The 576716-nt window shown below is 44.6% G+C and overlaps 2 long non-coding RNA genes across 2 annotated transcripts; both read left to right on the forward strand.

Moving 5' to 3' along the window:
• Positions 1–70875: 70875 nt before the first annotated feature.
• On the forward strand, positions 70876–450280 carry LOC141097338 (uncharacterized). Its single transcript, XR_012233924.1, has 4 exons — positions 70876–71030; positions 135208–135269; positions 438331–438399; positions 449298–450280. It is a non-coding gene; the product is annotated as an uncharacterized lncRNA (long non-coding RNA).
• On the forward strand, positions 186979–199269 carry LOC141097376 (uncharacterized). Its single transcript, XR_012233943.1, has 2 exons — positions 186979–187138; positions 198568–199269. It is a non-coding gene; the product is annotated as an uncharacterized lncRNA (long non-coding RNA).
• Positions 450281–576716: the final 126436 nt, after the last annotated feature.

Genomic DNA, 576716 nt, shown 5'->3' on the forward strand with positions numbered 1-576716 from the left:
GGTTCAAAAAAGGCCACTTCAGAATAGTCCAATATTTTCCTCTTAGCCATTCTTGGGTGTTTTTAGCTGTGTGTTTTGGGTCACTATCCTGTTGCAAGACCCATGACCTGTGACTGAGACCAAGGTTTCTGACACTGGGCAGCACATTTCTCTCTAGAATCCCTTGATAGTCTTGAGTTTTCATTGTACCCTGCAGTACACTGCACAGATTATAGACACCCTGTGTCAGATGCAGCAAAGCAGCCTCAGAACATAAGAGTCTCCTCCATGTTTCACAGTAGAGAAAGTGTTCTTTTCTTGATATGCTTCATTTTTCCGTCTGTGAACTTATAGCTGTGTGACACCCCCCCAAAAGAAGTGATCAGCGAAACGGCGCCCGTCGAGCATGAGGGAGGCACAGACCATCTTTGGGATCTGTCAGCACCTACCCTGCACTCAGCACCTCCCAGCTGTATTGACCCTATATCTTCCTTTACCCAGGTAATGGCACAGTATTTATGAGCATACTTATTTGACTCTGGTTTATAATCATTAGGGTAAGGTTTGTATCCTCTATATCTAGAGAGTGGTGTGTTGCATTAGGGGTTTTTAACTATATGGCACATTTGCTTGATGAATAATAATTACTTGTAACTGTACCCCTTCACCCCTTTAGCATCTTTCCTTTAACCCCAAGGGTGGTTTGCATTTTATTGACCAGGCCAATTTTTACAATTCGGACCACTGTCCCGTTATGAGGTAATAACTCTGGAATGCTTCATTTGATCCTGGTGATTCTGACATTGTTTTATTGTGACATATTGTACTTCATGAAAGTGGTAAAATTTCTTTGATATGACTTGCGTTTATTTGTGAAAAAAGCGAAAATTTGGCAAAAATGTAGAACATTGTGCAATTTTCCAAATTTGAATTTTAATGCCCTTAAAACAGAGAAATATATCACACAAAATAGTTCATAAATAACATTACCCACATGTCTACTTTACATCAGCACAATTTTGGAGCCAACATTTTTTTTTGTTAGGAAGCTATGAGGGTTAAAAGTTGACCAGCGATTTCCCATTTTTACAACACTATTTTTTTAGGGACCACATCATATTTGAAGTCACTTTGAGGGTCTATATGATAGAAAATACCCAAAAGTACACCATTCTAAAAACTGCACCCCTCAAGGTGCTCAAAACCACATTCAAGAAGTTTATTAACCCTTCAGGTTCTTCACAATAATATTTGGAATGTTTAAAAAGATGAACATTTAACTTTATCACAAAAAATTTACTTCAGATCCAATTTGCTTTATTTTACCAAGGGTCAGTAGCGTAGCTACCGGAGGGGGGGCAGAGGGGGCCGTTGCCCCGGGCCCCATCACATGGAGAGGCCCACTTGGAGTCGCGACCGCTACTGTCATTAATAAGTGGCGCGGCTCTCTTGAGTTCAATCAGGGCAGGGTGGCACGGCACACTGTGGGGTCGCCCCGGGCCCATCACATCATGGAGGTGCCCACTTGGAGCCGCAGCCGCTTCTGTCATTAAGTAATAAGCGGCTGCGGCTCTCTGATGCTGATCCGTCATAGACAGGCAGGGGCAGGGCAATGCAGCGCCGCTGCCTGGAACAATTTGCATTCTGCACAAAGAGACTGCACTCTACACAGCAGCCAATAGCAGAGTCTCTCAGTGCAATGAACTGTGCGGGCTGAAGCGATGCTAGCCTGATAGTTTGACAGGCTGGCAGAGCTGTGCCTAGCTCCACCCCAGGTGGCAAGGTGTGCTCTGATTGGTCCACACTGGCCCTGGGTCCTAGTGAGCAGCTGCACATTAGGTTGTGCCAGGTGCCTGGACTTTGGAGGACCAAGGAGCCCAAGACATTGCCTGCTCATTTCTGGACCTGGCTGGACCATCTATTAGTTTACCGAAGGACAGAGACAGACATTTTCATAAATGTAAGGGGCCAGGTTGATGACTGTGGAAATTTTTTTTTTTTTTTTTTTTTTAAATAAATGAACTTGAGGATTAGATGATGTTACTGTGGGATTGGGGTGTATGTGAAGTGAAGGGGGAGCTGAGTTAGGGTAGGGGCCTTGTATTCCATGTCTAAGGGTCTGTGCACACGTTGCAGATTCTACTGCGGATCCGCAGCGGATTTGGCCCTGCGGATCCGCAGCAGATTCTGCTGCGGTGTACAGCAGTATTAAAGTCTATCCAAAACCAAAAATGCTGTGCATATGCTGCGGATTTTTCTGCATGGATTTTCTGCGGATTTTCCTTTATAGGAATTCGCAGTTGTAAAAACGCAGGGGAAATCCGCACTACATTCGCAGTAAATCTGCACTAAATCCGCAGGAAAAGCGCAGGTCATTTTACCTATGGCTTTAGCAAAATCTGCGCTGAGTAATCCGCAACGTGTGCACATACCCTTACAGATTATATGCAATGCCATCTTATCTAAGGCCGGGTTAAGACTAGCATAAGGCATCCGATGTGAGAGCATCGGATGTGATATGCTAATGACCCTCGGCTCCTGCTCTGCTGCAAGCGGGTGCCAAGTGTCATGAGTCTGTGCTCCGAGCTCCTCCATTGCCGGCATCGGCGTATATCGAACAGCACTCAGATGATATCCAAGTGATGTGCGTTGTCTCACTCACACCAATAGAGTTATATGGGTGCGAGTGCGCCGTGTCTCGGCTGAGTGTCGGTGACAGCATGCTGTGATTTCACTCGTACGTATAATACGGTCCTGAAAAAAAACGTTGATGGGAGCTGCCCCATAGATGAATACTGGTCCGAGTGCTCTGCGATATTTTATTGCATAGCACTTGTCCGTATTCATCTCTAGTGTGACCCCGATCTAATAGTTGTCTGGGGAGGGTGGAGGTAGCAGGCTTATTATATTTACAGCTTAGGTCTTATAATAAGCCCCAGCAAATTTTCTGCATACGTGTGCACATAGCCTAACCCTAACTTTAGCCCCAACCCTAACCCTAATGGGAAAATGGAAATAAATACATTTTTTCATTTTATTATTTTTCCCTAACTAAGGGGGTGATAAAGGGGGATTTGATTTACTATTTATAGTGGGTTTTCATATTTGGTAACTGTCACACAAAGACTCTTTTTATTGCAAAAAATAGATTTTGCATCATCACATTTTGAGAGCTATGATTTTTCCATATTTTGGCCCACAGATCCATGTGAGGTCTTGTTTTTTGCAGGACGAGTTGCCGTTTTTATTGGTCCCATTTTCGGGCACATGACGATTTTGAATTGCTTTTTATTATTATTATTTTTTCACTATTGCCCTATTCATAGGAAACTAACACGCCAATATAAGTGGTGCATGCGCCCGCAACTCTTCACACATAAATCGCCCACTTTGTCGGCGTCACGTATTTTCCTTAATTATGTTCTATGTGATATTTGTATGTCTGATCATTTAATAAAATTACTTTTTAAGTATTTATCGTTTGCTGTTTTTGGTACTCTTCTCTTTGGTATATAATATGCTATTTTTGGAATATTTCAACTGGTGATAGGTCTTATTGACATACTGGGAGGGTTGGAATTGTAACATGCCCTCGGGCCTTTGATATTAGAAAGTGCTTTTATTGCATTCACAAGGACGGAATAGTACATCCAATGTCAGGAAGGAGTTCATTTTGACATCTTTGGTTTTTATATCTCCACCAGTAGCACTTTGGTATTATATTTATTGATTGTGTATTTGATACCAGCTCTAGTGGTCGTACTCTACTCCTTTTTACTACTGCCGATTGGTCCCATATTTAATTCATTCTCTGTAATTTTGTGCGTCTTCCTTCCCCCCTCCCCCTTTTTTGGAGGGTTTTTTTTGCCCTTTTTTAAATTTGTATTGATTGACATAAATAAACATTTATTTTTTAACCTATGTCACTGTAGTTGGAATCTCTTGTCTGGTGGCTACCAACCGCAATAGAGTATGTTGATATATAGTGTCTAATAATTACAGATCTTTTTTAGACATATGGGAATTACTATTCTTACTTTTGCCAGATTCAAGTTATTTCTGTCACCATTGTGGGTTTTTCTGTTATTAAACAAGGGGTATGAACAATTTTTACCACATGTGTATATACATTACACACAGTATATATATACATATATCTAATATATAAAGCTCAAGTGTATGTATGTATGTATGTGTTTGTGTATGTGTGTATGTCCGGGATTGTCATGTGCACCGTCGCAGCTACAGCCACAAAATTTGGCACAGTAACACGTCTGGACCCCGAGAGTGTCCTAGGCTATGTTGTGAGGTGAAATTTTAACCCCGCGCATTCCAATTCACCAAACAATTTTGCCCCTATCTACATAATGGGGAAAAAGTGTGTGTGTATCAAGCCCCGCCCCTCATTATGATCTCATAATGGTTGACTATGGGATGGAGGATGTGTGATGGGTATATGGCCACTGGACTATGGGATGGAGGATGTGTGATGGGTATATGGGCATGGGACTATGGGATGGCGAATATGTATGATGGGTATATGGGCACTGGACTATGGGATGGAGGATATGTATGATGGGTATATGGGCACGGGACTATGGGATGGTGGATATGTATGATGGATATATGGACATGGGACTATGAGATGAAGGATGTGTGATGGGTATATGGGCACTCGACTATGGGATGGCGAATATGTATGATGGGTATATGGGCATGGGACTATGGGATGGAGGATGTGTGTTGGGTATATGGGCATGGGACTATGGGATGGAGGATGTGTGATGGGTATATGGGCACTTGACTATGGGATGGAGGATATGTATGATGGGTATATGGGCACGGGACTATGGGATGGAGGATAATTATAATTTGCTATAACTAACCACAGTTAGTTACTATGCCCGGGCAGCGCCATCTCAGTGAAAAAATATAAATGCATATATTTTTTTAGAGGTGTGGGGGCCAAAATAGAACTTTTGCTATGGGACCCTGTGATTGCTATGTACGCCAGGGGTCTCATTGCCAGATTGCGCTCATCATAAGCAGTGTACCAGGCAGGGAGGGGGGCCCAGACACATTTCTTGCACAGGGGCCCCAAGCTGTCAGTGTCCATCCCTGCTCCTAGGTCTTTTGCCATAGCATTTTCATTTTATTCAAATCTCGACAGATAGTTTGCACTGGCACTGATGCACTCTGAGCGTGCAGGACAGCTTGAATTTCTTTGGAACTTGATTGGGTCTGCTTGTCCACTTTTTCTCTAGGAGCAATAAAGCAAGGACAATTTTTGTCAAAAATTGACACCAAAAAAAAAAAAATAAATATACAGCAATAGGTGGAATTAAAACATAACTTTTAATCTGTTGAATAAAAAGCCTAATAAGTGTGTGTCACCCAACTGAAAAAATACATAAAAATGCCGATTTAATTAGTGAAGGGTCCCTAAAGAAGAAGGGAAAACCCACCTCGGCACACTATTAAGGATGTAAATTATCACCTAAATTGTCTTGAGAATAGGTAATAATATATCTACAGGATACAGCAATTGATAAATCACAAATGAACATATATAGGCCATAACCGAAATTACACATATATAATAACAATGGAAGCCACAAGGTAATGGCTACACATATTAATAAGAAGGTGAAACATAAACAAGGAACAATCTCACCGCCAAAATGAAGCAGAGCCGGGAGTCTTCAGAGATTCTGTATGTAGACAAGGGTCCCTGGTAAATAGCGATGGGAAGACAATACCCTGTCTGTCCCTATGGGGCTAGCAGTCATCTATCCCCCAAACTCCCGCCCTGACAAGGGCAGTCCACAGCTAACCCTATATTGCACATCCACTTTTTCTCTACATCCACATCCAGAAAGATTATGAACCACACAGAATAAGCAATGCAAAAAAGTCCAAACAATCGTGTGGTAAAATTACCAAATCTTTATTAATAAACCAGGCAAAAAGTGCTTCCCTATCCTGTTATGTGTTTAACTTAGTTCATTTCGCCCATATGGTTTCCAAATTTGCATGCTACCATTTTATATTGGTCAGCTGGGGACTTTTCCCTATACTCATTATAAATGCTGGCTATCTACCTTTCTTTGTGACTATATGGATGTAGTTCTAATTATTTCTACCATCAGGTATAGGTTGTAATTTTCACTGCTATGTAACTATAAGCATTGTGCATCATCAGGCGCCGCTAGTTCATATGTGACTTTTTAGCCACATTGTTTTTTTGCCTGGTTTATTAATAAAGATTTGGTAATTTTACCACACGATTGTTTGGCCTTTTTTGCATTACTTATTCTGTGTGGTTCATAATTATAATTGCAGTGTGTCCTGCACTGTCCTCATAATGAGCTGGTGTGTTTACCCTTGAATTTTTTCAAATATGGTGCTATGGCTTTCCAGCTTTATATGTTGTCATCTACTGTATATTTATTATCCAGAGAGATTAGCCACAGTGCAATGGGTTGTAAAACTTGTTGATTAGGTTGCCCACCGTGGACAAAGGAGCATCAAAATCTCTTCTAGAGATGAACTTGTAACCTTGAGATTGATGATATTGTTCAACAATTTTGGTTTTCAAGTTCTCAGAATGTTGTTTTGTCTGCTTACTGTTCTCCATGTTTAGTGTGGCACACACAGACACACAATACAAAAATTGAGTCAACTTCTCCCCTTTTTGTCTGGTTTCAGATGTGATTTTCATATTGCCCATAGCTGTTACTTGCCACAGGTGAGTTTAAATGAGCACGACATGCTTGGAACAAAGTTGTTTACCCACAATTTTGGAAAGGTGCCAACAATTTTATCCAGCACATTTTGGGGTTTTGTGTGAAAATATGCCCAATTTGCTTTTGTTTTCAATCTGTTTTTTTTTGTGTTGTTCCAATACACACAAAGAAAATAAACATGTGTATCAAAAAACATGTATACTTGCAATATTTTTCGCGAACAATTTCAAGTGTGCCATCACTTTTAGCCAAGACTATATATATAGCAGAATGGGCCCTGGTTGGGGAACATAAATACCAAGAAGGTGGGCATATATACCAGGAAGAGACCCAGAATAGAGGACATATGTACCAAAATGGGAGACATATATACCAAGATGAGAGACATATATTTTTAGGATTACGGACATATATATGAGGATAGGAGACATACAGTGGGGCAAAAAAGTATTTAGTCAGTCAGCAATAGTGCAAGTTCCACCACTTAAAAAGATGAGAGGCGTCTGTAATTTACATCATAGGTAGACCTCAACTATGGGAGACAAACTGAGAAAAAAAAATCCAGAAAATCACATTGTCTGTTTTTTTTCCTTTTATTTGCATATTATGGTGGAAAATAAGTATTTGGTCAGAAACAAAATTTCATCTCAATACTTTGTGATATATCCTTTGTTGGCAATGACAGAGGTCAAACGTTTTCTGTAAGTCTTCACAAGGTTGCCACACACTGTTGTTGGTATGTTGGCCCATTCCTCCATGCAGATCTCCTCTAGAGCAGTGATGTTTTTGGCTTTTCGCTTGGCAACACAGACTTTCAACTCCCTCCAAAGGTTTTATATAGGGTTGAGATCTGGAGACTGGCTAGGCCACTCCAGGACCTTGAAATGCTTCTTACGAAGCCACTCCTTCGTTGCCCTGGCGGTGTGCTTTGGATCATTGTCATGTTGAAAGACCCAGCCACGTTTCATCATCAATGCCCTTGCTGATGGAAGGAGGTTTGCACTCAAAATCTCACGATACATGGCCCCATTCATTCTTTCATGTACCCGGATCAGTCATCCTGGCCCCTTTGCAGAGAAACAGCCCCAAAGCATGATGTTTCCACCACCATGCTTTACAGTAGGTATGGTGTTTGATGGATGCAACTCAGTATTCTTTTTCCTCCAAACACGACAAGTTGTGTTTCTACCAAACAGTTCCAGTTTGGTTTCATCAGACCATAGGACATTCTCCCAAAACTCCTCTGGATCATCCAAATGCTCTCTAGCAAACTTCAGACGGGCCCGGACATGTACAGGCTTAAGCAGTGGGACACGTCTGGCACTGCAGGATCTGAGTCCATGGTGGCGTAGTGTGTTACTTATGGTAGGCCTTGTTACATTGGTCCCAGCTCTCTGCAGTTCATTCACTAGGTCCCCCCGCGTGGTTCTGGGATTTTTGCTCACCGTTCTTGTGATCATTCTGACCCCACGGGGTGGGATTTTGCGTGGAGCACCAGATTGAGGGAGATTATCAGTGGTCTTGTATGTCTTCCATTTTCTAATTATTGCTCCCACAGTTGATTTCTTCACTCCAAGCTGGTTGGCTATTGCAGATTCAGTCTTCCCAGCCTGGTGCAGGGCTACAATTTTGTTTCTGGTGTCCTTTGACAGCTCTTTGGTCTTCACCATAGTGGAGTTTGGAGTCAGACTGTTTGAGGGTGTGCACAGGTGTCTTTTTATACTGATAACAAGTTTAAACAGGTGCCATTACTACAGGTAATGAGTGGAGGAAAGAGGAGACTCTTAAAGAAGAAGTTACAGGTCTGTGAGAGCCAGAAATCTTGATTGCTTGTTTCTGACCAAATACTTATTTTCCACCATAATATGCAAATAAAAGGAAAAAAAAACAGACAATGTGATTTTCTGGATTTTTTTTTCTCAGTTTGTCTCCCATACTTGAGGTCTACCTATGATGTAAATTACAGACGCCTCTCATCTTTTTAAGTGGTGGAACTTGCACTATTGCTGACAGACTAAATACTTTTTTGCCCCACTGTATATGCCAGGATGGGGACATATATATTGGGAAGGTGTCCAGTATTGGGAACATATATAACAGGAAGGAGCCCAGTATAGAGACATTGCTACATAGTGAAAGTTTGGAAGTGAACATTTATTTATAGAACTTAGAATGCTACAAGGGCCCATACACCTAACCAACATGCAGAGGAGCTCAGGTCCATATTTTGCGCCATTGGAGTCTAATGATGTCTCTGAGGAAGCCATTACTGAGGGAACAGTTAAAAGACAAATAATATTTTCACTAAAACACCGATTTGGACATCTAAGATGTGAAGAAATATTTTATGGACAGAATTCCAATGATCAAATCTTTAGAAGCAGTAGAAGACTTTGACCCTGATTCAGTAAGATCGGCATTGTTCACGTCACTCGTTATAAGAAGGTGTAGAGAAGTCAGAGACACCTAATTCATGAAGAGGTGCAAGTCTCTTAGCGAATCAGGAGTGTCATAAAAGTGGCATGTGCATCTGTGTACCTCACCCACAAATCTTACTCCAGATCAAGGCCTAGAGTAAATTTGTGACGTAGGTACACCACAGACCCTTTCATGCCCAAGCATTGCCCATTTTGGCAAATTTAGGCAAAACTGGTGTGAAAACTGAAAACGCCAAAAGTCACAACATTTTTACACAACCTCGCATTGCACAAACATTTAGCAACTTTTCAAAATTCTTTATGCCAAATTTATGGTGTAAACACTTTGATGATTCGGGGCCAATATGACAATAAAACTCTTCCATACAGATCTACCAGCAAGGTGGAAGGTCATGTAATAAATAGTGCAGTTGTGATTGAAGACGTCTTCATGGCTGATAGGTGCAAGCAAAATGTAAAATATCAAATACCCTGGAAAATAATGCTGTGCAAATGAAAAGGAACGTATCTGGTGTTCTCAGAACAATGGACTCATCGGATCCCAAGATCAATGTGACTAGGATGTGCCTGCATTCACCGGATCTGCCATCCTGTACATTCTCCTTTAATGAGGAGAAATTCTTGGACAAAGGTGAAGAAACACAATTGCTAAGAGAATGTTTATTGTTTCATGTTTCTCATTTATTACATTTTTTTAGAGACATGCAGAAGAGCTGGTGGAATATATCATTGAAAAAACTTTAGGATTGTTTAAATATGTTGCTTATTTGGTCCCGATTTTCCTTACTTGCTTGTGTGCAGAAAAGTTACATAATTAAACAGTGCCAGCTATTAGGAGATAAGATTTCAGCAAGTCTCATCTACACATTTCTGTATAGAAATTGACCTGCCATGCGGATTTTATGGCTAAGTTCACATTAGGTGTTTTTGCTGCATTTTTTTCTGCAGCAAAACCTGATCTCTTGGCAGGAAAGAAGCTGTGGCAAAAATGCTTTTTTCGCTGCGTTTTTTTCTGCAGGTTTAATGTGTTTTTTCCTGCGTTTTTGTCATTCTATATTAGGGTAGTTTCACATTTGCGTTTAAGACCACAGCGACGGCCTGCGCACGTCCGCCGCTAAGCCCCGCCCCCTGCTGTGCCTCCGTCAGTAGCTCCGCCTACGGGCGTATGACGCTGCATGCGTCCTGCGTCTCCTATCTTTAGCTCTGGGGACGCAGGACGCATGCAGTGTCATGAGCCCGTAGGCGGAGCTACCGGTGGAGGCGCGGCAGGGGGCGGGGCTTAGTGGCGGCCGTGCGCAGGCCGACGCTGCGGCCTTAAGCGCAAATGTGAAACTACCCTTAGTTTAGTGCAGAAAAAAAACAAAAAATCTTCCATTTAATCAGGTTTTGGCACAAAAAACTCTGCAATACCTGATATATGCATTTATTGGTGCAGATTTTCAGTGTTTTTTCACCACCAATTACTTTCAATGGGTGAAAAACGCTGAAAAAACGCTGAAAGCAGTGACATGCTCTATTGTGCAAAAAAACATGCAAAGCATAAAATCCTGATAACAAAAAAACAAGCTGTGTACATGAGATTTCTAAAATCTCAAAGACTTTGCTAGTACTTTAAAAAGCAGTGGAAAATTAGCAGTAAAAAAAGCTGAAAAAACGCCTAGTGTGAACATAGCCTAAAATTTTCAGCATGTTAATTGTTTGCGTAGCATCAGCATGGAAGTCACTTTTTGGTGAGTTTTTGATGTTGCAGATTTTCTGCAGTATTTCCGGACCTACTACGTAAATTAAAGGGAACCTATCACCAGGTTGTCCCATATGAGATACAACCACCACCTTTCAGCCCTCATATACAGCATTCTTATATACTGTATATATGTCCCCAATCCGCCCTGCAACAAAAGAAAAACACTTTTCACTAGGCCGGAGTCACACTTTCGAGAAACTCGCACGAGTCTCGCGTCTCAATACCCAGCACTGTCGCCAGCACTCGAGACCGGAGCGTGCGGCTGCATGTATTTCTATGCAGCAGATTTAGGTCATTCAGGGTGATCACATGCGGCCTGGCATTGTCATATTGAAAAATGGCTCCCGGGATGCTTGGAGAAATGGCCATACCGTTGGTTCCACCACCAAATCAATGTTATAATCGAGCTATGCGTGTACCAGGAATGAAGACTATATGGGTCCAGTCACTGTACATCATGACATTTCTCCCTTGAGAGGCCTCTTTATGGCATTGCCCATGTGGTCTTCAGAATTATCTTTGGCTGTCATTGCATTCAGGATAATATAGTGACTGATCACAGAAGCTAGCCCTCATTCTAACCTTCATTGCCATCTTCCTCCTCGCCATGATAGTCCTTGAGAATGATGGATTTAGTACAATGGTACACCTCTAGCTGGATGTCTGGCTCGTAGCCTAATGTCATGCAAACGCCTTTGAACGGTTTGTAAACACTTTTCAATAGGTTCAATATGTCATGTACTATTTCACTTGCAGTACAGAATGGATTAATCATGTAAGCAGTGTTATGGCCATTTCTCCAAAATGTTCCAAAAGCCGTTTTTCAAGAGGATGACACCAGGCAGCGTGTTGCTTGTGCTACTTTCAGCAAGGACTTAACGTGCTAAAATGACCTGCAGTATCTCCGAATTTATCTCCCATCAATCACATCTGGGACATCATTGGTTGGCAATTGCAAAAGGGAGCTGCCAGCAGCGGATCTTGATTTTCACGCCCAAGTGCATTCAATGTCGCAGAACATTCTTCAGGTAACCATTGATGGCATACAAAGGTGTGTAAGTGCAGGCATTTATGTGTGTGGGGCTTATACATTATAATGAATAAACTGAGATGTTTTGCTATTTATTTCCAGTTTTTTCCTCATTTGAATATCATTAACATGTCTATCCATCCTGTGATTCCCATAATTTCTTGTGTAATGTTATCCAGTTTCAGTGTTGAGGAATGTAGTTATTTAAGTGAGTCCAGGAATGGGGGCTCCAAGAACTTTACAAATAAGTGAAAACTGCATGTGTATTTCAAGAATTAGCCTTGAGTCACACACATTTTACTGGACTTTTTGTGGCATTTTAAATATTTAGCAAAAAAGAACCTATGATGTTTTTGAGGTTTGTGAGCGTTTTATTTTTTTAATGCAAAATGCTACAAATTTAACAAAATAAATTTCCCCATCAAAACTGTGTGTAAGCAACGTTATGCAATTTTCAATGTATGCTTTTTTTTCTGCAAAAACGTGTAAGAAAGTTTAGATAGTTTCGATTAAGGAGTTGCTACAACATTGTTACAAATATGAAAAAAATCAATTTTAAGAATATGTCTATTCTTTTGGCATATCTTTAATACATTTTTTGATTGCATTGAAAGTGCATTGTAAGTTTGGTTTCTACTATTTATAATAGGACAGTATAGTTGTGAAATGGATTCTAAATTTACTTGTGTTTGTATTTTGCTTATTATTTCCTTACACACTGACAGTGAAAGTATACACTATACTAGACTAATATTTCCCTAAAAAATCTGAACATTATACAATGCATTTCTTCATCTGTCCTCAAGAGGGCATTCACTACTTGTTCTTGCCAGAACCGGAATCCATCAGCATTGACATGTAACAAATTTTGCAGTCTTAGCATAATTTCATGATATTTTTGTAGTGTTGCCGGAGGAGAAAAATGAACAGTCTAACAAATACCGATGATATCTTTACAGTTATTAAGATTTCCAATACATGGTATACTAGATGAATGAGCATATCGCCAATATCTGAGTAGCCATATCATTATATCTGCTATTTCGCATACCATTATTTACAAGTGAAAAATGCAACAACTGCATTATGTATTTTGTGATTTCTGTGTTACAGCCGATTCTGCCATTTATATAGTAGATCAGAGATCATTAGGAGGTTTGGTCGGGTCTTGTTTGTGCTAATTTAAACAAAATTTAAGTATAAAAATTTGAGATCCAATATCCTGTGCATAGCAGACACGGCCGTGCACCTATACATATTGGGCTAAGTTCATGTTTCCTGTGCAAAATGGATCCGAGGCCATACTGATGCAAAACGGAGCACAGGGGCCCCATTGATTATGCAGAATTTGATGCATACAGAACTTTTCTAGAAGAGAGAAAAAGAAGCATGCAAAGAAGAAAGGATCACCTTAGAGATTAAATAAAGAAATATTTACTAACAAATAAGCCAAAAATGCAAAAATAACAAGAGCAAAAGCCGACTCGATATAATGAAGTGCTGGTGTATTATCCACTGGATATAGAAGACATGCACAGCAAAACACAACATCAAATAAAATGACTAGTTCAAAGTTAGCAAGGTAAATGGGCACAGGTGCTATAAATAATCCACTTTAATAGTAAATGTTCTAAGAACAAGAACGTGCATTCTTGTCAATGAAGGTCTGGTCCAAAACGCGCGTCAGGGTTTTGGCGCCGCACAGCACATCACTCGCACTGGTATGTTCCTTAATATTATGTAATCTTTATTTAATATGTGCCTGATGATCCATACAGATTAATAGCCTTCAATGCAGCCAAATTTTTTTTTTTTCCTGTGGGTTCCTTAATTGTTTGGATTGTCGCAATATTGGCATGGCCACAATTATCTTATTTTTTATTTACCTGCACCATCAATGTCCCCGAATCTACTCTGATTTTCTTGCAATAGATATATACACTCACTGGCCACTTTATTAGGTACACCTGTCCAACTGTGTGTTAAGACTTAATTTCTAATCAGCCAATCACATGGCGGCAACTCAGTGCATTTAGGCATGTAGACATGGTCAAGACAATCTCCTGCAGTTCAAACCGAGCATCAGTATGGGGAAGAAAGGTGATTTGAGTGCCTTTGAACGTGGCATGATTGTTGGTGCCAGAAGGGCTGGTCTGAGTATTTCAGAAACTGCTGATCTACTGGGATTTTCACGCACAACCATCTCTAGGGTTTACAGAGAATGGTCCAAAAAAGAAAAAAAATCCAGTGAGCGGCAGTTCTGTGGCCGGAAATGCCTTGTTGATGCCAGAGGTCAGAGGAGAATGGGCAGACTGGTTCGAGCTGATAGAAAGGCAACAGTGACTCAAATTGCCACCCGTTACAACCAAGTTAGGCAGAAGAGCATCTCTGAACGCACAGTGCGTCGAACTTTGAGGCAGATGGGCTACAGCAGCAGAAGACCACACTGGGTACCACTCCTCTCAGCTAAGAACAGGAAACTGAGGCTACAATTTGCACAAGCTCATCGAAATTGGCCAGTAGAAGATTGGAAAAACATTGCCTGGTCTGATGAGTCTCGATTTCTGCTGCGACATTCGGATGGTAGGGTCAGAATTTGGCGTAAACAACATGAAAGCATGGATCCATCCTGCCTTGTATCAACGGTTCAGGCTGGTGGTGGTGGTGTCATGGTGTGGGGAATTTTTTCTGGGCACTCTTTGGGCCCCTTGGTACCAATTGAGCATCGTTGCAACGCCACAGCCTACCTGAGTATTGTTGCTGACCATGTCCATCCCTTTATGACCACAATGTACCCAACATCTGATGGCTACTTTCAGCAGGATAATGCGCCATGTCATAAAGCTCGAATCATCTCAGATTGGTTTCTTGAACATGACAATGAGTTCACTGTACTCAAATGGCCTCCTCAGTCACCAGATCTCAATCCAATAGAGCATCTTTGGGATGTGGTGGAACGGGAGATTCGCATCAGGGATGTGCAGCCGACAAATCTGCGCCAACTGTGTGATGCCATCATGTCAATATGGTCCAAAATCTCTGAGGAATGCTTCCAGCACCTTGTTGAATCTCTGCCACGAAGAATTGAGGCAGTTCTGAAGGCAAAAGGGGGTCCAACCCGTTACTAGCATGGTGTACCTAATAAAGTGGCCAGTGAGTGTATGTTGCCCATGAACAGATTTTTGCCCCCACACACTCATGGTTCCTATGTATGAATGTATCTTATTTTGATAGACTATTTGAAATAGATAATAATATAATTTTCAAACCATAATGATTTGGGATGTACATACTGTAAATGCTAAATTATTTGGACTCAACAACTGTAAACATTCTAAGCTATTGAGTCTGCCTCCTGTAATATTGCTGTGGGACATATATACATATATCTTTCTAACCCACTGAATCTACCTGGTATTCTTGCGTCACATATTGATACTGACACATGTACAATAACTCTTGCTCTTCACTTCCAGCTGCTAGCACCTTGCACTTTTTCTTTGGATCACACAATGTTTATATTACCTTTCGTGATGTTATGCTGTTTTTATTTATCTCTAATTATATGTTATGCAATTTACAATTTGTGAGCACCTTCTGTGCCACCACATTGCCTATATTTTCATAATAAAGGCAATTTTTGCCTAATTTTCTATCCTGCTATTTCAATACATGTTCTGACTTCATCTCGGCTTTACAGGGGTTTTTCGGTTGTTTTAAAGGATCCGCTTTGCACATGAATTTCTGTTTATCTGTTCCTCTAAACAGAACTGAGAAATGGAAAATGCAAATGACAATGTTATCCTAGCCTTACATGTGTGATATACATGTTACTGACTATTCATTAGTCACATTGAGGAGCCTTTAAAGAAGTTACCCAGTATTTTGTTTTTTTACTATGCCTAAAAACTAATGGGTCGGTAGTTACTAACAGAAACAACTACCTGCCTGTTGTGCCCGGTGTGGGCTCATAGTAGTCACTCACTGCTCCTGCTGGCGAATCAGCTGCTCTGTCAATAGAGCAGCTCTTCCTCTTCCGGGTTGCTCTGTCGACGGGTTGTGACTCGTGGCATGATTCTGACTGACAGCGAGCTCCGTGCATTTAGGCAGCGAGGAGTCGGTTATCAATCAGCATGACATTGGCACTGATGTCCTGTAAACAGAACTGAGGGGGAGAGAAGCCACTGCTCTGCTGATGTGACATCAGCTGAAGCCACAGAATTGTCGGCAGGAGTGGTCAGTGACCTCTCTGCGCTGGCAGAGATATACATTACGTTAGCAACTACCTGCCTGTTAGTTTTTAGGCACATTTTAAAGAAAAAAAAAGTCCTGGATAATCCATGTAAGGCTTTGTTCCCACAATGATCTTTTAGTGAGTTTTGTATGTTGCAGATTTTCTGTACCTATTAATTAAATGATGTTGCATATGGTTTTTCATTGCATTTCTGAGTGTTTTTTTTACATGGGCATTTGACACTGCATTTTTTTTCTTTTCTTGATGTGTCATGGTCTAAACAAAGCTACTTTGTTTTAGATACTTCATGGAATTCGGCTTTGACAAAACTTTATTGATACCGTCATGTGCGGAATACATGCATTTGTGATGTGTTTCTCACACGTAAATACACTAAAACCCATTAGCATTTTTCACTTTTCATATTTTCCACATCTCTAATGCGGAAAAATTCTGCACATAAAACTCAACACACCCGCAAGTGAAATTGACATTTTGCAGAGGTTACAGGAAGGGGCAGGAAATGGGGGTGAGTCTCTGTCTCTCTGCTCCTGCTCTCCTGTCTGTCAGACTCCATTCAGGTAAAATAGAGAGGCATGCTTTCAATGAGGGAAATAAAGTCCCAGCACATATGTTTGTAGCAGAATGATGAACAGGAACCAGTAACTGAAAAGGAGTAGACGGCAAGTTACAGGGCATAAGAATTGGGACAGCTCCTGGACATTGAAAACTGATATGTGCATTGCTATAGTCTAACATGCTGCATGAGACAGTGTGCAGCTGAGTTTAGCTGTGTCAGAATACAATCCATTCTTCTCCCTTCATAGCACTGTCACCTCTGTTGTAGTGAGAAAATGGAAAACGGTCTTAGGAGTTTTGTGTTGTCTGAGTCTCTTTCCTGCACTCCTAAGACTGTTTTCCATTTTCTCATTGATCCTATCCTCCATTGGTATTCGGCTGGAGCTGCTGTGGAGACCTGACATCCTTGTCTTCCCCTGGGTTGCTTCCTAAGCGCTCCTTTATGACCGCTTATCACTGACTCTTACCTCTATTGTAGTGTCCCTCCACCACACTGCCTGTCCCAAAATGTGTTTGTAATCACGTTTTTTTATCTGCTGTCATCAGGAGATTAGATTCTGTCATTATGTTTAACAAAGCTGTAACCTGAGAGTTCTGGACTACTCCTGTGTGCAGAATGGTCAGAGCAAGGGCTAGGGGGCCTCAAAATGAAGAAAAATGAGGTTAAGAGCAGGACGATTGCCCTGCAAACAAATGTGTAAAGGGAAATTACTAAAAGTGGTTCTGTCACCATAGCAATTATGGTTAAAATAGGAAGAAAATGAATAACATAAAAATGTTAACAGTGCCCGCACAGAGAATGAGGCTTGCTACTGCCAATCCAGTTAAAAATTTCACCCACTGAGCATTGGGCACAGTACATCTACAGAAGCAGCTTACAAATTTCACACACAGAGAACAAAGCACAGTAAACCCCAAAGCTCCAAAATCTCAGCTCAGTAGTGTACGATACAAATGTCATTAATGAAAAGTTGATAACATGATTGCAAAGCTTGTTATATATAAAATATTAAACCCACAGAGCATGTTTTCAAATTTCCCCCACAGAAGCTATCAACAAATATCACCCACAGAGCAAGTTCCCACATTTCCCCACACAGAAGCTGATAAATTTCACCCACAGAAAATATTTTCACATTTTCCCCACAGAAGCGCACAACAAATTTCACCAATAGAGCATGTTTTCACATTTCTCCCAGAGAAGCTGATCAAATTTTCACATCCAGACAACAGGGCATAGTACCACCGCAGGCAGGGTTGCAGAGTACACACAGCGGCTTAAAGGCACAGTACTCCCAAAGATATGGGTTAAAGTATACATAAGATTAGAAAAATATGCACATACATCACTCCCACCGACTCAGTTGAAGACTATAAAAACTTTTTGGTTACGTGGTTAAGCACGGTACTGTCAGAGGCAAAGGTACAGAGTACACATAGAAAGTGTTTTTGGAAAACTGCGTGCACGTAAAATCTAATACTGTCCCTCACTATAGCAGCGCCCCGTCTCTATGCTAAGCAGAGCATAAATAAAAAGTAAGAATCTTGGACCAGGAGGAACGGGTCCAAGAGGAGGAGTATTTGGAAGTTGTGGTATATGGTTAAAAGGCAGAGCATCACGGTGGCTAAGTGGCTAGTGGTTCAGGCTTCAAATCCCACCAAGGACAACATCTGCAAGAAGTTTGTATCTTTTCCCCGTTTTTGCATGGGTTTCCTCCTTGTACTCTGATTTCCTTCCAAACTCCAAAGACATACTGATGGGGATAACAGATTGTGAGCACCAGTGGGGACATTGCTGATGCTGTCTGTAATGCTCCATTGAATTAATGGTGCTATAAAACTGAGTAAAACAAAAAAAAAAAATAAAGAGGAGTAATATAACACTGTTTGTTTTTTGTATATTTTTATTCTTTTTTTACATTGTTTTTTGTTTCTTTTTAATGGAGCTGACTTAAAAGAGCCTAGAATTTACAAAATAAGCAATCTATAACCAGGAGGCGTAGGTCCAATTGGAGGAAGAGTTGGACGTGGTGGTATAGGTGGAAGAGTCAAAAGAGGAGTAATCCAACACTGTTTTTTTTATTGTACTATTTTGTTTATTTTTTCTAATTTGTTTATGGAACTGACTTAAAACAATCTATAATTTACAAAACTAAAACTTGACATTTAGACCCACAATGTGAAAAGGCAAGGGAAATGTAATCCAAAATTGTTTAAAAAAAATTGTATTGTATTAAGTGTATTTTTTTTAATGCAACTGACTTAAAACAACCTAGAATTAATATAATTTTTCTTTTTTTGTCCAAGTGCAGGAAGAGGTGGACGTTGCGGTATAGCTGGAAGAGACGAAAGAGGAGGTAGCTAACACAGTTGTTTGAATTTTTTATTTGGGGAGGATCACCCAAATGAAACAAATGGCAAATAGAGTTGAATGCTAGCTGCTTGCAGCTGGTATAGTTGTCTAGTCATCCAAAGGTATAGCCCTGGGGGATCCACGTGTAGGAGATAGAGTCCAGGAGTAAATGCACGCTGTGTATCCGGGCCTGGGGTGGCTGTCACTCAGGTTCCCAGGGCGCATGTTCCCGGGGGAAGCAGTTACAGATCGGGACCTACACTTTTCCAGGACTTGTGGGGGCGGGACAAGAAAGGGGGTGGGGTGACTTTAAAACAAGCGCAGGAGTCCAGCGGGGGAGACTCGACGAGGAGAGAGATGAGAGACAGTGCTGAGCAGCATGAGGAGGAAGAGAGATACTGAGACCCACGGCTGCCACTGTCCCGCTCCATACTGCGACTGTGGCCGGTACGCTGAGACCTACGGCCGCCACTGCCCTGCTCCATACCGCGGCTGCGGCCTGTATGCGGCGACCCATGGCCGTTACTGCCCCACTCCATACTGCAGTTGCGGCCTGTAAGCTGAGGCCTGCGGCTTCCCCGGCCTCGCCTCCCAAATGGACAGCCCCAGCGGCGGGGAACCAGCCTGGGGCATGCTCAGCCCCCTCAGCACCTGGGCGTAGGACCGCCCGAAGCCTACGTCAACTCTTCTTTGGTTGGACCCTCCGGCTGAGGCGCCGAACAGAAATCCCCCGTACAACGCCTCTGCAGGACATCAGAGATTGATAAGTGACACTTCGTTCATTATAGTCCAAGGACCTGTAGTCGGCCATATCGCAGCCAGATAGTTACCGGCACTTGCCGTACTAGTTGAGATTGTGTATCTGTGTCTAGCTTCCCTGCATGGAAAACTATTGTCAGCTTTACTGTTTATTCATACAATTTACATATAAAGGTTTGCTCTTCCTCCGACTCCGACTCGTTACTGCATCCTGCGTACCTGCGATCCTACACATGCCTGGTTCATTGTAAGGAATTTTAGATTCCCCAAGTTGGATATGAACAGATGGATGTGCCTGTAAAAATTATATGGGTACTATGGAATCTGATTGCGTGGGATAATACAAAACTGAGACCAAAGTTGATGCAAATGAGTATATTAACAAGAGAAACAAAACTAACAGAGCACTTCTTGCAATAGTAACGAAAACACAGCACAATATAGGATGATGCAAGTAAAGCAAAATTAACAGAGCACTTTCTGTAACAGTAATGAATGCACAGCACCATATGGAAACGTCCAGTGTAACTGAAGAGCGGGGCCCGACTGCTAATATGAACCAGTCCAACAGTAATATGACGCAGGTGTGGACAAGGCACTAAACGTGGGAGTCCAGCAGTAAGTATGAGAGTAAACACATCACGTTTAATAAGGAAGTCCAGCTATATTATGAATGAGCACACAGCACTAAAGTGTAGAAGTCCAGCAATCATATGGGTGGAAATCCACATGGCACTAAAACGTAGAAGCCCAGCATTATATGGGAGTGGCATTAACAGGAGAAAGTCACTATATGTACCTTTTTGGGCTGAAATGCCTGCACAAGTCCAGCACTTCAGCCCAACAAACACAGGCCTAGAGGAGATGGTGAATTGATTGTAGGCCGGGGTCACACTAACCGACGCAAAATACGGTCAGTATTTTACATGCGTAATACCGATGAATGGCCCCTAAACAGTGCTCCGTATGTCATCCGTAATCAAGGTGTGGTCGCGTATTTTGCGCATGTAAGCATCCGTATGTAATCCGTATGGCATCTGTATGGCGAGATTTTCTCGCAGGCTTGCAAAATGAACATATAATGGAGCCCTATGACAGGGTTTATTACAGAAACGAAATAATAGATATAGACACATAGAATACATATATATATATGTGTATATATCTATTCATTCGTTTCTTTATTAAAACTGTCAGTGTGAGTTTACTGTAAAGCGCACTGAATTGCCGGCTTTGCTAAAAGACACCTGGTGCGTATTTCTCGCAAGTCACATGTGTGGTCCGTGTGTAATCCGTATTTTTTGCGCACCCATAGACTTGCATTGGCGTACTACGGCCGTAGTACGCTGACAATCGCAGCATGGTGTGATTGGCACGGACCGTAGAATACGGATGAGAAATATACGGCCGGTGCGAGCGACCCCATAGAGAATCATTGGTCCGTGTCTAATGCGGGCTTTTAGCGCCTCTCACTCGGCCGTATTCCTCGCCAGTGTGACCCCGGCCTTAGGATTCTTTACAGGCCACAGCAGATCCAGAGTCGAATTGTTCCACTCTAGAAGTCCAGACAGTAGTTAAGCACAGACAGCATCAGGGAGAAACACAGAGGACTGTAGGCAGCAGTGGAGTGGCAGAGCACAGAGTAACGAGCAGCAGCAGCAGGGAGTCCAACGGTAGTCAGGCAGGCGCTTAAGAGCCAGCAGCAACAAAATACTTAGGTAAAGAGGAACACATGGCCCGGACGTAAATAATCAGAACAGACAGAAAGTCCCATGACAAGGTGAGATACAAGACTCTATCTTGGAAAAGGGTGAACAGGCACAAAGGAAAGTCCTTACAGTACCTTTCTGTGATAACACCACCTGCCTTACTAAATAAACATTCCAACATGACTTTTGCCACAAGGCAGGGCAGCACCTCCAAAGCATAAAGGGCAAGCTCAAGCCATGTATTTGACCCAGAAGTTAAATGGAGCAATCCTATCTGTTAGTATGTGGAGATGTGTGGACACATACTCTTCCTCTTATTGTAACGCTGGCTCCTGCTAATATGGACTCTATTACATAATGGTGCTGTATGTTGTGGTGTACTCAAAAAGTCTTGCCGCATTTCGATCATGCCAACCCTGCCTTCCGAGGGGCTAGTGGTACCCCAGCTGTGTTGGCGACTTTCGCCTTTACCTTGTTTTTCCACTGAGCCCCTATTCACGCATTTGGTGCTCCTGCACCAGTGGCAGAAGTAATGATGGTAACTTTTCCTTGTAGTGGGGCTCCAGCATGCAGGGCCGGCATTTGGGACAGGCAGACCAGGCAGATGCCTGAGGCCCCAACCTACGAAGGGGGCCCCCTGCATCTGCAGCCCATTTATCAAGTGCCCAGAGGGTGTACAGCAGTGAATAATGCTGTGCATTGCTCTGAAGTCTTAGAGTGTCTCTCGCAAAGCCCCTTGAGCCCCCCTGTCTTTCTCCCTGCAGATAGCTTAAAAGTTAAGAGTGAGGGGGAGGTGCCGATTACAGCACAGTGATAGTGCAGGAAGATGCCTGACGCTTTGCATGTCTCCTCCTGAGTCCTCATCATTGCTGCTCCATCTTACGCAGGTGATTACACATGTGTTCATCCCATCCACTATGCTGTAACATCTGGCCGCTGCGGGTTGGATGCATCCAGTTTACTGATTGTGGACACATACCCTTAGAGTTTTTGCCTTTTTTATTTTTGTATAGCATTCATTTTGTCTACAGTACATGTTTAATAAAGTTTGTTGTATTCACGAAAAAACACAGTGAAAAACAACATTGCGACATTTGCAGCTTTTCTAAAACTTTTTAATTGCTTTCTACAGGTAAAAAAAATTGCTGAAAGAAGTGACACACTGCGGATTTAAAAAACGCTGCAGTTGTGAAATTAAGTCAGGAGAAAATAAAAGGGTGTGAGGAGATCTCTGAAAACCTCAGTCTTTGCTTGTGCTATAAAATGCTGTAAACTTCTTATTTGCAGAAGAAAAAGCTGCAAAAATTCTGCATATGAACGTGGCCAAGAGCGGCTTTTTAAAATGCCAGCAAAACATATGAGATTTCCGAAATCTCCTACACACGCTTGATTTTTTTCTGACTGAATTTCTGAACTGTAGCGCTTTTTAAAGCTGCAGTGTGTCACTTCTTTCAGTGTGTTTTCACCCGTAGAAAGCAATGAAAGAATATATAAAAAAAAGCTGCAGATATTGCAATGGCATTTTTCGCTGCAATTTTTAGGTGATTTTGGTGAATTAAACTATTAAGTGTCGTTCACATGTTCAGTATTTGGTCAGTATTTCACATCAGGATTTGTAATGCAGAATCAGCAGTGGGACAGTCAGAGGAAAAGTATAGTAGAAACCCATCATCACTTCTGGATTTCTCACCCTCCTGGTTTTGACTTGCACATACTGATGTGAAATACTGACCAAATACTCAACGTGTGAACGTGGCCTTAAACATACTGTACTGTAGACAAAGCAAACATCCTCACTTTAAAATAAGCTGAAAAAAGTGTAACGAACACCAGAAAACAAGCTGAAAAACAGGTGTTTTGAATGCAACATTTTTACTGCCAATAGAACAGGTTTTGGCTACTGAAAAAAATGCATGTGAACATAGCCATAGCGTTTCAGAGTAAGACTATCTGTGGTGTTACATAGGACTGCAGGTGACATCTACTATATTATCTGTTCTCAGAGAGTTATCACGGCTATCTCTGGTGTTATGTAGGATGAGGTCACAGTCATGTGACTGGTCACGTGAGCCGAGGAGGGCTTCTGTTCTGGAGTGTGCTGTGCATAGAGGGAATTGTATGGCGATCAGTACACAGTCCCTTCTGAAATGACAGGTGGGCATGGCGGCTGATTTGCTGTGCGGGAAAACTACAATCCCGCAGGTGGGAGTGTCAAAATCGGGACTGTCCCGCTGGATCCAGGATGGTTGGGAGCCCTGCTGTGTTATCTGCAGTGTTAAAAAAAAAATTAAGAGGGGGTTGGGGGACAACTCTTTGTCTTTGGGGCTTGGGCCCCCCAATCTTTTCTGACCCTAGCAATGCTCCTATATAATGCTAATAGTGTCAGACCCGTCGGCCGATATAAGGCCCCTGAATATGGGGGCCACAGTGCCAGCACTGGCTCCAGGCCCCTCTGCCAACTGTTCATGTAATGTAACCTAAATGTATTATTTTACTACAATGTTAGCATTTGGGACCGCACTAAACTTTTGCCTAGGGCCCCACTTTGTCTAAAACCGGCCCTGCCAGCATGGTAGCCACCCAGTAATCTGCACTGGTAACAATACAGGCAATTCAGCAATTGTTGTGCGGGCACTGCAGCATGTATTGGCTCATGTGTGCCTGGCTGCCCAGAAACAATGACAAGCTGTCTTTGGTGGGAGGTGTATTGTCTGGGTACTCTGTATCCCCACAGACATGCTCCATTGATGCTCAAGAGCTGATCTGAGTGCCACCCTGCTCTGAACATGATTGTTTCTCCTCACTTAATTATCATCATCCTCCCAAACTGTCCTCTGGCATTTGGGTAGATGGCCTGATAACGGTGTGAATTAGCTCTGCTCCTCTTCCTCTGTTGCCACCACCTCATCCATCATGGCCGGAATTATTCTTTATAGCAGGAATATTAGTGGTATAGTAATGCTGATGTTGGTGTTATCAGCACTGGCCATATCGGTGAAATATTCGAAGCAGAGCATGGTGGCACACATGTCCCACATGAAGGCCCACTCATTGGTGGTTAAGTGGTGTTGTTCTGCAGAGTAACTCAGCCGTGTGTGCTGCATCTGAAACTCCACTATTGCACATTGTACTCACACATTCTCTCTAGTATATGCAAGGTGGACATCCACTCTGTTGGTATGTTGCATATCAGCTGGTGAGCAAGAAGGCACAAGTGATGATGCAGCGACACAGGCGAGCAGCAGCAGAGTGAGAACACCAAAAGTGCACACACACTGTCCGCACATTCAGCAGCTGCTCCGGCTTGTGTAGGTAGTTTTTCAGGAGGCTCTCCACCACCAACTTCAGCACATGCGCCAGGAAAGGGGTGTGCATCAAATCAGCTAGGCCCAGAGATGCTACGATATTTCGCCCATTATTCCACACCACCAGGACGGGTGTGCAACCACTCTTCTGTCTGCTGTTTGATCCTATTCCACAGCACTTGCGCATTGTAGGATTTGTACCCCAAACACATGAGTTCCAGAACAGCCTGCTGTCATTTTCCCTTGGTTGTGCTGAAGTTTGGGGAAAAGTTCTTACTGTTACCAGATAAGAAGGCAGTAGAGGAAGCAAGGCAGGATAAGGAGGCAACCTGAACAAATAAAGATCTAGCAATCCTCCGTGGTGGTAGGACATGGGCTACAATGCTTTCCAGCCGCCACTACTATTACCCAGTGGGCAGTTAAGGAGATGTAATGGCCCTGGCCATGCTTACTGGTCCACATATAGTTGGCTATGTGGACCTTGCCACTGATTGCATTGAACAGTGCACACCATCATCACCAGCCACAAGGGCAGCATTTCAAAGGCCAGCATTTTTGAAATGCTGTTATTAACTCTTGGGTAGCTAGAGGGGTATTCTTTCTCTCAATAGTTTGGGGGATGGAAAGCGGAACACTTCCATGGGATGATGGAGACGCTAGGTGTCACTGGTGGTGGTGTTGATGCTGTCACATCCTCTTCTAGCAGGGATGCAGGTGGCCCTGTTGATTGTGAGTGGGAGGAAGAGGCTGAAGAAGAAGAGGGAACAGGAGGAGGCTCAGATCTGTCATGCTTTTTAAGGTGTTTACTCCACTGCACCTCATGCTTGGAATTCAGATGCCTCTCCTTAATCAAGTGGTGCTCAGGATCAGTACACTTGTGTCTTGCTTCAGGGTCTGACAGCACAGCATGCAAATCACCTTGTTGCTTGTAGGCAACACATTTACTGAAGAAATACCAAGCTAGGAGCTCTTTTTAGCTGTCTTTGGTGTGCTGATTTCAGCAGTGCAGTGGGTAGCAGCAGCTGGTGTACTGGCTAGGAGCCGCCCGCTGTGCCTTTGCACCCTGCTCTCTTTTTTGCTGTGCTGCTGTGGCAGTGTGGCCACCTCCTCTTCCTCCGAAATGTACAGATAACTAGCATGGCCTCTGCTCTATGTGGGGCCTAGGACCTCATCATCCCCCTCATCATCTTCCACAAACTCCTCAACTCTGCTCTCCTTGCTGGTCTACATACTGTGGAAAGACGCTGCAGTTGGCAACTGAGTTTCGTCATCATCTGACATGTCCTGTAGTGGTCCACTGACTGTGCTCATCAGTGCTCTTAGTCTCTTCCACTTTTAAGATAAGGCCAGTAAGGGACCACGGAATCACAGCCAGCAGAGTCATCAACAAGCAGAAGAGACCACCACCTGACTTGGGGCTCAGACTTCTTGGCTGATTTGCGAGGGGGGGTGTAGTGAGGTGAAAGCCCAATGACCATGATCCTCAGTTGCCAACTGTGCACTTTCTGTGCTTATGATAAATGGCAGAACATTTGGATAAGACTAGTCAATGAGGAGAAAAAACGAACAAAGAAGGTCAGAACAATTAATAGGACAAAGATTGACAATATAAAATGTAATGTTTATTGAGACAAACAATAAAAGGTGGGCAAGTAATGGCACTTGCTACACACAGAAGAAACATGCAACCACAGGTGAGACCACAAATATGAGTAGCAATTGCATGAGAGACATAAATAGAACAATAGTTTAAAAGGTACAAAACCAATTATAAAGATAAATAGTATAAATCAAGAATACTTTCCAAACATTCACAATTAGGTCAGAAAAATGAATCAAAGTGCTAGTGTGAAAGAAACACAAATGCTTGTGTGAAAAACACAAATGATTATGTACAAAAGACCAGAACACCGTATCTAACAAGTAAAAAAATTGTGTTGTGAACCCATGCAAAAAAGGGAAAAAGTAGAGATAGATCGTAAATGAGGGGAAGCTGCAGAATAAAATATGCCTGTATGCACAAAAACGTGACAGTAATAATGATCAACCAAACTACTGGGATAGAGATGGTATATTGCAGAAGAGAGGTTGTATATTGCAACACTATACAAATATAAATCCACAATGGGAGTAGTGTGTGTATAATTTGATTAAGTCATAATGCACTTTGCTAGAGTGTAGAAAAACAGGTTGTCCGAGTACAACCTATGCCAGACTGTATACAATAAGGAAAAAGAAAATATATGTGGTAACAGGTGCTACAATAGCATGGCTAATTGAGGGGGTTACCTGTGTGATCAGGTGAGTGGATGCAGGAACGCACCCCGACATGCGTTTCACAATAAATCCTTCATCAGCGGATGGTACTTTCTGCAGTGGACAGAGTGGAAAATATTGTGAAGGAACTGGAGCCACTCTCAGCCATCCAATCTAACACCTTTTCAATATTTTGTGCCCTGAACATTGGTGCAGCGATATTTGGGCCTACAAAAGGACGCATAGCATTTTCTAACCACTACTTTCAAAGCGATTGCGGAAGAGTAGATTTATTTGTTAACAACAGTACTAGAAAGCAAATAGCAATCCTGAAAAATTATTTATTTGGCCTAGAAATTGCAACGAGATTGCTGATGCCAATTATGTATTTCCCAGGTTACTGTAAAACACACACTGGTTTAGGAAAGTAATTTTTTTGGGATAGAAATTGCAACGACATGGCTGATGCCAATTATTTATTTCCCAGATTACTAGTACTACTACTAAAAATTATTTCTTTGCCCTATAGATGGCAACGAGACGGCTGATGCCATTAATATATTTCCCAGACTACTATAAAACACACACCTGTCCAGAAAAATAATTTCTTTGACCTAGAAATGGCAACAAAATGGCTGATTCCAATTATTTATTTCTCAGACTAATTGAAAAAGAACAGCGACTTATAGGCATGGTACTCTCACAGAGCATAATACACACAGCTGCTTAAAGGCATTGTATTTCCACAGATGGATTGTGCAGCATACACACAGTGGCTTTCTGGCACAGTACTCCCATAGGTGGGGGCAGCAGAGTACACACAGCAGCTTAAAGGCACAGTTCTCCCACAGGTCGGGGGCAAAGTATACACAGTGGCTTAAAGACAGAGTACTCCTTCAGCCAAAAAAGTTCAGAGTACACACAGTGGCTTAAAGGCACAGTACAAACACAGGCAGGGGGGCAGAGTGCACACAGCAGCTTAAAGGCACAGTACTCCCACAGGCGGAGGGTGCAGAGTACATACAGCATATTAAAGGTATATTACTCCCACAGGCGGGGGAGCAGAGAACACACTGCACCTTAAAGACACAGTACTCCTACAGACAGAGGGTGCAGAGTACACACAGCAGCTTTTTGGCACAGTATTACCCCAGATATGGGTTTCAGATTACACACAGAGCCTTTATTGCAGAGTGCACAGTCAGAATCTGTCCCTCAATCCAGCTTCCTCCTATCCCTGTACTAATGAGGGCAGAATGGAGGTGACACTCATTATCAGGCCTTTATACAAGCTGGGTCACATGCTGCCCCAGTCAGTTACAACAATGCCAATACTTGGCATGGATGTGAAGGCTTCTCAAGTGCCCACAGTCTCAAAGCTTGTTGATTGGCTGCACTGCAGCCTTTCAACAAGTTTTATTAGACTGGCAAACCAGAACAGGAAACCGGACATACAGTAAAAAGTGAGTATTTCAGGGTTTGTTGCCAGACACTTCGAGTCCAGTACAGACCCTGAAATTTACTGTTTGGGTTCTCTTATCCCTACTCCTCATATGAGCAGGAGAACAAATTTTTCAAAAATGAAAACAATGTATATTTTAAGTGATTTTAAGGGAGGATTTTGGAATCAATCTGTTTCAAAAAATCCTCAAAAAACTCTGAGCAGATAGCCTTAGTAAAAAAAAAAAAACATTGCGTGACTATTGCACTGTGGTCCTAAACTAATCATTAGACTGCCAAAAACTTCCTTCGTCTCATCCAAACCATCTCTTCAATTTTTTTAGAGCAAGTTTTGTTACATTTTTTAAAAAAATTGAGGCCAATTGCATTTGGTATATTTTTTGTTTTCTTCATATGCTAGTAAAAACATAGAAATCCTTTCTCCAACTTGCTTCGAGATGATTTTCTTATTAAGTTTACATCACCCAGATAATAAAATGATGGCTGTAATTATTTCCCTTAGCAGTAACCTAATAAAGGTCTCCAATATGCACGTCGTTCAAAGTGATGTCTGTATACCAGTCATTTATTCAATATGCAACATTTTCTGCCAAAAGATACACTTACAACATCACAGCTATGTTTTTACTGGGACAAACTTATCAATCAACCAGTGTCCATCTAATTTATATACATCTATGCCGCTTGTTTATTTTTTTTAGGTTGCTCCTCATTATAAATTCTGCTTTTTCTTCTGACAGGATTTTCGTTATCATCTTGCTTAGACTTTGACTTTAGAACTGGATATGTTCCTTTTAAATGTGGTCACCAGGGCTTAATGAAAGCTATTTATTACATCAAAAGAAAATGACTACACTGACTCATTGACCTATATTAGCACCAAATATTTTATTATCCAATCTGGCTTGGTGTACATGTACTGCTTTAGAGGATGTCCAAACCTTCTAATTTATTTTGGGGGCAATCAGAAGAAATTGGACTCTGAAGATGTTGGTTGTGTATATTCATACCAATGTCATTCTACAGTATGGTATATGGATGGGTTTCCCAAGCTTTTTGGCATTGGGAAAGCACTTAGAAAAGATTAAAAAACAAATAATGAATGCTGATGCCAAATATTAGATCCCACCATTAATTCTAACCCCATATTTCAGCCTCTATGTTAGTTTATATATACAGTATATACAGTAGTAACATAGTAACATAATTTTGAAGGCTGAAGGAAGACCTTATGTCCATCTAGTTCAGCCTATTTTTAGTGCAGCTGTTCTGCATTGTTGATCCTGGGGAAGGCAATAAACCCACAGAGTAGAAGCCAATTTTCTACATAGGGAAAAAAATTCCTTCCCCTAAGCTGGGTCAACCATCTACCTATAATATTCTGTCATTCATAACCTTCTATACTGTTACTCACAAGAAAAGCATCCATTCCTTTCTTAAATTCATTCAGTGAGTTGGCCATCACCACTTCCTCAGGAAGAGAATTCCGGAGCCTCACTGCTCTTACCGTGAAGAACCCTCTTCTATGCTGGTGCAGAAATTGTCTTTCCTCCAAACGAAGAGAATGCCACCTTGTTCTTGTCACAGTCCTTGGTACAAACAGTTCATTGGAGAGATCTTTGTATTGCCCTCTGATATACTTGTACATATATATTAGGTCTCCCCTTAGTCTTCTCTTTTCTAGAGTAAATAGACCTAATTTTGATAACCTTTCTGGGTATTGTAGTGAACCAACTCCATTTATCATTTTAGTAGCCCGCCTTTGAACCCTTTCAAGTTCAGTAATGTTTTTCTTGAGCACCGGCGTCCAAAATTGCACACAATACTCCAAGTGTGGTCTGACGAGTGATTTGTACAGAGGGAGAATTATGTTTTCATCTCCTGTCCCCAGACCTCTTCTAATGCATCCCATGACCCTATTTGCTTTGGTGGCAGCTGCCTGACACTGGGCACTCCAATTTAGCTTCTTATTGACTAAGATGCCTAAGTCTTTTTCCATGTCTGATTTCCCCAGCAGTTTCCCATTTAGTAAGTAATTGTAGCATCTGTTTCTCCTTCCCATGTGCATAACCTTACACTTATCTGTGTTAAACCTCATTTGCCATTTTTTCAGCCCAATTCTCCAACTTACTCAAATCTGTCTGTAGTTGCAAACTGTCCTCCTTTGTGTTAACTACCTTACATAGTTTTGTATCATCTGCAAATACTGATATTTTACTGTGTAAGCCATCCACTAGATCATTAATAAATATATATATATATGTATGTATATATCTGAATGTATGTATGTGTGTATCACCAACCAATCACAAAGCATCTTTTATTTCACCAGAGCTGTTCAAAAGAAGCTGAGCTGTGATTGGTTGCTATGAGCAAGTTTTCCCACTTGACAGCACCTCAGCAGACACTGACTGGGTGGGAGAAATCTAGCATCCCGGGGAACATAAGCTCCCAGCCATTGTCTGCGCCCTAAAAAGGAGCACAGAGCACATGACAGAAATGAATGCCCCCTCCTGTGCCCATATACACATCACACATCCTCCATCTTATAGGCACATCTTCTCTCTTAAAGGGATCATTGGTATAGAAGTTAGAGCAAATCCATCCAGCGCTTTGGTTTTGACCCAGGCCTCTCTTAAAAGGATCTCCGGTATGGAAGTTAGGACCGTTCCACTCAGCTCTGTGGTTCTGACCCCAGTTTCTTTTAAAGGGATCATTGGTATGGAATTTAGGGCAAATCCACTCTGCGTTTTGGTACTGACCCCAGGCTTTTCTTAAAGGGATCTCCGGTATGGAAGTCAGGGCAATTGCCTTCAAATGCTATGATACTGATCCCAGGCTCTCTTAAAGTGATCTCCTGTATGGAAGTTAGGGCAAATCCCTCAGTGCTCTGATTCTGACCCCAGGGTTCTAGTAAAGGGATCATTGGTATGCAAGTCAGGGCAAATCCGCTCAGTGCTCTGGTTCTGTTCCCAGGCTCTCTTAAAGGGATCCCCGGTATGGAAGTTAGGGCAAATCCACTCAGCGCTCTGGTTCTGACCCCAGGCCCCTCTTAAAGGTATCTCCAGTATGGAAGTTATGGTAAATCCCTCAGCATTCTGATTCTCACCCCAGGCTTCTATTAAAGGGATCATTGCTATGGAAGTTAGGGCAAATCCACTCAGCGCTCTGGTTCTGTCCCAAGGTCCCTCTTAAAGGGATCCCCGGTATGGAAGTGAGGGCAAATCCACTCTGCGCTTTAGCACTGACCCCAGGCCTCTCATAAAGGATCTCCGGTATGGAAGTTATGGTAAATCCCTTAACGCTCTGATTCTCACCCCAGGCTTCTATTAAAGGGATCATTAGTATGGAAGTCAGGGCAAATCCACTCAGCGCTCTGGTTCTGACACCAGGCATCTCTTAAAGGAATCCCAGGTATGGAAGTTAGGACCGTTCCACTTAGCGCTCTGGTTCTGAGCCCAGGCTGAGGTGGTTGATGTGGGATATTAGGGGTAGTAGTCCGGTCGCTCTGGCTGATGGGATGATGTGGGATATTAGTGGTAATTGTCCGGTGGCTCTGGCTGACGGAATGATGTGGGATATTAGTGGTAGTAGTCGGGTGGCTTTGACTGACAGGATGATGTGGGATATTAGGGGTAGTAGTCCGGTGGCTCTGGCTGATGGGATGATGTGGGATATTAGTGGTAATTGTCCGGTGGCTCTGGCTGATGGAATGATGTGGGATATTAGTGGTAGTAGTCGGGTGGCTTTGACTGACAGGATGATGTGGGATATTAGGGGTTGTAGTCCAGTGGCTCTGGCTGATGGGACGATATGGGATATTAGAGGTAGTAGTCCGGTGGCTGTGGCTGACAGGATGATGTGGGATATTAGTGGTAGTTGTCCGGTGGCTCTGGCTGATGAGATGATGTGGGATATTAGGGGTAGTAGTCCAGTGGCTCTTATGCAGACAGCACCTCCTGGGCTCTGCTGTAAATCCAGATCCCTGTATAGGGGTAAAGGGTATCGGGGTTGCTCGGGGTGCTGTCTTACTGCAGTCCAGACTTGCAGACGGACGACACAGTACTCCTTCATGGCTTGGTGTTCTGGCCCAGACAAACTGAACAACCGAGCCTTAGGTAACTTGGCTCCAGGTACTAAATCAATGCACAATCATAGGGTTTATGTGGTGGCAGCGCCTCAGTCTTGCTTTCGGAAAACACATCTTCGAAATCCTTCAGGTACTCTGGAATATCTTTCAGACCGACAGATGATACAGATACGAATCTAACAGAGTTAATAAGAGGTCCCAGGTTGCAACTTTTATCTTTGAATCCCCATTGAGTGATCTCCCCCGTTACCTAATCAATGGTAGGATTATGGCGTTGAAGCCAAGGCATCCCCAGTACCAGTCCCGCAGGCAAGTTCTCTAACACAAGACATCTTAGTTTTTCCACATGAGTGGGACCCACTTTCAGAGAAAAAAGTTCAGACCTGAAACACATACCATTTCGGGTAAGAGGGGATGAGTAAATTGCCACAAGTTTAACAGGATCCTGAAACCTGACTGTCCCTATCTTATTAAGAGTCAATATCCGGGTATCAATTAGGTTAACAGCAGAACCACAGTCAACAAAGGCGGTAGTCTGAACAGGACCAACATCAAGTTCCAGTTCCACCTGAAGCACAATGTTTGCAAGTGAGGAAAAATGTACCTGAAGGTCTTGGTAGCCTCCTTGATTACTACACAGACCTAGTCATTTCCCCCCTCCTTGGAGGATGACGGACAGTAGGGGCAGTCCTTCTTCCAATGTCCAGATTCCCCACAATAGACGCACCACTGCTTCTCCCAGCGGCGTCTTCTTTCCTTCTCGCAGGTAACAGCGCTCACCTCCATAGCCACAGGAGGAGTCTGGGTCTCACCTCCACTGGAGAATAATGATGTTTCGAGTTGCATAATGCCTCTTGCCCGCAGTCTGCGATCCATGCGAAACGCTTGGGTCATGGCGTCCTCCAGGGAGTCAGGTGGAGGATGAAGTTCCAGGGCATCCTTCAGACGTTCACACAGGCCTCTACGGAATATCACTCCAAGAAACCTCAACTGTCCAACGTCTAAATTCAGAGCAGAACCACTTGGCCAAGTGCTTCCCCTGACAGACACTCATCACCTTGTCCTCAGCCAAACGCACTCTATCTGGTTCATCGTAAATATGCCCTAAGGCCTCAAAAAACGCATCCACAGTCATTCTCTCCGGGGCAGAAGAGGAAAGGGAAAACACCCAGGCTTGCAGGAGCACCCTAAGCAGGGACATAACCACCCCCACCCTCTGTTTCTCTTCCTCAGAGGAGCGGGATCTCAGGGAGAAAAAGAGTTTACAGCCCCCCTTAAACACTTTAAATTCATTTTTGTTACCAGCAAACGTATCCGGTAACTTAACCGGGGGTTCGGGTGGGACTAAAATGACATCTTTAGTCCCCACCTGCTGAAGGAAAACTCCTAGAAGGGTAACTACAGGACAAAGTTACCAAGGGGCATAGACATAGACATAAACCAGAACTATCAGGAGCCTGTCAGCGCAGGCGAACTGCCACGGCTGTGCAGGGTGACTCACCCACACTGCGGGAGGGCCCGGGGTCAGACACTGAGGGAGGGCCCGGGGTCAGATACTGCAGGGAAAGTTCAGACAGATGGGACCTGCGACGCTGAAGGTAGTAAGAAGTACAAGGACCTACGATCATGTGACCACAGAGGGCGGGGCTTAGCGTTCCACTGCTGGAGATGACTGTAGGATTCTACTACAGGAATCCTGGAGTAGAGGCGAGGGGAACTCAGGTCAGACAAACAGGGGTCATACATGGAGAGGGCAGTGTGGTACCAGAGGGACGAGCAGAGAATAGTCGGAACGTAAGCAATGAGTCATACTCGGAGATAGCAGCACAGTACAAGACGGGCAATCAGAGAATAGTCAGGTCATATGCAATGAGTCATACACGGAGAGGGCAGCGCAGTACAAGAGGGACAGGCAGAACTCATAACAGGGACAGAGCCAGCTCAAAACCAAACAAGCATAAAGTATCACAGTCACAAAGCACATCAGGGTCACACACACTCGGCCAAGGGTCTGAGTATAAGCAACGAGGTATGAGCCCACAATTAGGCTATAAAAAGCCTCCCAGAATCTCAGAGTGAGGCTGTCCAGATTAACCTCTAAACTACCTAATCCCACAAACTAAGCAGATCATGACAAGAACAGGCCAGGGTCAAAGCATGAGATAGCACGACAATACCAAAGAACTGGACAGAACAGATATTCAGGACATGGCCAAGGAGTCAGAAACCAGAGAAGCAGATACACAGTACAGAATCAAAAGGCAAACTCACAACGGGGGACAGAACCGGGTCAGAACCATAGAAGCAAACTAGAAGACAGGCACAGGCACACAGGGGTCACCACACTCGGCCAAGGGCAAAAATATAACTGACAGGGATTGGAGCTTCCCAGGGCTATAAGAAGCTCTCCCCGAACCAAAGAGAGGCCACAATAATTAACCCCAGGCGTGCAGGTCAAAGCCTGCACTGGGCTTAAGGCATTAACCCCTGGCGTGCAGGTCAAACACCTACACTGGGATCATGACAACATGGCTCTCCAAACCATCACTGATTGTGGAAACTTCACACTAGACCTCAAGCAGCTTGGATTGCATTCCTCTCCACTCTTCCTCCTGACTCTGGGACCTTGATTTCCAAATGAAATGCAAAATGTACTTTCATCTGAAAATAACACCTTGGATCACTGAGCAACAGTCCATTTAATCTTCTCCTTGGAACAGGTAAGACACCTCTGGCGTTGTCTATTGATCATGAGTGTCTTTACACAAGGAATATGACAGTTGTAGCCCATGTCCTGGATACGTCTGTGTGTGGTGGCTCTTGAAGCAATGACTCCAGCAGCAGTCCACTCCTTGTGAATCTCCCCCAAAGTTTTGAATGGCCTTTTCTTAACAATCCTTTCAAGGCTGTGGTTATTCTGGTTGCTTGTGCACTTTTTTCTACCACACTTTTTCCTTCCACTCAGCTTTCCATTAATATGCTTAGATACAGCACTCTGTGAACAGCAAGTGTCAAATTAATACTATAGGTTCTATGGAACTCGGTGGCATGGGTCAGAGAAGACAAACACAGTATATGTTCAAAGGTTCAGTATTGTATTGTAGCAATAGGTCTCAGTACTATGCAGATGTAGCTCAGGGTATTACAGTAAACAGGCTTCAGTATTGCATGGTACGTAGATATAAGTTCTGGCAACAGGTAAAGTCTGTACGAACCAACTGGCGAGAGTCTGAGGTCCAGGCGCACACAGTCCTAAGGTCCTGAGACTGGACCGGGCTCCAAGCGGAGAGCAGAGATGACAGAAGCAGAGCAGATCCGGACAGGAGAGGCGGTCAGGCAGGACGGCAGGTAAGTAACAAACGGGGAATCTCGAGGTTTAGAAGAAGCAGGCACAATGCAAGTTCTCCAAGCTTGGCAGCAGGTGAAGATCCAGATACACAAGCACAGGTATAATGTGCTGAGTCCCTTTAGTACACAGCAGGCAGGAAACAGGAAAAGTCAAACAGGAACAAGATGGCCCCTTGTGAAGCTACTCACTCCATCTTTGATAAGGGCAAAATTAAGGGCAAAGTCAAGCAGAACAGAAACATGGCTCAGAACCTCACACCATTCCCTCCTTCAAGGATGTCCTCCGGACGACCTTAGATCTGGTTTACTGGGGTATCAGCTATGGAACTGTTGGATCAGACGGGGAGCTCGAATGTTCTCCTGAGGTTCCCAGGAATTCTCCTCCGATGGGTAACCCTGCCATTTCACCAAGTATTGAAGTTTCCTCCTATGGATCCGAGAGTCAATGATCCCTTCCACAATAAATTCTTCTTGCCCGTCAATGAGAACCGGACCAGGTGGAACGGGTGTACATCCGGGAAAGGGATTCGGTACTACTGGTTTAAGCAGGGAGACATGAAAAACAGGGTGTATTTTCAAAGATGTAGGCAATTTAAGACGGCAGGCTACGGGACTTACTATGTTGTTGATTTTGTATGGGCCAACATATTTCTGTCCCAACTTAGACGTCGGAATCCTTAATTTTAAATTTCTTGTCGAAAGCCAGACCATGTCTCCTACCTTGTATGTTGGTGCTGGTTTACGGAACCTGTCTGCAGCCTTCTTGTATCTCTCCTGAGCTGCAGCCAGCGTTTGTTTCAAAGACTCAAAATTCAGTTGTAAATACGTAATTCGGTCAGCTGCTGCGGGTACGGACGTGTCTATCGGGAGTCGAGGGAGAATGCTGGGATGATACCCCTTATTAGCAAAGAAAGGAGACTGCTTGGTGGAGGCACTCTGCGAGTTGTTATACGTGAATTCGGCCATCGGGAGTAAGTTTACCCAATCATCTTGTAAGTGGCATACGTAGCAACGCAAGTACTGCTCCAAGGTTTGATTAGTCCGTTCCGTTTGTCCGTTAGACTGCAGATGGAAAGCAGATGATAGATTTACCTTAATGTCCAGGGTGGCACAGAAGCTTCGCCAAAATCTTGAGGTAAATTGGACCCCTCGATCTGATATCACTTCGTCAGGAATTCCATGTAGCCGAAAAACATTTTGTACGATGAGGTCCGCTCTCTGTTTGGCTGTCGGAAGACCGATACAGGGAATGAAATGGGCAGCCTTGGTCAAACGGTCGATCACTACTAGGATAGTGTTTTTCCCCTTAGAAGTAGGCAACTCTACAATAAAATCCATTGAAATAGACCCCCAAGGGCGAGATGGAATAGGGAGGGGTTGTAGCAATCCCGTAGGTGAGGAGCAGGGAACCTTTGATCTTGCACATACCTCACAAGATGAGACGTAATGCTGAACATCTCTCCGGTAGGTCGGCCACCAAAAGAAGCGAGACAAGAATTCCTGGGTCTTCTGGACTTCTCTATGACCGGCAATCTTTGAGTCATGCATTAATTTTAGTACACTTAGTCTGACCGTTTCCGGAATATACAGGCGTTGTCCCTGAAACCAAAGTCTGTTTTTCAAGGTTAGGTTTGCCTGATTGGGGGGTCGGATCAGTAGTGGGTCTCCAGTGTAGGCTTCCTTAATACTTGTTAATAGATCTTGATTGTGTAAAACCCCTACAAAGTTTGTTTCTGAGAGTATGGTCCTCGGAGGTAATACTGGAGTTACGTTACCTGAGTGAATCCTAGATAGTGCATCGGCCTTCCCATTACGAGAGCCTGGCCTGTAGGAAACAATGAAGTCAAACTGATTAAGGAATAAAGTCCATCGGGCCTGTCTGGGCTTTAGACACCTTGCCGATCTCATGAATTCGAGGTTCCGATGGTCCGTAAGTACGACAATCTGGTGAGATGCTCCTTGCAGTAGATGCCTCCATTCCTTGAATGCGGTTATAATGGCCAATAGCTCTTTATTTCCAACATCATAATTCTTCTCTGCGGGCGATAATTTCTGCGAAAGAAAGGCATAAGGATGTAAAAGATCGTTCTCACCTGTTCTTTGTGAGAGAATGGCCCCTATCGCACAGTCGGAAGCGTCTACTTCCACTATGAAAGCTCAATCCGGATCCGGGTGTACGAGGATAGGTGCTGATGTAAATTTAGCTTTTAATTTGGAAAATGCCGTCTGCGCTTGCAGTGACCAGACAAATGGTATCTTCTTCCGGGTCAATTGGGTGATGGGTATGACGATCTCTGAAAAATTTTTAATGAATCGTCTGTAAAAATTGGCGAATCCAATAAATCGTTGTACTTCCTTCACAGACTTGGGAATTGGCCACTCCTGGATGGCTTGAGTTTTACTGGCATCCATGCTGAGACCCTGAGGAGAGATAACATACCCCAAGAATTGGATTTCCGTTTTGTGGAACTCGCATTTCTCTAGCTTGATATACAAGTGATTCTGCCGTAGGTGATCCAAGACTACTCTCACGTGCTGCTGATGCTCCTTGATGTTGCTGGAAAAGATTAAAATGTCATCCAAATAAACAACAACAAAAATATCGAGTATGTCTCTGAAAATGTCATTCACCAAGTGTTGAAACGTAGCCGGCGCATTACGGAGACCAAAAGACATGACGAGGTACTCAAAATGTCCATAGCGTGACCGGAAGGCTGTCTTCCATTCGTCACCGGGACGGATCCGTACTAGATTGTATGCTCCCCGGAGATCTAATTTCGTGAAGATTTTAGAGTGTCGCACCCTTTCCAGTAATTCGGGAATTAATGGAAGTGGATAGGAGTTCCTGATCGTAATTTTGTTGAGCTCTCGGTAATCAATACATGGGCGGAGTGAGCCATCCTTCTTTTTCACGAAGAAGATCGGGGTACCCGCCGGGGAGGAAGATGGTCGTATAAATCCCTTGACTAGGTTTTCATCGATGTACTCCTTGAGGGCTTTTAATTCTGGCCCAGCCAAAGGGTAAATGTTACCGAACGGAATTGCGGCACCAGGTAACAGTTCCACGGGGCAATCGTACGGCCGATGTGGAGGCAATTTGTCTGCATTTTTCTTGTCACATACATCGATGAAATCCTGATACTCAATTGGTAGATTTAAGTCAACGGAGCATGCTGACCCAACTAAAGCTGGTTCCTTAGATGATATCTGTCTTCTACGAAACTGTATTTCCTTCGTCTCCCAATTGATAGTAGGGTTTTGCAGTCGTAGCCATGGTAGTCCTAGGATTATGGGAAAATGAGGGGAGGAAATTAACAAGAAGGACAGTCTTTCTGAGTGATCCGCCCCCATACGGACTTTCAGTGATGTTGTTTCAAGATCTACGGGCCCGGACACCAGTGGGGAACCATGCACAGTTTCCATCAATACTGGAGAGATCCTCTTTTGTGAACATATACTGTGTTCTTTAGCGAATGTAATGTCCATAAAATTGCCGCTGGCCCCTGAGTCCACCATAGCGAAACTAGCAATCCATTGGGACTGGGTCCATATCTTGATGGGGATATAACAGTGTGAGTTCTTCCTTGAGCCGTCCAAGTTCGAAGTAGTGGAACTCACTGAAGAGATGGCTGCATTCACCGGTGAGGACATTTCTGAAGTACAGTCAGAGAAGTCGTAATTCCAGTCGACTATTTCTTTCCTAGGAGGATTTGAGTGGGAAACTACCGAAGATACGTCCGAAAAGTCACATTCAATTACCGCAGCCGTGGTCTTGTGATTCTTACCGGGACAATTCGAAATATAGTGACCTGATTTTCCGCAGTAGAAGCATAAATTTTCTCTAAAGCGGTGCTCCTTGCGTGGGTCAGGAGGACTTCTCCGGACTGCATTGCTCTGCATAGGTTCTGACTCTACTGGGAGGAAGGACTTGCTCTGGGCTTCCCTGGAGGGAGACGGCAAGGTTACAAAATTACTGTGGTTAGCATCTGCCCATCTCTCTTGCCGGCGTTCTGCAAGATGGATATCAATCCGAATGCAATGATTTATGAAGTCTCCCAGGGCAGCGGGTGACTCGCCTCTAGCCAGTTCATCTTTAATTGTGGCAGATAAACCCCTCCTAAAGACTGCGTATTTTGCTGAGTCGCACCACATAGTGTCCAACACCCACCTCCGAAATTCCATTGCGTATTCTACAACAGGACGCTTTCCCTGATGGAGGGCTAGCAATGCGGTTTCTGCTGTGGCACTTCGGTTAGGGTCATCGAACATCTGACACATTGCAGAAATAAAATCATTTAAAGAATTCAAACAGACATCATTAGTTTCAATCAGGGGATTTGCCCAAGCAAGAGCCTTGTTGGTTAACAGCATTATCATAGTCAACACCTTGTCTCGTCCTGTTGGAAACTGAGCCGCATGCGCAGCAAAATACAGCTGACACTGATTTAGGAACCCTCGGAATTTTTCTCTTTCGCCACCGAACCTGAATGGCGGGAGTTTAGGGAAAGCTGGAACTGAAGGTGTGGTTGCGGCTGGGATTGAAACTGTAGTCTCCAGCTTTGAGAGACGAGTAGCTAACGTCTGAATGGATGTATCGGCTATTGTAGCATTATGGTTAGCTTGAGTCTCTAGTGCTGACAATTTTATTTTGGTAGCCTGAAGCTCCCCTTGAAGTCCTGAGATAAATGTGCATACCTTTTTAAGGCGTACATCCACAGAATCTGACCCAGCGAGCTCCATATTTGATGGCTTGTGTATCCTGTCAAATTAATACTATAGGTTCTATGGAACTCGGTGGCATGGGTCAGAGAAGACAAACACAGTATATGTTCAAAGGTTCAGTATTGTATTGTAGCAATAGGTCTCAGTACTATGCAGATGTAGCTCAGGGTATTACAGTAAACAGGCTTCAGTATTGCACGGTACGTAGATATAAGTTCTGGCAACAGGTAAAGTCTGTACGAACCAACTGGCGAGAGTCTGAGGTCCAGGCGCACACAGTCGTAAGGTCCTGAGACTGGACCGGGCTCCAAGCGGAGAGCAGGCCGCAGAGATGACAGAAGCAGAGCAGATCTGGACAGGAGAGGCGGTCAGGCAGGACGGCAGGTAAGTAACAAACGGGGAATCCCGAGATTTAGAAGAAGCAGGCACAATGCAAGTTCTCCAAGCTTGGCAGCAGGTGAAGATCCAGATACACAAGCACAGGTATAATGTGCTGAGTCCCTTTAGTACACAGCAGGCAGGAAACAGGAAAAGTCAAACAGGAACAAGATGGCCCCTTGTGAAGCTACTCACTCCATCTTTGATAAGGGCAAAATTAAGGGCAAAGTCAAGCAGAACAGAAACATGGCTCAGAACCTCACACCATTCCCTCCTTCAAGGATGTCCTCCGGACGACCTTAGATCTGGTTTACTGGGGTATCGGCTATGGAACTGTTGGATCAGACGGGGAGCTCGAATGTTCTCCTGAGGTTCCCAGGAATTCTCCTCCGATGGGTAACCCTGCCATTTCACCAAGTATTGAAGTTTCCTCCTATGGATCCGAGAGTCAATGATCCCTTCCACAATAAATTCTTCTTGCCCGTCAATGAGAACCGGACCAGGTGGAACGGGTGTACGTCCGGGAAAGGGATTCGGTACTACTGGTTTAAGCAGGGAGACATGAAAAACAGGGTGTATTTTCAAAGATGTAGGCAATTTAAGACGGCAGGCTACGGGACTTACTATGTTGTTGATTTTGTATGGGCCAACATATTTCTGTCCCAACTTAGATGTCGGAATCCTTAATTTTAAATTTCTTGTCGAAAGCCAGACCATGTCTCCTACCTTGTATGTTGGTGCTGGTTTACGGAACCTGTCTGCAGCCTTCTTGTATCTCTCCTGAGCTGCAGCCAGCGTTTGTTTCAAAGACTCAAAATTCTGTTGTAAATACGTAATTCGGTCAGCTGCTGCGGGTACGGACGTGTCTATCGGGAGTCGAGGGAGAATGCTGGGATGATACCCCTTATTAGCAAAGAAAGGAGACTGCTTGGTGGAGGCACTCTGCGAGTTGTTATACGTGAATTCGGCCATCGGGAGTAAGTTTACCCAATCATCTTGTAAGTGGCATACGTAGCAACGCAAGTACTGCTCCAAGGTTTGATTATTCCGTTCCGTTTGTCCGTTAGACTGCGGATGGAAAGCAGATGATAGATTTGCCTTAATGTCCAGGGTGGCACAGAAGCTTCGCCAAAATCTTGAGGTAAATTGGACCCCTCGATCTGATATCACTTCGTCAGGAATTCCAAGTAGCCGAAAAACATTTTGTACGATGAGGTCCGCTCTCTGTTTGGCTGTCGGAAGACCGATACAGGGAATGAAATGGGCAGCCTTGGTCAAACGGTCGATCACTACTAGGATAGTGTTTTTCCCCTTAGAAGTAGGCAACTCTAAAATAAAATCCATTGAAATAGACCCCCAAGGGCGAGATGGAATAGGGAGGGGTTGTAGCAATCCCGTAGGTGAGGAGCAGGGAACCTTTGATCTTGCACATACCTCACAAGATGAGACGTAATGCTGAACATCTCTCCGGTAGGTCGGCCACCAAAAGAAGCGAGACAAGAATTCCTGGGTCTTCTGGACTCCTCTATGACCGGCAATCTTTGAGTCATGCATTAATTTTAGTACACTTAGTCTGACCGTTTCCGGAATATACAGGCGTTGTCCCTGAAACCAAAGTCTGTTTTTCAAGGTTAGGTTTGCCTGACTGGGGGGTCGGATCAGTAGTGGGTCTCCAGTGTAGGCTTCCTTAATACTTGTTAATAGATCTTGATTGTGTAAAACCCCTACAAAGTTTGTTTCTGAGAGTATGGTCCTCGGAGGTAATACTGGAGTTACGTTACCTGAGTGAATCCTAGATAGTGCATCGGCCTTCCCATTACGAGAGCCTGGCCTGTAGGAAACAATGAAGTCAAACTGATTAAGGAATAAAGTCCATCGGGCCTGTCTGGGCTTTAGACACCTTGTCGATCTCATGAATTCGAGGTTCCGATGGTCCGTAAGTACGACAATCTGGTGAGATGCTCCTTGCAGTAGATGCCTCCATTCCTTGAATGTGGTTATAATGGCCAATAGCTCTTTATTTCCGACATCATAATTCTTCTCTGCGGGCGATAATTTCTGCGAAAGAAAGGCATAAGGATGTAAAAGATCGTTCTCACCTGTTCTTTGTGAGAGAATGGCCCCTATCGCACAGTCGGAAGCGTCTACTTCCACTATGAAAGCTCAATCCGGATCCGGGTGTACGAGGATAGGTGCTGATGTAAATTTAGCTTTTAATTTGGAAAATGCCGTCTGCGCTTGCAGTGACCAGACAAATGGTATCTTCTTCCGGGTCAATTGGGTGATGGGTATGACGATCTCTGAAAAATTTTTAATGAATCGTCTGTAAAAATTGGCGAATCCAATAAATCGTTGTACTTCCTTCACAGACTTGGGAATTGGCCACTCCTGGATGGCTTGAGTTTTACTGGCATCCATGCTGAGATCCTGAGGAGAGATAACATACCCCAAGAATTGGATTTCCGTTTTGTGGAACTCGCATTTCTCTAGCTTGATATACAAGTGATTCTGCCGTAGGTGATCCAAGACTACTCTCACGTGCTGCTGATGCTCCTTGATGTTGCTGGAAAAGATTAAAATGTCATCCAAATAAACAACAACAAAAATATCGAGTATGTCTCTGAAAATGTCATTCACCAAGTGTTGAAACGTAGCCGGCGCATTACGGAGACCAAAAGACATGACGAGGTACTCAAAATGTCCATAGCGTGACCGGAAGGCTGTCTTCCATTCGTCACCGGGACGGATCCGTACTAGATTGTATGCTCCCCGGAGATCTAATTTCGTGAAGATTTTAGAGTGTCGCACCCTTTCCAGTAATTCGGGAATTAATGGAAGTGGATAGGAGTTCCTGATCGTAATTTTGTTGAGCTCTCGGTAATCAATACATGGGCGGAGTGAGCCATCCTTCTTTTTCACGAAGAAGATCGGGGTACCCGCCGGGGAGGAAGATGGTCGTATAAATCCCTTGACTAGGTTTTCATCGATGTACTCCTTGAGGGCTTTTAATTCTGGCCCAGCCAAAGGGTAAATGTTACCGAACGGAATTGCGGCACCAGGTAACAGTTCCACGGGGCAATCGTACGGCCGATGTGGAGGCAATTTGTCTGCATTTTTCTTGTCACATACATCGATGAAATCCTGATACTCAATTGGTAGATTTAAGTCAACGGAGCATGCTGACCCAACTAAAGCTGGTTCCTTAGATGATATCTGTCTTCTACGAAACTGTATTTCCTTCGTCTCCCAATTGATAGTAGGGTTTTGCAGTCGTAGCCATGGTAGTCCTAGGATTATGGGAAAATGAGGGGAGGAAATTAACAAGAAGGACAGTCTTTCTGAGTGATCCGCCCCCATACGGACTTTCAGTGATGTTGTTTCAAGATCTACGGGCCCGGACACCAGTGGGGAACCATGCACAGTTTCCATCAATACTGGAGAGATCCTCTTTTGTGAACATATACTGTGTTCTTTAGCGAATGTAATGTCCATAAAATTGCCGCTGGCCCCTGAGTCCACCATAGCGAAACTAGCAATCCATTGGGACTGGGTCCATATCTTGATGGGGATATAACAGTGTGAGTTCTTCCTTGAGCCGTCCAAGTTCGAAGTAGTGGAACTCACTGAAGAGATGGCTGCATTCACCGGTGAGGACATTTCTGAAGTACAGTCAGAGAAGTCGTAATTCCAGTCGACTATTTCTTTCCTAGGAGGATTTGAGTGGGAAACTACCGAAGATACGTCCGAAAAGTCACATTCAATTACCGCAGCCGTGGTCTTGCGATTCTTACCGGGACAATTCGAAATATAGTGACCTGATTTTCCGCAGTAGAAGCATAAATTTTCTCTAAAGCGGTGCTCCTTGTGTGGGTCAGGAGGACTTCTCCGGACTGCATTGCTCTGCATAGGTTCTGACTCTACTGGGAGGAAGGACTTGCTCTGGGCTTCCCTGGAGGGAGACGGCAAGGTTACAAAATTACTGTGGTTAGCATCTGCCCATCTCTCTTGCCGGCGTTCTGCAAGATGGATATCAATCCGAATGCAATGATTTATGAAGTCTCCCAGGGCAGCGGGTGACTCGCCTCTAGCCAGTTCATCTTTAATTGTGGCAGATAAACCCCTCCTAAAGACTGCGTATTTTGCTGAGTCGCACCACGTAGTGTCCAACACCCACCTCCGAAATTCCATTGCGTATTCTACGACAGGACGCTTTCCCTGATGGAGGGCTAGCAACATCTGACACATTGCGGAAATAAAATCATTTAAAGAATTCAAACAGACATCATTAGTTTCAATCAGGGGATTTGCCCAAGCAAGAGCCTTGTTGGTTAACAGCATTATCATAGTCAACACCTTGTCTCGTCCTGTTGGAAACTGAGCCGCATGCGCAGCAAAATACAGCTGACACTGATTTAGGAACCCTCGGAATTTTTCTCTTTCGCCACCGAACCTGAATGGCGGGAGTTTAGGGAAAGCTGGAACTGAAGGTGTGGTTGCGGCTGGGATTGAAACTGTAGTCTCCAGCTTTGAGAGACGAGTAGCTAACGCCTGAATGGATGTATCGGCTATAGTAGCATTATGGTTAGCTTGAGTCTCTAGTGCTGACAATTTTATTTTGGTAGCCTGAAGCTCCCCTTGAAGTCCTGAGATAAATGTGCATATCTTTTTAAGGCGTACATCCACAGAATCTGACCCAGCGAGCTCCATATTTGATGGCATGTGTATCCTGTCAAATTAATACTATAGGTTCTATGGAACTCGGTGGCATGGGTCAGAGAAGACAAACACAGTATATGTTCAAAGGTTCAGTATTGTATTGTAGCAATAGGTCTCAGTACTATGCAGATGTAGCTCAGGGTATTACAGTAAACAGGCTTCAGTATTGCATGGTACGTAGATATAAGTTCTGGCAACAGGTAAAGTCTGTACGAACCAACTGGCGAGAGTCTGAGGTCCAGGCGCACACAGTCCTAAGGTCCTGAGACTGGACCGGGCTCCAAGCGGAGAGCAGAGATGACAGAAGCAGAGCAGATCCGGACAGGAGAGGCGGTCAGGCAGGACGGCAGGTAAGTAACAAACGGGGAATCCCGAGGTTTAGAAGAAGCAGGCACAATGCAAGTTCTCCAAGCTTGGCAGCAGGTGAAGATCCAGATACACAAGCACAGGTATAATGTGCTGAGTCCCTTTAGTACACAGCAGGCAGGAAACAGGAAAAGTCAAACATGAACAAGATGGCCCCTTGTGAAGCTACTCACTCCATCTTTGATAAGGGCACAATTAAGGGCAAAGTCAAGCAGAACAGAAACATGGCTCAGAACCTCACAGCAAGCTTCTTTAGCAATGACCTTTTGTGGCTTACCCTCCTCGTGGAGTGTGTCAATGACTGCCTTCTGGACATCTGTCAAGTCAGAAGTCTTCCCCATGATTGTGGAGCCTACTGAAACAGACAAAGGGACCTCTTTAAATGCTTAGGAAGCCTTTGCAGGTGTTTTTGTTAATTATTCTAATTTACTGAGATAATGACTTTTGGGTTTTTATTGGCTGTAAGCCATAATAATCAACATTAACAGAAATAAACACTTGAAATAGATCATTCTGTTTGTAATGACTCTATATAATATATCAGTTTCACTTTTTGTATTGAAAAATGGAAATAAATTAGCTTTTTGATAATATTTTAATTTTGTGAGAAGTACTTGTAGTTATAATTAGTTTGTTGGTTGTTAGTAGTCATAGCCATGCCTCCTTTTTGATGTATATGCTACAGTCTTAGTGTCTCCTATGTGATGTTCATTCTCCAGCCCCAGTGTCTCCTATGAGGTGTATATATTGCAGAACTCCCATTACTTTTGCTCTATAAATGTAACGTGAGCACTGAGGAATTTCTCACCTTCCATCCTAAACATTAAAAAGTCCATTGTCTACAGCCAGGCCCTCAGATATAACCATATCTATTCCAGTCCTAAGGACAGGGATGAACACCTAACCCAGCTTAAAATGTCATTTTTAAATCAAGACTACCATCCCACCTTCATTGATGATCAGATCATTAGGGCCACAAGGATCCCTAGAAGTCAAGTACTTCAATACAGAAACAAAGAGGAAAATCATCGTGTACCTCTGGTAGTGACCTACAACCCACAGCTTGAAATACTGAGAAAAACAGCTAAGAAACTTAACCATATCCTACACAAGGATGACCGGTTAAAAATATTATTCAAAGACCCCCCCTTGCTATGTTGCAGGCAACCTCCTAATCTAAGAAAGATCATTATCCGAAGTTCAATGCCCTCAGATTCACAAAGAGGGACATATCCTTGCAATGGGGGGAAATGCAAAACCTGCATTCATATAGAGACCAACAACAAGATCCAAATCCCCAACACACAGTAGGGCTATAAGATCCCCGGGACATTCACATGTTCCTCTTCCAATGTGGTGTATTTAATTCTATGCAATATATGTCCTGTGGGTGGCCTCTATGTTGGAGAAACAGGACCGAGACTAAAGGGGGTTTTACACATAGCGATATTGCTAGCGATATCGCTATAACGTCACTGATTTTGTGACATTATAGCGATATCGCTAGCGATATTGTTACGTGTGATACTTACCTCCGACCGCCTCCCCCACTGTCCATCGCTGATCGCGTGAGAATGTCCGGCTCCATTTCTCGTCGGGCGCTTCCTGCTGGCGCCGACGAGCGAAGTGTGGAGGCGGGCGGGAGGATGCCAGGATCGCTGTGTGTGAAAGGTGAGTATCGTGCGCTGCATTGCTGTGAGGTCTGCCTGTGTGACAGCTCACTAGCGATCATTTTGCGATGCACCAGCGATCCTGACCGGGTCGGATTGCTGGTCGGATCGCTGGTGCATCGCTAAATGTAAAGGGGCTTTAAGAGCAAGGATGAGGTCTCCTCATCATACAATTACAGACAAAAAAACCCATTTACCTGTGGCCAAACATTTCTGTGGTCCAGGACACAACATAGACATTATGAAAGTTGGCATTTTAAAAGGCAATTTTAAATCACAGAAACATCGCAGGGTGTGGGAATATAAATTCATTACAATCTTTGATTCTGTTCACAGAGGACTCAATTTGTCAGAAGGATTTATGGCCCACTACCAAATCTGAGATATTTCCTTCAAAAACAATGAAAGCACCATCAGCCCTTTGATCTCACATGCATATGGGGTCCATAAAACTTTCACACCACTTATCTAATCTTACCTAATTGAGGATTCTCTCTTTAAGCTCCCGTTACACACTGCGATATCGCTAGCAATATCGCTGTAAAGTCACTGATTTTGTGACGTTGCAGCGATATTGCTAGCGATATCGCAGCATGTGATACTTACCTCCGACCGACTCCCCCGCTGGTTATCGCTGATCGCGCGAGAAGTTCCTGGATCATTCCTCGTCAGCCACTTCCTGCGGCGCCGACGAGCAGCGCGTGGACGCGGGCTGGAGGACGCAGGATTGCCGCGTCTGACAGGTAAGTAGCGATCCCCGTCCCCCAGCGATGTCGCTGGTGAGATCTGCCTGTGTGGCAGCTCACTAGCGACCACCTAGCAATGCACCAGCGATCCTGACCGCGTCATATCGCTGGTCGGGATCACTGGTGCATCGCTAGGTGTAACGGTACCCTTAAGCTCAGTGTTTGTTTATTGAAATGTCCATGTGTCACACCATGCCTGTGCTTTTTACTGTATATAATTAGGTTTCTTCAAATATTTTGTTATATCAGCCTGATGAAGAGACGTAAGGGTACCGTTACACCTAGCGATGCACCAGCGATCCCGACTAGCGATATGATGCGGTCAGGATCGCTGGTGCATCGCTAGGTGGTCACTAGTGAGCTGCCACACAGGCAGATCTCACCAGCGACATCGCTGGGGACGGGGATCACTACTTACCTGTCAGACGCGGCGATCCTGCGTCCTCCCGCTCGGCTCCACGCGTCGCTCGTCGGCGCCACAGGAAGCGCCGCAGGAAGTGACCGACGAGGAATGGTCCAGGAGCTTCTCGCGCAATCAGCGATAACCAGCGGGGGAGCCGGTCGGAGGTAAGTATCACATGCAGCGATATCGCTAGCAATATCGCTGCAACGTCACAAAATCGGTGACTTTACAGCGATATTGCTAGCGATATCGCAGTGTGTAATGGGGGCTTAAGCAGTCTCGAAAGCTTGCTTTGTAACATCATTCACTATATTTTGTTAGCCATTAAAAGGTATCACACCCACAAGATTCCTATTTTGTTTCTCTCACTGAGAGCACTATATATATTTTTCACCTTGAGGAGACAAGCGATGTAACGTATATCTCTGTTCAGAACAATTTACTGCTGCTCTTAACATCACAAAGAGTTGAATGCACTCCAAACCTATGCAAACCTGGAAAAGTAGTTGCGACTAGCAACATGATCAATGCCACTAACATCTCATGTCTGATTAAAGAGGAGGAGCTCTGGCCACCACATTAGGGGTGAATTAATTAATTGTTTGACCAAATATAGCAGGATAATTTTCAAGTTAATAATTTTGTACGGCACATGAATGATGGTATAAATATCTAAATGGCCATTGACACAAAAAAGTCCAGTTGTAGGTCACTTACTGGGTTGCTTGCTGAAGGCTTGATGAAATTACTGTTTTATCAGTAGGAGATTATCCCTAGAGGACTAGTAAACAAACTGCCATATATTCCTCCATATTCATGTATAACTCCACCCCTACACTGATCGGGACCTTTCTGCACACAAAAAACTGACAATGAGTGGTGTAAGCAGAGTTATTCAGAGAAGTGGTAGGTCAAAATAGAAACAAAATGTGATTTTAGCAAAACTACAGCTGTGACATGGTACCCTCAAACCAGTCCAGCAAATTCTCCATTCCAATATGGTGCTTCTTCCCTTCTGACTGTTCCACTGTTTCACAAAAGTAGTTTTTGACCACATATAGAGTATCTGTGTAATCAAAATAAATTGCTCAACAATTTTTGGGGTCCATTTTGTCCTGTAAAATTTGGGGTCAAAATAAAATTTTTGTCTGAAAATGTAATTTTTTTTTATTTTCAAAGCTCTATGTTATAAACTTCTGTGAAGCACCTGGGGTTTCAAGGTGCTCACCACACATCTAGATAAGTTCCTTGAGGGGTCTGCTTTCCAAAATGGGGTCACTTGTGGGAGGTTTTCACTGTTTAGGAACATCAGGTGCTCTCCAAACACAACATTGCATCCGCTCATTATGCCAGAGAATTTTACATTTAAAAAGTCAAATGGCACTTCTTCCCTTTTGAGCTCTACCGTGCGCCTAAACAGTAGTTTTCCCCCACAAATGGGGTATCAGTGGGGTATCAGCGTAGTCAAAAAAAATTGCACAACAAATTGTATGGTGCAATGTTTCCTGTTACCCTTATGAAAATGCAAAATGTGGGGCTAAAATAATATTTTTATGAGAATGGTTTTTTTAACTTTCATGGCTCAATATTAAAAACATCTGTGTAGCACCTGGGGGTTCAAGGTGCTCACCACACATATAGATAAGTTCCCTGAGGTCTAGTTTCCAAAATTGGCTCACTTGTGGGCAGTTTCCACTGTTTAGGCACATCACGGGCTCTACAAACATGACATCCACTAATTATTACAGCAAATTTTTACATTCAAAAAGTCAAATGCCTCTCCTTGCCTTCCAAGCCCTGCCGTGTTTCCAAACAGTAGATTTTTTTCCTCATATGGGGTATCCGCCGTACTCAGGAGTAATTCCACAACAAATTGTATGGTGCAATATCTCTTGTAAAAATGCAAAATTTGGGGGTAAAAAAACATTTTTGAGGGAAAAATGTGTTTTTTTTTCTATTTTTGAGGCTCAACATTATAAACGTTTGTGAAGCACCTTGGGGTTCAAGGTGTTCACCACACATCTAGATAAGTTACCTGAGGGGTATAGTTTCAAAAATGGCGTCACTTGTGTGCAGTTTCCACATCAGGGGCTCTCCAAACGTGACATGGCATCCGCTAATTATTCCAGCAAATTTTGCAATTAAAGAGTCAAATGGCGCTCCTTCCCTTCTGAGCTCTGCCGTGTTCCCAAACAGTGATTTTCTCCCACATATAGGGAATAGGCATGCTGAAGATAAATTGCACAACACATTTTGGGGTCCATTTTTTCCTGTTACCCTTGTAAAAATAAGAAAAATTGGGTCTAAATAAAATTTTTGTGAAAAAAGTTAAATGTTCATTTTTTCCTATCAAATTTCATTAATTCCGGTGATGCACCTGAAGGGTTAATAAAGTTTTTGAATGTGGTTTTGAATACATTGAGGGGTGCAGTTTTTAGAATGGTGTCATTTTTGCGTATTTTCTGTCCTATAGGCTCCTCAAAGTCACTTCAAATGCGATGTAGTCACTAAAATAAATGGTTTTGTCAATTTTGTTGGAAAAATGAGAGATCTCTGGCCAACTTTTAACCCTTCCTAACAAAAAAATATTTAAAAAAATTATGCTGATGTAAAGTAGACTTGTGGGAAATGTTATTGATTAAATATGTTGTGTGACATAACTCACTGATTTAAGGCCATACAAATTAAAATGTAAAAAATTGCTATATTTTCCAAATTTTCTTAAACAATGTTTTTATTAAAGTTTTCAAGATAACAGAAATGTGAAACATACATTCATATAGTGTGAGTCATTTCTCTATGGCATTTAGAACATTGTATATCAATACAATACAATATAGTACTATTTTCCATCATGTATCAAGAACAACGACACTTGAGATGAATGTAGTCAACAATAAACAAAACAACCAATAGGCAACTGTAGGAACACCGGCAGGCATCTGGAACTATGAAATTCTTAAACACGATGCAAATGAAAGAAGAAAAAAAGGGTTCAGGATATAAAAGCATCTTCTATTTTAGATTTAAGTTCTATCCATTTATTCCATCTATCTCCAAATAGTTTTATTGATAGGCTATTAATATAATGAATTTTTTCATATGTGTAATGTTTATCGACCAACATAATCAATGTAACAACATCAGGTATTTGCATGTTGTTCCAACCTTTCGCTATTAGATACACAGCAGACATTAGAATATGAGCGACCAGAAATTTTTCTTTTTTAAACCTATAAATTCCAATGAGTAACAAGGCTAGAGCTGGGTATGGTTGGACACGCCAGTTACATATAAGTCGAGATTAGATGAAAAACCTTGAGCCAATATACTTTTAAGATAGGGCATCCTCAAAACACATGAAGCAAGTTGGCTTGTGAACCACAACCGCGCCAGCATAGTCCAGATCCTCCTCATCCAAAGTATCTGAGTCTATTCGGAGTGAGATAGTATCTTTGGACCAGCTTATAATGAGTCTCAAGAATATTCATACATTTTGTGGCTTTTGCCGCTACTTTAAATGATGTTGTCCATTGAGGAATTTGTATTTGTTTCTGTAGAGTGGTTTCCCACTTTTCAAAACATCCTTTATTGGAAAAGGTACAAGAAACTCTTGTGGCTGGGAGGTGTGTTAATTAAAAAATTGTGAATAGTATGATTAATCATGACTACTCCACAAAAGTATTTCTTATAATTACTATACTCCTCTTTGAGCAGGAGATATGTCATGTACTCAGTATTGGGGACTCCAAACTTGGTTTTAACCAGTTCAAAAGGTATGACTCTATTATTGTCAAGTAAATCATCAACAAAAGTGATGGAGAATTTTGTCCAGCTGTCAAACAATGGTCTCAAAGAGATTCTGACAGGCGACAAAAAAGGAATTCTCAACTGTTTAGTCGAGTGAGGGTAGGCATTAAATTTCCTCCTGCACAGATGTGTCCAGCAAATTATTGAAGCCCTAAGTATTGGGTTCTCTATATTTGGAATCTCTTTCTTGTGCAAGAGAAAATAAGATATGTATAGTAGTGGCTCTTTGTTAGGTATCAGATTTCTCTCAATTTCTGGCCACCCCATCCCGGTCCGCCCTGTAAACCACATTTTTGTTAGCTCAGCCATGGTAGCAAAATAGTATGCCTCTAGGTCTGGGAGGGCTATCCCACCATTTTCTTTGGATTTGAGTAAGGTGTGTTTCCTCACTCTAGATTTTTGGTTATTCCATATAAATTTATTCATTTGATAGGTGAGTTTCTGTATAGACTGCTTTGAGAGAGGTAAAGGTACATTTCTATAGAAAAACAGTACCTTTGGGAGGCAGAACATTTTATACAGAACTATTCTACCCATCCAAGTGGCTGGGGTTTTTGACAGTTCTCCCAACTTGAGCTCGAGAGACCGTAAAAGACATTCAGTGTTCACTTCACCCATGTGTGTAAGATTACCTGTGAGCCATATTCCAAGATATGGGATCTTAGTACAGTCCCAATTGAAAGGATGGGTTTTGGTGGGGAGATGATAAAGGGTATTCGGGCTCTTTATTCTCAGCCGTCTGCCTCTGTACTGGTCAATAGCACTATGTCTGAAAAATTCTTTATAACAAATGGGACAAGACAGGGTTGCCCCCTGTCCCCAATTATTTTCATCCTGAGTCTGGAGCCACTGGCTCAAATGATAAGGGACTCGGATGGGGTGCGGGGTATACGGCTGGGAGATTCGGAGCATAAAATAAATCTATATGCAGACGACATCATCCTCACATTGACAGACCCTGTCGCCTCTCTGAAACAGACTTGGGACATCATAGATCTGTTTGGATCTGTTTCATATTACAAGCTTAACATAAAGAAGACTAATGTTTTGTTACTTTTTATTCCAGCACCCATTAAGCAACAATTAAGAGACAGATATTTTCCAAATTTTCACCAAATTTCCAATTTTGATTCTGATCATATCGAATAAATTTTATCACTATCATGAAATACAATATGTCATGAATAGTGATGATCGAACATGCTCGGTAATGCTCAGCCGAGCATTTCCTGGGTTGCTCGGCGGGAGCTCAGGTCCCCGCACTGCATGTTTGGTGCTCTTTAGAGCACCAATCTACATGCAAAGATTGTTTGCCATGCACTGTAATGCCGCGGCCTTGTTTGTTGTGGCATTACAGTGATTGGCAGGCCGCAGATCATCATCAGGACTACATGAGACCTGGCGCCGCCCTGCTCGTCACCAGTGTAGGGAGAGTTGCTGCAGAGATAGGGACAGAATAGGTGCTTTTTAAGTTAGTTTGGGTATACGATTACTGAATACACAAACCAAGCTAAACCAACAGTCCTTCTAAGAACTAATTATGGGGTATATAGATATCAGTGCTAGGTAGGCAAAGGCAGTGCATATGGGTATATAGATACCAGTGCTATTCAGGCAGCCATTGTATGTGGCATACTTCATTGCATACAGCAAGAGGGTCCATTCCATTACTGTCCTCTGCTGCTGTCAATTACAGATATTGACCGTATATACATAGCCCCAGGTATCAGTGACCAGGAATAATTTTTGCATCTTAATTCAGATTATTTTATTCAAAAGTAGAGTTGAGCGATACCAGCCGATACTTGAAAATATCGGATCGGAATGGATCGGCCGATCTTAAAAAAAAGTATCGGTATCGCCGATTCCGATACCGGGAACCAATGCAAGTCAATGGGGCCAAAATATCGGAATTAAAAAAAAACCTTTCTTTCCTTGTAGGTTAATTCTACATGAAGAAAAACAACTAAGAATAATGTAGAATGTACTGTGGGAGGTGGAGGAGACATTAAAGCCATAGAGGTTTAGCCCAATCGAATGGAATAGCAGGAATTAAACTTTTTTTTTAAAGACGTTAGGAGTTACAAAGATATTGACTATGTTAGCCTCATTTATATTTTGCCAGACATGTATGTCTTCTTCTTCTTTCTTCTTTCTTCTTCTTTCTTATTCTTCTTCCTTTTTTTACCTTCTTCTTCTTCTTATTCCTTTTTTTACATTCTTCTTCTTCTTCTTCCTTTTTTACATTCTTCTACTTCCTTTTTTTACATTCTTCTTCTTATTCCTTTTTTTACATTCTTCTTCTTCTTCCTTTTTTTAAATTCTTCTACTTCCTTTTTTTACATTCTTCTTCTTCTTCCTTTTCTTACATTCTTCATATTCTTATTCAACAATTATTATTCTACATATTCAACTTCTTCATCTTCTTCCTATTCTTCTTCATCATATTCTTGTTTGTGTCAGGCATTCCTGTAGTTGTTATCTAGAAAAGTTAGAAGTTTACACCTTCCATTCTGCCTGTCACAAAAGATTTACAACAGGATTTGTCCGCGTTCAGTTTGGCCTGCAGCAGCAGGCCTTTTCCAGGGGCACCACGAGGAGGAACAGACTCACCCCCATACACTGCTTAGTCTTCTTCTGCTTATAAATAAGATAATATCATTTGCTCAGAGTATTAGTCTTATGCTTAATGTTCTTCTGCTTTGTTTTTTTATGCTTCTTTGTCTTCTCTCTCTTGTTGTTCTGCATCTTGGTGGTTGTCTTCCTGTTCTTTGTCCTCTTGAACCAGCTGACGGTACTGGCACCCGGAGGGGCAGCAGATGGAACAAGAGCCAATGGCACAACCGAGGACCAGCTGACGGTGCTGGAACCCGGTTACTAAGCAGGAGGTACCTGTGCTACAAAGCACTAGCAAGGACCAGCAGACGTTGCCGGAACTCGGATTCCGAGATGGAGGCACCTAGGCCAAAGGCTCTGACGAGAACCAGCTGACGGTGCTGGAACCCGGAGGGGTAGCATAAGCTGCAAGAGCAAATGGAAATAGCGAGGACCAGCTGACAGTGCTGGCACCCGGAGGGGCAGCAGAAGGAATAAGAGCCAATGGCACAACCGAGGACCAGCTGACGGTGCTGGAACCCGGTTACTAAGCAGGAGGTACCTGTGCTACAAAGCACTACCAAGGACCAGCAGACGTTGCCGGAACTCGGATACCGAGATGGAGGCACCTAGGCCAAAGGCTCTGACGAGAACCAGCTGACGGTGCTGGAACCCGGAGGGGTAGCAGAAGTTACCCCTGAAAAGCAAAGTTGGCATGCCGCAAGCTGGCCGCAGTTACCGAATCACACAGTCCTACAGGGGGTGCTTGTCCTACTGGCACTACGGAACAAGCCTTTCTTACCAGAACCCGCAGTCCACATAGGAAGCACCTAAACTGCTGGCACCCTAGCCTCGGCTAACCCAACCGCAACACGACATGGCAACTTGGGGTGGCAAACTGACATTGACACTTCCCGGAAACAGCAGGCAGGGCTGGAACCAAGCTGGGCAGGAGGGAGTACCCGTGCCAAAGTCAGTTATGAGCAGCAACTGGCGATGTTGGAGCCCAGGGACAAGCACTTAGCAGGCTGAGGCCTGATGTGCTGTCAATTGGGAGGCAGCAGGACAGATTGCCATCAAAACAGCAGGGGAACAGCTGACGTTACTGAACCCCACAAACACAGGAGCTAGTGTTTTACTCTGTGAAGACGGCACTTCCGAGCAACAACTGGCTGTGTTGAAGCCCAGGGACAAGCACAGAGCAGGCTGAGGCTGCATTGAAGAAATTTTAAGATCGGTTGTAGACTTCTACTAATTTTAACCAAGCTCCACTTAGGCCTGTGGCTTCACTGATTTTCGTATTTCCCCTGTCCTCCAACCCTGCCAGTTACAGCTCCGAAGTGGCGTCTGCACAATCCACACTTGTTCCTGTGTTACAGGTGTTCAGTCCGGTCAGTTAATCCCCTGATGTGTGTCCGGCAATGTCGCCTGCTCTGTCCACATTCCCATAACTAGTGGACAGAGCAGGCGACATTGCCGGACACACATCAGGGGATTAACTGACTGGACTGAACACCTGTAACACAGGAACAAGTGTGGATTGTGCAGACGCCACTTCGGAGCTGTAACTGGCGGGGTTGGAGGACAGGGGAAATACAAATATCAGTGATACTCGTATTTCCCCTGTCCTCCAACCCTGCCAGTTACAGCTCCGAAGTGGCGTCTGCACAATCCACACTTGTTCCTGTGTTACAGGTGTTCAGTCGGGTCAGTTAATCCCCTGATGTGTGTCCGGCAATGTCGCCTGCTCTGTCCACATTCCCACAGGTGTTCAGTCGGGTCAGTTAATCCCCTGATGTGTGTCCGGCAATGTCGCCTGCTCTGTCTACATTCCCATAACTAGTTATGGGAATGTGGACAGAGCAGGCGACATTGCCGGACACACATCAGGGGATTAACTGACCCGACTGAACACCTGTAACACAGGAACAAGTGTGGATTGTGCAGACGCCACGTCGGAGCTGTAACTGGCAGGGTTGGAGGACAGGGGAAATACGAGAGACAGTGGAGCCACAGGCCTAATTGGAGCACGGTTAAAAATCAGTAGTGGTACGACTGTGTAGGCAGCAGGAGACTTTGCCATCCACACAGCAGGGGATCAGCTGACGTTACTGAACCCCACTGAGACACGGGAGCAAGTATCTCTTTCCGTGTGGACGGCACTTCCGAGCTACAACTGGCTGTGTTGAAGCCCAGGAAATAGGAGGGTGTAGGCAGAGGCCTACTGTCTTTGGAATGTGGAGACAGCAGGAGAGACTGCCATCCACACAGCAGGGGATCAGCTGACGTTACTGAACCCCACTGAGACACGGGAGCAAGTGTCTCTTTCCGTGTGGAGGGCACTTCCGAGCTACAACTGGCTGTGTTGAAGCCCAGGAAATAGGAGGGTGTAGGCAGGGGCCTACTGTCTTTGGAATGTGGAGACAGCAGGAGAGACTGCCATCCACACAGCAGGGGATCAGCTGACGTTACTGAACCCCACTGAGACACGGGAGCAAGTATCTCTTTCCGTGTGGACGGCACTTCCGAGCTACAACTGGCTGTGTTGAAGCCCAGGAAATAGGAGGGTGTAGGCAGAGGCCTACTGTCTTTGGAATGTGGAGACAGCAGGAGAGACTGCCATCCACACAGCAAGGGATCAGCTGACGTTACTGAACCCCACTGAGACACGGGAGCAAGTGTCTCTTTCCGTGTGGACGGCACTTCCGAGCTACAACTGGCTGTGTTGAAGCCCAGGAAATAGGAGGGTGTAGGCAGAGGCCTACTGTCTTTGGAATGTGGAGACAGCAGGAGAGACTGCCATCCACACAGCAGGGGATCAGCTGACGTTACTGAACCCCACTGAGACACGGGAGCAAGTGTCTCTTTCCGTGTGGAGGGCACTTAAGAGCTACAACTGGCTGTGTTGAAGCCCAGGAAATAGGAGGGTGTAGGCAGAGGCCTACTGTCTTTGGAATGTGGAGACAGCAGGAGAGACTGCCATCCACACAGCAGGGGATCAGCTGACGTTACTGAACCCCACTGAGACACGGGAGCAAGTGTCTCTTTCCGTGTGGACGGCACTTCCGAGCTACAACTGGCTGTGTTGAAGCCCAGGAAATAGGAGGGTGTAGGCAGAGGCCTACTGTCTTTGGAATGTGGAGACAGCAGGAGAGACTGCCATCCACACAGCAGGGGATCAGCTGACGTTACTGAACCCCACTGAGACACGGGAGCAAGTGTCTCTTTCTGTGTGGAGGGCACTTCCGAGCTACAACTGGCTGTGTTGAAGCCCAGGAAATAGGAGGGTGTAGGCAGAGGCCTACTGTCTTTGGAATGTGGAGACAGCAGGAGAGACTGCCATCCACACAGCAGGGGATCGGCTGACGTTACTGAACCCCACTGAGACACGGGAGCAAGTGTCTCTTTCCGTGTGGAGGGCACTTCCGAGCTACAACTGGCTGTGTTGAAGCCCAGGAAATAGGAGGGTGTAGGCAGAGGCCTACTGTCTTTGGAATGTGGAGACAGCAGGAGAGACTGCCATCCACACAGCAGGGGATCAGCTGACGTTACTGAACCCCACTGAGACACGGGAGCAAGTATCTCTTTCCGTGTGGACGGCACTTCCGAGCTACAACTGGCTGTGTTGAAGCCCAGGAAATAGGAGGGTGTAGGCAGAGGCCTACTGTCTTTGGAATGTGGAGACAGCAGGAGAGACTGCCATCCACACAGCAGGGGATCAGCTGACGTTACTGAACCCCACTGAGACACGGGAGCAAGTATCTCTTTCCGTGTGGACGGCACTTCCGAGCTACAACTGGCAGTGTTGAAGCCCAGGAAATAGGAGGGTGTAGGCAGAGGCCTACTGTCTTTGGAATGTGGAGACAGCAGGAGAGACTGCCATCCACACAGCAGGGGATCAGCTGACGTTACTGAACCCCACTGAGACACGGGAGCAAGTGTCTCTTTCCGTGTGGACGGCACTTCCGAGCTACAACTGGCTGTGTTGAAGCCCAGGAAATAGGAGGGTGTAGGCAGAGGCCTACTGTCTTTGGAATGTGGAGACAGCAGGAGAGACTGCCATCCACACAGCAGGGGATCAGCTGACGTTACTGAACCCCACTGAGACACTGGAGCAAGTGTCTCTTTCCGTGTGGAGGGCACTTCCGAGCTACAACTGGCTGTGTTGAAGCCCAGGAAATAGGAGGGTGTAGGCAGAGGCCTACTGTCTTTGGAATGTGGAGACAGCAGGAGAGACTGCCATCCACACAGCAGGGGATCAGCTGACATTACTGAACCCCACTGAGACACGGGAGCAAGTATCTCTTTCCGTGTGGACGGCACTTCCGAGCTACAACTGGCTGTGTTGAAGCCCAGGAAATAGGAGGGTGTAGGCAGAGGCCTACTGTCTTTGGAATGTGGAGACAGCAGGAGAGACTGCCATCCACACAGCAGGGGATCAGCTGACGTTACTGAACCCCACTGAGACAGGGGAGCAAGTATCTCTTTCCGTGTGGAGGGCACTTCCGAGCTACAACTGGCTGTGTTGAAGCCCAGGTAATAGGAGGGTGTAGGCAGAGGCCTACTGTCTTTGGAATGTGGAGACAGCAGGAGAGACTGCCATCCACACAGCAGGGGATCAGCTGACGTTACTGAACCCCACTGAGACACGGGAGCAAGTATCTCTTTCCGTGTGGACGGCACTTCCGAGCTACAACTGGCTGTGTTGAAGCCCAGGAAATAGGAGGGTGTAGGCAGAGGCCTACTGTCTTTGGAATGTGGAGACAGCAGGAGAGACTGCCATCCACACAGCAGGGGATCAGCTGACGTTACTGAACCCCACTGAGACACGGGAGCAAGTGTCTCTTTCCGTGTGGACGGCACTTCCGAGCTACAACTGGCTGTGTTGAAGCCCAGGAAATAGGAGGGTGTAGGCAGAGGCCTACTGTCTTTGGAATGTGGAGACAGCAGGAGAGACTGCCATCCACACAGCAGGGGATCAGCTGACGTTACTGAACCCCACTGAGACACGGGAGCAAGTATCTCTTTCCGTGTGGAAGGCACTTCCGAGCTACAACTGGCTGTGTTGAAGCCCAGGAAATAGGAGGGTGTAGGCAGAGGCCTACTGTCTTTGGAATGTGGAGACAGCAGGAGAGACTGCCATCTCCACAGCAGGGGAACAGCTGGCAGTGCTGAACCCCACTAACACTCGAACGAATGTGTTTGGCTCTGTGGAGACGACGCTTCTGAACACTAACTGACGCTGTTGGAGCCCAGGATTAGGCGTGGAGCAGGCTGGGGCCTACTGGATTTTGGCAGGTGAAGGCAGCAGGAGACTTGCCATCTCCACAGCAGGGGAACAGCTGGCAGTGCTGAACCCCACTAACACTCGAACGAATGTGTTTGGCTCTGTGGAGACGTCACTTCTGAACACCAACTGACGCTGTTGGAGCCCAGGATTAGGCGCGGAGCAGGCTGGGGCCTACTGGATTTTGGCTGGTGAAGGCAGCAGGAGACTTGCCATCTCCACAGCAGGGGAACAGCTGGCAGTGCTGAACCCCACTAACACTCGAACAAATGTGTTTGGCTCTGTGGAGATGACACTTCTGAACACCAACTGACGCTGTTGGAGCCCAGGATTAGGCGCGGAGCAGGCTGGGGCCTACTGGATTTTGGCAGGTGAAGGCAGCAGGAGACTTGCCTTCTCCACAGCAGGGGAACAGCTGGCAGTGCTGAACCCCACTAACACTCGAACAAATGTGTTTGGCTCTGTGGAGACGACACTTCTGAACACCAACTGACGCTGTTGGAGCCCAGGATTAGGCGAGGAGCAGGCTGGGGCCTGTTGCTTTTGGCAGGTGAAGGCAGCAGAAGACTTGCCATCTCCACAGCAGGGGAACAGCTGGCAGTGCTGAACCCCACTAACACTTGAACGAATGTGTTTGGCTCTGTGGAGACGACACTTCTGAACACCAACTGACACTGTTGGAGCCCAGGATTACGCATGCCGCATGCAGAGGCCAATGGGCAGCGGTTTTTATGGAGGTTGTTGACCACTACTGATTCTAACCTTGCTCCACTTAGGCCTCTGGCTCCACTGTCTCTACTATTTACCCTGGCCTCCAACCCCGCCAGCTACGTCTCTGAAGTGGCGTCAGCACAATCTACACTTGTTCCTGTGTTACTGGTGCTCATTCCCGTCAGTTGATCCCCTGATGTTTGTCCGGCAAGTTCGCCAGCTCTGTCCTCATTCCCACTACTGGTTATGGGAATGTGGACAGAGCAGGAGACCTTGCCGGACACACATCAGGGGATAAACTGATGGGACTGAGCCACAGGAACACAGGAACAAGTGTAGATTGTGCTGACGCCACTTCAGAGATGTAGATGGCGGGGTTGGAGGTCAGGGTAAATAGTAGAGACAGTGGAGCCAGAGACCTAAGTTGGGCACGGTTAAAAATCAGTAGTGGTTTGAATGTTGATGGAGCTGGTGACTTTGCCATCCACACAGCAGGGGATCAGCTGGCGTTACTGAACCCCACTAACACAGGAGCTAGTGTGTTTCTCTGTGCAGACGACACATCTGAGCGACAACTGACTGTGTTGAAGCACAGGGATTATAGTTCAGGTGGTAGAAAAATGAACACACCAGCAGACCTGGATACAGTTGCCAACCACTAATTTAGTCTGTAAGAGGAATGGCAAAGTCTTTGGAGATCCAGGCCTTGTTCATTTTCAGAAAAGTCAGCCGGTCAACATTATCGGAAGATAGTCGCGTGCGACGGTCTGTTAGTACGCCACCTGCGGCACTAAAGACACGTTCTGATAATACACTGGCAGCAGGGCAAGCCAGCACCTCCAATGCATACTGGCTAAGCTCTGGCCATGTATCCAGCTTAGAGACCCAAAACTTGAAGGGGGAAGAGCCATCTGGGAGTACAGTGACAGGGCAAGACATGTAGTCTGACACCATCTGACGGAAGCGTTGCCTCCTGCTGACTCGAGGCGTCGCTGATGGTGTAGACAATTGTGGTGGACACACAAAACTTTGCCACATTTGGGCCATAGTGGTCTTGCCTTGTGCTGCGGCGCTGCCTCTGCTCCCTCTTTGTGCAGAGTTTCCTCCACTGCCTCGACGCACAGAGCTGCTTTGTAAAGCACTAGCAACAATGCTGTCGGGTGGAATGGAAAACATTATGGACTGCACCAGTGACTCTTCGTACTCCCGCAGTTTACGCTCCCGGTTCAACGTTGGTATGAGCCTTTGTACGCTGTCCCGGTAGCGAGGATCTAGGAGGGTGTACACCCAATAATCAGCCGAGACGAGAATGTGGGCGATGCGGCGGTCGTTTCTCAGGCACTGCAGCATGAAATCAACCATGTGCTGCAGACTCCCAACTGCCAAAGAACCGCTGTCCCCTGTTTGAGGCGTGACCTCGGCCTGCTCTGCATCACCCCACCCTCGCTGTACATACTGAGTAGAGGTTTGTGTACCTCCCTCCTCTGGAGAGATGTCTTCCTCCTCCATCGACTCCTCCTCATCCTCCTCACAAAGTGTCCCCTGCCTAGGACTTTGTGAGGAAACACGTAGCGCAGACTGTCCAGAAGCAGATGGCATTTGGGACTCCTCATCCTCCACCTCTTCCGAAACCTCATCCCTTAGTGCTTGCAGTGTTTGCTGAAGCAGACAGATAAGGGGGACAGTCATGCTGACTAGTGCATCATCTGCACTCGCCATCCGCGTGGATTCATCGAAGGCACGCAAAACGAGGCGGATGTCCTTCATAGAGGCCCACTCAATGGTGCTGAAGTGTGAACGGCGCACAGTGCGACTTGTTTGCGCCTGATGCAGCTGGTACTCCATGACTGCTGCCTGCTGCTCACACAACCGCTCCAACATATGTAACGTTGAATTCCACCGGGTGGGTAGGTCACATATGATGCGATGTTCCGGAAGGCCAAATCGTCGCTGCAGAGCAGCGAGGCGCGATCTTGCCGTGCTGGAACGCCGCAAGTGAGCGCACTCTATGCGGACCTTGTGCAACAGTGCATCAAGATCCGGATAGTCCCTCAGAAAGCTCTGCACGACCAAGTTAAGCACATGTGCCAGACATGGGATGTGTGTGAGGTTGCCTAGGCCAAGAGCTGCCACCAGATTTCGGCCATTGTCACACACTACCAAGCCCGGCTGGAGATTCGCTGGCCCAAACCACACATCGCTCTCCAGCTTGATAGCATTCCAGAGCTCCTGCGCTGTGTGGCTTCGATTCCCCAAAGAAATTAATTTGAGTACAGCCTGTTGACGTTTGGCCACGGCTGTGCTCATATCGGTCATAACAGGCTCCTGCTCTGCTGTTTATGAGGAACTTGAGTAGGAGGAGGAGTCTATGTGTACAGACTGGAGTCCTGCAATCCGTGGCGTTGGAAGAACACGTACAGCGCCACTCTCCAGATCTGTACCCGGCTCCACAACATTGACCCAGTGGGCAGTGAGGGAAAGGTATCGTCCCTGTCCATGGTTACTGGTCCACGCATCGGTGGTCAGGTGGACCTTGCTACTAACGGCGTTTATTAGCGCATGTTTTATTTTGCCCTCAACATGTTTCTGCAGGGCAGGGACGGCTTGCCTGCTGAAATAAAAGCGGCTGGGCATGTTGTATTGTGGGACTGCCAATGCCATTAAGTCCCGGAAGGTGTCATTGTCCACCAGCCTGAATGACAGCATTTCAACTGCCAGAAGTTTGGCAATGCCAGCATTCAGAGACTGTGCTCGGGGATGGTTTGCCGAGTAAGGGCGCCTTTTATCCCATGCCTGTGCTACCGATGGCTGTGATGGATGGGAACGTGCTGCTATGGGTGGAATCTGACAGGGTCTCCGGACAACAGTGGCAGAGGTTCTTCCTTGGCGATCCTGAGAGGAAGCCGAACCAGCAGTGTGTGAGCTGGAGGAAGAGGCCCCAACTGGAACTGAAGAGGTGGTAGGTGGTGCTGTACGTTGGCCTACGTCTTCAGGGTGTCTCTGCAACTCCAACTCGTGCTTGGTGCGCACATGTTTCCACATATTTGTGGTATTGAGGTTGCTGACATTTCTCCCTCTTTTGACTATCTGATGACACAGCTTGCATTTGACAAAGCAAATGTCATCTGCAACTGTGTCAAAAAAGGACCATGCACTGCAACTCTTGGGAGCGCCCATTTTGCCTTTGGAATGAGGAATGCTCCTAACGGGTGCCGAAGTGGAGGGTACAGGCAACCAAGTCTTCCCCCTCCCTCTGCCTCCTGTTTTGGCCGGTAGGGGAATCTCTTCCTCCGAGCTGCTCCCACCACCTTCCTGTTCCTCACGCCATGATGGGTCAAGGACCTCATCATCTTCCCTCCCCTCTTCAAACAGCTGCTTCTCCGGGGTTGTCTCGCCAGCACCGTACGCACCAGAAAGTGGCAACTGAGTCTCGTCATCATCTGATGCGTACTGAGGTGTGCTGACCATAGGCACTGGCCCACTCGCCTCTTCAGATTCAGAGGGACAAAGAAGTTGCGCATCACTGCATACTCCCTCTTCTTCACATTCAGGAATGCTGCTTGGCTGGCCCCCTCTTTCCAAGCCAACAGATTCCGAGAACAGAAGTAGAGACTGTGATGGCTCCTGTCCATGTCTCTCTGACGGCCTGGGCACTTTGGCAGGTGGTGAAGAGACAGATGGTTGCTCTTCGGTGCTCTGGTCCTGAGAGGCTGTGGAAGTAATTGAAGTCGATGCGTTAGCTGCCATCCATCCGACAACGGCTTCAATTTGTTCCTCCCGCAGCAGTGGGGTACGTTGAGGTCCTACAAAGCTGCGCATAAAGGACTGTTGCCTGCTAAAACTGGGGGATGCTGATCCACTGGTGCCCACAGCAGGCCCAGAATCCCCACGTCCTCTACCTGCAGAATCCCCACGTCCTCTCCCTGCAGAATCCCCACGTCCTCTCCCTGCTGAAACTCCACGCCCACGCCCACGCGCCTTACTCCCTGCCTTCTTCATCTTGCAAGACTGCTTAAGATAGGCAGAAAAGTACAAAGGGGGGCCTTAGTGTGCTTATTCCTGAACAGCTGGTTACAGGTACAAGAAACACTAATTTTATGAAGTGTGTGTGTGTGGACTACACTTTAATAGGAGCTGATGTGGCCTACACAAGTTCCAAATGTAGTGTTTGGTGAACTTTTTTCGTGGTTTCTTTGTTGGAAACAAACTCAAAGTATGTGAACAAAGAATTGAAACTGATAGTATCACCAACTTTTTGGAGCTATTACAATGCAGGCAGGTAACCTACAATGCAAAAGATGAGGCTCCAAAAAAATTGGGTAATACTAATCTGGCTGCGCCGGCAGGGCACAAGCCAGAAAAAAAGGCTCCTCTATCTACTCCTATATAGTGTTTGCAACCAACCAATGTTGATGGATACGGATAGATGCACACTAATAGGAGAAGAAAAAATGAGCTGCACTCAAAGACATATATGTGTGAGGCAGTGACGCACGTTGAGCGTCCTACAACCAGACGTAGCTGCAGGACACTCTACTCAGCGTGAGCTGCACTCACACACAGTCAGAGACCTCTCAGACAGCCGTCAACAGTGCAGCTAAGTGGGCACTGGCACTGACAGGCTGCAGAAAGGCTCCGCTGTGTACTCCTATATAGTGTTTGCAACCACCGTAGATGGAGACGGATGGATGCACACTAATAGAAGAAAAAATGAGCTGCACTCAAATACAAATATGTGTGAGGCACTGACGCACGCTGAGCGTCCTACAGCCAGACGTAGCTGCAGGACACACTACTCAGCGTGAGCTGCACTCACACACAGTCAGAGACCTCTCAGACAGCCGTGAACAGTGCAGCAAAGTGGACACTAGCACTGAAAGGCTGCAGAAAGGCTCCGCTGTCTACTACTAGTGTTTGCAACCAACGTATATGGATACGGATGGAAGCACACTAGATTGAAATTATGTAAAAAATGCAGCTCAAAAATTAAAAGATGTATGAGGCAGCAGTGATCACACTGGGTGGCCTACAGCCTGACGTGGCTGCAGGACCCACTCCACAGCGTGAGCTGCACTCACACAGCCCTTGCAGACAGCTGTGAACACTGCTGCTAGGGCAAAGAAGACTACAGTGGTGGTTTATGTAGCCTGGGTAAAGCACTAGAAGTTTTGTGGAATCGCTATTTCTAACTGTCCCTCACAGTCTTCTACAGCAGCCTGTCCCTAACTGAATTCCCAGCAGAGTGAACCAGAAATGGCGGCTGCAGTGGCTTTTATAGTGCATCATGACATCATTTCAGCAGCCAATCACAGCCATGCCAATAGTTAACATGCCTACATGCCTAACAGGATGTGCCCACACTTCGGAGGATTCCCATTGGCTTAATCAAAGCAAGCAGGCTCATAGTATGATGGGAACTTCCGATTCCGATTCCGGAATCCGATATGACAAAAGTATCGGAAGTCAGTATCGGAATTCCGATACCGCTAATATCGGCCGATACCCGATACTTGCGGTATCGGAATGCTCAACACTATTCAAAAGCAATCCAGAGCATGTGGTTTTTTCTCCATTTGCTTGTTGGCACTGCAGAATACAGCCAGATCCTTTCCATAGTACAGCGTGAAAATCCAGCTATTTTAAACAGGGGTTTGGCAGTCACAATGATCACATCTGAGTGCGCAAACAATTCTGCCATTTTTGTGGTACTGTAAAATTTTGTTGGATTGTCTTATACAAGTTCTTGACACCAGTTTGCTGAAAAAAAAATTACCTACAGGGCAGATATTTTACACTGGGTTTTGTCTGCCATACGGATCGCATATCATTGTGCTCAAAATTGTGGCATTTCAGGTCTCCATTGAATTTTTTTTTGTTTTGTGTTAGCCTAGTTATTGACACCATTTTGCTGACAAAAAAAGACAAGCCAGATATTTTAAAGTGGGGTATCTGCGTCACAGGCATCACATATCATTGTGCTCAAAATAGTGTCATTTCAGCCCTCCATTAAAGTTTTATTTACTTTAGCTTAGCCTAGTTATTGACACTATTTTGCCAGATATTAAAAAGTGGGGGACCTTCGTCATACGCCTCAACTATCTGTGGGCTAATGATTGTTGCAGTTTTGGGCTCATTGATTTGTTTTTGCTGTGTCTTGGCCTAGTTATTGACACTATTTTGCTATGAAAAAAAAATACAGGCCAGATATTTTAAAGTCTTAAATGCCTAACCACGGGCAAGTGCTTGTGGGTAGGGACGGTGCATCTCGCTGATGGTACACTGGGTTAATATAGTGTAAGCCGGGACCCAGTCAGACATTGGGATGGAATACATCCTACCGATGCCAAGAATTGCAGGCCTTGCGTCAATCAAGGTTGCCCTCACAGTCTACAGCTCCTGTACCTCCTCCTCCTATTCAGCCTCCATCTCCAAAATGACCACATCAGTCACAAGCTGGCAGCACTGCCTCAGCCAAGAGACAATAGGCTGTACTGAAGCTAATATGCTTAGGTGCCAACCGCACAATGCTGAAGAGTTGTGGACAGCTCTGAAAGAGCAGGCAGATCTGTGTCTGACACTGCTGAACCTACAGCCAAGCATTTTCAGGTGTTACAATGTCTGGAACCTTCTGGTGGCTTTGAAGCGAAGCAAGCTAACACACATACCATGCCTGGCCCATGTGCTTAACCTTGTTCTTCAACAGTTTCTCAAAACCTACCCGGAGCTGCCGGATGTGCTTGTGAAAGTACGCTGCCTAAGTGCCCATTTAAGAAAGTCAGCTACAGCTTCAGCCGCCCTTGCCGTGCTTCAGCAGCATTTGCAGCTTCCGGATCACCCACTGTTGTTTGATGTCCCCACACATTGGAACTCTACACTGCAGATTTTGGGAAGGATTTGTGAGCAGAAGAGGGCAGTTGTTGTCTACAAGCATCAACAAGGCCGTCAGTATTCAGTTCAGACTCCACACATAAGACCTCAGGAGTGGACATGGATGTCAGACATATGTACCATCCTCCAAAACTTTGAGAATGCCACCAAGATGGTGAGCGGCTATGATGCCATAATTACCATAATTAGCGTCACAATCCCGCTTCTCTGTGTTCTGAAATGCTCTCTACTCACAATCAAAGAGGATGCATTGCAGGCGGAGCATGATGAGACGGAGTAAGGAAACAAGCAGGGTGATTACACACAGCCCAGCATCATCTCATCCCAATGTGGATTGGGTGACAATGAGGAAGAGGAGGAGCAAGAACAGGAGCTAGTTTCATACTCTATAGACGGTACTACCTCCACATACTGTCTGTTCAGCGTGGATGGCCTGAGGACAGGGAGGAGGAGAATGAAGAGGAGAGCATGGTCAGTCATCCTCTTGGTAAGGACACAGAAGTCTTGCATGTTACCAGTCTGGCACGCATGGCTGAGTTTATGTTACGCTGCCTTGACCGTGACCCTCGAGTTCTAAAAATTTTGGGTGACAGTCACTACTGGTTGTTGACACTTCTAAACCCATGCTTCAAGGAGAACTTTCAATCTCTTATTCCAGAGGCAGACAGGTGTGCTAAAATTGTGCAGTAGCAAAGGGTCCTTGTTGCGGAATTATTAAAAAAATTCCCATCTGAAAACACTGGCGGCAGGGGTCACATTTCATTGGAAAACCAAGGAGTACAGGTGAGAGAGACACAACTCCCATCCAGCAGAGGCAGGGGAACACTGGCAATGTGCTGGGAGAGTTTTCTCAGACCCTCCCATTGCACAGGCTCTGAGACGCGGGGTACTCTCACAAGGACTGCAAAGTTTTGGAAGATGCTGAGGGAGTACCTTGCTGACCGTACTAGCATCCTCCATGCTTCCTCTGTGCCTTATAATTATTGGGTATCCCAGCTGGACTTGTGGCATGAACTGGCTCTCTATGCTTTGGAGGTCATGGCCTGTCCTGTCGCAGCGTTTTGTCAGAGCGGGTTTTTAGTGCTGCTGGTGGAATTATAACTGATAAGCACATCCGCCTGTCAACTGAAAATGCTGACAGGCTGACTCTTATAAAAATGAACAAGAATCAACACAATTTATATATTGCCTAGTAATAATGGCATTTCCAATATTATACAGATCATACAAGAAGAAAAAGGAAACTGTATGCCATTAAGGGAACATCATCCAAAGCACCAAATCATGATAAAAATATCTAAAAATATATACAAAAGAGAACGTAAATAAAATTATATAAAACACAAGAACATTACTATAGAAATGGAGCAAATCTTAGTATTTCATTCAAACCCGCTGGCTGGACCGATTGAATCTTAGAGATCCAACGGGCCTCTAATTGCGCGAGGTTTATCCTCCAGTTATCTCCCCATAAATCAATATGAATTCTATCAATACCAGTGACTCTTAACAGTTTGGCATTGCAATCATGGTACGCCTTAAAGTGTTTAGCTATTGGTTTTAATAGTGTCCAATCATCCTCACCCTGTGCGTTAAGGATGTCATGATAATGTTCTCTTACCCTAATTTTCAAGGGCCTGGATGTTAATCCAACATAAATTTTAGGGCATGGGCATACCGCATAATATACTACGCCCACAGAATCACAGGTTATATGTTGAGTGATAGTATATTCCTTCTTACCATTACTTGAATTAAATTTTGAAGCTTGTTGCATATTGGGGCAAGCTATACATTTTCCACAGGGATAAAATCCCCATTTGGGTCCATGAGATCCAAAGATTTTATCAGACGGAGGCTCCAGGTAATGGCTGTGCACGAGTTGGTCTTTGAGATTAGGTTGACGTCTGTATGTTATAGATGGTTTTAGAGGAATATATTTAGCCAAAGTACGGTCCGATTGTAATATGGGCCAAAATATATTTAAAATATCCCTCATTTTCATCCACTGATGATTATACGTGGCAATGAATCTTACTATCGATCTATCTTCAAAAAAATTCACTTATGCACTTATTTATATAGCCCTTTATTATTTTTTGGGGGTATTTTTCCTTTATATATTTATATAATGTATATTAGGTATGCAGTTAGCACTTTGCATATATAAAGAATATGCCACTTTCACTATTTTAATGTACGTTTTTCTGAGTGCTGTTGATGATGCGCTTAGTAAGCACTTTTTGTCTATTGTTAATAATGCATTCAGCACACATTATTATATAATTAAATATGGCATACACTAATGCCCTTTATATATTTTATAATTTGCCTTTATTTTTTTAAATCTTCTATGTCCTCTCTTTTACTACGCTGCTGCAGGCAAATACTTTCTCTGTTGATCACAGCAATGAGCGCTCCTGCTGGCTTTCTGTTTTTGGCGTCGGCATGGCGACGTGTCTTCTTTGCCGCCCATGCCACCTCCTTGCTCTGACGCGTCGGGCTGGGGGCGGTCTGGGCGTCATCTGACGCTGAGCTGGGCTGACGTCACACAGAGTTCGCCGACAGAAGGGCCATTATTCCACCACTGTGACTGGCAGTACAGGCGTTCTATAAATAGATTCTTCTAAGAGCATTCATACACCCACATTCCCTTGAGAAAAAGCCTAACCGCAAAACGCGCGTCAGGGGTGCCACGGCCATCCAGGTACAGTATTTGTCTCAGCAGCAGTAACTCTTAACCCTTTCCTTCCCAACTTTGGCTTATTTTATGCTATATCACTTTGTGCAAATAGTTTGTGTGCTTTTATGACAGCACAATGCTTAACTTTATAGCATACTTGCTCATTGCATTATACTTTTGATCAGGCATATATATACTTTTGTCATTTGGATTTTTTTATCCTTTTTGTTGCTGTATGCAGTATACACACTGTTATTATTGTACGATCTGGGCATATACTGGCTTGCTATAATAAATGGATTGTAGGATTTGTACCTCTATGTATTACTTTCATTCTTGAGCCTCATTTTACCTGGCTTATAGGCCTTTTTGTTGTTTTTGGCATGTATTTCCTCCCGGATATACCGCATTGTATTGCAATACATTTTTAATAATTTATAATAAAACATTATTGATTTTATGGCATACAGTTTCCTTTTTCTTCTTGTATGATCTGTAAAAATGAACAAAGGCTGGATTGGGCCAGACTTCTCTACACCACCGAATGATAGCAGCATAACATAAACTCAAATCCAGTGACTTTTTTTGGGAGGTCTATTCCCATGCACCTCTTCACATCCACACATGGGTATATGCTTCCTGATTTGGTCTGTTTGCTGTTGTCCTCATCCTTCTTCTCATCGTCATCATCATCCACCACCACTATACCACCAGGGTTACTGTGATCCGTGATGCAACACCAACATTGTCGTTGTAAAGGGTGTTTATGATGCCCGTAAACAACATTTTTAGAGAGTATCTTGTTATATAACCCCCAGGGGGAAATGTTTGTCAGCCCATACACTTACTGCATGGGCATAACAAGTATAGGAGACCCGCTCCTTTGTAAACGGAACAGATTTTTAGAAGGCCCTCCTCCACGTCTCTTCATCCACCACCACTAGATCACCAGGGTGATGGTGGTCCGTGATGCAACAGCAACATTATTGTTGTAAAGGGTGTTTACGATGCCTGTAGGCAACATTTTTAGACAGTAAATTGTTGTATACCCCCCAGGGGGAAATGTTTATTAGCCCATACACTTACTGTATGGGCATTGCAAGTATAGGAGACCCGCTCCTTTGTAATGGGAACAGATTTTTAGGAGGCCCTCCTCCACGTCGGTTCAAAGGATTATTGGGGTGCATTCAAATTTGGATCAGGCCTTGCATTCACTACATGGGCAAACATTATGGGAGTACCAAATGAATAATGGGAACTTTGGTTTCATGTAGACATCCAGGATGTCAGTTTAAAGGGTTATTGTGGTGCGTCCAAATTTTCGGCAGCCCTGCCACTCACTGCATACGCAATAACAGTATAAGAGACCCACTGTTTAATAATGGGAGCAACAAAGCATAGCTGGTTGATGGCTCTGTAAGAATAGTGAGGGCCTACTGCTGGCCTTTAAGAATAGTAAATGAAAAAGGATGTGTCAGATGATGTGTCTCACACAGCATGGCCAGATAAGGTTGTAAAATGTTAAAATGATATTTCCCAGTGAATGTCTCCTGATGAAGTTTTGAGACAAAACGTGCGTTGGGGCAATGGGGACACTTTAAGCAAGTTATTTTAAAGTAACTGCTGCCATCTGGCTTTGTTTATTGTAATATATGGATACATTGTATGATGATTATATGTGAGGAATGAGTTAACCCTTGATATTGCTATATCCTACAACTAAGCTTGATTAGGCATAGAGCGCTACAATATATAATATATAAGAAAAGAAACTGGGTCTGAGCAGAAAAAGTAAATTAATGTGCATGCAAAATGTAATTGCATATGAACACATGACCTTTACACAGAGAAAACCAAAAGCAAAACACAAAACAGGATGGATTTTCCAACTCAGTTTTGTTTTGTGTTTTGCTTTTGGTTTTCTCTGTGTAAAGGTCATGTGTTCATATGCAATTACATTTTGCATGCACATTAATTTACTTTTTCTGCTCAGACCCAGTTTCTCATTTGTTTCATTGTGCATTCTGTGCATATAAGGGTATGACCGCCCTGTTTCTGAGTTGGAAAATCCATCCTGTCTGGCCTATACTATTACTGGTGGTTCAGTCCCTCTGTCCTTGTTCACATTTACGTCACTTGACAAGTGGAAAGGTTTTAAATACAAGAGTTAGGACTGTCCCACAAGGGTTGCCGTGACGTGGCGGGATGGCTTCTACATTATTTTGATCAAAATTATGTTAACTAAATACCCTTATTATTACTATTATTACTACCTTCATGCAATTTTTGCAATATATTTTTTTACTTTTTTATTCCAGGATATTTGTTTTGTGTTTTGCTTTTGGTTTTCTCTGTGTAAAGGTCATGTGTTCATATGCAATTACATTTTGCATGCACATTAATTTACTTTTTCTGCTCAGACCCAGTTTCTCATTTGTTTCATTGTGCATTCTGTGCATATAAGGGTGTGACCGCCCTGCTTCTGAGTTGGAAAATCCATCCTGTCTGGCCTATACTATTACTGGTGGTTCAGTCCCTCTGTCCTTGTTCACATTTACGTCACTTGACAAGTGGAAAGGTTTTAAATACAAGAGTTAGGACTGTCCCACAAGGGTTGCCGTGACGTGGCGGGATGGCTTCTACATTATTTTGATCAAAATTATGTTAACTAAATACCCTTATTATTACTATTATTACTACCTTCATGCAATTTTTGCAATATATTTTTTTACCTTTTTATTCCAGGATATTTGTTTTGTGTTTTGCTTTTGGTTTTCAATATATAATATATAGTACGGCGTCCCCATTTTATTGATTGATTTTTGTCTGTTTTGTTTTTTGTTTAATGCCCTAGTAGTAGTTTGCATAAACAATTTGGAAGCAAGCAATTTTAATATTTATTCAATAAAAAAAAAGATTTTAATGGTATATACTCTCTTTTGGTTATTTGGTAACTGCTGTGTTTTTTGTAAAATGTATTTCATGAGTTATATTACCCATTAATTTTCGCGATCATTACGGTGAAAGCAGACTTGGGTGGTGACGGGGTTAAAGGCAATATCTAATTTCAATGAAAGGGACTGGTTTTTTTGGCTACTATTATAGCTCATCTCCAGTCATGTGAATGAGGTCGTGCTGCCGTACCTGGCACAGCCTGTACACCATTTTAATTTCTTTACATATAATTTATTGATGCCTTCACAACGGTGAGGCTCTTACACTAATGTCATCTTGCAGATCCTCCTCTTCTAGCTGTAAACACATGAAATCCTAAGATGGCACAATATAACATTCTCTTCATGTTTGCCAAGTGCTTGAATCTTGACAAATTATGCCCAATGTTTGTGACTGAAATCCAAGGCAGCTCTAATGTAAATGAATGTAATAAATACTGCCCATTTCCTTATGGTACCTCTACTTATGGCAGGTGGCTGTATCGTAAACGTGCCGCTTTTTACAGCTCAGATACCCAAATGAATAAATGCAGCGTCATGAGGGAAGCTGAATCTACACGTAAACTGGTATAAATAATTACACTCTGAAAAGAATTGCCAGCAAACAGAAAATGTGATTTACATGAATTATGTCAAGAGGAAAAGATCTAGAAAACCACTAGACTCAAAAGCACAAGCTCGACCTAACTTCCTATAAAGGAACCGCAACGTTGCTTTATTTTCTCTTGATTTTTACATGTCTAAATCATGAATATTTTCTACTTTTGTATAAGGAAGGAAATACTTGTCACATCTCATTAGTGTAAGACTGGCAGAAAATCGGGGCTTGACTCTAAAGTGAAATTTGTCTGAGACCGTTCTCTGCAAATTATGCAGCCATCACTCCAGGGTTTATTAAGGGTTGATTTCAATTAATACTCATATCATGACATGGTCAAGTAAGAGCGTGGGGGAACTGGGGACACTCCTAGACAGCAGAAATGCCAAGGCAAAGAGCAGCAGATTATGATAGCCATTTTTAGACTGTCACATTTCACTTTGAAATTGCGCATTTATTTCATTTTAATATTCTTCTGAGAATAAATGTACAACTTTAAATATCATGTCATCCTTAGGGCCAACATCCTATGCTCATTTATTTCTTCATACATCTTTAGAACAGTTGCAGCATAGATAAAAAGTTAAATGATAAACACTTGGCTGCCCAATGCTGCCACTAGAGGGAGCCTACAAGTTAACCGTATACTGGATACATATATATTAACCATCTTCTTAATATAGCATGTAGAGGTACATCCTATGTCTGGTGCCATGGAGCTGAGTCTTCTCTAAACATGGCAGACACTGTCTATGCTATCCCTAAGGCCGGGGTCACACTTACGTGTGCAATGCGAGAACCTTGCTCGCATCTCTCGCATCAATACCCCGGACTACCGCCTTCATTTGGACCGGAATGTGTGGCTGCATAGAAATGCATGCAGCCACACACCCCGGTCCCGAGTGCTGGCGGCAGTGCCGGATTTTGACGCGAGAGACTCAAGCGAGTTTCTCGCATTGCATACGTAAGTGTGACCCTGGCCTAAAAGTTGCAATTGGCGCTAAACTTCAATGTACACCTTTTATATGCTGTTATTGCCCATTTACTCACCCCTCCCCATGCTGTGATGACAAGTTACCGATGGGTTGCAATGGCAGACAGAGACTGCCATGGCTGCTATGTTAGTAGTCTCGTATAGTCCAGCCATAGACAGGCTTCATAGAAGGCAGCAATTTTAGCTACATACAGTTATACAGCAATATTATACTATATAGAACATGTGATCAGTAGTGTTGAGCGATACCACCCGATATTGAAAAATATCGGATTGGATTGGATCGGCCGATATAAAAAAAAGTATCGGGTATCGCCGATTCCGATCCCGGAAGTCCCATTCAAGTCAATGGAACAGAAATATCGGAATTAAAAAAAACCCTTTCTTTCCTTGTAGGTTAATTCTACATGAAGAAAAACAACTAATAATAATGTAGAATGTATTGTGGGAGGTGTAGGAGACATTAAAGCCATAGAGGTTTAGACCAATCAAATGGAATAGCAGGAATTAAATTTTTTTTTTAAAGACGTTCGGAGTTACAAAGATATTTACTATGTTAACCTCTTTTATATTTTGTCAGATATGTATGTTTCACTACTTCCATGCTCTTCACCTTCTTTTTTACTTCTCCCACACTTTCTCCTTCATCATCCTCAGCAGCAGCATCTTTTTCATCAACTTCTTCTTCACCTTATTCATCTTCTTCTTCACCTTCTTTCTATTATTCTTTTTTTTACATTCTTCATATTCTTCTTATTCAACTGTTATTCTTCTTCCTATTCTACTTCTTCATCATATTCTTATTTGTGACAGGCATTCCTGTAGTTGTTATCTATAAAAGTTTGAAGATTACACCTTCCGTTACAACAGGATTTGTCCGCGTTCAGTTTGTCCTGCAGCAGCAGGCATTTTCCAGGGGCACCACGAGGAGGAACGGACTCACCCCCATACACTGCTTAGTCTTCTTCTGCTTATAATTTAGATAATATCATTTGCTCTGATTTTTAGTCTTATGCTTAATGTTCTTCTGCTTTTGGTTTTTCAGCTTCTTGGTCTTCTGTTTCTTGTTGTTGTGCATCTTGGTGGTTGTCTTCATGTTCTTTGTCCTCTTGGTCATCTTCTTCAGGGTCATCTTTTTGGTCTTCTTCGGTGGGGTCTTCGGGGTCGTCGTCTTCAGGGTCGTCGTCAGGGAGATCCAGAGTGAGAACCAAAAACCATTTCCACAAGCTCGAACTTGGAAAAGTAGCAGAAGGTAAAAGAAGGCTGAGGAACTGCTGAGCACCAGCTGACGGTACTGGAACCTGGATGGTAAGCAGAAGGAAAAAGAGCAAATGGAACTAGCGAGGACCAGCTGACGGTGCTTTAACCCGGAGAGGCAGCATAAGGAGCAAGAGCCAATGGAAAAACTGTGGACCAGCTGACGGTGCTGGAACACGGTTACTAAGCAGGAGGTACCTGTGTTACAAAGCACTACCAAGGACCAGCAGACATTGCTAGAACTCAGATACCGAGAAGGAGGCACCTAGGCCAAAGGCACTGCCAAGAACCAGCTGACGGTGCTGGAACCCGGATGGGTAGCAGAAGCTGCAAGAGTAAATGGAACTAGCGAGGACCAGCTGACGGTGCTGGAACCCGGAGGGGCAGCAGAAGGAACAAGAGCCAATGGCACAACCGTGGACCAGCTGACGGTGCTGGAACACAGTTACTAAGCAGGAGGTACCTGTGTTACAAAGCACTACCAAGGACCAGCAGACGTTGCTAGCACTCGGATACCGAGAAGGAGGCACCTAGGCCAAAGGCACTGCCGAGAACCAGCTGACGGTGCTGGAACCCGGATGGGTAGCAGAAGCTGCAAGAGCAAATGGAACTAGCGAGGACCAGCTGACGGTGCTGGAACCCGGAGGGGCAGCAGAAGGAACAAGAGCCAATGGCACAACCGTGGACCAGCTGATGGTGCTGGAACACAGTTACTAAGCAGGAGGTACCTGTGTTACAAAGCACTACCAAGGACCAGCAGACGTTGCTGGAACGTGGATACCGAGAATGAGGCACCTAGGCCAAAGGCACTGCTGAGAACCAGCTGACGGTGCTGGAACCCAGATGGGTAGCAGAAGGTACCCATAATAAACAAAGTTGCAAGGCCGCGAGCAGGCCGCAGTTACCGAAACCCACAGTCCAATAGGGGGTGCTAATCCTATTGGCACTACGGAACCAGCCATTATTACCAGAACCCGCAGCCCACATAGGAAGCACCTAAACTGCAGGCACCATAGACTCAGCTAGCCTCACTGTAACACGACAGGACAATGTATTGGTAGCAAAGTGACGTTGACACACCCCGGAAACAGCAGGCGTGCTGGAACCAGGCTGGGCAGGAGGGAGTACCCGTGCCAAAGACACTGCCGAGAACCAGCTGATGGTGCTGGAACCCGGATGGGTAGCAGAAGCTACAAGAGTCAAAGGAACTACCGAGAACCAGCTGACGGTGCTGGAACCCAGAGTGGCAGCAGAAGGAACAAGAGCCAATGGCACAACCGTGGACCAGCTGACGGTGCTGGAACACGGTTTTTAAGCAGAAGGTACCTGTGCTAAAAAGCACTACCAAGAACCAGCAGATGTTGCTGGAATTCGGATACCGAGAAGGAGGCACCTCGGCCAAAGGCCCTGCCGAGAACCAGCTGATGGTGCTGGATCCCGGATGGGTAGCAGAAGGTACCCATAATAAACAAAGTTGCAAGGCAGCGAGCAGGCCGCAGTTACCGAAACCCACAGTCCAACAGGGGGTGCTAGTCCTATTGGCACTACGAAACCAGCCTTTATTTCCAGAACCCGCAGCCCACATAGGAAGCACCTAAACTGCAGGCACCATAGACTCGACTAACCCCACCGCAACACGACAGGACAATGTATTGGTGGCAAAGTGATGTTGGCACTACCCGGAAACAGCAGGTGTGCTGGAACCAGGCTGGGCAGGAGGGAGTACTCGTGCCAAAGACACTTCTGAGCAGCAACTGGCGATGTTGGAGCCCAGGGTCAATCATGGAGCAGGCTGAGGCCTAATTGGAGCAAGTAGTAAATAAGATGTAGTGTGATTTTGGAGGCAGCAGGAGACTTTGTCGTCCACACAGCAGGGGAGCAGCTGGCGTTACTGAACCCCACTAACACTGGAGCATGTGTTTTTCTCTGTGCAGACGGCACTTCCGAGCAACAACTGGCTATGTTGAAGCCCAGGATCAATCATGGAGCAGGCTGAGGCCTACTTGAAGCAAGTTTTATAACGGTTGTACACTACTACTGATTGTAACCGTGCTCCACTTAGGCCTCTGGCTCCACTGTCTCTAGTATTTCCCCTGGCCTCCAACCCCACCAGTTGCTGCTCAGAAGTGGCGTCTGCACAATCCACACTTGTTCCGGTGTTACTGGGGCTCAGTCACGTCAGTTAATCCCCTGATGTGTGTCCGGCAATGTCTCCTGCTCTGTCCACTTTCCCACTACTATTAGTGGGAATGTGGACAGAGCAGGAGACATTGCCGGACACATCAGGGGATCAACTAACGTGAATGGGCCCCAGTAACACAGGAACAAGTGTGGATTGTTCAGACTCCACTTCTGAGCAGCAACTAGTGGGGTTGGGGGCCAGGGGAAATGCTAGAGACAGTGGAGCCAGAGGCCTAAGTGGAGCACGGTTAAAAATCAGTAGTAGTGTGACTGTGTAGGCAGCAGGAGACGTTGCCATCCACACAGCAGGGGAGCAGCTGGCGTTACTGAACCCCATTGACACAGGAGCTAGTGTTTCTCTCTTTGCGGACGGCACTTCCAAGCAACAACTGGCGTTGTTGGAACCCAGGATCAAGCATGGAGCAGGCTGAGGCCTGATGGTTTTTGAATGTGGAGGCAGCAGTAGACATTGCCGTCCACACAGCAAGGGAACAGCTGACGTTACTGAACCCCACTAACACAGGAGCTAGTGTGTTTTTCTCTGTCAAGACGGCACTTCTGAACACCAACTGGCGTTGTTGGAGCCCAGGATCAAGCATGGAGCAGGCTGAGGCCTGACGTTTTTTGAATGTGGAGGCAGCAGGAGACATTGCCGTCCACACAGCAGGGGAGCAGCTGGCATTACTGAACCCCACTAACACAGGAGATAGTGTTTTTCTCTGTACTAGTAATGGGAATGTGGACAGAGCAGGAGACATTGCCGGACACATATCAGGGGATCAACTGACATGACTGAGCCCCAGTAACACAGGAACAAGTGTGGATTGTGCAGACGCCACTTCAGAGCAGCAACTGGCGGGGTTGGAGGCCAGGGGAAATACTAGAGACAGTGGAGCCAGAGGCCTAAGTGGAGCACGGTTAAAAATCAGTAGTAGTTCGATTGTGGAGGGAGCAGGAGACTTTGCCATCCACACAGCAGGGGAGCAGCTGGCGTTACTGAACCCCACTAACACAGGAGCTAGTGTTTTTCTCTGTGGAGACGGCACTTCTGAGCGTCAACTGGCTGTGTTGAAGCCCAGGGATTACAGTTCAGGTGGTAGAAACATGAACACAGCAGGAGACCTGGATACTGTTGCCAACCAATTATTTATTCTGGAAGAGGACTGGCAAATTCTGGCGAGATCTAGGCCTTGTTCATTTTCAGAAAAGTAAGCCGGTCAACGTTATCAGAGGATAGTCGCTTGCGACGGTCTGTTAGTACACCACCTGCGGCACTAAAGACGTGTTCCGATAATACACTGGCAGCAGGGCAAGCCAGCACCTCCAATGCATACTGGCTAAGCTCTGGCCATGTATCCAGCTTACAGACCCAAAACTTGAAGGGGGAAGAGCCATCTGGGAGGACACTGACAGGGCAAGACAAGTAGTCTGTCACCATCTGACGGAAACGTTGCCTCCTGCTGTCTGGAGCCGTCTGTGATGGTGTAGACATTTGTGGCGGACACACAAAACTTTGCCACATTTGGGCCATAGTGGTCTTGCCTTGTGCTGAGGTGCTGCCTCTGCTCCCTCCTTGTGCAGAGCTTCCTCCACTGCCTCGACGCACAGAGCTGCTTTGTAAATCACTAGCAGCACTGCTGTCGGGTGGAATGGAGAACATGATGGACTGCACCAGTGTGTCTTGGTACTCCCGCATTTTACGCTCCCGGTTCAACGGTGGTATGAGGCTTTGTAAGTTGTCCCGGTAGCGAGGATCTAGGAGAGTGTACACCCAATAATCAGCCGTCTACAGAATGTGGGAGATGCGGCGGTCGTTTCTCAGGCACTGCAGCATGAAATCAACCATGTGCTGCAGACTCCCAACTGCCAAAGAAACGCTGTCCCCTGCTTGAGTCATCATCTCTGCTTGCTCTGCATCACCCCACCCTCGCTGTACATACTGACTAGAGCATTATGTACCTCCCTCCTCTGGAGAGATGTCTTCCTCCTCCATTGACTCCTCCTCATCCTCCTCACATAGTGTCCCCTGCCTAGGTCTTTGTGAGGAACCACGTAGCGCAGACTGTCTAGAAGCAGATGGCATTTGTGACTCCTCATCCTCCACCTCTTCCAAAACCACCTCCCTTAGTGCTTGCAGTGTTTTTTGAAGCAGGCAGATAAGGGGGATAGTCATGCTGACTAGTGCATCATCTGCACTCGCCATCTGCGTGGAATCATCGAAGGCACGCAAAATGAGGCAGATGTCCTTCATAGAGGCCCACTCTGTGGTGCTGAAGTGTGACCGGCGCACAGTGCGACTTGCTTGCGCCTGATGCAGCTGGTACTCCATGACTGCTGCCTGCTGCTCACACAACCATTCCAACATATGTAACGCTGAATTCCACCTGGTGGGTAGGTCACATATGATGCGATGTTCCGGAAGGCGTAATCAGCGCTGCAGAGCAGCAAGGCGCGATCTTGCCGTGCTGGAACGCCGCAAGTGAGCGCACTCTATGCGGACCTTGTGCAGCAGTGCATCAAGATCTGGATAGTCCCTCAGAAAGCTCTGCACGACCAAGTTCAGCACATGTGCCAGACATGGGATGTGAGTTAGGTTGCCTAGGCCCAGAGCTGCCACCAGATTTCGGCTATTGTCACACACTACCAAGCCTGGCTGGAGATCCGCTGGCACAAACCACACGTCGCTCTCCTGCTTGATGGCATTCCAGAGCTCCTGCGCTGTGTGGCTTCGATTCCCCAAAGAAATTAATTTGAGTACGGCCTGTTGACGTTTGGCCACGGCTGTGCTCATATCGGTCGTAACAGGCTCCTGCAGCGCTGTTTCTGAGGAACTTGAGTAGGAGGAGGAGTCAATGTGTACAGACTGGATTCCTGCAATCTGTGGAGTTGGCAGAACACATACAGCGCCACTGTCCAGATCTGTACCCCGCTCCACAACATTGACCCAATGGGCAGCGAGGGAATGGTATCGTCCCTGTCCATGGTTACTGGTCCACGCATTGGTGGTCAGGTGGACCTTGCTACTGACGGCGTTTAGTAGCGCATGTTTTATTTTTCCCTCCACATGCTTTTGCAGGGCAGGGACAGCTCGCCTGCTGAAATAAAAGCGGCTGGGCACGGTGTATTGTGGGACTGCCAATGCCATGAAGTTCCGGAAGGTGTCAGTCTCCACCAGCCTGAATGAGAGCATTTCAAGGGCCAGTAGTTTGGCAATGCCAGCATTCAGACCCTGTGCTCGGAGATGGTTTGCCGAGTATGGCCGCCTTTTATCCCATGCCTGTGCAACTGATGGCTGTAGAGTGGCCTGGGAGTGTGAGGATGACTAGGAACGTGGTGCTGTGGGTGGAATGTCACAGGGTCTCCGGACAACAGTGCCAGAGGTTCTTTCTTGGCGATCCTGTGAGGAAGCCGAACCAGCTGTGTGTGAGCTGGAGGAAGAGGCCCCAACACGAGCTGAAGAGGTGGTAGGTGGTGCTATACGTTGGCCTACGTCCTCAGTGTATCTGTGTAACTCCACCTCGTGCTTGGTCCGCACATGTTTCCACATATTTGTTGTATTGAGGTTGCTGACATTTTTCCCTCTTTTGACTTTCTGATGACACAGCTTGCATTTGACAAAGCAAATGGCATCTGCAACTGTGTCAAAAAAGGACCACGCACTGCAAGTCTTGGGAGCGCCCGTTTTGGCTTTTGGAAGAGGAATGCTCCTAACGGGTGCTGAAGTGGAGGCTACAGGCAACCAAGTCTGCCCCCTCCCTCTCCCTCTGGTTTTGGCCGTTCGGGGAATCTCTTCCTCAGAGCTGCTCCCATCACCTTCCTGTTCCTCACGCCATGATGGGTCAAGGACCTCATCATCTACACTCCCCTCTTCAAACACCTGCTACTCCTGGGTTGTCTCGCCAGCACCGTATGCACCAGAAATTGGCACCTGAGTCTCGTCATCATCTGATGCATACTGAGGTGTGCTGACCATAGGCACTGGCCCACCCACCTCTTCAGATTCAGAGGGACAAAGAAGTTGCGCATCACTGCATACTCCCTCTTCACATTCTTGAATGCTGCTTGGCTGGCCCCCTCTTTCCAAGCCAACAGATTCAGAGAACAGAAGTAGAGACTGTGATGGCTCCTGTCCAGGGCTCTCTGACTGCCTGGGCACTTTGGCAGGTGGTGAAGAGACAGATGGTTGCTCTTCAGTGCTCTGGTCCTGAGAGGACGTGGAAGTCATTGAAGTCGATGCGTTAGCTGCCATCCATCCGACAACGGCTTCAATTTGTTCCTCCCGCAGCAGTGGGGTACGGCGAGGTCCTACAAAGCTGCGCATAAAGGACTGTTGCCTGCTAAAACTGGGCCCACGTGCCTTACTCCCTGCCTTCTTCATCTTGGTAGACTGATAAAGATAGGCAGAAAAGTACAAAGGGGGCTTAGTGTGCTTATTCCTGAACAGCTGGTAACAGAAACACTAATTTTATGAAGTGTGTGTGTGTGTGGACTACACTTTAATAGGAGCTAATGTGGCCTACACAACAGTCAAATGGAGTGTTTGGTGAACTTTATTTTGTTTTATTTTTTGAAAAAAAACTAAAAGGATGTGACCAAAGATTTGAAAGCGATAGTATCACAAACTTTTTGGAGCTATTACAATGCAGGAAGGTAACCTCCAATGCAAAAGATGAGGCTCCAAAAAATAGGGTAATACTAATCTGGCTGCAGCTGAAGGGCACAAGCCAGAAAAAAGGCTCCTCTATCTACTCCTATATAGTGTTTGCAACCAACCAATGTAGATGGATACGGATGGATGCACACTAATAGGAGAATAAAAAATGAGCTGCAATAAAAGAAAAATATGTGTGAGGCAGTGACGCATGCTGAGCGGCCTACAGCCAGACGTAGCTGCAGGACACACTACTCAGCGTGAGCTGCACTCACACACAGAGACCTCTCAGACAGCCATGAACAGTGCAGATAAGTGGGCACTAGCACTGAAAGGCTGCAGAGAGGCTCCGCTGTCTACTCCTATAGTGTTTGCAACCACCATATATGGATACGGATGGATGCACACTAATAGGAGAATAAAAAATGAGCTGCAATAAAAGAAAAATATGTGTGAGGCAGTGATGCACGCTGAGCGGCCTACAACCAGACGTAGCTGCAGGACACACTAATCAGCGTGAGCTGCACTAACACACAGAGACCTCTCAGACAGCTGTGAACAGTGCAGCAATCTGGGCACTAGCACTGAAATGCTGCAGAGAGGCTCCGCTGTCTACTCCTATAGTGTTTGCAACCAACGTATATGGATACGGATGGATGCACAGTGCACACTAATAGGAGAATGAAAACTGAGCAGCAAAAAAAGAAAAATATGTATGAGGCAGTGACACACGCTGAGCAGCCTTACAACCAGACGTGGCTGCAGGACACACTACTCAGCGTGAGCTGCACTCACACAGACCTTGCAGACAGCTGTGAACACTGCTGCAAGGCAAAAGAAAGCTACAGTGGTGGATTATGTGGCCTGGGTAAAGCACACTATGATTGTGAAAATCGCTATCTCTAACTGTCCCTCACAGTCTTGAACAGCAGCCTGTCCCTAACTGAATTCACAGCAGAGTGAACCAGAAATGGCGGCGGCGGCTTTTATAGTGCATCATGACATCATTTCAGCAGCCAATCACAGCCATGCCATTAGTTAACATGCCTAACAGGATGTGCCCACACTTCTGAGTATTGTCATTGGCTGAATCAAATCAAAGTGGCTCATAGCATTATGGGAACTTCCGATTCCGGTATTCAATATGCTAAAAGTATCGGAACTCAGTATCGGAATTCCGATACAGTGAATATCGGCCGATACCCGATACTTGCGGTATCGGAATGCTCAACAATAGTGATCAGACAATTTCAGGTTCAATTCCCATACAGGTACAAAAAAATAAAGTAAACATTTTTTTTAAATATATAAATTTGACTCACTCCCTTTCTGTGCATAAAAATTAGGAAATAGAAAATAAATGTATTTTGCATTCTTAAAAGTCCATTAAATTCCTATATATGAAAGTATAAAATTACATTTTTTAACAACTAATGATGTATGTTTTCCTTACTTCATACCATGTAGATGCTGACCAGGGGCGGACACTGACAGCTTGGGGCCTCTGTGCAGGAAATGTCTGGGCCCCCCTCCTTTTAATGCAACAAAGCTACATATATATATATATATATATATATCCACACACACGTATATATAACATAGTCTCCTTTATTATGTATATTGCCATCCCTTATTATACAGTGCCCTCTCTTGTTATGTACTTACATATTGGATTATATAGAGCCCTGTTTTTTATTACATACCGTCCAGTCTTGTTAGCTGTTTAATGCAATGATAGCTGATGGAGCATGGGAAAGCTTCTTTTCTAATGGAGGAGCCAATGGACTGGTCATCTAGTCACCAGCTGCTCCATCAGCAGTCATTTTATATCTAAAAAGAGAGGGGACTATGTAATAAAAGAGGGCACTGTGAATAACAAAAATAACAAGAAAACAATATGCAAGAGACAGCACTATACATAACAGCAGATGAAGCTATATAATAGGGGACAGCATCATATATAACTGGAGAGGATGGTACGTAATAAGGGACAGTGTTATACATAGCAAAAGAGGAAACTATGTAACTATAACTAATAAGTGAGTACACTATATACTAAGGGACTGTGCTATACATATGTGAGTACACTATATACTAATCATCATCCCATTATTGTCCTCTCCACCACCCCCATGATTACCCTCTTCACCACCTTCATCATTGCTTTCTCCCCACCACCCCACCACCCCAATATTGCCAATTCCACCACCTCCATTATAGCCTGCTCTCCATCAACCCCATAATTGTCCTTTCCACTGCCACCATCATTGCCTTCTCCCCACCGCCTCGTCATTACCCATTCCACCACCTCCATCATTTCCTCCTCCCCACCACCCCATCATTGTCCTTTCCACTGCCATCATCATTGTCTTCTCCCCCACCACCCCATCATTGCCCATTGCACGACATCCATTATTTCCTTCTCCCCCACCATCCCCATCATTGCCCTTTCCACCACCATCATTGTTTTTCCCCCACCACCCCCATCATTGCCCATTACACAGCCTCCATCATTTCCTCCTCCCCACCACCTCCATTATTGCCCATACCACCACCTCCATCATTTCCTCCTCCCCAACACCCCCATTATTGCCCTTTCCACCACCCCATCATTGCTTTCTCCCCCAACACCCCATCATTGCCCTCTCCGGCAACCCAATCATTGCCTTCTGCCCCATCACCCCCATCATTGCCCTCTCCGTCAACCCAGTCATTGCCTTCTGCCCCATCACCCCCATCATTGCCCTCTCCGTCAACCCAGTCATTGCCTTCTGCCCCCTCATCCCTATCATTGCCCTCTCCATCAACCCAATCATTGCCTTCTGCGCCATCACCCCCAAAATTGCCCTCTCCATCAACCCAATCATTGCCTTCTGTCCCATCACCCCCATCATTGCCCTCTTCACCCCCATCATTGCCCTCTCCTCCACCTACACACACAGCAACGGCACCATTCCCCTGTCTGCATCCACACACACACATGCCCTCTGCTCCACCTACACACACAGACACACACAGCAACATTCACCTCTCTGCATATGTACACATACCACACACACCTCACCTCTGCACACGGTATCCTGCAGCTGCAGCATTGCCGACAGCTTCCTTCCTGTCTCCTGTCTCACACAGCCACGGCACTGAATAATGATGTAATTCATCCACTGCTGTGTGAGACAGGAAGTGCGGGCAGAAAGAAGGGTGGATCCCTGCAGCTCCGCTCTGCTGCCATTTTCTCTTGCAGGCAACGGAGGGCAGCGGATTGCTCCCTGTCCCCGCACATGAGGGCATTCTGGTCAAGGGCCCCCCAGAGCCTCGGGCTGGATACACAGGCCAGATTGAAATCATTATTAGCCGTCCTTCAGGGGCCCCCCTCCATCTCCAGGCCCTGGGGCAACCACACCGATTGAACCGGTGGTATGTCTGCCCCTGATGCTGACTGTATTAGGCCGGGGTCACACTTGTCAGTGCAATGAGAGACACTTATGCAAGTCTCTCGCCTCAATACCCGGCACTGCTGCTGGCGTTCGGGACTGGAATGAGCAGATGCATGTCTTTCTATGCAGCTGAATACTCCGGTCCGACCTGTCAGCGGCAGTGCTGGGTATTGAGGCGAGAGACTCTCGCGAGTTTCTCACATTGCACTCGCAAGTGTGACCCAGGCCTTACAGAGATAGTATCTGCCTGTAAATTTACCATCCTGTTTGGATACACATTGTCGCGGTGAGATGGATTTAGTTCTTTTCTAATTAAAAAAATGTGACTAAGTTACCTATGTTTCTTTATATGTGAAACTTTTTACTTACTGTAAGTAAGCATTTGGCTGTTAGTAGCCACATTGTGCATGTACACCTATGTATTACACTTAGTAGGTGTGATGACCCATGTTTTCTGTTTTGCATCAGTTTCTTGAATTCTACACATTTGGGCTGTGCACCCTGTATAATCAGCTTTTCCCGGGCAGGTGTAAAACCCAATGAAGTTCAGGTCCAGATATGCCCCAGTCTATGTTGAGTCCTGCTGGCACAAAGCAAGCTGAGTTACTAAAGTAGGGACCTTCCCAACTGGGTATACCTTGTTGTGGTGGAATTACATGTATGTAATTAATAAATTATTTATTTGGGGGAAAAAAATGGCATTCTGCAACAGAGAGGGAAAGCCAGTGACTGAGGGCAGATAATCATAGCCTAGGAAGGGACCATGGTTATTGCCCCTCCGGCTACAAACATCTGCCCCAGTAGCCCCAGAAATGGCGCACCTCTATAATATGCACAAATTCCAGTGGCACTTATCCTCTCCCTTCCCACTGCCATGTAGCGAGTGGCATATGAGGTAATAGTTGGGTGTTGACGCCACCTGGCTCAGAAAATTGCGTGGGAGGCCACACCATTTTTTTCCAAAAAAATCATTTATTAATTAGATACATGTCCCATAATTTGCACACACACTATACTACTTGGATTGGTCACTGACATCTATATATCTAACTATTATGCATGTGTTTATTGTATGTAAGCCATGTCTTCTATCCTGTCGGCTCCTGCATTGATTTTACAGAAGCCGACAAATGAATTACTGGCTATTCTTCTATGCATCTCTCTATGAAAAATAAATACATATATATGTGTGTCACTGACATATATATATATATATATATATATATATAAATATATATACAGTTAGGTCCATGTATATTTGGACAGAGACAACATTTTTCTAATTTTGGTTCTAGACATTACCACAATGAATTTTAAACAAAACAATTCAGATGCAGTTGAAGTTCAGACTTTCAGCTTTCATTTGAGGGTATCCACATTAAAACTGGATGAAGGGTTTAGGAGTTTCGGCTCCTTAACATGTGCCACCCTGTTTTTAAAGGGACCAAAAGTAATTGGACAGATTAAATAATTGTAAATAAAATGTTCATTTCTAGTACTTGGTTGAAACCCTTTGTTGGCAATGACTGCCTGAAGTCTTGAACTCATGGACATCACCAGACACCAAAATGAGAAAAATGTTGTCTCTATATATAGTCCTCAGCACACCAAAATAAATCCAGTCAAGGTGCTATTTATTAGCCCATCTGGCTAATTGCCCATACAGCGACGTTTCGTTCCTGGGAGTTGTGGACCTTTCTCAAGCCCACAACTCCCAGGACCGAAACGTCGCTGTATGGGCAACTAGCCAGATGGTCTAATAAATAGCACCTTGACTGGATTTCTTTTGGTGTGCTGCTTTCATCTTGAGGACTATTTTTGAGGTTTGGTATATGCCTGGAAGGCTTGCACCTGCATTGTTTGTTTAATTTTTGTGCTGCTTTTTCCTTTTTTCACATATATATATATACTAGCTGTCTCCAGCCAGCTAACGCTCGGCACGCTCATTGCTATCTAATTAACACTGCTGGTGATTAAACTAAAGTAAATAATGACAACATTTAATAGCGCTTACGCAGGTGGTAATTTAAATTAAAATGAAGTTAATAACAGTAATAATTATTAAAAATCTGAATAATACTAATGATACATTTTATTCACAGTGTAAAATCAAAAACAAACTGGATTCAGTAAGATGTGCATTTTATATTCATTCCAGCATCTAAACAAATTTCATAACAAAACATAAATCAAGTTAAAATTTCTCTGTAAACACAATTAAATGTATAGTCATTTTCGTTATTTTCAAATATCTTTCCTTGATTTCTACCAGGTACAATTTGAACTGAAAGACCTTTACAACTTTACTACTCTAGAGAATGCAGTGTATAATTGACCATGTGTGAATACAGGATCAGGTAGTAGAACGCCAATCTTATCGAATGTTATGATGTGGTGGGGGGGCGGGATTATGTGTGGTGATGTGGTGGGGGCGGGATTATGTGTGGTGATGTGGTGGGGGGTGGGATTATGTGTGGTGATGTGGTGGGGGGCGGGATTATGTGTGGTGATGTGGTGGGGGGGCGGAATTATGTGTGGTGATGTGGTGGGAGGGCGGGATTATGTGTGGTGATGTGGTGGGGGGTGGGATTATGAGTGGTGATGTGGTGGGGGGGCGGGATTGTGTGTGGTAATGGGGTGGGGGGTGGGATTATATGTGGTGATGTGGTGGGGGGCGGAGCTACTGTGCAGGGGCGGGATTAGCATGTAATCACGATGCCTCATATATATATATATATATATACAGCTCTGGCAAAAATTAACCCTGTTCTGCCAGATGACGCACTATTGCATCCATGTGCCCTGGGACTTAATTTCCATGGACAGGATAATACGTCATAGGCAATCAGCCGCGCTCACGAGGGGAGTACGGCTGATCACGTCCGGGTGTCAGCTGATTCTCACAGCTGACACCCCGCACAAAGTGCCAGCCACGGATCACGGATGGCTCCCGGCATGTTAACCCCCCGGAACACTGCGATCAAACATGATCGCAGCATTCAAGGAGCAGGCAGAGGGGCTGTCAGCTCTGACAGCCCCTCTGCCTTTGGATCGGAGAGGTCTGACACGGGGTTCCGATCGCTGCCATGGAGACATGATGTCGTCATGATGACATCCGGGTCTCCAGGCCTGAGATATTTCCTGTCATGTGCAGTTCATGTCAGGAAGTCTCACAGGTCAGTGTAAAATGCATGCAGTGCTGACAACTTCTATAGCATGCAGATCTGGGACAAGGTGTAAAAGTAAGAATGAAATAAAAAAAAACAAAATTTAAATAACTGTAAATATATTTAAAAAAATAATAAAAAATGATAATAAAAAAATCAATATTTATTCCAGCAATAAACAATTTTTTTAATTAAAAAAATCTAAACAATAAAAGTACACATATTTGGTATCCCCGCGTCCGTAACGACCCAACCTATAAAACTGTCCCACTAGTTAACCCCTTTAATGAATACCATTAAAAAAAGCCAAAAAAAATACTTTATCATCATACTGCCAAAAAGTGGAATAACATACGATCAAAACAACGGATATAAATAAACGCAGTACTGCTGAAAATGTCATTTTGTCATGCAAAAAACAAGCCCCCATACAGCATCAGCATCAAAAAATAAAGAAAAGTTATAGCTCTCAGAATAAAGCGATGCAAAAATAATTATTTTTTTTATAAAATAGTTTTTATTATACCATACCGCAGAGAAAAGAGTACAAAAGGCTGTTATAAAATATTATAAAATTTACAATTTTATTAATAATGCATATAATAAAAATTTATTTTGGACGACAATTTGTTCAATCGTACAAAGGACATGAACAGTGACCAAATAAGTGGTATATATGATTAAAGTAAGGACCGGGTATATCAAACCCCTATAAATCAATGTGGAAAAATATTATTATTCTAAAGTGTCCTAATGTATATAGCCACTCATATGAAGTGGAATTTAATAGGTGAAATGAAATAAATTCAATATCAGTGATCAGCTCAAAACAATATGAACCACTCCACATTAATAAAGTGCCATGGTGCAATTAAGAAGGGGAGTTCTTACCCAAATAGGTCCAAATATACCACGTACACAGCAGCCCCAGCTGTATATTTTATTTATAATATTTTATAACAGCCTTTTGTAATCTTTTCTCTGCGGTGTGGTATATTGATTTTGAGTATTGCTGTTGCCTTGTATGGCGGTATTATAATATTTGTTTCTTCTGGTGGTTTTAAAATAGTTTTTATTGTATAAAAGCGCCAAAGCATAAAAAAAAGATATAAATGAGAAATTCGTACTGACCCGAATAATAAAACTGCTTTATCAATTTTACCACACGTGGAACTGTGTAAACGCCTCCCCAAAAGAAATTCATGAAACGCTGGTTTTTGTTCATTCTGCCTCACAAAAATCAGAATAAAAAGCGATCAAAAATGTCATGTGCCTTATAATGGTACCAATAAAAATGTCAACTCGTCCCGCAAAAAAACAAGACCTACAGGACTCTGTGGGCCAAAATATGGAAAAATTAAAGCTCTCAAAATGTTGTGATGGAAAAACTATTTTTGCAATAAAAAGCGTCTCTTAGTGTGTGATAGCTGCCAAACATAAAAACCCGCTATAAAAACTGCTATAAATAGTAAATCAAACCACTCTTTATCACCCCCTTAGGCTACTTTCACACTAGCGTTTTTTGTGCTGCGCTGCGTGCGCAGTCCAAACGCATACAAAAAACGCATCAAGTGTTTTGCATGCGTTTGCTTATTTTATGCGCATGCATTTTAACCAGTTTGTAGCCATATTGACTCTTAAAACGCATGTCTGCGTTTCCATAGGCTGTAATGTGCTATTTTGTCGCATTACGTGCACACGCGTGCACATGCGTTTTTTTGAGACCGGTCGGACAGACCAAAAATGCAACAGGTTGCGTCCAGCGCACCTGGGCGCACACCACAAAAACGCATACAAACGCGTGCAAATGCTAGACCATGCGCCCCCATGTTAAAGATAGGGGATCAGGACGCATGTGCATGTACGCGCACGATGCGCTGCGTTAAAAAACGCTAGTGTGAAACCAGCCTAAGTTAGGAAAAAATAATAAAATAAAAAATGTATTTATTTCCATTTTTCCATTAGGGTTATGGTTAGAGTTAGAGTTGATGCTAAAGTTAGGGTTAGGGTTTGGGCTAAAGTTAGGGTTGGGGTTAGGGTTGGGAATAGGGATAAGGTTGGGATTAGGATTAGGGGTGTGTTAGGGTTAGGTTTCTGGTTAGGGTTCTGGTTAGGGTTGGGACTAGGAATAGGGGTGTGTTGGGATTAGGGCTGGAGATAGAATTGGGGTTTCCACTGTTTAGGCAAATCAGGGGCTCTCCAAACGTGACATGCATCTGATCTCAATTCCAGCCAATTCTGCGTTCAAAATGTCAAACTGTGCTCCTTCCCTTCCGAGCTCTGTTATGCGCCCAAACATTGGTTAACTCCCACATATGGGGTATCAGCATACTCAGGACAAATTGCACAACAACTTTTGGCATACCATTACTCTTGTTACCCTTGGGAAAATAAAAAATTTGGGATGAAAAAATCATTTTTGTGAAAAAAATAAGATTTTTTATTTTTATGGCTCTACATTATAAACTTCTGTGAAGCACTTGGGGGTTCAAAGTGCTCACCACACATCTAGATAAGTTCCTTGGGGGGTCTACTTTCCAAAATGGTGTCACTTGTGGGGGGTTTCTACTGTTTAGGCACATCAGGGGCTCTCCAAACGTGACATGGCATCCGATCTCAATTCCAGCCAATTTTGTATTGAAAAGTCAAATGGTGCTCCTTCCCTTCCGAGCTCTGCCATGCACCAAAACAGTGGTTTACCTACATATATGGGATATCAGCGTACTCAGGACAAATTTTACAGCAACTTTTTGTCACGTTTCCGCCAGACTTAGGGCCTGCTGTTCCGGTCGCGGCCACTAGGAGGCGCCGGACCGCCACTTTATCGTCAGACTCAGGGACGGCTGTTCCTGCCTCGGCCACTGGAAGGGGCCGTGGTTCTGTCACGTCAGGCTCAGAGCCTACTGTCCCGGCTTTAGCCTCTAGGAGGCGCCGGTCTGTCACGTCGCCGTTAAATTCTGGGTCTGCTGCTCCTGTCGCGGTCACTAGGAGGCGCCATGGCTCGCCCGGGAGTTATGGTGCTGACAGAGTAAGGGCACCTGCGCAGGCATCTGGTGGACGCAGGCTCCACCCCTCTGTCAGTCATCAAGAGGTTACTGCATCTACATCTGGCCTGGTCCTGGGGGCGGTACTGATGACATCATCAGTCCAGGAACCTATGAGGGGTGACCTGATCCCTGAAATACCTTGGGACTGGTCTTGCAAGCCGCCGGATATATTCTTGGTTCCCCTGTGTGAATTACTTTCTGACTGACTGACTTTGGCCTGAATCTGACTCTCCTTCTGCCTAACGATTCTGTACCTCTGCTACTCTCCTGGTTTATGACTTTCGGCCTGAATCTGACTCTGCTTCTGTCTACCGTTTTTGTACCATTGCTGCCCGACTGGTTTAGACCCGCATATCTCCACGTTTGTGTCCTGTATTGGAACACCTTTCTGACGACCGTCCTGCTCTGGTCACTGCTCCTACTCAGACAGCGCCTCCTGGGCTCTGCTATAAATCCAGATCCCTGTATAGGGGTAAAGGGTATCAGTGTTTCTCGGGGTGTTGCCTGGCTGCAGCCCAGACCCGCAGGCGGACGTCACATTATATCCGGCCATATAAAAAAAAAAACTGCTTCTTGTGTATATGTCCAGCATATACAAAAGCAGTCTCCCTGAACTTTTTTTTTCTCTCCCTTCTTCTGACTGAGCTGATTTCTGGCCTAAACACCTGGTTCAGTGCACAGCCTGAAGGAGCACTTTCATCTTCCTGCACCAGTATGCTGCAGTCTGGAGCCTTCAGAGAAAGAGCTGAGCGTCAGAGATCCATACTACTGAGACATCTGCCTCTGGGCAACTCTGGCTATGGTTGTCCAGGGGCACAGGTATTGCCCGCAGATGCGGCTAAAGTTTTATTGCCTATTGCCCTTTCTTTTGGTCAGAAATCTCAGTGTGTGAACGCATATGTGGATTGTGGATCTGAAGGGAATTTTATGGATTCTTTGGTTGCTAAAAGTCTCGGTGTACCCCTATTAAGACTTAATGCCCCTATAAAAACTACGGCTATTAATGGCACATCTATTGTCCAGGAGGGGGTTAAATTTGTTACTGACAAAATCACTATGTCGGTGGGAGCATTGCATACCGAGGTTATGTCATTTTTTGTGATGGATAATTTGTCTGCTGCAGTCATTTTGGGGATGCCATGGCTACGCCAGCATAATCCAGTCATCGACTGGCACCTTGGCGATGTTATACGCTGGAGTTCACACTGTCAGGAAAACTGCATGTCGCTAACAGTAAACCAAGTTAAAGTTAAACCCCTCCACATACCGTTTGCCTTCAGAAATTTTGAGGATGTCTTTTCTATTGCAAAATCTGAAAAGCTACCCCCTCACAGAACGTATGATTGCCCTATAGATCTGATTCCAGATGCCCGTCTCCCTAAAGGGAGAATATTTAATCTCTCAGGTCCAGAGCGTCAGGCTATGAACGAGTACATAGCAGATAGCTTAAAAAAGGGGTTTATTAGACCGTCCATTTCACCAGTTGGAGCTGGCTTCTTCTTTGTAGAAAAGAAAGATGGTGGTCTCAGACCCTGCATTGATTACCGGGAATTGAATGCAATCACTATAAAGAACCAGTACCCGCTTCCACTCATCCCTGATCTTTTTAATCAGCTAATGGGAGCCCGTTGGTTTACTAAACTGGACCTCCGGGGGGCATACAATCTAGTCCGCATAAGAGACGGGGATGAGTGGAAAACAGCCTTTAATACCCCTCTTGGCCACTTTGAGTACCTGGTAATGCCCTTTGGACTCAGTAACGCACCTGCCGTGTTCCAGCACTTTGTAAATGACATTTTCAGGGACATTTGTGGGGTGTATGTCGTCGTGTATTTAGATGACATTTTGATTTATTCTGCTGACCCTGTGACACATGCTCAGCACGTTCGCTCTGTACTGCAGAGACTGCGAGAACACTCCCTGTTTGCTAAACTGGAGAAATGTGTTTTTTTTTTTGCGGAGGAGGTACAATTTTTAGGATATGTGGTTTCAAGCACAGGCTTCCGTATGGATCCTGCCAAGATCCAACCTATTAAAACTTGGGTGCAACCCAAGTCGCTAAAAGCGCTGCAGCGATTTTTAGGGTTTGCAAATTATTACCGAAAATTCATCAGGGGTTTCTCCGAAATTGCTAAACCACTCACGGATTTGACCCGAAAAGGGGCAGACGTGACCAATTGGAACCCTGAGGCAATTCAGGCTTTTGCTACGTTAAAAGAGTGCTTTGTAGCCAACCCAGTTTTGGTTCAGCCTGATCTGGACCGCCCGTTTATTGTAGAGGTGGACGCCTCTGAGGTCGGAGTTGGAGCAGTGCTGTCGCAAGGCACTGCATCACTCACTCAGCTTCGCCCATATGCCTTTTTCTCCTGCAAATTCTCTGCCACTGAGAAGAATTACGATATAGGTAATCGGGAGTTACTGGCGATCAAATGGGCCTTCGAGGAATGGCGCCACTTCCTCGAAGGCGCCAAACATAAGATCACTGTGATTACAGATCACAAGAATCTGACTTACCTGGAGTCAGCTAAAAGATTAAATCCTAGACAAGCGAGGTGGGCCTTGTTCTTCTCTAGGTTTGATTTCTTAATAACCTTTCGTCCTGGTACCAAAAATGTGAGGGCTGATGCTCTCTCTCGAAGTTTCTGCCCCTCACAGGCTGAGGACTCGGAGCCAGTTCCAATACTGGCCAATGGTATTGTTGTGTCGGCTGTGTCTCTGGACCTTCTGGAGGAGATCCGTAGGTCCCCAGAACCAGCCCCTGACTCGACGCCCCCCCAGAAATTGTTTGTTCCAGCGCCTACAAGTTCTGAAGGAGTCGCACGACTCCGTCCTGGCAGGCCATCCTGGGGTCAATAATACCGCCAGACTTGTGACTAGGGGTTTTTGGTGGCCAACGGTAGTTAAGGACTGCAAGGATTATGTATTAGCTTGTGAAATCTGTGCTCGCGCCAAGTCCCCTCACAATCGGTCTGCCGGCTGGCTCCAGTCCTTGCCCGCTCCAGAGAGTCCATGGACCCACATCTCCATGGACTTCATTACTGACCTACCACCCTCAGAGGGGAAGACATGCATCTGGGTGGTGGTGGACAGGTTCAGTAAGCAATGTCATTTCGTTCCCCTCTCTGGATTACCTAATTCAGAAACTCTGAGTAAGTTGTTTATTGTTCATGTAATAAGGCTGCATGGCGCTCCAGAGAATATCGTGTCCGACCGAGGTACCCAGTTTGTTTCCAAATTCTGGAGAGCATTCTGCAAACGTATTGGTATTGAATTATCCTTCTCCTCCGCTTACCACCCTGAGACCAATGGTCAAACGGAGCGTACCAACCAGGCTCTAGAGCAATATCTTCGCTGCTATGTCTCGGAACATCAGTCTGATTGGGCGGAACATCTCCCATTAGCTGAGTTCGCTCTAAATAACCAGTACCAGGAATCTATCAAAACCACCCCGTTCTTCTGCAATCATGGTTTGCACCCACGTTTTGGTTCATTTTCGGCCAAGATGTCGGAGCTTCCGGGAGTAGAGAATTCCATACGTCACTTAAGGACAGTCTGGTCGGAGGTGAACACAAACTTGAAAGGGTCCCAGGTCAGGCGGGCTTCGGCCGCAAATAAACGGAGGTCCACAGGGCCGCACCTAGGAGTTGGGGACAAAGTTTGGCTGTCTACCAGAAACATTAAGCTTAAGGTGCCATCTGCCAAACTGGGGCCCAGTTTTATTGGTCCCTACGAGATATTAGAAGTAATTAACCCGGTAGCCTTTCGTTTAAGGCTCCCTCAGTCTTTTAAAATTCCTAATGTTTTCCACAAATCCCTTCTCAAGGTGTACCGCTCCCCAATTCATCCCGTCCAGTCCCCTCCTCCTCCAGTTTTGGTCAAGGGTGCCTTGGAGTACGAAGTCCAGGGCATCCTTGATTCCCGTTTAGTGAGAAAGTCTGTGCAATATTTAGTTCATTGGAAAGGCTATGGCCCAGAGGAGAGGTCCTGGGTCCCCGCTAGTGACATTCATGCCAAGGGGTTGATTAGAAGGTTTCACCTCCTTCACCCTGATAAACCGGGTTTTGAGGGTCCAGAGGCCCCTCTTGGAGGGGGGGGTACTGTCACGTTTCCGCCAGACTTAGGGCCTGCTGTTCCGGTCGCGGCCACTAGGAGGCGCCGGACCGCCACTTTATCGTCAGACTCAGGGACGGCTGTTCCTGCCTCGGCCACTGGAAGGGGCCGTGGTTCTGTCACGTCAGGCTCAGAGCCTACTGTCCCGTCTTTAGCCTCTAGGAGGCGCCGGTCTGTCACGTCGCCGTTAAATTCTGGGTCTGCTGCTCCTGTCGCGGTCACTAGGAGGCGCCATGGCTCGCCCGGGAGTTATGGTGCTGACAGAGTAAGGGCACCTGCGCAGGCATCTGGTGGACGCAGGCTCCACCCCTCTGTCAGTCATCAAGAGGTTACTGCATCTACATCTGGCCTGGTCCTGGGGGCGGTACTGATGACATCATCAGTCCAGGAACCTATGAGGGGTGACCTGATCCCTGAAATACCTTGGGACTGGTCTTGCAAGCCGCCGGATATATTCTTGGTTCCCCTGTGTGAATTACTTTCTGACTGACTGACTTTGGCCTGAATCTGACTCTCCTTCTGCCTAACGATTCTGTACCTCTGCTACTCTCCTGGTTTATGACTTTCGGCCTGAATCTGACTCTGCTTCTGTCTACCGTTTTTGTACCATTGCTGCCCGACTGGTTTAGACCCGCATATCTCCACGTTTGTGTCCTGTATTGGAACACCTTTCTGACGACCGTCCTGCTCTGGTCACTGCTCCTACTCAGACAGCGCCTCCTGGGCTCTGCTATAAATCCAGATCCCTGTATAGGGGTAAAGGGTATCAGTGTTTCTCGGGGTGTTGCCTGGCTGCAGCCCAGACCCGCAGGCGGACGTCACACTTTTGATGTCCAATTTCTCCTGTTACCCTTTGGAAAAACAAAGGATCTGAAGTAAATTTTTTGTGAAAAAAGTTAAATGTTCCTTTCTTTAAAACATTCCCAAAATTCCTGTGACACACCTGAAGGGTTAATAAGTTTCTTGAATGTGGTTTTGAGCACCCTCAGGGATGTGGTTTTTAGAATGGTGTAACTTTTGGGTATTTTCTATCATATAGACCCCTAATAACTTCAAATGTGATGTGGTCCCTAAGAAAAAATGGTGTTGTAAAAAAATGAGAAATCGATGGTCAACTTTTAACCCTTATCCTTATAACTTACTAACAAAAAAAACATTGGTTCCAAAATTGTGCTAATGTAAAGTAGACATGAGGGAAATGTTATTTATTAACTATTTTGTGTGACATATTTCTCTGTTTTAAGGGTATGGAAATTCAAAGATGGAAAATTGTAAAATTTTCCAAATTTTTGCCAAATTTCCATTTTTTTCACAAATAAATGCAAGTCATATCAAAGAAATTTTACCACTATCATGAAGTACAATATGTCATGAGAAAACAACATCAGAATCACTGGGATCCATGAAAGTGTTGCAGAGTTATTACCTCATAAAACGCAGTGGTCAGAATTGTAAAAATTGGCCTGGTCATTAACATTTATTTTCAGAAAATGAGAAATGGTCAAAAGAACAAAAAAATGCAGTGCTTGCAGACCTCAAATAATGCTAAGAAAACAAGCTCATAATCATTTAGAAACAACAATACTAATGTTTTAACTCAGGAAGAGATCAGAAATCAATATTTTGTGGAATAAACATGATTTTTAATAAAATAAAATAAAAATATTCTTTATTGACAACATTTTAAAAACAAAATAAGAAGAAAAGGTACAGGAATGATGAATGAGGGACTGTACAACCATAGGAAACCACTTAGAAATTAATACCGACCTAATGTGTACCTGTTTTCACATACCCTACTAAACCCCAATAAGTTATTTAATAGTAAGCATGCATTATACCCTAAGAAGAAGCAGTGCGAAACGTGCGTTGGGGCAGAGGGACGTCCGGCGAATTCCACTCACCAGACCTCTGGTATGTTTTCATGCCCTTTCAAACCATGTAAATATGAAATGTCCACTTGGATCATTGTGGTATCTTGGCTTTAGTATTTGTCTTCGGTAGCAGCATATCCTGTATATTTGTATGCCATATTGGCACTTATTTACATTAGGGTATAATGCATGCTTACTATTAACTTATTGGGGTTCAGTAGGGTATGTGAAAACAGGTACACATTAGGTCGGTATTAATTTCAAAGTGGTTTCCTATGGTTGTACAGTCCCTCATTCATCATTCCTGTACCTTTTCTTCTTATTTTGTTTTTAAAATGTTGTCAATAAAGAATATTTTTATATCCTATGCCATTCAGTGGTAATCTGTTTTTTCACACTACGGTTTCCACAATAGTGATCACTCATCCGAGATACGCAGCATGCTGCAATTTTTTTTCTCAGTCTGATTTCAGCTGAGAAAAAAATCGGAGATGAGATGTCACCCTTTGAATAACATTGGTCCGGGTGTAATACTGTTTTTTATCAGATTGCACTCGTCCGTATTTCTCGCAAGTGAGTATGAGCCCTTAAAGTTATAATATGGTAAAGAAAGAACCCTTTGAATTTATGACAGTATATAAGGCCCATGAACAAATCCGGTCTTGATGAGGGGACATGCTGGAGATGGATGAGCGACACACTCCTCAGTGTGCACCATGCATGCAACCAACCCTACTCCAGTCTCTGCTGGAGTAAGGTGGGTGGCATGGCGACCACCACGATTTGTCATGAATTTGACTAATAGCGGTTGCTATGCCCCATCTGGCTTCATTTCCACCCATTTTTGTCAGTTCTAGGAAAAAAATAACAGTCACGCCTAAATTTTGTAACTTTTTAAAGCTTTTAGACCAGAATTCTGGTTTGAAAGCTTAAATAAATTGCATCCTTACTTAGTCTTTTGGGTAGGAGTCTATCAACATGGCACATCTTTGCTCATTCTACCTTGCAGTAACTCTTCAAATCTATAACACTGTGAGGGCAACTACTGTGCACTGCTCTCTTCAGGTAAGCCCATAGATTTTAAATTGGATTCAGGCATGGCCTCTGGCTCGACCATTACAAAACTTTCTTTAATCTTCTTATGCCTAAACCATTCTTTTCTTAATTTAAACATACATTTGTCATGCTAAAAGGTAATATACTTCAGCTTTTTAACAGAGGTCTGAAGGTGTTGTTGCAAAATTGATATTTGAAACTGTTCATGATTCCCTCACCTTTACTAAAACTCCAATTCCAGCTTCAAAAAAATAGCCTCAAAGCATAATGCTGCCACCACCATCCTTCATTGTTGGTATGGTGTTTTTTAGGTGCTGGGCAGTGTTGGCTTTGCGCCAAACAGGGCAGACATATGAAGAATATGGGAGATTGTTGTCACATGCGGTATACAACAAGCACTTGACAGAAATGTCTGAATCTCCTTTAATATTGACATAGGTCTCTTTACAGCCTCCTGGACCAATTTCCTTCTCAACCTTTTCAATATTTGAGTTGTTATAAGCGTATGTACGATAAACCCTGAAAATATCCCTGGTTAAGTAAGAGGAAAAATTACTCAGTCCTGAACTAATAAAACTTAGGAGAGTACAGAAAAGAAGATAATGGATACAGACCAATCCATTAGAGGAGCTCAGTGATGGATTCACTATTAACGCATTCTGAAGTTTGCCCTGTACTATGAAACATAAAGGCCAGGGAATCTAAACAGTTCAAAATTTAAGTGAAAACATACTGCAAAATGCAAGATTTTAAGAAGAAAAATCTCAAAGCTGTTCATATCCTTCAAATATTTCAGCTTGATGTAGGCAAAGAAACCATGAATCTCATGATGTATCACTTAGCTTACTGGGTGCAGACGTTCTCATACAATCAGAGTTCTTAGATTTAACATGAAGCAGAGCTGAGAAGGGTGACCCTACCCACACCAGGCTCTATATGTACATTTTCTATTAATAGTGACCTGCTTATTGCAGGAGGGGGCGGAGTTAAATCTGCAAGTGCATGCCAGCTAGTCCGAGCAGTGATAGTCACTAGGTGATAAAACTTTCACTATAAGTAAACAACTACTTACAGCTTGATGAGTGGCACATCATTCAGTGAGAAAAAAAAATTGCTCATCTGCACTGAACCATGGAATAACATTGGTCCTAGGACTATCTGTCAGCCGCCTGATTTTATATGGACAGTATTTAGACCGGCCAGCATTTAGATCATGTGAACCTGCCTTGAGTGTTTCGATATAGTGTATGGTTGGTGATATTTCCATCCAGCCACTACCTGTATAGATCTGCAGAATTATTTAGTATATATCTCAAGGCACCGGTATAAATTATGTGCCGGCAAGGACTTTTGAAAAGGACTGTTTCTACAATAATTTAGAATTGACTTGTCAGTACATGACATATCCATGTTTAATAAAATATATCTCATGTTTTATTAACTGAATATACTATACATTGTTCACAGGGAACCGAGCTTCATTCATACAGAAATAACAATGACAATAAAGTGATTAAAATAGCATCTCCTACGGATATTACTATGAATACTTCTGCTCTAATCCACGAAAACAAGGCGCTATATTTTTCTTTCTACAGGTGCAATAAATTTATCCCACCAGTTAATCCCCCTCCCCCACTTTCACAAATACCTTTTAATATAATTTCTGACAATTATAATTGGATTTTTATTACCTGCAGCCTGGAAGGCAGCAGCTTATTATTTCCTTTGTTATGCTGACTTTTGTTGTTTTCACTCATTAATTACTATTTCCTTTACACTGCGAAACAAAAAAGAAAAATGCAAAAATTTACATTTGCAACAAATTGTATATTTATTAAAATTCGTACAATTATAATTAACCCCGCCGTATTTTCAGCTCACGACGTCCCCGGTCGTCTCCTTTAGTGTCATTGTGCATATGTGCTGGATGTGTTGCAGAACAAAGAACGAGGTGACATTTTTGCTGTTAATATATGCAGAATAATTGCTTGAAAAAAAAAAGGAGACGAGGGAGCGATCTGTGCATACTGTAAAATAAATATCATATGTTTGCGAAGAAAACTGTATAATCTTGAGAGCTATATGTTTTCTCACGCAGATAGATGTCGAACGATTTGCCGTGTAATTGAACGCAAACATCATTAGCCCTTTATTTTTTTAATTCCTTTTTTTTTTTTTGTTAAGACGTTCGATAAAACCCTTTGAAATATTAGAAAGAACAAAAATGTGACATTTGTTCCGAATTTTGTCACGAGGCGTTCGTGGGATAATTTGCCTTTCAGTATGTGCAACGTTCAAAGTATACGCTGCGTCTTCATGTTTTAGAAGCGTGCAGTCGGCAGTAATTTGGCAGCACTCGTCCGGCGGCCCCGGGTTTCGCTTTGCATCGATGGATTGCTGCCAGGCTGGGATACACTGTACGTTATAAAGATGCTATCGTCACATAATATGGAACAATTACATCATTTAATTCTTGCAATTAAATTGCAGTCTGGAGAGCATAAGGCGTGGTGTTACACAGGAGAGGTGCGAAAACAAATTCAGCGATCAATCACGCAGACAGTAATGCGACAATCCTCATTTGCATAAACATGTATCCACGGAAACGACATACACAAAGGTAAAAGGGAAAAAAAAAAAGAGAGAGAGAGAAAAAGGCCTATTTTACATGGTGTGCATAGAAAATTTGACAGTTAGGACTGGAAGCATCATCGGTGTGGGCACAGCTTGTTGCCATGGTTATACGTCTCCCTACTGGCAGTGCGGAGATTGGCAGGGATGGATTGTGACAAGGAGCCGCCCCTGTACTGCAACATTGGCAGCTTTTTTTTTTTCCCCTCTCTCTCTCCTTTCTTCTCTCTGAACTGAACGTTTTTCTGTCCTTCTTTTAAGATAATGGCAGACACATTTCATGCTATCTGTAAATGCAGATTTATCTGTAATGATGGATGATATTCGCTGCCCCACCGAGACGGCACGTTCTAGATTGCAATTTTTGTTTGCGCATATACATTAAAAAAAACAAACAAACAGCAAAGGCTTCCATTGTGTTTGCAGATCTAGATATGAACAGTGCACACATAGATATTGCAGGTGCGACGTATAGCACCTGGCAGTGATTCCGTTGAAAATGAGGCAAGGACTGCCAAGGTATAGCAATTTTTTTCTCTATAGTCAATGCATGTGGTATACAGTAGAGAAAATAAGTATTTGATACACTGCCGATTTTGCCAGTTTTCTAACCTACAAAGAATGGAGAGGTCTGTAATTTTTATCGTAATGAGTGCAGAGTAGGAGGGATACTTAAAGAAAAACTAACAGATCTGTGAGAGCCAGAATTCTTGTTGGTTGGTAGGTGATCAAATACTAATTTCATGCAATATAATGCAATTTAATTATTTAAAAATCATACAATGTAATTTTCTTTATTTTAGATTCTGTCTCTCACAGTTGAAGTGTACAGTACCTACGATAAAAATTACAGACCTCTCCATTCTTTGTAGGTGGGAAAACTTGCAAAACCGGCAGTGTATCAAACACTAATTTTCCCTATTGTATATCAGAGGTTTAATACTTTTAAGTCTTTGCTCTCGTTTGGCCAGAGTTGTACTAAAATAATGAACTGGACTGGTACTCACACTCTCCAGGTGCTGGGCTCCCTCTGCCGCTGCGCAGGTCTCTGCTGTAGTCATCATGAGTCAAGACTGGTGATGCCAAAACACAAACATCACTGCTGCAGCCAATCACTGAGCTCAGCAGCGTTGATGACGTAGATGACATGAGTCGCTGAGCTCAGAGATTGGCTGCAGTGGTAATGTGTGTTGTAGACATGATGTCAAGAGTGCTGCCAAAACACAGAGACTGGCGTAGCAGCAGGTGCTGGGCCTGGAGATGGTGAGTACTTGCTCATTTCATTATTTTAATAAAACACTGGCTAAAAGAGGTTAAACACCTAAATGTATATAAAAAAAAACTTTTAGAACTTGTACATATATTGTGTTCTTGCATCTTAAAAAAACATAGCATTTTACAGTAACTGCAAGGCAAATAGGATTTCTGAAACCTTATGCACATGCTGCTTTTTTACTTGCAGATTTGAACCATCAGAGCAGGTTTTTTAGTTTCAGATCTGCAGCATGTGAATTTTTCTTCAGCGTTTTTGTAAATGTTTATCACCCATTTAAAAGAATAGGATAAAAACACAAGTACAAATATCTGAAAAATGTATGCAAAAAGGCATAAAAAAGCATCCAAATTCACTTTTTTAAGCAAGCATTTTTTCTGCCAATACTCTGTTTTACTGCAGGCAAATCTGCTGCAAATTACGCAATGTGTGCACATAGCTTTAAGTTTACATTAATAGGCAAAATTAAAACCAAAATTGTGCATTTCAGCAATAAAAATTTGCACATGAGTTTAAAAATAAAACACGTAGATGAGATTAAAGGGTTATTCCCATCTCCAAGATCCTATCCCAATATGTAGTAGGTGTAATAATCATAATATTAGCAAATACCTCCAATTTGAACTGTAATATAATTCTCCTAATTCGCTATGTAGTTTACCCCATGTGCAGGGCATTGCAGTAGCTTAGGTGTTCATGAAAACGATTGCGACCACTCATATAGTGAGTTAGGCCGGAATCACACTAAGGCCGGGGTCACACTAACCGACCCAAAATACGGTCCGTATTTTACATGCGTAATACGGAGAAATGTCCGCTAAATAGTGCTCCATATGTCATCCGTAAGCAAGGTGTGGTGGCGTATTTTGCACATGTAAGCATCCGTATGTAATCCGTATGGCATCCGTATGGTGAGATTTTCTCGCAGGCTTGCAAAATGGACATTTAACGGTTTTGAGGCCTGCAAACTATTTAAATCATTAGCCTACACCCTATTTATAGTCTCTGGAACAGGTGGTTGCCTCCATTCTGTCTATTTGTGACCTTGCCTTGACTAGGTGTGTTGGTATTGTATGTGCAACATGGCAGACAGTCTGAGTTTCAACACAACTGAGCAGGTTCTCTTCAACTGTCTTTTGTCACGCCGCTTTGGTCACCCATACCCAGTGATAGTGGATCCGCGGAGGAGGAGACGCATGTGGGTCCATCCACTTTTGAGGCAAGGACTCACAAGAGGTCATTTTCACCGCCTCTATTCTTCTCTGTGGGATCATCCGGAAAAATGTTTCCAATACTGTCGCATGTGCCTTGCAACATTTGATCTCCTCTTGGAGACAGTGCGCCCTGGGATAACCTTTCAGGACACAAGGATGAGCAAAGCTATAGCTGTAGAGGAGCGACTTCTACTCACATTATGGTATGTACTACACAACCACATTCTCTATGTTCATGATGTGTTGCCCAAAGTATGTGTATTTTTGTTTTTGGAAGAATTTTTTTGCCCTCATCTTACTCCAGATATATTAAAAATTACATACCAGAATGTTATGTGTAATATGTACTGAATATCACGTAGTCTTTATGCTATAAAAAATATGTGTGTTAGTAGATATGAAACAATAAGTTTGGTATGTCTGTAGCTGGTCTTTTTATCATTTTTGCCTTCTATAATGTTTCATTTCTGCTGTTCTTCAGCTTCCTGTCCACTGGCCTGTCTTATGCCGCCCTCCACCATGAGTTACTCATTGGAAGATCTACCATTTCTGGCATATTCAGGTCGACATGTAGTGAAATATGGTCAAGACTCCATCAACTCGTCATGCCCGAGCCCAGGATGGAAGACTGGTTGAGGATCTCAAGGGACTTTGAGGAGGAATGCCAGTTTCCTAATTTTATTGTGGCCCTGGATGGGAAACATATCCGGGTGCATAACCGCCGAATTCTGGCTCCCAATTCTTCAATTATAAGCAATACTTTTCTGTTGTATTGTTGGCTCTGGCCGACCCTCAATACAAGTTTATAATTGTCGACATTGGGGCCTATGGAATTACAGGAGACTCTAGAGTCTTCAATACTTCCATTATGGGTCAGCGGCTACGCACCAACCAGTTGGATCTACCACCACAACACCAGCTACCAGGCTCCACTCAAGAATAAGTCCCTTATGTCCTTGTGGCAGATGACGCGTTTCAGTTAACGCGCAATGTCATGAGGCCATATCCAGGGCGCAACCTGGACCACCGGCGCAGAATTTTTAACTTGCGTCTATCACGTGTTTGGCGACTGGTGGAGTGTTCCTTTGGCATTCTTTGTGCCAAATGGCGGGTCCTACAGTATGCCATTCAGCTGAGTGAACAAAATGTGATTGAAGTTATCAAAGCATGTGTCGTTCTTCATAACTTCACTAGGATACATGATTGTTCCTCCTCTGCTGGTGTTGTGTGTGGGTCAGACAATGTGCATAGGGCAAGACCACATATCAACCCTCAACGTAGACCGCTCTCTGGGCTCAAAGTGCGTGATATTTTAAAAAATTATTTTATGTCACCTGAGGGGGAAACTTCTTGGCAAGAGCATGCTGTGTCTATGTTATAAATTTTTTATTTCTGTCTGTGTAAATATATATATTTCAACCCCTTATGATTCTCTGACTATTTAATTGCCTTGGTAAGCGTATGTTAGTATGCTGATAACTTTTTTCTTAATTGAGACAGAGACGTAAGATGTAGTAGACAAAATTTTTACTTTTGTCTTTTTCTTTAAACACATATTATTGCCATATGGTAAATGTGGCAATGGCCCAAAGTGGCCTTTTAGAAGATTTTCAAAATTACAAGCAAAACATTTTCAGAAAACAGAAAAAAAACCGAACAATTATGCAAGACCAATATTCCTACATTACAAATGTTGGTAGGTCGGGGGAGGAGAAGGCGGAAGACCAGCCTGGGTTTGCTGCTGGCTACTTTGGCCAACTTTGTCATCGCCCTGTGTAGGGGCATACTGTTGCCCATGATGTGGGTAGTGTACTGCCTCCTGTGATTGTGGTGGGTACTGGGCTGACTGAAATTGGAGAGGGGCCTCTTGTTGGGGATGGTAGGCCAGTGGTTCATACCCACCAAAATAGCCATGTCGTCCCCAACCAGGTTGGGACCAGCCTCCAACACTGGGTGGGAACAAGTGGCCATATTGGTGAGGTTGGCTAGAGGCAGACATATGTGGCTGCTGTGGGCAAGGTTGGGTAGGGGGAGGAAAGGGGTGAGGTGCAGGCCCATGTGTTTGAGGATCCTCAGAGCCTGCTTGAGCAAGCATGTGTGTGGGGTGTCTAAGGCGCATCAGATTCCTTGGGTAAAGCTGCCACCTCTCCAGATATTCAAATAACTCATATGTGGCATTGGGGTGTGTGCTTGCATCAAGCAGGATCTGAAAACATCCTCGAATACGAAGCCTCACTTAACGGGAAAGGGCCCGAAGATAACGGGCCAGGCTGCATGAGTACGCCTCCTCCCCATCATCATAATTGACTCGAGCAAGGTAGTTCAGTACCCCTGTGTCAACATTGGTACGGGTATCTTGGGCAGGGATCTTCCTCCTCGCCGGGATGGTCCAGCAGGCTGTGGGGAGCCCTGTATCTGGGCAGTTGGGCTGCTGCTGATGTTGCCCTGCTCCTCCTGTATGGCGGATGGTGCTGCAGCAGACAGTCCTGCTTGTGGATGTGCTCCTGGTGGTGGGGTTTGTGGTGCAGGCCCTAGGTTTTAAGGAGAGGAAACTTCACCCATGCTTCTTGGAGGGGGAGAAGATGGACCAGTCACCTCTTCTCCTCCAGCCACAGGATCAATGATGGGCTCTGTACCTGAGCCAGTTTCCTGTTGTGAATTTGCTTTCTGGCCTCCCTCTGGTTATTGCTGAAGGTGGTGGAGCTGGTCTGATTGACAAAGGGGTTGCGAGTTCTCTTTCTGGGTCCCTCTGGTGGTTACTGGAGGTAATGGAGCTGATCTGATTGACAGAGGCTTGCCACCTGATAATGCAGATGACGATGGGAGATCTGGGGTTTCAGATTGGGATTTAAGACAGCCGACTCCCTCTATCCCTGCTGGTGACTTTCTTCCTGTTCCTCCTGAGGTCTATTGTCTCCAGCTCTGTCCCTGCATGTTCAGCTAAGTGGTTCATTTGCTGTTCTGTTTGCATTCGATCTGGTTTTGTCTATCTCTGTTTTGTGCGGATCAGCCAGCTCTGGCTGGGGCTGTGCTGAATCACCGCCCATATGTTACTGCTTGTGCCAGTTTGTTTTGTCCCTTGTTAGATTGGTCTCTTTTTGCTCTGCTTTCAGAATATACCAGAGTGCTAATATAGTAGGGGGTAAAGTCGTGCGACTTCAGTACTTTTGTGCATTAGACGTGTTGGACTTTTGGCAGGGCTTTTTGCATGATTGCAGACAGTGTCCTTCCTTTCCTGTCCTGTCTAGTCAGTCTGGGACCCATCATTTGCTCAGTCTATTTTCCTGCCTGCGTTTGTGTTTTCATCTTGTCTCACCGACAATATATGTTTGGGGGCTATCTATTCCTTTGGGGTCTGCTCTGGGGCAGTTTAGATTTCCCCTTTCTTGCTTTAGGCTTAGTTAGCTCTCCGGCTGTGCCGAGGCGTCTAGGATCATCGTAGGTACGCTCCACGGCTACTGCTAGTTGTGTGGATGGGGTCAGGAGTCTGCAATCCGCTTAGTTACCAACCTCTCTGGCTTTCTGTGGCTTAGCCTGGGCCTGCTCTCCTCCTCGGTCACCCATTCAAAACAGTTTCCCTTTCCGTAAGGTTTGACTGAGTTCTGTTATGAAATAGAACATAGCCAAAATTCCAAACAATAGTTTTGGCCCTGTAAAGTATCTGTGTAATGTGGTGTGAGGTATCTACTTACGGTCTCAGATCCAGAATTGGAGCGAGGAAGGAGATGAGATCATAATAGATATATTTGTGCTTTGTGTGTCCTGCATCACCACTCCTGGCCCGCTGCTGACGTTCCCGCCTGTATTGGTGGCGGATGCTGCGCCAGCGTCTCATCACATCTTCCACTGCAATGTGAAAGGAAAGATTCTAAATTTCACATGTTTGCTTGCTAAAATTTGCAAAAAGTAGCCTAGTCATGTGGCCTTCTAGGGTGTGCTTTCTACCCAGGGTGGCATATATAATTGTGGCATCCAGGCCAGATACATAGGGTCACAATAGTTCAGAGGTCAAGTAACTACTCTAAACTTGGTTGCCTAGGAGGATGAAGAGCTTGTGGCCAGGGACAAATTATGTCAGTGTTAAACAATGGTTCAAATAAAAATCTACACTCCTCATGAGTCAAAAAGGCCAAGCACAGGAAGGAAGGGGGGGTGGGGGCTTATTCAAAATGCCTTTTTTGATGTGAGGTCATTTTAAACACTTTTTTGGTTGTACTTACTCATTTGCAGCTGCTCCTCACGTGGCCGATCACCAAAATCGTGGAACATCTGGTGACATATGCGCCTCCATGACACCTCATTTCTTGCCTAGTTGGCATAATGGGCATCACGCTGGTCCCAGATTTCCGGGTGCTCCTGCACTAACACAATCAGCATCTCCACATTGAGGTAGTAGGGTGCCATGACGCTGCAGAACTCCGTGGAGGCGTACTTCCTGGATGTGTGGAGCGCATTTTGAGCTAATTAGCATGTCTAAACTTCCTGATGATGGATTGGCCCATTTCCTGTCACTTTCCAAAGACCTGCGTATTTTTCGCAAGTCACACGTGTGGTCCGTGTGTAATGCGTATTTTTTGCGCACCCATAGACTTGCATTGGCGTACTATGGGCGTAGTATGCTGACAATCGCAGCATGCTGCGATTGGCATGGACCATAGAATACGGCCGAGAAATATACGGCTGTTGGGAGCTACCCCATAGAGAATCAGTTGTCTGTGTGCAATGCGTGGTTTTTACGCCTCTCACTTGTCCGTATTTTACTCTAGTGTGACCCTGACCTTAGGCCACATTCACACATTCAGTATTTGGTGAGTTTTTACCTATGTATTTGTAAGCCAAAACCAGGAGTGGGTGAAAAATGCAGAAGTGGTGCAAATGTTTCTATTATGCTTTTCCTCTGACCCTTCCACTCCTGGTTTTGGCTTACAAATACTGGGGTAAAAAACTCACTAAATACTCATTGTGTGCACATGGCCTTAGGGCTCATACCCATATGTGAGAAAAAAAATGGTCCGATTTCTGGACTGAAAAAACGGACGAGTGCCATGCGATTGTCATGTGATTTCTGTGCGATTTTTAAATTGAACATCCATATGACATGTGTCTGCAATCCGTATGCAATGCGATTTTAACATGAGCGTTTACATACAGCAGTTCTATGTCCTTTTCACATCGTTGTAAAACAAAATATTCTTCAAAACACATAAACATAAACTGTATATTATATTATTATATATATAATATAAGCTGAGTGTCTTCATAGCTGATCACCGTGAGAAGTTCGAGTGTAATGCGAGTGTCATGTGAGTGCAATCCGATTTTTTTCCCCCCTAGCATCTGATTTACATCCGCATGCAGTGCAATTGCTATCCGATTGCAATGTGATTTTAACATGAGCTTTTACATAAAGCAATTCTCTATGTCATTTACTCATTGTTTTCATAGGAAATATTTGTCAAAACACACACACATGCATATATATATATATATATATATGTGTATATATATTAGATAGATTGATAAATAGCAGAAAAGCTGGCAATTCATCTGCCATGTATGGTAAAATCACAGCAGGAGCCACAGGATGGAAGAGATGGATTACATACAGTAAGTACAAATAGAATAGGCAGATATACAGATGTCTGTGACAAATACATTTAGTACAGTAAGTTTGCAGCTTACTGTACATGTATTTAATTAATACAAAGATTAATTTTTGGAAAAAATGGCGTGGGCTCCCGCGCATTTTTTGCAACTAGCAGAGGGAAAGCCAGCGGCTGAGGGCCGATGTTTATTGCCTGGGAAGGGGGTAATAACCCTGGAGCTTCCCAGGCTATTAATATCAGCTCACAACTGTATATTAGCCTATACTTGCTATTAAAATGGGGGACCCTGAAAAATTGATGTAGGGTCCCCCTATAATTACTAACCAGCAAAGGCTATGCAGACAGCTGTGTCTGATATTAAAAGCTTAGGAAGGGGCCATGGATACTGACCCCCCCAGACTAAAATTATCAGCTCTCAGCCGCCACAGAAAAGGCGCATCTCTAAGATCTGCTATGATTTTACAATACACGGCAGATGAATTGCCGGCTTTTCTTGTATCTATGTAATATATATACATATACAGTCATATGTAAAAGTTTGGGCACCCCTATTAATGTTAACCTTTTTTCTTTATAACAATTTTGGTTTTTGCAACAGGTATTTCAGTTTCATATATCTAATAACTGATGGACTCAGTTATATTTCTGGATTCAAATGAGGTTTATTGTACTAACAGAAAATGTGCAATCTGCATTTAAACAAAATTTGACCGGTGCAAAAGTATGGGCACCCTTATCATTTTCTTGATTCGAACACTCCTAACTACTTTTTACTGACTTCCTGAAGCACTAAATTGGTTTTGTAACCTCATTGAGCTTTTAACTTCATAGCCAGGTGTATCAAATCATGAGAAAAGGTATTTAAAGTGGCCACTTGCAAGTAGTTCTCCTATTTGATTCTCCTATGAAGAGTGGCATCATGGGCTCCTCAAAACATCTCTCAAATGATCTGAAAACAAAGATTATTCAACATAGCTTTTCAGGGGAAGGATACAAAAAGTTGTCTCAGAGATTTAACCAGTCAGTTTCCACTGTGAGGAACATAGTAAGGAAATGGAAGAACACAGGTACAGTTCTTGTTAAGCCCAGAAGTGGCAGACCAAGAAAAATATCAGAAAGGCAGAGAAGAAGAATGGTGAGAACAGTCAAGGACAATCCACAGACCACCTCCAAAGACCTGCAGCATCATCTTGCTGCAGATGGTGTCACTGTGCATCGGTCAACAATACAGCGCACTTTGCACAAGGAGAAGCTGTATGGGAGAGTGATGCGAAAGAAGCCGTTTCTGCAAGCACGCCACAAACAGAGTCGCCTGAGGTATGCAAAAGCACATTTGGACAAGCCAGTTACATTTTGGAAGAAGGTCCTGTGAACTGATGAAACAAAGATTGAGTTGTTTGGTCATACAAAAAGGCGTTATGCATGCGCTGTATTGTTGACCGATGCACAGTGACACCATCTGCAGCAAGATGATGCTGCAGGTCTTTGGAGGTGGTCTGTGGATTGTCCTTGACTGTTCTCACCATTCTTCTTCTCTGCCTTTCTGATATTTTTCTTGGCCTGCCACTTCTGGGCTTAACAAGAACTGGACCTGTGTTCTTCCATTTCCTTACTATGTTCCTCACAGTGGAAACTGACTGGTTAAATCTCTGAGACAACTTTTTGTATCCTTCCCCTGAAAAGCTATGTTGAATAATCTTTGTTTTCAGATCATTTGAGAGTTGTTTTGAGGAGCCCATGATGCCACTCTTCATAGGAGAATCAAATAGGAGAACTACTTGCAAGTGGTTACTTTAAATACCTTTTCTCATGATTGGATACACCTGGCTATGAAGTTCAAAGCTCAATGAGGTTACAAAACCAATTTAGTGCTTCAGGAAGTCAGTAAAAAGTAGTTAGGAGTGTTCAAATGAAGAAAATGATAAGGGTGCCCATACTTTTGCACCGGTCAAATTTTGTTTAAATGCAGATTGCACATTTTCTGTTAGTACAATAAACCTCATTTGAATCCAGAAATATAACTGAGTCCATCAGTTATTAGATATATGAAACTGAAATACCTGTTGCAGAAACCAAAATTGTTATAAAGAAAAAAGGTTAACATTAATAGGGGTGCCCAAACTTTTACATATGACTGTATGTGTGTGTCACTGACATCTATACATCTTCGTATTTTATGTGTTTATATCTGTTCTATCTATTCTATTCTAACCTGTCAATGTGATTTTAGTGTACGCGGCACATGAATTGCCGGACACCGGTGCGTAAAAATTGGACAGCACTTGCATGGCCTGAGTGCTGTGCGAGTTTTTTTCTCGCACCCATAGGCTTGCAATGGTGAGTCTCGGACGATATACGCGTACAATCACAGCATGCTGAGATTTTACACGCAGGCTGAATACGCCTGAGAAAATAAACGCTGATGTGAGCTACCCCATAGATTAACACTGAGCCGAGTACTATGCAATGTTTTCTCGCATAGGCCTCGCTAGTATTCTATGGTAGTGTGACGCCGGCCTTAGTTAGTTAGACATCAGCAATTCTGTCAAAAACTGAACTGAAGGCAAATCAGCAGTGAAACAATGTAAATTTCCATTTAAATTAGGTTAAAATAAAAAATACATTACTCACCTGGTCCTCTACCCGTCTCTGTGCGAACCTGCCCAGGTTATATAGGGATTGACGGGGACCATACAAAGGAGCCATAAAAGCACTGTGGATGGTAGTAACTATAATGTGTTTTCATTTATTCACACTTTCAAAAAAGTTTTTTTTTTTTTTTCAGGGTTATGGATTTTGATGCACATCCATAAGAAACCCCCAACAAATAATGTTTGTTGTAAGGGCCGCAATTTGGCATTCAAGTTGCCCTAGGCAGTTTAAGTGGCCACACCCCCTACTGGTAAATTAGACTAGGGGTATATGCACACAATGTCTTTTTCAGGTGATTTTGCTCTGTAAATACTCACTTGAATTAATGCTAAGTAAATGCTAAAAAGAGTGAACATATGCTCTACAGTGTAAAAACAACTTGTGTGCATACAGTTGTGCTGAAAAGTTTACCTACCCTGGCAAAATTGTTTCCTTTCTTGGCCTTTTTAACAAAGAATATGAATGATAACACCAAAACTTTTGCTCCACTCATGGTTAGTGGTTAGGTGAAGCCATTTATTGTCTAACTACTGTGTTTTCTATTTTTAAATCATAATGACAACCCAAAACATCCAAATGACCCTGATCAAAAGTTCACATACCCTGGTGATTTTGACCTGATAACATGCACAAAAGTTGACACAAATGGATTTGAATGGCTACTAAAGGTAACATCCTCACCTGTGGACCTGTTTGCTTGTAATCAGTGTGTGTGCACAAAAGCTGAGTGGGTTTCTGGGATCCAGCCACACTCTTGCATCTTTCATCCAGCCACTGACCTTTCTTGATTGTTAGTCATGGGGAAAGCAAAAGAACTGTCAACAGATCTATGGGAAAAGGTAGTTGAACAGTATAAAACAAGAAAGGGATACAAAAAGATATCCAAGGAACTGATAATGCCAGTTAGCAGCCTTCAAACTGTTAACAAATGCAAAATCAGGGGCTCTGTAAAAGCAAAACCACAGTCAGGTAGACCAACAAAAATGTCATCCACAATTGCCAGGAAAAAACTATCTGAAATCTAGCGGTGTGGCTGATTCAAGATGCACAATAAGGAGGCACTTGAAGAAAAATGGGCTGCATGGTTCAATCACCAGAAGAAAGCCATTACTGCGCAAATGCCACAAAGTATCTCTCCTACAATGCGCAAAACAGCACAGAGACAAACCTCAAAACTTCTGGAACAAGGTAATTTGAAGTGATGAGACCAAAATTTAACTTTTTGGGCACACTCATAAATGTTACATTTGGAGAGAGGTCAACAAGGCCTATGATGAAAGGAACACCATTCCTACTATGAAGCACGGAGGTGGATCGCTGATGTTTTGGGGATATGTGAGCTACATGGGCACAGGAAACTTCATCAAAGTTGAAGGAAAGATGAATGCATCATGTTATCAGCAAATACTGGAGGCAAATTTGCACTCATCACCAAGGAAGCTGCGTATAGGACATACTTGGATATTTCAACATGACAACGATTCAAAACACAAGGCCAAGTCAACTTGTCATTGGCTACATCAGAACAAAGTTAAGGTTCATGAGTGGCCATCTCAGTCTCCTCACCTCAATATAATTGAGCCACTTTGGGGAGATCTCAAGCATGCAGTTCATGCTAGACAGCCCAGGAATTTACAGGAACTGGAGACTTTTTTCCAAGAAGAGTGGGCACCTTTACAATCTGAGAAAATAAATAACCTCATCCACAGCTACCACAAAAGACTTCAAGCTGTCATTGATGTTATAGGGGGCAATACACGGTATTAACAAATACCCATCAAATCCACATAGGGAAAGAAATCAAATTATAGATGTCTATAAATTAAAATATGTGTAATAATGAGAAATGGCACAGGGAAAAGTATTGAACACACCAACTTAAATGTATTCAATACTTTGTGTACAAAAGCCTTTGTTAGTGATTACAGCTTCAAGATACCTCCTGTATGGAGAAACTAGTCACATGCATTGCTCAGGTGTGATTTTGGCTCATTCTTCCACACATACACTCTTCGAATCCTTAAGGCTCTGTATGCTCCTTGTTTGAACTCTAAACTTTAGTTCCTTCCATAAATTTTCTAATGGATTCAGTTCAAGTGATTGGATGGGCCATTTTAGCAGCTTTATTTTCTTTCTCTGAAACCAACTGAGAGTTTCCTTGGTGGTGTGTTTGGAATCATTGTCTTGTTGAAATGTCCAACCTCATTTCATTTTCATCATCCGGGCAGCAGATTTTTATCAATAAAGTCTCAGTAGATTTCCCAATTCATCCTTCCTTCAATTACATGAAGTTTGTCAGCAACATATATTAAAAACAGACCCACACCATAATGTTTCCACCTTTTAAACGTCACTGTTAGTATGATGTTTTAACATGGTATGTAATATGGCATCCAAATAGATCAATTATGGTCTCATCTGACCAGACTATATTCTCCCAGTATTTCCAAAGCTTGTCTAAATGTTATTGAGCAAACTTTAAAAGAGCTTGAACATGATTTTCGTTAAGCAGTGGAGTCTTGCATGGTAAGTGGCATACAGGCCATGGAGGCTGAGTACATTACTTATTGTTTTTCTTTGAAACAATTGTATCTGCTGATTCCAGGTCTTTCCATAGCTCTCCACAGGTGGTCCTTGGTTCTTAAGGGCCTGTCACACTAAGCGATATCGCTAGCAATATCGCTATAACGTCACTGTTTTTTGTGACGAAGCAGCGATATTGCTAGCAATATCGCTGTGTCTGATACTTACCTCTGACCGGCTCCCCTGCTGATTATCGCTGATCGCGCGAGAACGTCCTGGACTGTTTCTCGTCGTCAGCTTCCTGCTGGGCTTCCTGTGGCGCCGACGAGTGACGCGTGGAGCCGGGTGGGAGGGCGTCAGGATCGCCTTGTCTGACAGGTAAGTAGCGACCCCTGTCCTCTGCGATGTCGCTGGTGAGATCTGCCTGTGTGGCAGCTCACTAGCGACCACTTGGCGATGCACCAGCGATCCTGACCACGTCATATCACTGGTCGGGATCGCTAGTGCATCGCTAAGTATGACAGTACCTTTAGACAAATCTTCTGGTAATTGTTTTCATTCCTCTGTTTGAAATGTTCCTGGTCTTGGCCAGTTTATGGTGAAATAATGCTCTTTCCGCTTTTGGATTATGGTCCCAACAGTGCTCACTGGAGATTTCAGTAGTTCAAAAATTTTTCTGTCAATGCTATCAGTATGTTTTGCAACAATAAGTTTGCAAAGATATTTAGACAGCTGACTGGTCTTACCCATCATGAGATGTTTCTTTGTGCAGCACCTTGGTAATGAGACACCTTTTTATAGGCCATCAATTGAACCAGTTGATATTATTTTTCATTAAGTAGCAGAATTGCTTTTTAATTACTAATAGATTTCAGCTGGTGTCATGACTTTCCATGGCTTTTTGCACCTCTGTTTCTTCATGTGTTCTGTACTTTCCCCCTGTGTCACTTCTCATTATTACACATAACTTAATTTATGGACATCTATGGCCTGCTACTTTGCCTTACTTATTTCACCTGCTGTAAGTAGCAGTATTTGTACAGCCTGAAGATATATTATAAGGGTGCTACATCTGTAAAACATTTAATGTTCAAAAGGAGGTAAAGAACGTAGTACAATATCAATGTGCACACCTGTATATAATATGAAATATATTTTATTGAAAACTAAAAAAATCAATACTACATGAAACAATTCAAATCCAAAAACATTGACAGCAATGACATTCCGAAATAAATATGCATGTACGAGATATACAAAAATAATAAATCCCATACACAGATATGGATGACAATTAGGGATTAGTGATGAGCAAGTATACTCGTTACTCGAGATTTCTCGAGCATGCTCCGGTGATCTCCAAGTATCTGGATGTGCTCGTAGATTTAGTTTCTGTCACCATAGCTGCATGATTTGCGGCTGCTAGACTGCCTGAATACATGTGGGGAATCCCTAACAAACAAGCAATCCCTACATGTATTCAGGCTCGCTAGCAGCCGCAAATCATGCAGCTACGAAGATAGAAACTGAATCTTTGAGCACATCCAAATACTTGTGGATCACCCGAGCATGCTCAGGAAATCTCGAGTAACGAGTACACTCGCTCGTGACTATTAGAGATGAGTGAACGAGCTCGGTAATACTCGGAAATCACTTGAGTATCTGGGTGCTCAGACGTGCTTGGTATTCGGCGAGCATTGGCTGATGTCCGGATTTGAAGCTCAAATCCCCGCCCACCTGTTACACAGCCAATAAATATGCGGGGATTGCCTGCCAGTCACAGTAATGTCTGTGACATCGGCGGCCGTGCCCGCCGATGCCCCTTCAGCGGCGGTGCCCGCCGCAGCGTCCCCTCACCTGCGCACTCCTGTCCACGCGCACTTCCGCTCTGGTCTCCGCTCTGCTGCGGGTAACCGCGCCGGCCTTAGGCCGCGCACGCGCGTTCCCCCGCTCTCTTCTGCTAGTAGGGGGCGTCGCTGAGGGGCGGGTCTGTAGGACGTACTCCCGGGTCCTGGATATATCAGGCGTCCGCTCTATTCTGAGGGCGCCTGGTGATTGTGTGACTTCCCTGCACTCATCGGCCCCATATCTAGCGTATCCTGCCTGTCCTCCTGCTGTTTTCCCCTGTGTGCTCTGTGCCCTGCTCCACTTCCGTCTGTCTGTCTCTGCCCTGTTTCCCCCTCTCCGATCCTCCTCCTGTGGACTCCTGCCCAGTATTTTCCGCTATCCCGTCCTGCTATCTTTGTTCTGCCTGCCTGTCCTTCGAGCCGTCCCTCCTGGTACCGGCTGTCGCGGTTCTGCCCCCTGCGGTCCTGCCCCTAACGATCCCTGTACAGGGGTCGGTCTTCACCAGGTGTGCTCGGCCCAGGGGCTCCTGATCCACGACCCAGAGGGTCCACTCTTGGACGTATTAGACCAGAACCGTCACAGTATCACCAGGCCATGGATCCCGCCGGTGCCGCGGCCGCTACACAAAAGGAATTACTTTTCCTTCGAGAAAATCAGACCCGGATAATGTCCTTTATGAAGTCTATGGACACCCGGCTATCCGCCCTGCAGACCTCAGACCCCGGGCCCCGGGCCTGAACAACATCACTGTTAAAAACCGGTACCCACTCCCGCTGATTCCAGAACTCTTCGACCGGCTGAGGGGGGCCAGGATCTTCACGAAGTTGGATCTGCGGGGAGCTTACAACTTAATCCGAATCCGAGCGGGGGACGAGTGGAAGACGGCCTTCAATACTCGGGACGGCCATTATGAATACTTGGTCATGCCGTTCGGTCTCTGCAATGCTCCGGCGGTGTTTCAGGAATTCGTAAACGAGGTATTCCGGGACCTACTCTATTCCTGCGTGGTGGTGTATTTGGATGATATCCTCGTTTTCTCGGCCGATCTCTCCTCCCATCGGAGAAGTGTACGCATGGTCCTGCAGCGCCTTCGAGAAAATCGTCTTTACGCCAAGATTGAGAAGTGCCTCTTCGAGCAAACAGCGTTACCTTTCTTGGGATATATCATCACGGATTCCGGCCTAAAGATGGATCCGGAGAAGCTGTCCGCGGTACTCCAGTGGCCTCGTCCAGTTGGCATAAAGGCCATCCAGCGTTTCCTCGGCTTCGCTAACTATTACCGACAGTTTGTACCCCACTTTTCTACAGTCACCAAGCCCATCACGGTCCTGACCCGTAAGGGGACGAAGTCTAACGGCTGGTCTTCCGAAGCCGAGGACGCCTTCCTTGCCCTGAAACGCTCTTTTGCCTCTGCTCCGATCCTACACCGCCCAGTGGCCAGTAGGCCCTTCATCCTGGAAGTTGATGCCTCCTCCACTGGAGCTGGGGCGGTCCTTTCCCAACAGGCTCCATCCGGACATCTAGTCCCCTGCGGGTTCTTCTCCAAATCCTTTTCCCCTGCGGAGTGCAACTACTCCATTGGGGACCGGGAATTGTTGGCCATTAAGATGGCGCTAGAGGAATGGCGATATCTGCTCGAAGGGGCAGTGCATCCCTTTACTATCTTCACGGACCACAAGAACTTGGCCTACCTGCAATCTGCCCAGAGACTCAACTCCAGACAAGCCAGGTGGGCCCTGTATTTTTCCCGTTTTGAGTTTAAGCTCCACTTCCGGCCCGGCAGTAAGAACATCAAAGCTGATGCACTTTCCAGGTCCTTGCAGCCACCTGAAAAGGAGGAGGATCCATCATATATTATCGAGCCGGCTAAAGTTATCTCCGTGGCTCCTGTGAGATTCTCTACTCCTCCGCCTGGCAAGACCTTCGTTCCTTTGAACAAACGTCTGGAAGTGCTGCGCTGGGGGCATTCCTCCAAGGTTGCTGGGCACGTTGGGATTAAGAAGACCCTTTTGCTTCTCTCCCGGTATTACTGGTGGCCCTCTCTCCACCAGGACGCAAAGGACTTTGTAGCCTCCTGCAGGACCTGTGCTCAGAACAAGGTTCCAAGGACTCTGCCCTCCGGTCTCCTTCATCCGTTGCCTGTGCCAGAGGCCCCTTGGCAGCAAATCGCAATGGATTTCGTGACTGATCTGCCTCGCTCTGCTGGATGTACTACCATCTTAGTCGTCGCAGACCGCTTCTCCAAGATGGCCCACTTCATTCCCTTGTCCGGACTGCCATCTGCTCCGAAGTTGGCCGAGATCTTTATCCACCAGGTTTTCAGGCTGCATGGTCTTCCTCTACGAATCGTGACCGATCGAGGGGTCCAGTTTACCTCCCGATTCTGGAGGGCTCTCTGTCGGCTCCTGGGCACGTCTCTCGACTTCTCCTCAGCTTATCATCCGCAAACCAATGGCCAAGTGGAACGGATTAATCAAATTTTGACTACCTACTTACGCCACTTTTCTAACGCCCATCAGGATAATTGGGTCTCACTCCTACCTTGGGCGGAATTCGCTCATAATAATCATCCCAGCGAATCAACGTCCAAGACGCCGTTCTTTGTGGTAACTGGGCTAAATCCTGGGGTTCCGTTGCCCTTTTCCGCATCGTCTGGAGTTCCTGCAGCAGATACTCTCGCCAAGGAATTTTCACAAATTTGGAGGGAGACCAGGGAGGCGCTCGAGGTAGCCAGCATCCGAATTAAGAAACACGCAGACAAGAGACGAAGGGATCTACCCCCATACCATCCAGGGGACAAAGTCTGGCTTTCTACCAAACATATCCGCCTAAAAGTCCCTGCTTACAAGTTAAGTCCTCGATACATCGGGCCTTTTGAAGTACTTGGGCGCATTAACGAAGTAGCCTACAAATTGAGGTTGCCGGGATCGCTCAGGGTCCCTAACGCCTTCCATGTCTCGCTCCTTAAACCTGTAGTTCTGAATCGGTTCCAACCAACCTCCATGTCCCCTCCTTCGCCAATTTGTTCGGACGATGTCTTTGAAGTAAAGGACATTTTGGCCATGAAAAGGGTCAAGGGTAAAACTCTTTTTCTTATCGACTGGAAGGGTTTTGGTCCAGAGGAGAGGTCCTGGGAGCCCCGAGAGAATGTCGATGCTCCCCTTATCATGAAAAGATTTCTGACCAACCTCAGAAGGGGAGGACATATGGGGGGGGTACTGTGACATCGGCGGCCATGCCCGCCGATGCCCCTTCAGCGGCGGTGCCCGCCGCAGCGTCCCCTCACCTGCGCACTCCTGTCCACGCGCACTTCCGCTCTGGTCTCCGCTCTGCTGCGGGTAACCGCGCCGGCCTTAGGCCGCGCACGCGCGTTCCCCCGCTCTCTTCTGCTAGTAGGGGGCGTCGCTGAGGGGCGGGTCTGTAGGACGTACTTCCGGGTCCTGGATATATCAGGCGTCCGCTCTATTCTGAGGGCGCCTGGTGATTGTGTGACTTCCCTGCACTCATCGGCCCCATATCTACTCTAGCGTATCCTGCCTGTCCTCCTGCTGTTTTCCCCTGTGTGCTCTGTGCCCTGCTCCACTTCCGTCTGTCTGTCTCTGCCCTGTTTCCCCCTCTCCGATCCTCCTCCTGTGGACTCCTGCCCAGTATTTTCCGCTATCCCGTCCTGCTATCTTTGTTCTGCCTGCCTGTCCTTCGAGCCGTCCCTCCTGGTACCGGCTGTCGCGGTTCTGCCCCCTGCGGTCCTGCCCCTAACGATCCCTGTACAGGGGTCGGTCTTCACCAGGTGTGCTCGGCCCAGGGGCTCCTGATCCACGACCCAGAGGGTCCACTCTTGGACGTATTAGACCAGAACCGTCACAATGTCGTAGCCATCTTGGTAGTTGCATTACTGTGATTTAGCTGGCTGCATTACAACATCAAGGTTTATGAAATGACAAATGCACAGTATAATGATTCAGAGTCCTCTAGTGTTTATATACTGTAGGTGCTGATGCTGAACCATCATGCTAACAGCCCTTCTAAGGGCTAATCCTTTGCTTTTCTTTTTGTATCAGATACATTGTGCATTTAGCCAAGGGAGAGATAGCTGCAGGAGCAATTAGAGTAGCACAATACAGTCTCTACTCAGGGCTTAGGGGTTTGCAGTTCGTTGCTAAATATATATCTGCTGCATGTGACCGCATTCGTTTTTTGGTGGGTGAAAAAACTGACCATATTTTCATTCATAGAGTATTAAGTGCTTTGTGCTACATTTTGGTGGTATATAATACTCCAAAAAAGCATTCAAAATATTTTCTGGATTTAATTAGTCATCTATAGAGTATATCATACCTTGTGCTACATTTCTGTAGTATATAACACTCCAAAAAGCATTAAATTTTTTTTTATAGATTCAATTACATGCTTTGTGTTACAGTTTGGTGGTATGTAACACTTCAAAAAAGTGTTCAAAAAATTTCTGGATCAAATTAGTAATCCATATAACGTAAAGTGGGTGACAAAAATTGTAGGATCACATGAGACTCCTGAGGGCACGAACAGAGGAATATCAGAGACAGACTAAGCTGGTGCAACAACAGAGGTGGCAGGAGCCTGTGGTCAGGAATTGTCAGCTTTCCCAGAACCACAAGGCCTGAAGGCTGCAGCCTTCACTTCTGGGATTCTTGCAGACTGCAGATGGGAAAGCCAGGATTCGGAACTGGTGAACGGACTTCAGGGTTCGGGGCCTAGGCTGGTTGGAAGAAAGAAGGAGTTGAGCCAGGACTAGGGCTGGAGACATGCTAGCGGGCTCACAAGCTGCAAAGTACTGAGAGTTGGCATTCCAGGGGGAAGTCAGTATATACAACCAGCAGCGGAGATGGGGGTCCTTTGAACAGTTTGGGAATCATCATCACATCTTTTTTCAACCAATGGGCAGTAGAGACAGAACACTTTCCTCGCAGGCTGCAAGAGTTGATGGCTAGAACAAGGGTCACATTCCTCAAAATGGCGGGGTGACATCTTTGGAATGTGGTAGTTGTGATCCGAGAAGGAAGGGAAGGGAGCAAGGGGAACCCTTCGTGCGAAATGAACAGGCCTTGGAGAGGCTCCTTGAGGTGGCTTGAGACAGGACTGCCACCCCTGAAAAAATTGGACTGCCCTTGGGGTTCCCAACCTCCTGTGCAGGTGAAACAGGGTGCTTTCGCCCATTTTTACATGTCGGGGCTCTGGCACTACCCAAAGCTGGGTCACTTAAAGCCCAGACACCTGGGAATCGGGCTCTAGGGAACAGGTGGGGGCAATACCAACAGTCTCCCGAGGAAGGAGAAGAAGAAGCGGACGCCTGAAGAGGATTACTGTATTACCCTCCTTATCATTTTCTCCTGGCTTTGCACTTTGTGCAAAGCCTTTTATGAGTGTAGGAGTACATCAAGTACACTTTCCAAATATTTGAATGAAGCCAGCCAGCTTTTATGAGTGTAGATGTGCCACAACTACACTTTCTTAATTTTTTTATAAGGCACTCCATTTGGTGCCTTTCAGTGTGTAGCACTAATACAGGTGCCCCTGCATGGTCCCCTTCTCTCTCCATGCATGGATGCCAGCTTACTGCCCTGTCTCTGGCATGGTCCTTGGCATGCTCCTGCTTACTGGTCTGTGTGCGTGTAGACAGCTGGGAGGCATCTTGTTTAAAAAGCACCCTCCCCAATTAAGAGGTGCTTGAGCAACCTCTATAGTTTAGTGTTACGTGTGTTGGTGTGTGCAACTGTATGTTTCCAGGTCCCCATCCCTAGTCCATAAAAGTTATTCCCATATCCTGTGTCCCGTTAGTCCAGTATAGGTTGACCTTGTTTCTTGTGACTGCTTTGGGGGTGTTCATTTCCTGAAACCGCATCTGATGTATCTGTACTTTGTGCCCACATCAGTGGTACCTGAATTGTAACCCAAGACCCAAGTGTCTGAACACATCCCAAGTGGCCATCCTGTCTGCACAAATGGAACCTGTGCAGGGAGATGGACTGGGCTGGGGCAGCTTCTTGTGTGCCTGGGCTGGAACCATCGGGGCTGTCACCCTTGTTGCAGGGGGAAGGACTTGTTGACCAGAGCAGACCTTGGCACCTGACTGCAGGGGGCGTGGTGGAGATAAAAGGAGCTAAGCGTGCGAAAATGAGGCCTCTGGTAGGAAGACAGGCTACATGCAGGGGGAAGCATGACTCCGTCACTGCTGTACCGAGCTGACCTGCAGGCCTACTCTGTGGCTTACCCTCCTCTGTGTGTACCACTCGTGCACAGTTAGTGCCAAGTACTCTGCACCCGAGAGCCCTGATTGGACAGCACGTCTAACAAATACTGACCAGCTGCATAGAACTGACTACGCGGTCCCTTCTGATTTGGGAGGCCCTGCTGTGGCTTCCACTCCGGAACTCTGTGCTTAACCTGTTGTGCCATCTTTGACCCCTCAGGCAGCTCCGTGTGTCAGGACCGGGAATATGGAGCGCCCTCAGTCACCAGGGCAATGGGGTACTCGGTACCGGGCCCGTTGATCTCAATGGGGGAATGTCACGGCAGCTATGACCCGGCCCGTGGTCCTGGGCTCCATTGTAAAAGGGAAATAAAGTCTATTGATGATTCGTGACGCCACCTGTGGTGTTCGGCAAGGGAGGTGTTAAGCCGACGCTGCATGCAGATCCTCTGGGACTGATGATGTGGTGCAGCAAAGATGTTGTAGCCCTCCACAGGCAGGGCTGTAGTCCCAGGGCAGTGTAGTAAATGAAGAGGCATGGAATAGGCGCAGACAGTGAAGTGGATGGCACCGAGATGTAGCCATGCTGAATGTGTTGGTGCAGGAATAAGTGGAGGACACCAGGGCATGTAGTTCCAAATCTTTACTCACAGTCTGTTGTGCAAACAGGTGCCTGCTTCCATGCCGTGTCCTCCGGGTCAGGGACTCAGTCAACCTCCAGGCCCGATGAAACACTCCTTTCCAACACTCCGCCAACATGTGCCTTCTCTGAACATCTCCTCTTATAGCGCCTAAGAATGAAGTACTCTCAGTGCTGCGTTACACTGGAGTGCCTCCTGTCAGATGTTCCTATGAACTCTACTTGTACGGCAGACAGCTGTAGCCTGCTTTGGGGACTCCTTGCTACTAAGTCCTGGCTCACTATTATGTTGCTGTTGTGCCCCCAAGTCTTGTGTGGGAATAAAGCGGTCACTACTTCTATTCCTCCGGTGTCTGCTGCAGGACTATTAGTATCCATACAACCTCGGGGACCGGGCCCCGGCCTTGCGCTTAGAACTTCTAGGAAGGGTTCTCCTCTAACCCAAGTCCTCTGTTCTCTTTTCTCCTCACGTTCCGAACTAATCTTTCCTTCTTATGGAGAATTAGGCTTTCAGTCTTTGTCGCTCTCTCACTCTTCCTTTCCTGTGCCAGCAGACCCAGGTCACTGGGATCTGCTGCATCACATCCATCCATCCCTCTCTCTAGGGATCCACTCAGCCGCGCTCGCTGGCTGACTGTTCACTCTTCGACTCAGACTACCCAAAGACCAAAGACCCTCAAAACTTCCCGCTCTTTCAATATATACTAACTCCACCCGCCTCCCAGCACGTTTCGTGTTCCAAGCAGGTAACCACCAATGGGTGCTTTGCTATACTCCAAGCAGGGAGCCGCCGAAGGTGCTTTGCTACACTATTTTGTGGTGTGGGGGTGCAGGTGTTGGAGTGTGGTCAGGAGTCTCCACCTTACCTGGATGGTGGGGTACCACACCTCGGGAGGAGGTGCGGTACCTCCGTGGCGACTGAAGCCTTCAAGGGCACTACAAATGCACTTCTGGAAAGGCCGGGATATGTCATTTTGATACAGAGACAGTGTTTCAACTTCATCCGGTACCGCTTCAGAGACGTCTCACGCCACTTGCGCCGTCATCGTGGGATCTTTCAACCTCTTCTGAACTGGAGCCACAAACTGATAAGTTGATTCATTTCTATTGATTGTTATTCACTTTGTACCTCCTCCGTTTACCCCACTGTATCTGTCTAGCTACATAACTGCATACTCCCTGCGTGAAGAGTCTACTGCTGATACTATTTTGCATAAAGAACCCGATAACTCTTGCTCTGCCTCCTGCTCGTCACTGCATCCCATGATAGTATTCCTAAATTTGGCGTAGATGGCAGGATGCAGTCTAATAGCACGGAGATCAAGCCGTTGGGGGTGGCCCAAGGTCCAGTATCTCGCTGGGGACAATGTTGAATAATTTTCCAAAATTCACAAATAACAACACCATGTTATGGAGTTGGACTGAGCGAATATGGGGCATGATGAGGATGCATCCCATGACCCCTGCCTTAGAGGCTGAGGTGGCTGTTATGGCCCTGGACGGAGAAGCTAGAGACTCAGTGATGTTACGGGCCCCCAGAGAGCGAGACACCTTTACCAAGGTGTTGCAGATTTTGGAAGAGACTCATGGAGACCCTACTGACATAGGAGAACTGAGGACACGTCTTTTTAGCCGCATGCAGAGGGAAGGGGAGACTGTGCTGCAGTATATGAACGCATTACAGGAGTTACATACTGTGATTGTCAGGAAAGATGGCATGGGCGTAGGTCCTACGAACATAATGCTGCAAGACCTTTTAGTGACAGGCTTGCGAGACACACTGACAAAGCAGGCCCTGAGAGAGCACGTGCGGGTGATCCCTCACTTGACGTTTTCCGCAATAGGAAGTGAAACGTGCACCCGAGAACAAGAGAAGGGGGTGACAGTCTCAGTGGGGAAGGTTTGGGGTGCAGAAGTTTTTGTGATTACAAATGTTGAACCTCAATGGGTGGAAGAATTACGGATAGAACTTCTGAATGTGAAAGTAGAATTGGCTGAGGTAAAGAAAAAGACCAAGGCTGTTGCAGATGCTTCAGGGGCCAGTGGAGGCCCGGAGTCTCGACGGGACCCCAGAGGGTTCCACCAACAAAGGCCTATCACGTGGTTTAACTGTGGTGGACATGGACATATGGGACGTAGGGGTGTGGTGCTGACCCGCGGAGAAGTGAACAACGGGCACACAGTTACTCTGGGTATGAACATCTTAAAAGAATTTGGAAGTCTAATGAATGAATCCTCTAATGAGACCCTGAAGCAGTGGAGTTCCCACACCCCTCAGGGAAAAATATTCCAACAGTTAATCTGTATAGCCCAAGCGCAGGAGTCATACCAGGATGGACATGCATTAGGGAAAGTGATTGTGCCCCTGTCTGACAAACTCGTGTTGCCCTCAGGACAAACGGTGGTGACGCTGCCCCGAATCCCACTGGAGGGAGTGGAGATTCAGATTGAGCCTTCCTATTCAGAGAAACTGCCTTCGGGATTTTTGGTAGCCCATAAGTTGGCCGCTGTGCGGGATGGAGCAGTGCCCATATATTGTGTTAATTTCGAGGACCAGGACATCACAGTTTGCCCCAGAACTGAAGTGGCCCAAGTTGTGGGCATGCCTGAAGAAATAATGCCACCCTGACCCGTGCAGTTGAAAGTACACCAGGAAGATCACTGGACCGTCACAGTGAATGCTTCAGTGTCATCGGAATCTCAGCATATACAAGAGGGCTGAACTATCCTGGATCAAATGCGAGCTGAATTGGCTGAACTCATCCAGAAACAGATGCAGCAGGTGGAAGCTCTATTAGGTAGATATTGGGACGTGTTTGCTCGTCATGAAGATGACTTTGGCTGTACCATGGCCATCACTCATGAGATACCCACGGAAAATACTGCATCTATAACAGAAAGTTATCGACAAATCCCACCACAATTAAACCAGGAGGTGAAAGGTATGCTGGGGCAGATGTTGCAGAGAGGTGTCATCAGAGAAAGCCAGAGCCTATGGGCTGTCCCGATAGTTTTGATACGAAAGAAAGATGGTACTGTGTGCTTTTGCGTGGATTATCGGAAACTCAATGCCTGTACCGTGAAAGATTTCTATTGACTGACCAAGACTTAAGAGTCCCTGTCTGCACTCGGGAAAGCCTGATTCTTTTCTACATTGGATCTCGCTAGCGGCTATTGGCAAGTACAGGTGTCCGAATTATTCTGCCCATGGGCTTATTTGAATTCAACTGAATGACTTTCGAATTGGCTAATGCCCCAGGAACTTTTCAACGTCTCATGGAAAGATGCCTAAGCGATCTGAACTTTGAAGCTACGCTGATCTATTTAGACGATATCATAGTTTATGCTGCTTCATTTGAGGAACACTTACAACGTCTAGAACAAGTGTTGAGTCGCTTGCAGAAATACGGGCTGAAGGTGAAACCCCAAAAATGTCATCTGTTTTGCTCTCAGATGGAGTATCTGGGTCATGTTGTGTTTGCTGAAGGGGTGAAACCCTCTCGGGAGATGATAGCGGTGATACAAGATTGGCCCACTCCAGAGACGGTAAAGGATGTTTGAGCATTCCTAGGATTGGCTGGTTACTATCGCCGCTTTGTGAAAAATTTTGCTCGCCGGGCCAGACTGCTAAAGGAACTGTTGAAAGGAGCGACCTCTGGCACAAAGAACTGGAAGATTTTTTGGAAAGAACACCAGGAGGAAGCTTTCCAAGACCTGAATAAAGTCATGACGGAAGCTCCTGTGCTGGCTTATCTGGACTTTTCTCAACCGTTTGACCTCCACACCGACGGGAGTTTGCATGGACTTGGGGCTGTTTTGTCACAGATACAGGGTGGAAGAGAGAAGGTGATTGCTCATGCTAGATGGTCCCTTCAGTATTCTGAATGTAATCTGGATAATTACAGTTCCTTCAAGTTGGAGCTGCATGCGTTGGTGTGGGCAATGACGGAGAGGTTCGCAGAATAACTGTCCGGGCCTGAAGTTCTAGTGCGCACCAATAATAGTCCTCTGGCTCACCTGGAAAATGCAAAGCTAGGGGCTCTGAAACAATGATGGGTGGCCAGGATGGCGAAGTTCTGGTACAGAATCACGTACAAGAGGGGAGCAGAAAACATTCATGCTGATGCTCTATCCAGAATAAGACATCAGGATCCTGGAAGGAATAGGGATGAAGGACTGGAAAGTGAAGATATTCCCAGGTTTAGCTTCAGGTAAACAAAGGGGGGGTGGGGTATGTCTCTACATCAACACTAGCTGGTGCTGTGATGTTAACATACTGGGAAAAGGTTGCTCTCCAGATCTAGAGTACCTTGCACTCAATTGTAGACCATTTTACTCTCCAAGAGAGTTTTCATCTATGGTTCTGGTTGCAGTATATATTCCCCCCCAAGCATCTGTTAAAGCTGCTATTGGTGAATTAGCATGCAAAATATCAGAATGGGAGAAAGGATCTCCAGAAGCATTTGTGATCGTAATGGGGGATTTTAACAAAGGAAAACTCAACCTGGATCTCCCCAAATTTACTCAACATATAAACTGCTTCACGAGAGAGAACAATACGCTTGATCACTGCTATACAGTCATAAAAGGGGCCTACAGGGCAGTGAGGAGAGCAGCAGTGGGCTTTTCAGATCATTGTCTAATTCATTTAATTCCAGCCTACAGGCAAAGGTTGAAAACATCCAAACCTACAGTTTATACAAAGAAGACATGGTCTGAGGAGGCAAAATTGCAACTACAAGCATGCTTTGAATGCACGGACTGGGAGGTATTCCTGGAAACATGCTCGGGTCTGGATGAATGGGTTGATGCAGTGTCCTCATATATCCGTTTTTGTGAAGACACGTTTATTCCATCCAAATCTGTCCACTTTCGGGGAAACAACAAGCCGTGGTTTACAAATAAAGTCAGGTTGATCCGTAAGAGAAAAGAGGAGGCTTATAAAGCAGGCGATATTACTGAATTCAAGAAACTTAGGAACTCGCTATCTAAAGAGATCAAGTTAGCCAAACACGAGTATGCAAAGATTCTGGAGGAAAGGTTCTCATCAAAAGATAATAGATCTGCATGGAGAGGATTAAGAGAGGTCACCAATTATAAAAGCCACCCCACTATAGTGAACCCCAGCAGAAGTCTGGCAGCAGAGTTAAATGAATTCTACTGCAGATTTGAGGCAAGCTCTACACACAGTGGCTATTCATCTCTAAGCTCCTCAGTATGTTCATATAAAGATCATTCATTGTGCAACACCCAAGTAGTGATCTCCGAGGCAGAGGTGATACGCATCCTGAAGGGACTTAAGGTCAAAAAGGCACCTGGCCCTGATGGTGTATCTCCAATGTGTCTGAAAGTATGTGCTACCCAGCTTGCCCCTATACTGACAAATATATACAATGTGTCACTGAAAGAGTGCGTTGTACCTCAGTGTTGGAAAAATTCCACAATTATCCCTGTCCCCAAGAAAGTGGGATCCTTTGAGTTGAACGACTATAGACCAGTAGCACTCACATCTGTAGCTATGAAAGTCTTCGAAAGAATTATGATGTCCCACCTGATAAAATTCACGCAGAAGCTATGGGACCCGCTTCAGTTTGCCTATAAGGAGAATCGTTCGGCAAACGACACTGTCAATCTGGCACTGAAGTACATTTTGGATCATACAGATGAACTGTACTCATATGTCCGGATTCTTTTCATGGACTTTAGCTCAGCGTTCAATACCATTGATCCGAAATTACTTCATAAGAAAATGGTAGCTCTTGGAGTCCCTCTTAACTTATGCTTGTGGATTTATAACTTCCTGACAGCCAGGATACAGAGTGTAAAAGTTGGACCATTCACTTCGGACACCTTGGTCACAAACGTCGGGGCACCTCAGGGGTGTGTTTTGTCCCCGTTACTGTTTTCTCTCTATACGAATGATTGCATCTCTTCAGCAGACTCAGTAAAAATCTTGAAATTTGCCGATGATATGACACTGATTGGTCTCATCAGGGGAAATGCTGAAGACTTGTATCGGAGTGAGGTGGAAAGAATATGTGACTGGTGTAAAGCCAATAATCTTGTACTCAACACTAAAAAAACTGCTGAGATGGTTGTGGATTTTAGGAAAGATCAACATGAGATACTTCCAATCTACATCCATGACGAAGTGGTTCTTAGGGTCACAGAGACCAAATTCCTTGGTGTTATCATCTCTCATGATCTTAAATGGGGGAAAAACGTGGATGCTGTTATAAGAAAAGCACAACAGAGGATGTTCTTCCTGCGTCAGCTGAAAAGATATGGTTTGTCTAAGAATCTGCTGATCTTATTCTTTAATGCTGTCATCAGATCTGTGATTTGTTCCTCTCTGATAGTCTGGTATGGGGGAGCCACTGCGCATGACAAACTTCGCTTACAAAGGACTTTCAGAACAGCAGAGAGAATTATAGGTTCCCCCCTGCCTAAAATCCAGGATCTTTATGATAAGAGTATTCGATCCCACGCATTGAAAATTTCATCCGATCCCTCTCACCCGGGACACTCCTCATTCCAAATACTCCCTTCAGGACGTCGCTTCAGAGTCCCCAAATGCAGCACCAACCGCCATATGAACAGCTTCTATCCACTCTCTGTTCAACAATTAAATCGTCATGTGTAGACTATATACTGTATCTGTCTTGTTAGATGTTACTTGTTGTATCTGTTGTTATATATTATGTTGCCTCTTTGCCACAAAGAATTCCTTGTATATATGTAATATGTACTTGGCGATAATAAATTTGACTTGATTTGATTGAAAAAAAGGTTTATAGAGCCCACCAAGATGGTGATGGCAACGCAGGACCAGATACAAACACAGTTTCCCGGAGGAGTTTTAGGGCGACCTCGGGATGAATGGGTATGCTTGCAACAAGAAGATGTAGAGCTTGCTCTATTGAGACAGTGTCTAACTGCAAGGAAACTCCCCAGTCTGGCAGAAAGGAGTATTCTGTGTCCAGAAACTTTGCGGATCCTTCGGCAGTGGGAACGTCTCCAAATGAAAAATGGATTACTGTATCGGAAAGTGTAACTCCAAATGGAGCTGGGGGTCACCTGGCAAGTCCTAGTTCCAAAGAGTCTGTTAACTGAGAGTTCCATTGAGGCCCATGAAAAAGGAGCACACTTTGGGCCGGAGAAAACATTCCAGTGGTTACAGCGCGTCGTTCATCATCCTAGGCTGAAGGTGGCGGTTGAAGAGACGTGCAGAGCCTGGCAGACATGTGAACTGGCGAAACCACCTGAGCAGAAAGCTCCGATACAATCCATCATGCCATCTGCTCCCTTAGAGTCACTAATTGTGGACTATTTGACCATCGGGCCAGCTCACCAAGGATATAAACTTGCTTAGTAATGGTGGATAATTTTACAAAATCAGCAGTTGTGACCCCTACCCGAGACCAAACTGCAGAATCAGCTGCGTATGCTATCAGTAAAAATTTTATCCAGATTTATGGCTGTCCAAAATGGATTCATTCAGATCAAGGAGCCTGTTTCTTGGGAAAGGTGATGGAGGAGCTACATCGCTTGTACCGAATTGATAAATCTCAGACTACACCATATCAACCGTACATTGATCCAAATGCTGAGAACTTTGGAAAAAAATCAGAAGGCCCGGTGGCCTGAATTTGTTTCAGAGTTGGTCTGAGTCAATCGAGTGCATAGTACCACGGGTTGCACTCCATACTCACTCCTGATCAGCAGAGATGGTAAAGAAATCACTGAGTTAGAGTTAGATCCAGAGGAAAACGGCTCACGGGTAGGAGTGTCTTCATGGGTCTGAGAACATCGACATCGTCTACAGACCCTGCATCGTCTAGTACAGACCCAACTCCGAGAATTGGAGAACGCTGAGAGAACTCCATCACGGTCAACAGACCTTCAAATTGGGGACCGCGTCCTAGTGTGAGACAAACGTCCATGAGACAAACTAGAAAATCACTGGGAAAGAGACCCTATCAGGTAAAGAGGTGACTTAGCTCTGAAGGCCCTGTGTACGAGATTCAATCGGAGAGAGACAGAAATTTTGCCACTCGAGTAGTACACCGGAACATGCTTCAGTCTTGTTTGTCCAAAGATCCAGTACAAGGGGAAGAGCTTCCAGAAGCTGTTGAGTCAGTTCCTGGTATAAAAGAAGAAGAAGATGAAGAAGGCACAGAACAGGTCCTCAGGATCCCCCAGGAAGATGTCACAGAGAGTACAGCCACATCCGGGCCTCCGACAGTACCAACTGATCCTACCATCCCGGAAGACTCCAATACTCCTTCCAATTTACGGCACTCCGAATATACAACTGCTGGCAAGCCCCTCAATCATTACGAGCAAGATCAAATTATCTGGCAAAGGAAAATACAGAAGAGAAGAAACTCCCCATGCAGTTATCGAAAATTCTCACCAGTGGGGAAATGGAGGTAGATGGACCGGGCTGGGGCAGCTTCTTGTGTGTCTGGGCTGGAACCATCGGGGCAGTCACAATTGCTGCAGGGAGAAGGACTTGCTGACTGGAGCAGACCTTGGCACCTGACTGCAGGAGACAGGGTGGAGATAAAAGGAGCTGAGGGCGTGAAAATGAGGTCTCTTGCGGGAAGACAGCCTAAACGCAGGTGGAAGGTTGACTCTGTCTCTTCTTTACTGAGCCGACCTGCAGGCCTTCTCAGCGGCTTACCCTTCTCTGTGCACACCACTTGTGCACAGTTAGTGCTGAGTACTCTGCAGACCCTTACCCGAGCACCCTGATCAGACAGCACCTCTGACAAAGACTGACCAGCTGCATAGAATTGACCTTGCGGTCGCTTCTGATTTGGGAGGCCCTGCTGTGGCTTCCACTTTGAAATTCTGTGCTGCACCTGTCGTGCCATCTTCGACTCCTCGGACAGCTCCGTGTGTCAGGACCGGGAATACATATCTGGAGAGACTGGGATACGTCGTTTCGGTACAGAGACAGTGTTTCAACATCATCCGGGACTGCTTCAGAGACGTCTCACGCCACTTGCGCCGTCATTGTGCGATCTTTCAACCTCTTCCGACCAAAAGCCACAGTTGATTTGTTTCTATCGATTGTTATTCATTTTGTACCCCCTCCATTTACCCCCCTCTATCTGTATAGCTACATAACTGCATATTCCCTGCATGGAGAGTCTGCTGCTGATACTACTTTTCATAAAGAACCCGTTAACTCTTGCTCTGCTTCCTGCTCGTCACTGTATCCAGCGCTCCTGCTAGTATTCCTACACCTGTCCAAAGTGGCCGTCCCTGTCCACGTAAGTGGAGATTAGCTACAGTGCTATGGGTTGTAATCTTGTTGATTATGTTGCACAGCGTGGACAAAGGAACACAAGGTCTCTGTAGATGGACTTGTAACCTCGATATTGTTGATATTTTTCAACAATTTCTGTTTTTAAGTCCTCAGACAGTTGTCTTCTCTTTCTGTTCTCCATGCTAAGTGTCGCACACATAGACACATAATGCAAAGATTGAATCAACTTCTCCCCTTTTTAAATGGTTTCAGGTGTGATTTTCATATTGTCCACATCTGTTACTTGCCACAGGTGAGTTTGAATGAGCTTCATCATTCTTGAAACAAAGTTATCAATCCACAATTTTGGAAAGGTGCCAACAATTTTGTCTGGCCCATTTTTGGGGTTTTGTGTGATATTATGTCCAATTTGCATTTTTTTCTTTTTTTGTGTTGTTCCAATGCACTCAAAGGAAATAGACATGTGTATAATGAAACATGTGTAATTAAAATAATTTTCTGAGAGAAATACCTAATTTTCAGGAACTACTTCAAGGGTGCCAACACTTTTGGCCATGACTGCATAGCGTGTGATTAATGCTATAGTATACAGTTTGTCAAACCCATAATATGGAATCCAAAGCAGTCTAGTGGAATGCCAGTGGAGAAACTCCACGCTTATCACTCATCATACCAGCTTAATCAGAGGAGGGATTTTTTAGCTTTTTTCCCCAATTGAGAGGGGACATCTATAGTATAGGCCATATCTCATAAGAGCGAACGTTTTGGTGGTTATAGTTGATAATGGCAGCTAGTGTGGCATTTATAGCTGATAATTGTGCACAGTGTGGTAGTTCTAGGTTATTAAGGCAGACTTTGTGGCTGGTGTAGCTTGTAAGGGGAGGCAGCGTGGAGACCATATACTATTAAAAGCTTATTTAGAGCATAGTGTGGACTGATATTTTTATGCAAATAACATTATAATAACACTCTTATTTTTAAGGGTACCGTGGGGAAGGGCTGCAAAGGATGGAGAAGAGGAAAATCTGCAGAGATGAGCTGTGGGTGAGAAAAGTCATAATGGCATCTTAACGAGATAGAGATGAAAGGGTTGAAAATGACTACACTCAGAGAAGATGTCACCTATAGGGTACCTGGATGTAAATGTTTATTTATGAAACTGTCTTGTTTTCATCAGCACTGTGGCTCCTTTATGGTATGCAGTCTGATGATGGCTATTAACAACAACCCCCAGTGTCTCATTAGCACAGTTAAAGAAGTAATGGGAGTTGTAGGTTGTGATGCAAATGTATATGGAGCTAAACTGACATCACCATTGATCACTATACTAAGCTTTGTTCTTGTAGTTTGGTTCTGCTGCATTCATGTACAGATGGTGGTGTAAATGATGTATTCATGTAGTAATGGTGGCTCTGGCATAAAATTTGTGCACTGATGATGCTTTGGTATCATATCCAAATAATGATGATGGTTGTGGTGATAAGTACTTCACTAGAATCATCATCACTACATAACTACAGCACCAGAGGCACCATCACTACATGAATAAAGCACTAAAAGCATTATCAGTACAGGAATACATAACCAGAGTCACTATAAGTACAGGGATACAGTACCATAACCAGTACACTAATATGTCACCAGTATGACCATTAGTACATGAATATATCATCAGAGCTATCATCAGTGCATGGATGCATCACCAAAACCATTATGAGGTCAGGAATACGTGAATAGACCCATCAGCAGTACAGGAGTTCTTTACCACAGTGTCCATTAGTTCAGAAATACAGTGCACAACCACCATCAGTACAGTAATACATTGCCAGAACTAGCATCATTACAGAAATACTGCACGAGAGCCACCGTCAGTTTTGCTGAAAGCGGTACTTGTTCAATGATGGATGCACACATCATCAGAGTTATCTCTTTGTCTATGATGAGGTCTGTTTATTTTCCGGTAGGGTATTCCTTAAATGCTGGACAACTTAATTGAAACCTAAAAGTCTCGATTATTGTAAAGCTGTGTTAGTTATCATGACTATCCTTGGGTTTGACATTTAAAATATAGGATGTCAGGGATGAAAATTGTTATCTGTCCCTAGTATCATGTAAACGGTCCACAAACAATGAGCATTTCCAATATCTAAGTGTGAAAATGCACCCCCTGTTAAGTTAAAGTGTTTAACTAATCTATACAGTTTATTAAAGTGACACAAGTGTAAAAGGATATTCTATAGTTGACAAAATGGTGTTTCAAAATGTCACTGATTGGTGCAGGTATGATTCCTTGCACACCTGTTATACATGGGTCTTGCTATGGGATACACTTAGGAATAGAACCTGCACCAATAGGCTACATTTTGAAAGGCCACTTTGACAAATACAGAATATTCTTTTAAAGTTGTTTCAAGGTGAAGCTTCATTTTAACTTACGATCCACAATGGAAATATTTGAGCGAAACCAATGCTTTATTCCATGCTAAGGAATATTTTTCTGGTCCTAGTAATAATGTCTACTTCTGTAACTGAAGCTCATTGAGTTGCCCTTGTGTTTTATTCCCTGTAAAAGCGAGATAAAATATAAAAAATGGAAATATTCTAAAAAAGGAAGAAATATGCTTCTTCAGGAACGAGCTAAAATGATTTTCTATCATTTGTGCATTAATCCTTTTTTTTCTGAAGCACTTAAATCCTATACCATTACAATCAAGATAAATACAAATCAGTTGGAGGATTTCTGACATTTTATTTTTTATGATAATCCCTATTCCATATTGCTGTCATTTTATCGGCAATAATTCCTACATGAAACCTGACAATGACGGAAAAGTAATGTGCGGACAACAACATAGGACTGAAGTAGAGCTGGACCAAAGGGAAATTTATAGGGGACATCTTAAATTAGTCGAAAGTCATTGCAGTAACTTACAAAGGCTGCTTGGCTGGCTGCCATATTTGTATTAAACAAGAAGGTTTCATTATTGAAAAAAGAGATTTCCTGTTAAGAGCTTTTTGTGCTTGTTGTTTGAATTGTGCTCTTTAGAAGAGCAGCCACTTTACCAGGCAGTGTAAATAGCTGAAAGTCTTAATTTTAGTATGTCAGTGATAAATTAGTATTAAGATATACTGTGTATGTAAAAAAAAATGGAACACTTAGAACTACTAGTACATATCGTATTTCATATAGAAATTAAAAGGTTACTCCCAAATGGGCAAGTTAAAATCTATCCAGAGGGTAGGTGATAACTTTGTGATCGCTGGAGGTCTAAACACTTGGACCCACATGAATTCTGACTACAGGACTCTACTGTACCCTGTTATTATGGCCCAACTGACACATTTACCATTGCTTTATCTATTATCTTTGGGACTCCCGGAGACATTCTAGTGATGTGCTTGGCTATCTCTGGAAGGTCTAAAGACTACACAGTGAAACACTTGCTAGCTTTTAAGGGGGCATTTAAGAGCATTGTTCTTGGGACAACTTGCCTACTAAATTACTTTTGGCCATGTTACCCAATTTTTAGGCAATGTTTTTTGAGTTTTTCTGTCCTTTTGCTAGGGCTGTAGCTCATTGTCAACCACACTGAGGACCTGGTGCTTTAAAGTCCCAAAGGAAACTCTCCAATACATAATAAATGCACAGAGTAACTTTCTTCCATATTGCAGGCTGCCTATGGCTTTTCAGCAACAGTCCACATTGAGTGCAGCATACTGTCCCATTCTGCAACAAAGACTGCCTCACCACACTATATCATGTGTCAGTGGCTCTCAAGGGTAGCTCACTATCTTATTCCAGTGACATGTTCAAGTCCAGTAGCCAGTTTTCAGATATGAAATGTTGAGGATCCATGCTCTGTGCACTTATCATTATTAGTATTTTTATATCACCACTGATTCCATCATGCTGTACATGCGAAGAGGGTTTATATACAAAATACAAACTACAATTAACAAAATAACAGTGACAGACTAGTACAATAGAGGACCTTGCACTTTTGGTGTGGCTGATTTCTTTCCCCTTGTATGTAGTATTATTTGGTCAGCATGTGGTGGTAATATGGTTTGGTCATGATGTGGTGGTATCATTCCATTGTATGTGGTATTATTGGTCTTGGTATAGTAGATTGTGTTATGTATGGAGGTCAATTGTTCTCTTTGATATCAATAAGGGGAAGATTCTTTATTTCAAGTAGAGATTAAATACTTAGAATTTTAACCCCTTCTAGCCTGTGACTATTATACAGTAGCAAATATGCACTTCCAGTGAAAGCAAGTGATGAGCGAGCACTAAAATGCTTGGGTGCTCGTTGCTCGGGTCTAGTAAATTGGACTACTCGGGTACTTGACCCAAGCAATGAGCCCAATGTTAGTCTATGGGAAATCCGAGCTTTTTTGCCATAACCCCCCCCCGAGATCTTTCTAGGGTATCAGAACATCGGAAATGTATGGGGACAGTGCGCAAACAACATGGGAAAATCATGAGGATCTCGTCTGAAAGCATTTCTGACTCCTAGGTCACTGCTGTGACCAATGTTGTCAGAGGGTGACGCCACTTTTACAGGCGCACACAAAAACATAACAAATGAAACCAATATTGATTTTACAGGGAAATATGTTAAGAGACATCCTTTCCAGGGTAATAATTTGTATGTAAGGCAAAATAAATAACCCCACAAAAAATGCTCCTCCACCACTTTGGCTGTGTTCACAAGTTGCGTTTTTGATGCATTTTTCAGCGTTACCATTGCTTTCGACCAAAACATGCATTTACTGGGAAATGTCATTGTAGCATTTAACAATCTTAGCTGCCCTTGTTGTGTGTGACACATCATCAGACACATCTTGTATTGTTTATGAAGGAGTGACTCTTAAAGTCACAAAGCCTATTTTTATAGGGGCATCAGTCGGCATTACTATTCTTAAAGGGCCATTATAAAACAGTGTGTCTCCTATAGAGTTATTGCCTATGCACTGTGTGTGTGGGCTGCCAAAAATGAGGACGCACCCCAATACCCCTTTCAGGAAACGTACAGGAGTGCCTCCTGAAAAAATGTTCCCTTTATAATAAAGTGGGTCTCCCATAGTGTTAGCCCATGCATTGAATGCAAGGGCTACCTTGCCCCAAAGTTACTGTGAAGCAAGCTAACCTGAGAGGCGATACGCTTCGGGTCTTTGGTCCAGCCTGCCCCACTCCACTCTACTCCATATGGTATGTACTGGGTTTGTGCATAGGTGTACTTTATTGAAGGTGGTCATGGAGATGCCCTTTGGTGGTTTACACTCCCCATAGCCCATTTCCAGTCTGGATAAGCGGGTCTGCTCTTGAAGCCTGATTTCAGGCTGAGGTATTTCTAAATGAGGTTTATTAATTAGATTCCTGAAATGGTCACTGTATATATGTACCTCATTGCGATTAAGAGTATGCCAGAGCCATATAACTGTTGGTATTGTTTTGGGCCTGTGATATTTTATCTATTCAATATATACCTGCAATATTGACCTCTCTGATTTATCTGTATTTTTCAAAGTACATTAGTGTGCTCTTAAAAACCTCCATTTTTTGTGCATTGCTTTACATGGACCTTGGGTATATGACATTCTTTCTGCCAATTGCGATAGTGGGTATCAGGCTAGTTGCTCTATTATGAGCTGTGTATGTCTTTTTGATGTGTCACACATGTGGCCGTTTTTAATGTGTGTGTTGTTTTTTGCTGTGCTTAATTTAATAAAATAAACATTGTAACATACATGCTAATTCCTATTCAGGGTGATCCCCGATTTGTGGCCTATTCTTTCCTGTTTTAACTAACACTTGCCCCAAAGTTACACTCACCCAAATAACCCTTTGAACAGACATCTTAGATAGCCACATGAAACAAAAGTTCCCATTATTTTTCATTTGGTACTGCCATACTGTTAGCTTATGCATTGAATGCAAGGCCTGCCCTGTCACAAAGTTACATGCACCCCAATAAGCCTTTGAACCCATGGACTGGATTGACACAGCAAAACCAAGTACACATTATTCTTTTGGTACTGCCCTACTGTTAGCCTATGCATTGAATGCAGGGTCCACCTTGCCACAAAGTTACACGCACCCCAATAAGCCTTTGAATCCCCGTACTGGATGGCCACAGGAAAACCAAGTTCACATTATTCATTTGGTACTGAAAACAATGTTCACACTATTAGGAAGTGGGTCTCTCATAGTGTTTGATGGCTCATGCATTGAATGCAAGGCCTGCCAAAAATTAATTGGCACGTGGAGGAAGGCCTCTTAAATTTTTTTTCCCATTATAAAGGAGTGGGTCTCCTTTACTTGAAATGCCCTTACACTAAGTGTATGGCCTGACAAACATTTCCCCCTGTTGGATACTGTCACAGTCCAATTCTTGGATCTGTGTCAGATTCTGGGTTCCCTCATTAAAACCTTTATTTTCAGGCTTCTGGGGCTTAATATGGGTCTTCGCCCCTGGTGGCCACAAGTGTCATTACATTATGATGGTTTCTTTGTTTTACCTTTTGCCTCCGGTGGTCACTGGGGTTATTACATGTTTTTGGCCTCTGCTGATGTGACCGCTCCTCCTTTGCTATATGAGGTCAGCTGGTCTATCAGCAGGTGTGGGTGATAGCATTTCTTTTGTGGATTCCAACCATGGTGAAGTGAGCAGCTGGCTCCGAGGTGTTGAGCCACTGCTGAAACCTGGTGAAGTTAGCAGCTGGCTCTGAGGTGTCTAGCCACTGCTGAAAGTGTGGTGCTGAACTCTGCTGCCCGGTGTTTGCAGCAGAGAAAGGGGAGCAGCTGGCTCTGAGATGTCGAGCCACTGCTTAAGATGGTGAAGTTAGCAGCGGGCTCTGAGGGTTCGAGCCACTGCTGAAAGCTGATCTGGTGCTGCACTCTGCTGCCTGGTGAATGCAGCAGAGAAAGATAAGTTTTGGTGTTTTCCCGTTTTTCCTTCATGTGTAGTGCAGCGGTGGGACCAGTGTCTCCACTATCCAGTTCCCTAGCAAGGGATAGGTGCAGGGATAGTGAGGGATTCAGGTATCCTGCTCGGCGACAGGTGAAGAGCCTGTATAGGGAATGATAGGAGAGCTTAGGGACACTGCCTCAGGTTAGTGCAGGAGGTCTCCACATCCCCGTTCCCTATTGCAGGGCCCTCCGTTGTAACTGTTTCCCCTTCCCCTTTGTCTTGTTGATTCAGTTATTGGCCTGCGGGTCGTGTCACACAGGACAGGTACACGTGTTGGTCTTGTTGTTTCAGTTACCGGCCTGCGGGTAGTGTCACACAGGACAGTACACGTGACAGATACATAATTTTAAAAAAATTTTGACCGGCATCTTAAAGACCCTTTAACCAAAGTAGAGTGGCTGTAGCAGCACTGAACACGGTCACCCTCGTGTTCTAGTGCTGGTGGTCTGGTGGATGATGAGGATGAGGAGAAGGAAGAGGATGACACCAAATAGCCAAAATCAGGAAGCGTATATGCATGTATGGGTGTCTAGAGGTGCATGGGAATACACCTCCCAAAAAAGACACTGTATTTGAGGCTATGCTTTGCTGTTATCATTCTGTGGGGTAGAGAAGTCTGGCCCAGTCTGCCTTTGTTCATTTTTATAAGAGTCAGGCTGTCTGCATTTTCAGTTGACAGGCAAATGCACTTATCAGATATAATTCCACCACTAAAAACCCGCTCTGACAAAATGCTAGCGGCAGGGTAGGCAAGGACCTCCAAGGCGTAGAGAGCCAGTTCATGCCACGTGTCCAGCTTGGATACCCAATGATTAAAAGGCACAGAGGAATCACAGAGGATGTTGGTACGGTCAGCAAGGTACTTCCTCAGCATGTTCCAAAACATTCCATTCCTTGTGAGATTACCCCGCGAATCTGGGCCATGGCGATAAGACAGTCTGAGAAAACTCTCCCAGAACTTGGCCAGTGTTCCCCTGCCTCTGCTGGATTGGAGTTGTGTCTCTCTCGCCTGTACTCTTTGGTTGTCCAACGAGCTGTGATGTCTGCCGCCAGCGTTTTCAGATGGGAACTTTTTAAATAATTCTGCAATAAGGGCCCTCTGGTACTGGACCATTTTCATAGACCTGTTTGCCTCTGGAAGAAGAGATTGAAAGTTCTCCTTGAAGTGTGGATCTAGAAATGTCACCAGCCAGTAATAAGTGTCACTGTAAATTTTCATAATGTGAGGGTCACGGGAAAGGCAGCGCAACATAAAGTAAGCTATGTGTGCCAGACTGGTAACAGGTAAGCCTTCCGTGTCCTCACCAACAGGATGACTGACCATGGTGTCCTCCTCCTCCCTGTCCTCAGGCCATCCACGCTGAACAGACGGTATGACAGTTGTGCTTTAGTACCATCTATAGCGCATGAAAGTAGCTCCTGTTCTTCCTCCTTCTCCTCTTCCTCATTGTCAGCCAATCCACATTGTGATGACATGAGGCTGGGCTGTGGGTAATTACACTATTTGCTTCCTTGCTCCATGTCCTCATGCTCTGCCTTCAATGCATCCTCTTTCATTGTGAGCAGAGAGCTTTTCAGAATGCAGAGAAGCGGGAAGGTGATGCTAATTATGGCGTCATCGCCGCTCACCATCTTGGTGGATTCCTCAAAGTTTTGGAGGATGGTACATCCACGTCCGCTCCTGAAGTCTTATGTGTGGAGTCTAACCTGAATAACGACAGCCTTGTTTATGCTGGTAGTCAACAACTGCCCTCTTCTGCTCACAAATCCTTTCCAACATATGCAGATATGCAGTGTAGAGTTCCAGCGCGTGGGGACATCACACACCACCACTCGGTGAGCCAAAAGATGCAAACGCTGCTGAAGCAAAGCAATAGCGGCGGAAGCTGGAACTGACTTCAAAAGTGGGCACACAGGCGGCATACTTTCACAAGCAGATCCAGCAGCTCTTGGTAGCTTTTGAGAATACTTTGAACAACAAGGTTAAGCACATGGGCAAGGCATGGTACATGTGTGTGCTCGCCTTGCCTCAGAGCTGTGACCAGGTTCCGGCCATTGTCACACATGACCAGACCTGGCTGTAGGTTCAGCAGTGTCAGCCATACATCTGCCTGCTCTTTCAGTGCTGTCCACAACTCTTCAGCATTGTGTGGTTTGTCACCTAAGCATATTAGCCTCAGTACAGCCTGTTGATGCTTGGCTGAGGCAGTGCTGCAATGCTTCCAGCTTGTGACTGAAGTGCTCATTTCAGAGATGGAGGCAAAAGAGGAGGAGGTGCAGGAGCTGTAGACTGTGGGGGCAACCTTGATTGACCTAGGACCCGCAATCCTCCGTGTCTGGAGGACGTGTTCCATTCCAAGGTCCGTCTGGATCTCGGATTCCACTATGTTAACCCAGTGTGCCGTTAGCGAGATGTGGTGTCCCTGCCCAAAAACACTTGTCCACGTGTCCGTGGTTAGGTGGACTTTCCCAGTAACAGCATTGTTCAGGGCACAGGTAATGTTGAGGGACACGTGCTTGTGCAATGCTGGGACGGTACACCGGGAGAAAAAGTGGCGGCTGGGGGCCGAGTACCTTGGGACGGCCGCCGCCATCAGGTTGTGGAAAGCTTCCATCTCCACAAGCTTAAACGGCAATATTTCGACCGCAAGCAGACAAGAAATGTGTGAATTTAGTACTGTGGCCTGTGGGGTGTTGGCTGCGTATTTACTCTTGCATTCCAATGACTGGGGTATGGATAACTGAAGGCTGCACTGTGACAAGGACATGAACGTGCTTGATGATGGTGGTAGCTGAGTGTGGGCAATGACAGGTGCAGAGCAGGAGGCATCTTCGCATGCACCATGGACAGGGTATTGGTTTGCATGCTCAACAGTGGAAGAAGCAGTGCTTTCACCCACGGAAAATGTTCCTGGAGCCTGGGGTTCGGCCCACAAAGTTGGGTGCTTTGCTGCCATGTGCCTAAACATGCTGGTGGTGGTAAGGCTGTTAGCTACCCCTGCTGATGAAGGCATGGCAGGTGGTTCAAATGGCCTGTTTGTGGTTATCGGCAGAGTCTTTTAAAACAACCAAACTTGGGAAGACCTAACAGTTGTATTGCCAACTTTCGTTGTGCTGGTGTTATGTGGAACGGATGATCACCTTCTGTCTGCAGCCAACACACTGCTTATTCCTGCCTGTTGGAGTGCTATGCCTCCCTCCCCCTGTGTGCTGCTCTCCTCGCTCTGCATGTCCTCCTGCCAGGTTGGGTCAGTTAAAATATCATCCACCACCTCGGATTCAACTTCCGCACCCTGGTCCTCCTCCTGACTTGCTGGAAATTGTCTCATTATCATCCACTTCTTGTGACATGTTCCCTCTGTTGCCTTCATGTGACCATGGCTGCTCAAATATTTGGGCATCGCTACATGCGATCTCATCTTGCCCCGCTTCAAGTGGACCGGGCAAGAGGCCCAGATCTATAAATGGAAAAGTGAACAGCTCTGTGTCCAAGTATGAGATCACTTGTCACTGAGCTCTTGGCATGGTGGCAGGAAGGAGGAGCAGGGTAAGGAATATGTGGTCCAGACTCACAGCTACTCAGACTTGTCCGTATGGAAGACAGGGTGGTAGTGGTGCTGGTGGCAACTGACCAGAAGCATTAGTGATGTCCATCTGCAGGCTCCAAGTAATTGGGTCATGAAGGGCAGGCGAGAAGACGCTGGTGTTTGTTGTGACACAATTTCAGCTTGCCCATGGCCTCGGCATCTGCATGCACCATCAACATTACGTCCACTTCCCCGTTCCTTGCTCATTTTAAATGGACTACAATATTTTGCACGTTCACTACAAATGGCTGAATTGGTAGCGAACTTGTCTATGATCCGCGCGCTTGAAAAACACACTTTAAAACATCTGGACTGTAGGTAAAAATTTATTTTTGGTTATCAAACTGGTGTCAATAACTAGGGTAAGACACAGCAAAAACAGAAGAATGTAGGCCTGAGATGCACAATTTGAAGTATACAGATAGATCTGGCGTGTGACTGAGATACCAGACTCTTCATTATGTGGCCAGTATTTTTTCAATTTGTACCTCAAAATAGTGTATAGAAATAAGGTGACAGACAGCAAATACAGTGGAATGTAGCCCTGAAATAGCACAATTTGTAGGCCACAGATAGATCGGGCATTTGACTGAGATACCAGAATCTTGAATATGTGCCAGTATTTTTACAATTTGTACCCCAAAATTGTGTATGTCTCATGTGTTTTTAATCCACTAATTTCTTGCTCATGCAAGCCTTGGGAGATCCCCGCCTCTCTCTTGTGGTACATGCACAAGAGAAATTTTGCCCATCGTGCCCATACTGTGCAGCGCCTTTCTGAATCCTGCTCATGTAGGTATTGTTCACATGATCAGGTTTTAAATACATTAGATAGGACTGCTCCGAGAAGGGTTACCGTGACGTGGTGGAGTGGCTTCGTATACATTTTTTGCAAAAAACGTATCAACTAAATACCCTGTTCTTGTTATCATTTTTTACTAGCATTGGCTGTCTACTGTTATATATTTTTTACAACAGAGTATTTTTGCATGTTCGTCATACTGTGTTTTTTGTTTGTGAAATACAGTGGAATGTAGCCCTGAAATCGTACAATATTTAAGCCACAGATAGATCTGGCATTTGACTGAGATATCAGACTGTTGAATATGTGCCAGTATTTTTACAATTTGTACCCCAAAATATTTTATAGAAATAGGGTCACAGACAGCAAATACAATGAAATGTAGCCCTGAAATGCCACAATTTGTAGCCCACAGATAAATCTGGCGTGTGACTGAGATACCAGACTCTTCATTATATGGCCTGTATTTTTACAATTTGTACCCCAAAATAGTGTATAGAAATAGGGTCACAGACAGCAAATACAGGGGAATGTAGCCCTGAAATGGCAATTTGTAGGCCACAGATAGATCTGGCGTTTGATTGAGATACCAGACTCTTCAATATGTGGCCTGTTTTTTTTGGCCACAAAAATTGTGTCAATAAATAGGCTAGGATACTGCAAAAAGAATTATTTGAAGTACTAAAATTGTAAAATATTTAGCACAATGATATGTGCTGCACGTGGTGGACAAAACACAGTGTTAAATATATGAACTGGAGCTTAATATTTTTTTTGACAGATAAATATTTTTTTTCCAGCTGAATATTTTTTTGGCAGATAAATGTTTTTTGGCAGCTAAAAATTTTCTTAGCTGAAAATTTGAGTAAAAAAATTGGATAAGACACTCCAAAAAATACTACAGTACCACAAAAATGCCAGATTTTTTTGCGCACTCAGATGTGATGCCTGGGACGGGCTGGATTTTCACGCTGTACTATTACAAGGATCTGGCTGTAGTCTGCAGTGTCAACAAGAAAATGGAGGGAAAAAGGGCTCTGGATTGCTTTGGAATAAAACAATCAGTATTGAAGTGCAAAACAAAATTATTCCTAGCCATTGATACCTGAAGCTTGGTATACATGTAATAGGCAGCAGCCTCTTGATGTATGTAATGATATCTATATACCCACATACAGTGCATACATGCCTTGCACTGATGTGTAAATACGCACATACACTCCCTGCTTACCTAGCACTGCAATCTACTGTATATGCCCCGTAATTAGTCATTAGAAGGACAGTAGTGGCGAGCGTGTTCGCTCATCACTGGTAATCACCTATCCTAAGGCCATGTTCACATGTTCAGTATTTGGTAAGTATTTTATTTCCATATTTGAAAGCCAAAACCAGGAGTGGGTGAAAATGCAGAAGTGGTGCAGGTTTTTCTATTATCCTTTTCTTCTGACTGTTCCACTCCTGATATTGGCTAACAAATACTGATGTAAATAGTGATCATATACTGAACAAGTGAATGTGGACTAAGGATAAGACATAAGTTATTAATTGCTGTGACCTGCACCGATATGCAGAATGTGCAACCAGTGTCGGACTGAGCTGCCAAGGGCCCACCGGTAACATTGACTTTGGGGGCCCACTTTCTCCTGAATACAAATATTACGCTACCCTCGTTCACAAATTTACCTATATCTTTATATAATAATAAACTGAGTAGTTTGGTTAATGAATAATGAGATGCTGTTTTTTTTCTGTACAAAGGGAAACAATTATGAATTGTGCCAAGTACTGACCATACAGTGGGGTTGGGGTCCCAGATCTGCACAGGGGCCCACCGGGGGATTCCCCTTTTACCGTATGGGCCAGTCCAAGCCTGTGTGCAACTATTTTCCCCATTAGAATGAAGCGGCATGTTTGGCTCAACCACTGATCCATTAATTTCTTAAGTAGCTGCCGAACGCTGCTCTTGTTTTTTTCTGGAAGCCCCAAAGAGGATGAATGGAGCAGCGGTCAGACATCTGACCTGCCACTTCATTTTCAAATGGGGATAAAAGTGCCCTGTCAGGGATAAAAAGTTCCCTATTTTGCCTATTGATGCGATTTCCGATTATGGGATTATATGGATCAATAAATTATCACCAACCTTACCTGTGGATTGGTGATAAATTGTTTTAATGCAAACTCCCTAATTGTACATCCCAGTTGTGGTGTACACACAGTAGATGTGTAGGAGCCTCCTGGTGTCATGATCCAGGACGGGATTTCGCTTTGACCCGTCCTGGTTAGACTATGGGTTAATTGTGCTGCCTCTCTCTGGCAGCAGGAGGCTATTTAGTGCTCACTGGACATGGGTCCGGTGTCAGTTATACTCCTGCCCTCGGCTGAGTTAAGTGACCTCTTGGATACGTGTGCCTTGTGCCTGATATCTTGCTTGCTTGTTCGGTTGTGATCTGGTTCTGTCCCTGTTACGAGTTCTGCCTGACCCTCTTGTACTGCGCTACCTCTCGTGTATGACTCTCTGCTTGTGACCCGACTCCTCTCTGCTCGTCCCCTTGGTACCACGTCGCCCTCTTGTGTATGACTTTTGGCTCTGTCTGACTACCCGTCTGTTTGTCCCTCCTGTACCTCGTTTGCCCGTACTGCTGTGACCTCTGTTTTGCCTGACTCTGAGTTGTTGTATGGTGTCCTGTCCTATCTGAATACAGGACGCTAAGCCCCGCCCCCTTGCAGTCACATGACCATAGGTCCCGTGCAGATTATTCAGTTTCAGTGTCCGCAGGTCCTATGCCTCTTTACTTTCCAGCGCTGACTGGACCCTGACACTATTAGCCTGAAGCACGCATGGTCACCTCTGCTGCCCTGCTCCACAGGTATCTTTTAGCACTGCTTCTGTACTCAGGACACGCGCACTGGCTCTATGAGCCAGTGCAGTGCGGTGTCTCTGACACCTGAGTTTTACAGTTGATGATCCACTATAACAGGCATAACAGCTGACAGATATTTGCTGTAACGCCGGTGTGTTTGTACCTTGCTTCCCCGGTGTTACTCTGCATGTTTCTGCATTAACCCTTTGCTCCTTTCCCCCTAAATAACTGGGATACTGTTGTCTGTTACCTAAATGGATGCTGCTCAGTTCTCGGCTTCACTGCATAGCCGTACATGCGTTTGTGGTTCCTCTGCGCTGCATGACCACCCGCTTGCGCGGTCCCTGCTGCCACTGTGGAAAGCTATCCGCGGGTTTCTAGGTCCTCTGCATTGTTCATGGCTTACCACGTGTGTTCAGGCTTGCAGCTCCGGCCAGGTGTCTTTTGTAATGCTGATTTGTATCTGGCTGTGCTTAGGGTGCGCGTGGCCACACCTCCCCTGCTTTTATGAGGAATGGGTGTGTGCTTGAATTGCTGATCCAGGCTATCGCTATGAGGCAGCTCCTATATAAAGTTTTCCTGCCCTGTGGGGCGTTGCTAGAGCTTTGCCTTATGTTTCTGTGTCTTGCCATGGCCTTGTGGTGTTCAGCACCTGTCCTGCTTGCCTTCAGTTCTAGGTGAGCTGATGCCTGTCTTGCTGCCCTCCAGGAGGCAGAATATCCTGGTCCTTGTTCCTGTCTGACCTTCAGGAGGCAGAATATCCTGGTCCCTGTGCTATTGTTTGGAACCTTGCCTTGTACCCGTTCCTGTTGTGTCTTGTATCCTGGATCTGCTCCTGTACCTGACCCTGTCTGAACTGTGTCTGAACTGTGTCCTCTGTGTTATGTTCCTGAGGTCCTTCTGTGTCTTGAACCCTGTGCCCAGTGACTGTGACTCTTTGCAAACTGACTTTCTGTGCTCTAACCTGGGTTCATCTTGGAAGTAAGAGTCCAGTGTGTCCGCTGAGTTTCTGCTACTCTGTGCTCAGCTTGTTATTCGGTGCAATCCCCAGTCGGTTTCAGTCCAACCCGGGCGGGCTTGCACTAGACCACTTGGGTTCCTTTTTAAGTCGCTGCCAGATGTCCGGAACCTGATGACCGTGGCCTCTCGTCCGGAGCCTGATGACCATGGCCCGATGTCCGTGTCTGATGACCACTTCCAGATGTGCTGTGCCTGATGTCCTCCACCAGATGTCCGGATCCTATCCTTTCCTGCCTGATGTCCGGAGCCTGCCGATTGCTGCCAGATGTCTGGAGCCTGATGACTGCGGCCTGATGTCCAGAGCCTGATGTCCGCAGCCTGATGTCCGGAGCCTGTCAATCATTGCCAGATGTCCGTAATCCGATGTCAGTGTTCTGATGTTCTATCTGAGCTCCGAGTCTTGATGTCCTGCCTGAGACCTGATGTCTGCCTGATGTCCTGCTTGAGACCTGATGTCCTGCCTGGTGTCCTGATGTCCTGCCTGAGACCTGATATCAGCCTGGTGCCCTGATGTCCAGATGTCCTGCCTGAGACCTGATGTCCACCTGGTGCCCTGATGTCCAGATGTCCTGCCTGAGACCTGATGTCCGCCTGGTGCCCTGATGTCCAGATGTCCTGCCTGAGACCTGATGTCTGCCTGGTGCCCTGATGTCCTGCCTGAGACCTGATGTCCACCTGGTGCCCTGATGTCCAGATGTCCTGCCTGAGACCCGATGTCCGCCTGATGCCCTGATGTCCAGATGTCCGGCCTGAGACCTGATTTCCATCTGGTTCCCTGATGTCCAGATGTCCTGCTTGTGACCTGTGGTCCTGATGTCCAGTCTGCGGTCCTGATGTCCAGTCTCTGATCCTGATGTGTCTCCAGCCTTGTTTCCCAGTGACGGCTCTGCCTGGATCTAACCAGCCGATGACCTGTGTTGTCATGCCAGAGTTCCTGTGTCCCGATGTTCCGCCGGTTCCCTGAAGCCCACCCTGTGATGACGTCTGTCATGGATCGGTGTCTGATGTTGTCCTGCTGAGCCTGTGCTATGCCTGAGGCCTGAGAGAGAGGCCATCCTAGTATGCCCGTGCCAGATAACCCTGGACTGCATCAACCCGTGATATCCTCCTGCCTTCGTCTGTTATCCTGAGATGTGTACCCTTCCCTGATGTGCAGAATCAGGAGCCTGGCATAACTATGTTTCATGCTTGTACATTGTTTCTGTTTAGTAAAACTTTGTCTTCATACCTGAAGTTGTACGGTGTGATGTAGTTCTGCCATCTCGTCCACATGCTCAGCTGCCACACACCCTGCTCTCTGCCCTTCCCTAGTCTGGATAGGTCCAGGTTACTCTGTGGTCCAGTGGGTCCACATTCTGTCCCCACCTGGGATGCTTGCCCTATGTCACCATGGTTGGGCAATGTGGATGCGTCGGCTGGGCCGTGTCTGCGGTCCCAGTCGTGACATTTGCATATAGCTGTAGGGTGGGCCTCTAGAGTCAATTCCTCCTGTGGTCCCCAGACACCTCAGTCCATCCCTGATTGTAGATCTGCACAAGGCTGGGATAGGCTGCAGGACAATAGGCAAGCAGATTGGTGAGAAGGCAACAACTGTTAGCGCAATTATTAGAAAATGCAAGAAAAACTAGATGACTGTGAATCAACATCAGTGTGAGGCTCCATGCAAGATTTTGCCTTGTGGGGTAAGGAAAATTCTGAGAAGGGTCAGTAATGAGCTCAGAACTACATGAGAGGACCTGGTCAATGACCTGAATGAGCTGGGACCACATTCTAAAACATTACCGTTAGTAACACACTACTCCGTCATGGATTAAAATTCTACAGGGCATACAAGGTCCACCTGCTCACACCATCACAAGTCCAGGCCCGTTTAAAGTTTGCCAGTCACCATCTGGATGATCCGAAGGTGTCATGGAAAAAGGTCATGTGGCCAAATGAGCCCAAAATAGAACTTTTTGGTATCAACTCCATTTGCCGTGTTTGGAGGAGGAAGTATGAGTACAACCACAAGATCAATGTCTCAACCATGAAGCATGGTGGGGAAGACATCATACTTTGGGGGTGCTTTTCTGAAAAAGGGATGGGATGAATGCACTGTATTGAAGGAAGGATGGATGGGGTCATGTATCAAGAGATTTTGGCTAACAACCTCCTTGCCCCAGTAAGATCATTGAACATGTGTCGTGGCTGGGTTTTCCAGCATCACAATTACCCGAAACACACAGCCAGGGCAACTAAGGAGTGGCTCTGTAAGAAGTATTTCAAGGTACTGGAGTGGCCAAGCCAGTCTCTAGACCATAATTCAATAGAAAATCTTTGGAGGGAGCTAAAGCTCCATGTTACCCAGCGACATCCCTGATGCCTGAAAGATCTGGAGAAGATATGTATGGAGGATTGGGACAAAATACCTGCTGCAGGGTGTGCCAACTTGGTCAAGAACAACATGAAATATCTGTTATGTCCTCTGTTGCTCCCCCATCCGGCAACTCTGCCTTACCTGCTCTGGTGTCCCAGCGTGCTGTTGTTGTATCCTCTGCAGTCCCCCGGTCCGGTGCCTCTCAATCTGCTACAGTGTCCCAGCGTGCTGCTGGTTGGGGTTTTCACCGTGTCTCTCAGGCCCTTCCTGTTCCGCCATCGGCTCCTGGGTCCCAGTGCTCACGCACACCTCCTAGCAGTCTGAGAACGCGGCCTCGCTCAGCTCTACTAATTCATCTAGCTGACGTCTCCTAACAGGGTGGCGCCGCTCAGCCAATATCTGCGACATGCTTGGTATATCAGGCAGTTTCCTCTTTAGTAAGTGACTGATTGTTGTGTTAAGGTCCTCTTTGACACTCAGGTCTTTCTTGTATCATGTTGTGCACCAACCTCGTACTTGCCTTATCCTGTTTTGCCTTTGTTTTCTCCCCAGTGCTGTCTGCTGTCTGTGTTCTCCTGTAGTCTCCAGATCCTGCTTCATCTGTCCAGCTTTTCCCATTAATCTCAGTATTCTTACCACACTTCTCTGGTCTCCTGGCTCTCCCGCACCTTAGGTCTCAGTTTCTGTTTTGCTTATTACTTCCCTGGACCTTTCTTGCCTCTCCCTACGAGCAGCCCTCTCGGTACCTGTTGTCATGGTATTTGAGTTCCCTGGGCTTGGCCCTGATGGTCCCTGTAAAGGGGTCGGTCCCACTAGGTTCAGCTCACCCAGGGGAGGTTCAGTGCCACGGCCCAGAGGGTTCACTCTAGGATGCTTTCCTCTTAAAGTCGATACACTGACCTCTGTAATTGCAAACAAAGGTTTCTATACTAATTATTAAATTTTGTTTTTCTATTGTATCAAATTCTTATTTCATGCAATAAAATGCAAATTAAATATGTAAAAATTATACAATTTGATTTTTTGATTTTCAGGATTTTTTTTAGATTCCGTCTCTCACAGTTGAATTGTAACTACGATTAAAATCACAGAAGTCTAGTTTTGTTTTAGGTGGGAAAACTTGCAAAATCAGCAGTGTATCAAATACTTACTTTCCCCACTGTAGGTCTGGTAGGAGAGTTAAGTGTGATGGAAGAAAGATGATGTGTTTAGATTTGTCCATATTAGGTTTTTGGAAGCATTACCAGAAGAAGATGGATAGCTAATAGAAACTCTGGGATTATGGACAACAAAGAGATGATGTCTGTGCTAGATTAGTAGATTTGAATGTCATGAGCATATAGAATGATACTGGAGTCTGCATTACTTTATGACTTGTACCAGGTCAAAGGTATAGCTGGAGAAAACTAGGGGTCCCAGGACAGAGCCTTGAGAGACACCTACAGAGTGAGGGCTGGAAGAGCAAGTATGTGCTTGTAGTGAGGTATGAGGAGATCCAGTAAATGGAAAGATCTTTGATGCCAAGGGAAGAGAGCAACTGTAGTAGGAGGGGGTGGTCGACTGTGTCAAAGGCAGAGGACAGGTTTAGAAGGGAGAGTACAGAGAATTGTCTGTTTACTTTGGCGGTTAGTAAATCCTAAATAATTTTGGTAAAGACAGTTTCAGAGAAAAGGTGAGGAAGGATGCAGCATTACAGGTTGTCGAAGAGGAAGCTGGATGAGAGGTCAGAGGAAAGTTCAATGTGGACATGCTGTTCAAGAAGTTTGAAGATGAATGAGAGTAGCACTATGGGGCCAGTAGAGTTTGGGTCAAGGGATATCTTTTTAATGATAGGTGTGATTGTGGCTGCTTGAAAGCAGAAAAGAAGATACCAGAGGATAGTAATAGGTTGAAGAGATGGATTAGGGGTGAGGTATGCGGGATGGTTGGGGAGTAGATGGGATAGGGTTAGGAGAACAAGTGGTAAGATGTGAATTGGTAAGAAGATGAATAAGCTCTTCTTTAGTGATGGTGCAAAGGAAGGTTATGGGGGAAGAGCATAGGAGTTTTGGTTGTTGAAGAGTAAACACTAGTCTGATTTGACAGATCTTATTTTTTAAGTATGAGGCAAAGTCTTCAGCAGAAGTGAGGGAGGTTGGTAGATGCAACAGTAGATAGAGGAAGGAGTTAAGCGTGTTACATCTTTTGGGGGATTATTTGATAAATATGGTGTGAGGGTTGTGAAGTAGTCTTGTTTAGCAGAGGTGAGGGCCGATTTGAATGTGAGAATTGCTTGTTTGAATGTGGTAAAGTTTTCCTGCTAGTGTGTTTTCTTCCACCACCTTTAAAAGGCCCTGGACACTTGCGGAAGATTGTTTGTGAGGTTGGTGTGCCAGAGTTGTCTATTAATTTTCCAACCATTGCTATATACAAGAAGAGCGATTGAGTCAATAGCTGATGTGAGTGTGGTGTTTTAGAAAACATTGGCTGTGTCTGTGTTATGAAGTAAGGATATGGTGGACAGTAGTAGAAGAGAGTCATAAAGCATGTGTCGGGGTGTGAGAGGTGTCTCTGGGCATTGCTAGTTGATGAAACTGTGGGACAAGTGAAGAGGTCCAAGTTAGAAATGGGCGAACACGAATGATAAAGTTATCAGTCCGTACCTAGTGTCTGTGTACCGACCACGAACATGGACTTCTCCTGGAAGTCAGTGTTACTGTTCGGGTTGGGTAGCATGAGCAAAGCTTGTTGAAAGACTGCAGACAGCCAATCAACAAGCTTTCTTGTGTGGGCACTTCCAGCTCAATCATAGCCATGTCAAGTATTTGCATCACTGTGATTGGCATGCAGACTGTGTAAAATGACTTGGAGTCTCGTTTACCTTTGACAACCAGTGCAGGAAAATCTGAAAATTCGATAAATGCAGGCTGCAGCCCCCATCTGTCAGCTTTATTTTGGCTGGTTATCAATAATATAGTGGTCCCTACACCATATTTTTTATTTAAATAAATAATTAAAAAAAGGCATGATTGATAACCAGCCAAGATAAAACAATCAGCTGGGGCTGTTATTGTCAAACTGTGAAAGTGCCATGGATATTGGCCTCCCCAGCCTAAAAATACCAGCCTGCAGCTGCCCCAGAAAAGGCGCTTCCATTAGATGCGCCAGTTATGGCACTTTGCCCGCCTCTTACCACTTGCCCTGGTGCGTTGGCAAGTGGGGTAATATTTTTGGGGTTGATGTCAGCCCAGGGGTTAGCAATGAAGAGGCATTTATCAGATGCCCCCATTACTAACTCCGTAATTAAAAATAAGAAAGACTCACATAGAAAAAAGTCTCAGAATACCAGCCCCCCAGCTGTCTGCTTTAGGTTGGCTGGTTATCAAAGATGGGGACGCCTTTCATGTCTCCCCTTTTTACTTATAGCTTATAGATTGTAAGCTTGGTATCTGTTTTGATCTATGTGTTTTATTTGTATGCTGTAATTTCTACTGTCCGTACAAATCCCCTCTACAATGTACCATTATTATTACTATTTTTAACCAGCCAAGCTGAAAGTTGGGGGCTGCAGCCCACAGCTGTCAGCTTTACCTGTGCAGGTCATCAAGAATACAGGGGACCTCATGCAATTTTTTTCTTTTATTTATTTATGGAATAAATACATGTACAGTAAGCTACACACTCACTGCACTAATTAACCCACTGACAATTTTATTACTATGGACAGGCACAGGCTGGTGAATACTCTCATCAGCCTCGCCTGCTCTCGCTACTCACTAATAACAGCCAACACCTGACCGGCGGTAACTTTTTCATCATCGGTCAGAGCTGATGGCTTACGTGCTGTCATCTGTTACAGCACTGGAACCGCAGCACTCTGACTGGCGGTAACGTGAAAGGTTACCGCTGATCAGATCCGCTATTTACCAAGCTGTCACACAGAAGTGCCTGATGTTCAGACCCCCACTTCATTCTGGTACCCAAACTTTTTTTTTTTCTTTTTCTTTAATTTTGCGACAGACCAGAACATCCATGGGTCCTCCCATCACTAGTCCAGGATGAAAAACTGAGTATATGATGGTCAGATAGAGAGAGGTAAGTTGTGAGGTTACATAAGGAGCAAAGTTCGGTGAATATGAAGGACCATTATGCGAAACTAAAGGATGAAGCAAGGGACAGCAGTTTCGAGGCTGCTGATGGTAGGAATGTCAGAAGAGAGAAAGTGAAGAAGTCAGGTAGAGAAATGGTCATTTGGAGGTTGGAGGAAAAATCGATACGGATAGAGTGCACTTCAAAAGAAGGGAGGATTAGGTTGAGATTGGGTTGAAAGTTCCATTGCTAAAAAAGGAGAAGGCCAACTCCTCCACCATGTTTATTGCCAAGGTGAAGAATTTAGGTGAAGTGAGAAGAGCAGCAAAGGAGGCTGGGTCAGAGGGTGTCAACCATGTTGCTCTAAGCCCCAGAAAGGATAGATTGCAAGAGTAAGGAAACATACATGAGAGAGCTGGGGGATACGGATATCACCCCGCTGTCACCAATCTGTGACAGAGGTTAGACAGTTGTAGCTCTCTGGCACCTCCCTAACCCTCAGGTCAGTCAGGGAATTGTACCTAGTATAAGTATTCACTGGAAAGGCTGTCCTGTCACGTACTGGTTATCAAGGCACTCTGCAGCGAGGGAGGTACATTCCTCAACCAAGAATCTGCACAACTCTAGTCCATGCCCTCATCATCTCCCACCATGAATACTGCAACCTCCTGCTCTGTGGCCTCCCCTCTAACACTCTCGCACCCCTCCAATCTATTCTTAACTCTGCTGCCCGACTAATCCACCCAGAAACTCCAGTTCAAAACCCTAACCATGACATACAAAGCCATCCACAACCTGAGTCCTCCATACATCTGTGACCTAGTCTCCTGGTACTTACCTGCATGAAACCTCCGATCCTCACAAGATCTCCTTCTGTACTCCCCTCTTTTCTCCTCTTCCCACAATCGCATACAAGATTTCTCTCTCGCATCCCCTCTACTCTGGAACTCTCTACCACAACATATCAGACTCTCGCCTACCATGGAAACCTTCAAAAATAACTTGAAGACCTACCTCTTCCGACAAGCCTACAACCTGCAGTAACCACTGATCCACCAAAACGCTGCACGACCAGCTCTACCCTCGCCTACTGTATCCTCACCCATCCTGTTGTAGATTGTGAGCCCTCGCAGGCAGGGTCCTCTCTCATCCTGTACCAGTCATGACTTGTATTGTTTAAGATTACTGTACTTGTATGTATTGTGTATACCCCTCCTCACATGTGAAGCGCCATGGAATAAAAGGCGCTGTAATAATAAATAAAAAAAAAAATATATATATATATATATCACCAGTCCCAGGCCGGGAATATATATAAATCTCAAGTTTGTCAATGCAAGAATCCCCCAATAACACAAGAATGGTATGATGCCACCAGATTCTCACTAGATATAAGCCCAGTCCATTATCAAGCTTATATCGGGTCAGAAACCAACCCCAGGCAGCGTACAAGTACTAGCCAGACTCACGAACGTGGGAAATCAGGTTTTGAGATAAAAAAAGCTGCCCAAGATTAATTGATATTTTAATTGCCAAAAGGCGCACTAGATACTAAAAATATATACAGAGTAATATACACATATTACAGCCAGAAGTACAGATAAAAGTAGGGTACAGGTTGGGATTGCAGTTAGCTGGATATAAATATCCCAAAAAATAACCCTCTGCTATATATACTTCAATGTCATTATTACTATCAATCTCACAATCAGTCCGCTTCATCCTCACATATGTTTCCTGGCTGCAACATCATCATACATATTTCCTGATCCCCCTTTCACCCTGCACTTGTGTGTAATTACTGGTATGTTTCCTGGTGTTACACCCACAGGGCGTGAAGATGTATAGTGGACCCACTAGACCACTGATGGTGCAGTGGTAGCTGTTTACCCGATACTAGAGTTGAGCGAAAAATTTCAAAAGTCGCCGACTTTTGGCAAAGTCGGGTTTCATGAAACGAAACCCGACCCTAGGATGAGGTCGGCCACGAGGTCGGCGACTTACGCGCCAAAGTCGCGTTTCAAAAGTTTGTTTTGCACTCTTTTTCAGCCAATCAGGATCCACGGACACTGTGGGCAACGTGATGACATAGGCAGGGGTCACCACCATCTTTCAGAAGGGCATGCAAGTGATTGGCTTGCTTTGGTGGGCGTCACAGGGGTTATAAAAGGGCGTGCACGCCGACCGCCATCTTACTTCTGCCAATCTTAGCATAGGGAGAGGTTGCTGCTGCTGATTCTGTAGGGAGAGCGTTAGGCAGGGAAGAAGAAAAAAAAACTGCTTCTGCTGCTAGCGATTTTGCCTGTACAACACACCAGTCACTGTGAGTGCAGTGCAAGGGGAGGCTATATTGTGGTGGATCAGCGGTGTTGGTTGTTAGGCTGCCTTCTAAGGCTTCCTGACAGCTGCATTGCTGTTTACCCACTGCTCTGCAAACTGCTTTTTTAAAAGCAATCCCAATTTTTTTTTTGTCCTGCTGAGGTACTGAGCGTGCATTTTTTCACACCATACAGCGGTGTACTCTCCTCACACAGTACCATGTAACGGCTGTTATCACAGCCACAGTGAAGCTATCTGTGTGTCACTCTGTGAGAATAAGTCGAGGACATGTTCCGTTCTTACAGACCTGCACCTACTAGTTTTGTCTAGCTTTCAAACAGTTAAATATATTTGCTGTTTGATCACATTCAAAACTATAGAGAGACAGCGTGTGTCAGTCCGTATACTTAAAAAACACGGAGCTTGACAATTTTACGTACACTGGACAGCCGTGTACGTGCACGCTCCTCTCAGTACCGTGTAACGGCTGTTATCACGGCCACAGTGAAGCTATCTGTGTGTCACTGTGGAAGGATAAGTGGAGGACATGTTCCGTTCTTACAGACCTACACTCTAGGGAGATTCCTATTCTGCCCAATTCTACATACACCTTGTAGTTTGTGATACACTAGCCAATTTCTGCCTGTGACATAGCGCTCTGATATTCAGTGGGCCTCCCACAATCCAAAAGTGTCCAGTGTCCACTAGTGTGTGCAGAAATTCAAAATCTCCCTTATCCTGTAGTCACTTTTTTCACACCTGTGCCATCGAGCCTGTGACATAGCGCTGTGATATTCAGTGGGCCTCACACAATCCATAAGTGTCCAGTGTCCACAAGTGTGTGCAGAAATTCAAAATCTCTGTGATCCTGTAGTCACTTTTTTCACACCTGTGCCATCGAGCCTGTGACATAGCGCTCTGATATTCAGTGGGCCTCACACAATCCATAAGTGTCCAGTGTCCACAAGTGTGTGCAGAAATTCAAAATCTCCCTTATCCTGTAGTCACTTTTTTCACACCTGTGCCATCGAGCCTGTGACATAGCGCTCTGATATTCAGTGGGCCTCACACAATCCATAAGTGTCCAGTGTCCACAAGTGTGTGCAGAAATTCAAAATCTCCCCTGTCCTATAGACACCTTGTACCTTGTTTTACATTACTATATAGTTTGTTGGATTTTGTCTACATTTATACAAAAAACGAGGAAGGCTGGTGGAAGAGGCCGTGGAATTGGGCGGGGGTTGGCAGCTGGTAATGATGGTGTTGGTGGTGGATCTGATGGTAGTGGCAAGAGCAAAATAGGACCGAATGCAGGAGGTGTTGAGCCTGCGTCATCGTCTGGCTCCATAACGCTTCGAAGGCTTAGTTTTCTAGGAGTTGGCAAACCGCTTTTAAAGCCAGAGCATCAGGAAAAAGTTTTGTCTTACATTGCTGACTCAGCCTCCAGCTCTATCGCCTCCTCTTCTGAAGTTGTAAAAAGTAAAAGCACTGAGTCGTCATTGGAGGCTCATGTTCATGAACCACACCTTTCCTTCTGTCCTTCACCCCAACCAAGATTGAAGGATGACGCAGGCCATACTACTGATTACTCCATGGAGCTGTTTTCACATACCATGCCTGGATTATCAAGTGAAAGGGTGAATTACCCAGGCCAAGATGAATCTGACATGGAGTGCACTGATGCACAGCCGCTGATAGATGATTCTGCTGGTACATTCACTCAGAGCACTACATTGTCCTCGCAGTGTACAGAGCCAGATTCTGACCCTGATGAGACTCAGGTGCCCCTTCCCGCACACTATACCACCATACACGGTGACACAGAGGAAGGTGCACATGACATTGAAGAGGAGGTGATGGATGACCCAGTTGTTGACCCAGATTGGCATCCATTGGGGGAAGAGGGTGCTGCTTCCAATAGCTCAGATGAGGAGCATCCACAGCAGACATCGACATCGCAACAGCTGTTATCTGGCAGGCCCGGAGCACTCCAAAGACAGGTTCCAAAAATCAAAAGAGTTGCTGGACAGCTTGTCCAGAGGGTCAAAAGATCACAGCGTGCTAGGCCGCAAAATGTCTGCCAAAGTAGGAAGAGTGCAGTTTGGCACTTTTTTGAACAAAATCCTCATGATCAGGCCAAGGTTATCTGTAAGAAGTGCGCAAAGACCTTTAGCCGAGGGAAAAATCTGAAAAATTTGAATACCAGTTGCATGCTTAGACATTTAACCACCATGCACTTGCAAGCGTGGACACAACACCAAACCTCAAGTGCCACATGTGCAACTGATCACAAAGAAGGTAGTCAGCAACGCTACATTGTTTCCCCCACTGTAAGCCCACCGGTTAGCACAGCAGCAAATGTTGAGGTGTCGTTGCAAGGCCACAGCAGTCAGGGAATCCCACTGTTATATCAACAAAATACTGAATCTAGGCCATCAGAAAGAACACCAACTCCATCACCATCATCAACCCTCTCTCAGTCCGCCGTGTCCACCGCTACTTCCACCATATGCAGCTCTCAAGTCCAGCTCACCCTCCCAGACACTATGAGTAGGTCAAGAAAGTACTCAGTCTCTCATCCACGTACACTGGGTTTGAACGCCCACATTGCCAAACTAATCTCGTTTGAGATGATGCCCTATCGGTTGGTGGAAAGCGCAGCTTTCCGCGAACTCATAGCCTATGCAGTACCACGCTATGACCTACCCAGTCGCCACTTCTTCTCTCGCAAAGCCATCCCAGCCCTCCACCATCATGTAAAAGACTGCATTGTCCATGCACTCAAGCAGTCAGTGAGTGGAAAGGTGCACCTCACAACTTATGCATGGTCCAGTCGGCATGGCCAGGGCCGTTACGTGTCCATCACTGCACACTGGGTTAATGTGGTGGATGCAGGGTCCACAGGGGACAGCGGTGGTGGGACAGTGCTGCCTAGCCCACGGTATAGGAAACAGTTGGCTGTAGGCGTTCGACCCTCCTCCTCCTCCTCCTCCTCCAGAAGTGAAAGCTCATCCACAGAGCGCAGTCGTACGAGCACTCCATCTGCAGCTGCCACTGTTGCACACGAGGTGTCCCCCTATCGAGCAGCTAGTGGAAAGCGTCAGCAGGCTGTGTTGCAGATGATGTGTTTGGGCGACAGACACACCGCCGAGGTGCTGGCCGAGTACTTGAAGCGACAAACTGAGTCATGGCTGGGCAGTGTACATCTTGAGGCAGGCAAGGTAGTTAGTGATAACGGCCGTAATTTTGTGGCAGCCATAGCCCTTTCAAAACTCAGCCACATACCTTGCTTGGCTCACACCTTGAACCTGGTGGTGCAGTGCTTCCTCAAAAATTATCCGGAGTTAACAGCCCTGCTCCAGAAGGTGCGAAGACTGTGCGCGCACATCCGCCGGTCGCCTGTACACTCCGTTCGTATGCAGAAGCTGCAGCGATTGCTCCACCTTCCCAACCACCGCCTCATTATCGACATTGCAACAAGGTAGAACTCCACCCTGCACATGGTGGAGCGGCTGTGCGAGCAGAGGCAGGCCATAATGCATTTGTGGGAGGATACACGGCCAGGCACTTTGAGAGCAGACATGGCGTTGACAAAAGTGCAGTGGTCGAAGCTGAAAGACCTCTGTAAAGTCCTTCAGTGTTTTGAGGAATGCACACGGCTGGTAAGCGCAGACGACGCCATCCTAAGCATGAGCATCCCACTTATGCGTCTGCTCATGCAAACTTTGACGCACCTTAAGGAGCAGGCGTCTGCAGCCAATGTTGACGAGGAGGGAATTCTTGATGACATTCAGCCATTGTCTGCTCAGGGACCTCTCCTGGACGAGGTGGAGGAAGAAGAGGAGGATGATGATGGGGATGATTACTTAGGGGAGGAGGATGCATCTCATGGGGCAAGTGAAAATGTTGGCGTGGCAAGGTCTGGTACAGGGTTTGTGCGTGACTGGAGGGATGTGGATTTGCCAGAAAGTGCTCCTCCAACCAGCACTCGCAGTGCATCATTGACACCGGGAACATTTGCCCACATGTCAGATTATGCCTTGCAGATCCTAAAAAGGGACCCCCGCATTGCCAAAATGATGAACGATGATGACTACTGGTTGGCCAGCATCCTGGATCCACGCTATAAAGGCAAATTACAAAACATCATGCCACAGGAGAACCTTGACCTAATATTGGCTAATAAACAAGCAACTCTGGTAAATCGGTTGCTTGAGGCTTTCCCAGCACACAGCAGCGGTGATGGTTCTCACACGAGCCGTACGGGCCGGGGGCAGCTTGGCAGAGGTGTTCATGGTGCACACAGCAGAAGTGGTGTTGGAGACAGGGGTTTCATGACAATGTTGTGGACTGATTTTTCAAGTACCGCTCACACAACTGGTAATACTGCATAGATGGAAAGTGACAGGAGACAGCAGTTGTCAACTATGGTTACAAACTACTTTTCCTCCCATATCGATGTTCTCCCACACAGGTCATTCCCCTTTGACTATTGGGCCGCTAAACTGGACACCTGGCCTGAATTGGCACAATATGCCTTACAGGAGCTCGCATGCCCAGCTGCAAGTGTGCTATCGTAAAGAGTCTTAAGTGCAGCTGGATCAATCCTGACAGAAAAAAGGACCCGTCTGTCAACCCAAAATGTGGATGATCTAACCTTCATTAAAATGAACCATGCATGGGTTTCCAAGGATTTTGTCCCACCTTCCCCTGATGACACATAGGGTGACAGAAAAATGGCTTGCTTTGGTCCACCTCTTCCTGGGACTTGACCTATTTCACCTTTTGCATCAGCTGAATGTCCAACATCAACATATGCCACTTTCTAAAACTCCCTAACTGTGCTGCCTCCCCCCCCATGGCCAGGGTCACCACCTAGCGCACGACACCGTGCGAGTGCCGTTGCCCTGGACAGGTGGGTAGGCCGACTCTTGGGCGCGGGCACTGGCACAGGGTCCCTCATAGTGCAATCAAGTGTCTCTGACGGTCGTGATGCACACCCGCCGTCAGACACACCGCCGTACTATGAGGGGCCCAGTGCCAGTACCGACGCCCACGAGTGGGCCCCCCTTGCTTGGGCAGGGCCCCAGCATTTGCAATCTTTACCTCTCCCTGCTCCTCCGCTGTGTAGTCTGGGCCGTCAAATCCATACTGTGCCTGACACCGTCTGAGCCTGCCTCCTGATGTATAGACATATATTTTGAATGTGTACGCTATCCATACATGTTATCCGGGGATACGGTACCCTTTCTCACCTTTGTGCAATCACGTGCAATCCATACTGGGCCTAACACCGTCTGAGCCTGCCTCATGATGTATAGACATATATTTTGAATGTGTACGCTATCCATACATGTTATCTGGGGATACGGTACCCTTTCTCACCTTTGTGCAATCACGTGTAATCCATACTGGGCGTGAGAATGGCTGGCGAGCTGTTAAGCAAGCTACAGCACCTGTGGTTTGCACACGTAAGTTTTTCATTTTTTCAGGAATGACGGTTAGGCCTAATTCCGGAACTGCGGTTGACCTGCACTTACTGGGAAATCAACGTTCGCGGGTAATAATTGTAATCAATGATCCCCATCACTAACGTTGTTCAGCGGGTTATCTGCACCTGTAAGCGACAAACACTGGCCTTTTCAGTGTAGCGCACATGCAGCCACGGACATGTAAGGGCATGACACACCAGTTATTGGCCAATCTCATGTGGCAGAGCCTCACGTGTCCCCCTAGTAAGCCGGACTCGGACCGCGGGGCATGACGGAGTCTCGTTCGTTAACGGAATTAAGCTTGCAATGTGTGCATCTTTTCAGTAGCTGGCATGGTTGAGGTTTCCCAGGTGGAGTCGAATTTAACCGTAGGCTCCACTCCTGGTGGTGCCCTTCTGGACATTCCTTTAAGGTTCAGCTTTGCAACCATACTGCCCACGTAAAACAAACACTTTGCCTTCATGAACGCTGTTTGGAGGGTCATGACTCGTGGGAATAACGCTGCCCAATCAGTTAACCTGCTAGAGAGATCCTTCGTTGCTCCCAAGCATGACATCACACTCCCTAGGAGGAAGGTAATGCCACTGTGGCGACCGTACTCCTGGGGGCGACACAAGTGCACTGATGCCCAGCCACTGCTCGATGAATCTGCTGGTACATTGACCAAGACCACTACATTCCCCTCGCACGCTACATGGCCTGAATCTGACCCTGATGAAACTCAGGTTACCCTTCCCATATACAGTTCCATCTTACACGGTGACAAAGAGGAAGCTGCAGATGAAAGTGCAGGTTCGGCCCACCCGCCATCAGACACACCACCGTACTAACAGGGGCCCTGTGCCAGTGCCGTCGCCAACGAGTGGGCCCCCCCTGCTTGCTCAGGATCACAGCACTTGCAAGGTTTAAATACTGTGCAGTGAGATGGAAGATGGGGACGACGAGGAGTCCAGACTAGTACAGGGATTCCCTAGCGAGGAGACTTATTTCATTGTTTTCAATGTTGGGACAGCAATTTTTGGGGAGCACTATACTCTGGAGAATGATAGATGGGGCCCACCATACACTGGAACATTCCAAAGGTGGACATCAGACACTGGAGCAGCATTTACAGGACCCATTATACACTAGAGCATTAGAAATGGGGCCCATTATGTTTGGAGCATTATTTGGGCCCATAAGACAGTGGAGCTTCATCCATGGGGACCAACATATACTGTAGCATTATGTGGAGCTCATCATATACTGTTTCAAACATTATATGGGACCAATAATTCTGTATGGAGAAATAGATGGGCCTCGTCATGAGATGTAAAAAGTGAAGTATTTTTTATTGTACTATACCGCTATTTCTCTGCCGTATTGGAGCATGATGAGTTGTGGTATGTGTTAAAGGGGCACTCTTTCGCCCAGGGCACATGAAAACCTGGAGCCAGCCCTCCCCCCCCACAACATTAGCCAAATAACCCCCATTTTTCAGTGCGTAACTTGTATTATGAAGTTAATTAAGGTTGACAAGCTTAAGTAAGAAGAATTGATGCTTTTGGCATTCAAATGGGCACTGTAGGTGTGTTTCCTGTCCTCCTCTCACTGCCGACTTTTATTCCCCATTGACTTACATTGGGTTTCTTGTTTCGGGACGACCCCGACTTTTCCCTATAATCGGCCGATCTTGCTCGACCCGACTTTTGGAAAAGTCGGGTTTCACGAAACGAAACTCAACCCTAAAAAAACAAAAGTCGCTCAACTCTACCCGATACACAAGAGACAGGAGAAGAGCTTCAAATAAACTAAAGATGTTTATTAAATAAAGCAAACAAATGGACAAGGTGACTGAGGGAAGAACCCTCTGGACCACGACACAGAACCATGTAGTGGAGCACCGGGCAAGGTGTACCCCTATACAGGGGCTCCCCCGTCGCAACACCAGATGACCTTAATGCCGCGATGCCCGGACCAGAGGGACGACCCATACAGACCGTATATAGGAGGTGGTGAGAGTCCTGGAAGGTCTGAGTAAACACAGAAAAGCTGATCTAGCCTGCGATGGTCACTGGATGATTCCAAGAGGAGAGCCTTGGTCAGTCTGGGGTAGGAACCGGAGTGTCCAGAGGAATCCAGGAGCGGGAACTGCCAGCAGAGGATTCTGAGGAGACAAAGATATTAGAATATTGCAATAGCCTTTAGAACGCAGAGCAAAGCAGAGTGTGGCCTGAGTGGGAGGCAGCGATCCCACAGAATGAACACATTGTTCAGGCAACTCCCTCTTGAGGGAGGATGCCTTTTATGCACAGAGCATTACAGCACAGACAGCCCTAATAGACAACAGGTGCCCTCTTGTTTTTTTCAGTATGTGCAGGAAGCGGGGCGCGCCTCCTAAGAGCATAACCAGGAGACCTGCCAAGAGGATGCAGGTTCTTAGCAGAGAAAGGAGCCGCTGATTGTCTGGAGCCACGGACAGGGTGGGTAGTAGCAGTGGAGCTGCGAGATAGGCGCCGGTCTCCCTGCGCAGCAGAGACCGTGTCTGCGGCTGAGGGCATGACACCTGGTTTCCTGGATGCAACATCATCATCCTTATTTCCTGACCCCCTTTCACCCTGTACTTTTCGGTCATTACTGGTATGTTTCCTTGCTGCAACATCATCATCTATATTTCTTGAACCCCCTCTTTCACTCTGTACTTGTCGGTCATTACTGGTATGTTTCCTGGCTGCAACATCATCATCTATGTTTCCTTATGTAAGAGGGTGAACTGTGATTACACCATGAGAGCACTAGGACCCTGTGGTGTTTGCCTGCTGCAGCTAAGAGCAGGTGGTGCGAGTGCCCGGTAATCTGTGTGTGCTGGGGGTGGGGCCAGGGGCGGACCTACCGCCCGTGCAGCCCGTTCATTGAACGGGAGCCCTGAGGGAGAGGGGGCCCCTCCAGCCCTGCATGGCTAATTCATGGCTCCAACCGTCCCGATTCCCACAGGACAGTCCCATTTTTGACACCCCCCTCCCGTGTCCCGCCCAGGACGCTATTTTTCCCGCATTGCACTGAGCCGCCACACCACGCAGCCTGCAATGATGTGGCTTGGGCTGTGTGTGTTCTGTCACTGTGCGCAGAGGACCTGTGAGAGAGGAGGAGAAAGGGTCACATGATCAGGGGCGGTTTATGTGGCTCGGCTGTGTGTGTTCTGTCACTGTGCGCACAGGACCTGTGAGAGGGGAGGAGTCAGGGGTCACATGATCGGGGGCCATGTCTGCCTCTGTCTCTGTCTGCATTCTGCAGGACTCTACTGTGCTGCTTGAGGTAAAGTTTCTGAGTGGGGTCAGGAGGATTTTACAGTGTGGATGTAACAGAGCCGTGTGTGTTTGAGGTGTATGGAGCGGAGCCGTGTGTGTATGAGGTGTACAGAGCGGAGTTGCGCATGTACGAGGTGTGCGGAGCGGAGCTGTGTGTGTGCGAGGTGTATGGAGCTGTGTGTGTACGAGGTGTATGGAGCGGAACCGCGTGTGTACGAGATGTACAGAGCAGAGCCACGTGTGTACGAGGTGTACAGAGCAGAGCCGCATGTGTACGAGATGTACAGAGCGGAGTCGCGTGTGTACGAGGTGTACAGAGCGGAGCTGCATGTGTGCAAGGTGTACGGAGCGGAATCGCGTGTATACGGAGTGGAGCCGCATGTGTACAAGGTGTACAGAGCGTAGCCGCATGTGTATGAGGTGTACAGAGCGGAGCAGCACGTGTATGGGGCATATGGAGTGGAGCCACGTGTGTACGGGGGCGTACGGAGCGGAGCCGCACGTGTACGAGGTGTACGGTGCGGAGTCATGTGTGCACTTTGTGTACGGAGCGGAGCCCCGTTTGTATGGGGTATGCGGAGCCGTGTGTGTGCGGAGTGGAGCCATATGTGTACTGGATGTACGGAGCGGAGCCAAGTGTGTATGAGGCATACAAAGTGGGCTTTTCCACAGACACAGGAATACACGGCAGAGCCCCGAGGAGCACTTTAAAACTCGCACATGACGTTCCACCGGAAGTGATGTGCTGGAAGCTGACCGGAAATGAGGTAATTTCATGAGGAGATTGTGACGGAACCAGGAATGCTTCAGATCCATCACCATGGAATCAGGGATGCCGGCCATGTGAGCGGATCATATGTCCTCAGGTGGGCATTACAATGGGAGCCGGGCTGCTGTAATATCTTTATAGAATCCTTTCTTTCTTTCTTTCTTTCTTTCTTTCTTTCTTTCTTTCTTTCCTTTTCTTTCTTTCTTTCTTTCTCTCTCATTCTCTGTTCTGTCTTTCCCTCTCTTTTTCTTTCTCTCTCTGTTCTTTCTTTCGCTCTCTAATCTTTCTTTTTTTCTTTTTCTCTCTCTGTTCTTTCTTTCCCCTCTTTCTTTCTTTCTTTCTTTCTTTCCTCTCTTTCTTTCTCTCTGTTCTTTCTTTCTTTACTTCTTTCTTTCTCTCTGTTCTTTCTGTCAGTCTCTGTTCTTTCTTTCCCCTCTTTCTTTCTCTCTATCTCTCTGTTCTTTCTTTCTTTCCCCTCTTTCTTTCTTTCTCTCTGTTTCTTTAGTTTTTTTCTCTTTCTTTCTTTCTTTCTCTCTCTCTGTTCTTTATTCCCCTCTTTCTTTCTCTCTATCGCTCTGTTCTTTCTTTCCCCTCTCTTTCTTTTTCTCTCTGTTCTTTCTTTCTTTTCTCTCTTTCTTTCTTTTTCTTTCTCGCTCTCTATTCTTTCTTTCTTTCCCCTCTTTATTTCTTTCGCTCTCCCTCTGTTCTTTTTTTCTATCCCCTCTTTCTTTCTCTCTCTATTCTCTATTACATGAAGGCTGTGCTGGGCTGTATACCATATTTTATTTGGAGGCTATGCTTGGCTGTATATATTAACAACTAGAGGTAATGCAGGGCTAAGGGGTTATATATGTTATTTGGAGGCTGTGATGGCCTGCATATATAATTTGGAGGTTGCAGCTGGCAAATAATACAGTCCAGCAGCACCATACAGATATATTCAGCCCTGCGTAGCATCAATATTAGATAACAACAAATAACTTTGCTGCCCTATGAAGGGCGGGGGGGCCAGAAAAATTTCTTGCACATGGGCCCACTACAGTCTGTGTCTGCCCCTGGGTGGGGCTTAGTGTCGACTGTCTAGAGCTGTAAGGGAAGCTGCCAGAAGAGGAAGAGCAACTGCCCTGAGAGACACTGTGTTTGAGGAGCAGCTCGTGAGAAGCAAAGAGATTGAACGCTATAAGAGACTGTGTACTGCAACCCTTCATCTTGGGAGCCTGAGACCTTGCTGTGGAACAAAGACTGAGCATTCCTGAGAGCTGTGGGACTGTGGAGCTCTGTGGAGTATCTGTTGTAATGAGCTGAGAAGCAATATTGGACAGACATTTCATACACAAACAGGCGTATTGCTTCTAGGAGAATTTGTGAGGACTACAGGAGGAGAGATGCCATCTTGAGGCTACAGAACTATAAGTCCCCGGCGTTTGGGCTCAGCACCGGCTGACAAGACGAGGAACCTTGTTTTGCTGCAACTGATTGGCGCTGAAGATTTGGGACTGGCTGCAGCCGATGCAATCTATATGCCCGAGAGGAGACTCACCTCAGGTTAAAGGTACCATAGTCATAGATACCCGGGTATCCCTAGTTGAAGCACTTAAGGACCTTTGTATTATATTTATATGTATTGTTATTGTAGGTTTGTATAGGGTATACTTAGTGTGCCATTCCAGGGGGTCCCTTGATATCACTACATTCAATTTACACCTGTTCTCTGAGTACCAGAATTGACCTTTCTGATAGGTAAATTTATTTCAAATCCCTGTGTAATACGCTCTTCAGGGAACCTTGGATTGACATAGTGATTTCAACTCCGGCTGAGTGAGTGTACTGTATTCAATTTGTTTCTTCCATATAATGAGTTCTACTTTATCTGCTGTTTGACCTTTTTTGGGATTTTTGCCTCAGTCTCGGTTTGTGACCCACTGGATCTTATTCGGGCCTCCGGTCGTTACACTTACCACATTCACCCTGTACTGGTCTGTCATTACTGGTATGCTTCCTGACTGCAACATCATCATCCATTTTTACTGACCCCCCTTTCAGCCTGCACTTGTCTGTCACTTGTCTGTCATTACTGGTATGTTTTTTTTTCCTTCCTGCATGTTTAGCACCTTAATTTTTTTATGCTAACACACACTTGGCTTTATCTGTCCATTTGGGTCTGACTATTTCCTGTTTTCATTTTGGCTTCTGACTCCTAATGCTCCCCTCCTGTGTCTGTGATGAGTCTCCCTGCTGTCCCTCCCTCCTGATCACACCTGGCCTATTTCATATTCACTTAGATTGTTATACATGCCCAGGTGTGTCTGACCATGGTCTGGCTCTATAAGATGGCTATTTAGGTATGCAGAAATATCCCAGAAATGAACCAGAAGTGAACAGAATGTACGACTGACGACTTTTATTAAATGTATTAAATTTCTTTCTTTTTCCACTCTCTTTCTTTCTTATTCCTCACTCTCCTTCACTATCCGCAAACCCCTGCACCCTCTCACCAAATAATAAGCTCTCCTTCCCTCTTGCCCCCCCACCTGACCTCTTCCACAGACCTCCTCTTCAACATCACATCTGTCCTATTAAAATATAAACAAACCCCCACTCTCCTTCTCCCAACTGCTCTCCCTCTCTCTGCTTCTCCTCACTGCTGGCAACATATCTCCCATTTCTGGACCACCACAGCTCATACCTCCCATTATTTCCCCTCCTATCACTCCCAACCCAATTTAAACACCTGAAATCTCGCCTACTTCAACCTGTGCTCTTGATGCCCACCACCCTGCAATAAACTCCATTCATGACCTCTTAACCTCTCATAATTTGTACTTCCTGGGCCTCACCAAAACATGGCTGACACCCTCCGACACAGCCTCCCCTGCTACACTATGCTACGGTGGGCTCTACTTCACATACACTTCTCGCCCTGGCAGACATGGTGGAGAAGTGTGCCTTCTCCTTTTTTCCAACAGTACTTTTGACCCAATCCCACCTTTTCCCTCTCTCACCCTCCCCTCTTTTGAAGTCCAGTCTGTCCGCATCTACTCTCCCTCTAACCTCCAAGTGACTGTCATATACAGACCTCTAGGCCTGACCACTTCCTTTATTGACCAGTTCTCCACCTGGCTTCTTCACTTTCTCTCTGGGGACATTCTCACCATCATCATGGGTGACTTCAACATCCCATTGACATCCACCAGTCAGAAGCCTACAAACTCCTGTCGCTCACTTCATCTTTTGGACTTACTCAGTGGTCCTCCTCACCCACTCACTAACACAGAAAGACATACATTAGACCTGGTCTTCACCCATCTCTGCTCCCTATATAACTTTACAACCTTTCCTCTCCCTCTATCTGACCATCATCTACTCACAATCTCATCACTGTCCTCACCTATCACCCGTATCCACCAACTTGGGGATCCCCGCAGTAACCTTGCACATCTAGAAACTCACACACTCTCTGAATCTATTCTACTACTGTCCTCCATATCTTCACTCCACAACACAGACACTGCCACTAGTTTCTACAATGCTACTCTTGCATCAGCTATCGACTCGGTCACCCCTCTCATGCATAGCAGAGTACGACGAATCAATAGACAACCCTGGCTCAATAACATCACTGAAAAGCTTCGGCAAGTATCCAGAATTGCAGAGTGGCTTTGGAAGAAAGCGCATTCACAAGATGACTTCACCACATTCAGACAAGTAACACTCGCATTCAAATCAGCTCTCACCTCTGCTAAACAGGCCTACTTTACATCCCTCACATCTTCCTTATCACACAACCCCAAACAGTTGTTCAACACTTGTAACGCCCTCCTCCGCCCACCACTGCCCCCTCCAACTTCCCTAATCTCCGCCGAAGACTCCAGCTATCGCCCAACATCTCTGCTTCTATTTGCTTCCAAACACCTTGAGCAGCACATCCATGCTGAACTTTTCTCTCACTTTGCATCTAACTCACTCTTTGACAACCTACAATCTGGCTTCCGTCCCCACCATTCCACTGAGACTGCCCTGACCAAACTTACTAAAGACTTACAGCCAAAGCTAACAGACAATTCTCTAAACTCATCCTTCTAGACCTGTCTTCTGCCTTCGACACAGTTGACCATTGCCTCCTACTACAGATCCTCTCTTCCTTTGGTATCAAAGACCTTGCCCTATCCTGGATCTCCTTATACCTTAACAACTGCACATTTAGCATTTCCTACTCCCACTCTACCTTCTCATCTCGCCCTCTCTCTGTTGGTGTCCCTCAAGGTTCTGTCCTAGGACCCCTTCTCTTCTCAATCTTATACCTTTGGCCTGGGACAACTCATAAAATCCTATTGCTTCCAGTACCATCTATATGTTGAAGACACTCAGATCTACCTCTCTGGCCCAGATGTCACCTCTCTGCTGTCCAGAATCCCATCAGCCATATCCTCCATCTTCTCCACTCGCTTCCTCAAGCTCAATGTGGACAAATCTGAACTAATTATCTTTTCCTCCATCTCGCATATCTTCCCTACCTGATCTATCTATCACAATAAATTACATCACACTTTCCTCTGTCCTGGAAATCCGCTGACTCTGCCCTGTCCTTCCAACCGCACATCCAAGCTCTGGCCTGTCACGGGGCAGTAGGGGGAAAACAGGAGACATGGAACCATGGCCCCTGAACTGCCCCTCAGGCTAAGTGGGTGCCCTGACTTTCCTTAACTTGGGGGTACACTTGATGGTAGTGAGGCCCAAGTCCCCAACCTGTCCCTATCTCCTGTTTAGCCCTGAGCTAAACCCCCAACCCCCTCCCCAGGAAGTGAGACAGGGAAAACAATGAAAGGCACCAAAAACCAAAAGAAAGATGAAACAGACACCACGGGGTTATATCAACTGAAAAACAAAACTTAGCTTTATCTGCTGTTAAGCACCGAACAGCAGAGTTAGGCATCAGAAGAAGGAAATAGCTGGAGCTCCACTGCAACACAGCCTGCTCCTGACTCGAGCTTGGTTGGTCTCCAAAGAGGAATATCACCATCAGTTAGCTGGTGCACCTGGTGAGCTTATATAGGAAGGAAGGAGTGGTTTCCACCTGCCTCAACAGATAGACCAGCCATGCAGTTACACCAGCGGCCACCGGGGGCAAAAATGTATATGAGGATCCAGATCTGACATTGATCCAAAAATGGATCGTGACATCGCCACCTCCAGCTCAAAAATATTTCCAGAATCCATCCTTTCCTGAACCCTCACTCTACCAAAATGCTTGTGCATGCCCTAATCCTCTCCTGCCTCGACTACTGCAACATTCTCCTCTGTGGCCTACCTTCTAACTCTCTCGCACCACTCCAGTCCATCCTTAACTCTGCTGCCTGACTAATTGCTCTCTCCTCGCTACACTCCTGCTTGCTCTCTTTGCAAATCCCTTCACTGGCTCCCAATTTCCCAGCATATCCCATTTAAACTACTAACACTGACCTACAAGCCATCCATAACTTTTCTCCTCCATATATTTTTGAACTAATCTCCCAATATCTTCCCTCACGTAATCTCCGGTCCTCCAAGGACCTCCTTCTCTCCTCAACAGGTATTCACTCCTCACTCAATCACCTCCAAGATTTCTCCTGACTATCTCTACTATCCCCCATCTTCTGGAATTCTGTGCCCCAACACGTCCGATTATCCACCACAATTGGATCCTTCAGATGGAACTTGAAAAGCCTACAACTAGAGTTGAGCGATACCGTTCGATACTTCAAAGTATCGTATCGGATGGTATCGGCCGATCTTTAAAAAAAGTATCGATATCGCCGATTCCGATACCGGAAGTCCCATTCAAGTCTATGGGACTTCCGGTATCGGAATAAGAAAAACCCTTTCCTGCCCTTGTACAGCCTCTCTGGGGTCTGTACGGGCCTTTCGGGGGGCTGTGCCGGCCTGCCAGGGGGTCTGTGCAGGCTCCGGTGGTCTGTGCCGGCCTGCCGGTGGTCTGTGCCGGCCTGCCGGGGGGCTGTGCCGGCCTGCCGGTGGGCTGTGCCGGCCTGCCGGGGGGCTGTGCCGGCCTGCCGGGGGGCTGTGCAGGCTCCGGGGGGCTGTGCCGGCCTGCCGGGGGGCTGTGCCGGCCTGCCGGTGGTCTGTGCAGGCTCCGGGGGGCTGTGCCGGCCTGCCGGGGGGCTGTGCCGGCCTGCCGGTGGTCTGTGCAGGCTTCGGGGGTCTGTGCAGGCATCGTCCGATGGGACTACAAGTCCCATCGGGCGATGCCTGCTACCATGACAGTGATTGACACATTAGCCAATGATGGGACAGTAATAGTCCTATCATCCGGCTAATGTGTTGAATGTAAAAAAAAAAAAAAAAAATTACATGCTACATACATACAACATGCATACTACATACATGCAACATTCATACTACATACTACATACATGCTACATACATGCTACATTCATACTACATAAATACTACATGCAACATACATACTACATATATACTACATATATACTACATGCTACATACATACTACATGCTACATACATACTACATGCTACATACATACCACATATATACTACATACATACTACATACATGCTACATACATAACACATATATACTACATGCATGCTACATACATAGTACATGCTACATGCATGCTACATACATACTACATGCTACATACTACATATATACTACATGCATGCTACATACATACTACATGCTACATACTACATATATACTACATGCATGCTACATACATACTACATGCTACATACATACTACATATATACTACATGCATGCTACATACATACTACATATATACTACATGCATGCTACATACATACTACATGCTACATACATACTACGTATATATTACATGCATGCTACATACATACTACATGCTACATACATACCACATACATACTACATACATGCTACATATATACTACATATATACTACATGCATGCTACATACATACTACATGCTACATACATGCTACATATATACTACATATATACTACATACATACTACATACATACTACATGCTACATATATACTACATGCATGCTACATACATACTACATGCTACATACATACCACATACATACTACATACATGCTACATGCTACATATATACTACATATATACTACATGCATGCTACATACATACTACATGCTACATACATACTACATACATACTACATACATACTACATACATACTACATGCATGCTACATACATACTACATACATACTACATGCTACATACATACCACATACATACTACATACATACTACATGCTACATACATTCATACATATATACTACATGCATGCTACATACATACTACATATATACTACATGCATGCTACATACATACTGCATGCTACATGCATGCTACATACATACTACATACATACTACATGCTACATACATACCACATATATACTACATACATACAATACATTCATACAATACATACATAGACATACAGTACATATAACATAGAGTAACATACTTACCAATACTTGTCACATTGTTCCCCGAAGCCATTGTCTTTTCCGGAATAAATATTAACATAACAAACCACAAAAATACTCACCCACGATCCGAAGCAGTCCACGAGTGTGTCCCATGACGATCTTGGGTAGAGAACTGCAGCATCAGCTGATGCTGCCGTTCTCTACGGGCTGCAGGAATCCAATGACGGAAGGTAGGTATCCTTCCGCACTGTATTCCTCCGCCACTTAAAAAAAAAAAAGTCCCTAGTCTCACTTTATGCCATTGCTGTGTGGGAATAAGTATGTTACTCTATGTTATATGTACTGTATGTCTATGTATGTATTGTATGAATGTATTGTATGTATGTAGTATATATGTGGTATGTATGTAGCATGTAGTATGTATGTAGCATGCATGTAGCATGCAGTATGTATGTAGCATGCATGTAGTATATATGTAGTATGTATGTAGCATGCATGTAGTATATATGTAGTATGTATGTAGCATGTTTGTAGTATGTATGTGGTATGTATGTAGCATGTAGTATGTATGTAGCATGCATGTAGTATATATGTAGTATGTATGTAGCATGTAGTATGTATGTAGCATGTAGTATGTATGTAGTATGTATGTAGTATGTATGTAGTATGCATGTAGTATGTATGTAGCATGTATGTGGTATGTATGTGGTATGTATGTAGCATGTAGTATGTATGTAGCATGCATGTAGTATGTATGTAGCATGTAGTATGTATGTAGTATGTATGTGGTATGTATGTAGCATGTAGTATGTATGTAGCATGCATGTAGTATGTATGTAGTATGTATGTAGTATATATGTAGTATGTATGTAGCATGTATGTGGTATGTATGTAGCATGTAGTATGTATGTAGCATGTAGCATGCATGTAGTATGTAGTATGTATGTAGTATGTATGTGGTATGTATGTAGCATGTAGCATGCATGTAGTATGTATGTAGCATGCATGTAGTATGCATGTAGTATGCATGTAGTATGTATGTAGTATGTATGTAGTATGTATGTAGTATGTATGTAGCATGTATGTAGCATGTATGTAGCATGTAGTATGTATGTAGCATGCATGTAGTATATATGTAGTATGTAGTATGTATGTAGTATGTATGTGGTATGTATGTAGCATGTAGTATGTATGTAGCATGCATGTAGTATGTATGTAGCATGCATGTAGTATGTATGTAGCATGCATGTATGTATGTAGCATGCATGTAGCATGCATGTAGTATGTATGTAGTATGTATGTAGTATGTATGTAGCATGCAGCATGTATGTAGCATGTATGTAGTATGTATGTAGTATATATGTAGTATGTATGTAGCATGTAGTATGTATGTAGCATGTAGTATGTATGTAGTATTTTTTTTTTTTTAACATTTAACACATTAGCCGGATGATGGGACTACTACTGTCCCATCATTGGCTAATGTGTCAATCACTGTCATGGTAGCAGGCATCGCCAGATGGGACTTGTAGTCCCATCGGACGATGCTTGCACAGACCCCCGGACATCAGCACAGCCCCCCGGCAGGCCGGCACAGCCCCCCGGCAGGCCGGTACAGACCCCCACAGGGTGCACAGACCACCGGCAGGCCGGCACAGCCCCCCGGCAGGCCGGTACAGACCCCCACAGGGTGCACAGACCACCGGCAGGCCGGCACAGCCCCCCGGCAGGCCGGTACAGACCCCCACAGGGTGCACAGACCACCGGCAGGCCGGCACAGCCCCCGGCAGGCCGGTACAGACCCCGGGCAGTCCACACAGCCCCCCGGCAGGCCGGCACAGCCCCCCGGCAGGCCGGCAGAGACCCCCGGAAGGCCCGAAATGACGGCGCATCATGATGCGCACACACCGCGCATCATGATGACGTCAGGCTGTCAATCAACTGAACTTCCGATTCCGATGCCGAATTCCGATATTGAAAAAATATCGGAAGTCGGTATCGGAATTCCGATACAGCAAGTATCGGCCGATACCCGATACTTGCGGTTCGGAATGCTCAACACTACCTACAACCTGTTATGACCACACTGCCACCTCAACACCATCGGCGCTACTGCAACCCCACCCTACGGTCTCCTTCCCCATAATGCTGTAGAATGTAATTCCGCAAGGGATGGGTTCACTTCCCTCTGTACCAATCTTCATTATTAATTTGTTTACTGTAAGTGATATTTGTTTTTTGATGTAACCCCTTCTCATGTACAGCATCATGGAATCAATGGTGTTATATAAATAAATAATAATAAAAATAAAGAGTAAAGAGGTCATGAATGACATGGAGCTTATTGCAGATGGAACAAATGTTTCATAGTGCTCAAGAGAAAAGGAGCGGTGGAGCAGGGGCCAAGTGAATGGATCTAATAGTTGAGGAGTTATAGGAAGGAGAAATAATATAAGGTAACAGTTGTGAGGCTCCAGGATTGGTAGATATATCACCAGAAGTGAGGAGAAGCAGAGAGAGGGAGAAGAGGGGATGGAAGGAGAGTGCAAGACTTGTTCTGTGTTTTAAAAGGAAGGATCTGAGGTTTAGCAGCAGGTCAACAGATGAGGTTAGGTGATGGAATAAGTGATGGGGTTGGGAAGAGCGAAGGATTGTAAGGATTAGTGGAGCCAAGACTGTAAGGACATATGCAAGCATTGTGAAATGTAATTGAAGAAAATGCAAAGGAAGGTCCAATTAGTCATTGTTTGTACCTTCTATTTTCTGTTCACTTCTAGCACATTCTGGTTTATTCAACTGCTCACACAGAGCACGGTCAGCATAGACCTATGGCTCCAAATTTACACAATTTTAGTTGCATATAAAGGTTACCAGGTTTGAAGACAAGGGAGGAGCTAGGGAGACTGGTCAGGCAATCTAAGTGAAAGGAGTTAATATAAACTATTTCTATTTTATACAGCAGGGAAGGAAATTGAAACAGAGACATACTAGAAATATAGAGATACAGAGATTCGAATATGGATCTATATAGATGGGAGATGCGGTGTTCTTTAGTGCGGTCCGTAGCAGACATACCTGTGAATGATTGAGGTGAATGACTGAATCAGGTGGTAGTGATGAGAAAATGGATGAATAACATCAAACTAAGTCATGAAAATAAATGTATAAAGTCACTTGGCATCAAACAGCTACCCTATTATAAGCATTGTGGTTGTCACTTCTTTGCCGTAGCATGGACTCTCATACTCAGACTTATTTTGGGTCTACACTGACATTGGTACCTCTTCCGATTGGCTATAAGCAGAGAAAGACATTTTTCACACTACCAGCTACCGTAATAGGGCAAGAGGTTCTGTAAATACCATAGGCCAACAGTTCCAGCAACCAAAACATAAAAGTACAAAATGCATAGCACAGCATTCCATGCCTAATAATAATAACAACAACAACAACAACAACAATAATTTTATTTAAATAGCATCACTATATTGTGCAGCACTTTACAATTATGAGGGAACTTGTACAAACCATATCAGACATTACAGAGTAACTCATAATTCACCAGTTCAAAGAAGATAAGTGAGGGTAATGCTCTAAGAGCTTACATTCCACAATCTGCAGTCCATACAGTGCCTTGCGAAAATATTCGGCCCCCTGGAACTTTTCAACCTTTTCCCACATATATCATGCTTCAAACATAAAGATACAAAATGTAAATTTTTGGTGGAGAATCAACAACAAGTGGAACACAATTGTGAAGTTGAACAAAATGTATTGGTTATTTTTAATCTTTGTGGAAAGTCAAAAACTGAAAAGTGGGGCGTGCAATATTATTCAGCCCCTTTACTTTCAGTGCGGCAAACTCACTCCAGAAGTTCATTGTGGATCTCTGAATGATCCAATGCTCCGAGGCACCTGCACAAATATAGCCTACATGGAAGAGTGATCAGAAAAAAACCTCTCCTGCATCTTCTCCATAAAATTCAGCATCAGATGTATGCAAAAGAATATCTAAATAAGCCTGATGCATTTTGGAAACAAGTCCTCTGGACCAATGAGGTTAAAATATAATTCTTTGGCCACAATGATCAAAGATATGTGTGAGAACAAAAAGGGCACAGATATTCAGAAAATAAACATCTCGCCAACCATTAAGTATGGGGTTGGATCAATCATGCTTTGGGATTGTGTTGCAGCCAATGGCACTTGGGAAAAGTAAAAGATTCCAGCTTCTACAGTTGAAAAATTTATTAGATTAAAGGGAATCTGTCACCTGAATTTGGCGGGGTATTTAAATTACTTCTGTCTGGTCTGATGGGCGGTGTTTCCTATCCATTCCTCCTCCCCATCCTTGGCCGCCGTCCACAACATTTTCTGGAATTTGAGTAGGTGTATGCCATAGTCCACACGTGCGCAATGCAATCTGATAAAAATACTTTTTTCCAGGACGTCCACCTGACAGCACCATGGAGGACGTCCTCCTCCTCCTTACAGGGACAGGAAAAGCACACGAGAGGTTAAAAGGTCATGTCCCACCCCCCTTTCTCTCAGTGTTTTTCCTGTCCCTGCATGGAGGGACACACGAGAGACTTACCAGAGGGGCTCAGGGGATCGTACGGCCAGTCCAAGCCTTCCCCTGTCAAGAGGTCCCGGGGCCGAAACTCTCCGAGGGGGAGTCCCTCTGCCCCAAAGGCCAGGAGCAGGACGATGCTCCTGGAGGGAGCCGTTCCTCCCTATGGGAGGCTCTCGGCTCCAGGATGGACTGCCATAGAGGCGATGGTCGGCTCCCCGTAGGCGGCTGGCCGAACGGGCACCGACGAAAGGATGGCGCGGGCGGCCCTGGGAGGCAGGAGCGAGGCCTCCAGCAGTCCGCCATATCGGGCGAAGGACCACCGCAGCAGGCGGGGGTCGGCTCCCCGTGGCAGCAGGCCAGGCGGCCGACAAGATACCGGCGCGGTCGGCGCCGGGAGGGGAGCGACGGCTCCAACAGGCTACCATAGCAGGCGTAAGCCGCGCGGTCAGCCCGGGGCAGGAAGTGGAGGAGACGGCCTATCGCGAGAGGTCGCGCGTCACATCCGGTGACGTCACACGCCGGCCTTGAACCTCAGCGCGCGCTACTGAGGTCCACAGAGCATGCTCCTGAGGTCCACAGAGCACGCTACTGCCACAGAGCGTGCTTCTGAGCCCACAGCGCACGCTTCGGAGATCCACAGCGCTCTACAGAACCGCGCCAGGATGGAAGGAAACTCTCCAGCAGGTGGAGGGGTAAGTGCGCATAGCGCAGACCACCCTCCCCCATCCATCCCCACAACCCAGATCTAAGTAGAGCCCCTTCTGTATTTTTAGGAGAAGGGAACCCCGGCAGAATCCCCCTCGGGGGTGAAAGACCCGGCAAAGGCCACCTCCAAATCAGTCCGATGCCCCGTATGCAGGGTAAAGCTGCCAGACACCTATAACAAGACCCTATGCGGACCCTGTACCTCAAGGGTCATAGGCGAGGAACAGCCATCCCTCCTTGCCGAAATGAGATCGCTGATAAGGGAGGAAGTCCGGGCCTCTACAGCCAGCCGCGCACGTCGTCAGTCCCCCAGCCCAGGGCCGAGTCGCAAACGTCCAAGGTGGGAGGCAGACCCACAGTCGGAAGCAAGCCCTAGTGAGGAGTCTGACTTCCGGGACTCGGATCAGGAGGAAGAAGGCGAGATCCTGGGGGACAGACAGGATCAGAGCAGGAAGTACCTGTTCAGACTGGAGGACACGGATGAGTTGGTCCAGGCAGTCAGGAACACTATGCAGATAGAAGAAGTCCCTAAACCACAGTCCAGACAGGACTTGATGTTTGGAGGACTAGTGGCCAGGAAACAGGTGGTGTTCCCTGTAAGTGAACACATCAAAACGATGGTCCAGGAGGAGTGGAAGGAGGCAGAGCATCGGTTGATACTCTCCCGAGACTTTAAAAATACACTGCCTTTTGATCCCGAGGAAACCCGGGCATGGGAAGAAGTCCCTAAAATAGATGTCCCAGTCACCAAGGTTACCAAAAAAACGGCCATCCCATTCGAAGACTCATCAGGTCTCCGAGACCCGATGGATAGGAATGCGGACGTCTTGTTAAAGAGAGCATGGGAGACGTCGGCGGCTCTTATTAGAGCCAACATAGCAGCCACCTCGGTGGCCAGGTCTATGTTTTTGTGGATGGGGCAGTTGGAGGAACGCCTAACCAACAGGACCCCTAGATCAGAGATCCTAGCGTCTCTTCCTCTCATGAAATCGGCCACGGCGTTCCTATCGGATACGTCGGCCGAATCAGTAAGGTTTGCAGCTAGAAACAGCTCCCTCTCTAATGCGGCCCGAAGAGCAGTCTGGCTTAAATCCTGGTCGGGGGACAACGCTTCTAAAACTAAGCTATGCTCCATCCCTTTCTCGGGCCTGAGGGTATTCGGGCCAGCCTTAGATAACATTCTAGAGCTGGTGTCCGATAAAAATAAGGGTTTCCCAGAGGAAAAACCCAGGCGGCCCCAGCCCTTTCGGAGAGGCTCCTTTTCTAGGAGACAGACTGAATTCAGGGGTCGGGCAAGGTCCAATAGAAGCTCCTATAGGAGCTCCTTCAGCCAAGGTGGGAGAAACAAGGGTCCCCCATTCACGTCAACATCTAGATCAAGGAGGCAATGACGCCATAGGTATTGGGGGGAGACTTCGCTACTTCGCAACAAACTGGTCCCGAGTCACCCACAATCAATGGGTCCTCAGAACCATCACGGAAGGCTACAGCATAGAGCTTTATTCTCCTCCCCCCGAGAGATATATTGCCCCCACCGTTGTCCTGGAGAACTCCGCAATGTGGAAGGATCTACAGGACATGGTAGACTCAAAGGTCATAGTACCAGTTCCCCCGACAGAAAGAGGAAGAGGGCACTACTCTTCCCTGTTTTCGATCACAAAGCCATCGGGCGAGGCTCGTACCATCATAAACCTGAAACCGCTAAATGCCTGGGTCAGGTACAAGAGATTCCGGATGGAATCGATCCTATCCACAATCCTCCTAATAGACAGGGACGCCGTCATGTGTACCCTAGACCTAAAAAAGGCTTACTACCAGGTCCCTATCCATCCCTCATCCCAGAGGCTACTAAGGTTCGCGGTCAGTTTACCGGCCCGGACCTGCCACTTCCAGTTCCAGTGTCTTCCATTTGGGTTGGCCTCAGCTCACAGAATCTTTACAAAGCTGGTGTTAGAAGTGGTGGCCTACCTGAGAGATCAGGGTATCGTGATCATTCCATAACTAGACGACTTCCTACTGGTGGCAAGATCCAAAGAGGAGCTCATTCGCGACACAAACCGAGCAATTACCGTAATGGAGTTCCTTGGCTGGGTGATCAATTGGGAGAAGTCGGACCTCAGGCCAGAGACCAGGAAAGTATTTCTTGGAGTCCTTCTAGACTCAGCCGACAGAATATCTTGGCTACCTGAGCAGAAGCAGAGGACCATTCAAGCCAGAACCAGAGACCTGTTGAGGCGTCAATGCTCCATAAGAGAGGCAATGGAGGTCTTGGGCCTCATGACGGCCTGCATCCAGTGTGTCCGATGGGCCCAATTCCACTCGAGATCATTACAGAAAGAGATCCTCATGAGGTGGGACAGAAGTCAGGCATCGCTAGACAGACCCTTAAGGCTGCCAGAAAGAGTAAGGGAATCCCTTCGGTGGTGGACACAGTCCAGAAACCTTCAGGTGGGCGTACTATGGACAACCTCTCCATATGTGCTAGTCACCACAGACGCCAGCGCGTGGGGTTGGGGAGCCCACATAGAAGGGAAGATCTTCCAGGGGAGATGGCCAGTAGACATCAGGACCAGATCCTCCAACTTCAGAGAGCTCTTCGCGGTCTGGGAAGCGTTGCGAAGAAACCAGTCGGTACTAAAGAATCGTCACGTTCGCATACTATCTGACAATATGACGACAGTGGCATTCCTGAAGCACCAGGGAGGGCCCAGACATCAACCACTACAGGCCCTAGCGGGAAGGATATTCGCGTGGGCGGAGCGAACAGTCCGATCTGTGACCGCAGTACACCTAGAAGGCTCTCAGAACGACAGAGTGGGAACTGAACGAAGAGATCTTCGACCATCTCTGTCAGTATTGGGGGACCCCCAGTATAGATCTTTTCGCAAGCCGAAAGAACTCGAAGGTCCCCAGATTCTATTCCCTGAATCCGACGGACCACCCGGAAGGCGTAGATGCCCTGAGTCAGACTTGGGGAGAATCCCTCGCTTATGCATTCCCACCACTGGCTCTCATACCGGCAGTGCTCAGGAAGATACGCGAGGACCACGCAAGAGTGATGTTGATCGTTCCATACTGGCCAAAGAGAAGCTGGTTTCCTCTTCTAGGAGCCATGGCAGTAGGAAACCCAGTCGAGCTACCCCTGCGGAAGGACATCATCCACCAGGGCCCAATCTACCACCCATACCCAGCAAGACTCCACCTATCGGCTTGGATCCTGAGAGGGACATCCTGAAGGCAAAGGGATTGTCGGATCAGGTCATATCCACCCTACAGGCCAGTAGGAAACCGGTGACATCCGCAATCTACCAAAAGATATGGAAAAGATTCTGTCTGGAAGGTGGCAGGTCCGATCTCGGGGCGGGCACCCCCGACCTCCCTAGTATACTAAATTTTTTGCAGGCAGGTTTTAATGAAGGCCTTAAGCCCAGCACTCTGAAAGTACAGATTTCAGCCTTGAGCGCCTTCTTCGACTACCAGCTAGCTTCACATCCCTGGGTAATCAGATTTATAAGAGCCACGCAGCGCCTGCGCCCCACGATTAGGCAGCTCACCCCGCCTTGGGACCTGGGCCTGGTACTCAGGTTTCTCTGTACAGAACCCTACGCCCTCAGCGAGAAAATAACCATCCCTGCTCTCACTCGTAAAACGGCCTTCTTAGTAGCCATTACCACGGCCAAAAGAATAGGGGAGATCCAGGCCCTGTCCACTAAGGACCCATATCTTCAGATAAGAGATGACCGTATAATTCTAAGGTTAGACCCAGCATTTACCCCAAAGGTAGCCTCTGCAAAGAATCTAAACCAAGAGATAGTGTTACCATCGTTCTGTGACAATCCCCGTAATAAAAAGGAACGGCGTCTTCACTCGCTGGATGTGAGGCGCGCAGTTCTAGACTATCTAGAGGCCACCAATAGCTGGTGCATCGACCCAAACCTGTTCATCCTTTTTGGAGGTAAAAATAAAGGGAAAAAGGCCTCTAAGGCGTCCATTGCGCGCTGGATTACCTTAGTAATCTGACGCCTACCAAGCCGAAGGCGCCAGCCCGCCAGATTCCATAAAGGCCCACTCTATGAGGGCGGTATCGGCCTCATGGGCGGAATGGGCGGGGGCCTCGGTTGATCAGATCTGTAGAGCAGCAACCTGGGCCAACCTTAATACATTCTGCAAGCACTACAAGCTTGATGTGTTAGCTGGTCAGCAGACCGCATTTGGGAGAAAAGTTCTCCAGGCGGTGATCCCACCCTGAGGAGTTGCTTTGGTACTCTCCATGGTGCTGTCAGGTGGACGTCCTGGAAAATAGGTATTAGACCTACCTGTAATGATGTTTCCAGGAGACCATCCTGACAGCACGGGTAGTTCCCTCCCTGTTATGTTATACTATGTTGTATTATGACATATCATAATATGCTGTAATATGATTGTTTCATTAAACTGTTACTAGCATCATCCACCTTGTGGTACTTGTTAAATCACTGAGGGAAAGGGGGGTGGGACATGACCTTTTAACCTCTCGTGTGCTTTTCCTGTCCCTGCAAGGAGGAGGAGGACGTCCTCCATGGTGCTGTCAGGATGGACTCCTGGAAACATCATTACCGGTAGGTCTAATACCTATTTTTAGTGTGTGTATTAACTTTAGTCAGTTACATTTTTTGCCGCATAGGTTTTCTATACAGGCAGTGCCTGTGAGACACCTTACCCCTCATAGGTTACAATCTCTATTTTAAACAAATAAGTAACCTTATTGAAATTCATTCTTTAAACCTTAAGGGGGAGTTAAAGGGAGTCTATCAGCAGGTTTTTGGAGTGTAATCTGAAAACTGCAGGAGGTAGAGGCTGAAACACAGAATTCAGGGTGTGTCACTTTTCAAAGTGCTACTGTTGTTTACTAACTGTGAAGGATTTATCACTAAGAGATTAAAATTGCTGGACCAGTCTGGCAACTAAGCAGTTCACTGTCTATGGATTTTGGACATACAGAGTCTGGAGTGGGCGGAGTTAGCTTTCTGAGCTCTGCTTCATTCTAAGTTTAAAAGCTTTGATCGTATCAGAATGGCTGCATGCAGTAAACTAAGTGATACATCATTGGATTCAGCTTCTCTTTGTTTACATCATGCTTCTCTCAAATGAGGTAGCAAAAACCTGCTGACAGATCCCCTTTAAATATTTACCCCTATTATAAGCAAGAAGGCCCTGTTAACGATTTTGCATTAGGGTCCAAACATTAGAGTTATGCCCCATCACACATACATCATGCACAGATATGTAAAGATATGCCATTGTAACCAGTAGTCTCATAAATAAATATTTCTGTCAATCAGAAAAAGGAACAGCACCGCTAATACCATTGCAATCAATTATGCCAACCTAGTGTCCAATAGTGCTGCAGGCATAGAACCTGAGATTTCGGGTGCTCACCGAGAAAACTACAATATTGCAAATTCTGGTACGAAGAAAGAAGTGGCACTCACCAATCTTGTAAATCCATATTTTATTTCATGACAGTTAAAACAACTTCACCGGGAGAACGGGGGAAAGGGATTAACCACATCAGGGATTGTCATGGGGGTCCCTAATGTATTTTCATTTGCGGTTATAAAAAAGGTCATCTTACCCCCACAAGGGGGAGATCTTCATAAACTCCTTCTAAGACGAGAAGCCAGGTGGATTATGCGCACTCGGGCAGTTGAGTCCACCGGCTTCATTGATAGAATTGATCTGTCTATTTTCTTATAATTCTACTGTCGCCGTCATTTTGTTTTTACGTCAATTTTTTTAATGCACATACAGTATATAGATTGAATGCAATTTTGCTTTTTTGTTGTTTTTTATGTGTATTTCATTTCTGTTTTGTTCAGGGGTTTTTGGGAAGGAGTGTACCTACATTCAGGTATTTCTTCTTTCGTCATTTCCTCTGACCTGTTGACGCATAGAAGCGCAATATGGTGAAATGGCCATCGTCACCTGCACACTCCTTTCCCCCATTCTCCCGGCGAAGACGTTTTAACAATAATGAAATAAATTATGGATTTGCAAGATTGGTGAGTGCCTCCTTCTTTCTTCATACCCGGATTCGCATAAATAAATATACTATAATATTTCCACAATAGATTCAAATACAATTGTAACTTTAGTTGCAGATCTATTAGTTGCAAATTAGATAAAAGTAATATTGTCTTACTGTGTATAGGCAAAAGGAGCGCACAACGAAACATGTCTGCTGTGTGATATTTCCATGACTGTACATTGTATAGGCCTGAAAAACCTTGTGTTTGTCACCATTGTATAATTAAGTAGACATTTCTTAGATTGAAAGGACTAAAGACTAAAAAGTGTTAGCTTCGTATAATGGGGACAATTAGATTTAATGGATTTCTTGAGGTGTTTGCTTTCAGATATCTGATTCTGACAGACATAAAATGTTACTACGTATCTAAACTGATGTTGTCAGCTGAGCAGCCGAGATTGTTATTGCCTGTGACATATCTGAATCTTCTGTCTATTCAATCATGACACCCTTTCTAATGATACAGAAATCTGTGAGAAGACAAATTTCTTGGAGAAGGGCTATAAGAAGAGTGAAAGAGGCCAGTGGTGAAGCAGTTGATGCGGATTCTGGTGGTAATGGTCTTAAGGTGAGGAATTTGACCATTACAGTAAAGGGTGTTTTATTTTGTCACACTAGATGGATTTAGTCCTAGGCCACTTATGACCCCATAACAATTTACACTCCTTATTTTGTAAAAAAAAAATAGAAGACCTATATGACAATTGGCAACTCATCATACAAAACACAATCAGTCAACAATATAAGAGACATCTGAGATGAATTAAGAACTGGCACTTCCACCAACTTCTAAAGACACAGGCAAACAGGCAGCATTCTCAAACATAACACTTTGAATACAAAAGCCTCATGCACACAGATAGGGATGTTCTAGTGGCCATACTATAACCTTATGGTTATAGAGGGGTTTTTTTGATTGTATGAAAATACATTCCTCAACCAGCTACACACACAAAATATAGTTGTAGGAGATTCTGCACTAGATTATATAGCCTCCTGCCTACATCTCTATATACTTTACTCATGAGACCTTAGGGAGATTGGGGAAAAAGGTTTTTTCACCTGGTTTAATTTAAATAAGAACGGTGATTTCCACAGGTTTTAAAAAAATCAATAGTCCATGCAAAAAAAGATACTTTGTATTATATATTATCAGATAAATTTGATTCCTTGCCTACTTATAAGACACGTCTTCTCCAGCCAACACATCCTCAACTTATCATCCACTCTGAAAAATGTGTCTCAAATCCATCTTGCTAATATAAGACAGACTGCCAGCTCACTGTGGTGTCATATTATATTGCCCATTATACTCTATATCGAAGGAAAAGGAAGATCAAAAAGCAGATGGTGGAAACAGGCAGATGGAGACACAGAAAGATAGTGTTAAACATTCTAACAAGTCTTTTAGCTCAATCCAGTGTTGGATTCACATCTTCAAAGCTTAATATTTCAGTAGAATGTCCTCCATGCTGCTTCTTCTTTGTGTGCTAAAATAACACAGCACCAAAACACTATCAGTACATGAACTCATCACCAGAACCACCATCTGTACATGAGTACTGTTAGGGACGGCGGAACGCACTAAATATTAAATAACAGAAAGTGCGTTCGCCGCCCGGGGTCCACCGTCCAGAGGTGTTAAACTGCTGCTATTAGAGTTGAGCGACTTTGGTCGGATCGGGTTTCGTGAAACCCGAATGAAACAAAATTTGAGTCGGATGAAACTGGTCCGACTAGGGCAAAAAAAGTCGGAGTTTCGTCCGAAACCCGACCCCAAAGCAAGTCAACGGGGAAAAAAAGTCGGCATTGAATAGATGAATGTCATCAGCTCAATGCTGACTTTTATTTCCCATTGACTTGCACTGGGGTCGGGTTTCGAACGAAACTCCGACTTTTTTTGCCCTAGTCGGACCAGTTTCATCCAACTCAAATTTTGTTTCATTCGGGTTTCACGAAACCCGATCCGACCAAAGTCGCTCAACTCTAGCTGCTATATAATGGCACACAATGGCGGTATGGCACATGCGGGTTGAACGTCACTCGCGAGTGCTGGCGAACTCTGTTATAATCACAGATGCACCTAAGGCATAAACATAAATGCCGAGCCTGTTGACCTCACAGGTCTCAGCGGTGTGCACGCACGGTATACGGTCACAGGACTAGGTCCAGACTCAGGGTCAGCGTCCGTCTAGACCTACCGTGCGTGCGGTGTCGCAACCGCGGACGCCAAGAGAAGCTGCTGACTGCAGCGCGGCAACAGACAAATGCCGCTGTATGACAATGCCCGGAAGCAGGCGCACTCTCGGACGCTAGCACTGTGGTGGATGAGTACTGTGGCCTATAGCTTGCCACTGACTGGCGCTGACTCTATTACTAGATCCCTATACACACTCGTAATATTAGAGGGAGGGGAATCTTAATGAGTCATTTGCAGTCCATGCATCCATCAACATTCACACAGTAGCAATTAGAGTCTATACTAGCACATGGCAGAGCGGTCATGCGACCCTTTTATAGCCGGGACCTTCTGGAAGCTTCCAGATCTCTGAGATGGACCAATGAGATCTGGAGAAGGACCTGACCACGTGACTCCCGATCTCCAATGGGAGATTGTCTCGTGAGCATGCCCAGTAGCGCGACGGGAGGACTTAGCCTCTGGAGTGGCTTACTGCAGAGTAGACTGCACTACAATTGCTGGCCAAAAGGTGGAAGTAACAACCAGACCCACAGAGCTGGTCTGAGCAGAGTGTCTGGAATGCCAGGATTGCTATGCAGGTTCCTGAGCGGTCAGAGGAGAATGGGAGACAGCTGAATGCAAGGCTCTGGATTCCTGCTGTGCAGTTGCAGGAACCCAACGCCTAACAAGTACATAATCAGAATCATCAACAGTACCTAAATATGTCACCAAAACAACTAATAATATTTAAGTACGGCATCAGTACCATCATTAGTCTATTTCAGTAGACTCCACAATCATGGGGAAGACTGCTAACAACATATGTCCAGATGGCAGTCATTGACACACTCCACAAGGAGGGTTAGCCACAAAAGGTCATTGCTAAAGAAGCTGGCTGTTCACAGAGCGCTGTATGAAAGCATATTAATGTAAAGTTGAGTAGTAGGAAAAAGTGTGGTATAAAAAGGCGCACAAGTAATCGGGATAAACGCAGCCTTGAAAGCATTGTTAAGAAAAGGCCATTCAAAAATTTTGGGGAGATTCACAAGGAATGGACGTCTGCTGGAGTCATTTCTTCAAGAGCCACCACACACAGACGTATCCAGTACATGGGATACAAGTGTCACATTCCTTGTGTAAAGACACTCATGACCAATAGAGAACGCCAAAAGTGTCTTACCGGGGCCAAGGAAAAGAACAAATATACTGTTGCTCCAAGGTCTTGTTTTCAGATTAAATTTTGCATTTCATTTGGAAATCAAGGTCCCAAAGTCTGGAGGAAGTGTGGAGAGAGGCACACAATCCAAGCTGCTTGAGGTCTAGTGTGAAGTTTCCACAATCAGTGATGGTTTTTAAGAGCTATGTCATCTGCTGGTGTAGGTCCAGTGAGTGTTATCAAGACCAAAGTCAGTGCAGCAGTGTTGTGAGTTCATTTTTCCCTTCACCATTGAGGTCTGATGAACTCCCTCCTCTAGTGAAGGAAGGTAGTGAGATTGATTGCCAAACACCTGGGCAGCTAGATGATGACTGGGTGGCTGGAATTGAGGACTGGATATAAGGCTGCCGACGCCCTTCTTCCTGGCTGGTGATTTTCCTGCTGGATTCTTGGAGACCAGTCTGATTCCTGCATCTCAAAGCTAAGTTTTTCTGCTCTGCTTTGTACTCTTCAGTTTTGTTTTTGTTTTGCCTTGTTTTTTGGGAGTTCTGCCATCCCCGGCCGGGGGTGAGCTGAATTTCATTTTTGTCTCTGATCTGTTGATATTTTGCTATGTCTTCAGAATATACCTGAGTGCTGATATAGTCTTTTGAAGCCTAGCGACTTCAGGGCCTGTTTTTCCTATCAGTCGGTTGGCTCATTTTGATAGGGTTTTTGCGGATGGCAGACAGCAGCTTTCCTATCCTGTCCTATGTAGTTAGCTTGGGCCCCATCATTTGCTCAACCTATCTTTCTATCTGTGTTAGTGTTTTCATCTTGCTTCACCGTCATTATATGTTGGGGGCTGCCTATTGCTTTGGGGTCTGCTCTGGGGCAGTTTAGTTTTTCCCCTTTCTGTCTTTAGGCTATATAGTTCTCCGGCTGTGATCGAGGGGTCTAGGGCACCGTAGGAACCCCCCACGGCTACTGCTAGTTGTTGTGGATAGGTTCAGGGGGTCTGCAATCCGATAGCAGCCAAACTTTCTGGTTTTTCTGGACTTAGCTGGTATTTTGTTTTTTCCTCCTTCGGTGACTCATCATAACAGAATCACCAGCCATACCTCAGATCCTAGGGTACTCAATAGCAGGAGAGAATTGTAAAAAAAAAATTTTTTTTTTTGTGTGCATATTTTTTCCTCTATATCTCTGAGGCCGTAGGGGGAATTTTTCTCTCAATGGAGATGAAGCAATTGTCTGATCGTGTGGAGCAGCTCGCTGCTGAAGTGCGGGGAATTTCCTCCTATCTTGCTCATTCACATGCTGCTGAACCAAAGATTCCTATTCCTGATGTATTTTTGGGGGATCGGTTTAAATACTTGAATTTCAAGAATAATTGTAAATTATTTTTTGCCTTGAAGCCTAACTCGTCGGGGAACTCCGCGCAGCAGGTTAAAATTGTCATCTCTTTGCTGCGCGGCGATCCCCAGGATTGGGCGTTTTCTTTGAAACCTGATGATCCTATTCTGAATAATGTTAACGCATTTTTTCAAGCCTTGGGGTTGTTGTATGATGAACCTAATGCTATTGATCAGGCTGAAAAGACCCTGTTGGCATTAAGCCAGGGTCGGGATTCGGCAGAGTTGTACTGTCAAAAATTCCGAAAGTGCAATCATTACTACCTGGAATGATGGTGCCTTGGCAGCCCTCTTTCGGAAGGGTTTGTCAGAAACTGTAAAAGATACTATGGTGGGATTTCCTGTTCCCTCTGGTCTTGACGATTCTATGTCATTAGCCATTCAGGTGAATCGGCGTTTACGTGAACGCAAAACTACACGAGAGATGTTACCACCTGTTGAACAAATGTCTGAACCTATGCAATGTGATAGAGTTTTGTCTAGGACGCAACGTCAGGAGTTCAGAAGGCGTAATAAGCTGTGTTTTTTTTGTGGAGATGCCTCGCATATTATTTCTGTCTGCCCTAAACGAGAGAAACGTTGTGCACACACGTTTTCTGTGGGTGGTGTTCAACCTAAGTTTCTTCTGGCAATTACTCTGATCTGTTCCCTGTCCACATTTTCCTCCAAGGCTTTTGTGGATTCAGGAGCAGCTCTGAACCTGATGGACTTGGATTTTGCTAAACGTTGTGGATTTCCTATGACACCTCTGCGGACGCCTATCCCTTTGAGGGGTATTGATGCTACTCCTTTGGTGAAGAATAAACCTCAGTTTTGGACCCAGGTGGTTATGCGGGTCGCCCCAGACCATCAAGAAAATTGCAGATTTTTGGTGTTGCATAATTTGCATGATACCATTGTTCTGAGGTTTCCCTGGTTGCAAATCCATAATCCAGTTCTGGATTGGAAATCTTTGTCTGTGGTGAGTTGGGGTTGTCGGTGTGCCCTTAGTGATGCTCCTGTTTTCTCCACCTCTCCCCAGTCACATGATGTTCCTGACTATTTGGCTGACTTTTATGATGTATTTGGTGAGAATGAGGCTGCGCCTTTGCCTCCTCATAGGAGTTATGACTGTGCTATTGAGCTGAACCCGGGGTGTAAATTCCCCAAGGGTCGGTTTTTCAATTTATCTGTACCCGAGCACGAGGCTATGTGATCCTATATTAAGGAGTCGTTGGAGAAGGGTCATATTAGACCATCCTCTTCACCCTTAGGTGCTGGGTTTTTTTTCGTGGCTAAAAAGGATGGTTCATTAAGGCCTTGTATTGACTATTGTGCCCTCAACAAAATTACTGTTAAATATCAGTATCCGTTACCCCTGCTTTCTGATCTATTCTCCAGAGTTAAAGGTGCTTGCTGGTTTACCAAGCTTGACCTCAGGGGGCGTATAATCTTATTCGCATTAAGCATGGGGATGAATGGAAGACGGCATTTAATACTCCGGAGGGACATTTTGAGTACCTGGTGATGCCTTTTGGGCTCACTAATGCCCCTTCTGTCTTCCAGTGCTTCATGAACTTTGTGGATAAATTTTTGATTATCTATCTGGATGATATTTTGATCTTCTCCAAGAATTGGGACTCTCATGTGGAACATGTTCGGACTGTGTTCCGGATTTTGAGGGAGAATTCCCTGTATGTCAAGGGATCGAAATGCCTTTTTGGGGTACAGAGGATTTCATTTTTGGGATTTATTTTGTCTCCGTCAACTATTGAAATGGACCCGGCCAAGGTACAGGCCATTTATGATTGGGTTCAGCCCACTTCTTTGAAGGCCCTCCAGAAGTTTTTGGGTTTTGCTAATTTTTATCAGAAATTTATAGCTAATTTTTCTGGTATTGCCAAGCCATTGACGGATTTGACTAGGAAGGGTGCTGATGTGCTGAATTGGTCTCCGGAGGCTGTTTCTTCCTTTCAGGAGCTGAAGCGAAGATTCACTTCTGCTCCGGTTTTGCGGCAACCTGATGTCTCACTCCCATTTCAGGTGGAGGTGGACGCTTCTGAGATTGGTGCAGGAGCGGTGTTGTCCCAAAAAGATACTGTGACATCTAAAATGAATCCTTGTGCTTTCTTTTCCCGAAAGTTCTCCCCATCCGAACGTAACTATGATGTGGGGAATCGGGAACTGTTGGCCATGAAATGGGCATTTGAGGAGTGGAGACATTGGTTGGAGGGAGCCAAACACCAAGTCGTGGTCCTTACTGACCACAAGAATTTGATTTACCTGGAGTCGGCCAAGCGCTTGAATCCTAGACAGGCTAGGTGGGCCTTGTTTTTCACATGTTTTGATTTTGTGGTTTCTTTTCTTCCGGGCACTAAGAATGTCAAGGCAGATGCCCTCTCTAGGAGTTTCCTTGCTGATTCTCCTGTTGTGACTAAGCCTGCTACCATCTTAGGCGAGGGGGTAGTTCTTTCTGCCATCTCGCCCGATTTGAGACGTGCTCTGGAAGAGTTTCAGGAGGACAAACCTGAGCGTTGTCCCAGTGGAAAGTTGTATGTTCCTGACCAGTGGAGGAAGAGAGTGATGTCTGAAGTTCATTGCTCTGCATTGGCTGGTCATCCAGGTATTTTTGGTACTAGAGATCTGGTGAGCCGATCTTTTTGGTGGCCCGCCTTGTCTCGTGATGTCAGGAATTTTGTGCAGTCCTGTGGGACTTGTTCCCGGTCTAAACCTTGTTCTCGCTCTAGTGGCTTGTTGATGCCTTTGCCGGTCCCCAGGAGGCCATGGACCCATATTTCAATGGATTTTATCTCTGATATGCCTGTCTCTCAGAGAATGACTGTTATTTGGGTGATTTGTGATAGATTCTCTAAGATGGTCCATCTTGTACCACTCCCTAAGTTGCCATCTTCCTCTGAGTTGGTGCCCTTGTTTTTGCAACAGGTGGTTCGCTTGCACGGGATTCCTGAGAACATTGTATCTGACAGAGTAGTTCAGTTTGTGTCTAGATTTTGGAGGACTTTCTGTTCCAATCTGGGAATTCAGTTGTCCTTCTCCTCTGCGTTTCACCCTCAGACCAATGGGCAGACGGAGAGAACAAACCAGACTTTGGAGTCGTATTTGAGATGTTTTATTTCTGCCGATCAGGATGATTGGGTTTCATTTTTGCCCTTGGCCCAATTTGCTTTAAATAATAGAGCTAGTTCTGCCACTTTGATGTCACCTTTTTTTTGTAACTTTGGTTTTCACCCTCGATTTTCTTCAGGGCAGATGGAGCCTTCTGCCTGCCCAGGTGTTGACACTGTGGTGGAGAGAATGAACCAGATCTGGGACCAAGTAGTGGATAAGTTGTCTCTCTCCCAGGAAAAGGCCCAGCGGTTTTCCAACCGGCGTAGGACCGTTGGTCCCCAGTTTAAGGTGGGTGATATGGTTTGGTTGTCATCAAAAAATATCGCTATGAAGGTGGCTTCTCCTAAGTTTAAGACAAGATTTATTGGACCTTACAAGATTTTGGAGATTATTAATCCGGTCTCTTTTCGGTTGGCTCTTCCTGTCACATTTAAAATTCCCTCCTCTAGTGAAGGAAGGTAGTGAGACTGATTGCCAAACACCTGGGCAGCTAGATGATGACTGGGTGGCTGGAATTGAGGACTGGATATAAGGCTGCTGACTCCCCTTCTTCCTGGCTGGTGATTTTCCTGCTGGATTCTTGGAGACCAGTCTGATTCCTGCATCTCAAAGTTAAGTTTTTCTGCTCTGCTTTGTACTCTTCAGTTTTGTTTTTGTTTTGCCTTGTTTTTTGGGAATTCTGCCATCCCCGGCCGGGGGTGAGCTGAATTTCATTTTTGTCTCTGATCTGTTGATATTTTGCTATGTCTTCAGAATATACCTGAGTGCTGATATAGTCTTTTGAAGCCTAGCGACTTCAGGGCCTGTTTTTCCTATCATTCGGTTGGCTCATTTTGATAGGGTTTTTGCGGATGGCAGACAGCAGCTTTCCTATCCTGTCCTATGTAGTTAGCTTGGGCCCCATCATTTGCTCAACCTATCTTTCTATCTGTGTTAGTGTTTTCATCTTGCTTCACTGTCATTATATGTTGGGGGCTGCTTATTGCTTTGGGGTCTGCTCTGGGGCAGTTTAGTTTTTCCCCTTTCTGTCTTTAGGCTATATAGTTCTCCGGCTGTGATCGAGGGGTCTAGGGCACCGTAGGAACCCCCCACGGCTACTGCTAGTTGTTGTGGATAGGTTCAGGGGGTCTGCAATCCGATAGCTGCCAACCTCTCTGGTTTTTCTGGACTTAGCTGGTATTTTGTTTTTTCCTCCTTCGGTGACTCATCATAACACAGCAGTCTACCAGGAAATTTTCAAGCACTTCATGCTTCCCTCTGCTGACAAGCTTTTTGGAAATGGAAATTTCATTCTCCAGCAGGATTTGGCACCTGTCCACACTGCCAAAAGTACCAATACCTGGTTGAAAATCAACAGTATCACTGTGCTTGAGTGGCCAGCAAACTCGCCTGACCTTAACCTCATAGAGAATCTATGGGGTATTGTCAAGAGGAAAATGAGAGACACCAGACCCAACAATGCAGACGAGCTGAAGGCTGCTATCAAAGCAACCTGGGCTTCCATAACACCTCAGCAGTGCCACAGGCTGATCGCTTCCATGCCACGCCGTATTGATGCAGTAATTGATGCAAAAGGAGCCTGGACCAAGTATTGAGTGCATTTACTGAACATACATTTCAGTAGGCCAACATTTCAGATTTTAAAAACATTTTTCAAGCTGGTGTTATAAAGTATTCTAATTTACTGAGATAATGACTTTTGAGTTTTCATTGTCTGTAAGCCATAATCATCAACATTAACAGAAATAAACACTTGAAATACATCACTCTGTTTGTAATGACTCTATATAATATGAGTTTCACTTTTCGTATTGAAGAACTGAAATAAATTAACTTTTTGATGATATTCCAATTTTGTGAGAAGCATATATACTGTATAGTAAAAGGGGAGCAACAGCTAACTTTAGTAATTAATGGGACAACTGGATTAGATGCACTGGGGTGGTATATGAGGAGTTAGCAAGGGATTTCATTTTCAATTTACCAATAGTTTAATATTAATTGATTACATGTTTTGATGTGCCCCAGAAAGGGAAGGGAAGTTTTTGGGGTTTCTGGGAGGGGTGGATGGAAGCGGGTGAATGGCTTAAGTGCTTTTTGGGAAAATGAAAATGCATATGCAAGTTATATATGTACGAGATTTATAATGATCGTATTTACTCTGAATGATTGTTGTTACTCTTAATGAATGTCTAAATAAAAGTTTCTTGATTAAAAATGTAACAGTGTACTTAAATAATAATTAATGGATACAAATATCTGCTTATGCTGTCCCTCTAAATAAATAATTGCCAAATCTGTGCTCCCTGTGCAAAATATGTCCTCCAGATTGCCACCCTTATGATACATTACCTCCACATTGTCCTCCAATAAAATATTTCTTGCAACCCTTCCTCATTATGAAGTACAACTGCCACACTGTGCCCTCTTATAAACGCCAACTGCCACACCATACCTCTCGTCAACTATAGCCTCCGCACTGTCCCCTTTATAATCAGTAACTGCCACAGCTTTTCCCACATGATCTAATACTGCCAGGCTGTCTTCATGTCACACAGTCCCTTCTCCAGTGTTTCCTCCTACGCTGTCCCTACATCTACAAAACCTCTCCACACTGCCCCCTCCATTCTGTACACATCTTTACACTGTCCCCCTCCAAGCAAACCCCGCTTCTTTGCTATGCCCCTCTTTATAGGTGACTTCTTAACGCCACTGCCTAATGGGGCAGAGAGCGTATTAGTACCTTTCTGCATTGAATCTCATATCTTCAATTGTATTGGTGTCTTGAATACAGAGAGCAGAGTACTTGCTGAATTCCACTCTTGGGGGCAATAAAATGACCCCCTAAGAGACACTGTGCATTACCCTCTAAAGGTACCGTCACATTTAGCGATGCAACAGCGATCCCGACCACGATACGACCCGGTCAGGATCGCTGGTGCATCACTAAATGGTCGCTAGTGAGCTGCCACACAGGCAGATCTCACCAGCAATGCAGCAGCGGTTGGCTGTCGTTACTTACCTGTCAAACACGGTGATGAAGACGTCCTCCCGCCCGTGTCAACGCGTCGCTGGTCGGCGCCAGCAGGAAGCCCAGCAGGAAGTGTCAGACGCGAAACGACCCTGGATGATCTCGCGCATTCAGTGATAGACAGCGGGGGAGCCGATCGGGGGTAAGTATCACACTTAGCGATATTGCTAGCAATATTGCTGCTGCATCACAAAATCGGTGACGCTTAAGCGATATCGCTAGCGATCTCGCTTAGTGTGACGGGGCCAAGAGACACCATGCATTGCCACTTGAGGTGAGATGCCTGTCTCGGCTCATAGCAAAAGCTGCTATACTATTGTTAATATGCAATATATTTGATTATCGTCCATTAGAAAAAATCAAGGTCTAGTTGGGCTCTATTTTATACCTACATCAATGTCATCAGCTGATTATCTAATGTTTGCAATGGGACACTTTCACTATTATGGCAGAAGTATTTAACTAGAATAATATGCTGGCTCTACCAAATGAAGATTATTAAATATAGTAAAAATGATATTAAAATTAGTGGCACATCAGACCTTTCACTTTTCCAATGCAGATGAGATGATGCTTAAAAATGAAAATGTGAAATGAACTTAACAGGTTCAATTATTTGCACAGGATGAGGCAAATGTGATTGCAAGTTATAAATAGTGGTGATACTTTTGCTTATACATGAATTTCACATGGAGATTTGGCAATTACCTTCTGCAGTGTAGTCATGAACCATTATATACTTGACACATAAGTAAATACATTTTGTACCATTATAGACACTTAGATCTTATAAATAGGTTTCCTCGTACACCAACACCACAGTAATTACTTTTCCTCACATGCTAAATATTAAAATTCACATATAAGGTGTAGAAATCTCACTTTATTAGGCTATCCTCACCTGTTCCTGCACTTATTATGGTGATGTATACTGTATGTTAGTAATGTAGCAAGGTCAGGTGATTGCTAAATAGCTTTATACATGATTTTGACCAAAGAAATTTCATCCCATTGTAACAGCATGGAAACCGCAAAATCTTCTTTGACAATATTTTTATACCATTATTCGGTAGAGATAATGTGGAGTCACTTTGCAATGACTTTTATCTTTCATCTCCATATTCCCTAGAAATGTCTTATAACTGGCCACTGCATCCAGAAAGAGAAAAAAGGAGCGAAGGAGCAGACACAGAAACAACCGAGCACACCTAACTACCTTTCCATCCACATAGACTCAACTGTTACCTCATCAGGCACGTAAGGGGTTAGGATGTAAGTCCCAGAGGTTGGATCTGCACTTACAAACATTTATGGGATATTCGCTGGATATGACATGAATGTCTAAGGAGGCAAATCTGCTCATAATGTGAGCATAATATTCATTTGATCAGGAATCATGTAAGAAGATGATTGGTGGTAATGCATATCCTAGAACGTCTAAGAGGTAATGGTTCTCCTTGTACAAAGTGCCAACTTGGCATCATGGACTTAAACAAAAAATGCAAATGGCCTCTTCAGAGAGAAAGAGAACTTGAACTATATTCAGGATCCTTCAGACGGAACCTGAAAACCCACCTCTTCAAGAAAGCCTACAGCCTGCAATAACCCCACTACCTCCTTCTCTCTCACCACTACAGGTGATATCACCTCAACCAACACCGGAACTGCTGCAACCTACCAACCTACTGTCTCCTTCCCCACCATCCTGTAGCATGTAAGCTCGAAAGGGCAGGGTCCTCTCTCCCCTCTGTATCAGTCTGTCATTGTTAATTTGTTTACTGTAAGTGATATCTGTAATTTGTATGTAAATAGAGTTGAGCGACTTTTGGTTTTTTAGGGTCGAGTTTCGTTTCGTGAAACCCGACTTTTCCAAAAGTCGGGTCGAGCAAGATCGTCCGATTATAGGGAAAAGTCGGGGTCGTCCCGAAACACGAAACCCAATGTAAGTCAATGGGGAATAAAAGTCGGCAGTGAGAGGACAGGAAACACACCTACAGTGCCCATTTGAATGCCAAAAGCATCAATTCTTCTTACTTAAGCTTGTCAACCTTAATTAACTTCATAATACAAGTTACACACTGAAAAATGGGGGTTATTTGGCTAAAGTTGTGGGGGGGGAGGGCTGGCTCCAGGTTTTCATGTGCCCTGGGCGAAAGAGCGCCCCTTTAACACATACCACAACTCATCATGCTCCGATACGGCAGAGAAATAGCGGTATAGTACAATGAAAAATACTTCACTTTTTACATCTCATGACGAGGCCCATCTATTTCTCCATACAGAATCATTGGTCCCATATAATGTTTGAAACAGTATATGATGAGCTCCACATAATGCTGCAGTATATGTTGGTCCCCATGGACGTAGCTCCACTGTCTTATGGGCCCAAATAATACTCCAAACATAATGGGCCCCATTTCTAATGCTCTAGTGTATAATGGGCCCTGTAAATGCTGCTCCAGTGTCTGATGTCCACCTTTGGAATGTTCCAGTGTATGGTGGGCCCCATCTATCATTCTCCAGAGTATAGTGCTCCCCAAAAATTGCTGTCCCAACATTGAAAACAATCAAATAAGTCTCCTCGCTAGGGAATCCCTGTACTTGTCTGGACTTCTCGTCATCCCCATCTTCCATCTCACTGCACAGTATTTCAACTTTGCAAGTGCTGTGATCCTGAGCAAGCAGGGGGGCCCACTCGTTGGCGACGGCACTGGCACAGGGCCCCTGATAGTACGGTGGTGTGTCTGATGGCGGGTGGGCTGAACCTGCATTTTCATCTGCAGCTTCCTCTTTGTCACCGTGTAAGATGGAACTGTATATGGGAAGGGTAACCTGAGTTTCATCAGGGTCAGATTTAGGCCGTGTAGCGTGCGAGGGGAATGTAGTGGTCTGGGTCAATGTACCAGCAGATTCATCGAGCAGTGGCTGGTCATCAGTGCACTTGTGTCGCCCCCAGGAGTACGGTCGCCACAGTGGCATTACCTTCCTCCTAGGGAGTGTGATGTCATGCTTGGGAGCAACGAACGATCTCTCTAGCAGGTTAACTGATTGGGCGGCGTTATTCCCACGAGTCATGACCCTCCAAACAGCGTTCATGAAGGCAAAGTGTTTGTTTTACGTGGGCAGTATGGTTGCAAAGCTGAACCTTAAAGGAATGTCCAGAAGGGCACCACCAGGAGTGGAGCCTATGGTTAAATTCGACTCCACCTGGGAAACCTCAACCATGCCAGCTACAGAACAGATGCACACATTGCAAGCTTAATTCCGTTAACGAACGAGACTCCGTCACGCCCCGCGGTCCGAGTCCGGCTTACTAGAGGGACAAGTGAGGCTCTGCCACATGAGATTGGCCAATAACTGGTGTGTCATGCCCTTACATGTCCGTGGCTGCATGTGCGCTACACTGAAAAGGCCAGCGTTTGTCGCTTACAGGTGCAGATAACCCGCTGAACAACGTTAGTGATGGGGATCACTGATTACAATTATTACCCGCGAACAATGATTTCCCAGTAAGTGCAGGTCAACCGCAGTTCCGGAATTGGCCTAACCGTCATTCCTGAAAAAATGAAAAACTTACGTGTGCAAACCACAGGTGCTGTAGCTTGCTTAACAGCTCGCCAGCCGTTCTCACGCCCAGTATGGATTACACGTGATTGCACAAAGGTGAGAAAGGGTACCGTATCCCCAGATAACATGTATGGATAGCGTACACATTCAAAATATATGTCTATACATCAGGAGGCTGGCTCAGACGGTGTTAGGCATAGTATGGATTGCACGTGATTGCACAAAGGTTAGAAAGGGTACCGTATCCCCAGATAACATGTACGGATAGCATAGTGTACACATTCAAAATATATGTCTATACATCAGGAGGCAGGCTCAGACGGTGTTAGGCCCAGTATGGATTGCACATGATTGCACAAAGGTTAGAAAGGGTACCGTATCCCCGGATAACATGTATGGATAGCGTACACATTTAAAATATATGTCTATACATCAGGAGGCAGGCTCAGACGGTGTTAGGCCCAGTATGGATTGCACATGATTGCACAAAGGTTAGAAAGGGTACCGTATCCCCGGATAACATGTATGGATAGCGTACACATTCAAAATATATGTCTATACATCAGGAGGCAGGCTCAGACGGTGTTAGGCCCAGTATGGATTGCACAAAGGTTAGAAAGGGTACCGTATCCCCAGATAACATGTATGGATAGCGTACACATTCAAAATATATGTCTATACATCAGGAGGCAGGCTCAGACGGTGTTAGGCCCAGTATGGATTGCACGTGATTGCACAAAGGTTAGAAAGGGTACCGTATCCCCGGATAACATGTATGGATAGCGTACACATTCAAAATATATGTCTATACATCAGGAGGCAGGCTCAGACGATGTTAGGCATAGTATGGATTGCACGTGATTGCACAAAGGTTAGAAAGGGTACCGTATCCCCGGATAACATGCATGGATAGCATAGTGTACACATTCAAAATATATGTCTATACATCAGGAGGCAGGCTCAGACGGTGTTAGGCCCAGTATGGATTGCACATGATTGCACAAAGGTTAGAAAGGGTACCATATCCCCGGATAACATGTATGGATAGCGTACACATTCAAAATATATGTCTATACATCAGGAGGCAGGCTCAGACGGTGTTAGGCCCAGTATGGATTGCACATGATTGCACAAAGGTTAGAAAGGGTACCGTATCCCCGGATAACATGTATGGATAGCGTACACATTCAAAATATATGTCTATACATCAGGAGGCAGGCTCAGACGGTGTTAGGCCCAGTATGGATTGCACATGATTGCACAAAGGTTAGAAAGGGTACCGTATCCCCGGATAACATGTGTGGATAGCGTACACATTCAAAATATATGTCTATACATCAGGAGGCAGGCTCAGACGGTGTTAGGCCCAGTATGGATTGCACATGATTGCACAAAGGTTAGAAAGGGTACCATATCCCCGGATAACATGTATGGATAGCGTACACATTCAAAATATATGTCTATACATCAGGAGGCAGGCTCAGACGGTGTTAGGCCCAGTATGGATTGCACATGATTGCACAAAGGTTAGAAAGGGTACCGTATCCCCGGATAACATGTGTGGATAGCGTACACATTCAAAATATATGTCTATACATCAGGAGGCAGGCTCAGACGGTGTTAGGCCCAGTATGGATTGCACATGATTGCACAAAGGTTAGAAAGGGTACCGTATCCCCGGATAACATGTATGGATAGCGTACACATTCAAAATATATGTCTATACATCAGGAGGCAGGCTCAGACGGTGTTAGGCCCAGTATGGATTGCACATGATTGCACAAAGGTTAGAAAGGGTACCGCATCCCCAGATAACATGTATGGATAGCGTACACATTCAAAATATATGTCTATACATCAGGAGGCAGGCTCAGACGGTGTTAGGCCCAGTATGGATTGCACATGATTGCACAAAGGTTAGAAAGGGTACCGTATCCCCAGATAACATGTATGGATAGCGTACACATTCAAAATATATGTCTATACATCAGGAGGCAGGCTCAGACGGTGTTAGGCCCAGTATGGATTGCACGTGATTGCACAAAGGTTAGAAAGGGTACCGTATCCACGGATAACATGTATGGATAGCGTACACATTCAAAATATATGTCTATACATCAGGAGGCAGGCTCAGACGGTGTTAGGCCCAGTATGGATTGCACATGATTGCACAAAGGTTAGAAAGGGTACCGTATCCCCAGATAACATGTATGGATAGCGTACACATTCAAAATATATGTCTATACATCAGGAGGCAGGCTCAGACGGTGTTAGGCCCAGTATGGATTGCACAAAGGTTAGAAAGGGTACCGTATCCCCAGATAACATGTATGGATAGCGTACACATTCAAAATATATGTCTATACATCAGGAGGCAGGCTCAGACGGTGTTAGGCCCAGTATGGATTGCACGTGATTGCACAAACGTTAGAAAGGGTACCGTATCCCCGGATAACATGTATGGATAGCGTACACATTCAAAATATATGTCTATACATCAGGAGGCAGGCTCAGACGGTGTTAGGCCCAGTATGGATTGCACATGATTGCACAAAGGTTAGAAAGGGTACCGTATCCTCGGATAACATGTATGGATAGCGTACACATTCAAAATATATGTCTATACATCAGGAGGCAGGCTCAGACAGTGTTAGGCCCAGTATGGATTGCACATGATTGCACAAAGGTTAGAAAGGGTACCGTATCCCCGGATAACATGCATGGATAGCGTACACATTCAAAATATATGTCTATACATCAGGAGGCAGGCCCAGACGGTGTTAGGCCCAGTATGGATTGCACATGATTGCACAAAGGTTAGAAAGGGTACCGTATCCCCGGATAACATGTATGGATAGCGGACACATTCAAAATATATGTCTATACATCAGGAGGCAGGCTCAGACGGTGTTAGGCCCAGTATGGATTGCACATGATTGTACAAAGGTTAGAAAGGGTACAGTATCCCCAGATAACATGTATGGATAGCGTACACATTCAAAATATATGTCTATACATCAGGAGGCAGGCTCAGACAGTGTTAGGCCCAGTATGGATTGCACATAATTGCACAAAGGTTAGAAAGGGTACCGTATCCCCGGATAACATGTATGGATAGCGTACACATTCAAAATATATGTCTATACATCAGGAGGTAGGCTCAGACGGTGTTAGGCCCAGTATGGATTGCACGTGATTGCACAAAGGTTAGAAAGGGTACCGTATCCCCGGATAACATGTATGGATAGCATAGTGTACACATTCAAAATATATGTCTATACATCAGGAGGCAGGCTCAAACGGTGTCAGGCACAGTATGGATTTGACGGCCCAGACTACACAGCGGAGGAGCAGGGAGAGGTAAAGATTGCAAATGCTGGGGCCCTGCCCAAGCAAGGGGGGCCCACTCGTGGGCGTCGGTACTGGCACTGGGCCCCTCATAGTACGGCGGTGTGTCTGACGGCGGGTGTGCACCACCACCGTCAGAGACACTTGATTGCACTATGAGGGACCCTGTGCCAGTGCCCGCGCCCAAGAGTCGGCCTACCCACCTGTCCTGGGCAACGGCACTCACACGGTGTCGGGCGCTAGGTGGTGACCCCGGCCATGGGGGGGAGGCAGCACAGTTAGGGAGTTTTAGAAAGTGGCATATGTTGATGTTGGACATTCAGCTGATGCAAAAGGTGAAATAGGTCAAGTCCCAGGAAGAGGTGGACCAAAGGAAGCCATTTTTCTGTCACCCTATGTGTCATCAGGGGAAGGTGGGACAAAATCCTTGGAAACCCATGCGTGGTTCATTTTAATGAAGGTTAGATCATCCACATTTTGGGTTGACAGACGGGTCCTTTTTTCTGTCAGGATTAATCCAGCTGCACTGAAGACTCTTTCCGATAGCACACTTGCAGCTGGGCAAGCGAGCTCCTGTAAGGCATATTGTGCCAATTCAGGCCAGGTGTCCAGTTTAGCGGCCCAATAGTCAAAGGGGAATGACCTGTGTGGTAGAACATCGATATGGGAGGAAAAGTAGTTTGTAACCATAGTTGACAACTGCTGTCTCCTGTCACTTTCCATCGATGCAGTATTACCAGTTGTGTGAGCGGTACTTGAAAAATCAGTCCACAACATTGTCATGAAACCCCTGTCTCCAACGCCACTTCTGCTGTGTGCACCACGAACACCTCTGCCAAGCTGCCCCCGGCCCGTACGGCTTGTGTGAGAACCTTCACCGCTGCTGTGTGCTGGGAATGCCTCAAGCAACCGATTTACCAGAGTTGCTTGTTTATTAGCCAATATTAGGTCAAGGTTGTCCTGTGGCATGATGTTTTGTAATTTGCCTTTATAGCGTGGATCCTGGTTGCTGGCCAACCAGTAGTCGTCATCGTTCATCATTTTGGCAATGCGGGGGTCCCTTTTTAGGATCTGCAAGGCATAATCTGACATGTGGGCCAATGTTCCCGGTGTCAATGATGCACTGCGAGTGCTGGTTGGAGGAGCACTTTCTGGCAAATCCACATCCCTCCAGTCACGCACAAACCCTGTACCAGACCTTGCCACGCCAACATTTTCACTTGCCCCACGAGATGCATCCTCCTCCCCTAAGTAATCATCCCCATCATCCTCCTCCTCCTCCTGCTCTTCTTCCTCCACCTCGTCCAGGAGAGGTCCCTGAGCAGACAATGGCTGAATGCCATCAAGGATTCCCTCCTCCTCTTCCTCATCAACATTGGCTGCAGAAGCCTGTTCCTTAAGGTGCGTCAAAGTTTGCATGAGCAGACGTATAAGTGGGATGCTCATGCTTAGGATGGCGTCGTCTGCGCTTACCAGCCGTGTGCATTCCTCAAAACACTGAAGGACTTTACAGAGGTCTTTCAGCTTCGACCACTGCACACCTGTCAACTCCATGTCTGCTCTCAAAGTGCCTGGCCGTGTATCCTCCCACAAATGCATTATGGCCTGCCTCTGCTCGCACAGCCGCTCCACCATGTGCAGGGTGGAGTTCCACCTTGTTGCAATGTCGATAATGAGGCAGTGGTTGTGAAGGTGGAGCAATCACTGCAGCTTCTGCATACGAACGGAGTGTACAGGCGACCGGCGGATGTGCGCGCACAGTCTTCGCACCTTCTGGAGCAGGGCTGTTAACTCCGGATAATTTTTGAGGAAGCACTGCACCACCAGGTTCAAGGTGTGAGCCAAGCAAGGTATATGGCTGAGTTTTGAAAGGGCTATAGCTGCCACAAAATTACTGCCGTTATCACTAACTACCTTGCCTGCCTCAAGATGTACACTGCCCAGCAATGACTCAGTTTGTCGCTTCAAGTACTCGGCCAGCACCTCGGCGGTGTGTCTGTCGCCCAAACACATCATCTGCAACACAGCCTGCTGACGCTTTCCACTAGCTGCTCGATAGGGGGACACCTCGTGTGCAACAGTGGCAGCTGCAGATGGAGTGCTCGTACGACTGCGCTCTGTGGACGAGCTTTCGCTTCTGGAGGAGGAGGAGGAGGAGGGTCGAATGCCTACAGCCAACTGTTTCCTATACCGTGGGCTAGGCAGCACTGTCCCACCACCGCTGTCCCCTGTGGACCCTGCATCCACCACATTAACCCAGTGCGCAGTGATGGACACGTAACGGCCCTGGCCATGCCGACTGGACCATGCATCAGTTGTGAGGTGCACCTTTCCGCTCACTGACTGCTTGAGTGCATGGACAATGCGGTCTTTCACATGATGGTGGAGGGCTGGGATGACTTTGCGAGAGAAGAAGTGGCGACTGGGTAGGTCATAGCGTGGTACTGCATAGGCCATGAGTTCGCGGAAAGCTGCGCTTTCCACCAACCGAAAGGGCATCATCTCAAACGAGATTAGTTTGGCAATGTGGGCGTTCAAACCCAGTGTACGCGGATGAGAGACTGAGTACTTTCTTGACCTACTCATAGTGTCTGGGAGGGTGAGCTGGACTTGAGAGCTGCATATGGTGGAAGTAGCAGTGGACAGGGTGGACTGAGAGAGGGTTGATGATGGTGATGGAGTTGTTGTTCTTTCTGATGGCCTAGAATCAGTCTTTCGTTGATGTAACAGTGGGATTCCCTGACTGCTGTGGCCTTGCAACGACACCTCTACATTTGCTGCTGTGCTATCCGGTGGGCTTACAGTGGGGGAAACAATGTAGCGTTGCTGACTACCTTCATTGTGATCAGTTGCACATGTGGCACTTGAGGTTTGGTGTTGTGTCCACGCTTGCAAGTGCATGGTGGTTAAATGTCTAAGCATGCAACTGGTATTCAAATTTTTCAGATTTTTCCCTCGGCTAAAGGTCTTTGCGCACTTCTTACAGATAACCTTGGCCTGATCATGAGGATTTTGTTCAAAAAAGTGCCACACTGCACTCTTCCTACTTTGGCAGACATTTTGCGGCCTAGCACGCTGTGATCTTTTGACCCTCTGGACAAGCTGTCCAGCAACTCTTTTGATTTTTGGAACCTGTCTTTGGAGTGCTCCGGGCCTGCCAGATAACAGCTGTTGCGATGTCGATGTCTGCTGTGGATGCTCCTCAGCTGAGCTATTGGAAGCAGCACCCTCTTCCCCCAATGGATGCCAATCTGGGTCAACAACTGGGTCATCCATCACCTCCTCTTCAATGTCATGTGCACCTTCCTCTGTGTCACCGTGTATGATGGTATAGTATGAGGGAAGGGGCACCTGAGTCTCATCAGTTTCAGGGGTTCTGCAATCCGATAGCTGCCAACCTCTCTGGTTTTTCTGGACTTAGCTGGTATTTTGTTTTTTCCTCCTTCGGTGACTCATCATAACAGAATCACCAGCCATACCTCAGATCCTAGGGTACTCAATAGCAGGAGAGAATTGTAAAAAAAAAAAAAAAAAGTGTCAGAATTTTTTTTTTTTGTGTGCATATTTTTTCCTCTATATCTCTGAGGCCGTAGGGGGAATTTTTCTCTCAATGGAGATGAAGCAATTGTCTGATCGTGTAGAGCAGCTCGCTGCTGAAGTGCGGGGAATTTCCTCCTATCTTGCTCATTCACATGCTGCTGAACCAAAGATTCCTATTCCTGATGTATTTTTGGGGGATCGGTTTAAATACTTGAATTTCAAGAACAATTGTAAATTATTTTTTGCCTTGAAGCCTAACTCGTCGGGGAGCTCCGCGCAGCAGGTTAAAATTGTCATCTCTTTGCTGCGCGGCGATCCCCAGGATTGGGCGTTTTCTTTGAAACCTGATGATCCTATTCTGAATAATGTTAACGCATTTTTTCAAGCCTTGGGGTTGTTGTATGATGAACCTAATGCTATTGATCAGGCTGAAAAGACCCTATTGGCATTAAGCCAGGGTCGGGATTCGGCAGAGTTGTACTGTCAAAAATTCCGAAAGTGCAATCATTACTACCTGGAATGATGGTGCCTTGGCAGCTCTCTTTCGGAAGGGTTTGTCAGAAACTGTAAAAAATACTATGGTGGGATTTCCTGTTCCCTCTGGTCTTGACGATTCTATGTCATTAGCCATTCAGGTGAATCGGCGTTTACGTGAACGCAAAACTACACGAGAGATGTTACCACCTGTTGAACAAATGTCTGAACCTATGCAATGTGATAGAGTTTTGTCTAGGACGCAACGTCAGGAGTTCAGAAGGCGTAATAAGCTGTGTTTTTTTTGTGGAGATGCCTCGCATATTATTTCTGTCTGCCCTAAACGAGAGAAACGTTGTGCACACACGTTTTCTGTGGGTGGTGTTCAACCTAAGTTTCTTCTGGCAATTACTCTGAACTGCTCCCTGTCCACATTTTCCCGCCAAGGCTTTTGTGGATTCAGGAGCAGCTCTGAACCTGATGGACTTGGATTTTGCTAAACGTTGTGGATTTCCTATGACACCTCTGCGGACGCCTATCCCTTTGAGGGGTATTGATGCTACTCCTTTGGTGAAGAATAAACCTCAGTTTTGGACCCAGGTGGTAATGCGGGTCGCCCCAGACCATCAAGAAAATTGCAGATTTTTGGTGTTGCATAATTTGCATGATACCATTGTTCTGAGGTTTCCCTGGTTGCAAATCCATAATCCAGTTCTGGATTGGAAATCTTTGTCTGTGGTGAGTTGGGGTTGTCGGTGTGCCCTTAGTGATGCTCCTGTTTTCTCCACCTCTCCCCAGTCACATGATGTTCCTGACTATTTGGCTGACTTTTATGATGTATTTGGTGAGAATGGGTCTGCGCCTTTGCCTCCTCATAGGAGTTATGACTGTGCTATTCAGCTGAACCCGGGGTGTAAATTCCCCAAGGGTCGGCTTTTCAATTTATCTGTACCCGAGCACGAGGCTATGTGATCCTATATTAAGGAGTCGTTGGAGAAGGGTCATATTAGACCATCCTCTTCACCCTTAGGTGCTGGGTTTTTTTTCGTGGCTAAAAAGGATGGTTCATTAAGGCCTTGTATTGACTATCATGCCCTCAACAAAATTACTGTTAAATATCAGTATCCGTTACCCCTGATTTCTGATCTATTCTCCAGAGTTAAAGGTGCTTGCTTGTTTACTAAGCTTGACCTCAGGGGGGCGTATAATCTTATTCGCATTAAGCATGGGGATGAATGGAAGACGGAGTTTAATACTCCGGAGGGACATTTTGAGTACCTGGTGATGCCTTTTGGGCTCACTAATGCCCCTTCTGTCTTCCAGTGCTTCATGAACGATATATTCCGAGACTTTGTGGATAAATTTTTGATTATCTATCTGGATGATATTTTGATCTTCTCCAAGAATTGGGACTCTCATGTGGAACATGTTCGGACTGTGTTCCGGATTTTGAGGGAGAATTCCCTGTATGTCAAGGGATCGAAATGCCTTTTTGGGGTACAGAGGATTTCATTTTTGGGATTTATTTTGTCTCCGTTAACTATTGAAATGGACCCGGCCAAGGTACAGGCCATTTATGATTGGGTTCAGCCCACTTCTTTGAAGGCCCTCCAGAAGTTTTTGGGTTTTGCTAATTTGTATGTAAATAGAGTTGAGCGACTTTTGGTTTTTTAGGGTCGAGTTTCGTTTCGTGAAACCCGACTTTTCCAAAAGTCGGGTCGAGCAAGATCGTCCGATTATAGGGAAAAGTTGGGGTCGTCCCAAAACACGAAACCCAATGTAAGTCAATGGGGAATAAAAGTCGGCAGTGAGAGGAGGACAGGAAACACACCTACAGTGCCCATTTGAATGCCAAAAGCATCAATTCTTCTTACTTAAGCTTGTCAACCTTAATTAACTTCATAATACAAGTTACGCACTGAAAAATGGGGGTTATTTGGCTAAAGTTGTGGGGGGGAGGGCTGGCTCCAGGTTTTCATGTGCCCTGGGCGAAAGAGCGCCCCTTTAACACATACCACAACTCATGATGCTCCGATACGGCAGAGAAATAGCGGTATAGTACAATGAAAAATACTTCACTTTTTACATCTCATGACGAGGCCCATCTATTTCTCCATACAGAATCATTGGTCCCATATAATGTTTGAAACAGTATATGATGAGCTCCACATAATGCTGCAGTATATGTTGGTCCCCATGGACGAAGCTCCACTGTCTTATGGGCCCAAATAATACTCCAAACATAATGGGCCCCATTTCTAATGCTCTAGTGTATAATGGGCCCTGTAAATGCTGCTCCAGTGTCTGATGTCCAACTGGAATGTTCCAGTGTATGGTGGGCCCCATCTATCATTCTCCAGAGTATAGTGCTCCCCAAAAATTGCTGTCCCAACATTGAAAACAATCAAATAAGTCTCCTCGCTAGGGAATCCCTGTACTTGTCTGGACTTCTCGTCGTCCCCATCTTCCATCTCACTGCACAGTATTTCAACTTTGCAAGTGCTGTGATCCTGAGCAAGCAGGGGGGCCCACTCGTTGGCGACGGCACTGGCACAGGGCCCCTGATAGTACGGTGGTGTGTCTGATGGCGGGTGGGCTGAACCTGCATTTTCATCTGCAGCTTCCTCTTTGTCACCGTGTAAGATGGAACTGTATATGGGAAGGGTAACCTGAGTTTCATCAGGGTCAGATTCAGGCCGTGTAGCGTGCGAGGGGAATGTAGTGGTCTGGGTCAATGTACCAGCAGATTCATCGAGCAGTGGCTGGTCATCAGTGCACTTGTGTCGCCCCCAGGAGTACGGTCGCCACAGTGGCATTACCTTCCTCCTAGGGAGTGTGATGTCATGCTTGGGAGCAACGAACGATCTCTCTAGCAGGTTAACTGATTGGGCGGCGTTATTCCCACGAGTCATGACCCTCCAAACAGCGTTCATGAAGGCAAAGTGTTTGTTTTACGTGGGCAGTATGGATGGAAAGCTGAACCTTAAAGGAATGTCCAGAAGGGCACCACCAGGAGTGGAGCCTGCGGTTAAATTCGACTCCACCTGGGAAACCTCAACCATGCCAGCTACAGAACAGATGCACACATTGCAAGCTTAATACCATTAACGAACGAGACTCCGTCATGCCCCGCGGTCCGAGTCCGGCTTACTAGAGGGACACGTGAGGCTCTGCCACATGAGATTGGCCAATAACTGGTGTGTCATTCCCTTACATGTCCGTGGCTGCATGTGCGCTACACTGAAAAGGCCAGCGTTTGTCGCTTACAGGTGCAGATAACCCGCTGAACAACGTTAGTGATGGGGATCACTGATTACAATTATTACCCGCGAACAATGATTTCCCAGTAAGTGCAGGTCAACCGCAGTTCCGGAATTAGGCCTAACAGTCATTCCTGAAAAAATGAAAAACTTACGTGTGCAAACCACAGGTGCTGTAGCTTGCTTAACAGCTCGCCAGCCGTTCTCACGCCCAGTATGGATTACACGTGATTGCACAAAGGTGAGAAAGGGTACCGTATCCCCAGATAACATGTATGGATAGCGTACACATTCAAAATATATGTCCATACATCAGGAGGCAGGCTCAGACGGTGTTAGGCATAGTATGGATTGCACGTGATTGCACAAAGGTTAGAAAGGGTACCGTATGCCCGGATAACATGTACGGATAGCATAGTGTACACATTCAAAATATATGTCTATACATCAGGAGGCAGGCTCAGACGGTGTTAGGCCCAGTATGGATTGCACATGATTGCACAAAGGTTAGAAAGGGTACCGTATCCCCGGATAACATGTATGGATAGCGTACACATTCAAAATATGTGTCTATACATCAGGAGGCAGGCTCAGACGGTGTTAGGCCCAGTATGGATTGCACATGATTGCACAAAGGTTAGAAAGGGTACCGTATCCCCGGATAACATGTATGGATAGTGTACACATTCAAAATATATGTCTATACATCAGGAGGCAGGCTCAGACGGTGTTAGGCCCAGTATGGATTGCACATGATTGCACAAAGGTTAGAAAGGGTACCGTATCCCCAGATAACATGTATGGATAGCGTACACATTCAAAATATATGTCTATACATCAGGAGGCAGGCTCAGTCGGTGTTAGGCCCAGTATGGATTGCACGTGATTGCACAAAGGTTAGAAAGGGTACCGTATCCCCGGATAACATGTATGGATAGCGTACACATTCAAAATATATGTCTATACATCAGGAGGCAGGCTCAGACGATGTTAGGCATAGTATGGATTGCACGTGATTGCACAAAGGTTAGAAAGGGTACGGTATCCCCGGATAATATGTATGGATAGCATAGTGTACACATTCAAAATATATGTCTATACATCAGGAGGCAGGCTCAGACGGTGTTAGGCCCAGTATGGATTGCACATGATTGCACAAAGGTTAGAAAGAGTACCGTATCCCCGGATAACATGTATGGATAGCGTACACATTCAAAATATATGTCTATACATCAGGAGGCAGGCTCAGACGGTGTTAGGCCCAGTATGGACTGCACATGATTGCACAAAGGTTAGAAAGGGTATGGTATCCCTGGATAACATGTATGGATAGCGTACACATTCAAAATATATGTCTATACATCAGGAGGCAGGCTCAGACGGTGTTAGGCCCAGTATGGATTGCACATGATTGCACAAAGGTTAGAAAGGGTACCGTATCCCCGGATAACATGTATGGATAGCGTACACATTCAAAATATATGTCTATACATCAGGAGGCAGGCTCAAACGGTGTTAGGCCCAGTATGGATTGCACATGATTGCACAAAGGTTAGAAAGGGTACCGTATCCCCGGATAACATGCATGGATAGCGTACACATTTAAAATATATGTCTATACATCAGGAGGCAGGCTCAGACGGTGTTAGGCCCAGTATGGATTGCACATGATTGCACAAAGGTTAGAAAGGGTACCGTATCCCCAGATAACATGTATGGATAGCGTACACATTCAAAATATATGTCTATACATCAGGAGGCAGGCTCAGACGGTGTTAGGCCCAGTATGGATTGCACATGATTGCACAAAGGTTAGAAAGGGTACCGTATCCCCGGATAACATGTATGGATAGCGTACACATTCAAAATATATGTCTATACATCAGGAGGCAGGCTCAGTCGGTGTTAGGCCCAGTATGGATTGCACATGATTGCACAAAGGTTAGAAAGGGTACCATATCCCCGGATAACATGTATGGATAGCGTACACATTCAAAATATATGTCTATACATCAGGAGGCAGGCTCAGACGATGTTAGGCATAATATGGATTGCACGTGATTGCACAAAGGTTAGAAAGGGTACGGTATCCCCGGATAATATGTATGGATAGCGTACACATTCAAAATATATGTCTATACATCAGGAGGCAGGCTCAGACGGTGTTAGGCATAGTATGGATTGCACGTGATTGCACAAAGGTTAGAAAGGGTACCGTATCCCCGGATAACATGTACGGATAGCATAGTGTACACATTCAAAATATATGTCTATACATCAGGAGGCAGGCTCAGACGGTGTTAGGCCCAGTATGGATTGCACATGATTGCACAAAGGTTAGAAAGGGTACCGTATCCCCGGATAACATGTATGGATAGCGTACACATTCAAAATATGTGTCTATACATCAGGAGGCAGGCTCAGACGGTGTTAGGCCCAGTATGGATTGCACATGATTGCACAAAGGTTAGAAAGGGTACCGTATCCCCGGATAACATGTATGGATAGCGTACACATTCAAAATATATGTCTATACATCAGGAGGCAGGCTCAGACGGTGTTAGGCCCAGTATGGATTGCACATGATTGCACAAAGGTTAGAAAGGGTACCGTATCCCCAGATAACATGTATGGATAGCTGTCATGTCCGCCATGTCTGTTTGTCTCAAGAACTCCTGGAGCGATGTGCATGCGCATGTTTTGTCTGCTGTCCTGCATGTTCGCTAGAGCTGTGTGCAGACTCACCTCATGTCTGAGCTGCAGGATCCCTGCGTTTCTGCTCTGCCTTCTGTGATCTTCTCGTCATGTCTGGAGTCCTTGATCATGTGATGTTTCTTAAGATCCTGCACTGTCTGGTTCTGCAATCATCTCGTCATGTCTAGAATCCCGGATCATGTGTTCTTCCTAGGATCCTGCACTGGTTGGTTCGGTGATCATCTCGTCATGTCTGAAACCCTGATCATGTGACGTTTCCTAAGATCCTGCACTGTCTGGTTCTGCTATCATCTCGTCATGTCTAGAATCTCGGAAGTGCTCCCCTGGTTCTGACCTGGAGGAGGAGGTGCTATGCCCTATATCAGGCCGCCTCTTCCTATGCTCAGGGCCTGATTATTGTGTTGCTTCCCTGCAAGGCTCTGGGTCGGTGGGGTTGCTCCCTCTATTCTGTGCCCTTGCACTTTGCTCTGTAGTGCGTCTCTGCACACGCTCCATGCTCGTATTCCGCCTCTTGTCTTGTGTTGTCTCTCGTGCCATGTTTGTCTTTGCCTTGCTTTGCCTTGTAGTCCTTCTGCTGTTCTTTGTCTTAGTCTGTTTTGCTATGTCTCGCCTTAGCTATGCTTTGACTTGTAGTCCTTCCTTTGTTCTCTGCCTCGCCTGTTTTGCCATGTCTTGCTTTTGCTATGCTTTGACTTGTAGTCCTCCCTGTGTTCTCTGCCTTGCTCTTCCTTGCTTTGTGTTCCTCCCTATGGTCTCAGTCTTTGCTTGCTCTGCCTCGCTCTCTCCTATGGTGCTCTGTAGTGCTCCCTGGCACACGCACCATTTCTCCTCTCCTTAGTGCTCGTTTCTTTGTCTAGTCCCAAGGTCTTCCCTTGGCCCGGCTCTGGGCTTCTGCCTACGCTCCGCTGCTAGACTGTCCTCTCTCTGACCTGGCTCTGTTTCTGCCTGTATTCCTTGCCTTGTTCCCTGCCTTGTCCTTGCATTGAACCCCGGCGTGGGTTCCCCTTGGCCGTCTCCTGTGCCGTGGTAAGTGCCACGTGTTTGTGTACAGCCGTGTGTACTGGCCAGTGTGGCGTGCCCCCTGCGTGGCTCCTAGCATGCAGCCCTTCCTTGTGCCCTGGCGTGGCTCCTAGCACGCACCCTGCCTTGAACCCTGGCGTGTCTCTACACGCACCCTGTCTTGTGCCTTGGCGTGTCTCTACACGCACCCTGTCTTGTGCCTTGGCGTGTCTCTACACGCACCCTGTCTTGTGCCTTGGCGTGTCTCTACACGCACTCTGTCTTGTGCCTTGGCGTGTCTCTACACGCACTCTGTCTTGTGCCTTGGCGTGTCTCTACACGCACTCTGTCTTGTGCCTTGGCGTGTCTCTACACGTACTCTGTCTTGTACCTTGGCGTGTCTCTACACGCACTCTGTCTTATACCTTGTACTTTGGCGTGTCTCTACACGCACTGTCTTATTCTATGCTTTGGCGTGGCTACACACGCACCCTGTCTCGTTTGCGAACCTTGGCGTGTCCCCTACACACGCACCTCGCTTTGAACCCTGGCGTGTCCCCTACACACGCACCTTGCCTTGCACCTAGCCTTGGACCCTGGCGTGTCCCCTACACACGCACCTAGCCTTGGACCCTGGCGTGTCCCCTACACACGCACCTAGCCTTGGACCCTGGCGTGTCCCCTACACACGCACCTAGCCTTGGACCTTGGCGTGTTCCCTAAACACGCACCCTGCTTGGATATCTGTCGTGCCTCCTTGCCTGAACCCTGGTTTGCCTGCCGGATGCCCGGAACCTGCCGACCGTTGCCAGAGGTCCGGAACCAGATGACTGCGGCCTGATGTCCGGAGCTGACGTCCGCAGCCTGATCCCTGGATCCTGTCGGTTTGCCAGGAGTCCGATGCCATTACCTGTGCCTAGGCGTGCCATCTGGCACGTACCATGTTATGGACCTTGGCGTGCCCACGCGCGCACCTTGCACGTTTTGCTTGTTTTCTCTGTATGTGATCTTGTGTTATTCTAATGAAGATACCTTGCACCTACGTCTAGTCTCGTCTTGTTTCCTGCTTGTCCTTGTCGTCAGACACTCGTCTAGTGTCCCCTGAGCCGGCCGTCTGGTCCCAGCAGTTGTGGTGGCTCACCCCCTTGGTCTTGCCCCTGACACTCCCTGTATAGGGGGTGGATTCTCACAAGGTCAGCTCGCCCTCGGTGGGTGGGTGCCACGACCCAGAGGGTCCACTCAAAAAATGGGCTCAGCAGGAGCTGAGTCCGTCACAATAGCGTACACATTCAAAATATATGTCTATACATCAGGAGGCAGGCTCAGATGGTGTTAGGCCCAGTATGGATTGCACGTGATTGCACAAAGGTTAGAAAGGGTACCGTATCCCCGGATAACATGTATGGATAGCGTACACATTCAAAATATATGTCTATACATCAGGAGGCAGGCTCAGACAATGTTAGGCATAGTATGGATTGCACGTGATTGCACAAAGGTTAGAAAGGGTATGGTATCCCCGGATAATATGTATGGATAGCATAGTGTACACATTCAAAATATATGTCTATACATCAGGAGGCAGGCTCAGACGGTGTTAGGCCCAGTATGGATTGCACATGATTGCACAAAGGTTAGAAAGGGTACCGTATCCCCGGATAACATGTATGGATAGCGTACACATTCAAAATATATGTCTATACATCAGGAGGCAGGCTCAGACGGTGTTAGGCCAAGTATGGATTGCACATGATTGCACAAAGGTTAGAAAGAGTACCGTATCCCCGGATAACATGTATGGATAGCGTACACATTCAAAATATATGTCTATACATCAGGAGGCAGGCTCAGACGGTGTTAGGCCCAGTATGGATTGCACATGATTGCACAAAGGTTAGAAAGGGTACCGTATCCCCGGATAACATGTATGGATAGCGTACACATTCAAAATATATGTCTATACATCAGGAGGCAGGCTCAGACGGTGTTAGGCCTAGTATGGATTGCACATGATTGCACAATGGTTAGAAAGGGTACCGTATCCCCGGATAACATGTATGGATAGCGTACACATTCAAAATATATGTCTATACATCAGGAGGCAGGCTCAGACGGTGTTAGGCCCAGTATGGATTGCACATGATTGCACAAAGGTTAGAAAGGGTACCGTATCCCCAGATAACATGTATGGATAGCGTACACATTCAAAATATATGTCTATACATCAGGAGGCAGGCTCAGTCGGTGTTAGGCCCAGTATGGATTGCACATGATTGCACAAAGGTTAGAAAGGGTACCGTATCCCCGGATAACATGTATGGATAGCGTACACATTCAAAATATATGTCTATACATCAGGAGGCAGGCTCAGACGGTGTTAGGCCCAGTATGGATTGCACATGATTGCACAAAGGTTAGAAAGGGTACCGTATCCCCAGATAACATGTATGGATAGCGTACACATTCAAAATATATGTCTATACATCAGGAGGCAGGCTCAGACGGTGTTAGGCCCAGTATGGATTGCACATGATTGCACAAAGGTTAGAAAGGGTACCGTATCCCCGGATAACATGTATGGATAGCGTACACATTCAAAATATATGTCTAAACATCAGGAGGCAGGCTCAGACGGTGTTAGGCCCAGTATGGATTGCACGTGATTGCACAAAGGTTAGAAAGGGTACCGTATCCACGGATAACATGTATGGATAGCGTACACATTAAAAATATATGTCTATACATCAGGAGGCAGGCTCAGACGGTGTTAGGCCCAGTATGGATTGCACATGATTGCACAAAGGTTTGAATGGGTACCGTATCCCCAGATAACATGTATGGATAGCGTACACATTCAAAATATATGTCTATACATCAGGAGGCAGGCTCAGATGGTGTTAGGCCCAGTATGGATTGCACATGATTGCACAAAGGTTAGAAAGGTTACCGTATCCCCGGATAACATGTATGGATAGCGTACACATTCAAAATATATGTCTATACATCAGGAGGCAGGCTCAAACGGTGTTAGGCCCAGTATGGATTGCACATGATTGCACAAAGGTTAGAAAGGGTACCGTATCCCCGGATAACATGCATGGATAGCGTACACATTTAAAATATATGTCTATACATCAGGAGGCAGGCTCAGATGGTGTTAGGCCCAGTATGGATTGCACATGATTGCACAAAGGTTAGAAAGGGTACCGTATCCCCAGATAACATGTATGGATAGCGTACACATTCAAAATATATGTCTATACATCAGGAGGCAGGCTCAGACGGTGTTAGGCCCAGTATGGATTGCACATGATTGCACAAAGGTTAGAAAGGGTACCGTATCCCCAGATAACATGTATGGATAGCGTACACATTCAAAATATATGTCTATACATCAGGAGGCAGGCTCAGACGGTGTTAGGCCCAGTATGGATTGCACATAATTGCACAAAGGTTAGAAAGGGTACCGTATCCCCGGATAACATGTATGGATAGCGTACACATTCAAAATATATGTCTATACATCAGGAGGCAGGCTCAGGCGGTGTTAGGCCCAGTATGGATTGCACGTGATTGCACAAAGGTTAGAAAGGGTACCGTATCCCCTGATAACATGTATGGATAGCATAGTGTACACATTCAAAATATATGTCTATACATCAGGAGGCAGGCTCAAACGGTGTCAGACACAGTATGGATTTGACGGCCCAGACTACACAGCGGAGGAGCAGGGAGAGGTAAAGATTGCAAATGCTGGGGCCCTGCCCAAGCAAGGGGGGCCCACTCGTGGGCGTCGGTACTGGCACTGGGCCCCTCATAGTACGGCGGTGTGTCTGACGGCGGGTGTGCACCACCACCGTCAGAGACACTTGATTGCACTATGAGGGACCCTGTGCCAGTGCCCGCGCCCAAGAGTCGGCCTACCCACCTGTCCTGGGCAACGGCACTCGCACGGTGTCGTGCGCTAGGTGGTGACCCCGGCCATGGGGGGGGAAGCAGCACAGTTAGGGAGTTTTAGAAAGTGGCATATGTTGATGTTGGACATTCAGCTGATGCAAAAGGTGAAATAGGTCAAGTCCCAGGAAGAGGTGGACCAAAGCAAGCCATTTTTCTGTCACCCTATGTGTCATCAGGGAAAGGTGGGACAAAATCCTTGGAAACCCATGCGTGGTTCATTTTAATGAAGGTTAGATCATCCACATTTTGGGTTGACAGATGGGTCCTTTTTTCTGTCAGGATTGATCCAGCTGCACTGAAGACTCTTTCCGATAGCACACTTGCAGCTGGGCAAGCGAGCTCCTGTAAGGCATATTGTGCCCATTCAGGCCAGGTGTCCAGTTTAGCGGCCCAATAGTTAAAGGGGAATGACTTGTGTGGTAGAACATCGATATGGGAGGAAAAGTAGTTTGTAACCATAGTTGACAACTGCTGTCTCCTGTCACTTTCCATCGATGCAGTATTACCAGTTGTGTGAGCGGTACTTGAAAAATCAGTCCACAACATTGTCATGAAACCCCTGTCTCCAACGCCACTTCTGCTGTGTGCACCACGAACACCTCTGCCAAGCTGCCCCCGGCCCGTACGGCTCGTGGGAGAACCATCACCGCTGCTGTGTGCTGGGAATGCCTCAAGCAACCGATTTACCAGAGTTGCTTGTTTATTAGCCAATATTAGGTCAAGGTTGTCCTGTGGCATGATGTTTTGTAATTTGCCTTTATAGCGTGGATCCTGGTTGCTGGCCAACCAGTAGTCGTCATCGTTCATCATTTTGGCAATGCGGGGGTCCCTTTTTAGGATCTGCAAGGCATAATCTGACATGTGGGCCAATGTTCCCGGTGTCAATGATGCACTGCGAGTGCTGGTTGGAGGAGCTCTTTCTGGCAAATCCACATCCCTCCAGTCACGCACAAACCCTGTACCAGACCTTGCCACGCCAACATTTTCACTTGCCCCACGAGATGCATCCTCCTCCCCTAAGTAATCATCCCCATCATCCTCCTCCTCCTCCTGCTCTTCTTCCTCCACCTTGTCCAGGAGAGGTCCCTGAGCAGACAATGGCTGAATGTCATCAAGGATTCCCTCCTCCTCTTCCTCCTCATCAACATTGGCTGCAGAAGCCTGTTCCTTAAGGTGCGTCAAAGTTTGCATGAGCAGACGCATAAGTGGGATGCTCATGCTTAGGATGGGGTCGTCTGCGCTTACCAGCCGTGTGCACTCCTCAAAACACTGAAGAACTTTACAGAGGTCTTTCAGCTTCGACCACTGCACACCTGTCAACTCCATGTCTGCTCTCAAAGTGCCTGGCCGTGTATCCTCCCACAAATGCATTATGGCCTGCCTCTGCTCGCACAGCCGCTCCACCATGTGCAGGGTGGAGTTCCACCTTGTTGCAATGTCGATAATGAGGCGGTGGTTGGGAAGGTGAAGCAATCGCTACAGCTTCTGCATACGAACCGAGTGTACAGGCGACCGGCGGATGTGCGCGCACAGTCTTCGCACCTTCTGGAGCAGGGCTGTTAACTCCGGATAATTTTTGAGGAAGCACTGCACCACCAGGTTCAAGGTGTGAGCCAAGCAAGGTATATGGCTGAGTTTTGAAAGGGCTATAGCTGCCACAAAATTACGGCCGTTATCACTAACTACCTTGCCTGCCTCAAGATGTACACTGCCCAGCCATGACTCAGTTTGTCGCTTCAAGTACTCGGCCAGCACCTCGGCGGTGTGTCTGTCGCCCAAACACATCATCTGCAACACAGCCTGCTGACGCTTTCCACTAGCTGCTCGATAGGGGGACACCTCGTGTGCAACAGTGGCAGCTGCAGATGGAGTGCTCGTACGACTGCGCTCTGTGGACGAGCTTTCGCTTCTGGAGGAGGAGGAGGAGGAGGGTCGAACGCCTACAGCCAACTGTTTCCTATACCGTGGGCTAGGCAGCACTGTCCCACCACCGCTGTCCCCAGTGGACCCTGCATCCACCACATTAACCCAGTGCGCAGTGATGGACACGTAACGGCCCTGGCCATGCCGACTGGACCATGCATCAGTTGTGAGGTGCACCTTTCCGCTCACTGACTGCTTGAGTGCATGGACAATGCGGTCTTTCACATGATGGTGGAAGGCTGGGATGACTTTGCGAGAGAAGAAGTGGCGACTGGGTAGGTCATAGCGTGGTACTGCATAGGCCATGAGTTCGCGGAAAGCTGCGCTTTCCACCAACCGAAAGGGCATCATGTCAAACGAGATTAGTTTGGCAATGTGGGCGTTCAAACCCAGTGTACGCGGATGAGAGACTGAGTACTTTCTTGACCTACTCATAGTGTCTGGGAGGGTGAGCTGGACTTGAGAGCTGCATATGGTGGAAGTAGCGGTGGACAGGGTGGACTGAGAGAGGGTTGATGATGGTGATGGAGTTGTTGTTCTTTCTGATGGCCTAGAATCAGTCTTTCGTTGATATAACAGTGGGATTCCCTGACTGCTGTGGCCTTGCAACGACACCTCTACATTTGCTGCTGTGCTAACTGGTGGGCTTACAGTGGGGGAAACAATGTAGCGTTGCTGACTACCTTCATTGTGATCAGTTGCACATGTGGCACTTGAGGTTTGGTGTTGTGTCCACGCTTGCAAGTGCATGGTGGTTAAATGTCTACGCATGCAACTGGTATTCAAATTTTTCAGATTTTTCCCTCAGCTAAAGGTCTTTGCGCACTTCTTACAGATAACCTTGGCCTGATCATGAGGATTTTGTTCAAAAAAGTGCCACACTGCACTCTTCCTACTTTGGCAGACATTTTGCGGCCTAGCACGCTGCGATCTTTTGACCCTCTGGACAAGCTGTCCAGCAACTCTTTTGATTTTTGGAACCTGTCTTTGGAGTGCTCCGGGCCTGCCAGATAACAGCTGTTGCGATGTCGATGTCTGCTGTGGATGCTCCTCAGCTGAGCTATTGGAAGCAGCACCCTCTTCCCCCAATGGATGCCAATCTGGGTCAACAACTGGGTCATCCATCACCTCCTCTTCAATGTCATGTGCACCTTCCTCTGTGTCACCGTGTATGATGGTATAGTGTGAGGGAAGGGGCACCTGAGTCTCATCAGGTTCAGGGGGTCTGCAATCCGATAGCTGCCAACCTCTCTGATTTTTCTGGACTTAGCTGGTATTTTGTTTTTTCCTCCTTCGGTGACTCATCATAACAGAATCACCAGCCATACCTCAGATCCTAGGGTACTCAATAGCAGGAGAGAATTGTAAAAAAAAAAAAAAAAAAAAAGTGTCAGAATTTTTTTTTTTTGTGTGCAGATTTTTTCCTCTATATCTCTGAGGCCGTAGGGGGAATTTTTCTCTCAATGGAGATGAAGCAATTGTCTGATCGTGTGGAGCAGCTCGCTACTGAAGTGCGGGGAATTTCCTCCTATCTTGCTCATTCACATGCTGCTGAACCAAAGATTCCTATTCCTGATGTATTTTTGGGGGATCGGTTTAAATACTTGAATTTCAAGAATAATTGTAAATTATTTTTTGCCTTGAAGCCTAACTCGTCGGAGAACTCCGCGCAGCAGGTTAAAATTGTCATCTCTTTGCTGCGCGGCGATCCCCAGGATTGGGCGTTTTCTTTGAAACCTGATGATCCTATTCTGAATAATGTTAACGCATTTTTTCAAGCCTTGGGGTTGTTGTATGATGAACCTAATGCTATTGATCAGGCTGAAAAGACCCTGTTGGCATTAAGCCAGGGTCGGGATTCGGCAGAGTTGTACTGTCAAAAATTCCGAAAGTGCAATCATTACTACCTGGAATGATGGTGCCTTGGCAGCCCTCTTTCGGAAGGGTTTGTCAGAAACTGTAAAAGATACTATGGTGGGATTTCCTGTTCCCTCTGGTCTTGACGATTCTATGTCATTAGCCATTCAGGTGAATCGGCGTTTACGTGAACGCAAAACTACACGAGAGATGTTACCACCTGTTGAACAAATGTCTGAACCTATGCAATGTGATAGAGTTTTGTCTAGGACGCAACGTCAGGAGTTCAGAAGGCGTAATAAGCTGTGTTTTTTTTGTGGAGATGCCTCGCATATTATTTCTGTCTGCCCTAAACGAGAGAAACGTTGTGCACACACGTTTTCTGTGGGTGGTGTTCAACCTAAGTTTCTTCTGGCAATTACTCTGATTTGCTCCCTGTCCACATTTTCCGCCAAGGCTTTTGTGGATTCAGGAGCAGCTCTGAACCTGATGGACTTGGATTTTGCTAAACGTTGTGGATTTCCTATGACACCTCTGCGGACGCCTATACCTTTGAGGGGTATTGATGCTACTCCTTTGGTGAAGAATAAACCTTAGTTTTGGACCCAGGTGGTAATGCGGGTCGCCCCAGACCATCAAGAAAATTGCAGATTTTTGGTGTTGCATAATTTGCATGATACCATTGTTCTGAGGTTTCCCTGGTTGCAAATCCATAATCCAGTTCTGGATTGGAAATCTTTGTCTGTGGTGAGTTGGGGTTGTCGGTGTGCCCTTAGTGATGCTCCTGTTTTCTCCACCTCTCCCCAGTCACATGATGTTCCTGACTATTTGGCTGACTTTTATGATGTATTTGGTGAGAATGAGTCTGCGCCTTTGCCTCCTCATAGGAGTTATGACTGTGCTATTGAGCTGAACCCGGGGTGTAAATTCCCCAAGGGTCGGCTTTTCAATTTATCTGTACCTGAGCACGAGGCTATGCGATCCTATATTAAGGAGTCGTTGGAGAAGGGTCATATTAGACCATCCTCTTCACCCTTAGGTGCTGGGTTTTTTTTCGTGGTTAAAAAGGATGGTTCATTAAGGCCTTGTATTGACTATCGTGCCCTCAACAAAATTACTGTTAAATATCAGTATCCGTTACCCCTGATTTCTGATCTATTCTCCAGAGTTAAAGGTGCTTGCTGGTTTACCAAGCTTGACCTCAGGGGGGCGTATAATCTTATTCGCATTAAGCATGGGGATGAATGGAAGACGGCGTTTAATACTCCGGAGGGACATTTTGAGTACCTGGTGATGCCTTTTGGGCTCACTAATGCCCCTTCTGTCTTCCAGTGCTTCATGAACGATATATTCCGAGACTTTGTGGATAAATTTTTGATTATCTATCTGGATGATATTTTGATCTTCTCCAAGAATTGGGACTCTCATGTGGAACATGTTCGGACTGTGTTCCGGATTTTGAGGGAGAATTCCCTGTATGTCAAGGGATCGAAATGCCTTTTTGGGGTACAGAGGATTTCATTTTTGGGATTTATTTTGTCTCCGTCAACTATTGAAATGGACCTGGCCAAGGTACAGGCCATTTATGATTGGGTTCAGCCCACTTCTTTGAAGGCCCTCCAGAAGATTTTGGGTTTTGCTAATTTGTATGTAAATAGAGTTGAGCGACTTTTGGTTTTTTAGGGTCGAGTTTCGTTTCGTGAAACCCGACTTTTCCAAAAGTCGGGTCGAGCAAGATCGTCCGATTATAGGGAAAAGTCGGGGTCGTCCCGAAACACGAAACCCAATGTAAGTCAATGGGGAATAAAAGTCGGCAGTGAGAGGAGGACAGGAAACACACCTACAGTGCCCATTTGAATGCCAAAAGCATCAATTCTTCTTACTTAAGCTTGTCAACCTTAATTAACTTCATAATACAAGTTACGCACTGAAAAATGGGGGTTATTTGGCTAAAGTTGTGGGAGAGGAGGGCTGGCTCCAGCTTTTCATGTGCCCTGGGCGAAAGAGCGCCCCTTTAACACATACCACAACTCATGATGCTCCGATACGGCAGAGAAATAGCGGTATAGTACAATGAAAAATACTTCACTTTTTACATCTCATGACGAGGCCCATCTATTTCTCCATACAGAATCATTGGTCCCATATAATGTTTGAAACAGTATATGATGAGCTCCACATAATGCTGCAGTATATGTTGGTCCCCATGGACGAAGCTCCACTGTCTTATGGGCCCAAATAATACTCCAAACATAATGGGCCCCATTTCTAATGCTCTAGTGTATAATGGGCCCTGTAAATGCTGCTACAGTGTCTGATGTCCACCTTTGGAATGTTCCAGTGTATGGTGGGCCCCATCTATCATTCTCCAGAGTATAGTGCTAACCAAAAATTGCTGTCCCAACATTGAAAACAATCAAATAAGTCTCCTCGCTAGGGAATCCCTGTACTTGTCTGGACTTCTCGTCGTCCCCATCTTCCATCTCACTACACAGTATTTCAACTTTGCAAGTGCTGTGATCCTGAGCAAGCAGGGGGGCCCACTCGTTGGCGACGGCACTGGCACAGGGCCCCTGATAGTACGGTGGTGTGTCTGATGGCGGGTGGGCCGAACCTGCATTTTCATCTGCAGCTTCCTCTTTGTCACCGTGTAAGATGGAACTGTATATGGGAAGGGTAACCTGAGTTTCATCAGGGTCAGATTCAGGCCGTGTAGCGTGCGAGGGGAATGTAGTGGTCTGGGTCAATGTACCAGCAGATTCATCGAGCAGTGGCTGGTCATCAGTGCACTTGTGTCGCCCCCAGGAGTACGGTCGCCACAGTGGCATTACCTTCCTCCTAGGGAGTGTGATGTCATGCTTGGGAGCAACGAACGATCTCTCTAGCAGGTTAACTGATTGGGCGGCGTTATTCCCACGAGTCATGACCCTCCAAACAGCGTTCATGAAGGCAAAGTGTTTGTTTTACGTGGGCAGTATGGTTGCAAAGCTGAACCTTAAAGGAATGTCCAGAAGGGCACCACCAGGAGTGGAGCCTGCGGTTAAATTCGACTCCACCTGGGAAACCTCAACCATGCCAGCTACAGAACAGATGCACACATTGCAAGCTTAAATCCGTTAATGAACGAGACTCCGTCATGCCCCGCGGTCCGAGTCCGGCTTACTAGAGGGACACGTGATGCTCTGCCACATGAGATTGGATAATAACTGGTGTGTCATGCCCTTACATGTCCGTGGCTGCATGTGCGCTACACTGAAAAGGCCAGCGTTTGTCGCTTACAGGTGCAGATAACCCGCTGAACAACGTTAGTGATGGGGATCACTGATTACAATTATTACCCGCGAACAATGATTTCCCAGTAAGTGCAGGTCAACCGCAGTTCCGGAATTAGGCCTAACCGTCATTCCTGAAAAAATGAAAAACTTACGTGTGCAAACCACAGGTGCTGTAGCTTGCTTAACAGCTCGCCAGCCGTTCTCACGCCCAGTATGGATTACACGTGATTGCACAAAGGTGAGAAAGGGTACCGTATCCCCAGATAACATGTATGGAGAGCGTACACATTCAAAATATATGTCTATACATCAGGAGGCAGGCTCAGACGGTGTTAGGCCCAGTATGGATTGCACATGATTGCACAAAGGTTAGAAAGGGTACCGTATCCCCGGATAACATGTATGGATAGCGTACACATTCAAAATATATGTCTATACATCAGGAGGCAGGCTCAGACGGTGTTAGGCCCAGTATGGATTGCACATGATTGCACAAAGGTTAGAAAGGGTACCTTATCCCCGGATAACATGTATGGATAGCGTACACATTCAAAATATATGTCTATACATCAGGAGGCAGGCTCAGACGGTGTTAGGCCCAGTATGGATTGCACATGATTGCACAAAGGTTAGAAAGGGTACCGTATCCCCAGATAACATGTATGGATAGCGTACACATTCAAAATATATGTCTATACATCAGGAGGCAGGCTCAGACGGTGTTAGGCCCAGTATGGATTGCACGTGATTGCACAAAGGTTAGAAAGGGTACCCTATCCCCGGATAACATGTATGGATAGCGTACACATTCAAAATATATGTCTATACATCAGGAGGCAGGCTCAGACAATGTTAGGCATAGTATGGATTGCACGTGATTGCACAAAGGTTAGAAAGGGTACCGTATCCCCGGATAACATGTATGAATAGCATAGTGTACACATTCAAAATATATGTCTATACATCAGGAGGCAGGCTCAGACGGTGTTAGGCCCAGTATGGATTGCACATGATTGCACAAAGGTTAGAAAGGGTACCGTATCCCCGGATAACATGTATGGATAGCGTACACATTCAAAATATATGTCTATACATCAGGAGGCAGGCTCAGACGGTGTTAGGCCCAGTATGGATTGCACATGATTGCACAAAGGTTAGAAAGGGTACCGTATCCCCGGATAACATGCATGGATAGCGTACACATTCAAAATATATGTCTATACATCAGGAGGCAGGCTCAGACAGTGTTAGGCCCAGTATGGATTGCACATGATTGCACAAAGGTTAGAAAGGGTACCGTATCCCTGGATAACATGTGTGGATAGCGTACACATTCAAAATATATGTCTATACATCAGGAGGCAGGCTCAGACGGTGTTAGGCCCAGTATGGATTGCACATGATTGCACAAAGGTTAGAAAGGGTACCGTATCCCCGGATAACATGTATGGATAGCGTACACATTCAAAATATATTTCTATACATCAGGAGGCAGGCTCAGATGGTGTTAGGCCCAGTATGGATTGCACATGATTGCACAAAGGTTAGAAAGGGTATCGTATCCCCAGATAACATGTATGGATAGCGTACACATTCAAAATATATGTCTATACATCAGGAGGCAGACTCAGATGGTGTTAGGCCCAGTATGGATTGCACATGATTGCACAAAGGTTAGAAAGGGTACCGTATCCCCGGATAACATGTATGGATAGCGTACACATTCAAAATATATGTCTATACATCAGGAGGCAGGCTCAGATAGTGTTAGGCCCAGTATGGATTGCACGTGATTGCACAAAGGTTAGAAAGGGTACCGTGTCCACGGATAACATGTATGGATAGCGTACACATTCAAAATATATGTCTATACATCAGGAGGCAGGCTCAGACGGTGTTAGGCCCAGTATGGATTGCACATGATTGCACAAAGGTTAGAAAGGGTACCGTATCCCCAGATAACATGTTTGGATAGCGTACACATTCAAAATATATGTCAATACATCAGGAGGCAGGCTCAGACGGTGTTAGGCCCAGTATGGATTGCACATGATTGCACAAAGGTTAGAAGGGGTACCGTATCCCCGGATAACATGTATGGATAGCGTACACATTCAAAATATATGTCTATACATCAGGAGGCAGGCTCAGACGGTGTTAGGCCCAGTATGGATTGCACATGGTTGCACAAAGGTTAAAAAGGGTACTGTATCCCCGGATAACATGTATGGATAGCGTACACATTCAAAATATATGTCTATACATCAGGAGGCAGGCTCAGACGGTGTTAGGCCCAGTATGGATTGCACATGATTGAACAAAGGTTAGAAAGGGTACCGTATCCCCGGATAACATGCATGGATAGCGTACACATTCAAAATATATGTCTATACATCAGGAGGCAGGCTCAGACGGTGTTAGGCCCAGTATGGATTGCACATGATTGCACAAAGGTTAGAAAGGGTACCGTATCCCCAGATAACATGTATGGATAGCGTACACATTCAAAATATATGTCTATACATCAGGAGGCAGGCTCAGACGGTGTTAGGCCCAGTATGGATTGCACATGATTGCACAAAGGTTAGAAAGGGTACCGTGTCCCCAGAAAACATGTATGGATAGCGTACACATTCAAAATATATGTCTATACATCAGGAGGCAGGCTCAGACGGTGTTAGGCCCAGTATGGATTGCACATAATTGCACAAAGGTTAGAAAGGGTACCGTATCCCCGGATAACATGTATGGATAGCGTACACATTCAAAATATATGTCTATACATCAGGAGGCAGGCTCAGACGGTGTTAGGCCCAGTATGGATTGCACGTGATTGCACAAAAGTTAGAAAGGGTACCGTTTCCCCGGATAACATGTATGGATAGCATAGTGTACACATTCAAAATATATGTCTATACATCAGGAGGCAGGCTCAAACGGTGTTAGGCACAGTATGGATTTGACGGCCCAGACTACACAGCGGAGGAGCAGGGAGAGGTAAAGATTGCAAATGCTGGGGCCCTGCCCAAGCAAGGGGGGCCCACTCGTGGGCGTCGGTACTGGCACTGGGCCCCTCATAGTACGGCGGTGTGTCTGACGGCGGGTGTGCACCACCACCGTCAGAGACACTTGATTGCACTATGAGGGACCCTGTGCCAGTGCCCGCGCCCAAGAGTCGGCCTACCCACCTGTCCTGGGCAACGGCACTCGCACGGTGTCATGCGCTAGGTGGTGACCCCGGCTATGGGGGGGGAGGCAGCACAGTTAGGGAGTTTTAGAAAGTGGCATATGTTGATGTTGGAAATTCAGCTGATGCAAAAGGTGAAATAGGTCAAGTCCCAGGAAGAGGTGGACCAAAGCAAGCCATTTTTCTGTCACTCTATGTGTCATTAGGGGAAGGTGGGACAAAATCCTTGGAAACCCATGCGTGGTTCATTTTAATGAAGGTTACATCATCCACATTTTGGGTTGACAGACGGGTCCTTTTTTCTGTCAGGATTGATCCAGCTGCACTGAAGACTCTTTCCGATAGCACACTTGCAGCTGGGCAAGCGAGCTCCTGTAAGGCATATTGTGCCAATTCAGGCCAGGTGTCCAGTTTAGCGGCCCAATAGTCAAAGGGGAATGACCTGTGTGGTAGAACATCGATATGGGAGGAAAAGTAGTTTGTAACCATAATTTACAACTGCTGTCTCCTGTCACTTTCCATCGATGCAGTATTACCAGTTGTGTGAGCGGTACTTGAAAAATCAGTCCACAACATTGTCATGAAACCCCTGTCTCCAACGCCACTTCTGCTGTGTGCACCACGAACACCTCTGCCAAGCTGCCCCCGGCCCGTACGGCTCGTGTGAAAACCATCACCGCTGCTGTGTGCTGGGAATGCCTCAAGCAACCGATTTACCAGAGTTGCTTGTTTATTAGCCAATATTAGGTCAAGGTTGTCCTGTGGCATGATGTTTTGTAATTTGCCTTTATAGCGTGGATCCAGGATGCTGGCCAACCAGTAGTCGTCATCGTTCATCATTTTGGCAATGCGGGGGTCCCTTTTTAGGATCTGCAAGGCATAATCTGACATGTGGGCCAATGTTCCCGGTGTCAATGATGCACTGCGAGTGCTGGTTGGAGGAGCACTTTCTGGCAAATCCACATCCCTCCAGTCACGCACAAGCCCTGTACCAGACCTTGCCACGCCAACATTTTCACTTGCCCCACGAGATGCATCCTCCTCCCCTAAGTAATCATCCCCATCATCCTCCTCCTCCTCCTGCTCTTCTTCCTCCACCTCGTCCAGGAGAGGTCCCTGAGCAGACAATGGCTGAATGTCATCAAGGATTCCCTCCTCCTCTTCCTCCTCATCAACATTGGCTGCAGAAGCCTGTTCCTTAAGGTGCGTCAAAGTTTGCATGAGCAGACGCATAAGTGGGATGCTCATGCTTAGGATGGCGTCGTCTGCGCTTACCAGCCGTGTGCATTCCTCAAAACACTGAAGGACTTTACAGAGGTCTTTCAGCTTCGACCACTGCACACCTGTCAACTCCATGTCTGCTCTCAAAGTGCCTGGCCGTGTATCCTCCCACAAATGCATTATGGCCTGCCTCTGCTCGCATAGCCGCTCCACCATGTGCAGGGTGGAGTTCCACCTTGTTGCAATGTCGATAATGAGGCGGTGGTTGGGAAGGTGGAGCAATCGCTGCAGCTTCTGCATACGAACGGAGTGTACAGGCGACCGGCGGATGTGCGCGCACAGTCTTCGCACCTTCTGGAGCAGAGCTGTTAACTCCGGATAATTTTTGAGGAAGCACTGCACCACCAGGTTCAAGGTGTGAGCCAAGCAAGGTATATGGCTGAGTTTTGAAAGGGCTATAGCTGCCACAAAATTACGGCCGTTATCACTAACTACCTTGCCTGCCTCAAGATGTACACTGCCCAGCCATGACTCAGTTTGTCGCTTCAAGTACTCGGCCAGCACCTCGGCGGTGTGTCTGTCGCCCAAACACATCATCTGCAACACAGCCTGCTGACGCTTTCCACTAGCTGCTTGATAGGGGGACACCTCGTGTGCAACAGTGGCAGCTGCAGATGGAGTGCTCGTACGACTGCGCTCTGTGGACGAGCTTTCGCTTCTGGAGGAGGAGGAGGAGGAGGGTGGAACGCCTACAGCCAACTGTTTCCTATACCGTGGGCTAGGCAGCACTGTCCCACCACCGCTGTCCCCTGTGGACCCTGCATCCACCACATTAACCCAGTGCGCAGTGATGGACACGTAACGGCCCTGGCCATGCCGACTGGACCATGCATCTGTTGTGAGGTGCACCTTTCCGCTCACTGACTGCTTGAGTGCATGGACAATGCGGTCTTTCACATGATGGTGGAGGGCTGGGATGGCTTTGCGAGAGAAGAATTGGCGACTGGGTAGGTCATAGCGTCGTACTGCATAGGCCATGAGTTCGCGGAAAGCTGCGCTTTCCACCAACCGAAAGGGCATCATGTCAAACGAGATTAGTTTGGCAATGTGGGCGTTCAAACCCAGTGTACGCGGATGAGAGACTGAGTACTTTCTTTACCTACTCATAGTGTCTGGGAGGGTGAGCTGGACTTGAGAGCTGCATATGGTGGAAGTAGCGGTGGACAGGGTGGACTGAGAGAGGGTTGATGATGGTGAAGGAGTTGGTGTTCTTTCTGATGGCCTAGAATCAGTCTTTCTTTGATATAACAGTGGGATTCCCCGACTGCTGTGGCCTTGCAACGACACCTCAACATTTGCTGCTGTGCTAACCGGTGGGCTTACAGTGGCGGAAACAATGTAGCGTTGATGACTACCTTCGTTGTGATCAGTTGCACATGTGGCACTTGAGGTTTGGTGTTGTGTCCACGCTTGCAAGTGCATGCTGGTTAAATGTCTAAGCATGCAACTGGTATTCAAATTTTTCAGATTTTTCCCTCGGCTAAAGGTCTTTGCGCACTCCATCTGCAGCTGCCACTGTTGCACACGATGTGTCCCCCTATCGAGCAGCTAGTGAAAAGCGTCAGCAGGCTGTGTTGCAGATGATGTGTTTGGGCGACAGACATACCGCCGAGGTGCTGGCCGAGTACTTGAAGCGACAAACTGAGTCATGGCTTGGCAGTGTACATCTTGAGGCAGGCAAGGTAGTTAGTGATAACGGCCGTAATTTTGTGGCAGCCATAGCCCTTTCAAAACTCAGCCACATACCTTGCTTGGCTCACACCTTGAACCTGGTGGTGCAGTGCTTCCTCAAAAATTATCCGGAGTTAACAGCCCTGCTCCAGAAGGTGCGAAGACTGTGCACGCACATCCGCCGGTCGCCTGTACACTCCGTTTGTATGCAGAAGCTGCAGCGATTGCTCCACCTTCCCAACCACCGCCTCATTATTGACATTGCAACAAGGTGGAACTCCACCCTGCACATGGTGGAGCGGCTGTGCGAGCAGAGGCAGGCCATAATGCATTTGTGGGAGGATACACGGCCAGGCACTTTGAGAGCAGACATGGAGTTGACAGGTGTGCAGTGGTCGAAGCTGAAAGACCTCTGTAAAGTCCTTCAGTGTTTTGAGGAATGCACACGGCTGGTAAGCGCAGACGACGCCATCCTAAGCATGAGCATCCCACTTATGCGTCTGCTCATGCAAACTTTGACGCACTTTAAGGAGCAGGCGTCTGCTGCCAATGTTGATGAGGAGGAAGAGGAGGAGGGAATCCTTGATGACATTCAGCCATTGTCTGCTCAGGGACCTCTCCTGGACGAGGTGGAGGAAGAAGAGGAGGAGGAGGATGATGATGGGGATGATTACTTAGGGGAGGAGGATGCATCTCGTGGGGCAAGTGAAAATGTTGGCGTGGCAAGGTCTGGTACAGGGTTTGTGCGTGACTGGAGGGATGTGGATTTGCCAGAAAGTGCTCCTCCAACCAGCACTCGCAGTGCATCATTGACACCGGGAACATTGGCCCACATGTCAGATTATGCCTTGCGGATCCTAAAAAGGGACCCCCGCATTGCCAAAATGATGAACGATGACGACTACTGGTTGGCCAGCATCCTGGATCCACGCTATAAAGGCAAATTACAAAACATCATGCCACAGGAGAACCTTGACCTAATATTGGCTAATAAACAAGCAACTCTGGTAAATCGGTTGCTGAGGCATTCCCAGCACACAGCAGCGGTGATGGTTCTCACACGAACCGTACGGGCCGGGGGCAGCTTGGCAGAGGTGTTCGTGGTGCACACAGCAGAAGTGGCATTGGAGACAGGGGTTTCATGACAATGTTGTGGACTGATTTTTCAAATACCGCTCACACAACTGGTAATACTGCATCGATGGAAAGTGACAGGAGACAGCAGTTGTCAACCATGGTTACAAACTACTTTTCCTCCCATATCGATGTTCTCCCACACAGGTCATTCCCCTTTGACTATTGGGCCACTAAAATGGACACCTGGCCTGAATTGGCACAATATGCCTTACAGGAGCTCGCTTGCCCAGCTGCAAGTGTGCTATCGGAAAGAGTCTTCAGTGCAGCTGGATCAATCCTGACAGAAAAAAGGACCCGTCTGTCAACCCAAAATGTGGATGATCTAACCTTCATTAAAATGAACCATGCATGGGTTTCCAAGGATTTTGTCCCACCTTCCCCTGATGACACGTAGGGTGACAGAAAAATGGCTTGCTTTGGTCCACCTCTTCCTGGGACTTGACCTATTTCGCCTTTTGCATCAGCTGAATGTCCAACATCAACATATGCCACTTTCTAAAACTCCCTAACTGTGCTGCCTCCCCCCCCATGGCCGGGGTCACCACCTAGCGCACGACACCGTGCGAGTGCCGTTGCCCTGGACAGGTGGGTAGGCCGACTCTTGGGTGCACACCCGCCGTCAGACACACCGCTGTACTATGAGGGGCCCAGTGCCAGTACCGACGCCCACGAGTGGGCCCCCCTTGCTTGGGCAGGGCCCCAGCATTTGCAATCTTTACTTCTCCCTGCTCCTCCGCTGTGTAATCTGGGCCGTCAAATCCATACTGTGCCTGACGCCGTCTGAGCCTGCCTCCTGAGACATATATTTTGAATGTGTACGCTATCCATACATGTTATCCGGGGATACGGTACCCTTTCTAACCTTTGTGCAATCACGTGCAATCCATACTGGGCCTGACACCGTCTGAGCCTGCCTCCTGAGACATATATTTTGAATGTGTACGCTATCCATACATGTTATCCGGGGATACGGTACCCTTTCTAACCTTTGTGCAATCACGTGCAATCCATACTGGTCCTGACACCGTCTGAGCCTGCCTCCTGAGACATATATTTTGAATGTGTACGCTATCCATACATGTTATCCGGGGATACGGTACCCTTTCTAACCTTTGTGCAATCACGTGCAATCCATACTGGGCCTAACACCGTCTGAGCCTGCCTCCTGAGACATATATTTTGAATGTGTACGCTATCCATACATGTTATCCGGGGATACGGTACCCTTTCTAACCTTTGTGCAATCACGTGCAATCCATACTGGGCCTGACACCGTCTGAGCCTGCCTCCTGAGACATATATTTTGAATCTGTACGCTATCTATTCATGTTATCCGGGGATACGGTACCCTTTCTAACCTTTGTGCAATCACGTGCAATCCATACTGGGCCTAACACCGTCTGAGCCTGCCTCCTGAGACATATATTTTGAATGTGTACGCTATCCATACATGTTATCCGGGGATACGGTCCCCTTTCTATCCTTTGTGCAATCACGTGCAATCCATACTGGGCCTGACACCATCTGAGCCTGCCTCCTGAGACATATATTTTGAATGTGTACGCTATCCATACATGTTATCCGGGGATACGGTACCCTTTCTAACCTTTGTGCAATCACGTGCAATCCATACTGGGCCTAACACCGTCTGAGCCTGCCTCCTGAGACATATATTTTGAATGTGTACGCTATCCATACATGTTATCCGGGGATACGGTACCCTTTCTAACCTTTGTGCAATCACGTGCAATCCATACTGGGCCTAACACCGTCTGAGCCTGCCTCCTGAGACATATATTTTGAATGTGTACGCTATCCATACATGTTATCCGGGGATACGGTACCCTTTCTAACCTTTGTGCAATCACGTGCAATCCATACTGGGCCTAACACCGTCTGAGCCTGCCTCCTGAGACATATATTTTGAATGTGTACGCTATCCATACATGTTATCCGGGGACACGGTATCCTTTCTAACCTTTGTGCAATCACGTGCAATCCATACTGGGCCTAACACCGTCTGAGCCTGCCTCCTGAGACATATATTTTGAATTTGTACGCTATTCATACATGTTATCCGGGGATACGGTACCCTTTCTAACCTTTGTGCAATCATGTGCAATCCATACTGGGCCTGACACCATCTGAGCCTGCCTCCTGAGACATATATTTTGAATGTGTACGCTATCCATACATGTTATCTGGGGATACGGTACCCTTTCTAACCTTTGTGCAATCACGTGTAATCCATACTGGGCGTGAGAACGGCTGGCAAGCTACAGCACCTGTGGTTTGCACACGTAAGTTTTTCATTTTTTCAGGAATGACGGTTAGGCCTAATTCCGGAACTGCAGTTGACCTGCACTTACTGGGAAATCATTGTTCGCGGGTAATAATTGTAATCACTCAGTGATCCCCATTACTAACGTTGTTCAGCGGGTTATCTGCACCTGTAAGCGACAAACGCTGGCCTTTTCAGTGTAGCGCACATGCAGCCACGGACATGTAAGGGCATGACACACCAGTTATTGGCCAATCTCATGTTCCAGAGCCTCACGTGTCCCTCTAGTAAGCCGGACTCGGACCGCGGGGCATGACGGAGTCTCGTTCGTTAACGGAATTAAGCTTGCAATGTGTGCATCTGTTCTGTAGCTGGCATGGTTGAGGTTTCCCAGGTGGAGTCGAATTTAACCGTAGGCTCCACTCCTGGTGGTGCCCTTCTGGACATTCCTTTAAGGTTCAGCTTTGCAACCATACTGCCCACGTAAAACAAACACTTTGCCTTCATGAACGCTGTTTGGAGGGTCATGACTCGTGGGAATAACGCCGCCCAATCAGTTAACCTGCTAGAGAGATCCTTCGTTGCTCCCAAGCATGACATCACACTCCCTAGGAGGAAGATAATGCCACTGTGGCGACCGTACTCCTGGGGGCGACACAAGTGCACTGATGCCCAGCGACTGCTCGATGAATCTGCTGGTACATTGACCCAGACCACTACATTCCCCTCTCACGCTACACGGCCTGAATCTGACCCTGATGAAACTCAGGTTACCCTTCCCATATACAGTTCCATCTTACACGGTGACAAAGAGGAAGCTGCAGATGAAAGTGCAGGTTCGGCCCACCCGCCATCAGACACACCACCGTACTATCAGGGGCCCTGTGCCAGTGCCGTCGCCAACGAGTGGGCCCCCCCTGCTTGCTCAGGATCACAGCACTTGCAAGGTTGAAATACTGTGCAGTGAGATGGAAGATGGGGACGACGAGGAGTCCAGACTAGTCCAGGGATTCCCTAGCGAGGAGACTTATTTGATTGTTTTCAATGTTGGGACAGCAAATTTTGGGGAGCACTATACTCTGGAGAATGATAGATGGGGCCCACCATACACTGGAACATTCCAAAGGTGGACATCAGACACTGGAACAGCATTTACAGGGCCCATTATACACTAGAGCATTAGAAATGGGGCCCATTATGTTTGGAGCATTATTTGGGCCCATAAGACAGTGGAGCTTCATCCATGGGGACCAACATATACTGTAGCATTATGTGGAGCTCATCATATACTGTTTCAAACATTATATGGGACCAATGATTCTGTATGGAGAAATAGATGGGCCTCGTCATGAGATGTAAAAAGTGAAGTATTTTTCATTGTACTATACCGCTATTTCTCTGCCGTATCGGAGCATGATCATTGATGAGTTGTGGTATGTGTTAAAGGGGCGCTCTTTCGCCCAGGGCACATGAAAACCTGCAGCCAGCCCTCCCCCCCCACAACTTTAGCCAAATAACCCCCATTTTTCAGTGCGTAACTTGTATTATGAAGTTAATTAAGGTTGACAAGCTTAAGTAAGAAGAATTGATTCTTTTGGCATTCAAATGGGCACTGTAGGTGTGTTTCCTGTCCTCCTCTCACTGCCGACTTTTATTCCCCATTGACTTACATTGGGTTTCGTGTTTCGGGACGACCCCGACTTTTCCCTATAATCGAACGATCTTGCTCGACCCGACTTTTGGAAAAGTCGGGTTTCACAAAACGAAACGCGACCCTAAAAAACCAAAAGTCGCTCAACTCTAGTCATCACGTTGCCTACAGTGTCCGTGGATCCTGATTGGCTGAAAAAGAGCGCAAAACAAACTTTTGAAATGCGACTTTGGCGCGTAAGTCGCCGACCTTGTGGCCGACCTCATCCTAGGGTCGGGTTTCGTTTCATGAAACCCGACTTTGCCAAAAGTCGGCGACTTTTGAAATTTTTTGACCCGTTTCGCTCAACTCTATTTGTAACCCCTTCTCATGTACAGCACCATGGAATCAATGGTGCTTTATAAATAAATAATAATAACAATAACTATAGTGCCACATATTGGATGTAGCAATTTGAAAGCAATTAAAAGGATAGATAAACCACACAGATGTAGTAACTATTCACATAGCGTTAACCAGCCCTATCAGCGCATAGCGTTGACGGGCTGCGTTAACGCTATAGCATAAGGCGATATGCCTAATGCTATACCGCTAGCGCTGATGATTCATCAGCGCTAGCGGTGACATGCTATGACTGCTAGCTGTGATGGAGCCTCAGAAGCAGCAGCCCGCGTCCGAGGCTCTGTCAGTGCTTAACAGCACATCGCGAACGTGTTCCACTTTACGGCATACATCGCGATGCGCTAGTCAATGTGAGACTATGGCAGCGTTAACGGACTGTCATAGTGCAGTATGAACCCAGCCTTACAGAAAATTGTTAAATAGAGGGTCCTTCTGGATTTTGATGCTGAAAACATGAACTTTAACTGGGCTGGATACATGACATGACCGAATTTTACAATGTTAAGTTTTCATGTCAGGTTATGGTTGTGTCTTAAGTGTTTTTTTTATTAGTTTTTTAACCCCATTCACCCCAGCTTGTTTTTACCTTCATCACCAGGCAAAATTTTACAATTCTGACTAGAGTTGAGCGAAACGGGTCAGTCAAATTAAAAAATAGCCGACTTTAGCTAAAGTCGGGTTTCGCCGATCGAAACCAGACCATAGCGTGAGGTCGGCCATGAGGTCGCCGATCAGAGCGCCAAAGTCGCTTTTCAAATAATGCTTCCAGTGCCTTTTCTCAGCCAATGAAGGTGGACGCACACTGTGGGCAACGCCATGACATGGGCAGCGGCCACCACCATCTTAGAGAAGGGCATTGAAGTGATTGGCTGGCTTTGTATGGCGTCACAGTGGGTATAAAAGGCTGTGACCGCCGACCGCCATCTTACTTCTGCCGATCTTAGAATAGGGAGAGGTGCTGCTGCTGATTCTGAACAGGGAGAGTGTTAGGCAGGGAAGAAGAAAAAAAAACTGCTTCTGCTGATAGCACTTTTCACTGTACAGTTAGTGTGCAGTGATAGGGGAGGATTTTTGCTGAGTGCAGCAGCGCTGGTGGTGATTAGGCTGCCTTTTAAGGCTACCTGCTAGCTGCATTGCTGTGTGCACACTGCTGTTCAAACTGCTTTTTTCAAAGCACTCCAACTTTTATTATTTTGTCCTGGTGAGTTACTGAGCATTCATTTTTTCACACACCGTATAGCGGTGTACGCTCCTCACACACTACCGTGTACCGCCTTGTATCACAGACAAATAGAAGCTATCTGTGTGTGACTCTGGAAGAGAAAACCGAGGAGTTTTTCCATTTTTCCAGACCTACACCTTAGAGTGCTGTCCGCTTTTCAAACAGTTTCGTATATCTGCTGTTTAATTACGGTCAAATCTAGACAGACACAGCGTGTGCCAGTCCCTATACAAATAGACAGAGATTGACAATTTTCCATACAGACACCGTATAGCGGTATACGCTCCTCACACACTACCGTGTACTGGCTGGTATCACGGACAAATAGAAGCTATCTGGGTATGACTCTGGAAGAAAAAGCCGAGGAGTTTTTCCATTTTTCCAGATCTACACCTTAGAGTGCTGTCCGCTTTTCAAACAGTTTCGTATATATGCTATTTGATTACGGTCAAAACAGCGTGTGTCAGTCCGTATACAAATAGACAGAGATTGACAATTTTCCCTACAGACACCGTATAGAGTTGTCCGATTCTCAAACAGTATTGTATATCTGCCTTTCGCATTACAGTCACATCTATACAGAGTCAGCGTGTGTGTGTGACACTCCATAAATACATATACAGAGATTGTTAGTTACACAAAAAACGTATACAGCTGTACACTTCTGATACAGTTCCGTATATCTGCTTGTTGGATTACGGTCCAATACATACTGTGAGACCGTCTGTGACTAACCAAATATATACGTAGATTTAATTTTTTTAATACACCTTACACAGCTGGATGCTCCTCATACAGTACCATCTCTCTGCTGGTATTTTTGGTACATTTTCCCAAACATGAAGAAGTATGGTGGATGAGTCCGCGGACGTGGGCAGGGGGGCGCAACTGGTTCTGATGTTGGTGGTGCATCGACTGGTTCTGGCAAAAGCACAATAGCAGCTAAGGCAGGAGGTGTTGAGCCTGCATCATCGTCTGGCCCAAGAAGGCCTGTAAGATTGCCTTTTCTTGGAGTAGGAAAACTGCTTTTAAAGCCAGAGCATCAGGAACAGGTTATGGCGTACATTGCCGAAACAGCCACCAGCTTTATTGCCTCCTCTTCTGAACGTTCAAAACCTGCAAGCACGGAGTCGTCAGTGCAGGGTTCCGGTCAGGAAAAACACCTTTCCCTGTGTCCTTCACCCTCACCAAAAGTTAAGGATGCGGCAGCCCACACTTCAGATTACTCTATGGAGCTCTTTTCACATACCATGCCTGGATTATCCAGTCAAATCCAGAATTCCCCAGTCCAAGATGAATCTGACATGGAGTGCACTGATGCACAGCCACTGCTAGATGATTCTGCTGGTACATCGACCCAGAGCACTACATTGCCCTCGCAGTCTATTTGTCACGCACGGTCACGCGTGTCTGGACGCAGCGAGTACCGCAAGGCGAACCCATGTGACGCACGTGACCCTGGATACACCGCCTCCAGTGGGGCAAATTTAAATAATAAACACGTGCAGCTGGATACACCGCCTCCAACTGGCGAATTTAGACATTACACGTATATACAAGTCTGGAAACCCCGCCTCCAGTAAGGTGAATTTAAACAATAAGGGAAACCTGGGAAACATTAACAATGGTGGGCCCTGCGATAGGGAAAAGGGACGTGGAGACCTACTGAGCTCCCCTGAGCCAGTGTCCCTGCACTCCTAACGTTCCCAATGCCGCTTCCGCACCGGGCGCGCAACAGGAACCTAAAAACCCTAGCTCGCCCTGACCTAAACCCTCACTAGGGAATTGGTCGGTGCGGAAACTAATCCCACCAATGCACTAAAACACACATGAGGAAAGATGACAAAACAGGGGAAACACCACTTAGCTTTGCTCTGTTGCATACGCTCCTAGCAACAGAGCCCACCACCTGCGTGCATCTTCTCCTCCACCCGGATCCATCACCATAACTGGATCCTTCACCATAGTGCAGCCTTGGAGCAGAGTCCACCACCAATTGCAGCAGTCCAGTAACAGAGTCCCAACGATGAGTTCAGCTTCTGCCCAAAAAGTCAAGCGTGCTTGAGTCCAGCTCTCAGCAACCAGGTCCAGTATGGTGAGTGCAACTCTCACCATCGTTGCCACTCCACCAAGCCATGCAAACACCTCCTGCTGACACCATAAACTGTGACTCCACCACGCCATGCCAGCCCTTCTTGCAGACCTCCTAGCTGCCACTCGCCCCCTCTGGCTGGACTACACAGGACTCATGTTCAACTCCTTCCTCACCCAGGCTTGCTTCCCAAATGACGAACACACAATCAATATCACCAACAGTGATTGAACCCACCTGGCTCCCTTTTATAGAGCCTAACACCTGATTTGTAATTGCATGCACATTAACCTTAAAACTAAGGTGCGATACCACTCACCACCACCGGGCAACTTAGAATGAAACACCACGTGTAATAATTCTAATGGCCACCGGGGGCAATCACATCACACTTTGGCACCAAGCCAAAGGGAAAAAAGTTCACTTTGTGCATTTAAACTGTCAGATCCCGCTGGATCATGACACTATTGAGCCAGAATCTGACCCTGATGAAACTCAGGTGCCCCTTCCCGCATACTATACCACCTTACACGGTGACACAGAGGAAGGTAAAGAGGAAGGTGCAGATGACTTTGAAGAGGAGGTGATGGATGACCCAGTTCTTGACCCGGATGGGCATCCATTGGGGGAGGAAGGTGGCGCTGGCAATAGTTCAGATAAGGAGAAGGATCCGCAGCAGGCATTGACATCGCAGCAGCGGTTATCTGCCTGGCCCGTAGCTGTCCAAAAATGTGGAATAAAAACTAAAAGAGTTGCAGGACAGCTTCAGCACTCCATCCGCAGCTGGCGGTGTTGCACACGAGATGTCCCACTATCGAACAGCTAGTGGTAAGCGTCAGCAGGCTGTGTTAAAGATGATGTCTTTTGGTGACAACCGCAGAGGTACTGCGGTTGTCACCAAAGGTACCGCAGAGGTACTAACCGACTACTTGCAGCGACAAACTGAGTCATGGCTTGGCAGTCTACATCTTGAGGCGGGCAAGGTAGTCAGTGATAACGGACGTAATTTTGTGGCAGCCATAGCCCATGCAAAACTCACACACATACCTTGCCTGGCTCACACTTTGAACTTAGTGGTGCAGTGCTTCCTAAATAATTATCCGGAGTTAACATCCCTGCTCCATAAGGTGCGAAGACTGTCCTCGCACATACGTCGCTCAAACATCCACTCCACTCGTATGCAGAAGCTGCAGCGATTGCTCCACCTCCCCAAGCACCGCCTAATCATAGACGTTGCAGCAAGGTGAATTCCACCCTGCACATAGTTGAGAGGCTGTGCGAACAGAGGCAGGCTGTATTGCATTTGTGGGAGGATACACAGGCAGGCAGTTTGCGGGAAGACATGGAATAGTCGGGTATGCAGTGGTCAAAGCTGAAAGACCTCTGTAATGTCCTTCAGTGTTTTGAGGAATGCACACGGTTGGTAAGCGCAGACGACGCCATCATAAGCATGAGCATCCCACTTATGCGTCTGCTCATGCAAAGTTTGATGCACATTAAAGATCAAGCATCTGCAGCAGAGGAGGAGGAGGAGGAGGGAAGCCTTGATGACAGTCAACCATTTTCTGGTCAGGGAACTGTCTTGGATGAGGTGGAGGAAAAAGAGGAAGAGGAGGGGGATGTGTTGTGAGTTCATTTTCCCCTTCATTACTGAGGCCCGAGGAACTCCCTCTTCTGTTAAAGAAAGGTAGTGAGCCTGATTGTCAAACACCTGAGGCTGATGATGATGACTGGCTGAGTGGAGTTACGGACTGGATATAAGGCTGTCGACGCCCTTCTGCCCTGCGGGTGATTTCTCTGTGGGATCCTTTGAGACCAGTCTGAATTCCTGCTCCTCCAAAGCTAAGATTGCTGCTCGGCCTTTTGCTTTTGTGCTTTGTCTTTGCTTTTGCTTTGTTTTTCTGGATTTCTGCCATTCCCTGCTGGGGTGTGCTGAATTCATTTAGCTCTGTCTTCTGAAAATACCTGAGTGCTGATTCAGTTTTTGAAGCCTAGCTGCTTCAGGGCCTTTTTCATATCAGCTGGTTGGCTTATGTCTTTGATAGGGTTTTGGCAGATTGCAGACAGCAGCCTTCCTGTCCTTTCCTATCTAGGTAGTTTTGGGGCCCCGTCTTTGCTCAGTCTATCTTTCTGTCTGTGTTAGTATTTTCATCTTGCTTCACCGTCATTATATGTTGGGGGCTGCCTATTGCTTTGGGGTCTGCTCTGGGGCAGTTTAGATTTCCTCTTTCTTTCTTTAGGCCTATGTATTTCTCCGGCTGTGATCGAGGGGTCTAGGGCATCGTAGGAACCCCCCACGGCTACTGCTAGTTGTGTTGATAGGTTCAGGGGTCTGCAATCTGATAGTTGCCAACTTCTCTGGTTTTCTGGACTTAGCTTGTATTTCTGCTTTTGCCTCCTACGGTGACTCATTCATAACAGAATCACCCGCCATACCGCAGATTCTAGCGTACTCAATAGCAGGAAAGAATTGTAAAAAAAAAAAAAAAAAAATGTATATTTTTTCCTCTATATCTCTGAGGCCGTAGGGGGAATTTTTTTTTTTCTCTCAATGGAGATAAAGCAATTGTCTGATCGTGTGGAGCAGCTCGCTGCGGAAGTGCGGGGAATTTCCGCCTACCTTGCTCATTCACATGCTGCTGAACCAAAGATTCCTACACCTGGTGTATTTTTTGGGGATCGGTCTAAATTTTTGAATTTCAAAAATAATTGTAAATTATTTTTTGCCTTGAAGCCTAACTCGTCAGGGAGCTCCGCGCAGCAGGTTAAAATTGTCATCTCTTTGCTGCGTGGTGATCCCCAGGATTGGGCGTTTTCTTTGAAACCAGATGATCCTATTCTGACTAATGTGAACGCATTCTTTCAAGCTTTGGGGTTGTTGTATGACGAACCTAATGCCATTGATCAGGCTGAAAGACCCTGCTGGCATTGAGCCAGGGTCGTGATTCTGCAGAATTGTACTGTCAAAAATTCCGAAAGTGGGCAGTACTTACTACCTGGAATGATAATGCCTTGGCTGCTCTCTTTCGGAAGGGGTTGTCAGAAGCCGTAAAAGATACTATGGTGGGATTTCCTGTTCCCTCTGGTCTTGACGATTCTATGTCATTAGCCATTCAGGTTGATCGGCGTTTGCGAGAACGCAAAGCTGCACGAGAGGTGTTGCCACCTGTTGAACAAATGTCTGAACCTATGCAATGTGATAGAGTTTTTTCCAGAGAGCAGCGTCAGGAGTTCAGAAGGCGTAATAAGTTGTGTTTTTTCTGTGGAGATGCCTCGCATATTATTTCTGTCTGTCCCAAACGAGAGAAACGCTTTGCACACGCGTTTTCTGTTGGGGGGGTTCAACCTAAGTTTCTTCTGGCTATTACTCTGATCTGCTCCCTGTCCACATTTTCCGCCAAGGCTTTTGTGGATTCGGGAGCAGCCCTAAACCTAATGGACTTGGATTTTGCTAAACGTTGTGGATTTCCGATGACACCTCTGCAGACGCCTATCCCTTTGAGGGGAATTGATGCTACTCCTTTGGCTAAAAATAAACCCCAGTTTTGGACCCAGGTGGTAATGCGGGTCGCCCCAGACCATCAAGAAAATTGCAGATTTCTGGTGTTGCATAATCTGCATGATACTATTGTTTTGGGGTTTCCCTGGTTACAGATTCATAATCCAGTTTTGGATTGGAAATCTGTGTCTGTGGTGAGTTGGGGTTGTCGGTGTGCCTTTAGTGAGGCTCCGGTGTTTTCCACCTCTCCTCAGTCGCATGATGTTCCTGATTATTTGGCGGACTTTTATGATTTATTTAGTGAGAATGCGTCTGCGTCTCTGCCTCCTCATAGGAGTTATGACTGTGCAATTGAACTGAGCCCGGGGTGTAAATTTCCCAAGGGTCGGCTCTTCAATTTATCTGTACCCGAGCACGAGGCTATGCGATCCTATATTAAGGAGGCGTTGGAGAAGGGTCATATTAGACCATCCTCGTCACCCTTGGGTGCCGGTTTTTTTTTTGTAGCCAAAAAGGATGGATCATTAAGACCTTGTATTGATTATCGTGCCCTCAACAAAATTACTGTTAAATATCAGTATCCGTTACCCCTGATTTCTGATCTATTCTCCAGAGTTAAAGGTGCTTGCTGGTTTACCAAGCTTGACCTCAGGGGGGCGTATAATCTTATTCGCATTAAGCAGGGGGATGAATGGAAGACGGCGTTTAATACTCCGGAGGGACATTTTGAGTACCTGGTGATGCCTTTTGGGCTCACTAATGCCCCTTCTGTCTTCCAGTGCTTCATGAACGATATTTTCCGAGATTTTGTCGATAAATTTTTGATTATCTATCTGGATGATATTTTGATCTTCTCCAAGGATTGGGATTCTCATGTGGAACATATTCGGACTGTGTTCCGGATCTTGAGGGAGAATTCCCTGTATGTCAAGGGATCTAAATGCCTTTTTGGAGTACAGAGGATTTCTTTTTTGGGATTTATTTTGTCCCCGTCAACTATTGAAATGGACCCGGCCAAGGTACAGGCCATTCACGATTGGGTTCAGCCCACTTCTTTGAAGGCCCTCCAGAAGTTTTTGGGTTTTGCTAATTTTTATCGGAAATTTATAGCAAAATTTTCTAGTATTGCCAAGCCATTGACTGATTTGACTAAGAAGGGTGCTGATGTGTTAAATTGGTCTCCGGAGGCTGTTTCTTCCTTTCAGGAGCTGAAGCGAAGATTCACCTCCGCCCCGGTTTTGCGGCAACCTGATGTCTCACTTCCATTCCAGGTAGAGGTGGATGCTTCTGAGATTGGTGCAGGAGCTATTTTGTCCCAAAAGGATCCTGTAACATCTAAAATGAATCCCTGTGCTTTCTTTTCCCGAAAGTTCTCTCCATCTGAACATAACTATGATGTGGGGAATAGGGAACTGTTGGCCATGAAATGGGCATTTGAGGAGTGGAGACATTGGTTGGAGGGAGCTAAGCATCAAGTCGTGGTCCTCACTGACCACAAGAATTTGATTTACCTAGAGTCGGCTAAGCGCTTGAACCCTAGACAGGCTAGGTGGGCCTTGTTTTTTACACGTTTTGATTTTGTGGTTTCTTTTCTTCCTGGAACAAAGAATGTCAAGGCAGATGCCCTCTCTAGGAGCTTCCTTGCTGATTCTCCTGTGGTGACCAAGCCTGCTACCATCTTAGGCGAAGGGGTAGTTCTTTCTGCCATCTCGCCCGATTTGAGACGTGCTCTGGAAGAGTTCCAGGAGGACAAACCTGAGCGTTGTCCCAGTGGAAAGTTGTATGTTCCTGACCAGTGGAAGAAGAGAGTGATGTCTGAAGTTCTTTGCTCTGCTTTGGCTGGTCATCCAGGTATTTTTGGTACTAGAGATCTGGTGAGTCGGTTTTTTTGGTGGCCCTCCTTGTCTCGTGATGTCAGGAATTTTGTGCAGTCCTGTGGGACGTGCTCCCGGTCTAAATCGTGTTCTCGCTCTAGTGGGTTGTTGATGCCTTTGCCTGTCCCCAAGAGGCCATGGACCCATATTTCAATGGATTTTATCTCTGATATGCCTGTCTCTCAGAGGATGACTGTTATTTGGGTGATTTGTGATAGGTTCTCTAAGATGGTTCATATTGTACCACTCCCTAAGTTGCCGTCTTCCTCTGAGTTGGTGCCCCTGTTTTTACAACAGGTGGTTCGTTTGCACGGGATTCCTGAGAACATTGTATCTGACAGAGGAGTCCAGTTTGTGTCTAGATTTTGGAGAACTTTCTGTTCCAGGCTGGGAATTCAGTTGTCCTTCTCCTCTGCTTTTCACCCTCAGACCAATGGGCAGACAGAGAGAACAAACCAGACCTTGGAGTCATATTTGAGATGTTTTATTTCTGCTGATCAGGATGATTGGGTTTCATTTTTGCCCTTGGCCGAATTTGCTTTGAATAATAGAGCTAGTTCTGCCACTTTGATGTCACCTTTTTTTTTGTAACTTTGGGTTTCATCCTCGATTTTCTTCAGGGCAGGTGGAGCCCTCTGCCTGCCCAGGTGTTGACACTGTGGTGGAGAGAATGCACCAGATCTGGGACCAAGTGGTGGATAAGTTATCTCTCTCCCAGGAGAAGGCCCAGCAGTTTTCCAACCGACATAGGACCATTGGTCCCCAGTTTAAGGTTGGTGATATGGTGTGGTTATCATCAAAAAATATTGCTATGAAGGTGGCTTCTCCTAAGTTTAAGCCTAGATTTATTGGACCTTACAAGATTGTGGAGATTATTAATCCGGTCTCTTTTCGTTTGGCTCTTCCTGTCACATTTAAGATCCATAATGTGTTCCATAAATCTTTGTTGAAGAGGTTTGTTGAACCTGTTGTTCCGGGGGTGGCACCTCCAGACCCTGTATTGGTTGAAGGTAACATGGAGTATGAGGTAGAGAAAGTACTGGATTCCCGTCTGGCTAGACGGAGACTCCAGTATTTGGCTAAGTGGAAGGGTTATGGTCAGGAGGATAATTCCTGGGTCTCTGCCTCTGATATTCATGCCAAACGATTGGTGCGTGCCTTTCATCGGGCTCACCCTGATCGCTCTGGTGGCGTAGTTGAGGGTTCGGTGACCCCTCCTCAAGGGGGAGGTACTGTTGTGAATTCATTTTCCCCTTCATTACTGAGGCCCGAGGAACTCCCTCTTCTGTTAAAGAAAGGTAGTGAGCCTGATTGTCAAACACCTGAGGCTGATGATGATGACTGGCTGAGTGGAGTTACGGACTGGATATAAGGCTGTCGACGCCCTTCTGCCCTGCGGGTGATTTCTCTGTGGGATCCTTTGAGACCAGTCTGAATTCCTGCTCCTCCAAAGTTAAGATTGCTGCTCGGCCTTTTGCTTTTGTGCTTTGTCTTTGTTTTTGCTTTGTTTTTCTGGATTTCTGCCATTCCCTGCTGGGGTGTGCTGAATTCATTTAGCTCTGTCTTCTGAAAATACCTGAGTGCTGATTCAGTTTTTGAAGCCTAGCTGCTTCAGGGCCTTTTTCATATCAGCTGGTTGGCTTATGTCTTTGATAGGGTTTTGGCAGATTGCAGACAGCAGCCTTCCTGTCCTTTCCTATCTAGGTAGTTTTGGGGCCCCGTCTTTGCTCAGTCTATCTTTCTGTCTGTGTTAGTATTTTCATCTTGCTTCACCGTCATTATATGTTGGGGGCTGCCTATTGCTTTGGGGTCTGCTCTGGGGCAGTTTAGATTTCCTCTTTCTTTCTTTAGGCCTATGTATTTCTCCGGCTGTGATCGAGGGGTCTAGGGCATCGTAGGAACCCCCCACGGCTACTGCTAGTTGTGTTGATAGGTTCAGGGGTCTGCAATCTGATAGTTGCCAACTTCTCTGGTTTTTTGGACTTAGCTTGTATTTCTGCTTTTGCCTCCTACAGTGACTCATTCATAACAGGGATGATTATTTTGGGCAGGAGGATGCTTCTCAGGGGGCAAGAGAAAATGTTGGCGTTCCAAGGTCAGGTACAGTGTTTGTGCGTGACTGTAGGGATGTGGATTTGCCAGAAAGTACTCCTCCACCCACCACTGGCAGTGCATCATTGACACCTGGAACATTGGCCCACATGTGCGATTATGCCTTGCGGATCCTAAAAAGGGACCCCCGCATTGCCAAAATGATGAGGGATGGTGACTACTGGCTGGCCAGCATCCTCGATCCACGTTACAAAGGCAAATTACACAACATCATGCCACAGGAGAACCTAGAGATAATATTGGCTAACAAACAAACAACTCTGGTAAACCGTTTGAGGCTTTCCCAGCACACAGCAGTGGTGCTGGTTCTCCCACGAGCCGTAGTGGGCACAATGGATGAGGTGTTCATGTTGCACACAGCCGAAGTGGCGTTGGAGACAAGGGTTTAATGACCATGTTGTGGAATGATTTCTCAAGTACCGCTCACACAACTGCTAATACTGCATCAATTAAAAGTGACAGGAGACAGCAGTTGTCAACTATGGTTACAAACTACTTCTCCTCCCATATCGATGTTCTCCCTCACAGGTCATTCCCCTTTGACTACTGGGTCTCTAAACTGGACGCCTAGCCTGAATTGGCACAATATGCCTTACAGGTGCTCACTTGCCCTGCTGCTGTTGTGTTATCTGAAAGAGCCTTCAGTGCTGCTGGATCAATCCTGACAGAAAAAAGGAATTCAAATGAACCATTCATGGGTTTCAAAGGATTTTGTCCCACCTTCCCCAGATGACACATAGGTTGCCAGAAAACTGCCTCGCTTTTGTCCTCCTCTTCCTCTGACTTGCCAATTCCACCCTTTGCAGCAGCTGAATGTCCAGCCAACACATCAACATATGCCATTTTTTAAACCTCCCTAAGTGGGCTGCCCACACCCCCTAATGGCTGGGGTCAACACCTGGCGCACCCGGGTAAGTGCCGTTGCTCTGAAAAGGTGGATGGGCCCACAGACGGCCGACGGCACTGGCACAGGGCCCCTCATAGTACAATACAGTGTCTCTGATGGTGGGGGGGCACCCACAATACAGTGTCTCTGACGGTGGGGGGGCCACCCACTGTCAGATACACCAGCGTACTATGAGGGGCCCTGTGCCAGTACCGTTAACCACGAGTGTGCCCCCCCTACTTGGTCATGGCCACAGCACTTGCAAGTTGCAATGCTTACCTCTCCCTGCTCCACCGCTGTGTAGTCTGGGCAGTTAAATCCTTCACAGGGACGGCCACTAGAAATTTGGTTTATTGATCGATGATGGGTAAGATGTAGCTATGGCCTTTCCTGCTGGCCTCTACCTTCAGATGATCAATGGCTACCATTTGTAATCAACTTACAAGTGGATGCAGTGGTGCTTTATGATCACCTTTCACAGTTGTGATAGTCACAGACATATGATATTCCTGCCACCATTTTTCAATGTCTCCTCTCATGCCAATCCAATAGAATCGCCTACAATCTGTGGCTTCTGTCTTTTGCACTCCAAAATGACCAGAAACATCATGATAGGCAGTGAGGACCATGTCTACATCTCTCCCTGTGATCACAGTTTGATGGAGTCGAGTAACGGTGATGTGATCCACGCTACTGCGATAAAGCAATCCTTTCTTCACAAAGAACCATTTTTGCTGTCTCCACAGACACAGTAATTGAGGGTCTGCATCACTTCTGCAACATCTACCGGGAGGTTTTCCCGCGATGACTAATTCCCAAATTTCTGATAACACTCGAATTTCCGTCTGTACTTTTATCCATGTAGTTTCCAGTAGTGGAGAGTCTGGACTGGCTTATTGAGATTGAAATATATACGAAGATATAAAAGTACCCCAACACTGTATACTGTTGTACGCTTCGACTACCTTTCCCTTTTTCTACTTGTTAAATTCTGGTGTAATGCATACTGAGCCTGTGTCTGTGTCTGACTGCGGATGTAAAGACAGAAATTTACAATTACCCCTAGACTGGATACACCTGGTATGTGCTGATACAGTACCTTTGTTCAAAATTTTGTATTACGGTATCATCCATAGTGAGTGAGCGGGTGTGGTTTACGCCTTCTATGTATATGGTGAATCGGAGATACCAATTTTTACCCTATACTCGATACAGCTTCTATTTTGTTTTACAGTACCTTTGTTCAACATTTAGTATTACGGTCAAATCCATACTGAGTAAGCGTCTGAGATTGACTACGGGACTATGTATACAGAGATTTCAATTGTACCCTATAATATATATACTTGCTATCTTGTTATCCAGTACCTTTTCTACAACATTTTTTATTATGATCAAACCCAGACTGAATGAGCGTCTGAGGGTGACTCCGGAAATATATACTGAGATTTCAAATTTGGCCAACACTGTATACAGCTGTACACTTGTGTTACATTACCCATTTACAGCTTTTCACATTCTTGTGTAATCCATACTGGGCCTAAGAGCGTTTGTGTCTGCCTCCTGAAATGTATACGGAGATTCAGAATGTTTACACTATACTATATATACCTTGTATCTGGTGATACTGTACCCTTTTCACCTTTTTATTTCATTGGGTAATCCATACTGAGCCTGTGAGCATCTGTGTATGACTCTTGAAATATATACGGAGATTTACTGTTATCCCTAGACTGTATAGAGCTGTACGCTTCTGATACAGTACCATATATCTGCTGGTATTTTGGGTCAATTTTCTAAAACATGAGGAAGTATGGTGGAACAGGACACCGACGTGGGCGTTGTTGGCCACCTGGTGGTGGTGGTGCATCTGCTGGTAGTGCCAAAAACACAATAGCAGCTAAGGCAGGAGGTGTTGAGCCTGCATCATGGTGTAGCTCTGGAAGGCCTGTAAGGCTCTGTTTTCTGGGAGTAGGTAGACTGCTTTTAAAGCCAGAGCATCAGGAACTGTTTTTGGCTTACATTGCTGAAACAGCCTCCAGCTCTATCGCCTCCTCTTCTGAAGTTTAAAAAATGCAAGCACTGAGTCGTAAGTGTGGGCTTCTGGTCAGGAGCAACCACTTTCCTTATGTCCTTCACCCACACCAAAAGTGAAGGATGCGGCAGCACACACTTCAGATTACTCCATGGGTCTCTTTTCACATACCATGCCTGGGTTAATTAAAAATTGGGCCCATCATTTACTGGAGCATTCAAAATGGGGGACATCTGACACTGGAGCATCATCTATGAGGCCCATCGTATACTGGAGCATTCTAAATGGGGAAGATCAGACACTGGAGCAGCATCTATGGGGCACATGATACACTGGAGCATTAGAAATTTGGCCCATTATATATGGAGCATTATTAGGGCCCATAAGACGCTGGAGCATCATCCATGAGGCCCATCATATACTGGAGCATTTCAAATGGGGCAGGTCAGACACTGGAGCAGCATCTATGGGGCACATGAAACACTGGAGCATTAGAAATGGGGCCCATTATATATGGAGCATTATTAGGGCCCATAAGACACTGGAGCATCATCCATGAGGCCCATCATATACTGGAGCACTCCAAATGGGGGACATCAGACACTGGAGCAGCATTTACGGGGCCCTTTATACACTGGAGCATTAGAAATTTGGCCCATTATATGTGGAGCATTATTATGGCCCATAAGACACTGGAGCATCATCCATGAGGCCCATCATATACTGGAGCATTCCAGATTGGGGACATCATACACTGGAGCAGCATTTACGGGGCCCATTATACACTGGAGCATTAGAAATGGAGCCCATTATATGTGGAGCATTATTTGGGCCCATAACACACTGGAGCATCGTCCATGGGGACCATCATATACCATCATGTAGCATTATGTGGAGCTCATCATATACTGTATGGAACATTATATGTGGCCAATTATTTTGTATGGAGAAATATATGGGGCTCATTATTCTGTATGGCGCTCAATGTGGTGGCCATAGTACTGTATGGAGTAATATACTGTCCTTTTTTTGAGCTATTGTACAATTTAAAATAGATCAGTCATTTCATGTAAGCAGTGAAGTATTTGTCATTGTACTATACCTATATTTCTGTGCCGTATCGGAGCATCATGAGTTGTGGTATGTGTTAAAGGGGCTCACTGACACTCTTTGGCCCAGGGCACATGAAAACCTGGAGCCAGCCCTACTACGCCACAACTTTAGCCAAATAAACCCCAGTTTTCAATGCGTAACTATTATTATGAAGTAAATTAAGGTTGACAAGCTTCAGTAATAAGAATTGATGTTTTTGGCATTGAAATGGGCACTGTAGGTGTGTTTACTGTCCTCCACTACCTGCCGACTTTGCTTCCCCATTGACTTGCATTGGGTTTCGTGTTTCAGTCGGCCTCCGACTTTTCCCTATAGTCGGCTGATTTCGTTCGACCCGACTTTTGAGAAAGTCGGGTTTCATGAAACCCGACTCGACCATAAAAAAGGCAAAGTCGCTCATCTCTAATTCTGACCAGTTTAATAACTCAATGAATCCCACTGATTCTGAGATAGTTTTCTTTCATGACATATTGTAATTCATGGTAGTGGTAACATTTGTTTTATAAGACTTGCGTTAATTTTGCAACTTTTAAACTTTTAATTTTTATGCCCTTAAATCAGGTCACCCAAAATAGTTAATAAATAACATTTCCAACATGTCAACCTTACATCAGCACAATTTTTGAAAGATATTTTTTTTCTTAGGAAGTTATAAGGGCTAAAAATGCACCCCAAAATGTGTTGTACAAATTCTCCTGAGCACGATGATACCCCAAAAGTGGACAATAGCCACTGTTTCAGCACACGGCAGGGCTCGGAAGGGAAGGAGCACCATTTGACTTTTTGAATGTAAAATTTGCTGAAATAATTAGCGGATGCCATGTCATGTTTGGTGAGCCTTTCATGTGCCTAAACAGTGGAAATCCCCCACAAGTGACAATATTTTGGAAACTAAAACCCTGAGGGAACTTATCTAGAGGTGTGGAGAGCACCTTGAACCCCCAGGTGCTTTACAGAAGTTTATAACGTTGAGTCGTGAAAATAAAGAAATCACATTATTCCACAAAAATGTTTTCTTAGCCCCAAATTTAGCAATTTTACGAGGGTAACAGGTGAAACTTCACCATACAATTTGTTGAGAAATTTCTCCTGAGTATGATGATGCCCAATATGTTTATAAAAACTACTGTTTGGGTACACAACAGGGCTTGGAAGGTAAGGAGTGCCATTCCAATTTTTGAGTGTAACATTTGGAATCATTGGTGTATGATATGTCACATTTGCCCCTGATGTGCCTAAGCAGTGGAAATCATCCACACGTGTCACCATTTTGGAAACTAGACCTCCATGGAACTAATTTAGATGTGTAGTGAGCACCTTGAACCCCAAGGTGCTTCACAGAAGTTTATGATGTTGAGCCATGAAAATAAAAAAATCACATTTTTTCAACAAAAATGTTTTTAACCCCAATTTTTTTATTTTCACAAGGTTAACAGGATAAAATGGATCCCAAAATTTGTTGTACAATTTATCCTGAACATGCATATAGCCCATATGTAGGGAAAACTACTGTTTGGGAGCATGGTAGGGCTCAGAGAGGAAGGAGGGATTATTTGGAACACATGCTCCAATGGAATAGTCTGCTGGTGTCATGTCACATTTGGATATCACCAGATGTACCTAAACAGTGGAAAGCCCCACAAGTTACCCCATTTTGAAAACTAGACCCTGAAAGGAATTTATCTAGATGTGTGGTGAGCACCTTGAACCCACAGGTGCGTAACAGAATTTTGGTCTGTGAAAAAGGAAAAAATATATTTTTCCCACAAAAACATTCTTTTAGCCCCAAATTTTTCATTTTCACACGGATATGAGAAAATAGACCCCAAAATTTGTTGTGCAATTTCTCTTGAGTACGCCAATACCCCATATGTGCTCAAAAACTACTTTTGAGACACACCGCATAGCTAAGAAGGGAAGAAGCACCATACTGGACTTCAGATTTTTCGGGACTACTTTGAATGTGCCAAGTCACATTGGCAGAGCCCCTGAGGTGCCAGAACAGCTATCCCCCCAATAAGAGCACAATCCCCCTTAAGTGACCCCATTTTGGAAATTATACCCCTTTTGGAATTTTTCTACAGGTGTAGTTATGATTTGACTCCATTGGTGTTTTCCAAAAACAAGCAACAGTGGATGTTGTTGAGTGAAAATTGCAAACTGCCATTGTAGTGACCAGTATGTTGTAGCGACTAGTACGTTGTAGTCCCCGTACATTGTGCCCAACTGATGCACCCATAAATTAGGTGGGCTGTCATTGCAGCAGAAATGCCACACATGTGGATTGTTAGCTGTGGTTTAGGAATTTAGACACGTTGTGGGGCTAAGAAGGGAGGGGGGGATTTGGGAGTGTTGAATTTGCTGAATTTATATTGGGGGGCAAGGAGCCATTTTACTTTTCCAGAGCCATTTTTTTTGGCGGATCCGTTTTTTCCCCATTGACTTGCACTACCGGCGGATCTTGACGGATGGCCATCCGTTGGATCCGTTTTTTTGCGGATCCGTCAATTTTTTTTGCGTCCGCCGCGATGCCTGGACGGACCATGTAACGTTTTTTGATAAGATAAGATAATCCTTTAATCGTCACACCATGGGGAAATTCAGAATTGTACTGCAGGATCCGCATTTTTGTACAGCGCATGCCCTGAGGAATGAAGTCAGTAGGAAATTTAACCCTGAAATTTTCTCTCTCTCTCTCTCGACAGCGGTTCCTTTAAAATTCTTCATTCGGCGGATCCGTCAAAACAAAACGGATCCTGTGGCATCCGTTCACATCAGTTAGGAACGGATCCGCTTTTCCGCCTTTTTGGCGGATTTTAACTGACACAAAAAACTGAAGTGTGAAACAGGCCTTAAGAGGCAACAGAGTTACTCTGGACTCTAGCCTCTGTTCAGCATTTTTCTTTTTTTCAGAGGTGTACAAAACTGTTGCCGACGGCACTTTTATGCACACCTAAGACGACGGACTCCACCGGATCACAGGTCAGACTGCATCCACAGTGTCTCCATCTACCTCATTATAGGAAATCTTCCGCTGGGAGTTCCATTTGAATCATGTATTTCAGAGATTTACAATGAAACCCAGGTCTAAGCGCTCAGGGCAGAACCCAGTAAAAATGTGAGCTGAGTCTTACTGCGATCTTTATCTTTGGGAAGCAGAATGAATGAATCAACAGTGGGTAAAGAGTTAGTTTTATATATTATTTACGCCGTTTCTTGTGCGATATAAGTGATTAGATGACTTTATTCTTCGGTCGGTGCAAATACAGCACTACCAAATTTATATTTTTCCTTATATTTCGCTGCTGACACAAATTAAAAGATATTTTTCTTTGCAAAAATTAGTTTTGCATCACCATATTTTCAGAGCTATAACTTTTCCATATTTCTGCTGACAAAGTCATGTGCAGTCTTGTTTTTTACAGAATGAGTTAACAGCTTTATTTGTAACATTTTCAACCGCATGACATTTTCTAATTATTTTCTATTCTGATTTTTAGAAGGCAGAATGAACAAAAAACAAAAATTCATTTTTTTTGTTTTTTTTTATGAGATTCCGTGTGTGGTAAAATTGATAAGGTAGCTTTATTATTCGGGTCAGTACGTTTACAGCGATGTGCAATTTATATTGTATATACTCGAGTATAAGCCAACCCAAGTATAAGCTAAGGCACCTAATTTTGCCACAGAAAACTGGGTAAGCTTATTAACTCGAGTATTAGCCGGCTATGCATTGTCCCCTCATCCCTGTCCTGGTATAAGTTGCTCCCCCGTCCTGTCCTGGTATGCATGGCTCCCCCGTCCTGTCCTGGTATGCATGGCTCCCCCATCCTGTCCAGGTATGCATGGCTCCTTATCCCCTATTGTTGAATAAATGGTTACTATTAAAAAAACAAAAAAACATCCTACTCACCTTCCACGCGCCCTCACAGCATCTCGTTGGTCCTGGCGTCGGCAGCTCTTCCTGTGCCGAGTGATTGCATGGCCCCACTCATTAAGGTAATGAATATTCCCTCCATGCCTATGGGAGTGGAGATGCATGCTTTTTCATTACCTTAATCAGCGGGGCCATGTGTTTGCTCAGCACAGGAAGAGCTGCCGGCGCCGGGTCCAACAAGATGCTGCAAGGGCGTGCAGGAGGGTGAGTAGGATGACTTCTGGAAGCCAGCGTCTGTGGGTGTCACTGTGCGCGCTATAAGAGAAATGAATATCCATTTCTCTTTAGCAGCATCACGGGCTTTAGCCACAGCCACCATCTCCTGCCTCTGACACCCGCCGCTCCTCCTCCCCCAACAGCTTTCTGGGACAGTTGATTCGTGTATAAGCCGAGGGGGGCGTTTTCAGCACAAATAAATGTGCTGAAAAACTCGGCTTATACACGAATATATACGGTATCTTATTTATGTTTGGGTGCTTTTACAGAATGAAAACTATTTTATATAAAATATAATTTTGCATTGCATTATTCTGAAAGCTATAGCTTTTTTAGTTTTCCGCTGTTGGAGCTGTTTGGAACTTATTTTTGTGGGACAAGATGATATTTTCAGAGATACCATATTTATTTACATTTGTAATTTTTATTGCATTTTATTCCACTTTTTGTTAAGTGCTATGGTGATAAAGTATTGTTTTTTTGCCTCATTTCTTATTTATTTTTTTAAGGTGTTTACTAAATAATTAACTAGTAGAACAGTTTTATAGGTCGAGTCGTTCCAGACATGGCAATACCAAATATGTTTACTTTCTTTTGTTTTTTTTTTTTTCATAAAAATATTTATTTATAGGTCCAATATATATATATTTTTTTATTATTTTGTGATTTTTTTTTTTTTTTCACTTCTGTTTACTTTTTCCACTATGGGACTTTCACTTTTTGCAGTCTGATCGTTTATAAAGCATTGTAATGCTTTACGAGCTGTCAGTGCTGCACTGACACATAAACCTTATACATCATGCTAACTCAATATATATTTAAAGTGTACATTAGTTAGGAAAAAAAAGGACAAAGTAACTTCAGTGAAATATGATGGAGGTTCAAAGATGATTTGCTACCTCTGGCACTGGGTGCCTTGGCTGTGTGCATAGCTTCATGAAATCCGAAGAGTACCAAAGGATTTTGGGTCGCAATGTAGTTGCCAGGGTCTGAAGGCTGAGTTTGTATCCTAGGTCATGGGTCTCCCAGCAGAACAATGACCCCAAACATACTTCAAGAAGCACCCAGAAATGGATTGAACACCTGTGGAGAGAACTTAACATTTCTGATGGGAGAAGGCACCTTTTAAATATGAGAGACCTAGAGCCTGAGCTGGCTTCATATTTTAGTGGGCCCAGGGCGAAAGAGTCTCAGTGGGCCCCTTTAGCACATACCAGAATTCATGATGCACAGATACGGTAGAGAAATATAGATATACTACACAAGGCCCAGACTTCCCCTTCATCATTCACATATGCAGACATACACACATGTGGTACGCAGACATGCACACAAATAAAGTGCGCAGACATGCACACACGTACAGTACTCAGACATGCACACACATACAGTACTCAGACATGCACACATGTACAATACTCATATGCACACACACGTACAATATGCAAACATACACACACGTACAATGCGCAGACATGCACACATGTACAATGATCAAACATGCACATGCATAAGGTACGCAGACATGCACACACATACAGTACTCAGACATGCACACACGTACAGTACTCAGACATGCACACACATACAATGCTCAGACATGCACACACATACAGTACTCAGACATGCACATATGTACAACACTCATATGCACACACATTTACAATGTGCAGACATGCACACATGTACAATGTGCAGACATGCACATGCATAAGGTACGCAGACATGCACACACGTACAGTACTCAGACATGCAAATACAATATGCAAACACACATACAATACGCAGAGATGCACACACAATACGCAGACATGCGCACACACATGCAGATTACAATACTCAGATATGTACATATTTGAAGACAAATTCTCAAAAATGCATAAACATATACATACAGGAAAGATATATATCTTTGTACCGTGTTAGCCAGTAGATAGAAGAATATTTAGAATTGAGAGTCCTCAGATCTGAGTAGTCTCGAAAGTTTGCAATGTGTTACCATTAGAGTTGAGCAAAATGGGTCGAAAAATTTCAAAAGTCGCCGACTTTTGGTAAAGTCGGGTTTCATGAAACGAAACCCGACCCTAGGGTGAGGTCGGCCACGAGCTCGGCGACTTTAGCGCCAAAGTCACGTTTCAAAAGTTTGTTTTCCGCCCTTTTTCAGCCAATCAGGATCCATGGACACTGTGGGCAACGTGATGACATAGGCAGGGGTCACCACCATCTTTGAGAAGGGCATGCAAGTGATTGGCTTGCTTTGGGGGGCGTCACAGGGGGTATAAAAGGGCGTGCACGCCGACAGCCATGTTACTCATGCTGATCTCAGAATAGGGAGAGCTGCTGCTGCTGCTGATTCTGTAGGGAGAGCGTTAGGCAGGGAAGAAGACACCAAAAACTGCTTCTGCTGCTAGCGATTTTGCCTGTACAACACACCAGTCACTGTGTGTGCAGTGAAAGTGGAGGCTATATTTTGCTGGATCAGCTGTGTTTGTTGTTAGGCTGCCTTATAAGGCTTCCTGTTAGCTGCATTGCTGTTTTCCCACTGCTCTGCAAACTACTTTTTTAAAAGCAATCCAAATTTTTTTTTTGTCCTGGTGAGGTACTGAGCGTGCATTTTTTCACACCATACAGTGGTGTACGCTCCTCACATAGTACCGTGTAACGGCTGTTATCACGGCCACAGTGAAGCTATCTGTGTGTTACTCTGTAAGGCTAAGTCGAGGACATGTTCCGTTCTTACAGACCTCCACCTTCTAGTTTTGTCTGGTTTTCAAACAGTTAAGTATATTTGCTGTTTGATCACATTCAAAACTATAGAGAGACAGCGTGTGTCAGTCCGTATACTTAAACACGGAGCTTGACAATTTTACGGACACCGGGCAGCGGTGTACGTGCACGCTCCTCTCTCAGTACCGTGTAACGGCTGTTATCACTGCCACAGTGAAGCTATCTGTGTGTGACTCTGTAAGGATAAGTCGAGGACCTGCTCCGTTCTTACAGACCTCCACCTTCTAGTTTTGTCTGGTTTTCAAACAGTTAAGTACCGTATATACTCGAGTATAAGTCGATCCGAGTATAAGTCGACCCCCCTAATTTTGCCACAAAAAACTGGGAGAACTTATTGACTCGAGTATAAGTCTAGGGTGGGAAATGCTCCATAGATTATTCCCCCATATGGTGTCCTCAGAAGAAGCTCCATAGATTGTTCCCCCATATGCTGCCCCCATAAATAGCTCCATAGATTGTTCCCCCATATGCTGCCCCACAAGAAGCTCCATAGATTGTTCCCTCATATGCTGCCCCCATAAATAGCTCCTTAGATTGTTCCCTCATATGCTGCCCCCATAAATAGCTCCATAGATTGTTCCCTCATTCCCTCATATGCTGCCCCCATAAATAGCTCCTTAGATTGTTCCCTCATATGCTGCCCCCATAAATAGCTCCATAGATTGTTCCCTCATATGCTGCCCCCATGCTGCTGCTGCATGTAAAAATAAAAAAAATGACATACTCACCTCTCCGTCGCTGGGTGTCAGATTCTCACCTGTCCTGCGTCCATGGCTGCTCACCGCTATCTGCACGTCATCAGTCAGTGACGTTCAGACTGCAGGGGGCGCGGCGCGCACTAATCACATCACCGCGCCCTCTGCTGTCTGAAGTCACTGACCGATGATAGACAGCAGCAAGCAGCCATGGACGCAGGACAGGTGAGTATCGCTATACTTACCCGTCCTGACGCTGTCGCTTGAGTCCCCAGCTTCTCCGCGCTCTCTCTTCCTGCATTCAGCGGTCTTGTGATACCGCTCATTAATATGCGCATATTCATGAGTTTTAATGAGCGGCACCACATGACCGCTGAAGGCAGGAAGAGAGAGCATGGGGAGAAGCTGGGGGCTCAAGAGACAACGTCAGGGCGGGTAAGTATGACCTGACACCCCCGCCCCCCCTCTCCCTCTGACCCCCTTTGTATATGACTCAAATATAAGACGAGAGGGGGACTTTCAGCCCAATTTTTTGGGCTGAAAATCTCGACTTATATTCGAGTATATACGGTATATTTGCTGTTTGATCACATTCAAAACTATAGAGAGACAGCGTGTGTCAGTCCGTATACTTAAAAAACACGGAGCTTGACAATTTTACGGACACCGGACAGTGGTGTACGTGCACACTCCTCTCTCAGTACCGTGTAACTGCTGTTATCACTGCCACAGTGAAGCTATCTGTGTGTGACTCTGTAAGGATAAGTCGAGGACTTGTTCCGTTCTTACAGACCTACACTCTAGGGAGATTCCTATTCTGCCCAATTCTATATACACCTTGTAGTTTGTCATACACTAGCCAATTTCTGCCTGTGACATAGCGGTGTGATATTCACTGGGCCTCACACAATCCAACAGTGTCCACAAGTGTGTTCAGAAATTCTACATCTCCCCTGTCCTATAGTGACATTTTTCACACCTGCGACATTGAGCCTGTGACATAGCGGTGTGATATTCACTGGGCCTCACACAATCCAACAGTGTCCACAAGTGTGTTCAGAAATTCTACATCTCCCCTGTCCTATAGTGACATTTTTCACACCTGCGACATTGAGCCTGTGACATAGCGGTGTGATATTCACTGGGTCTCACACAATCCAACAGTGTCCACAAGTGTGTTCAGAAATTCTACATCTCCCCTGTCCTATAGTGACATTTTTCACACCTGCGACATTGAGCCTAGGACATAGCGGTGTGATATTCACTGGGCCTCACACAATCCAACAGTGTCCGCAAGTGTGTTCAGAAATTCTACATCTCCCCTGTCCTATAGTGACATTTTTCACACCTGCGACATTGAGCCTGTGACGTAGCGGTGTGATATTCACTGGGCCTCACACAATCCAACAGTGTCCACAAGTGTGTTCAGAAATTCTACATCTCCCCTGTCCTATAGTGACATTTTTCACACCTGCGACATTGAGACTGTGACGTAGCGGTGTGATATTCCCTGGGCCTCACACAATCCAACAGTGTCCACAAGTGTGTTCAGAAATTCTACATCTCCCCTGTCCTATAGTGACATTTTTCACACCTGCGACATTGAGACTGTGACGTAGCGGTGTGATATTCACTGGGCCTCACACAATCCAACAGTGTCCACAAGTGTGTTCAGAAATTCTACATCTCCCCTGTCCTATATACACCTTGTACCTTGTTTTACATTACTATATAGTTTGTGGGATTTTGTGTACATTTTTACCAAAAATGAGGAAGGCTGGTGGAAGAGGCCATGGAATTGGGCGGGGGTTGCCAGCTGGTAATGATGGTGTTGGTGGTGGATCTGATGGTAGTGGCAAAAGCAAAATAGGACCGAATGCAGGAAGTGTTGAGCCTGCATCATCATCTGGCTCCACAAGGCCTCGAAGGCTTAGTTTTCTAGGAGTTGGCAAACCGCTTTTAAAGCCAGAGCTTCAGGAAAAAGTTTTGTCTTACATTGCTGACTCAGCCTCCAGCTCTATCGCCTCCTCTTCTGAAGTTGTAAAAAATAAAAGCAACGAGTCGTCATTGGAGGCTCATGTTCATGAACCACACCTTTCCTTGTGTCCTTCACCCCAATCAAGATTGAAGGAAGACGCAGGCCATACAACTGATTACTCCATGGAGCTGTTTTCACATACCATGCCTGGGTTATCAAGTGAAATGGTGAATTACCCAGGCCAAGATGAATCTGACATGGAGTGCACTGATGCACAGCCACTGATAGATGATTCTACTGGTACATTCACTCAGAGCACTACATTGTCCTCGCAGTGTAATGAGCCAGATTCTGACCCTGATGAGACTCAGGTGCCCCTTCCCGCATACTATACCACCATACACGGTGACACAGAGGAAGGTGCACATGACATTGAAGAGGAGGTGATGGATGACCCAGTTGTTGACCCAGATTGGCATCCATTGGGGGAAGAGGGTGCTGCTTCCAATAGCTCAAATGAGGAGGAGGAGCATCCACAGCAGACATCGACATTGCAACAGCTGTTATTTGGCAGGCCTGGAGCACTCCAAAGACAGGTTCCAAAAATCAAAAGAGTTGCTGGACAGCTTGTCCAGATGGTCAAAATAGCACAGCGTCCTAGGCCGCAAAATGTCTTCCAAAGTAGGAAGAGTGCAGTGTGGCACTTTTTTGAACAAATTCCTCATGATCAGGCCAAGGTTATCTGTAAGAAGTGCGCAAAGACCTTTAGCCAAGGGAAAAATCTGAAAAATTTGAATACCAGTTGCATGCTTAGACATTTAACTGGCATGCACTTGCAAGCGTGGACACAACACCAAACCTCAAGTACCACATGTGCAACTGATCACAAAGAAGGTAGACAGCAACGCTACATTGTTTCCCCCACTGTAAGCCCACCGGTTAGCACAGCAGCAAATGTTGAGGTGTCGTTGCAAGGCCAAAGCAGTCAGGGAATCCCACCGTTATATCAACGAAAGACTGAATCTAGGCCATCAGAAAGAACACCGACTCCATCATCAACCCTCTCTCATTCCGCCCTGTCCACCGCTAGTTCCACCATATGCAGCTCTCAAGTCCAGCTCAGCCTCCCAGAGACTATGAGTAGGTCAAGAAAGTACTCAGTCTCTCATCCGCGTACACTGGGTTTGAACGCCCACATTGCCAAACTAATCTCGTTAGGGATGATGCCCTATCGGTTGGTGGAAAGCGCAGCTTTCCGCGAACTCATGGCCTATGCAGTACCACACTATGACCTACCCAGTCGCCACTTCTTCTCTCGCAAAGCCATCCCATCCCTCCACGATCATGTGAAAGACAGCATTGTCCATGCACTCAAGCAGTCAGTGAGTGGAAAGGTGCACCTCACAACAGATGCATGGTCCAGTCGGCATGGCCAGGGCCGTTACGTGTCCATCACTGCGAACCGGGTTAATGTGGTGGATGCAGGGTCCACAGGGGACAGCGGTGGTGGGACAGTGCTGCCTAGCCCACGGTATAGGAAACAGTTGGCTGTAGGCGTTCGACCCTCCTCCTCCACAATCGAAAGCTCGTCCACAGAGCGCAGTCGTACAAGCACTCCATCTGCAGCTGCCACTGTTGCACACGAGGTGTCTCCCTATCGAGCAGCTAGTGGAAAGCGTCAGCAGGCTGTGTTGCAGATGATGTGTTTGGGCGACAGAGACACCGTGGAGGTGCTGGCCGAGTACTTTTAGAGACAAACGGAGTCATGCCTGGGCAGTATACATCTTGAGGCAGGCAAGGTAGTTAGTGATAACGGCCGTAATTTTGTGGCAGCCATAGCCCTTTCAAAACTCAGCCACATACCTTGCTTGGCTCACACCTTGAACCTGGTGGTGCAGTGCTTCCTCAACAATTATCCGGAGTTAACAGCCCTGCTCCAGAAGGTGCGAAGACTGTGCGCGCACATCCGCCAGTCGCCTGTACACTCCATTCGTATGCAGAAGCTGCAGAGATTGCTCCACCTTCCCAACCACCGCCTCATTATCGACATTGCAACAAGGTGGAACTCCACCCTGCACATGGTTGAGCGGCTGTGCGAACAGAGGCAGGCCATAATGCATTTGTTGGAGGATACATGGCCAGGCACTTTGAGAGCAGACATGGAGTTGACAGGTGTGCAGTGGTCGAAGCTGAAAGACCTCTGTAAAGTCCTTCAGTGTTTTGAGGAATGCACACGGCTGGTAAGCACAGACGACGCCATCCAAAGCATGAGCATCCCACTTATGCGTCTGCTCATGCAAACTTTGACGCACCTTAAGGAGCAGGCGTCTGCAGCCAATGTTGACGAGGAGGAAGAGGTGGAGGGAATCCTTGATGACATTCAGCCATTGTCTGCTCAGGGACCTCTCCTGGACGAGGTGGATTAAGAAGAGGAGGAGGAGGATGATGATGGGGATGATTACTTAGGGGAGGAGGATGCATCTCTTGGGGCAAGTGAAAATGTTGGTGTGGCAAGGTCTGGTACAGGGTTTGGGCGTGACTGGAGGGATGTGGATTTGCCAGAAAGTGCTCCTCCAACCAGCACTCGCAGTGCATCATTGACACCGGGAACATTGGCCCACATGTCAGATTATGCCTTGCAGATCCTAAAAAGGGACCCCTGCATTGCCAAAATGATGAACGATGACGACTACTGGTTGGCCAGCATCATGGATCCACGCTATAAATGCAAATTACAAAACATCATGCCACAGGAGAACCTTGACCTAATATTGGCTAATAAACAAGCAACTCTGGTAAACCGGTTGGTTGAGGCATTCCCAGCCCACAGCAGCGGCGATGGTTCTCACACGAGCCGTACGGGCCGGGGGCAGCTTGGCAGAGGTGTTCGTGGTGCACACAGCAGAAGTGGCATTGGAGACAGGGGTTTCATGACAATGTTGTGGACTGATTTTTCAAGTACCGCTCACACAACTGGTAATACTGCATCGATGCTAAGTGACAGGAGACAGCAGTTGTCAACTATGGATACAAACTACTTTTCCTCCCATATCGATGTTCTTCCGCACAGGTCATTCCCCTTTGACTATTGGGCCGCTAAACTGGACACCTGGCCTGAATTGGCACAATATGCCTTACAGGAGCTCGCTTGCCCAGCTGCAAGTGTGCTATCGGAAAGAGTCTTCAGTGCAGCTGGATCAATCCTGACAGAAAAAAGGACCCATCTGTCAACCCAAAATGTGGATGATCTAACCTTCATTAAAATTAACCATGCATGGGTTTCCAAAGATTTTGCCCCACCTTCCCTTGATGACACATAGGTTGCCAGAAAAATGGCTTGCTTTGGTCCTTTTCCTATTCCACAAACTTGACCTATTTCGCCTTTTGCAGCAGCTGAATGTCCCACATCAACATATGCCACTTTGTAAACCGCCCTAACTGGGCTGCCCCCCCATGGCCGGTGTCACCACCTAGCGCACGAAACCGTGCGAGTGCCGTTGCCCTGGACAGGTGGGTAGGCCGACTCTTGGGCGCGGGCACTGGCACTGGGTCCCTCATAGTGCAATCAAGTGTCTCTGACGGTGATGGTGCACACCCGCTGTCAGACACACCGCCGTACTATGAGGGGCCCAGTGCCAGTACCGATGCCCACGAGTGTGCCCTCCTTGCTTGGGCAGGGCCCCAGCATTTGCAATGTTTACCTCTCCCTGCTCCTCCGCTGTGTAGTCTGAGCTGTCAAATCCTTCACTGGGAGTGCCACTACAAATTGATTGAACTGAAAGATGATGGTTAAGATGTAGCTATGCCCTGTCCTGCTGGCCGGGCTCTAGCTCCAGATGATCAATGGCTTCCATTTCTTATGGACGTCGACTCACAATGACATGCAATGGTGGTTTATCATCAGCTTTCACAGTTTTCCTACTCACAAACGTGTGACATTCCGGCGCACATTTTAAAATGTGCCCTCTCATGCCAATCAAATAGAATCGCCTACGGCCTGTGGCTTTTGTCTTTTGCACTCCAAAGTTACGTGACAGATCATGATAGCCAGTGAGCACCATGTTTACATCGCTCCCTGTGATAAAAATTTGATTGAGATGAGTAACAGTGATGGAATCAACGGAAGTGCGATACAGTAAGACTTTATTCACAAAAAAATGTTTTCACTGTCTCAGCACACAAATTAATTGAGGGTCAGCATCGCCTATGAGAATTGTGACGGAAGTTTTTCCCATGAATAGTAATTCCTAGATTTCTGCAATCACTAGCCTTTATGTCAGAAATTGTATGCATCCCATTTCCTATTGCGGAGAGGCTGGACTGTATTACTGAGACAGAAATATATATGAAGATTTAAAAATAACACCAAAAGTATATAGTTGTGTACGCCTCAAATGCATTTCCTTTTTTCCACTTTTTAGATTGCTGTGTAATCCATACTGAGAACACGGAGATTTTACATGTTTAAACTATGCTATATATACCTGCTATCCAGTGATAAAGTACCCTTTCTCAACTTTGTACAATCTGGTCAAATCCATACTGGCCTGAGAACATCTGAGTCTGCCTCCTGATCTATAGACATATATTTTTAATGTGTAAACTAGGCTACATATATACGTGTTATCCGGTGAAACTGTACCCTTTATCAACTTTCTACAATGTTGTTGAATCCATACTGGGCCTGAGAACGGCTGCCGAGCTGTTAAGCAAGCTACAGCACCTGTGGTTTGGACACGTAATTTTTTCAGGAATGACGGTTAGGCCTAACTCCGGAATTGCGGTTGACCTGAACTTACTGGGAAATCATCGTTCGCGGGGAATAATCTGAATCCCAGATCCCCATCACTAACGGAGTTCAGCAGGTCATCTGCACCTGTAAGCGACAAAAGCTGGTCCTTTCAGTGTAGCGTGCATGCAGCCCTGGACATGTACGGGAATGCTAGACCTGTTATTGCTAGATCTCACGTGCCAGAGCCTCGCTTATCCCTCTAGTAAGCTTGACGCGTACTGCGGGGGCATGCTGGAGTCTCGGTTGTTAACGGAATAAAGCTGAGAAATCGCTAGCACAAATACAAACACACATACCACACCACACACAGAATCGACAAATCTTTCAAAGTGTGCATCTTTTCTTTAGGTGGCATGGTTGTGGTTTCCCGGGTGGAGTCCAATTAAGCCACAGGCTCCACTCCTGGTGGTGCCCTTTTGGACATTCCTTTAAGGTTCAGCTTTGCAATCATACTGCCCCCGGAAACCAAAAACTGTGGGCTGTGGGGTACTCAGTACCGGGCAGGTGTCAGTGGGATGTGTCACAGCAGCGGTGACCGGGACGGTGGCCCTGGGCGCCCATGTAAATGGCATGGTATAATGGTAAAGAGTTTATATAGATAGTTTGACGCCACCTGTGATGTTCGGCAACATAGATGTTAGGCCGTCGCTGCATGCAGATCCTCTGAGACTGATGGTGTTGTGCAGCAATGATGGCGAAGCTCCCCACAGGTGGAGCTGGAGTCCCAGGGAAGTGTAGATGTAGTGATGGGGGAAAGGCACAGGCGGTGTAGGTGCTGGTACCCAGATGTAGCGGTGCTGGAATAACTGTAGGACACCATAGCGTGCAGTTCCAAAGCTTTACTCACAGTCTGCAGGTTACACAGATGCCTGCCTCCGTGCTGAGTCCTCCGGGTCAGGACCGGAGCCAACCTCCGAGACCAAAATGGAAAGTTCACTTCCAACCCAACACTCCGCCAAAATGTACCTTCCTGAACGTCTCCTTTCTAGCGCTTGTGGGGGAAGCACTCACAAGACCGTGGTTCACTGAAGCGCCTCCTGTCTAACAGATGTTCCTCAGACTTTACTTGTATGGCAGACAGCTGTAGCCTTTTCCTTCTGGCTCCCACACGTCGATGCTGGGGCCTCCGAGCCTTAGTTGGGTACAGAGCATTTATAGCTGCTACTTCCCCCGGTTTCTGCTGCAGGAACGTCAGTGTCCCTACAAACTCGGAGACCGGAATCGGGACCATGCGCTCCAGCTAGGAGTGAGCCTTAACTCTGCTCATCCTCCAGCTCCCCTTCTCACGTCCACACACTTCCCCTTCCCTGCACAGAGTGCCCTAACTTACCTCCTCCCGACCACAGAGAGCAGCTCTTCAGCAGTCAGGTTCAGAGGTCTCCCTGCTAGCCTGGAGTGGGAAATGTGTTGTGTGTTGGTTTCACTGCTAGAGAGATCCTTTGTTGCTCCCAAGCTTGACAACACACTCCCTAGGAGGAAGGTAATGCCATAGTGGCGACCGTACTCTTGGGGACGCCACAAGTGCACTGAGGCCCAGCCACTGCTGGATGATGCTGCTGGTACATTGACCCAGACCACTACATTCCCCTCGCACTCTACACTGCCAGAATCTGACCCAGAGGAAACTCAGGTTCCCCTTCCCACATACTATACCACCTTACACGGTGACAAAGAGGAAGGTGCAGATGAAAGTGCAGGTTCCTTGAGCAGGTGGGGGGGCATACTCATGGGCGATGGCACTGGCACAGGGCACCGCACAGTACGCAAAAGTGTCTCTGCTGGTGGGAGGGCCTAAACAGCCAAGTGCAGTGAGATGGAAGATGGGGACGACAAGGAGTTCAGAGTAGTGCAGGGATTCCCTAGCAAGGAGACTTATGTAATTGTTTTCAATGTTGGGACAGCAATTTTTGGGGAGCACTATACTCTGGTGAATTATATGTGGGGCCCACCATACCCTGGAGCCTTCCAAAGGTGGACATCAGACACTGGAGCCGCATTTACAGGGCCCATTATACACTAGAGCAGTAGAAATGGTGCCCATTATATATGGAGCATTATTTGGGCCCATAAGACAGTGGAGCTTCATCCATTGGGACCGACATATACTATAGCATTATGTGGAGCTCATCATATACGGTTTGAAACATTATATGGGATCAATGATTCCATATGGAGAAATATATGGGCCTCATTACTCTGTATAGCGCACTACGCGCTGACCATAATACTGCATGGAGTTATATACTGTCCGTTTTTGGAGATATTGGAGAATTTAAAATGGATATCAGTCATGAGATGTAAGAAGTGAAGTATTTTTCATTGTACTATACTGCTATTTCTCTGCCGTATCGGAGCATCATGAGTTGTGGTATGTGTTAAAGGGGCGCTCTTTGGCCCTGGGCCCACGAAAACCTGGAGCCAGCCCTACCCCCCACAACTGTAGCCAAATAACCCCCATTTTTCAGTGCGTAACTAGTATTATGAAGTAAATTAAGGTTGACAAGCTTAAGTAATAAGAATTGATGCTTTTGGCATTCAAATGGGCACTGTAGGTGTGTTTCCTGTCCTCCTCTCACTGCCGACTTTAATTCCCCATTGACTTACATTGGGTTTCGTGTTTCGGTCGGATCCCCGACTTTTCCCTATAGTTGGCCGATTTTGCTCGACTCGACTTTTGGAAAAGTCGGGTTTCATGAAACGAAACTCGACCCTAAAAAAACAAAAGTCGCTCAACTCTAGTTACCATCTTTTCAGTTAGCCATTAAAAGGTATCAACCACTGAGGACTCTAAATTCTAAATATTATTAAATATATACAGTCATGCACACTGATATAAACAGATGTACACATTAGACATGCATACACAGACATATGGACAGATTAGAAATATTTTTAATATGGGGAAGCCGGCAATAAACCTCACTCACCTCCCCCGGCTTGTCTACCATCCAGCTTCTTTGGCATGTGGCTATGGAGGGTGCACTGCTTAAGCCGTCACTTAAACAAACATGACTGCGAGCAGTGGACTGTGTGGCTATGTCTGCTAATAATGATGCAGTTGGGTCTGCACTGTACCTATAATTTTGCTTGTGTGTCGCCGCTGCCACTTCATTACTTGCAGACACAGACACACTATCAACTGTGTGCGGCCATGTTTGTTTAAGTGACACATAAAGCAGGGACGAAGAAACAGGTGGCCCTGCACAGCTGCTGGGGGAGTGGTCCGGGCCCCCTAGTGTCCTGGCCGCGAGTTGGCCCCCCATTTGTCCATGTCCCTGGCACTTGCCCGGGTGCTGATGCCAGCCCTGCCTGGAGAATTTGCAGAAGAGTTGTCCAAAATTCTAGTTGAGAGGTGTAAGAAGCTTGTTGATGGTTATACTGTAGAAAGAAATTGTTTACAGTTATTTATTCCAAAGGGGGTGCAAACAAATATTAAGCTAAGGGCGCCAACAATTTTGTCTGACCCATTTTTTGGAGTTTTGTGTGAAATTATGTCAAATTTACATTTTTTACTTTTTTTTAGTGTTGTTCCAATACACACAAAGAAAATAATCATGTGTATAACAAAACGTGTAATTTTAATTCTTTTGGGGAGAAATTCATCTTCTGGAACAATTTCAAGAGTGCTAACACTTTCGGCTATGACTATGTCACCTATCCACATGATACATTAGGTGATAAATTTTCAATTATTGGGTTTCAGACCTTCGGTACCATAACTGATCTTAAAACAGGGGTCCCAAATGTCTCCAGCATGATTGGAGCAACAGTGAACATGTGTGTAAATAATGTAAATAAGTTTAAAGGCAAAAAAGTGCCATATTATGATTTGGGGTTTTCAAATAGGGTTGCTGATGACATGTGATATTAATGTAGGAAGTTGAAGGACTGGCAAATGGACTTCGGAGACTATAGGAATGGCTAGAGAGAATGACTGAGAATGGTGCTGCTTCCTGAGTAAACCATAAACCCTGCCATTCCTGTGAGTTGGGCAGGAATGAGATAGCAAAGAAGTGAGAGAGATACTAAAACTGATGGCTGTAATCACCAAAAAGTTATTTTATAGTGCATGCTATGCTAAACATTTGCAGCTAAGTGGCGTCTGATTGACTGAGACCTGAGAGGTTAATATGTCCAGCGCTTGAGGAGCAAACCCTAGAAGATGGCTGTAACAACCCAATAAGGAGGTCAGAGATGTATTTGGCCCATCAAGTTTCTTGCCAGAGAGAGAATGGAGAGAACTTTCTAGAGATAGATAATGCCAATAAAAATTTGAGATTTCCTTACTTCCCAATAACCACAGACTAAAAAATATCGTAGAAGAAAATTTTTATTCCTGATTCAGCAGACCGTAAATCTCTGGATTTATTCAGAATGGGAATTCAATAAATCTAACACAGCAATTTCATTTCCTGCCCTTAATGAGAAAACAAGTCCTCATCATCCGCACTGTTATTTCTGCCATGCTAATCAGCTGCCGTTTCTGATATAATGTCGACATGCTGATGAGATTATGCATTGAAACCCTCCTAAATATACAATTTAAGCAAATATTCCAAGCAGATATCATCGTTAGTACATTCATGATTACCGAGTATCAGAATAACTGCACATGATATTACGGGGACAACACATGGTCTTTTGTGGGCTGAGATTAAATTTTGATAGTAATGTTAAGGAGTAGACAAAATTGCATTTTTAATTTTCTCTTGTGTTGATAATTAGGAAGAAAAAAACGTGATTATTGGTTTGAGCTATTATTCGTACAGTAGGAACGTCTGATAAGTGTAATGAACAAGAAATGCCCTCAAGAGATAAGAAGGTAGGAGGCCATCTGGCCGCCATGCAACTGATCAAGAATAACTTAGAGATGTAATAAGAAGCACATTAAGGAATTGCAACTATATAACACATAACTAGTCATAGATTGCATTGACTTTTGGATTTCATTGTACAGTATGATACCGGTGCGTCTCACATCATTTTATAATTTGGTTCCAAAACAGAACGAGAGGCTAAATATCAAATATTTGGACCACTTAGGGTTAAACGGATATACGGTAGTTGGAAAGACGGTTGTACAGTATGACATGAGAATGAGAGGCAAGAGCTCAATAGTAGCAAGTAATGGAGTGAGTCATGAGGACTGTCAATCTTCATGTCTGTTCTCATCGCCAGTTCTCTACATAATCTAGATATTAACAATGCCCTTAAGGCAGTGCTACTCAACCTTTGTCATTCACAAAGCCACTTTAGCGATAAGCTGAGGCTGTTAGAGACACATTGAAATGTTCTTTTGTTTAATCATTACATTGCAGCGTGCATTATTCACTTCCGTACTCCTTTACCCATTTTTTTTTCAATCTAATGAATTACCTGGCCGATAAAATACGTGAGAGTTCTCTCCACAATCCAATTTGAAATCAAAATGTATTTGTATCCCAAGTTGGTTCTAAACTTGCTTTATGCCATTTTGCTAACCCTCAATTTTGTTGTATATATCATATTTAATATCCACTTGGGTATATTAGTCGTTATGATAAAAGATTTGAATATTGGGGAAGATTTACACATTTTTACAATTCTTTTTTTTTTAAACCCTCTTTTTTTCGGTTGTGTATGAAAAAGTTGATACATTGTAAAATTAGAATAATTCAAAAAGTTCCAAATAATAACAACGGCCTGAAATGAGATTTCAAATTAGCTTTAAAGAGATTGTCTGGTCTAAAATGATAAGTCTGCAATAACTATGTAACTGCAGACTTGTGAATCCTCATATTGCGCACTGCTCACTATGAGGATTCTCTGGTGTCAGCCCCGGGAAAGGCAGTCATGTCACTGCAAGTATGCGATATGCATACTTCTGGCCACAATCTGACTAGATGAGTTGAGCCTTACTCAATGCAAATATATTAAGGACGGAAATAGTCTAGTCGGAATGTGCCCTGGAGAATGCATATCACATATTTGCAGTCACATAACTGCAGCTCCCAGTGCTGATACCACTAAATCCTCAAGTGTGCAGTGCGCGTGATGTGAACCCTCACATAGAGTGACTGCAGACTTGTCGTTATTGACCGGACAACCCCCTTAAAGACTGCACTATGGGGTAAGTTTATCATTGCATTTTTGCCCGTTTTTTACACGAATTAAGCCAAATATTGTTGGTAGTAAGAACACAAAAGATTTGCACCAAAACGTCATCATTTATACTACACTCTCCAAAAGTAGAAAAAGCATGGTGACTTTGAAGGGTGTGTTGTCTCCATGTTTCCAACTATTGAATCAAGTTGAAAGACAGAAATTGGTAAAATAGTGCATTTTGGTGCAAATCAATGTTAGCTCCTAAGAGAGTAATGCCGCACTCAGATATCCTTTTCCAGAATTAATGCTTTTTATCAATTTTTGGTCAGTGTGTTCATTTTTACCATTTGTGTTGCATCCCTTCTTCTTGCATGCAAAAAAACAAAGTTCAGGACTTCTCCAATCCATTGAAGTAAAAAAAATCTACAGCACTCTTATGGTGTTCATTTATTTCACAAACCCGTCAATTCGAATGGTAAGTTTGATCTGTGACTTGGCTCAAATACAGGTCAGACATGTCTATCTTTTTTACTATTTCTGAGGACATTTGTTTTGAAAAAAAAAAGCATGGACATGCCAACATACTAAAATGGGTATATATTAATTAGAAAGAATAAAAACAAGGTTACAATGTGTATTTGAAATATGGACATCCAAGTAAGGCCTAAAACAGTGAACTGCACATTCTAGTAAAATTTGGTGCATTTCATGCCAATTAACTACAGTTTAAGGAAAATCTGTCAGCAGGTTTTTGCTATCTAATCTGGAGACATGAATAACGTCTGACTTTTTCTCCATGACCTTGTCGCTGAGACATATCCTATCAGGCATCTTCTAACGTCTAAGGTGTGAAAGTTTTATTCCCTAGAATTCCTGGGGTTAGTGCAGAAGGAAGGGAGGACAACCTCCTAACTTCTATGGAACCTAATGGCAACTTTAGGATGGTAAGCTGAGTCTGATTTTAAAATAACCCTGTCATCCAAGAACTGCATAAAGGGAGCACTAACCGACAAAGTGTGAATGTCACTAACAGTAAGAGCAGATGTTAGGGTCACCAAAATGACATGATAGTATGTGTCCTTTAGGTCTATAATGACCATATAACAACCTGGAAACAGGAGCTTTGTAATTGATTTTATGGATTCCATCTTGAAAGATCGGGCTCTTAGAAACTTGTTTAGCTTTTTCAAGTTGATGATGATCCTGAAAGAGGTGCCTGGCTTCTTTATAATAAAAAATGAGAATATAAATCTCCCCTTCCTCCTGTACTGGAGCCTACATTAAGACTGATTTTTTTTTACCAACTTCTGAACTTCTGTTTCTAGGTCTAACTGTTCCCCTGAGACCTCCAAGTAGCTGTTACCATAAAAGATCTGTGGGGGAACAACCAGGAATTCTAGTCTTAGACCAGACTCTACTGTTGTGAGTTCATTTTCCCCTTCGTCACTGGGGTCTGGTGAACTCCCTATTCTGGTAAAGGAAGGTAATGAGCCTGATTATCAGGCACCTGAGTCTAATGAGGATGACTGGCTGAGTGGAGTCACGGACTGGATATAAGGCTGCCGACGCCCTTCTGCCCTGCGGGTGATTTCTCTTTGGACTTCTAGGACACCAGTCTGATTCCTGCTCCTCTAAAGCTAAGTTTTCTGTTTTGCCTGTTAGCTTTTTTGTTTTGTTTTTTGTTTTCCTTGCTTTTCAGTATTCTGCCATTCCCTGCTGGGGTGAGCTGAATCTCCTTTTGCCTGTAGCTCTGTCTTCAGTATATTCCTGAGTACTGACATAGCTTTTTTGAAGCCTAGCGTCTTCAGGGCCTTTTTCACTGTCAGCCTGTTGGCTCTTATTTTCATAGGGTTTTTCACGGATTGCAGACAGCAGCCTTCCTCTCCTTTTCTATCTAGTTAGCTTGGGCCCCTCTTTGCTCAGTCTATCTTTCTGTCTGTGTTAGTATTTTCCTTGCTTCACCGTCATTATATGTTGGGGGCTGCCTATTGCTTTGGGGTCTGCTCTGGGGCAGTTTAGATTTCCCCTTTCTTTCTTTAGGCCTATTTAATTCTCCGGCTGTGATCGAGGGGTCTAGGGCATCGTAGGAACCCCCCACGGCTACTGCTAGTTGTGTTGATAGGTTCAGGAGTCTGCAATCCGATAGCTGCCAACTTCTCTGGTTTTCTGGACTTAGCTAGCATTTCTGTTTTTGCCTCCTATGGTGACTCAATCATAACACTCTACTACATTGAGAATCCACAGCTTGATAAAACTCTTACCTATGTAGGATGGAAAAGAGGCAGCCTTAACCCCAGACTGAGAATGGGGTCACCAAAATGACTTTTTACTCTTCGAGGAGGGACCCCAAACATGGGTGCTTCATCTCATAGAGCAGTATCCTCATCCTCAAAGGGATATTTCCTTTTTAATGATGAAGGCAGCACACCCTTTGTGTGAAGTGTTTTCAATCTCTTTTAATACCGCTCGCACCCGGGCAGGATGGTTAAGAATCTTCTTTTCTTCGTTCTAACACTCTGTGTAGAGCAGTGGTTCTCAAACTCCAGTCTTCATGGACCCCAACAGGTCATGTTTTCAGGATTTCCTTAGTATTTCACAGGTGATGGAAGTATCATCAAGGCATCAGGAATTCTCTCACATGTGTAACACTATGGAAATCCTGAAAACATGACCTGTTGGGGTCTGCGAGGACTGGAGTTTGGGAACCACTGGTGTAGAGGACCCCCATCAAGGACAGTAAACTAACTGATGCTGGGGAGAGGCTTCGCCTCTTTATTTTGTATGTTTCCTATCCTTCAAGGGTGGATCCGCTCTCTTGTGTTGCTGTCATTGGTGAAAAGAAATATATAGAAAATGTATGTGGATCGCCCGCCAAGGCAGTGGGGATACTCAGTACCAGGCTGCTTCTTAAAGGGGATGTGTCACAGCGGCAGTGACCCGGTCCGTGGCCCTAGGCGTCCAATTAAAGGGATATTTACAAGGGATATAAAGTTTATAAAATGTTCATGACGCCACCTGTGGTTTCTGGTCAGAGGTGACCAGCGCTACAGTGCAGATTAGCTGAGACAAGTGGTGATGCAACAGAGTTGGTATAGCTCTCCACAGGCAGAGCTTTGTGCCAGGGCAGTTGTGATAGAAAAGATGCTGTGTTTGATGATGATAGATGTAGCAGAGTTGGGTAAGTGACGCAGGAAGAATTCAGGGAACACAGCTCGGTGAAGTTTCTAATGCTTTAAGGCCCTTTTACATTTAGCGATGCACCAGCGATCCTGACCACGATACGACCCGGTCAGGATCGCTGGTGCATCGCTAAATGATCGCTAGTGAGCTGCCACACAGGCAGATCTCACAGCGATGCAGCAGCGATACAGCGGACGATACTTACCTTTCAGACGCGGTGATCCTGACGTCCTCCCGCCTGCCTCCACACGTCGCTCATCGGCGCCACAGGAAGCCCAGCAGGAAGTGCCCGACGAAAAATGGAGCCGACCGATCTCGCGAGATCAGCGACAGACAGCGGGGGAGCCGGTCGGAGGTAAGTATCACACATAGCGATATCGGTGACGTTATAGCGATATTGCTAGCGATATCGCTATGTGTAAAACCGCCTTAACTCACAGATCTTGTGTACACGGATGCCCACTTGGCACTGTGTCCTCCAGGTGAGAGGTCCAAGAAACTCCCAGATAGATCAGGATACACCTTCCCAGGACTCCTTTCAGTATGTACCTCTCCTGGCCATCTCACTGTGCTGGCTTTTCTCCCTTCCTGCCCAACACCTCACAGTCAGTGTCCAAGCCAGCAGACGCGGACCTTGTCAGGCGACATCCTCTCTGTGTCCCCTTGCTCATATATGGCTGCCTTTTGGGAGAAGATAACTGTGGCTTGTGGCTGGGACACCTACAGGTGTCTCTGCCTCTGGCTTGCTAGTTGAGTCTGATGATTTTTCCACTAGGCAAGGGGGCCGGTACCCCACTGCGACCTGGTCCTTCCACCCAATGCTAGTTGGCGTGGAACAAGTCCCACGGGCAGTATGGTCACTGCACCGTGCCTCTAGGACCCCTTCTGTCCTCCCGGGAGCTTCCTTCTCCCTCTTCACTTCTTCTCTACCTTTTCCTACTGCAGTCCTCCTCCTTCTCTGTCTCCTCACCAAATCCCTGAATTTTTCCAGAACAATCTTCTTACCTCAGCACTAACTCCTCCCACTAATTGTCACTGCTCACACACTCTCACCTTCTAAGCTCCTCCCCTTTTTCCTATCTTCCCCAATCACTCCCCAACTTCCTTTCCTAGCCAGCCTGGGATGAGGCCTTCCTCCCTAAGGCTACACCCAGATGCCCTGACTGAACTGGTTTCTGTTGGGTGTGAATGTTAGAGTCCTGGGTAGTGCTCCCTCCTTACCTGAGAGTGGGATACCACACCTCTGGATGAGGTGCAGTACCTCTGTGGCAACTGAACCCTCAGGGGCGCCCCATATGTTTTTCATATTTTTTGTTGATATCCAGAAAGGATCACTGAAATAAATTTTAAATAGTGTTCTCCTTTATGTAACAATTATTCTTATATAACAGACATGTTTGTTTTTTCTCAATGGCAGTGGGGCTAGTCATAGCGATTTAGATTGGCATAGGCTTTTTTCCATGTTCTTAATTTCCGTGTTTATTTATTTTTCATTTAACATCATAAAATAATTTGTGGGAGTCATTTAAATAAATAATTTTTAAACCTGATTTTCCCCCTCTGGGGCTAGTATATTAGCCTCAGTTATAGCGGAAATTCAGCCTCCTGTCTGCACAGCAAATCTGACTGAATCTCCCAGGACTGCTGGATTTGGGGGAGGAAATTTTGTTAGCACTTCCTATTACTGTACACACAGTACTTGTTCAGCACTGTGTATGCAGTGATTGGGAGAGCAAAGACGTAAGAAACTCTGCCTTTTCTATAGAGTCAAGCTGTGTCTGACAGCCTGTTTCCATTCCCTGCAGCTGCATGATCACACACAACTGAATTATGTGCAGTGATATTTTAGAACTTTACTGTAGAATAGAACATAGACAACTCAGACATTTATTAAAATTTGCTAGATTCAACAAATTTTTCCCCAAAATTTGATTTGTTGCAACTTACAAGACTTCAAATCCTCCAATTACATTGAAAAGATGTGTGTAACACTTTGAGGTCTCTTGTGACTATATCCAACCTCTTTCAAGCTCCTTAACGCCAACAGAGCCATAGTAATATCAAAGTGACCTCATCATGTAAGGAGATGGCAACTGGTAGCAGCCAATCACCCATTTATTCACACAGTGCACTAACAGACTTTTCATTTTTTCATAATTAAAAATTTGTCAAAGTCTCCTTAATAGAGATGAGCATATCTTTGAAAGTTAAAGTTCACTGTCTTTGCCAAATTTTCCCAGAAAGTATGATTTGGGGCAAATAAATTGGTGTTTGTAATTGATCAGAAAATATACCTTGGGAAGAGAGAGAGAGTGCCATAAGCGCTTACACTCTACAGAATCATAGAATCGTAGAGTTGGAAGGGACCTCCTGGGCCATCTGGTCCAACCCCCTGCTCAAAGCAGGATTCGCTAAATCATCCCAGACAGATGTCTGTCCAGCCTCTGTTTGAAGACTTCTATTGAAGGAGAACTCACCACCTCTCATGGCAGCCTGTTCCACTCATTGATCACTCTGTCAAAAAGTTTTTTCTAATATCTAATCTGTGTCACCTCCCATTCAGTTTCTTCCCATTGCTTCTAGTCTTTCCTTGTACAAATGAGAGTAAAGATGATCCTTCTACAATGTGACAGCCCTTGAGATATTTGTAGACAACTATTAAGTCTCCTCTCAGTCTTCTCTTCTGCAAGCTAAACATTCCCAAATCCTGCAACCTTTCCTCATAAGACATGGTTTGCAGTCTGTTGATGTCTTTTTTAAAATGTGGCACCCAAAACTGGACACAGTATTCCAGATGAGGTCTGACCAAAGAGGAGTAGAGGGCAATAATGACTCCACATGATCTAGACTGTATGCTTCTGTTAATACATCCTAGAATTGCATTTGCCTTTTTTTGCTGCTGCATGACACTGTTGACTCATATTCAGTCTGTGATCTATTAGTATACCCAAATCTTTTTCACATGTGCTGTTGCTTAGCCCTATTCCTCCCATTCTGTATATGCTTTTTTCATTTTTATTGCCCAGATGTAGTACTTTGCATTTTTCCCTGTTAAAAACCATTCTGTTAGTTGCTGACCACTTCTCCAATTTATTTATATCTTTTTGAATCCTCTTTCTCTCTTCTCTAGTATTAGCTATCCCTCCAAGCTTTGTGTCATCAGCAAATTTAATCCGTTTACCCTCAATTCCTTCATCTAAATCATTGATAAAGATGTTGAACAATACTGGGCCCAGGACAGAGCCCTGTGGCACCCCACTTGAGACATTCTTCCAACTGGATGTGCAGCCATTTACAATCACTCTTTGGGTCCGATCACTAAGCCAGTTATGAATCCACCTAACAGTTGCCTTGTTCATTCCATAATTAGCCATTTTTTCAATAAGGATTGTGTGAGATACTTTGTCAAATGCGTTGCTGAAGTCAAGATATACTATATCTACAGCATTTCCCTGATCCACCCAATCAGTGATTCTGTCATAGAAGGAAATTAAGTTAGTCTGACATGACTTATTAGTTACAAACCCATGCTGACTCTGTTTAATCACTTCATTCTTATCCAGGTACTTACATACATGTTGTTTAATAATTTGTTCAAAGATCTTTCCTGGTATAGAAGTCAGACTCATCGGCCTATAGTTGCCTGAGTCCACCTTCTTCCCCTTTTTGAAGATAGAAACAACATTTGCTCTTCTCCAGTCTTATGGGACTTCTCCTGTTCTCCAAGAATTTTCAAAGATTATGGAGAGGGGTTCAAAAATTTCTTCTACTATCTCCTTCAGTACTCTGCGATGTAATTCATCTGGACATAGAAACTTGAATTCATTTAGGTTAGCTAAGTGTTTCCTCACTATCTTTCTGTTTACAGATATCCTGGATTCTTCTATTCCCTTAATAGGACAGTGAAGAACAGATGATGTTACATTTCCTTTATGAGAGAAAACAGATGAAAAATAGGAATTTTAAAGTTTGGCCTTCTCAACATCCTGTCTTACCATTTCATCATATTCGTCCTGTAAAAATCCTATAGCATCTTTGACTTTTCTTTTACTTTTGACATATCCCCAAAATCCTTTATTATTGCTTTTGATATCTATTGCAAGCCTCCATTCATTGTCAGGATAGAGAGGTCCCTGTTAACCATAAAAGCTTACACTCTATATATGAGAGCGAGCGGACACTGCTGACCATAAGAGCTTACACTCCAAACATGAGATAAAGGGGACCCTGTTAACCATGTTAACCATAAGAGCTTACATTCTACAGAATAGAAAGACTTACCCAATGAATCTGGAGATGGAAAATGACTCTGACCTGCAAACTTTGCTCCATTGGTAACCACTGATCTATGATGGCCCAGGTACTGACCCACACTGCACAAGGTAAGGTAATCTACTAGATGTCAAAGCTGCTTCGCATAATTGAGAAGCCTGCAAGGCCAAACAAAAAAAACATTAGCCACCTCTCTGATGTTGTAGCAGTGTGGGAAATGGCGGCGTGCAAGTTTTTTTTCTGTGAACCGCGAACCGAATCTCAAAGTGTTTGCTTAATATAAAAATGTCAGAAAATGTGACTCTAACTCAAATTTCTGTGGATCGAACCTATCATCTCTACTCCTTAGTCATTTATGATTAGGCCGACCTGCCGCTACAGAACACTAACTCAAACCGACTGTGTTGATATCAGTTCATTCTATTGTGTAATTGTAATTCAAATGCAACAGGACAAATGTAAGCCACACCATATCACTGATCAATCACAGATCATCACTGCTGCTGGCATCTCTCCTATCTCTCGCTCCTCTGTGTTATTTGCAAACTGCTATTCTCTTCTTCTTCACTGCTGCAGTTGTACAACACATTACTATCTGGAATATTCATCCAATGTTTTAGAGCTATTCTTATTCCTACTTATATTGCTGAGCTGGGAGCTTTGTCAGCCTCTCTCTATCCTAAATCAGCATGAAATTGCCTACTGCATTCCCTGCCTTGGCTTTTATACTGACAATTATATTCCCTCCTGATTGGTTGTGGTGCTTGCAGGTACGCAGGATGCAGTGACAAGTCACGAGACAATTTGGTGCTTTCTATAGTAACATTTATAAGACTAGAGGGAACTTTCCTCAGTCATGGCCTGATCAACAAAAGGGGTAACACGGATTGCCCTCGCAGGGGCTCTGTACAAGCAAACACAAACGGGTAGAACACGACTACTTCCGGCAGTAGCCGGTCACTATAGGGCCGCGGTATGGCCGACTACGGGTCCTTAATTATATAGTCAACTTAGCAGTCCAGATGTCCCTCGCCATTCAGGATCGTTGTCTTTCGGCGTAGTAGTCGCTGGGCCCAGTTGCTGAGGCGTTGATGAAGTCTTTGCGCGCTCCGGCGCGCTGATGACACTGGAGCCCCACAGGCCCCGGCAGAGTCCTTGGACGGATGGGCCGCAGCCCCTGGACTGGGGCAAGCAGCAGCGATGTGGGGTGGCGGGTGATAGGCCACCTGTGCAACTAGCAGCTGCGAAGGGGACTCCGCAGTGAGCAAAGGCCCGGCCCTTGCCGCGGACCAGAGCGGGACAGTGGTGGCCGCTGATGGCACTGTACTTGCTGCGGCCCTGGGTGAGAGCAGGGCGGCTGCGGGTGGCGGGAGACAGGCCGCAGACGCGAGCTGGGGCGTGGCGGCAGCGTCCGTGAGCGACCGCAGGCAGGCCACAGCCGTGGGCTGAGGTGAGGCAGCAACGGCCGCGAGCTGAGGTAAGGTGGCAGCGGCCGCAGGCTGGAGCGGGGCAACAGGTCTCGGATGGTCGTCCCGGCGCCGTCCCTCTGATGTACTCCGTGAGTGTCTCCCCTGGCACTGGTAAGTCGCTCTGGCTCTCAGTCACTCCCATGGTCTCCTGCTGCTTCTGTCCCGGTCTGCTGACTCATCGTCCCGGGAATTTCCCGCGTCCTTTATACTGGTCCCTCCCCCAGCCCATCTGTCTGTCACAACGGTCCGTCCCCGAACTCTGTCCCCCAGGGACAGTTTCCCCCCGGAACCTAGATGACAGCTCCCTTGGTTCCGGCCCGGACACTCGACGGGGGCCGTTCCTCCCACACGGTTGCGCTATATCATGCATAGCTGCAATGCATTATGGAGTCACACCTGAGGTTATGTGAGTCTTCGGTTGCTCATGCAATCTTCTGTAATGTGTAAAATGGTGGCAGGCATTTTTTGTGATTTGTTCAAATGTAATCTTATATTGTTTGAATTGGCTGGGATCTGCGAATTTCATAGAATTCAACAAATTTGATTTGCATTGAATTGATTTGCTCATTTACAGTGGGGACAAATTTGATGTGACTGCAATGCAAAAAATGACTGCAAATACAAAGATGCAGCCACATCCTAAATTGCTGTACTGCTATATTTATTTACAAGGCTTTTAAAATTTCAGCATAGGAATCAATGAATATATAGAAATATTGGAATCTTTTTTTTCCCGCTAGTTCTTATAGCTTAAAATAGTCACCATGAATTCTACAACAACTTTTTGAACATTTCCTAGCAGACAAAGAGGTTGTGCCGTAGGTCATACTATATTTGTGCTGAGGCTGAATGCTTTCAACATCACTCACTTCTCTCTTATTGAAACATAGAAGGTGTTCTACTGACATAAGTGATCATTATAATGAAGACAGCGCTCAAACTTGAAGCGAGGTTTATGTCCATGGGGACATAGGTGACTCAAGAGGAATCATCACAAGAGAGCAAAATGGAAGAACATGGGACATGAACTTAACGTGCTGCATAGAGTAGATTTCTGTCATTGACATTAGTTATAGATTTTATGATTATTAAAATGTGTATTAGGCCAATATCGTGTCACTTTAGCCCCAGTGAAGGGCATGAAATGCCATTCACTAGAGCTTCGACAAAGTACAACATTTTAAAGCTAGAGAAAATATGATGGAAATATGATTTTAATTTGACAATAACCAGGTCACTTGTGATCCTCAGTTCCCAGGAACACCATATCCATAATACCTTAATAAAGCTGCTTGGTTGCTTCTCCTAATTTATTATTGTCAGATATATTAGCTAAAAATAGTTTTTCTTTACTTTTCACAGCATGAATGCTTCCTGTCCAAACAATGAGAATCTTACCTGAACCCTATAGGACCTTATTAAGAGTCATGAAAGGGCACACAAATTAAAACAATTGTTGTACAAGTGACATGTTAATACAATTTATTTTATAGTTGATAAGTGCTTTCAGTGGATATTCTGTAAATTATATATTTTTTATTTAAAATGGGAAAAGCTCACTCTTGCTCTCACTTTTGAAACTTTTTGTTTGTGGATCCTTCAGAATTTTCCATATTTCTGAATAAATTTGACTTAAAACTTCATCAGATTTTTACACAAGTCCTAAAATTAGATAAAGAGAACAAAATCACGCAAGTTAGTCAAAACTATTAGACATTATAATTTTATAAATGAGGAAAATGAACTAATATCACGTCTGTGAGTGGCAAAAGTATATAATGTGAACCTTTGTATTCAGTATCTGGTGTGACTCACTTGTGTAGCAATAACTGCATCTCAATGTTTCTTGTAATTTTTGATTATTCCAGCACATTGGCTTGTAAGAATTTTGTCAATTCCTCCCATCAAAACAGCTTCAGCTCTGTTATGTTGCAGGGATTTCTCCTATGAACTGCTCACTTCAGGTCCTTCCACAACATTCTTAAAGGATTAAAGTCAGCACAATGACTTGGCCATTCCAAAACTTTATTTTTTTTCCTCTTCACCCATTCTTTGTAGAAGGACTTACATGCTTTGTGTTTAAACCAAAAAGTTATATTTTGGTCTCATCCATCCACAAAATATTAGTAAGTGATCTTTTGCAAACTGCAGATGAACATCAATGATCCTTCTGAAAAGAAGGCTTCCACGTTACTGGTAGTGCAAAGGCTCTGTGAAAACATTATGGCTCCTCGTCCCCCAAAAGAAATCCAGTGAATTCTGCGCTCCCAAATCTAAATCCCCCCTCCCTTCTGAGCCCCACAGTGTGCCTAAACCAGATGTTCGGAATTTCTTTAGAGAAGAGAGCCCACCTAATTTACAGGTGTGTGTCTCCAGAAACATTAACTGGGCATAATGTACTGGTCACTGCAACGTACTGGTCACTACAACAGCAGTTTGCAATTTTCACCCAGGAAACATCCATTACTGCTTGTTTCTGGAAAACACCCACAGAGTCAAAATCATCACTACACCTGTAGATAAATTCCCAGAAGGGTTTAATTTCCAAGATGGGGTCACTTGAGGGGGATTCTGCTCTTCTGGCACTTAGGCGCTCTGCATATGGAGTTTGCAAGCTATTCTACAATAATTTGTTATCCAAGAGTCAGATAGCGCTCCTTACTTCCTGAGTCTCACTGTGTGGCTAAACAGTACTGTACATCCACATATGGGGTTTTTCCACATTCGGCAGAAATTGTGTGACACATTTTGGCACCAATTTAACACGTTTCCCATGTGAAAATGTAAAATCTGGGGCTAAAACAATTTTTTGTGGTGAAAAATGTAATTATTTTTTCTTAACTGTGTAAAGGTATAAATTTCTGTGACATACATATGATCACTGCACCCCTAGATGAATTCATTGAGAGGTGCAGTTTGTAAAATGGGGTCACTCATTGGGGTTTATGTTGTTCTGGAACCCCAAGAGCTCTGTCAATGTGACATGGCACCCTCAAGCCAGTGCAGCAAAATTTGCACTGTAATATGGCACTCCATCCCTTTTCAGCTTTGCATTGTTCCTCAAAAGCAGTTTTTGATCACTTATATGGTACTGATCTACTCAGGAGAAATTGTGTAACAAAATGTAACTGTTAGTTTCCCCTATTACCCCTTTTGAAAATTACAAACTTGGGGTCAAAGCAACATTTTAGTGGAAAAAATAGTAATATTTAATTTACTCAGCCCAATGTTATACAAGGTTGTGAATCATCTAATGGTTACAAATATTCACTACTAGTTTACAAATTTATGTCACTTATGGGGGATTCTGCTGTTTTGGCACGTCAGATGCTTTTCAAATGTGACATGGTGTCCACAACCTTTTCCAGCCAAAATAGTGCTCCTTTCCATCCGAGCCCTGCCGTGCGCCCAAGCAGTCAGTTTCCAACAAATATAGAGTAACGGCGTGCTTAGGCAAAAATTGAAAAACAAATTTTGTCATCCATTTTCTCCTTTCATTCTTGTGAAAATAAAAAAATGGCGCTAAACCAATATTTTTGGGGGTAAAATGTGTTTGTTTTCACGGTCAACATTATAAATTTCTGTGAAGCCACTGAGGGTTCAAGGTGCTCACCACACATCTAAATAAATTACTTGAAGGGTCTATTTTCCAAAACAGGGTAATTTGTGGGGGTTTCCACTGTTTTTAGGCACATAAGGGGCCCTCCAAACGTGACATGGTGTTCGATATCAGTTCCAGTCAATTTCGTATTCCAAAACTCAAACGGTGCTCCTTCCCTGCCGTGCACCCAAACAGTGGTTTCCACCACATATGAGGTATTGGTGTACTTAGGAGAGATTGTAGAAAAAAAATTAGGGTGCATTTTCTCTTGTTACCCTTTTAAAAATGAAAAATTTGGGGATAAACTAACATTTTTGTGGGAAAAAGTTAAATGTTAATTTTTTCCTTCCACATTCCATTAATTCCTGTGAAGCATCTGAAGGGTTAATAAACTTATTGAATGCGGTTTTCAGCACCTTGAAGGGTACAGTTTTTGAGACTGGTGTTACATTTAGGTATTTTCTGTCATATAGGCCCCACAAAGTCACTTCTAGAGTTGAGCGACTTTGGTCGGATCGGGTTTCATGAAGCAAAATTTGTTTCAGATGAAACTGGTCCGACTAGGGCAAAAAAAAGTCAGAGTTTCGTCCGAAATCCGACCCCAATGCAAGTCAATGGGGAATAAAAGTCGGCATTGAGTGGATGAATGGGTTTATAAATTTTTTAGAAAAATGAGAGATCCTGATCAACCTTTTTTAACCCTTCTAACTTTGTAACAAAATTAATTTGCTTCAAAACTTGTGCTGATGTAAAGTAGACATGTGGGAAATGTTATTTATGAACTACTTTGTGTGATATAAATCTCTTGTTTAATGTCATAAAAAATTAAAAGTTTAAAAATTGCGATAATTTCAAAATGTTTGCCAAATTTCATATATTTTCAGAAATAAATGAAAGTTACATCAAACACTATCATGAAGTACAATATGTAGTGAAAAAACATTCTCTGAATCACTGGGATCCATTGAAGGATTTCAGAATTATTACCTCATAAAATCACACTGGTCAGAATTTAAAAAATTGGCCTGGTCACGAAGGTGAAAACGGGCTCTGGCGCTGCATCCCCTCTAGGCCGGGATCACACATGTGAAAAACACGGCCGGGTCTTGCATGTTAATACCCGGCACTGCCACGGACACTCGGGAGTGGAGCGTTCGGCTCCAGGTATTGCTATGCGGCCGCACGCTCCGATCCGAGTGCCGGCGACAGTGCCCGATATTAACATGCGAGACTCAGCCGTGTTTCTAGTATGTATGATCCCGGCCTCATTGTTATTCAATAATAAGAAAGGTTTTCCAACCTGATCTGGAGGAAATCTGTAGAGTAGCTGTATGTACAATCAAACATATGTGTATTTACAAGAACTGCTCAGCCACTGATCTAGTACCTGCTTTAAAATTGCTGTCATTGCCAAAATCTTTACTTAATTTTTGTAATATAAACTTTATTTTCATGATCCTTACTGAGAATGCACATTACACATTATTTCTGTAATAATGTAATGTAAGCCTGGATTTTAACATTTTAGTGGCAAAAAACATGTTGAGAAAGGAATATTATAAGAGAAGCTTGAAAGAGAGAGACAGTACACCCTTGAAAGTATGAGAGAGAACCAACAAAGAAGTATGTTAGGATCAAACACAACGATTTCACACATCAGATGGCCAGATGTAACATAATGGAGTGTAATGTTGGCATTTGTGTATGTATGCATTTCTGTATGCATGAACGAAACCATTGTTTTCTTCAATTGGGGATCTGTTTTTGAAGTCTACTGCTTTATGCGCATAGAGTATGAAAGACAGGATGATGATATAGAGGAAGAAAAACTATTTGAAATTGTGCACATAGCTGTATTATGGTTCCATACAATTTCTGAGTTGCGCAGAGCCATATAACATTGCCCATAGATCTGTAAAAGGGCGACATTACCTCTGTATCCTGCACGTATTGGGCTTTGTTAGTTTTAAATACTTTATTTCTGTACTGAGTTAAAAAGTAAAGTTGCAGGCATGCCAAAAGAATAGTCCCTGTTATATTGCTTCCAGTCTCTGCAGTATGGCAGCCTAGTGTTATTGCGGGGAGGCTTGTTCTTATACCAACCTATGAGAGCTGTTTTTTATTTTTTTTATTTTTTTCTTGGATGAAAAGATTACTTGTTCTCATTCCTCCACCAGCTATTTCCACTATCAATGCCACCACTCCGTTCCTATTAGCTGTACCAGGGGTGAGCATACCATTGGTGCAGCCTGTAAAACAGAGAGGTAAGGGGCCCACTACAAACTCCAAAGCTGGTGGAATTATGTATTGTGATGAGTTATTGGACTGCAAGGGGTCTATTTATAGGTCCTGCACAGGGTCCTCTTCTCTATTTGTCCACCAGTGGGCAGCACCTATAGGTATTCTGGTTGCCTAGCACATTCTGCTTGTGACTATGATGAGGGAACAATGGACTTAATTCCTACTCGGTGGTGTGCATGACTACCCAAACATAAATATCAATTATATTAACTTGTAAATAAAGAAACTATTGGCTCGTCAATCTTTTGGCCAAAGACTGGGTAAGTTTGGCCGCCAATAGGGGCACAGGATGCAGTATTCAAATCTTTACTATTCCGCTGACACTTGCCAGCTAATGTGTTTTATGCTGCTTTATTACCCTTATATATATATGTAACTGTGAGAATAACTTGCTTTCCTGGCAATGACTTGATCTTTTTCATTCTAGTCCAGCTTTGTATCTTGTTTCCTCTACTATTGTTGTTTTCTTTACCCTTTATTCCCTTTTTTCCTATACTGTCAGCTTTTCCTCTGCCAAAAGTCTCTACCTGAACCTCTAAACTTGAACACTGCTATCCACTGGCTATGTTTAGGAATCTACTTTTCTCACTATCCCCTCCTGTGTGATTATGATTTAGGGTAAATCTTTCTGTGACTTCCTCCATGGCCAGCAGCTAGTCCATGAAAGCAAACCCTGAGGTCTCTGAAGGCTAGAATCCTGTAGAAATGTAAAGCAAAGAAGAGTCCAGGATGCCCTTCCTGTAGGCCCTGCTAAGAGTGGTTTGTGCCATCACAGTACATGGTAGCTATTTTGAGATGACGGATACATAACATCTGGATGCTGATTTGTCCAACTTTTCTAGAATGCTTGTTGAGCAAAAGTCATAAAGTGTTGAAGACACGGTCACTTTTCTAGGTACATTGAAAAAAATCTTTTACAGAGCACCACAGAAATCACATGCAATGAAAAGTACTGGTAGCTCTTACGATACAAAGGGGCTTTTAGTTGCACTCAAGCACCTGTTTTCGTATTCCGCTGCTACCTCTGTCCACCTTATAACTTTACCTCTGAGCCCATTACCTAAATCTCTCATTATTCAGTGGCAAGGTCAAGTCTGCTTCCATTTAATTCAATGTCAACATTTCAAAACCATATTACAGAGTATCCATGTTTTGTAACCACAATTAGGTGGTAGAAAGATGGCGCATGCTATAGCATTGTTGACCATCACAAATTACAGACAATATACAAAAAAAGTTACCTCCATAGAAAACAATGGAGTGGATTGTGACCCTCGAGTCACGGGTGCCTTTTGCTGTGAAATTCTATATCACAATTTAGTAATTTATTTGCCTAAAAGCCATTATACTTTTCACTCAAAAACCTGTTCATATTTCTCACGAGAGAGGATTCATCAAATTGCAAGGTTGTGGTTTGTCTGCATTGACTTTATTGTCTTGTCATTTGATTGCAGCACATTGATTCTCTAAAGCAGAACAACAGGGGTAAAAATTCTTAAAAATAAAATTGGCAAAAATTGCCCAATTTCCAGCAAATTTAAGCTGTCTTCATGTCCCTCAGCTGTAAATTCTGGGGAAAATCTTATTAAACAAAGGCGATTTTTCAGCAATTGTATCGAAAAAAGGTTAATGGTACTTATGGTTTAACAATTTGGAATCCTTTGATGGTCTCCTAGAAATCTAATAGCATCTCCTAGTTGTATGTCTAGTACAGTTAGGGTTATTTGAAAACTAGGTTAGGGATAATATAAAAGAACAAGTCTGGGCATAAGCGCTGAGATTTCTGTCTGTGTTTTAAAAGATCAAACCGTGTGGAATCCCTTTTTGCAAGTCTGCCAGACACAATAGACTATTAATTAACATGTGCCAAAGGATTCATCAACATAAGGAGCTGCTTGGTATGGTTGGAGTTTGCATCCCTTTTATCCAATTCAGGAAAGATCAGCCACAGATGTAAATCAGCTTCTGTTCAATGTCAAGCAACAAAGAGGCATTATTTTCAGGGCTGTTTCTCTCACAGCGGCTAGAAACATTTTTACTATCTCCTTTTCATGTTCTAAATGTAATGGTGGGGTCCATTTTAGAAGAAGAAGAAAAAAAAAGAAGCAAAAGAAAGAGGAACACAGCACGTTTGTCTAGAGTAAGGCACTATACATGGAATGTGATATATTGCAGGAGAAAAAAAAGAAAGCCCAGACAAAGATTCGCTCTCGTTAATGGTGTATCGGCATAGAAGGGAAGAATTATTCTGTGTGGTAGCCATGGGTGACAGTAAACCGGCATGCAAAGTGATGCAAGGGCAGACGGAATTGAATTATCAAAATGACTGAGAATGTTTTTAAAGGATTCAAAGATGCTTATGAGGAGAATGACACTTTAGGTGGACCTCTCCTCACCTTCCTGTCCCTAAATAGGGCTGCACAAATAAGGACACACATGCTTTCCTCAAATGAGAATTTCCTTGTATGTTGTAAAAAGAAGAGTTACTTTTCATTGTAAACAATAGTTTTCTTTTTACATTTTGTAATGCAACTGATAAAAACCATCTTGGTTGAGAAAATAACAGTTGCTTTGAGTAAGTTTGGAGTCTTTTTTCACAAATCATGTAATTTAAACACATTATAGGGTATGTGCGCATGGCGTCCATTTCAGGTGGATTCTGCCAGGAACCCACCTGAAAAAGCACTAAAAAAAGTTACAAACAATGAACATAAGCACAGCAATATCAAAATGACTTCCATCTCTTTTAGCTTCTTTTAACTGCTTCAGGCATTGAAAGTCATGCAGCATCTAAAAAAGGTGACCTGACTATTTTGCAGTTTTCAGTTGACTTTTGCTTGGAAGCCGACACTATTTTATATATAAAATGTTGAAGAAAAAAAGACGCCTTCAGCAAAGCTGCCACAAAATGGACAAAAAAAGACGATTAAAAAAACCCCACTGGCGTAGTTTTCCTTCTGCTTCAAAACTATGTAGGAATGTCGGGTCTAAAAGACACTATGTTCACATAACCTATTAGACGTAGATGTATTGCAGTTGTGTGTTAGGCTGGTTTCACACTTGCGTTTTTTTGCGCTGTATTTTAGCGCTAAAAGACGCATGCGCTTTTTTTTCCTATATTTTGCATGGGATGTGCTTATGTGCGCATACACATGCGTTTGTATGCGTTTTTACGTGCATGCGTTTTTTTGTGGTGTGCGCTCGGGCGCACAAAATGCATCCTGTTGCATTTTTTGGGCGTCCGACTTGCCTCAAAAAAACGCATGTGCGCAATGCATTTTTTTTATAGCAAGACACCCATTGTAAGTCAATGGGTGCGCATTGGCATGCTCATGTATGCGTTTTTTTGCGCATGCGTTTTTTTGTTGACCATTGGTTAGACAATGGAAATTAGGGGTTTGAGTTAGAGTTAGGGTTAGTTAAGGGGGTTTAGGGTTAGTATGGTTTAGGGTTAGTATGGTTTGGTTTAGGGTTAGTATGGTTTGGTTAAAGGTTAGGGTTAGGGTATGGTTTGGTTAAGGGTTAGGGTTAGTAAAGTCATGGTTTGGGTTAGTGTGAGGCCAAAAAATGTTGGAAAAAAAACGCAAACGCGGTAAAAACACACTAAAAACGCATACAAACGCATAAAAACGCTGCGTTTTCTCATGCATGCACATAAAAATGCTTGAAAAAAAACGCAGCATTCGTATGCATTTTTTCCATGCGTTTTTTGCGGGAAAAACGCGCTGCAAAAAAAAGCAAGTGTGAAAGTAGCCTGACTTACACAATGCCAATGAGTGCTCAACAAAAACAACTGGTGAACAATCTGACTTCCATTGCGACAATTTTGAGGTGCACTTTTAGACAAAGAATCAACACTAGGTACAAAGGCACCAACTAATCATGGTGAAATCAACTAATTGAGTAAAGCGACCTTAAACGGAACTCGTACGGTAAAAAATACTAATAACATGCAGCTATGGGGTTAAACTGCAGGTCAATAGCATTCTAAATTTGCCCCATGCCTGCACTACGAGCCCTGCTTCTGGGAGGAAATTAACTTTTTTTTCTCAGGGCAGTCTATGGCTTTCATTCGTAGAGGTTGCCCACAGTAATTCAGTCACCTTTACAGTACATACTGAGCTGTAACCACACTGACTAACAGCCAGCTCACCATTCGAGCTGTGTTGTTTCAACCACCACTCTATACACTGAGCAGTGTCTGTAGCTGTGACAGCAAGATCAGCTGTGGCTGAGATCTCAAGGCTACCAGGAGGAATAAAGTTCAATTCCTACTGACAGCGGCGCTCTCAGTGTGGGCACCGAGCACAGGTTCAGAACCCTAATAACCTATAGATTTACCCCATATCAGCAGATTAATCACATTTTTTTTTACATGACAGGTTTCCTTTAACGTTTTACTATAAATAAAAAGTGCTGAATTGGAACAATTGTAATCATTCCAGGCTTGTCAATATTCTTGTGATTTTCTGGTGACTGCTGTTATTATTATTTTATTATTATTATTTATTTATATAGCGCCATTAATTCCATGGTGCTGTACATGGGAAGGGGGGTTACATACAAAGTTATAGATATCGTTACATACAAAGTTATAGAAAGTTACAATGACGGACTGGTACAGAGGGGAGAGGACCCTGTCCTTTGCGGACTTACATTCTACGGGATAGCGGGGAAGAGACAGAAGGTCGGGGGTGCAGCAGCTCAGGTGGTGGTGAGGTGGCAGAATGGTTATTGCAGGCGGTAAGCTTTTCTGAAAAGATGGGTTTTCAGGTTCCGTTTGAAGGATCCGAGGGTGGTGGATAATCGGACGTGTTGATGCATGGTATTCCAGAGAATAGGGGATATTCGTGAGAAATCTTAGAGGCGGTTGTGTGAGGAATGAATAAGTGTGGAGGAGAGTAGGAGGTCTTGAGAGGATCGAAGATTACGTGAGGGAAGATATTGGGAGATTAGTTCATAGATATAGGGAGGGGAAAGGTTGTGAATGGCTTTGCAGGTGAGTGTTAGTAGTTTGAACTGGATTCGTTGGGGAATTAGGAGCTATTGGAGGGATTTGCAGAGGGGGGAGACAGGAGAGTAGTGAGGAGAGAGGTGGATTAGACGGGCAGCAGAATTGAGGACAGACTGGAGTGGTGCAAGAGAGTTGGCAGGGAGGCCACAGAGGAGAGTGTTGCAGTAGTCAAGGTGGGAGATGATGAGGGCATGTACAAGAGTTTTAGTAGATTGAGGACTGAGGAAGGGATGGATTCTGGAAATATTTTTGAGTTGGAGGCGACAGGAGGTGGCAAGAGTTTGGACGTGTGGTTTGAAGGACAGGGCAGAGTTGAGAGTTACTCCGAGGCAGCGGATTTCAGGTGCGGGAGAGAGCGTGATGCTGTTTACCATAATAGATAGATCGTGTAGGGAAGATACGTGAGATGGAGGAGAGATAATGAGTTCAGTTTTGTCTACGTTGAGTTTTAGGAAGCGAGAGGTGAAAAAGGAGGATATGGTTGATAGACACTCCCGGATTCTGGACAGCAGAGAGGTGACATCTGACCAGAGAGGTAGATCTGAGTGTCATCTGCATACAGGTGGTACTGGAAGCCATGGGACTTTATGAGTTGTCCTAGGCCAAGAGTATAGATGGAAAAAAGTAGGGGCCCCAGGACAGAGCCTTGGGGGACTCCAACAGAGAGGGGGAGGGATGAGGAGGTAGTGTGGGAGTGGGACATACTGAATGTGTGGTCAGAAAGGTATGAGGGCAAGATCTTTTATGCCAAGGGAAGAAAGAATCTGTAGCAGTAGGCAGTGGTTAACTCTGTCAAAGGCGGAGGACAGGTCAAGAAGGATGATGATGGAGAACTGTCTGTTAGCTTTGGCTGTAAGTCATTAGTAATTTTGGTCAGGGCAGTTTCAGTGGAGTGGTGGGGGAGGAAGCCAGATTGCAGGATGTCAAGGAGGGAGTTAGATGAGAGGTGGGAGGAAAGTTGAGCATGGACATGCTGTTTGAGGAGTTTGGAAGCAAACGGGAGCAGTGATATGGGGCGATAGCTGGGCATAGCAGTTGGGTCAAGGTTTGATTTTTTGAGGATGGGTGTTATGGTGGCATGTTTGAAGGCAGAGGGGAAGGTACCAGAAGTTAGGGATAGGTTGAAAAGATGGGTTAGGGCTGGAATGATCATGTTAGTGAGGTTGAGGAGCAGGTGGGAAGGGATGGGGTCAAGTGCACAGGTGGTGAGGTGTGATTTGGAAAGGAGATGAGTAAGCTCTCCTTCAGTGATGTTGGAGAGGGAGGTTATTAGGGAAGGGCAGAGGTCTGGTATGTGGAGCAGCTGGGGTGGTGGAACTGTAAGGGTTTGCCTTGTTTGGTCGATCTTGTTTTTGAAGTAGGTGGCAAAGTCCTCAGCAGAGATGAGGGGAGTTGGAGGTGGCAGTGGTGGGCGGAGGAGAGAGTTAAATGTGCTGAACAGTTGTTTTGGGTTGTGGGATAATGAAGTTACAAGGTTTGTGAAATAGGTCTGTTTAGCAGAGGTGAGGGCTGATTTAAAGGCAAGTGTAGCTTGTTTGAAAGCAGTGAAGTCATCTGGCAAGCATGTTTTTTTCCAACGACGCTCCGCGACCCTGGATGCTTGTCGAAGTTTTTTGTTGAGGTTGTTGTGCCAGGGTTGCCTATTGGTTTGTCGCACATTGCCATGCATGAGAGGAGCAACTGAGTCTATGGCTAATGTGAGGGTGGCGTTGTAGAAAGCGGTTGCACTGTCCGTGTTGTGGAGTGACGATATGGAGGACAGAGGTAGAAGAGAGTCTGAGAGTCTGGATGTCTAGGTGTGCGAGGTTTCTGCGAGGATGTGCTAGTGGCTGGACATGGAGGGCAGGTGAGGAGGACAAGGAAGAGAAGGTGAGTAGATGGTGGTCAGATAGGGGGAAGAGAGAGGTTGTGAGATTAGATAGGGAATGGAGGCGAGTGAAGATGAGGTCTAATGTATTTTCATCTGTGTGGGTGGCTGTGGAGGACCACTGAGTAAGTCCAAAGGATGAGGTAAGTGACAGGAGTTTGGAGGCTGCTGGCTGGTGGGTGTCAATGGGGATGTTGAAGTCCCCCATGATGATGGTGGGGATGTCAGAAGAGAGAAAGTGGAGGAACCAGGTGGAGAATTGGTCGATGAAGGCAGTGGCTGAGCCTGGTGGTCGGTATATGACAGCCATTTGGAGATTAGAGGGAGAGTAAATACGGACAGAGTGAACCTTGAAAGAAGGGAGGATAAGGGAGGGTGGGGGTTGGATAGGGTTGAAGGAGCAGTGTTTAGAAAGGAGGAAACCCACTCCTTCACCTTGTCTGTTGCCAGGGCGAGGAGTGTGGGTAAAGTGGAGGCCGCCATAACTCAGTGCGGCCGGGAAGTCCGTGTCAGGGGGTGTCAGCCAGGTCTCATTGAGGGCCAGGAAGGAAAGTTTGCGGGAGGTAAAGAGGTCGTGGATCACGTGGAGCTTGTTGCAGATGGAACGAGCATTCCAAAGTGCTCCAGAAAGAGGGTGCGGGAGGGAGGGGGTCAGTGGCACAGGTTTTAAGTTTGAGGGATTGCAGTAGTTTCTCTTAGTGTGAGAAAGATAGGGGTGAGGATTAGTGGGATGTATGAGGCAAGGGGGCATGTCACCAGCAGTGAGACGAAGCAGAGAAAGGGAAAGCAGGTTGGTGAAGGAGAGTGATCGTGTTGTATTGTATTTTAGTAGGAGAGGTCTGAGGTTAAAGAGTATGTCTGCAGATGAAGTGAAGTGGCAGGGTAAGAGAGAGGGGGAGATTGTTATTTGGTTCAAGGTTGCAGGGGTTTGGGGATAGCGAAGGAGAGTGAAAATTAGTGGAGCAAAAACGGTGATGGAAAATGTGAGCATGGTTGAAGAGCAGGGTTAAAAAAAAAAAGCAAGTATAGTAAGAAAGCAGTGGTTAGTCATACCGTCTGACCGATTTCTGGACTATTTCTGGCTATGTGTTGTACAATTATTATTTTCAACTGTGCAATTTATCCCTGGGTGATTCATACTTAATAAGGATTAATGTCGAAAGATGGGCCAAGTAACTCAATGTCTTCCTATGGAATACTCAGCGATGTGACTCCAATATTGCATTGATTGATTTAAGTTGTCTAGCCTGATCCGCCCGTCCACAATGACTACAAGGTAAATTAGAGGTTACTATTGGGTACAAATAGTTACGCTGATCCATGGCCGAGTTTATGCCACCCGACTGCACCTCCCCTGGGAAATCTGGTCTGCAGTAAATGTTGAAAATTTGTGCGAAAATTTGTAAGGTGATGAAACAGTAAAAAAAGTTATTGTATTGCAATGCTTCGGTCTGTCACACAGGTGGATAATGTGATGGGAGCGGGTAACATTTGGGGCCTTTGTAGGAAGGGCATACCATGTAAAGTGCATAGTGCATCCACCCATGTGACACTGAATACATGGCTGGGACAGCAAAAGTGCCAAGAGTTGGTGTCCCAATATGTCCTGGATCTGAAGCAACCTTCATAGATGGTAAATTGCTATGCTCTGCTGTACCGCCTAACGCCACCCAGTAATTGGCACCCGGAAGTAGTCTTCCTCTTGAATCAGAAGTGATCACCTATAAAATAAGGGGTGTGATGATTTTCCGTGCCCAAAAAGCTCTTTAGTGAGTGCATCGAACCTTTCTTGGATTCAGATCAGCCTTGGTGTCAGGTCTTTAAAGCTAATCAGCGGTGCTAATGCTACTGCTTGTACAGAGATAATGGGACTGCTTTACCACCAACTCCTGAGCTGAACTCACAATACTGCTGGAAGTATCTTCTCTAGACAGACACAAGTTTCAAATGCTGTGAGATTTTCATTAAGAAGCTGCATTGAGGTGTTGAGGTGTGTTGAGGGTGGCCATTTACATACAATATGATCCCACGGTATGATACCATAACTTAAATGTGGCCATCTGCTGTATATGATTCCTCTTTTGGGGTAACTTCACACATGTAAGAATTGATATTGTTTTCCCATATAGATTTTTGGTTGGAAAATCAGAGAGAGACAGTATACAAACAGCTGGTAAAGGGATATTCCCATCTCCAAGAACCTATCCCAATATGTAGTAGGCGTAATAATAATAATGTTAGCAAATACCTCTAATTAGAAATGTAGTACAGTTTATCTGATTCGTTATGTCCCTTATCTCATGTAGGGCATTGCAGGACCTTAGCTGTCCAAATTCTTACAGAGTGCCCATTTTTATTAATAATTTGAAAGTGTAATGGAAGGTAGGACAGGTCCTCTCTATAGAGCAGGACACCCTGATTTTGACCACTTTGCCCTCTTGCCAATAAATAAGGATGCTGAATAGAGAACCACTCTGGCAACTCAAAATTCCCTAATTAGGGTAGCACTTTCAGCATCACAGTTGCCTCGGCCACCTAACTATAGCAACTTTTAAGAGGCATCATTTAGATACCCCTATAAAATATCTCATGACTTGCAAAAAATGTATAATTTTCGGATCAGTTTCCCATAAAAGCTATTTGTCTTCGCTCAAAATATGGGCAGATGCCTTAAAGGGAAACTGTCACAAGGTTAGGCCGATATGAAATGCAGCCACCACCTTTCGGGGCTGATCTGCCCTCAACCCGACCTGTAAGAGAAGAAAAAGACTTTTTATTATACTCACCTGCAGGGCGGTCCGGTTCGAGGGGTGTCGCTCTTCTTCATCCAGTACCTCCCATCTTCTTGCGATTGCTTAATTTAATTTAATTTGATTTGCGGGAATGGAAAATGACTTAAATTAGTTATCTTGACTTAAGATAAGGAGTGACCACAGGCACAAATTTGAGCAGTATGGAAAAAAAAAGAAAAACCAAGTCTAATATCCTTAGTCTAGCACTCAATAACTCAAAAAGAATACATATCATACATAGTGATCTGTTTGATAAAAGTGCACAGAAAATGCTTTAACAACCTGGTAATCACATAATGTACCATAGTGGTTTATTAGATTACAGCTTATCACTATTCAACCCTAGGATTTAAATAGGGGGAAATTGGGGTATGCTGCATAAAACATTTTTATATTACATAATAGAACCTGCAAAAACGTTTCCCAAAGATCAGGCATCAAAGTTTTTATCCTCTTAATATATTGCAGTCAATATATTATACAGCACTGTGTACTTACTGTTATGATTCTGCAGCACAGGAATAGGGTAGAAGGGGGAAAACTGACCCTGCACTACGACTAGGCTGATACCCTACGATGGAGTGGGCGACCCATTCCTGCGAATAGACCCACTGATGATCCTAGGTTAATCTCAAACAAAGACCTATAGATAGGGGGAAGGGAGTCCCTGAAAGATCTAAGGACTGGGTACAAAAATCGGTCACCTCCTAGAAGAAAACAAAGAGAAGGCTGCAGAAATAAACTGAAAACAGAAACTAAGACTAGTAGAACTTGAGATCCCAGCACTGCACTAATTAAACACACAGAAGGCAAAGCAAAGCTCCAAGCTAGAACTCAAGCTGATTAACACTGTTTTCCAGCAAGGAATGGGAGACAGGTGCAGATTAATAGAGGGTGATACAATCACCTGACCCAAGACAAACCCAGCACCAGAGGAAAAAGACCAGCAGCCAGAAAATGGCGGATAGTCACAAACAGAACAGATTCTAATAGCACCTCCCCTTTAACGAGGATCCCCCGGATCCTCTAGGCTGAGCCTTATTCGGAAATCTCCAATGAAAAGCCTTAATTAATCTTGAGGCTGAGACATCCACAGCTTTCACCCAGGTATTGTCCTCGGGACCGAAACCCTTCCAGGACACGAGATACTGTAAACCTCCTCTGTGCCACCTGGAATCAAGAATGCGTGAAATCTCAAACTCACAGTCCTCATCAATTGGAGGAGCAGACGCCATAGCCACCTTATCAGGCATGTCAACATTCTTCAGCAAAGATACATGAAAAACTGAATTAATTTTCCAGGACGAAGGAATGCCCAATCTGACCGCTGCTGAGTTGACAATCTGAACCACTTTGAAGGGTCCTACAAACCTATCCCCCAATTTTTTAGAAGGGATCTTTAAACGCAGATTCATGGAGGACAACCAAACCATGTCCCCAACAACAAACCTCACCTCCCTTCTTCTCTTGTCAAAAGATTTCTTAGACCTCCTATTAGCCTGATTCAGATTATGGCACACACTGGTCCAAACCTTTCCAAATTTCCAGAAAAACTCTCCTCCTCAGGTACCACTGCCCAAATCCTAGAAAAAGGACAGAAAGATGGATGCTTCCCAGTACAACAAATAAAGGTGAACACCCAGCCGAAGAAGACATATGAATATTGAGAGCAAACTCAGCTAATGGTAGATATTCCAACCACATCTCCTGATTGTCTGCTACAAAACATCTCAAAAACTGCTCAACGTCCTGGTTCTTCCTCTTGGTCTGTCCATTGGACTCTGGATGATAACCCGCCAAAAACGACAAATGAACCTTAAGTCTGTCATAAAAGGTACGCCAAAATCGAGCCACAACCTGTGGTCCCCTATTGGAGACAATGTCCGTGGGGACACCATGGAGTCTGACAATCTCTTTCACAAATGCCCTGGCAAGTGTCTTAGCGCAGGGTAATTTATTGAACGGAACCAGATGACACATCTTACTAAACCAGTCCACGACAACCCAGATGACAGAAAAACCCTCAGAGACCGGCAGGTCGGTGATAAAATCCATTGCAAGATATGTCCTTGGGGATCTAGGAACCTCTAACGGACACAGCAACCCTGTCACTGGAGCATGATTTCTCTTAGCCACCCGGGCCACCAGAAACTCTGACTGATCGACTTTCTAGTCTCGGCAATCCCTGGATGACCCGCCAAGCAAGACTCATGACATTCCGTAAGCAAAGTCCTCCTCAGGGCTTTAGGCACAAATAATTTCCCATACGGAGTGTTAGTTGGTGCCGCATCCTGGGCTTTAAGAATGCTATTTTCCAATTCAGAACCTATTGCTGCCACCACCACCCCTCTCTGCAGAATAGAGTATTCTTCAGTATTAACCGCTGGGGAGAAACTTCGAGACAAAGCATCAGCTTTAACATTCTTTGTCCCAGGAATATATGTCACAGAGAAATGGAACCGGGCAAAAAACAATGCCCAACTAGCTTCACGAGCATTCAAATATTTAGCAGCATCCAGATAGATCAGATTCTTATGATCAGTAAAGACTTGTATAGGATGTCTAGTGCCCTCCAAAAAATGTCGCCAATGCTCAAACACAAGATTAATAGCCAGCAATTCTCGGTTCCCAACAATGTAGTTGAGCTCCGCCTCCGAAAATTTCTTAGAAAAGAAAGAACAGGGATGTAACTCATCATCTCCCTCCTGTGACAGAACAGCCCTCACTCCTACTGATGAGGCATCCACCTCTACCAGAAAGGGCTTAGTCTCGTCTGTCTGGATCAGAACAGGAGCAGAGCTAAACTTCTCCTTGAGATACTAAAAGGCCTTAACAGCCTCAGGGAAACATTGGACAGTATTGGTACCCTTCTTAGTCAGATCAGTAAGGGGTTTGGCGATAACAGAAAAATTCTTTATGAATTTTCTGTAATAATTAGCAAACCCAAGAATCTCTGAATTGACTTCAAGCATTCAGGTCTAGGCCACTCCAATACCGCCTGAACCTTCACCCGGTCCATCTCAAACCCATCACTGGAAACAATGTACCCCAAAAAGTGAATTTTCTGTACCGCAACCTTGCATTTCTCCAGTTTAGCAAAGAGTTTGTTTTCTCTCAGAATCTGCAAAACCTCGCGGACTCTCTGCCAATGCGATTCCAGATCGAGCGAGTAGATCAAAATATCATCGAAATAAACGATAACACTCCTACAGATCAATGGCCTCACAATGTCGTTGATGAAATTTTGAAAGAACACCGGAGCATTTGTAAGGCCGAAAGGCATTACTAGGCACTCAAAATGACCTTCTGGGGTATTAAAGGCTGCCTTCCATTCATCGCCTTCTTTAATCCGCAGCAAATTATATGCCCCAAGGAGATCAATCTTAGAGAACCACTTGACTTCAACTAATTGGTTAAACAAATCCAGAATTAGCGGCAAGGGGTAAGGATTGCGCACAGTGATCTTATTAATCTCCTTGAAATCCAGACACAGCCTAAGACCCCCATCTTTCTTTTTGACAAAAAAGAATCCCTCAGCCACAGGGGGCTTGGAGGGTCTTATATGACGGGCAGCAAGACTAGTCTACAGGTATTCCTTTAAGGCCTCCCTCTCGGGGATCATCAGATTAAATAAACGACTCTTAAGGTACTGTCACACTTAGTGATGTACCAGCGATCCCGACCAGCGATATGACGCTGTCAGGATTGCTGGTGCATCGCTAAGTGGTCACTAGTGAGCTGCCACACAGGCAGATCTCACCAGCGACATCGCAGGGGTCGGGGGTCGTTACTTACCTGTCAGACGCGGCGATCCTGACGTCCTCCTGCCTGCGTCCACGCGTCACTCGTCATCACAGCAGAAAGCACAGCAGGAAGCTGACGATGAGAAACGGTCCAGGACGTTCTCGCGCGATCAGCGATAACCAGTGGGGGAGCGGTCGGAGGTAAGTATCACATATAGCGATATCGTTAGCAATATCGCTATAACGTCACAAAAACCAGTGACGTTATAGCGATATTGCTTGCGATATCGCTTAGTGTGACAGGCCCTTTAGGGAGAGTAGCACCTGGGATGAACTCAATAGCGCAATCGTAATCTCTATGCGGTAGTAGACCTTGTGACTCAACTTCAGAAAATACTTTCCAGAATTCCTGAATGGCTTCAGGTAGCTCATTTTTCACCACAGCAGTGATGTGTACATCGCAACATATCCCATAACACCCCTGACCCCAGGATCTTATAGTATTTGACGACCAGTCCAGTACTGGATTGTGCATTTTTAACCAGGGTAACCGCAGGATGACTAGAACAAGCAATTTATCAAGTACAAACAAATCTAAAGATTCCTGGTGCTCCATATTCATAGTGAGTGAAAACCCAGTGACCTTTCGAGAAACGCACACATGCTCTAGCGGAGTGTTATCAATCACCACTACAGGAAAAGGGGATGATAAAGGTATAGACTCAATCTTATACTTGTCTAGAAATTGTTGATCGATCAAATTCAGTGCAGACTCACAGTCCACCATCACTTGAAAATCCATAGTATGACCATGACAGATAGAACTACCAGAAAAAGAAACTCCTGTGGAGCGTAAAAATGCAATACGAACGGGAGGGTTACTCTGACCCCTTTTTTTTCTTTTCCTGATTTATGTGACCTTCACATTGCTTGATAAAATGGCTAGTCTTACCACAATAAAGGCATAGCCCCTCAGAGAACCTTCTCTCCCTTTCCTGGGAACGAGAGGACATCTCCCCAAGTTGCATCGCTTCCCCATAGTCCACGGGGGTCTCTTGAGAGACATTACCCAGCAGAATTGAAACCTTTTCCTCATTCTGCCTGTCTCTGATTCTTCTATCCACTCTGATGGCTAACTGCATGGCAGCCTCAAGTGTAGCAGGTGCAGGGTATGCAATGAGTAAGTCTTTAACCCTGTAATTTAGACCTGCTAAAAACTTACTTTTGAGTTCTGGATCATTCCAGCTGACTTCTGGAGACCATCGTCTGAACTGGGTACAATATCCCTTAGTGTCACCAGAACTCTGCTTCAGCCGTCTAAGTTTAGCCTCGGCTGTAGCGACCCGATCCAGATCGTCATGCACTGTATTGACCCTATAGCAGAAGAAAACGTTTCTACTGACACCAAACAAGGGTCATCTAGACACAAGGAAAATGACCAAACTTGCAGCTCCACTTGCAATAAGGACATTATAATCCTGACACGCTGTCATTCAGCCCCTGAAGACCTTGGTCTAAGCCGAAAATAAAGTAAACATGCATTTTTAAATGAAAAAAATTCCTGTCTTTTACCAGAAAAACATTCAGGCAAACCCACCTTAGGCTCTTCAGGGTGGATTCCTGGGCAATTACTCACGTGCTGTTGTAAGCTGGAAACTTCCAACTTTAACCGTTGCAGGCATTGAGTGAGATCCTGAACACTGTTCATTTTGCAGAAATCCGTGAGGGTTTTTTTTCTCATACTTTCTCGGGCTGGACAAGCTGTTATGATTCTGCAGCACAGGAATAGGGTAGAAGGGGGAAAACTGACCCTGCACTACGACTAGGCTGATACCCTACGATGGAGTAGGCGACCCATTCCTGCGAATAGATCCACCGACGATCCTAGGTTAATCTCAAACAAAGACCTATAGATAGGGGGAAGGGGGTCCCTGAAAGATCTAAGGACTGGGTACAAAAATGGGTCACCTCCTAGAAGAAAACAAAGGAAAGGCTGCAGAAACAAACTGAAAACAGAAACTAAGACTAGCAGAACTTGAGATCCCAGCACTGCACTAATTAAACACACAGAATGCAAAGCAAAGCTCCAAGCCAGAACTCAAGCTGATTAGCACTGTTGTCCAGCAAGGAATGGGAAACAGGTGCAGGTTAATAAAGGGTGATACCATCACCTGACCCAAGACAAACCCAGCACCAGAGGAAAAAGACCAGCAGCCAGAACACTACAAGAAAATGGCGGATAGTCACAAACAGAACAGATTCTAACACTTACAATTGCTCATTTTGCCTTTCTACTCAGTTAATTTATTCTTTGGGTAGAATTGAATAGAATTGTAGTTATAATGATGACTCGTGTAGGGAAAAGAGACCTCCTATTTCTACATAGAGCTAAGAAGGCTTCAGCTAGTCAGTTTTTAATCATGGGATGTCATAGACCTAATGGAAAAGAGAAGAATGAGCAAAATGAAAAATTGAAAGAACACAGTGCTATATACTATGATGACTGCAATATATTTAAAGTCAGAGTATATAGAGAAGAAGGGGCTTATATTCAAATAAAACCCATTGGTGCACATTTAGACAACACATTCTGCCTAGAGGTTTATACCCCTCCCCCTTGTTATTTTAGAGAATATAAATACTAGACCCGGGCAATTTGTGTCACTAAACAAAAGTTCTAAAAAATCCAGTTTGTAAACAGCATGCTAAACATGATCAACTAGGCTGATGAAATAAAACACAATAATTTTATAAATAATCACAAAAACACCTGCTCGCTGAACTACAAATGCGGTTTATTATTTGCTCTAATTCAGTGATAATAATCTAAAATTCAAAAATGACAATCTATTGGCCAATTATCAACCACAATAGCATACATGGACGTAATACATAGAAGATTTACAGATAATAGCCGTAAGAAAAGGGAGAAACTTTGTCACAAAATACAATAAATACAATATATCATATATCAAAGAAGTAATTCAAAATGAAAGAAGTCCCATAGTCCAAAATTCCAAAGTGTAGATGACCCGTTCCAAAACAGCCAGGGAGTATTTCAAACAACTAATTTGCACCAAACTGGTGCAATAACAGATCAGAGAATGCCGAGACCTTCGTCTATATGTGGCGCCCCTGAGGCTCAGTCGCCACAGAGGTACTGCACCTTCTCCTAAGGTGTAGTGCCCCACCAACTAGGTAAGTTGGGAACTCCTTTCCACACTCCAAAACCTGCATCCCACACACAGAATAGTTCAGTAGGTCCACCTAGCAGCTTCAGGCTTGGGGTAGCAGAGCACCCTTCGTGGAACCCTGCTTCGTAACAGGAGATGTGCTGGGAGGTGGGTGGAGTTAGTATAAAAGAAGGGGAAAGTAGAGATTTGGAGGTCAGTCTGACAGAAGGTCAGTCTGGGGGGGAGTCCCAGAGAAGTTCAGTTCTGAAGTTCAGTTTTGAGTTCAGTTTGAGTTCAGTTTAGAAAGAGAGTGCTGCAGCTGCCTCAGTGATCTGAGCCAGCTGGCACGGGAAAGAGAAGAGAAAGAGAAGGACGTAGACCTGCAACCTCAGTTTCCATAAGAGAGAAGGAACAGCACGGAACGAAGGAGTCAGAGAACAGAGAGGAGTTGTGGGTTGAGAGAGTACCCTGCCATTAGGTTCTCAGCGCAAGGCCGGGGCCCGGTCCCCGAGATTGTATGGACACTTATGGCTCTGCAGCAGACACCGGTGGAGTAGTTGGCTGTAAATGCACTACTCCCATCCAAGACTTGGGACACAACAGCAACCGATTTGCAAGCCAGGACTCTGAGAGGAGTCCCCGATCGAGGCTACAGCTGTCTGTCATACAAGTAAGGTTCTAGGAACATCTGACAGGAGGAATTCCAGAGAACTACGCTACTGGAGCTCTTCACATTAAAAGGCGCAATAGAGGAGTCATACAGGAAAGGCACATGTTGGCGGAGTGTTGGAGAGGAGAACCCTGACTTGCCCGGGAGGTTGATTGAGTCTCTACCCCGGAGGACACGGCACGGAGGCGGGCACCAGTGGGTACCACGAACTGTGAGTAAAGCGTTGAAACTACAAGCCCTGGTGTCCCCCATTCATTCATCGCTAACACCTTCAGCACCGCTACATCTGGGTACCAGCATCTATACCATTCTGCGCCTCTCCTCACACATTGCACCCACACTGCCCTGGGACTACAGCTCCACCTGTGGGGAGTTACACCATCTTTGCTGCACCACACCATCAGTCCCAGTGGATCTGCATGCAGCGTTGGCTCAACATCTTACTTGCCAAACACCACTGGTGGCGTCACGAACCATTCAATTAAACCTTAACACCAGTAACATCACCGCAATTGATATTGGGCACCCAGGGCCACGGACCGGGTCACCGCTGCTGTTACACATCCCCTTGACACCGGCCCGGTACCGAGTACCCCGTTGCCCTGGGTGTGAGGGGCGACCCATATAGAGTGTAATGTAGCTTTCCAGCTTGCCCCATTATTTGTACCATTAGTCCAGCCAATATAAACCCACCTACAGGAATGCTCAAAAGCAGGTAAGTATTGCAGAAACAATCTGGCAGTAAATAGCTGATTGGTGGCCACTAGAGATGAGCAACCATTAAAATACTCGGGTGCTCGTTGCTCGAACCGACCAATTTCTAATACTCACATGCTTGTTTTGAGTAATGAGTATAACAGGAGTAAATGGGAAAGCCGAGTTTTTTTCCAGCTGACCCTACAAAGAGGTCTGGGGAGGTAGAGAAAATGTTCAAATCAATGGGAAAAGTGCTGAAGGGAAGGAGAATAGCATGGAGAAGGCCCCTGGAAGCCTCTGTGACCCAGGAATTCAGACATCAGCCTTAGAGAGGTATTCACACAGGTCAGGGACCCATCAGATTTTGAGACCAACTTGATGATGGTTGATGAGCAGATATAATTTGGCCAAGTTATATTCTAAGCAACTGATACTTTTTTCCTAATACTCCATGGCTGTATTGCTATTCAAATTTCACATTGACATGCCTTAGCATGATAGAGTGCAACCTTATTATTTTGTATATTGTATATGGAGGCAGCTCCTCATGGTTATGCACCTATTCACACTAGTCTGGATGTGCCAGTCAGTTTTTTATCATTTTTATGACAGCTACAATATAGACACCCTGTAGAATGTAAGACCGCAAGGGCAGGGTGCTCTCCCTTCAGTATAAAAGATTAATTCGTCCTGACTCAGCAAAAAAGTACAATAAGAAAAAATGGTGGTTTGCTGCTCCGGATAAAATCAAGTCCTCTTATTGAAACAATGCTACGACTCAGCTGTTGGGTTACCCAGTACCAGGGGTTTCTTCCCTGTACCTAACACTAGAGGGTGCCCTAGCTTGCCCTATTCCCAGGCATACTTCTGAAGGTGAAGAGGCCGGGGCCTCCACCCTTGCCTAATCTCCTGAATAAGCCCTCCATCAGTTCCCTTCCCCCACCAATGGAAGAGGGGAGCTGCCGTGCACCACAGTACACCAACCCGACGAACAAGTCAACACGAACGAGGGGTAAATGAAGATACCAGGTATACAAATATTCACTTATATATAACAGAGGAATGCACTGGGGAGTGGAGGATGGGGAGAAACCAAAGTAAGAGGAGGAAAATTAATTATCACACTTACAAACCCACGCAACAGTCACAGATAACTCCTCCAAACTTCTCGTATAACCATCAAAACACCTCTCCACCAAGCCATGCAGCAGCATAAGCTAGCTCTGACAAAGTGTTTCAGTCAGGACACAGATTATATAGGGGATAGGAGTGGCTGAGAGCTCAGACTCCCAGAGTTCCTAACATGGCCGATTAACCCCTGTTCTTTCAAAAGGAATGAACACCATTTAAAAAGAAGGTGAAGTGCTTTTTATCAGCACAGAAGTAGAAGCAATCAGATGCTGCGGTCTTCTGGCTCCTCTGCTGCTGTAACCCCATGACACATATTAAAATAGCAACTTTATGAATGGGGACAAAGTGGAGGAAGAAAAATTATTTGATAAATAGATGACTTGTTTTTCTCCGGAGCTAGAAACCACTGTTTTGTCTTCTCCCCTCTGTACCTGTCTGTCACTATTAATTTGTTCATTATAATTTTTAGTTATGTTTTGTATGTAACCTCTCCTCATTTACAACACCATTGAATCAATGGTGCTTTAAAAATAAATAATATTAATAATCATGTGCACAAACTTCTTCCTGTTTTGTTTGTACAAACAGTGCACCAGTTTATGGCAACTATAAATAAACATATGTTGAAAAAATAGCATGGACCGCACCTCCAAAAATCATACGTTGATAAAATGCCGCCTGGTAAAAATATATATAACTGAACATAAGGTTCTGAATTTAACCTTCTGATCAGACTGTATGAAGCCCACTGTTGCATCACGGCAAACCTCTGTGTGGCTCTTAACTTTTATTGCCTTAATGGAGTGGCATTGTATGCTAACCACCACCGCAGCGACAATGCACCAGCAAGGCGAGCGGCTCGGTCCCTAACTGCGCCAATACTGCAAAACTGATTCACCATTACACCAGATCGCACCGCCGTACAAGCACAAAGCCGCAGCAACAATGACCGGCAAACGCCCCCAAATGACAATAGCATTGAAACTCACCTTCCTCAAGTTCTCAATCAGAGTAAAAATAGGCTCCTTTTTTAGCATACAGAAAACTATGCATAGACTAAATATCTTCCCAAACAGAGTGTAATGGGCTGGGTGGTGGAACCACTGTGCCAAAGCCCAAGGAAGACGTGGAGGGGTGTGACTAGGATCCTCACCCAATCCGACCATGGACATGCAGCAGCTAAAGAAACAACTGTTCGTGGAGAGACTAGGGAGGTGATCCAGGTGCTATTCCAGGGCTGACCTACCCAAGGTCTGGATGGCGGCTGACCCCCAGGAGCAGATAGCTGGAATGGCCCAGGGGAATGTCCAGCAGATGCAGGCAGGTAGAGAACATGGCAGGAACTGCAGGTGCAGACAGGACAGTCTGACAGAGAGATGAACACTTGCATGTGCAGCTGGCTCTCCTGCCGTTGAGGTGAGCACTGGCGGGTGCAGCTGGCTCAGCTGCCGCTGAGGAAAGCACTGGCGGGTGCAGAGGACTAGGCTACTGTTGAAGGAAGCACTGGCAGGTGCAGCAGACTTGGCTGCCATTGAGGAAAGCACTTGTGGGTGTAGCGCACTTGGCTACCATTGAAAGAAGCACTGGCAAGTGCAGCAAACTTGTATACCATTGATGGAAGCACTAGCGGGTACAGCAGGCTGAGATGCAAGTACTAGGACCTGGGCACTGACAAGCATGTTAGAAATAAACTCACAACATTGCACAGGCACCTCCATGTTGGAGCAGGCGGTTTATATAGTAAATGACCTTCAGCTATTGGCTGGGGACCCTTTAGAGGAATGCGCACAGCCCCTTTAAGAAAGAGGAAGTGTGTGCGCACGCGCTCTATGCACAGTGCCTGGAGACTTGATAGGAGTGCACTCACCCCTTGCAGCAACAGACCCAGAAGAAGCAGGATGGGAGCCTCAGTGGTGAGTATGTTGGTTTTTCTGCAGGGAGAGAGGGACTGCAGGCAGAGATGTGGGCCCTACACAAAGTAGAGTTTTCTCAACCAGAGATATGAGTTGCACACATCCTTATTTGTGTGTATTGTATGTGTATTGGTCATCAATTACTTTGCTTATGATAATGATAGGGTATGTTCAGACATAATATATTTTTTGCAAATTTTCTCTCTGGATTTTCATACAGAATACTGTTTAGCCATTGGTTAAGAGCTTTCAAATGTCAATCACACATTGCTTTTATATTCAGGATAGAATTTTCAATAAACAGCATGTCAATTTTTTGCATAACTAATGTGTATTCTTTATGGTTTTTCCACAAAGACAAAAATTAATGACTAAAATCTGCAACACAGTGAAGTTTGATGTGGATATTCTATGAAACCAAAGCAAATCCTGCAAGTGAACAGTGTTAAAAAAATGTAGACACAAAATAAATAAAAATATATATATATACACAGTGGGTACGGAAAGTGCAGAATTGCAACAAAAATTTTAAAAGGCAATTCCGCAACTCTCTGCCGTGGGAAATCCGTGAGAAATCTGCATGCGTAAGGCATCACTGGGAACGGGAGTTGGCAGGAGCATCGCTGAGGCCTGGGAACACTGCGGGGGGACGCCGGAAGGTGACAATATCACAATTTTTTATTTTCATTCTATTTTTTACAGGGTTATGGTACCCAGGGCCTGGAGGACAGTCTCCTCTCCTCCAGACCATGGGTACCATCTGCACATTTTCCGCTTACTTTGTGCATGGTGGGCATAGCCACATGCGGAAAGTAAGCGGAACAATGCATTCCTATGTGTGCGGAATTCTCGCGATTCCGCAAAAAGAATGAGCAATAGGCTGCTTATTTTATGCGTTTTTGCCGCATTTTTGCGGCGAAAAAACGCTGCAAAAATGCATAAAATCTGCGGGAATTCAGGACGTGTGCACATAGCCTTAAACTTTTCACTCTTTGTTTCATTGCAGCCATTTGGTAAATTCAAAAAAGTTCATTTTTTTTCTCATTAATGTACACTCTGCACCCCATCTTGAATGAAAAAAAATGTTTGCAAATTTATTAAAAAATAAAAACTTAAGTACCACATGGTCATAAGTATTCAGGCCCTTTGCTCAGTATTTAGTAGAGGCACCATTTTAAGGTAGTACAGCCATGAGTCTTCTTGGGAATGATGCAACAAGTTTTTCACACCTGGATTTGGGGATCCTCTGCCATTCTTCCTTGCAGATCTTCTCCAGTTCCATCAAGTTTAATGATGAACATTGGTGGACAGCCATTTTCAGGTCGTCCTGTCCCTGCAGCTGAAAAACACCCCCATAGCAAGATGCTGCCACCACCATGTTTCACTGTTGGGATTGTATTGGGCAGGTGATGAGCAGTTCCTCGTTTTCTCCACACATACCACTTAGAATTATGACCAAAAGTTCTATCTTTGTCTCATCAGGCCAGAGAATAGTCTCATAGTCTGGAAGTCCTTTGTGTGTTTTTTAGCAAACGCTATTCCGGCTTTCATAAGAAATGGAACACTAAAATACCCCATCCCAGATATCACTGAATTAAATATTCCAGTTGAAAATCTTTATTCATTACACAGTGGAATGCGTTGAAAACAATAAAACATAAAAATCATCAACCTAAATCAAAATTAATATCTCATGGAGGTCTGGATTTAGAATGATACTCAAATCAAAGTTGAAAATCAAATTACAGGCTGATCCAACTTCAGTGAAAATGCCTCAAGAGATGGAAATGATGCTCAGTAGTGTGTGTGGCCTCCAAATGCCTGTATGACCTCACTACAATGCCTGGGCATAGTCCTGATGTTCTCCTAAGAGTTCTCCTCCCAAATCTGGATTAATACATCAGTCAACTCCTGGACAGTCTGTGCTGCAACGTAGCATTGGTAGATGGAACAAGACATGATGTCCCAGATGTGCTCTATTGGATTCAGATCTGTGGAATGGGCAGGCCAGTCCATATCATCAATGCCTTCATCATGCAGGAACTGCTGACACACTTCAGCCACATGAGGCCTAGCATTGTCATTCATCAGAGGGAACAAAGGGCCCAGGGGGGTCTGAGGATCTCATCCCTGTTCCTAATGGCAGTCAAGGTACTTCTGACTAGCACATGGAGGGCTTTGTGGCCCTTCAATCCAACGAAATACCTCCCCATACTATTACTGACCAAAATGGTCATGCTGGAGGATGTTGCATACAGCAGAAAATTTTCCGCGGCGTCTCCAGATTCTGTCACATGTGCTTAGAGTGAACCTGCTCTCAATTGTGTAGCTCATAGGGCGCAAATGTCAAATCTGCCATTTTTGGTGTTCTCTTGCCAATGCCAATCATCTGCTCAGTGTTGGGCTGTAAGCCCAACACCTACTTGTGGATGTTACGTCCGCATACCACCCTCATGGAGTCCGGTTATGACAGTTTGAGTAGTGGTAGGTAGCGACCCTGCTGCTACTTGGTTGTTGCCATCCTATGGCCCCCTCCATGTCTCCTGGTGTAGTAGCTTGTCTCCTGGTATCTGCTCCATGCTCTGAGCACTGTGCTGACAGACACTGCTATCCTTCTTGCCACAACTCGCATTGATGTGCCTTCTACCTGAGCAACTTCTGTGGGTTGTAGACACAACTTCAAGCTACTGATCTCTAGGATTGAGAGCAATGACAAAATGCAAAAGTGACCAAAACAGCAGCCAAAAGATGAAAACAGAGAAATGTTATGTGGTCACCACCTTCAGAACCACTCCTTTATATGGTTGTCTTGCTAATTGCCTATAATTTCTACCTGTTCTTTGTTCCATTTGCACAACAGTAAGAGAAATTGATTCACAATCAGTGTTGCTTCATAACTCAACATGTTGATTTCACAGAAGTGTGACGGACGTTGCGTTACATTGTGTTTAAGTGTTCCCTTTATTTTTTTTAAGTATATATATATATAAATATATATATATATATATATAATATATAAAGCTCAATGTGGATGTGTATGTATGTACTGTATGTACAGTATGTATGTATGTCCGGGATTGGCATCCGCACCGTCGCAGCTACAGCCACAAAATTTGGCACATGTTAATTCGTTGTTAAAAAATGCATGGGCTTCCCATTGCTCTGTAGCGGTGGCGAATGGGTTAATCTAACAAAGGGTTAATGTCACCTTACAATAGAATGTGACATTAACCCTTTGCTAGATTAACCCACTCGCCACCACTATAGGGCAATGGGAAGCCCACGCATTTTTTAACAACGAATTAACCCCTTAAAATAACAACTACAACTCACATATTTTGCACACAAACCCTCATCTAATTATTAGTCAGGGACATATAAAAAAACATGAAATGAAATGCTTTACTGAATGTAAACCATGTGTCATTTCATGTCGTGTTGGGGAATGATTTGATAGAAGCCGGCAATTTAATTAACGGCTATTCTGCTATGAAGAACTCTGTGAAATATAAATATATATATGTTTGTCACTATGACATGTATGTATATATACACTCACTGGCCACTTTATTAGGTACACCTGTCCAACTGTGTGTTAAGACTTAATTTCTAATCAGCCAATCACATGGCGGCAACTCAGTGCATTTAGGCATGTAGACATGGTCAAGACAATCTCCTGCAGTTCAAACCGAGCATCAGTATGGGGAAGAAAGGTGATTTGAGTGCCTTTGAACGTGGCATGATTGTTGGTGCCAGAAGGGCTGGTCTGAGTATTTCAGAAACTGCTGATCTACTGGGATTTTCACGCACAACCATCTCTAGGGTTTACAGAGAATGGTCCGAAAAAGAAAAAAAATCCAGTGAGCGGCAGTTCTGTGGCCGGAAATGCCTTGTTGATGCCAGAGGTCAGAGGAGAATGGGCATACTGGTTCGAGCTGATAGAAAGGCAACAGTGACTCAAATTGCCACCCGTTACAACCAAGGTAGGCAGAAGAGCATCTCTGAATGCACAGTGCGTCGAACTTTGAGGCAGATGGGCTACAGCAGCAGAAGACCACACTGGGTACCACTCCTCTCAGCTAAGAACAGGCATCTGATGGCTACTTTCAGCAGGATAATGCGCCATGTCATAAAGCTCGAATCATCTCAGATTGGTTTCTTGAACATGACAATGAGTTTACTGTACTCAAATGGCCTCCTCAGTCACCAGATCTCAATCCAATAGAGCATCTTTGGGATGTGGTGGAACGGGAGATTCGCATCAGGGATGTGCAGCCGACAAATCTGCGCCAACTGTGTGATGCCATCATGTCAATATGGTCCAAAATCTCTGAGGAATGCTTCCAGCACCTTGTTGAATCTCTGCCACGAAGAATTGAGGCAGTTCTGAAGGCAAAAGGGGGTCCAACCCGTTACTAGCATGGTGTACCTAATAAAGTGGCCAGTGAGTGTATATACATGTATTCTATGTGTATATATCTATTCTTTCGTTTCTTTATTAAACCTGTCAGTGTGAGTTTACTGTATAGTGCACTGAATTGCCGGCTTTTCTAAAAGACACCGGGTGCGTATTTCTCGCAAGTCACATGTGTGGTCCGTGTGTAATCCGTATTTTTTGCGCACCCATAGACTTGCATTGGCGTACTACGGGTGTAGTACGCTGACAATCGCAGCATTCTGCGATTGGCACGGACCATAGAATACGCCAGAGAAATATACGACTGTTGGGAGCAAACCCATAGAGAATAATTTGTCCGTGTGTAATGTGTGCTTTTAACACCTCTCACTCGTCCGTATTCCTCGCCAGTGTGACCCTGGCCTACCTCGACATCTCACGTGGACCTTGCCAATCCGGGCGATGTCCAAGTCGGCATGACTCTCTTTGTTCATGACACTCTCAAGTTTATTGAGGTAGGCACTATAGTGTTAGTAGTCCACTACTGGTATATATTTTCACAAACACTGGTGATTTCTAAAGTCACAGCAAGGCTTGTTTGCCAATCTCTGCACCTTCCAGCTGCTGATGCAGGTGGTCGATCCGATTTAATAACTACAGTCAATCAGATCATATGGAATGGAACCATGACACAGGAAGCTGGGATGTGCTGGGACTAGAGAATCACTTGCAGGGCTATCTTTTTTTAAATGACACTGGTAGCATGATTTTGTGCACATCTGCTACTGTTAACTTCTGCAAAAATTAAGAAAAAACAATGAAAATGCTATTAAATATTATTAAAACGATGTATTAAAATAACACAAACATTTAATCTTCAGCTTTTTACTACTTTGATGGTATATTGGTGAAAATATTATGATTTCATTTCTTTTTTTCAAAGCCTCATAATCAATCAATCTTCCAGGTCTCTCTTTAAGTTAAGTTTTATATTTGCTTTTCATTGTTCTTACCCCCCTCGGTACCTGGTTTATGTGAACTTTGTCACTGACATGAAGGAGCTGGTCTGAGGCTACTATTTAAAAAAGAATATTTCAAGAAAGAAAAAAAATAATGTGAAAATGTAAGCATTCAAGTGAAAATTCAATCCTTCACACTACAGAGCTTTTGCAAAGTATTTTAAATGACCCTTTTTATCATGGTGCCATGTCTGTACCTTTCTGCATTGTGGGACCTGGTAAGAAAAATAGATGTATGTATACAAGTGGTTGAGTAATGTATTATTCCCGTTCTTTTTGTTCTTCTCTGTAAGCTGACCTTATCAAAAAGAGGAAACCTAGGCGTAGTGACAAGTGAAATCTTGGTGACAAATCATAAATGAATGACAGATTCATTGCACATACATGTACGTGGATAATGCAGAGAGATGAACACTGTAGCACACCGTTCTATACCATGTTAGAAAATAAATCATGGAGAAATATACTGTACACAGATATGGTGGACAAGGGGCGTCAAATGATAAAATAACTGCAAGTAGCATAATGCTGTACTGTGGATATATCTACAGAATGGAAATGTGGTAAATGTATGACTTGTAAGGAACATGCCGGAATACAGTTCAGTATGTGTAAAGGTAGTCCTCCTTGTCGATCAATTAACCTGGGTCGGAGCATATTAAACTGTTGATGAGAATCAGGGATTAATGGATTAGCTAAACAAATTTATTAGGAAAAAATATACTGGTTCATATCCCAAGAACATCCCAAATACTATTGAAACCCCAAGAACGATATATAGTAATACAAATCATTTAATTTCGGGATGCCTTTTTCGTAATTCAATTTAAGTCCCAGCTCATGGACCATTATTAAAGGGAAAGTTTCCAGGATGAGTGTTTGGTGATTTTTTTGGTGTTACAGATTTTCTACAAACATCTACATCTATTAGACTATATTCACATAAAGCATTTTTGCAGCTTTTTTTGCTGCTTTTTTATGCAAATTAAAAGCTGATTTTTACAATACCCTCAAAAGAGTGTAAAAGCTACCAAAGATAGTAGTGCAAGTAAAACACTAAATCAGGAACCACAAAAAATAAAGGAAGTAACTGTATTAATCTTTATAACAGATTACTACCAATATGTACATGTGGCTATTCCAAGTCCAAATTCTTGAGGGATTGGACCAGAAAAACTTGGACTAAATCAATGCAAAAGACCAAGTGAAATATGAACAGTTTCCTTACCAGAGGAACTAAAGGCCTGTGTTATTGATGGATAAGGATGTTGGAGGAGTACTCTCGACACGACCTTTAATCACATATAAGAAAGGCCGTTCCTTAAGGGATCGGCTTGTCAACAGTCATTTCACCAGACCTTCCCGTACCACTTGGTTGCCCTCTAATGTGAATGGTTGCTTCAGATGCGGCCACTGCGTTGCTTGTTCCCATATTTCTCCTGGTGCTGGTTTTACCAGTAATGTTACAGGACAGATATATCAAATTAGGGAATTTATTAACTGTAGCAGCAAGGGAGTCATTTATAAGGCCACCTGTTTATGTGGCATAGAATATGTGGGTAAAACCATTAGAGAATTCAAACGTCGAATTGGGGAACACATTGGAGATATTATCCACAAGAGAGATACCCCTATTTCACGACATATCAATCTGTGCCAAGGAGGGAATGTTAATTCTATTCAATTTGTGGGGATTGAAAGGGTAAAAAAACCACCAAGAGGTGGTAATTGGGATCGCATCATTCTACAAAAAGAGACTAAATGGATCTTTTGTTTGAATACTATGACCCCAAGAGGGCTTAATGATCTACTCAATTTTGGCTGCTATATCTAGGGTTTGATATATGTGTTTTATATTTCTTTTGTATATACTGCTAAATACCCTTTTTTTACTTGTTTTTGCTACCTTTTATTCTGAGTTTGAATTTTTGTCATTTTCCATCTTGCTTTATTTTGATTCTGGTAATTTTCTCTTTGTGCCTCTATTTTTTGTAATTATTCTGGTGTTTGAGGCCTTTGGAGAATTATGATCTGTCTATTCGCTTATAATATCATGCTTATTGACTGTGTTAAGCGCGCATGACGATATTGCCTTCCAGCAGCATTTTGCGACCTTTGTCGCATGCTTTACTTCCTTTCAGTTGGCGCTGCTTTAACATGAGTGCGCATGATTGGAAGTGTGGCGGCCATCTTGTTTGCTGGCACCGACGAGTGCGCATGACCGGAAGTGTGGCGGCCATTTTGCTTTTGGGCAGTATGACGCAACCGAAAATAGGGCGGCGCTTGCCGCAGGATACGCCGGCGTTTATGCACTATTGCATGGTTTGGAGGGTGGGCGTTTTCCACTGATACACTCATCATGTGCCTGCGTCCCACAGGGACCAATGGTGGACGGCGTGCGTTCCAAGTCATCTCAGGTGGATGTGTTCTAGTTGATTGGCAGATTATTTAAGCGCCCTTCTCATTAGTCTGCCTCACTCCATTTTTATCCTGGGAGGCAGCCTGTATACTCTGTGATGATGCCCAGTTTGTGCTAATATGTCCCCTGAAGAGTCATTTATTGACGAAACGCGTCGGGATGCACAGGGACTTTGTAGGGCTTCTGGTTTACAGGGATTAGATGTGGACTGCCCTTGTTAGGGCGGGAGTCATGGGTGTCAGTTGTAGTTCTAACAGGGCTTGTATAGGGTGAATTTCCCTTCCTCCTGACCTGATATGGGCAACAAACAAGGAGAATTGGAACTACTAACACAGGAAAAGAAATATGATGTCATTGGAATCACTGAAACTTGGTGGGACAATACACATGATTGGAATACAAGACTAGAAGGATACAACTTATTTGCAAGAAACAGACTTGATAAACGAGGAGGGGGTGTCGCATTGTATGTTAGAAATGCGTATATCTGCACAGAGATTGAAGCTTCAGAGACTGGGAGTTCTGTGGAAACTGTTTGGGTAAGAATACAAGGACAGAACAATGGAAAGGACACCATTGTAGGCATTTACTACAGGCCGCCTGTGCAAGCTGAAGATATGGATGAACTCTTTATGCATCAAATGGCCAAGTTCTCCAAAAAATATGACATAGTTGTCATGGGAGATTTCAACTATCCAGACATTTGTTGGGAATCTCTCTCAGGCAAAACTAACAGGTCAAGGAAATTCTTATCCTCTCTTGCTGACAACTTTATCTTCCAAAAGGTAAAGGAGAAAACAAGGGGAACTGCTACCTTGGATCTAATCCTTATAAACAGGGAGGAAATGGTTGAGGAGGTAAAAGTGGCTGGGACCCTAGGAGGTAGCGACCATGCTATTTTAGAATTTTGGATAACTAGAGGCGGAAGACCTGTGAAGACTCAGACGTCAAGGTTAGATTTCAGAAAGGCAGATTTTAAGGGATTCAGAAAGAGAATTGGAGGGATCCAATGGCTGGATATCCTTAAAGACAAAAATGTCCAGGAAGGATGGGAAATCTTGAAAAATGAAATTCTCAAAGCCCAGTTGTTAACAATTCCGAAAAGAGGGAAGAATAGGAAGCATTTAAGGAAACCAGGATGGATGAACACAGAACTTAAGCACATGCTAAAAAGGAAGCAAAAAATGTTTATAAAATGGAAAGAAGGAGGCATATCTAAAGAAGAATATAATGCTGTCTGCAGAACCTGCAAGGCACAAATCAGATTATCTAAAGCTGAAAATGAATTGAGGCTTGCAAGAGATGTCAAAAGCAATAATAAAGGATTTTGGGGATATGTCAAAAGTAAAAGAAAAGTCAAAGATGCTATAGGATTTTTACAGGATGAAAATGATGAAATGGTAAGACAGGATGTTGAGAAGGCTGAACTTTTAAATTCCTATTTTGCATCTGTTTTCTCTCAGAAAGGAAATGTAACATCAACTGTTATTCACTGTCCTATTAAGGGAATAGAAGAATCCAGGATATCTATAAACAGAAAGATAGTGAGGAAACACTTAGCTAACCTAAATGTATTCAAGTCTCCAGGTCCAGATGAATTACACCCCAGAGTACTGAAGGAGATAGCAGAAGAAATTTTTGAACCCCTCTCCATAATCTTTGAAAATTCTTGGAGAACAGGAGAAGTGCCAGAAGACTGGAGAAGAGCAAATGTTGTTCCTATCTTCAAAAAGGGGAAGAAGGTGGACCCAGGCAACTATAGGCCGGTGAGTCTGACTTCTATACCAGGAAAGATCTTTGAACAAATTATTAAACAACATGTATGTCAGTACCTGGATAAGAATGAAGTGATTAAACAGAGTCAGCATGGGTTTGTAACTAATAAGTCATGTCAGACTAATTTAATTTCCTTCTATGATGGTATTACTGATTGGGTGGATCAAGGAAATGCTGTAGATATACTATATCTTGACTTCAGCAAAGCATTTGACAAAGTCTCTCATACAATCCTTATTGAAAAAATGACTAAGTATGGAATGGACAAGGCAACTGTTAGGTGGATTCATAACTGGCTTAGTGATCGGACCCAAAGAGTGGTCGTAAATGGCTGCACATCCAGTTGGAAGAATGTCTCAAGTGGGGTACCACAGGGCTCTGTCCTGGGCCCTGTATTGTTCAACATCTTTATCAACGATTTAGATGAAGGAATTGAGGGTAAACTGATTAAATTTGCTGATGACACAAAGCTAGGAGGGATAGCTAATACTAGAGAAGAGAGAGAGGGGATTCAAAAAGATTTAAATAAACTGGAGAAGTGGGCAGCAACTAACAGAATGGTTTTTAACAGGGAGAAATGCAAAGTACTACATCTGGGCAATAAAAATGAAAAAAGCATATATAGAATGGGAGGAATAGGGCTAAGTGACAGCACATGTGAAAAAGACTTGGGTATACTAATAGATCACAGACTGAATATGAGTCAACAGTGTGATGCAGCAGCAAAAAAGGCAAATGCAATTCTAGGATGTATTAACAGAAGCATACAGTCTAGATCACGTGAAGTCATTATTTCCCTCTACTCCTCTTTGGTCAGACCTCATCTGGAATATTGTGTCCAATTTTGGGCACCACATTTTAAAAAAGACATCAACAAACTGGAGCAAGTTCAGAAAAGAGCGACCAGAATGGTGACCGGTCTGCAAACCCTGTCTTATGAGGAAAGGTTGCAGGATTTGGGAATGTTTAGTTTGCAAAAGAGAAGACTGAGAGGAGACTTAATAGCTGTCTACAAATATCTTAAGGGCTGTCACATTGTAGAAGGATCAACTTTATTCTCATTTGCACAAGGAAAGACTAGAAGCAATGGGATGAAGCTGAATGGGAGGAGACACAGATTAGATATTAGAAAAAACTTTTTGACAGTTAGAGTGATCAATGAGTGGAACAGGCTGCCACGAGAAGTGGTGAGTTCTCCTTCAATGGAAGTCTTCAAACAGAGGCTGGACAGACATCTAACTGGGATGATTTAGCGAATCCTGCTTTGAGCAGGGGGTTGGACCAGATGGCCCAGGAAGTCCCTTCCAACTCTACGATTCTATGATTCTATGATTCTATGATTCTATGATATGACTCTGATGGGACATCTGATCCTGGACATCCTCCATCTTCATGTGGTGAGATCATTCCTTTTCTTATGTTGATGGTTTATATGTCTTTGTTATATACATGAATAGGCATATTCCTTGATAACCTTTACAGGGTAGAGGCCTTTAGTTCCTCTGATAAGGAAACTGTTCATATTTTACTTGGTCTTTTGCATTGATTTAGTCCAAGTTTTTCTGGTCCAATCCCTCAAGAATTTGGACTTGGAATAGCCACATGTACATATTGGTAGTAATCTGTTATAAAGATTAATACAGTTACTTCCTTTATTTTTTGTGGTTCCTGATTTAGTGTTTTACTTGCACTACTATCTTTGGTAGCTTTTACACTCATTATTAAAAGTTATGTTTTATGTTTATTCTCGATTGCTGATTTGGTATTCTGTATTGTGAGAATACGTGGGTATTTAACTCACTCTTTTGCTGATATTTCTATTATTTCTTGGGTATGGCAGGTTTTCTGTCAACTGGTCTAAATACGGACCAATGGCTAGCTGAAGCAAAGGAGGTATTTTCTGAACACTCGTTCACACAGAAAAAATATCTCCCTACATATAGCGTTGCTTTTAAAGAACTCACTAAGGTATACCGTGACCAGATTATATCATGGTGGGAGGTACAGAGCCTTGAAAATTATTTAAAGGCGGGTATTGTCCCGCGAGGATTAAGAATTAATATTTCAGCAGGGGCACGACATAAGAACCCCAGTTTTATTGCTAAATGGGAAAAAGAGGCTACAAGTAGTTCTCTTCATCTTATGCAACTCCTCTTGGAGGAGGAAAAGAAAACGCTGAGTCTTTTGAATGATCGTTTGAGAGATCAAATTGAAGTTACCAAAAAATTCTCTACGGAGACTGACTTTTCCTTAAAGGAAAGTAAGTTGGAAACTAATCTGGAGCGTTTCCAATATCATCTCAAGGAGCGTAAACATCGCCAGTATTTGAGGGACGCTCAAGACTTTAAGGATAACAAGGCCTATTTGGTTATTGGTAATCGTAATAACAACATTGATCTTGAAACTGATTTGTCCTCTACAGACACTGACTTCTCTGATACCGAGGGAAGGGGTAGAAGCAATAAGGGGAGGAATAGAGGTAGAGTTAGAGGCCGTGGTCATCGTGGTCCTCTTGACAGATCCGATACTATTATAGGATCGCATTTTTTAGATCAGAGTTATCCTTTAAGGAACCGTCAACATCCGGTACGGAAATAAGAACTGTTCCTGGGAATAACTATTCTAACATCACTTTACCCATCAGTCGTGTCCCTAATTCAGTATCTTCATTGGTCACTAACGGTATACAAGTGGTTAACCTGTCCTCTAGGGTGCTCAACCGTGAAGAACTGCAGGTTTTGCAAAAGGGTCTCACATTTGTCCCCAGTACAGACTTTGATCTGTTTCGGTCTATTAAAGATCTTAATTTGTTTTTACGTAAGGTACGTTGGAGAAAGTTCTTTCTACAACAAGATAATCGTAACTGTATGGATATGGGGATTCCTGTTGATTTGTTGCCAGATGTACGTCTGTTATCTAGTATTGGTGTAATGAACCCCAACGACCTTGGAAGGGGTCCTTTCACTGAATTAAAAAATAGGAGCACTAAAATGCCCCCTTCTCTGGGAGATGTGTCTGCTATAGATATTTTTGAAAATTTGGTTACAGAAGATCTGAAATCTTTACAAGGAAAAAAGATGTTTTCTAGATATAACTGCACCAAAACGGAAATGGCAGTTATTAATAAGCTTGAGCAGGATGACCGCATTGTCATTAAACCCTCAGATAAGGGTGGCGATGTGGTCATCCTTGACTCGATACAATATTCTAAAATGTGTGAGACCCTCCTCGAGGACAGAGTGAGTTATGAGATTTTGGATCATAACCCTACTTCTGATTATCTGTCTGAACTTAAAAGTATCTTGGATGAAGGTTTATCCATGAGAGTTATTGATAAATCTGAATTTGATTTTCTTATGCCTAAAGATTCGATAGTTGCTACCTTTTACTGCCTACCGAAATTACACAAGGGTCTTTCCCCTTTAAAGGGGAGACCTATTGTGTCAGGTATGGGCAGTATCAGCCACAACATTGGTATTTATTTGGATCGTATCCTTAAGCCTTTTGTTGCCTCATTACAATCCTTCGTGCAGGATACCCCTGACCTTCTTCGCAGAATTGAGGGATTATGTGTTGATCCCGAGGTTAATTTGGGTAGTATTGATGTGGAGGCGCTTTACACCTCCATACCTCACGATAAGGGGCTTGAAGCCGTGTTATACTTTTTGAACACTAGAGGATGTCAGTATCGGACCCACAGCGAGTTTGTCATCAAGCTACTTCGTTTTTGTCTCACTAAGAATTTTTTCTTGTTTGACCACAAGATCTACCACCAGCTCAGGGGCACCGCTATGGGGAGTCCATGTGCCCCGGCTTATGCAAATTTGTTCCTGGGCTGGTGGGAGGAGACTCAGGTCTTTAGGAGTGGCCTAGATGTTGTGGAACGAATTGAGCTGTGGGTCCGATATATTGATGACATCCTGATTTTGTGGAAGGGTTCTAAGGATAGTTTTTCTATTTTTGTAGACACTCTGAATCATAATGATTGTGGTTTATTTTTCATTTCGGTGATTGATCCGTTTTCATTGTCCTTCCTTGATATATTGATTGAGAGGAAAAATGATGGTACTATTACCACCTGTACCTACAGGAAACCCACGGCTACTAATTCTTTGTTGAGGTGGGATAGTAGCCACCCTATACATCTTAAACGTGGAGTACCTAAGGGTCAATACCTTAGGATACGTAGAAATTGCTCTACTGATGAATCTTTTGAGAGACAGGCGAGAGAACTTAGAGACAGATTTTTGGACAGGGGTTATCCTCTTGATGTTTTGAAACATGCCTATAAACATGCTAAGAGTAAAAGTAGAATGGAACTCCTTAGACCCAGAGTTGAAAATAAAGGTGAAATGAGGTTGATTACCACTTTTGACAATGGAGCAAGTGATGTACGTGCTATGCTGGCCAAACATTGGCCTGTGTTATTGATGGATAAGGATGTTGGAGGAGTACTCTCGACACGACCTTTAATCACATATAAGAAAGGCCGTTCCTTAAGGGATCGGCTTGTCAACAGTCATTTCACCAGACCTTCCCGTACCACTTGGTTGCCCTCTAATGTGAATGGTTGCTTCAGATGCGGCCACTGCGTTGCTTGTTCCCATATTTCTCCTGGTGCTGGTTTTACCAGTAATGTTACAGGACAGATATATCAAATTAGGGAATTTATTAACTGTAGCAGCAAGGGAGTCATTTATAAGGCCACCTGTTTATGTGGCATAGAATATGTGGGTAAAACCATTAGAGAATTCAAACGTCGAATTGGGGAACACATTGGAGATATTATCCACAAGAGAGATACCCCTATTTCACGACATATCAATCTGTGCCAAGGAGGGAATGTTAATTCTATTCAATTTGTGGGGATTGAAAGGGTAAAAAAAACACCAAGAGGTGGTAATTGGGATCGCATCATTCTACAAAAAGAGACTAAATGGATCTTTTGTTTGAATACTATGACCCCAAGAGGGCTTAATGATCTACTCAATTTTGGCTGCTATATCTAGGGTTTGATATATGTGTTTTATATTTCTTTTGTATATACTGCTAAATACCCTTTTTTTACTTGTTTTTGCTACCTTTTATTCTGAGTATGAATTTTTGTCATTTTCCATCTTGCTTTATTTTGATTCTGGTAATTTTCTCTTTGTGCCTCTATTTTTTGTAATTATTCTGGTGTTTGAGGCCTTTGGAGAATTATGATCTGTCTATTCGCTTATAATATCATGCTTATTGACTGTGTTAAGCGCGCATGACGATATTGCCTTCCAGCAGCATTTTGCGACCTTTGTCGCATGCTTTACTTCCTTTCAGTTGGCGCTGCTTTAACATGAGTGCGCATGATCGGAAGTGTGGCGGCCATCTTGTTTGCTGGCACCGACGAGTGCGCATGACCGGAAGTGTGGCGGCCATTTTGCTTTTGGGCAGTATGATGCAACCGGAAATAGGGCGGCGCTTGCCGCAGGATACGCCGGCGTTTATGCACTATTGCATGGTTTGGAGGGTGGGCGTTTTCCACTGATACACTCATCATGTGCCTGCGTCCCACAGGGACCAATGGTGGACGGCGTGCGTTCCAAGTCATCTCAGGTGGATGTGTTCTAGTTGATTGGCAGTTTATTTAAGCGCCCTTCTCATTAGTCTGCCTCACTCCATTTTTATCCTGGGAGGCAGCCTGTATACTCTGTGATGATGCCCAGTTTGTGCTAATATGTCCCCTGAAGAGTCATTTATTGACGAAACGCGTCGGGATGCACAGGGACTTTGTAGGGCTTCTGGTTTACAGGGATTAGATGTGGACTGCCCTTGTTAGGGCGGGAGTCATGGGTGTCAGTTGTAGTTCTAACAGGGCTTGTATAGGGTGAATTTCCCTTCCTCCTGACCTGATATGACTCTGATGGGACATCTGATCCTGGACATCCTCCATCTTCATGTGGTGAGATCATTCCTTTTCTTATGTTGATGGTTTATATGTCTTTGTTATATACATGAATAGGCATATTCCTTGATAACCTTTACAGGGTAGAGGCCTTTAGTTCCTCTGATAAGGAAACTGTTCATATTTTACTTGGTCTTTTGCATTGATTTAGTCCAAGTTTTTCTGGTCCAATCCCTCAAGAATTTGGACTTGGAATAGCCACATGTACATATTGGTAGTAATCTGTTATAAAGATTAATACAGTTACTTCCTTTATTTTTTGTGGTTCCTGATTTAGTGTTTTACTTGCACTACTATCTTTGGTAGCTTTTACACTCATTATTAAAAGTTATGTTTTATGTTTATTCTCGATTGCTGATTTGGTATTCTGTATTGTGAGAATACGTGGGTATTTAACTCACTCTTTTGCTGATATTTCTAATACCCTCAAAAGCTCTGAAATTTTTAGAAATGTCAAATCTTCAGCACGTTAATTCTTTAAAGTCTAAAATTAAATTCTTTTAATTTTTATTTGATAAATCAATAGTACAGATGAAAATAAAAAAAACTTGGTAATATATCTTATCAGAGAGATTTGCTACTTTCTCTGCCAGAATTGATAAGTCATTATCCAAAAATCCGTATTCAGTTAAAGTGACGCATTATTGAGAGCTGAGAATTTTGATAATGACTGATCAATTCTGGCAGAGAAAGAAGCAGATCTCTCTGATAAGATATTTTGCAAAGTTTTTTTATTTTCACATGTACTATTAATTTATCAAATAAAAATTAAAACGACGGTTACATGTTTTTTGCAGCTGTTTTGCGCCCATAGAAAACAATGAAAAACGCTGCAAAAAAAAAAATGACTTTTTTACTTCATTTTCACAGTGTTTTTAAAGCCTTTTTGAAGGTAAAACTTACTTTATAAAACATGTACTCTTGGCAGACAGCAGACTTTGGCTGCAGAAAAATAATTGCATTTTTTTACATGTGTTTTTTGAGCGTTTTTGACGCTGCTTTTTTGTTTAGTTTGGTAGGTCATATTTTAAATAAAGTTGCTTTGTTATTGATACTTCCTAGTATTTTACATTGACAAAAAATGTATTGATATAATTATGTGTGAATTATATGCTTTTTTTTAGAACGTTTTACCATGGAAACACACTAAAAACGTTCACATTCACCGCAGTCAAACTGACTGCATCAGACAAATGTCTCCCGATGATCTTTTTTAATGGATCCACAGTGCATCCTACATATTGCATGTTACACGAAGTACGCTCGTTTAAATAGAGAACCACAGTTGTATTACAATTACTAAAATAATTGATGTTAAAAGTTTGTCCTGTGATTATAGATGAAAAGGTTTTTTATTTTGGTGTATGCTTGTATGAAATCTAGTGTGACCACTCTTAAAAAACCTTTTAAGGCAAGCCAAGTTTGAGTGGGCTCCGTATTATTTAGGAAAAGACTGGGGGATAGAATTGATCCTAATATTGGCGCTTTTTTGCAACAAATCCCACAAGTCCCCGGAATTAAACAAGGCTGTCAAATTGTTGCCACACATCCCCGACAACAAACGTCCTTCTTTGCCCAGGAACAGGAGCAGATGCAAAGGGGACAGATACCGGCATGGATCCTATAACTAACATTATGTACAGGCTACATGCTACATGGCATTGGATATAGGAAGAAACCCTTCCATCTCAAGGACCTTGCTTTCCAAAACAGCAGCATGTCCCAGAGGTGGGACTCACATCTATCTAATAATTAGGACACACTGAAGAATTTATTGTTGATTGTTGGCGTGGTTCTTACTGTTCCTGGAGATTATCCCCGATTAAATGGGATTGCAATTTGGGACAAAATGAGGTTGTTTTTTCATTTTTTGACACAAGTCAAAGCCATGCAGCAGTTACAGTGGGGAAAAAAGTATTTAGTCAGCCATCAATTGTGCAATTTCTCCCTCTTAAAAAGATGAGCGAGGCCTGTAATTGACATTAAAGGTCAACTATGAAAGTCAAAATGAGAAAACAAATCCAGAAAATCACCTTGTCTGATTTGGCAAGATTTATTTTTCAAATTATGGTGGAGAATAAGTATTTGGTCATTAATAAAAGTTCATCTCAATATTTTGTTATATATTCTTTGTTGGCAATGACAGAGGTCACACATTTTCTGAAAGTCTTCACAAGGTTGGCACATACTGGTGGTGGTATGTTGACTAGTGATGAGAGCGTATACTCGTTGCTCGGGTTTTCCTGAGCATGCTCGGGTGTCCTCTGAGTATTTTGGCGTGCTCAGAGATTTAGCTTTCGTCGTCTTATCTGCATGATTTGCGACTTGTAGACAGGCTGAATACATGTGGGAATTCCCTAACAAACAGGTATTCCACACATGTATTCAAGCTGTCTACAAGTCGCAACTCATGCAGATAAGATGACGAAAACTAAATCTCCGAGCACGCCAAAATGCTTGGAGGACACCCGAGCATGCTCGGGAAAACCCGAGCAACGAGTATACTTGCTCATCACTAATGTTGACCCATTCCTCCATGCAGATCTCCTCTAGAGCAGTGATGTTTTGGGCCTGTTGCTGGGCAACACGGACTATCAAATCCCTCCAAAGGTTTCTATGGATTGACATTTGGAGACTGGCTAGGCAACTCCAGAACCTTCATAAACTTCTTACGAAGTCACCCCTTCATTGCTCTGGCGGTGTGCTTGGGATCATTATCATGCTGAAAGACCCATTCACATTTCATCTTCAATGCCCTTGCTGATGGAAGGAGGTCTGCACTCAAAATCTCACGATACATGGCCCCATTCATTCTTTCATGTACACGGATCAGTTGTCAAGGTCTCTTTGCAGACAAACAACCCCAAAGCATGATGTTGGCACCCCAATGCTTCACAGTAGGTATGGTGTTCTTTGGATGCAACTGAGCATTCTGTCTCCTCCAAACACGATGAGTTTTGTTTCCACCTAACAGTTCTACTTTGGTTTCATCAGACAATTTGACATTCTCTCAATACTCTTCTGGATAATCCAAATGCTCTTTAGCACTGGCTTAAGCAGCGGGACACATCTGGCACTGCAGGATCTGAGTCCCTGATGTTGTTGTGTGTTACTGATGGTAGCTTTTTTTACGGTGGTCCCAGCTCTGTGCAGGTCATTTACTAGGTCCCCCCCGTGTGGTTCTGGGATTTTTGCTTACCGTTCTTGTGATCATTTTGACCCCACAGGGTGAGATCTTGCTGGAGCCCCACATCGAGGGAGATTATCAGTGGTCTTGTATGTCTTCCATTTTCTTATTATTTCTCCCACAGTTGATTTAATCACACCAAGCTGCTTGCCTATTGCAGATTCAGTCTTTCCAGCCTGGGGAAGGGCTACAATTTTGTTTATGGTGTCCTTCGACAGCTCTTTGGTCTTCACCATTGTGGAGTTTGGAGTGTGACTGTTGGAGGTTGTGGACAGGTGTCTTTTATACTGATAACAAGTCCAAACAAGTGCCATTACTACAGGTAATGAGTGGAGTACAGAGGAGACTCTTAAAGAAGACGTTACAGGGCAGTGCGCCAGAGCAGGAGCAGCACCAGGCAGGAATAAAGAGGATGTCATCGCTGCAAGATGGGAGGCTCCGGACTGGACCCCAACTCCCCCTGGACCTGAACCGGACAAGGAACGCCCCTGGGTGAGTATAATATAACTCTCTTTTCTTATCTTTCAGGGAACATCTGGGTATTTTCTACAGCATTACAGAATGCTGTAGATAAGCCCCTGATGGCGGTGGCCGCAGCTGATAGTCAAAAAAATTGATGACAGATTCCCTTTAACATGTGATTTTATTACAAGTCCTTTAAATACCATGGATTCTTACTGTATATACCCAGAAGGTAAAAAATATTAAAAAACTGAGAATCATCTGGTCAAATTACTGCTAACACTTATCAATTGCTATGAACTAGCTCAGAGCATTTCCTTCATCACTCACTTTGCCCCAGGTGTCTTGATGATCCACTGCTGTTACCTCCAGCCCTAATTGTGTCACAATCATAAGGAGGTGCAAGGATATGTGAGGTGATTAGGGTGGTAGTCATGGTGAGGGACTGCTATTCCAGAACCCCCTGGCACCCCGCAAAGAAAAGATAATAATTTCCTGTCTGACCAGTGGTTTGTGTGTTGTGCACATCACTCACTTTTGTATTGGAGATCTCCTCAAGTTGCACGGTCCCGGCTCCACATTGACTAGCAAACTCCGAGTCCATTGTTAACATATCAACTTTACTCAACGAGTTCAGTTCAGTCACAGATATCGCACAATAATTTTCACTGGTCACAGTTCCTTCCACCTGTGCTATCCCTTGCTCTCCTTGCAATCTTTGTCCCTCAAACATACCATCCAGCTTCCCAACTTCACGAGCTTATTCATGCTTGGGGTTCCCCACCAGTTTTACCCACCGAGGGCGAAATAAAGGATAGCTCTTCCCTACCGTTTCCAAACCGTAGGTCTTGAACATTCTGGGAAAATGCACTATACCTAGTTGCTGCCATCCTCATGCTGCTCTTGTTTCCTCTTACCTGTTTGACTTTCAGCCCTATGGCCATGATCTGTTGGTTCTCCCTTGAACTCGTTTCTGGATCTACCTCACAAATCTCCATCCAACTCTCTACTGCACTAAACTAGGAAGTACCCCAACTGCACTTACTCCTACCCCTCCAAACTTAGAAATCCTCTATTTCCTTAAGTACTTCTGTCCTGAACATATCTAACTTCCTAATCTACAGTGCCTGTCTAAACCCAATTCTAACCATTCTTACTACCCTAACTAAATCCTACACTTATACTATAGTTTTCTATCTCTATCCCTAGTCTTATATAATTACACAACTGTACATTAAACATATTTCATCACATAATAAACCATGTTACACTAAAATGTACCCACTTTATCAGGAAGGCACGCAGAGCATGACTCGACCCTGACACACCATTACAGATATAGGTTCCGTCTCCATGAGGAGAAGCACAAAACTAGACACTACATTCTCAATGTAGAGCCTTGTTCTCATCTCTCCCGTACCTTATGTGATGGCTGACTGCTTCAGGGGTAATTTGTTTGTACTGTACTGTGCATGTCATGGATTGGCCCATGAACACTGCAACCTTAAACAGAAAACATATACAAGGCTTTCTTTTGCCAGACATTAAGGAATAGATGATTGCATGTGGATGCAAAGTGGATGGCATGAAACCATCATTTGAATGGGAAGGTTTGATCCACAAATTTGACTAAACTCTGACATGTCTCTGTCATTTTTTTTTACCAAGAGTGCACAAAAAAGGATGTGTGAATGGGTCCATAGGTTATAATGGGTGGATGTGGGAGAAAATATATATTATATTTGGAAGAAAAGTGGAAGGAAGACGTGTACGAAACTCGGACACGTGAATGCAACCTAAACCTCAAATATCCCATTCACTGTATAATTAATTCCATGATAATAATATTTTTTTACATGAGAGGATCGTACATTATAGTTGGTAAATAGGTATAATATTTGCATCAGTCTTCCTATAAGGGCAAATACGACTAAATATGAGTCCTTGTTTTCTGTTATACGTTGCCCGTTCTTTCTCCAAGTCCATTTTTATATTGAAGGACATCACCAATCAGTATGTGTCGATGTGAGTCCACTTTCTTAGAAGTAAACTCATGACACTGTAAACAGATGATGCTGTATGCCTTCTTAGGACACTCTGCTTCCATATCAATCAACCCATGGAAAACAAGGCTGCATCATTTTAAATATTAAAATAGCACAAAAAGGAAACAAAATAATCACTTCTTGGCTTCTTTCTACAATTTCACCTACAAATTTCATCTCAGTAATATATGTTATGTTGGAAAAGTATATGGACAAACAGGATTAGTGCATTAAATGTGAATATTTTATTTTTCTACAGCATGAAAACAAATTGAATAATATATAAAATAGCATAGAGATTAATAGTGAAAGCTTCTGGAGGACATGCATGTAGTCTCCTTGTTATGAAAAGAAATGTGGCTGTCACTGCTCCAACCTCCGTCTTTCTACTGATATTGGAATGCAGAAGAGTAACAGTGCCTTCACTTTTGTCTATCCAGTTTTATACTTCTGTCCTTCAGCACCAGGCATTTAATATATTCATTATAAGGGTCACCTACTGCCGTCGTTCCGCTGCCAGCTTGACAAGCATCACATATCTTTTATTCCCTTGGGCAAAACCATTATATTAGTGTAACATCCTATATACATTGTGAGATATGTACTGAACATATACTGCAACAATTAGAGTGTACTTCCCAAAAAAAGAATAAAGAGATTCTTTACAAACCATTCAAGATTGTATACACAGCTGCCTCAAACACACTAGTCTGATCATCTCTGCTGAATAGGGACTTGCCTAGCCTGCAGAATTGCACAGTTTATTTTTCCACCTTACATTTTAAATATTTTAATGTCTCAGTGTGACCAGAATTGTAGTTTTGTTCTCCCAACTTCTTGCAAAACAAGAAAACTTCTAGGCCTCGTTCAGATGTCCATTTTTCGCGTACACGTTTTGTCGGTGTTTTTCACAGATAGAACCCGTACCCATTATTGTTCGTGGTGCTGTCCACTTTCCATGTTTTTTTGCAAGTGGTTTGTCCCTTTTTTTGTGAATTATGGATAAAAATCAAGTCTGTGAGTACTGAACTTTGATGCCATTGCTGTACAATCCGAATGCTTGACATTGTGATGGATAGGTAAGGCTACTTTCACATTAGCGTTTTTTAGCACTGCGCTTCATGCGCAATAGAAATGCATGCAAAAAACACATCATGCGTTTGCGGTTTTTAGGCGCATGCGTTTTAACCAGTTTCTAGCCATGTTAACTCTTAAAACGTAAGCGATTTTAAATGCCTGCGTTCCCATAGACTGTAATGCGTTATTTTGTTGTATTCCGTGCGCAAGCGTGCACATGTGTTTTTTTGACACAGTTGTACGGACCCAAAAATGCAACAGGTTGCGTCAGGTGCGCCTAGGCCCACACTACAAAAAACGCATGTGCACAAAAATGCATACAAATGCGTGCAAACGCTATACCATGCGCCCAACATGTTAAACATAGGGGCGCATGGCGCATGCTCATGGACGTTAATGTGAAACCAGCCTAAAGAAGACAATGATGAATATTGGCCTGTTTTTTTCCACATGTGAGAAAAAAATTGGACATATTGCTGACACAAATTCAGGGTTGCAAAGACTTTAGATTTTATTGAAAAGTGAGGGAGTAGATGTAGTTAAAAAAATATCACTTGGAACTGATACTGTGTACTCTCCAAGGCACGAACCCTGCGACCCGACCCGCAATCATTACATTTCAGACTCCTACTCCCTGATATATATAGCACTTTAACATATCTGACACTAACACTTTAGCAACAAATCCTCTGAGTCCTCTAAGTTGTCCATTGATCAGATTTAGGGCCCATTCTGACATCAGTTTTTCTCATAGGTGTTCTATCCATAATTTTCACAGAAAGACCTATAATTTATGAAGCTGTTTACATGTCCATGTGTTTTTGCTGTCCAAGAGGTCAGCACAAAATCATGTAAACATGGACAATCTTTTGGATGAATGTTGGATCAAACTCACCAATGTCATTCTACGGACAGCACTTATATGCCACCCATGTGCTGTCAGTTCTTTTTGGACTGTTTAATATGAGAATCTTGAGAAACTTCCATCACTGGCACTTATCAATGCTATGTACAAAGCTACGGTATATGCCTTACAGTCCATATGATTAATATGACCAGATCACCATATTGTTACTCCATACTCTGACTTTAAGGCCGGAGTTACACTTGTGAGTGCAGTGCGAGAAACTTGCGCGAGTCTCTCGCATCAATACCCAGCACTGCCGCCGGCTTCCAGGACCGGAGTGTGCGGCTGCATAGAAATACATGCAGCCGCACACTCCGGTCTGAGTGCCAGCGGTAGTGCCGGGTATTGATTTGAGAGACTCGCGTGAGTTTCTCGCATCACACTCACAAGTGTGACCCCAGCTTATTTCTCACATGCCCAATTAAGCCAGTTTTGGGGGTGAACAAGGATTATTATGAGCTATACTTGCCAACCTTCAAGATTCCAAAGAGGGGAACTGTTATGAATGGGTCACCGAGGAGGAAAACAAGACCAAGCCAACTACGTGGATCGCAGACCCCTGATCATAACCACACAACTAACAGCAGCCATGGAGCGTACCTACGATGATTCTAGATGCCTCGTCGCAGCCGGAGGACTAAATAAGCCTAAAGCAAGAAAAGTGGAAATCCAAAACTGCCCCAGAGCAGACCCCAAAGGAATAGACAGCCCCCACGCATGTATTGACGGTGAGACAAGATGAAAACACGAACACAGGTCAGAAAATAGGCTGAGCAAACGATGGGGCCCACACTAGGTAGAAAGGACAGGAAAGGAAAGATACTGTCTGCAATCGCGCCAAAAAACCCTGCAAAAATGTCCAACACTTCTGATAGCAAAAAATACCCTGAAGTCACTAGATTTCACCCACTATATCAGCACTGGCATATTCTGAGAACAGAGCAAAAAGAGGCCAATCTAATAAGGGACAAAAAGCAAACTGGCACATACAGTGACATAAGAGTGGAAATTCAGCACAGCCCCAGCCGGGGCTGGCTGACCACACAAAAAAACTGAATAGACCAAACCAAATCAAATGTGAAAATTAGCAAAGACAACTTAGCTTGAGAAGGCAGGAACTGAGCTGGAAACTAAGACCTCTGGAGGCAGGAGAATATCACCAGCATGGGAATAGGGAGTCGGCTGTCTTAAAACCAGTCTGAGACTCCAGATGTCCACCCACTCCTCTTCCTCATTATCAGGTGGAAGGTCTCTGTTAATTAGATCAGCTTCACTACCTCCTGCCACCACCAGAGGGAGCCTGGAAAGAGAACTCACAACTCCTCTGTCAGCACAACCAGCTCCCTCACCAGAAACCAGAGGCAGACCAGAAAATGAGTTCACAACAGGGAACAAGACGTAGCATGGGTAGTCTGAATGTTTTCCCTTTTATCTATCTATATTTATATGGTATATCTCCAACCTACAACAAAAGTCGCAAATACCTATAATGACCCAATAAATAAATGACATTTCTAAAGGGAATATATAACCTATAAAACCTATAAAACCTATAAAACCAGGGGAAGAGTCTTGAGGAGATCATTTGCATATTCCCAGTGCCTTCTGGGATAAGTGAAGAGTCTCCGCGAGCTCAACGATCACTGGGTTTTGGCCGTTGCAGCTGAAAAGAGGAAATCGGAAAACCAGGGGAAGAGTCTTGAGGAGATCATTTGCATATTCCCAGTGCCTTCTGGGATAAGTGAAGAGTCTCCGCGAGCTCAACGATCACTGGGTTTTGGCCGTTGCAACTGAAAAGAGGAAATCGGAAAACCAGGGGAAGAGTCTTGAGGAGATCATTTGCATATTCCCAGTGCCTTCTGGGATAAGTGAAGAGTCTCCGCGAGCTCAACGATCACTGGGTTTTGGCCGTTGCAACTGAAAAGAGGAAATCGGAAAACCAGGGGAAGAGTCTTGAGGAGATCATTTGCATATTCCCAGTGCCTTCTGGGATAAGTGAAGAGTCTCCGCGAGCTCAACGATCACTGGGTTTTGGCCGTTGCAACTGAAAAGAGGAAATCGGAAAACCAGGGGAAGAGTCTTGAGGAGATCATTTGCATATTCCCAGTGCCTTCTGGGATAAGTGAAGAGTCTCCGCGAGCTCAACGATCACTGGGTTTTGGCCGTTGCAGCTGAAAAGAGGAAATCGGAAAAACCGCGCGCCGATAGGCGCGCAAAATTTGGCTCATCTTTCATCGTTTTTAAGAAATCTCAAGATGGAAGAGGCCAGGAGCCATTTGGTGAGCTGCATTTCTTGCTACATGTTCACAGATTTACCAGTGGAAAAGCCAAACTTCACATGCCACAAATGCAAGCTTGTGTCCCTGTTGGAGGAAAAGTTGCAAAATCTCGAAGAGAGGTTAGCTACGTTGAAGATCATTAAGGAAGGTGAAGAGTTCTTGGACAGAGCAGAATTATCTCTTCATGTTACAGAAAGAGAAGAAATTCGAAGTGCACCTGAAGAAACAGAGGAATGGAGACATGTGACCCAGAGAAGCAGGAGGATCAGGAGGCAGTCAGCACCCATACTGCTCAGGAACCAGTACCAGGCTCTCACGCAGGAAAACGATGAAGAAATACATCAGGATAAGACTTTGCCAACAAACAGCAACCTTGTACACCCTCAGAGTCCTCCTGGATGGAGAAAGAAAAATGTTGTGAAGAAGAAACGGAGAGTGGTGGTCATGGGGGATTCCCTGCTGAGAGGAACAGAGGCCGCTATCTGCAGACCGGATATAACTACAAGAGAAATGTGCTGTCTTCCAGGTGCAAAAATTAAAGATGTGTCTGACAGGATATCAGGACTCTTCAGACCTACAGATGACTACCCATTCCTGCTACTACATGTGGGGACAAATGACACCGCAAGAAACGACCTGGAAATCATCTGCAGAGACTTTGAAGACTTAGGCAAGAAAGTGAAAGAACTGGGAGCGCAGGTGGTCTTCTCTTCCATCCTCCCAGTGGATGGCCATGGAACAAGGAGGTGGAATAAGATTCTGCAGGTGAACAACTGGCTACGTCGATGGTGCCGTCAGCAACGATTTGGATTTCTGGATCACGGAGTGAACTACTTATACGATGGACTACTTGCTAGAGATGGGGTGCACCTTACGAAGACTGGAAAGCATGTATTTGGAAGTCGCCTTGCTACACTTGTAAGGAGAGCTTTAAACTAGAACAACATGGGAAGGGAAGCAAAAGACCAGAAAAAGCCATACACCTGACAAATGCTATTGAGAACTCTGCTATTAGAAGTGGAAAGGAATAACAAAGACGAAAGAATCTAATTAATAAAAATATTGGAGAAAGAGAAACCAATCACAAACTAAAATGTTTCTATACTAATGCACAAAGCATGGGCAACAAACAAGGAGAATTGGAACTACTAACACAGGAACAGAAATATGATGTAATTGGAATCACTGAAACTTGGTGGGACAATACACATGATTGGAATACAAGACTAGAAGGATACAACTTATTTGCAAGAAATAGACTTGATAAACGAGGAGGGGGTGTCGCATTGTATGTTCGAAACGCGTATATCTGCACAGAGATTGAAGCTTCAGAGACTGGGAGTTCTGTGGAAACTGTTTGGGTAAGAATACAAGGACAGAACAATGGAAAGGACACCATTGTAGGCATTTACTACAGGCCGCCTGTGCAAGCCGAAGATATAGATGAACTCTTTATGCATCAGATGGCCAAGTTCTCCAAAAAATATGACATAGTTGTCATGGGAGATTTCAACTATCCAGACATTTGTTGGGAATCTCTCTCAGGCAAAACTAACAGGTCAAGGAAATTCTTATCCTCTCTTGCTGACAACTTTATCTTCCAAAAGGTAGGGGAGAAAACAAGGGGAACTGCTACCTTGGATCTAATCCTTATAAACAGGGAGGAAATGGTTGAGGAGGTAAAAGTGGCTGGGACCCTAGGAGGTAGCGACCATGCTATTTTAGAATTTTGGATTACTAGAGGTGGAAGACCTGTGAAGACTCAGACGTCAAGGTTAGATTTCAGAAAGGCAGATTTTAAGGGATTCAGAAAGAGAATTGGAGGGATCCAATGGCTGGATATCCTTAAAGACAAAAATGTCCAGGAAGGATGGGAAATCTTGAAAAATGAAATTCTCAAAGCACAGTTGTTAACAATTCCGAAAAGAGGGAAGAATAGGAAGCATTTAAGGAAACCAGGATGGATGAACACAGAACTTAAGCACATGCTAAAAAGGAAGAAAAAAATGTTTATAAAATGGAAAGAGGGAGGCATATCTAAAGAAGAATATAATGCTGTCTGCAGAACCTGCAGGGCACAAATCAGATTAGCTAAAGCTGAAAATGAACTGAGGCTTGCAAGAGATGTCAAAAGCAATAATAAAGGATTTTGGGGATATATCAAAAGTAAAAGAAAAGTCAAAGATGCTATAGGATTTTTACAGGATGAAAATGATGAAATGGTAAGACAGGATGTTGAGAAGGCTGAACTTTTAAATTCCTATTTTGCATCTGTTTTCTCTCAGAAAGGAAATGCAACATCAACTGTTATTCACTGTCCTATTAAGGGAATAGAAGAATCCAGGATATCTATAAACAGAAAGATAGTGAGGAAACACTTAGCTAACCTAAATGAATTCAAGTCTCCAGGTCCAGATGAATTACACCCCAGAGAACTGAAGGAGATAGCAGAAGAAATTTTTGAACCCCTCTCCATAATCTTTGAAAATTCTTGGAGAACAGGAGAAGTGCCAGAAGACTGGAGAAGAGCAAATGTTGTTCCTATCTTCAAAAAGGGGAAGAAGGTGGACCCAGGCAACTATAGGCCGGTGAGTCTGACTTCTATACCAGGAAAGATCTTTGAACAAATTATTAAACAACATGTATGTCAATACCTGGATAAGAATGAAGTGATTAAACAGAGTCAGCATGGGTTTCTAACTAATAAGTCATGTCAGACTAACTTAATTTCCTTCTATGACGGTATCACTGATTGGGTGGATCAAGGAAATGCTGTAGATATAGTATATCTTGACTTCAGCAAAGCATTTGACAAAGTCTCTCATACAATCCTTATTGAAAAAATGACTAAGTATGGAATGGACAAGGCAACTGTTAGGTGGATTCATAACTGGCTTAGTGATCGGACCCAAAGAGTGGTCGTAAATGGCTGCACATCCAGTTGGAAGAATGTCTCAAGTGGGGTACCACAGGGCTCTGTCCTGGGCCCTGTATTATTCAACATCTTTATCAACGATTTAGATGAAGGAATTGAGGGTAAACTGATTAAATTTGCTGATGACACAAAGCTAGGAGGGATAGCTAATACTAGAGAAGAGAGAGAGAGGATTCAAAAAGATTTAAATAAACTGGAGAAGTGGGCAGCAACTAACAGAATGGTTTTTAACAGGGAGAAATGCAAAGTACTACATCTGGGCAATAAAAATGAAAAAAGCATATACAGAATGGGAGGAATAGGGCTAAGTGACAGCACATGTGAAAAAGACTTGGGTATACTAATATATCACAGACTGAATATGAGTCAACAGTGTGATGCAGCAGCAAAAAAGGCAAATGCAATTCTAGGATGTATTAACAGAAGCATACAGTCTAGATCACATGAAGTCATTATTTCCCTCTACTCCTCTTTGGTCAGACCTCATCTAGAATATTGTGTCCAGTTTTGGGCACCACATTTTAAAAAAGACATCAACAAACTGGAGCAAGTTCAGAAAAGAGCGACCAGAATGGTGACCGGTCTGCAAACCCTGTCTTATGAGGAAAGGTTGCAGGATTTGGGAATGTTTAGTTTGCAAAAGAGAAGACTGAGAGGAGACTTAATAGCTGTCTACAAATATCTAAAGGGCTGTCACATTGTAGAAGGATCAACTTTATTCTCATTTGCACAAGGAAAGACTAGAAGCAATGGGATGAAACTGAATGGGAAGAGACACAGATTAGATATTAGAAAAAACTTTTTGACAGTTAGAGTGATCAATGAGTGGAACAGGCTGCCACGAGAAGTGGTGAGTTCTCCTTCAATGGAAGTCTTCAAACAGAGGCTGGACAGACATCTGACTGGGATGATTTAGCGAATCCTGCTTTGAGCAGGGGGTTGGACCAGATGGCCCAGGAGGTCCCTTCCAACTCTACGATTCTATGATTCTATAAAGCAAAAGCTGGAGTAACAACGCCAATATAAAATATTAAATCTTTATTAATTACCATATATGCTCGTGTATAAGCCGAGCTGAGTATGAACCGAGGTACCTAATTTTGCCATGAAAAACTGGCAAAACTTATTGACTCTAGTATAAGCCGTGTATGCATTGTTCCCTCATCCCTATCCTGATATGCATGGTTCCTCATTTCCATCCTTGTCTGCATGGCTCCTTATTCCCATCCTTGTATGCATGGTTCCTCATCCCCATCCTTGTCTACATGCCTCCTTATTCCCATCCTTGTCTGCGTGGTTCCTTACTCCCATCCTTGTCTGCGCTTCTCTTTATTTCCATCCTTGTCTGCGTGGCTTCTTATTCCTATCCTTGTCTGCATGGCTCCTTATTCCCACCCTTCTCTGCATGGTTCCTCATCCCTATCCTTGTATGTGTGGCCCCCATGAGAAAAACATAAAAAAATACTTATTTGTCACTGCAAAATGAAAATAAATTCATAGAATTTATACAATGTGATTTTTCTGGATTTTATTTTTGATATTCTATCTCTCAATGTTAAAGGGAATCTGTCATCAATTTTTTTGACTATCAACTGCGGCCACCGACATCAGAGGCTGATCTACAGCATTCTGTAATGCTGTAGATAAGCCCCTGATGTACCCTGAAAGGTAAGAAAAAAGAGTTGCAGCGATGATGTCCTCTTCATTCCTGCCCGTCGTGGCTTTGGTGCAGGCGCACTGCTCTGCCCTGTTAATGTGTCGCATTTTTTGTGTCAAGCCACTCATGACCAATAGGCAGTGCCTGAGGCATCTTACTTGGGCCAAGTAATCAGAGCTAGACACGGATAGCCGCTACTGTGCAGGTGCGACGAGCGCCGTTTTCAAACTGCTTTTTTTTTTTTACCCTAGCTGGATAACATCAAGAAAATGTATTATTGGCACACTAAACATGCGATTATCTTGCAGAGCAGGTGCCATGGCTGGCACCTGCCTGGAGAAATGTTTTTTGTCTCTTTCTTCAGTATGTTAGGTATTCATTATGCAAACAAAGGGGCAGGTAAGTGAGTTCAGTGACCTGTCAGCACTCGGCATTATGAATATCTAATCAGAGAACCACATACCCTAGCCCCACCTTAGGGCACGAGAATCTCATTAACTACAAACTGAAAATAAAGACTAAAGAACAACCACAAGACGGATTTCACCAACCAAGGTATCATTCTAATCAGTATAATGGCGTCGACCTGACACTGTGTGTAGGTTATGGTGCACAATCCTGCTGACAGGTTCCCTTTAATTATTTTAGTTTGGTGAGTACTGACAGCTGGGGAGAGGATCTGGAAGAGGTGAGTAGAAATAGTGTCACTGGTGTATGCAGGAGGGTGAGAAGGGAAGAGTCTGATAATTTCTTCTGTGTCTAGTTCAATAACAGAAAGTGAACTTAATGAAGTGTGAGAGTGAGAGAAATCTGTACTATTTGAGGATTGAGAGAAATATTTCCTGCCGGATATAGTCATTTATTTCTTTGGACAAAAAATGGCCAGATTATCATTGCTAAGGTTGGTGATAGGACCCTACTCTTTAGGACTGAGGAGGAGTGAAAAGAATCAATGAGTTGTTTAAGATTGTTAGATAGTGGGGAGATGATGGTGTTCAAGTAGATTGTTTGGCGAGATGAAGGGCAGCGTTATATGTCTTCAGCCAAGAGTGATTTTTTCCCACAGGTCTTCCACACAGGTAGATCATCATTTGAGAAAACACATTTTCCAAGTTTGTTAGGCTTGCCGTCGTTTGTGCCTGGATGTTCTATGTGTAGGGGGTGCGGCTTCATCTAGGCCACTTTCCAGTGTCCAAGGTATTGATGATACATAAATTTCTGTATGTAGGGATGTCGTGAGTGGGGTAAAAAATATTAAATGAGAAGGAAAGCAGCAGTCCAATACCACCACCCACCATGTCTGTTCTCTGTTCTGCCGGTATGAGAAAAATGTAGAGCCGGTATTAGGGAAGATATCTTTGGAGGCTGAAAGAAGGAAAATTGATAGAGTGAACAGATGGTTTAGTGATTTATTAAAGCATTCGCTAGCTGTATTCTGGGAAAGGATGGATTTGAGAGTTTTAATAAAAGTGAGTTGAGCATGCAAATTGTACATAGGAGGTGATGTGGATAGGAGACTGATGTGGATAGAGTGCACTGCATGTGTGGAATGGTGGTATAGTTGAGGTGTTCGATAACCTAGGTAAAAATTGGCAAACTATGGAAATGAAGATCTCTTCATTCATGAGAATGGAAAGGATTTTACATGAGAAGTAAAATACAATGTTGCTTGTTTTGACAAGCAATTTGCAATTTTTCCCACTTAATAAGATAAGGTAACCCCTCTAATGCTTTCCACAAACTATTACCACCGTTACATGTAGGATATTGAAGATAAACTGCCAAATGGACAGCATGACTGGCATTTGGGTTGACACCAGGACCTCAGTGTCCCTGTAGCAGTACTCAACAGGAGGTCATTCAAGAAATATATACAGTATATATTTCATTTTAGATAATTCCATTTGGACACTTTACAGTAAATAGCTGCTAAATGATTATTTTTCATTTGATTGTGTAAATCTTTGTGACAGAACTGACAGCTAAGGTTACATTAGAATAAATATTATAGAGATAATTTTTTTTTCATAAAATTAAAAATAAAATGTATATAGTAAAATCCACATTACTAAAAATATTTTGGTGGTATAATATTAACTTGTGTAGCTTCAGCCCCGCAGGTATGGCTACAAAATATCACTAATCATTAAAACTCCCTCCTAACAGCCTGATGTACATTACTGCAGAAAGTATTGATGTTCTTTGATGGTTAACCTTTATTCAGCATGTCTGCTACATATGTTCATGAAAAGACACAGGGGTTTGTTGATGCTCACTGTTTCAAACTTCATGCCCTCAGTCATGTTTTCATGCAAGCTCTTAGAAAGCAAAAAGGTTTCCTCTGCAGGCAACAAGAAGGCAATTAGTGCAAATTAGTACATGTCAATTTATCATTCTGCAGCCCAGAGAATTTCTACTGAATTCGCTGAAATAACCAACTTTTCAAGGCAATGTGGCAAATATATTTATACACAACCTCAATGTTGAAATTGTAACACTAGGAAGGAAAAGTCATAGAATTATGGAAATCCCAGGATCAATAGACAGGTTAATGATATGCTAATGAGGAAAAAATAGAACCAGAACATGTAAAACCTCTCAATTTATTCAGTATTGAGTATAAGCGTCAGCACAGAAATCCTCGCACTTACATGTCTTGGCATGCTGTCACCGAGTTTATTTATGGTTGTTTGAGGAATGTTCTGTCTTGCTGGATGCACTTGGGCACACAAATGATCAAGATCCGATATTTAAAAACAGGGTCAGGGACAAGGAGGCTAATCATGGAGGTTTTTTCCCCACTGACTCCTCCTTGCCTGCTCAGCTAAACTTACAAGTCTCTCCATATGTGTATATAGAAAAAGGGTTGTCACTGTAGCTGAGTGGGCAGGGTGTCACAAGCGGGTCACTTCCTCCTGGGAGATCTGGGGTTAGAAAATCACTATATATTGTGAATCGCAGATCTTCCATTTAGCCAATGTGTTTGAGTTTCATATTTATGGGGTCCATTTCCTTTGGTGTTGCAAAGGTTAACACCCCTTTCTATGCTTGTTAGAAACTTGTAGCTCCATCTCACAGCTTTTCCTGACCTGGTCATTTCCTCTCCATATAGCATCTGGCCAGATCTTCTCTTCCTTGCCAGTGAAAGTTTTGCTCCCAAGCTCCTTGGAGAAGCTGTGCTGAATTGGAGATTGTTGTTGCTACTGAGATTGTTGCGTGCGGTTTTTGGGTGTATGCTTTCCTCATTGTCCTATTCCCATTTGGTTCTTACATTCCTATCCTTCCCTATAAGCATCTCTACCTGTGGTGAGTGTTTTGTATGTTCGTTGATTTCTGTTATTCCTGTCTGTCTTACGTGTTGATACGCTAGCATTTCGGTCCCAGGTCTACTGTTGCAGGAGAAGGGGACAGCTTAGGGAATAACAGGAAAACAGTAAGGCTGGTGGCTCAAACCTCCTCACCTTTAGAGGTACCATTGAGAGCAGGGATAGTTAGTTCCCTAATCATGAACAGTTACAGCGTGACACAGGAAAAAGCAGGCGGAGACATTCCTCCATTACTAATCTCCTTGTGCCCAACCCTGTGGCATTTCAGGATAGAACATATATGCTTGCAAAGTAGGAGTCGGTCTTTGATTCATTCTGCTCGTAGTTTGGGCTGTATGAATCATGTCATAGGTTCCCTTCAAGAAAACATCTGTTAGTTATGTTCCTACTGGGCATTTGTTCTGCAAACTTTTCTCAGCAAAATTGCAGCAAAATCCAGTAAATACTGCTGCGAAAAATCATTGAAAAAATGGTTTTATTAAGCTGACAATTTCTCCTTTTGTATGGCAAATTCACAGCACTGGACAAAAATTTTCAGCAGCACATTTGTATGCATTACTGCTATAGTAATACACTTGTGGAAGACTTTGCGCAGACATTGCAGCCAAAATCACTCCAACATGCAACTTGCAAATTAGCTCCTCTCCAAAACAAAGACCGTCTCTTCATTACCACCCATTAGAGGTAGCTTCACCATAAGCAAAAGTCAATTCCTTGCAGATCCATTCCACATGACTTATCTATATATATATAATCGCCAGTTGGGCCTTCCAACCGCTGTCCCCGAATCCCATAAGGCACCACGGCAGCGTCACTTGCACAGGCACAATTCTTGGCTGCAAGACCACGAACTGCGCCTGCGCAAGTGACATACATGTCTCCCCTATTCCCTCACAGGTGCAGTTACAGCCGTGTCCCAGGCCACAAACTGCGCCTGCGCAAATGACATTCACCTCACTGCTATTCCCGCACATGCGCAGTAACAGTCACAACTGCGCGCTCTACCCGTGCATGCACGGTAACGACGCGGCATTAATTTCACTGCACTCCTGATGCGATAGTATCGGGCCTATTTCTAGTAATACAAATTTGGACAAGAATAGTTTACTCTAAAAGGAAAATATCTCAATCTGCACACAGCTGTTTCAGGATTCTTAACACTCCTCAGTGCACAGTAAAGTACTGGATGACAGGTTGAGAAGCACAAGTATTAAGGAGAATCCCTAAGGCTACATTTACACAACCATGTGTTGGTGTCCAAGTACAAACCCAATGTTCAGTCTAGCAATACCTCTGCTGACCCAAACTTGATGATATCATATTTGTCCATGAGGGTGTTGAATTCGGATAAGGAGACCCACAGTCGGTTCATGAATCACAGACCATCAGCGTCAGACTGGAGCACCTTGGGTCCACCAGAGAAAATCATTCTTGGGGCCCACTATGTAGCTACATAGTAATAAATACAAAACCACTAATTGTGTGATAAAACGAACTAATATCCGGGTATAATATAAGGTAGTACACGTCTTAAATATATAGCAGGAGTTGGGTTAGCCCCCTCATAGAATATAATATAGCCCCCTCATATAGTATAATGTAGCCACGTCATAGAATATAATGTAGCCCCCTCATATAGTATAATGTAGCCCCCTCAAAGAATATAATGCAGCCCCATTATAGTATATAATGTGGCCCCCTCATATAGTATAAGGAAGCCCCCTCATAGAATATAATGTAGCCTCCTCATAGAATATAATGTAGCCCCCTCATACAGTATAATGTAGCCCCCTCATATAGTATAATGCATCCCCCCATAGCATATAATGTAGCCCCCCAAAGAATGTAATGCAGCCCTCATATAGTATAATGTATACCCCTCATATAATATAATGTAGCCTCCTCATAGAATTATTATGTAGCCCTCCTTATAAAATATAATGCAGCCCCCTGTTAGGCTGGCGGAATGCATCAAATAATAAAAATGACAATGAGGTGCGTTCGCAGCCTTGGGTCCACCATGCAGAGATGTAGAACTGCTGCTCGGTAATGGCGGAGGTTATACGGCAAACAATAAATGAACACACGCAGGTTAGCGTCACCCGGTGTGTACACAAGCGAGTTTTTTTTACTTCACAGAATTGCGGTGCCACACAAAGTAAATGCCGAAGCCTGTTAAGCTCACAGGGCTCGGCCAGATGAGCACTAGAATACGGACACAGGACTCTGTCCCAAGGACACGGGATTAGAGTCCTTCTAGTCCACTAGCACTCGGTGCCGCTGCAGCGGTGCCAGCACAGGATAATAATCCCAGATAAGCGTGCAGGTGTGCACGGAGCCGCTCAGGCAGACGCCTCTAATCACTCAGGTCTGGGCCAGATAAGCGCACAGGTTGTGCAAGGCGCTGCACAGGCGGTAGCTGCCACTTGTCGAGGTATGATAGTGTCCAGCAGTTGGCGACAACATCGGATGCTAGTGTGTGCAGAGTACTAGGAGCAAAGTGGCGTGAGCATAGCCACCCATTGGCACTGACTCTAACTCTGAATCCCTAACAAACATGCGAATACAAGGGAGGGGAGTTATAATGAGTCAGTCACCAGATACTTGCATCCATCATCATACACACAAATAAGCATAAGAGTCTATACTAGTGCATGGCTGTGCGGCCATGCGACTCTTTTATAGCAGCATCCTTCCGGGACCTTCCTAGTGGTCCAATGGGAGCAGCAATAGGACCTGAGCATGTGACCTCCGACCTCCAATGAGAGGACTTCCCATGGGCATGCTCAGTGTACCGAAAGAAGGACTTAGTCCCAGGAGCTGCTCGCTGCTGGCTATTGCAGGTTACTATAGCTGAACCCTGATTAGCAGCAGTAACCAAGCCAAGAGTAGTAGACTGGGCAAGATGCCGAGAATGACGTCTTTGCTGAGCAGTCTCCTCTGTTGCTGGAGAGGAATGGGAGACGGCAAGTCTTGGGATTCCTGCTGTGCAGAGGCTGGAACCTGATGCCTAACACCCCCCCTCATAGAAAATAATGTAGCCCCCTAGAGAATATAATGTAGCCCCCTCAGAGTATTATGCAACACCCTCATAGGGTATAGTGCAGCCCCCCATAGAATATAATGTAGTCCCCTCATAGGGTATAATGCTATCCCCCTCAGTGTAGATGGAGCGCCGGGGCGCGTGCGCTGTGCAGGCAGTGGGGTACTCGGTACCGGGCCCGTCAACTTCAATGGGGGATGGCGTCACGGTGGCGGTGACCCGGTCCGTGGCTCTGGGGAGTCCATTAAATAATAAAATAGGATAGGGGGAAAAGTTGTTTGTGATGTTGTTAGATGTGGTAAAAATGAAGATAAAGTATGATTAAATACGTGACACTACCTGTGGTATTCTGGTCAGAGGTGACCAGCGCTGCGGTGTTGTTCCCCTGAGACTGTTGGTGTGTCGCAGCTGAGGTGAAAATAGCTCTCCACAGGTAGAGCAATAGTCCAGGGCAAAGATGTTTGATCAATAGTTAAGATGGCTGTGAACGTTGGGGTGCAGAGAAATGAGAGAAGGACACAGAGAGGTGCAGTTTCTTTACCTTTTACTGGCAATTGGTTGAAATCTGGAGTACCACATACAGGTGATGGAATGAGTCCGGCTAGCCTGGAGGCATCCAGGGGATCCACCTTGCCAGGTGGGGGTTTAGGACCTTCCTTATGCGCTTTTTGTGTGGGTCTCTGCTGTTTATAACTAAGCTGCGACCCTCTATTTCGTGATCATTTCACTAACCTGTACGGCTGTCAGCATGAGCCTGTTCCACGGGTACCGTCCTTTTCACCGTCAGCCCCAGGCTCCTTATCTGCTGCCATGCCCTCAGGTGTTCAACGTCGCACAGGAACTTACAGTCCCCTGTACTTTCAGATTCGGTGGCAGTGCCCACCCAGGACTCTGATGTCCCTTTCTGTCTATTAGCGCTTCGCTCTGGGGTCTGCTATAGGCAGTTTTTAGCTTACCCAGAGTCTCTCTGTCTCTGCTCGTGTCCTTTCCCTCTTCACAGATCAGCTTACCCTCAACAGCTCCTCACAGATCAGCTCCCCGTCTTGAACTGACAGGATCTTCCAGAAAGATCTTTTTACCTTACGTTTAACTGTCTTGTCATTTTCTCACAGCTCACAGCTGCTCTCGTTTCCATGACAACTCCCTTAGCTCACTTCTAGCTGACTCACCAACCCCCTCTGCTGGCCAGAATTTATAAGGCAACTCCCTTTTCTGACCTGCAGAAGGAATTGTGATTTAATCTATGTTACCTGGCATGGGGGTCCCCTTCTACCTCCATGCATGACTTCACCTCCTAGAGGGAGGCAATGTTACTGTGTCAACCGGACTCTGGGGTGTCACATATAATGCAGCTCCCTCGTTGGGTATAATGCAACCAGGACACACTGATATATATATATAAAAAAAACAAACACAATACTCACCTCTCCTCCTTGCTCCCATGCTGATTCCGGCTCTGCTCATATGTCAGGAGCTGCGCTGCCATCTGCCCAACAAACAGCAGGTACGCAACGAAATGACGTCATCGCGCACCGGCTGTGTCAGAGGCAGAAGGGAATGATGGGAGAGGGAGTGACGCGCTCTCCTCCATTATTGCTTTCAACTTTATCGGCATCTATGATGGTGATACAGTTGAATATGGCACGCACTGGGTGGCGGTGCTGGCGTCGGGACCCCCGACTTACTGCTCTATAGCGGCAACATGGGCTGGGGGCCCCTGGGGGATTGCCGGCACTGGTCTGCCGGCCCTGATAGCAGGCAGTGTTAGCCGCAACCTGCAGCTAACAATCCCCGCTATTAAAGTGAAATGAATATTCAGATCCTCTAAACGCCCATGGGGGCATGAGGAAGAGTGAATATTCATTTCTCTTTAGTAGCAGGGACAGGTTTTAGCCACAGCAGCTGGCTTCTGCCTCCTGTCACCCTCTGCTGCTCCGCTAGCACTGGGGACCCCCATAGCAGCTGTGTGGTGTGCCGCTATTAGCGACACACCACTGGCTGGGGCCCCTTTATCTAAGTGGTGAAAAAAAATTCCAAACTTTATTTAAAAAAAAATGCGCCATTTTCCGATACGAGTAGCATCTCCATTTTTCGTGATCTGGGGTTGGGAGAGGGCTTATTTTTTGTGCGTCATTCTGACATTTTTAATTATGCCATTTTGGTGCAGATATGATCTTTTTATCACCCGTTATTGCATTTTAACCCCTTAGTGACCAGGCAAAATTTTTGAAATTTGACCAGTGTCACTTTATGTGGTAATATTTCTGGAATGCTTCAACATATCCCATTGATTTTGAGTCTGTTTTTTCGTGACATATTGTTCTTTATGAGAATGGTAAATTTCTGTCAAAATTTTCTGCATTTATTTATAAAAATATCAAAAATTTTCCACAATTTTCAAAAAATTAGCAATTTTAACCCTTTAATCCAGATAGTCACATCACACAAAAACAATAGTAAATACAGGGTGGGCCATGTATATGTATACATCTAAATAAAATGGGAATGGTTGGTGATATCAACTTCCTGCTTGTGGCACATTAGAATATGGGAGGGGAATAACTTTTCAAGATGGGCAGTGACCATGGTGGCCATTTTGAAGTCAGCCATTTGGATCCAACTTTATTTTTTCCAAAGGGAAGAGGGTCATGTGACACATCAAACTTATTGAAAAACATCCGGACTCCTTATCTATGAAATGGTCCAATATTTATGTTTCTCCCTCTCCCATAATCATAATTCTGCTTCACGTCACTTGTCTCATCTATTGCATTTTTTCTGTGCTGTATTGTGCCTAAATATGTGACTCTCCAGATTTTGTATTAGTCTATGCCTGATGAAGAGACCTGAGTAGTCTCGAAAGCTTGCAATGTGTTACCATCTTTTCAGTTAGCCATTAAAAGGTATCAACCACTGAGGATTCTCAATTCTGAATATTTTTCTATCTACTGGCTAACACGGTACAAAGATATACATCTTTCCTGTATCAAACTTATTGAGAATTTCACAAGAAAAACAATGGTGTACTTGGTTTTAACATAACTTCATTCTTTCTTGATTGAGTTATTTACAAGATTCTCTTTGTCTACAGCCATTGATATGTGCCAGAGGTTAACATGTGAGGAGCAGATAGAATTTGTGTTGATGTCTGGTGAACGCAGTACCCGGATCATTGCAGCAAATTTCAATGCAAGACACCATGCGCAAGAAAACTGTCACTATTCCCATTTTATTTAGGTGTATCCATATAAATGGTCCACCCAAAAAAGTTTGCCTCATCACTGAACATAATGTTCTGTATAAACTGTGGGTCCTGTTCCAATTTTTGTTTTGCCCATTCTGCAAATTCAAGGCACCGATCTGGGTCATCCTCATTGAGATGCTATAGCAGCTGGATTTTGTAAGGGTGCCATTTGTAAGTAGATAATATCCACCGGATGTCCGACTGATGCCAGATTGGCGCGCTCACTGGTGGACCACGTGTGACCCCGCTGCTGCACTCTGCAAGGTATATTCCTTATATGTATTCTCTGTATATTTTGATCTTATGATATGATCTTGTGGTATGTATGGGATATGTGCAATACTACTTGTGTTATGGTGTAAGGGGTCTTGTCCTGCTTTACATCATATGTACAGGCTTAACTTGTATATGTACAGCTACGTTTCTATTGATGCGTGGCTCCCAGCCTTTGTGTATGGGTGCTGATGTTGCTGCCATTTCTGGTTTCCTACTTTTATCATTGTCCTGGTATATTGAATATTGAATAAAGATTCTGTAATTTTTCTCTACCTTTTGGACTTTATCACTGCTTGTGTGGGTTTTTTGTTTTCCATTTTATTTAGGTGTATCCATATACATGGCCCACCCTGTATAATTTCCCTCATGTCTGCTTCACATCAGCACCATTTGTAAAATGTTGTTTTATTTTGTTAGAATTTTAGAAAGTTTAAAAATGTAGCAGTCATTTTTCATTTTTTCAAGGAAATTTACCAAACTTGTTTTTTTTGGGACCTACAGTACTAAGTTTTGAAGTGACTTTGGGGGTCCTATATATTGGAACCCCCAAAAGTGACACAATTTTAAAAACAGCACCCCTCAATATATTCAAAATTGCTTTCAGGTAATTCATTAACCATTCGGGTGGTTTTCAGGAATTAATGCAAAGTAGCATAACAAAAATGAAGAAGTTTATTTTTACCACCTGATTGTTTCTGACTTCTGAACAGGTTACTATAGCTGGAAGACTCTAAGGCCGTTATTTGGCCATGAATTGCCATCGCAAACATTGGGACCGCACGATCAAGAACTCAGGGTGCTCATGAGGTTAAAGAGGGAGCACACACACTCTGTTAACCATCTAGATGCTGTAGTCATTATCGACCACAGCATTTAAGGGGTTAAACGACTACAGTCAGTATTACCACAGATTGTTGCTGATGCAGCATGTTGTCAGCTATAGTGGATAGCTGATAGCTGCTGGATTGTGACCGGTAGTTGGGTGCTAGTCTCTTATAACACAAGTCAGTAAAAAGACGTATTGGTGGTCACTAAGGGGTTAAAGATCTACCATCAGAAAATATCCAAGTACCATCAGTCCCTATGAACCCTGATAAAAATCTCCTAAGAAATTCTAATAATTTAGTGTATTTAATTGAAATTCACGGAAAAGAAAATAAATTTGTAAATTTTTTGCAGACTTCATTAAGCATTTCTAATCTCACAATGTTTACAAAAGATCCCCTGATTCTTACAATGGAATCCTACCTTGTTGTCTTTGTTACCTGCAGAAGGGCAGCATCGTCTTTAATTCTTGAAATAAGTTAACAAGCTTCCAAGCTGTTTATATATATGTTTATTAATGTATTATATTAATAGCAATTTTTATGAAAAAAAGAGGGATTTCATCTACATTTTCCCACCTGTTTCAAAAGACTCATACACACGATGTATAAAACATCTGCATGGAAACTGAACTTGTCTTTACATCTGTTGCATGTTAATTTATTATACAAAATTTACCTTTTGCATGGTATAAAGTTAAATTTACATAAATCTTCAAAAATATGACTGCTGATATTTTCCTCGTATGAACCCTGAAGGACCTAACAACCTAAACAATTTAAATTTTTTTATAACAAATAACACATTCACATAAAAATTAAAGAAAACAATTAAATCACTCATCGAATCTCAATTTATAAAGCAATAAAGTTGGAAATGTTTCCTGATACAGAACAGAGATGAGCGAACCTTTCAAGGTATGGTTCAGTTCTGTGAACTTCCCGATATTCACCGAACACAACTGAACATTATTGAATACAATGGGAGGCAAAATCAAATGCATAGGCAACACCTTGGGGAGGGTAAGCTTCCCAAACAGCTCAAATTAGGAGTGGACAAGACACCAGAAAATGTGGCAATTGACTCAGAGTACAAATAGTATAATTGCGAAGCATGGATGCATGGGACATGGCTTGGACCAGCATTTCTAGATGAAATGTTGATCAGTAACAGGTGGATGAGTGACAGATACAGTTGTGGCCAAAAGTATTGACACCCCTGCAATTCTGTCAGATAATGCTCAGTTTCTTCCTGAAAATGATGGCAAACACAAATTCTTTGGTATTATTATCTTAATTTAATTTGTCTTAAATGAAAAACCACAAAAGAGAATGAAGCAAAAAGCAAAACATTGATCATTTCACACAAAACTCCAAAAGTGGACCAGACAAAAGTATTGGCACCCTCAGCCTAATACTTGGTTGCACAACCTTTAGCCAAAATAACTGCGACCAACCGCCTCCTGTAACCATCAATGAGTTTCTTACAATGCTCTGCTGGAATTTTAGGCCAATCTTCTTTAGCAAACTGCTGCAGGTCCCTGATATTTGAAGGGTGCCTTCTCCAAACTGCCATTTTTAGATCTCTCCACAGGTGTTCTATGGGATTCAGGTCTGGACTCATTGCTGGCCACCTTAGAAGTCTCCAGTGCTTTCTCTCAAACCATTTTCTAGTGCTTTTTGAAGTGTGTTTTGGGTCATTGTCCTGCTGGAAGACCCATGACCTCTGAGGGAGACCCAGCTTTCTCACACTGGGCCCTACATTATGCTGCAAAATTTGTTGGTAGTCTTCAGACTTCATAATGCCATGCACACGGTCAAGCAGTCCAGTGCCAGAGGCAGCAAAGCAACCCCAAAACATCAGGGAACCTCCGCCATGTTTGACTGTAGGGACCGTGTTCTTTTCTTTGAATGCCTCTTTTTTCTCCTGTAAACTCTATGTTGATGCCTTTGCCCAAAAAGCTCTACTTTTGTCTCATCTGACCAGAGAACATTCTTCCAAAACGTTTTAGGCTTTTTCAGGTAAGTTTTGGCAAACTCCAGCCTGGCTTTTTTATGTCTCGGGGTAAGAAGTGGGGTCTTCCTGGGTCTCCTACCATACAGTCCCTTTTCATTCAGACGCCGACGGATAGCACGGGTTAACACTGTTGTACCCTCGGACTGCAGGGCAGCTTGAACTTGTTTGGATGTTAGTCGAGGTTCTTTATCCAACATCCGCACAATCTTGCGTGGAAATCTCTTGTCAATTTTTCTTTTCCGCCAACATCTAGGGAGGTTAGCCACAGTGCCATGGGCTTTAAACTTCTTGATGACACTGCGCATGGTAGACACAGGAACATTCAGGTCTTTGGAGATGGACTTGTAGCCTTGAGATTGCTCATGCTTCCTCACAATTTGGTTTCTCAAGTCCTCAGACAGTTCTTGGGTCGTCTTTCTTTTCTCCATGCTCAATGTCATACACACAAGGACACAGGACAGAGGTTGAGTCAACTTTAATCCATGTCAACTGGCTGCAAGTGTGATTTAGTTATTGCCAACACCTGTTAGGTGCCACAGGTAAGTTACAGGTGCTGTTAATTACACAAATTAGAGAAGCATCACATGATTTTTAGAACAGTGCCAATACTTTTGTCCACCCTCTTTTTTATGTTTGGTGTGGAATTATATCCACTTTGGCTTTAGGACAATTCTTTTTGTGTTTTTTCATTTAAGACAAATTAAATGAAGATAATAATACCAAAGAATTTGTGTTTGCAATCATTTTCAGGAAGAAACTGAGTATTATCTGACAGAATTGCAGGGGTGTCAATACTTTTGGCCACAACTGTATAGGCCTAGTGCTCTGAGAGGTTTGCCAAATTCGGGCAACACACATGAAAGGGACCCAACCTGGAGTCCAAACATTTCCCAAAATTAGGGGCAGACAACAGGAAAAGTGGCATCAATTGACCCACAGAAGAAATTTGATAATGTCACAGCAGCAGCCAGCCCAGGGCCATGCATGAGGTATCATGGTATGTGCCAGCATTTAGAGCTTTGAATTTAAGTTTAAAATAAGATGAGGTGGGTGCGGAACCAGTGTAAACCTGCTTTGATAGGATCCCTGATACCTTATGCAACAACTCAAACTGGTTGTTTGCTCAGCCACACTCAGGTGGCACAAGTATCAGCTTCATAGACTACTATTGTTAGAAACATTTAACAATAGGTTAAATACCTGGACATGAGAGACAGTCTGGATGGTGTGTTGGGAGTGTGGCTCCAGGAGGAGTGGAGGACATTGCCAGGTGACTGCAGGTGGAACCTGCAGAGAAAGCACTCTGTTGCACTTTGTTTGTTTTGTTTTCCATTAAGCCAAGGTAGGCGAAGACTCTGCTTTTGTTTTCCTGAACCCTTCCTTGGTCTGTGCTGACATTATTAAACCAGCAGGTGTTTTACTATCAAAATGTTCCTGTGTCTACCAGAAGAAGCAGCTAAGCATGTCAACCCCTCACACCTGACTCCAAAAATTGCATCAATAACTTCACATGTGATTCCAACCTTATGGGGGTAGTACATTACCTTAAAAATGTATTTGAACGTGCCATGTACTGTATACCTGAGATGTACAGAGTTATGGAATCCATTCTACAATATCTACTTTTAAAGCAAATGTAAAACAGATCAGCATCGTATATGCTACATTACACTGGCAGTTACAGCTGACTTATATAGCCCAACAATTAAATGCAATGTCTCTGGCATATTATATATAGAAGATTTATGCTTAGACACCCACGCATATATTGTCAGCTATAAACAGAGTAGAAACAATGTGACATCAAAATGTTTTTAAATAAATCCTTAGTGTGAATAGTAATATATGAAAATTTAACTCACAATACCCAGCATAAGAAATATTTTTTGTAAATAAATGACATTACATGATTTCAGATGGTTTATGTTGTGTAGCCTCCAGAACATGGATCCTTTTACAGCAGCACTTGTATATTTAGTACTGTTTTATGATTTATAATATGCCCTTTGTGCATTACGTTCTATATTAATTTTTATGCCAAAGCAAATGTGACTGACAGATGGCGAATTTGTTGCAATTATTGTATCACGTTAAATTACACATGCATTAAAACTGTACAAAGGTATTTTTCTTCAAAAGAAAAAATCCTATTTCAGATCTTAAAAAACAATGTTTTGCATATTTTGAAAAGTTGTCAGTATCAGTTATGAAATGAGCCTTTTCTTAATGATTTTGACCTCTTGAATTTAAATCTGTCAATGGAAATTTTTAGTTGGCTCGTGTTTCTATGATAGAGCGTTTTCATTTTACTGCAACCTATAACTAATGCATAAAAGGTTCAGTACTTTGAAACATTATTATTTTTGCAAGTATAAAGATGCATAATATTTTGTTATGCCAATTTTCTTATATTCATTTAAAGGAGACTTAGCAACAGTTTAAATGTCTAAACATTATTGCGAATTATAAACAATTCCAGAAATTACACCCTAAAATTTGTCCTCAATGAGTGACAACTCTTTTTTGCTTGTCTCTTGTACTCCTGCATCAGATCATCTGTTACAATTGTCCAACAGTAATCTGCAAGCATTGATGGATTCCATTTTCACTGATATCTTTTCTCCACAGCCGCAAGATCTTTTTTGAAATCTCTCACCATGCTCGTCTCTCACTGCTCTGCAGTTTGGTGGAAAGATATCTTGATGTGAATGTAAGATTTAATCTTTAAGGACCTGTTACAACCATGAGCCTTATTTTATTCGAGGGTATTTTCCACCAACTCTACAGTTATCTGCTTTTGAGTTTCCAAAAAAATGCAGCCTTCTCCTGTCCCTGCAATAAATGAAGAAATTTACTCTTGAAGAAGCTTAGAAATAACGACTACTTTCTTTATCTTTATTCAACCTAGAAAAATTAATTATCAATGAGATACTTGAATGATTTTGCATTGTTATCCATGGCTTTTACAAAGTTCTTCAATAGGCCCAACTGGATATGCAACGGTGGTAACAAAAACTTATGTGGGTCAACAAGTGCTGGATGCAGGACATTTTTACTCATTGACTGAAGTGAGTGTTGGAGAGGCCAGTTTATTTTATTGTAGTGATATTCTCTTGCACGACTATCCCACTCACACAGAAAGCAGCAGCACTTTGTGTATCCACCTTGGAGAACAAGTAAGAGGTCAACCTCCTCTAAGTCATCACAGAAGGGTCATAAATGTTGATCATGGTTCAGGCACATCAACAGCTGTTTCATGTTATCATAGGCTTGTTCCATGTGGACTGCATAACCAACTGGAATTGAATGTAGTGCACTGTCATTATGCAGCATAACGACATTTAGACTTCTTTTGGACAAATTAATGAAGAGTCTCCATTTCTCTGGATTATGAATTATCTTTAGAGCTTCCATTAAACTATTGATGTTGTTGTATGCCACCAGATCGTGCTCCATTAAGAAGTATTGGACAAGATCTTTATCACGGTTGCGGAGCAAAGAATTCCGAACGGAGTGAATTACCTTTACGATGGACTACTTGCTAGAGATGGGGTGCACCTTACGAAGACTGGAAAACATGTATTTGGAAGTTGCCTTGCTACACTTGTAAGGAGCGCTTTAAACTAGAACAACATGGGAAGGGAAGCAAAAGACCAGAAAAACCCATACACCTGACAAATGCTATTGAGAACTCTGCTATTAGAAGTGGAAAGGAAGAACAAAGACAAAAGAATCTAATTAATAAAAATATTGGAGAAAGAGAAACCAATCACAAACTAAAATGTTTCTATACTAATGCACAAAGCATGGGCAACAAACAAGGAGAATTGGAACTACTAACACAGGAAAAGAAATATGATGTCATTGGAATCACTGAAACTTGGTGGGACAATACACATGACTGGAATACAAGACTAGAAGGATACAACTTATTTGCAAGAAACAGACTTGATAAATGAGGAGGAGGTGTCGCATTGTATGTTAGAAACGCGTATATCTGCACAGAGATTGAAGCTTCAGAGACTGGGAGTTCTGTGGAAACTGTTTGGGTAAGAATACAAGGACAGAACAATGGAAAGGACACCTTGTAGGCATTCACTACAGGCCGCCTATGCAAGCTGAAGATATGGATGAACTCTTTATGCATCAAATGACCAAGTTCTCCAAAAAATATGACATAGTTGTCATGGGAGATTTCAACTATCCAGACATTTGTTGGGAATCTCTCTCAGGCAAAACTAACAGGTCAAGGAAATTCTTATCCTCTCTTGCTGACAACTTTATCTTCCAAAAGGTAGGGGAGAAAACAAGGGGAACTGCTACCTTGGATCTAATCCTTATAAACAGGGAGGAAATGGTTGAGGAGGTAAAAGTGACTGGGACCCTAGGAGGTAGCGACCATGCTATTTTAGAATTTTGGATAACTAGAGGAGGAAGACCTGTGAAGACTCAGACGTCAAGGTTAGATTTCAGAAAGGCAGATTTTAAGGGATTTAGAAAGAGAATTGGAGGGATCCAATGGCTGGATATCCTTAAAGACAAAAATGTCCAGGAAGGATGGGAAATCTTGAAAAATGAAATTCTCAAAGCACAATTGTTAACAATTCCGAAAAGAGGGAAGAATAGGAAGCATTTAAGGAAGCCAGGATGGATGAACACAGAACTTAAGCACATGCTATAAAGGAAGAAAAAAATGTTTATAAAATGGAAAGAGGGAGGCATATCTAAAGAAGAATATAATGCTGTCTGCAGAACCTGCAGGGCACAAATCAGATTATCTAAAGCTGACAATGAATTGAGGCTTGCAAGAGATGTCAAAAGCAATAATAAAGGATTTTGGGGATATGTCAAAAGTAAAAGAAAAGTCAAAGATGCTATAGGATTTTTACAGGATGAAAATGATGAAATGGTAAGACAGGATGTTGAGAAGGCTGAACTTTTAAATTCCTACTTTGCATCTGTTTTCTCTCAGAAAGGAAATGTAACATCAACTGTTCTTCACTGTCCTATTAAGGGAATAGAAGAATCCAGGATATCTATAAACAGAAAGATAGTGAGGAAACACTTAGTTAACCTAAATGAATTCAAGTCTCCAGGTCCAGACGAATTACACCCCAGAGTACTGAAGGAGATAGCAGAAGAAATTTTTGAACCCCTCTCCATAATCTTTGAAAATCCTTGGAGAACAGGAGTAGTCCCAGAAGACTGGAGAAGAGCAAATGTTGTTCCTATCTTCAAAAAGGGGAAGAAGGTGGACCCAGGCAACTATAGGCCGGTGAGTTTGACTTCTATACCAGGAAAGATCTTTGAACAAATTATTAAACAACATGTATGTCAGTACTTGGATAAGAATGAAGTGATTAAACAGAGTCAGCATTGGTTGTAACTAATAAGTCATGTCAGACAAACTTAATTTCCTTCTGTGACGGAATCACTGATTGGGTGGATCAAGGAAATGCTGTAGATATAGTATATCTTGACTTCAGCAAAACATTTGACAAAGTATCTCATACAATCCTTATTGAAAAAATGACTAAGTATGGAATGGACAAGGCAACTGTTAGGTGGATTCATAACTGGCTTAGTGATTGGACCCAAAGAGTGGTCGTAAATGGCTGCACATCCAGTTGGAAGAATGTCTCAAGTGGGGTACCACAGGGCTCTGTCCTGGGCCCTGTATTGTTCAACATCTTTATCAACGATTTAGATGAAGGAATTGAGGGTAAACTGATTAAATTTGCTGATGACACAAAGCTAGGATGGATAGCTAATACTAGAGAAGAGAGAGAGAGGATTCAAAAAGATATAAATAAACTGGAGAAGTGGGTAGCAACTAACAGAATGGTTTTTAACAGGGAAAAATGCAAAGTACTACATCTGGGCAATAAAAATGAAAAAAGCATATACAGAATGGGAGGAATAGGGCTAAGCAACAGCACATGTGAAAAAGACTTGGGTATACTAATAGATCACAGACTGAATATGAGTCAACAGTGTGATGCAGCAGCAAAAAAGGCAAATGCAATTCTAGGATGTATTAACAGAAGCATACAGTCTAGATCACATGAAGTCATTATTTCCCTCTACTCCTCTTTGGTCAGACCTCATCTGGAATATTGTGTCCAGTTCTGGGCACCACATTTTAAAAAAGACATCAACAAACTGGAGCAAGTTCAGAAAAGAGCAACCAGAATGGTGACCGGTCTGCAAACCCTGTCTTATGAGGAAAGGTTGCAGGATTTGGGATTGTTTAGTTTGCAAAAGAGAAGACTGAGAGGAGACTTAATAGCTGTCTACAAATATCTAAAGGGCTGTCATATTGTAGAAGGATCAACTTTATTCTCATTTGCACAAGGAAAGACTAGAAGCAATGGGATGAAACTGAATGGGAGGAGACACAGATTAGATATTAGAAAAAACTTTTTGACAGTTAGAGTGATCACTGAGAGGAACAAGCTGCCACGAGAAGTGGTGAGTTCTCCTTCAATGGAAGTCTTCAAACAGAGGCTGGACAGATATCTGACTGGGATGATTTAGCGAATCCTGCTTTGAGCAGGGGGTCGGACCAGATGGCCCAGGAGGTCCCTTCCAACTCTACGATTCTATGATAATTTCTATGATTGCCTACAAGGAGATTCCACTGCTGTAGCCTGGAACCTAAGAACTTAGCCTTACACTTGGACAGATCCACAACTCTAACAAGATCATTCAGCTCACTTTGTGTTATACGATGTGGTACAGTTAAGGTTGCTGACAGAAAGTCTGGGTCGTGAGAGGAAGATGCTTCATGACACCAAGTGCCCTCTTCTTCCTCACTTGACCTGACTGAAAATGTTTCTGATGCTTTTGTAATGAGCAGTTCTTCTTTATGTTGTACTTGGTGCACTGCAGATGCAATATTTACATACTGTAATGTCCACTTCTTCTTCCTTGAATCCTCTTTCCTAACAGGGGGGCACCATGCTGAAATAGTAATTGGTAATGTGATCGGTTTTCTCTCTCCAGATCATTGGGAATGCAAAAGGCATAGATTGCCTTTTTATCAACTAAAACTATTTATTTTTTACTTTTTAGTTCAGGATATTTGTGTTTTTTGCTTTTTGTTTTCTCTGGTTAATGGTCATGTGTTAATATGCACTTACATTGTGCATACACATTAATTTACTTTCTCAGTTCAGACTCCAGTTTTTTTATTAATTTCATTGTGCATTCAGTGCATATAAGGGTGTGACCGACCTCTTTCTGAACTGGGAAAACCATCCTGTCTGGCCTAAGCTTTTACTAACGGTTCAGTCGCTCGATCCTTGTTCACATTCACGTCACTTGGCAAGTGAAAAGGTTTTAAATACTAGAGTAGGGACTGTCCCACAAGGGTTGCCGTGACGTGGCGGGAAGGCTTGTACATTATTTTGATCAAAATTATGTTTATAAATACCCTTATTATTATTATTATTATTACCTTTGTGCATTATTTGCAGTTTATTTTTTACTTTTTAGTTCAGAATATTTGTGCTTTTTGCTTTTTGTTTTCTCTGGTTAATGGTCATGTGTTAATATGCACCTACATTGTGCATACACATTAATTTACTTTCTCAGTTCAGACTCCAGTGCTTTTGTAATGAGCAGTTCTTCTTTATGTTGTGCTTGGTGCACTGCAGATGCAATATTTACTGTATTGTCCACTTCTTCTTCCGTAAAACTTCTTTCCTAACAGGGGTGCACCATGCTGAAATAGTAATTGGTAATGTGATCGGTTTTCTCTCTCCAGATCATTGGGAATGCAAAAGGCATAGATTGCCTTTTCATCAACTAAAACTAAATAAAAAAGACCCTCCCACTATATACAGATTTTTTATAAAGATTAGCATAAAAAATGGGGATGTGATATTTACATTGCTTTTGCATTCACTATTACTGTCGCATTTTCACTTTTCTCTGGTGTTTATACTACATATTGTATAATTTTAATGTATTCATTTAAGTGGTCTACTGATCTGGTATCTACCACTAGACGTCATTTTATGGTGGAAATGTCGGTCTTTGCCTTTGTATAGTGAATTGTATTCAGTAACAACAATGTTGTCTGCTAACATGACCACTAACATTTATTATAATTCAGGCGTACCACTGTAGTTTTAAGGATGGGTGTCTGCGTTTTGGGCCCACTTACATGTGGTTTGCCCCCATTGTCTGAATCTTTTGCTACAACTATGATGTTAAAGCAGTTGGCCACTTCTTGTTATTCATAAAAATAGCGGGTGGCTCTGTATTAGATAACCGCAGCCACTATAGTTTTGTTGGAGCTGTTGTGTTCCGGTAGCATCCCAGAACGTCTGCCATCCACTGGCACCAACTGATCAGTGTGACTCCCGGGTAGTGCACTCCCACCATTTAGATACTGATAGTCTATCCTAAACATAGACCATCGATAAAAAACTAGTGAGCCACTTCTTTAAGGATGATGACCCAACAAATCAACCTTTATCTATAAGCCCTACTTGGAGTATGGTCTCCCACTCAGAAACCCTATCTGTGAGCCACAGTGGATAGAAGCTACCAAGCAGCTGCTCTAGCTCTGGTGTATTCTATCTATGCAATACTGTACACGGACAACTATTCATCTGAATAAGTGCCACATAATGCTTTATTTACCTTCGAATGCCTGTTTGTCTGTGAACTCCTCTGGAAAATCTGCTGAGATAGGTTGGGATGCACACAAATTTGTACAAAGTAAGACATCATTTCTCTGAACATTGGTTTTAAGATTGATGCAGCTTATATTAATTTCTATGTAAGGATTTTTAGAGCCATATATACTGTACATGAATGTGGCATGTTCCAAATCTGTACTCCCTGTCTGCATAATTTTTGGCAAAGTTACAACATTAAAATCACAGAAAAGGAACATAAATCCTCCCCAGAAAAATCACAGAAGAAAACAGCCTGAACACCAGGTCACATTACTAATGCACTGAGCTCCATAATAAAAGGTGGAGGAAGCACAGGTGAAAAATATTGAGGAACAACCATTCCAAGGCTCACCGCCATGGGAGAGAGGGCACCCTTCATTAATCCTGTGTATTTGTAATACTAAGCAACCCCCCATAAATGATAGACATGTGAGTGATTGTTCATTAGTGTTTTGTACCTTTGCTTCTTCTTCCTTTTGTCACGGAGGCCTGCTACATCTCACATATTCGAATTGTGACTAGGTGTTGGAAATGTGGCTGTTTTTTCTTGTAAAGTTGTAACATGGTCTAAATTAAGATGTGTCAACTGTCTCAAGTGCTCGGGCAATTAGTTTTACACTATTGAAATAAAAGAACAAACAGGCCCCCTAGACAAGGGCTTCTTACTGGCGCCTCACCAACCAAAACCTAGTAATACCTGGTTCTCACCATTAGTGGTCAAAGTTCATGATAATATAAATAATATTGATGAATTCACCCTTCATTTATCTCTCCTATCTTAACATAAGCATAATTAAAGTGATGCTTTTGATGTTTCTGTTTTAGACTAGAATCATAGAATCGTAGAGTTGGAAGGGACCTCCTGGGCCATCTGGTCCAACCCCCTGCTCAAAGCAGGATTGCTACAGTACAGTCATAGAAGGATCTGTGCAGCACAATATAATTTATTTGAAAGCTTCATTAAATCCAGGGATCTGTAGTTATACTGTACATAAAAACCAAAAGCCTACATTTTTCAGTTTATGTAAATTCTGGCAAAAATGTCAACTTTCTTGAATAATATTTCATAACATATGCTCCATGATAGATTTATACAGTTATGGCAGAAATTGTTGGCACCCTTGAAATTGTTCCAGGAAATTAAGCATTTCTTGCAGAACATTATTGCAATTACACATGTTTTATTATAAATGTGTTTATTTGAGAGATTTGGAGCAACACAAAAAAACAGAGAAAAAAAAAGCCAAATTGGACATCATTTCACACAAAACCCCAAAAATGGGCAAGACAAAAATGTTGGCACCTTTTCAAAATTGTGGGTAAACAACTTTGTTTCAAGCATGTGATGCTCATTCAAACTCACCAGTCACAAGTAACAGGTGTGGGCAATATGAAAATTACAGCTGAAACTAGATAAAAAAGGGACAAGTTGACTAAATCTTTGCATTGTGTGTTTGTGTGTGCCACATTAAGCATGGCGAACAGAAAGAGGAGACAAAAAAGGTCTGAGGAATTGAAAACCAAAATTGTTGGAAAATATCAACAATCTCAAGGTTACAAGTCCATCTATAGAGATCTGGATGTTCCTTTGTCCACAGTCTGCAACATAATCACGAAGTGTACAACCTATCACACTATAGATAATCTCCCTGGACGTGGACAACAGAGAAAAATTGATGAAAGGTTGCAACCAAGATAGTCTGGATGATGAATAAGCAGCCCCAATCAAGTTCCAAAGAAATTCAAGCTGTTCTGCAGGCTCCATGTACATCAGTGTCAGTGCGAACTATTCATCGACATTTAAATGAAATGAAACGCTATGGCAAGAGATCCAGGAGGACCCCACTTCTGACTCACAATACAAAAACCGTTTAGTACAGCTATAAAGTGGTGGTGCAGCAAATAGGATCCTAGTCCGTAGTCATATGAATATAGAAACTTGGCACACACTATATATAATTTCCAGTGAAAAGGTAGTTTTTAATATACAGTACAAACAGTATAGACGTTAAGAAGGTAAGACGTTATAGAAGGTAAGTGGTCCCCCCGGGAGTAGGGACAAAAGGCACAATTATGCAGAGTCGGTTCGGTCAGTGTGCATCATATGGGGCAATGACACGGCGTCCACCGCGAGTCAGAAACGTCCGACGCCGTGTCATTGCCCCATATGCTGCACACTGACCGGACCGACTCTGCATAATTGTGCTTATTGTCCCTACTACCTTCTTGGCTCTCCTTCTTTTGAGCATAATGCAAATGACAGCAGTACAATACATAGTACTGTGATGAAGGTCAATGTGACCGAAATGTCTATACTCTATGTACTGTGTATTAAAAACTACCTTTTCGCTGGAAATTATAAATAGTGTGTGCCAAGTTTCTATACCCACTTCTGACTCAGACACAGACGAAAGAAAGACTGTAGTTGGCCAAAATGTACATGAATAAGCTAAAATCCTTCTTGGAAAGCATCTTTTGGACATATGAGACCAAGATAGAGCTTTTTGGTAAAGCACATCGTTCTACTGTTTACCAAAAGTGGAATGAGGCCTAAAAAGAAAAGAACACAGTACTTACAGTCAAATATGGTAGAGGTTCAAAGATGTTTTGCTCCTCTGTCACTGGGTGCCTTGACTGTGTGCAAGGGATCATGAAATTTGTAGATTACTAATGGATTTTTGGGTTGCAATGTAGTGCCCAGTGTCAGAAAGCTGGGTTTGTGTCCTAGGTCATGGGTCTTCCAGCAGAACAATGACCTCAAACAAACTTTAAGAAACATCTAGAAATGAATGGAAACAAAGTGCTAGAGAGTTCTGAAGAGGCCAGCATTGAGTCCGGATCTAAATCCCATTGAACACCTATGGTAAGATCTTAAAGTTGGTGTTGGGAGAAAGCACCCTTTAACCCCTTAACAACCAAGCCATTTTGTAGGTTAAGGACCAGGCCTAAATTTTGAAGTCGGACCACTGTCACTTTATCTGCTTATAACTCTGGAACGCTTCAACGGATCCTGCTGATTGTGACATTGCTTTTTCGTGACATATTGTACTTCATGTTAGTGGTAAAATTTCTTCAATATGACTTGCGTTTATTTATGAAAAAAATGGAAATATGGCGAAAATTTTTGATTTTGCAATTTTCAAACTTTTAATTTTTATGCCCTTAAATCAAAGAGATATGTCACAAAAAATTACTAAATAACATTTTCCACATGTCTACTTTACATCAGCACAATTTTGGAACCAAATTTTTTTTTGTTAGGAAGTTATAAGGGTTAAAAGTTGACCAGCGATTTCTCATTTTTGCAACAAAATTTACAAAACCATTTTTTTAGGGACCACCTCACATTGGAAGTCACTTTGAGGGGTCAATATGACAGAAAATACCCAAAAGTGACACCATTCTAAAAACTGCACCCCTCAAGGTGTTCAAAACCACATTCAATAAGTTTATTAACCCTTTTGGTACTTTACAAGAATTGAAGCAATGTGGAAGGAAAAAATGAACATTTAACTTTTTTCCCAAAATTTTTTTCTTCAGACACAATTTTTTTTATTTTGTCAAGGGTATCAGGAGAAAATAAACCACAATATTTGTTGTGCAATTTCTCCTGAGTGCACCGATAACCCATGTGTGGAGGAAGACCAATCTTTAGGCGCATGGCAGTGCTCAGAAGGGAAGGACCATCATTTGAGATTTTGAATGTCAAATTGGCTGGAAACAAGATTGGACGCCATGTCGAGTTTGGAGAGCCCCTGATGTACCTAAACAGTGGAAACCCCCCATAAGTGACCCCATTTTGGAAACTAGACCCCCCAAGGAACTTAGCTAGATGTGTGGTGAGCACTTTGAACCCCCAAGTGCTTCACAGAAGGTTATAGCGCAGAGCTGTAAAATTAAAAAATCATATTTTTTCCACAAAAATGATCTTTTCATCCCCAATTTTTATTATCCCAGGGGTAAAAGGACAACAAAAGTTGTTGTGCAATTTGTCCTGAGTATGCAGATACCCCATATGTGGGGTGGATCCACTGTTTGGGCGCATGGCAGAGCTTGGAAGGGAAGGAGCGCCGATTTGGAATGCAGACTTTGATGGAATGGTCTGCGGGCGTCATGTTACGTTTGCAGAGCCCTTGATGCGCCTAAACAGTAGAAACCCCCCACAAGTGACCCCATTTTGGAAACTAGACCCCCCAAGGAACTTATCTAGATTTGTGGTGAGCACTTTGAACCCCCCCAGTGCTTCACAGAAGTTTATAACGTAGAGCCGTGAAAATAAAAAAATCATATTTTTTTCAGCAAAAATGATTTTTAATGAGCTATAATTTTTCCATATTCCGGCCGACAAAGTCATGTGCAGGCTTGATTTTTGCGGGATGAGTTGACGTTTTTATTGGTACCATTTTTGGGTACATAACATTTTTTGATCACTTTCTATTCCGATTTTTGTGGAGGCAGAATGAGCAAAAACCAGCAATTCAGGAATTTTTTTTTCTCCGTTCCGCGTTTGGTAAAATTAGTATGGCAGCTTTATTCTTCGGGTCACTACGATTACAGCGATACCTCATTTATATCTTTTTTTTGGGGGTTGCTTTTTTACACAATATAAACTTTTATAGAAAAATAATTATTTTTGCATCACTTTATTCTGCGAGCTATAACTTTCTTATTTTTTCACTGATGGTGCTGTATGGTGGCTTGTTTTTTGCGGGACAATATGACATTTTCAGCGGTACCATGTTTATTTATATCCGTCATTTTGATCGCGTGTTAATGCACTTTTTCCAAGCGGTATGATGATACCGCTTGGAAAAAGTATAATTTGCAACTTTTTTGTGTTTTTTTTATGGCGTTCACTGAAGGGGTTAACTAGGGTGACATTTTTATAGATCGGATTTTTTCGGACATGGCGATACCAAACGTGTATTTTTTTGTTTATTTTATTTTTTTACTTAAAAATGTGTATTTTTAGGGGAATTTTTAGGGAATTGTTTTAATTATTTTTATTATTTTTTAATATTTTTTTTACATATATTTTTAAAAAATCTTTTTTTTTTTACTTTGTCACATCATGGGACTTTCACTTTCGGTATATTACCTTGCAATGCTCCAGCATTGTAATGTAATATGCCTATGCTGAGAGCTGCTGAGATGGTCTCACCAGCTCTCCTTAGCTGTATGACCCGGAAGTGTCATGACAACCTCCGGGTCATCATAACACAGGTCGGGCCCCGCGATTACATCATGGGGATGCTGACCTGAGGCAGAGGGAGCCCCCTACCCTCTGCCTCCCCCCTGAACGCTGCGATCGCGCTCGATCGCAGCAGTGAGGGGGTTAACAGCGGGGGCGGTGGAGGCGCCGCTCCCAGCTGTCAGTGCAGGACGCTCAGCCACTGCAGCACTGAGCTCCTGGCACTGATCATCGGGCAGGAGATGCTGACATTTTAGTCTCTCTTGACCGATCGCTGCTGTGTTTGGTCAGTCAGATAGACTGATCAATCACAGCGCTTGGGGTGCAGGGACCGATTGCAAGTGTCCATGCATCCCTTGCCGTGCCTGTCAGCTGTCATAGACAGCTGTTGGCACTGAACTGTCACTGCGTGTTTACACTCAGTGGCAGTTCAAAGCCATGACGTGCAGAGTCCGTCATGTTGCTGGAAGTTACCTCCTGCCATGACGGACTCTGCACATCAGTGGACATTAATGGGTTAAAAGATCTTAAAGTTGGTGTTGGGAGAAAGCACCCTTTAAATATGAAAGACCTGGAGCAGTTTGCAAAAGAAGAGTAGTTAAAAATTCCAGTTGAGAGGTGTAAGAATCTTATTGATGCTTATAGGAAATGATTGATTGCAGTTATTTATTCCAAAGGGGGTGCAGCCAAATATTAAGATGAGGGTACCAACAATTTTATCTGGCTGATTTTTGGGGTTTTGTGTGAAATTATGTCCAATGTGCCTTTTTTCTCTGTTTCTTTTTTGTGCTGTTCCAATATACAGAAAGGAAATAAACTTGCGTATAACAAAACGTTTAATTAAAATAATTTTCTGGGAGAAATGCTTCAATTTCAAGGGTCCCAACACTTTCGGCCATAACTGTATTTCAAGGTATCATGTGGGCACAGTAGCACTGGCCTCCAGTTGGCTATTAGAAGGGTGGCTCTGATTACAAGCCAATCTTCTGCACAAGATTTTTGAATCTAATCCCTTTGATGCTTCTTCAATCAGTAATAATCATATTAATTATTGATTCTAAGGACGGGGCTCCCATTTTTTGCTCTATTAGTCTTGTCATTGCTGATGCCTGGATGGTCCCCATGAATTTTATTTTATGGACTCTGTATAAATATATGAACAGAAGAACCAAAGGTGGAATCTTATGTACTAAATATGTTGCATTATGTCAACCATAAAGATTTGATGGTAATGGGGATGCTGTGCTGCTTGAGAACCTGAACAACTTGAAATTGCTGAAGAAATCTTGAATTCCACACTTTGCCCATATATTTTAAGAGGAATGACTCAAGTAATGAGGCATAAATGGTTTATGAAGGTTGATCAAAAAGGCAAAAATAAGTCTATGCCTAAATGGCTGGAGAATTAAAATGAATGTTTTGGACGTCCTTAGTGAAAGTCCTGACATGAACACCACGTAGAAGGGAAGGCAGGAGCTGAAATGATCAATTTATTCAGCCTTTCTAGTAGACATTTCTTTGTCATAGGGCAATAGTTTTCACTGCCATTATTATACCCACTCTTTTGATGGGATATCTTAATTTGTTTTCCACATGTGCAAAAGAAAAACCTTCATGTCGCATATGGTGTCCATCATTAGGATACATAGCACTTGGAAAATACCACAAAGAGTTGAGTGGTGTAAACTTTATCTTGTAGAGCTCTAGAGAGGGAAAAAGGCGCACATAATATGACAGTACCGCTTAAAAAGAACCTTACTGAGCAGGTGGCTGTGCTCACCTGGTGGTGTAGTGTGAAGGCACAAATCCTGTTTAAGCATGAATACCCGCTGCTGCCCTGTAGCTGGAGGAGATATCTTTCAGATCTATATTAACCAGAATGGGGAGAATCACATTAGGTGGGCTGCGCTGATGGAAATTAGGAGCCTTTGAGCTTCAGATAAGGTTTTTGTTAGTACCAACATGTTTTGAGTTTCTGAGCAGGTCCAAGAAAAAAATCACAATTTTCAAGTTTGGTTCCATATTAGGATTGCACTCAGATATGTTAGTCAATGAGTGCAGGGAAATCATCGGACTACACTCGGATGACAACTGAGTACAGTCAGATTTTCGATCAATGATACAGTGGAGAAGAAGGAGAATTTATGTTCTCCATCTTCGACCTCACAGCACGGTCTTTTTGGATTAAAACCCACAATTTTTCCTTGAACTGGAGTGCTGCCTGTTTTCCATTTAGATAGATAGATAGATGATAGATAAAAGATAGATAGAAGAATGATAGATAAATAGATGATAGATAGATAATAGATAGATGATTTCTAGATAATAGATAGATAGATAGATAGATAGATAGATAGATAGAGTGTGTGCGGAAAGTATTCAGACCCCTTAAAATTTTTCACTCTTTGTTTCATTGTAGCCATTTGGTAAATTCATAAAAAAGTTCATTTTTTTGTTTTTAATATATACTCTGCACCCCATCTTGACTGAAAAAATACAAAAGTAGAAATTTTTGCAAATTTATTAAAAGAGAAAAACTGAAATATCACATGGTCATAAGTATTCAGACCCTTTGCTCAGTTTTGAGTAGAAGCACCCTTTTGAACTAGTACAGCTATGAGTCTTCTTGGGACTGATGCAACAAGTTTTTCACACCTGGATTTGGGGATCCTCTGCCATTCTTCCTTGCAGATCCTCTCCAGTTCCATCAGGTTGAATGGTGAACGTGGTGGACAGCCATTTTCAGGTCTCTCTAGAGATGCTCAATTGGGTTTAGGTCAGGGCTCTGGCTGGGCCAGTCAAGAATGGTCACAGAGTTGTTCTGAAGCCACACCTTTGTTATTTTAGCTGTGTGCTTAGGGTCACTGTCTTCCTGGAAGGTGAACCTTCGGCCAAGTCTGAGATCCAGAGCACTCTTTAAGAGGTTTTCATCCAGGATATCTCTGTACTTGGCCGCATTCATGTTTCTTTCAATTGCATCCAGTTGTCCTGTCCCTGCAGCTGAAAAACAGCCCCCATAGCATGATGCAGCCACCATCATGTTTCACTGTTGGGATTGTATTGGGCAGGTGATGAGCAGTGCCTGGTTTTCTCTACACATACCGCTTAGAATTATCACCAAAAAGTTCTATCTTTATCTCATCAGACTAGAGAATCTTATTTCTCATAGTCTGGGAGTCCTTCATGTGTTTTTTAGCAAACTCTATATGGGCTTTCATATGTCTTGCACTGAGGAAAGGCTTCCATCGGGCCACTCTGCCATAAAGGCCCAACTGGTGGAGGGCTGCAGTGATAGTTGACTTTGTGGGACTTTCTCCCATCTCCATACTGCATCTGCAGGGTTCTTCTTTCCCTCTCTCACCAAGGCTCTTCTCCCACGATTGCTCAATTTTGGCTGGACGGCCAGGTCTAGGAAGACTTCTGGTGGTTCTATTTAAGGATTATGGAGGCCACTGTGCTCTTAGGAACCTTGAGTACTGCAGAAATTCCTTTGTAACCTTGACCACATCTGTGCCTTGCCACAATTCTGTCTTTGAGCTCATTGGCCAGTTCCTTTTACCTCATGATTCTCACTTGGTCTGACATGCACTGTGAGGTCTTATATAGACAGGTGTGTACCTTTTACAAATCAAGTCCTATCAGTTTAATTAAACACAGCTGGACCCCAAAGAAAGAGTAGAACCATCTCTAGGAGGATCACAAGGAAATGGACAGCATGTGACTTAAATATGATAGTCTGATCAAAGGGTCTGAATACTTATGACCATGTGATTTTTCAGTTTTTCTTTTTAATAAATTTGTAAAAATTTCTACATTTGGTTTTTTTCAGTCAAGATGGGGTGCAGAGTGTACATTAATGAGAAAAGAATGAACTTTTTTTTACCAAATGGCTGCAATGAAACAACGAGTGAAAAATTTAAAGGGGTCTGAATATTTTCCATACCCACAGTAGATGATAGATAACATCAGCACAAGCAGCTGAATTGATGGCAGGAGTGGTCTGTGACGGCTCTGTACTGACGAAGAGTAGCGCTGAGCACAACAGACAGGTAGTTAGCAACGACCTGCTTATTAGTGTTTAGGCACATTTTTTTTTTTTACAAAGTCCTGGATAGTCTCTTTAAATAAAAAGAAAAAATTGAGGCATCACTCCAAAAATAATGTGCAATAGTTATAGCACTTTATTCGCCATGTGACAACGTTTCAGATAAGTCATAACTTTTCTCACGACTACTCTATTTCTACTAAAACATAGGCAGCTTCATATGAATTCTTCATATGGGGCAGAATGACATTAGTTCCCCATCAGGCACTGGCACACGAGCCTGACTGCTGCCCCCTATAGTTCTTCATAGGAGATTGCAGCGCACTAGATCAGTAACTGCAGCAATGACTAAGAACAAGGAATAACTGCAGCAACTGAGACTGAGAAACATGACATCACGTAATTCTGCAGATTTGTCCTGTCTGTAAATTGTTATATGGCTTTTCAAGGAGGACACAACATTTAGGGAATTATCAGAGTAGAGTATTTAGTTGTACTGTACCATCAATGTATCCAGCACCAGTATAGTATGGGAAATTTACATGTGGAGCCAACAAGGACCTATGGGATATATTAAAAATATAAATTACTTGAACAAAAATGTAAAAGCCCTTTAATATTTGGCTTGACTAGAAGCATCTAATGCCATGGGAATTATTAGTGTGCCTGTGCCATCAAACATCTCCTCTGTAAAATGCTGCGGCGCTCCACTAGATGGCGATAGTTCTCTATGCGTGCGCTCGCACCTCTGGGTATCAGCAGCGCTGTAATCAGCTTATACTACACATCCTCTTGATTTGATTTAAATGAGATCCAGTCATGTGCAATGCTTTATTTTTCAAAATCATTCTGCTTTAATTTATCATTACCATATGAGTGAACGGCCAGGGCTATTTCTGGTATTTAAACACAACACAATTACATCACGAATGAAGGAACCCCACCATATTAATTTTCAGGATGCCCATACCTTCCGCCCTTTTTTTTTGATACTCAGTGTAGGCAGTGTTGCCAGTCAGCAGACTGCTTACATAAAAGGTAGTCTGAAGCACCCATCCATGAATTAGGGCTCGGCTGCTAGTAACATATATACATCTGAAGTTTGCATATTCCTAACAGTACCTCTCAACTCCCCCTATTTTTCATCAAAAATTCCCTTTGTCTCTTGGCAGTCTGGTGATGCCCCTCATTAAGAGACAGAATATGAAAGCAGTCAAAGTAATTCTGCCTTTCAAACCGCTAGTTGATCATTCTTTCTTTATGTTCCTTATTATTCCGGAACAGTGAAGTGTTTGACTTCCAGATTTGTTATTACACTCGGCGGCAGCTAATCCTTCCATCCTAATTTTTCTGTGTTATCCTATATCTTCTCCCCGTTCCTAAATATGTTTATATGTTTATAAATATATTTATATAGCCGGCGATGATTCTGTGGCTGAGGGCACTTTCACAGTGGGAGACAATATTCTATATTCCACCCCATTTGTTGGGTTCGAACCCTGACAAACATCAATAAAAATGACTATTTAATTCCTATTCAAGTGCACACGTATAAAACAATAGCAAAAGGGGGGTCAAATTAAACCTGTGTGCTCGGCAGTGCATGAATAATAAATCACTCCTTGTTTCGGCTATGTTTTAAGAGACTTCTCTCAAGCTCCTTACTGCAAATTTACATATGCTTAGAAAAGATATTACATATCGGCCAAGTAAGCTGAGTCATTTATTTCTTGGGGAAGATTTACTGTACAATTTATGCTCCTATAATAGACAGCAAATGTGGGATTTATTAGGAGAGAAGTTCAACTTTGTTCATTTTTACTCTTGTTATCCTATAAAAGATACAGATCCTTCTGTTAGTTTGAGTAGAAATGTGTTAATATAAATATATAATTTTTTATGCAGTTTAATGATGGTAATTGCATGGTCTTCTTTGTGGTGATATAATGTTCAGGGAAAAAATAAGAGTAAAATGTCAAAATTATATATTTCTTGCTTTATCCTTTACAGGTCTGTTGGTTTTATATATATATATATATACATATTTATATTAAATTTATATATTATATCTACACACACATATATATATATATAATAGTAATACATAGTAATATCTATTTGTGTATTATTTTATTTATCTAATGCTACATAACAAATATACGGTATTAATATTTGAAAAATAAATAGCCTATCTATCTTCCATTCCTTCTATCTATCTATCTATCTATCTATCTATCTATCTATCTATCTATTATGTATCTATCTATCTATCTATCTATCTAACTATTATCTATCTATTACGTATCTATCTATCTATTATCTATCTACTATCTATCTATCTTTTTCTTTCTTTCTTTCTTTCTTTCTTCCTATCAATAATTGAATACAATTTATCTTTGCATTTATCTTATAGTATTGCGCTATTGTAAAGCATTTGCAGGTAATCCATGCATTGCTAACACCTCCAGAACACATAACAATGTGGCACACAATTCATACTGAACCCTACAAACATTTCGGAGGCGCCTTGGCCACAGGAGCTCACAATCTACAAGCTTCCGTGCTCACATTCTGCAGTAGATGAATCCTGGGCAGATTATTTTTCTCCCGGCATATCGCATGTTGGTAATGAAGAGATTAAAATCCCAGCAGTCCTCGACATTAGCATTCTTAGTCATGTATTGTATCCCCCTGCAATCACTCTTTTGGAATAATGAGAGCGAGCGGCTGAATAGCTACAGTAGCCTATTGGCAATATGATAATTTAAAGGGACCAAGGCCAAAAAAGGTGGATGTTTTTTAAGTGTCCAAATGAATGCTTGTGTTTTTTTTTCTTTTTCAAAACGGTACAAGCGTTCACAACAACAGAAAGGAATAAAGCGAGCAGGGAAATATTAGATGCTGCTGAATTTGCCTCATGCAAATGTAATGAAGCCTAAATTGGATGTCACATCAAACCGAGGTTAACTGTTTAAATGTTTCCTGCATATTAAGTTTCATTTTCTTATTGAATTGCGCTAATAAATCCATCGCCGTAATGAATGCGCAGAACATGACATCATGATGCAAGACAGAAAGCAATTTCTATTCTGCGTGCACAGATCAAAATCTGTTTTATAAACATTATCGTTGTTTTTGTTGTTGTTTTTTTTTGCTTTTTTATTCCTTTGAATAGGATCGGATTACATCACCCTTCTTAATGGGCTCACGCTCCCCGTTTGAAGCTTCAGGTTAACTAAAGGCATCATTTGCCTGAGAAGGAAGTTTTAATTGTCTTCCAACTACCTCTGTGCGGTACAATAGGAAACACAAGTGCCCACTGATTATACTATTGGCTGGAATAAGGGACTGTTAGCCCAGGATTTTACTTTCAGTTTTTTTTTTCCATTGCATTCTCTTTGAAAGAGACCAAATGGGTCCCAGCAGGTGAAAGCAAAGAAATCTGAAAGGTTTTCTTTGATAACTGATAATACCACAGTTGCCTCCCCCCGATACATTTTGGAAGATTATAAAACCTTATTAAATCCTGCCCTGTTAGATATTGATTGAGAAGGAGCTAAACTAAAAATCAACAATAGCAGCACGGACCACGACAAGAATTCTTTCCTTCTTCTCTTTCACAAACTAACTGCTGCTAAGCCCCGGATCCGCTTTACACTCCGCAGTAGTAAACTTTTCATTCCGAAGTCTGTCTGGCAGGAAACCAAAGGTGATAATACCTGCGCCACTCAACTTTACGTCATTATTTAAAATTGATGTGGGTCTACAAAATTCTTAAAATGAGAATATATATTTAGGGTGTTTTGGTTTTTTTTTACATTTTTTTTCTCAAACTTTTTAAACTTTTTTCGCCACTTAGAAATTTCATCAAAAAATAGCGCATCATAATACGCTTGTCGACGAAACAGGTGACGATGAATGGATCGTCAATTTATTAACCTTAGGTCGCTATCTCACCATCCGGTATTAGGAAAAGTATGTTTTCAATGCAAAGTTTGTATTTGGAGAATACGAATAAATGAATAATATTAATATGGGGGGGTTTCCTTTTATTTTTCAATCATACGTTGAGTCAAAAAACATTCACTAATGTTCTAAACCGTTGTAATGCGTGTCGTGAATGTGTTTTTAAAATGCATTTAACTCTTACACATTGTCAAAAATGTCAGTCTCCACCAATGTAATAATGGTCATTCTGCAGTTTTTAAAATGTAAATATTACATGTAGTCTTTACTGTCAGAGACCGGCACGCATCCAACAATAGGGCCGCATTAGACCACAGGATGGGAAATAAAGGCCTGAGTATTTTAGACCATGTTCGTTTATCATGCCGTCAAGTGTGAATGACTGCCAGTAATGAGCTCCTAATCACATGTTTTGGGCCAGTTAATTTTCTTCTTCAATTGTAGCCTGCCATATCCCGGGAATATTAACAGTAAATATACACAGTAAATACAGAAATGAAATGAAGAATTTTACTACAGTCTGCATTGTTGAGGCATATATTGACTTGCTGTGCTTTTATGTTGGATTCAATACCGTAACCTTTCACCTTCATAGACTATAAGTGATATAGAAGGGTTAATGTTTTTCCTTTTATTGCTAGAATTTGTTCTTATATTGTTGTAACCTTATAGTCTCCGTTTCAAGGATTTTATACTTCTTATCTCATATGCCATGTTTTCAAGAATCAGCAAGAACATGTTCTGGGTACATGGTAAATAAAGGTCAACATGACCTGGGTAGCAGGGGGGGGGCTATATGAGTTACATTGAGCTACATTGCTTTAAATGGTATAAAATATTGCCTCTTGTTTCAATAAACCAGAAAAGTGACTTGCTCACAACCAGTGTGCATGCTTTTCTTCGAGTTTGTTATCTGGGGCGAAATCTCTTAATTCGGCTTCACTGGTGATCCGACATATCTGACTTTGGGTCAGAATGAATACAGCTACAACATAAGTCTAATTTATGCGATTATATAGTGAATATGGAAAGTCTTCTCACCCCTGTTACAATGCCAGGTCATGTAAAACAATCATACCAGGAAGAATAATTTCAGAACTTTTTCCACCTGTAATGTCACCCATAATGTGTACAATTCAATTGAAAAATAAATTGAAATATTTTCGGGTAGGAAAGAAAATTAAGCTAAAATAATAATAATAATAATAATCTTTATTTTTATATAGGGCTAACATATTCGTCAGCGCTTTACAGTTTGCACACATTATCATCACTGTCCCCGATGGGGCTCACAATCTAAATTTTGTGATTGTGTATATATGCACACCCTTAAACTAATAAACTAATACTTATTGAAGTATCCTATGAGTTTATGACAGCATTCAGTCTTCTGGGTAGGAGTCTGTCAGTATGGCATATCTAGAAGTGTTTACCCTCGTTCCTTAATTAGAGCTCCAAATCTGTCAGATTGCGAGAGCATCTCCTGTGTACTGCCCTCTTCAGATCACCCACAGATTTTCAATTGGATTTGGGTCTGGGTTCTGGCAGGGCCATTCTAAAAATTAGATTTTTTTCTAACGAAGCTATTCTTTTGTTGACTTAGAATGCTTAGGGTCATTTTCATGATAAAAGGTGAAATTCCTCTTCATATTCACCTTTTTAGCAGAGTTCTTAAGTTTTTTTTAGCAAAATTGACTGATGATTGATTAAAATTAACATTGATTAAATCCCTAGTTCTAACTGCCAAAAACAGCCTCAAAGCATAATGCTGCCTTCACCATGCTTCATTGTGAGTATGGTGTTCTTTTGGTGATGTGTAGTGTTTGCTTTGCGCCACACATACCTTTTGGAATTATGACCAAAAAGTGCAACCTTGAACTTATCAGACCATAAAATATTTTCTAGCATATTTTGGGCATTCTTGTTGCAGATTTTGGCAAAACATAGCAAGGCTTATTTTTCTTTGTAAGAAAAGGCTTCCATCTTGCCACCCTTCCCCATAGGCATATGAAGAATATGGGAAATTGTTACACTACACAACCAGTACTTGCCAGAAATTCCTGCAGCTTCTTTAATGTTGCCTCGTTGTAGCCTTCCACATCAATTTTTCTTTTTCTCTTTTCAGCAAATTTTTGAGGATGTCCAACTTTAGGTAATGTCACTATTGTGCTAAATTTCAGCTAGTTCTTGACCATCACAGTGTTCCGTGGTATAACTAATGCTTTGGAATTTTATTTGTGCTCGTCTCCTTACTGATAACTTTTGCTGTGTTGTAAGCTGTTTACCATGGCTTTTCCTGTAAAATAAAATTAAGAAAATGTCAGGAAAATCCAACTAAAACAGATAAAATTATATTGGGTTAATCATAATTACTTTGAATGATAGGAGCTGTGTACTGACTACTATTTATTATGCGTTTAAATGAGATTGGCCAATTCTGAACACAACTCCATGTATAAAAGGGTGTTCACACTAATGAACTCACACTATTTTAGTGTTGCTATTTTTATTCCCACCCTTCCTAATAATATCATCTTGTTTCTCAATGGATTTGTACATAACTATGGGGGACATTAAAGGTGAAAAAGTTCAGAAATGATTCTTCTTAATATCAATTTTTTTATACGAAATAAACCTTGCAATCTAGCAGAGTTGTGTAGATTTTTTATATCTGCTATATATAAATACACAATCGTATCGATTCGAGACACACTCCTTTATCATGTATGTGATTTTGAGAACAATATCCCTTTTTGCTCCTCTACATGATAATAAAGAAAAGTGCATTTGCAGTGTGCTACTTTAGGTACACAGACAGACGAGTGTTTTGCTTTCTGCTATTTCCAGTTCCTAAAATACCAGGTTGAAATTGGTAATGTGCATTGCAGGGATAGCACTTGAGCTGTGCTGTGTGACTTTACACACCATTTGCTTATATGATGGTAATGACCATGAGCTCATGTTCTTACTTTCCTATTCTTCTCTCTGTTGTTTGTTCTGTCAATAACGAGCTATAATTGAGATGGATGCCCAGAAATAAACTATGAAGAGGCAGGGATAGTACAGCACCTAAACAGGACTATAATGGACGATCCCTTTATTTATGTATATTTATGTCCATTCAACTATTAAAACTCCATTATTCCATCAGCAAAAATCTAATAATCCAGCATATGACAAAAATACAAAATGATAATAACCTGATAGCGGTGGCACGGCAAAGGCCTTGGGTTGAGTACATAACATACACAGTAAAAATACTATGCTGGGACCTACATTATTTCCATAGGCCTTCATATTCCTTTAGTAGTAATATACCAATTGAATTATGAGTGTCAATGACGCAGTAAAGACTATGCAATCACTTTCAGGATAACAACATACCACTTGCTCATAATACAGCCGATTTTCTATTGCCACCTTACCCACAAATGCAGGTAATGCAGCCAAAATAACACTCAGCAAAATGGCACTAATAAAAGCTGTTCGGAGAGTGTGCCATACAAATATTATCAACCTTTTTAATGCAGAAAAAAATATTATTAAATTAATTATTGAGTGTACATAGTCAGCACACTAGAGAATATGATATGACTAGTGATGAGCGAGTATACTCGTTTCTCGGCTTTTCCCGAGCAAGCTCGGGTGTCCTCCGAGTATTTTGGTGTGCTTGGAGATTTAGTTTTCGTCATCTCAGCTGCATAATTTGCGACTTGTAGACAGGCTGAATACATGTGGGAATTCCCTAACAAACAGGCATTCCACTTATGTATTCAAGCTGTCTAGCAGTCGCAAGCAAATCATGCAAATGAGACGACGAAAACTAAATCTCCGAGCACACCAAAATACTCGGAGGACACCCGAGCAACGAGTATACTCGCTCATCACTAGATATGATGCAACGTATACCTAGGTGATAATAGGGCAGCTCAAAATCCAAAATTGTGTTTCAGAATTACAAATATAATAAAAATTCTGGCTTAATTTGTGTTCCATAAAATATATGGCATGTTTAATTCTTACACATTTCAGGATACACAAACCATTATTTTAGGGCATAATGAAAATCCTGACACAGCTCACCCTTCTAGCATCTTAGGGAACAAATGGACTTCAGGAATCAGGACTGAGACTTTTTGACCAGCGCGTGTATGCAATAGTTCCAGAATACAATGGGTAAAATACAGCAATGTAAAAAAGATTCCATAAAAATCTAAAACTATTCAGTCAGGTTAAAAATAAACCAGATAGGCATTGCAGTCAGCAGCCATAGGCTGACGTGTTTTGGGTGAGCACACCCTTAAGCCCCATTCACACATAGTGAAATCGCTAGCGATATCGCTAAAGTGTCACCGATTTTGAGACGCAACAGCGATATCGCTAGCGATCTCGCTACATGTGACATGTATCTGCGACCCGGCCCCCGCTGGATATCGCTGATCACGCGAGAACTTCCAGGCTCATTTTCTTCTCGCTGGCATCCCGCTGGCGCCGACGAGCGAAGCATGGACGCAGGTGGAAGACATCATCATCGCTGCGTCTGACAGGTAAGTAACGACCGCCGACGGGCTGCTGCGTCGCTGGTGAGATCCGCCTGTTTGGCAGCTCACTAGCGACCATTTAGAAATGCACCAGCGATCCTGACCGGGTCGTATCGTTGTCGGGATCGCTGGTGCATCGCTAAATGTAATGGGACCTTTAGTCTTTTCTGCAGCACATATACAAACAAAGGTATAAAATAGGCTGACCAATGAACAATGGAGAAACTGACTGTCAGATTGTTCTTTAGTCAGCTATTTTATAAATATGTTGGTTGTGTATCTGTACAGTAGATTTTACTAAGGGTATGCCTATCCAAAATGCGTCGGCCTACTGCTGTTGACTGCAATGGCTATATGGCTTATTTTTACCAGACTGAAAAGAATTTTGGATTTTTATGGAACCTCTTTTCCAGTGCTGGACTTTAGCCATTGTACTATGAAGCTATGACACAAACCTTTAGCAAAATCTTCTGGGCGTATACATGAGCCTTATGTTGATTGTTTGGCTACCATATTTCTCACTGTATAGCATACAACTTTGTGTTATGCTGAAGGAGTGTATTGTTAAAGTCAGGCAATTTTCTGACTCATAGCATCTGGGCATCTGGGGAACCTGTATTGCCTAATTTGTCATTACTACTTTCTGAAGCTTTTTGTTTGAATTAGGTAGCACAACATTAGGTCATGACTGACAGCATTCGGAGAGACTAGGTTTACACAGATCAAGGAATACTGATAGGAACGGAACAGTTGTTACTATGATCATTCTGTCCCCATACAGCATCGTATTATCAACAGCACAGCCCCCATTTACATGGATATACTCTATATGCTGCCAATGAAGATTTTTAAGTCAGCATTAACTATCCAATCATCTGACAAATAAACATTTGGTCATTCGATGAATGATCACCGGCAGGCTTACACAGGCTGATAACTGGAAATGTGTGGCATTTCACGGAGTCTCAGCCACCCACCTAAATGCACTTTTTGACAGAATACAATTGTAAGACACAATCAGCTATATGAATTTTAGATTAGTATTCATAATTTCCAAACTAACCATTGTATGTAGATAGTGATACTGTTAGGTACAGTGGTGCTTAAGTTTCTGAACCCTTCTTGAGGATGGAAAGAAACTTTTCTAAGATACGAGGTGCAGTGATGCTCTCCCAAGGTTCCCATGACCTCTCCTCAGGGCCAAACCCCTTCCAATCCATCAAAAAGAAGGTTTTCCCCTTTACCTTTTTCATGGTGAGCATATCTCTCACCTCACAAAATGCCCTCGTGATTAACAGGACCAGGAGCGCGACAGATAGAAGAGTTATAGCGATTAAACACCACAGGTTTGAGGAGGGAGACATGGAAGGTGTTGGGAATACGGAGCGAGGCAGGCAACTTCAACTTATAGGAGGTATCCAAAAATGTCGATAACAAACTCCTGAAATAGCGCAGGTACATTGCAGAGGCCGAAGGGCATGACCAGGTACTCGTAATGTTCATCCCGCGTATTAAACGCGGTCTTTCACTTGTCCCCGGCACGGATGCGGATCAGGTTGTAGGTACCACGAAGGTCAAGTTTGGTGAAGATCCTTGCTCCCCTCAAACAATCAAAAAGCTTTGGAATTAGAGGTAGGGGATACATGTTCTTGATTGTGATGTTATTCAAACCTCTATAGTCAATACAGGGTCGGAGGGATCCGTCCTTCTTTTCAACAAAGAAGAACCTCATGCCTGAGGGAGATGAGGACTTTCGGATAAAGCCCCTGGCCACATTTTCCTGGATATATTCCGACATGGCCTGTGTCTCTGCTGGAGAGAGCGGGTATATTCTGCCCCTAGGAGGAGTCGAACTAGGAATCAGTTTAATCAGGCAATCATACAGCCAATGCGGAGGAAGACTCTCTGCCTCCTTGTTGAAGACATCCGTGAAAGACCAGTAGGCAGCGGGTAACCCAACAGGAACAGATGGAGGCCGTGATGTTCCAACCGATCGAACTGGCAGCAGGCATCTCTCCTGGCAGTACTGACCTCAACGAAGTATGTTATCAGAACACAAATCGAGGGTTGGCCCATGCGCCCTTAACCAGGGTAGACCAAGAAGAAGGGTATGGGACATGTCAGAAAGAACGTAGAAGGCAATCTTCTTCCTATGCAGAGCCCCAACTTGCATCTCCAGTTCTTCGGTAACCCTAGTGACCGCCTCTGGTAAAGGTCTGCCGTCCATAGAAGCAATCCACCGAGGATTTTCCAGGGTCCTAACTGGGATCTGGTACTTCTCCACCTCTTCAAGCCTAATGAAGTTCCCTGCCATGCCCAAATCCACTTATGCCAACTCGGTATAGCGTTTAAGACCTAAAGACAACTGGACAGTCAGGGTTAAGGGTAGAGAGGAATCACATACACCTAGGGAGGCATCTCTTACCTGATCTAGGCGGAGGAGTTTTCTGGCTGCACTGGGCAGCAACAAAGCAAATGAGAAGCATCTCCACAGTATAGGCATAGGCCTTGTACGAGTCTCTCACTACAACAGTTCTCCGCCATTTTGAGTTGATCCACTTGCATCAGGTCAGATGCTTCTGTGGAAGAAGATACTGCAGAACGTGGGCTAAGTGACCTGTGAATGGTTGGAGACAGGCAAGTAGGTCTCCTATCTCGAGCCGCTTCACGATTATGTGGTGCACCTGAGGGTTCAGTCGCTACAGTGGTACTGCACCTCCTCCTGAGGTGTGGTACCCCACCATTCAGGTAAGGTGGAGACACCTGACCACACTCCAACACCTGCATCCCACACAACATAGTAGTCTAGCAAAGCACCTTTGGTGGCTCCCTGCTTGGAACACGAAGAGTGCTGGGAGGTGGGTGGAGCTTAGTCTGCACAAGAGAGCAGGAGATTATTAGGACGAGGTCAGTCTGACTCAGTGAGTCTGTGAGAGGAGATCCCCTGAGTGGGATGGATTGAAGGAAGTGCTGCAGCAGACCTCAGTGACCTGGGTCTGCTGGCACAGGAAAGAGATATTCAGAAAGCCTAATTCTCCATAAGAAAGATTGATTTGTATGGAACGTGAGGAGAAGAGAACTAAGGATTAGGGTTAGAGCAGAGCCCTTCCTCAAGTTCTAAGCGCATGGCCGGGGTCCAGTCCCCGAGGTTGTATGGATACTAATGGCCCTGCGACAGACACCGGAGGAGTAGAAGTTGTCACCACTTTATTCCCACACAAGACTTGGGGGCACAACAGCAACGTGAGTGAGCCGGGACTTAGTAGCAAGGAGTCCCCGAAGCAGGCTACAGCTGTCTGCCATACAAGTAGAGTTCTAAGAACATCTGAAAGGAGGAACTCCAGTGTAACTCAGTACTGTGAGTACTTCAAATAGGCGCTAGAAGGGAGACATTCAGAAAAGGCACATATGTTGGCGGAGTATTGGAACAGAGTATTTCATCTTGCCTGGAGGTTGGCTGAGCCCCTGACCTGGAGGACACGGCACGGATGCGGGCACCTGTACGCACAACAGACTGTGAGTAAAGCTTTGGAACTACATGCCCTGGTGTCCTCCGCTTATTCCTGCACCAACCAACTCAGCACTGCTTCATCTCTGTGCTGAACACTGCACCATTACGCTCCCCTCACTAGCTCTCCATCTACACTGCCCTGGGACTACAGCCCTGCCTGTGGAGGGCTACACCATCATTGCTGCACCACACCATCTGTCCTAGAGGATCTGTCTGCAGCGTCGGCTTAACATCTTCATTGCCGAACACCACAGGTGGCCTCACGAATCATTCACTTATAAACTTTAATCATCCACACGCTCAACATTCCCCTTTTACAATGGACGCCCAGGGCCACGGACCGGGTCACCGTTGCCGTGACTCTCCCATTGAAATCAATGGGTCCGGCTCCGAGTAACCCGCCGACCTGGCGAAGACCCTGGGGGCGCTCCAATTATGCTCCTGGAATCGTAGGTCAATACGCATAGCGAGAGAAATCAAATCCTTGACCAGTGAGCTCGTCTTTAATCCGACCTGACAACCCACACCAGAAGACACTGACCAATGCCTCGTTATTCCACCCCAACTCCGAGGCCAGAGTGTGAAAACTAATGGCATATTGCCTCACAGTAAGTGAACCTTGGTGGAGGTTAAAGAGGGACTCAGTGGTAGAGGCCAGGCGACTCGGTTCATCAAACTCTACAGAAGTTTTCCAAAAAAATTGGCAACTGAGAGACTATGGGACCATCACGCTCCCAAAAGGGATTTACTGCCAAAGCCTCACCCTCCAGAAGTGAAGCCACAAACGCCACCTTAGCCTGATCAGTAGGGTATTGCTGAGGCAACAACTCAAAGAGAAGGCAACACTGATTTAAAAAACCCCTGGAGAGATTGGGATCGCCATTATATCGAGGCAGTTTACTATGGCAAGGTGGGGGAAGAGGTGTAGAGTCAGGGGTACGGGACGATGCCTGCGCCGAAGCTGAGGCAGCAGACTGAAGAGACATCAGATGGTCATCCATCGAGGCCATATAACTCAATATATGGGCCTGAGTGTCGTGCTGCTGAACAAGCACCTGCTGGAGACTAGCAAGCTGTCGCATTCCCTGGGTCAGCGGCCTTCATGAAGGGCATAATGTGACTGATTCTCCCGCAAATTTACCAACTCTTTTTGAGTGGCAGCAGAGGCACCAGTAGGATCCATGGCCTGATTATTCTGTTATCTCTCCTGGAGTGGACCCTCTGGGCTGTGATACCAACCCCATCCTGGGCGAGCTGACCTAATGAGGACCACCCCTTATACAGGGAGCATCAGGGGCACACCCAGGGGGTAAAGTACCACGATTGCTGGTACCAGGAAGCCGGCTCGAAGGAGGCTAAGAAAAAAGGCATGCGAGAAACCGAAGTTAGCAGGGCGAGTACGGAGAAGCACACTGGGTTCTGGAGAAAGCATGTGGAGTACAGAAGCATGCAGAATGCGTACGGGATAGTGTGGAGCATGTGCTGGGAAGTACATCGGGTACAGGAGAGTGCAGGGTGCACACTGGGAAGCTCGCTGGATAGGATACAGGGGAGCACAGAGCGCACACTGGGAAGCACGCTGGATACAGGAGAGTGCAGATTGCGCACTGGGAAGCACGCTGGACACAGGAACGTGCAGAGCGTGCACTGGGAAGTACGCTGAATACAAGAGAGTGCAGATCACGCACTGGGAAGCACGTTGGATACAGTAGAGTGCAGAGCACGCACTGGGAAGCATGCTGGAAAGAGGAGAGTGCAGATCGTGCACTGGGAAGCACGCTGGATACAGGAGAGTGCAGAGCGCGCAATCGGAAGCAAGCTGGATACAGGAGAGTGCAGAGTGCGCACTGGGAAGTATGCTGGATACAGGAGAGTGCAGAAAGTGCACTGTGAAGCACACTGGAAATAGGAGAGCAAAGCTCACTATGAAGCACACTGGGACCTGAATACAGAGGAACACCCTTGCTGGAACCATGACTTGTCCAGTACAGGTGCAAAGATAATAATCAGGCACTTCCTAAAACAGGAAGCAGCCTGATATACCTGTTGCAGCCGCCTGGCGGAAGGTATTTCCGGGTCAGGCTGCATAAGAAGCAGAGGAGGCGCGCAGCCATGGCCTTATGCAGCCGTGTGCGCGTGCCGGATGGATGGAACCCTCGACGCACCTGCCAAGCCAGAAGGAGGAGAGACACCCAGAGGAACCCAGCCAGCATCACGCCGAGGAGCGAGGTAAGTATCCCAGAGCTGGGGGGGCAGATGGCTGCGTAACAGTGGTCAAGAGAGCAATGGTGGATTTCACACTCCAGGTGGGGTCACTCCACTCTGAATCCATCTCCTGTTTGGCGTTGGATAATTTACCTGCTGGATTGGTACTGGGATTTTCATGGTTGCAGACTCACAATTGTTGTGAGTTCATTTTTCCTTCACCATTGAGGTCTGATGAACTCCCTCCTCTAGTGAAGGAAGGTAGTGAGACTGATTACCAAACATCTGGGCAGCTAGATGATGACTGGGTGGCTGGAATTGAGGACTGGATATAAGGCTGCCGACACCCTTCTTCCTGGCTGGTGATTTTCCTGCTGGATTCTTGGAGACCAGTCTGATTCCTGCATCTCAAAGCTAAGTTTTTCTGCTCTGCTTTGTACTCTTCAGTTTTGTTTTGCCTTGTTTTTTGGGAGTTCTGCCATCCCCGGCCGGGGGTGAGCTGAATTCCATTTTTGTCTCTGATCTGTTGATCTTTTGCTCTGTCTTCAGAATATACCTGAGTGCTGATATAGTCTTTTGAAGCCTAGCGACTTCAGGGCCTGTTTTTCCTATCAGTCGGTTGGCTCATTTTGATAGGGTTTTTGTGGATGGCAGACAGCAGCTTTCCTATCCTGTCCTATGTAGTTAGCTTGGGCCCCATCATTTGCTCAACCTATCTTTCTATCTGTGTTAGTGTCTTCATCTTGCTTCACCATCATTATATGTTGGGGGCTGCCTATTGCTTTGGGGTCTGCTCTGGGGCAGTTTAGTTTTTCCAATTTCTGTCTTTAGGCTATGTAGTTCTTCGGCTGTGATCGAGGGGTCTAGGGCACCGTAGGAACCCCCCACGGCTACTGCTAGTTGTTGTGGATAGGTTCAGGGGTCTGCAATCCAATAGCTGCCAACCTCTCTGGTTTTTCTGGACTTAGCTGGTATTTTGTTTTTTCCTCCTTCGGTGACTCATCATAACACACAATCCTGTTATTGATTGGTGTCTGAAAGAGATTGTGAAATGGAGCCCCAACTGTTCTAATAAATGTCTAAAAAATGTACAAATATGCTCTGCTAGTCTGGAGGGTCTTCCGAGGTACCTGAAGGACTTTGTAGATGTGTTCTCAGAAAAAGAGGTGGAGATACTACCTCTCCATTGTCCCTATGATTGTGCTATTGCTCTTATTCCTTGAACCAAATTGCTAAAAGCTCGCCTTTACAATTTGTCTTGACCTGAATGGACAGTCATGAAAGAATATGTTAATGAAAGTTTACTGAAGGGTCATTCATATCTGTCCTTCCTCCTCCCCTGTAGCTGCTGGATTTTTCTTTGTTAAAAATAAAGATGGGGGTCTCCGTCCTTGCCTAGATTTCCAAGAGCTAAACAAGATCATGGTTAAAAATACCTACCCACTTCAACTCATGCCCAACCTATATAATCAACTTCTGGGGGGCAGGGTGTTTTCTCAACTTGATCATAGAGGGGCTTACAATTTGATATGCATCTGGAAGGGTGATGAGTGGAAAACGGCATTTAACATCTGAGGGTCTGTTTGAAAACCTTGTCAATCTTGAATATGTCCCCCTGGGTTCCAGTATCGTCAGCTGGTTCCAGGCAGAGCCTTTGGCTTAGGTGCCTCCTTCTCGGTATCCGACTTCCACCAACGTCTGCTGGTCCTTGGTAGTGCTTTCTGGCACAGGTACCTCCTGCTTAGTAACCGGGTTCCAGTACCATCAGCTGGTCCTCGGTAGTTCCATTGACTCTTGTACCTTCGGCTACCCATCCAGGTTCTAGTACCGTCAAATGGTTGTCAGCAGTTCCTCAGCCTTCTTGTACCTTCTGCTACATTTCCAAGTTCAAGCTTTTTGAAATGGTTTTTTGTAATCACTCTGGATCTCCCTGACGATGATCCTAAAGACGACGACCCTGAAGACCACCCCGAAGAAGACGACGACCCCAAAAACGACGACCCTGGAGATGACGACCCTGAAGACCACCCTGAAGAAGACGACGACCCCGAAGACGACGACCCTGAAGACCACCCCGAAGAAGACCAAGAAGATGACCCTGAAGAAGATGACCAAGAGGACAAAGAACAAGAAGACAACCACCAAGATTCAGAAGAACAAGAGACAGAAGACCAAGAAGCAGAAGAACAAAAAGCAGAAGAACAAAAAGCAGAAGAACATTAAACATAAGACTAAAAATCAGAGCAAAAGATATTATCTAAATTATAAGCAGAAGAAGACTAAGCAGTGTATGGGGGTGAGTCCGTTCCTCCTCGTGGTGCCCCTGGAAAATACCTGCTGCTGCATGCAAAACTGAACGCGGACAAATCCTGTTTTATATCTTTTGTGACAGGCAGAACGGAAGGTGTAATCTTCAAACTTTTATAGATAACAACTACAGGAATGCCTGTCACAAATAAGAATATGATGAAGAAAAAGAATATGAAGAAGATGAAGAAGTAGAATATGAAGAAGAATAATAGTTGAATTAGAAGAATATGAAGAATGTAAAAAAAAAAGAATAATAGGAAGAAGAAGATGAATAAGGTGAAGAAGAAGTTGATGAAAAAGATGCTGCTGCTGAGGATGATGAAGGAGAAAGTGTGGGAGAAGTAAAAAAGAAGGTGAAGAGCATGGAAGTAGTGAAACATAAATATCTGACAAAATAGAGAAAAGCTTAGCATAGTCAATATCTATCTCCGAACGTCTTAAAAAAATTGATTCCTGCTATTCCATTTGATTGGGCTAAACCTCTATGCCTTTAATGTCTCCTCCACCTCCCCCAATACATTCTACATTATTCTTAGTTGTTTACCTTCATGTAGAATTAACCTACAAGGAAAGTAAGGGTTTATTTTCATTTCGATATTTGTGTCCCATTGACTTGCAATGGTTTCTGGTATCGGAATCGGTGATATCCGATATTTTTGGGGTATTGGTCCGATCCAATCTGATCAGATATTTCCCGATATCGGAAGGTATCGCTCAACACTACTGGGGGGTGTTTCTCAGCTAAGGGGACAGGACTACTTCACCGCATTAATGGTAGAATGGATGGAGCCACGTACCGTAAAATCCTGAGTGATAACCTCCTTCCCTCCACCAGGACATAAAAATGGGTCGTGGCTGGGTCTTCCAGCAAGACAATGACCCAAAACATACAGCCAAGGCAACAAATGAGTAGCTCAATTGAAGTACATTAACCCCTTAATGACTGGGGCTTTTTTCGGTTTTGCGTTTTCATTTTTCGCTCCCCTTCTTCCCAGAGCCATAACTTTTTTATTTTTTGTCAATATGGCCATGGCTTATTTTTTTGCGGGACGAGTTGTACTTTTGAAAGACATCATTCATTTTAGCATGTCGTGTGCTTGAAAACGGGAAAAAAATTCCAAGTGCGGAGAAATTGCAAAAAAAAGTGCAATCTCACACATGTTTTTTGTTTGGATTTTTTCCTAGGTTCACTAAATGCTAAAACTGACCTGTTCTTTTTTATCTAAGTGGTGAAAAAAAATTCCAAAGTTTGCTAAAAAAAAAAAATTGCGCCATTTTCCGATACCCATAGCTTCTCCAGTTTTTGTGATCAGGGGTTGGGTGAGGCCTTATTTTTTGCATGCAGAGCTGACGTTTTTAAGGATACCATTTATGCGCAGATACAATCTTTTGATCGCCCGTTATTGCATTTTAATGCAATGTCGCAGCAACCAAAAAAAATGTAATTCTGATGTTTTGATTTTCTTTTCCCACTACGCCGTTTAGCGATCAGGTTAATCCTTTTTTTAATTTATAGATCGGCGATTCTGAATGCGGTGATACCTATATGTGCATGTGTGTTTTTTATTTTTTTATTTTGAATGAGGCGAAAGGGGGGCGATTTAAAATTTTATTTTTTTTCATATTTTTTAAAACTTTTTTTAATTTTGGCATGCTTCAACACAGTCTGCACAGTCAACACATGCTCCAGTGTTATTGGGGTTCAGTAACGTCAGCTGATCCCCTGCTGTGTGTCTGGCAATTTCGGCTGCTCCGACCACACTCACACTACTACAGATCTTAAACTTGCTCCAATTAGGCCTCTGACTACACTCTGTTTCTCCTGTAATCCCTGGGCTCCAACACCGCCAGTTGCTGCTCAGAAGTGCTGTCTGCACAGTCAACACTTGCTCCTGTGTTATTGGGGTTCTGTAACGTCAGCTGATCCCCTGCTGTGTGTCCGGCAATTTCTCCTGCTCCGACCACACTCACACTACTACAGATATTAAACTTTCTCAAATTAGGCCTCTGGCTACACTCTGTTTCTACTGTAATCCCTGGGCTCCAACACCGCCAGTTGCTGCTCAGAAGTGTCTTTGGCACGGGTACTCCCTCCTGCCCTGCCTGGTTCCAGCACACCAGCTGTTTCCGGGTAGTGTCAACGTCACTTTGCCTCCAATACGTTGTCCTGTTGTGTTGCGGTCAGGTTAGCCGACTCTATGGTGCCTGCAGTTTATGTGCTTCCTATGTGGGCTGTGGGATCTGGCAATGAATGCTGGTTCTGTAGTGCCAATAGGACAAGTTCCCCCTGTAGGACTGTGGGTTTCGGTAACTCCGGCCGGATCGCGGCCTTGCAACTTTTTTTTTCATGTGTACCTTCTGCTGCCTATCTGAGTTCCATTAGCATTAGCTGGATCTTGGGAAGTCAATCTTGAATATGTCCCCCTGGGTTCCAGTATCGTCAGCTGGTTCCAGGCAGAGCCTTTGGCTTAGGTGCCTCCTTCTCGGTATCCGACTTCCACCAACGTCTGCTGGTCCTTGGTAGTGCTTTCTGGCACAGGTACCTCCTGCTTAGTAACCGGGTTCCAGTACCATCAGCTGGTCCTCGGTAGTTCCATTGACTCTTGTACCTTCGGCTACCCATCCAGGTTCTAGTACCGTCAAATGGTTGTCAGCAGTTCCTCAGCCTTCTTGTACCTTCTGCTACATTTCCAAGTTCAAGCTTTTTGAAATGGTTTTTTGTAATCACTCTGGATCTCCCTGACGATGATCCTAAAGACGACGACCCTGAAGACCACCCCGAAGAAGACGACGACCCCAAAAACGACGACCCTGGAGATGACGACCCTGAAGACCACCCTGAAGAAGACGACGACCCCGAAGACGACGACCCTGAAGACCACCCCGAAGAAGACCAAGAAGATGACCCTGAAGAAGATGACCAAGAGGACAAAGAACAAGAAGACAACCACCAAGATTCAGAAGAACAAGAGACAGAAGACCAAGAAGCAGAAGAACAAAAAGCAGAAGAACAAAAAGCAGAAGAACATTAAACATAAGACTAAAAATCAGAGCAAAAGATATTATCTAAATTATAAGCAGAAGAAGACTAAGCAGTGTATGGGGGTGAGTCCGTTCCTCCTCGTGGTGCCCCTGGAAAATACCTGCTGCTGCATGCAAAACTGAACGCGGACAAATCCTGTTTTATATCTTTTGTGACAGGCAGAACGGAAGGTGTAATCTTCAAACTTTTATAGATAACAACTACAGGAATGCCTGTCACAAATAAGAATATGATGAAGAAAAAGAATATGAAGAAGATGAAGAAGTAGAATATGAAGAAGAATAATAGTTGAATTAGAAGAATATGAAGAATGTAAAAAAAAAGAATAATAGGAAGAAGAAGATGAATAAGGTGAAGAAGAAGTTGATGAAAAAGATGCTGCTGCTGAGAATGATGAAGGAGAAAGTGTGGGAGAAGTAAAAAAGAAGGTGAAGAGCATGGAAGTAGTGAAACATAAATATCTGACAAAATAGAGAAAAGCTTAGCATAGTCAATATCTATCTCCGAACGTCTTAAAAAAATTGATTCCTGCTATTCCATTTGATTGGGCTAAACCTCTATGCCTTTAATGTCTCCTCCACCTCCCCCAATACATTCTACATTATTCTTAGTTGTTTACCTTCATGTAGAATTAACCTACAAGGAAAGTAAGGGTTTATTTTCATTTCGATATTTGTGTCCCATTGACTTGCAATGGTTTCTGGTATCGGAATCGGTGATATCCGATATTTTTGGGGTATCGGTCCGATCCAATCTGATCAGATATTTCCCGATATCGGAAGGTATCGCTCAACACTACTGGGGGGTGTTTCTCAGCTAAGGGGACAGGACTACTTCACCGCATTAATGGTAGAATGGATGGAGCCACGTACCGTAAAATCCTGAGTGATAACCTCCTTCCCTCCACCAGGACATAAAAATGGGTCGTGGCTGGGTCTTCCAGCAAGACAATGACCCAAAACATACAGCCAAGGCAACAAATGAATGAGTAGCTCAATTGAAGTACATTAACCCCTTAATGACTGGGGCTTTTTTCGGTTTTGCGTTTTCATTTTTCGCTCCCCTTCTTCCCAGAGCCATAACTTTTTTATTTTTTGTCAATATGGCCATGGCTTATTTTTTTGCGGGACGAGTTGTACTTTTGAAAGACATCATTCATTTTAGCATGTCGTGTGCTTGAAAACGGGAAAAAAATTCCAAGTGCGGAGAAATTGCAAAAAAAAGTGCAATCTCACACATGTTTTTTGTTTGGATTTTTTCCTAGGCTCACTAAATGCTAAAACTGACCTGTTCTTTTTCATCTATGTGGTGAAAAAAAATTCCAAAGTTTGCTAAAAAAAAAAAATTGCGCCATTTTCCGATACCCATAGCTTCTCCAGTTTTTGTGATCAGGGGTTGGGTGAGGCCTTATTTTTTGCATGCAGAGCTGACGTTTTTAAGGATACCATTTATGCGCAGATACAATCTTTTGATCGCCCGTTATTGCATTTTAATGCAATGTCGCAGCAACCAAAAAAAATGTAATTCTGATGTTTTGATTTTCTTTTCCCACTACGCCGTTTAGCGATCAGGTTAATCCTTTTTTTAATTTATAGATCGGCGATTCTGAATGCGGTGATACCTATATGTGCATGTGTGTTTTTTATTTTTTTATTTTGAATGAGGCGAAAGGGGGGCGATTTAAACTTTTATTTTTTTTCATATTTTTTAAAACTTTTTTTAATTTTGGCATGCTTCAACAGCCTCCATGGGAGGCTAGAAGCTGCCACAACTTGATCGGCTCTGCTACATATAGGTGATGAGCAGATCGCCTATATGTAGCAGAATTACAGTATTGCTATGAGCGCCGACCACCGAGTGGCGCTCATAGCAATCGGCATCAACAACCATAGAAGTCTCTAAGAGACCGCTGGTTGTTATGACAACGCATCACTTACCCCCAATCACGTGACGGGGGTTGGCAATGCATGTATTTCTGGCCCAGTGGCCAGAAGTGCTTGTTGAATGCCGCTGTCAGCGTTTGACAGCAGCATTTAGCTAGTTAATAGGTGCCGGTGGATCACGATTCCACCTACGCCTATTGTCAGCTGTTCAAAACCTATTGCGTCCAAGTTCAGAAAGGGGTTAAGGTCATGGAGTGGCCTTGCCCGTCTGCAGACCTTAATCCCATAGAAAACTTATGAAGGGAGTTGAAGCTCCAAGTTGCCAAACGATAACCTCAAAATCAATGATTTAGAGATGATCTGCAAAGAGGAGTGGACCAAAATTCCTCCTGACATGTGCGAAAACATCATCACCAACTACAAAAAACATCCAACTAGTGTGCTTACCAACAAAGGTTTTGCCACCAAGTACTAAGTCTTGTTTTCAAGATCAAATACTTATTTTTCAATGCAAAATGAAAATAAGTTCATAGAATTTATACAATGTGATTTTCTGGATTTTATTTTTGATATTCTATCTCTCATTGTTAAAATTAGCCTACCCTTAAAATCATAGACTGTTCATGTCTTTGTCAGTGGGCAAACTTACAAAATCAGCAAGGGATCAAATAATTACTTCCCTGACTGTATATAACACTCTAAAAAAAACAAATTTTGCTGCGTTAAATTTTGCAGCCATAAAGGGTTGGGTACTAGAGATGAGCGACTTTGCACTTTTTAGGGTCGAGTCGGGTTTCATGAACGAAATCGGCCGACTTTAAGGAAAAGTCGGGAAAAGTCGGGAAACACTAAACCCAATGCAAGTCAATGGGGAGAAAAGTCGGCAGTGAGTGAAAGACTGTAAACACACCTGGCATGAATTTTAACCCTAGAGGCTGCAAAATCTCACTCTCTTTCTTCTCTTCTCTCTCTGCCTCTCCTTCTCCCTCTCTCTCTCTCCCACTCCCACCCCCACTCCAGCTATGCTCCCGCTACGCTAAGCTACGCTTCTCTCATTGGCTGAAAAAAGTCACGTGCAAGCATTCGGCGAAACCCGACTTTGGCGCTTGGGTCGCCAACCTCATGGCCAACTTCACACTGTGGTCGGGTTTCGTTTCATGAAACCCGACTTTGGCGAAATTTGGCGACTTTTGAATCTGACCGATCTGTTTCGCTCAACTCTATTGAGTACATTTCTATGATATGCTGTATAATACTTCCAAAAAGTGTTAAAAATTTAGCTGAGTTACAATTCTCACCAACACACTATTTCGTGTTCTGGGGTACATTTTTTTACATTTTTTATGATATATAACATTCCAAAAAGCATTAAAAATTTTTGCAGCGTTAAATTTATCACCCATATACCTTTCCATCTTCTGGGTTACACTTCGTTGTTCTATAACCCTTAAAAAACTTGTTTAAAAATGTATCTTTATTATATTGCTCACCTATAGACTATTTGGTGGTCTGGATTGCATTTTGTTTGAATATAGCCCTTTATTAGTATAACATTGATCATCCATATGCTATTACATGTTCTTGGGTACATTTCGGTGCTATGTAAAACTAAAAAATTTTTTTCAAAATTTGATATTCTATTGCTCATCCATAAACTATTCCATGGTCTGGAGTACATTTTTTTTGATAAATAACCCTCAAAAAACTTGTTTATTAATGTTTATTATTATTATGGTAAACGGCATCACGCTCTCTCTCGCACCTAAAATCCGCTTCCTCGGAGTAACTCTCGACTCTGCCCTGTTCTTCAAACCACATGTACAAACTCTTGCCACCTCCTATCGCCTCCAACTCAAAAATATTTCCAGAATCCGTCCCTTTTTCTGCCATCAATCTACTAAAAATCTTGTACATTCCCTTATCATCTCTCGCCTTGACTATTGCAACACTCTCCTCTGTGGCCTCCCTGCTAACTCTCTTGCACCACTCCAGTCTGTCCTCAACTCTGCTGCCCGACTAATCCACCTCTCTCCTCGCTACTGCCCTGTCTCTCCCCTCTGAAAATCCCTCCACTGGCTCTCAATTCCCAATGAATCCAGTTCAAACTACTAACACTGACCTACAAAGCCATCCACAACCTGTCCCTTCCCTATATCTCTGAACTAATCTCCCAATATCTTCCCTCATGTAATCTTCGATCCTCCCAAGACCTCCTACTCTCCTCCACACTTATTCGATTCTCACACAACCGCCTCCCAAATATCCCTCATCCTCTCGAATTCCATGCCTCAACACGTCTGATTATCCACCACCATCGGATCCTTCAAATGGAACCTGAAAACCCATCTTTTCAGGAAAGCTTACAGCCTGCAATAACCATTCTGCCACCTCACCACCGCCCGAGCCATTGCCTCATCACCACCAGAGCTGCTGCACCCCGACCTTCTGTCTCTTCCCCAATATCCCGTAGAATGTAAGTCCGCAAGGACAGGGTCTTCTTCCCTCTGCACCAGTCTGTCATTGTAAATTTGTTTACTGTTAACGATATATATAACTTTGTATGTATCCCCCCTTCTCATGTACAGCACCATGGAATTATTGACGCTATATAAATAATGATAATAATAAAAATGTGTTGGTATTATATTGCTCATCCATAGGGTATTACATCTTCTTGGGTACATTTCGCTGCTATATAAGCCTCAAAAAATTTCTCGGTGTTTTATTGCCCATCCATAGACTTTTACATACTCTTGGCTATGGTGCATTTTTGTCGCATTTTTTTGGTGCAGATTTGATCAAAACCTGATGCCAGCAAAGTGAATGAGAAACCTAAAGTGTCATGCACACGTTAAGTATTTGTGAGTTGCAAATTTAGTGCAGAAAATAATCTACAGCATGTCAATTCTTTGTGTGTTTTTGCCCTGCGTTTTTTACTATTGTCTTCACTCAAATCAATCAATAACGCAGCGGCAAAGACGTGGTAAAAATGCACATTTTTGCTGCTGCGTTTTTCCTGCCAAGGCAGAAATAGTGACAAAATTTTACTCAACGTGCCCATATATTCTTGTCAGTATTATATCGCTCACCCAAAGACTATTTCATGGTCTGGAGTACATTTCCTTGGTATATAACCTTCAAAAGTGCATATCCTTTATGAGTCTAGGAGTACCAATACATGACAATTTATACAGAACTAGCTGAAGAGCCCGGCGTTGCCTGGGCATAGTAACTAACTGTGGTTAGTTATAACAAATTATAATGATTATATTGCACATAAAAACATTTCACATCATATATTCAACACTACAGATTTTCTGCACAAATTAACCAAATGATTACTCAAGTATTGATAGTATTTTATTTTCAATTTATTCGAGATTTTTGGTTTTTCCTTTCCGTGCAAAGATGAACAGATTTTTGGCAGTTCCAACTCTTGAACAGACCACGTCAAGTTGACCATGAGATAAGCATGGAGATTGCAAATCGATCCCTACTACTTTCAAGGACTGTCCCTGAGCATTGTTAATGGACATTGCAAATAGCAGTTGAACTGGAAACTGGAGGTGTTTAAAATAAAAAAACAAATCAGATGTAGTGAGTGGAATTCTTGGAATGAAAATGTCCTCTCCTTTGGCACATCCTGTTTCTGAGCTGTGTATCTAACCCTATCCTGTGTGATAATGTCTGCTGAGCTGTGTACCTAATCCTCTCCTGTGTGATATTTTCTGCTGAGCTGTGTATCTAATCCTATCGTGTGTTCCTGACTGCTCAGCCGAGTATCTAATCCTATCCTGTGTGATACTGACTACTGAGCTGTGTATCTAATCCTATCCTGTGTGATACTGACTGCTGAGCTGTGTATCGAATCCTATCCTGTGTGATACTGACTGCTGAGCCATGTATCTAATCCTATCCTGTGTGATACTGACTGCTGAGCAGTGTATCTAATCCTATCCTGTGTGATACCGTCTGCTGAGCCGTGTATCTAACCCTATCCTGTGTGATACAGACTGCTGAGTCATGTACCTAATCCTATCATGTGTGTTACTGACTGCTCAGCTGTGTATCTAATCCTATCCTGTGTGATACTGACTGCTGAGCCGTGCATCTAATCCTATTCTGTGTGATATTGTCTGCTGAGCCGTGTATCTAATACTATTCTGTGTGATACTGTGTGCTAAGCTGTGTATCTAATGCTATCCTGTGTGATAATGTCTGCTAAGCTGTGTACCTAATCCTCTCCTGTGTGATATTTTCTGCTGAGCTGTGTATCTAATCCTATCGTGTGTTACTGACTGCTCAGCCAAGTATCTAATCCTATCCTGTTTGATACTGACTGCTGAGCAGTGTATCTAATCCTATCCTGTGTGAAACCATCTGCTGAGCCATGTATCTAATCCTATCCTGTGTGATACTGACTACTGAGCTGTATATCTAATCCTATCCTGTGTGATACTGACTGCTGAGCTGTGTATCGAATCCTATCCTGTGTGATACTGACTGCTGAGCCATGTATCTAATCCTATCCTGTGTGATACTGACTGCTGAGCTGTGTATCTAATCCTATCCAGTGTGATACTGACTGCTGAGCCATGTGTCTAATCCTCTCCTGTGTGATACTGACTGCTGAGCCATGTATCTAATCCTGTCCTGTGTGATACTGGGCTCCCCATGCAGTCTGTGTCAGAGGGTGGTCTGTGTTGGCACGGTAATAAATTGTGTTATTTCCAGCTTTACAGAAGGACGATGACACCATAGAAATGATATGAATAATAGGCCAAATTGTTTGGTGAATTGGAACGTGCAGGGTTAAAATTTTGCCTCACAACATAGCCTATGACGCTCTCGGGGTCCAAACGTGTGACTGTGCAAAATTTTGTGGCTGTAGCTGCGACGGTGCAGATGTCAATCCCGGACATACACACAGTTGGCTCGCCCTCCCAGGGCTGTGGGGTACTCGGTACTGGGCTGGTGTCAGGGGGATGTGTCAGAGCAGCGGTGACCCAGTCCGTGGCCCTGGGCGCCCAAGTAATGGGGGAATGTAGTTAATGGATTGGAATAGTTCGTGACTCCACTTGTGGTGCTCGGCAAGGGAGGTGTTAAGCCGACGCTGCAGACAGATCCTCTGGGACAGATGGTATGATGCAGCAGTGATGATATAGCCCTCCACAGGCAGGGCTGATGTCCCAGGGCAGTGCAGTTGTATTGGTTGTGGAAAGGTGCAAGCAGTGTAAAAGATGGTACCCAGATGTGGCGGTGCTGAACGGGTTGGCGCAAGAATGAATGGAGGACACCGAGGCTTGCAGTTCCAATGCTTTACTCACAGTCTGCGGTACACAAGGGTGCCTGCCTCCGGGCCATGTCCTCTGGGTCAGAGACTCAGCCAACCTCCAGGCCAGATGGAAAGCTCCTCTCCAACACTCCGCCAACATGTACCTTTCCTGAACGACTCTTCTATTGCGCCTTAAAATGTGAAGATCTCCAGTACTGTGGTACTCTGGAGTTCCTCCTGTCAGATGTTCTCAAGAACTCTACTTGTACGGCAGACAGCTGTAGCCTGCTTCGGGGACTCCCATCTCCTGAGTCCCGGCTTTCTATCCGATTGCTGTTGTGCCCCAAGTCTTAGATGGCAGTAGTGCATTTACAACCTACTACTCCAGCAGTGTCTGCTGCAGAACTATAAGTGTCCATACAACCTTGGGGCCCGGCCTTGCGCTGAGAACCTATAGGCAGGGTTCCTCTTCTAACCCACATCCTCTCTGTTCTCCTACTCCTTCGTTCTGTACTGATCTTTCTCTCTCTTATGGAAGCTTAGCTTGCAGTTCTACGTCTTTCTCCTTCTTTTTCTTTCCCGTGCCAGCTGGCTCAGATCACTGAGGCAGCTGCAGCACTCCTTCCTCCATCCCTTCTTCCAGGGATCCCCACTCCTCCCGAGTGGCTTCCTTCCCGACTGACCTTCTGTCAGACTGAACCAGTAATCCTACACTTTCCCACTCTTTTATATATCTCAACTCCACCCACCTCCCAGCACATCCAGTGTTCCAAGCAGGGAACCACCAAAGGTGCTCTGCTACTCTCTAAGCACTGAGCTGCAATGTGGTTGTGCAGAACTACCCTGTTGTGTGGGGTGCGAGTGTTGGAGTGTGGAAAGGAGTTCCCACCTTACCTGGATGGTGGGGTACCACACCTTTAAAGAGAGAGGAAGGTGCAGTACCTCTGTGGCAACTGAGCCTCAGGGGCGCCACACATGCATACATACAAACATACACACACACATTGAACTTTATATATTAGATGTGTATGAGGCCTGACTTTATTTATTTACATTTTAGTGCTTGCTCATCACTAGAGTTGAGCGAAACGGGTCGAAAAATTTCAAAAGTCGCCGACTTTTGGCAAAGTCGGGTTTCATGAAACGAAACCCGACCCTAGGATGAGGTCGGCCACGAGGTTGGCGACTTACGCACCAAAGTCGAGTTTCAAAAGTTTGTTTTGCGCTCTTTTTCAGCCAATCAGGATCCACGGACACTGTGGGCAACGTGATGACATAGGCAGGGGTCACCACCATCTTTCAGAAGGGCATGCAAGTGATTGGCTTGCTTTGGTGGGCGTCACAGGGGTTATAAAAGGGCGTGCACGCCGACCGCCATCTTACTTCTGCCAATCTTAGCATAGGGAGAGGTTGCTGCTGCTGATTCTGTAGGGAGAGCGTTAGGCAGGGAAGAAGAAAAAAAAACTGCTTCTGCTGCTAACGATTTTGCCTGTACAACACACCAGTCACTGTGTGTGCAGTGCAAGGGGAGGCTATATTGTGGTGGATCAGCGGTGTTGGTTGTTAGGCTGCCTTCTAAGGCTTCCTGACAGCTGCATTGCTGTTTACCCACTGCTCTGCAAACTGCTTTTTTAAAAGCAATCCCAATTTTTTTTTTTGTCCTGCTGAGGTACTGAGCATGCATTTTTTCACACCATACAGCGGTGTACGCTCCTCACACAGTACCGTGTAACGGCTGTTATCACAGCCACAGTGAAGCTATCTGTGTGTCACTCTGTGAGAATAAGTCGAGGACATGTTCCGTTCTTACAGACCTGCACCTACTAGTTTTGTCTAGCTTTCAAACAGTTAAATATATTTGCTGTTTGATCACATTCAAAACTATAGAGAGACAGCGTGTGTCAGTCCGTATACTTAAAAAACACGGAGCTTGACAATTTTACGTACACCGGACAGCCGTGTACGTGCACGCTCCTCTCAGTACCGTGTAACGGCTGTTATCACGGCCACAGTGAAGCTATCTGTGTGTCACTCTGCGAGAATAAGTCGAGGACATGTTCCGTTATTACAGACCTGCACCTACTAGTTTTGTCTAGCTTTCAAACAGTTAAATATATTTGCTGTTTGATCACATTCAAAACTATAGAGAGACAGCATGTGTCAGTCCGTATACTTAAAAAACACGGAGCTTGACAATTTTACGTACACCGGACAGCCGTGTACGTGCACGCTCCTCTCAGTACCGTGTAACGGCTGTTATCACGGCCACAGTGAAGCTATCTGTGTGTCACTGTGGAAGGATAAGTGGAGGACTTGTTCCGTTCTTACAGACCTACACTCTAGAGAGATTCCTATTCTGCCCAATTCTACATACACCTTGTAGTTTGTGATACACTAGCCAATTTCTGCCTGTGACATAGCGCTCAGATATTCAGTGGGCCTCACACAATCCAAAAGTGTCCAGTGTCCACTAGTGTGTGCAGAAATTCAAAATCTCCCTTATCCTGTAGTCACTTTTTTCACACCTGTGCCATCGAGCCTGTGACATAGCGCTGTGATATTCAGTGGGCCTCACACAATCCATAAGTGTCCAGTGTCCACAAGTGTGTGCAGAAATTCAAAATCTCTGTGATCCTGTAGTCACTTTTTTCACACCTGTGCCATTGAGCCTGTGACATAGCGCTCTGATATTCAGTGGGCCTCACACAATCCAAAAGTGTCCAGTGTCCACTAGTGTGTGCAGAAATTCAAAATCTCCCTTATCCTGTAGTCACTTTTTTCACACCTGTGCCATCGAGCCTGTGACATAGAGCTGTGATATTCAGTGGGCCTCACACAATCCAAAAGTGTCCAGTGTCCACTAGTGTGTGCAGAAATTCAAAATCTCCCTTATCCTGTAGTCACTTTTTTCACACCTGTGCCATCGAGCCTATGACATAGCGCTCTGATATTCAGTGGGCCTCACACAATCCATAAGTGTCCAGTGTCCACAAGTGTGTGCAGAAATTCAAAATCTCTGTGATCCTGTAGTCACTTTTTTCACACCTGTGCCATCGAGCCTGTGACATAGCGCTCTGATATTCAGTGGGCCTCACACAATCCAAAAGTGTCCAGTGTCCACTAGTGTGTGCAGAAATTCAAAATCTCCCTTATCCTGTAGTCACTTTTTTCACACCTGTGCCATCGAGCCTGTGACATAGCGCTCTGATATTCAGTGGGCCTCACACAATCCATAAGTGTCCAGTGTCCACAAGTGTTTTCAGAAATTCAAAATCTCTGTGATCCTGTAGTCACTTTTTTCACACCTGTGCCATCGAGCCTGTGACATAGCGCTCAGATATTCAGTGGGCCTCACACAATCCAAAAGTGTCCAGTGTCCACTAGTGTGTGCAGAAATTCAAAATCTCCCTTATCCTGTAGTCACTTTTTTCACACCTGTGCCATCGAGCCTGTGACATAGCGCTCTGATATTCAGTGGGCCTCACACAATCCATAAGTGTCCAGTGTCCACAAGTGTGTGCAGAAATTCAAAATCTCCCCTGTCCTATAGACACCTTGTTTTACATTACTATATAGTTTGTGGGATTTTGTCTACATTTCTACAAAAAATGAGGAAGTCTGGTGGAAGAGGCCGTGGAATTGGGCGGGGGTTGGCAGCTGGTAATGATGGTGTTGGTGGTGGATCTGATGGTAGTGGCAAGAGCAAAATAAGACCGAATGCAGGAGGTGTTGAGCCTGCGTCATCGTCTGGCTCAATAAGGCTTCGAAGGCTTAGTTTTCTAGGAGTTGGCAAACCGCTTTTAACGCCAGAGCATCATGAAAAAGTTTGTCTTACATTGCTGACTCAGCCTCCAGCTCTATCGCCTCCTCTTCTGAAGTTGTAAAAAGTAAAAGCACTGAGTCGTCATTGGAGGCTCATGTTCATGAACCACACCTTTCCTTGTGTCCTTCACCCCAACCAAGATTGAAGGATGACGCAGGCCATACTACTGATTACTCCATGGAGCTGTTTTCACATACCATGCCTGGATTATCAAGTGAAATGGTGAATTACCCAGGCCAAGATGAATCTGACATGGAGTGCACTGATGCACAGCCGCTGATAGATGAGTCTGCTGGTACATTCACTCAGAGCACTACATTGTCCTCGCAGTGAACAGAGCCAGATTCTGACCCTGATGAGACTCAGGTGCCCCTTCCCGCACACTATACCACCATACACGGTGACACAGAGGAAGGTGCACATGACATTGAAGAGGAGGTGATGGACGACCCAGTTGTTGACCCAGATTGGCATCCATTGGGGGAAGAGGGTGCTGCTTCCAATAGCTCAGATGAGGAGCATCCACAACAGACATTGACATCGCAACAGCTGTAATCTGGCAGGCCCGGATCACTCCAAAGACAGGTTCCAAAAATCAAAAGAGCTGCTGGACAGCTTGTCCAGAGGGTCAAAAGATCACAGCGTGCTAGGCCGCAAAATGTCTTCCAAAGTAGGAAGAGTGCAGTGTGGCACTTTTTTGAACAAAATCCTCATGATCAGGCCAAGGTTATCTGTAAGAAGTGCGCAAAGACCTTTAGCCGAGGGAAAAATCTGAAAAATTTGAATACCAGTTGCATGCTTAGACATTTAACCACCATGCACTTGCAAGCGTGGACACAACACCAAACCTCAAGTGCCACATGTGCAACTGATCACAAAGAAGGTAGTCAGCAACGCTACATTGTTTCCCCCACTGTAAGCCCACCGGTTAGCACAGCAGCAAATGTTGAGGTGTCGTTGCAAGGCCACAGCAGTCAGGGAATCCCACTGTTATATCAACGAAATACTGAATCTAGGCCATCAGAAAGAACACCAACTCCATCACCATCATCAACCCTCTCTCAGTCCGCCCTGTCCACCGCTACTTCCACCATATGCAGCTCTCAAGTCCAGCTCACCCTCCCAGACACTATGAGTAGGTCAAGAAAGTACTCAGTCTCTCATCCGCGTACACTGGGTTTGAACGCCCACATTGCCAAACTAATCTCGTTTGAGATGATGCCCTATCGGTTGGTGGAAAGCGCAGCTTTCCGCGAACTCATGGCCTATGCAGTACCACGCTATGACCTACCCAGTCGCTACTTCTTCTCTCGCAAAGCCATCCCAGCCCTCCACCATCATGTAAAAGACAGCATTGTCCATGCACTCAAGCAATCAGTGAGTGGAAAGGTGCACCTCACAACTGATGCATGGTCCAGTCGGCATGGCCAGGGCCGTTACGTGTCCATCACTGCGCACTGGGTTAATGTGGTGGATGCAGGGTCCACAGGGGACAGCGGTGGTGGGACAGTGCTGCCTAGCCCACGGTATAGGAAACAGTTGGCTGTAGGCGTTCCACCTCCTCCTCCTCCTCCAGAAGCGAAAGCTCGTCCACAGAGCACAGTCGTACGAGCACTCCATCTGCAGCTGCCACTGTTGCACACGAGGTGTCCCCCTATCGAGCAGCTAGTGGAAAGCGTCAGAAGGCTGTGTTGCAGATGATGTGTTTGGGCGACAGACACACCGCCGAGGTGCTGGCCGAGTACTTGATGCGACAAACTGAGTCATGGCTGGGCAGTGTACATCTTGAGGCAGGCAAGGTAGTTAGTGATAACGGCCGTAATTTTGTGGCAGCCATAGCCCTTTCAAAACTCAGCCACATACCTTGCTTGGCTCACACCTTGAACCTGGTGGTGCAGTGCTTCCTCAAAAATTATCCGGAGTTATCAGCCCTGCTCCATAAGGTGCGAAGACTGTGCGCGCACATCCGCCGGTCGCCTGTACACTCCGTTCGTATGCAGAAGCTGCAGCGATTGCTTCACCTTGCCAACCACCGCCTCATTATCGACATTGCAACAAGGTGGAACTCCACCCTGCACATGGTGGAGCGGCTGTGCGAGCAGAGGCAGGCCATAATGCATTTGTGGGAGGATACACGGCCAGGCACTTTGAGAGCAGACATGGAGTTGACAGGTGTGCAGTGGTCGAAGCTGAAAGACCTCTGTAAAGTCCTTCAGTGTTTTGAGGAATGCACACGGCTGGTAAGCGCAGACGATGTCATCATAAGCATGAGCATCCCACTTATGCGTCTGCTCATGCAAACTTTGACGCACCTTAAGGAGCAGGCGTCTGCAGCCAATGTTGATGAGGAGGAAGAGGAGGAGGGAATCCTTGATGACATTCAGCCATTGTCTGCTCAGGGACCTCTCCTGGACGAGGTGGAGGAAGAAGAGGAGGAGGAGGATGATGATGGGGATGATTACTTAGGGGAGGAGGATGCATCTCGTGGGGCAAGTGAAAATGTTGGCGTGGCAAGGTCTGGTACAGGGTTTGTGCGTGACTGGAGGGATGTGGATTTGACAGAAAGTGCTCCTCCAACCAGCACTCGCAGTGCATCATTGACACCGGGAACATTGGCTCACATGTCAGATTATGACTTGCAGATCCTAAAAAGGGACCCCCGCATTGCCAAAATGATGAACGATGACGACTACTGGTTGGCCAGCATCCTGGATCCACGCTATAAAGGCAAATTACAAAACATCATGCCACAGGAGAACCTTGACCTAATATTGGCTAATAAACAAGCAACTCTGGTAAATCGGTTGCTTGAGGCATTCCCAGCACACAGCAGCGGTGATGGTTCTCACACGAGCCGTACGGGCCGGGGGCAGCTTGGCAGAGGTGTTCATGGTGCACACAGCAGAAGTGGCGTTGGAGACAGGGGTTTCATGACAATGTTGTGGACTGATTTTTCAAGTACCGCTCACACAACTGGTAATACTGCATCGATGGAAAGTGACAGGAGACAGCAGTTGTCAACTATGGTTACAAACTACTTTTCCTCCCATATCGATGTTCTCCCACACAGGTCATTCCCCTTTGACTATTGGGCCGCTAAACTGGACACCTGGCCTGAATTGGCACAATATGCCTTACAGGAGCTCGCTTGCCCAGCTGCAAGTCTGCTATCGGAAAGAGTCTTCAGTGCAGCTGGATCAATCCTGACAGAAAAAAGGACCCGTCTGTCAACCCAAAATGTTGATGATCTAACCTTCATTAAAATGAACCATGCATGGGTTTCCAAGGATTTTGTCCCACCTTCCCCTGATGACACATAGGGTGACAGAAAAATGGCTTGCTTTGGTCCACCTCTTCCTGGGACTATTTCGCCTTTTGCATCAGCTGAATGTCCAACATCAACATATGCCACTTTCTAAAACTCCCTAACTGTGCTGCCTCCCCCCCTCCATGGCCGGGGTCACCACCTAGCGCACGACACCGTGCGAGTGCCGTTGCCCTGGACAGGTGGGTAGGCCGACTCTTGGGCGCAGGCACTGGCACAGGGTCCCTCATAGTGCAATCAAGTGTCTCTGACGGTGGTGGTGCACACCCGCCGTCAGACACACCGCCGTACTATGAGGGGCCCAGTGCCAGTACCGACGCCCACGAGTGGGCCCCCCTTGCTTGGGCAGGGCCCCAGCATTTGCAATCTTTACCTCTCCCTACTCCTCCGCTGTGTAGTCTGGGCCATCAAATCCATACTGTGCCTGACACCGTCTGAGCCTGCCTCCTGATGTATAGACATATATTTTGAATGTGTACGCTATCCATACATGTTATCCGGGGATACGGTACCCTTTCTCACCTTTGTGCAATCACGTGCAATCCATACTGGGCCTAACACCGTCTGAGCCTGCCTCCTGATGTATAGACATATCTTTTGAATGTGTACGCTATCCATACATGTTATCCGGGGATACGGTACCCTTTCTCACCTATGTGCAATCACGTGCAAGCCATACTGGGACTAACACCGTCTGAGCCTGCCTCCTGATGTATAGACATATATTTTGAATGTGTACGCTATCCATACATGTTATCCGGGGATACGGTACCCTTTCTCACCTTTGTGCAATCACGTGCAAGCCATACTGGGCCTAACACCGTCTGAGCCTGCCTCCTGATGTATAGACATATATTTTGAATGTGTACGCTATCCATACATGTTATCTGGGGATACGGTACCCTTTCTCACCTTTGTGCAATCACTTGCAAGCCATACTGGGCCTAACACCGTCTGAGCCTGCCTCCTGATGTATAGACATATATTTTGAATGTGTACGCTATCCATACATGTTATCCGGGGATACGGTACCCTTTCTCACCTTTGTGAAATCACGTGCAAGCCATACTGGGCCTAACACCATCTGAGCCTGCCTCCTGATGTATAGACATATATTTTGAATGTGTACGCTATCCATACATGTTATCCGGGGATACGGTACCCTTTCTCACCTTTGTGCAATCACGTGTAATCCATACTGGGCGTGAGAACGGCTGGCGAGCTGTTAGGCAAGCTACAGCACCTGTGGTTTGCACATGTAAGTTTTTCATTTTTTCAGGAATGACGGTTAGGCCTAATTCCGGAACTGCGGTTGACCTGCACTTACTGGGAAATCATAGTTCGCGGGTAATAATTGTAATCAGTGATCCCCATCACTAACGTTGTTCAGTGGGTTATCTGCACCTGTAAGCGACAAACGCTGGCCTTTTCAGTGTAGCGCACATGCAGCCACGGACATGTAAGGGCATGACACACCAGTTATTGGCCAATCTCATGTGCCAGAGCCTCACGTGTCCCTCTAGTAAGCCGGACTCGGACCGCGGGGCATGACGGAGTCTCGTTCGTTAACAGAATTAAGCTTGCAATGTGTGCATCTTTTCTGTAGCTGGCATGGTTGAGGTTGCCCGTGTTGAGTCAAATTACGCCGTAGGCTCCACTCCTGGTGGTGCCCTTCTGGACATTCCTTTAAGGTTCAGCTTTGCAACCATGCTGCCCACGTAAAACAAACACTTTGCCTTCATGAACGCTGTTTGGAGGGTCATGACTCGTGGGAATAACGCCGCCCAATCAGTTAACCCACTAGAGAGATCCTTCGTTGCTCCCAAGCATGACATCACACTCCCTAGGAGGAAGGTAATGCCACTGTGGCGACCGTACTCCTGGGGGCGACACAAGTGCACTGATGCCCAGTCACTGCTCGATGAATCAGCTGGTACATTGACCCAGACGACTACATTCCCCTCGCACGTTACCCGGCTTGAATCTGACCCTGATGAAACTCAGGTTACCCTTCCCATATACAGTTCCATCTTACACGGTGACAAAGAGGAAGCTGCAGATGAAAGTACAGGTTCGGCCCCCCTGCCATCAGACACACCACCGTACTATCAGGGGCCCTGTGCCAGTGCCGTCGCCAATGAGTGGGCCCCCCCTGCTTGCTCAGGATCACAGCACTTGCAAGGTTGAAATACTGTGCAGTGAGATGGAAGATGGGGACGACGAGAAGTCCAGACTAGTACAAGGATTCCCTAGCGAGGAGACTTATTTGATTGTTTTCAATGTTGGAACAGCAATTTTTTGGGAGCACTATACTCTGGAGAATGATAGATGGGGCCCACCATACACTGGAACATTCCATAGGTGGACATCAGACACTGGAGCAGCATTTACAGGGCTCATTATACACTAGAGCATTAGAAATGGGGCCCATTATGTTTGGAGCATTATTTGGGCCCATAAGACAGTGGAGCTTCATCCATGGGGACCAACATATACTGTAGCATTATGTGGAGCGCATCATATACTGTTTCAAACATTATATAGGACCAATGATTCTGTATGGAGAAATAGATGGGCCTCGTCATGAGATGTAAAAAGTGAAGTATTTTTCATTGTACTATACCGCTATTTCTCTGCCGTATCGGAGCATGATGAGTTGTGGTATGTGTTAAAGGGGCGCTCTTTTGCCCAGGGCACATGAAAACCTGGAGCCAGCCCTACCCCCCACTACTTTAGCCAAAAAACCCCCATTTTTCAGTGCGTAACTTGTATTATTCAGTTAATTAAGGTTGACCAGCTTAAGTAAGAAGAATTGATGCTTTTGGCATTCAAATGAGCACTGTAGGTGTGTTTCCTGTCCTCCTCTCACTGCCGACTTTTATTCCCCATTGACTTACATTGGGTTTCGTGTTTCGGGACGACCCCGACTTTTCCCTATAATCGGCCGATCTTGCTCGACCCGACTTTTCCAAAAGTCGGGTTTCACGAAACGAAACTCGGCCATAAAAAACCAAAAGTTGCTCAACTCTACTCACGACACATCTAGATAAGTTCCTTGGGGGGTGTAGTGTACAAAATGGGGTCACTAGTAGGGAGTTTCAACAGTTTAGGCACATCAGAGGCTCTCGAAACGCAACATGACACCCGCAAACAATTCCATCAAAATCTGCATTCCCAAACATCACTACTTCCCTTCCAAGCCCCGACGTGTGCCCATACAGTAGTTTTCTCCTACATATGGGGTATCAGCGTACTCAGGACTCAGGACAAATTGGAAAGCAACTTCTGGGGTCCAATTTCTCCTGTTACCCTTGGGAAAATAAAAAAATTGGGGACTAAAAGATCATGTTTGTGGAAAAAATATGATTTTGTTCTTTTCACGCCCGGGTGTTATAAACTTCTGTGAAGCACTGGGGGGTTCAAAGTGCTCACCACACATCTACTGTAGATAAGTTCCTTGGGGGGTCTAGTTTCCAGAATGGGGTCAATTGTGGGGTTTTTCCACAGTTTAGGTAAATCAGGGGCTCTCCAAAGGCAACATGACACTCACAGACCTTTCCATCAAAGTCTGCATTCCAAAACCTCACTACTTCCCTTCCAAGCCCCGACATGTGCCCATACAGTAGTTTTCTCCCACATATGGGGTATCAGCGTACTCAGGACAAATTGGACAACAACTTTTTGGGTCCAATTTCACCTGTTACCCTTGGCAAAATAAAAAAAATTGGGGACTAAAAGATCATGTTTGTGGAAAAAATATTATTATAATATTTTTTTATTTTCACGCCCGGCCGTTATAATCTTCTGTGAAGCCCTTGGGGGTTCAAAGTGCTCACCACACATCTAGATAAGGTTACTGGGGGGTCTAGTTTCCAAAATGGTGTCATTTGTGGGGGGTTTCCTCTGTTTAGGCACATCAGGGACTTTCCAAGCGCGGCATGGCATCCAATTCCAATTCCAGCCAAAAAAGTCAAATGGCGCTGCTTCCCTTCTGAGCTCTGCCATGAGCCCAAATAGTGGTTTACCCCCACATGTAGGGTATCAGCGTACTCAGGACAAATTAGAAAATAACTTTTGGTGTCCTGTTACCCTTGGGAACATAAAAATTGGGGGTGAAAAGATCACTTTTGAGGAAAAAATATGATTTTTTAATTTTACAGCTGTATGTTATAAATTTCTGTGAAGCCCTGGGAGGTTCAAAGTTCTCACCACACATCTAGATAAGTTGCTTGGGGGTGTCTAGTTTCCAAAATGGTGTCATTTTTTTGGGGTTTCCACTGTTTTGGCACATCAGGGGCTTTCCAAACGGAACATGGCGTCCGAACTCAATTGCAGCCATAAAAGTCAAATGGCGCTGCCTCCCTTCTGAACTCTGCCATGCGCCCAAATAGTGGTTTACCCTTACATATGGGGTATCAGCGTACTCAGGACAAATTGCACAATTTCTGTTGGGTTCATGTTACCCTTGGGAAAATAAAAATTGAGGGTGAAAATATGATTTTGTAATTGTACGACTGCGTTATAAACTTATGTGAAGCCCTTGGGGGTTCAAAGTTCTCATCACATATCTAGATAAGTTCCTTGGGGGTCTAGTTTCCAAAATGGGGTCACTTGTGGGGGTTTCCACTGTTTAGGCACATCAGGGGCTCTCCAAACGTGACATGGCGTCCGATCTCAATTCCAGCCAATTTTGCATTGAAAAAGTCAAATGGCGCTCCTTCCCTTCTGAGCTCTTCCATGTGCTGAAACAGTGGTTCCCCCAACATATCAGGTATCAGCGTGCTCAGGACAAATTGCACAAATTCTCCTGTTACCCTTGGTAAAATAAAAAAAATTGGACCTGAAGTAATTTTTTTGTGAAAAAAAGTTAAATGTTCATTTTTTTTTAAAAGCATTCAAAAAATTCCTGTGAAGTACCTGAAGGGTTAATAAACTTCTTGAATGTGGTTTGAGCACCTTGAGGGGTGCAGTTTTTAGAATGGTGTCACTTCTGGGTATTTTCTATCATATAGACCCCTCAAAGTGACTTCAAATGTGATGTGGTCCGTAAAAATAAAATAGTGTTGCAAAAATGAGAAATCGTTGGTCAACTTTTAACCCTTATAGCTTCCTACCAAAAAATATATTGGTTCCAAAATTGTGCTGATGTAAAGTAAACATATGTAAAATGTTATTTATTAAGTTTTTTGTGTGCCATATCTCTGTTATTTAAGGGCATAAAAATTCAAATTTGGAAAATTGCGAAATTTTCAAAATTTTCACCAAATTTCCATTTTTTTCACAAATAAACGCAAGTTATATCAATGAAATTTTACTACTAACACGAAGTACAATATGTCACGAGAAAGCAATCTCAGAATCACCGGGATCCATGGAAGCGTTCCAGAGTTATTACCTCATAAAGGGACAGGGGTCAGAATAGTAAAAATTGTCCCAGTCATGAACGTGCAAACCACCCTTGGGGGTAAAGGGATTAATCAAGATTTCCAGAGCATGCTCGGGTGATCTCCAAGCATTTGGATGTGCTTGGAGATTTAGATTCTGTCTCCGTAGCTGCATGATTTGCAGATGCTAGACAGCCTGAATACATGTGAGGATTTCCTAACTAACAGGCAATCCCCACATGTATTCAGGCTGGCTAGCAGCCACAAATCATGCAGCTACGGCGACAGAAACGAATCTCAGAGCACTTCCAAATACTCGGTGATCACCTGAGCATACTCGGGAAGTCTCGAAGAATGAGTATACTCGCTCATCACTAACTAGGAAGTTTCGCCAGAGCTCAGCAGGGAAGTGGAAAACAACAAAAGCATTTTCATCCTTTAACTGTTTCATCAAAGTGCTTGTACTGTAAGAAAGTGACTGGTGTAGTCTTATGCGGTGGTAATTGCATATATGCAGTCCCAGCACTTCACGTGCCCCTCATTGCTCTATTCTATGGAATACCTTCATTTTAAATATCAATACATTCCCCACTGTTTGTCAGGTTTTGGATAATATAATATACATTCTATCAGATACTTTAATCTTAACAATTTTGACCTTCTTTAATAGCTTTCCATTCACATTTTCTGTTTTACACCACAGTTCTATAGAACGAGATGTCAACCTAGTGCATGAGAATATCGATGTTGAAAACATAAAAGTATAGACTGTCTATGTGAGTACTGAAGTCTGCAATGGTTTTGTTCATTAGGAAACAAGTGAAAATGTTTGAAATGAGAATTCTGTTTTATATTTTGTATATTTAAAATGGGGGGAGGTGGCTTTGATCCATATGGGACCATATATCAATTTCTATTGCAAGGTATTTAAAGGGTAATGTCTCTCTTAGATAGTGTCAAATCTGAGCAAGAAGACTTATAGAGCAAGCAATGTTCCTCTAAGAATTTTACTTAGCAAATAGCTTCTACAAAGAGGAAGAGGACTGCAACTGTGGTGCCACCTATTTATTGTGACAAACCTAAAACTTATTATTAACTTAGAAGAAGCAATACCAGAAACTCCATTTGCTCACATTTCAGGGTGTTTGCATGGCCTATAAGTCCCCTTACGCCAACTGGGTACTTTTCGCAAGGAGAAACATTACCTCTTAGACCCCCTGTCAGAGGCCTCTCATCCAGTCAAATGAGATCTCCTGCTTTGCTGATGAGGGGCAAAACAAGTGTCTGAAAATGGAGTTTTTTGCTATATCCAATAGGTGGTACCAGAGTTCCTGCCCTCTTTCTTTCTGCATAGGATTTTTGAATATTTCCATTACAAAAGATGGTAGATAAGAGAACCCACAGGTTTTAAGCTTAAGTTAAAAATGAGGTCATTTTTTTCTATATAGTGTGCTAATTGTATTTTCCATAGTACAAGGTGGGCCACAATAGACAGTGTGGTTGATTGATGTGGGCAGGATAACATTTATCAGGCCTCATTCATCAAAACTGACTTATGCCCAAGTTTGATCCAATATTCAGATAGCGCTCGGCCATGCAAATCAATGAGTGCGTGGAAAACATAGGACTGCACTCCAAAGACATCTGAATGCTGTCTGAATTCCACTGCCTGACAAAATGGAGAACATGGATAAATGTTTTTTCCATGTTCTCATCCGAGAGAATTTGATCTCCACCATGACCACACTCTGATCCAAATTTATACTTACAATTAGAGATGGGTGGACACCTGGATATTCGGGTCAGGCGGGTTCGACCGAACAGTTACAAAAAGTTCGGGTTCGGGTACCAAAACAGTACCCAGACCCAAACCTGGACCTGATTCACTTGAATGGGGTGCCCGAACATCTAGTGTTTGCTGCGCTGTCATGTGCCTGACAGCGCGGCAAACACTGCTTCTGATCGGCGGTGAAATCATCCACGCTGGTTAGAGAGCCGCGGTTCCCACACTGACATCAACCCCACAAATATGAACCCCACTTGCCATCACTACAGGGCAAATGGGAAGTGCTGAGAAAAGCATCAGAATTGGCCCATGTAATAGATGTGCCTTTTCTGTGCAGCTGCAAGCTGCTATTTTTAGGCTGGGGAGGCCAATATCCATGGCCCCTTACCAGCCTGAGAATACCAGCCCCCAGCTGTCAGCTTTAGCAAGGCTGGTTGTCAAAAATGAGGGGGAACCGATGCTGTTTTTTTTTAATTATTTATTTAAATAATTAAAAAAACAGCCTGGGGGCCACTCTATTTTTGATAATTAGCCTTGCTGAAGCTGACAGCTGAGGGTTGTAGTCCCCAGGTGTGAGTTGTACAGGGAAACCCACAGCCAATGAATTCTCCTATCTGCCGCTCCTGCTCTCACTGTACTTAGCGGTAGCAGGTGTTGGATGATGGGATCAGTAATTTCATCAGCTGACACCAGTGACTGGAGGTAAGCTTTATACCTCCAATCACAGCTGAGCACTCACGCTGTCTTTTGACAGCGTTGGAACCGTGGCTCTCTGACTGGCAGGGATGATTTCACCACCGATCAGAAGGTGTGTTTGCTGCGCCGTCAAATACATATAAAAAAATATTTTTTTCTGTTTTTTTCTTCAGTCTACTTTTATTTTTCTTTTTGACCATTTTCTTCTTTTTTAATATACCTACTGTAAAAAGAGAATAAGGATGTATTAATATTATGACGATGATTTTTTTCACTTTTAATCTAATTGTATCTTTCCAACCTAGATTGTCATTTTATGCGCCAGCCCTATGAACTTTGACACTGTTAGACATGTGATTTGTTCCTTGGTGCCAGATTTTTAATGTCTGTATCTATTTAAACGGTATGTAAAGATATTGTACACATGCCTCTCCTGAGGAAGAAGTCATATGCACTTCGAAACATGTTGAGAGAATAGTGAATAAAATACCATCTTTTTCTATCTACAAGCCTGGATCATTATTGTTACAGCAGCGTGGGTAATATCCACGTTTCCTTCTATCTGGTACTGTGAATCGGTCAATGGTTCGACCTGTGGATCCACAGCAGCTGTTGGCTCTGATGATTCCTATATGCCTTTGCATTGCGGAAGATTAGGTTAGTGCAAGCTAAAATTATTTCTAAAAATTATCAACAGATAAGACCCTATTGGTGCTTTTAATAATAATAATAATAATAATGATAATAATATTCATTTTATTTCTATAGCGCCAACATATTCCGCAGCACTTTACATTATAGAGGAGACTTCTACAGACAATAGACATTGCAGCATAGCAATAAACACATAGATCAAAACAGATACCAAGAGGAATGAGGGCCCTGCTCGCAAGCTTACAATCTATAAGGAAAAAGGGGAGACACGAAAGGTGGATGGTAACAATTGCTTTTATTGTTTGGACCAGCCATAGTGTAAGAATCGAATAAAAGACAAATCTGAACTGAGAAAAGTAATTTAATGTGTATGCACAATGTAAGTGCATATTAACACATGACCATTAATCAGAGAAAACAAAAAACACAAATATCCTGAACTAAAAAGTAAAAAATATATTGCAAATAATGCATAAAGGTAATAATAATAATAAGGGTATTTAGTAAACATAATTTTGATCAAAATAATGTACAAGCCATCCCGCCACGTCACGGCAACCCTTGTGGGACAGTCCCTACTCTAGTATTTAAAACCTTTTCACTTGCCAAGTGGCGTGAATGTGAATAAGGGTCGAGCGGCTGAACCACTAGTAACAGCTTAGGCCAGACTGGATGGCTTTCCCAGCTCAGAAAGAGGGCGGTCACACCCATATATGCACTGCATACACATTAACTTACTTTTCTCAGTTCAGATTTGTCTTTTATTCATTTCATTTTGCATTCAGTGCATATATGGGTGTGACCGCCCTCTTTCTGAGCTGGGAAAACCATCCTGTCTGGCCTAAGCTGTTACTAGTGGTTCAGCCGCTCGACCCTTATTCACATTCACGCCACTTGGCAAGTGAAAAGGTTTTAAATACTAGAGTAGGGACTGTCCCACAAGGGTTGCCGTGACATGGCGGGATGACTTGTACATTATTTTGATCAAAATTATGTTTACTAAATACCCTTATTATTATTATTACCTTTATGCATTATTTGCAATATATTTTTTACTTTTTAGTTCAGGATATTTGTGTTTTTTGTTTTCTCTGATTAATGGTCATGTGTTAATATGCACTTACATTGTGCATACACATTAACTTACTTTTCTCAGTTCAGATTTGTCTTTTATTCATTTCATTGTGCATTCAGTGCATATATGGGTGTGACCGCCCTCTTTCTGAGCTGGGAAAGCCATCCAGTCTGGCCTAAGCTGTTACTAGTGGTTCAGCCGCTCGACCCTTATTCACATTCACGCCACTTGGCAAGTGAAAAGGTTTTAAATACTAGAGTAGGGACTGTCCCACAAGGGTTGCCGTGACGTGGCGGGATGGCTTGTACATTATTTTGATCAAAATTATGTTTAGTAAATACCCTTATTATTATTATTACCTTTATGCATTATTTGCAGTATATTTTTTACTTTTTAGTTCAGGATATTTGTGTTTTTTGTTTTATAGTGTAAGAATCGGTTGTTCCTGTTGCTGCATGAACCAGTTAACAGTCCAAAGAATTGGTACAGCACATGTATAGCCTTGGAGACGGGAGTGGGAGGTTCTGATTAATGAGGATGCTAACCTCAGGTCTTCAGCAGAACGGAGGGCACGGGTAGGGTGGTAGTCTGAGACGAGGGAGATGCAGGGTGGTGCTGAGCCATGGAGTGCTTTCTGGGTGAGGGTTATAAGTTTTTACTGAATTCTGGAGTGGATGGGTAATCAGTGTAAGGACTGGGACAAGGTAGAGGCATCGGTAAAACGATTGGTGAGGAATATGATCCTGGCTGCAGCATTCAGGGTGGATTGGAGAGTGGAGAGTTTGGTAAGAGGGAGACCAATTAGTAGAGAGTTACAATAGTCGAGACGAGAATGAATAAGAGAAACAGTAAGAGTTTTTGCAGAGTCGAAAGTAAGAAAGGGTCGAATTCTAGAAATGTTTTTGAGGTGCAGATAACAAGACCGAGACAGTGTTCGGATGTGGGAGGTGAATGAAAGCTTGGAATCAAGTATGACCCCAAGACAGCGGGCGTGTTGCTGGGGAGTAATGGTGGAACCACACACGGAAATGGCAATGTCAGGCATAGGTAGGTCAGTAGAGGGAGGAAACACGAGGAGTTCAGTTTTTGACAGGTTCAGTTTCAGATAGAGGGAGGACATGATGTTAGAGACAGCAGAAAGACAATCACTGGTGTTTTGCAAAAAGGCAGGCGTGATATCAGGAGAAGACCAAACTCTCCCCCCTCCAATCTGTCTTTTTGTCAGGATCCTGACAGCGCCGGCATGCAGCCTCAGCTGAGCAGGGACTCACCAGTGCTGTATGGGTCCCGGGGACAGTAACAGCTGGAAAGTACAGACGCACAGGACCTGCACGCTGAAGTATTAGCAAGCAGGCACAGGACCTACGGTCATGTGACCACAAGGGGGCAGGGCTTAGCGTCCTGCTTGCTAAGATGGAAGAACACTCAGAGTCAGGCAAACCAGAGATCATACACAATACGGGCGAACGAGGTACAGGAGGGACAAGCAGATGGGAGGTCAGACGAAGCCAAAGGTCATATACAAGAGGGCGGTGCGGTACCAAAGGGAAGAGCAGAGAGCAGTCGAGTCACAAGCAGAGGGTCATACACGAGAGGTAGCGCAGTACAAGAGGGTCAGGCAGAACTCGTAACAGGGACAGAATCGGATCACAACCAAACAAGCAAGCAAGTTATCAGGCACAAGGCACACGTATACAAGAGGTCACTTAACTCAGCTGAGGGCAGGAGTATAACTTACACCGGGCCTAGGTCCAGTGAGCATTAAATAGCCACCCTCTGCCAGAGAGAGGCAGAAACAATTAACCCCCAGTCTGACCAGGACGGGCCAAAGCGAAACCCTGTCCTGGATCATGACACTTGAATGCTGCAGCCAGGATCATATTCCTTGCCAATTGTTACACCGACGCCTCTACCTTGTGCCAGTCATTACACTGGTTACCCATCCACTCCAGAATCCAGTAAAAACTTACTACCCTCACCCTCAAAGCTCTCCATGGCTCAGCACCACCCTACATCTCCTCCCTTTTTTCAGTATACCACCCTACCCACGCCCTCCGTTCTGCTGATGACCTGAGGTTAGCATCCTCAATAATCAGAACCTCCCACTCCCATCTCCAAGACTATACACATGCTGCGCCAGTTCTTTGGAATGCACTTCCCAGGTCAAAACAATTAGTCCCCAATCCCCACAATTTTAAGCGTGCCCTAAAAACGCATTTATTCAGACTGGCCTACCACCTCAGCACATTAACCTAATCTATCCCTGTGTGGTACAGCCAAAAGTTTTACCATGGTTCCCTGCATCATGTTCCCACATGCTTTATGCATCCATTAGCCCTCTGTGTCTGTACTGTTACACACTTAACATTATGGCTGGTCCATACAATCAGGGCAATTGTTACCACTCACCTTTCGTGTCTACCTCTTTCCTCATAGACTGCAAGCTTGCGAGCAGGGCCCTCTTTCCTCTTGGTATCTGTTATGATCTATGTCATTATTGTTATGCTGTAACGTCTATTGTCTGTACAAGTCCCCTCTGAAATGTAAAGTGCTGCGGAATATGTCGGCGCTATAGAAATAAAATTTGTTATTATTATTATTATTAAGTGTATAACTGGGTGTCATCAGCATAGAGATGGTACTGGAACCCAAATCTACTGATTGCTTGACAGTATACAAAGAGAAGAGGAGGGGGCCTAGAACCGATCCTTGAGGAACCCCAACAGTAAGGGGAAGATGAGAGGTGGATCAGCCAGCAAAAGATACAGTAAAGGAGCGGTCAGAGTGACAGGAGGAGAACCAGGAGAGAACGGTGTCCTTGAGGCCAATGGAGCGGAGCATAGTGAGGAAGAGCTGATGATCCACAGTGTCGAATGCTGAGGAAAGATCCAAGAGAAATAGCATGGAGAAGTGACCATTAGATTTAGCTGTTAGAAGATCATTAGAGACTTTAGTGAGGGCAGTCACAGTGTTTCTGTAAGTCAGGATCTTGGAAACACAGTTAAAGCCATGATAAAAACCCAAGAACCAGCAACTAAGTATTTATTGTGATTTTTTTGTTGTCGACGACTCAAAAAAATTGTTTTTTTCTGAAAACGTAAAGGTTCATTATTTTTTTCCAGTTTTTGAACTGGACAAAGTGCAGTATATTTCAAGCAGATAAAATGTTCAGATATTGAATAAACATTGGTTTATGTCATAAGTGTAACTTGTTTGTTTCCCATAAACACAAAAAAGCAGGGTAACCATCTTTTAACTGAAGAGATTCTATAATTTTTCTTTAACATTTGAGTGATTCCAGAATTTTTTCTACTTGATCTGGAAAACCCTATGACATTAGTTAAAACAATCTACTTTAATTTGAGGTATGTTTTGTGTATTTGCTGAAAAGTTGCCAAACTATGTGAATATCCTCCATGTGCAGGGATTACTGAATTTTATCCGTGGGTTGTACATATTACAAGCCCACCTGTTTTTTTTATTTGCTTTTTTTTTATGATGCACTCCTCTCAAACTTTTTATCCTCTTAATATAATGAAGTCAACGTGGGTAATATCAATGTTTCCTTCTATCTGGTACTGCAAAATTGTGACTTGTCATGGAACAATTTGAACTGGTTGATGAAAATGTTCTACATTTCAATACTTTTTTAATCAAATTACTATATTGAATGATTGCTGTTCATTTCATTGAGTTAATATGTCTTTGTGAAAAAAGTTTTAACATTTTATACTCTTAAAAAAATGTTATAAAAAACCCTATTTTCTATTAATGTAATAACAAAAATTCTGAAACTTCTATGTAGTCCACTGCATTGTCTGTTGAATTATTGTTTGCCTTTTACCCTGTTCATTTACCTGATCTGCAGCTCGATATCATGGATAACTGGGGAAATTCGATTTACATATAGCATTAGAACGTTATCAGAGAAAAGTTCTAGATTGCATGAAAATGTATTTTGTGATAAATCACCAATCAACCAAGCTTCATCATACTTTGCTTCTAGTAGTGAGCGAACGTGCTCAGATAACATCTTATCAGAGCATTCTCGGGTGTGATCTGAGCATCCGGAAGTGCTCATAAACAGTATTATGTTTGATTTGCAGCTGGTAGACAACCTGAACACATGTGGGGATTCCCTATAATAATAATAATAATAATAATAATCTTTATTTATATAGCGCCAACATTTTCCGCAGCGCTTTACAATTTAACAGTACAAACAGGCATCCCCTACATAATATACGAGCACTCCCAGATGCTCAGATAACACCCGAGTGTCCTCATATAAGACATTATCCGTGCACGTTCACTCATCACTATTTGCTTCCCATTGCGTTTTCTAAGTGTGGTAATTTCATATTTTTTTGCAAGAGCTTATAATGCACCTAGGTCAAGAATAGATTTCCAGTGGAACCAGATAGGCAACATTACCTTTTTACATTAAGTTGCAATTTGAACATAAGAAAACAATATTGAAGGAGGTAAGGTTATATTATTGAATGTACAATTGCTGTAACATTCAGCCCCCTCTTATAACGACTTTTTGAGAAGACAATGCTTCTGAAGTGTCCAGTGAAGCCTAGTAAGATGAGACCCTAAGTAATACTGAAGGCAATAAATGTGGAATAGATTGCAAAGTCTGTAGTAAGAGTTCATATTATTAATAATGTAGACTTTAAAAGAAACCAGACTAGTATAATGTAATAGAAATGTCTACTTTGATGTAAATTGAAACCTTACCACACAAGACTTTTCACTAAAGAATTGCAATATGACATTTCCCAACAATCTTGAAAAGTTCTCTTAACCGTATGCTGAATACTGTGGGAATGATTCAAATTTATTGGTTGTTCCTGGATCACTTAAAACATGAGGTTTTGAGTTTCTAAGGTGAGGTGTGATGGGCATCTCTCATTTTTTTTTACCATACAGCCACCATCTATATTGGTAATCATGCCTCTAAACACCGTTAAACTGCTGCTTTCCACTCACAAGTAGTCATATGTCCTTCATCTCAGCCTGATAACCCCAACTGCACCCAATAAAAGACCCAACCAGAGCCCAAAATAAATATATAGTACAGAGTAGACTGCAAAGTAAATAAGGTAAACTAGGTAAACTAATAAATAAGTAAATAAATTGTAACTAATAAGTCATGTCAGACTAACTTAATTTCCTTCCATGACCGAATCACTGATTGGGTGGATCAGGGAAATGCTATAGATATAGTATATCTTGACTTCAGCAAAGCATTTGACAAAGTATCTCACACAATCCTTATTGAAAATATGACTAAGTATGGAATGGACAAGGCAACTGTTAGGTGGATTCATAACTGGCTTAGTGATCGGACCCAAAGAGTGGTCGTAAATGGCTGCACTTCCAATTGGAAGAATGTCTCAAGTGGGGTACCACAGGGCTCTGTCCTGGGCCCTGTATTGTTCAACATCTTTATCAACAATTTAGATGAAGGTATTGAGGGTAAACTGATTAAATTTGCTGATGACACAAAGCTAGGAGGGATAGCTAATACTAGAGAAGAGAGAAAGAGGATTCAAAAAGATATAAATAAACTGGAGCAGTGGTCAGCAACTAACAGAATGGTTTTTAACAGGGAAAAATGCAAAGTGCTACATCTGGTCAATAAAAATGAAAAAAGCATATACTGAATGGGAGGAATAGGGCTAAGCAACAGCACATGTGAAAAAGATTTGGGTATACTAATAGATCACAGACTGAATAAGAGTCAACAGTGTGATGCAGCAGCAAAAAAGGCAAATGCAATTCTAGGATGTATTAACAGAAGCATTCAGTCTAGATCACGTGAAGTCATTATTGCCCTCTACTCCTCTTTGGTCAGACCTCATCTGGAATACTGTGTCCAGTTTTGAGTGCCACATTTTAAAAAAGACATCAACAAACTGGAGCAAGTTCAGAAAAGAAGCGACCAGAATGGTGACCGGTCTGCAAACCCGGGCTTATGAGTAAAGGTTGCAGGATTTGGGAATGTGTAGCCTGCAAAAGAGAAGACTGAGAGGAGACTTAATAACTGTCTACAAATATCTCAAGGGCTGTCACATTGCAGAAGGATCATCTTTATTCTCATTTGCACAAGGAAAGACTAGAAGCAATGGGATGAAGCTGAATGGGAGGAGACACAGATTAGATATCAGAAAAAACTTTTTGACAGAGTGATCAATGAGTGGAACAGGCTGCCATGAGAGGTGGTGAGTTCTCCTTCAATAGAAGTCTTTAAACAGAGGCTGGACAGATATCTGTCTGGGATGATTTAGCGAATCCTGCTTTGAGCAGGGGGTTGGACCAGATGGCCCAGGAGGTCCCTTCCAACTCTACGATTCTATGATTCTAAGGACCCCCTGTACCCAGATCATGCCAGGCCCCTTTGATAAATACAGACTCCAGACTAGACTGTTTAAATAAAACACATACCATAGAAAAAATACAGACCTCAAATCAAATCCCACAATAGAAACCAATGAAAAATATGGATTTTAGAAAAAAAAAACCAGATCATGGAATAAATGTAGAACACGAAATACATATCTACCTGAAAAATAACTAAAGACTCTAAACCATACTCCTTGGATAAATGAATAACTCACAGAAGAGCACAGAGTAAATTCAGCAGAAAGAATAATTACTAACTAGAAATGTAAAGTTTGGAGTTCGTACCGGAAACCTAGAACATAGTGTCATGCTACTGCAGTGCAGTATAGTGCAACCTCCACTGGGAAGAGAAGTTGCACACACAGCGGAGCAACACTGAGCAGCAGCACAAGCGCCACCTGGTGGTGAAAGAGTGGTCAGACGCACGAGTCAGAAACAGTCAGGAGCAGAAGTACAGCAGTTCACGTGGTCAGAAACAAGTCGGGGGATCAGCAATGGTCGGAAGCGGATAAGACACAGACAAAAGACAGAAGCAGGTCCGAATGCAAGCCAAATCAAAACAAGGGAGACAACAAACTTACAAGGAAACAATGAGTCAGGGCAGACAAAGGGAATAAACAAACATGGGGCAAGTCAGGGATCACAGCAGGACAAATCAGCATATACCAGGGTCAGATACACATGCCAAAGGCAGAACTATAGCTAACACCACCTGCAAGAGGTAAATATCAAACCTAAAACCAGACTGAGGCTGAGAAAAGCTAACCCCTGAAATGACCAGACCAGGAAAATGGAAAGACAGAACTCAAAACCCAGTCTGGATCATGACACATTGACTATTTACTGTATGTCCGGTTTCCTGTTCAAGTTCAGCAGTCTAATAAAGCTTGTTGAAATACTGCAGGGAAGTCAATCAACATGCTTTTATACTGTGAGCCTTTCTGGAGCCATCACAGTTATGCCAAGTATTGGCATGGCTGTGATTGGCCGACGCAGCACGTGACCCAGCCTGTGTATAGGCCAGATCACGAGTGCTGCTGCCATTAGGCTCTCATTAGTGTAGGAAAAAAGATGCAGCTAGAGTGATAGACAGATTCTGACTTCACACTCTGCAAAAAAATTGCTGTGTGCACTCTGCAACCCATACGTCTGCTAGTACTGTGCAACTACTGTATTAAACCCCCTGCCTGGAGGAGTACTGTCCTTTAAGCCACTGTGTGTACTCTGCTAACCCATCTGTCAGAGTACTGGAGTACTGTGCTAAAATCCACTGTGTGTACTCAGCATCCCCCACCTGTGGGAGTATTGTATTTTAAGCTCTTGTGTGCACTCTGCACCCCCTGCCTGTGGGAGTATTGTCTTTTAAGCCGCTGTGTGTTTTCTGTAAACCCATCTGTGAAAGTACTGTGCTAAAATCTGCTGTGTGTACTCTGCACCCCCCGTCTGTGGGAGTACTGTCCTTTAAGCTGCTGTGTGCAATCTGCACCCCCTGACTGTGGGAGTGCTGTCCTTTAAGCTGCTGTATGTATTCTGCGAACCTGTCTGTGAGAGTACTGTGCTAAAATCTGCAGTGTGTACTCTGCAACTCCCTGTCTGTGGGAGTATTGTCCTTCAAGCCACTGTGTGTACTCAGCAAACCCATCTGTGAGAGTATTGTGCTAAAATCTGCAAACCTGTCTGTGAGAGTACTGTGCTGAAATCTGCTGTGTGTGCTCTGCACCCCCTGCCTGTGGGAGTACTGTCCTTTAAGCCGCTGTGTGTACTTTGCTAACCCGTCTGTGAAAGTACTGGAGTGCTGTGCTAAAATCCACTGTGTGCACCTTGCACCCCCGTGCCTGTGGGTGTACTGTCTTGTAACCCCTTTCCAACATCAGGCATAGTAAAACACCAATGTCGGACCCCCCTTACTCAGTGCCGAAGCCTGCACCTTTCCGGGCACATGACAGTTGATATATACAGCTGACATGTGCTCGCAACAGCCGTGGGTGGATCGCGATTCCACTTGCGGCTGTTAACTAGTTAAATGCTGCTGTCAATTTCAGACAGCGGCATTTAATTCACGCTTCTGTCAAGTGCGCCGGAAATCCCGCCCATTGGTGACCCCATCACGTGATCGTGGGTCACCAATGGGATGGCATGACAACTAGAGGTCTCCAGCAGACCTCTATGGTTGTCATAGCCATATTGCTATGAGAGATGGCCGGGGGTCGGTGCACATAGCAAGTGAGCATTTCTGCTAGATACAACGAACAGATCATTGCGGGTATGTAGCAAAGCCAATCAGACAACTGCAGCTTCTAGTCTCCCATGGAGACTATTGAAGCATGCAAAAAGTAAAAAAAAGTTTTAAAAAATATAAAAAATATAAAAGTTGAAATCAACCCCCTTCCTCCCCATTCAAAATAAAACTGTAAAAAAATGAAATATGCATATATTTGGTATCACGTTCAGAATCGCCCGATCAATATAAAATAAGAATTAACTGGGCCGCAACATTGCATTAAAATCCAATAGCGGGCATTCAAAAGATCATATCTGCACCGAAATGGTATCATTAAAAGCGTAAGCTCGGCATGCAAAAATTAGCCCTCACCCAACCCGAGATCATGAAAAATGGAGACGCTACAGGTCTCGGAAAATGGCACAATTTTTATTTTGTAAAAAAGAACTTTTACATGTTTGGTGTCTGTGAACTAGTAATGACCTGGAGAATCATATTGGAAGGTCAGTTTTAGTATCTAGTGAACATGGTAAAAAAAAACAAAAAAAACGACTGTTTGATTGTACTTTTTTGCAATTTCACAACACATGGATTTTTTTCTCCAGTTTGTAAGTACTCGATATGTTAAAACCAATGGTGTCGTTCAAAAGTACAACTCGTCTTGCAAAAAAAATCCCTCACATGGCCATTTTGACCAATAAATAAAAAAATTACAGCTCTGGGAAGAAGGGAAGCAAAAAATGAAAACTTAAAAATGGAAAATAGCATGGGGGTTAAGTGGTTTAGCCGCCTTGTGTACTCTGCAAACCCATCTGTGAGAGTACTGTGCTAAAAACCGCTGTGTGTACTCTGCACCCCCTGCCTGTGGGAGTACTGTCCTTTAAGCCGAAGTGTGTTTTCTAGTAATCAGAGAAATATATAATTGGCATCAGCCATCTCACTGCCATTAGTAGTTCAAAGAAAAAAAATGGCAGGACCACTGTGGGTTTATCAGTAGTTTTCCAAAGAAATTATATCAGATATCAGCTATCTTATTGCCATTTCTAGGCCGAAAAATTTATTTTTCTGGACTGTGTGCTTTTTTTTACTATTCTGTAAAATAAATAATTGGCATCAGCTATATAGCTGCCAGCCAGTTCTAGGACAAAGAAATTATTTTTCAGGACTGCTATGTATTTTCTAGTAGTTTACCAAATAAATAAATCGCATCCGATGTCTAATTGCCATTTGTAAGACAAAGAAATAATTTTTCAGTACTGCTGTGTCTTTTCTAGTAGTGTGGCAAATAAATAATTTGCATCAGCTATGTCATTGCCATTTGTAAGCCAAAAAAATAACTTTTCAGTACTGTTGTGTCTTTTCTAGAAGTCTGGGAAAAAATAATTAGCATCAGCCATCTAGTTACCATTTAGAGGCCAGAGAAATAATTTTTCAGGACCGCTGTGTGTTTTCTAGTAGTGTTGCAAATAAACAATTGGCATCAGCAATCTCGTTGCCATTTGTAGGCCAAACTAATAGTTTTACTGTTCCACTGAGTCTATACGAGTAGCGTGTGTAAAAAATTATTGTACTCTGCAGCGCTATTTGCGAGTTGTGTGTGCAAAACATTGTTATTCGCTGTAGTGTTTTTATGTAAACAGTGTGTGTAAAAAATTATTGCACTGTGCAGCATTGTTTTGCAAGTAGTGTATGTAAAAAATTATTGTACTCTGCAGCGATTTTTTGCGAGTAGTGTGTGAAAAAAATAAGTGTACACTGCAACATGTTTTTGCAAATAAACACTTTTTGCGTCTAAAATAAAGTTCTACTGTGCAGTCTTCTCTTTCCCATTTGTGGGCCGAAAAAATTATTTTATTCTATCATTTTTCACTGTTTGCACCATGTGCATATAAAGGTGCAGTTTGCTTTTTCTTTGAGAAAATATTGATGTTCCCCATGGCTGTGTGTCCACTAGCTGGATTTAGTCCTTCTCAGCCCTTATCCACATGCAAATCACTTGACAAACGGTAAGGTTTTTAATATTAGAGTTAGAACCGTTCAAATTATGGTCACCACGAAGTGGTGGGTTGGTTTTTGCATTTTTTTATCAAAAAACAAGTTAACTAAGTACCCTATATTATTTTCACGCACTCTGCTGTATATTAATTTACTGCAGGGTATTTAATCATTAGGCCTGGGTCACACTGGCGAGGAATACGGCCGAGTGAGAGGCGCTAAAAGCACGCATTAGACACGGACAAATGATTCTCTATGGGGTCACTCGCACCAGGCGTATATTTCTCATCCGTATCCTACGCTCCGTGCCAATCGCAGCATGCTGCGATTGTCAGCATACTATGCCCGTAGTACGCCAATGCAAGTCTATGGGCGCGCAAAAAATATGGATTACACACAGACCAGACGTGTGACCTGCGAGCAATACGCAGGTCTTTTGGCTAGTGACAGGAAATTGGCCAATCCATCATCAGGAAGCCTAGACATGCAAATGAGCTCAAAAAGCGCTCCAGACATCCAGGAAGTACGCCTCCACGGAGTACAGCAGCAGCATGGCGTCCACATACATAAATGTGGAGAAGCTCATTGTCCTGGTGCAGGAGCGTCCCGAAATCTGGGACCAACGCGATGCAAATTATGCAAACCGGGCAAGAAAGGAGGCGTCATGGAGGCGCATCTGTCGCCAGATGTACCATGACTTTTGTGACCGACCACGTGAGGAGCAGCATAAAATTCATAAGTACAACTCAAAACATGAGTAACCTTAGCGCGCAACAAAAAAGGAATATAGAATCAGCACCCCCCCTTCCTGTGCATGTACTTTTTGCCTCATGAGGCCGTTAGATTTTGATGTGACACGTGGCTTCTCACAGCCATAATTTGGGGTTAGGCCACAAGCTCCTCATCCTCATAGACAAAACAATTATTAAGTGTAGCTAAAGAGACCCTGTGTATCTGCCCAATTACATATGCCACCATGGGTAGAAAGCACACCCCAGAAGGCCCCATGCCTAGACTACTGGTAGAAAATGTGACCTCTCAAATATGTGAATTTGACAATATTTCCTGTCACATTGCAGTGGAAGATGTGATGAAACGCTGGCGAAGCATCCGGGACCAGTACCGCTGGGAACGCCAGCAGCGGTCCAGGAGTGGGGATGCTGGATATGTTAAAAGGAAGTACATCTACTATGACCGGCTGTCCTTCCTCGCCCCAATTCTGGATCTGAGACCATAAGTAGATACCTCACACCACATTACACAAATACTTTACAGGGCCAAAAATATTGATGTATTTTTGCCTCTGTTCTATTTCATAACAGAACTCAATCCAACCTTACGGACCGAGGAACAGCCTAAGAGGCAGAGCCCATAATAGATCCTGTAGGGGATGAGGTGGCTGGCCCATCTTCTCCCCCTACAAGAAGGATGGCGGAAGATGAGGCATCACAGGACAACCCAATGGCTGCCCAACACACAACACCACCAGGACGGTCTGCTGCTGCCCCATCACCCATCCTGGAAGAGCCGGGCAACTTGAGCAGCAGCCCAACTGGCCAGATCAGGGCCTCCCTACAGGCTGCTCTTACATCACGGCGAACACGAAGAAGGCGCCAGTATTCAAGAGAGCAGGACCAATGTGGACACAGGGGTGCTCAATTATTTATCAAGAGTAACTACAGATGATGGGGAGGTGGCCTACTCACGTAGCCTCACCCTTTATCTCCGTGCCCTTACCCGTGAGGTCAGGCTCCGTATTAAGGGATGTTTTCAGATCCTGCTTGATGCAAGCACCCCCCCAATACCCCATATGAGCTATTCGAATATCTGGAGAGGTGGCAGCTCTCCCCCCGAAATCTAATGCGCATGAGACCATCCACACAGATGCTTGCTCAAGCAGGGTCCGAACATCCCCTAATACGTGGGCCAACACCTCAACCCCTTCCTCCCACTACCCAACCTTCTATTCAGCAGCCACAAATGTCAGCCTCTAGCCAACCCCACCAATATGGCCACTTGTACCCACCCAGTGTTGGAGGCTGGTCCCAACCTGGTTGGGGACGATCTGGCTATCTTGGTGGGTATGAGCCACGTGCCTACCACAGCCAACAAGATGCCCCTCACCATCATCATTACTCTGGCCAGTATCCCCAACAGTCCCAGGAGGCAGGACAATTCCAGCATCATGGGCAACAGTATGGCCCCACACAGGGCGATATTGGCCACAATGTCCAGCAGCACCCACAGGCTGCTCTTCCACGTTCCCCTTCCCCAACCTATGAGGATTTATAAGTCTGATGGCCGTAGATGTCCAGTGCGGTTTAACTGGTGCTCCAAATACAAAGGAAAAAACAGGTGTTCTCCATCACCAAACTTTGTTACCTAATTTAACATTCTAATTTTTTCACAATGTTTTCCAATCATATGAAAGAATCCATCATGACAGGCAAGGCTACCTCACGCCATTCAGACAGATATTACATGTGTGTACAAAAGAGAATATTTCAACGCGCTATACTGTAAAGTCAAAGGATGAAAATACACTACTCACTTGCTAATGCCTAGGAAGGGCGTGCTGGCCTTAGTGAAGTAGTCACCTTTTTTGCTAGCAATCTATAGTAAAACAAATCAAGGCGACCAGCCTTCAGAATATCACGCTCTCTCTATGTCTTAACAAGTGAGTTTTGTTTTTTCATCCTTTCCAGTATAGCATGGTTAAATATTCTCTGTTCTACAGACAGGTAATATCTCTCTGAAAGCCGTGAGGTAGCCTTGCCTGTCATGGTGGAATATTTCTATGATTGGAAAACATTGTGAAAAAAGGCAAAACTAAAAATTTGTCTACTATAGTTAACGTCTCTGTGTGATTTTTCAAAAACCCTGTCAACATACTAACATACACTAACCAATGCAATGAAACAGTCATAGAATCATAAGGGGTTGAGTAATATATATTTAGACACACTTAAAGAAACAAATTATAACATAGACACAGCATGCTCTTGCCAAGAAGTTGCCCCCTCAGGTGAGATAAAGTAATTAGTGAAAATATCACGCACTTTGAGGCCAGAGAGCGGTCTACGTTGAGGGTTCATAGGTGGTCTCACCCTGCGCACATTGTCCGGCCTACGCACAACACCATCAGAGGAGGAACAATCATGTATCCTGGTAAAGTTATGCAGAACAACACAGGCTTTCACAACTTCATTCACATTTTGTTCACTGAATGGCAGAATGGAGTACCCACCATTTGGGACAAAGAATCCCAAAGGAACACTCCACCAGTCGCCTAGCACGTGATAGGCGCAAGTTAAAAATTCTGCGCCTGTGGTCAAGGTTGCGCCGGGGATATGGCCTCATGACATTGCACGATAACTGAAAGGCCTCATCTGCCACAAGGACATAAGGGACTGATTCTTCAGGGCAGCCTGGTAGCTGGCGTGGTGGTGGTAGATCCAACTGGTTGGTGCGTAGCCGCCGAACCATTATGGAAGTATTGAAGACTCTAGAGTCTCCCGTCCTTCCATAGGCCCCAATGTCAACAATTATAAACTTGTATTGAGGGTCTACCAGAGCCAACAATACAACAGAAAAGTATTGTTTATAATTGAAGAATTGGGAGCCAGAGTTCGGCGGCTTACATACCCGGATATGTTTGCCATCCAGGGCCCCAATACAATTTGGAAACTGGCAGTCCTCCTCAAAGTCCCTTGATATCCTCAACCAGTCTTCCATCCTGGGCTCGGGCATGACCACTTGATGGAGTCTTGTCCAGATTTCTGTACATGTAGACCTCACTATGCCTGAAATGGTTGATCTTCCAATGAGAAACTCATGGTGGAGGGCGGCATAAGACACGCCAGTGGACAGGAAGCTGTAGAACAACATAAATTGATAAGTTTAAAATGCATAAAGTCCAAAAACATCAGTTACATGCCGACCAAACTTGGTATGAATTGAGATAGAATAACACACACATATTTGGTTGCACAATGACTAAGTGATATGCAGGACATATTAGAGCTAACATTCTGGTGTGTAAGTTGAAACATATTTGGAGTAAGATAAGGGCATAAAACTTTGTCCAAGAAGGCAAAAAAAACATACTTTAGCACACACATTATGAACATAGAGAATGTGGTTGTGTAGTACATACCGTATTGTGAGTAGAAGTCGCTCCTCTGCAGATATCGCTTTGCGCATCCTTGCGTCCTGAAAGGTTATCCCAGGGCGCACTGTCTCCAAGAGTCGATCAAATGTGGAAATGCTCATGCGACAGTACTGGTAAAATTTCTCAGGATGCTCCAGCAGAGAAGAATAGAGGCGGTGAAAATGACCTCTTGTGAGTCATTGCCTCAAAAGTGGATGGACCCACATGCGTCTCCTCCTCCGCGGATCCACTATCACTGGGTATGGTTGCCCAAAGCGCCGTGCCAAAAGCCAGTTGAAGAGAACCTGCTCAGTTGTATTGAATCTCAGACCCTCTGCCATGTTGCACAAAGAACACCAACACACCTCGTGAAAGCAAACTCACAAATGGACAGAATGGAGACAGCCACCTGTTTCTGAGTGTATAAATAGGGTGCAGGCTAACGATTTAAATTGTAAGCAGGCCTCAAAACCATTAAATGTCCATTTTGCAAGGCTGCGAGAAAATCTCGCCATACGGATTGCATACGGATGCCATACGGATTACATACGGATGCAGACATGCGCAAAATACGCGACCGCACCTGGCTTACGGATGACCTACGGAGCACTATTTAGGGGTCATTCATCCGTATTACGCATGTAAACTACGGACCGTATTTTGCGCTGATTAGTGTGACTCCAGCCTTATGTTTCTGTCTTCATTTTTTTCTGTTCAGTAGCCTGTTTGAACTGGCACTTACATGCTGCATGCACACCAGTCTGTATCCCAGTTCATATATTTAGGTTTTTTTCAGTCTGTTTGCCCCATGTGTATATAAAGGTATGGCCTGCCTTTTCTTTTAGCTGGACATTATATTGATGTGGTTCCCCATGGCTGTGTGTCCAGTAGCTGAGTCCAGTCCTTCTCAGCCCTTATTCACATGCATGTCACTTGGAATGGTCTGCAGGTGTCATGTTGCCTTTGGAGAGCCCCTAATGTACCTAAACAGTGGAAACCCCCCACAAATGACCCCATTTTGGAAACTAGACCCCCTAGAAACCATATGTGAGTCAGAAATGAAAGCAGAAATATTCTCCAAACTCTTCCAATTCTCCCATTCTGTTTCATCACTTTCCCATCCATTTCAGCCTTTTCCTCAGGACCCCAGACCCCTTTGTAGGGTCCAGCAGAAAATTATAAACAAAAAACTAATTTTTAAAAGGTACTTTATTAACAATTCATTTTAAAATTGAAAAATTCTCATGAAAATAGGCACAAAAAATGCTGATCATACTTCAAAATCCAGCTTATTTATGGATGTATATGATAAATCACAATGCCAGGTGGGGGGTAAACACTCTAATTATCCCTATAGGGCCCTATAACTCCCCTCTACCTGACAGCGGACGTTGGCACCCTCTTGAAACGCAAATGGCGCCCCCGCTCCATGGCGGCTGTCCCTGTTCACCCTGTTAAGTTCTATGTATGGAATACCCAAACTCAGGAACAACAGATGGCTGGGTTCAATAAATCACAATCAAAAATACTGTAGATACACCACACCACAAACCACCACAAATGGGGAAAGGGTGAAACCAGTAGCCGGATAAAAAATTACTTAGTGGGAAAATATATGTGGAGGAAAAATACTATACTAAAGGTCCCTATTTAAAGATAACCCTGCCTAACAGCAGAGCTGTTTCACCCTAAGTTGTTCTGGTGCCCCCACTCCACATAGGCTATCCCTTACTGACCCTTACAATAATTCCATGTCTCTGAAATGACATTGAAGGGGATAATAGGGCCTACAAACAAACCAGGTAATGATTAAGAATTATTGTTTGGGTATTCCATACATAGAACTTAACAGGGTGAGCAGGGACAGCCGTCGTGGTGCCAACCTCTGCTGTCAGGTTGGGGGGAGTTATAGGGCCCTATAGGGATAATTAGAGTGTTTATCCCCCACCTGGCATTGTGATTTATAATATACATCCATAAATAAGAAAAAAGAGCCGACGGCACCGCTGTTACCGTGACTGGACTAATGGTGTGTGGCAGGCAGAAAACCAACAGCTTGGACTCCCGGGTGCTTGACCTTGTAGTACTCAAATCTTGGAATCCATGGAGAGAAAGTGGTCGCACTCAACGGAAGGTGAAGAATCTGTTTATTGACACATCTGGTTACATGTCACAGTGGGGGGAGTGGTAGCATGAGTGCATAAAGGCTGACAACGGCCGTTTCGCGCTATTGCAGCGCTTCAATAAACAGATTCTTCACCTTCCGTTGAGTGCGACCACTTTCTCTCCATGGATTCCAACATCCATAAATAAGCTGGATTTTGAAGTATGATCAGCATTTTTTGTGCCTATTTTCTTGAGAATTTTTCAATTTTAAAATGAATTGTTAATAAAGTATCTTTTAATAAATAGTTTTTTGATTATGAGCCGTTGGATACCTAATTAAAATAAAATAGAACATTTTTCCAGCAGAAAATTACTTGCATTTCCTATTGACTTGCAATGTACTTGTTATTCGGAACGATTACGCAGTTTTTTACAAAGTACTCGTTACGAGTATAGCGATTACGAATATTTCGGTACTCGCTCATCACTAGTAACAATCCTAAAAGTCAATGTTGATCCTGTAAAAGACCAGATCCTATAAAAGACCAAAAAATCTAGACATTTAACTCTGCAAGTCAGTTTTCGCATACCTATTTTACGAGTTCAGTTTTACACATGTAACAGGGAGCAGAGTGGTAGTCATGTCGGAATGTCACTTTGGCATCCCAGACATCTATAGGAAATTGTGTACTGAGGGTTTGTGACAATGCATCGAGATCTGAGATCTCCACAGTCCATGGTAATACACTGGGTGCAGAAGCATCCATTTAACCCTCTCAGTCAATAAATCAATCCAGATGTTATAAACAGTGTTTTTTTATGCATTGTCAAACAAGTGAACAGGGAGTAATAGGTTATGCATTTGTCATCACTTCTAACACAGCACACCGGCTCTAAGAGTTACAGTTTCCAATTTGTTTCTGGCAACAGGTACGGCAAAGTAATAAGGAGAGATCTTTAATGCCTGCCTTAGGGGTAGGGTCATACTGATCTATGTATCTCGCTATGTCCTGATAACCTGTGACCTGTCATATTCATTTCAGGAGCCGCTCGTAGAAACGTGCTCCCTGTTCCAGTACCCACTGGAGGGTTATGTCTTGTCCCAAGGTCCCTTTCTCACTGGACAGTACCTTCAGTACCCACAGCAGGGCGCTACTTCACCCTATGGTCCCCTTATTGCTAGACACTACGCTTCCTGGACTTCCAAGCCTATCTCTTGCAGGGTTCTCCTTTGCTTGTGTCATCTTGCTGCCTCTCTAACTAGATCCTTTTCCTCATGAGCATTGTATTTCCACACTCGGAAAAACATGTCCTGTCTCTATCACTCCCTCTTCTAGACAGACTTAAATGGATCCCCTTTTTCCAGAATCCACAATCTCACTCCCACTAAGGGCTGTACTTCAAGTTAACCCTCTCACTGTCTTTATACCTGCTGTCTTTGTTGCTGGGCAAACTTCACCTTTCACCAACATTCTAGACAGTGACATCTTGTGACCATTAGTTATTACTGCAGCCCACAGGAGAATTACAATTTTTATAACCAGGAAACATCATGAACAAAACATTATTCACATTATACATGACAGTATCATTGAGGTCTTCAGGAGGGAACATGGAAGCTGATCCACCTTCTTATATTCCTCACTTCTTTAATGATGGTCATCTTCGACCATCCAGGAACCTAAAAGACACCAATGCAACACAATACAAAAAAAATTAATTCTTTGCTTCTCCAGAAGACAGATGTGTTCTTTCCTGTTTCTTCGGGTCAGCATGACCCCGGTCCCACTGGGTAGGGACCCCGGAACAAAGTGTCCACATCCATATTTAACGGAGTCTAGTAAGCCAACACAGCAGCGGCCCTACATGTCCAAGGGCACAGTCCTTAATGTTTCTAACCTTGCTGGAACATCAGGCCATCCTTAACTCCTCCCCCAACCATTGGTCCTTACGATCAAGGACACAGTCCATGGAGGGTACAGTCCCTTGTTCCCCATCAGTCCACAGGATGGGAGCACAGTCCATACAATCCTTATTTGAAATTGGACACAGTCCTCAGTGAAGGATGTGGAATCCAGCTCACAGCACCACTTGAAGGGGGACACAGGGCTCTCTTCTAAACAGGAGTGAGAGTGGAGTGTGTTGTGTGATGGAGTTGGTTCTATATTTACTTTTATGTCAAGAGTCCTCGTTACCTTGTTGTCCTTGGGACCGGATCCAGCTACAAGCAAGACAGGAGACCTTGGGTCTGGATTTACAGATTTGACTTTACTATACGCTTTGGTTACACTTGACTGCAGCATACAGATTAAGACATAGTCTCTTGTTAGTGATGCACTCTTGGTTTTGTGCCTTTTCAGTGTTTGCCCCTATCCTGCCCTGAGGCCCACCATCTTCCCCTTTCTCTGCGATGGAGACAGAGTTCTGACTGTCAGTACCTCTTCCAGACCTTGTGTCCAAGACTTTCCTGATCTTCAGATAAAGCTTTATACGTGTTCTCATTCTGTTAAGAAACTTGCACTGAATAAACACTTCCAGCTCAGCTGCATCTGATTCTTAGAACCTTCTTCCATGTCTATTTAGCCTTCCTTCACTCCATTCTCCTTCACTGAACTTGAAATTGAACCTGTGCTAACTAGACTTGTAGTTGATTGAGTCCTAGACTCTGACTGACTGTGCAACCTTTAAAATAGCTTTTCTATAAAACTGCTCTTACCCGTCTCAACTGGTGAGCTAAACCCAATGTTAACTATCTAGTCTCCTATGCAGTGTAATGCAAACTGTATCCCTATCTGCTGTATGGTTCCCCTAGTAGTGGTTAGACCTACCACATTCCCACGAACAGCCTTACAGTTGAAGCCTAAAGAGAACCAAGGTACAACACAGGCCATAGGGATAGAACGCAACACACTTTTATCACACAAACTATTAACGTATCACAGCACACTTAGTAAAACACAATTAACCCTCTTGTTGACTTAGCAGATTCTTAAGCCCGCCACTTTCCTACACACACATACTCATCACACATATACAGCGTCCTGCATTAGGCTTTTTGAAAGTGCACCTGTCTCACATTTATTATTATGTCCTTTTTGGAAAAGGTTCAATTAGTGGGGATGAATACAGTACAGGCGATGATCAGATCACCTGTATGTAGTAGAATTGTTGACTTGCTATGAGCGTCGACCACTGGTTGGCGCTCATAGCAATCCAGCAGTAACAACCATAGAGGTCTACAGGAGACCTCTGGTTGTCATGTCAACCCTTCAGTGACCTGTGATCATGTGACAGGGTCACTAATGGGTGGATTTTCAGCGTGATTTCCGGACCGCATGTTAAATGCCACTATCAGAGTTTGACAGCTGCATTTAATGGGTTAATATCCTCGGGTGGATTGCGATTCCACCCGCAGCTGTTCCGGGCACATGTCAGCTGTTCAAAACAGCTGACATGTGCCAGGAAGCATGTGGGCTCAGCGCCGGAGCCCACATCAAAGGGATGGTGTCCGACATCAGGCGTAATAATAGGGGTTAATAATATGAGAGCAGCTAGCAGCAGCAGAAGCTCCACCACCACCACTGGTATCAGCCATCTGGGAAGTAGTACTACTAAATGCAGGTCACAATTGGCCTTTTTTAACTCCAGCAAGCGTATTAGTTTGGGGGAGTATAGAGTGTTCTGGAATATATGGCAAATCACTCATCTCAGTCACTGCAAGATAATGCCACCTGTGATAGTAACACTGTATGTTTGAGTTATTGTTCTTCAAACTCATCTTCCTTAGCCACCGTAATAGCTAATCTTTTACACTGTGGACTTACAATTCCATTAATGAAATTTTTATCTGTTTTGCCCCTTTGTCACCTGAGCCACAGCACTCCGTGGACTAAGAATGATATTTCACTACAACTTCTTCCTTCTTGAATAACTGTATGAGATGACCAGTCAGCCTTTGTACTCAAATGACATTGGGTTGGAGTCGGTGGAGGACATTGTTCAAACAGTTAGCAGTGTTTTTGACTCTGTTAGCCATGGTGATAGTGGCACAGGGTAAATCTAGAGGTGAGAATAAAGGGGGAAATGAGTTCATGACATTCCCCACCCTGAGTTAAAAACAGGGTGGTGTATAGACCTCAGGGTGGTGAGATTGTGTGGTGGATAGACCTTGGAACTAGTTTGGGTTGCTGAGAAGGTGATGTCATAGGAGAGGTAGTTTGGTAGCATCAGCCATAAAGAGCTTATCCAACGTTCGGCCAAAAGATCTTCCACAGGCAAATATGCTTTTTCTCCGGTCAGTTTGAGAGTAGTTGACACTGCTTTTGTTTTAGGAGGTTCAATAGAACCCGAACACTCTTTCCAAGTTGCCACAGTAAGTAAATAAATAAAAATAAGTCATGGACTTCCCAAAACAAATCAACTCAGAAGTATGGGTCTGGGTATGGGTCATGGGGAAACCAAACCAGCCAGCAATGTGAGCAATGATCAAGATGCTATTATTTTCTTTATGGTGTTTCTGGTAGCTGGGCTGCATTCTCAAGTAAAAATACATTTTTGGGCATCAACTAGTGTGAACTAGTGTGAATCCCTCTAGAAGAATTTTGTGCACAATTGAACCATTGAGCAGGGTTGACCAGAAAAGGCTAAAACATTTTCAGACAAAAATTGTTGGTTTTCCTTGACTGCAATTTGTAAAGGATTTAGCCCCCTATCCAGGACCTGAAAAGGTTGTTATAGAGTTATTTTACATCACTATCTCATATGGTTGAAGAAGAGATCAAATCAGTAAACAGACACTGACTTTATTGAATTCCATGATCAGGACACGATTTTAGGCTCAGAAAGTAAAAAACAAAATTGATAAGACACAGTGTGACACAAGAATCTTTGGTCATCATAAAGTCAAAAACCCTGCATGCATGATTTATAAAATGTGTGGTCTATCAGCCTTAGGCCAGGTTCACATAGCGTTAACCAGACATTTGTTGGGAATCTCTCTCAGGCAAAACTAACAGGTCAAGGAAATTCTTATCCTCTCTTGCTGACAACTTTATCTTCCAAAAGGTAGGGGAGAAAACAAGGGGAACTGCTACCTTGGATCTAATCCTTATAAACAGGGAGGAAATGGTTGAGGAGGTAAAAGTGGCTGGAACCCTAGGAGGTAGCGACCATGCTATTTTAGAATTTTGGATAACTAGAGGCGGAAGACCTGTGAAGACTCAGACGTCAAGGTTAGATTTCAGAAAGGCAGATTTTAAGGGATTCAGAAAGATAATTGGAGGGATCCAATGGCTGGATATCCTTAAAGACAAAAATGTCCAGGAAGGATGGGAAATCTTGAAAAATGAAATTCTCAAAGCACAGTTGTTAACAATTCCGAAAAGAGGGAAGAATAGGAAGCATTTAAGGAAACCAGGATGGGTGAACACAGAACTTAAGCACATGCTAAAAAGGAAGAAAAAAATGTTTATAAAATGGAAAGAGGGAGGCATATCTAAAGAAGAATATAATGCTGTCTGCAGAATCTGCAGGGCACAAATCAGATTATCTAAAGCTGAAAATGAATTGAGGCTTGCAAGAGATGTCAAAAGCAATAATAAAGGATTTTGGGGATATGTCAAAAGTAAAAGAAAAGTCAAAGATGCTATAGGATTTTTACAGGATGAAAATGATGAAATGGTAAGACAGGATGTTGAGAAGGCTGAACTTTTAAATTCCTATTTTGCATCTGTTTTCTCTCAGAAAGGAAATGTAACACCAACTGTTATTCACTGTCCTATTAAGGGAATAGAAGAATCCAGGATATCTATAAACAGAAAGATAGTGAGGAAACACTTAGCTAACCTAAATGAATTCAAGTCTCCAGGTCCAGATGAATTACACCCCAGAGTACTGAAGGAGATAGCAGAAGAAATTTCTGAACCACTCTCCATAATCTTTGAAAATTCTTGGAGAACAGGAGAAGTGCCAGAAGACTGGAGAAGAGCAAATGTTGTTCCTATCTTCAAAAAGGGGAAGAAGGTGGACCCAGGCAACTATAGGCCGGTGAGTCTGACTTCTATACCAGGAAAGATCTTTGAACAAATTATTAAACAACATGTAAGTCAATACCTGGATAATAATGAAGTGATCAAACAGAGTCAGCATGGGTTTGTAACTAATAAGTCATGTCAGACTAACTTAATTTCCTTCTATGACGGTATCACTGATTGGGTGGATCAAGGAAATGCTGTAGATATAGTATATCTTGACTTCAGCAAAGCATTTGACAAAGTCTCTCATACAATCCTTATTGAAAAAATGACTAAGTATGGAATGGACAAGGCAACTGTTAGGTGGATTCATAGCTGGCTTAGTGATCGGACCCAAAGAGTGGTCGTAAATGGCTGCACATCCAGTTGGAAGAATGTCTCAAGTGGGGTACCACAGGGCTCTGTCCTGGGCCCTGTATTGTTCAACATCTTTATCAACGATTTAGATGAAGGAATTGAGGGTAAACTGATTAAATTTGCTGATGACACAAAGCTAGGAGGGATAGCTAATACTAGAGAAGAGAGAGAGAGGATTCAAAAAGATTTAAATAAACTGGAGAAGTGGGCAGTAACTAACAGAATGGTTTTTAACAGGGAGAAATGCAAAGTACTACATCTGGGCAATAAAAATGAAAAAAGCATATATAGAATGGGAGGAATAGGGCTAAGTGACAGCACATGTGAAAAAGACTTGGGTATACTAATAGATCACAGACTGAATATGAGTCAACAGTGTGATGCAGCAGCAAAAAAGGCAAATGCAGTTCTAGGATGTATTAACAGAAGCATACAGTCTAGATCACGTGAAGTCATTATTTCCCTCTACTCCTCTTTGGTCAGACCTCATCTGGAATATTGTGTCCAGTTTTGGGCACCACATTTTAAAAAAGACATCAACAAACTGGAGCAAGTTCAGAAAAGAGCGACCAGAATGGTGACCGGTCTGCAAACCCTGTCTTATGAGGAAAGGTTGCAGGATTTGGGAATGTTTAGTTTGCAAAAGAGAAGACTGAGAGGAGACTTAATTGCTGTCTACAAATATCTAAAGGGCTGTCACATTGTAGAAGGATCAACTTTATTCTCATTTGCACAAGGAAAGACTAGAAGCAATGGGATGAAACTGAATGGGAGGAGACACAGATTAGATATTAGAAAAAACTTTTTGACAGTTAGAGTGATCAATGAGTGGAACAGGCTGCCACGAGAAGTGGTGAGTTCTCCTTCAATGGAAGTCTTCAAACAGAGGCTGGACAGACATCTGACTGGGATGATTTAGCGAATCCTGCTTTGAGCAGGGGGTTGGACCAGATGGCCCAGGAGGTCCCTTCCAACTCTACGATTCTATGATTCTAACCAGCCCTATCAACCTATAGCGTTGACGGGCTGCGTTAACGCTATAGCATAACGCGATATGCATTATGCTATACTGCTAGTGCTGATGATTCATCAGCGCTAGCGGTGACATGCTATACCGCTAGCACTGATGAATCATCAGTGCTAGCTGTGACGGAGCCTCAGACACTGCAGGCTGCGTCTGAGGCTCCGTCAGTGCTTAACGGCACTTCGTGAACGTGTGCCGCTTTACAGCATACGTCGCGATGCGCCACATAATGGTGGTGTTTGACAGCGTTAAACAGACTGCCATAGTGCAGTGAGAACGTGGCCTTAGTGTGAATTCTTAGCAGGCTTTTGTGTAAGATATTTTACTCACTCTCTTGGATCTAAGGCAACAACTGAATGACCTACCTGATTACAAAAGAGAAAAAGGGATAATTTTTGGACAGGTTTTTTTTTTAGCATATCAGCTCTGTCAGTGCAGTGTGTTATTAAAAAGACTGTTGGTTACCATTTTTTAAATTGTGATGTTACTTTGCCATTACTAAGGCTGTGTTTGTGTTAAAGCGCTCTAAAAAGGATAGGTGCTGTCCTAGGAGACCTCAGCGTGTGACAAGTCTTTTCCGGGCAATTGTAGGGAAATTAATTTGCTGCAAATCAATTTTTTTTATAAATTCAGCAAAGCATACAAATCCAAATTGTAATAGATTTGCTCATTTAGTTATTTTTTTATTTTTCAGATTAACACTAAGAAAAAGGCACATATGTGATACCAATTTTTCCAGTAAACTTGCCGCCAACTAATAATGGTAAGTCTACTTGGGGTTCATCTTATCTAGTGGTTGGACTGTAAGCAATGGAGCAATTAACTAACCCATAGTTAGCACTTTTGTCCATACCATAGAAATGGGACATGATTCCACTAAATTAGCAAACAATTATATGCTCTGAGCTGATCAATTCAGTCAATTTACTTTGCAGAGTAAATTTATGCTATGGAACAAAGCCGTAAGTCAGCGGGGTGTTACCTGAGAAAACAGCATGTCTGTGTACACTGAACTGTCCCAGCTCCTGTGTGGAGTGGCCCCACGCCATATGGTGCCACTATGAACTTATTAGCTGACAGATTAACTGATCCCAGCATTTGGGATCCCCAGTTTCCAGCTGTGAGAATGATTGATGTTCTAACCACTGCTCCAGCCTTGAAAGTTATTTCCTCCATTTAACAGAGTCAAGAAGACAGAAAATTGCCACCTATTGTAAATGCTAATCTCACCCCCCTTGTAAAACCCAACATAGCAATTTATTCAAGCCATAGTCTTAAAATTGGTATAGTGAACATCAAATGCATACTAATTAGCCATTTCTTTTGAAGACCCCCTTCCCTACTTGAAGTCCTCCTCATCCATATGTTCATTATGCCCTACTTTACCCTTTGATTAGAAAACAGCACTTTCTCTTACTTATGAAAAAGGTATATGGATCCTAGAAATATAAATATGAATTTCTACTTCATGAAGTATAATTTACTGAAGGTGAAGGACCGATATAAAAATAAACTCATTTCATATGTAAATGATAAAATTTTGGGGGGTTTTTGGTATGCCAAGACTTACTGCAATCTGAGTGTTGATTCCAATGACTCACTGGTCTAGGATACAGTAGGTATAACTATGAATGGCGCTGTATTTCAATTTAATATCCTTGATAATTAAAATGAATGAAAATGTTAATGCTGAATGGAGGTCATGACTTTTCCTCTCTTTTATGGTCAGTTTTGGATTAGTACAACTTAACTGCTACATATAACTTTCTATGTAAAAAAAAAAAAACATCATGTGCAACAAATATATTTCCAATGCAAAACTCCCCATCCACCTTTCACCAGATCACCACCAACATACCTTTTAACGGAGGAGACCCTATACACCCAGTCTCCAAAACCAATTTCAACCGACTTCAAGGACTCCCCCCTCCTCCAAAACCGCCATGACCCAAAATTAAAAAGATGACACCTGCTGCCAAAATACAGGGAGGGAGGGAGGGACTGCTTCTTGGGTGGAAGAGCGGGAGGAGAGGAAGGAAACGCCCCCAACCATCCCCTATATACCCCGTAACTCCCCCCTCATTAGTATCGGCTCCCCCCACTAAACCCTCCAACCCCCCCGTCATGTTGACCTCCGCCCACGCCTCTTATGGGAGATTGGGAGGCTCGCTCCGGTCATTTCTTGACATTGGTATTGTCAAGTAGTTTACCTCAGGCGCGACCAAGCATCTCGACATCCCCTTACCCCAGCATGAATATAAAAAAACCCATGCCGGTGCAATCTAAAACACGGACACTAGTATTTTATCTTTGGAATTTATATGGCCACAGCAGCCTTTTATTAAACCAACAAACAACAATAAACACTGTATTATAAATAACAAGTACAATGACTTGAACACTGAAGGAGGAGTCCTTGAAGCCACAAGATCTTGGTGAAGTAGCCCAAAATGCTGTGAACAAAACTCCATCAATTTGCTCCCAGCCGTTACCCCACAGGCTCAGGAGCACCAGCACACTGAGAAATATTGTCCTCAAACTACTTGAAGATCCACCCACTTCTGACGGAAAACTCCCCATCCACCTTTCACCAGATCACCACCAACATACCTTTTAACGGAGGAGACCCTATACACCGAGTCTCCAAAACCAATTTCAACCGACTTCAAGGACTCCCCGCTCCTCCAAAACCGCCACAACGAGGGGCCCTTGAACACCTCAACGACCCGAGACCCCCCAACCCACCATGCTACAGCCCTCTCTATGCCCTCCTGAAGGCCGAGGGCCCAAATATCGGAACCAACTGCATTTAAATTGATACCGTCCACCAACCCAAAATCGCCCTCGCCCTTTTCCAAGTCAAAATGCCGCATGGCCACTCCCCCGTTCCTAACAACAAAAGAAGACACCGCCCTGTTGACTTTTATCCTAGCCCTATTGACCTTCGCCAAAGATCTCATAGACCACCATCGCCTGCGCGGAACAATCTCAGACCACACGATAGTGACCCCCCAGTACAGCAACCATAACCTCAAGCAATCCTGCTTCATATCCTTAACCAATTCCCGAAAAAGGGTGAACCGCCAGATCGTTGCCCCCAGCGTGAAGAACGAGAATATCTGGTAAACGGATACATTCGTGTATCTCCTGCAACACCCTTCGCCACACCAGGCCCCTGAAACCGAGCCACCGCACCACCACCATGATCCTGGGAAACCCCAGTTGTCTGTCTTCATTCCTGACATTGGTTCGCAATGCTCCCCAATAAACGAAGGAGTGACCAAAAATCCAGACAAGCAGCAACTCGGCACCTGAAACAAAAATGCAATTCTAAAATCAAAATATACTTGAAGAATAATTTACAGCAACCCACACTGCATCCCTCCCCATCCTCATGATCTATTCGAACCACACCCCCCAAAGCTGAGGCCGAATGTAACTGTGGTACCGATTGGACTTCCACCCACCAATGTGATGTATTGAAGCAGGACCCAGACCCCCCGCCGCCACTTCGGTCGCCGCTCCTATCCTAAATGAATGAGAAGCAAAGCGGGAATCATCCAGACCCAACAACTGAATGGACTTCTTAAAATCAGCGCCAAACTGGTACCGAGACAAACTGCCGCTATCGACGTGGCACAACAGGGAACCGCTCCTGCTGGGACAAAGTTCCCAAAAACTCTGCAAACAATGAATGGGGCACATTGAGGAACCAGGCACGCCACCCAGCATCACTCGGCGGCCTTTCCTGGACTGGTCCATCTTGGACTGTCACAGCCAGAATTCAACACCCTGTGAGGTCAAAACAACATCCCTGGCCACCTATCGACTCTTTGTTGGGGGAAACAAGCTCCCCCACCCGCAAGGCCCCAAAAAATGCAAACGAGAAAGCTAGACGAAACAATAAAACCTCATAGCGCGAAGAACAAACCGACTCCAAAATATGGCCCAACTGCTGTAATAAATTAAAAGATACTGGCCGCCTTAAATCGCCCCACATTTGAAACGACGGAAACCCTTTGCCGCCTGTTTTACCAAAAATGTCTTTGTCAAATCCCTACTCCCGCGCTGTTATGGAAATATATATGTATTTCATATAGATCTCACTTGCCTGCTATAGGCTATATACTCATGTACTCTTATATAGGCTATATACTCATATATACTGCACACAGATACATATTCACAGTTTGAACCTTGTAACTAGTTGGTGGAAATGACCTACTGCCCCCCCATGAGAGAGTCTGGGGAGCAGATGGTATCTTATGATAGCATTGTCTTGTGATATTTGTCCCAGACATAGAAAGAGGAAGTTTAGGCCAGATGTGCCAGCCGATATCAGAACATTGCTGACATTGTAAGACAAAGAGCAGTATATCATCTGATGCTTAAGTCACCTTAGGTCGACGCCCATATATGTTTATGCATTAAAACTGACCAATTAGCTAAGAAGTAAAGCCTTTATGTTAATGAGTAACCACTCCTTTCTGTACAACTGATAAAACCAAGTATATTCAATAAACTTCCAGAGTTTTGCTGGGAGGTATTGCTGCCAACCAAGTCTGGCGTCTTTCCTTCCTTGAGCGCTCAATAAGACTCTGTCTAATTAGGACAGGCCACAGTATGCACAGGGGTAAATCTACCCAAATCAAAAGTAAATCCATCCACATCAAGTGGCGCCCAACGTGGGGCCGTGGACGAAAACGCACGGGGATCCTGCTGACCGGAGAGGACAGAGGTGCTGGCCAAGGTCTTGGCTCATCTGAACGGAGATTTGCGCAACTCCATAAGTAAGGTAAGAAAATCTAGTTATCTTACCTGAATGTTCCCTGTGCCCAGTCCGGGTCAGCAACTCTAGCCGGTCAGTGTGGTCACCAAACCCAGGTAGTGTTGAAAAGTCCACGAGGAAATCCAAACCTTGGGATAAGCTAAGTGTCTACTGTGGTCCTGAGTGTCTAAGATCCGGGTGGGAGAGTTGGTTGGAAATTGTGACAGACTTGTGTTTATGGTTGATGGTAGACAGATAACGGGGGAGTTTGACCCACTCAGATAGGTCCTCACAAATACACCTGGACACAGGGGGAGGACAGGTGAAGCCTTGCCCAGGGACAGGTGGAGGGGGCCTTACGGAGATATCACGAGGCAAATCTCACATCAAGCTATCACAACAAACACCCGTGCACAGGAAGGGACAACACGCGGTGGTGTTAGCTTAGGGGAGATATTGCAAGCCAAACCACTTGACAGGTTGCCACCAACACACCTGGTCACAGGGAAGGACAGGAGAAGCCGGCCCAGGCATCAGGTGGTGGCAACATAGTGGGAGTTATCACATTACTGATACTGACGAGCCAGTCAGGACGTCCGATACAGCGTGTTAACATTCCCGGGTCACCAGCGCAGTGCACCCAGTGTGGTTGGCAGTTATCGGTTACCAGCAGCTGTTTCACATACGTATCACAAGACAAGGGCTTTCAATCTCTCTCCCTGGACGTCTATATGTGAATTCATTGCAGGTTTCCGCAAAGATCTGAAGCAGAAAGAGTTTTGCCTTTTTTATTGTAAACTTCCTCTTTTGCCTGCACTGTGTGCCCCTGATATATATATATTTTTTTTTTTTTTCATATTGTTATATTTTTTACTCTGCTTTTCCCTATTTTATGTTTTATTTTGCATTTTTGGTAGTTACTGCAGGGTTAGAAGGTTTGGGAAAGCTGAGTCTGTGAGCACTTCACCCCCCCTCCCATTACATTGTTCTCAGATTTTGCAGAGACGCAGGCATAAAAAGAGGAAGTTGAGTGCCTGCATTCTGAATTAACACTTTTTTGTTGGAGGCTGTATTAATTTTTAGATTTTTATTTTTATTTTTGCAGCGTTTTACCAAGGTTTCCTAAATTTTGTGTTCTTTCTTTCTTTTTTCCATCCATTTTTCCATATATTTGGTCTTTTTGGTTTTTCTAAGTGGATTCTTTTTTCAAAGTTTATATACGTTTTGATCTTATCAACTTTTTGGTTTATTATCCTTTTAAAATCTTTTACAAATTTTTCCTTTTTTCCTTTTTTTATGTCTTTTAATTTTTCTTCCGAGGTTTTCTTCCACGTTTTTTGTGACATTTTTATCAGTTTTTAGGTTTAGTTTTCACTTCTTTCTTTCAGTTTTGTTAAAAAGAGAATTTTTACCTGCGTTGGGGCATTCACTAAATATTCTTGTTTTGTTCCCTTTTAAGCAGGTTAAAAGGAGTTGCAAAGTGTTTAAAGGTTTAATCACTCACTTTTTTGAAGTTTTTGGAACAGACACAGTAGGTGTTATTCAGAAAGTTAAGCATGTCATTTTCTATGGGCAGCTCCATATGCTGCAGCATGGTATGATGTACTGAAAGGAAAAAGGGAAGTAGCTAGCAATTGCCGTCTGCATTTCTTAAAGTGACAGAGGGTTTTAACAGCGCAGAAGGTGATAGCAGATAGTGTGAATAAGAAAGGATTGTTTTTTTTGTTTTACGTGTAGGAAAAAGTGTTTTCATACTAATCTGTGCCGTCTGAGAAGGACCACAGGTCTAAGAATGCCTTCTGTGACGGCAGGGGGGGGAAGCAGTCCGCCCCCCCATCTCCTCTCTCCTCACTCTTCCCCCCTCCCATCTCTCTCCTCCCCCTCTCTCATCTATCTCTCCTCCTATCTCCTCCCCACTCTCCTCCCATCTCTCTCCTCCACCCTTCCCTCTCTTTCTTTTTCTCACGCACCTCTCAGTTCATTGTCACCCGCTGGCCCAGTGCCAGATCAAGACAATGAAGTGTCCCTAGTTCCACAGGGGACTCTCTCTAAAGAGACTGTTATGTCTCTGGGAGAAAAAAGTGAATCACTCCCCACACATGACAACACAGGTGCTCTCCCGATACAACAGATAGCAGAAGGGAGGTGTGGGCCATCAGACACTGCACTTGCTGAGACTGGAGATCCTATGTGCCAAACGGAGCTGCAGTCTCAGAAGGGGGGAGTGCTATACACACACAGAAAGACAATCACACAGTGGCACAGTTCCTCCTCTGATGAACAGGAAGAGGAGATTATGCTGCATAGTACTAGGGGCAGATAGAGCCAGAACTCTTACACTATGTGCCCTTCACCCCTAGTCAGGTGTTCAGTATTCTAAAATCATGAAGGAACACTTCAAGCTTCCATCAGAATTAGATGTGCATTCCTGGGAATCAGGATCAAAGCTAATTGAACAGCTTAGAGAGTGGGCCAACGCCAGACAAGCACTCAGCCTGCATAACATGAGCCAAGCCGAGACAGAGTCTGTAGACGAGTTTCATGGCAGAGTGAAGCAAGTATTCCAAATTTTAGGCTTCACTATTCATGATTAGATACATGGACAGATGTTGGCACAGGCCTTTGTGCATGGACTAAGAGAAACAATCAAGAAACTACTGATAGTGGCCAGGCCTGAGTACAGGACAATAGCAGTAGACGTCCTGCTTACAGTAGCCAGAAGAATTGAGTCCCTCCCAGGAGTACGGAGGACAGGCCCTCCCGTGATGGCCACTGACGTGGAGGAGCAACCACCCTGCAGAGACAGAAGACCTGTCAGGTGTTTCAACTGTGGCAACTTTGGCCATTTCCAGAACCAGTGCACAGCACCCCGGCAACCCAGGTCATCCCGCAGAGGAGTAGGCCAAGAAAGAAACACAGAAGACAATGAAGAACCCTGTCCATAGGACAGAGGCAAATCAGGTCCGCCAGACGACACGCCCCTGACATGTGAAACCCCATCAGCGGACCCAATATCTCAAATCACTGGGGGCTGTCATATCTTTCCTTGTGGACACTGGTGCAGTCAGAAGTGAAAATCCCCGACCCCACCAGTCTATCAGAACACTCTGTGTCTTGTATGGGGATTTAAGGTCAAGACAGACGTTCCCCAGCTTGCAAGCCCCTGAGCATGTGGACACAGCCAGGACACTCCATCTTGTTCCAGTTTACGGTGGAGACCTGCCCACCCCACCTGATGAGCGCAGACCTACTGCAGTAACTGAAGGTGACCAAAGTGTCCCATGAAGATGTGACCTTGATCTCTTCTCCACCTCAGACCCAAGAAGAATCAATCACGCCCATGCTGGTGGCCCTACATGAGCCTCGCTCGAATAACCGGTGCAAGCCTACCCAAGGAGGTGCTGGACATAGCACCCGGAAGCCTATGGCCCAAGGGGAGACTTCAAGTTGCGCCAGTGCGGGTGTCACTCAAGTCTACAACCCCAGACGCTCCGAAGGCCCAGCATCCGCAGCTCATCACCCAGAGCTAAACTGCCTCTGACTGCCCTGGAGGTCTAAGTGGAACTGCTGTTCAAGAAACAGCCTAAGAACTTTGACATGGGCCAGGAAAACTCTCAACCCAGAGGGACCACACCCGCTTCGGGAAATGGCTGCACTGCTTCCGGCTCCAGCGCCAGAGGATCATCTTGGATAAGATTCTGAAGGTGCTCCCTGAAGTTAATCCAGGCACTGGACCAGAAGACAGCCACTCAGCTCCTCAAATTGGTTAACAAGATGCTGACCAGAAATCAAGCTGGGTGAAAGGAACTGCTGCTGGCTGGTAAAGAAGACGCCCCAGCAAGAAAACCCCCTGTGAGAGCAAGAAAGCTCAGCTGGACGTCACCTCTGATGAAAAAAGGACCCCAGCAAACGGTTTGGTTTCCTGCCAGCCCTGTGCCAAAAGATGGGAGTCACTCATGGCACTGTGAAGAGCAAGGCCAGATTGAGCCGCCTCACCCATGGGAATCATCATGCGGTCCCAGCTTCTCTCGATCAAGAGGAAGACTGTGAAAGGAGAACCAGACCAGATTGAATGGTGCATAACCTGAGGGCTGTGAGCGAAGCAACCGTGTTTGAAACCCCAGTTGTGCCAGATCTGCACACTCTGCTGACAAACGTGCCAGCCACAGCCTTGGTGCTCACGGCAATGGATCTGCCCGAAGCTCCCCTCAATGTTCCCCCTCACCTGGACGACCAGTTCCTGAAAACGCACAAAGGGGGGGTTGCGGAACATATGGACAGTGAGGCCCAAGAGGGCCCAGAACAGCTTTTCACAGCTCCCCTGAGCATTGTCCTCCATCCCCATTAGCTGGATTGCGGAGCATGCAGAAGTCATCGACACCGCTACCTGCACAGCGCTTTCCATGTCTCCTCTACCCTGCCTGATGGAGCAGCAACGTAAGTTCTGCAAAACAGAGTCCAGTGGTGTCAAAAGCAAGTTCCTGAAGACACCGTATCGCCCACTAGACGAAACACTTGACAGATGACCGGGGGACCGCGGAGGAGAAGATGGCTCCCTCAACAACTCCGAAGATGCAGGCCCTCCTTGGTCTAGTCTCGTACTGCAGAACTTGGATCCCTGGTGCTCCAGGCTTAAAGCAGCCTCTGTACAATTGCATCAATGCATTGAAGCCTTCATCTCGTACAGGAAACTGAAAGACTTCATAGTCTCTGCACCAACTCTAGGCCTCACTGAGTACGAGAAGCCATCCCGTCCTGACCAAACGGAAAAAGAAGGACCAAGACGGAGAAGGTCATGCTACTGGCCAGGCTTAAAACAGACCCACGGAGGAAAACCAGAGGTCTCTAGACTACCTCTCAGCCGGCCTGGATCCAGTTGCAAGGGGGGGGCCCTCCTGCATGAAAGCAATACCCGCAGCACACGCCCTCCTGATAAGGCTGCTCTCCACCACTCTTCAGTGCGCTCAGCCGTTACCTGTTTCTACTCCCACTCCCAAGGGGGGATGCGGATACCGACCCTCGGATGAAAAATCTGCAAGATACCGTAGATGACTACAGTTTTGCAGATGATGAAGGAAGATTCCACATGGGATGTGCAGCGACCAGCAATCAAGACATTCTATGATCCAGAAGGTCGTCAGCCCAAGAGCCCAAGAAGCGGAGCTGATAGAGCTGATGAAAGACCTGCCAGGTTGCTAAGAACAAAAACTTCCAGGTACTCGCATGACATGGCACCCGACTTCGGACCCATCTGGGCTGCAAGAAACTTCATCACAGCAAGCGGATCGACCGTGAAGCACCATGGAGCCATCAGAGACCTGCTGGACGCCTTTCAACTAATAAAAGTGGTGGCAGTGCTGAATGCCAAGGCACACGGAAAACTGAACACAGTAGAGACATGGGGCATCAACAGCAGACTTTGCAGCCAAAGAAGCAGCCAGAGGAAGACAATATGGAAAATGGGAGAGGTCGTAGAGCCGGACGGCTACTACATGACGACTGAAGACGAGAAAACCTGGCAAACAGAAGTCAATGGGAAAACCGTTGAAGATGCCATCTCTGAATTGGACAGAAGTGCTGCCTCCTCCTCCACCAGCCAACAAGCTGAATCACTTCCAGGACGAAGACTCTGACGTGGATATGAATTCTGAGGCAGAAGAATGGTGCCTACCTTTCCAGAAAGGACGTATTTGATGGAGAACATTCCAGAAGATTGTCCTCCACCACCCTCTCGTGGGGAAGCTTCTTCTCCAGCACAGTCCTACGGTCAGCAGTCCACGGCAACACTTATCCCGTCCCCCCGAGACGAGCTGCATGAGTCCGAAGGCATCCCAAGGCTACAGCAGTTTGACCTTCCCCCTCATCCCCGGAGAATACCGGCTACCGGCTGGACCTGTACCAATGCAAAGAGTCCCAAGTCCTCCTCTGACACAGTCTAACCCGAGTCTTCATACAGAGGGAGGCGCGGACAGAGACGAAACCTCAGCTAAAATCCCACCATCAGCTCAGAGAATGTCAATTACCACAACCCAGTCACTAAACCTGACAAAATGACTTCCTGAAACCTGTACAAGAAGTAACAGGATCAGACTCGGAAGGAGGAGAAGGAAAGCTGGATGCTGAAGGCCAAAAGCACTGGGCTCCAAGAAACCGTCTACACCAAAACGCCTACCTCAAGACAGGCCTAGTCTACCTCGAACCGTCTACCTCATACCGTCTACCTCAAACCATCTACCTCAAGACAGACCCAGTCTATCTCAAAGTGTGTACCCTACGGTGGTTCAATGGGCACATGGCCCCCACACAGAATTGAAGACACAGATGAATGACCTGATTGGACTCAACTCACACCTAAACAGCGAAGATTCCCAGCAGCTGTTCGGCCACCGACAAATTTAACATCGGACAAGCGGGAAAAGTTCCCCCACATCATCTGGCCTGAAGACTTCCCAGTAAGGAACCAGTTGGCGAAGACTACTGCAAAGAAGCTACTCTCAAAAATAGTGTGCAGATATGGGGTTTACAGAAGCAATAGCAAGTGATCAGGGATCCGCATACACAGTAAACCTTACACAAGGGATCTGATAAGCAGTAGGGTCAGACGTAGGCCTACACACTTCTCACCATCCCACACCATAGACTAGGTGGGACACTTAAGAGCAGCATGCTAAAAAATTTGCCCAAGAGACAGACAAACCCTGGCATTAGACACTCTGGTAGGCTCAGAGAAAGCTGTCACCAATATGAAACTTTATTTGGGTAAAAAAAACCTGTTTAGGGGTATTCTTTACTTAGCAGTTGACTGTGCAATATGATACTTTGTCTGCATGTGTAATTGAATTTACCAAGATTCTTGCTAATGTCCATTCTCGAGTTTTCTCCTTCATTGCCAGGTCTAGATTCGGTGCCTGGTATGCACGCCCTGAAGTCAGGAGACTGCTGAGTGTTGGTAAAAAAAGGTCCGTAAAGAGAAGCACTCGATCCCAGATCCGATGGCCCTTCTCCAAGTGCTGACGCCACCGACCTGGAAGGAAAACCCCGCCTGGATCCACGCATCACATTGCAGGAAAAGGCATTCATACCAGAAGATACACCTGAGCTGGAATGATGCTGTGGATGACCTCCCTGACTGAATAAATTACTTACCTGAAAGAGAATACACATGCACTGACTGCATAGACTGCCAACTAAGAGACTTTGATTACATTGCACCACACCCACTTTAGGGACAGATCTCCTGACCGCCCATTTGCGAAAGTCTGTACAGAGGAGGATGTATGCACTAGGCATATGTCAGTCCACTGGCAGCATAAAAGAGTTGCAGCGCTTTGGGCCAGGAGCAGGGTTTTAGGGCAAGTGATATCTAAGGGGGGATTGATATGGAAATATATATGTATTTCATATAGATCTCACTTGCCTGCTATAGGCTATATACTAATGTACTCTTATATAGGCTATATACTGCTATATACTCATATATACTGCACACAGATATATATTCACAGTTTGAACCTTGTAACTAGTTGGTGGAAATGACCTACTGCCCCCCCATGAGAGAGTCTGGGGAGCAGATGGTATCTTATGATAGCATTGTCTTGTGATATTTGTCCCAGACATAGAAAGAGGAAGTTTAGGCCAGATGTGCCAGCCGATATCAGAACATTGCTGACATTGTAAGACAAAGAGCAATATATCATCTGATGCTTAAGTCACCTTAGGTCGACGCCCATATATGTTTATGCATTAAAACTGACCAATTAGCTAAGAAGTAAAGCCTTTATGTTAATGAGTAACCACTCCTTTCTCTACAACTGATAAAACCAAGTATATTCAATAAACTTCCAGAGTTTTTCAGGGAGGTATTGCTGCCAACCAAGTCTGGCGTCTTTCCTTCCTTGAGCGCTCAATAAGACTCTGTCTAATTAGGACAGGCCACAGTATGCACAGGGGTAAATCTACCCAAATCAAAAGTAAATCCATCCACATCAAAAACCAAAAGTCAAACCGACCAATAAGTGCTTGACTTTTGCACAAGACCAACCCTCAGTAGCACCACGCCCCAACCAGGACAACAAAATTCCCTCCTGATCCAGCCCAGACCCGCTGGCCTGGCCGGCCGTAAGCACCTCCTCCCACATCTGCCAAACTGCCTGGTAGGCCTTCCATGTTTTTGGGGCCCAAGAAGATTCAATCAGCGACTCTGTGGCCCGTAAGCCACCTTCCACAGCTCTTCTGGACAGGCTAAACCCTCGATCTCTGCTTCTGGAGCCAAAGAACGAAAACGATCCCACTGCAAACGAGAGAGAGAGTCAGTTATCTCATTCCTGACACCAGGAACATGTGTCGCAGTCACATGCGCATTCAAGGACAAACATAATAGCACCAACTGTTGTAAAACTCAAATGACTGGGGGGGACAACGCGGTAAGGCCATTAATCGCACTCACAATGCCCATGTTGTTGCAATTGAAACAAACTCGCCAGTTCCTAAAATCCTGCCCCCACAAAGGCACAGCCTCAAGAATCGGAAAAATCTCCAACAACATGATGTTGTGCACCAGGCCGGCCGAAATCCACTCGTCAGGCCATTGAGCAGAACACCATTGACCTCTGAAATAGGCCCCGAAACCGATAACGCCAGCAGCATCCGTAAACAACTCCAGTGCATCGTTACCTACAACCTCCGCAATTACCAACGAGCGGCCATTGTACTCCTCCAAAAAGGACTCCTAAACCGCCAAATCTGCCCTGAGCTCTGACGACAACCTGACGAAATGATGGGGAGCCCGAATCCTCGCAGTAGCGCTAGCCAGCCTACGTGAAAAAACTCGCCCCATCGGCATAACATGACAAGCAAAGTTAAGCTTCCCCAACAGCGACTGGAGATCGTGCAGCGATATTTTTCTCAAACTGCGCGCTCGGACCACTTCCATCCGCAAATCCACTAGCTTGTCCTCAGGCAGCCTGAACTCCCACTCCACAGTGTCGATGACAATCCGCAAAAAACGCAAACACGTACTTGGGCCCTCCGTTTCGCCGGGCGCCAAAGGGACTCCAAAACGGTCAGCCACCCAATTAATGGTTTTCAAGATCCTGTGACAACGCGATGAATCCGCAGGACCGACGCACAAAAAGTCATCCAAATAATGAATAACCGATTCAAAACCGGAAACATCGCGCACAACCCACTCAAGAAAGCAACTGAAGGCCTCAAAATATGCACAGGACAACGAACATCCCATAGGTAAACACCTATCCACAAAAAACATGCTTTCCCAAAAACAACCCAGCAGCTTCATGCTATCAGGGTGAACCGGTAAAAGACGAAAAGCGGATTCAACGTCAGTTTTTGCCATAAGGGCTCCACGACCACATTTTCGCACCCACCGAGCGGCCTCATCAAACGAGGAGTATACCACCGAACAGATCTCTGGATCAATACCATCATTACCCCACCTCCCGCGTGGGTAGGACAAATGCTGGTTAAGCCGAAAGTTATTCGTCTCCTTCTTCGGAACGACTCACAAAGGGGAAACCACCTAGTCTGGAAAAGGAGGGGAAATGAAAGGGCCAGCCATACGGCCCAATGAAACTTCTTTTTCGAGTTTTTTTGAAACAACCGCAGCATGCGACAGAGCTGAACGCAAATTCTTCAAAACTAGCGGAATATCGAACGGGGGACAAGGGATAAGAAAACCATTCTTAAATCCCGCGTACAGCAATGCCGCTTCATCCCTATCCTGATACCTATTTAGATAGGGGACCATCCTTTCCAGATTCACTGGAGTCTCCCCCTTGCGATTTCCCGCCCCCGGTTCTGAGCTTCTCTTTCTTGAAACACTTGGACGCTCCATGTGAGGCGCCGTTACATTTGGAGCAGAGGTGTTTGAATTTACAATTTGTCCCAAACTTACACTGTGTTCCAAATTATTATGCAAATGACATTTTTCTCTGATTTTCCTAAATAGTCAGTACAAATGACAGTCAGTCTAATAAAAGTCATCACCCATTAGAGTGTACATCAAATTTTATTGAAGAAACCTCCCAATGATAACAGTATAATCTCCAAAATGAATAAAAACTCAAATTGCACTGTTCCAAATTATTAGGTACAGTAGAATTTCTAAACATTTGATATGTTTTAAAGAACTGAAAATGCTCATTTGTGGAATTTGCAGCATTAGGAGGTCACATTTACTGAACAAAAAGGATATTTTGGAGTTAAATAGCTTAACAGGCCAAGTTACATGTTAACATAGGAACCCTTCTTTGATATCACCTTCACAATTCTTGCATCCATTGAACTTGTGAGTTTTTGGAGAGTTACTGCTTGGATTTCTTTGCATGAAGTCAGAATAGCCTCCCAGAGCTGCTGTTCTGATGTGACCGGCCTCCCACCGTCATAGATCTTTTGCTTGATGATACTCCAAAGGTTCTCTATAGGGTTGAGGTCAGGGGAAGATGGTGGCCACACCATGAGTTTATCTCCTCTTATGCCCATTGCAGCCAATGATCCGAGGTATTCTTTGCAGCATGAGATGGTGCATTGTCATGCATGAAGAGGATTTTGCTCCTGAAGGCATGTTTCTGCTTTTTATACCATGGAAGACAGCTGTCAGTCAGAAACTCTATATACTTTGCAGAGTTCATTTTAACACCTTCAGGAACCTTAAAGGGCCCCACCAACTGTGTCCCCATGATTCCGGCCCAAAACATGACTCCTTCACCTCCTTGCTGACGTCGCAGCCTTGTTGGGACATAGTGGCCATCCACCAGCCATCCACTACTCCATCCATCTGGACCATCCAGGGTTGCTCGACACTCATCAGTAAACAAGACTGTTTGAAAATTAGTCTTCATGTATGTCTGGGCCCACTGCAACCATTTCTGCTTGTGAACACTGTTTAGGGGTGGCCGAATAGTAGATTTGTGCACCACAGCAAGCCTTTGAAGGATCCTACACCTTGAGGTTCGAGGGACTCCAGAGGCACCAGCAGCTTTAAATATCTGTTTGCTGGTTTGTAATGGCTTTTTAGCAACCACTCTCTTAATCCGATGAACTTGCCTGGCAGAAACCTTCCTCATTCTGCCTTTATCAGCACAAACATGTCTGTGCTCAGAATCAACCACAAATCTCTTAACAGTACAATGATCACGTTTAAGTTTTTGGGAAATATCTAATGCTTTCCTCTCTTGACCAAGTCATTGCACTATTTGATGCTTTTCAGCAGCAGAGAGATCATTTTTAATTCCTAAATTCATTGAAACCTGTGCCCTGCTTAATAATGTGGAACATCATTCTTAAGTAGCTTTCCTTTAATTGAGCTCATCTTACAGTGCCTACAAGTAGTATTCAACCCCCTGCAGATTTAGCAGGTTTACACATTCGGAATTAACTTGGCATTGTGACTAGAGTTGAGCGACTTTTGGTTTTTTAGGGTCGCGTTTCGTTTCGTGAAACCCGACTTTTCCAAAAGTCGGGTCGAGCAAGATCGTCCGATTATAGGGAAAAGTCGGGGTCGTCCCGAAACACGAAACCCAATGTAAGTCAATGGGGAATAAAAGTCGGCAGTGAGAGGAGGACAGGAAACACACCTACAGTGCCCATTTGAATGCCAAAAGCATCAATTCTTCTTACTTAAGCTTGTCAACCTTAATTAACTTCATAATACAAGTTACGCACTGAAAAATGGGGGTTATTTGGCTAAAGTTGTGGGGGGGGGCTGGCTCCAGGTTTTCATGTGCCCTGGGCGAAAGAGCGCCCCTTTAACACATACCAAAACTCATCATGCTCCGATACGGCAGAGAAATAGCGGTATAGTACAATGAAAAATACTTCACTTTTTACATCTCATGACGAGGCCCATCTATTTCTCCATACAGAATCATTGGTCCCATATAATGTTTGAAACAGTAAATGCTGCTCCAGTGTCTGATGTCCACCTTTGGAATGTTCCAGTGTATGGTGGGCCCCATCTATCATTCTCCAGAGTAACGTGCTCCCCAAAAATTGCTGTCCCAACATTGAAAACAATCAAATAAGTCTCCTCGCTAGGGAATCCCTGTACTAGTCTGGACTCCTCGTCGTCCCCATCTTCCATCTCACTGCACAGTATTTCAACCTTGCAAGTGCTGTGATCCTGAGCTAGCAGGGGGGCCCACTCGTTGGCGACGGCACTGGCACAGGGCCCCTGATAGTATGGTGGTGTGTCTGATGGCGGGTGGGCCGAACCTGCACTTTCATCTGCAGCTTCCTCTTTGTCACCGTGTAAGATGGAACTGTATATGGGAAGGGTAACCTGAGTTTCATCAGGGTCAGATTCAGGCCGTGTAGCGTGCGAGGGGAATGTAGTGGTCTGGGTCAATGTACCAGCAGATTCATCGAGCAGTGGCTGGGCATCAGTGCACTTGTGTCGCCCCCAGGAGTACGGTCGCCACAGTGGCATTACCTTCCTCATAGGGAGTGTGATGTCATGCTTGGGAGCAACGAAGGATCTCTCTAGCAGGTTAACTGATTGGGCGGCGTTATTCCCACGAGTTATGACCCTCCAAACAGCGTTCATGAAGGCAAATTGTTTGTTTTACGTGGGCAGTATGGTTGCAAAGCTGAACCTTAAAGGAATGTCCAGAAGGGCACCACCAGGAGTGGAGCCTACGGTTAAATTCGACTCCACCTGGGAAACCTCAACCATGCCAGCTACAGAACAGATGCACACATTGCAAGCTTAATTCCGTTAACGAACGAGACTCTGTCATGCCCCGCGGTCCGAGTCCGGCTTACTAGAGGGACACGTGAGGCTCTGGAACATGAGATTGGCCAATAACTGGTGTGTCATGCCCTTACATGTCCGTGGCTGCATGTGCGCTACACTGAAAAGGCCAGCGTTTGTCGCTTACAGGTGCAGATAACCCGCTGAACAACGTTAGTGATGGGGATCACTGATTACAATTATTACCCGCGAACAATGATTTCCCAGTAAGTGCAGGTCAACTGCAGTTCCAGAATTAGGCCTAACCGTCATTCCTGAAAAAATGAAAAACTTACGTGTGCAAACCACAGGTGCTGTAGCTTGCTTAACAGCTCGCCAGCCGTTCTCACGCCCAGTATGGATTACACGTGATTGCACAAAGGTTAGAAAGGGTACCGTATCCCCGGATAACATGTATGGATAGCGTACACATTCAAAATATATGTCTCAGGAGGCAGGCTCAGACGGTGTTAGGCCCAGTATGGATTGCACGTGATTGCACAAAGGTTAGAAAGGGTACCGTATCCCCGGATAACATGTATGGATAGCGTACACATTCAAAATATATGTCTCAGGAGGCAGGCTCAGACGGTGTTAGGCCCAGTATGGATTGCACGTGATTGCACAAAGGTTAGAAAGGGTACCGTATCCCCGGATAACATGTATGGATAGCGTACACATTCAAAATATATGTCTCAGGAGGCAGGCTCAGACGGTGTTAGGCCCAGTATGGATTGCACATGATTGCACAAAGGTTAGAAAGGGTACCGTATCCCCGGATAACATGTATGGATAGCGTACACATTCAAAATATATGTCTCAGGAGGCAGGCTCAGACGGTGTTAGGCCCAGTATGGATTGCACATGATTGCACAAAGGTTAGAAAGGGTACCGTATCCCCGGATAACATGTATGGATAGCGTACACATTCAAAATATATGTCTCAGGAGGCAGGCTCAGACGGTGTTAGGCCCAGTATGGATTGCACGTGATTGCACAAAGGTTAGAAAGGGTACCGTATCCCCGGATAACATGTATGGATAGCGTACACATTCAAAATATATGTCTCAGGAGGCAGGCTCAGACGGTGTTAGGCCCAGTATGGATTGCACGTGATTGCACAAAGGTTAGAAAGGGTACCGTATCCCCGGATAACATGTATGGATAGCGTACGCATTCAAAATATATGTCTCAGGAGGCAGGCTCAGACAGTGTTAGGCCCAGTATGGATTGCACGTGATTGCACAAAGGTTAGAAAGGGTACCGTATCCCCGGATAACATGTATGGATAGCGTACACATTCAAAATATATGTCTCAGGAGGCAGCCTCAGACGGTGTTAGGCCCAGTATGGATTGCACGTGATTGCACAAAGGTTAGAAAGGGTACCGTATCCCCAGATAACATGTATGGATAGCGTACACATTCAAAATATATGTCTCAGGAGGCAGGCTCAGACGGTGTTAGGCCCAGTATGGATTGCACGTGATTGCACTAAGGTTAGAAAGGGTACCGTATCCCCGGATAACATGTATGGATAGCGTACACATTCAAAATATATTTCTCAGGATGCAGGCTCAGACGGTGTTAGGCCCAGTATGGATTGCACGTGATTGCACAAAGGTTAGAAAGGGTACCGTATCCCCGGATAACATGTATGGATAGCGTACACATTCAAAATATATGTCTCAGGAGGCAGGCTCAGACGGTGTCAGGCACAGTATGGATTTGACGGCCCAGATTACACAGCGGAGGAGCAGGGAGAGGTAAAGATTGCAAATGCTGGGGCCCTGCCCAAGCAAGGGGGGCCCACTCGTGGGCGTCGGTACTGGCACTGGGCCCCTCATAGTACAGCGGTGTGTCTGACGGCGGGTGTGCACCACCACCGTCAGAGACACTTGATTGCACTATGAGGGACCCTGTGCCAGTGCCCGCGCCCAAGAGTCGGCCTACCCACCTGTCCAGGGCAACGGCACTCGCACGGTGTCGTGCGCTAGGTGGTGACCCCGGCCATGGGGGGGGAGGCAGCACAGTTAGGGAGTTTTAGAAAGTGGCATATGTTGATGTTGGACATTCAGCTGATGCAAAAGGCGAAATAGGTCAAGTCCCAGGAAGAGGTGGACCAAAGCAAGCCATTTTTCTGTCACCCTATGTGTCATCAGGGGAAGGTGGGACAAAATCCTTGGAAACCCATGCATGGTTCATTTTAATGAAGGTTAGATCATCCACATTTTGGGTTGACAGACGGGTCCTTTTTTCTGTCAGGATTGATCCAGCTGCACTGAAGACTCTTTCCGATAGCACACTTGCAGCTGGGCAAGCGAGCTCCTGTAAGGCATATTGGGCCAATTCAGGCCAGGTGTCCAGTTTAGCGGCCCAATAGTCAAAGGGGAATGACCTGTGTGGGAGAACATCGATATGGGAGGAAAAGTAGTTTGTAACCATGGTTGACAACTGCTGTCTCCTGTCACTTTCCATCGATGCAGTATTACCAGTTGTGTGAGCGGTATTTGAAAAATCAGTCCACAACATTGTCATGAAACCCCTGTCTCCAACGCCACTTCTGCTGTGTGCACCACGAACACCTCTGCCAAGCTGCCCCCGGCCCGTACGGCTCGTGTGAGAACCATCACCGCTGCTGTGTGCGGGGAATGCCTCAAGCAACCGATTTACCAGAGTTGCTTGTTTATTAGCCAATATTAGGTCAAGGTTCTCCTGTGGCATGATGTTTTGTAATTTGCCTTTATAGCGTGGATCCAGGATGCTGGCCAACCAGTAGTCGTCATCGTTCATCATTTTGGCAATGCGGGGGTCCCTTTTTAGAATCCGCAAGGCATAATCTGACATGTGGGCCAATGTTCCCGGTGTCAATGATGCACTGCGAGTGCTGGTTGGAGGAGCACTTTCTGGCAAATCCACATCCCTCCAGTCACGCACAAACCCTGTACCAGACCTTGCCACGCCAACATTTTCACTTGCCCCACGAGATGCATCCTCCTCCCCTAAGTAATCATCCCCATCATCATCCTCCTCCTCCTCTTCTTCCTCCACCTCGTCCAGGAGAGGTCCCTGAGCAGACAATGGCTGAATGTCATCAAGGATTCCCTCCTCCTCTTCCTCCTCATCAACATTGGCTGCAGACGCCTGCTCCTTAAGGTGCGTCAAAGTTTGCATGAGCAGATGCATAAGTGGGATGCTCATGCTTAGGATGGCGTCGTCTGCGCTTACCAGCCGTGTGCATTCCTCAAAACACTGAAGGACTTTACAGAGGTCTTTCAGCTTCGACCACTGCACACCTGTCAACTCCATGTCTGCTCTCAAAGTGCCTGGCCGTGTATCCTCCCACAAATGCATTATGGCCTGCCTCTGCTCGCACAGCCGCTCCACCATGTGCAGGGTGGAGTTCCACCTTGTTGCAATGTCGATAATGAGGCGGTGGTTGGGAAGGTGGAGCAATCGCTGCAGCTTCTGCATACGAACGGAGTGTACAGGCGACTGGCGGATGTGCGCGCACAGTCTTCGCACCTTCTGGAGCAGGGCTGTTAACTCCGGATAATTTTTGAGGAAGCACTGCACCACCAGGTTCAAGGTGTGAGCCAAGCAAGGTATGTGGCTGAGTTTTGAAAGGGCTATGGCTGCCACAAAATTACGGCCGTTATCACTAACTACCTTGCCTGCCTCAAGATGTACACTGCCCAGCCATGACTCAGTTTGTCGCTTCAAGTACTCGGCCAGCACCTCGGCGGTATGTCTGTCGCCCAAACACATCATCTGCAACACAGCCTGCTGACGCTTTCCACTAGCTGCTTGATAGGGGGACACATCGTGTGCAACAGTGGCAGCTGCAGATGGAGTGCTCGTACGACTGCGCTCTGTGGACGAGCTTTCGCTTCTGGAGGAGGGTGGAACGCCTACAGCCAACTGTTTCCTATACCGTGGGCTAGGCAGCACTGTCCCACCACCGCTGTCCCCTGTGGACCCTGCATCCACCACATTAACCCAGTGCGCAGTGATGGACACGTAACGGCCCTGGCCATGCCGACTGGACCATGCATCAGTAGTGAGGTGCACCTTTCCGCTCACTGACTGCTTGAGTGCATGGACAATGCGGTCTTTCACATGATGGTGGAGGGCTGGGATGGCTTTGCGAGAGAAGAAGTGGCGACTGGGTAGGTCATAGCGTGGTACTGCATAGGCCATGAGTTCGCGGAAAGCTGTGCTTTCCACCAACCGAAAGGGCATCATCTCAAACGAGATTAGTTTGGCAATGTGGGCGTTCAAACCCAGTGTACGCGGATGAGAGACTGAGTACTTTCTTGACCTACTCATAGTGTCTGGGAGGGTGAGCTGGACTTGAGAGCTGCATATGGTGGGAGTAGCGGTGGACAGGGCGGACTGAGAGAGGGTTGATGATGGTGATGGAGTTGGTGTTCTTTCTGATGGCCTAGAATCAGTCTTTCGTTGATATAACAGTGGGATTCCCTGACTGCTGTGGCCTTGCAACGACACCTCAACATTTGCTGCTGTGCTAACCGGTGGGCTTACAGTGGGGGAAACAATGTAGCGTTGCTGACTACCTTCGTTGTGATCAGTTGCACATGTGGCACTTGAGGTTTGGTGTTGTGTCCACGCTTGCAAGTGCATGCTGGTTAAATGTCTAAGCATGCAACTGGTATTCAAATTTTTCAGATTTTTCCCTCGGCTAAAGGTCTTTGCGCACTTCTTACAGATAACCTTGGCCTGATCATGAGGATTTTGTTCAAAAAAGTGCCACACTGCACTCTTCCTACTTTGGCAGACATTTTGCGGCCTAGCACGCTGTGATCTTTTGACCCTCTGGACAAGCTGTCCAGCAACTCTTTTGATGTTTGGAACCTGTCTTTGGAGTGCTCCGGGCCTGCCAGATAACAGCTGTTGCGATGTCGATGTCTGCTGTGGATGCTCCTCATCTGAGCTATTGGAAGCAGCACCCTCTTCCCCCAATGGATGCCAATCTGGGTCAACAACTGGGTCATCCATCACCTCCTCTTCTATGTCATGTGCACCTTCCTCTGTGTCACCGTGTATGGTGGTATAGTGTGCGGGAAGGGGCACCTGAGTCTCATCAGGGTCAGAATCTGGCTCTGTACACTGCGAGGACAATGTAGTGCTCTGAGTGAATGCACCAGCAGAATCATCCATCAGCGGCTGTGCATCAGTGCACTCCATGTCAGATTCATCTTGGCCTGGGTAATTCACCATTTCACTTGATAATCCAGGCATGGTATGTGAAAACAGCTCCATGGAGTAATCAGTAGTATGGCCTGCGTCATCCTTCAATCTTGGTTGGGGTGAAGGACACAAGGAAAGGTGTGGTTCATGAACATGAGCCTCCAATGACGACTCAGTGCTTTTACTTTTTACAACTGAAGAAGAGGAGGCGATAGAGCTGGAGGCTGAGTCAGCAATGTAAGACAAAACTTTTTCCTGATGCTCTGGCTTTAAAAGCGGTTTGCCAACTCCTAGAAAACTAAGCGTTCGAGGCCTTATGTAGCCAGACGATGACGCAGGCTCAACACCTCCTGCATTCGGTCCTATTTTGCTCTTGCCACTACCATCAGATCCACCACCAACACCATCATTACCAGCTGCCAACCCCCGCCAAATTCCACGGCCTCTTCCACCAGCCTTCCTCATTTTTGGTAGAAATGTAGACAAAATCCAACAAACTATATAGTATGTAAAACAAGGTACAAGGTGTCTATAGGGCAGGGGAGATTTTGAATTTCTGCACACACTTTTGGACACTGGACACTTTTGGATTGTGTGAGGCCCAATGAATATCTGAGCGCTATGTGACAGGCTCGATGGCACAGCTGTGACCTAAGTGACTAGAGGATAAGGGAGATTTTGAATCTCTGCACACACTTTTGGACACTGGACACTTTTGGATTGTGTGAGGCCCAATGAATATCTGAGCACTATGAGACAGGCTCGATGGCACAGCTGTGACCTAAGTGACTAGAGGATAAGTGAGATTTTGAATCTCTGCACACACTTTTGGACACTGGACACTTTTGGATTGTGTGAGGCCCAATGAATATCTGAGCGCTATGTGACAGGCTCGATGGCACAGCTGTGACCTAAGTGACTAGAGGATAAGTGAGATTTTGAATCTCTGCACACACTTTTGGACACTGGACACTTTTGGATTGTGTGAGGCCCACTGATATCTGAGCGCTATGTGACAGGCTCGATGGCACAGCTGTGACCTAAGTGACTAGAGGATAAGTGAGATTTTGAATCTCTGCACACACTTTTGGACACTGGACACTTTTGGATTGTGTGAGGCCCACTGATATCTGAGCGCTATGTGACAGGCTCGATGGCACAGCTGTGACCTAAGTGACTAGAGGATAAGTGAGATTTTGAATCTCTGCACACACTTTTGGACACTGGACACTTTTGGATTGTGTGAGGCCCACTGATATCTGAGCGCTATGTGACAGGCTCGATGGCACAGCTGTGACCTAAGTGACTAGAGGATAAGTGACATTTTGAATCTCTGCACACACTTTTGGACACTGGACACTTTTGGATTGTGTGAGGCCCACTGATATCTGAGCGCTATGTGACAGGCTCGATGGCACAGCTGTGACCTAAGTGACTAGAGGATAAGTGAGATTTTGAATCTCTGCACACACTTTTGGACACTGGACACTTTTGGATTGTGTGAGGCCCAATGAATATCTGAGCGCTATGTGACAGGCTCGATGGCACAGCTGTGACCTAAGTGACTAGAGGATAAGTGAGATTTTGAATCTCTGCACACACTTTTGGACACTGGACACTTTTGGATTGTGTGAGGCCCAATGAATATCTGAGCGCTATGTGACAGGCTCGATGGCACAGCTGTGACCTAAGTGACTAGAGGATAAGTGAGATTTTGAATCTCTGCACACACTTTTGGACACTGGACACTTTTGGATTGTGTGAGGCCCAATGAATATCTGAGCACTATGAGACAGGCTCGATGGCACAGCTTTGACCTAAGTGACTAGAGGATAAGTGAGATTTTGAATCTCTGCACACACTTTTGGACACTGGACACTTTTGGATTGTGTGAGGCCCAATGAATATCTGAGCGCTATGTGACAGGCTCGATGGCACAGCTGTGACCTAAGTGACTAGAGGATAAGTGAGATTTTGAATCTCTGCACACACTTTTGGACACTGGACACTTTTGGATTGTGTGAGGCCCACTGATATCTGAGCGCTATATGACAGGCTCGATGGCACAGCTGTGACCTAAGTGACTAGAGGATAAGGGAGATTTTGAATCTCTGCACACACTTTTGGACACTGGACACTTTTGGATTGTGTGAGGCCCACTGATATCTGAGCGCTATGTGACAGGCTCGATGGCACAGCTGTGACCTAAGTGACTAGAGGATAAGGGAGATTTTGAATCTCTGCACACACTTTTGGACACTGGACACTTTTGGATTGTGTGAGGCCCAATGAATATCTGAGCACTATGAGACAGGCTCGATGGCACAGCTGTGACCTAAGTGACTAGAGGATAAGGGAGATTTTGAATCTCTGCACACACTTTTGGACACTGGACACTTTTGGATTGTGTGAGGCCCAATGAATATCTGAGCACTATGAGACAGGCTCGATGGCACAGCTGTGACCTAAGTGACTAGAGGATAAGTGAGATTTTGAATCTCTGCACACACTTTTGGACACTGGACACTTTTGGATTGTGTGAGGCCCAATGAATATCTGAGCGCTATGTGACAGGCTCGATGGCACAGCTGTGACCAAAGTGACTAGAGGATAAGGGAGATTGGATTGCTTTTAAAAAAGCAGTTTGCGGAGCAGTGGGTAAACAGCAATGCCAGCCTGTCAGGAAGCCTTAAAAGGCAGCCCAACAACCAACACTACTGATACACCACAATATAGCCTCCCCTTGCACTGCACACACAGTGACTGGTGTGTTGTGCAGGCCAAATTGCTATCAGCAGCAGAAGCAGTTTTTTTTTCTTCTCAGCAGGACAAAAAAAAAAAATTGGGCTTGCTTTTAAAAAAGCAGTTTGAGGCCCAATGAATATCTGAGCGCTATGTGACAGGCTCGATGGCGCAGCTGTGACCAAAGTGACTAGAGGATAAGGGAGATTGGATTGCTTTTAAAAAAGCAGTTTGCGGAGCAGTGGGTAAACAGCAATGCCAGCCTGTCAGGAAGCCTTAGAAGGCAGCCCAACAACCAACACCACTGATACACCACTATATAGCCTCCCCTTGCACTGCACACACAGTGACTGGTGTGTTGTGCAGGCCAAATCGCTAGCAGCAGAAGCAGTTTTTCTGTCTTCTTCCCTGCCTAACGCTCTCCCTACAGAATCAGCAGCAATCTCTCCCTATGCTAAGATCGGCAGAAGTAAGATGGCGGTCGGCGTGCACGCCCTTTTATACCCCCTGTGACGCCCACCAAAGCAAGCCAATCACTTGCATGCCCTTCTGAAAGATGGTGGTGACCCCTGCCTATGTCATCACGTTGCCCACAGTGTCCGTGGATCCTGATTGGTTGAAAAAGAGCGCAAAACAAACTTTTGAAACGCGACTTTGGCGCGTAAGTCGCCGACCTCGTGGCCGACCTCATCCTAGGGTCGGGTTTCGTTTCATGAAACCCGACTTTGCCAAAAGTCGGCGACTTTTGAATTTTTTCGACCCGTTTCGCTCAACTCTAATTGTGACATTTGGACTGTAGATCAGCCTGGAAGTGTGAAATGCACTGCAGCAAAAAAGAATGTTATTTCTTTGTTTAATTTTTTATTTAAATTGTGAAAAGTTTATTCAGAGGGTCATTTATTATGCAACCCCTCAAACCACCAGAATTCTGTTTGGTTCCCCTAAAGTATTAAGAAGTATTTCAGGCACAAAGAACAATGAGCTTCACATGTTTGGATTAATTATCTCTTTTTCCAGCCTTTTCTGACTATTTAAGACCCTCCCCAAACTTGTGAACAGCACTCATACATGGTCAACATGGGAAAGACAAAGGAGCATTCCAAGGCCATCAGAGACAAGATCGTGGAGGGTCACAAGGCTGGCAAGGGGTGCAAAACCCTTTCCAAGGAGTTGGGCCTACCTGTCTCCACTGTTGGGAGCATCATCCGGAAGTGGAAGGCTTATGGAACTACTGTTAGCCTTCCACGGCCTGGACAGCCTTTGAAAGTTTCCTCCCGTGCCGAGGCCAGGCTTGTCCGAAGAGTCAAGGCTAACCCAAGGACAACAAGGAAGGAGCTCCGGGAAGATCTCATGGCAGTGGGGACATTGGTTTCAGTCAATACCATAAGTAACGTACTCCACCGCAATGGTCTCCGTTCCAGACGAGCCCGTAATGTACCTTTACTTTCAAAGCGTCATGTCAAGGCTCGTCTACAGTTTGCTCATGATCACTTGGAGGACTCTGAGACAGACTGGTTCAAGGTTCTCTGGTCTGATGAGACCAAGATCGAGATCTTTGGTGCCAACCACACACGTGACGTTTGGAGACTGGATGGCACTGCATATGACCCCAAGAATACCATCCCTACAGTCAAGCATGGTGGTGGCAGCATCATGCTGTGGGGCTGTTTCTCAGCCAAGGGGCCTGGCCATCTGGTCCGCATCCATGGGAAGATGGATAGCACGGCCTACCTGGAGATTTTGGCCAAGAACCTCTGCTCCTCCATCAAGGATCTTAAGATGGGTCGTCATTTCATCTTCCAACAAGACAACGACCCAAAGCACACAGCCAAGAAAACCAAGGCCTGGTTCAAGAGGGAAAAAATCAAGGTGTTGCAGTGGCCTAGTCAGTCTCCTGACCTTAACCCAATTGAAAACTTGTGGAAGGAGCTCAAGATTAAAGTCCACATGAGACACCCAAAGAACCTAGATAACTTGGAGAAGATCTGCATGGAGGAGTAGGCCAAGATAACTCCAGAGACCTGTGCCGGCCTGATCAGGTCTTATAAAAGACGATTATTAGCTGTAATTTCAAACAAGGGTTATTCCACAAAATATTAAACCTAGGGGTTGAATAATAATTGACCCACACTTTTATGTTTAAAATTTATTAAAATTTAACTGAGCAACATAACTTTTTGGTTTGTAAGATTTATGCATCTGTTAATAAATCCTGCTCTTGTGTGATGTTTGAAGGCTCTAACTTATTTGCATCTTATCAAACCTGCTAAATCTGAAGGGGGTTGAATACTACTTGTAGGCATTGTATAAACTAATTATCACAGGCATTTGAGATTGATTTCAGTGATCCAAAGAGCCCTGATACACAATACCATCTATGAGTTTATTTGATAAACAAAAAATTACAACTTTATGACACTTAAATCCAATTTGCATAATAATTTGGAACACAGTGTACAATGGCCGTCGTTAAATTGCCAGCACACCCCCACCGTGTGCGTCCCTGTCTGCCCTTGCCTGCTTCCACTTGTGGTGCTGGAGTTGCTGCTACTCTGGCTGGTGCTCCCAGTCCCCCCATGAAAAGAGTGCCCCAACTTGTTTGGGGCTATAACACACATCCACAATCCAATATCTTTCTGGTCCAAGCGAATAGCCTGACGCACGGCCTTCCTCTGCCGGAATTGCTCATCATACCTCAGCCACGCCTGACCCCCATACACTCTGTAAGCCTCCCCTATAGCGTCCAGGTAACAAAACAGAGCAGAGCAATTGTCAGGGGCTTTTTCCCCAATGACGATTGCCAAAATGGCAAAAGCTTGCTGCCAAATGACAAATGTCTGAGGGATCAGACGCCACTTGCACTTTTCTTCCTCCTTCTTGCTATCCTCTTTCTTGCTCTTATCCAGGTTAAATCTCTCAAGAGGCAACAAAGAAAATATTTCATACACCTCACCATGCGCCTGGTCGTCCAAATGCACACGACACTCCTTCTCCTTTTTGGTTTGCACCGACACTGGTTCGCCAGCGCGGACAGCCGGCTCTAGCCTGATCTGAGCTGACAACCCCCCCGGCCTACGACCCAACCCAAGCCGCTACCGGTGATGGCGCGACAAAGCCCCGCTCCAAGCGTGACAGCAAATTACGCACATCCGAGAGCATATCACTCACACCCCCCACCGTGGCTAAACCACTCAACCCCGACCCGCCCCCAACACCAATAGATTCCACCAACAGCCCCCCTTCTACCTGCGAAGATGACAAAAGTGGGTGACAAACAGTGGACACAGAAGCATACTCACCAGGCTGCGAGGGGGCTGTGTGCCCTCCAGCCGGAAAGCCTGGATCCCCAGATGCATCATGGACTTCACGCCCGACGATGACTGCCTCACCGGCGAGTTGCTGACCACCAAGAATCCCCACAGATTGCCGGACCCCGGATAACGATACCGCCTGGGTCACCCTGCCGCATGCTCCTGCCAGTGTCCCATCATGCTGGAGCGAGGCGTCGATGGCCCCCTGTGCTGCCTGGGAGCCCGAAACATTCGTCCTGCCTCCATCTGAGGGGGTAGCTGGCGCCTGCCTCACAGTGCTGCAGGCCACTCACGCCACGCCAGAATACTGGAGCTCCCGGATCTATGCGCCGAAGCGAGCCCAGCTGCGGGGCCTCCGCAGCAGCGACCCCCCACAGAATGCGATGCCCCAACGCCGTTGGGGGATGGTATCTCCTGCCCTGCTGCCCGACAGGCAGCCACTCTGACGACGGACGACGTCAGCCTGGAGGAAGAGGCAGGCCGCGTGGCATGCCTGCTACCACCACGGCCCCCGAAGAAGCAGGGAAAGTGCGTCATCCAGCACGTGCTGGCTCCGCCCCCAGCCAGGAGCAAGGCGGAGGCCTAGTCACCGCCGCAGGGCCTCGCCGGGCCTGAGGATTCCTCCCAGGCCGTGACGCGTTGGTGGGGGAATTGCGCGTCGTCAGGCCTGGAGGGTCCCGGGAGGGGCTCCTGCGGCGATGTGAGGCCCGGGGAGCTGCATCGGGTGAGAGCCGCTCAGGAGGCCTCACCCATCTTGATTGGCGCTCCCTCACTTCGGACGGGGCGGACTGCCTGGCGGTACCTGGAATCATCCCGGCCACCTGCGCTTCTAGCCAGCCCGGAGGCTGCAAAAGGGCTGCAGCCCGCAACCGCTCCAGAGCCTGATCCACTCCTGACATGCTGGGTGAGTGCAACTGCTTCTTGGGTGGAAGAGCGGGAACAGAGGAAGGAAACGCCCCCAACCATCCCCTATATACCCCGTAACTCCCCCCTCATTAGTATCGGCTCCCCCCACTAAACCCTCCAACCCCCCCGTCATGTTGGTCTCCGCACACGCCTCTTATGGGAGGTTGGGAGGCTCGCTCCGGCCATTTCTTTCTTGTAAATCATCATAATTGCTAAGCGCTGTGTAATATGTTGGTGCTATATAAGCAAGAGAAATAAATAATGTGTCTCCCTGAACACAGACTACAAACCATTAGTTCTGTATTCTATGTGTTACTCCATGTCTTGCTTTCTTACAGACTGTAGAGGACAGATAGAAGAGATAATGACAGCAGGAACAGACTAAACACAGAGATCGTAGTCTGTATGCACATACACATACACTGTGAGTCTTCGTAACTGCTGTACACACAAAATAGTGAGATAGCTTTAAAAAAGTATCTACTATTTGACAGATGAGCAGATCTACGTTTCCATTGAGGGTTTCAATGTCAATAAGCTGCCTAGGCTATTCCGTCTATGTATCTTGACATCACTTTTAAACTATTATTTGGAGATCAGATCAACTGTATTCCTGAAGAAATCCTTTAAATAAGAGCTATACAAAGATACATAAAAGGAATCTGTCATCAGGTTTTTGCTATGAGGTAGAGGCTTAGACACTGATTTCAGTGATGCCTCACTTATTAGGCTGTGTGCTGTTGTTTCATTACAATGAGTGTGTTATCAGCAGGAGACTATCACTTCCGGACTAGGTGTCCTCCTCCTGGTCCAACCACACCCCCACCACTGATTAGCAGCTTGCTGTCACTAAACAATGTACACTGAAATCTGTGGTGCGGGCTGGGTTATCTTTCTGAGCTCTGATACATGCTACAGCTAAAAACTCTGATTATGTCACAACTGCTGCACCCAGTAAACTAAGTGATACATGATTGGAATCAGGGTCTATTTCCTACATTATGCTGCTCTCAGATGAGGTAGAAAAAAACCTGGTGACAGGTTCCAATTAATAAAAGATGAAGCATTCAAGTTGCTGATAGATTGGATGGAAACACTTGGACTTGTTGGATCTCTGTTTTTCAAGGTTAAGGAAGATAGAAGGGAAGAGTGATCGCGTACAGGCTAGGGAAAGACTGTGAAGGCAGCACAGGTTATGCAGCCTGGTCATAAGTAGCTACATCATCTGCTGGTGATCAGAGACGAGACAAAGAATGATCGGTGCTAAGGTGATAAAACCATAACATTCAGGGGCTGTCTTGTGTTATCGATTTTGTAAATTTGTAAATGTGCAGCTTATCTCAGTCCTGTTGGCTCTTAGGAATAGAGAGTTTCTTTATTTTATAGCGTACAGCTTGCTGTCAAGGTTACCAATTTTCTGGGCAAGGAGCATGTGCTTGCAAGCCGTTTACTATGCCGCTTGAAAGTTCTACTATGAAACTGGCTGGATCACAATGCAGTCAGACTCAGAGGCCTTGTGCTGCTGTAGGGAAGGTGACCTGATGGACGGACGTGTCAGAATAGAGAAAGATAGGTTTGCACAGTTTAGACAGGTGTCAGTTACTACAGTGGGGAAACAGCTAGGAAAGTGTAGTGGACGTGCAGTACCTTGGGTTGACCATTAGATGGCAGGGAGGAGTGTGAGCAAAGGACTTGACATCAGCTTAGGGCTTTTTAAACCGTTGGTCATGGAGGGCGGAGTTACAGTGACAGGGGACCGGGAGAGATATAAATACTGAGGGAAAGTTCCAGAAAGTTCCAGTCCCCAGGGGGAGCTCAAGTGACAGGAGGACTACGACAGTCTGGGCACTCTGAGGAAAACCAAACCAGGGGGACTGAGGAGAGAGAACATCAGGGGGGTGGTCCTGACAGAAAAGTACCGCAGAATAGACGAGGCATCGAGGTAAAGCATACCGTACTGAGAGAGTACTTTTCAGTAAAAGTACTGTTGGTTACAGGCCTAGGGCGGCCACAGTGACGGATCTGACAGGAGTGTCAATGAGTGAAGAGGGGACGGTGTACGCATACACATCCCCAGTGTAAACTACGGTGTGCGGGAAGCGGCTCTGGAAACGGAGGGCCGACAAGTAAAGCGAAGTAAAGTGTATTGCATTGAAGTGCGGTGTACAGCGGAGGCTGTCAAGTGGGCGGCCAGAGAATAAAGCTTGGACCTGTGGTACCCGACATTTGCCTCCATCGTGTCTCTGTTACATCTCTGCGCGGTATAAGGAGGGACCACCCCCCCAGCTCGGCCCATCTCTACATTTGGCGTAGTCGGCAGGTCTGCGTCTGAAGGACTGAGAAAAACTTGGGCTGCTCTATTTTGGATTATAAACACCTGTGGACTACCAAACACTGACCTGTGGATTACAAATTGGGACGCTGTGGCGGATCTGCGTTGCTGCAGAGGATTCAAGGCAGCAGCTGATTCTGCCCAAGATGGCGGTATTACTCCTACGCAGGAGAGAGGTCCGGGTGTTTGCCATGGTTCCAGATGGACTGGGGCCCCCTCCAACGTACTCCTGGGGGAAACGCTATGTGCCAGGAGGCCTCGGGCGCCTGGAGTGGCGATGGCGTCGGGAGATCGAGTCCCGCTGGGAGTCATGGACAGTCTTCCAGATCTCAGGAGGAGAAGAGTGTTTGCGGACCCTACAGGAGCGACCGCCAAAGACATCACCGGGAAGCCTCCCCGTGGACCCCCTGAGCCTGGAGGCCAGCCCCGCCGGACGGCGGGGTGAAGAACAGAGACTGCGGGAGAAGCCGCGGGAAGATGCGACAGAGGCCGCGACATCGGGTAAGGTGAGAGTTCCCCCGACTCTGCCAGCGGCTCCGCAAGAAGTCCCCGCTACTCAGCCGCAGAACGCGGCCCCCTGTGTATCCGAAAGTCTGGCCGAGGAGGCCCTTACTGTTTACGCTGAGCTGAGCAGGGCCTCCGTTACAGTTCTTGATTCATCATGCCCGGTGGCGCCACATCTGGTGTCGCCGATGCGGAGACTGTCTACAAAAGGCGCTGCTGCATGTCCCTTGCCGGTAGCGACCTCATTCCCGGAATCGGCAGCTACTCCGGCTCCGTCTGGAACTCCGGGTGCGGCCTATCCCGCGGCCGCGGCTATGCCAGCGTTGGAGCCGGCTGCGGCCTATGTGTCAGGCCCTGTGGCCCAACCTGCGAGAAATGCGGCTGTCCCTGCCCGCCACCCGGCCCCAGTGGCTCGTACCGAACCTCTGTTTCAGTCGCAGGAGTTATAAAGAAGAAGAGGGCCAGGGAGCAGGAAGTCTGGAACCTGCTCCATGAGAGGGGAGAGGCTGGCATGGCGGCTGCACGATCCCCGGGACGGCTCGTTTATACTAACTTGCAGAAAGGGACACTTCTTGCATCCTGGGAGCTCCACGGTTGTGGGGTCCCTTGCTACCAGCCACCAGGAGATGGCTTGAACTGTTGGGAATTCGCTATCTCTATAACGGTGTAATTGGGACAGTTTGCGTCCAGGTTAAAACAAAAATGTTTTTCTTGTTATAAGTGTTGAAATTGGTTTGCCTGACATAGCGGGGATGCAAAAAGAAAAGTGCCAATGTTAAAGGAAGGGGGAGAAAGCCTGTTATATTTTTTTGTTTGCTTGTTTTGTTAAAAAGAAAAAAATGGTAAATGAAAAAAAAAAAAATAGAAAAAGGGGTACTATTGCTATTATAAAGTTGTTTTGTTGTATAATATGCAAAAGTAAATGCAACAGATCCGGGCAAGGGAAGGTCTATGGGACCAAAGGAAAGTGTGCAATCCGAAAAGGGGTCTAGATGTGGAGGAGGTCTGGGAGACCGAGACGCCGACCATGACATATAACTGAAAGAAAGGTAAAAGAGATTGAAGACGTGAGAAAGACAGCCGTCCTAGGTCAGGTCCCTGACACCACGGACACCCGGAAGAAGGAAGGCGGGCGCCGACAATGATCTGGTAGGTGTGAAGCCTCGATCATGGCGTACCGGATAGTGGAAGGTGACAGAAGGGGAGAGTAGGGGAAGGTACATGCCATAGAGAGAATATGGGTGTACCTAGTCCAATTTGAAAGACGTTGTCATGTGGCGTGCGCGCTGGGGAGTAGCAGTACGCTGCTCAGAGCATGGTGCTCCCAGTATGGTTCGGCCCCCACAGGAAGTGGGTTTGGCCCAATAGCTGGTCCGACAACAGAGTGTAGGTGAAGCTTCAGAATGACGAAGGCAGGGATTACGAATTGTCGAGGATGACAATAGACAAAGGAAGGGAGAGTGTCAGAATAGAGAAAGATAGGTTTGCACAGTTTAGACAGGTGTCAGTTACTACAGTGGGGAAACAGCTAGGAAAGTGTAGTGGACATACAGTACCTTGGGTTGACCATTAGATGGCAGGGAGGAGTGTGAGCAAAGGACTTGACATCAGCTTAAGGCTTTAGAAACCGTTGGTCATGGGGGCGGAGTTACAGTGACAGGGGACCGGGAGAGATATAAATACTGAGGGAGGGTTCCAGAAAGTTCCAGTCCCCAGGGGGAGTTCAAGTGACAGGAGGACTACGACAGTCTGGGCACTCTGAGGAAAACCAAACCAGGGGGACTGAGGAGAGAGAACGTCAGGGGGGTGGTCCTGACAGGAAAGTACCGCAGAATAGACGAGGCATCAAGGTAAAGCATACCGTACTGAGAGAGACTACTGTTCAGTAAAAGTACTGTTGGTTGCAGGCCTAGGGCGGCCACAGTGAAGTATCTGACAGGAGTGTTAACGAGTGAAGAGGGGACGGTGTACGCATACACGTCCCCAGTGTAAAGTACGGTGTGCGGGAAGCGGCTCTGGAAACGGAGGGCCGACAAGTAAAGTGAAGTAAAGTGTATTGCATTGAAGTGCGGTGTACTGTGGAGGCTGTCAAGTGGGCGGCCAGAGAATAAAGCTTGGACCTGTTGTACCCAACATTTGCCTCCATCGTGTCTCTGTTACATCTCTGCGTGGTATAAGGCGGGACCACCCCCCCAGCTCGGCCCACCTCTACACTGCAATGATGTTGCAGATGTTTGCTGGCATCATCAAATAGTGGGCTGTTCGGGCCAGAGGCTCAGCCATGTTATCGGCCTAAACTGCAAATCTTCAAGGACAGCATGGTGCGGTGGCTCAGTGGTTAGTGCTGATGCTTTGTAGTGCATCAAGGACAGCATCTGCAAGGAGTTTGCATGTTCTCCCCGTGTTTGCGTGGGTTTCCTCTGGTTTCTTCCCCCACTCCAAAGACATGCTGATAGGGACAGTGATGATGATGTCTATAAAGCACTGTGGAATATGATAGTGCTACATAAGTAAAGCATAATAAATGAATAATACTAAATAAGAGCACACTGCGAGCATTAAGCCGGGAAGTAGTGGTGTGGTTAGATTCTAATCTGCTTCTCTCCACAGAATATTGAGAGAAGCGGATGAGAATCTAGCTAGCACATGACCGCTAATATGCAGATCACATATTGGTGGTCACGTGACTGCCCACTCGATCTAGCAATTGGGGAATCAAGTATGCAATGTACAAGGATTTACTAGTCGACAGTCACATAGAATGACAATAGAATTTTTTCTCTGTTCCAGATAACCACTTTAAAAGAATAGATGGACTGCTGTACCAAGAAAAGTTAGCAAATTTGGAGTTAATTTCGTTGGTAAGATGAAGACTTAGAGACGATCTAAGTAGAATGTACAAATCTGTGAAGGGGCAGTACATACAGAGATCTCTCTAATGATTTGGGCCTTCAGTGATGACAAGGGCACATCCTCTAGCTCTTCATCATAGGGTTCTTCTCTTTCTGGATCCATTAAGATTATAGGTTGAACTGGATGGAATTGTGCCTTCTTTCAAATGTAAAGCTGTGAAATAGGCAAAGCAAAGGACAATTGCAAAAACTTACTAAGGCTCAACTAACTTCACTAACATTTTTCTTTACATTTTATGAGAGGTAGACTATGCCTGCTTGATTAGTTAATGAATTCAGTTCATGACTAGACATCAGACATCATTTCCATTTGCCTTCATCTATACAATGGGAGGAGACACAGATTAGAAAATAGTAAAAACTTTTTGACAGTTAGAGTGATCAATGATTGGAACAGGCTGCCACTAGAGGTGGTGAGTCCTCCATCAATAGTAGTCTTCAGAGAGAGGCTGGACAGACATCTGTCTGGGATGATTTAGCAAATCCTGCTTTGAGCAGGGGGTTGGACCTGATGGCCCAGGAGGTCCCTTCCAACTCTACGATTCTATGATTCTATGTATCCTTGTACTTCTTTTTATCACCCAATTATTTCATCTTTGCTTCCATTCCTCTTCTTTTCTCTCAAATGTAACATATTCTTGGTCCATTTCAAGATATTTCAATTTATTTCATTTTTTTCATCAAAGCAATATCAATTTCAATACAATAGCAATAGTATTTACTTATAATATCATGAGCACAGTCTGGGCTGGCGTCATCATCAGGCGCACCCGGGTGAGTGTCGAGGCCCTGGATGAACAGGTGAACCCACTCGCCGTCGGGGACACCAGCATGATATGGAGTCAGTGAGTCAGGGAAGCCCAGTGCCAAAATTAGCACTGCCCTCCACCCTCAAATCCTCACCTCTCCCCCTTCCACGCTGCTCCGGTCACTTCAGCTTCTTTTGACACTTTTGATGGGTAGAGGGCATGATGATATCACAACAGAGCGTCCTCTGACATGCAGTGCAGAGAGCCAAAAGACGCTGAGGTGACCGCAGCAGCGGGGAACGAGGAAAGATGAGTATTTGATTATTTATTATTTTATGTATGGAGCATTATATGGGGCCATTATACTGTATGCAACATTATATGAGGCCATTATACTGTATGGAGCAATATATGGGTCCATTATACTGTATGGATCAATATATAGGGCCCATTATACTGTATGGAGCAATATATGGTACCATTATACTGTATGGAGCATTATATGGGACCATTATACTGTATGGAGCATTATATGGGGCCATTATACTGTATGGAGCAATATATGAGGACATTATATACTGTGTGGAGCACTATATGGGGTCATTATTCTGTATAGAGTAATATATGGAGCCCATTATACTGTGTGGAGTATTATATGGGTCCATTATACTGTATGGAGCACTATTTGGGGCCAATTATACTGTATGGAGCAATATATGAGGACATTGTATACTGTGTGGAGCACTATATGGGGTCATTATTCTGTATAGAGTAATATATGGAGCCCATTATACTGTATGGAGAAAAACATGAGGCCATTATACTGTATGAAGCATTATATGGGGTCTACTATTTTTTATGGAGCATTATTTGCAGCCCCTTTATTCTTTATGGAACATTATATGGGGTCCATTATATTGTATGGAATACTATGTGGGCCCATTATACTGTATGGAGCAATATATGGGACCCATTATAATGTATGGAGCAATATATGGGGCCCATAATTCTGTATGGAGCATTATATGGGGGTCAATATACTGTATGGAGCATTATATGGGGCCCATTATACTGTATGAAGCAATATTTGGGGCCCACAATAGTATATGGAGCAATATATGGTGCCCGTTATACTCATAATACTGTAAGAAGGACTATATGATGCCCATAAAACTGTATGAAGGACTATGTGGTGCCCATAATACTGTATAGAGGAATATATGATGCCCATAATACTGTATGGAGGACTATACTGTCACACTCTGTGTTACTGCAGACATTTGAATCTCCCGAGCGTACACTTTGGGCACTGGGAGGAATCGCCAGTTTCTGAGCTATTGTAGAATTTACAATAAATGTAAATAATGAAATTCTTTTTGTTCAGAATTTACAATAGATATCACTCATGTAATGTAAGATATAAGTAAAATATTTGGCATTGTACTATATCTACATTTCTTAAGTGTGTATCATGAATCGTGATATGTGTTTAAGGGTTCCACTGACACACTTTCTCTCAGGGCCCAGTTTCATATAAAACTTTGGGGAACCTCGGTCAAAATTACTGTTATTGTGAATAGTTAAGCAAATTGAAAATGAAATGATCTCTAAAAGGGCTAAAGTTAAAGATGACACATTTCATTTGTATTTTAGACAAAAAATATTTATAGTCATTTTTTACATTTTAAACATTACAAAAAGGAAAAAGGGCCAATACAAAAGTTTGGAGATTTGTGTGCTCAGTTGACTTTGACCAAGGTTTCAGACCTTAATAAGCGTATTAGGGCTATGGTTTATTCACTATCATTATTAGGAAAGGACAGGTGATGCAAATTTCCCAGCTTTATAAAAACCCAGCCTCCTCTAACCTAGTGCCAAAAAACAGCAGCCATGGGTCCTTCTAAGCAGCTACCTAGTAGAGATGAGTGAATTTGTTTGGATTTTGTCCCCGAATCTGATTTTGACATATTCGAATAATATTCGTGCCAACTGTATGTCTTATGATCGGTTCCGAACATATTCAGTAATGTCTACTCCCATTGACTCTAATGACCTTTGGCTGTGTTTGACAAATATTTCAAAAACAATATTTGATTCCGATCATAGTTGGAATCGAATCTGAACAAATTCTCTCATCTCTACTGCTTAGTACTCTGAAAATTAAAATGGTGGAGGCCCACAAAGCAGGAGAAGGCTATAAGAAGATAGCAAAGAGTTTTCAAGTTGCCTTGCCTCAGTTTGAAATGTAATTAAAAAATGGCAGTTATTATGAATAGTGGAAGTCAAGATAAGGTCTGGAACACCAAGCAAAATTTCAGTGACAGCTGCTCGTAGGATTGCTAGAAAGGCAAATCAAAACCCCCTCTTGACTGAAAAAGACCTTCAAAAATATTTAGCAGACTCTGGATTTGTGGCACATTGTTCTACTGTTCAGAGACACCTGCACAAATATGACTTTCATGGAAGAGTCATCAGAAGAAAACCTATAGAGTGTCCTCACCATAAAATTCAGCTTCAGAAGTATGCAAAAAAAAAATCTAAGCAAATCAAGAAGTTAATTATCTGAAAGATAGCAGAGTAGACAAGAGTAGATCAAGCATTTCAGGAGTTTAGAGATTAATAGGATATTGGGGACACATATATAGTTCTGGTTGAGGTATTTTTTTTTAGTAAAGGGTTTATAATGACATCTTTGAAGGAAGAGCAATAGATACCGGAAAAAAATAAGAAAAGTAAAAAATATTTAAGGTGGTTAGTGACAGCCAGGGAAAGAGACTGAAGGAAATGTGATGGAATTGGGTTACTGTTGCAGAAATATATGCGGGAAGAAGCAAGGAACCTGGTACCTTCTTCTGGTACTGGTTCAAAGACAGAAAGTTTACTAGATGAAGTGCCAGAGGGAAGGAGATCCATTCTTTTATGACATTGGTAGAAAACTTCCTGCTAGATATGGTTATTTTTTTATTTATAATTAGTGGCTAAATTGTAAGTAATGAGGTTGGTGATAGGACCCTGCATTTTAGGACTTAACAGGGAGTGAACAATTTCAAAGAGTTGCTTTAGATTGTTGGACAGTGAGGTGACAATTAATAGTGAGTTGGATAGTGAGGTGATGAAGTTGACTTATCTGACAAGATGTGGTCAGTGTTTTATATTTAAAAACTTATAATGAAAGATGTCTTCTGTTGAAAATGATATTCTAAACACCTAGAGCATCGCTAGAGAAACCATGTATGCAGAGTGTGCCAGGGTTGACGCTATCTGTGCCACGATGTCCTGCGTATAGGACATGTAGCTTCATCAAGGGCACTTTCTGGTGCCTTATTATAATATTGCAAAACTAAATCGAGACAGGAAAGTGGAGACTTGGGCCTATAAAGACTGTATATTGTGATATTAAATATTTTTTTTCAGAATTCCTCTTCACATAGCATGAATGTTAGTACATCAAGTAAAAAATACATTTACACATTACATAAAGGTTCTCGCTGAAATGAACCTCCAGAAACATTCCTTTCCATATCAATGCAGTCATCTAAGTCATTCTTGACTCCTAGGGGCCTTCATCATTTTTAGAAAAAAATTAATGATTTGACATTCAAAATATGAAAAATTTCTGCTAACCCATGTGACACTTGTAAAACTTTTCTTAGAAATCAAAGTCAATGGATGACATTTAAATTGTCAGCTTAATTTAGCTTTACGCTAAAGAAATAAATTAAGTTTTGTGGTAGCAGTCAGTCCATTTGGTTACTTGGTATATTTCAACATTAATAAAACCCACCATGAAGAAATCTATTGTTAGGATAAAAGGTAAAATTTAGCAATCCAGGCAAAAAAGCTGATAAATTATGTTTGTTATGATTTTAAGCTCATTATTAGAGGGTTAATCATGTGATTAATGAAAAAATAAAATATTTTATTCCTGATCCATTTTTCATGGATCCATGAGTATTACAGGGCTTGATTTGATAACTAGAAATTTGATGCTTGACAAACCCACTATAATTTTAATTGTGGCAAGAAAAAGGGATCCCAACAGATCATACTAGACAGATCCATCAAAATGCATCATAAAGCATTATGATAGATTATGATGAACATGACGTATCTGTCATAGATCCTATAAAAAATTCTGTGTGGTCCTGGATTCATCATTTGACTCCAGGCATAAGTCTTACAGGCAGGCCTAGTCGTGGTTCTGTCATCGTTTCCATCTTGAGCAAGAATAGTGCAGCATTCGTATTGTCATAACTGACAGAATTACTGAAGTTTTCAAGACATGTGAACTCAGACTTGGTCTTGAATTTTTCTTGCTTTATTCTTTTTTTGTATTAAAATCTTCAATTATAAAATATTTTAAAAATACTAAGTCCATATATTTCTAAATAATAACTTAATACATACGGTAAGTCAAGTACTTTAAAAAAAAAAAAGTGTCTTTGCTTAAAATCTATTACAACTTAACCAATAATGCATTACCGTTGGTAGCACGCAACATATCACTGCTTACTGTTTAGATGACGCTGGAAGTGTCAAAAAGCCAATTTGGTCAATTTTTTGCAATTTTTTTCTACAGACCTGGATATTGAGCTGTTCTGGCAGTTTAGAAATATATACTGTATACACCAATTATATCAATACACCAAAACTCCTGCAAAACAAATATTCTCCTCAAATTTTAGCAAAATTAAATGTTCGTATTAAAATGATTATTCTAATGAATGGTAGTTATGCTGGGAGTCCAATAAACTTACGTGCTAACCTTATTGCTGTTGCATATCGCTGGTTCATTACAATAGTCTTGATTAATTACACATTTAAAACATATCCTTAGGATTAATATATTAGAAAATCTTTTTATATCATTCATATCTGGTTCCTGTTCCACAAGTAAGTAAGGCAAGCGGAAATTCCCTTTAATAGGGTATTCCTATATACTCTATATCCTAAGGGTATGTTCACACAGCATTTTTCCTTCGCCTCATTGGGGGACACAGACCATGGGTGTTATGCTGCTGCCACTAGGAGGCTGACACTAAGTTGAGACAAAAAGAGTTAGCTCCTCCCTTTCAGTATACACTCTCATGCTGGCTCCAATTGAACCAGTTCATGCTTAGCGTCCATAGGAGGCACACTGGGGTCTGCTATCCAGACCATACTTTTTAATTTTATTTTTCAATTTTTTACTTTTTTACTTTTCCTTTACATGAAGGGGCAACGGAACCTTTCAAGGCTCCGATCTCCCCGAACCATCAACAGGTGAGCACGTGGAGTGTCGCCTCCACGTATCCTCTCCTGCGACGTGGGATGCCATTGCCTGGACTGATTTTAGGGGCGACGGGTCCCTTAAAGGTCACCGATCTCTCCGCACCATCAACAGATGAGCACATGGAATAACGCCTCCATTTATCCTCTTCTGCAGCCAGGCCTAATGCCGGACATCTGGCCCTGTCCACCCGGGGTATTGAACTCCGTGAATGTACAGAGGCACCCCCTTATGGCATCCTTGCAGCCCCCACTGCATCACCACTGGTAAAGCAGATGATGGAAGGAGGCGGACGGTTCCTCTCCACCTAACAAGGAAATGGTGGATGGAGGTTTTTTCCCCTGCACCGTCCATGTTGCAATACCTGACTTGCAGCAGAACAGTAGAGTGCATGCACTTTTCTTGGTGCTGAAACCCAGTCATTCTGCTGCGGCTTCATGCCGGGACACGCATCCATGGTGAGTGGATCCAGTCGGCGGTGGGCCTCTGCAGTGGGACCAGCGCCATGCTGACAGGCAGCCTCTGCCATGGCTTCCCTGTGGCCCCACCTCCATGAGGTAACGCTCCGGCCAGTCTCAAAATTTAGGTCCCGTCTTAGGTCTAGTCACGGAACATTCTCGAGGCTAAGCCTACCGGATGACGTTGGCAACATCGGTGTCTGGCCAAATTTATGTGCATAGGGTGTCATAAGCCCTACACGTGGTGCGCACCCCAAGAACAGCTCCGAGCGCAAACATGGCACACAAATGTCTGAGGGATTCATTCCCAGAGCTCCATTCACCCACTGCTGTGCTCTCTTCTGTGATTGTGTCTGGCTGCAGTGCGCTCCCTCGAGCATTCCCCTCCCCCCGAGTAATGCTTATGCCGGCCACATAAATTTAGGCCTTGGCTTGGGCCTATTCACGGAGCAATCCCGACGCTCAGCCCACTGGATGACGCTGCACCCGTAGGCCCCGACCCCCGAACTCTTCTCGCTCAGGATACAGGGGATTACATGCCTGAATGCTGAGCAGTGCCCAACTTAAAGGGGCACATCACATCCACAGTAGATCACTGGAAGGCACTTGGCAGCATGGTGTCCTGGGATCAAAATCCCACCATGGATTTATCGGACCTGGAGCACCAACGGACAACAGTCCGTGGTAAGTGCTCTGACCCTGTAGTCCCATTGTTTTTCCCTGCAGAGGATACATGGATTAACATGTGAAGGGGTATTCTGTGGTACAGCCTTATTTTGCAGGGACTGGTATCTACACTGCACTATAGCCCTCCCAGTGGGCTTCGTCGCTGTCGCAGCCCATGGCGTCGCTGGTCACAGTGAAACATTCCTTTCATGATCCCTCCTCTATTGGTCAGGGTCTTCGCCAGCCTGCCTCGGATGTCTCCTCCATATTTAGCGCAGCACGTTGATTCAGTGATTAGCACTACAGCCTTGCAGCACTGGGATCCTGGGTTCAGTTCCCACCAAAGATCATGCGAACTCGGTCAGCAGAGCATGTTATCAGGTGAAGAATCCACAGATTGCAGAGGGGCTACAGATCCCTTCAGAGTTTCGATCTCACAAAACCCACAACAGGTGGCAACGCAGAGTCTCTTCTCCACGTTCCCCCTCCTACACTGTTCTTGTGTGTTATTGCCATGCCGGTGTTGTTCCAGGCCGATGGACCCCTGCAGGGTACCGTTCTTCCCACTCCAACAACAGATGGTAACCGCGAGTGCCACCTCCGCCTATCTTTATCTGGACCCATCTCTAGTTCTGTCTCAGGTCACGCGGTGCTTTTTTAAAAAGTCAGCAGACTATAGAGGTGAGATACCTCCTCTTTTCCCATGTTTTGCGGAAGGAATGGACTCCTTCCTCAGGAAGCAGCATTCAGTTCTAATGAGACGGGGTATATTTGCTACACGCGGCTACCTGGGCTGCACTTACTACATTAATGCCATCACCATCAATGAGCACTGTGATTCAAGGAATGGAGAGTAGCTTCTGATTCTAAAAGTCTAGATGTCTTTTTTAGTCATCATCAGGCACATTTCCTGTTTTTTTCATGCAAATAAAGTCGATGGAGCCTCATTTAAGAGTCTCAAACACGGGACTAGCCAGATCTTCCTCCAGGGAAGAACCCAGCCAAGGGGTGGCTCCTTTCGGAAACCACCATTACCACCATATTAAGTGGCCCTTTAAGTCAATATCCAGCTCTTTAAGAGTTTACAGATATGACAAGGGAAATACCAAGGCCAGGTATCCATCCACAGACAGCTGTTTCGGGGTGTTGCCCCTCATCAGTGTGGAGTAGGATTCTGGCTAGGTGGGAGCAATGCCTAGTAGACCAACATCACGAAACAATCACTGATTGTTTCGTGCTGTTTTTTTTCATGGCATTTCCAGCCGAGCCAATGCATCCATTTATTCTTGCTCGGGGTGTGCCTCTTGTGGGGACAGGAGTAGCACAGGTCTTGTTTTTAAAACCGACTAAGCTTAGTAGGATGGATTCAGGTAAACTAGGGGACACAAGTCCCACAGATTTTTGGCCAAAGAACTGTCTTATCTGGTCTACTCCAGTAGGGTAGGCAGATTTCTATTCCTATTTTCGTCTTATCTGACTCTCCATCGTTCTTATAAGGGGTCAGAGACTAGGTGTCTTCCAGATACAACTTGGAGTTTTCTTTCTCTACCTCCGGCACGAAGAAAGATTAAATGGTATGACCCATTCTGGCACATGTTTGTGGATATTCCATTGTTTTCCTTCCCACTGAGAATTCCTGCACTTCACCATTCGTGAACAGTATTTTTAAGTCATGGCTTCACCCTTCGGCCTCGCTACCATTCCCAGAGTGTTCTCAAAGGTGGCGACTGTCATGTCCATCTTGCAGTCTCAGGGAGTGGTCATTCCACCCTACTTTGGCAATACTCTTTCCTTGTCTTGGCTAGCTTATAAACTTATGCAAGTCTTCCCCTGTTTCAGCCCAGCAGATATCCCCTTTTAGGGATGACAATGGACACCACCTGAGGAGGGTTGGTGATTCTCCCTCAAGACAAGGTCCTAGCCCTTCAACAAGGAGCCCATGCACTTGTCCACTCATCCTCCCATTCCATTTGGTTTGTCATGAGAGTACTGGGAAAAATGGTGGCAGCAATGGAAGCAGTCCCTTTCGCTCAGTTGCATCTCCGTCCCCTGCAGCATGCTCTTCTAGCGGCTTGAGACAGAAATCCATTCTCCCTCAACCTCCGGTGCGGCTTGCCCATGCGGATCAGGCGGCCCCTCAGGTGAAGGACATTGAGGTCTTCTCTTATCCAGGGAACATCCTTTCTCCCAGCTCAATGGCTAGTGGCGTCTACCGACGCCAGTCTCTTTAACTGGGGAGCGGTCTTTCATCACCACACCGCTCAGGTACACAGGTCTACTCGGGAGTCGAGCCTCCCGATTAGTGATGGGTGAGTAGCATTGTTGCTCGGGTGATCTCTGAGTATTTTGGCGTGCTCGAAGATTTAGATTTCGTCGTCTCAGCTGCATGATTTGTTGCTGCTAGACAAGCTGAATACATGTAGGAATTCCCTAACAGGCATTCCACACATGAAATCAGCCTGTCTAGCAGTCACAATTCACGCAGCTGAAACAACGAAAACTAAATCTCCGAGCACGCCAAAATACTCGGAGACCACTTGAGTATGCTTGGGGAAACCTGAGCAACGAGTATGCTCGCTCATCACTACTCCCGATCAATGTCCTGGAAATCCGAGTGATCTGGCTGGCCCTGCAGCAGTTCCTTATTCTCTGGCTGGTCACCCCATCCGAATTCAATTGCATATCACCACAGCTGTGGTATATAGCAATCATCAAAGGGGTAACCGCAGCAGGGTGGCCATGCGAGAGGTAGCACACATTCCCCGATGGGCAGGGAGGAACTACTCGGTAATTTCCGGAGGACTCCGGATTTGGATCTGTTGGCTTCAAGAGTGAATGTCAAGGCATCCAACTTCATAGTTTGATCTTGCGATCCAAAGTCCTCGGGGTGGACGCAATGGTTACTCCGTGGCATCAGTTTCGTTTTCTGTACGTGGTTCCCCCATTTTTTCTTTACTCTCGAGGGTCATCAGGAAGCTCAAGGCAGAGGGGGTTCCAGTAGTCCTAGTCGCCCTGGATAGTCACGCCTGGCGTGTTATGCAGAGTTAGGGAAGATCCCCATCGTTGTCTCCTAGCAACTGCCAGATCATCCAGATCACCTTTACCAAAGTCCAATTTGCCACCAGAACTCAGGGGCCCTGTTTTTAATGACTTGGCCATTGAAGCCTCGGTTCTACCTCAAGCTAGGTTTTTCTCAACAGATGGTTCCCACCATGATTAGCGCTTGAAAGCCAGCATCAGCTTCCATTTATCACCGCACTTGAAATCCTTTGTTGCATGGTGCACGGTCCATGGACATCCTCCTCGTGTCTCCCCATTCCCTCCATTTTGGAATTTCTCCAGACAGGCCTGGACTCGGGTTCAGCGCTGAGCTTCCGCAAGGGCTAGATCTTGGCCTTATCTGTTTTTTTATTCCAGCGCAGCATTGTTTCCAAACTGCAAATGAGGTTTTTCATTCAGGGGGTCTTACAGATGGTACCTCCCCTATAGAATGTCGTTACAGGCCTATGGCGTTAATTTCATCCTAGGCACTCTTCAGGTGACACCTTTTTTAAAACCGTTGCTGGTCGTTTCGCTGACAGTTCTGTTTTGGGAAGTCGCCTTCTTGTTGCAGTGCCATTTATCTGGTGAGTCTTGGAGCTGACTGCTCAGTCCTGTCTCGTTCTTTTTTTCCACCAGGACAAGGTGGTCCTCAGACCATTTTCATCTTTTTACACAACATGATCTCATCTTTCCACCTTATTGAAGACATTGTCCTTCCCTCGTCTGGTCCAGCCTCCTATTGGCAGCAGCATAACACCCACGGTCTGTGTCCCCCAATGAGGCGAAGGAGAAATGCTGTGTGAACATACCCTTAGGATATATTTAGGAATACCCTATTAAAGGGAATTTCCACTTGCCTTACTTACTTGTGGAACAGGAACCAGATATGAATGATATAAAAAGATTTTCTAATATATTGATTGGCTCGGAGAAAAGGATTTTATGGTGAGTACCCAAAAATCACTATTTTTTCATACAGATTTTGTTCTGCATTTTGCTACATATTTCCATTGAATTCTGAACAGAAATTTCAGTGGTTTGTTCTATTGAATGAGAATGGAGCTAATCCTCATGGAGATCTATAGTATGTTTGTAGCAGAAATCCAATGCTCACCCTTTAAACCTGTTGTGTTAACATGCAATGAAATTATCATCAGAAAGTGTTGTCGCATTCTGTCAAATTGTAAAAAATATATGCAGCTATATGTGTCCATGTATACTGTGACAAACATTATGATAATTTTCTGAAGATTGAAGAACAAACAAAAGTAAAAAAATTCCAAATAATATTATTTGCTCTCAATTACCAAGAAAGTTGTGATGTAGAAAGATATACTTCTCTGTGAAAAATGACATGTGAAACAGTTGAAGAATAAACCTTTAAAGGCCTTGATTTGCCAGCTTTGGGACATCCAGTGTCCATAATGTGGTTAACCTGATTTGTAACATTGTTTCGGAAAGTCGTATTTGTCAAAATAACAGCTGCAGGAAGAGTGTGTCAGGACCCAAGACCCAGCAGAACATTGCCTAGAGCATCACGTTGCCTCTGCCGACTGGCCTTTTTCCCATAGTACCATCTGGTGCCATCTCTTTCCCAACTAAGCAACAGTTGCCCCCAACTGAATATCCTACTAACTAGCTATAAAAACTGTTGAATTGTTTTCTGGCCCTTGTCACGGGGTTACCGCAACAGAGAGGAGCCAGAAGACTGCAGCACTTCACCTTCTTTTGAAACTGTGTAAATTTCTTTTGGCAGTACAACAGTTAATCAACCATGTTGAGAGATCTGGGAGCTAGGGCTCTCAGTTGGGCACGATTAGCTACTGCTATCCCCTATATAATCTGGGTCCTGACTGTCACACATTGTCAGAGTTAGCTTATGCTGCATGGCTAAAAGGATAGTAGTTGGTGGTTTTAAGAGTAGTCATTTGGTGGATTAATCAGTGACTGTTGCTTGGTTTAGCGAGTGTAATAATTCCCCTTCTTCTCCTACTTTGGTTGTAGCCCATACTCCACTCCCCTGTGCATTCCTCTGTTATATGAGAGCTTATATTTGTATGCCTGGTATTTTCCGTGTCCCCTGTTCGTGTTACCTTGTTCATCTGATGTGTGATATGGTGCACTGCTACTCCTCTCTTCCCTAGGTGGGGGGAGGGTACAGACAGAATGCATATTCAGGTGATAAGGCAAGATATGTGGCCCCGACACTTTCACTTTCAGAAGTAACCTGAGGAACAGGGCGAGCTATAGCGCCCCCTAGACAGGGAAGGAGCCCCTGGTCCCAAGAAACCTGACAACAGAGTCATGACAGCCCTGTATTAGAAATTCTCATCTTTATAACTCCACTATGCTGTTACTGCATCAGTGTCGGCTGCTTTTAACCACACTTGTTCAACAACATCCCCATGGAATTTATAGGTTATCCTAGAGTTTTTGAAGGCATAATATACTGATAGGGAATTTAGATTGTGAGCCCCAGTATGGGTAAGATAATACCTGTAAAATGCCGCAGACAGTGTTGATGCTATTTAAATTCAATAAATAAAAGAACACCATTGAGATAGATGTTCCATTGTATCACCTCCTATACAGAGCTGAATATTCTGTTGCTGCCGACTCACGTCACAAAACATGCTCCTACTTATAATGCTTGCAGGTTCTTGCCTCTACTCCAATTATCAGCACCTCAAACCAAAGTTGCTGAGTCAGATCTTGACATTTTTGATTATTCTGCATTGTAGGGGGTGTGCAGGCGGCTGCTTTGTACCCTGCATCCTTATGCATGCCCACCTGGTGAATCCGGGTACAGGGTGAATATGCGGCTACTTGTTATACTGTGTAAAGTATACTGTATGTTGTGAGTAGTAATATGTCACTATAAATAACATAATGTGTCATGTGCTAATGTCTTTCATATTATACTGTGCTAGGGATGAGAATAGGGACAATTAATAACTCAGATAGGTTTAGCATGTAACATTGGTAAGTGTTAGAGTTAGGTCAGCATTGGTAAGAGTTATTATAGTGTACTTTCGAGTTAGTGCTAAGGGGAGCACTATAGAGGCAGAAATGGAGATTAGATTAAGATAAGATAGTGTTAGGCCAATAGGAAGATAGTATGGGAGGAGTTAGCTAGAGGTTAGGGGAAGTTTTGTGAAAAGTAGTCAGTTATTGCTGAGTGACAGAGACAAGAAGAACTGAAAAGGAGAGCTCTGACGCATGAAAGACTGAGGGGCACAGGTGGATCTAGGCAGCCTGAAAGGATCAGTGACTAGTCTGTAGGAAATTGGAGAATGTGGACGGGGAGCACCTAGAATCAGCTAGTTTGATTACCCAGGGAACTGCGGGACTGTGTAAGGAGGGCAAGGGCTTTGCCCTGCGAATGTTGATATTGTTGTGTGCAGTATGGATGTTGTGTGTGTGTTTGTGTCCACACAACATTAGTTAGATAGTTAGGTGTAGTATTAGAAAAGGCCACTAGATGGGGACACTGAGATCAACTAGTGAGAAGACTGCTTAGGGGTTAACTTAGAGGAGTGGCTAGACAGGAGGAAAGGAGATAGATTTCCCTCCAAGAGTTAGCTGAGCTGGGGGGTAGTGTACAGGACAGGACAAGAGTGCAGAACAGCGGAGTGTCTACAGCGGTAGTCAGCACGTGGCGGTGCTGGAGGCCTTGCAGTCAGAGACACGGTAGGTCTAGAGGGACGCAGCTCCTCTGTCTTGGGTCCTGCTCCTGTGACCAGATACCGTGTGTACATCTACCTGAAGCCTGTGTCACTAACAGGTTCAGCGTTTTGTATGTTTTTTGTTGCGGCACCTCTGTGTGTGAGCAGAGGCCACTCTGCGCACTCTGGGTGAAGTATAACCCGTATGCATCTTACCGCCATATTGCTTGTCTGCTACCACTTAGCAGCAGTTATACCACCTACTGCACTGTGGACCCCGAGCGGCGAACGACTTTATTATTATTTTAGTTAGTGTGTTCCGCCGTTCCTAACAGGAAGAGTCCCTGTGGGAGTAGCAGCTGGAGTACGGGAGCTTTGTGGAGGGTTCAGTGAGCTGTGAAACTAGGACACTAAAAGGAGCAACAATGACTTTAGGGGGTGAGCTTTAATGGAAAAGTCGGGTACCTTCGTTGGGCTGAAGCCGGGCTCTGGAAGAAGGGAAGTGTTCCGTGTTCATCGTGCTCCATGTGACGTGTCAACTTGCCTGTGTGGTGCATATGTGTGAAGTGAAGGAAGAAGTGTCGTACTGCTGTAGATGAAGATGTATTGCTGTTACCAAGTAGAGTCCAGTTGCTGTATTGGACGTGCTGTGCCCTGAAGAGAATAAAGCTGAGTTGTTAAAGTTGATTCCAGCCTCTGTCTGCAGTCAATTGGGTCCCCAAAGTGAACAGCATATGGGTGACGAAACAGCCTCCAGCACAGTGAGTACTGGAGCGGCCGCACAAGCTACCCCCAGGCGGCCATGGTACTACTTTTGGCGTAGTTTGCAGGATCTCGCTGCCAAAAACGGCGGCGAGACCACAGCGGAGGTGAAGAGAGAAGACAGTCTAACAGTGACTGCAGCGCCCTATAAGATGCAAATTGAAGAGAGCAGTGATGGGCAAGTGAAGATGACTAAACTACCGATTGTGACTGGAAAAATGCTGGAAAATGAGACTAAGAGACTAATTGTGACCCAAGAAGAAGAACTGCAAAGTGACTCTGTGAACCCCAAGATGACGACTACAAAGATGGAGAATTCTGGTGCCAAAATTGAGTGTCCTTGTCAGCAAGGAGCACTTTGTGGGCATGACAGAGTTTGGATGGCGCCAAATGTGAGCTGTCAGCAATGTCGGGTCCGCCCCTGGAAGGAGTGGTATGTGCAGCACCCTCTCCCCCTGAATGCTGAGAAGTGGGTGGAGAGGCCGGACAGAGCACCACCCTGGAACAGGAGTGGCCCTGCAGAAGGTGCGGAGTGGTGGTGGCGATGGGAGGAGGAGGCCGGACGTGTCACTCAGAGCTGGGAGCAGCAGCTGCAGGAGTGCCGAGCTCTTACCTGGACCGGAGACTCGCTGCCCACGGAGCCGCCGACACCTGGCCCTGCTGCACCGGAGAGATGCCCGCACTCACCGCAGGCCACAATACCAGATATCGAGAAGCAGAGCCCGCTTTTCACCCGGAGGAAGCAAAAAGCCCGGAAGTTGCTCCTGCCGGACGGCAGGGGGAAGAACCCCAGTGCACCCCTGACGTCTGTTCCGGTAGCGACGGCGACCTGGCGGAGGTACCAAGGAGACCGCCGGGGTCTGGGCCGCAATGTCAGGAGCTAGAACATCTCTCCCCTTCACAGGCATCCGTGACCACGTCAGCGGGGCCAAGACCGGAAGAACTGGCCGTGCCAGAACCATCGTACCCAAAAGCTGTTCCCGTCGGACCGCTGGAGATGAAACACGAGTGCACCCTGGAAACCAGTACCGACAGTGACCGTGAGCTGATGGAGCTCACCCAACTGGAGGAGGAGGCCGCTGCCATGTCTGAAAGTGCTGCTGATGTCCGTGAGGAGGAGCAGAGAGCCAGATCGAGTGGAGCTGTGCAAATAAAGGAGGTGAGTGCTACTCAGCCTCAACCGGTGGTGGACCATGCTGCCCCAACGCTGTCCCACTGCGGGGACATGCAGCCCAAGGTCTGCGCCACCGTGCACCCACGCTCCAGCCTGGCGTCCCCCAAAGCCCCTGAGCAGCAGCGCTTCAGCCAGGCGTCCCCTGAAACCACTGTATCCCTTGAGCTGATGTGGATCCGCGTGCAGAGGCAACTGAGGGCCCCTCGGCCCTTGATTTTTTCCCCTCAGTATGGAGATTCTGTGGCTGCAGAGTCCTTTTTAGCCCGTGCCACAGAATGCACACTGCTGAACTGACTGTGCTTAACCCTTTAAAGTGCCTGTTGCACCATTTGGGACTGTTCCGCGTCCCCTCAGGGAAAAGGGAACCCTGCAACCCTCTTAAGATGACAGCCTATGATGGTCTACGGGACCTTTTTGTAAAAATGTTTGTTTTTTCTCCCTTTGTCTTAAGTTTTTCTAAAAACATGGATGCGCTCTCAAGTTTGGGAGCAATACGGCCGGTACGGCCTATGGAGAACATTATCTTGTATATATTGTAGTGATAGCCCTTCTACTGAATTTTGAGACTTTCCTTGCATGGGGCCATAGGTCCATGGACTTTTGGACCAAGTCCATCTGCAGCAACAGACTGCGTATGATTACCAGGCAGCCTGCACGTGTAGCACCGGACTGTGCAGTACACCCAGGAAGGGGGTGTACCCCTTTAAGAACTGCTAAAATGTGGATATGTTACAAAGATGGACTGAAGGTGTACCTGGGAGGACTGTTTCAGCGCACCAGTGTGTGGTATAAAAATAAGTGGTGCTCCCCTCACAGGAAGGGGGGGACAAGACACTTTTTGTTTTTCCTTGAAGAAGTTTTATATATGGACACATATGTCATCGTATTACAAAGAAAAAATGGACATGACATTATTGTTTTTTTTCTCGTGTGACATAATTTTGTAAAAGTAATAAGAATTTTGATGTGAAGAATGTACAGAATAACTGTGTTTATAGGGTACAAAAATTGCTATATTTATAGAAAGGAAACTGAAAAAAATGGTTTTTGAAATAGAGATGTTTATACTTTATAGGAGTAATTAAAAGAAAACTTGTGTAAAAAAAATGTGTGAAAAATAAAAGGAATTTTTCTTAGCAAAGGTATAGAACTGTTTATAATGCATAGTTTAAAATGTGTGTTTTGTTTTGGTACACCCCCGCATTGCCGAGGACAGCAATGATCTCAGGAAGGGGGAATGTAAGGAGGGGAAGGGCTTTGCCCTGCGAATGTTGATATTGTTGTGTGCAGTATGCACACGAGCAACAGTGCCTTTAGGGGGTGAGCTTTAACGGAAAAGTCGAGTACCTTCGCTGGGCTGAAGCCAGGCTCTGGAAGAAGGGAAGTGTTCCGTGTTCATCGTGCTCCGCGTGACGTGTCAGCTTGCCTGTGTGGTGCATATGTGTGAAGTGAAGGAAGAAGTGTCATACTGCTGTATATGAAGATGTATTGCTGTTACCAAGTAAAGAGTCGTGTTGCTGTATTGGACGTGCTGTGCCCTGAAGAGAATAAAGCTGAGTTGTTAAAGTTGATTCCAGCCTCTTTCTGCAGTCAATTGGGTCCCCAAAGTGAACAGCATATGGGTGACGAAACAGCCTCCAGCACAGTGAGTACTGGAGCGGCCGCACAAGCTACCCCCCGGCGGCCATGGTACTACATTACAACTGGACACCGTGTTGCCGGAAATTGTGATGACAGAAAAGATGAGCGAGCACTCAGGAGAAGAAGTTCTGATGACGTTTGAAGACTGTTGGATAGAGTTGAGCGAAACGGGTCGAAAAAATTCAAAAGCCGCCGACTTTCGCCAAAGTCGGGTTTCATGAAACGAAACCTGACCTTAGCGTGAGGTCGGCCACGAGGTCTGCGACTTTAGCGCCAAAGTCGTATTTCAAAAGATGCTTTAGCGCCCTTTTTCAGCCAATCAGGAAGAACGGACACTGTGGGCAACGTGATGACATAGGCAGCGGTCACCACCATCTTGGAGAAGGGCATGCAAGTGATTTGCTTTGCTTTGTGGGGCATCACAGGGGGTATAAAATGGCGTGCACGCCGAACGCCATGTTACTTATGCTGATCTCACAATAGGGAGAGCTGCTGCTGCTGCTGATTCTGTAGGGAGAGCGTTAGGAAGGAAAAAAGAAAAAAAAATGCTTCTGCTGATAGCGCTTTTCACTGTAGTTACTGTGTAGTGAAAGGTGAAGATTTTTGCTTTTGTGCAGCAGCGCTGGTGATGATTAGCCTGCCTTTTAAGGTTAGTTTTTAAGGTTAGCTGCATTGCTGTGTGCACACTGGTGTTCAAACTGCTTTTTTAAAAGCAATCCAAATTTTATTGTTTTGTCCTGGTGAGGTACTGAGCGTTCATTTTTTCACACACCGTACAGCGGTGTACGGTGTACGCTCCTCACACAGTACCGTGTAACGGCTGTTATCATGGCCAAATTGAAGCTAAGTGTGTGACTCTGTAAGGAAAAGCTGAGGAGTTTGTCCGTTCTTACAGACCTACACTCTAGGGAGATTCCAATTCTGCCCAATTCTATATACACCTTGTAGTTTGTCATACACTAGATAATTTCTGCCTGTCACATTGCGGTGTAATATAAACAGGGCCTGTCAGAATCCAACTGTGTCCTGAAGTCTAGAGAGATTCCAATTCTCCACAGTCCTCTATACACCTGTCTTACACCATCCAGAATCTGCCTGTCACATTGCGGTGTAATATAAACAGGGCCTGACAGAATCCAACTGTCTTGAAGTCTAGAGAGATTACAATTCTCCCCAGTCCTCTATACACCTTTCTTACACCATCCAGAATCTGCCTGTCACATTGCGGTGTAATATAAACAGGGCCTGACAGAATCCAACTGTGTCTTGAAGTCTAGAGAGATCACAATTCTCCCCAGTCCTCTATACACCTTTCTTACACCATCCAGAATCTGCCTGTCACATTGCGGTGTAATATAAACAGGGCCTGACAGAATCCAACTGTGTCCTGAAGTCTAGAGAGATTCCAATTCTCCCCAGTCCTCTATACACCTGTCTTACACCATCCAGAATCTGCCTGTCTCATTGCGGTGTAATATAAACAGGGCCTGACAGAATCCAACTGTGTCTTGAAGTCTAGAGAGATCACAATTCTCCCCAGTCCTCTATACACCTTTCTTACACCATCCAGAATCTGCCTGTCTCATTGCGGTGTAATATAAACAGGGCCTGACAGAATCCAACTGTGTCTTGAAGTCTAGAGAGATCACAATTCTCCCCAGTCCTCTATACACCTTTCTTACACCATCCAGAATCTGCCTGTCACATTGTGGTGTAATATAAACAGGGCCTGACAGAATCCAACTGTGTCCTGAAGTCTAGAGAGATTACAATTCTCCCCAGTCCTCTATACACCTGTCTTACACCATCCAGAATCTGCCTGTCTCATTGCGGTGTAATATAAACAGGGCCTGACAGAATCCAACTGTGTCTTGAAGTCTAGAGAGATCACAATTCTCCCCAGTCCTCTATACACCTTTCTTACACCATCCAGAATCTGCCTGTCACATTGCGGTGTAATATAAACAGGGCCTGACAGAATCCAACTGTGTCCTGAAGTCTAGAGAGATTCCAATTCTCCCCAGTCCTCTATACACCTGTCTTACACCATCCAGAATCTGCCTGTCTCATTGCGGTGTAATATAAACAGGGCCTGACAGAATCCAACTGTGTCTTGAAGTCTAGAGAGATTACAATTCTCCCCAGTCCTCTATACACCTTTCTTACACCATCCAGAATCTGCCTGTCAAATTGCGGTGTAATATAAACAGGGCCTGACAGAATCCAACTGTGTCTTGAAGTCTAGAGAGATTACAATTCTCCCCAGTCCTCTATACACCTTTCTTACACCATCCAGAATCTGCCTGTCACATTGCAGTGTAATATAAACAGGGCCTGACAGAATCCAACTGTGTCCTGAAGTCTAGAGAGATTCCAATTCTCCCCAGTCCTCTATACACCTTTCTTACACCATCCAGAATCTGTCTGTCATATTGCGGTGTAATATAAACAGGGCCTGACAGAATCCAACTGTGTCCTGAAGTCTAGAGAGATTAAAATTCTCCTCACTACTATATACACCTTGTACCTTGTTTTACAGTACCATATAGTTGGTGGTTTTTTGGGTAGATTTTCCCCAAAAATGAGTGTGGTGGAAAAGTCCGTGGAAGTGGGCAGGGGTTGGCAGCTGGTAATGATGGTGTTGGTGGTGGATCTGCTGGTAGTGGCAAAAGCAAAATAGCACCTAATGCAGGAGGTGTTGAGCCTGCGTCATCGTCTGGCTCCACAAGGCCTCGAAGGCTCCCTTTTCTGGGAGTAGGTAAACCGCTTCTAAAGCCGGAGCTTCAAGAACAAGTTTTGGCTTACATTGCTGACTCAGCCTCCAGCTCTATCGCCTCCTCTTCTGAAGTTTTAAAAAATAAAAGCACTGAGTCGACATTGGAGGCTTATGGTCATGAACCACACCTTTCCTTGTGTCCTTCACCCCACCCAAAATTGAAGGATGCGGCAGGCCACACTACAGATTACTCCATGGAGCTATTTTCACATACCATGCCTGGGTTATCAAGTCAAATAGTGAATTACCCAGGCCAAGATGAATCTGACATGGAGTGCACTGATGCACAGCCACTGATAGATGATTCTGCTGGTACATTCACTCAGAGCACTACATTGTCCTCGCAGTGAACTGAGCCAGAATCTGACCCTGATGAAACTCAGGTGCCCCTTCCCGCATACTACACCACCATACACGGTGACACACAGGAAGGTGCACATGACATTGAAGAGGAGGTGATGGATGACCCAGTTGTTGACCCAGATTGGAATCCATTGGGAGAAGCTCAGGAGAGGAGGAGGAGCATCCGCAGCGGGCATCGACATCACAACAGCTGTTATCTGACAGGCCCGGAGCAGTCCAAAAACAGGTTACAAAAACCAAAAGGATTGCAGGACAGCTTGGCCAGACGGTCAAAATAGCACAGCGTGCAAGGCCTCAAAATGTCTTCCATAGTAGGAAGAGTGCAGTGCGGCACTTTTTTGAACAAAATCCTAATGATCAGGCAAAGGTTATCTGTAAGAAGTGCGCAAAGACCTTTAGCCGAGGGAAAAATCTGAGAAATTTGAATACCAGTTGCATGCTAAGACATTTAACCACCATGCACTTGCAAGCGTAGACGGACTACCAAAACTCACGCACCACTTGTGCAACTGCTCCCAAAGAAGGTAGTCAGCAACACTACATTGTTTCAGCCACAGTAAGCCCACCGGTTAGCACACCACCAGCAGCAAATGTTGAGTTGTCGTCGCAAGGGCAAATCAGTCAGGGAATCACACTGTTATTGCAACAGACTGAATCTAGGCCATCAGAAAGAACACCAACTCCATCACCATCATCAACCTTCTCTCTGTCCTCCATGTCCACCGCTAGTTCGACCATATGCAGCTCTCAAGTCCAGCTCACCCTACCAGACACTATGAGTAGGACAAGAAAGTACTCATCCTCTCATCCGCGAATGCCCACATTGCCAAACTAATCTCGTTAGAGATGATGCGCTATCGGTTGGTTGAAAGCGCAGCTTTCCGCGAACTCATGGCCTACACAGTACCACGCTGTGACCTACCCAGTCGCCACTTCTTTTCTCGCAAAGCCATCCCAGCCCTCCACCTTCATGTGAAAGACCGCATTGTCCATGCACTCAAGCAATCAGTGAGTGGAAAGGTGCACCTCACAACTGATGCATGATCCAGTAGGCATGGCCATGGCCGTTACGTGTCCATCACTGCGCACTGGGTTAATGTGGTGGATGCAGGGTCCACAGGGGACAGCGGTGGTGGGACAGTGCTGCCTAGCCCACGGTATAGGAAACAGTTGACTGTAGGCGTTTGACCCTCCTCCTCCTCCAGAAGCGAAAGCTCGTCCACAGAACGCAGTCGCATGAGCACTCCATCCGCAGCTGCCAGTGTTGCACACGAGGTATCCCCCTATCGATCAGCTAGTGGAAAGTGTCAGCAGGCTGTGTTGAAGATGATGTGTTTGGGCGACAGACACACCGCGGTGGTACTGGCCGACTACTTTCAGCGACAAACTGAGTCATGGCTGGGCAGTCTACATCTTGAGGCAGGCAAGGTAGTTAGTGATAATGGCCGGAATTTTGTGGCAGCCATAGCCCTTTCAAAATTCAGACACATACCCTGCTTGGCTCACACCTTGAACCTGGTGGTGCAGTGCTTCCTCAATAATTATCCAGAGTTAACAGGCCTGCTCCAGAAGGTCCGAAGACTGTGCTCGCACATCCGCCGGTTGCCGGTACACTCCAGTCGTATGCAGAAGCTGCAGCGATTGCTACACCTTCCCAAGCACTGCCTAATTATCGACGTTGCAACAAGGTGGAACTCCACCCTGCACATGGTTGAGCGGCTGTGTGAACAGAGGCAGGCCGTAATGCATTTGTGGGAGGATACACGGGCAGGCACTTTGAGGGCAGACATGGAGTTGACAGGTGTGCAGTGGTCGAAGCTGAAAGACCTCTGTAAAGTCCTTCAGTGTTTTGAGGAATGCACATGGCTGGTAAGCACAGACGATGCCATCATAAGCATGAGCATCCCACTTATGCTTCTGCTCATGCAAACTTTGATGCACATTAAGGAGCAGGCGTCTGCAGCCGAGGAGGATGAGGAGGAGGGAAGCCTTGATGACAGTAAGCCATTGTCTGCTCCGGGAACTCTCCTGGACGAGGTGGAGGAAGAAGAGGAAGAGGAGGAGGAGGAGGATGATGATGGGGATGATTATTTAGGGGAGGAGGATGCTTCTCGTGGGGCAAGAGAAAATGTTGGCGTGGCAAGGTCTAGTACATGCTTTGTGCGTGACTGGAGGGATGTGGATTTGCTAGAAAGTGCTCCTCCACCCAGCACTCGCAGTGCATCATTGACACCGGGAACTTTGGCCCACATGTCAGATTATGCCTTGCAGATCCTAAAAAGGGACCCCCACATTGCCAAAATGATGAACGATGACAACTACTAGTTGGCCAGCATCCTGGATCCACGCTATAAAGGCAAATTCCAAAACATCATGCCACAGGAGAACCTTGACCTAATATTGGCTAACAAGCAACTCTGGTAAACTGGTTGGTTGAGGCATTCCCAGCACACAGCAGCGGTGATGGTTCTCACACGAGCCGTAGGGGCCGGGGGCAACTTGGAAGAGGTGTTGGTGGTGCACACATCAGGACTGGCATTGGAGACAGGGGTTTCATGACCATGTTGTGGACTGATTTTTTGCATCCCGCTCACACGACTGGTAATACTGCATCGATTGAAAGTGACAGGAGACAGCACTTGTCAACTATGGTTACAAACTACTTCTCATGCCATATCGATGCTCTCCCTCACAGGTCATTCCCATTTGACTATTGGGCTGCAAAACTGGACACCTGGCCTGAATTAGCACAATATGCCTTACAGGAGCTCGCTTGCCCAGCTGCAAGTGTGCTATCGGAAAGATTCTTCAGTGCTGCTGGATCAATCCTGACAGAAAAAACGACCCGTCTCTCGACCCAAAATGTGGATGATCTAAAGTTCATTAAAATGAACCATGCATGGGTTTCCAAGGATTTTGTCACACCTTACCCTGATGACACATAGGTTGCCAGAAAAATGGCTTTCTTTGGTCCTCCTCTTCCTGGGACTTGACCAATTTCTCCTTTAGCAGCAAGTGAATGTCCCACATCAACATATGCCATTTTGTAAACCTCCCTAACTGGGCTGCCTCCTCCCCCCATGGCCGGGGACACCACCTAGCGCATGCAACTGTGCAAGTGCCGTTGTCCTGGACAGGTGGGTGGGCCGACTCTTGGGCACGGGCACTGGCACAGGGTCCCTCATAGTGCAATCAAGTGTCTCTGACGGTGGGGATGCACACCCACCGTCAGACTCACCGCCGTACTATGAGGGGCCCAGTGCCAGTACTGATGCCCATGAGTGGGCCCCCCTTGCTTGGGCAGGGCCCCAGCATTTGCAATGTTTACCTCTCCCTGCTCCTCCGCTGTGTAGTCTGGGCTGTCAAATCCTTCACTGGGACTGCCACTACAAATTTGGTGAACTGATAGAAGATGATGGTTAAGACGTAGCTATGCCCTGTCCCGCTGGCCGGGCTCTAGCTTCAGATGATCAATGGCTTCCATTTCTTATGGACGTCAACTCACAATGAGATGCAGTGGTAGTTTCTCATCAGCTTTCACAGTTTTCCTACCCACAGACATGTGACATTCCAGTGCACATTTTTAAATGTGCCCTCTCATGCCAATCCAATTGAATCGCCTACAGCCTGTGGCTTCTGTGTTTTGCACTCCAAAGTTACGTGATATATCGTGATAGGCAGTGAGCACCATGTTTACATGTCTCCCTGTGATCAAAATTGGATATATATGAGTAACGGCGTTGGGATCAACGGTCCTGCGATACAGCAGCACTTTCTTCACAAAGAAAGGTTTTTGCTGTCTCCACACACTAATTAATTGAGGGTCAGCATCGCCTCTGAGAATTGTGACAGAAGTTTTTCCCGTGAATAATTCCTAGATTTCTGCAATCACTAGACTTTATGTCAGTAATTGTATGCATCTCATTTCCTATTGCGGAGAGTCTGGACTGTCTTACTGAGACAGAAATATATATGAAGATTAAAAAATACCACCAAAAGTGCATACTGGTGTACGCTTCAAATACATTTCTTTTTTCGACTTTTTAGATTGTTGTCTAATCCATACTGAGAACACGGAGATTTTAAATGTTTAAACTATGCTATATATACCTGCTATCCAGTGATAATGTACCCTTTCTCAACTTTGTACAATCTGGTCAAATCCAAACTGGACCTGAGAACGTCTGAGTCTGCCTCCTGATCTATAGACAGATATTTTTAATGTGTAAACTATGCTATACATACCTGTTATCCAGTGATACGGTAACATTTGTCACCTTTGTCCAATGACGTCTAATCCATACTGGGCCTGAGACCGTCTGAGCCTGCCTCCTGATCTATAGACATAGGTTTTTAATGTGTAAACTATGGTATACATACCTGTTATCCAGTGATACGGTACCCTTTCTCACCTTTGTCCAATCACGTCTAATCCATACTGGGCCTGATACCGTCTGAGCCTACCTCCTGATATATAGACATAGGTTTTTAATGTGTAAACTATGCTACATATATACATGTTATCCGGTGAAACTGTACCCTTTATCAACTTTCTAGAATCTTGTCGAATCCATACTCGGCCTGAGAACGGCTGCCAAGCTGTGGTTTGGACACGTAATTTTTTGCATTTTTTCAGGAATGCCGGTTAGGCCTAATTCTGGAATTGCGCTTGACCTGCACTTACTGGGAAATCATCGTTCGCGGGGAATAATTGGAATCACAGATCCCCATCACTAACTGTGTTCAACGGGTTATCTGCACCTGTAAGCGACAAAAGCTCGTCCTTTCAGTGTAGCACGCATGCAGCCCCGGACATGTAAGGCCATGATAGACCTGTTATTGCTCGATCTCGCGTGCCAGAGCCTCGCGTATCCCTCTAGTAAGCTTGATGCGTACCGCGGGGGCATGCCGGAGTCTCGATCATTAACGGAATAAAGCTGACAAATCGCTAGCACAACTACAAATGGACATACCACACCACACACAGAATCGACAAAACTTTCAATGTGTGCATCTTTTCTTGAGTTGACATGGTTGTGGTTTCCCGGGTGGAGTCCAATTAAGCCGCAGGCTCCACTCCTGGTGATGCCCTTTTGGACATTTCTTTAAGGTTCAGCTTTGCAATCATACTGCCCCCGGAAAGAAAACACTTTGCCTTCATCGACGCTGTTTGGAGGTTCGTGGGAATAACGCCGCCCGATCGCCAGTTGGCATAATTTATTGGTGGGAAGTCCGACGGTATATGATCGTGTTCGATTTGAGAATTTTTTTTTTTTGGTTTGTATTTTACATTTTTATTCCAGCCTTTCTTGACTTCATAAGGGCATGACAAGCCTATATCTGTGTCTCCTCCACCTCCTCCTTTTACTCCTCCACCTCTTTTCTAAATGTAGTTGACCTTTTCCATATGTTAATTTTTGTCTTCTGAGCATTTTTTCGGCTTTGGGACACCTTTTAAGGTGTTTTGTAATTGTTTTCTATGTGTTTGTGTTTGCCTGCCATTGTTTTCAATGTGGTTCGACGAACATTCGACGAACTTGCCTCCTGTGCGACGAACCAAAACACTAGCGGGGTGGCTCAAAACTACTCCTGATTAGTGTTGAGCATTCCGATACCGCAAGTATCGGGTATCGGCCGATACTTGCTGTATCGGAATTCCGATACCGACTTCCGATATTTTTTCAATATCGGAATTCGGCATCGGAATCGGAAGTTCAGTTGATTGACAGCCTGACGTCATCATGATGCGCGGTGTGTGCGCATCATGATGCGCCGTCATTTCGGGCCTTCCGGGGGTCTCTGCCGGCCTGCCGGGGGGCTGTGCCGGCCTGCCGGGGGTCTGTACCGGCCTGCCGGGGGGCTGTGCCGGCCTGCCGGTGGTCTGTGCACCCTGTGGGCGTCTGTACCGGCCTGCCGGGGGGCTGTGCCGGCCTGCCGGTGGTCTGTGCACCCTGTGGGGGTCTGTACCGGCCTGCCGGGGGGCTGTGCCGGCCTGCCGGTGGTCTGTGCACCCTGTGGGGGTCTGTACCGGCCTGCCGGGGGGCTGTGCCGGCCTGCCGGGGGGCTGTGCTGATGTCCGGGGGTCTGTGCAAGCATCGTCCGATGGGACTACAAGTCCCATCTGGCGATGCCTGCTACCATGACAGTGATTGACACATTAGCCAATGATGGGACAGTAGTAGTCCCATCATCCGGCTAATGTGTTAAATGTTAAAAAAAAAAATACTACATACATACTACATGCTACATACATACTACATGCTACATACATACTACATATATACTACATACATACTACATACATGCTACATACATGCTACATACATGCTGCATGCTACATACATACTACATACATACTACATACATACTACATGCATGCTACATGCATGCTACATACATACATGCATGCTACATACATACTACATGCATGCTACATACATACTACATGCATGCTACATACATACTACATGCTACATACATACCACATACATACTACATACATACTACATACTACATATATACTACATGCATGCTACATACATACTACATGCTACATACATACCACATACATGCTACATACATACTACATATATACTACATACATACTACATACATACTACATACATACTACATGCATACTACATGCATACTACATACATACTACATGCATGCTACATACATACTACATGCATGCTACATACATACTACATGCTACATACATACCACATACATACTACATACATAATACATACTACATATATACTACATGCATGTTACATACATACTACATGCTACATACATACTACATGCTACATACATACCACATACATGCTACATACATACTACATATATACTACATACATACTACATACATACTACATGCATGCTACATACATACTACATGCTACATACATACCACATACATACTACATACATACTACATACATACTACATGCTACATACATACTACATATATACTACATGCATGCTACATACATACTACATGCTACATACATACCACATACATACCACATACATGCTACATACATACTACATGCATACTACATGCATACTACATACATACTACATGCATGCTACATACATACTACATGCTACATACATACCACATACATACTACATACATACTGCATACATACTACATGCTACATACATACTACATATATACTACATGCATGCTACATACATACTACATGCTACATACATACCACATACATACTACATACATGCTACATACATACTACATATATACTACATGCATGCTACATACATACTACATATATACTACATGCATGCTACATACATACTGCATGCTACATGCATGCTACATACATACTACATACATACTACATGCTACATACATACCACATATATACTACAGACATACAATACATTCATACAATACATACATAGACATACAGTACATATAACATAGAGTAACATACTTACCAATACTTGTCACATTGTTCCCCGAAGCCATTGTCTTTTCCGGAATAAATATTAACATAACAAACCACAAAAATACTCACCCACGATCCGAAGCAGTCCACGAGTGTGTCCCACGACGATCTTGGGTAGAGAACTGCAGCATCAGATGGAATTTCCCACACAGCAATGGCATAAAGTGAGACTAGGGACTTTTTTTTTTTTTAAGTGGCGGAGGAATACAGTGCGGAAGGATACCTACCTTCCGTCATTGGATTCCTGCAGCCCGTAGAGAACGGCAGCATCAGCTGATGCTGCAGTTCTCTACCCAAGATCGTCGTGGGACACACTCGTGGACTGCTTCGGATCGTGGGTGAGTATTTTTGTGGTTTGTTATGTTAATATTTATTCCGGAAAAGACAATGGCTTCGGGGAACAATGTGACAAGTATTGGTAAGTATGTTACTCTATGTTATATGTACTGTATGTCTATGTATGTATTGTATGAATGTATTGTATGTATGTAGTATATATGTGGTATGTATGTAGCATGTAGTATGTATGTAGTATGTATGTAGCATGCATGTAGCATGCAGTATGTATGTAGCATGCATGTAGTATATATGTAGTATGTATGTAGCATGCATGTAGTATATATGTATGAATGTATGTAGCATGTAGTATGTATGTAGTATGTATGTGGTATGTATGTAGCATGTAGTATGTATGTAGTATGTATGTAGCATGCATGTAGTATGTATGTAGTATGTATGTAGTATATATGTAGTATGTATGTAGCATGTAGTATGTATGTAGCATGCATGTAGTATATATGTAGTATATATGTAGCATGTAGCATGTATGTAGTATGTATGTGGTATGTATGTAGCATGTAGTATGTATGTAGCATGCATGTAGTATATATGTAGTATGTATGTAGCATGTAGTATGTATGTAGTATGTATGTAGTATATATGTAGTATGTATGTAGCATGTAGTATGTATGTAGCATGCATGTAGTATATATGTAGCATGTAGCATGTATGTAGTATGTATGTGGTATGTATGTAGCATGTAGTATGTATGTAGCATGCATGTAGTATATACGTAGTATGTATGTAGCATGTAGTATGTATGTAGCATGCATGTAGTATATATGTAGTATGTATGTAGCATGTAGTATGTATGTAGCATGCATGTAGTATATATGTAGTATGTATGTAGCATGTAGTATGTATGTAGCATGCATGTAGTATATATGTAGTATGTAGCATGTAGTATGTATGTAGCATGCATGTAGTATATATGTAGTATGTAGCATGTAGTATGTATGTAGCATGCATGTAGCATGTACTATGTATGTAGCATGCATGTAGTATATATGTGTTATGTATGTAGCATGTAGCATGCATGTAGCATGCATGTAGTATGTATGTAGTATGTATGTAGTATATATGTGGTATGTATGTAGCATGTAGTATGTATGTAGCATGTAGTATGTATGTAGCATGCAGTATGTATGTAGCATGCATGTAGTATATATGTAGTATGTATGTAGTATATATGTAGTATGTATGTTGCATGTAGTATTTATGTAGTATGAATGTAGCATGTATGTAGCATGTATGTAGTATGTAGTATGAATGTAGCATGTATGTAGTATGCATGTTGTATGTATGTAGCATGTAATTTTTTTTTTTTTTTTTTACATTCAACACATTAGCCGGATGATAGGACTATTACTGTCCCATCATTGGCTAATGTGTCAATCACTGTCATGGTAGCAGGCATTGCCCGATGGGACTTGTAGTCCCATCGGACGATGCCTGCACAGACCCCCGAAGCCTGCACAGACCACCGGCAGGCCGGCACAGCCCCCCGGCAGGCCGGCACAGCCCCCCGGAGCCTGCACAGACCACCGGCAGGCCGGCACAGCCCCCCGGCAGGCCGGCACAGCCCCCCGGAGCCTGCACAGCCCCCCGGCAGGCCGGCACAGCCCCCCGGCAGGCCGGCACAGCCCACCGGAGCCTGCACAGACCACCGGCAGGCCGGCACAGCCCCCCGGCAGGCCGGCACAGACCACCGGAGCCTGCACAGACCCCCTGGCAGGCCGGCACAGCCCCCCGAAAGGCCCGTACAGACCCCAGAGAGGCTGTACAAGGGCAGGAAAGGGTTTTTCTTATTCCGATACCGGAAGTCCCATAGACTTGAATGGGACTTCCGGTATCGGAATCGGCGATACCGATACTTTTTTTAAAGATCGGCCAATACCATCCGATACGATACTTTGAAGTATCGGACGGTATCGCTCAACTCTACTCCTGATATATAGACGTACATTGTTAATGTTTAAACTATGCTATATATACCTGCTATCTGATGATACTGTACACTTTGTCTACTTTTTATATTCTTGTCTAATCTAGTACGCTTCTGATACAGTGCCATATATCTGATGTTATTTTGTGTCTATTTTGTGCTAAATTTTGAAGTTTGGTGGAAGAGGCCGCGGACGTGGGCGTGGGGGGGCCAGCTGGTGCTGATGGTGGTGGTGCATCTGCTGGTAGTGGCAAAAGCACAATAGCAGCTAAGGCAGGAGGTGTTGAGCCTGCGTCATGTTCTGGCTCCGGAACGCCAGGAAGGCTACCTTTTCTGGGAGTAGGTTAACCGCTTTTAAAGGCGGAGCATGAGGAACTGGTTTTGGCTTACATTGCCGAAACAGACTCCAGCAAATATGCCCTACTCTTCTGAAGTTTCAAAAAATGCAATCACTGAGTTGTCAAGTGCTGGCTCCTGGTCAGGATGAACCCCTTTCCTTGTGTCCTGCACCCCCACCAAAAGTGAATGATGCAGCAGGTCACACTTCACATTAGTCCATGTAGCTCTTTCTATTATACCATGCCTGGGTTATCAAGTCAAATCGTGAATTCCCCAGTCCTAGATGAATCTGACATGGAGTGTGGGTGGCCAGCCAGGGCAGTGGGGTTAATCGGTACAGGGCCGGTGTCTCACAGTGATGTGTCACGGTGGTGGTGACCCGTTCCGTGGCCCTGGGCGTCCATGCAAAGAGGTGAATTACATTTATAGGTGAATGATATGTGATGCCACCTGTGGTTTCTGATTAGATTGACCAGCGCTGCAGTGTCGCTTCTCTGGGACAGATGTTGTGGTGCAGCTAAGATGTAGAAGCCCTGCACAGGTAGGGCCATAGTTGCAGGGCAGATGAAAGAGTTGATAGATGGTGTGCAGTGCAGGATGTAGCAGAGCCGTGTGCCAGGCGCAGGAGAAAGATGACAGACACAGTCGTGCAGTTCCTTTACCTGTACTTGGTAAGTGCCGTCCAGGACCCAGAGTACAGATGGAGAAGGAATTGGTCAGCCTGGAAGCCAATTTGGAATTCTCTCTCTGCAGATAGGGAGTGTGGCCTCCGTTCTAGCGCTTATCTGAGGTACTCGCAGTGCTGAGTTCAATGAAGTTCCCCCTGTTGACTCTCTTTTGGAACTTTCTCATATGGCAGGCAGCCATAGCCTTTTCCTTCTGGCTCCCACACGTCACTGCTGGGGCCTCTGAGCCTTAGTTGTGTACAGAGCATTTACAACTGCTTCTTCCTCCGGTTTCGGCTGCAGGAACGTCAGTGTTCCTACAAATTCGGAGACCGGAATCCGGACCATGCACTCCAGCTAGGAGTGAGCCTTAACTCTGCTCATCCTCCAGCTCCCCTTCTCACGTCCACACACTTCCCCTTCCTTTCACAGACTGCCCTAATTTACCTCCTCCCGACCACAAAGAGCAGCTCCTCAGCAGTCAGGTTCAGAGGTCTCCCTGCTGGCCTGGAGTAGGAAATTTGTTGTGTGTTGGTTTAACTGCTAGAGAGATCCTTCGGTGCTCCCAAGCATGACATCACACTCCCTAGGAGGAAGGTAATGCCACTGTGGCGACCGTACTGCTGGGGGCGCCACAAGTGCACTGATGCCCAGCCACTGCTAGATGATTCTGCTGGTACATTGACCCAGACCACTACATTCCCCTCGCACTCTACACAGCCAGAATCTGACCCTGATGAAACTCAGGTTACCCTTCCCATATACTGTACCACCTTACACGGTGACAAAGAGGAATGTGCAGATGAAAGTGCAGGTTCGGCCCACCCGCCGTCAGACACACCACCGTACTATGAGGGGCCCTGTGCCAGTGCTGTCGCCAACGAGTGGGCCCCCCCTGCTTGCTCAGGATCACAGAACTTGCAAAGTTGAAATACTTACCTCTCCCTGCTCCACCGCCATGACGTCTTCTGCATTTCCTGACAGTGATATTCTGATCAGAGAGCGCAATGACATCACGTCTGTACACCCAGACTGATTCCCTAGCAAGGAGACTTATTTGAGGAGACTTATTTAATTGTTTTCAATGTTGGGACAGCAATTTTTGGGGAGCACTATACTCTGGAGAATGATATATGGGGCCCACCATACACTGGAGCATTCCAAAGGTGGACATCAGACACTGGAGCAGCATTTACAGGGCCCATTATACACTAGAGCATTAGAAATGGGGCCCATTATACAGTGGGGCAAAAAAGTATTTAGTCAGTCAGCAATAGTGCAAGTTCCACCACTTAAAAAGATGAGAGGCGTCTGTAATTTACATCATAGGTAGACCTCAACTATGGGAGACAAACTGAGAAAAAAAAATCCAGAAAATAACATTGTCTGTTTTTTTTTCATTTTATTTGCATATTATGGTGGAAAATAAGTATTTGGTCAGAAACAAAATTTCATCTCAATACTTTGTGATATATCCTTTGTTGGCAATGACAGAGGTCAAACGTTTTCTGTAAGTCTGCACAAGGTTGCCACACACTGTTGTTGGTATGTTGGCCCATTCCTCCATGCAGATCTCCTCTAGATCAGTGATGTTTTTGGCTTTTCGCTTGGCAACACGGACTTTCAACTCCCTCCAAAGGTTTTCTATAGGGTTGAGATCTGGAGACTGGCTAGGCCACTCCAGGACCTTGAAATGCTTCTTACGAAGCCACTCCTTCGTTGCCCTGGCGGTGTGCTTTGGATCATTGTCATGTTGAAAGACCCAGCCACGTTTCATATTCAATGCCCTTGCTGATGGAAGGAGGTTTGCACTCAAAATCTCACGATACATGGCCCCATTCATTCTTTCATGTACCCGGATCAGTCGTCCTGGCCCCTTTGCAGAGAAACAGCCCCAAAGCATGATGTTTCCACCACCATGCTTTACAGTAGGTATGGTGTTTGATGGATGCAACTCAGTATTCTTTTTCCTCCAAACACGACAAGTTGTGTTTCTACCAAACAGTTCCAGTTTGGTTTCATCAGACCATAGGACATTCTCCTAAAACTCCTCTGGATCATCCAAATGCTCTCTAGCAAACTTCAGACGGGCCCGGATATGTACAGGCTTAAGCAGTGGGACACGTCTGGCACTGCAGGATCTGAGTCCATGGTGGCGTAGTGTGTTACTTATGGTAGGCCTTGTTACATTGGTCCCAGCTCTCTGCAGTTCATTCACTAGGTCCCCCCGCGTGGTTCTGGGATTTTTGCTCACCGTTCTTGTGATCATTCTGACCCCACGGGGTGGGATTTTGCGTGGAGCACCAGATCGAGGGAGATTATCAGTGGTCTTGTATGTCTTCCATTTTCTAATTATTGCTCCCACAGTTGATTTCTTCACTCCAAGCTGGTTGGCTATTGCAGATTCAGTCTTCCCAGCCTGGTGCAGGGCTACAATTTTGTTTCTGGTGTCCTTTGACAGCTCTTTGGTCTTCACCATAGTGGAGTTTGGAGTCAGACTGTTTGAGGGTGTGCACAGGTGTCTTTTTATACTGATAACAAGTTTAAACAGGTGCCATTACTACAGGTAATGAGTGGAGGAAAGAGGAGACTCTTAAAGAAGAAGTTACAGGTCTGTGAGAGCCAGAAATCTTGATTGCTTGTTTCTGACCAAATACTTATTTTCCACCATAATATGCAAATAAAATGAAAAAAAAACAGACAATGTGATTTTCTGGATTTTTTTTCTCAGTTTGTCTCCCATAGTTGAGGTCTACCTATGATGTAAATTACAGACGCCTCTCATCTTTTTAAGTGGTGGAACTTGCACTATTGCTGACTGACTAAATACTTTTTTGCCCCACTGTATATGGAGCATTATTTGGGCCCATAAGACAGTGGAGCTTCATTCATGGGGACCAACATATACTGTAGCATTATGTGGAGCTCATCATATACTGTTTCAAACATTATATGGGACCAATGATTCTGTATGGAGAAATATATGGGCCTCATTACTCTGTATAGCGCACTATGCGGTGCCCATAATACTGTATGGAGTAATATACTGTCCGTTTTTTGAGCTATTGGAGAATTTAAAATCGATATCAGTCATGAGATGTAAAAAGTGAAATATTTTTCATTGTACTATACCGCTATTTCTCTGCCGTATCGGAGCATCATGAGTTGTGCTATGTGTTAAAGGTGCGCTCTTTGGCCCAGGGCACATGAAAACCTGAAGCTAGCCCTACCCCCCCACAAATTTAGCCAAATAACCCCCATTTTTCAGTGCGTAACTAGTATTATGAAGTAAATTAAGGTTGAAATGTTTCAGTAATAAGAATTGATGTTTTTGGCATTCAAAAGGGCACTGTAGGTGTGTTTCCTGTCCTCCACTCCCTGCCGACTTTGCTTCCCCATTGTCTTGCATTGGGTTTCGTGTTTCAGTCGGCCTTCGACTTTTCACAAAAATCGGCCGATTTCGTTCGACCCGACTTTTGCGAAAGTCGGGTTTCATGAAACCCGACTCGACCCTAAAAAAGGCAAAGTCGCTCCTCTCTACTGTTGGATTAAAGTTTTAACAAAAATGAACTTGGACTATGATAACATTTGTGTGTGCGACGGATTGTGCGCTCTGCATGCTGAGAAGGACTCTGACCCACAGGTGGGTGAACTGCATGACACACACAGTACATTACGAGATGGACACTTCAATTCTGTAGCGGAGCATCGGGGTGTGAAGAGGAAACAACAACAGACCCTCGCCTGACTATCACCCTGGCCCCGGTACAGCATCTTGACAAGGTTCTTCAAAACCCTTAGTATGTAACATACTGCTGCTCTGTTCTGTATGCAGTCAAACACCCAGCTTCTTGGTCTGCTACAAGGATGCAAACGGTATTTCTTTGGTTAGGACAGTAGTAGCTGCCACACTTCCATGTCAACTTGACCCAAGATCAAACTGCTAATCTCCAGGCATGGTCCAGTTTACTTCACTGTGTCTGTCTTACCATGTGCATTTTCTAAAGGCAGGGGTGTAACTACTGAGGTCGCAGGGGTCGCAGCTGCGACGGGGCCGCGGAGTGGTTAGGGGCCCACCCAGTCCAGCAAAAAAGCAGCCGGCTTCATGTGGGACCTGGGCTTCGATCATGTCCTGCGCCCCCTCCTCCAGCATGGACTCGGTTATTCCACCCCCTGAGCTCTGCACTCCACCCCCCAGTGTCTCACGTGATGGAGGATGAGACCTGCTGCCATCAATCAAAGCCAACACCTCAGTGATCAGTCACATATGACTACAGAGTGCAGGGGGAAGGCCCGCACGATGGCTGCTCTGTGTGCACAGAACGTTTGATGAGGTCACAGGAGGGGAGGAGTCAGGGGTCACATGATCAGGAGCCTCCGAGGCTCCGTGTATGCAGGACTCTGCTGTGCTGGTTGTCATGGTGCTGGGAGAGGGTAAGTTTATGTGTGGGGTCAGGGAGGGTTTACAGTATGGATGCAGCAGAGCTGTGTGTGTATGAGGTGTACGGAGCAGAGCTGTGTGTGTACAAGGTGTACGGAGCGGATCCCTGTGTGTTTGAGGTCGGAGTGGAGCCCTGTGTGTATGAGGTATACGGAGCAGAGCCGTGTGTGTACGTGATGTAGAGAGGAGTGAATAAATTCACAAGATGCTGGTCCAAAAGCTGTGTTATTATTCCATTCCATCGCCTCCAACTTGCCAGCGTTCCCTTCACCTCTTTTGATCAGTATACTGAGCACAGTGTTATGAATGTACCTAAATTGAACATGAAAGGCAACCTCAAATATGCCTAAATGGGATAGTAAAGATCAGGGGGTCAAGCACAAATTTATAATTATGGATCGTATACAAAAAATAGTGCAGATAAGACCATGTATAAGAATGAAATACAAAAGTTTATTGAGTAATAATTATTAAAATACGTTATAAAAATGTGCTGTAAAAAATTAACTAGCTGAAGCAATGCAGTGGTACACAACATAGATAATATGCTTGGGGTACTATAAATTGCAATATAACCTCCAAAAATTGCATAAAGTACAAAGGACAATAAAAGAAAGTGAACAGCTTTAAATGTGCCAATATATCAATATGAGATAGTATATGGTAAATAGCACCAGAGAGCCACAAGATAAAGTGTAAATCTTAAGGCCCTTTTACATTTAGCGATGCACCAGCGATCCGACCGGCGATCCGACCCGGTCAGGATCGCTGGTGCATCGCTAAATGATCGCTAGTGAGCTTTCATACAGAAAGACCTCACAGCGATGCAGCAGCGACGCAGAGAACGATACTTACCATTCACACACAGCGATCCTGCGTCCTCCCGCTCGCCTCCACGCGTCGCTGGACGTCACAGCAGGAAGTCTCAGCAGGAAGCGCCCGACGAGAAATGGAGCCGGACATTCTCACGCAATTAGCGATGGACAGCGGGGGAGCCGGTCGTTGGTAAGTATCACACTTAGCGATATCACTAGCAATATCGCTATAACGTCACAAAACCAGTGACGTTTTAGCGATATTGCTAGCGATATCGCTTAGTGTAAAACCCCCTTTAGTCCATATATGTACTGAGCGTATACTTAAGGTAAGGTGCCAGTGCAGAGGGAGGTAAATAAAGTTCTTATAAGAGATAATTACCCAAGCATAGATGTGTGTGACCGGGTCCCCTACGCATGTTTCGGCGCTGTGCCTTCTTCCGGGGGACATGGTAATGATTGAACAGGGCCAGAATTTTATATGTAATGGTGGCCAATGGCGTATGATCTCACATATAAAGTTTCCCTAACACTGGGCTTGATTGGCGCATGAGGGAAGGACCCGCACACGGTCTCAATCCCAGAGGCGTCATGGTGACGCCATGCGCACACAGAGAGCCAACCCGCCCAAGATGGTCACGTGAGCGCAATGGCTTGCCGCATGTGTAGAGCAGTCACAGGAAGACGCCACCAGGATAAAGAGCGAGGAGGGAAGCAGCCCGCACACTCACACCCAGCACTGGATATTGTCTATGGTGATGGGTAAATATAAAAGAAAGGAAGAGAAACATGGCGATATTAAGCAGCAAGCTGAAATGGAACAGATCCCTATTCTGTATGGAGATTATGAAATACTGAAGAAAAAAGAGTGAAGTGATGTGAAGTGATAATACAAAATTGTATATTAAAAGATAATGTGTGTTGGAGAAATAAATAATATGAGTGTATAATAATAAATGAATATAGGCAAAGTAAAAAAAAAATATATGAATGCAAATAAAAATAATATGTGGTAAAATGTATAAGACTGTGTAAAAAAATATATTAAAATGTGAGGAAAAAAAAGAAAAGGAATGTGGTAAATTACACATATAAATTTTAAAAGATGTGAATATCCAAATGAAGAATATACACCATATAGATGCAATATATATATATTATTATGCACAACAATAATACAAAACTAATTTTATAAAAATGTTAAATTATTTTCTGTGTATGTGGTCTTGAAGATAAGGAAGTTGGAGATAAATCGCAACCCAGGAATGAACAACGATCAGTCAGATTGGTGCATGCCTGCCAGATATTAAATAATGGCCATGAATAACTAGGAAAAAAGGGATAAAAAAGTAGTTAGTAATGATTAAAAACATAATGAATCAAACTAAAACAGTGAGAGGAAATGCAGGATCAAAACAATCACAGAAAAGATGCATAACTAAGAGTTTTGTTAAGACCAAGAGGTTGAAGTGTCCGTAAAGGTCCAAATCCACCTAGTCTCCTTCTGGGCTTACAAGCGGCTAATATTGCTACCACGATATTCTGAAAAAACACAATCAATGCCAATGAATCTGAAAACTGAAGGATCACGTGAATGGAACATTTTAAAATGCCTGGGAATTGTCTTGAATTAAGGAAAAAGAGCGCACATAGGGCGATAAAAGTGTTATTTTGGGTGACAATACACAGTTAGTGCACTCACCTTTACAGGTTGTGAACAGTCACAACTAGTGTTGAGCATTCCGATACTGCAAGTATCGGGTATCGGCCGATACTTGCTGTATCGGAATTCCGATACCGACTTCCGATATTTTTTCAATATCGGAAGTCGGCATCGGAATCGGAAGTTCAAAGTTGATTGACAGCCTGACGTCATCATGATGCGCGGTGTGTGCGCATCATGATGCGCCGTCATTTCGGGCCTTCCGGGGGTCTCTGCCGGCCTGCCGGGGGGCTGTGCCGACCTGCCGGGGGGCTGTGTGGACTGCCCGGGGTCTGTACCGGCCTGCCGGGGGGCTGTGCCGGCCTGCCGGTGGTCTGTGCACCCTGTGGGGGTCTGTACCGGCCTGCCGGGGGGCTGTGCCGGCCTGCCGGTGGTCTGTGCACCCTGTGGGGGTCTGTACCGGCCTGCCGGGGGGCTGTGCCGGCCTGCCGGTGGTCTGTGCACCCTGTGGGGGTCTGTACCGGCCTGCCGGGGGGCTGTGCCGGCCTGCCGGGGGGCTGTGCTGATGTCCGGGGGTCTGTGCAAGCATCGTCCGATGGGACTACAAGTCCCATCTGGCGATGCCTGCTACCATGACAGTGATTGACACATTAGCCAATGATGGGACAGTAGAAGTCCCATCATCCGGCTAATGTGTTAAATGTTAAAAAAAAAAAAAAATACTACATAAATACTACATACATACTACATGCATGCTACATACATACTACATGCTACATACATACTACATAACACATATATACTACATACATACTACATACATACTACATGCATGCTACATACATACTACATGCTACATACATACTACATGCATGCTACATGCATGCTACATACATACTACATGCTACATACATACTACATATATACTACATACATACTACATACATACTACATACATGCTACATACATACTACATGCTACATACATACTACATATATACTACATGCATGCTACATACATACTACATGCTACATACATACTACATATATACTACATACATACTACATACATGCTACATGCATGCTACATACATACTACATATATACTACATACATACTACATACATGCTACATACATGCTACATACATACTGCATGCTACATGCATACTACATACATACTACATACATACTACATACATACTACATGCATGCTACATATATACATACTGCATGCTACATACATACTACATGCATGCTACATACATACTACATGCTACATACATACCACATATATACTACATACATACTACATGCTACATACATACTACATATATACGACATGCATGCTACATACATACTGCATGCTACATGCATGCTACATACATACTACATACATACTACATGCTACATACATACCACATACATACCACATATATACTACATACAATACATTCATACAATACATACATAGACATACAGTACATATAACATAGAGTAACATACTTACCAATACTTGTCACATTGTTCCCCGAAGCCATAGTCTTTTACGGAATAAATATTAACATAACAAACCACAAAAATACTCACCCACGATCCGAAGCAGTCCACGAGTGTGTCCCATGACGATCTTGGGTAGAGAACTGCAGCATCAGCTGTTGTCGCCGTTCTCTACGGGCTGCAGGAATCCAATGACGGAAGGTAGGTATCCTTCCGCACTGTATTCCTCCGCCACTTAAAAAAAAAAAAGTCCCTAGTCTCACTTTATGCCATTGCTGCGTGGGAATTTCCCACACAGCAATGGCATAAAGTGAGACTAGGGACTTTTTTTTTTTTTAAGTGGCGGAGGAATACAGTGCGGAAGGATACCTACCTTCCGTCATTGGATTCCTGCAGCCCGTAGAGAACGGCAGCAACAGCTGATGCTGCAGTTCTCTACCCAAGATCGTCGTGGGACACACTCATGGACTGCTTCGGATCGTGGGTGAGTATTTTTGTGGTTTGTTATGTTAATATTTATTCCGTAAAAGACAATGGCTTCGGGGAACAATGTGACAAGTATTGGTAAGTATGTTACTCTATGTTATATGTACTGTATGTCTATGTATGTATTGTATGAATGTATTGTATGTAGTATGTATGTAGTATATATGTGGTATGTATGTAGCATGTAGTATGTATGTAGTATGTATGTAGCATGCATGTAGCATGCAGAATGTATGTAGCATGCATGTAGTATATATGTAGTATGTATGTAGCATGTAGTATGTATGTAGTATATATGTGGTATGTATGTAGCATGTAGTATGTATGTAGCATGCATGTAGTATATATGTAGTATGTATGTAGCATGTAGTATGTATGTAGTATGTATGTGGTATGTATGTAGCATGTAGCATGCATGCAGTATGTATGTAGTATATATGTGGTATGTATGTAGCATGTAGTATGTATGTAGCATGCAGTATGTATGTAGCATGCATGTAGTATATATGTAGTATGTATGTAGCATATATGTAGTATGTATGTAGCATGTAGTATGTATGTAGCATGCAGTATGTATGTAGCATGCATGTAGTATATATGTAGTATGTATGTAGCATATATGTAGTATGTATGTAGCATATAGTATATATGTAGTATGCATGTTGCATGCATGTAGTATATATGTAGTATGTATGTTGCATGTAGTATATATGTAGTATGTATGTTGCATGTAGTATATATGTAGTATGAATGTAGCATGTATGTAGTATGAATGTAGCATGTATGTAGTATGCATGTTGTATGTATGTAGCATGTAATTTTTTTTTTTTTTTTTTTTTACATTCAACACATTAGCCGGATGATGGGACTACTACTGTCCCATCATTGGCTAATGTGTCAATCACTGTCATGGTAGCAGGCATCGCCCGATGGGACTTGTAGTCCCATCGGACGATGCCTGCACAGACCCCCGAAGCCTGCACAGCCCCCCGGCAGGCCGGCACAGCCCCCCGGCAGGCCGGCACAGCCCACCGGAGCCTGCACAGACCCCCGGCAGGCCGGCACAGACCACCGGAGCCTGCACAGCCCCCCGGCAGGCCGGCACAGCCCCCCGGCAGGCCGGCACAGCCCACCGGAGCCTGCACAGCCCCCCGGCAGGCCTGCACAGACCACCGGAGCCTGCACAGACCCCCTGGCAGGCCGGCACAGCCCCCCGAAAGACCCGTACAGACCCCAGAGAGGCTGTACAAGGGAAAAACAGGATTTTTCTTATTCCGATACCGGAAGTCCCATAGACTTGAATGGGACTTCCGGTATCGGAATCGGCGATACCGATACTTTTTTTTAAGATCGGCCGATCCATTCCGATCCGATACTTTGAAGTATCGGACGGTATCGCTCAACTCTAGTCACAACCCCTTGTAGAATGTAAAAGGAACCAGTGGTCGCTGCAGACTCCCGTAGATACCAATGTCACAAAGGAAGAAGAAAAAGACCGGGTTTTTCAATGTATCCGCGCTGACCACACAAGGACAGAAATATTCTTGAAGCTTTATTGTGCCGACGCGTTTCATGGCAAATCTGCCACTTCCTCAGGGCCAAAGAATTACAGTATCTGTTTACAGCAGTGGTTTTATACAAAACCTTCATGACATCACAATTACAGACAAACAGACATCACTTCCTGTGGAAACGCCCCCTCCAAAGTCAAAATGTCATACACCAGTCACAATAACTTTATATCAAGATCTAACCTCTGATGAAACACATTAAACATCTAAACAATCCATTTTTAATTTGGAAAAAGTGCATGAAACCTATAATCACTACATATTAAAATTTTATAAAAATAGAGTTAACTAGAATCAAACCCACAGGTTTTAGGCAAGCCAGAATACTGCACTGACCTCAAATTTAGCAGCATATATAGATGGAATAATGAATCCCAAAGTCAGCCAGTTGAAAAGATTTTTAAGAGATTTGACACATTTAATTCAAACCATTGAAAACATCAGGTGGGAGGAGTCCTATTTATTTATATCTATGGATATAACAGGACTGTATACGAATATTGACCATGTGATAGGTCTGGAATGTTTTGAACTGTTTGTCACTAGTGACGATAGGATCCCGGAAAGTCAAAAGGATTTCATTATGAGAGGCATGTCCTTCATTTTGAAAAATAATTATTTCATATTTGAGGGGAAAGTTTAACATCAGAAACGGGGCATGGCCATGGGCTCGAGGGTGGCACCTACGTATGCAAATTTATTCATGGCCACCTTCAAGTCCTGGAATGTTTTTAATAATACATTCAGGGATGATATTATCATTTATAAGCGTTTTATAGACGATATTTTTATAATTTTTAATGATTATAGGAACACAGTATCTGAGTTCCTGGAGATTATCATGTGCAATAATTGGGGAATTGAATTAACACCTGAGATTAGTAAAATGGAAATCAACTTTTTGGATTTAACAATAAAACATGATGGCAATAGTAAAATAATAACAAGGAATTTTTTCAAAAAAGATGACGCCAACAGCTATGTTTACTACAAAAGTAACCTTTACAACAAATGGTTCACACGTACCAAAAAATCAGTATCGATGAATAAGGAAAAATGGCACCTTATTAAAAGATTATAAGGAAAAAGTAAATGTCTAAGAGAGAGATTTTTAGAGCGTGAATACCCTAAAAAATTAGTAAAAAAAAAAGCATACTCAGAGGCAAAGGGAATTTCACAAAGTAGTTTAATACATGGGACAGACAATAAAAATCTATCGATGAATATTATACCACTAATTTCATCACAACCTTTTCTTCCCAAAATGGCACTATCAGGAACATTCTATTTTTATAAAATTTTAACATATATTTATTATAGGTTTTATACACTTTCTAAATCAAAGATTGCTTGTTTAGATGTTTAACGTGTTTTATCAGAGGTTATATTTTGATATAAAGTTATTGTGACTGGAGTATTACTTTTTGACTTTGGAGGGGGTGTTTTCACAGGAAGTGATGCTTGTCTGTTTGTGATGTCATGAGGGTCTACAACCATTCCGAGCAAGTGGAGTGATAGTATGATGGTAATGAGAAGCCTTAAGTGTTCTGGCTTGCCGAAAACCTGTGGGTTTGAATCTAGTTAACACTATTTTTATAAAATTTTAATATGTAGTGATTATAGATTTCATGCACTTTTTCAAATTAAAAATGGATTGTTTAGATGTTTAATATGTTTCATCAGAGGTTAGATCTTGATATAAAGATATTGTGACTGGTGTATGACATTTTGACTGTGGAGGGGGCATTTCCACAGGAAGTGATGTCTGTTCATCTGTAATTGTGATGTCATGAAGGTTTTGTATAAAACCACTGCTGTAAACAGATACTGTAATTCTTTGGCCCTGAGGAAGTGGCAGATTTGCCATGAAACGCATCTCCACAATAAGGCTGTGTGCTCACGTTGCATTTTCTTAAGCATTTTTGAAGCATTTGTGCCAGATCAGACGCTTCAGAAACGCTTAAAATAAGCATCCCATTCATTTTAAGGCATTTCTGCATTTTTGCGCCAATTGATGCATTTTTTTCCGCATAGGAAACGCTTAGCGGCTAAAAATGCAGCATGCTCATTATTTTCCGCTTCATTACGCATTTTTAGCTGTTTCCTATGAATCCAGAAGTCGTGCGGAAAAAAACACATCAAAAACGCGCAACTTTTATGCAAAAAAACGTGGAAAAAAAGCGCGTTTTCTGTGAAGAAGTCCGGTTTTCTATCACTTTTGAAACACTAACGTGGGCACATAGCCTCATGCTTCAAGAATATTTCTGTCCTTGTGTGGTCAGCACGGATACATTGAAAAACTAGGTCTTTTTCTTCCTCCTTTGTGACATGGAAATTGTCTTAAGATATTCTGAAGTTTCTTCCTTAGCAGCAGCAATGATATCTCTAATGTGTTCACAAACCCATACATTAACTGTTCTAGTAGTAAGACCAACATAAATTTTAGCACATGGGCAAGTGGAGTGATAGATTACAGCTTTTGTATTACATGTAATTATTTGAGTAATTTTATAATTTTTATTGTCTGAGTAACAAAACTAAGTGGCATGATCAATATTAGGGCAAACCACACATTTGCCACAGGGTGAGCAACCCAAATGTTGCAGGGGCTTAGGAAGAAGTGTGGGGAGTAGAATAGATTGATTATAAACAGGATAGAGACTCCTTACTAGATGGTCTTGTAGATTCTGTCCTTGATGGGCAGTGATGGTTGGTTGTGTGGGCAAATATTGTTTTAAAGCAGGATCACTGGTAAGAATAGACCAGTGTTGACACAGAATCTTATGCATAAGGCGCCATTGAGAATGGTACTGAGTAATCATTCTTACCTTGATGTCTGTCTTTGCTTTTTTGTTTTCCAAACATTTTATTGGAGTTTTAATAAATGGGGAAGAAGGGGAAGGGGAGGGAAGGAAAGATAAGAAGGAAAAAAGGAAGGACAACAATGTCCAAATGTAAAGAATACCAAAAATTTAACATGATAATGCAGAAGCATATTATACAATGAACTATTACAAAGGTAAGTATTTAAGCATATAATATATTAAATTTGTTCCAAGCCAAAGACCTAACCCCAAAGGGGCCTAGGCAGACGCACTGTCTTTGCTTTTTTGGATGGAAAAAAATAACTTCTGACAATCACTTTTCTTAGCACGGTTAGAGGCAGTGATGAGCGAGTACCATAATATTCGTAATCGCTATACTCGTAACGAGTACTTTGTAAAAATAGCGTATTTGTTCCAAATAGCAAGTACAGTGCAAGTTAATGGGAAATGCGAGTAATTTTCTGCTGGACCCTACAAAGGGGTCTGGGGGCCTGAGGAAAAGGCTGAAATGGATGAGAAAGTGATGAAACAGAATGGGAAGAGCCTGAAGAATATGCCTGTATGCATTTCTGAGTCACATATGGTTTCTGGGAATAAGTTTGTCGCAGTATTACACCACTTTTACAGATACACAAGAACAACTACCAAACCTAGATTTCTATTGAATATGTATCCCCTATTTCAGTCACAATGTGGAACAACCTGTTACAAAGGCCTCCAATGACAAATATTAGTTTGGTCGGATGACTCTACATTCAAGATATGTCCACTGCACAATGTGCATAGGGTTTGTAAAAATTAGCCTTATGGGCTGAGTCATGACGCAGGAAGAAACCATACCAAGGGCCTCCAATCACAAATAGTAGTTAGGCTAGAGTAGGAATACTGTAAGGATTTGTCCACTGCACAATGTGCACAGGGTTTGTAAAAATGGGCTTTTATGGGAAGGGGATGACGTTAACAGCAGTAGCATGAATCAGCATTTTTGGTGAATTTAGGTTGGCTTTCTGTCATCTAGAGGGATTGCAAACTGTGAAGTTATCCAGTCGTTTTTGAATTTAATCAATCAGAGTAAGTCTGTCTGTATTTTCCGTGGAGAGACGTGTGCACCTGTCAGTGATGACTGACCCAGCGGAACTGAAAACACACTAGCAGCCGAGCAGGCCAGCACCTCCAAGGTGTATATGGAGAGGTCGGGCCAAGTGTTCAGCTTGGGCACCCAATAATTAAAGAGAACTGTAGCATCAGAAAGGATGCACGTATGGTCACTTAAGTACCCCTTGACCATGTTCTGCATCTTCTCCCTCTTTGTCATTGTTACAGGCACAGATAGCCCTTGCTGTTGTGCTGGTTTATTGAAAACTAGCTGAAGAGCGCGGCGCTGCCCGGGCATATTATCTAACTGTGGTTAGTTATAGCAAATTATAATTATCCTCCATCCCATCATACATATCCACGATCCCATAGGCCTGTGCCCATATACCCATCATACATATCCTCCATCCCATAGTTGAGTGCCCATATACCCATCACACATCCTCCATCCCATAGTCCCATGCCCATATATCCATCACACATCCTCCATCCCATAGTCCCATGCCCATATACCCATCATACATATTCGCCATCCCATAGTCGAGTGCCCTTATACCCATCACACATCCTTCATCTCATAGTCCCATGCCCATATACCCATCATACATATCCTCCATCCCATAGTCCCGTGCCCATATACCCATCATACATATCGCATCCCATAGTCCCGTGCCCATATACCCGTCATACATATCCTCCATCCCATAGTCCAGTGCCCATATTCCCTTCACACATCCTCCATCCCATGGTCCTGTGCCCATATAACTGTCATACATATCCTCCATCCCATAGGCAAATGCCCATATACCCATCACACATCCTCCATCCCATAGTCAACCATTATGACATCATAATGAGCGGTGGGGCTTGCAACCTATGATGACATCAGCGTCGCCATGGCAACCATTATGACATCATAATGAGGGGCGGGGCTTGATACACACACACTTTTTCCCCATTATGTAGATGGGGCAAAATTGTTTGGTGAATTGGAACGCGCAGGGTTAAAATTTCACCTCACAACATAGCCTATGACGCTCTCGGGGTCCAGACGTGTGACTGTGCCAAATTTTGTGGCTGTAGCTGCGATGGTGCGGATGCCAATCCCGGACATACACACATACATACATACACACATACATACACACACTTGAGCTTTATATATTAGATTGCCCAATTTGTGCACATTTTCCCTCCACCTCTGTTGGACCTGGTATTCGTGTTTCTCCCCATTATCCCTTGGTGTTGAAAACATCCGCTACCTCTGCCATCAGCATTGTCTGAGGGTGATGTTTTTAGCACGTGATCTCTTGAACGATTGCATTGTAAAACTCTTTGGTGACTCCAAAAGGAGAGAAGGAAATTTCTCCTTGTACTGTGGATGGATAAAGGTGGCCAAACAGTATTGGTTATTGGATAAAAGGCAAATGTTCTGTGTGCCCAACAGTAGGAACAGTATGTCCTATTCTGATTCTCAAAATAATATCTGAATATGACATGCTGACTCGCCTCTTCTTACACCTCCTCCTCTTCAGCCCATCCAGACTGCACAGGCATGAAACTTGGGTTGGGTGTCCCCTCTGTAGCATTAGGAGTCACCTCGTTAGCACAGAAAAACAAGTCCTCTTCCACCTCATCCTCTTCATCACCCAATGTTGTCTCAGAATATTGGCTGTGCTGGGTAGTATCACCCGTTGTGAAATCTGGCTCCATACCAACATATTGGGCACTCAAAGCTTCCTCTTTGAGATTATGCAGAGAATGTTTCAAGAGACACAGCAACAGGATGGTTACGCTGATAATAGCCAGATCACCACTCACGAGATTGGTGCAGTACTCAAAGTTCTCAAGAACCTCACAAATGTCAGCGATCCACACCCACTCAACAGTTGTTATGTGTATTTGGCTACTGCCCTCTGCTGCTCACTAATCCTCGCCAACATATGATAGGTTGAGCTCCACTGCGTAGGCAAGACGCAAATGAGTCAGTGACTTGGCAAATTCAAGCACTTTTGCAGCGCTGCAAGACCAGCAAAAGCGGTAAAGGAATGGCGGAAATGGGCACTAATATGGTGCACCTTCTCAAGTAGGTACAGCAAGGCAGGGAAACTTTTCAGAAATTTCTGAACAACTAGGTTCAGCACGTGTGCCATGCATGGCATGTGTACCAGCTTGCCGACCTTTAAAGCCACTAGCAGGTTATCTCATTATCGCAGACGACCAGACCGGCTTTGAGGTGCAGTGGGGAGAGCCACTGATCGGTCTGTTGTTTTAAAGCTTGCCACAGCTCTGATAATGTTTGGACTACTGCTTTGCGTAGGGAACTAAACACCTTTTTAAGTGGACTAATGTGGACAGCAGAAGGCAGGCTGTGACCACTAAAACAGAGGAGAAAATGGCCTGGTGCATACTTGTTAGCAGGTAGTTGGAAATGTTTGGACTATTGCTTTGTGTAGGGCACTAACCGCCTTTTTCAGTGGACTTATGTGGACAGCAGAAGGCAGGCTGTGACCACAAAAACAGTGGAGAAAATAGCTTGATGCGCGATTTGTGGCAGGCAGTAGGAAATGTTAGGACTATTGCTTTGCGTAGGGCACTTAACACATTTGTAAGTGAACTAATGTGGAGAGCAGAAGACAGGCTGTGACCACAAAAACAGTGGGGAAAATGGCTTGGTGCATGCTTCATAGCAGGCAGGTGGAAATGCTTGGACTACTGCTTTGCGTAGGGCACTAACCCAAAAACAGCGGGAAAATAGACCAGTGCTTTAAAAAAAAAGCAGCACAAAATGCTAGTACTCTGTGTCCTGGAATAATATTGCTTTGCCTCTAACAAGAGCTGTTTTAAGATGGACACTGGAAGAACACTTTCTCCTCTCTCTACCTAATACACAATCTCTCCCTCCATGTACTCTGACTTTGCTGTGTGTCTTCAGCTCTGAAAAGCGCTATTTTTTGGTGGTATGATGGAGCTAGTGACTGGCTCCTTTAAACTGTCCCTGCTTGAGTATCTCTCTCTCCCTACTCTACACTAACCTAGTATACACTACAGGTAGCCCTGAAAAGTGCTTTTGAGTTATCAAAATGCCTATAGACTCTCTCTAGCAGCTGAGCAATCTCTCCCTATGCTTGTAGATGCAATGTGCGCAAAATGGCGGTGGCAGGGCTTAAATAGACCCTATGAAGCTGGATGTCCAGCCAATCACAGTAATGCCACAACCAAATGATTGGTTAAGAAGCACAGCATGTTTAGTGGCTGCAAAGGAGGCGCCAAAACTGCAGGGCGGTATATCCGAATATAGCGAGGCGAGTATGCAATGTAACTATAGTAACCCGAATACCGCACTATCCATGAAAATAGCGAATAGTAACGAATATACTCACTCATCAATACTGAGAGGCTGAGAGGCCATTGATAAGGATTTAGCCAGCAGCAGACAACCCATTTAATGAGGAGAAAAAAAAGTCAGCAAATAGACATTTACAAGCACTTAAAATCAAATATACCTGAGGCTCACATCACAATATATGTGGCCAACCTGCTACAAAATGGATAAATCAAGCAATTAGTTTACATGAGGGTCGATGGAACAAATATTAACAAATTCAATTGATGGAACAAAAACAACAGCGCTCATTAATAATGTCTAACTTACATGACGCTGCCTAAAATCCAATAGTCAATTATAATCATGACCAAAAAAAGTTTGAAATTCTGAAATTCTAAATACATTTTTAAATATGAAGGCATTCAATAAATTAAAAATAAAATAATATAGGAAGCATCTGATCTGAATGATATTAGTGCAAAAACACAGGAAGTGAACTAACTATAAGCAAAAGAGGCGATCTGATAGTTGCTTGTGATGTCACAGGTGGATACCCAGCAGGGCGAATTTCTATGACACCTGTGACCCTGGATACACCGCCTCCAGCAGGGCGAATTTACAGAGATAAGGGAAACACCAGAGAAACCGATACAATGGAGGGCCCTGCAATAGGGACGTGGAGACCTCCTGCACTCCCCTGAGTCAGTGTCTCTACACTCCTAACGGTCCCTAGGCAGGTTCCGCACCTGGCGACGAGCAGGATACCTAAAAACCCTAGCCCGCCATGCGAGGATGATGAATTGGATGGTGCAGAAACTATTCCCACCTCTGCACTAAAACACACATAAGGAAAGATACAAACAGGGAAAAGCCACTTAACTTTGCTCTGTTGCTATTGCTCCCAGCAACAGAGTCCAGCACCTGAGTGCAGCTTTCCTCCTGAATAGCTGCTACTTCACCAAAGCTTTGTCAGAGCTGCAAGGAACTTCTCACTGTTGCTCCTTCCACACCAGGACTCTGACTGAGCTGTAAGGAACTCTTCTCTAGCTCCTTCCTCCACCATGGATGGTTGGAAATGACCAATATCACCAACAGTGAGTGAGACCACCTGACTCTCCTTTACAGACAAGAGCCAGAGCAATCACACCTGCTAGTGATTCCCGTGTAATAATACTAACCACCACGGGGGGCAAAACTAGAACTAAAGACACCACTGTGTAATGACCCTAATGGCCACTGGGGGCAAAACTAACTTTAAGCACACAGCTTAAAGGAAAAAAAAAGGTTACATATGCTTTTATCTGTCACAATCAAGCATGGATCGTGACAATGCTTCTGCACCGGCACCATGTTGGTGGAGACACTTTTTTTTTACAGTATAAAAAATACATATAAATATATATATATATAAAACATTGAAATGCAGACAAGTACCATATATACTCGTGTATAAGTCTACCCAAGTATAAGCCGAGGCACCTAATTTTGCCACAAAACACTGGGAAAACTTAATGACTCGACTATAAACTGGGTATGCATTGGTTCCTCATCACCATCCTTCCATGCATGGCTACTCATCTCAATCCTTGTATTCATAGCCCCCTATCCCCTTCCTTGTATGCATGGCTCCCCATCCCTATCCTTGTGGGCATGGCTCCCCATCCCCATCCCTGTATGCATGTCTCCCCATCCCTGTCCTTGTATGCATGTCTCCCCATCCCTGTCCTTGTATGCATGTCTCCCCATCCCTGTCCTTGTATGCATGGCTTCCCATCCCAGTCCTTATATGCAAGGTTCCTATAAAAAAACACATCCTATTTACCTTTCCTGCGCACCCTAGCTGCATCTCGTTCCGGTGCCAGTATCTCCTGCGGCTGAGCAATCATGTGTCCCCGTTCATTAAGGTAATGATTATTCACTCCACGCCTATGGGAGTGTTGAGAGGTGAATATTCATTACCTTAATGAGCAGGGACACATGATCGGCAGGCCGCAGTAGCTGCTGGAAGCCGGCGACTGTGGCTGTAACTGTGCGTGCTATAAGAGAAGTGAATATTCGCTGCCAGTGCAGTGAATTTTCATTTCTCTTTAGCAATGGGCACAGGCTTTAGCGACAGTGGCTGGCTCCTGTCTCTGTGACCCGCTGCTCTGCAGCTTCCCCGCCAGTTTTCTGGGACAATGACTCGTGTATAGGCCGAGGGGAGCGTTTTCAGCACAAAAAAAAGTGGTGAAAAAACTCAGATTATACACGAGTTTATACGGCGTTACATAGTAACATAGTTTTGAAGGCTGAAGGAAGACCTTATGTCCATCTAGTTCAGCCTATTTTTAGTGCAGCTGTTCTGCATTGTTGATCCTGGGGAAGGCAAAAAACCCACAGAGTAGAAGCCAATTTTCTCCATAGGGAAAAAATTCCTTCCCCTATGCTGGGTCAATCATCTGCCTATAATATTATGTTATTCGTAACCTTCTATACTGTTACTCACAAGAAAAGCATCCATTCCTTTCTTAAATTCATTCAGTGAGTTGGCCATCACCACTTCCTCAGGAAGAGAATTCCAGAGCCTCACTGCTCTTACCGTGAAGAACCCTCTTCTATGCTGGTGCAGAAATTGTCTTTCCTCCAAATGAAGAGAATGCCCCCTTGTTCTTGTCACAGTCCTTGGTACAAACAGTTAATTGGAGAGATCTCTGTATTGCCCTCCGATATACTTGTACCTATATATTAGGTCTCCCCTAAGTCTTCTCTTTTCTAGAGTAAATAGACCTAATTTTGATAACCTTTCTGGGTATTGTAGTGAACCAACTCCATTTATCATTTTAGTAGCCCGCCTTTGAACCCTTTCAAGTTCAGTAATGTCTTTCTTGAGCACCGGCGTCCAAAATTGCACACAATACTCCAAGTGTGGTCTGACGAGTGATTTGTACAGAGGGAGAATTATGTTTTCATCTCGTGTCCCCAGACCTCTTCTAATGCATCCAATGACCCTATTTGCTTTGGTGGCAGCTGCCTGACACTGGGCACTCCAATTTACCTTCTTATTGACTAAGATGCCTAAGTCTTTTTCCATGTCTGATTTCCCCAGCAGTTTCCCATTTAGTAAGTAATTGTAGCATCTGTTTCTCCTTCTCATGTGCATAACCTTACACTTATCTGTGTTAAACCTCATTTGCCATTTTTCAGCCCAATTCTCCAATTTACTCAAATCTGTCTGTAGTTGCAAACTGTCCTTCTTTGTGTTAACTACCTTACATAGTTTTGTATCATCTGAAAACACTGATATTTTACTGTGTAAGCCATCCACTAGATCATTAATTAATATATTTAATAGTAGGGGGCCCATTACAGAACCCTGTGGTACCCCACTAGTAACCCTGGCCCAATCTGAGTATGCCCCATTAATAACCACTCTTTGTTTTCTATCACTAAGCCAGCTACCTACCCATCTACACACATTTTCCCCTAACCCAATCTTTCTCATCTTACTTACCAATTTTTTATGTGGGACAGTGTCAAATGCTTTAGAGAAGTCGAGATAAATGACATCCAATGATTCTCCTTGGTCCATTTGAGAGCTTACATCCTCATAGAAGCTGATAAGGTTAGTTTGACAGGAGCGATCCTTCATAAATCCATGTTGATATGGAGTTAAACATTTATTAACATTGAGATATTCCATAATTGTATCCCTTAGAAACCCTTCAAAAATTTTACACACAACAGATGTTAAGCTTACCGGCCTATAGTTTCCAGGTTCCCTTTTACACCCCTTTTTGAATATTGGTACCACATTTGCTTGCCGCAAATCAAAGGGAACAGACCCTGTTTCTATAGAGTCTTTAAATATAAGGAATAGAGGCCTGTCTATCACATTATTTAACTCCCTTAATACCCGAGGGTGGATGCCATCAGGGCCTGGTGATTTGTCAATTTTAATCTTACTAAGGCGGTTCTGCACTTCTTCCTGGGTTAGGCAGGTAATACTTAATGCGGAGTTTACATTATCACTCTGCATTTCCCCTGGCAAATCCTTTTCCTGTGTGAACACTGTTGAAAAAAAAGTATTTAGAACATTTGCTTTTCCCACATCGCTCTCTATGATTTCACCCTCATTGTTCTTTAAAGGGCCAACACCATCAATTTTAATCATTTTACTGTTTTTATAATTAAAGAATAGTTTGGGGTTTGTTTTACTTTCCTTAGCAGTGAGTCTCTCAGTTTCCACTTTTGCTAAATGTATTTGTTTTTTCCACATTTTATTTTTTTCTCTATAACTTTTTAATGCTTCTTCATTGCCTTCTTGTTCTAGCTTCTTAAATACCTTGCTCTTGTTATTTATTGCCCTTTTTACAACGTTATTTAGCCACATTGGTGTTCTCCTGTTCCTAGACCTTTTATTTCTGTACGGTATGGCTAGCTCGCAGTGGGTGTGTAAAACTGATTTAAATACTTCCCATTTAGTTTCTGTGCTCCTATTTTTGAGGACATTGTCCCAATCAATTTGGCGAATGTCCTCTCTAAGCTGATCAAACTTTGCTTTCCTGAAATTCAGCGTTTTATTTTTATTTATTTATTTATTTTTATTTTTTCTTTATATTTTTCCTCAGAAATAAAAAATGCAAACCTAAAAATTGAAATAAAGCATCAAGAAGAAAATAATGACTCAAAAAGTATATGAATAAGCAAAATAAAAATGTATAGCTTATAATCTTACGTGTGGTAGAGATAAAACATTTTCACGGTCATGAATAGGTGAAAATGGCCTGGTTAAAACTATATATCTGAAGAAAAAAAACGCAATTTGCATGTTGACTTTGAACAAGCCAGTCTTGGCATTTGTAGATCACAATTGATTTACCGTAATTCCTGTGCATTAGGTCTTACCATCATTTTATATTGGTGGTTGGTAAAATTGAGAGATATAATGTTGTATTAGAATGAACCCATCTGTTGTTGATGGAGGACATGACTTGTCATTACAGATACCTGTTTTATTTCCAGCCCAGTGTGGGAGAGGTTTGTCCATTTATCTTCTAATCTGTGGTCATAAAATTGTACTTCAAGTGTCTCATTATTGTGTAAACTGTAGAAAAACTAGTATCTATTTTTATTGCTGTTATTCAGTCATTGCCAGTTCTCTGGGTTAGTTTCTCCTTCCTGTAAGGAGTTATCTTTTCATGTTAAAGAACTGTGTGGGATCTGTCTCTACTAAGGACAAAGACTCCAAAGCCTTTTGAATGGTCAATTTTTCATTTCTGAGTTATGAATATTGATTCGAGACATAATCTTTGTTTTTTTGAATTAATATTTACATAAAAGATATTCACAGTCTACCCCCTAAGTCTAGAGGTCCTCCACCAGTGTCAGGGAGCTGTCTGGGTATTTTTTCCCACGATTTGCTCTGCTATTCTGTTAACAATAGAGGCTCATTAACGTTTGGCCCTCCAAGTTAGAGCAGCCCAAGCCTGAGTCGCAGGACGTCTGCCCAATATGTAAAATAACAGAATGAATAGGTTTCTTGGAAACAATGATAACAAGGACTGGTTGAGCTAACTTTGACAGCGTGTGGTAATTTTCCAGCCCACTGCTCCTGTAAAGAGTACTGGCACTCGAAGCAAAGACTACAAGGCTAAGTGCTGTGAATAGCTACAAAGAAGTGGAGACTATCTGATGATGTCATACCCGCAATGTGACAGATTGAGCTCACTTCTTTCATGTGATTTAGGGGCCCATATTTAACTCTTTCTGGGCGCAGTATAAAAGAGACGTGCTGACGAATAATCCAATAATTGGGCCAGAGAGTGGCAGGGAAATCCCAGGTGAAGTCTCATTATGGGACTTCTGATAAAGTGGTTAATCAATCATTATGCTCGGAGGATCACATCTAAATCCCACACCATAAGACCGGACCCTAGGGAACCTTCAATTATAGTATTTTTTTAATTAATATGATAAAAATCTGAACAGTTAAAATAAAATTCATTATATTTTGAAAATTGGAACTAAAAGTTTTTTGCTAAAAATAAGTTTGATCTCAATGACCAAAATGCAGTACTTGAAAAAAAACAATGTAAAGTCACTAGTATTAATGTCATTGGTGTAATTGTGTCAGAGATTCTTAAGGAAATTATTTATTTGAAATTATTAATGCATTGGCCTCTAAGCACTTTTACAGTTATGTGGTCACAAGAAGTTAAACATGCTGTTGAATTAGCAATGTACAACTTACATATCGTCTTTTGTAAATTTATGCAAAATGTATTCAGTTTGCTTTGCAAATCACAATGCTCATATTAAGATAAAAATCAGATATAGTCAGCTCCTGCTTAAAATGTATCATGTCTTAGCATTTATCTATTACAATGTGGTGGAACAGCAAAGTGATGGGAACTACCCTGTGGTCTATTTGATAGATCTGCCACCTGCTCTAGCATTGGCCTTTGTCACACTGGCAAGTGTAACAAAGGATTTCATGTCACATCAGAAGGCAAGTATGATTGATCTATTGTGCTCCGGCAAAGTAGACTCTCACTGTCCCAGGTTAAACAGATCTTTACCACAGAACTTTAATGCAGAACTCTACTTTGATGCTATAATTTTTTTTTACCAAATGTAGCACCTGCACAGGGAACTGTCAAAGCTTCTACCAGCATGCTGGAGCTTACACACTCTAAGAAGAGCTTTGCAGTGGCTGTTAAACAGGGACCTACAGACACTAATCGTTTTTCTCCTGAGTGGCAGAAGACTACAACTCCCAGGAATCCTTGTTCCAGTGAGATGATAGAAGAAGGGAGGAGGAGGGACTTGGGGGAGGACGCTGTAGAGAAACTGAAAGCAAATGGTGAGAGGAGGAAAAATGTGGCTGCTGCTGGTTATGAGAGACAGAGCTGTGTGGATCTTGATTCCACTAAGTTGCAGAGTGTGGGGGACCCCACGGAGATACCTGTGTTGCTGGAGAGAGCAAAGATCCAGAGAGTCCGGCCGGCACTCCCATTGGATAAAGGTCTAAATCCTGTGGCCCCCAGCTGGAGTCCAAAGAATCCACTGGTCATTAGAGACACAGTGAGTGCCCTTATGAGACTTGTCGTTCTATCAGCGCTATTTACAGTGAGTGCAAGGCAACATAAACTATTGACATCAATGTTCATCTAAGTGCACCCACGATTGTTATTTTGCATGCCAACATCCGCGGCAACTGGGCCCCAATGTTTGGACTGAGTAAATACAGAAGAGGGGGACTTTGCCATGTTATATTTGCAGGGTTGTAGTTTAATTAGACGGTGATGTGTATATGACTTTTATAGAGCACAGTTAATTGCATTGTAAGTTTATTCCTTTAAACCCACCTCAATTCTGCTTTATAGCAATAAATCTGTTAAACCGTTTTACTCCTGCTTCCTGAGTGTGTACCGAGCTGTGGCAGGGGTTTCCCGAATCATCCCCTGGCAGAAGATAACTGTCCTTCTGCAGCCCAGAGACAGAGCGCCAATCAAGATTCGGGTGGAGGCATTGCGTACAAAAGAGGTGAGACCCTCCATAACACCCAGGGTACAGTGGTAGCCCTAAAGGGGTGTTACAGTGGAGGCACTGCTGAGATTTCAGAACTAACACAGGAGTATTTACTATGGAGACTTTAACAGAGCAAGAAGCGTATTTGTGGTGCGAAGAGATGGAGGTTGCAGCTGAACAAAGCTTTGCAGTGAGTGGTGAACTCCGTGATGCGTCTGTTGAGGAGATACTGAAAATAGTTAACCGACTCGCTGAACTTGCCCAGCCTAAAGTGGTTGACCGCAGGAAGGAAAAAGGGGGACAATTACCCACAGCCCTGATCTCAACAGGGCAGATTTTAAGGAAAGAAAATTTCCCATCCATGATAACCGTGTCCCCAGAGCATGGTAGACAATGGAAGATCACTTGGCCTATTGAGTCCGAAGTGGAGACCCGGCAACAGGGATCAACTAGTGATGGGCGAGTCCTAAATTACTCGGAATCGCTTGACTCTAGCGAGTCCGAGCCCTGGACTCGCTACTCGTTGCGAGTCTAGCGAGTCCAATGTTAATGAATGGGGAAGCGAGTCTTAGCGAGTAATGTGCGATTTACAAATCGCAGATGTGTCTCGGAAAGCGCTTGCATTGGCGATTTGTAAACCCCACTCGCAACAGTTTGTTGCTGCTGTGTCCGAGTCCAAACTCGCATTTGTTTGTCTTATTTAGCGCCGATGAGGCGAGGGAAGCGATTTTCTCTAGCACACACCATGCTTTGAGCAAACAGGAAATAATCCGAGTCGAGTTGACATACGCACACACACACAGAGCAATACAGAGCAATCATGACCCGTGTCACTGTCAACACGCTGCAGTTGATTGATCTGGTGGAGGCTCGGCCCCTGCTTTGGCTCCCCACTGACCCTGCCTATGGGCATAACATCCAGCGGACTACAGCCTGGAGGGAGATCGCTCAAGTGATGTTCCCTGCACTGCTACGGCCACGACCTCGTCCCTTTGCAACCTCTTTTTTGGGAAATTGTGGTTTTTGTGACATTGTTGACAAATGCACAGTCACCGAGATGGAGTTATGTGGTGCTGTAGGCGTCACTTGCTGGCGGGGTAAGTGTGTGTGCTGACACCTAGCAGTGAAGCTGCACACTAGTCCCTGCACTGTGCACTGCACTGTAAGGCTTGATCCTCCCTGCCTGCCTGCCTACAGTCTACACAGTACTCCTCTGTCCTCCTGGTAGCTCTCAGAAGAGCTGTTTGGGTTTAATATAAGGAATCTTGAAGTTTCCCTACACTAACTGACAATTCCTATGATCTGCTCAAGCATCTACCTCACCGTGCTCTATCTCAGATCTCTCAGGAATGTAGAGGAAATGGCGGTGGAAAAGGCTTATATACAGCCTCGCCTCTCATACATGACATAGGCATCACGATGGACAGAAGCCAATCATAGTCCTGCCACAACCAACATTACTGAATATGATTGGCTAACATGCTTGTCCATCTAAAAAAGTTTTCTGACCTAACACGCTAGGCTGTCTCGGAAGCTTTGTAGGAACATAACAGATTCTATATTTGCGAGTCCCGAATCCAGTATACAGGACTCGGGATTCGTAGACTCGCTCAGACTCGCTCACAATCGCTGTGTGTTGACATAGGCTGTCTTGGAAACTTGTAGGAACATAACAGATTCTGTATAAGCGAGTCCCGAATCCAGTATACAGGACTCGGAATCGTAGACTCGCTCAGACTCGCTCAGACTCGCTCAGACTCGCTGTTGACAGCGATGTGATATAGCGAGTCTAGCGAGTGAGAAAAAAAAACTCTGACAAAACTAGGATTGCCATTGACTTGCATTGGACTCATTACTGTGCGACTAATCACTGGGAGACTCGCCGAGTAACGAGTCCAGCGAGTCCCTTACTATTCGCCGAGTAACGAGTCCTAGCGAGTAGACTCGCCCATCCCTAGGATCAACCACTCACCCTAGAAAGACTAGTGTTAGTCCGCCCTCTACTCCATTTAGGGCCAGTCAGGAAGAGACAGCAGCCCCTGCTGATGTGCTTATCACAGCGATGGAAAAGTTAGTCAGTCAGTTCGCAAAGATGCAGCCAGAGAGGAACTACCGTCGTCTAAGAACTTTTTCGGGTACCCACCCCACTCCTGCTGGAGAAGAAGGCTATGATACTTGGAGGGATGTCACTTTGCTGTGCTTAGAAGAGTGGCAGTGCAATGATGCTGTGAAGAAGCAGAGAATAGTAGAAAGTTTGAGGGGTACTGCTATGGAAGTGGTACAGGCTGCTTGGCGGAGCAAGTCACAAGCAACTTATCAAGATTATATGAGTGCTTTAGAAGATGCTTTTGGATCCCCTGAAGATGCTACTGATCTTCTCTATAAACTCCGTACCACCTACCAACTGCTAAATGAGAAGATGTCCGACTATCTCTACCAACTAGACAAGCTGGTTCATAGAATAGTATCTAAAGGTGGAGTCAGCCCTAAAGAAGTTGATTAGTGTCATCTGGAACAAGTACTCAGAGGAGCTCTCACGCATGATCCAATTGCCCAGCGGATGAGGTCTTGTGATAGAGAGAAGATTCCTGGTTCTTTTCATGAGCTGCTTAAGGAAGTTCGCAAGGAGGAGGCTATTTTGGCAGAAAGAGAGAAGACATCCTCTCGGGTGACTACTGTTGCCCTGACCCGGCAGCTGACTGCCGAGAGATGGAACTGCTGACAGTCATCGAGAAACAGGGGGAGCAGATTACACAATTGCTAAGTGCCCAGGCCAAGACAATACAGCGGCTACAAAATGCTGCTGAGGTAGCCGAGAAGAAAACCCTGGTTTCAGGAAGCGAGAATGATGACCTCTGTAGAGTAAAGAGTAGCAAACCAGAAGGGTGCTTTGTTTGTGGGAGTCTAGACCATATGGTTCGTCAGTGTCCGAAGAAGTGGAGCTCAAAGAACTCTTGACGTCTTCCCCATCACACTCAGAGGCAGTCAGGAAATGGGAAAGGGGGCCAGTAGAACCCCATACTGCGCCCCCATCATCAGCTAAGACCTACTCTACCGCCTCATCCAAAAGTGCCTCATCAAACACACTGTATGAAGGTTTAGTGGGACCAGCCCCACATGTCTCCACATATATCAATGGTCAACCCTGTACAGTATTGCTGGATAGCGGATCTCAAGTGTCCATGATTTTGGTATAAGAGATATTTGTCCAACGTACCTCTGAAACCGTTGTCTGGACTCGTAGTGTGGGGACTGAGTGAGCACAGCTATCCCTACAGAGGGTACGTGTCCGTGACACTACGATTCCCAAAGACTGTTGGAGTGGATAAAGAGATACCCATCATAGCGTTAATCTTCCCGGAGGCAGAGGCAGATGAGAGACCAGCACCCGTCATAGTGGGAACAAATGCTGTTCCTTTTGGATAAATATTTAGGCTTACTGTGCGCTGCTGAGACCAGGATAAAGTCACCACATGAGAATCTTTTTAACTCTAGAGTTAAAAAGATTCTCATGTGGTGACTTTATCCTGGTCTCAGCAGCGCACAGTAAGCCTAAATATTTATCCAAAAGGAACTATATTGGTGGTCACGGTTGTGAACCTCGGGCGTGCAGCTGTCAAGGCACCGCCAGACTCAGGGCCTGCTGTCCCGGCCTCGGCCAATAGGAGGCGCCGGACTATCACATCACCGTCAGACTCAGGGCCTGCTGTCCCAGCCTCGGCCTGTAGGAGGCGCCGGACTATCACATCACCGTCAGACTCAGGGCCTGCAGTCTCGGCCTTGATCTCTGGGAGGCGTTGTGCTTCAACCCCGAGTGATGGCGGCGATAGTCATGAGGCTCCTGCGCAGGCGTCCGCTGAACGCAGGCTTCGCTCCTCGGTCAGTCATGAAGGGGCTGGTGCATCACCATCCAGCCTGGTCCTGGGGGCGGTCCGGATGACATCATCAGTCCAGCAGCCTGTGAGGGCTGATCTGATCCCTCAAATACCTTGGGACTGCTCTTGCAGGCCGCCGGATATATTCTTGGTTCCCCTGCGTGTTACTGTGTGAATTGCTGTTTGACTGACTCTGACTTTTGCCTGGACTTCTGACTCTGCTTCTGCCTAACGATTCTGTACCTCTGCTGCCCTCCTAGTTTATGACTCTTACTTTGGCCTGGATTCTGACTCTGCTTCTGCCTAACGATTCTGTACCTCTGCTGCCCTCCTGGTTTATGACTCTTACTTTGGCCTGGATTCTGACTCTGCTTCTGCCTAATGACTTTGTACCTCTGCTGCCCTCCTGGTTTATGACTCTGGCTTCGGCCTGGAAATCTGACTCTGCTACTGTCTACTGTTTTTTACCATTTCTGCCTGACTGGTTTAGTCTCGGATATCATTGCCTCTGTGTCCTGTATTGGAACACCTTTCTGGCGACCGTCCTGCTCTGGTCATTGCTCCTATTCAGACAGCACCTCCTGGGCTCTGCTATAAATCCAGATCCCTGTATAGGGGTAAAGGGTATCAGTGTTTCTCGGGGTGCTGTCTGGCTGCAGTCCAGACCGCAGGCAGACGTCACATTATATCCGGCCACAAAAATAAAACGGCTTTTTGTGTCTATACTTACACATATAAAAGCAGTTTTTCCTCACTTTTTTTTTTCCTTCCTCCTGACTGAGCTGATTCTTGGCCCAAACACCTGTTACATTGCACAGCCTGGAAGGTCACTCTCAGGCTCAAGCATGCTGCAGCCTGGAAGCTTCAAGGAAAATGCTGGCTGTTGGAAATCCACATTCCTGGATCATCACCCCCTGGACAGCTCTGGGGGTCAGGTATTGCCCGCAAATGCGGCCAAACTATTGTTACCAGTTTCCCTTTGTTTTGCTAAGAAACGTCTGTGTGTGAAGGCTTATGTGGATTGTGGTGCTGCTGGCAACCTTATGGATTTTTTATTTGCTAAGAGCCTTGGTGTACCTCTGTCAAGGCTTAAAGCGCCTATTCAGACTACTGCGATTAATGGTACATCTATATTCCAAGGAGGCGTGGAATTCGTTACTGCCGAAATTTCTATGTCAGTGGGGACATTACATAACGAGCAAATGTCATTTTTTGTTATATACAATTTATCTGATCCAGTTGTGTTAGGCATCCCATGGTTGCACCAACATAATCCGGTTATTGACTGGTGCATAGGTGACGTTGTGCGCTGGAGTCCACGGTGTCAGAGTAACTGTATGTCTTTTTCAGTAAACCAGATTAAAATTAAAACACCTTCTATTCCCTATGCGTTTAGGGATTATGAAGATGTTTTCTCTATAGTGGAGTCGAAGAAACTACCTCCTCACAGAGAATACGATTGTCCTATTGAATTGGTCCCTGGTGCCCGTCTCCCTAAGGGGAGAATATTCAACCTCTCTGGTCCTGAGCGTGTAGCCATGAAGGAATACATAGCAGATAGCCTTCAAAAAGGCTTCATTAGACCTTCCACCTCACCAGTAGGAGCTGGGTTTTTCTTTGTAGAGAAAAAAGATGGTGGCCTTAGACCATGCATTGACTACCGTGAGCTGAACGCCATAACCGTAAAAAATCAATACCCGCTGCCACTCATTCCTGATCTGTTTAATCAGTTACTGGGAGCTCGCTGGTTTACTAAGCTTGACCTCCGGGGGGCATATAACCTGGTCCGCATAAGAGATGGGGACGAATGGAAAACGGCCTTTAATACACCCCTTGGCCATTTTGAGTACCTGGTAATGCCCTTCGGACTCAGTAATGCTCCTGCAGTATTTCAGCACTTCGTCAATGATATTTTCAGAGATATTTGTGGGGTGTATGTCGTCGTATATCTGGACGACATTTTGATTTATTCTGCTGACCCTGTGACACATGCTCAACACGTCCGTTCAGTACTGCAGAGACTGCGCGAAAACTCTTTGTTCGCGAAATTTGAAAAATGTGTTTTTTTTGCCGAAGAGGTGCAGTTCTTAGGATACATAGTCTCAGGCAAGGGGTTCCGCATGGATCCCGCCAAGATTCAACCCATTAAGGATTGGGTACAACCCAAATCGCTGAAAGCACTACAGCGATTTTTGGGATTTGCGAATTATTATCGCAAATTCATCAGGGGATTCTCAGAGATTGCCAAGCCACTCACGGACCTTACCCGGAAAGGGGCGGACGTGACTAATTGGAATCCTGAGGCAACCAGGGCTTTTTCTACACTAAAAGAGTGCTTCGTGGCCAACCCGGTGTTGATTCAACCAAACTTGGACCACCCATTTATTGTGGAAGTAGATGCCTCCGAAGTCGGAGTGGGAGCAGTGCTCTCACAAGGCACTGCAGCCCTCACTCAGCTTCGCCCATGTGCCTTTTTCTCCCGCAAATTCTCTGCCACGGAGAGAAACTATGACATCGGCAACCGAGAATTATTAGCAATCAAGTGGGCCTTCGAGGAATGGCGCCACTTCCTCGAAGGCGCCAAACACAAAGTTACTGTTATTACCGATCACAAAAACCTAACCTACCTAGAGTCGGCTAAAAGACTAAACCCTAGGCAGGCCAGGTGGGCCTTGTTTTTCTCCAGGTTCAATTTTTTAATCACCTTTCGCCCCGGAACCAAAAATGTGAGGGCAGATGCCCTCTCCCGCAGCTTTTGTCACACACACACCGAGGACTATGAACCAGCTCCCATATTGGCTAATGGCATTGTCGTGTCGGCAGTATCTCTGGACCTTCTGGAGGAGATCCGTAGGTCATCAGAACAAGCTCCTGACACTACGCCCCCCAAAAAATTATTCGTTCCAGCTACCTTTCGCTTACGAGTGTTAAAAGAATCTCACGACTCCGTCCTGGCAGGCCACCCTGGTCTCAATAATACCACTAGGCTGGTAACCAGGAACTTTTGGTGGCCAACGGTGGCCAAGGACTGTAAGGAGTACGTCTCAGCGTGTGAAGTCTGTGCCCGCGCCAAGTCCCCTCATAACCGTCCTGCCGGCTGGCTTCAGCCCTTGCCCACCCCTGAAAGTCCATGGACCCACATCTCCATGGACTTCATTACAGACCTGCCACCCTCCGAGGGGAAAACTTGTATTTGGGTGGTGGTGGACAGGTTCAGTAAACAGTCTCACTTTGTTCCCCTGTCCGGCTTACCCAACTCTGAAACCTTAAGTAAGTTGTTTGTTCTTCACGTTGTACGTTTGCACGGCGTTCCGGCAAATATCGTATCCGACAAGGGTACCCAGTTCGTCTCGAAGTTCTGGAGGGCGTTCTGTAGACGTATTGGTGTTGAGTTGTCCTTTTCCTCGGCATACCATCCCGAGACGAATGGTCAAACTGAGCGTGCCAACCAAACGCTGGAGCAATACCTCCGCTGCTATGTCTCAGCACATCAGTCAGATTGGGTGGAACATTTGCCATTGGCAGAGTTCGCTCTCAATAATAGATACCAAGACTCCATCAAAACCACCCCCTTCTTCTGTAACCTTGGACTACATCCACGCTTTGGATCATTTTCGGCCAAGATGTCGGAAATCCCAGGGGTTGAGCAAAATATACATCGTCTAAAGACTATTTGGTCCGAAGTAAACTCTAATTTAAAAGGGGCTCAAATTAGACAGACTTCGGCAGCTAATAGACGACGATCCCAGGGGCCGCACCTGGGAGTTGGTGACAAGGTTTGGCTCTCTACAAGAAACATCAAACTTAAGGTACCGTCGGCCAAACTGGGTCCCAGGTTCATCGGCCCATATGAAATATTAGAGGTAATTAACCCGGTAGCGTTTCGGTTAAGGCTCCCGCAGTCTTTTAAAATTCCTAATGTTTTTCATAAGTCCCTCCTCAAGGTATACCGCTCCCCAATTCGTCCCGTCCGGTCCCCTCCTCCTCCAGTTTAGGTCAAGGGCGCCTTGGAGTACGAGGTCCAGGGCATATTTGATTCCCGTCTAGTGAGAAACTCGGTACAATATTTGGTGCATTGGAAGGGCTACGGCCCAGAGGAGAGGTCCTGGGTCCCCGCTAGTGACATTCGTGCAAAGCGGTTGATTAGGAGGTTTCACCTCCTCCACCCTGACAAACCGGGTTTTGAGGGTCCGGAGGCCCCTCTTAGAGGGGGGGTACTGTCACGGCACCGCCAGACTCAGGGCCTGCTGTCCCGGCCTCGGCCAATAGGAGGCGCCGGACTATCACATCACCGTCAGACTCAGGGCCTGCTGTCCCAGCCTCGGCCTGTAGGAGGCGCCGGACTATCACATCACCGTCAGACTCAGGGCCTGCAGTCTCGGCCTTGGTCTCTGGGAGGCGTTGTGCTTCAACCCCTAGTGATGGCGGCGATAGTCATGAGGCTCCTGCGCAGGCGTCCGCTGAACGCAGGCTTCGCTCCTCGGTCAGTCATGAAGGGGCTGGTGCATCACCATCCAGCCTGGTCCTGGGGGCGGTCCGGATGACATCATCAGTCCAGCAGCCTGTGAGGGCTGATCTGATCCCTCAAATACCTTGGGACTGCTCTTGCAGGCCGCCGGATATATTCTTGGTTCCCCTGCGTGTTACTGTGTGAATTGCTGTTTGACTGACTCTGACTTTTGCCTGGACTTCTGACTCTGCTTCTGCCTAACGATTCTGTACCTCTGCTGCCCTCCTGGTTTATGACTCTTACTTTGGCCTGGATTCTGACTCTGCTTCTGCCTAACGATTCTGTACCTCTGCTGCCCTCCTGGTTTATGACTCTTACTTTGGCCTGGATTCTGACTCTGCTTCTGCCTAACGATTCTGTACCTCTGCTGCCCTCCTGGTTTATGACTCTTACTTTGGCCTGGATTCTGACTCTGCTTCTGCCTAACGACTTTGTACCTCTGCTGCCCTCCTGGTTTATGACTCTGGCTTCGGCCTGGAAATCTGACTCTGCTACTGTCTACTGTTTTTTACCATTTCTGCCTGACTGGTTTAGTCTCGGATATCATTGCCTCTGTGTCCTGTATTGGAACACCTTTCTGGCGACCGTCCTGCTCTGGTCATTGCTCCTATTCAGACAGCGCCTCCTGGGCTCTGCTATAAATCCAGATCCCTGTATAGGGGTAAAGGGTATCAGTGTTTCTCGGGGTGCTGTCTGGCTGCAGTCCAGACCGCAGGCAGATGTCACAGCAGCAGGCTGACATTGATTTACATGCGTTTGTTCGTTCGTGGAAAGGTGAGTAGATTCCATTTGAATTTATTCTATCTTCCACCCAGATAAGACCCTATTGCGCTCTTTCCTTTTCAGTTTTATCTTGGGAACAAATGCTAACATCTTCCGTACATTAGCTCAGTGGTGTCCGGAAGTCGGGGGAGAAAATTACTCGCAGACCCTATCCATCCACCCAGTCTGTTTGGAAGCCTATATGAAAAAGGAGGAAGAGAAGAGGGAACTACAGCCTGAAAGCTTTGACCCCTGTTATGAAGGAAGTGAGCTGGAAGGAGAAGACAGGAGGCTGGTCATCAATGGCATGATGATGCAGGGGGGCAGTGTTCTCTCTGGATGAATGGGACATGGGCCTTGCTCAAGGAGTAGAGCATCGCATTCGGTTGAAGGATCAAAAGCCTTTCCGAGAGAGATCCCGAAGATTGGCTCCGGCGGATATTGAAGATGTCAGGCGGCATTTACGTGGTATGCTGGACACAGGAGTCATCATAGAGTCTAGTAGCCCCTATGCTTCCCCTATTGTGATAGCGTGGAAAAAAAATGGAGATATTCGGATGTGTGTGGATTATCGCACCTTGAATAAACTTACGGTCCCTGACCAGTACACTGTGCCCCGAATCGATGGAGCTTTGGATTGTCTGCAAGGGAGCCTTTGGTTTTCTGTGTTAGATCTTCAGAGTGGTTACTATCAGATACCCATGTAAAAAAAGAAGATCAAGAGAAGACCGCTTTTATCTGCCCTATTGGGTTCTTCGAGTTCAAGAGACTGCCTCAAGGACTGACAGGTGCTCCGACAACTTTTCAGAGATGTATGGACAAAGTGGTGGGGGACATGCACTTACGTGAGGTCCTGGTTTATCTGGATGATCTTATTGTTTTTGGGAAGACTCTGGAAGAACACAACCAGCGGTTGTTCAAGGTGCTGTATTGGTTGAAAGAGGTTGGGTTAAAGTTGTCCCTTGACAAGTGCCGAATTTGCCAGATGACTGTGAAGTATGTGGGGCACATAGTCAGCCGAGATGGAATTTCCACCGATCCCGCCAAAGTGGAGGCGGTTGTAAACTGGCCTAAGCCCACCAAACTGATGGAGCTTAGGTCCTTTTTAGGCTTTTGTGGCTATTACCGAAGCTTTGTACCCCAGTACTCCTCGGATTGCGAAGCCATTGACTGCCCTTACCCAAGGGTATCCCCCTTCCAGTAGGACAGCCCAATCCTCAAAGTCGAGAAAAAGGGTCTACTTCCGAGTTAATGAACTCTTTGGGGAAAGATGGACACCTGTATGCAATGAGGCATTTGAGATATAGATATAGCAGAGCTAGACCTGTCGTGGGACAAATGAATTAAAAGCATCACTTTGGAAAGGTGAGGATTATTGTTGTTTGTTTTTTTACCTCTTTTGCAGATGAGGAGGGCATCGGGGATGGGTGAGGTCATAAGTATGGTTAATTAAGGTTGTTAACCCCTTCACGACCAATGACGCCACATAGGCATCATGAAAACTGGTACCAATCTGACCAGTGACGCCTATGTGGCGTCATGACTTTAAAGTCCCCTGCGGGTCGAGTGACCTAGGTCACTGAAAGGTCACCCGACCCACAGATACAGGGGGCTTTGTACTTCACCACGGGGGGCATGGCTTCGCCCCCACGTGCCTACGATCACTCTGATTAGCTGTTAAAAGTGAAACGGCCAATCAGAGCGATAGTAATATTTCATCAATGATAATTGATTAAATATTACAATCCAGCCATGTCCGAGGCTGCTGTAGCATTGGACATGGCTGGTGACACCTATCCGACCCCCCACCGGTTAACGGGGGCAATCTGCCCCCCGCCACTAAAGCCACTAAATGACAGCGGTGATGTGCCGCCACTGTCATCATCTGCCCCCCCGCCTTCCCTCCGCTCCCCCACCTTCCGATCGTCCCCCCTCACACCACCCAGTACTCACCAAGTGCCGCTATGGCTCCCGGTGTCCCGCGGTCCCGGACCATGGGCGCCGCCATATTGGAAAATGGCAGGCGCATGCGCAGTGCGCCCGCCGGCTGCAATTTCCTTTCATTCATTTTGATCACTGTGATAAACTTTCACAGTGATCAAAATAGAATGAAAAGTAAATAAACCCCCCGTTTATCACCCCCATAGGCAGGAACAATTAATAAAATGAAGAAATTATTTTTATTTTTCCATTAGGGTTGGAAAGAGGGTTAGGGTTAGGGTTGAAATAAGGGTTAGGGTTGGAAAGAGGGTTAGGGTTGGAAAGAGGGTTAGGGTTGGAAAGAGGGTTAGGGTTGGAAAGAGGGTAGGAGTTGGAAATAGGGTTAGGGTTGAAATTAGGGTTAGGGTTGGAATTAGGGTTAGGGTAGGAATTAGGGTTAGGGTGGAATTAGGGTTAGGGGTGGAATTAGAGTTAGAATTAGGGTTAGGGTTGGAATTAGGGTTAGGGTTGGAATTAGGGTTAGGCTTGTGGTTAGGGTTAGGGTTGGGATTAGGGTTAGGGGTGTGTTGGGGTTAGGGTTATGGTTAGGGTTGGGATTAGGGATGTGTTGGGGTTAGGGCTGTGGTTAGGGGTGTGTTGGGGTTAGGGTTAGAGTTAGAATTGAGGGGTTTCCACTGTTTAGGCACATCAGCGGGTCTCCAAACGCGACATGGTGCAACCATTGATTCCAGCCAACTTTGCATTCAAAAAGTCAAACGGTGCTCCCTCCCTTCCAAGCCCCGACGTGTGCCCAAACAGTGGTTTACCGCAACATAAGGGGTATCAGCGTACTTAGGAAAAATTGCACAATAACTTTAGGGGTGTAATTTCTCCTGGTACCCTTGGGAAAATAAAAATTGGGGGCTAAAAAATTATTTTTGTGGAAATTTTTTTTTTTTATTTTCACGTCTCTGCGTTATAAACTTCTGTGAAGCACTTGGGGGTTCAAAGTGCTCACCAGGCATCTAGATAAGTTCTTTGGGGGGTCTAGTTTCCAAAATGGGGTCACTTGTGGGGGGTTTCTATTGTTTAGGCACATCAGGGGCTCTGCAAACGTAACGACGACCGCAGACCATTCCATCAAAATCTGCATTTGAAACCGTCACTACTTCCATTCCGAGCCCTTACGTCTGCCCAAACAATGGTTCCCCCTATATATGGGGTACCAGCTTACTCAGGACAAACTGGACAACAACTTTTGGGGTCCAATTTATCCTGTTAGCCTTGTGAAAAATAGCGTGCTAAAAAAATCATTTTTGAGGAAAAAAAATTATTTTTTATTTTCACTGCTCTGTGTTATAAACTTTGGTGAAGCACTTGGGGGCTCAAAGTGCTCACTACACATCTAGATAAGTTCCATAAGGGGTCTAGTTTCCAAAATGGGGTCACTTGTGGGGGAGCTCCAATGTTTAGGTGCACAGGGGCTCTCCAAACGCGACATGGTGTCCAAATATGATTGGAGCTAATTTTCCATTCAAAAAGTCAAATGATGCTCCTTCCCTTCCGGACCCTGCCGTACGCCCAAACAGTGGTTTATGACCACATATGAGGTATCGTTGTGCTCAGGAGAAATTGCACAACAAATTTTAGCATCCATTTTATCCTGTTGCCCATGTGAAAATGAAAAAACTGAGGCTAAAAGAAAATTTTTGTGAAAAAAATTCTTTTTTTTTTACAGATCAATTTGTGAAGCACCTGGGGGTTGAAAGTGATCATTATGCATATAGATAAGTTCCTTGAGGGGCCTAGTTTCCAAAATGGGGTCACTTGTGGGGGAGCTCCAATGTTTAGGCACACAGGGGCTCTCCAAACATGACATGGCAACTGCTAAATATTCCAGCATATTTTCCATTCAAAAAGTCAAATGGCGCTCCTTCCCTTCTGAGCTCTGCCGTGCACCCAAACAGTGGTTTATGACCACATATGAGGTATCAGTGTACTCAGGAGAAATTGCCCAACAAATATTTGGATCTATTATATCCTGTTGCCCATGTGAAAATGAAAAAATCGATGCTAAAAGAAAATTTTTGTTGGAAAAATTAAAATGTCCATATTTTCTTTCCACGTTGCTTTAGTTCCTGTGAAACACCTAAAGGGTTAATAATCTTCTTGAATGTAGTTTTGAGTAGCTTGATGGGTGCACTTTTTAGAATGGTGTCACTTTTGGGTATTTTCTGCCATATAGAGCCCTCAAAGTGACTTCAAATGTGAGGTGGTCCCTAAAAAAAAGGTTTTGTAAATTTTGCTGTAAAAATGAGAAATCGCTGGTCAACTTTTAACCCTTATAACTTCCTAACAAAAAAATATTGCTGATATAAAGTAGACATGTGGGAAATGTTATTTAGTAACTATTTTGTGTCACATAATTCTCTGGTTTAACAGAATAAAAATTCAAAATTTGAAAATTGCAAAATTTTCTAAATTTTTGCCAAATTTCTGATTTTTTCACAAATAAACACAAAAATTATCAACCTAAATTTACCACTAACATGAAGCCCAATATGTCACGAAAAAGCATTCTCAGAATCGCTAGGATCCATTGAAGCGTTCCTGAGTTATTACCTCATAAAGGGACACTGGTCAGAATTGCAAAAAATGTCCTGGTCATTAAGGTCAAAATAGGATTGGTCATGAAGGGGTTAATGGAGTCTGTGTCTTTCTTTGAACTAAAGAACCTTTATCTGGGTGTCTGTGTTTTCATACAATGTGACTATGGGATTAGTAATGGGGGTGACTTATTGACGCCTCTCCATTACTATCCTTGGGGCTTGATGTCACCTGACAATACAAAGGTGCCATCAACCCCTCCCAATTATCACCCCACTTGCCACCGCTACAGGACAAGTGGGAAGAGCGAAGCTAAGTGGCAGAATTGGTGCATCTTAGAGATGCACCTTTTCTGGGGCTGCTGAGAGATGATTTTTTTAGCCTGGTGGGGCAGTATCCATGGCCCCTTCCTAGACTATTAATATCAGCCCGCAGCTGTCTGCATAGCCTTTGTTGGTTATTAATTATAGGAAGACCCTACATCATTTTTTTTAGGGTCCCCCATTTTAATAGCCAGTAAAGGCTAAGTATACAGCTGTGAGTTGACATTAATAGCCTGAGAAACTCCATGAGTATTACTTGCTTCCCAGGCTATAAACATCGGCCCCAGCCGTCGGCTTTCCATTTGCTAGTTACAAAAATTATGCTGGAGCCCATGCCATTTTTTTCAGAAAAATTATCTTTTGTTAATTAAATACATGTACAGTAAGCTGCATTGACATTTAGGATTGCTTCTTCCAATAGGTGGCACTAGAGTTCTAGTCCTCTTCCTCTCTGAAGAGACAATTTGCATAATTAACAGTAAGCTGCACACACTGTACCAATTGTATTTGTCACTGACATCTGTATATCTAAAGATTCTATTTGTATTTACTGTATGTAAACCATCTCTTCTGTCCTTTCGGCTTCTGGTGTTATTTTACACTATGCAGCTGCTGAATTGCTGACTTTTCTTCTTTCTATCTATCTATCTAATATAGATACATACACTACCATTCAAAAGTTTGAGGTCACCCAGACAATTTTGTGTTTTCCATGAAAACTCATACTTATATTAATCAAATGAGTTGTCAAATTAATTTACAATCTAATCCAGACTTTGAAAAGGTTCGAAAAAAAGATTTTTATTTGAAATAATATTTTTCTCCTTCAAACTTTGTGTCCATCAAAGAATGCTCCCTTTGCAGCAATTACAGCATTAATAATAATAATAATAATAATAATCTTTATTTATATAACGCCAACATATTCTGCAGCGCTTTACAGTTTAACAGTTTCAAAACACAAGTCATAAGTAACAACTTTAACAATACAATAATTAAAGCAAAATAAGCCGCCCCTGCTCGTGAGAGCTTAGAATCTACAATGAGGAGGGGGAGATACAGAGTACAGGTGTGTATTTACAATGGTGGTCCAGCCATCTTGAGGGAGTGAGGGATGGATGAAGATAGTGAATGGGCTACTCATGTACACTTACAGTACACATAGAATGATTTTGATTAGTGAACGTGATAGGCTGCTCTGAACAAATGTGTTTTGAGAGAGTGCCTAAAACTATGCAAATTGTGGATAGTCCTAATTTCTTGGGGTAGAGCATTCCAGAGGATTGGTGCAGCATGGGAGAAGTCTTGGAGTCGGGAGTGGAAGGTACGGATTAGTGCAGAGGTTAGACAAAAGTCGTTTGCAGAGCGCAGCGGTCGGTTAGGCCGATACACAGAAATGAGGGAAGAGATGTAGGAGGGTGCTGCACTGTGGAGAGCTTTGTGGGTGAGAATAAGTACATTGAATTGGATCCTATAATGAATGGGCAGCCAGTGAAAGGACTGGCGAAGAGCGGACGCGTCCGAGTACTGATTAGCCAGATAGATGACCCTGGCTGCTGCATTAAGTATGGACAGGAGAGGTGATAGTCGAGTAACGGGGAGGCCAATTAATACAGTGCTGCAGTTTTCCAGGCGGGAGTGGATCAATGCTACAGTGAGGGTTTTTGTTGTTTCCATAGTGAGAAAAGGGCAGATTCTAGAGATGTTCTTTAGGTGTAAGCGGCAAGAGCAGGCACGAGATTGTATATGAGATGTGAAGGAGAGATGGGTGCCAAATATAACACCCAGACAGCGCGCCTGCTGCTGGGGTGTTATTATAGTGCCACCCACGGAGAGGGAAATGTCAGATTTAGGGATGTTAGTAGATGGCGGGAGCAGAAGAAGTTCAGTTTTGGAGAGGTTGAGTTTCAGATAGAGAGCAGACATGATGTTGGAGACTGCGGACAGACAGTCACTGGCGTTATGTATTACAGCGGGGATAACGTCAGGGAATGACGTGTATAGTTGTGTGTCATCAGCATAAAGATGGTACTGAAAGCCAAATCTGCTGATGGTCTGTCCAGTTGGGGCCGTGTAGAGAGAGAAGAGAAGGGGGCCAAGCCCTGAGCCCTGAGGTACCCCGACAGTGAGAGGAAAAGGATATGACGTGGAGCCAGAGAACAAAGCACTGAAGGAGCGGTCAGAAAGATTGGAAGAGAACCAGGAGAGAACAGTGTCCTTAATGCCTAGTGACTGGAGCCTAGAGAGTAGGCATTGCATACCTTTGGCATTCTAGCAGTTAAGTTGCTGAGGTAATCTGGAGAAATTTCACTCCATGCTTCCAGAAGCCCCTCCCACAAGTTGGTTTGGATTGATGGGCATTTTTTGCGTACCATACAGTTAAGCTGCTCCCACAACCGCTCATTGGGGTTGAGATCAGGTGACTGCGTTGGCCATTACAGATACTCCATTACAGATAGAATACTAGCTGCCTGCTTCTTCCCTAAATAGTTCTTGCATAATTTGGAGGTGTGCTTTAGGTCAATGTCCTGTTGTAGGATGAAGTTGGCTCCAATCAAGCGCTGTCTACAGGGTTTGGCATGGCATTGTAAAATGGAGTGATAGCCTTCCCTATTCAAAATCCCTTGTACAAATCTCCCACGTTACGAGCACCAAAGCAACCCCACACCATCACATTACCTCCACCATGCTTGACAGATGGAGTTAGGCATTCTTCCAGCATCTTTTCAGTTGTTCTACGTCTCACAAATGTTCTTCTGTGTGATCCAAACACCTCAAACTTGGATTCGTCTGTCCATAACACTTTTTTCCAATCTTCCTCTGTCCAATCTCTGTGTTCTTTTGCCCATATTAATCTTTTCCTTTTAGTAGCCAGTCTCAGATATAGCTTTTTCTTTGCCGCTCTGCCCTGAAGGTGAGCATACCGGAGACGCCTCTTCACTGTAGACGTTGACACTGGCGTTTTGCATGTACTATTTAATGAAGCTGCCAGTTGAGGACCTGTGAGGCATTGATTTCTCAAACTACAGACTCTAATGTAATGTACGTGTCTTGTTGCTCAGTTGTGCAGCGGGGCCTCCCACTTCTCTTTCTGCTCTGGTTAGAACCTGTTTGTGCTCTCCTCTGAAGGCAGTAGTATACACCGTTGTAGGAAATCTTCAGTTTCTTGACAATTTCTCGCACGGAATAGCTTTCATTTCTAAGAACAAGAATAGACTGTTGAGTTTCACATGAAAGTTCTTTTTTTCTGGCCATTTTGAGAGTTTAATGGAACCAAAAAATGTAATGCTCCAGATTCTCAACTAGCTCAAAGGAAGGTCAGGTTTATAGCTTCTCTAATCAGCCAAACTGTTTTCAGCTGTGCTAACATATTTGCACAAGGGTTTTCAAGGCTATTCTAACCATCCATTAGCCTTCTTACACAGTTAGCAAACACAAAGTAGCATACGAATACTGGAGTGATGGTTGTTGGAAATGGGCCTCTATATACCTATGAAGATATTGCATTACAAACCAGACGTTTGCAGCTAGAATATAAGAATATTTAGAATTGAGAGTCCTCAGTGGTTGATACCTTTTAATGGCTAACTGAAAAGATGGTAACAAATTGCAAGCTTTCAAGACTATGCTGGTCTCTTCATCAGGCTACCTAATGCAAAATCTGAAGAATCACATATTTATGCACAAGACGGCACAGAAATAACGCAATAGCTAAGACAAGTGATGTGAAGCGGAATAGTCATTATGGGAGAGGGATAAGCATAAATATCGGAGCAGTTAGAATGCAGCTAGAATAGTCTTTTACCACATCAACATTGTATTTCTGAATCATTTAATGTTACCTTCATTGGAAAAAAACTGTGCTTTTCTTTCATAAATAAGGAAATTTCTAAGTGACCCTAAACTTTTGAAGGGTAGTATATGTATATATGTGTGTGTGTCGCTAACATCTATATACCTATGTATTCTATGTGTATATGTAGGGGAGTCGGTCCAGGAAAGAGGACCAACGGTGTGTCTGGGCCGAAACTAGGAGGGCTGCAACCTGTGTTCCAGGGGGGTACAATTTCAGGCCATAGTAACATAGTAACATAGTTTTGAAGGCTGAAGGAAGACCTTATGTCCATCTAGTTCAGCCTATTTTTAGTGCATCTGTTCTGCATTGTTGATCCTGGGGAAGACAAAAAACCCACAAAGTAGAAGCCAATTTTCTCCATAGGGAAAAAAAATTCCTTCCCCTAAGCTGCGTCTACCTATAATATTATGTTATTCGTAACCTTCTATACTGTTACTCACAAGAAAAGCATCCATTCCTTTCTTAAATTCATTCAGTGAGTTGGCCATCACCACTTCCTCAGGAAGAGAATTCCAGAGCCTCACTGCTCTTACCATGAAGAACCCTCTTCTATGCTGGTGCAGAAATTGTCTTTCCTCCAAACGAAGAGAATGCCCCCTTGTTCTTGTCACAGTCCTTGGTACAAACAGTTCATTGGATAGATCTCTGTATTGCCCTCTGATATACTTGTACATATATATTAAGGCGCCCTTAAGTCTTCTCTTTTCTAGAGTAAATAGACCTAATTTTGATAACCTTTCTGGGTATTGTAGTGAATCAACTCCATTTATCATTTTAGTAGCCTGCCTTTGAACCCTTTCAAGTTCAGTATTGTCTTTCTTGAGCACCGGCGTCCAAAATTGCACACAATACTCCAAGTGTGGTCTGATGAGTGATTTGTACAGAGGGAGAATTATGTTTTCATCTCATGTCCCCAGACCTCTTCTAATGCATCCCATGACCCTATTTGCTTTGGTGGCAGCTTCCTGACACTGGGCACTCCAATTTAGCTTCTTATTGACTATGGTTGCCATGGCCAACTGGTGACCCGGCAATGAGGGGGTGTGTCGACTATGACTTTAGGACGAGAAGCACGTGAAAACAAGGGAAACTTGGCAGGAAAAGAGTCTGCACATAGGTGGGAGGAGCGAAGCAGGCCTCCTGTTGTGAATTCGCTTTTTGGCCTCCCTCTGGTTATTACTGAAGGTAGTGGAGCTGGTCAGATCGACAGAGGGGTTGCGAGTTCTCTTTCTGGGCTCCCTCTGGTGGTTTCTGGAGGTAGTGGAGCTGATCTGATTGACAGAGGCTTGCCACCTGATAATGATGATGACGATTGGAGATCTGGGGTTTCAGATTGGGATTTAAGACAGCCAACTCCCTCTATCCCTGCTGGTGATTTGCTTCCTGTTCCTCCTGAGGTCTGATTTCTCAAGCTCTGTCCCTGCATGTTCAGCTAAGTGGTTTATTTGCTATTCTGTTTGCATTTGATCTGGTTTTGTCTATCTCTTCTTGGTGCGGGTCAGCCAGCTCCGGCTGGGGCTGTGCTGAATCACCGCCCATATATTACTGCTTGTGCCAGTTTGTTTTATCCCCTGTTTGATTGGTCTCTTTTTGCTCTGCTTTCACAATATACCAGAGTGCTGATATAGTGGGGGGGCGAAGTCGTGGGACTTCAGTGTTTTTTGCATCAGAAGTGTTGGACTTTTTGCAGGGTTCTTTGCCTGATTGCAGACAGTGTCTTTCCTTTCCTGTCCTGTCTAGTCAGTGTGGGCCCCATCATTTGCTCAGTCCATTTTCCTGCCTGTGTTTGTGTTTCCATCTTATCTCACCAACAATATATGTTTGGGGTCTATCTATTCCGTTGGGGTCTGCTCTGGGGCAGTTTAGATTTCCCCTTTCTTGTTTTAGGTTTAGTTAGCTCTCCGGCTGTGTCGAGGCATCTAAGATCATCTTAGGTACGCTCCACGGCTACTGCTAGTTGTGTGTATAGGATCAGGGGTCTGCAATCCGCTTAGGTACCAACCTCTCTGGTTTTCTGTGGCTTAGCCTGGACCTGCTCTCCTCCTCGGTGACCCTTTCATAACAGCCTCCCCCTTCAGCAGTGAGTCAGCACATTAGACAGAGGAGCGTGGGCACCCGACCGGTCAGTATGTTCGACTGATACTGCATGACCAGAGCAGAGACCGCTGCCAGACTCACCGCAGAACATGGCCCTCGGTGTGCCCACAGGTCTGGTGCTTTCCATGCATTGGATAGCACCTCCCTGTGGGCATCGCGCCCGGTGTCACTGTGCCCAGCCTCCCCAGGATACACGGGCTCACCTGTGCCGCTCCTCACCGCAGCTGCGGCTCCCTCCCTGGGATCTGCGACCTCAGCTGTGACGCTCCTCACCGCAGCTGCGGCTTCCACTCCGGGAACCGCGTGTTCCCCCGCTCCGCTCTCCCTCCTGGAGGCTTCGATCCCAGGAGAGCTACACAAGGACTGCATACGCCCCGCACCACCGGAACGCAAGGACTTCTACACCCTCCAGCAATGCTTCCTCAGCTGGACATGACGACTTCAGCACAGCTGGAACAGCTCCCGTAAACACCACCTCTGCAGGACATCAGAGACCGATAAGTGACTTCCCACTGTTCATACCTCATTGGCCTGGCCGCATAACGGTCATCTCCCACCCCGTGTTAGATATCCCATGTAGAGATTGTGTATTTGTGTTTTACCTCCCTGCGTGGAGAATTCGTTGTCAGCTTTACCTTATATTCATATAAAACTTGAGTTTAACCCTTGCTCTGCCTCCTGCTCATCGCTGCATCCCGCGTACCTGCTAGTTACCACATATACAGTATATCTATTCCATTTATTCTTTTCTATCCTGTCACGCTGTGATATTACTGTACACGGCAGATGAATTTCCGACTTTTATTCCATCTGTCTATCATCTACTTTAAAATACTTTAGTGGCATCGCAATTATTTTCCTGCATTTTTATCGGATGTTACCGACTTTTTCTGATTTTAAGATAAATGCTTATGTTACCAATCACAAATTTGAATGTACCATATTCATGCCGAATTTATGTTTGACGATCATTTTCCGAACATATTCGCTCATCTCTACATACAACAAAGAAGTATAAAGTACAATGATTGCATGAAATTGCTAAGGCACCTCCCAATATGGGAGGTTGCCTTATATACCAAACATCTCTCAGTTATTGGCTGGGAACATTTTAGAAGTGCGCGCACGCTCCCTTCCCCTTAAAGGGCCAGTGCACATGCTGCTAAAATGTCCCCAGCACAATCCCAGGAGACCTGCGTGCCTTGCACAAGTCCTGAGTGAAGACAGCAGCCGAGGGAGAGTGCATGAGTAAGTGAACATGCTGACGTCCTTGCAGGGGGGAGGAAGGGGACACGTGCAGGGACACCGGCACTGTTCTAACACTATACATCACCTGAAACAGAGAAGAGGCTAACATACATTAAAATGAGAAGTCAGTCATCCCCTTTACACACAACAGCAGTCACGAGCCATCACGAGACACACTGTCCTACACTGGATGCAAGCCAGATGAGGACCTGCCGGGACTAGAGCTTGTGGATGAATATTGGACACCTTTTAGATTTCAATTGTATCAGTAAATTGGAATACCTACCAATTTAAGCAGATGTAACTTTTTTCATAGAATTTTATATTAAGTATATACATATAACATCCTTAAAAAATAATATGTACATAACCAGATATATTATAATAGAAGAGTAGTAGACATATGTGGAGGCCAAGTATCAATAATATGTGTAATGGCCATAAAAGAGGATCAATAATATAAACCATATATCATGATCCACATAATTGAAACAGGACAAATGCAGGACAACTGCACATTTACTAAAAAGTACCAAACAAAAAAGCAGTCAAAAGATCCATAAAACTATGATATTTATTAAATATAATATTAAAACATTATTGGATATGGACACACAGTGTTTGGACAGGGAAAAGGAACAGCATATAAATGAACACGATGGTCATGAAGGGCCAACAAAGCTGCAAACACCCCGCCAGGATAATAGAATGCAGAGCTAGATGGTATAGCTAATACAAGTCAGGAGGTTATATAGAATGTAATATAACAAATCATACAGCAAGTGCTACAATCCTTCATAGGGAGTATACCCTGACAAGGTGCAAACACGCACATACAAAATTAATGTATAGTACACAACATGATGGTAACATAATAAACTGCATTACTATACCTGAAATACGGGGGGGAGAGCAGCAAGGTCGGTCCTATCCCCGACGCGCGTTTCGGAGTTAAAAGAACTCCTTCCTCAGGGGGCGTGGAGAGTAGTATACCCATCGGGCATTATATTGCACGCCCGCCGGAAGTCATCAAGGCGCGCGCTGTCCGCCATTGGCCAGCTGGTTCAGTGCTACGGCAGAGCCGGAAACACGCGGGCCCACGTGATCCAGCTCTCCGAGCAGAGACCGCCCACCGGCCAACAGACGGACAAAGCGCACGCGCAGAGATGACAGCAGGCTAAAGCGGCCATATTTAAACAGGGCAAAAGATGGGGCAAACAAAAAATAATAAAAACAACTGAATATTTTGTGGAATGTGGCGAAATGCAGTGTTAAATGACAAACCAGTAGCCACGTAGTATTAGTAACAAATAACCAAGATTTGCACTAAGTCTATAACACTGACCTATAGAAACAGCAAATGGCCAAAGCCACAAGTAGATGGCCGCATGATAGGTGCATATATATGGGCCAATTCAATGAAAGAAGATTGTTTGGCTCATAATTGACCGGATCCAAAACTAAAGCTGTAGTATACAGGACCTGGTCTCCATGTAAGAGTGCAATTATCAAAATTAGCAAGATTTGAATACAAAAATTCACTGTATGGCAAGATGTAGTAAAATCATCAAAATAAGCCACCCACACACAAGAGGTAAATTGTATGGAGAATTACCCCATAGCACGGAATGCCACAAAATACAAAACATATACAATATTACAGAGTAATACAAAATACACTGAGCTGTTATATAGCATAGCCAGTAACAGAAACAGTATCACTGCAGTATTACATATATATAGCCCCATAAACACATATTACATGTAAAAATTATGTGTTTAAATACTCTAATAAATGATACAAAAATCTCAAAATTGTGTCAAATTAAATAAGACAACAAAAATATACAGCATCCATTAAGCAGCTTGATGTTGCCAGACGATCTACGAACTCTTTCCACCGTTACGGATAACATCCAGTCATATTCAGAATACTATAATGATAAAAACAGAATTTAAAAACAAATAATAGAACCATAGTGTCCACAAATACCAACTCAAAAAGGTAACTACAAATATGGGGCATAGGAAATATTTTCATTAAGGCCACGTGGATGGATGGTGTCCAAAGTCCAAATCCATCTCGTTTCAGACCTCGCCAAGCGATTAGATAATTTGCCACCCCTTATGTTAATATTAAGAGCTTCAATGCCCCTTACTTTAAGGAGTGTAGCATTACATTGATGGAATTGCTTAAAATGCCTGGGTAAGGTCTTTAGACTTAGATCGTCATCACACGTGGCAGCAGCCACTATACCTAGGACATGTTCCCTCGTGCGTACCTTTAACTGCCGTGTGGTCATCCCCACATAGATTAGACCACAAGGGCAAGTAGCGTAATAAATCACGTACCGACTGGTGCATGATATATGCTGCTTGATAGAAAATGTCCTGGTACCATCATGATTGGTAAAAAGGGTACTCCTCTCAATATTGGGGCAAGCTATACATCTGCCACAGGGAAAACAACCATTTCTCATTGGTATATCATCCAGAAAAGTACGCAATGGACGATCAACATAGTGACTCGACACCAGCTGATCACGTAAATTCCTTGCCCTTCTAAAAGTAATGGATGGATATTCGGGGAGGAATTTATTCAAAATTGGATCAACCGCAAGGATCGGCCACGCCTTATTCATTGCGTCACGCATCATCTTATGCTGGGGGTGAAAGGAAGTGATGAATCGAACAACATCACTCCCCTCCGTCTTATTGCGCCACCTATATAATAAATCATTACGACTCATATGTTTGGCACGTTGATAGGCCCTCTTAACACTCCGTCTACTGTATCCACGAGATAGAAAACGAGCTTTCAATTCATTAGCACGATATTCAAAATCCATATCAGTGGAACAGATACGACGGAGACGTAAAAACTACCCCACTGGAATAGCTTTAATAAGATGACGCGGATGGCAAGACGAGGCGTGAAGTAAGGTATTACTAGATGTTTCCTTACGGTGGATGTCCGTCTGGATGGTGCCTTCTGTATCTTTTCTAATGGAAACATCCAAAAAATTGATCCTAGACGGATCCCAGGTCAGAGTAAGCCTAATGTTAAGATCATTGTTGTTCAAATCAGATATAAATTGTAGAAGGTCGATGGAGCTGCCCTGAAAGATAAAGAAGATATCGTCGATATAGCGTGCCCATAATTGGACACGCTCGATCAACCCCTGTTTATCAGACAGGAAGAGGTCCCTCTCCCACAGCCCCAGGAAGAGATTGGCATAGGATGGCGCAAAGGCCGCACCCATTGCAGTCCCCTGAAGCTGCAGGTAGAAGGACCCCTTGAACACAAAAAAGTTGTGTGTGAGAGTGAACTCTAAAAGTTCCAAGATGAGGTCCCTAAGTGCCACCGAAAGTGTGGAAGTAGTTAGAAAGAATTTAACGGCACGTAAACCATCAGCGTGCTTGATATTGGTATATAGGGACTCAACATCAGTGGAAACAAGAAGAGAATCACTCTCCATACAGAGTCCATCGACCTTCCGCAATAAATCTCCAGTGTCCTTGAGGAAAGACGGAAGACTGGATACCAACGGCTGAAGATGATGGTCAATCCATTTATTGATGTTCTCAAGGAAATTCCCTCGACCAGATATAATAGGTCTGCCCGGTGGTGACTTGATGTCTTTATGAATTTTAGGCAGGAGGTACAATGTGGCTATGGTAGGCTCTTTAACAGTGAGTGCTGCGGCCAATTGTTTGGTGACAGTGCCATTGATCACAGCCTTGTTGATGATCACATTCAACTTAGCAACAAAGGCCGAAAGGGGATTATATGTGAGTTTTTTATAACATACCGAGTTGTTTAATTGGCGTAATGCCTCCCTCTCGTACATTGCTATAGGCCAGATCACTACATTGCCACCTTTATCAGCCGGTTTTAACAGCACATCTGAAAGATTTTGAAGGTATTTGAGCCTCACCCTTTCATCTTTGGTTAAATTGTCAACTCTGCCATACTTGGGAATCTTCTTAAATTCCTCAGTCACCACACGTACAAAAAGGTCTATACTCGGGCATGATGTAAATGGGGGGAATTTCACTGATCTCAACCGGATAGAGGGTGGAACCTTACCTCCCTCATCATCATGCTCAGCCGCTAGCGTCTCCAAAGTTCTTATAGCCTCCTGCTCCTCTTCTGTGGGAAAAAGACACTGGAGATCATTATTAAAGAAATACCTTTTAAACAACAATGATCTAGCAAACAAGTTAAGATCCTTTACTGCAGTAAAGGTATCGAAACTAGGAGAGGGTGAAAAAGTAAGACCTCTTTCCAACAAAGACAAATCCACCTTTGTGAGAACATGTTGACTTAAATTGATCACCTTATTATCCTTCTGATGGAAATCAGAAACATATGAGTCGTAATGATTTATTATATAGGTGGCGCAATAAGACGGAGGGGAGTGATGTTGTTCGATTCATCACTTCCTTTCACCCCCAGCATAAGATGATGCGTGACGCAATGAATAAGGCGTGGCCGATCCTTGCGGTTGATCCAATTTTGAATAAATTCCTCCCCGAATATCCATCCATTACTTTTAGAAGGGCAAGGAATTTACGTGATCAGCTGGTGTCGAGTCACTATGTTGATCGTCCATTGCGTACTTTTCTGGATGATATACCAATGAGAAATGGTTGTTTTCCCTGTGGCAGATGTATAGCTTGCCCCAATATTGAGAGGAGTACCCTTTTTACCAATCATGATGGTACCAGGACATTTTCTATCAAGCAGCATATATCATGCACCAGTCGGTACGTGATTTATTACGCTACTTGCCCTTGTGGTCTAATCTATGTGGGGATGACCACACGGCAGTTAAAGGTACGCACGAGGGAACATGTCCTAGGTATAGTGGCTGCTGCCACGTGTGATGACGATCTAAGTCTAAAGACCTTACCCAGGCATTTTAAGCAATTCCATCAATGTAATGCTACACTCCTTAAAGTAAGGGGCATTGAAGCTCTTAATATTAACATAAGGGGTGGCAAATTATCTAATCGCTTGGCGAGGTCTGAAACGAGATGGATTTGGACTTTGGACACCATCCATCCACGTGGCCTTAATGAAAATATTTCCTATGCCCCATATTTGTAGTTACCTTTTTGAGTTGGTATTTGTGGACACTATGGTTCTATTATTTGTTTTTAAATTCTGTTTTTATCATTATAGTATTCTGAATATGACTGGATGTTATCCGTAACGGTGGAAAGAGTTCGTAGATCGTCTGGCAACATCAAGCTGCTTAATGGATGCTGTATATTTTTGTTGTCTTATTTAATTTGACACAATTTTGAGATTTTTGTATCATTTATTAGAGTATTTAAACACATAATTTTTACATGTAATATGTGTTTATGGGGCTATATATATGTAATACTGCAGTGATACTGTTTCTGTTACTGGCTATGCTATATAACAGCTCAGTGTATTTTGTATTACTCTGTAATATTGTATATGTTTTGTATTTTGTGGCATTCCGTGCTATGGGGTAATTCTCCATACAATTTACCTCTTGTGTGTGGGTGGCTTATTTTGATGATTTTACTACATCTTGCCATACAGTGAATTTTTGTATTCAAATCTTGCTAATTTTGATAATTGCACTCTTACATGGAGACCAGGTCCTGTATACTACAGCTTTAGTTTTGGATCCGGTCAATTATGAGCCAAACAATCTTCTTTCATTGAATTGGCCCATATATATGCACCTATCATGCGACCATCTACTTGTGGCTTTGGCCATTTGCTGTTTCTATAGGTCAGTGTTATAGACTTAGTGCAAATCTTGGTTATTTGTTACTAATACTACGTGGCTACTGGTTTGTCATTTAACACTGCATTTCGCCACATTCCACAAAATATTCAGTTGTTTTTATTATTTTTTGTTTGCCCCATCTTTTGCCCTGTTTAAATATGGCCGCTTTAGCCTGCTGTCATCTCTGCGCGTGCGCTTTGTCCGTCTGTTGGCCGGTGGGCGGTCTCTGCTCGGAGAGCTGGATCACGTGGGCCCGCGTGTTTCCGGCTCTGCCGTAGCACTGAACCAGCTGGCCAATGGCGGACAGCGCGCGCCTTGATGACTTCCGGCGGGCGTGCAATATAATGCCCGATGGGTATACTACTCTCCACGCCCCCTGAGGAAGGAGTTCTTTTAACTCCGAAACGCGCGTCGGGGATAGGACCGACCTTGCTGCTCTCCCCCCCGTATTTCAGGTATAGTAATGCAGTTTATTATGTTACCATCATGTTGTGTACTATACATTAATTTTGTATGTGCGTGTTTGCACCTTGTCAGGGTATACTCCCTATGAAGGATTGTAGCACTTGCTGTATGATTTGTTATATTACATTCTATATAACCTCCTGACTTGTATTAGCTATACCATCTAGCTCTGCATTCTATTATCCTGGCGGGGTGTTTGCAGCTTTGTTGGCCCTTCATGACCATCGTGTTCATTTATATGCTGTTCCTTTTCCCTGTCCAAACACTGTGTGTCCATATCCAATAATGTTTTAATATTATATTTAATAAATATCATAGTTTTATGGATCTTTTGACTGCTTTTTTGTTTGGTACTTTATAACCAGATATATTGAAGACACATAAATCTAGGGAATCTAGAAAAAATCTTTCTATAGTTTGAATGATGTCAGAATATAAATGTTACTACCAAAACATTCCACATTGACTCATCTAAAAATTATGTCTGGTGTTCAGAGTTCAGACCAAAAAGCAGTGAGTGTTCTAGACTGAGGAGGCAAGCTGGACATCGCATCTAGCTCAGACTGGAGGCTCTTTGTACATTGAAAAGTTGAAGAGTTGAAAAGGTCTACTGAATTAATAGGTGCCAGTCTGTGATAAAGCATAGTAGAAATCTTTGGAAATGGATTTCATAATGTGGTCAGGTCAGAATTAATATTAATATAACCTTCAGATATAGCTACAGATTTTTATTCATAATACAATATTGTCCCAACTTCACTCTCTAATATCAAAATGACACAAAACATAATCACGATCATATAGACCTATCAGAAACAGGTGTTTACAATCACTTGCAGAGGTTTAAGCTATTGTAATATTGTAATATGACCAAAGTCGCAACTTAAAGATGCTTGGAACAACCCATCAGTTTTCACAGACTGTATGTAAGCTTACAGGAGTTACCCAAAACATATATATTGATTGCCTATCCTTAGTACAGGTCATCAAAATCTTCTTGGAGAGGGTTAAACATCCCCTGTGTTGCAGCTCCTGTAGTGATCAGTTGCACACAGTATAAAGAGCTAGAAAGGCTTCATTCACTGTGTAGTGGACATTCTGGGGTACTGCAGGTCAGCTGTCATTCACTTCAATGGGGTGAGCTGAGCTGAAGTGGGTCGCCCTCCCAGGGTCGTGGGGTACTCGGTACCGGGCCGGTGTCAGGGGAATGTGTCACAGCAGCGGTGACCCGGTCCGTGGCCCTGGGCGCCCAAGTAATGGGGGAAATGTAGTTAATAGAATGGAATAGTTTGTGACGCCACCTGTGGTGCTCGGCAAGGGAGGTGTTAAGCCGACGCTGCAGACAGATCCTCTGGGACAGATGGTATGGTGCAGAAGTGATGGTATAGCCCTCCACAGGCAGGGCTGATGTCCCAGCTCAGTCTAGTTGTGGTGGTTGTGGAAAGGCGCAGGCAGTGTAAAAGATGGTACCCAGATGTAGCGGTGCTGAGCGGGTTGGCGCAAGAATGAATGGAGGACACAGAGGCTTGCAGTTCCAAAGCTTTACTCACAGTCTGCGGTACACAATGGTGCCTGCCTCCGGGCCATGTCAGAGACTCAGCCAACCTCCAGGCCAGATGGAAAGCTCTTCTCCCACACTCCGCCAACATGTACCTTTCCTGAACGACTCCTCTATTGCGCCTTAAAGTGTGAAGATCTCCAGTACCGTGGTACCCTGGAGTTCCTCCTGTCAGATGTTCCCAAGAACTCTACTCGTGTGGCAGACAGCTGTAGCCTACTTTGGGGACTCCCTTCTCCTGAGTCCCGGCTCTCTAAATCAGTTGCTGTTGTGCCCCAAGTCTTAGATGGGAGTAGTGCATTTACAGCCTACTACTCCACCGGTGTCTGCTGCAGAACCATAAGTGTCCATACAACCTCGGGGACCGGGCCCCGGCCTTGCGCTGAGAACCTATAGGCAGGGTTCCTCTTCCAACCCACGTCCTCTCTGTTCTCCTTACTCCTTCGTTCCGTACTGATCTTTTTCTCTCTTATGGAAGCTTAGGTTGCAGTTCTACGTCTTTCTCCTTCTTTCCCTTTCCCGTGCCAGCTGGCTCAGATCACTGAGGCAGCTGCAGCACTCCTTCCTCCATCCCTTCTTCCAGGGATCCTCACTCCTGTCTGAGTGACTTCTTACCCGCCTGACCTTCTGCCAGACTGAACCTCTAATCCTACACTTTCCCACTCTTTTATATATCTCAACTCCACCCACCTCCCACCTCCCAGCACATCCAGTGTTCCATGCAGGGAACCACCAGAGGTGCTCTGCTACTCACTAAGCACTGAGCTGCAATGTGCATGTGCAGAACTACCCTGTTGTTTGGGGTGTGAGTGTTGGAGCGTGGAAAGGAGTTCCCACCTTACCTGGATGGTGGGGCACTACACCTTAGGAGTAGCATCCAAAAACAACCACTACATTGTGAACAGATCTTTACACCGTGTGCAGCTGGTCACTACAGAAGTTGCAAAAAGATGATCAATGGGGATTTTGGGTGGTGGACCTCACCACCAAAGATTTCATTTTGTTTTTAGATTTTTTTTCATTTCTTATATTTTTTCTTTTAAAATTCTGCATTTTAGCCACACAGATTTTTACTGCATGTATGGCATAAGACATCATCAATTACATAGTTTGTGATTCTTGATGCAAAACCTGCATAACTCCCAACTAAATGGACCCAACAAATTTAAAGATTAATTATCAATTGTACATTATAATCACATTATAATTACAATAAAATGCTGCACCCATGCCACATGCAGACCCAACATAAAGCTCAATGTTCAACTAACTGCTTCCAGGTTTTTTTTTGGGAACAGAAATGTCTATGATAAAATCTATAGATTTCAGAAAATAACTGGAAAAAGATTTTAACATTATACAGAAGCTGCAGGGAAGCTGAAAGATGTTTTCGATGCTAGGCAACCAAGGACACCAAGGTACTCTGCTTTTCTTTTCCGCCATACATCCTGAGCATAAAGAGTACATTCTTTTGTGTTTATTATGTCCTCTGTAGGTTATATAGAAAAATTATCTGCCCTAGATAAATGCGATACTGTCCTCCTTATCCCTGTCTGTGATCATTGAGAAAGCAAACTCTTGGTCTTCTCAAATTAGAATATCATTATTTATTTCTGTAAGTGGTCGTGCACTTTAAAATATATGGATAGGTTTATATGTCAAACTTACGCTTCACCGTCCATTGTATGGAACAATAAGGACTTCCTGAGTTGAGATGGGCGAACTTGTTTGGAAATTGTTTGCCAATCTCAAATTCGGCACGAATGTAGCACATTCGGATTCGTGTTCAGATTCCGGAGCATTTTTCCTCAAAATCGGTAAAATTCGGTCACAGATAGGTAAATGATCGCATTTCCGCTAATGCTTTTGTTTTGACTTTGATAGTGGTGCTGTATGATGAGCAGGGAAGACGTGTTTTATGAGGGGAGGAGGTTTGTTTAGGTCAGAGTGGAGGATTGTAAATTTTTTTTAAAAAAATTTCTGTTCTGTAATAACTTTGTGTGTTGATTCCGACAGCTAATCAGGGCGCAGAAACCATCCACAACGTCATGACAGAAGGTCTTCTGTGATTGGTTGCCGAAGTTACATGTCCCTGTCTATATAAAAAGCGGACAACTTGTTTTGCTGGTGCCATTTTCTCAGTGTAACAGCACAGAGAGGCTTCTCCTGTTGCTGCTGCTGAAAGTGAGCATATCAGATAGCTAGATAGGATCCTGTCCTGTGTAAAATCGATCTTCCAGCATCTAACTAAATTGTGCTAAAACTGTGTTGCACTTAGAAGGCCCCATTTGGGCGAAAACTCATTTGCATTGTGGAGTCAGGGGGCCCCATTTCCTCATAAAAATTGTTAGGCCTAATATAGGGGTTCAGCCAGAAAGCCCTATTTGCTCATCCAAATCGTTTGGGATAAAACTGTGTTGCAATGAGGAATCAGGAGGCCCCATTTACCCTTAAAAATCATTAGGCCTAATATTGAGGTTCAGCCAGAAAGCCCTATTTGCTTATCCAAATCGTTTGGGATAAAATTGTGTTGCAGTAAGGAATCAGGAACACCTATTTTCTCATAAAAATTGTTAGGCCAAATATTGGGGTTCAGCCAGGAGGCCCTCTTTGCTAACCCAAGTCTTTGTGATAAAACTGTGTTGAAGTGAGGAATCAGAAGGCCCCATCTGTTCATCAAAATCAATAGGTCTCAGAGTGTTTTTCAGGCACACTATCTAAGAAAATAAATAGTGATTGTTCATTTAGTGACTGGTGACTAACAGCTGTGGGCCTATGGTTTTGAAACAGCAGTTTGAAAGAGGGGAAGGGTACATGCAACATGCCTGTGAAAATTGCAATATTTTACATTTTTGTCAAGTTTCTGATATTTTTTATAAATAAACACAAAACATATCGACCTAAATTTACCATTATCATAAATTACAATGTGCCACGAAAAAACAGTCTCAAAATCACTGGGATTTGTTGAAGCGTCCCAGAGTTATCACCACATAAAGTGACATCGGTCAGAATTTAAAAAATTGGCTTCGTCACTACTGTGGGTCAACTGATGCCACATTTCATGGTGTCTGCCCTTAATTTTAGCTCCTTGGGAATCTTTTTGTCACCCCTTAAGGTGTATATGTTTGATTTGGCCTTCCATTGAATTTAATGGGGTTTTGATATGCTTGTTGAACTGTTCAGCGAACATTGGGACATTCGGTGAACCAAACTGAACCTTGGAAGGTTCGCTAATCTCTATTCCTACTATCAGTTTCAGGTTTATTTACCCAGTGTACGGTATGGTTCCCAGCAAAAGTAGTGTAGCTATGGAACACAATAAATAAGGTAGGAGATGTGTGGATTTCCATCAGTAGGGGTAAAAGCAACAGCAGCAGCACAGAATAGAATATAATGGGAAAGGAAACATCCAGCTGTTTTGGTCAGCACTGATAGCCCTTGCAGCGACAGCAGAACAGTATAAATGTAACATAATGTGCAGGCAGTAGATGTCCAGCTGTGTGTCAGCATTGGCAATAATGGCAGCAAATTGTATAGAGAAAAACATAACAAGAAGGCAGATGATATACACAGCTGCAGGTGAATGAAAATTACCACTTATCTATCACTTATTAATTTTGATAAATGTAAGGTTTTCCGCACTTGTGGAAGACAATCTGGTCCACCTACCATATTGTAGGTTGGGAAAGACCCTCGCCAACAGTGTCAGTACTTGCCACTAGCCTAATCTGCTGACCCAGAAGTCCATGGTGCCAGAGCTCATTGTATCTGATGGAGAAGGACATAGTCCAAGTATGATTGCACCTGATTGTTTAACTGGTGGTGTATCTCTGATTGCTGATATGCATCAGATTGTCGTAGTGGCAGATAAAATATAAATACTGTAAGCACTGCTGCCATGGCTACCTGTTGTAGACAAAGCACTTGGCCAGACATGCGGTCATCAGGAATCTGCTCAGTGAAGGCTTTGCAGAGCAGGATACACAATAATGCTCATATTTTCATTTACCTTTGGAAGCCATAAAAAATGGCCCCATTTTGCTTTTATGCTTCCAAACAGAAATTAGGTGCCATCTCCATATATGACCAACAAATAAAGTAGCACTCTGTAGCGATATAGAATGCAAACATGAAATATATGAAATTGTAATTGCATTACTGGTCTAGAAAACTGGAAAAATTGAGAATAATCATAATAATAATAATAATAATTATTTTTATTTCTATAGCGCCGACATATTCCGAAGCCCTTTACATTTCAGATGGGATTTGTACAGACAATAGACATTACAGCATAACAATAATCACATAGATTATAACAAATACCAAGAGGAATGAGGGCCCTGCTCGCAAGCTTACAGTCTATGAGGAAAGAGATAGACACGAAAGGTGGGTGGTAACAGTTGCCCAGATTGTATGGACCAGCCATAATGTTAAGTGTGTAACAGTACAGACACAGAGGGCTAATGGATGCATAAAGCATGTGGAACATGATGCGGGGAACCTGGTTATGGTAAAACTTTTGGCTGTGCCACACAGGGATAGATTAGGTTAATGTGTTGAGGCGATAGGCCAGTCTGAATAAATGCATTTTCAGGGCACGCTTAAAATTGTGGGGATTGGGGACTAATCGTAAGTGCATTCCAAAGAATTGGCGCAGCACGTGTAAAGTCTTGGAGACGGGAGTGGGAGGTTCTGATTATTGAGGATGCTGTCATGTCTGCCATGTCTGTTTTGTCTCAAGAACTCCTGGAGCGATGTGCCTGCGCATATCTTGTCTGCTATCCTGCTTGTTCCCTAGAGCAGTGTGCACACTCACCTCATGTCTGCTGAGCTGCAAGATGCCTGCATTTCTGCTTTGCCTTCTGTGATCTTCTAGTCATGTCTAGAATCCCTGATCATGTGTCCTTCCTAGGATCCTGCACTGTCTGGTTCTGCAATCATCTCGTCATGTCTGAAACCTTGATCATGTGACATTTCCTAAGATCCTGCACTGTCTGGTTCTGCAATCATCTCGTCATGTCTGAAACTCTGATCATGTGACCTTTCCTAGGATCCTGCCCTGTCTGGTTCTGCAATCATCTCGTCATGTCTGGAATCCCTGATCATGTGTCCTTCCTAGGATCCTGCACTGTCTGGTTTGGTGATCATCTCGTCATGTCTGAAACCCTGATCATGTGACTGTGCTCTGTGATCCTGGAGCATCTGAACTAGGAAGTTCTCCCCTGGTCCTGACCCGGAAGAGGAGGTGCTGTGCCCTATATCAGACCACCCATTCCTTTGCTCAGGGCCTGAGTATTGTGTTGTGTCCCTGCATGGCTACTTGGTCTGTGGGGTGCTCCCCCTATTCTGTGCCCTTGCACCTAGCTCTGTAGTGCATCTCTGCACACGCTCCCTGCTCGTATTCCGTCTCTTGTCTCGTGTCTTGTCTAGTGTTTGTCCTTCGTGCCATGTTTCGTCTCTGCTTTGCTTTGTCTTGTTGTCCTTGTTTGCTCTGATTCTGTTCCGTGTTTCTTTCCATGTTTCCTGTCTCGCTTTGCTTTGTGGCTTCAGGTACCCTGCCTCTGTACCCTGTCCCTGACGTGTCTCCTTACACGTGCAGGCCCCCGTCTCTGTGCCCTGTCCCTGATGTGTCTCCTTATACGAGAAGGCCCCTGTCTCTGTACCCTGTCCCTGACGTGTCTCTCTACACGTGCAGGTCTCCATCTCTGTACCCTGTCCCTGGCGTGTCTCCTACACGTGCAGGCTCCGCTCTGTACCCTGTCTAGTCCCAAGGTTCTCCCTTGGCCCGGCTCTGGGCTTCGGCCTACGCTCCGCTGCTAGACTCTGTCCCTGGCGTGTCTCTACACGTGCAGGCCTCCGCTCTGAACCTCTCCCTGGCGTGTCTCTACACGTGCAGGACTCCGCTCTGAACCTCTCCCTGGTGTGTCTCCTACATGTGCAGGCTCTGCTCTGTATCCTGTCTAGTCCCAAGGTTCTCCCTTGGCCCAGCTCTGGGCTTCGGCCTACGCTCCACTGCTAGACTCTGTCCCTGTCCCTGGCGTGTCTCTACACGTGCAGGCATCCTCTCTGAACCTCTCCCTGGTGTGTCTCTACACGTGCAGGGCTCCACTCTGAACCTCTTCCTGGCATGTCTCTACACGTGCAGGCCTCGCTCTGTACCCTGTCTAGTCCCAAGGCCCTGCCTTGGCCTGGCTCTGGGCTTCGGCCTACGCTCCGCTGCTAGACTGTCCCTGTCCCTGGCATGCTCTCTGCATTCACAGGTCTCTGCCTCGTTCTTTGTCTTTTCCCTGATGTTTCGTGCGCTCTTGCACTTTTTCATACTAGGCTTTGCCGTGCGGTATCGCACGCGTCTCTGTCCTGTACCTTTGCCTAGCCCGGCCTTGTGGCTCCGTGCCTCTGTGCACATGCCTGGTCACCTGTGCCTGCCTGGTGTGCCTCAGCCGTGCCGCCTCTAGCCATGCTCGCCTGTATTCCTCAGCCGTGCCCCCGTCCAGTGCTAAAGTGGTTCCCGGCTGTGTGGCCCCGCAGCGGTGTCGCCTCTAGTCGTGCCTGCCTGCAACTGCCATTGTCGGTACCACCTGCCAGTACCCCGGCCGTGGTCTCCGTGCTCTCTTGCACGCACGCTGGTTCTCGCACTGTGCCTTTTCGTGCTACGCTTGCACAAAGCCTTTTGCCTCTTTTGCTCTGCTCTTAACCCTAGTTTGCCTGCCGGGTTCCATAACCTGCCGACCGCTGCCAGAGGTCCGGACCTAGATGACTGCGGCCTGATGTCTGGAGCTGATGTCCGTAGCCAGATACCTGGACCCTGTCGGTCGATGCTAGTACCTCGGTTTCCGATGCCATTGTACCTGTCCCTGGCGTGCCCTCGCACGCGCAGGCCACCGTCCTTGTGTCTCTCCCTGGCGTGCCCTTGCACGCGCAAGCCACCATCCTTGTGTCTCTCCCTGGCATGCCCCTTGGCATGCACAGGTCTCACCCTGTGAACCCGAACCTGGCGTGTCCGTTGACACGCATCATGTCGTTAACCCTGTCTTGTTTCCCTGCATGGAAGCCTGGTTGACTTTCGGATGTCCGGATCCTGATGATTGCCTACAGAGCTTCAGAACCTGATGTCCCCGTTGATCTTCATTTGCTGTCCGGAGTCTGATGTCATCGTGCCTCCGCCTACCATCTGCACGTACCATGCTTGGACCTGGCATGCCCTTGCACGCACCTTGCTATGCTGTCCCTGTTCTGGTTATGTTTGTACCTGATGTTATCCCTGAAGCCTTCCTTAAATGAAGTTTCTTTGAACTAACGTCTCGTCTGATTTGTCTTGTTTCCCTGAGCCGGCCATCTGGTCCTGCTGCCGTGGTGTCACACCCCCTTGGTCTTGCCCCTGACACTCCCTGTATAGGGGGTGGTTCTCACTAGGTTAGCTCGCCCTAGGTGGATGGGTGCCACGGCCCAGAGGGTCCACTCATTCAAAAAAGAAACGACTCAGCGTAAGCTGACGCTCGTCACACTAACCTCAGGTCATCAGCAGAACGGAGGGCGTGGGTAGGGTGGTATACTGAAACAAGGGAGGAGATGTAGGGTGGTGCTGAGCCATTGAGGGCTTTGTGGGTGAGTGTAATAAGTTTATACTGAATTCTGGAGTGGATGGGTAGCCAGTGTAATGACTGGCACAGGGTAGAAGCATCGGTGTAACGATTGGTGAGGAATATGAGCCTGGCTGCAGCGTTCAAGACAGATTGGAGAGGGGAGAGTATGGTAAGAGTGAGACCGATTAAAAGAGAGTTACAATAGTCGAGATGAGAATGAATAAGAGAAACAGTAAGAGTTTTTGCATAGTCAAAATTAATAAAAGGTCGAATTCTAGAAATGTTTTTGAGGTGCAGATGACAAGAGCGAGCCAGTGATCGAATGGGGGGGCAAAGGAAAGCTCGGAGTCAAGTATGACCCCAAGACAGCGGGCATGTTGCTGGGGAGTAATAGTGGAACCACACACAGAAATGTTGGGTATAGGTACATTAGTAGAGGGAGGAAACACAAGGAGTTCAGTCTCAGATATAGTGAGGACATGATGTTAGACACAGCGTTTAGACAATCGCCGGTGTTTTCTAGAAAAGCTGGCGTGATGTCAGGAGAAGAAGCGTATAATTGGGTGTCATCAGCATAGAGATGGTACTGGAAACCAAATCTACTGATTGTAGAGATGAGCGACTTTGCCTTTTTTTGGGTCGAGTCGGGTTTCACGAAACCCGACTTTCGCAAAAGTCGGGTCGAACGAAATCGGCCGATTATTGTGAAAAGCCGAAGTCCAACTGAAACACGAAACCCAATGTAAGTCAATGGGGAAGAAAAGTCGGCAGTGAGTGGAGGACAGGAAACCTACCTACAGTGCCCATTTTAATGCCTAAAACATCAATTCTTATTCCTTAAGCTTGTCAACCTTAATTTACTTTATAATAATAGTTAGGCATTGAAAACTGGGGGTTATTTGGCTAAAGTTGTGGGAGGGGTAGTGCTGGCTCCAGATTTTCGTGGGCCCAGGGCCAAAGAGTGTCACTGGGCTCCTTTAACACATGACACAATTCATGATCCTTTGATATGGCAGAGAAATAGCGGTATACTACAATGAAAAATACTTCAATTCTTACATCACATGACTGATATCCATTTTAAATTCTCCAATAGCTCCAAAACCAGACAGTATATTCCTCCATACAGTATTATGGCCACCGCATAGTGCGCCATAAAGAGTAATGAGGCCCATATATTTCTCCATACAGAATCATTGGTCCCATATAATGTTCGATACAGTATATGATGAGCTCCACATAATGCTACAGTATATGTTGTTCACCATGGCTGAAGCTCCAGTGTCTTATGGGCCCAAATAATGCTCCATATATAATGGGCCCCATTTCTAATGCTCCAGTGTATAATGGGCCCTGTAACTGCTGCTCCAGTGACTGATGTCCACCTTTGGAATGCTCCAGTGTATGATGGGCCCCAGATATCATTCTCCAGAGCATCGTGCTCCCCAAAAATTGCTCCAAACCTTTAAAACAATTAAATAAGTCTCCTCGCTAAGGAATCCCTGTACTCTGGACTCCTCGTCGTCTCCATCTTCCCTCTCTCTGCACTTGGACTGTTTAGGCAGAGGGCGTACAGACGTGATGTCATCGCGCTCTTTGACCAGAATGTCACTGTCAGGAAAAGTGTTTGGTTTCCAGGGGCAGTATGGTTGCAAAGCTGAACCTTAAAGAAATGTCCAGAAGGGCACCACCAGGAGTGGAGCCTGCAGCTTAATTGGACTCAACACGGGCAACCTCAACCATGCCATCCACAAAAAAGCTGCACAGATTGCAAGCTTAATTCCGTTAACGAACGAGACTCAGGCATGCCCCCGCGGTCCGCGTCCAGCTTACTAGAGGGAAACGCGAGGCTCTGGCATGCGAGATCGGCCAATAACAGGTCTGTCATGCCCTTACATGTCCGGGGCTGCACGCGTGCTTCAATGAAAGGACCAGCATGTATCGCTTACAGGTGCGGATAACACGCTGAACCCCTTTAGTGATGGGGATCTGGGATTACAATTCTTCCCCGCGAACAAGCATTTCCCAGTAAGTCAGTAAGTGCAGGTCAACCGTAATTCTGGAATTAGGCCTAAACGGCATTCCAGAAAGAATGTGAAAAAATTATGTGTCCAAACCACAGGTGCTGTAGGTTGCTTAACAGCTGGGCTCCTCTGCTGAGTAGCACACAGTTCTTACATAAACAGGCGGCATAGCTTGGTTCACGGGTGGCCAACTCTGCTGAGTAGCATACACAGTTACTAGGCCCAAAGTATTAAGTGGTATAAATGCAGTCAAAAACTGGTTCTTTCATAAACTGGCGGCATAGCTCGGTTCACGGGTGGGCTCCTCTTCTGAGTAGCAGACACAGTTACTAGGCCGAAAAGAATTTTCAGGACAATATGTGGTAAAAAATTATTAGAAACACACACGGTGTAGCTCCTTCACAGGTGTACTACACCGCTGGCTACCAGACACCGCTAGTATGCCCTAAAACTGTCTATTATCATTGAAAACCATTATTAATGTGAAAAAAAAATACGCTTTTGTTTAACGAAACGTTCTCGAACGGAAACTCGAACAGCCGAATTTTAATCAAAGTGTTGTAGTTCGACGAACAGATCTAACACCGCCCAAAACAGCTAGAATTTGAACTTGGCCAACAGTTCCACTCAAACACCACTTATCTGTAATCAGGAGGCAGACTCAGACGGTCTCAGGAACAGTATGGATTCGACAAGATTGCAGAAAGTTGAGAAAGGGTACAGTATCACCTGATAACAGGTATATATAGCATAGTTTAAACATTTAAAATCTCTGTGTTTATTTCCAGAGTCCGACAAAGACACTCACAGCCTCAGTATGGATTAGACAACAATCTAAAAAGTAGAAAAAAGGAAATGTTTTTGAAGCGTACACCAGTATACACTGTTGGGGTATTTTTAAATCTTCATATATATTTCTGTCTCAGTAAGACAGTCCAGACTCACCGCAAGAGTACACGAGATGGATAAAAGTACAGACATAAAGTCGAGTGATTGCAGAAATTTAAGAATTATTAATCACGGGAAAAACTCCCGGGAGAATTCTCAGAGGCGATGCTGACCCTCAATTACTTTGTGTGTGGAGACAGCGAAAACAGTTCTTTGTGAAGAAAGGGTTGCTGTATCGCAGTACCGTTGATCCTATCACCGTTGATCCCATCACCGTTACTCATCTCCATCAAATTTTGATCACAGGGAGAGATGTAGACATGGTCCTCACTGCCTATCATGATCTGTCAGGTAACTTTGGAGTGCAAAAGACAGAAGCCTCAGGCTGTAGGCGATTCTATTGGATTGGCATAAGAGGACACATTTAAAAATGTTGGCAGGAATGTCACACGTCTGTGAGTAGGAAAACTGTGAAAGCTGATGATAAACCACCACTGCATCTCATTGTGAGTCGACGTCCATAAGAAATGGAAGCCATTGATCATCTGAAGCTAGAGCCTGGCCAGCAGGACAGGACATAGCTATGTCTTAACCATAATCTATCAGTTCACCAAATTTGTAGTGGCAGTCCCAGGGAAGGATTTGAGACTACACAGCGGAGGAGCAGGGAGAGGTAAATATTGCAAATGCTGGGGCCCTGCCCAAGCAAGGGGGGCCCACTCGTACTGGCACTGGGCCCCTCATAGTACGCTGGTGTGTCTGACGGCGGGTGTGCACGCTCACCGTCAGAGACACTTGATTGCACTATGAGGGACCCTGTGCCAGTGCCGATGCCCAAGAGTCGGCCCACCCACCTGTCCAGGGCAATGGCACTCGCACGGTTGTGTGTGCTAGGTGGTGACCCTGGCCATGGGGGGGGCAGCCCAGTTAGGGAGGTTTAAAAAATGGCATATGTTGATGTTGGACATTCAGCAGCTGCAAATGGAGGAATTGGAGAAGTCCGAGGAAGAGGAGGACAAAAGCGAGCCATTTTTCTGGCAACCTATGTGTCATCAGGGGAAGGTGGGACAAAATCCTTTGAAATTGGCTGGTGTATGACAAGGTACAAGGTGTATATAGTATTGGGGAGAATTTGAATCTCCCTACAGACTCGAGGACACTGAACTATTATCTCAGGCCCAGTGTAGATTACACCTCAATATAACAGGCTGAAATTGGATGGTGTATAAAATGTCTGTATAGGACTGGGGAGAATTTGAATCTCCCTACAGACTTGAGGACACTGAACTATTATCTCAGGCCCAGTGTAGATTACACCTCAATATAACAGGCTGAAATTGGATGGTGTATAAAATGTCTATATAGGACTGGGGAGAATTTGAATCTCCCTACAGACTTGAGGACACTGAGCTATTATCTCAGGCCCAGTGTAGATTACACCTCAATATAACAGGCTGAAATTGGATGGTGTATAAAATGTCTATATAGGACTGGGGAGAATTTGAATCTCCATAGAGATTTTAGCAAGCTGACAATGATGCTCTCAGTCCCAAGTATGGCAGCAGGCAGCCTAATAAGTAGGACTGCTGCACACAAAAGTGTGGAAAAATGAACGCTTAGTAACTGCTCAAAAAAGAGGATTAAAAGTATTTTTGCTTTTAAAAAAAGCAGTTTGCACAGCAGTGTGAAAACAGCAATGCAGCTATCAGGGAGCCTTATAAGGCAGCCTAATAACCAACAGAGCTGAATGCACCAAAATATAGCCTCCCCTTGCACTGCACACTAACTGGTTTGTTGTACAGGCAAAATCGCTAGCAGCAGAAGCAGTTTTTTGCATCTTCTTCCCTGCCTAACGCTCTCCCTACAGAATCAGCAGCAGCAGCAGCTCTCCCTATTCTGAGATCAGCAGAAGTAAGATGGCGGTCGGCATGCACGCCCCTTTTATTGCCCCTGTGACGCCACACAAAGCAAGCCAATCACTTGCATGCCCTTCTCAAAGATGGTGGTGACCGCTGCCTATGTCATCGCGTTGCCCACAGTGTGCGTCCTCCATCATTGGCTGAAAAAGGGCGCTGGAAGCATCTTTTGAAACGCGACTTTGGCACCATGGTCGCCGACCTCGTGGTCGACCTCACGCTATGGTCGAGTTTCGTTTCATGAAACCCGACTTTTGCGAAAGTTGTCGACTTTTGAAATTGACCTACCCGTTTCGCTCAACTCTAACTGATTGTTTGACCAATGTGGGCAGTGTACAAGGAGAAGAGGAGGGGGCCTAGAACCGATCATTGAGGAACCCCAACAGTAAGGGGAAGGTGAGAGGAGGAGGAACCGGCAAAAGATACAGTAAAGGAGCGGTCAGAGAGATAGTAGGAGAACCAGGAGAGAACGGTGTCCTTGAGGCTAATGGAACGGAGCATAGTGAGGAGGAGCTGATGATCCACAGTGTTGAACGCTGCAGAGAGATCCAAGAGAATTAGCATGAAGTAATGACCATTTGATTTAGCTGTTAGTAGATCATTAGAGACTTTATTGAGGGCAATTTCAGTAGAGTGTAAAGAGTGGAAACCGGATTGGAGAGGGTCGAGAAGAGAGTTATCAAAGAGATAGCGGATAAGATGGGAGTGGACCAGGCGTTCCAGGAGTTTAGAGATGAAGGGAAGATTAGAGACAGGTCTATAGTTAGCGGCACAGTTTTGGTCGAGGGATAGTTTTGTAAGTAGTGGATGTATGATGGCATGCTTAAATGAGGAGGGAAAGATACCAGAAGAGAGAGGTTAAATATTTTAGTTAGGTGAGGGGTGACAGCAGGGGAAAGGGACTGGAGGAAATGTGACGGAAATGGGTCACTGATGCAAGTGGTTGGGTGAGAAGATGCAAGGAGCCTGCTTACTTCTTCTTCTGTGACTGGCTATTATTATTATTATTTATTTATATAGCACCTTTGATTCCATGGTGGTGTACATGAGAAGGGGTTACATACAAATTACAGATATCACTTACAGTAAACAAACTAACAATTCCAGACTGATACAGAGGGGAGAGAGGACCCTGCCCTTTCAGGATTACATGCTACAGGATGGTGGGGAAGGAGACAGTAGGTTGGTGGGTTGCAGTTCCAGTGTTGGTGATATCACCGGTAGTGGTGAGAGAGAAGGAGGTAGCGGGGTCATTTCAGGCTGTAGGCTTTCTTGAAGAGGTGGGTTTTCAGGTTCCGTATGAAGGATCCAAATGTGGTTGATAGTCGGACTTGTTGGGGCAAAGAATTCCAGAGAATAGGTGCTATTCGGGAGAAGTCTTTGAGGCGGTTGGGTGAGGAGCAAATAAGTGTGGAGGAGAGAAGGAGGTCTTGGGAGGAACGGAGATTACGTGAGGGAATGTATCGGGAGATTAGTTCAGAGACATATGGGGGAGACAGGTTATAGATGGCCTTGTTGGTCAGTATTAGTAATTTGAACTGGATACGCTGAGGGAATGGGAGCCAGTGAAGAGATTTGCAATGGGGAGAAGTGGAGGAGTAGCGAGGAGAGAGATGAATTAGTCGAGCGGCAGAGCTAAGGATGGACTGGAGAGGTGCGAGGGTGTTAGCAGGGAGACCACAGAAAAGGATGTTGCAGTAGTCGAGGCGGGAGGTGATGAGGGCATGCGCAAGCATTTTAGTAGATTGAGGATTGAGGAAAGGATGGATTCTGTAAATATTTTTGAGCTGGAGGCGAGAAAGCGCTTGGATGTGCGGATTGAAGGACAGGGCAGAGTCAAAGGTTACTCCGAGGCAGCGGACTTCCGATACTGGGGAAAGTGTGATGTCATTAATTGTTATAGCTAGGTCGGGTAAGGAAGATCTGTTAGATGGAGGAAAGATGATGAGTTCAGATTTGTCCACATTGAGCTTGAGGAAGCGAGAGGAGAAGAAGGAGGATATGGCCGATAGACACTCTGGGATTCTGGACAGCAGAGAGGTGATGTCTGGGCCAGAGAGGGAGATCTGAGTGTCATCAGCATAAAGGTGGTACTGGAATCCGTGGGACTTTATGAGTTGCCCCAGATCAAGTGTATAGATTGAGAAGAGTAGGGGTCCTAAAACAGAGCCTTGGGGGACTCCAACAGAGAGAGGGTGGGATGAGGAGGTGGTGTGGGAGTGGGAGACACTGAATGTGCGGTTTGAAAGGTATGAGGAGATCCAGGATAGGGCAAGGCCTTTGATGCCGATGGAGGAGAGGATCTGTAGAAGGAGGCAGTGGTCAACTGTGTCGAATGCTGAGGACAGGTCTAGAAGCAGGAGTATAGAGTATTGTCCATTTGATTTGGCTGTAAGTAGGTCGTTAGTAATTTTGGTTAGGGCTGTCTCAGTGGAGTGATGGGGGCGGAAAAGATTGTAGATTTGTCAAAGAGCAAGTTAGATGATAGGTGGGAGGAAAGTTCAGCGTGGACGTGCTGCTCCAGGAGTTTGGAAGCGAATGGGAGCAGCGATCTTGGGGCTATAGCTGGACATAGTGGTTGGGTCGAGGGTTGGCTTTTTAAGGATAGGCGTGATTGTGGCATGTTTGAAAGCAGAAGGGAAGGTACCGTACGTTAGTGATAGGTTGAAGAGGTGGGTTTGGGATGGGATAAGTGTGGTGGTGAGGTTGGAGAGGAGGTGGGATTGGATGGGGTCGAGTGCACAGGTTGTGAGGTACGATTTGGAGAAGAGACAATTAAGCTCCCCTTCAGTGATGCTGGAGAGTGAGGTTATGGGGTTTGCGCATTGGTCTGGTATACAAAGGGGTTGTGGTGGTTGAGTGATGAAGAATTGCCTTGTATTCTCAATCTTGTTCTTGAACTGTGTGCCAAAGTCCTCGGCAGAGAGGAGGGAGGTTGGAGGAGGCAGTGGTGGGCGGAGGAGGGAGTAAAAAGTTTTGAATAACTGTTTGGGGTTGTAAGATAGGGAAGATACGAGGCTTGTGAAGTAGGCCTGTTTAGCAGAGGTGAGGACAGATTTGAAATCGAGTGTTGCCTGTTTGAATGAGGTGAAGTCATCTTGCAAATTTTTTTTATTGCAGCGCCGCTTTGGAATCCTGGACACTTGTCGGAGCTTTTTAGTGGTGTTATTGTGCCAGGGTTGTCTGTTGATACGTCGGATTCTGCCATGAACGAGAGGGGCAACCGCGTCAATAGCTGAATAATTAGCGCATAAATTGGCCAACTCATGTTTACTAGGCAGCCACGATAAGGAGATTCTTGATGTTGGTCAGAGCAGTGGGGTACTCGGTACCGGACCGGTATTTCACAGGGAAGTGTCACAGTAGCGGTGACCCGGTCCGTGGCCCTGGGCATCCATGTAAGGGAGTGAAGTGATGGAATAAAGTTTATAAATAGATGATTTGTGACGCCACCTGTGGTGTTCGGCAATGAAGATGTTAAGCCGACGCTGCAGACAGATCCGCTGGGACAGATGGTGTGGTGCAGCCAAGATGTTATAACCCTCCACAGGCAGGGCTGTTGTCCCAGGGCAGTGTAGATGGGTGTTGGGAAGGAAAGTGCAGTGTCAGGCACAGAGATGCAGCAGTGCCAGGGAGGTTGTAGCAAGAAGGCAAGGACACAATAGGTTGCAGTTTCTTACCTTTAGGCTAAGTGCACACGTACCGGAACTCTCGCGGAAATTACCGCGAGAATTCCGGAATTCCAGTCCGCGGGAAAATCGCATTTTAAATTCCCGCGATTTTCCCGTGGAAAAACTAGCATTTTGTAAGCGTATTTAGCTTGCAAAATGCTAGCGTTCTCCAAGCGTTCTGTAGCATCGCTTGGAGAACTGATTGACAGGTTGGTCACACTCGTCAAACATAGTGTTTGACAAGTGTGACCAACTTTTTACTACTGAGGTCGCCTATGCGGCATCAATAGTAAAAGATAGAATGTAAAAAAAAATAAAAAATACTGTTATTCTTACCCTCCGACGTCCCGCGCATCCGTTCCCAGTAATCCTTTGCAAAAATGCCCGCGATGACGTCAGGTCTCGCGGTAATTCGCGATGATGTCGCGCGAATGACCGCGAGACTTCGTGATCCCGCGAGAACGGACACCATCGCGGGCATTTTTGCAAAGGACTACTGGGAACGAGAGCGTGGAGAGAAGCAGGAAGACTGCGCGGGACATCGGAAGGTGAGAATAACAATATTTTTTATTTTTAAATTCTATTTTTTACAGGGATATGGTACCCAAAGCCCGGAGGACAGTCTCCTCTCCTCCAGACCGTGGGTACCATCCGCAATTGTTCTGCTTACTTTCCGCATGGTGGGCACAGCCACATGCGGGAAGTAAGCGGAACAATGCATTCCTATGGGTGCGGGATCGCCGCGATTCTGCAAATTAATGAGCATGCTGCGGTTTTTACTGCGAAGCGATTCCGCCGCGGTAAAAACCGCAGCATTAGTACAGCATTGCGGAATCCCATAGGAATGCATGGGATGCTTATTTTTCGTGTTTTCGCGGCAAAATCGCACGGTTAAAACCACCGCGGAAACGCGAAAAAAACGCCACGTGTGAACTCAGCCTTACTTGGCAAATGCAGTCCAGGGTCCTGAGTACAGATGGCACAGGAGCTGGTTAGCCTGGAAGCAAATCAGAAATCACTCTGACAGATGGGTTGTGCAGTCTCCTTACTAGCGCTCTCAATGAAGTACTCCCAGTACTGAGTTACACTGGAGTTCCTCCTTTCTGATGTTATCCACACTCCACTCGCATGGCAGACAGCCGTAGCCTTCTATCTCTCTTGGCTCACCCGTCGCTGTTGTGCCTCCGAGGATTATGTGGGAATAGGGCATTTACAGCTTCCTATTCCTCTGGTTTCTGGTGCAGGACCGTTAGTATCCATACACCCTTGGAGACCAGGCTCCAGATCATGCGCTATCACTGGGACTGAGTTCTCCACTTTCCTCAGTCTCCTCAGCTTTTCTCCTCCACATCTGCACATGAAGCCCTCCTCACACTAACTTACTCACTCCTTCCTGGCCCCCAGAGACAGCTCCTCCCCTCAGTTCTGGGTTCAGAGCTCCCTCTGCTGACCCGGAGTGGGAACTGTGTTGCATGCAGTGATTAACTGCCAGAGAGACCCTTCATTGCTTCCAGGCATGACATCACTCTCCCTGGAGGAAGGCAATGCAACTGTGGCGACCATACTCCTGCGGGAGCCACACTGGCAACCTGCATAATGTGAATCCTCTCTTAGATTGAAACCTACATTTATATGGGACGGTAGGATCCTGCAGTAATTAAAAAATGCCTGAGGATGAAAGGCAGAGTGCTCAGTCATAGAGCCTATGTATGCAAATATAAAAAGACTGACCATTGCTTCCAACAGAAATCAGGTGTGTACAGGTGCTTAATAAGAGTGGTCATCTTCATATATAACCATCCAGTAAAGTAGCATTCTGTAGCGCTATAGAATGCAAAATGAAATATATGAAATTTGAATTGCATTACTGCTCTAGAAAAGTGGAAAAATTGAGAATACTTAGTGCAAAAATTGGCCAATTCTTGTATACCCAGCAGCCACAATAAGGCAATTCTTGTTAATGGGGACATGCCTAATGTGAATCCTCTCTTACGTTGAAACTT

The sequence above is a fragment of the Dendrobates tinctorius genome, unplaced genomic scaffold (assembly GCF_039654945.1).
Source record: "Dendrobates tinctorius isolate UK_male_01 unplaced genomic scaffold, ASM3965494v1 ptg000003l, whole genome shotgun sequence".
NCBI classification, from domain to species: domain Eukaryota; kingdom Metazoa; phylum Chordata; class Amphibia; order Anura; family Dendrobatidae; genus Dendrobates; species Dendrobates tinctorius.